Source organism: Dermochelys coriacea, chromosome 11, assembly GCF_009764565.3.
Source record: "Dermochelys coriacea isolate rDerCor1 chromosome 11, rDerCor1.pri.v4, whole genome shotgun sequence".
Taxonomy (NCBI): Eukaryota; Metazoa; Chordata; order Testudines; family Dermochelyidae; genus Dermochelys; species Dermochelys coriacea.
This window is the reverse complement of record NC_050078.2, coordinates 34289912-34858935: the sequence shown is the minus strand read 5'-3', so window position 1 is coordinate 34858935 and position 569024 is coordinate 34289912. Positions and strand designations below refer to the sequence as shown.

The following is a 569024-nucleotide window of genomic DNA, read 5'->3' as shown; positions in this document are numbered from 1 at the left end:
CAAAATCAACTTCTAAGACTGACAGAAATGATAGAAAGGAGGACGATTAAACATAGACTCATGGAAGAAATGCATTATAGTAAGAATTTAAATGTTAAACACTTATGCATAAATATTGATTTTTGTTGTTTGTCTTACACTCCCATTTTCAAAATACCATTTACTAGACATGTGTCCTTCACAGATACTGAACCATTTGACTTTAAACATCGTCATTCCTTGTAGAAACATCCTAAAAGTCCTATAGAAATTATATGGATGAAACTAGTAGAGGATGAGAGATACTAAATAGGATTCTATAAAAATTACTTGAAAATATCTCAAAGTAGATTTGCCACTCCATTACAGCAGTTTTACACTGGTCTAACTCCATTGAAAGTATGTGGTTTTCATTCATTTTATATATATTACACCATAAAATGCCATATGGGAAGTTATATATTTTACATATCATAGTAATAGAAAATTTTAAACCTTCCTGTTGGTTATTTGAACCAGCCTACAGAATTAAACCTACAGAATTTAATACAGAATTATATCCCAGTTGTGGAATACTGTAGGATGGTGCAAAAAACTTATAGAAAGGTATCGATTACATTCTACATAACTTTTCCATAAATGCATTTTACAGTGTAGAGTGTATAATTAGTAGTAAATTACATGTACGTTAAAGAGATAGTAGATTCATAATTAATAACCTGTACTATCTGCAACAGTCTCATATCTCCAGAAATCTATTCTTATTCACATTTTTATTTTCAAATAAAAATATTTCTCCTTATTCAGCCATGATGTAACTCAACTGATTGTTGGAATTAATTGGGCTTTTAGCAGGATTCTTTGGTGCAAACTTTGTTGCAATATATCCAAGTACACCTTCCATACAGTACACTAAAGAAATCTGAACTAAAATATGTTCAGAAGACTAGTGAAAGTCCAGGTTATCAAGAAAAATATTCCTCTGTAATTCCAAATGCAAAGTAAATGCTATATGAGCCAATAACTTTTTTCAGCCTTAAACATTTTGATCAAGATTTGATAAATACATATTATTGACAGTATCTCTGGTGGCTAGGATCCTGGTTAAGAACATCCATTCAGCTGATTCGTTAATTTTTATGTGTCTCACTGTAACAACTTCAGTTTAGCTATACATTTTGAAATTGAAGGAAAGGAAGGATTTGAAATGTACTTTCTAATTTCTAACTGGAGAGGAATTAGAAATGAATTCATTAGCCAACTTAAAAAAACAGATAATTTTCTACTTAAAATTTATTTCAGTTTGACTGAACTTTGACACTTGAGACCACAAGCTTTTGTAGCTGTTTCTACAAAAATCTAAACCTCTCAAACAGATTCAAGAGCCAGGTTCCACTTGCTATGGAAATAGTCTTATCTGGCTTTCAAGAAATAATTATAGGTAATAATCTGTACAAATATTCTTTTGTTAACAATTCCTCTTTCTCTATAGGGCACACTTTTGTGTTTTCTAGAATGAAGTAGTACTAGTATAAGAACACATTTCTAGTTACTACATTTGTCTTTACTTACATAAAATAAATAATTATTACTGACCATGATTACCCATGCTAAATATTGAAGAATAAATGTACAAAAATGCATCTCAAATTTTAAGATAAAACGTTTGACAAATATGTAATGAAAGTGCAGCAGTTTTCAAAGTATCTGGCTGGCTAAAAGGCAGGTTCCTCTAACTTAAAGATTTTCAAATCTTGCAAATACTTGTAGATGTAATCTTTTCTTTGTTACTATCTCACCAAATGCTACTTGCTGACACAATCTAAGGTCTTGATTCTGGGAACATACTTATTTAGAAAGAACTCAAGCACTTACTTAAATTTAAACATATGCCAAAATCATATCAAAGTAAATGGAAGCACTCTCATATATAACATGAAGCACTTTGCATAAGTCGTACAGGATTGGAGCTTAAGGATCTGGCCCCCAAACCACTGAAATCAATGGGAGTCTTTCCATAGATTTCAGTAGACTTTGAATCACGCTCTTTATATTTCGAAATTATTAACTGAAGATCAACTTTTCTTATTGATGGTATTCAACATAAACAGCATTTAATAACCAAACTATTTCATGCCAAATCCAGCCAGTTCTAGAAACTTTTGACTGAGGAATAGTTGAATAGACGCCAAGATTTCTCCTGTAGTCTTTAAACACGTGAAATGTGAAACTGATGTATTCTTTAGATCAACAGTGGATGTCAGTGTTGTACCACTGAAGTACAACTCCAAGTGGACAGAGAGTTAAATATTGGGCTGGATTTTAATAGTTTTAGGACCATATGACACTTCTAGATAAAATATGCCTGGTATGTTGAAATGGAGTAATCAAACTTATGCTTTGGGGCATAAATTAATCACTACAGAGGTCAGAAAGGAATTCCTCTCTATGTATACCATTGCTTGATCAGCCAGCTGCAATTGTGAAGGCACTTACTTGCCTTTGGCGTATTTGGTATTGACCATTGCTAGAGACAGGATAGTGGATTTCATGGCTTAAAGATCTGATCCAGTATGGGAAACCTTATATTCTTCAATTCATTGTCCTAGCTCTAACTAAAATACCACTTAACTATATTGCCTTATATTGCAACCCAGCAGTATTGCTATTGGCCAGTAACATGCCACTGAAATAGGGTCTTACCTAAAGGTGTACTCTGCCTGAGAAGAGCTGGAATGTCTGGCAGTAGTTAATACCAGGGGGCAAAGTAATTAATACCAGGGGACAGATCCTCAGATGCTGTAAATTGTCATAGCTCCCTGAAAGTCAATTGAGTTGTGACAATTTGCACCAGCCGCGGATCTGCCCCTAGATATTTAGAAATCCAGTTTCATGATTGTTTGGTTTCTATATCCTGCACTGAGTGTTCAGTACATACTTCTGTATGCAGATCTTCTATGTATGTCCTCTCTGGCATCATTGCTCTGCATCTAAGTTGTATGTATTTAGCTTTGGGGAAGAAAACCTCAATATGATGGTCTGAATACTAATTTACAATAAACAATGAACCTTAGTCAGTGCTTACTGTAAGTGCTTGCTATCCACCCATTGCCTAGTACTTGGCTTATTATATTTCCACTCAGATTTTTGCCAAATTATTGGTATTGGTGTCCATTGAGTCTTCTACTCTGTTATGTTTCCTGTCCAGTTGTGTGTGTTATCTTATAATTCATGGAAGATACAAGGTGTCATGCTCAATTATGTCTGAAAACCTGCTCTGAAATGTGTCATAGCATAAACCTGAAACACAAGGCTTCTGATCCATTCTTACCTCAGCCCATGGTCCCAAAGTAAGGCAGGATAGAATGGATCCATTTCTGCTCTGACTGACACTCTATCTGATCACTGAATTCAAATAAACGGGATTTTATGGGGGTATAAATGAGCGCAGAATTTAGCTTTAGATGCGAACAAGGGTCCCTTATTCTTACACCTGGACAATGAGGGGGACTACAAGTGATGAGGAAGGTTAAATTTAGGGTTTTTTTATTGGCCTCCAGGATTTAGTTAGCCACTTAACATTTTATTTCAACTGGCTCAATTTTCCTATCTGCCTTTGTTTTTCAGACTGTAATATAAACTTCTCTGGAACATTTTCATGGATTGGGAAGAATGGCTCTTTCCAGGCACACAACAGAGTATCAGCGCAAATGCATGATTAAACATTTCCAGTGACATTCAATTTCTGTGAACTTATTACAATTTCAGTTGCTTTATAGTGAATTAACATTGTCATCCATGCTGATTTTAAAGCATGAATTGATGAAGATTAGCTACTTTTTGAGCTAAATATCTTGGCTTGTTTAATTTCTTTTAATAGCCAAAAGCATGAGTCCAAAATGTATATCAATTAATTTTATTAAACAATCATTTCATAAAGTTAAGACTAACCCAAAGCAAGTACTTTAAAATCTACTTGCTGCTTTATAATAATTTGCTTCAATTTCATAGATGCTTTCATTACAAATCACTTTAGTCTATGAGCCAGTGCAGGCAAATATCTATGGCTGCTCACTGATGTGCTAACTTGTGTGAGTGGTCTGATTGAAATCAACAGGGCTATTTGCAGTAATAGGGTCTATGTTCAGCAGTAAGTATTTGCAGTATTGGGTAGAGGTTGGTCAAAATTATTTTGGTCAAATATTTTATTCTATTAAAAATGCAGTATCAAGGCAGTCAAAACTGTGAATTTGAGTAGAATTTGGAGATAGGTTTAATTAATAAAAATGAAAAAGAAATTTAGAAAAACTCAAAATGTTTGACAGTTTCAAAATGAACTATTTTGACTTTTCATTCCAAAATGACATTTCATGCTAATTTAGCGAGGTTTGTTTAAAATAATTAAGGTTAAAAAGCACCCAAAAATGTAACAAAATGAAATTAAAAACTGAACAAAATGGCAAAAAGAAAAGGAGTACTTGTGGCACCTTAGAGACTAACCAAATATATTTGAGCATAAGTTTTTGTGAGCTACAGCTCACTTCATCGGATGCAACTCCTTTTCTTTTTGCGGATACAGACTAACACGGATGCTACTCTGAACCTGAACAAAATGAACATTCAAAACCTTAATAAATTTTTTCCAGTTCTGCCTGCAAACTAAAAAAAAAATCATTATTGTTCATCTCCAATATTGGGTCCATAAGCTAAATCAAATTAATAATAGTACATTGAATAATGATCATGTTTAGCATTTACATACTAAGGAACAGATGGTAATCACCTTACTCACATTGGTGATTGCTCACTGAAATATATAATTAAGACAATGAGACTACATGTATGAGAAAGTGTTCACCAGTCTGAATAAGGGATTCACAATGTAGTGCTGAACCACCAAAACATATATATACGTACTGTATGCCACACTGTGATGCTCTTACTCACAATGAATAATCTTACTCATGAGACCACACAGGGAGTAGGATAGAAATCCCAATCTAGTCCTTTATTATTAATTTTATACAGTCAATGGAACTATCCACAGCAATATGCATTACACCTAGCAGCGTATCAGGATCAGCCCTTTATAGTTGAAGCAAGGTATAAATCTAATGATGGACTAAAATGGAAAACCTAAGACTGCACTAGGTATAGCATTGTATCAAAAGTACCATAAACACAACAGAATTTCACATACCTTCTGTATCACAAATTTCTAACCATAAATATATTTATTTTTTGTAAAATCACACTCTGGATTGAAATTTGCCTATTTTACCCAAGGAGCCCAATCCTACAGGTGTTCATTGCTTTAAATGATAAAACAAAAGCATACAAAGCACAAGAATTTAGAAGTGAGGGGATGAAGAAAAAAATGCTCATTTAGAGCAAGAAGAGTGGCTGGATGTGACATTGCACTCTGTGATGGGATTCTGTTTTTATTTCTTTAGTCAATAAATTCAGAAAATTAAAAATCACCTGGTGTTATAGTATGAAAATTGCAACACATTGAAATTATGTAGGATTATCATTCTCCTCTCATATACATTGAGTTTCATTCCATTCTATATTAGTGGGTTTCCCTGTCTCTATATTGACTCTAAAGTATGTAAAGGACTATATTTATTTCCTCCCCCCCTCATCTGTGTTCTGACAGGCAATGAAAATGAAAAACATTTATTTTGTGGCTGGATTGCTTTTAATGATCATTCAAGGCAGCTGGCAAATCCTCTTCAAGACCAGAAGAGAAATCCAGGTAAACCGACACAATCAAACATCTCGATTAATCCAACATACTCCCCTGTACTTTTCCCGCAATTCGATACAAACTCTTTGATTTGAGGGAAAAGTTTCTTATAATATTTACAGTGTATTCATTCATCTGTGGATCAGAGAAGGATATCTATATTGCAAAGTGCAGCACACCCAGTTGTTTGGTGTTTCTAACAGTACCATTTTATTGTTGTCCTAATAGACTCTTAGTTATGCAGTTACCAGGCTGCTATACTGATTGACTCTGTCAGCCGCTAACAGTCATATCTGTAGCAAATAATTTTTTTTTTCTTTTTTTCTTTTTTGGTCTTATCTGTTGGAGATATAGAATTTTTTAAAAAAGAAGTCAATGCTGTATAACCACTGTAAAAGTGCCACCATCAATGCTGATTAAACTATTACAAACTATTCACAGATCATTCAAAGCTTCCCATACTGAACCATTAGAATGAATCTAGACAGCTGAATGAAGTAAAACGTCATTCACAAAGGCACATTCACCAGTGATTACAGCAAGTACTTGGACACTAGACGAGCTCAGATTTTGTGCAATGGTTAATGAGCACTAAAAGAAGTGGGTAAGCATATTGGAAAAATCATTATAAATCTCCATGCACAAATATACCCATAATCTAGTGCATGTCAGGAATCAGTTCACTATTCAGCTTCCCCTCACAGAACATGATCTATTTCCTTTTTATTGATAGCATATAAATCAGAGAAGAAGACCTTAAGGTTAAGTGAAACATAGCATTGATATATTGTTAGCAAAAAAAATGACCAACCGTGGAAGATCATTGTTATATACTAGTTCAATCTTTTTTGAAATAGCAGAAGGTGATTGTTGAAAATAGTCATCAGTCTTTTTGGCTGGTATCAGTGTGGTATCTGATTTGTCATCTGTAAGGAAGATGGACTCAGAGACTCACTCAATAGGGTCCTTTCCATATTTCGCTACTCTGATCCTGTGGTCTCCTTATAGAACACTTATCAAGGATTAAGCTTTTCGGCCACTTGATACCTCAATTCTGCCACAGACATTCTGGCAATGCATGCCTTTTTGGAAGATATGTTTTGGTCAAATAACAAGTTTCTGGGCTCAGTCTAGAAGTAACTGGATGGAATTCTATGGCCTATGATATACAAGGGGGATCACATGTTCCCTTCTGACTTTAGTTAGTGCTGCTAACATTTTAACTTCCTCTGCTAAGGTGGGTCCTTAAAAAAAGAATGCCTTGCGTAACTCGAATTTCCATAAATTGGAAACATATACCCGACCATTACGCAAAAAACAAAAAAAAAACAAACAAACAAAAAACCTCCTATTTCTAGCTTACAGAACTTTTCCATAAGTGTGAATTTGCGTAAGTCGGGTCTTGCGTACCCGGGGAGCATCTGTATGGAACTAACAGTTTCAAGGGCCTGTTTCAATTACATTCACAGCCCCCGAAAGCACTCATCTGGGTAGTTTAGCATTCACAGATTTTACAGTGATATTCAAATAATATTCAATAGCATTTTATGAGCTAATGTATATTATGCATACAATACAATGTACTAATATGATATCGGTGGATATAATGACTCTGGGCCTTTGCTACAGACAACCGGCACTGGAGGAGAGAGAGAATGAAAAATTCCTGGACCAGCTTTCAAGGTACTTAAAATGCTGGATAAGTTACTCAGAAGGAATTGAAACAACTGAGATTTCGGTTGGCAGGAAACACAGCCAACATATAGAAATTCCTAACACCTTCATGATTATAGTGCAGGAATTAGATACTCCAGCCATAGAAGAAGGCATTCTGGGTCTAATTTTATAGTTAGGGGAGGAAATGATTGAGGACTTTCATTATGATAGGGAATTTGGAAACCAGTGGCTGTGAGCTAGCTGAATTCAGGAATGGCTTTGAGAATGTAGCAGTATGAGAGTATTAGATTTCAGGAAGGGAAATTTTAGGGAATAAAGAAATCTAATGATTACGTACAGAGGAAGAAGTACTAAAATCCACAAGTGTGAGTGGAAGGCAGGGGGAATCCTAAAGAAATATGGAGCTGGGGGATCAATACTGGACCCAAGACCAATGAAGAGGGAATGCCAGAGATTTTAACGGAGTAGCCAGGGATCAGTGTTAGGTCCATTTTTATGTAACTTGTTCATTGTAGAAGGGGGAATAGATGGCATATATTGAAAAATGCAGATGGTACTATTGGGAGGGAATGTCAACTGCCAAGCAGATGGAAAAATAATGCAAAAGGGCCCTAGAGAAATTTGAAACATAGGCAGAAAATAACAAATGCTAAAAATAAATGCATTCTAATACATCTGGAAAAAAATGCTCCAAAACTTGTCTAATCTGCCAGAAGGCAGGGAATGGATGATCCAAGCAGTTATAGTGAGCAGCAAATTAGATGTAATTTTTGCAAAGCAATTTGGCTTCAGAAAAGACCAGTATGATCAATTTTGTCTGAATATGCAAAGACAATGTGTCAAGGGGAGAGGGAGGAAAACAGTCCATTTCTACACACCCTAGATTGAGCACACCCTGAAAGAGTTCTGGAAACCACATGACAAAACGGATGTTGAAAAACTGGAGGTTCTTCAGAGAAGAGTAGCCAAAATGCTCAGTGGCTGGAGGAAATGAAGGCAAAAGGAGTTAATCTGTATAGTTTGGCTAAGAGACAAAAGGGGGATATGAGGGAATTATTTAGGGTTATGCCAGGGGTGTAACTAAGACCTAGGGGTGAAAATATGAAGGTTAATATGGGGAGAAACTTCCTGCTAATAAGAAATGTTGGTCTGGCAGGAAATAGAAGCCAACAGAAGCAAGCAAAGGACACAAATAGATAAAGTGATAACATAGTCCTGATTGTAAGAGAACTGCTTTTCTTTCAGCAATGGACTCTCGAGGCGTCATGCTGAATTTGAGAGGCATGCCGAGGGCACCTACACCAGTGACATCACCTCTTATTTGGAAGGTCAAGCTGCCAAGAGGTTCATTGCTTGGTTAGTGAACGGACGAGGAAGAAGAGAGTAGAATCCCTCCGTTCCTATCATGAAATGTTGTTTGGCTTTTCTGGTTAGAAATCAGCCTAATGGAACCATAATGTATTTTGTTTATTCTTGCTGTATTTCATATTTTTCTTTGTATCTTAAGATACATTGTGGGTGTGAGATGATCATTTAAATGATTCAGTCCTACTACAGATTAAATGGAGATGTTGGATGAGGTTTAATGTGCTGTTACGCTATAGAAAGGTCCAGTTAGACTCAAGGTCAATATGTCTAAATCTGAACCAGTCTTTCCTCCAGAATCCCCCCTCCCGTCCCCCTCCCCCCATTTCCCTTTCTAAGATCTTTTTCCTGCAATAAGTTCAAGATTCATCTCCTGTCCTCCAAGTGCCCTTCCATAGCTCTGCCCCACCTACATTTCTGACCTCTTTGCTCAGACATCTTCTCTTGCTCCATACACACTATCCCAAGCTTCACTCTTTCCTGCTTATGCACTCCTCTCATTCCTGACTTTATACCTTCTTTCATTATAACCTTACACTTAGAACAGCCTCCCATTTAATCATTTCCAAGCATCCCCTGTCGCTTCCTATTTCAAATCCCCACCTGCTCTTCATGGCTTAGCAGCTACAGTGTTCTCCTCTGTTATCCGTGTCTGTACTTATTTGGGCCTTTAGACTGTAAGCTCTTCAGGGCAGGGATTTCATTTCACCCTCTGTTCTTTGAAAAATACATTTTACCAGCTGTAAAGCACCATGTATGTCTCTGGCTCTATATACAAAATAATAATAATATTAATAATAATAAAATATCTCTAAGACAAGATTGTGTGTTGGAGTCTAGGAAGAGCCAACAGATAAAGTAATTCTGAAAGGACTGACCATCCCTGAAAAGATAGAGTTAAGAGTGAGATCAGTTATTGAAAAGAGAATGGTGGCAAGTTATGATACTGACATTCTGATTTCCCGTTAGTCTTGTTGTGATGGGTAATGAATAGCATCAGGGGCAGCAGAAAGGTATCCGTGTGTCTGTAGACAATGGAGGTAAAAATTAGGGCCAAATTCTCAGGTCAAGTTGTGTTCAGCCCAGATTCCTGGTTGGAGAAGTGGGGTAAGTGTAAATCACTATTCTGAAAACTTGATCCTTGGCCTTATTCCAGATCAAACTAGCCTTTGGGGTCCCATAGACAAACCTAATGGCCATCCTAAAGTATGCAAGTTAGAGGGCTCCCCTCGGGACTGTTCGCCTGCCAGAGACACCAGAGCACAGTGTGCTCCAGCTCCAACCCCACTTGACCCTGTCAATTAAAGAATCCCCTTTGCCTTGTGGGAGGGAGCAAATGGGGTAAAGGGTGTTGTCAGGGAAATCTCTTGGCTCCTGTTAGAATAGATCTCCAGGGGCACAAAGAGGAGCCAGGATCGGGCCTCACACATAAGTGCTGGAATTAGGGGTGCCGGGGGTGCTGCCTCACCCCCTAGCTTGAAGTAGTTTCCTTTATATACAGGGTTTAAACAGTTAAATCCCACTATAAAAATTGTACAGTTAATGGCTCTTAGCATCCCACATAAAAAATTGTTCCAGCACCGCTGGTCCCATATGTCCTGTATACAGCACACAAACACACAGAATTTAGGAAAATACTATAATTGGCAGCTGTTAATTCACAAAGCTAAAACCCCAATTGATTTTGCTAAAAAGGGTAAATATTCATGCAACTAACACCTTAGGAATTATAATCTAGGACTTTATAAATCCAATAAAACTATTAATCACTGCCTGAAACAGTTGGTTACAATTAATAATATCTTCATTCTTAAACAGTGAAGCTTATTATGTTTACCCGTGAATTTGATTATGTTTTAATCTCAGCTGTGAGTAACAGTGGTTTAGGAAACTGCACTTTGATGTATTGGTCTGGTGTTTTCTGGCATTTTATTTTTTTTTTAATTATAATTGAGACTCACTTAAAAAAATCTTTGAGAAAAGTGCCCTAAATGGGAAAGGAAGACATCCAAACTATCTTCTCTCACTGAGAAGTGCTCCAGTTGTTCCTTTAACATAGAACATTCTAATACTGAGCTAGCCTTTGCGTCCCTTGAAATCAGTGGGAGCTTTGAGTGTGTAAAGACTGCAGATGAGGCCCGTTGAGAGGTTTGTTTATTCTGGTCTACACAGCTGTTATTTTGACCATTTCTTTCTCCCCTTTAAAGTGTCTTCTCAGAAGAAGCTAATGCAGCTGAGACCTGACAGAAGACATGCAGATGGCACTTTTACCAGTGATATCAACAAAATCCTCGAGTGACATGAGCTGCCAAAGAGTTCTTAAAATGGCTGCTTAACACAAAAGTTACCCAGAGTGACTAAATTTGTGATCATCTTAAATCTTAGAATATTTAGATTTAATATACTTGCAGCACACGAGGAAAGACAGCTCATTTTCCCCTTAACTGTCACTATTTATTTATAGGTTTCAGAGTAGCAGCCGTGTTAGTCTGTATTCGCAAAAAGAAAAGAAGTACTTGTTGCACCTTAGAGACTAACAAATTTATTAGAGCATAAGCTTTCGTGAGCTACAGCTCACTTCATCGGATGCATCCGATGAAGTGAGCTGTAGCTCACGAAAGCTTATGCTCTAATAAATTTGTTAGTCTCTAAGGTGCCACAAGTACTCCTTTTCTTTTTATTTATTTATACCCATACTTGTATTAAATAGGTTGGACTACAACCGGTGCCATATACTGTAAGCAAAAACCATTCCAAGTATAGTCTATGTTTTGTATCAAGAGTCAAATCCTGTTCCTATTTAAGTTAATGGGAGTTTTTGCCACTGATCTGATTTGACAAGCATTTGCCCAAATTAAATTATTGATAAAAGAACTGACATGTACAGATCATTATAACCACCGAAATACTATTAAAACGTATTGGAGATTTTTTTAAAAAAAAGAATACAGTCTAAAAGAGTGGTCTGAGCACAGAATGTGGGAGCCAGGAACTTCTGAGCTCTAATCCCTCCTATGACACGAAAAACCTCTGTGGCTAAGGTGGGTAATTTAAGCCCCTTGCCTCAGTTTTCCTGTTCGTAAAATGGAAAAAAAAATTTTCTAACCCAATCTCGGGCATTTTATGAATTATGTGTTGATGTTTGTAAAGCACTTTAAAGACAAAACTGTTCAAATTGAGACGTAAGTAATGTTTGATTTCCAAAGATGCTGAGTGCCTTCCCTATGGAAATTAGGCCTGTTTCATGCATCTCACACAAAAATAGAAACATCCAAAATCACTAGTCACTTTTGAGAAGGTAGGCTAACAAATACTAATTCTTATTATTAAAGCTTGAAAATAATTATTAAAATATAAATTTTATTGGCATTTTTTCCCTTTTTTTTTTTTTGCATTTAGCAAATTTAGCATCTAGTAACAACATGAAAAAAGTTGTTTTAACACATCCACTAAAAATCTTTTAAGAGCTTTACTTTTAGAAAATATTGTGATTTTATGCTATAAGTTAGAGGGAGTTTTTAAGGGTTTGTGGAACTAATATCAGTTAATCTAAACCAGGAAAAATGGTCTCCACATACGTTTGATCTTCTGAATACTGTAACTGGTCCTAATTATGTCCTTTTGTTTTATTCCAGGGACCTTTGGGGAGAATACCAGTAAAAGTACAAAATTATATGGGACAAGTCAAGATCTTCTTCACTACATCAGCGCTGGTCCACCAGGGAATTCTGAAATTTGTGTTCTATAAATTATATTAGAGCCATAGTGCTTTGGCATGCCAAGAAATGATTTTACTATAGTGGAGTGTTGCCAAAGGATTATATAGGAAGAAGATGTTATCAAAAGGACACACAAAGTAACAACTTTAAGAATATAAAAAGCTGCCTCGTCTTCATATTTTCCATTTATTTAGGGCCAAAATATCTCTAACGTACAGTTAGCAATTAAATTATTTTCTATGACATCACTTGTACATAGGGTGATCCAAACACCAAATATCTGCATTATTAAAAGGGGCTGGCCAGGCACCAATGTCTGAGAAGTGAACTTCTTTCTTGAAACCTTGTTATAAAGGCTAACTTTCAGGATATTAATGATAGCCTTAAAGTAAATTTTATTTTCAAGCTTCTTTTTGTTGTCTTGTGTGTGTGTGTGTGTGTGTGTGTGTGTCCCTTGCGTCTTTGAAGAAACACAAGCTTGTTATATCTAGGGAATTAAAGTGGCACAGAGCTTCAAAAGTGATTCATTTGTAATGCTGTGCATAAATTTAGCATTTGTTTCCTGACATTTTCATGGTACAGTATTTCCTCGTGTGAATGGCTTTCATGAAATGGTTTTGATGATTTCCTAAAACTGGGATGTGTCTGAATTTTGAGTAGACTTTTGCTGAAAAAAAGAAACTGTGAAAGCAAAAGCTGAGTTTAAAGGGTATAGGGTGGAGTTTGTTTAAAATATTCTTTATCACAAATTGTTGTATTTTAACAAAATGTGCAAGAGCAGCCAGCTTTGCAAATTTTGGAGTGCTAGGTGTTTCTTATACATGCCTGTTGTGTAATACCATGACGCAAAAGTGCTGGGTCAGCTAGTTTGAATACGGTCAGCCAATCTTCTATGCCCACCACCCATCTTGCTCAAAGAACATTTGTGGCACTATGAATTCTTGAAGCAAATGTGCAACTGACAAGCAGAGTTTGGGGCACACCTAGAGTGAAAATGCCTGAGTCTGTGGCCGTATTGAGAAAAACAGTGAACAGGAAAATAAAGGAGAAAAACACATAGTTGCATCTATGTACTCATATCATGTCACCAGTTTTTTGCTCACTGGTCCTCATACCAATAGTGAGGTAAACTGTCTTACACTCAGTTAGTCAAGATAAGTTGTTAGGGACAGCCTTCCTTGATGTAACTCTGGAATAGCCTTTGTGGTGATGCTGTCCTGGAACTGCCATTGCCATTAGCTCCCAAAACCTCTCTCTCTCCACTTATTAGAACTGCAATAATTCAGGTGTTTGCATTTTAGCTTCTGTGGCTTACGAGAAAGTACGTGGGGGTGAGGGATGGGCTGGCAGGGTGAGAGAGGGATTGTCTAATGGTACTTACTGCCTCGTTGTATAAAACACAGAGTTGACTGGGTCAAGAATTTGACTACACTCTGGGCCCTTTGCTACGGACAATTGAAATTATTCTGCTCTTCTTATTTGTTTGTTTTACAGACACACCCAGGGACCCCAGTCAGAAACAAGGCCCCATTGTGCTAGGTGTTGAACACACACAGTGGGACAGGCCCTGCCCCAAGGATCTTTAGTCTAATTTTAAAAAAAGAAGCAATAAGTGGTGTAACAAAACTATCTATGGCATGGAGAATGAGAGGAACAGTTATAGGAATATATCTTACATAGCTTGTCTATGTGCACAATTAGCAAGTTTCAAGTCAATTTTTAAAGACATAAATAAACAATGAATATTAATATTATCCATAATTTGTGCTGTCCACTTGCCTAGCCATAACCAACAAGCAATTTATTATAGGCATCATAGCAGATGTGGGTCTTTAGTACGGATTTGAAAGAGGACAGTGCGGTGGCTTTGTGGGTTATCTCAGGGAGGGCATTCTATGAGTAAGGGGCAATATGGAAGAAGGGGTAAAGGCACTTGTTGGAAAAATAAACAACTGAGCAATGGAAGCTGTCATAGTTGATGGACTGGAGGAAATATTAGAGAAACAAGGTGGGTGAGGTAATATCTTTATAGGACCAACTGCTGTTGGTGAGAGAGAAAAACTTTTAAGCCAGACAGAGCTCTTATAAAAGATTACCTTACCCATCTTGTCTCTTTAATGGCAAGACATGGCTACAATTACACTGCATACAACAATAAAAGATATGTAAGACAAAAGGGCAATAAGTAGGGAGTGACTAATTTGTGAAGGGCCTTAATAATAAGGACAAGAAGCTTGTATTTGATGCTTTAGATAAGTGTGGTAGGGAGTGTGAGAGAGACTCAGAAAGTGTGTGCGCAGGGGGGAGGGATTGACTATATGGAGCTTAGGGGAGGTCTGAGGGCTCAGCTACAAGCTGCAAAAAGTGCACTACAACGTTCTCTTCACTTCCAAATCTGTGGGCTGGTGGGAGATAAGTGGCAAGCACATTCCTCACACACTTCATCAAATCTTTGTCATAATCTAAACACTTTCCAAACAAAACTATTTGGGGGATTCTTGGTTGCACCATATTTTGCACAAAATCAATAGTAATCATAAAGGTAGGCAACATGGGACTTCTTTATTTGGAATTCCTGAAATTCTGAAGCATTAGCACTTCTACAGTGCTCATAACTCTTCCTTTGGGCTGACTACTTCCCCAACCCAAGTTCTGCAGAAACTAATAAATTGCAAATTCAGATAAGGATTGGCCATTTCTAACTTGACAGCTGGAACAGCTTTTGACAGAAGCACAGCTTTTCTCATATTCTAACTTTTTTTAAAAGCAGAAACACTCAGAATAGATTTTCCTTCTTAAAAATGTGTCCATGTCTTCTATGATGTCATTGTTAGAGAAGATGAACACGTATATTATTTGTTTAACCTCACGTGTGCAGAATGTCTTGTTTCCAAGAAATTCTGGAACTGAAAAAGTTAATTTTCAGCCATCCAAGTCTGAAACCATGTGGTAATTATCGAATAAGTGTTGTTCCAACTGTTAACTCTTTATAGCACCAGGTAGTCTTGCTTTTTTATTACCTCACATTTTTTTATTTAGGCTCAAAAGAAAATATGATACACATACAAATTGTTTGCCAGGTGGACTATACAAGACCCTTTAAACCTACTCAGTTGTACAGGATGGAGTAAAGTAGATCCATTTTGGTTTTGGCCAGTATGAAGTAAGGCAAATAATCAATACTACTTTTTGCATGGATTGGTAGGGCAATAGTGGAAGCCAGCTGGCTTCACAGGTGTTTGTACTTTGTAGTTTTCAGAATGTTAACAGTTCCACAGCCAATATTCCTTAATGTGCATCACATGTACTTTATTAAAACCCTTTTCTATGGTGCTCATCAGAGAAATATTTTCACTCCCATTTTACAGATGATGTGTATTGAGGAACTGCATGATGTGTAAGTGGCTTGCTCAGAGTCACACAGCTAGTCTATGAAGGAGCTGAAAACTCAGACCAGATTTCCTGAGTCCCAGTCTGGAGCTTTAACTAACAGACCATCTTGCTTCTTCAATGAAGGGACAGGTGGAAGTGGGAGTCAGTGTCTAGAAGTTCTGTGTGTATTTTTTGCCCAGTATTAATAGGAAGACTACATTTATAATCCTAACTCTTCCCTATAGTTAGGCCAAGAAGATATAACTTGGGGATAAGTTAGAGCAATGAGGGGGGAAATGAATATTTATTCTTTCATTTCACATGCTTCTTTGCCAAATTTTTGAAATCACAGGACTAGTCATTTGGGGTGAAAGCAGCTGCTGAGTGTTTCTTGTACATGGCAAGTGTAATTTTGTGAATGATATCCTATGTTTGAGGAAAAATAATGCTTCTGTCAGGGTGGTTAAGCACTGGAATAAATTGCCTAGGGAGGTTGTGGAATCTGCATCATTGGAGATTTTTAAAAGTATTTTAGACAAACACCTGTCAAAAATAGTCTAGATAGTACTTAGTCCTGCCATGAATGCAGGGGACTGAACTAGATGACTTCTCCAGGTCCCTTTTAGTCCTATGATTCTCTGGTTGTGACCCAAGGCACCCTGATATTCAGATCCTACACACTACTGCAATAATACTTGTACAAAATATCCCTTGGGAGGCATCATATGAAAGCTAATAACATTCTGGTTATTATCATGGTAAAATGCATATGTTAACATCATATGTGAAGTTATGAATTCCCTCTGTATGATGTTACTAGAACATGTTTAAGTCCAGACAGCCTAGCCCAGGTAAAGGTGATAAACAGGTCTGTCCTAGACAAAGGAATATGGGTTTACCTCATTTTACATGTTAGCAGTAAGCAAAGCTGTCAGTTTTGAAGGGAAGGGTTATTCACGCCAGTTAAATTAAGAAACTGTGATGTACTGACTCTTTAACAGAGCAGCAAACTTATCTTCTGTGAATGCACAGTGGTAATGGCTGTGCATTACAGAGAAACTTTTGGGTGTCCCCCGCAGTGTGTTACGTTGGTTTATAAGGAACAGTATTTGTAACAGGTTATGGCTAATTGTATGTCTGGGCTGAGCAGTTCTGAGGGAGGATTTATAACAGCTTGGGGAGACAGTGTGAAATGATCTTTACATTCTCTCATGGTTTGTTTGTTAATAGAGTTTGGTCTTTATATACTGTGAGGGCTGTATTTGTAGAGAAGGTTGGAAGCTAAGCCGACTTTCATATGCCTTTTAAATAATAGGTTTTCTCTGCCAACCATATGGGGAGGGCACTCTCAGCAGCTGTCAGTTATTTACTTAGATGGGGCTCTCTACAGTCCAGGTGCTCATTTGGGGGTGAAGTGAAAGTGAGGTCTGCTTGAGCTTTGCGAGCACAAAGAAGGGGGAAATGTTAGTGCCCAAAGAGAGCATAGATTGGTAGAACAGGGCCTGGCCCCACACCTCTTGCTACTTGGCAGATGGGGTAGTGCTGGGATGCATGCATGCTGCTTTTTGTAGCAATTACCACTTCCTCACTCTCTCAGAGACATTCTACATGCCTCTGTCTTTTCCAGACAGAATACCTATGGGAACTCTCACTGAGTGTTGCCCCACTGCTGCAGGTTTTACAGCTACAGTAGTGTCACTCCATACATTTGTCTTGTATGGAATAGAACGGATTCCTACCCTCTGCCTGTGCTGTTTGGGGGCATTGAAAAATAGTAATGCCATTCATAATTAAATTGGATTTATTCCTTTTGTGTTCCAACACCATACAGTGGGTTATTAACTCCTACCTGAAAACTGAGGTTTTCCTCATCTTTAAGTCTCATAAAGAAGTGTGTTCTATACTGCATCCCCTCCTAATTATATTTGAGATACAGAGCCTCCCCACTATGTGTGCTGAGCCTTTTGGCTTTTTCTTTATTCAGAGTAAATATGAGATTAGCCTCAGCTTCTTTTTAGTGCAAGACTTGTGGTTTCCTTCTTTTTACTGTCATTAAAAAAAAACTGTTTGTAATTCATCTCTTATTTCACATCTCATTTTATTATAACATTGAACTTCCTGTAAATAGGCCTGACTCTTTTTCCTCTGCCCATAATAATAAACAAATACATCTGAGTGTAGATTCCAGACCTTCCTAGATACTACCCAGGCAGGAACATCAGCATGTTGTTCACTATTGCCCATTTGGGTACCACTATCCCATTTTATAAGGAAGGAAACCAAAGATGCTGTAACAGTTGGGCACCATGGGTGTGTTGTGAGTACTGAGATAAAAAGCCTTCTGCCACATGTAATAAATGAAATTTCCAAAATGAGATGGACACAACTGAAAGAACTAACTGGCAGTAGCTACTACCCATATTACAACTGTTAACCCAGTAAGCAGAACCAGTTGTAAGTTAGAGAGGACTGGAAATCATCTTAGGAGAGATATTTTACATCTGACTTCTTAATTATGTTTGTTTTACTTAATTAAAAGGGCATAGTATCTATTTGGAAGGACATCCTGGATATCTGGGAGAGGATAGATATGTGCAACAGGGTAGTTGGCCCTTTAAGGGGGTCAGAGCCAAGTCTACCTGCAACAGCCTTCTTTAAGCAGAACAAGCCCATCTGTAAGTAGTTTCAATTGCCTATGTGGATGGTTGGCAGCTTATTGGCTAAAAAAACACTTGAACCTGGTAAAAGGCTAGCAGAGGTCAATGAGGGAAGTTTCTAGAGAGGCAAGGAGGTTCCAGGAAAAGTTGCTTATTGAGGGACCTCTCGGATTGCTGTAGGAGGCCCAGCCTGCAATGAGCTGTGTGTTACCAGGAGATTAACTACATCTGGGAGGAAAGCCCTAAATCCATCCTAGCTCCAGGAATCGAGGTCAAGTGTGTGTGTATGCTGGGGATATCCCTGGACATGGGACTGATAGCTCCAGGGAGTCTGCCTCCCTGTAAGAAGGTTGGGTGAAGTTCTTTCTTGTGTTTCTATTGAACTTTCCATTAATAAATCAGACCTGTGAAGGTAGCCACTTTGAGATGTAAAGCTGTTGGTGAACTTATTGACAACTCAACTGGTGAAATTAAGGGAAGTTGCACCTGTAGTGTTGTTCCTGACTGCACCAGGTTGCATGGGAGTGGCACACACCTTTTACAATAGGACAGGAGGATGAGCCTAAGGATAGCTTAAAAGATTGTCTGCCTTGTCAATATGACTTCTCTTTGGCCTGGAGGGAGTCACATCTAGGAGAAGGGGAAAGTTTGACCTCCACAGCCATTCTCTTCTTGGTCTGCTAAATGCCAAGAAGGGTACTGACTGTGGGGTGAACACATGTTCATTAGGAACTAGAAATAAGACCAGCAGCACGTTTCCCATGGATCATCACAACAGCTAACAAGTTAATTGCTTTAATTCATGGCCAGTCTGAATAACAGTGGAACCAGTGACCAGATGTGAAGAGTTCAGGAGCTCACTCCATGAACTCACTGCCACATAGCCCCACTTCTATCATGTTTTAATTACTCTGACTTGGATAGGTATTTTAGAGAGCTAACTACACTGTTCTTAACCCCAGGTTTCCTAACCATGCTGAGCTAGGAAGGAGGAAGATATCAAATAATTGGTTTAAATGCCCCACTTAATAGAATGTAATCAAATATGAGCCTTTTCTTCTACGAGTAAGGGCTGCCAGGTCAGGGTTAGGATGCAAAGCTTCACAGAAAATAAGGCCTGAAAATGGGATATGAATTCTCTGATTTTTCTTCCTAACTTGCAATTAAACACTTTCTTCTTCCCAAAACATTCCCAAACAGACACTGGTGTAACTAAGCATAAAAAATGGCCGTAGGCCATTTTAGCCTCAAAACTAAGAACGAAGTATGCAGGAAAAAAATTCCAAAGTAATTATGTTTTTTCCTGACTCGGACCCTTCCTATGGAGACATTAATACTTTCATGCCCAGTAATATAAATGATCAAATTTGAAAAGGATACTATTAAACAATGTAAAGACCTACCTTTCTTTGTCCTTTATCTTAAACCCTACTCAAGAATAACAAAACATGAGCTATTTTCATGTAACAGGTTTAAGTAAAGAAGAAGTAAATTAGCTCTCTCATAGTTATATTAAAAATACAACAATAATACATGCTGGGATATCAATGACAGATTAAACTCTGAGAATCAAATTGAGACTAACTGACCCCATGCTATACTAGCTAATGCAAGAAAATGAGCTTGCTCCCACTCCTCTATAATAATGCAGAAAGCTGGCCAGTGAGCCATAATGAAACAGGACCAATGCCTATTTTTTTCATATGTTCTTCTGTATTTCCAACATTTCTGACAACTATATTTTTTGCCCCTTGTTTGCTATTACTTAGGGTCTCTGTTCTTTTGTCTCGTACATAAACATGGCATTTTGGGATATATTTTTCTGTGGTGGCATTACTTAAGTACTATAAGCACTTTGTCTTCAGTCTTGCAATACATTTGAAGCAGTATAATGCATGCTTTGTCACAGTATTTCTCACATAGCCATACACTCTTGAATACATTGTATTTATAATGTAGATATTTATAATGTAGAATATATATATTCTCAAATAATAGTTTCTAGTTCTGCATATCAATACCTCCATAAGGTTCCTGAAGTTCAGCTGCTGGAGCCTGATGCCCAAACCCCCTCCCCCCCAACATGGGTCAAGAACTCACCTTGCTCCTGCAGCGTTGTGCCCCCCTCTCCCCAGAGGCGGTGCAGGGCAGCACATCCAGGAGTAACAAGGAGGCGGGGGAGGGGGCAATGCTTTGACAACCCCCTCCCCACCCATCACTGCCCAGGAGGCGGTTGCAGCCACACGAAAAGCCCCTGGTGGCCGCATGTGGCCAGTAGCTGCATTTAAGAAAGTTGTGCTAATATGTATCTAATGCCTATTGCACTTCAGTTTGTATCTCTTCACTGTGTTCCAGTACAACCCAGTATGTGTCACAATATCTAGCAAAAGACAAATAAGCTTATTCCCTCAGTTCGTTGTCAGTAACGGACAAGTTACAGGTTACTGTCATGGGTCATAAACCTGCTGAGAAGAAGTTAATTGCTGCCAAAAGAACTTCACTTAAAAGTTAGCATCATGCCATAAATATCTCTGATATAGGGTAAGCAAAACAAAAATAATGGGATAGAGATTAAAAACAACTAGACCTGGCTGGAAGAACTTTGCAAGCTTCAGATTATGATGAGAGACTAATTCAAAAGGTATAAAATTACCAGACATTACCAATGAACTCTAGATCTGGGTATTGGTCAGGCATGCAGAATTTCAAATATTTCTGAGCTATACACAATGGTTGTTTTGTTATCATGAGGAGTAACTGTAGGTCATGTGCTGTTCTCTTGAACTCCATGGATTATTTTGGTGTAACTGAGATCAAAATCTGGACCCATAAATCTGACTGGACAAGCATCTTATCCACTGTATGGTTTGAGGGAGTATGTGCCATGTTCGGTTAGACACTTACTTCCCTCGTGCAAATTATTCACCATTTGGCACTGGAAAATCACTCAGTATCACCAAACTATGAATGGGTTATAAGCTTAGTAACATTCCTGTGGGTAATGTCACAAGACTGACTGGCGTTTGAGCTATCGGTTGCAATTGTGATTCAGGTTCACCACAAGCAGGAAAATGCTCCTCGTAGGCTTCTTTTAGTGTAGCTGTGAAGATGAGTCAAGACCAAAGGCCATACTACAGTATGTTAGAGATGTTTTTAGCATGCAAGTAGCTAAGAATGGCAGAAGTTGATGATATGTCACAGCTCATCTGCTGCTTGAGGCAGTGTTGCCTAATGATTTGAAGAGTTGTTTGGGAGTCAGCAGAGGAAAACACTTGCCTTTGCATTACCCATCTTGCTCACCTTTCTTTTCTGGGCACTGGGAGACATAATGTGTGTAAAACTCTCTGGGGTGATGGATCAAGGATACATGTCCATCCCCAGATACAGTAGCTGGCATTTTGAGTTGGTGTAGAGGGAGAAGTAGGTCAGAACATCCACTACAAGCCGCATAACTTAAAAGTTCTGTCTAATTTTGAAACAGGACTAAATACCAGAAACTCCTGCTCTCTCCCAAGGCTCTGGCAATGACTCTTCTATTACTTTAGCAAGTCACATATTTTTCTTTGTTCTGTGTTCCTATCCGTATAATAGGGATACAACAGTTTGCCTCCATCCCTGGATTGTTGTGATGATTCATTAGTATTTATTAAGTGTTTTGAGCAAGGAAAACTAAACAGAGATGGGCCTAAATAGAAACAGAAATTCACACCCTTTAATCTGGCAGAAATTTGGATTTGGATCTAATCCGGATTCAAACTCTGTGGCTAGAATCTACCTGTAATAAAAAGTACTGTTATGAAAAACCCTAGATTTCTAACAAGCTTCTGATACTCATCTTTTAAACCACAATACGATATTTAATTTTGATTTACAGGTTATTCATTTTATCTTTCATTAATCCCTGGTATATTAATTTTATCAGTCACTGGTAGCAAGGAATGTTTTTCTTCAAGTTTGTCTACATGAGAAATTGAGCCAAATTAAATAAAGATGTGAATTTAAAGTGTCTTAACTAAAGTGCATTGAATCGTTGTATAAATGCTCTCTGAGAAGCAGAGTGCAGTAGAAAGTAGTTCAATTTAGCTTAATGCCAGTTTTGCCATCAACTTTAGTGGGAGCAGCAGGTCACCCCTGTGTGGGTATAACATGCAGTCTATATCATCAGGACAAATTATATAATATATATATGTAATTTATTTAAATATACATGTCTCACAATTCTGAATTTTGGACTTGACAGACAAAATTTGATTTGTTTTCCCTGGAAGTCCAGCTACTTAATGAAATAGTAAATATGACCAAAAGGACCAAAGCAGCGGTTCTCAAACTGTAGGTTGGGACCACAAAGTGGGTTGTGCCACTGTTTTAATGAGGTTGGCAGGGTCGGCATTCGACTTGCTGAGAATAAAGCCAAAGCTTAAGACCCATGGCTCAGGGCCAAAGCCTGAGCCCCCCAGCCCAGAGCCAAAGCTTCAGCCTGAGGGTTTCAGCGCTGGGTGATGGGGCTCAGGTTACAGGCTCCACACCTGGGACTGAAGCTCTTGGGCTTCGGCTTTGGTCCCCCTTCCCGGGGCCATGTATTAATGTTTGTTACCAGAAGGGGATCACGATGCAATGAAGTTTGAGAGGCCCTGGCCTAATGAAAACACTTGATCCTGCAGAAAGAGCGCCCTGGCGCATTTTGTCTTGCCAGCAGCAGCAGCAGCAGCAGCAGCACCGGCCGCTCCCCCCGCCGTGCAGACGGTCAGGGGGCCCGGACTCCGCTCTAGAAAAGTGCTGCAATTGCGTCTCTTCCCTAGCTTCTGGCTGGTGATGGTTCCATGCCAGTGAAGGAAACTTTAGCAGCCTCCGTACCATCCCCGCCCGCTACACCCCGAGGGGAGCAATCGCAACCCCGCCTCTCGCAGCGCACTCCCACCCGCCCCACGGGGCGCCACCCTCCCGAGTCCCGCCCCCCAGAGGCACGTCTTTGCCCCAAACGCAGCCCCCGCCCGCTAGGCGCGCTCAGCCTGCCCCGCTTTCCCCAGCCCTGGAGCGCCGCTGGGAACCGGCCGGGACACGCTCCCCACCCCGGGCTGTCCCTACGCGCCAGCGCCCCACCTCTTCACCCCGCTGGAACCCGCGGCCGCTGCTCGGCTTCTCCCCGCCACACCCCCCCGGCCCCGCGGCTCCCCTGTCACTGCCCAAGTAGCAAGCGCGCGGTCCCGCGCGGGGCGGCCCCGGACGGAGCCCTCGCCGCGCTAATGTTTAACTAGGTGCTGGGGAGGCGGGAGTCCGCCGCGCGTGCCAGAGAGGAAGACGCTTCGCTCCTGCTGCCGCTCGCCGCGCTCGGGCAGGGTCCGCTTCCCGCCGCTCCAGTCATGAAGGTCAGTAAGTAAGTGTGTCGCCCCGCGCCCCAGCTAGAGCCAGCGGTAGCTGGAAAGGCCCTGGCGTGGGGCTCGGGGCAGGAGGCTCGTTCCAGGGACGGACTGTGCCGCGCTGAACGGGAATGCAACGCTCTTTGTACGTGAGCAGATTCACCCGGGGCGCGGGCGGCACGTTCCCGTTCCAGGCACGGGAGATGCGAAGGAGTATTTGCGGTGCGAGAAAGAGACTGTGGTGCTTGACCGCAAGGATACGGCGGCACTCCCCCGCACGGCGCACGCCCAAACTCGCCCTGTGCAGTAAACTGCTCTGGAACCAGGCCAAGTGCACAAGCATACACGCCGGTACGCACACCGCCCCAGCCCTGAAACCGTCGCTTGCCTTATACACGCTGGTACATTAACACACATCGTGCACCTCTAACTGTGTATTCTCTTTTCGTGTTTTCCAGACAGTTGCGAAGTATCTGTTGGGGTTGCTTGCGATTGCAGTGATTGTTATTGCCATAGCTGTTCCTGTAGTTTTACTGACAAAAAGTAAGTTTAAAATAGTCGTCTTTGAAGAGACCCTGATAATGTGAGTGAGAAAACTAGACTGATCTCTGAAGAAAACTCAAGAATTCCAATGAGTTATTTGTCCAGAGCTGCTAGACTTTATTTTCTGCAGAATATAATGAATCCACAGCTAGAGAGTAGAGTGTACTATTACCCACTGAGTTCTGGAAAGTGTTCCCAGCAAAGGTCTTGCTGAATTGTTAGGTTGGAGACAGTGAGACTAATGTGCATTCAGACAGGAACTGGAGGCCAACTCATTTTTGAAGTTGTCTCTGGATTCCAGGGGTGAGAAGCCCCTCTGAAAATTAAAATAATCAACCCTCTCAATTCCCAAGTAAACACCAAAAAGTATAATCAAAATGTGTCACTTTGCAGCATTTTGTTTTCCAGTCACCAGAGAGTGAAAACTGTAGCTCAAATAGTAAAATTCAAGTCTGTTGATCTTGTGTGGCAGGTTGAAGGAGATAAGAAAATACATCCCCATTAAAAGAGCATTACCAAATCAAACCAACTTTACATAAATGTATGATATTATTATATAGCACTGTTACTGAGTTCAAGGAACAGAGGGATATCAAAGACAGACTTTTGGACTCTGGTCAGTTTGTGTTTTCCAGTGTGACACTAGTCCTGGACGTTAATCTAAAACAATACAAAAGCAATGTTTAGTCGGTGAAGAACTGCCAGTTGATAGGATGCAATTACACATCAACTTATTGTTTTTTTTTACAGGGTATATTAGTTATAATAGTATAGAATTCAACATTTCAGACTTGTAACAAACCAGAGAGAAATAGCGTTCCCACTGTAAAGTAGACATTGTGCAAGTCTCTTTTGTAATGTACATATTAAGAAAGGGTTACAGATATACTGGCTTGACAGAATATAGTTTCAGTGTATTCTTAAAGTAACTAGTCTGTCCAGCACTTAGATATACTGAAAAGGTTTGGGTTTTCCACAGTTTAAAGATACAGCAGTGAATTGGAGCAAAAATTGAGATTAACATAGTATAATTTATATATAGTGTTACAATTCATATCAATTATTCTTAAAGTAATACTAGCTATTAATAGAAATTAGGGGTCTTATTATACAATTCTTGAAGGTATTCTGTTGCTAGGATTTTCTCCAGTAGGATGCTTGTTTTTTGTTGGTGGCTGGTTGACTGGTTTTTTTTTTTCCCCTGCCTGATTGTCTATCAAAAATAAGATTTTCAAAGTGAAAATTGGGACAACTCTATCAGGCAGTTATGGGGGGAGGGGAAAGCAGCACTGAAAATGATTTTGTGGGTTGGCAGGAAAGGACATGGGGAGATTTTGGCAGATGGGTTGATGTGATACTTATGTTTAGGTAAGCAGTAGGAAGCATTGTGGGGAGATGGAAGGGAAGGTGACAATATGTGATAAACCTGGTTTGGGATAGTCCTGAGGTGCATGTGCATTTTGCCAGCATGCTGTCAGAGTACCTGGGACAGCTTGCCAGCAGTTCCTTCAGGGGTCCAGTATTTGTAGAGGCTAATAAAAAAGTGGGACAAAGTATTTTCTTTTTCAGACTGACAAGGATGCTGGAATGTTGTCAATGAGAACTGGGATTAATCAATAATAACAACATTCTATCGTAGCCAGTTCTTTTCATCAGTTCAAAGATGGTGTCAAGAATGTGCATTAAAATAAGGCAGTAAAATTAAATATTTAGTCTTCACTTATTTAAATTGTAATCAGATGTACAAATGTTTATATGCACTCAAATCCAATTTTTAATTGAAAACACTGTTGACTTCAGTAGCGATCTGTAAAATAGCTTCCTTTTGTATTCCTTCCTATTTAGACAGTGCATTTTTTTACCATTTTATGTAAGGAATGAAATCTATTGTCCTGGCCACATACTAACTCTTTAATTCAATTCTATGTACCTAAAATTTCCCCGTAAATTCAACGAGATACAGTATTCTCCTATTTCTAATCTAAATTGTTGTGTAGTGTTGCTATGTGGTATTAAACTGCTGTCACTTTTTAACTGAGAAGTGACTATCGTTTATAAGTGTGTGAAATAATCCCTATCTGCAGAACTTAATTTGTGCCAGGGCTTGCCAGGCCTGAGCCCTGGCATGTCTAGGCGTGGCAGTTCAAAGTAAGTAAGTAAGTTCAAAGCTCCAACACCTCTGGACTTGCCACGTCAGTTATGAAAGTAAAAAAATTGCTTGAGGCCCTGGCACCTCTTTCATTATGAATTAAGCACTGCCTATTTGCAATAGTAATATGGCTGTATCATAGCTTTTGAAGGCCAGACCCATGTTACAGTAGATGCAGAGCACCACAATACCGTTAGCCTTGGCTGGACCCATTTTACCTATGGAAGAAGAGTAGGGGAGTGTAGCATTCCCTTCACCACTGAGTCAAAATCAGTGGCTAGTATGGAAGGGGACAATGCCTCAGCCAATTTGGGGGCTGCAGGAACCTGTGTAGAAGGGGGGGATGGCCATGAGCGCTGGAACTGTGGCCCACAGCTCCTCCTTTTTTGCCTAAGGCCCCCCCCTGCTCCTCTTCTTTGTGAGGCAGGGGCTGATGTGTGTGGGGATGTCCCCTCCTCCTCCCTCAGGATTGGTTGGTTTCAGCTGCTGTCTAAATTTAGACAGCATGCCGACATACTCATTCTCCCCCAACACACACATTCCCCAAACACACACTCTGTCTCACCCTCCCCCACACTCCCTGTCACATGCTCTCCCCCCTCCTCCTCTTGACACCTCAGTTGAAAAGCAGCTGCAATCTAGTGGAATGATGGGATTGAGAAAACCGCATCATGTGCCACTGTATCTGCCCCATAAGGCATTGCAGACCCTTCCCAAAGCATCCTGCGGCCAGTTGCACGCTAGGATAGCTACCAATAGTGCACTTCACTGCTTTCTGTGTCGATGAAAGAGCTGCTAGTGTGGATGCACTTTGTCGACACGAGGAGCATAGTGTGTACATGTAACAGTGGTTTAATTTAAAGCAATTGCTCTATGTTGGCATAACTTTTGTTGACAAAACTGTAGCGTAGACGAGGCCTTAGTAAAATCTGTAAAGTAAAATAATTTTCAAAGATATTATTCTGTTAATTGGGAATCATTTAATGTGAGGAAATCATGATCTGCTTATAGACTGTCCATAAGTAGAGAGAGACTAGAGCTGGGATTTTCCCAAAGAACTGAACTTCAATGGAAGTTGAACACTTAATTCATAAATTTCAAGGGCAAAGGGACCGTTATGATCATTTAGTTTTCCCTCCTGTATAACACATTTCTCTTTGGCGTCATTGAAAATCCCAGGCTAAATTCATTGAGTAAATTATTTCTTGCAATCTATTCATTTGGCTTTGCTTATAATAATGCATATGCTTATTGTTTGAAGTACATTAAACTTGAAATGATTACAGAATCATTAAATATCTTACACTCATCTTCCATATTCCACCTCCATGCATGTATTAAAAATGACCTACATAGTTTTTTTATTAAAGGGTTTGTGCTCTTTTGTTTGTTTCTTTATTTTGTATAACGAAGGGCCAAAGAGGTTCTTGTCCCCTTTAAAATATCTGAAACGGCAAATCTCGCCTTCTCTGCCTTTGCTGGAGGAGGAGGAGGGGGTCTCAGAGTTAAGGTTGTGAAGGAAGGGTTAACCTTTAGTTAAAAGGATTTTGAGTCTTTTATCAAAGTCTTTTTCTCCCCTGTGTTTTCAGGTTTTTGATTTAAACTGATATTAACAATAAGTTTTAAACAATTAGAATGAAAAAATAACTTCCCTTTCTCAGTTGATGAGGTTTCAACCCTTCTAGGTCTCCAATCATCCATCGAGCCTTTCAGGAAAAACAGGAGAGATAGACCTGCCTTCCAAAGTTTTAGCCCTCCTTTATAAAGCACAAAGAAGCAAGGAAAGGCACAAACCAACTATTGTTTTTCCTTTGTAAGTCACCTTTAAGAGTTTGCAAAAATTAGTCAATAGTTGGTGCTGTGAAACCTATAGAAAATATTGGTTTTGAAATAAAGAAAGGTACTTTACACAAAGGGTGAAATCCTTGCCCAACTGAAGTCCATGGCAAACTTGCTGTTTTCTAAGAATTTACTCTGCTATTCAGTTTTAATGTTGCAGCCTGTTTCTGCAATGATTGCCATTGTTAGGGCATTTGGATACTGTGGTGTGAGCACTGTATAAGCTATGTAAATATATCCTTTATTGAAGAGGGTAAATATTAATCAAATTTTCCACTATAAACTGATCAGTAAGAGTTTTATGACTTAATCACTTTTTTTCAAAAGTAGAAATTCTGTACTGGTTGTTTTATTGCTCCTATGTGTTTCATTTGAGCCATTTATTAGAGTTGGGTTTGTTAACCATTTGACAGAAAGTAAATTATACGCTCTACAAGGATATATGAACTTTAATAGCATTTGCTATTATAATGTGTGGTTTCATATTGAATACAGAAACAACTTTACATTAAATTAATTATCCAGGTTGGACAACTCTGCATCCACTCATGAAGGCTGAGTGGTGAGGTGGTGGTCTAGATCCCATGATCCTAGTCCCACTAAAGATAATGGAAAAACTCCCCTTTACTTCATTGTTGTGGAGACCAGAACAGAGTGGTTGGGTCTTAATTCATTAACTTTATCTGTTGTGGTATATACTGTATTTCAAATGCTAAGCTATACAGGAGCTGAAGTACCTCTGGGAACAGCTCAGTGACTCTGAGTCGGAGTTGTTCACTACTAAGCAAGAGGACTGGGGCAGCCCCTCTCCCCCAGTTTGGACTTCAAGGGTGTGAATGCAGTGTGTACTAGCGTGCTGCACTGTAACTCCCCTATGTGGACTCTGCAGGTGTGAATTAAAAGGTACCTTGTTCATGTTACCTTTTAATTCATGCTTGCAGCGTTCACACAGGTAAGTTACAATGCAGTATGCTAGTGTATGCTACAGTTCACACCTACATAGCCTGGACTGCAGGGCCATGTAGACATAGCCTCAGTTCTTCCTGAGGCAGTGGGGACAGGAAGTGTTGTAAACACTAGTGAATGAAAAGGCTGACGTTCATATCATATTTGGGAATATTTTGACTTGGAGAAATGCATAGGCTGGGAAATCCTTGCATGATGTAAAGTAGGAAACACAAGGTGAGTGGATGCTGCACAAAGATACAAATAAGGTTAAGCACTAGTTGTAATCCTCTGCACTGAGGGTATGTCTCATTGGTGCTGGAGGTATAATTTCATCCAGTTAGCATGCTAAAAATAGCAGTGTAACTAAAAATAGTGGTGTGAGAAGTGGAAGGGTCTAACATCTCCAAACATGATCCTGTCTGAAACCCTAGGTATGTACTTGATATGTATATCCTATCACTTGCACCACTGTGGCTACACTTGTATTTTTAACGTGCTAGCTCTATCAGAGCTACTGTGGGTACATTTTTCTGAGCCAGAAGTTATACCCCTAGGGTATGTCTACATTGGAGCTAAGTGGTAACAGGCATCAAGCCTTGTGTGCCTGCTGCATTACCCTCAAGAACACAGGGAATAAAAATAGAGGGCTGAGTGTGTCTCAAGAGACATGGATTTAAGTGGGATCCTTAGCATACAAATGGGGTGCTGAGTTATGTACTACTATTTTGGTTCTAACTCTTTCTACTCAGCAGGAATACAATGGAAGCTGTATAAACCACATATTCATAGATATTAAGGTCAGAAGGGACCATTATGATCATCTAGTCTGAGCTCCTGCACAGTGCAGGCCACAGAATCTCACCCACCCACTCCTGCAATAAACCTCTCACCTATGTCTGAGCTATTGAAGTCCTCAAATCATGGTTTAAAGACTTAAAGGTGCAGAGAATCCTCCAGCAAGTGACCTGTGCCCCATGCTACAGAGGAAGGCGAAAAACCCCCAGGGCCTCTTCCAATCTGCCCTGGAGGAAAATTCCTTCCCTACCCCAAATATGGCGCTCAGCTGAACGCTGAACATATGGTCAAGATTCACCAGCCAGATACACAGGAAAGAATTCTCTGTAGTAACTCTGATCCCACCCCATCTAACATCCCATCACAGGCTATTGGGCCTATTTACCCTGAATAGTTAAAGATCAATTAATTGCCAAAATCATGTTATCCCATCATACCATCTCCTCCATAAATTTATTGAGTTTAATCTTGAAGCCAGATAGGTCTTTTGCCCCCACTGCTTCCCTTGGAAGGCTATTCCAGAACTTCAGTCCTCTGATGATTAGAAACCTTTGTCTAATTTCAAGTCTAAACTTCCTGATGGCCAGTTTATATCCATTTGTTCTTGTGTCCACATTGGTACTGAACTTAAATAATTCCTCTCCCTCTCTGGTATTTATCCCTTTGATATATTTATAGAGAGCAATCAAATCTCCCCTCAACCTTCTTTTGGTTAGGCTAACCAAGCCAAGCTCTTTGAGTCTCCTTTCATAAGACAGGTTTTCCATTCCTCGGATTATCCTTTTCTGTACCTATTCCAGTTTGAATTCATCCTTCTTAAACATGGGAGACCAGAACTGCACACAGCATTCCAGATGAGGTCTCACCAATGCCTTGTAAAAGGGTACTAACACCTCCTTATCTCTACTGGAAATACCTCGCCTGATGTATCCCAAGACCGCATTAGCTTTTTTCATGGCCATATCACATTGGTGGCTCATAGTCATCCTGTGGTCAACCAATAGTCCAAGGTCCTTCTCCTCCTCTGTTACTTGTAATTGATGCTTCCCCTGTTTAGAACTATAATTCTTGTTGTTAATCCCTAAATGCATAACCTTACACTTCTCACTGTTAAATTTCATCTTATTACTATTACTCCAGTTTACAAGGTCATCCAGATCCTCCTGTATGATATCCCAATCCTTCTCTAAATTGGCAGTTCCTCCCAGCTTTATATCATCTGCAAAGTTATTAGCACACTCCCACTTTTTGTGCCAAGGTCAGTAATAAAAAGATTAAATAAGCTTGGTCCCAAAACCGATCCCTGAGGAACTCCACTGGTAACCTCCCTCCAGTCTGACAGTTCGCTTTTCAGTGTGACCCGCTGTAGTCTCCCTTTTAACCAATTCCTTATTCACCTTTCAATGTTCATATTGATCCCCATCTTTTCCAGTTTAACTAATAATTTCCCATATGGCACTGTATCAAACGCCTTACTGAAATCTAGCTAAATTAGATCCACTGTGTTTCCTTTGTCTAAAAAATCTGTTACTTTCTCAAAGAAGGAGATCAGGTTGGTTTGGCACGATCTACCTTTTGTAAAACCATGTTGTATTTTGTCCCATTTATGATTGACCTCAATGTCCTTAACTACTTTCTCGTTCAAAATTTTTTCCTGGACCTTGCATACTACAGATGTCAAACTAACAGGCCTGTAGTTACCTGGATCACTTTTTTTCCCCACAATTCTTCAGTCATACGGTACAACCCCTGAGTTTACAGATTCATTAAAAATTCTTGCTAATGGGCTTCCAATTTCATGTGCCAATTCCTTTAATATTCTTGGATGAAGATTTTCTGAGCCCCCCCCCCGATTTAGTCCCATTAAGCTGTTCGAGTTTCGTTTCTAACTCAGATATGGTAATATCTACCTCCATAGCCTCATTCCCATTTATCATGCTTCCATTATCCCTAAGATCCTCTTTAGCCTTATTAAAGACTGAGGCAAAGTATTTGTTTAGATATTGGGCCATGCCCAGATTATCCTTAACCTCCACTCCATCTTCAGTGTTTAGCAGTCCCACTTCTTCTTTCTTTGTTTTCTTCTTATTTATATGGCTATAGAAGCTTTTACTGTTGGTTTTAATTCCCTTTGCAAGGTCTAGCTCTACTTGACTTTTAGCCTTTCTCACTGTATCCCTACATGTTCTGACCTCAATAAGATGGCTTTCCTTGCTGATCCCTCCCGTCTTCCATTCCCTGTATGCTTTCTGCTTTTTCTTAATCACCTCTCTGAGATGCTTGCTCATCCAGCTTGGTCTACCACTCCTGCCTATGAATTTTCCCCTCTTTCTTGTGATGCAGGCTTCCGATAGCTTCTGCAGCTTTGACTTGAAGTAATCCCAGGCCTCCTCTGCCTTTAGATCCATAAGTTCTTCAGTCCAATCCACTTCCCTAACTAATTTTCTTAATTTTTGAAAGTCAATTCTTTCGAAATCAAAAACCCTAGTTGCAGATTTATTTTGTTTATCCTTCCGTTCAGTTTGAACTGAATTAGCTCATGATCACTTGAACCAAGGTTGTCCCCACAACTATTTCTTCTGTGAGGTCCTCACTACTTACCAAACCCAAATCTAAAATGGCATCCCCTCTAGTCGGTTCAGCACTCTTGATGAAGGAATCCATCAGCTATCGCATCTGGGAAAATCTGAGCCATATTATTATTACTAGCACTTGTCCTCCAGTCTGTATCTGGGAAGTTAAAGTCACACAGTTTCTATTAGTATTACTTCATTAAAGCATTAAAGAGGGCTCTATCCATATCCAGAATCCCATTAATCTGGCTTCCTAATCTGCCCATCGCTTTTACCTTGTGCTGTGCACCTGTGCTGTGCAGGATCAAGTCCTTATAGGTGTCTAAAGCAAACAGGTAATGGTCAAAATAAAGAAGACCAGCAGTGAATCCCAAGAGTAGGCACAGAGGGGAAGGAAACTAAGGTTGGCTCTTTCTCTTTTAATAAGTATCTTTACCTTTATAAGATAGGCAGGGCAGAGAAATTAAGGCTATGCCTTCTCTGCCACAGAGGTGGGTGCTTTAACAGGAGATAACTGTTGTGCATTGTAATCTCACTGTAAAATCCTTGTGGAGACAAGGCACCTGGGGCTTTTACCACAAGGTGGCTTGGCAACGGCAGCACTATGGCCCCTGTTGTTGGTTTACTTCACAGGGAAAACTACAATGCCTTGTTTCCACTAGAGTTTATGCAAGGATAGTAATGTGTTAGTAAACCTGTAGACCCACCTATTTTTAGCTTTGGCTGGGTAGGTCACAGCAGTATCCACATCTTCCTTTTCTTTCTTCCAGCTGCAGGTACCCGTCTGACCCGCGTAGAACGTTTACCTTACAGGAATTATTTAAATGGTGACATTAGAATACAAAACATATAATTTACAGTGGATTTCAGGTAACTGGCTGTGTTGATTGAATGTTATCTCTGCCTATCTCTGATATTTGATGTTCATGTTAAGGGCAGGCTGTACTTACCTAACTGCTCAGAGGTAGCTGCTATGTAAGGAAAAGTCTGAATGTTTTTTAGGTTGCTGTAGAATGATGCTAATAATACTAAAGCAGAATGAAAATAATTGAAACATAGGGCTTGATTGGCACCCTTCAGGCATGTCCCTGTGTTGCTGATGATGTGAAGGCACATCTACCCCTGATGCCAGAAGAGCACATCATCTGCTTCACCCTTCTACAGGGAATAAAGCACTCCTCCCTGTGCATCCATTCCTACTCCTTGGGTCGGTGTGGGGAACCGGAGGAGACAGAGCAAGGTTCCTTTCTCTTTGGTGTGATGATTTCCCCAGGGGAGTAAGGTGGGAGCAGACCCTGTGCTCCTCTGAACATAGGGACTGCACTTCTACTGGCTCCTGTGGCTTGTGCCCCTTCCCACTATGTAAAGGCCCAGAGTTTTGAATTGTTCTGGTTTTATATAGTCAGCTTTATAATATTAGATGGAAAATAATAAATGTTTAAGAAACATTTTCATTTATTGTTGCCCAATGACATTTCTCTTGTTCCTTTAGGAAATCAATACCTGCACAAAACGGCTGACAACGACCTTGTGCTTGTAAATGCTGAGGATCAAACACTCTCAGAAATTCTGAAAAATAGCACATTAGTATGTTTGCTCACATACTATACATCTCAGACTTTGGAGAAAGTACTGCTGCATGTTTCTCTCTCTAATCAATGTGTGATGTTTTTTCTCTTCCCTTTTGTTGATAGGCCACATATGGAGCAACCACAGCTATATTATCTCCTGACCAAAAATTTGCTCTTCTGCAATACAATTATGTGAAGGTACTAGCATGCTTTTTCTTTTTTCATGCCTATTGTATTTTATAGAAGCACTAAGAGAAAAAGAGAGAAGGGAAAGGAAAATTTGAATTCATTTTAAACTTTTGGTTGCTGCAGACGGATATGATAGGCAGGGCCGGTAGCACCACCTATTAAAGTTGTCCAACACTTGCTACTGTAAGACCCGGTTTTCAGTTGCTTATAACTTTGCAAAACTTTACAGTTTTAGCTGAAGTTTTCCATGCCAAGTGTCTGCTTCAGGTTCAGTTCTGAAAAATTTCAGCCAAAATGGTTCGCCCATTTCTAAGAATAAGGTCAGGGAGAAGTCTGTTTTGCCCATGTTTAAAAAAAAAAAAATTCTGATGACCTTTTCTTTCAGAAATGCTAGTACCCCTGTGCTTTGGAGCACGGATTTGAAATTTGGCATGGGTGTTGCCTTTGTGTCAGGAATGTGCCTTTTCCTGTTGCTGTGAAATTGCACCCAAATTTGACCAAGTTATAAGCCTTCGAAAAATTGCAGGTTGTACATGCTTAAGAGACCGCTTAGGTTTTAGCGGCTAAAATATCTGAAGATTCCATTCTTTCGCTCAGAATGCGCGAGCCTCTCGGAGTTCTTCATGTTGATTAGACTGCACATGCGCCATCCCCACAGAGTGACTGAACATGTCACCTCCAGCCCAAGACATCAGGGGTGAAGCTGGACCTTTCCTGTAATGCCTGCTCTAGGTTGGGCTGAGGCTAGGCAGTAGAAATCCGATCAAGGAGCCTATCTCGCCATGCTTTCAGTGACCCCCCTTTCTGATACATCCCTTCATGCTTCAACCACCATTCTAGGGGATATGTGTCCATGCTGATGACTGGTTCTGCTCAATAACAATCCAAAGCAGTGTGGCCCGACGCATGTTCATTTTCATTCTCTGATTCAGATGCCATCAGCAGAAGGCTGATTTTCTTTTTTTGGTGGTTCGGGTTCTGTAGTTTCCTCATTGGAGTGTTGCTCTTTTAAGACTTCTGAAAACATGCTCCACACCTTGTCCCACTCAGATTTTGGAAGGCACTTCAGATTCTTAAACCTGGGTCGAGTGCTGTTGCTATCTTTAGAAATCTCACATTGGTACCTTCTTTGTGTTTTGTCAGATCTGCAGTGAAAGTGGTCTTAAAATGAACAATATGTGCAGGGTCATCATCTGAGACTGCTATAATAGGAAGTATATGACAGCATGCGGGTAAAACAGAGCAGGGGACATACAATTTTCCCCCAAGGAGTTCAGTCACAAATATAATTAACACATTTTTTTTTAATGAGCATCATCAGCATGGAAGCATGTCCTCTGGAAGGGTGGCCGAAGCATGAAGGGGCCTATGAATGTTTAGCATATCTGGCAAGTAAATACCTTGCAATGCTGGCTACAAAAGTGCCATGCAAAAGCCTGTTCTCGCTTTCTGGTGGATAAGAAGAGGGCAGCATTATCTCCTGTAAATGTAAACAAACTTGTTTGTCTTAGTGATTGCCTGAACAAGAAGTAGGACTGAGTGGACATATAGGCTCTGAAGTTTTACATTGTTTGTTTTTGAGGGCAGTTATGCAACAACAAAAATCTACATTTGCAAGTTGCACTTTCACGACAAAGAGATTGCACTACAGTATTTGTATGAGGTCAATTGAAAAATACTATTTTAACATTTTTACAGTGCAAATATTTGTAATAAAAAAATATACACTTTGATTTTAATTACAACACAGACTGCAATATGTTTGAAAATGTAGAAAAACATCCAAAATATTTAATACATTTCTGTTGGTATTCTGCTCTTTAACAGTGCGATTAAACCTGTGATTAATTTTTTTGAGTTAATCGCTTGAGTTAACTGCAGTTAATTGACAGCTCTATTGTTAAGCACTCAGACACTATAATGGTGATCACCTAGAAAATAACATGAAGAAATTAATACTTCTGTCTTCAGAACAGGGTTTGAAGAGAGTGCCATAGATAAGTTTAGATAAATTAAGTGAGTTAGGATAGTTTAGATGTGTTAAGTTTCAGTTATTAGAGTTACGTCCCCTACTGGGAAAAAAATATTTCCTTATCCCTTAGTAAAATTAGTATTAGGTTAGAAAAATGCCTGGTTCACCAGATTTAAAGATGCACAACTTGCAGAGAGGCGATGCCTGTGTCAGGTGGACCCATTGTAACAAACAGAAAGCCAGGGCATGCAGGGATAGAGATCTGAGACTGAAACTCATCTTGATGGAGAACTTAAGTCATTAAGACCAGCCTCCGACCCAGGGACATCTCTCTTCCCGGCATAGGTCACCAGTTTATTCACTGCCAAGGTCCCCGAAGACCAAAAAATCTGGAAAAAAAACCCAGCCATCCTCTTTGCCTCATAGAGAGCAGACCAATATTGCTCTCATCGGTGCTGGCTGTACCACAGCTCAGCACCTGTCACATTCTGGGGACCTCCAGCACTGTCCGCTCGGCGGTTGCCGCTGGAACCCAGCGCTCCAGTGTGGAATCTAAGGGCTCTAAGCTGCTTGTCTCCACCGTGACACCGTCAACAGTGTTAAAGGAGATGACACCAACAATCACCCCTATCTCCAGGCCACAGCCTAATGCTGCTAGCGCAATAGTGCCGACACAGACTGCACTGGCACCAGCTTAGCACACTGCACTCCAGATGCAATTGGCACCTCAGTCTTTGGCACCAAGGCTCTTGGCGCCATGCCACTTTCTTTACCAGAAGGATCTGTTGGTCTCCTCCACCACAGAGTCCCCTCTCTTAGGCACTGATGTCTCACCGGGGTCAGTGGTACCACAGCAACAATTATCTCCGATAGCATCACAGTTATCAAGTGATGATGATGAGGAGGTTGAAGGGATATTCTCCCCTCACCATTCCTCCCCAATCAGGACACCTATGGCAACTGGATCACTATGATCACGGTCCACATATGCGCACAACATGCCACCATGGTACGGTCACCCATGGATGGGACTACCCATGCCCTTCCTTGGTCACTGGCCATAGTTGAATCCCTTGGGGTCTTATAGAAAGCACTACAGCAGGGTAGATACCCAGTCCACATAGGGAGGATACCAGATTCCCCACCTCTACCCTCAGAGACCGTAATGACCAAGACAAGAGATGAACCTATGGCAGAGTAGGAAGAGGACACGGCTCCTGACATCTCTCCAACCAACAACAATTCGTCCACCTCACTGGACAAGGCTATTATGCCTGCATCCCCAATCACCACAGATGACTTTACCCACTTCCAAGATTTATTCAGAAGAGTGACCAATGAGCTCAAAATTGCTCTAGAGGAAGTACTGGAAACTGAGCATCAGCTAACGGATATCTTGCAGACATCTTCCTCCTCAAAGATAGCATTGCCAATCAACGGGGCTATCATGTAGCCCACCAAGACGATACGGCAAACTCTAGCCACCATATCTCCAACCTGCAAAAGGGCGGACAGAAAATATTACGTCCCTTTGAAGGGATCAGAATTTTTATTCACACACCTAGCCCCCAACTTGCTGGTAGTGGAAGCGGCCAACCAGAGGAGCAAACAGCAGCACTTTTGGTCTATGCCCTTTGATAAAGAAAGTAAGAGGTTCGACCTATTCGGCCGCAAAGTACATTCTTCCTCCGTGCTTCAATTCAAAGTAACAAATTACGTGGCACTACTTGCCAAATATGATTACAGAAACTATGGGAAGTTTATGAAAGTTTATGAACTTTATTAATGAGATTATGGAGGAAAAGAGACAATTTAAATTACTGGTCTCCAAAGGACAAAGGATTGCACACATGGCTCTACAGGCCTCACTAGACGTTGCTGACGTGGTCGCCAGGTCCACCACTGTAGCTGTGGTCATGTGACAAGCCTTGTGATTTAACCCCTCAGCATTCCCATGGGAAATACAGAATACAGTCAAAGATCTTCCCTTCAGAGAAAAATTGTTTGCAGCCAAAACCAATGAGGTACTGCACACTATGAAGGACTCGCAGGCAACTCTCCAGTCCCTTGGCATTCATACACCTGCCATGAAAAGGAGACAATACAGTATCAACCATATCGGAGGAATCGATACTCAGCATACACATAGCAACACCAGAGGCTGTATGAACAACTACATAAACAATGACAAAGACAGAGACCACAATGATGCTTTCCTCCAGAACCAGCAGCGTCTCAACCTCCTTCCTGTAAGCAACACATTTGAAGGCTTGGTTGAGGGTCTGGAAAACCACTCCCACATTCCAGTGCTTACACAATCCATCCATCTGTTTGGAGACCATTTGCTCCCATTCCACCTGGAATGGGCTGCCATTACCATGGACAAATGGGCCATGAAAGACATACATACGGGCTACACGATTCCTTTCCTGCCTGTACCCCACCCGCCCCAGCCATCACCACTCTGTCTCTCATCAGGGACCACTCTTGTGAACATTTGATGATGAGTTAGATCATCATCTCCAATTAGGGGTAGTGGAAACTGTTCCCGTGCAACATATGGGGAAGGGGCTTTATTCTCACTACTTTTTAACATAAAAGAAAAATGGAGGATGGTGACCTATCCTTGACCTCAGGCAACTGAACAAGTTCATGAGAAAGCAACTGTTCAAGCTGGTCACCTTAACAACAATAATACCAGCTCTGGAGCAGGGATACTGGTTTTCAGCCCTAGACCTGTAGGATGTTTGTTTTCATGTTATGATACACCCCACCCACAGGTGTTTTCTGAGATTTACTCTGGACTACTCAGAACACTATCTATCAATACAAGGTTTTACCTTTTGGGCCTCTCAACAGTGCCTCATGTTTTCTCAAAGATCCTGTTGGTGATAGTAGTGACCTGAGAAAACAAGAAATAATAATATTCCCTTACCTGGACAACTCTCTCTTGAAGTCACATACTTGATCAGAGGCCATTTGCTCTACCCAAACCCCAATAGATTGCTTCCAGAGTCTCAGTTTACAAATTAACAAAAATAAACCGACAATAGAACCAGTTCAACAGTTAGAATTCATCAGTGCTTATCTCGACTCAGTGGCAGCGAAGGTGACACTTCAACGAGACGGATTCGACATGATAAAGACACTCATATCCACAGTGCGGAACAGTCCACTGGTCACAGCTCATATATGCCTACAACTTTTTGGTCAAATTGCAATGTGCACATTTGTAGTCAAACATACTCGCCTGCACATGCGTTGCCTGCAAAGATGGCTAGCAATCGTCTACAGACCAAACAAAGACAGGTTAAACATATGATTAACAATGTCCCCCAAGGTTAAGGACTCACTGACCTGGTAGACCTAACCACGCAATCTGTGCTTGGGAATCCCATCGACACAAGATTCTCCATCACAGATGATCACAATGGGGACCTCCCTCAGAGGGTGGGGAGCATACATGCAACATCACACAATTCAGGGATTATGGTCCACAGCTGAGACAAGGCTACACATAAACCTGCTAGAATGTCATGCCATCTGCAATGCTGCCTCCACTTCTTACCATTCATAAAGAACCAGAACATAAGAGTAATGACTGACAACATTACTTGCATATGCTGTATAAACAAGCCAAGAGGGAGCCCGATCATGCTCACTATGTACCGAGGCTATGAGACTCGAATTGGTGAATCCAAAAAATACCCACATCTCAGTTTCCTACCTACCTGGATGCCAGAACACCATGGCAGATGAACTCAGCAGACATTTTCCCCAGACCATGAATGGGAATTAAATGACATGATACTGGAATGTGTATGCTGAAAATGGGGCCACCTGCAAATAGATCTATTTGTGAATGCCTGCAACATCAAGTGTCTGAGATTCTGCTCCAGAGCAGGTCTGGGAAGGCGATCAATGGGGGACGCATTTCTAATCACGTGGAACACAGACCTCTTCTATGCATTCCCACCAATACCTTTACTTCTACCCAGAGTAATTCGGTAGAAGGACAGACAAAGCCAGAGTCATCCTAATAGCCCACACATGGCCAAGACAACGTATTTGAAGCTATGATGCACACCAGAGGCGTTAGATGAGCACTAGCTTTCTACTCGGACAGAACCAAGTCATTTAGAGTTTGACCAAAACTATTCATATCCATGGCAGAATGGTCTAAGGGTACCGCCATATCCAATCAGACGCTCTCTAAATGGACCTCTGTATCCATTCACCTCTGCTATCAATTAAAAAGCACTCAACCTCCAGTGGGGACCAAGATGCGCTCTACTAGATCCATATTCGCGTCAGTAGCATTTCTAAACAATGTTCCCCTTATAGACATGTACAAAGAACACACCTTGGCCAAACGTTATGCAGTCACACAAGGCGGATATTTGGCTCGGTCGAGCTGTATTATCATCACTTATCCTATCAACTCCGAAGCCCCTACCTTGCTAGGAGGGCACTGCTATTCAGCCACCTGGAGTGGAGCACCCACAGTGACATCTCTCAAACAAGAAGAAAAGGTTATTCACCTTGCGCAGTAACTGAGGGTCTTTGAGATGTGTCCCCCTGTGGGTGCTTCGCTACCCTCCCTCCTCCCCTATACTTGGAGTTTAAAACAGACTCTGCGGTAGAGAAGGAACTGAGGAGTCTGGGTTGTGTGTGTGCTAGATGAAGCACCAACGGCGTGTGAGTCAGGCACTGGACAACCCATACGGGCACTGCTGCAAATCTCTCCGAGCAAGGGTCATTGCCTGGAGTGGAGCACCCACGGGGACACACATCTTGAAGAACCGCAGTTACTGCACAAGGTGAGTAACCTTCTCTTGCACAGGCAGCCCGAGTTCTGACATTTCCTAAATTTTGAGTGCTTAGTTTTGCAACACTAATGATATTTCTTTAATGTAAGGTAGCGGGGGTGTGTGTGTGTGTGTGTGTGTGTGTGTGACAGATTTTCAGCTTTGCCAGCAGAAGCTGGACACAGAAGGTGAGGGAGCCATTCTTTGCCCCTACCCTGGCATGGATTAGAACAGCGATTTTGCACTCTCTGATTATGGTTCCTGAAGGAATATATGTCAGTTTGTGATGGATGGAATGCATTTCTCTCCAGTCAGTCTCCCTGCCAACCTCTTCTGCATCACCTAAAATGTCCCTACACTAGTTCTATGCCTCTGAGAACTCCCCCACACTGTGGGCTTCCTCTGCAGGAAGCTTATGGGAAGGTTTCACCTGAGCAGCACCAAGGGAACATATTGGGGTGGAGAATCTGTCCCATAATGTGTGTGCTGGCTGACAAAAAAAAAAAAATTTAAAGACATGCCTGTATTCTGAAGGAATCAGTGAGTGATAACTTACACAGTATGCAAATAGTAGATGATTTTCTCACAGAGCTCTTTCCACATGGTCTGAATTTTTGAACAATGAATGTCTTCTATAGAGTACAAACTGCAAATCTCTGCAAACAATCATCTGTTCTTACACTTTTATGACTATGACTCAATACTTAAAAAACTTTCATGTGAGGAAAAATACATTAACCAGACATGAACTATCTTGCTAGGGATTTTACTTCTCTGGTATTCTTAAACACATGAAAATCCAGCCAATTATTCAATGCAGTTTTCATTTTACCAGAATCCTGTATTTCTATGCTTCCTTTTCAGTTTTACATTAAAATTTAACTTTTCACTATTTTTTTTCTGCAGTATTAACCGTCATAACATGCCTTATTACTTAGTAATCACATTAGAAATACCATATATTCATGATTTATTGGTGTGTGCTGTTTTTGTTTTCTGTTGTCATAAAAGTTAATTTCTGTGTACCAGAATCTAGTCTTTAAATTCTTGTATAATAGGGCCATTGAAAGGTATGCATCATATTAACCTTTACAATTCTGGCAGTTCCCAGAGTGGCGATGAAATGAATGTTTAGCTCATATTAGAGTTAGGTCTGAAGCATGAAAATAGGATGCAGTTTTCAAACCACCTTTTCCCCGCAAATTTCAGTGGTCTTTGGATACAGGGTTTTTCTTCGGGACCTATCTCTGCTTAGTACTGTATATGTTTTAATAATATCTGCTCAGCATTCATTTGATTATAGCTCTGTTAGTTTAGTCTGGTAATCTGATTTATCCATTGATCTAATGAGCATTTTTATGCTACCTATCACTGTAGAATTTAATCACTTCAAATGGATCACAGAGATACAGTGAAATCGGTCCTGAAGACATTAGAAAATGCCAGAATTGTGAGGGTTGACATGATGCAAAACTCTCAGTGGTTTAGGATTAAAAGTGGTAAAGGATTAAAAGATGAGCTTCTGGAATAGAGAAATTAGGGGTTTTTTTTGTTATAAAAGTGAACACAAATCAATAAATCATGAGGACAGGAACATCTATTATATAATAGCCATTTGGCCAGTAAGCACCAAGACATGCGAGTAGGTAAAGTTAGAAAAAACCTTTTGACTGAATGAGAACTCATAAAGAGTAAATTATTGAATAGTCTGCTGCTATAGAACAATTATTAAACATCATAGAGTGTATTGTAGCATATTGATTTTATAAATAGCTACTGTTTTCTTTTGTTTTACTGGAAAAATCATATAACCATAAATGCATTATTTAATAGCAGCGATGGATGGAGCATAAGAACTGTCATGCTGGATCAGACCTATTGGCCACCTACTTTGATATCCTGCCAGACAGGATCCCTGTGTAGGGTAAGGGAATAGGATGGTACATGGGGATCCCAGATAGGATCCCTTGAGCCCCATATACCATCCTATTCCCTCACCCTATTCAGACACCCCCACTGGAACTATATGAAGCTAGATCTTTGCAGACTGCAACCGGCAGAAGTGAGGGTTGGGATGGATTTCTATGAAAATCTAGGTGGGAAATATAACAGCTTGGAACTGTTACCTCTTCGTCGTTGAACTGCTACACAACTCATTCCTGGGAGCAGATGGATCATGAAACAGCTGAATGCTTAGTGAAGTAGCATGGCATTGAAGGATGAGTGCCAGAGAAACAACAGAGGTACCAGTCAGACAGTGGGAGGGAACTCAGGGAAGCTGCAGGGCTGCTCCAGTCTCTGCATTGAAGACTTGCTTCAGTTTTGCTACAGACCTCTAGTGATGGAAGCGATCATGCCTTGCCTAAACTGCAGTTCCCTAGATCTCGATCTCTCTCTCTCTCTCTCTCTGATCTTAATCAACGGTCATCACTTTAGTATCTGGGCAACTCCCATCAGAGAGGATAGTTTAAGGAAAGCTCAAGATGAAGCTTGCAGAATTTTCTTTCAACAGCCTCTCCTGCCTTTTCCGTGAGTGAGGACAGTCTGGCCCATTGGTAGTCACCAGTGCCAGTTGGTTGTGTTCACCCCTCCCAAATGGGAGTCTGAGGAGGTGTCAGATATTATTGCCAGTAACTCATAACACATTCACAGGACTCCTAAAGTCAGTCATGGTGATCTAGTTTCTCAATATAAAAATGATTCTCTTGCAGCTCTGGAGGCATTCATACATGGCTTCATACCACATCTATGATTTAAATACAAGGTTAGTAGCTATTACAGAAAATGCGTATAGTATGAAGCCACTTGTCAATGAAATGACATTCCACTGATTTGTCTTTCTTATACTCTTTTTTTTTTTTTGTTTTCCCCTAGTTCCTTAGTAACTGAGAATCTACTGCCTAATGATACCCAGTACATATCCTGGTCACCTGTTGGTCACAAACTGGTTAGTAAATATAAGTGTAATGAAATTTCTGCTGTGCATTTCCAATACCACTGTCACACTATCTGAAGTGGCTCATGACCATGAGAGCCTATCTCAGGGCAGACTCAAAAGCAGGGCAGATACTCCAAACTTGTGATATGTTCTATAATTTAGATTTCACCAAGCCAGCAACAAATGTGAACTCCTGAAGTATTACAGTAGTCTGATAATGGAGTCACAGACAGTCCCCGTAGACACACCAGTCTATTTTGTCACCCAGGCAAGCTGGACAATGTGATAGATTGTCACTTATACCAAAAATGAAAACACATTCAGGTTACACCCAGTCCTCATACACCAGTCATCCACCCACGTCAATTTGCATCCTAGATCTCACACCAAAGACAACACTGGTAGCCAATTCTATTGTACACTAACTAACTAGGAAAAAGAAATGAGAGTGAGAGAGAGGATAAGCCAGTAATATATATACAGATGAGTTGCAATCAGGGGTGAAAGTAACTTAAAGGATTTACCGGTACTCTGGAGTCCTTAGAAGGGGCGGGGCCTTTACATCCCCGGGCCCTTTAAATCTTGATTTAAAGGGCCCCAGGCTGGGACTGTGGTAACAGCAGCTGGGAGCCCCGGGCCCTTTAAATCACCCCGGAGTTACCAGCTGCAGAGGTGGCTGGGGGCCCCGGGGCTCAGGGGTGATTTAAAAGGCCCGGGCCTCCAACTGCCGCTACTGCAGCGGAGCCCTAGGCCCTTTAAATCACTGCTGGAGCCCCACTGCTGCTACCCCAGGGCTCCAGCAGCGGGGCTTGGGTGGCTATTTAAAGGACTCCAGAGGGTAGCGGGAGCCCTGGGTCTTTTAAATCGCCACCCGAGCCCCGCTGCTGGAGCCCCGGGTAGCAGTGGCCGCCGGGGGGCTCCGGCGGTAATTTAAAGGGCCAGGGGCTCCCAGGTGCCGCTACCGCAGCACGCGCCGGGCCCTTTAGGTTGCCACCTCGACTCCCGGGACTCCAGGAGCAGGGCTCGGATGGCAATTTAAAGAGTCCGGGGCTCCGGTTGCTGCTACCGCCCCAGGTCCTTTAAATTTTCCCCAGAGCTTGCCGGAGCCCTGAGGTAGCAGCGGCGGGGCTCTGGTGGCTATTTAAAGGGTCAGGGTTGGTAGCTGCGTGTGCTGCAGTGTGCCGTACTGGGGCGGATTGGCTTCCCCAGGTGGCAATTTAAAGGGCCTGGGGCTCCCAGCAGTGCCCCGGGCCCTTTAAATTGCCTCATGAGCCCTGGGGAAGTGGTGGCGGGGCTCGTGCGGCAATTTAAAGGGCCGGGGCGCTGCTGGGAGCCCCAGGCCCTTTAAATTGTCACCTGGGGAAGCCGATCCGCCCCAGTACAGCACATGGGCTCTTGCCAGTACACCATACTGGAGCATACCGACTTACTTTCACCTCTGGTTGCAGTCTATAATTTGAAATGGTAAGAGAGAGATAGTAATCTACCGGTTTCCCAAAAGTCTCTCAGGGCTATCTATAGTAACTATGGGGATCTCTGTCTTTTTGTTCAGTTATTCAGCCCTGTTGGAATCCAAACAGTTCAGAGGTGAAGAATTTTTCCCTGTGTCCATACTTGCAGTTTCTTCTCACAGAAAGCTAGCTGACAGGGTCACTACCCATGTGGGTTTTTTCTTTGATGATGGAGAGTGTGGAATTCATTTAGTCTTTGATCTCCAATCATCACACATAAAGACCACTTGCTTTGAAATTAGTATTTTTCTGTTAAAGTTCTTCATTTGCATTCCACAAGGCTTCTTTCTCCTTGGAGGGGTTATTTAGTTACAGGGGTATACACAATGTAAATGTTTGCTATTACATTATAAGAAGATACAGATAAGAGAAAACAAAGCATGCAGCATCCCATTTGTTTTTGTGAAGTTTAAACACTAACTACGTTCTAATACATTTAACAATCATTTTGATCTACATAAATACACAAGTTAATTGGCCTGGCTTCCAGTTCCGCTTTTGTAAGCGTTCAGGGAGGCCTGGGGCTTTGGCATGAGTTAGCATCTAGTCTTCACAACCACAGTATGGATATCATCATAGAGGGGTGATGCCCACATTTTAGCACTGATTTGTGATGATGGTGTTTTTCCACTGCTGGAGGAAAAGCCCAAATAGTTCTTTTAAAGTTCCTATTGCTGTTGAAAGCATTGCAATGCCCTCGTGATTTTTCTGAGCAATATTTCTGTAAATAGTGGAGGTTTTGGGCCCATCTATACAGTTACATAGAAGACCTTGCTACAAAACAGCAGAAAATAATACCCCACTCCAGCAATATTACTTGCCAATGAATTGTGTGCTTTCTCAGGGTCAAATTCTCATCCTCTGAGTAAAGCCTGAGTAAATGATCTTTAATTGGAGATGGGAGCTATACAAGTGTTAGGGGCACAGAATCCTCCCTGACCCCAAATCAAAACACAGAATGTAAAGCCATTGTCCAAAGACTGCAGCTACTGTCCGCAGCCTCTAAGCTGTCATAGCAGCTGTGGTCTATAATGAATTCCTTCCCGGAGTGTTGGTCTGTGGATTCCCTACCCTGTACTGGAGATACTTGCTCCCATGACAAGCTACCCAGAAAATACCCAGCCTTTGTGCATTCTTGTTCGCTGTGTCATGGGCCTAGAGATGCTGAATAGGGTTTTGCACATCTTACTTTATACAGAGCTCCTGAAAAACTACAGGGGTTGTGCCTGCTGTAAAAAGTTGTCAAAGGAGTGCATCATCCTTACAAACCTTACATGATAACTAAGATCCTTGCCAATGTTTTATCAAAGAGCTTATAGTTTCCATTGTCAGACAGGTGAAATAAAACACAACTACTAAAGAAAGAAAATAAATCCGCATCTAGAGACAATATTAATAATAGGGCTTTAAAAACTTAATACAGATCAATACACGGGAGACTGTGTAGCTGAGTGAATAGAATACTGTACTACAACTCGGGACATCTGCATTCTACTCCTGGCTTGGCCGGCTGGGTGACCTTGAGCAATTCACTTTACCTCATCTGTAAAATGGAAGATGATACTGACCTCCTTTGTAAAGCAGTTTGAGATCAATAAATGGAAAGTGCTATAGATGCACTTATCTCTTGATTATTAGCAACACTTGATGATTTTTTTCCCCCAGGTCTCTGTTCCTGACTACAGGCCAGATCTCACTACTCCAGTGTTTTCTGTTACTAATTAATTTATTAAGTGCCTGCATTGTATTTGGTGAAACATAACTGTCGAAGGCAGTCCCTGCCATCTGAAAGAGCAACAAATAAGACAGTGGGAAGGGAATAGGAAGGAACTCTGTGACTTGTTCTAGCATTGCATTTGAACAGTAACTATTGTAATAACTAAGTTTTTGAGGTTTTATTTACAGGCTTATGTTTGGAATAATAACATTTACATAAAAGAATCACCAGGTATGTTGAGTGTGCAGATCACCACAAATGGAGAAGAAAATAAAATTTTTAATGGAATAGCTGACTGGGTATATGAAGGTAATTACCTACATATTTTATCTTACAAGAAAATGTAGAAACTTATTTGCTAGTCTGTTTAAAATATGTAATAATAAGTACATGGAGGAAAGAGAGCATCTTCAATGGTATCACCACCTAGCTTATATTGTATAGAACTTGTCAGCCACAGAAATCAAAATGCTTTAAAAAGGAAAGTGGGTATCATGATATCCGTTTTGCAAATGGGGAAATAGAGGCACAAGGATGTGAAATGACTTGATTAAGGTCACATGGCAGGTCAGTGGTATATCGAGGCATAGAACCCTGGTCTTGTGCTTTCGAGGCCAGTGCATTATCCTTTGGACCAGGCTAACATGGAGGCAGTGTTGCCTAGTGGATAAAGCACCAGACTGGGAATAGGACCTTATGATTCTATTTCCAGATCTGCCATTGGACTACTGGGTGATCTTGGTCAAGTCACTTCCCTGCTCTGTGCTTCAGTTTCTCCATCTGCAAAATGGAAGCAAAGCACTTTGACAACTATGGATGAAAAGTTCTATAAAAAAACTCTGTATTCTTGTAAATGAAAAACCTACTTGTTAAAATATAGTAATTTAATTAATGCAGTGTTTTCCAAAATATTTTGCTTGCTCTGCAAAGACCTGTGAATTGTTCCCATAGTCTCGGCTTTCATTTAAAAAAAATCAATCTCTATCCATTATCCTTATGAAGAGAATCTTCAAAACGTGAATGTAATCAATGCAGAGACAACTGCCTGAATTTGTAGAAAGCCTGAAATAATAGCTGTGAAGTGTGAACTTTCCCTTCTCTTCAGTGAGTACTGACTCATATGCATGCCAAGGATACTTAAAATGTCAACATTGTTGACTGTTTTGCTGTTAATCAAAGAGTGTTGGAAAGGAGAGGAATTCTGTTTTGAAGATTTACTCCAGTGTTCTGCAAGATGTAGGTGGAGTAGGTTTGAAGGATAAATTGGGAGATCATGGAAGATTTATAAATTAAGGTGTGTAGGCCTTTCACACCACATGAGGTTACAAGGGGGCACAGCTGGTTTCATTTTCCTTAAGTGGAGCTTGGCTTTCAAAAGTTTGGGAAATACTGTATTAATAGTTTAGCATTTAGTGAGGCCACATGTGCTTGGTTTTAGTTATGGCCATTCCATTCACTGGCAGTCTGGATATACTGGGCCAAATTCTACCCTGTGCAATTCCATTAAAGTCCAACCAGTGAGGTCCATGATCGTAAATCTCTGCAGAATTCATATTTGTGTTCTGTGTGCATAGGAACATATGCCAGATTTTTAAATGTCTGGCTTTACCTTCCACTCTTAGATTTGGCAATAGATCTGCTTTACTTCCAGATAAGTTGGTTATAAGATTCAAAGCTAATCTGGGAATTTTATACATCATAAAGTGATAAAGGTTTTATGTTATTTTAAAATTCATTTATTTTGTAAGGGGAGTGTGTGATAGATGTCAGGACTAGCACCCAGTACAGATTTTTTTTTTATTATTGCAGCCAGATTCAGGAAGTATAACTATAAAAGGCTATGTGTTGTAAGCATTCACTTACTATGTCATTCTAGAACCCAGGCAAAAGACAAATAGTCTGTACTTCAGTAGCTGAACTTCAGCATAAATCTGTGCAAAGCAAATTAGAACAATAATTCAGATGCAGAAGCCAATTTAGCAGCTATTACTTCAAAAGAACGCCTTTGGATCTCTTTCAGAGGAAATGTTTGGCACCCATTCTGCTCTGTGGTGGTCTCCAAATGCCAGGTTTTTAGCATATGCAGAGTTTAATGATACAGAAGTTCCTGTTATGGAGTATTCCTTTTATGCAGAAGACACGCTGCAGTATCCAAAGACCATTAGACTCCCATATCCCAAGGTCTGTGTTATTTATTAAACATGGTTGTTCAGCTATTCTCTTAATCATTTAATCACTTCCTGCTAATGAAAATATTGTCTGTCTCTCCTCAACAGCTTGCTGTGATTACTTTTACTGAAGTCAACAGCATCTGGCAATGTTAATGTATTTTTATTATCTTCAGAGGGAAAAAGTCTGATTTAAGGTTTTATTTCTCCAGAACCACTGAAGGGATGACAAGCAGTCTTGGAGATAGTGAGGCATGCTGTTATCTGGCACTATGCATAAGGGTGTTGCATGGGCTTTAATTTCATAGAATTTTCTCCTGCAGGCCACGGAACCTTTCCAGAGCTACAGCCATAGCCCCTAGGCTGATGTGTGCCTTCCATAGAGGAAGGAGAGATAATATTGGTTAGTGTGTTTCATAGTCACAGATTCACTGTCCACACCTATGCCCTTCTATCCTTGATACCATTGGTGGAGCTCTCAGAGCGCATTGCTTCCTTCCACCAGTTCCACTGCCAAATGGCCACTTTATGCCTACAACGTAAGGAGAATTTGTCCCTTAGGTAGCAGAGTGAATGGAGGAAACTGAATGAAGGATAGCAAGGTGTAATGAATCAGAGAAGCACATACACAGAAGAAAAGCCGGTTGGTGATGTTGACACAGGTCCAGCTGGTAACAGCAGGATAGTTGACTAACAGCATCAGGGATCCCAACTTGAATATGGTTTCAGAGTAGCAGCCGTGTTAGTCTGTATTCGCAAAAAGAAAAGGAGTACTGGTGGCACCTTAGAGACTAACAAATTTATTAGAGCATAAGCTTTCGTGAGCTACAGCTCACTTCATCGGATGCATTTGGTGGAAAAAACAGAGGAGAGATTTATATACACACACACAGAGAACATGAAACAATGGGTTTATCATACACACTGTAAGGAGAGTGATCACTTAAGATAAGCCATCACCAGCAGCAGGGGGGGGAAAGGAGGAAAACCTTTCATGGTGACAAGCAAGGTAGGCTAATTCCAGCAGTTAACAAGAATATCAGAGGAACAGTGGGGAGTGGGGTGGGAGGGAGAAATACCATGGGGAAATAGTTTTACTTTGTGTAATGACTCATCCATTCCCAGTCTCTATTCAAGCCTAAGTTAATTGTATCCAGTTTGCAAATTAATTCCAATTCAGCAGTCTCTCGTTGGAGTCTGTTTTTGAAGCTTTTTTGTTGAAGGATAGCCACTCTTAGGTCTGTGATCGAGTGACCAGAGAGATTGAAGTGTTCTCCAACTGGTTTTTGAATGTTATAATTCTTGACGTCTGATTTGTGCCCATTCATTCTTTTACATAGAGACTGTCCAGTTTGGCCAATGTACATGGCAGAGGGGCATTGCTGGCACATGATGGCATATATCACATTGGTAGATGCGCAGGTGAACGAGCCTCTGATAGTGTGGCTGATGTGATTAGGCCCTATGATGGTATCCCCTGAATAGATATGTGGACAGAGTTGGCAACGGGCTTTGTTGCAAGGATAGGTTCCTGGGTTAGTGGTTCTGTTGTGTGGTGTGTGGTTGCTGGTGAGTATTTGCTTCAGATTGGGGGGCTGTCTGTAAGCAAGGACTGGTCTGTCTCCCAAGATCTGTGAGAGTGATGGCTCGTCCTTCAGGATAGGTTGTAGATCCTTGATGATGCGTTGGAGAGGTTTTAGTTGGGGGCTGAAGATGATGGCTAGTGGCGTTCTGTTGTTTTCTTTGTTGGGCCTGTCCTGTAGTAGGTGACTTCTGGGTACTCTTCTGGCTCTGTCAATGTGTTTCTTCACTTCAGCAGGTGGGTATTGTAGTTGTAGGAATGCACGATAGAGATCTTGTAGGTGTTTGTCTCTGTCTGAGGGGTTGGAGCAAATGCGGTTATATCGTAGCGCTTGGCTGTAGACAATGGATCGAGTGGTATGATCTGGATGAAAGCTAGAGGCATGTAGGTAGGAATAGCGGTCAGTAGGTTTCCGATATAGGGTGGTGGTTATGTGACCATTGCTTATTAGCACCGTAGTGTCCAGGAAGTGGATCTCTTGTGTGGACTGGTCCAGGCTGAGGTTGATGGTGGGATGGAAATTGTTGAAATCATGGTGGAATTCCTCAAGAGCTTCTTTTCCATGGGTCCAGATGATGAAGATGTCATCAATGTAGCGCAAGTAGAGTAGGGGCATTAGGGGACGAGAGCTGAGGAAGCGTTGTTCTAAGTCAGCCATAAAAATGTTGGCATACTGTGGGGCCATGCGGGTATCCATCGCAGTGCCGCTGATTTGAAGGTATACATTGTCCCCAAATGTGAAATAGTTATGGGTCAGGACAAAGTCACAAAGTTCAGCCACCAGGTTAGCCGTGACAGTATCGGGGATACTGTTCCTGACGGCTCGTAGTCCATCTTTGTGTGGAATGTTGGTGTAGAGGGCTTCTACATCCATAGTGGCTAGGATGGTGTTTTTAGGAAGATCACCAATGGACTGTAGTTTCCTCAGGAAATCGGTGGTGTCTCGAAGATAGCTGGGAGTGCTGGTAACGAAGGGCCTGAGGAGGTATGCCAACATTTTTATGGCTGACTTAGAACAACGCTTCCTCAGCTCTCGTCCCCTAATGCCCCTACTCTACCTCTCCAACGCATCATCAAGAATCTACAACCTATCCTGAAGGACGAGCCATCACTCTCACAGATCTTGGGAGACAGACCAGTCCTTGCTTACAGACAGCCCCCAATCTGAAGCAAATACTCACCAGCAACCACACAACAGAACCACTAACCCAGGAACCTATCCTTGCAACAAAGCCCGTTGCCAACTCTGTCCACATATCTATTCAGGAGATACCATCATAGGGCCTAATCACATCAGCCACACTATCAGAGGCTTGTTCACCTGCGCATCTACCAATGTGATATATGCCATCATGTGCCAGCAATGCCCCTCTGCCATGTACATTGGCCAAACTGGACAGTCTCTACGTAAAAGAATGAATGGACACAAATCAGACGTCAAGAATTATAACATTCAAAAACCAGTTGGAGAACACTTCAATCTCTCTGGTCACTCGATCACAGACCTAAGAGTGGCTATCCTTCAACAAAAAAGCTTCAAAAACAGACTCCAACGAGAGACTGCTGAATTGGAATTAATTTGCAAACTGGATACAATTAACTTAGGCTTGAATAGAGACTGGGAATGGATGAGTCATTACACAAAGTAAAACTATTTCCCCATGGTATTTCTCCCTCCCACCCCACCCCTCACTGTTCCTCTGATATTCTTGTTAACTGCTGGAATTAGCCTACCTTGCTTGTCACCGTGAAAGGTTTTCCTCCTTTCCCCCCCCTGCTGCTGGTGATGGCTTATCTTAAGTGATCACTCTCCTTACAGTGTGTATGATAAACCCATTGTTTCATGTTCTCTGTGTGTGTGTATATAAATCTCTCCTCTGTTTTTTCTACCAAATGCATCCGATGAAGTGAGCTGTAGCTCACGAAAGCTTATGCTCTAATAAATTTGTTAGTCTCTAAGGTGCCACCAGTACTCCTTTTCTTTTTGCAACTTGAATATGGCCATTACTAAGCTAAACTCAGCAGCTGTGGAGTAAGGTTTGCACTTTCAGTCCACAAATCTCAAAGAAAATGTTTCTGACTGGGAAGCCAGGGAGAGGAAGAGAGGTGTGAGAATCAGGGACATTTCAGTGGTACCATAAAAAGCACCATCTCCAGGGAAATCATTGTGTCATGTTTTGGGATGTTTCAGTCAATGGCTACCAGGAGATTGATTGATTGTTTTAATTTCTCATTTGTTGTGGGTTTTGTGACCAAATAAGGAGATACTGGCGATGTTTTTGCTGGATAAGGGTCTCACCAAGGGACAACAGGTAGTGGATTTGTTTGTTTGTTCACTGAACTCGTCAGAAGTATGTGTCCCTCTTAGCATGGAATATTGCTGGTTTTAAGAGGGATCAGCTGTGAGTTTTTAACTCCAATTACTGACATTTCTGGGTAATTGTCATTTGTAGAGAAATCAATGACCTGAAAGGGATGGTACTGACTTCTTTTAAAGGAGAGGGCATTTGCTCAGGAAATTATATTACTGTGAGATGTCAGACTTCCTGAATCCATGGCAAAGGGTGGTAGTGGGATTGAATATAATCCATTGCTGGAGAGCAGAAGTTATAGTATATTAGCAAATATAGTAAATGAAGACAAAATATATCAAACATAATTATGGATGTTTATTTTTATAAATAACGAGGTATGTTTTTATTAGAACTATGTGGCTAATCTCAATAAAAAAGATAAGTATATGTGCCCATCTGAACAGAACTGTGTTTCTTCACACAGTCTAACATACACGGTACTGCCGTCTCACAGCTGTTGCACTTTACAGTTTTTTTGCTGTCTTCCCTAATTTCAAGAGTTGTTTTCACTTAGAAAGTATTTATGGTCTTCAAAAATACTGTGAAACATTTTATTCTTTTTTAGGCAGGAGCTGCAAATCCTACTGTAAAATTATTTGTTGTGAATACCGAATCTCTTCCCACTGTGAATTCCAGTGAAATTATTGCACCAGCTAGCATAATATCAGGGTGAGTAGTTTTGATAGTATGTGTGTTTTCTCTGTGAATGCCCTAGATTATTACTCTATATCACTGGGTTGCATTATCACACTGCTCAGAGAGGAACAGGATTTACTGTGTAAAGCCCATGCAGATATTATTCTTTCTAAAAATTATTTAAAGGTGATGGCATATTCCAGATTTCTTGTGCTCAGAATATGACACGTTATTGGCTCATCATAGATAGTGGATCCTTCTTATAGTGAAGTCATTTCACAGAACAGCTTTACTATCAGCAGAAATTGACTATACGTGGAATTGCAATTTGCACATTACAGTGCACTGAGAAAAAATTTAGAATTGTCACTCTATCTGGTTTCACTGGGAGAAGATTCCACTGTGTTTTCATTGGTTCATTTTAAAGCAACACTGCGTATATTGTGAGGTAACTAGCAAAGTTTCTCTGATTAAACTTAGAATGTGTAAACCAGCAATTCTGAAAGTAAATGAAAAGTCTTATTTCTCAAAATGCCACGGACATTGTACTACTTGACATAAATTTGAGTATTCTGAAAAAAGCAACCAAAAGGATTTAACACATACATGCACAATTCTGTATCCAAAGTCTCCTGTTTCCACAATACTGTAGACTTACTGAGTGTAGGTGTCTAATGTTTGCAGTAAGGATTTAGAGACTGTGAGATAGCATGTACTGTATCACACAGAAAGATGTGATAATCTTTAGAGAAAGCAAAGCAGGCCTGTTAGTCAGGAAATAAAACAGCATCCTCTGCTGTGTTATCAAATAACTACAGCCAGAAAACAGAGAATATTCCATTCCAATCCTCACCACAGTAAAATCGACATCCTTTGTATTAGCTGAATCAGCGATTGAAGCATATATCCAACCTCATGTATTTGTTTGCATTAATATATTGTTCATATATTCTTTTATAGCCCTATAATAATTCCACAAAATATTGATGATGATAGCTAGCTCTTGAAGTTTTCTAGATAGAAGTATAGAATATCTGGTTTCAGTTTAGTTTTTAATTGGTTTCTTTGTTCTTTAGAAAAATCTCCTTATATTTCACTAGCACCCAGTGAAAGCAGAACAATACCATTCTTAGCTCAAAACAATAACATGCACACACCATCCCAGCCTAATACAGGGCCTGATTTTCTACTGGAATTACTCTAGTTTTATATCAGTGTAACACCATATAAATCTGGGCTAACACAATGGTGAATCAGGCCCAGAATTCTGAAGAATACAGATGTCTAAGTCTGCTTAGGATCAAATATGTTACATGTAACACCTTAAATTAAACCTTGATCTTGTAAGTAAGGATGTAGGAAACACCTGATGCTGTTACAAACATCCCTCCCCATGCACAACTCCCACCTCTCTTAATGAATTACGTGATAGTGAAGTTTAATAAATAAAAGATGGTCTGCGGTTGATGTGGTGTAATGTAAAGCAATGTAAGTATTCATGGTGGGGACTGCATAGAAAACATTCTCACTGCTGAGGGAAAAGTAACCCCAAAATAGTGTGGGTTTGTCTCAAGTTTTCCCTGTTGTGAAAAGATAGATTTGTCCCCACTGTAAATAGACTGCCAGCTGGGGATAGAGAAGGGGATACAGGCAAGTTTTTTGGAATTTTCATTATGACAGATGTAACCTTTCACCCTTGTATGGCTAAATTCTGTCATTAAGTACAGCCCTTCATGGCAGTGGTGGGGAGTGTGAATGGCCTTACTATCCCAGGGGGAGCTCCACGAGACATTATGCCTGCACATATTTGCCTATGCCATGCTGCTGAGCACTCCCAAGGAGCGTAGCCACTTCACCAAGCTTAAAGCTGGTGCTACATGCACCTCTGGCCACTGATATCTAGTTCTGCTGGCTGAGCCCAGAGCACTGACAGGACACCTGTGTCCTTCTGCACAAGCTAGTGCATTAGCCCTGATATTATGGGGTCCTTGCCCTCTCTGAGCATGAGGATGTCTATTGTGCCTAAAGAAAACGATGTGGAGAGAGGCTCCTTTCACCGTCTGTGTTTCTTGAGTGGGTCTGGCCCTCCGGATTTAGGAATTTCTCATAAATTGTAGCATTTAGCCAGGGGGGCACTTTGACCATTTCTCTGAGATAGCTGCCAAAATGCTTGAAATGGCAACATTTTGCCATTTAACATTCTGGTGAAATTTGTGCATTTGCAGAAGGCCAGCACAAAACACGTATATCATTCAGATCCCACTTAGAACCCTGTGGTGCTGAGTGTTCATGTGAGTTAAGTGAAACGTAAGTAATGCCCAGACCTGTGCACAGGGATGGATTTCACCCTGTGAGACTATCAGTTTGTACCAATGTTGGAAATGAAAAGTTTGCAGAGTGGGAGAACACACTGTGGTAGAGGAATGCAGGAGTACACTTTTCAGGGAGAAAACAAGGAAGTGAAATGCAATACTTTTGCACTGCCTGACATCCCTGTAATTTAAATTAATCACATCACAATTTACTCCTCAAATATAAAAATCCCTGAAAACCAAAGGTACCTATTGGTTGTAAAATATGGTCTTTTAAAAAAAAAAAAAAAAAAAAAAAGCTGCAAAAAGTCTTTGAACAAAATGATAGTTGTCTGTCTTTTTTTTTAATTGTCTTGTCTTGTTTGACATTTAACTCTTCCTGCAGAGTTGTCGGCTTTCTCAATTTAAAGAAACAAAATCAACTTTTTAAACACTTTTCATTACTAAATTTGGATTTCTTTTCTAGCTACCACAGGAAACAACTGTTGGAGGCATGGGTGGGAGGAGGGGATAGAAAAGTGTCAAAGGCTCCTTCTTCTAGCCATTTCCTTGTTGCAATTTCCTTTTTATCTGTGGCTTGCCCTGTATTGCTCCAGAACAGTGAAAACAGTAACATTAAAATTAAACATTAAATTTGAAACTGTTCACAAAACATAAAACCTGAAGTACAAGTGTCCTATCAGAGCATTACAATCCACAGCCAAGCGTCATGGGCTGCCTAGCACAGAAATAGAGATTTATACACTTTATATATGTATGAAAAGAACCCCTACACTGTAGTCAGAAATTCCCCCAAAATAATCAGACCAGGAAGCCAGGTGGCATGTTTGACAAAGTACTGCTGTTGTGGTTGAAGTAAATAATAAGTGCAGGTTTTTTTGCAGAGGGGGCATGTTTATGGTCTCAAAAACAGTTAACTAATTGCACCACAAAACTTCCCACCCACTCTTTTTCAGCTGATTGTTAAGGGAGGAGAGAGAAGAAACATGAACTTTGACAAACATCACAGAGGTAGCTGACTTTGACAAACATGTCAAATGTAGAGCTAAGAGCAAAGTCCTGTGAAGACATTTGCATTAGATCAGTTCACAAAGCCAGCTGTAATGATGTTATGTAATAATGGGAGGGCATAACCTTATCTTCTCTTTTTACTCAGAAGACGAAGGGATCATAGTTGGGAATGAGAACCACTGCATTCTGCGGGTGCTGCCCTTTGTTATAATAGAGTGAGGAGCTCATGCAAATAGAGTGCAAAATTATAAAAGTGAAAGCTTTTCTCTTTGCTTCTAAGTCCTTCCTATAAAGTAAAGTTCTCAGCTGGATGATGTTCTGGAGATGGAACTAAGATACTTGAGTAGCAAAATGTGGTGTTACTATGCTCAAGTCCTTCATAGTAAGCACAGGACTCGCAGCGATATCAACCTGAGTCAGTGGGATAATAGGTCCCACTTAGGAAGTGCATTGGACCAGCTACAAAAATCTCCATTTTATCTGGATTCCCTGGTTAATCAAGGATTCATGGTTGTCACTTCACTACACTCCATGATCTCTTAGAACTTCATTGAGACTGTGGGATAAAACTCCAAAATCTCAGACCAATACCATTTGGGATAAAGTAGAATCCCCTCTAACTGTCCATAGTACAGGGCTTTTGACATAGTGTTGTGCAGTTCTGAGTGCATCCATCAATGTCTGTCAACATTTAACTATAATTCTTGTGGGACACTGACACACAAAAACTCTAGCTAGTGCAGGGATGGGCAAACTTTTTGGCCCATGGGCCACATCGGGGAATAGAAATTGTATGGCAGACCATGAATGCTCACAAAAATGGGGGTTAGGGTGCGGGAGGGGGTGCGGGCCCGGGGTGGGGCTGGAGATGAGGAGTTTGGGGTGTAGGAGGGTGCTCTGGGCTCAGGCTGAGGGGTTCAGAGGGCGGCAGGGGTGCAGGTTCTGGCTGGGGGTGTGGGCTCTGGGGTGAGGCTGGGGATGAGAGCCTTGGGGTGCAAGAGGCTGCTCCAGGCTGGGATTGAGGGATTTGGAGAGCAGGATGGGGATCAGGGCTGGGGCAGGAGGTTGGGGTGCAGGGAAAGGCCCAGGGGTGCAGGCTACAAGTGACGCTTACCTCAAGCAGCTCCTGGAAGCAGTGGCATGTCCCTTCTTCGGCTCCTATGTGGAGGCGCGGCCAGTCGGCTCTGCATGCTGCCCCATCTGCAGGCACCGTCCCTGCAGCTCCCATTGGAGTGCATCAAAGCCAGAGCGGGGCCATGCCACGGCTTTCGGGATCTGCGTGGTGTGGCCCCGACCTTGCACCCCGGCTGGAGTGGGGCTGAGCCGCGTTGTGCAGCTTGCAGGCCGGCTTAAAATGGCTCATGGGCTGGATCCGGCCCACGGGCTGTAGTTTGTCTACCACTGAGCTAGTGCCTTACTGTATGAATGAAAGTAAGCCTAGGCTTTATCTGATGGCTAAACAATAGACATCAAGCATTGCAATGGGTCACTGAAATCTGTAGCACTGAATGCAACTGAAAAGTTCGTTGCAACTAAAAGTGTAAGACTGGAATATGTAGAGTTCAATGAACTACTGGACACCACTATAGAAAAAAGAAAAGGAGTACTTGTGGCGCCTTAGATACTAGTCTCTAAGACGCCACAAGTACTTCCTTTCTTTTTGCGGATATAGACTAACACGGCTGCTACTCTGAAGCCTGACTATATAGAAAAGTAGTGTATGGAAGATTCTAAAGCATCTAATAGCGTTTGTTATTTCCAGGGATCACTATTTGAGTGTTGTAACATGGGTAACAGATGAAAGGATCTGTCTGCAGTGGCTCAGAAGGATTCAGAATATTTCAGTCCTTGCGGTCTGTGACTTTACAAAAGAGAATGGAATGTGGCAATGCCCAGAGGTATGAAAAATGGAGCTAAATAGTCAAATGACTTAATAAATAAGAGTCAAGAGTGAGGTTGAGGGAAGAAAAATATATTCAGACATATTTGTGTGTGATATAGACTATGTGAAATATATACCATAATGCCGGTTGGGGGGCTTGTGTTTTTTTTTTCCCCCTCAGGGCAAACAACATACAGAAGAAAGTAAAACTGGCTGGATCGGCAGAGTGAGTATTCAGTTTCTAGATTACAACATGTTACATAACACATAGATAATTAAATGTAAGGAAGACATTTATTATGAACTTCTTACCTTTCTAATGGTGTGTTACCCATACTGGTCCATAACTTACCTTGGACAATTGCTAACTGCGCACATGTGGCAAAAGGAATAGATCTTAGTTGGAGCTGTGTAAAACCCACTCATTTAAATTTCATAGGTTTTGTAACTCTAAACTTTGTGAGTTTGGCTCATAACCCTGGCTCATCATAGGATAGATCAATCTAGGATCTGCCAGTTGGCAACAGTCCTCTGGGACTGCACACCAGCTAAAGATAGCTGGCTTTTCCTCTGAGTCACTGCCTACCCCGGTGGTAGGGTGAGGTTATGCAGGAGCCAGGTATTCTCTGTGCCGGCTGACAAGTCCTCGACACCAGTGGAATTCTCAGTTAGCAAGACCTGGCCACTCTCCAGCCCGTTGTTGCACCGTTAGTGTGGCATGAAGGAACCAGAATGTACTAAAAAAATCTGGCCCATAGCCTCTCCACTGATTTGGAAAGTGGGTCTTCAGCATAGCAAAATACAATATCACTTCATTCAAATGTCTCCCTTTTTTCTCTTGAAACAAAATAAAATTCCCCAAACAACAACAAAATCTTGCTTGCTTTTTTGCATACATTTTAACCAACCAGATGAAATTTTTCACACCGCTCTGCTGAGTAGAACCCCATCTAAATGCCATTTTCCACATTGCATAGGGACAGAATGCCATGTGGTAGAGAGTAGGCACCTGTTGAAGTACTTAGACGATCTGGAGGAAGTGAAGAATAGACCCAAAAGATCAGACTAGAGGGAGAAATGTGTTTCAGAATTTCTGATGAGAACACAGAATATGCTCTCTACGCCCGCACTCTCCACACATTGACTCTGTTTTAGTCACAAATTCACTTTTAAGTCAAAAAGCAAAAATTTAAAGAAACGCAGTGAGGGAGGAAACAGCAGGGATGAAATCATCCCCAGCACAACGACGAGAGATCATCCCACCTGCTGTCAAATTTGATTTGGAAAGGAAGGCTTTAATGCTGACACATTTTGCTTCTGTACAGCAAAGGCTCCACAATTAGGCAATTGGTGTAAATTGTTGGGCAAAATGGGGAGTCTTTGTGCAATTCAACTAGCAGGATTAAAAAAAAAAACAACCTTCACTGTATGAAAAGGATCAAAGCCAAGGTGAGGTTTATATTAACACAGAGATAGCAAACGTGTGTGAGACAGCAAGGTGGGTGACAGTCTACAGCACACTAGCTTGCTGTGCACTAACTGGCCAAGTGGGCCCTGCTACCGTGCACTAAAATTTCCATTTCAAACAGCAGTCGGTCAAAGCACACTATGGAACTTTCAGTGTGTGGTAGCTGGGTCCACATAGCCAGTTAGTAAGTGACAGGCTAGTGCACTGTAGACTTGCATCCTGGCTTGCCATGCATAAAATGTCCATTTAGGCAAGCTCTTACGTATTCTGTTCCTTTAATCTCATCTAACCCAGGATAACATGACACTGGTTGATCAGTGACCTCTTTTTGTAAAGTGCTTTGAGCTCTACTGATGAAAAGTACTCTGTAAGAGCTGGGCAGTATTATTATTTTTACCAACCAGAGAAAAAATTGTAGTGAATTCAAGATCACTCAGGACTTCATGGTCCCTATATTGCCCATGGCCTAGAAGCCAACAGTGTGTTAACTGGCAAGGGCTTAAATTTCTGAGGTAAATTAAAGGAAAATCACATTTAGCTGAAGTGAGATTGCAGTTTTAAATAGGGCTTTGAGAAACTAGTGAAATACATTCCATGAAATTTTGTACAAAAATATTACCAAGGAGGCAGTGTTGTCCAGAGAAATGAACACAGGTATTGGAAAGGCTTGATTTCTTATCCCAGTTTATGCTACTCACTCACTGAATGACCTTAGGCAAGTCACTTCATCTATCTCAGTTTCCCCATATGTAAAACAGGAATAAACAATAACATGTCTTGGGGGACTGTCAGGATTGGTTAATTTTTTGAGTGTGTAACACACTATAGAAATACTATATTATTTTACTTGAAGCAGTTTCAAGCCTTTCCACTTTTTTTCTACATGAGGAGTCAGACCCAAATCCCTCTGGAGTCAATAGAAAGACTCCCATTAATTTAAATGTGCTTTGGATCAGGTCTGTTTTGTTGAATGGTTATTTCTACAATGAAAACAAAAAATGTAAGTGCCAGCTTTAAGCTGTTTTGAATTGTGAAGCCACCGTCCATTCAAAATTGGGCCCTTTGCCCTTGGAAGGTAGCTTGTTTTATTGGAAAATGAAGCCATTTTTCAGCTGAAAAGTTTGCAGAACATAGAAGACATGTCAATGAACTGTGCTCACAGTCATAAACATCATGCAGGCCCCTTCAAATTTCACATATAGTGATTTGCAGTAACGTGTACACCATGATATTATAAAGTGACAGGAACATAGTAAACCTGAAAGTCTTTAATTTGAAGGGGAGGTGGGAGCTCTTGGATGGCAGGTTGCTAATGCACCGGAAATTGTGCAAACAAAGACAGTATGTTGGCTGTGTTTACTTCTAAAGATGGTTGCTATAGGTTCCATGCACCTAATCAAAATAGATTTCCAGCCCTGAACTGAAACAGTATTCTGCGGTATGTTTACAGAGATGCATGACGTGAATGTTAAGAGCCTATGAATTCAGATGCTGAGGGATTCCCCAAAACTAAAGGTCAGCATTTTGTTCTTGGGTTTCTGTTATCTGCTCTAATAGTTTTGTTGTGTTTTTTCCAGTTTCAGCCTTCTGACCCTTACTTCGCATCTGATAATGTTAGCTACTACAAAATTTTAAGCAATACAGAGGGCTACAAGCATATCCACTGTATCAACAGCAGTGGGGTGAGTAATAACTCAGGATAGTCACCGCTGAGTTACATTTCTTCAGGCCAGCAATTTACCTCTCTGCTTTTTGCCTCCCCATGTTTTTAGAGCAGAACACCTATTACACATGGAAAATGGGAAGTAATCAGCATAGAAGCTGTAACCAATGACTTTATGTGAGTATTGTAAGAAGAGCAATTTAACTGCAAGCCTTTACAACATAATACAGATTAGTCACAGTTGGAGATCCTGCTAGGCATGTATCTGTATCTTTATTTGCTTAAGTACCTTTGAAATAAGCTGGAAGAAAGACCCACCCCACTTGTCTTCTTGGGGGGCGGGGTCCATAAAAGTTTAGCGGAACATAAAGGATTCACTCAGATGTGCACACGTACACACACTCATATGGTTCCCAACTCAAAAACTCTACAAGCAAATGGCTCTCCATTTTGGGAGATATTTTCTAGATACAGTTCTGAACTTTGCAATGTGGTCCTATCTTTGAGATACGTGTACACACAATCACACTGCTGTATGTGTTTGACTGTATGATTTTCCTACAACATATTATTAAAAGATACTACAGTCTCTGTGAAACACTATGCCCTTTCTTTACATACAGACCAGAAATTGTAGGGGGGAGAATGCACAGGTTGCGCTATTTTTTCTGCTTGATTTGACTGTCTAGGGAATATTTAAAGCTTAAGCCCACTGGTTCTAAGAGAAGCTGTGGCAGGTGCACTTTCCTTATTTTGTTTTAGAAAAAATATTATTTTGTTTCAATCTGTTGCCCACATAAAACCAGAAATGCCTCTTTTTAGAGGGCCCAGCTCATTTTGGATGTGTCCTTCTGTTTAAAAAAAAAAAAAAAGTTTAGCTTTTAGTTCAGAGGGCAAAAGTCACCTTAAGTAATTATTAAAATTCTAGTGAAAAATGATGCATTCTTTACCACTTAGTGCATAACCAGTCTCTGTCAAAGCAGTCCATGTGAACAAAAAGAAACCTGGCTCAAATTATTCTGTTCATGTTCATGACTAGCAAGAACTCTTAATGTCCATAGGAATAGTAGATGCATTGTCTACCATGTATAAAATATGATGAGCCTGGTCCTCCTCTCACACTGGTATAAATCAAGTGCAATTCCATCTTAGTCAGTGGAGATAAATGGGTGTGGTGAGAGGAGAATTGGACCAATACTGTATAAAGTGTGTCCATGTGTTTGTCAATCACAATAAATAAGACATCTGTTGCAATAAATATAGTTAGTTAGCAGTCTATAACAGAGTAACATTGCATCATCTAAAGTCCTGTTCGATCATTTACTCTGTGTAATATTCACGCAAAGACAAAGAACTTTAAAGCCTCTCCAATAGCTCTTACTTGTAATGAGCCCAACTAACAAACCTACAGGTGACGTACAGGGCCATCTAACCCACAGGTTCCTGGATATGTTATGACGCTAGTCTATTTACATTTTTTAAAAATCAGTGTAGGACAGGTGACTGCATTGTGCTTGCAACACAAGGTGAAGTCCAGCTCATGCTATGGCTGGCAGCATATGAGCTAGCTTGACTGTGGGTCATTGTTTACCATAGCCTCTAGCTCACTGTTGTGCACCATGGCTGGTACCATCTGGCTTCTCTGATAGAATTTGACACTTCTTGAACTTTGATTTCTTGTAGCTAATGCCTGTTTTTAAGTTCAGGTGCAATAACAACTCCTCTAATATGCACATCTGGGTGGGGTTACTTACTGGTGATCATCATCATCATAGAATATCAGAGTTGGAAGGGACCTCAGAAGGTCATCTAGTCCAACCCCCTGCTCAAAGCAGGACCAATCCCCAACTAAATCATCCTGGCCAAGGCTTTGTCAAGCCTGACCTTAAAAACCTCAAAGGAAGGAGATTCCACCATCTCCCTAGGTAATACATTCCAGTGCTTCACCACCCTCCTAGTGAAAAAGTTTTTCCTAATATCCAACCTAAACCTCCCCTACTGCAACTTGAGACTGCTCCTTGTTCCGTCATCTGCTACCACTGAGAACAGTCTAGATCCATCCTCTTTGGAACCCCCTTTCAGGTAGTTGAAAGCAGCTATCAAATCCCCCCCTCATTCTTCTCTTCCGCAGATTAAACAATCCCAGTTCCCTCAGTCTCTCCTCATAAATCATGTGTTCCAGTCCCCTAATCATTTTTGTTGCCCTCTGCTGGATGCTTTCCAATTTTTCCACATCCTTCTTGTAGTGTGGGGCCTCAAACTGGACACAGTACTCCAGATGAGGCTTCACCAATGTTGAATAGAGGGGAATCATCACGTCCCTCGATCTGCTGGCAGTACCACTAATTATACAGCCCAAAATGCCATTAGCCTTCTTGGCAACAAGGGCACACTGTTGACTCATATCCAGCTTCTCGTCCACTGGAACCCTAGGTCCTTTTCAGCAGAACTGCTGCCTAGCCATTTGGTCTGTAGCGGTGCATGGGATTCTTCCATCTGAAGTGCAGGTCTCTGCACATCTCTTTGTTGAACCTCATTGGATTTCTTTTGGCTCAATCCTCTAATTTGTCTAGGTCCCTTTCAATCCTAACTCTACCCTCCAGCCTATCTACCACTCCCAGTTTAGTGTCATCTGCAAACTTGCTGAGGTTGTAGTCCACATCATCCTCCAGATCATTAATGAAGATATTGGGGGAAAAAACCGGCCCCATGACCGACCCTTGGGACACTCGGCTTGATACCAGCTGCCAACTAGACATGGAGCCATTTATCTCTACCTGTTGAGCCCGACGATCTAGCCAGCTTTCTATCCACCTTATAGTCCATTCATCCAGCCCATACTACTTTAACTTGCTGGCAAGAATACTGTGAGAGACCATATCAAAAGCTTTGCTAAAGTTATAGACTAACATGTTCACTGCTTTCCCCTCATCCACAGAGCCAGTTATCTCGTCATAGAAGGCAACTAGATTAGTCAGGCATGACTTGCCCTTCGTGAATCCATGCTGACTGTTCCTGATCATTTTCCTCTCCTCTAAGTGCTTCAGAATTGATTCCTTGAGGACCTGCTCCATGATTTTTCCAGGGACTGAGGTGAGACTGACTGCCCTGTAGTTCCCTGGATCCTCCTCCTTCCCTTTTTTAGAGGGGCACTGCATTAGTCTTTTTCCAGTCATCCGTGATAAGTAAGTAGGAAATAAACCAGCCCAAATTGCTGTTCCCATAGAACTTGGAGGTCTGGCAGTTTGTGGCAGGTAGAAACTCTTTTGTAAACTGAACTGTGTTGATCTGGAGCCATTGATCAGTAACTGTGGAACACCATGTGATCATTTTTATTGAGTTACTTCTAGATTCTAGCTACCATTAAGAATTGCACTGCTAAGGCTCTAATGACCAATACCATGAAATTCCTATATAGGACAAAATTCTGTCCCAGGACATGCATGCACTGTTCCCACTAACTTCACAATTCCCCTTAATGTCAGTGGGATCCAGAATGCTTTTCAGGGTGCTCTTTATCTACCTGGAGTTACAGGAATGTTGAAATAAAAGCCTTACTAATAGGGTTGTTAAGCAATTAAAAAAATTAATTGTGATTAATCACAATATTAAACAAAAAGAGTGCCATTTATTTAAATATTTTTGGATGTTTTCTACATTTTCAAATGTATTGATTTTAATTACAACACAAAATACAAAGTGTACAGTGCTCACTTTATATTTATTTTTGATTACAAGAATTTGCACAGTATAAAAGAAATTGTATTTTTCAGTTCACCTAATACAAGTGCTGTAGTGCAATCTCTTTATCATAGAAGTTGAACTTACAAATGTAGAATTATGTACAAAAAACTGCATTCAGAAATAAAACAATGTAAAATTTTAGAGCCTGCAAATATAATCAGTCCTACTTCTTGTTCAGCCAATTTCTCAGGTAAGCAAACTTGTTTGTATTTGCAGGAGATAATACTGCCCTCTTCTTGTTTACAATGTCACCTGAAAGTGAGAACAGGTGTTCTCATGGCACAGCTGTAGCCGGCATCACAAGATATTTACATGCCCGATGTGCTAAAGATTCATATGTCCCTTCATGCTTCAACCACCATTCCAGGGGACATTTGTCCATGCTGATGATGAATTCTGCTTGATAACAATCCAAAGCAGTGCAGACGGACGCATGTTCATTTTCATTATCTAAGTCAGATGCCACCAGTAGAAGGTTGATTTTCTTTTTTGGTGGTTCGGGTTCTGTAGTTTTCGCATCAGAATGTTGCTCTTTTAAGACTTCTGAAAACATGCTCCACACCTTATCCCACTCAGATTTTGGAAGGCACTTCAGATTCTTAAACCTGGGTCAAGTATTGTAGCTATCTTCAGAAGTCTCACATTGGTACCTTCTTTGTGTTTTGTCAAATCTGCAGTGAAAGTGTTGTTAAAATGAACAATGTGTGGGTCATCATCCAAGACTGCTATAACAAGAAATATATGGCAGAATGCAGGTAAAACAGAGCAGGGGACATATACAATTCTTCCCCAAGGAGTTCAGTCACAATTTAATAAAAGCATTATTTTGTTGAATGAGCGTCATCAGCATGGAAGCACGTCCTCTGGAATGGTGGCTGAAGCATGAAGGGGCATACTAATGTTTAGTGTATCTGGCACATAAATACCTTGCAATGCCCCCTACGAAAGTGTCATGCAAATGCCTGTTCTCACTTTCTGGTGAAATGGTAAATAAGCAGGCAGCATTATCTCCTGTAAATGTAAACAAACTTGTTTGTCTTTGCGATTGCCTGAACAAGAAGTAGAACTGAGTGGACATGCAGGCTCTGAATTTTTACATTGTTTTGTTTTTGAGAGACGTTACGGAATAAAAAAAATCTACATTTGTAAATTGCATTTTCACGACAAAGAGATTGCACTATAGTACTTGTGTGAGGTCAATTGAAAAATGCTTTTTCTTTTGTTTATCATTTTTACAGTGCAAATATTTGTAATAAAAATAATATACACTTTGATTTCAATTAAAGCACAGACTACAATATATATATGAAAATGTAGAAAAACATCCAAAATATTTAATACATTTCAATTGGTATTCTACTGTTTAACAGTGCGATTAAACCTGCGATTAATCGCAATTAATTTTTTTTAGTTAATCACGAGTTAACTGCAATTAGCCCTAGTTACTAAACATTTTTTTCCATGAAGAAAAAGTCACAAAATAGTAACTTCTGTTTTGAAAATTTTTCTTTTCAAATTTTTGTGAAGAGAGAACCCTACATCCTAGCTATTTTTTTTATTTTAATAACTTAGCCAAAGAGCTAAACGCATTAGACCAGATCCTTGGCCTAGCTTGATGCCCTTTTCACTACTTCAGGGGTTCAAAGGTGACTTAAAGCTGTCTTAAATGGGCAGCTGGGGATTTCCCCAGCAAGAGAGAGTTCCTGTATAATCCATGTCTTATCACTTCCTCAGCATAAGGGATGTGTTGGAGGGGACATGGCCAGAGCTGTTACAACAGCTCCTAATGGCAATAGAGACTGCTACAGCTAATGCTGAGGCTGCTTTAAGTTGCAGCAGAGGCCAAATTGTCCCCCAGCTGTCTCCAGGATGGGTGGAAAGCCCCACCTCATTGTGTGTACCAACCCCTATGCTAGCACACCCAAGATTCTGTTCCATAATTTAAAATACAGGCCAAAATCTAACCATATCCATTTTTTTTTCTGCTCCTGTGTAGACTTTTCTGAACTGACTTAGGCTCTATATCAACCAGTGTGGTCACAATATTTTCAGTGGTTCCCTTTCCTCCTTGTTTTGTTGTTGTTCTAATCAGTTATGCTGGCGTTTCCTACATTGGCAGGTTCTCCATGTGCTTTGGATTCTTTTATCCCTGCCTGTAATTTCACAACACTTGGCCTCCAGGGTCATGCTTGTTCCTTTGATAGGCAATCCCAACTATAGAGACATGAGTAGTGTTTCTGTCTTGCACTCAGATACTCAGTGGCAGCATTCAGTATGACCTTGTCTGTGTCAAACAGACAGTAGCATGACAAGTACAAGCCAAGACTTAATGAAATCTGTGAAGGACTCTCTTCTGTCCCTCCTCAACAATCTTGGAACTCAATAAAATCAGTGAGGGGGGCCAGCCTCACCTGTTTTCATGGCACTGACCATGAAGGGAGGATAATAGTCTGGCTATACCGAAAGGACAGGAGACATTTGATATGGTTTTAATTAGGCCACAACTTTATTATTAGATGTCTGGGACAATCCAGCAGATAAACGTGTACAGTACAGGTAACACCATGTTTATTTCGTAATTACCCTGTGGGGGGGGGTTCCATCAGCTCCCCCTCTTATTCCATCCAGGTCCCCCAGCCAATCCACTGCTGGGACCTTACCATCCACCCTCCTCATAGGAGGGTTAAAGTGGGCTATAAAAAATGGGGGTTGGCTCCCTGCTGTACCAATCATAGGAGCCCCTACTCCCCATCAGGCCTCACCATTGTGTTTCTTTAACGAACACCTCCAAGCCATGTGTTCGGTCACTGTATCCCTTCCCTATGGAGTACCTGCACTGGACATCCGCCCTACACTTACATCATGAGTTGCAACATGGAGTCTATCTCCCTTAATGCCATGCATAGAATCATAGAAGATTTAGGACTGGAAGAGATCTCAGGAGGTCATCAAGTCCAACCCCCTGCTCAAAGCAGGACCAGCTCCAACTAAATCATCCCAGCCAGGGCTTTGTCAAGCCGGGCCTTAAAAACCTCTAAGGATGGAGGTTCCACCACCTTCCTAGGTAACTCATTCCAGTGCTTCACCACCCTTCTAATGAAATAGTTTTTTCCTAATATCCAACCTAGACCTCCCCCACTGCAGCTTGAGACTATTGCTTCTTGTTCTTTCATCTGCACTGAGAACAGCCTAGTTCCATCCTCTTTGGAACCCCCTTCAGGTAGTTGAAGGCTGCTATCAAATCCCCCTCACTATTCTCTTCTGCAGACTAAATAATCCCAGTTCCCTCAGCCTCTCCTCGTTAGTCATGTGCCCCAGCCCTCTAATCATTTTTGTTGCCCTCCGCTGGACTCTCTCTAATTTGTCAACATCCTTTTTTTAGAGGAGGGCCCAAAACTGGACGCAGTACTCCAGATGTGGCCTCACCAGTGCCGAATAGAGGGGAATAATCACGTCCCTCAATGTGCTGGCAATGTTCCTACTAATGCAGCTCAGTATGCCGTTAACCTTCTTGGCAACAAGGGCACACTGTTGACTCATATCCATCTTCTCATCCAGTGTAATCCCCAGGTTCTTTTTTGCAGAACTGTCATTTAGCCAGTCGGTCCCCAGCCTGTAGCAGTGAATGGGATTCTTCCATCCTAAGTGCATGACTTTTTGCATTTGACCTGGTTGAACCTCATCAGAATTCTTTAGGTCCAATCCTCCAATTTGTCTAAGTCACTCTGGACCTTATCCCTATCTTCTACCTCTCCTACCAGGTTAATGTCATCCGCAAACTTCCTGAGAGTGCAATCTGTCCCATCATTCAGCTTATTAATGAAGATGTTGAACAAAACCGGACCCAGGACTGACCCCTGGGGCACTCTGCTTGATACCAGCTGCCAACTAGACATTGAGCCATTGATCATTACCCATTGAGCCCGACAATGTAGCCAGATTTCTATCCACCTTATAGTCCATTCATCCAATCTATACTACTTTAACTTGCTGCCAAGAATACTGTGGGAGACTGTATCAAAAGCTTTGCTAAAATCAAGTTACATCACATCCACTGCTTTCCCGATATCCACAGAGACAGTTATCTCATCATAGAAGGCAATCAGGTTGGTCAGGTATGATTTGACCTTGGTGAATCCATGTTGACTGTTCCTGATCACCATCATTGCCTCCAAGTGCTTCAAAATGGTTTCCTTGAGGACCTGCTCCATGATTTTTACAGGGATTTTTACAGGGACTGAGGTAAGGCTGTAGTTCCCCAGATTTTCCTCCTTCCTTTTTTTAAAAATGGGCACTGTATTTGCCTTTTTCCAATCATAGAATCATAGAATATCAGGGTTGGAAGGGACCCCAGAAGGTCATCTAGTCCAACCCCCTGCTCAAAGCAGGACCAAGTCCCAGTTAAATCATCCTAGCCAGGGCTTTGTCAAGCCTGACCTTAAAAACCTCTAAGGAAGGAGATTCTACCACCTCCCTAGGTAACGCATTCCAGTGTTTCACCACCCTCTTAGTGAAAAAGTTTTTCCTAATATCCAATCTAAACCTCCCCCATTGCAACTTGAGACCATTACTCCTCGTTCTGTCATCTGCTACCATTGAGAACAGTCTAGAGCCATCCTCTTTGAAACCCCCTTTCAGGTAGTTGAAAGCAGCTATCAAATCCCCCCTCATTCTTCTCTTCTGCAGACTAAACAATCCCAGCTCCCTCAGTCTCTCCTCATAAGTCATGTGCTCTAGACCCCTAATCATTTTTGTTGCCCTTCGCTGTACTCTTTCCAATTTATCCACATCCTTCTTGTAGTGTGGGGCCCAAAACTGGACACAGTACTCCACATGAGGCCTCACCAGTGTCGAATAGAGGGGAACGATCACGTCCCTCGATCTGCTCGCTATGCCCCTACTTATACATCCCAAAATGCCATTGGCCTTCTTGGCAACAAGGGCACACTGCTGACTCATATCCAGCTTCTCGTCCACTGTCACCCCTAGGTCCTTTTCCGCAGAACTGCTGCCGAGCCATTCGGTCCCTAGTCTGTAGCGGTGCATTGGATTCTTCCATCCTAAGTGCAGGACCCTGCACTTATCCTTATTGAACCTCATTAGATTTCTTTTGGCCCAATCTTCCAATTTGTCTAGGTCCTTCTGTATCCTATCCCTCCCCTCCAGCGTATCTACCACTCCTCCCAGTTTAGTATCATCCGCAAATTTGCTGAGAGTGCAATCCACACCATCCTCCAGATCATTTATGAAGATATTGAACAAAACGGGCCCCAGGACCGACCCCTGGGGCACTCCACTTGACACCGGCTGCCAACTAGACATGGAGCCATTGATCACTACCCGTTGAGCCCGACAATCTAGCCAGCTTTCTACCCACCTTATAGTGCATTCATCCAGCCCATACTTCCTTAACTTGCTGACAAGAATGCTGTGGGAGACCGTGTCAAAAGCTTTGCTAAAGTCAAGAAACAATACATCCACTGCTTTCCCTTCATCCACAGAACCAGTAATCTCATCATAAAAGGCGATTAGATTAGTCAGGCATGACCTTCCCTTGGTGAATCCATGCTGACTGTTCCTGATCACTTTCCTCTCCTCTAAGTGCTTCAGGATTGATTCTTTGAGGACCTGCTCCATGATTTTTTTCATCCGAGACCTCCCTCAATTGCCATGAGTTTTTAAAGATAGTGGCCAATGGCTTGGCAATCATATCAACCAACTCCCTCAGCACCCTTGGATGCACTGCAACCGGCCCCATTGACTTATGCATGCCCAGCTTTCCTAAATCGTCCTTAACCTGTTCTTTCACAACTGAGGGCCTGATCACCTCCTCCCCATATTGTGCTGCCCAGTGCAGCAGTCTGGGAGCTGACTTTGTCAGTGAAGACCAAGGCAAAAAAAGCATTGAGTACTTCATCTTTTTCCACATCATCTGTCACTAGGTTGCATCCCCCATTCGGTAGGAGTCCCACACTTTCCATGACCACCACCTTATTGCTAACATACCTGTAGAAACCCTTCTTGTTACCCTTCACATCCCTTGCTAGCTGCTATTCCAGTTGTTCTTTGGTCTTCCTGATTGCACCCCTGCATGCTCGAGCAATATTTTTATACTTCTCCCTAGTCATCTGTCCAAGTTTCCACTTCTTGTAAGTTTCCTTTTTGTGGTTAACCTCACCAAAGATTTCTCTGTCAAGCAATCTTGGGAGACAGGTCCCTTGTCACCTTTTTTCAGCAGTTGGCCTCACTCCCCCACCCTAGCCATAAAGCTCTGTACCCTTTGTGGCCAGACAGACAAATTCCCACCCGCCTAAAGATACGGTGCCGTCATTCAGGGTGTATAGCATTCCTTGCAACTATTGTGTCCAAACACAAGGTGTTCTATCTAGTTGAGGATCTGCCTTCTCTCTCTCTGCTTCCCCTGAATTTGCATTAATCTTCACGAATGCTATGGTAGGCAGAAATACCACAATATGTGAAGCAAGTTACTTAAGTTTGGCAACTTTGAATATATAAAAATAATACAGTGACAGTTTGTTTGGATAGATATACATATGAGCAGCACAGGATATTTCATATACTTACCTACATTAGGCAGAGTTACATAAACTTCTCTAAATAAAAATTTGCTGCATAAAAATGTAATTAAGCAATATCTAAATGATCATTATGTCTTGTGTAAATACACCATAAATAACTTACTTCAACTGTTGTTTTATAGATACTACCTCAGTAATGAATTTGGTGGAAAGCCAGGAGGAAGAAACCTTTATAAGTATAATGCTTATTATATTTCCAAATTTAGAAATGAAAAGAATGTAATGAAAGTTATAGACAAGTTTAGTGATTAAGATATTCAATAGCCATTGATCCTGAATAAAATGTACAGTTCTGTGTGGGATATTTAATTAAAATATCACAAGCTGTTGTGTTAGAGAATAAAAGAATTTTTAGAAGATGAAAAATGCTCATTATAATATTCATATTTTAGAGTTTTGATTATAATGTAAATTGCAGTATTCCCTGAACTCTGGAGTGCTAGTTTCTGGTTTTGCTGCCATTAAAGTCAACTGGAGTTTTGCTGTTGACTTTAATGGGGACAGGGCTGGACCTTAATACCCTATATAATAGCATGTTTGTAAGAAAAGCACATCATAATGCGAAATGCATTGTTACTAGGGAGCTCTGTTCTACATAAATGCTTATGCATGGTTTGTACAGAGATACGTCTCTGATGCAAAATAGACAAATTCCATCTGGCATTGTTTAGTCACCGGACAACTGTGGTGACTGAATGGATGTTTTCAGAAATGTCATTTACCTTTTAAATGAAACTTTCCATCACTTTGCAGAGTGTCAGCTGGAAATGATCCAACCACACCTAAGTGCGTGAGCTGTGATCTGGACAAAGACAGATGTCAGTATTATTCTGCATCCTTCAGCAATGATGCACAATATTATCTGCTGAATTGTTATGGTGAGTATGACCCAAACTAATAGATGCAGATGTGACTCAGTATTTAATTAGGAGGGGTTCAACCAACAATGTCTGTGGTACATGCTAAAGAACAATGCTGTGTGTTCATTGTTGTTTCTTTGGATTTATGCAATAATTAACAGCTGCCTGTCCTAGGCTCTAAGCACATGCCACACAAATTATAAGAATAAAAATAAAATGGAATGATAGCTTACCCCAACAGTCAGCAGAACTCAACCCCCCAAGAAAACATACAATTCCCCTCTCCCATGCAGATCTAACCCCCCAGCAAGACCCATCTCTGAAGCCGCCTGTGCAAACAGATGCATCTTGCAGCATGCTCAGAAGGACAACAGATTAGGGTCAGTGGCATGTGCCAGTGCGGATGGCTCATCTCAAAGAATGAGCTACTATAACCCCCTCTCTTCAATTCTGAATACTTTAATGCCCTCAAGTATCATAGAGGTGACACTCTCACTCCAGAAGTGGAGTGTGGAAAATAGATTCTTGCCTTTATGATGACTGGTGGTTCAAGGAGAATCAGTGGCAGAATTCCAGAGGGAGACTTGGAAGGGAAGATGCTGCTGTAGAGAGCTGTATATTGTGGAAGGACTTGGATGTTCCTTTGGGAGCAAGGCCAGAGATTTACTTTTTAGGGAAGAGAAATCCTCAGTGAGTGCGATTAATATCCAAGAAATATTTAGTGTCCAATATTTAGAGTCCAAGAAATATCTGAGCTCTCCTACTGGCACACATACTGGAAAGTGATAGGGACGAATTAGCTAGTTCAGGGAAAAAAGCATCTGAATCACCCCTGAGTTCTGAACTGCACATTCTTTTAAGGTGCTGAAATCTTAAGCCAATGCTTTCTCACTTTGGGTCTCTCTCAAACATGGGAGGGAGGGGGGAACCTGGGGCTTCTGTGGAAAGTAGGTGGAGGGCCTTTGGGGAGACTTTTGGGATTTCAGTGATGGTCCTTAAAAGATTCAGATACTTTCCCAAGCTGAACATTTTGGAAATCACACTGTCCTAGTTAGTGTTACAGGATCACGTTTAAAAAGGCATTCAACTAAAACACAGATGTTCTTTTCTTGTGTCAACAGGTCCCGGCCTGCCCACTTCTATGCTGTCCAGAAGTAGTGACGATCGTGGTATTTGATCTTCTCTATTTTCAATTGCAGTGTGTGTCTATGTGTGTAGTAGATATGGGGTATCCTTTAGTCTTAGGATATTTTAATTTTTGACAAAAAGAAAAGGAGTACTTGTGGCACCATAGAGACTAGGTGCCACAAGTACTCATTTTCTTTTTGCGGATACAGACTAAGGTGGCTGCTACTCTGAAACCTAATTTTTGACAGTCAATTGTGTCCTGGCTAACTCTGAGTTTTTCCCAGTAGAATGAGATAAAATGCACAGGAATTCAGTAATCAGACTTGCCATTTATTTCTGTTGTTTTAACAAGGTGTATTGATTTTCAGCATTGATTTAAATCAGCAAGCAAGAAAACTTATTTAAATAATAAATTTTACTCTTGTTTTTTACTTTTTATTTATTTTCCTAAAGCAAGGTTCATTCTCATTGGTTGGTATAACCATTAAATGATATTGATTTGTAACTAACTGTAGCCATCACAATAAATTTGATACTACTTTTTGCTAACAAGGAAGATATACTATATCTATATAAGTAATTAATTATATAGCTCAACAATTGGTTCAGATTCTTAATTTTCACATTTTTATTGTCTTAGAAAATAGTGAATGATGCATTTCTTGTTTACTATATAAAATTTTACTCATGATTTCTGCCAAGGTGGATTTGAATGGAAACTGAAATTCAGTTAAAAATGTACAAAACCAACCCTAATAAATTGTTTTTCTACAAATAAAGTTACGTTAAATGTGTTGGATACGTAAGGAACAAAAGCAGGTTTATACCATGTTTTGCATTTCAAACTGATTTATTAAACAAAGGACAGATTAACTGCTGTTAGGGAATTTATGGGTTGTTTCTGGTCACCATAAGACAGATTTTCAAAAGTAGTTGGGTACCTAAAGGTTCAGATAGGTGCCTAAAGGTGCTGGGTGTGAATCTGTTCAGGTGCTTTTGAAAATCCCAGTATGCTTTAATTACTTTTGGTGTCAGTTTAACTAGCAGGTGCACAGACAATATAATCTTCATTTGGACTAGTTCATTCAAAGTTGAGAAACTGATCGGGTGTTGGGAAAAAAAGCAGGAAAGTTTGTTTTCCTTTTCCAATCCATTAATAAAAAGTAGGTGAAAAAAGATGAGATCTACTAATGCTATAAAACCTTGAAGCACAAGGGGCCAGATTTTCAAAGGTAATTAGGCACCTAAAGATGCAGATGGGTGTATAGGGCTAGATTTACAAGCGGGACTTAGATGCGTGTCACTTTAGACATCTAAATCCAAAATTTAGATCCACAAAGCCCCTGCTTAACTGCCACCTAACTGTGACGGCACCTACATTTCCACTGGTTAAGTCCCCTATGCACCTAAATTTCTGCCACTGGCACGTCCATAGCTGCATCAGTCCTGAAACCACTGAACAGTTTGGTGCCTAACTCGCACCTAAGCCTTGGTTGAAGTCAGAAGCTAGGCTCTCCCCCACCTATTTCACCTGAAGGTGCGGATCTGATGGATGTGCTCAGAACCCACTTTAAAGCATATCTATTGACTTGGGCCATGTACATAATACAGCCAGACACTAAACACTAGCCCAGTGGTCAGAGCACTCACTCAGGATATGGGAGACCTGAGTTTGAATCTCCATTCTGCCTGATGCAGCTATGCCAACTACTGGCTTATGCAGTATTTTGGGGCAGATCTCAAACTCTCCTGTTGAAAGCACAGGTGCCAGCTTCCTTAGAGCCCCAGAAGTGCTCAAACCCCAGGCCTGACTTAGACACTTAACTCCATGAGAGGGCTCTCAGCTTTGAATCCCAAACAAAGAGAAGGACATCCATCTGGTTGAGATTTAGCCATCTAGTTCCCTCCTAGGGCAGGGATTAGGCCTCACCCCTCTCTTTGACATTTCCTATTGGCTAGCTCAAGCAGTTCTCCACTCAGCTTGCTGGCTTCTGTGAATCTCATTCTTAGGCACCTAACTCACCCCATGCATTGTACAGCGAGCCTGGCCACCTAACTCAGAGCTGTGAATTCCACCTGGTGGCAGGGCGCCTAAATGTTAGACACTGCGATGTTCATCCTAAATCTCCTTTATGAATCTAACCCCTAGTGGAATTTTCAAAAGCACCTAAGCACAATCCACAACTCCCATTGAAATCAATGGAAGCTGGGTGTGAATCTGTACAAGTGCTTTTGAAAATCCCAGTATGCAAAAGTTCTTCTGAACAACAGAAACTGAAAGTGCTTAAATATAGAAAAATATAAATACCAGCATTTGCTCTAAAAAGACTGAAAATAATATAAATATTTAATACACTACAGGAAACTGAGTTGACCTCAAAAGTTGAAGTGTTTCCCCCTGATTGTGTATATAATTTTTTAAAAAACCAGCAACCTGTAACTCGTTAGAATTTGAAGAGGGCTCAATGATGCAGCATATTTTTATTTATTTAAATGATTTGAATAGATTATAGTAAATTTTGGTCCCAATGTAGCTTGTCAATTTCAAATTGAATTTTAAACAGGTTTATTTTTAAAAAGGAAAAATGAATGATTTTTTAATTTAAATTAAATACATTTTTATCCACCTTGTTATTTAGTCATCAGAATTTTGGAAAACAACACAGATTTGGACAGTATGTTGAAGGATATTCAAATGCCTTCCAAAAGAGTTGACAGCATTAGTCTGAATGGATACAGTAAGTTAAAAATATGTCTTAATCTTTACCATTTTTAGGAAAGATGCAATACATTTTGAAAATCCCAGGCTAGAAACTTCCTTAAATATATTCTAATTGAAGACTAAAGCTGCATTTATTTTGGTTCTTAAAACTTTTAGTTTAGAGAGAGAGAGTGTGTGTGTGTGTGTAAATAGTGAAATGACAGCACTGTTGAAATTACACAGAATAAAACCAGCTGCTACCCTTGACAAATTTCTTTTGTAGAGTGTGTATCTTTGTGCTTTCTTCTTGATGATGTTGTGGATGACTGCTCTTTAGTTGCTAATATATGTGGTGGGGTGAAGCATCAGAATTAAAGGATAAAAGTGCTGCTACGCCAGAAAGCTCATAGTAGAATTTTAATTGGTTTAAAGAGATTACTCATTTATGTTAATTTAAAGGCACATTTAATGTGGGTGTCTGGTGTTTGAAAACAGAGATCATACTGGAGTGGTACTATGATTCTTCAAAAATAGATGCAGGATTTAAATTTCTAGAAAACTTTTGGGTTATTAAGGCCCCCAATTCAGCAAAGCACGTAAGCATGTGTGTAAATTCAATATGTGAGTAGTCCAACTGAAGTTAGTGGAATGACTCACGTGCTTAAAAGTATGTGTATGCTTGAATATTCTACTGACTCACGGTTTTCTGAATAACAATATAACAGTGTTAGTGCTTAAAGAATTTGTTTTAAGTGGTTATTATAGATGTTAGATATGGGGCTAAATTGCCCACTAGGTGAATTCGCCACTAATGCTTTATGAATCATGCTGGTTTGGATTTGCATGGTTTCAAGGAACCCAAATCAGCCGTTTTGGCTTATGGCCCCTTAAGTTTCCTTGGAGTCTTGCCTTGAATTGATACTTGGTTGAGGAGCATTGATAGGCTATGAGAAGTATGCACAGTGCCTTCCTGGACTATTCTTGATTCCAACCTCTAGTGTCAGCCTGTTTTTTGTGACACACATTCATTCTGTTCAACAAAATGATCATTCTTACAGGAATCAAGTTTTACAAACTTCTTTGTTGCACTTTTTTGATAACTCCCTCCTCCCATTGTTATCTCATTAATATTATAGCTCTCCTTTATCTTTGTGTTTCTGTCTTTTATTTTAGTGACACTTTTAGTAGGGTTAAAGATGGAAACTACCAGGGAAGATGGAGGTTTAAAGATGATCTTCATGCTATCAGTTGTGTGTTCATCTTTTTATTCCTTCTTCCTCTTACTACTTCATCTCTTCTGGGTAGAAGCTGTTGGGTAAGGGGAATTTCCTCTTCTTTCTTTGTGTAGTACTGGGCAGAAAAAAAAATCCCACTAATTTAAACTTCAGATACAAATATCCTCTTAAATCCCATGTGTCTTGTACATCTCAATGAAGATGTGTATACCTACATCTACAGAGCACAAAGAGGAAAAACACTTTCAACAGCATATGACCCAGGGTCTTAATTTTTGAATGTCTCACTTAGCACCTTTGTATTTTAACGTCATGTGTAGTCTGAACTCTGCAAATTCCTGAAACACTTGGACTCTAACCATTAGAACACAGCACATTCCTAGAACACTCATTACATGCTGTGTGCAACATCCATTCCAGTAAAATCCTTCAGTGAACAAGTAAACCACTAAGTCTGCAGCACTCCCTATAGCCTTCACAGTCTGCACTTAATATGTTTGGTTAAATCTTATCAGCCCAGCTCTCCCATCACAGTTCCAAGAGGAAAAGCATGGAATTGCATTGCTATTCCCATGATGTAAATGTAATAAAACACATTTCTTAGATTTTGTTCATAGACCATTGAACGGAGTTCGTTGTTCCACATTTACCTGGGAAGTTCATAATTTCCACTCAATTTTTTCTCTCATTTGGGACATGGGAGCTAGAAAGTTGACTAGAAAAGCATTTTCTGAGCTGATATCAGACTGGCAGCACACCACTTTGTGAAGATTTCCACATTAAATGTAGACTCTGAACTACAGAAAACATACTGAGAATTTTTTTAAAAAAATTGTAACTACCAGCTTCAGAATTTCCAGTGACTTACTTTTAAACCACAAAGACATTATGAGTCAAGGTTTCTAATTAACCTAGTAAATCTAAATCTAGACTAATTTGTTTTAGGGCATTTTTGAATTAAATGTTTTTTTTTGTACAATTTTAAAAAAATTAATGGATGACTCAAACGTACTTTACTGATTATGTGAACAGTGTGGCTGTATGTTAGTTATTCCATAGCACAACTAATACAAATCAAACTTATTTTTTTACTTTTAGCATTGTGGTATCAGATGATCTTACCTCCCCACTTTGATTCATCGAAGAAGTACCCTCTGCTCCTTGATGTGTAAGTCTTCAAGTATATTAGCAATGTAATCACTTTCATTTCCTTCAAAGACTTCTAATTTCAGAAAACACACAACTGGCCTCTAATTACCTTTAAAAGTGGGTTTAAGAGACAGAGAAGCCATTGTGAATCCCAGTTTTCTATAGATTGTCATGTGGTTTGTTCTACAGTGGACCTCTTAAGCATGTGGACTGTCAGATGCTGCAAGGTTTAACAAAGGTATCTGTTGCTTATGGCCCTGGATACTCTTCAGGCATAATCCTCTAAGATTCTGTGCCCTTTCCATGAGGTGCTGAGCACCCTCAGCTCCCACTGAAGTCAATAGGAGTTCAGAGCACACAAGAGTTACTCTTGTGATATATGCCATCATGTGCCAGCAATGCCCCTCTGCCATGTACATTGGCCAAACTGGACAGTCTCTACGTAAAAGAATGAATGGACACAAATCAGACGTCAAGAATTATAACATTCAAAAACCAGTTGGAGAACACTTCAATCTCTCTGGTCACTCGATCACAGACCTAAGAGTGGCTATCCTTCAACAAAAAAGCTTCAAAAACAGACTCCAACGAGAGACTGCTGAATTGGAATTAATTTGCAAACTGGATACAATTAATTTAGGCTTGAATAGAGACTGGGAATGGATGAGTCATTACACAAAGTAAAACTATTTCCCCATGGTATTTCTCCCCCCCACCCCACCCCCCACTGTTCCTCTGATATTCTTGTTAACTGCTGGAATTAGCCTACCTTGCTTGTCACCATGAAAGGTTTTCCTCCTTCCCCCCCCCCCCCCCGCTGCTGGTGATGGCTTATCTTAAGTGATCACTCTCCTTACAGTGTGTATGATAAACCCATTGTTTCATGTTCTGTGTGTGTGTATATAAATCTCTCGTCTGTTTTTTCCACCAAATGCATCCGATGAAGTGAGCTGTAGCTCACAAAAGCTTATGCTCTAATAAATTTGTTAGTCTCTACGGTGCTACAAGTACTCCTTTTCTTTTTGCGAATACAGACTAACAGGGCTGCTACTCTGAAAAGAGTTACTCTGTATCCTTGAGGACCAGGCCCTGTTTCCAGATTGTTGTGAAAACAGCTGACCATGGTCCTTTTGCAGCCTGACCCAAAACCCATTGAAGTCAATGGATAGACTCCCATTGACTTCAGCAGGCTTTCAATTGGACCAATAATACATATTAGAGGCAACTGACTAGAAAACCAAGGCTAAGTGACAAATTTGTCTAACTTTTCCTGGTTCCAAAACCCAGAAAAGAAATGGGCTGTACAGGTTTATGTAAGAGAACTGTACTGTATTGTACAGGTATGTGATAATCTCCATATTAACAGAGAATCAGACCAACGAATTCGTAAGCACAAAAAAGAAGACACATTCACTGGACCTTGAACGTATTTTCTTTGTTCCTTTTCTTCCTCACTCTCTCCTGCTCATACTAATGTATTTTCATTAATTATTTTTCTTTAGTGAGAATTACTGAAATTGGCTATGCATAGAAATGGCTAACTAATTTCCATATTTACTGAAAACTGGCTCCACAAGGAAAATGGCATAATTCAGGAGTTACATTGGTTTCCTCTCAACATAGAAATCAGTTACCTCTTTTTCTTTATTTAATAGCATTGGCTAGCATTATTCATTATTTGCCTACTTATAGTTGTAATGAACAGTAAACCCCCTTCACTTGTTAAAAGGGTCTCTTGAAGTTCTTACATATGTATGGTTCAGTTTTGAAAGTGAAGTGCGTAGACATATGAGGTAGATAACGAGTCCTTTTATTGTTCAGATTTTTTTCTGTTAATGCCTATTTTCCCTTTTAAAAAGTCTCCTCCTTTTTCCCCAAAAGGGAAATATAGTTGGTTAGTTTTGGGGCCCAGTCTTGCAGGTCCTACTCATGTAAGGTCTCCCATTGAGAATAAACAAGACAGCATACAATGAATTCTTCAGAATCAGAATGCTAGATTAGTAAAGATGATACTTGCTGATCTAGCTAATCTAACCGTATCTGTTAGAGTACTTATGCAGCTCTATGTCCATAATATCTGAGTGCCTCCAAAGTAGTTTAAAAAAAAGAAAGTACAATAACAATCATTTCTCATTTCTTCCTTTCAAGCCTCCGTGGGAAATAGTTTGATTAGTCTATGGGGTGGTTTTTTTGTTTTTAAATTTCACTGATGAGTCACTGGAAGTGTGATAAAATAACATGGGGTTTTTGTTTTGTATTTTCACAAGTGAAGGCTGTTTACTGTTGATTTAACATTTTAATGAGACAAATAATGAATAATAATTAAACAGAGCACCAGAAATAGATTCATTCAGTTAAACAATAGCATCAGTTTGAAACAAAGAGAGAGGGACTTTGCTTAGGATTCTTGATCCCCTATTGAAATCATCTCATGGTTGTTACTATAGTGCAAAGCAATTGAATTCCTAAAGGAGGGTCAGGTCCTGCAGTGCTCACTCATGTGAATAATTCCACTAAGACTGCTGCTCTTACCCAGTAAAAGCAGGGGTTTGGGGTAAGCAGTGGATGGGTTTCACACATTTCTGATGGTCAGTTTAGTTTTTAAGTTTGCCTGTTTGATTTTCAGCAATAACTGTATCACATATTCTTTATGAGAGAATAAATGAACAGCAGAATGTTTTACTCCTTTGGGATTCTTTCACAGCTATGCAGGGCCCTGCAGTCAGAAAGTAGATTATGCTTTCCGTATCAATTGGGCTACATACCTTGCAAGCACAGAACAGATCATTGTGGCTAGCTTTGATGGCAGAGGAAGTGGCTACCAAGGAGATGAAATTATGCATGCAGTAAATCGGAGATTGGGAACATATGAAGTAGAGGATCAAATCTCAGCAGCTAGGTAAGCACACTGAACTGTTTTATTAACTATTATAACGCTTGATGTCTCAACTGTTGAAGTTTTAAGAGTGATAAACCAAGGCACTCTTCTTTCTATTCAATAAACAACTCATAAAAATCAGGGAGAGGGGGGCAGAAATAGATTTGTCAAATAGTTACACTGAAATTTGTACCAAAAAACTGGCTAAATACTATTTAATTCTATATGCGGAGCAGTAGTCATGTTTAAGTAGTACATGTTTAAGTAAATGTTTAATTAGTATATAAATAAAACAAGGAACATCATGACATACAGTGAGGGGAGGCTCTGCTTCATCAGCAAAAACTTTATTATAGTGGTAATATTATGAAAGAGAGAGAGGATAATCTTGTCACTGTAGCATATGACTCAGAGTCAAGAGACCCAAGTTCTACGTTGGACTTGTCCACAAACTTCCTTTTGTGACTCTGTGCTAGTAGTCACTTCTGGTGAAATTTTCAAAATGTGTATGTTTGTTATATACCATCTTCTAATCATTACCTTACTAATATTTAACTGTTGACTGATGACCAAGGACTTTTTTGATAGGGAGCACAAAAAGCAGACTATATTTTAAAATAAATTGTGTTCAGTTTATCAAGACTGACTTCTGTTTGTATCTGCTGAGCTAATCAGCATTTTCACCTGTAGTCATATTCACCATTCAGCTTACACTGATGGACCTAGTTGAAGTAAATGAAGTCAATGAGATTGCACCAGTATCACTGAGAAGTGAACTTCAGGGTTGAAAAGGAATTTACCTGACTTGAGTTTCAGGGATTGTTTTTCAGCCCTCATCTCTCCTGTAAGGACCATATGTAATCCCTGGCTCTTACCATTTCATATCTTTGGGGCTGCCAATATCATACCAAAAAATCATCTAGGCTAAATCTGAGCTGAGCATTTTTTTTTTTTTTTTTTTTTTTACAAAGCTGCAAGGTTTTGTTTTCTATCAGTTACACACATAAAAACCTTTAAACTCCCCAGATTTTATGAAGTTCAGAAAAAGGTGACCCATTACATTTTGTCGCAAGCAATCACTGGCCCAAATGGTCCAGCCCTAGGCGTATGAGTTAAAATTTGCATATCAGAAAACAGGGAATTCCACGTGATTACACTACTCTAAAATCTCTGCAATCTAGTGAGTGTTTGATTTTTGTTTGCATTTAGAACATTTTCTGAAATGAGCTTTGTCGATAAGAACAGAATAGCTATTTGGGGCTGGGTGAGTATTCAGATTACTTTCGCTGATTAATCTCTATTAGGTAATTATAAAGACTTAGCTGTGTGTCTTTTACTCTACACACTAGCTATATAATGTGACTAAGTCTGCACTGATGCTGCTTCTGAACATGTCCTATGGACAAAAGGGATACCTCAATTTACAGAGCTATCAAATTGGCAGCTCTTCGCTAATGCCTTGCCTCAGCAAATTTTTAAAGCACATGCCTAAATTGTAATTCTTTGAGTGATGGTCCCTCTGGTGCCCAAAAGACCTGCACAGTCAAGTGGGTGCTGAACATAATCCAATCTGGCTATATGATAGAGTTTGCATGCCTACCTCCTCCAAAATTCCCTTCCCCACACATCCTTGGAAGCCACTCATGAGGTTATTCTTGAGCAACCCCCTATTGCAGTGAGAAGCAGTAGAACACATTCGTCCTTAATACCAAGGGAACAGGTTTTATTCAACTTACCTCCTGGTACTGCAAAAGAAGGACAGTTGACTATCACTCCTCGACTTCCGCCATCTCAAGTACTTCATTCGCAAATCAAATTTTGCATGGTCACCTTGGCATCTATAATCCCATCTTTAGAAAAGGACATTTGGTTTATGGCTCTCAGCATGAAGGATGCCTGTTTTTTCACTTAGACAGTCATCCCATTCACAGACGGTTTCTTATATTCATGATGGAATCCGACCATTTTCAGTACAGAATGCTCCCTTTTGGAATAGTGACCGCCCCCAGAGACCTTACCAAGATATTCTTGGTTGTAACAGCTCATGTCAGACATGGTGGTCTCATTATCTTCCTGTAATGGGGTCGCACTCACCTCTTGCGAGCGCCCCCTGGTTGAGCGCCCCCTGCACACTCTCTCTGTTTGTGGTGAGTCTTCAGTGACTCAGCCCTCTGGCCAAGTCATGCACAGTCTGTGAGATAAAAGCAACACATGCCCCTTTTGGGGTACAAGTCCAACAGGGGCCTCTCTCAGTGCCCTCCTAATGTCTCTCTGTTTGTCCCTGCTCCAGAATAGAGCATTGTCCCATGGCTCCTTCCCTGAAGGCAGTATTTTTGCCCTCTCAGGGCCTTTCTGGCCCCCCAGCTCTTCAGCTGGGCCACTACAGTTCAGTTTCCCTTCTGGGATGCCTCAAAGTCCAGGCTACTTTCCCAGTGGCTGGCACGGGCGAGGACCCAGGTCCGCCCTCTACTGTGGGTCCCAGCCCAGGGACCCTATAGATAGCAGCTGTTCACAATGTCCCTTTAAATAAACTGTGTTGCTGCTATAATTCCCTGGGCCACTTCCCTATGGCTCTTGCACATTCTTCATCCTTATCTCATGTCCTTGTCCTCATGGAGTCCCAGCAGCCAGTCTGGAGCACCATCCACTCTCCTCCAACTCTAGCAAAGAACTGAACTCGCTCTGGGCCTGCAGCTCTTCTTGTACTGACTGGCTGGGCCCTGATTGGCTGCTCCTCACACAGCCACTTTAGGCAGGTTGGCCACTCTACTGCCCTTTTCTGGGGTGGGGTGTGGCAGGGCCACAAGGCCTCCAGCGGGAGCCTCAGGGCCTAGTCCACCCCATAGCACTTCCTCTATCTCAACGTCTGGCTATTTGTCACCAAGTCCCTCCAGGAAACATATGAGTCAGCTTCTGTAATGCTCCCTCTCCTCACTGGGAGTCAGTGTAAATCCTGAAAAATCTAGTCCCACCCCCATGCAATCTCTGGACTTCTTTGGGGTCATCTTGAATTCTATCACCGTAAAAGCATATTTGCCCAAGGACAGTGACTGTGAACAATATTGTAGTGTAGATCGAAGGCAACCCTAGAGTATCGATCAAGACATTTTGTATCTCTCTTTGCCTCATGGACCTACATCACCCTATTCACAAGACTCCACTTTCATTGCTTTCAAATGTGGCTGCAGTTGATGTATTCTCCAAACTGCTACCCATAAACATTATGGTAACATTTCCTGCCAGGGTAGTGTCTTCCCTGTTATGGTGGACAAATCCTCATTCGGTATGCGTGGGCATCTTTTTTTCTCCCTTCCTCTCTAGGATCATAGGATAGGATCATTATTACAGATGCATTGCTATTCATTTGGGGATCCCACTTGAACAGCCGCACAGAACAAGATACCCAGACATCTCAAGATTCCAAGATGCACCTCAGTGTCCTGGAGTTGCAAGTAGTCCAGAAGCTATGCAAGTCCTAACTTCCATTCATCACCATCACGCTCACCATGTCCTTATAATGTCAGACAAGGTTACGACTGTCTTCTACATCAACACACAGGGAAGAGCGAGATTCATTTCCCTGTGTGCAGAAGAAGTAAGCATGTGGAGTTGTTGTGTCAGCAGTTGAATCACCCGATCAGCAGCTTACCTGTGGGGAAGCAGAATGTGCTTGTAGACTGTCTCTCGGCAAACATTTTACAGTCGACCATGAGTGGGAGCACAATGATTTGATATTATGCAGGGTTCTGTTCACCTCTCAAAGGAACTGGAGATGCATCACTTATTGCTACACAGGAGCCCTAGGTCACCACTCCCAGACCAATGTTCTGCTTCTTCCTTGGACAGACCAGTTCAGCTATATCTTCCCTCCGCTACCCCTCCTGTCAGGAGTTATATGCAAAATCCGGCTGGATGGGGCATGAGTCAGCCGGATCACACCTTATTGGCGCAGACAATTTTGGCTTCCCAACTCCTATGCATGTCATTGTGACTATTGATCATACTCCCAGTGTTTACTGAGCTCCTGACTCAGTGGAGCGGCAAGATCAAGCACCCCAGTCTGCATCCGCTCCACCTCCAGGCTTGGTATTTAGATGAGCATCATCCTTAGAATGCTCATGCTCCATGACCCTGCGAGACATCCTCTGCTGGAAGATGTTATCTAGCTAAATGGAGACGCTTTTCTTTTTGAGTACATCAAAGGAGCATTCTCCCAGAAACTGCAGATAATCTTCTCATCCTGGACTACATCCTCTCTCTGAAGACATCAGGCCTCTCCATCAGCTCCTTGTGAATCCACTTGGGAGCAGTCAGTGCATACCATCCACCTTCTCAGGCCTACTACATCTTCTCACGTCCCCTGACCACTAGATTCTGGAAAGGCCTAATCAGAATTTTCCTACCTATTCAAAAGCCTCCTCCCCAGAGAGACCTGAACCTTGTTCTCAGTAATCACAAGGCCCCCGTCTGAACCTTTAGCTTCTTGTTCCATGTCTGTCCTTTCCTCAAAGCCATCACCTCAGCTAGAAGGGTTGGTAAGCTTGCAGCAATGATGGCAGATCCTCCTTACGGTATATTCCATAAGGATAAGGTTACTTTGCGGCTACACCCCAAATTCACCCCCATTGTAATTTCAGAATTTCACCTTAACCAATCAATTCACTTACCTTTGTTCCACATGATTCCTAAGGGGAACAAAGACTCCGCTCCTTCTGTGTTTGGCAGGCCTTGGCCTTTTACCTGCAAAGAAGAAAATCAATCAGGAAATCCTTGAGGCTATTCATCACTATCACACAAAGAGTCAGGGGGCATGCCATTTCTACCCAGATAATCTCCACATGGCTCTCTGACTGCATTCTACTCTATCACCCCTCCCCCCATGGAGTGAGAGTTTATTGTACTGGAGCACAAGCAACGACTATGGCATCACTTCAGGAGATGCCCTTCGGTGGACATGTGGGGCTCCATTCACACATTCGCAAGACATTATGTCCTGGTGCAGGACTTCTCTGCTGATGCCTCCTTTGGGATGGTGGTCCTCCACTCATCCTACTTAGGTACTGCTTCTCAGTCACCCTCAGTGGACTACAGTAGGGACCATCATTTGAAGAAGAAGGGGACATTACTGACCTGTAACTGTGGTCCCTGTCTGTATTCCACTACCTGTCCTCCTTCCCCTCTGCTTTGGATCTTCTCTGATTTCCAGTAGAGAAGGAACTGGAGAGATGGTCAATCTGCCCTGCTCTTTATCCCCTTGGACAGAGGTATGAGATGAACCAGGGTGCATGCATGGACTAATGGACACTACTTTCAACTCTCCAGCTGTGGGCACATGGTGGAATACAGTGGAATACAGATAGGGACCACGCTTCTCGCAGAACTTCCAGTTACTGGTCAGTCACTATCCCACACATTGATAGCCCCATTGATTTCAGTGGGACTGCTTGTGTGCTTGAACTTAAACATGTATAAGTACTTTGCCATACTGGGACTGAAGGGCCCAATCCTGCAATGGGTTCCATGAGTGCTGATCCCTACACCTCTGAATGTCATTGAAGTCACTGGACTCTGCAGCTGCTTGAGAGTTAGTCCATCGTTATCCCATTGCAAGATAAGGATAAGTTCCTAAAATTACTTATCTCTTTAAATGTTAAGAGGAAATTTTCAAAACTGGCCTCTAAACTGTTGAGTGCAATCGCTTGTGGCAGCAAGTAACACCTTTTCAAGATTGTGCTGCCTGCTTGCTTCTCCATATCAGGTACTTAAACATCTGTGTAGTGGGCTAGTTTGTGAATTTCACATCTGCCTGTAGCAAAGGGCAGTGCGTTGTTGCCTTGCCCCTGGAGCAGACTGAAATGGAGATTGTCACTCCCCAAGTCATAAACTTGATTCTTGATCTTCCTGCTCCAGAGGGAGTACCAAAATCATGATGGAGGTCTTAATATAAAAAACAGGTGTCAAAAGTAGTGGAGCAGATGGGCCCCATCCCTTCCTTCCCCTTAAAATAACTGAATTGTTTTCTTCTCAGTCTTATGGGGGGTACGTGACCTCCATGGTGCTTGGATCTGGAAGTAAAGTGTTCAAGTGTGGAATAGCTGTAGCCCCTGTGTCACGCTGGCAGTATTATGGTATGTGATGTCTTTCCAGTTACAAATATTCTCATATGATTTGCAGCATAGAGGCTGCAGAGAATTGATTCTTTGATTGTATAATACTTTGATTGTATATTAACTGGATGATCTCTCATAAATGCCATGTGGTCTGTTTTGGTGAGCTGTTGTTCAGTATTACACAATCTCTCCAAATTCTGTTTTTCATTTAAAAAGTCAGATCCTAAACTTAAGATAATCTGTTTAACCTTTATAAAGCACAGAATTACTGTAATATTTGTAATATTACTGTAATGTAAATGTCTGCATTTGCATTCATAAACTGCCATGTGTTCTAAACTGTTGAGAGATCATTACTGAGTGTTATAAAATTCATTATTATTGGTACTTGTTTCTTTAAATTACTACTTTGCTTACAAGATTGAACTATAGGAAGAATAATAACATTTGTGTTGTAAATTTATCTCTTAAAGGGACATGCAGATTTTACAATTCGAGTTAATTCTCTGAAGAAAATCCATCAAGAGACTGATGTCTGGAAAATAAAATCTCTATACACATATAAGACATTGTAGGTCCAAACAAAAAACAGTGCTGTGTTCACATGGTAGTAAAAGGTTTCAGAGTAGCAGCCGTGTTAGTCTGTATCTGCAAAAAGAACAGGAGTACTTGTGGCACCTTAGAGACTAAGACTTGTGCTCTAATAAATTTTAGTCTCTAAGGTGCCACAAGTACTCCTGTTCTTTTTATAGTAGTAAAAGGAACACTCCCATCTTAGACTCACTTAGTACATTGATTTGTTCATGATTGGTCCTTTAATGCTGTCATATAAAAAATGTGGCAGGATTGAAAACAGATTATTGCAAGATTTTATTTATTCTTACAAAAGACTTTATTTATAAATTTATATATATATATATAATGTAAAACAAAAGATTATAATTGCCTGTAGCAGCTTGTTTGTTAGAAGGAGCAATGTCAAGATTGTAGCCTTGAGCTAAGATGGGGAGTCTTACAACTGAGTTGGATCTGGTCCTATAAGTTTCCTAGCTAATACACAAGGGAGCTATTTAAATATCTTTCTCTATGTGTAACTTGGGGTAGGATGGGGTGGGTTATTCATTTTATATGAAACAAGATTAGACCAGCACAGCAGACACTTAAAACGCTTTAATAATTAGAATGTTCAGCTTGTGGTTACTACTGTATGCAAGCTTCATTACTGAGAACCTTTGACACTAAACTTCTAAAGCTACTGCATGTTTGTCAAACAACATAAGCGGAAAGCTGCATAAACTAAGATAGGTCAAATAGCCAAGAAATATTAGGCTCTGTGCCGTTGAATTCTTTGGGATTAAATACCCCTTTCGGTGACATTGGTTTAGAAAAATGTTGGCTTTCAGTACCTTCAGAAAAGATGTTTAATGTTAGTGATTTGCAAAAGCCCATATAGGAGTCCATTATATGTAAATGATGAATTTGTGTGGTGAGTAATTGCAGAGTAATTGTAGCCATTAGAATGTGCAGCCATAATGAGACACACATCAGATTATTCCCCTTATTTGTTATATAATGGTTATTTAAAAATACATCCTCTAGCCCAGAAAGTTTTATTTATTATTATAATTTATTTTATTTTACAGCTTTCAGTTACCTGTAGTTGCGGTACCCAAATTGTCATGACCTTTTAGGGCAGATAATCCAATGTAGCAAGAATACTATGCAAAGATTTTATTTTCGGTGACAGAGAAACACTAAAATTCCAGACTATAATTTACTAGATCAGTGAAAAAGACACAGTGGAATTAAAAAAGAAAATCAAATGTAGGTGGTTCTCTATGACACTTGTAGTAACCAATAGTTAAACAGAGATTGAAATGTGTTTATTGTACCTCAGTTTGTGGATTTTAGTATAGAAAAAGGCAGCAAATCTGACAATTAAAAAAAAATCAGACAACATGGTGAAAAATCTCTGAGAAGACTTGAGATACTGAATATAAATGTAAAGATAAAGCAAATAAGGTCCAATTCAGTCATGAGGGAATAATCCAGTTTTGGTAGTTTCCTTTCTTAATATCATTAAGTTCTAAATACCTGAGACCATTTATCTGGATGATTTTCAGAAATCAGTCGCTAGAGTCTCCACAATTTCTTTAAGATTACTGAAAGAGTAACAATAATGTAACATTGACACAAGGTGATATATTAATATTCAGCATTCAGGTGTCCATGGCAACAGAGGCATTAAATATTCCTAATGATTATGGATACCCTGTGAAGCTCATTAAGGAAAATGGTGACTCTTTCCAAAATGGTAATGTGTACCTTATGTCTGTGAGTAACATAACATGTGGACTCTCAGGTAGACAAAAGCACTTATGAAAGTAGAAGCCTTCTACTATATTGTATTCACACTCTTAATATTACAGATTCAATATATACAGAGCGTTACATGGGTCTTCCTGTAGCAAGTGATAATCTGAAAAACTATGAGGTAAGTTAGTATTTAATTTTTTTTTACATAGTTTAAATATACTTTCTCACTGGAGCACATGATATAAGCAATTATTAATACATTCCGTTTTTTTCCAGAATAACTTCTTAAGTTATTTGTTAAATATTCAAGTTGTGTTATATTGTGCTTCTAGAAGTTCTAGTGTTACTACTTTCTGGATTTAGAATTAAGTTGTTACACTGTTTTCCTGGGGTTGGAGATATGTTGAATAAATCAGTTTGATCTGGATATTTTACAAACAGTCATCACAAGCTGTAAATCATGGTTTTATTTCAGATACCAAGAAACTGATTCAATTAAAAATGTGATCTGCTATTGGGCAAACTATACTGTGTCTTTAAACAAACTCACTCAACCAAAATGAAGTCACTATGGTTCCTCTAAGGTTTTGAAATGTGCATTTTCTAGATTATTTGGATATCATGTTGTTAAATTTAGAGAGATCCATCTTTGTTTCATGCCACAAAAAATGTCCTGGGCCTGCAGGAAATTAAAAATCCTGAGCCTCCTTTACCCAACTCAGTCAGATTAACTCAAATATCGTGTTTCTTTATAAAATGGCAAACAAAATGCAATGCATAAAAAATTAAGAGGAATGCTCTTGCAGTATTGCAGACGTGTAGTTTTCAAAAATCATGACTCAGGTGCTCAAAAAACATGAGATTATTTAAAAAATAATTAGATTAAAATATATATATTCTTAATATGCTTTCTGGTTTTGGAGCCTGTAGGTGGACTTCAAATTTTTGCATTTTCCTCCATACTTATGAGGGTTAGAAAGAGTTTGTGTTGTTTTTTGGTTTTGATTTTTTTCCAAGACTTGCAATAAATTTGCAAGAGAGCACACTGCTCCTGTTCAGAATCTGAGGATTCAATCCAACCTGAAGTGGGGAAACCAAATTAAGGGAATTTGGACCCTACTCTGTCAACAAAGTTGTTATACTTCTGGTCTAACCAGATAACTGGAGATTCCTATATCACAATGGAATACTCACTGAGCCAGCCTAGAAGCTGTAGGTCACCTCCTCCAGCCCATGGTGTAGTGGATTTCTTGAAGGAAAAGAAGCAGGACCATGTTGACCTGTAGACCAGCTGCCTGAATAACCCCTTGGACCTGTAAGCAGCTTTGGGTAAGGCAGAGCAGCTCTGAGATGTCACTAAATTACACTAGGGACGGGACCAGCTACTAACAAGAATTAGGAGAGCATAAAATAGCCATTTTAAATGCTTCCAAGGACTTCCATCAATGTAGGGGGATTCTCTGGTAGGAGTAGAGTCAGCATGACTTGTAGGAATGGAGGCATGGCTGGAATGTTCCTGTGCCCAAGACTGCCAAAATGGTTTATATGAGCATTTGGCAGCCAGGCACAAATTAGGGCTGCCTGTAGGCACCAGGGACCAAACCAACGCGTAACAAGCCCCAGATTATGAGAGATGCAACTATTCAGCCCTCATAACCTCAGCTGAAGTTCAGCCGTTAATTTGGTTCCAAGAGTCTGTTTTCTGGGAAGAGCTGAGAAAGGAGTTGTGAGAGGGGGAAATACATGGGGGAGAGTGTGTGTGTCTGGAGGAGACAGGGAATGGAGGGTTGGTAATTTTGGTGAGTTCAGCACACAATTAGTCTTAAACCACCCGCGGGTTACAAGCAAAGAACGGTAAATTGTGCTCATTGGGAGATGCAGTGAATGTTCTATGAAATATTTAGATAGACTGAAATATCTGCTTTAAGAACCCGTCACATTTATATAGGCAATACAAGCTATCCTGTGGCAATGACCTGGCTCACTTGAAAGCTGCTGAAAGTGGTGATGATTGCTGGAAGAGTCCTTGAACAATATCTGACTTTTCATGGCTTCATTATTACAGGGGACAGATCATGATCCATCATAGCCTCCTTGCCTGACCAGATCTGCTTTTTCCCAGCTGTTAGCTCTATCAACCTTCCTTTTAGCCTTCCCCCACCCCCCAAGTATCCTCCTTTTAAGGCAGTGAGAACAGTAGCAGATCAGCTAGGTAGCAATGTAAATATAAGTCACATTCTTGCTATAGAATGGAACGTTAACATACTGGGTGCACAAAGTCATTCTCTAGCTTCACGGCACAGATGGCACCAGAGGACTGTTTGATCCTTTCATGCCAGGAGTTGAATTTTCTTGGCATAGCATCCATTGCTGGCAATGTCCACCTTGAAACTGCCAGTACCAAGAGCTAAAGGTTTTATATGTGTTACTCAGAAGACTAATTGGGGAGGATGGTGGCTAGATGGAGAAGAGGGTGATCATATAGATCATGTTGTTGTCACACTAAACACCTTCCTCTAGAGGTAGAAAAGTCTGACTACTCGTTGTGTGCTGCAAGAGTCAAAAGAAGCTCTATTCCTTTGCCTGTTCAATATCCCCAGTGAGTCATTTTGGGGAATTTGTTTGCTCCCAAGAACCTTGTTTCTTGGAACCTTGCTGACCCCAATCAGAAATTAGCCCCTTTCTTCAAGGCTCTGTAACAGTGACCTTCTGTCTCATCAAGGAGAGCTGGTACAGCCTATCTCTATCAAAACTGCCCTTACCTCAGCCAGAAAGGTATCAGCAAAGCAATGTTTCTTCCCCCTCTAAATACTGAAGGCTCTGCCACTTCAGTGCTGACAGTCACTGTTCACATGTGAATCAGCGACTAGACCCAGAAGCCAAGCCCTGGTCTTTTGTGTGAAACTGTGATGCGCTAATCAGAGTGCTAGGGCCAGCCCTCACGTTGTTGCCCTTCACACACGTTGTCACAACATCAGTTCCATCCATACATTTGGAATTAAATTTTTTGAGGTTCAGGTTCTTTTTTGATGTTGGGAAGAAAGTTTGAGGGATGATTTAAACTCGCATCCTGCTAGCAAGCTAATTAGGTGGGATAGCTATTTTTAGGCTGGCCTTGAAATATGAAAATAAAATGAAGGGGCGCAAGCATTGCTAGAACTGGTAGTAGTGTGTGGCAACGGTAGCAAGGCAGAGATACGGCGTAGAGAAAGAAGGGAGACCAGTTTTGTTCCATTCCCCTCAGTGGAGGTTGTAGAATGGGGTTGCCCCCATGTAAATAAGAATAAAATCTGGCCCAATTTGTCCTGTAGGCTAACTAGAGAGTCTTGTGTAATGGAGGAGGTTTGTAAAGGTGGCAGATCCCTGGACTTAATGGAAGTTATAACACACCAGAGGTAGAGGCTAACACAAAGAGTGCAAGCCCTAGGCTGATGTGTAGGGGAGTGGGTCACCAGCCTATGGAGAGTCCTGGGGCTTAGTTGGAGAGATCATGACAGGGGCCTAGAGCTTACAAAAGGGACTGTTCAACTTGTGAAAGAGATTATTTTGCAGTTCACTCTGAATTTGATATGCTTTTGGCAAGTGTTTGAAACAGTCATAGATTTGGCAATCTTTCGCTAGCAGATTTGAAATGTTCAGTCCTTAAGAACTGCTGCATCATTAGGTTATGCAAAACAGGGTACAATTTTGTAAATATGCCATCTTGTACTGATTTGACATTTGTTCTATTAGCTGAGACTATGCCAAAGGGAGAGAGACCTTCAGATTTCAGCCAAACCTTAACTTGTTTGTTGAGCGCTGATAAAATGGTGACTGCTGTGTGATCTTTAGCGAAGCCAGTTATGCTCAGTGTGGCCCAGAGCTGAACACTTGCACTGACATGAGCTTTGAGAGCTGTGGTTTGTACAATGTAAGTCATGAAAGCAAGTAATCATGCTGATGTATTGGATTTATTTACCCTTAAGTGTGTCCTGGGGTCTGATTAAAGTATCAGTTCTCTCTCTGAGGTGTAACTGTGGCCATCTAACCTGAGACTGCTCCTGACTTTGAAACCTCCAGAGTTAGAAATAAGCAGGTCATATTCTCCTCCCTGGATTTGGTTGGGTGCATGTAAAAGCAGAATAGGACCTCGACTGACCATAAATACTCAAGTTTAAGCGATAATCTGTTGGGGGAAACAGTTGCCTTTGTGTATTTTGTGTTCTCTGAATTCTTGGGAAGTATTTACAAATGAACTTGTCTAATGTTAACACTCAGAGGAAAGAGGCAAAGAAAAGTGGCACTTGAAAGCTGGTCTCAGACTGACAAAGTTGGTCAAGTATAAGGTCTGAAAGTCACAGAGTAAAGGCAGAAGGAAATAACTGACCACGTCATGCATCTCCTCTCCTTCACCACAATGTTCTCTCTTCTCACCCCTTCATAAATAATAAAGGTTGATTTGCTGGCATGACTAAACAATCAATTGTAGGTACTGCTTCTCTGTGCATGTGGACAATGTTCCACCCACTGAATGCTGCTTAATTGGTTTTGCCACTGGACCATTACTTCCTATTTCTCATTCTCTCTGAATGCTGCTGTAGTCATGTTTCTCCAGGCAGTTACCTTGACATGGCTTTAGACTTTCCAACTTTGATATTTTCTAGGGTTTTTTTTTTCATCACACCTCCACCATACCAACTCTTGTTTCAATAACCACTGTTTTCAGCTTTTAGTATGTCACTGGTTTCCAGTCAGTTAATCTGTCCTTACTGAGCCATACTCTTCGGTTACTCTGATTCTGATAGTGAAAGTTGAAGTGGCTTGTGGCTTTTTTCATTTAGTTTGCAATTTACAGCTTACAGTTTAATCTTATTGAACTATATACAGTAAGTCCACTTTTTGCCGTTAGAGTAAAGTGTGAGTAAGTAATATTTACAACCACTTTAAGGGCACTTTATTAGAACAGTGTAAATGAGGAGCACTATGTATTATTGTTTCTTGGTAGCATACTACATTTGATTTTTAGATCTAAAACCATGAGGATTCTATATCTAGACCTAATTTTTAGTAATATTACATTTGATTTATTATCTATGAAAGAGACAAACACAGATTCCCATTTAAACTTGTATTCCTTGTACGAGATCTTTAATACAAAAAAGTTTATATAAGGGTTCAAGCAAGGCTAGCAAAAGAGCAGTGTAACATTGTTAATGGATGAAAATTTGCATTTCACACATTTTTAAAAAAAAGTTATCCCAATGTATATGTTGTATTTCTCACCAGGCCTACTTTATTAGGGGTCTCAATATGCATATCAGAACATTGTCTTGTACCCTTCCTTGTTCAAATAAATGATCTCTTCAGCCTGCATTTGCTCTTTTCTTTCGGCAATTCTCTGGTTATAATTTCAAGTCCAGCAGTTATCATATTGCAGGTTAACGTACTGTTGTCAGTGTTTTAAATTTGTCATGATTAATCTTAGTCACTGCTTTTCTCATGTCAAGATTTTTCTACTTCCCAAGGTGTGACCTAGCTTCAGGTTATGCCTTTGGTTCAGTGTTATTTTCAACTTGTATTTCATATTCTCTCAATTTTTTAAACATCTGTTACTCCATCAGTAAGTTTAAATATCTAATCTTTTTGCTTAGAAATAAAAGGGTCTGGTTATATTGATATACCATACATATATTGTAGTGTATGTTTTTCTGAGAGACTGAACAAGCACTTTCCTCAACAATAGCCAATATATGCTACAGTAGGATGCAATGTTGTCATGGTCATACATTTTTTAATTGTTTGCTGAATCGCACTGGAGACCCTTGGCAAGTATAGGGCTGCAGGCCAATAACCGCATGTCAGCAATGCATTGCATGGGGGCCTCTCTGATAATTCTGTCCCTCTGGAGTTGTAACGCAAGTTACTTTGCAGCCACACTGCATACATACATCCCAAACAGAGAAGCACATTGTGAATGTTTCCATATAAAGTACAACACTCCTGTGCACATTTGAACATTATTTTGTTTATTTTTATTCAGCGGACCCCCTGGTTATGTTAACTGAAATGAAGTCATTTGGTGGCAAACTATTTCTGGAACAATAACACCTTTTTTAATTTTCAGAGTTCAACAGTCATGGCCAAAGCTGAAAATTTCAAAGAAGTTGAGTATCTCCTTATTCACGGAACAGCAGATGGTGAGTTGCAACTAATTAGACATTTTAGTGTTACAGGCAGGTTTGCAGTTTTACTACTGACAAAACAAAATCATGAAGGGGCAAGGCTGTTACATTTACGTCAATAAAATAATCTAGCTTTCCACAACTAATTTGTCTTCTGGTAAGCAGTGCAGGAGAGGCTTGTATCTTACTCCTGTTTGGGTGTTCTGTTCATTGTTCTGTTTTTCCCCAGAATGGCGCAGAAGCCATTTCTGCTTTACCTTTTCCTTCTCTTTCTTATTCCCAGATAACGTTCACTTTCAGCAAGCAGCACAGATCTCCAAAGCTCTCGTTGATGCCCAAGTGGATTTCCAAGCAATGGTATGACTCGATGCTTATAAGGAATGTTGTCAGGGCTATAGTCTCCTTTCATATCTACCTGGCAGATCTGAGAAGAGAATGTAGCTCTTACTTTTATTTTCTCAAAAAATATGCACGTATTGTGGGGAGGCATACATAGCAACTGCCTTTTTGAGGTTGTGTTGAGATTTGTACCTAAACCAGGATGAAAATCTGTTTCAGCTTCAGTGTCTGAATTTAGGCACCAGATTTGGCAAAATAACTCCAGAGGACAAAGTAATTTCCTGTATAATTTTTTAGTAAATTATTTGTTAACTTTCACACAGGGAACAGGGGAAAATTTGCCTTTTTAAAATTTTATCCTGTTTATCCTCATATTTCGTAGGGTTCCTTTAGCTACCTAAGCACAATCCATCAAACTCCACAGTCACACACTGATAACATCTTGTGTATGGGCCACACCTGAAATGAGCAGAATTAAATACCAAAGTCCTTTCCCTTGGTGTTTTTCAGCTAGGTTAACCGACAAACCTGTTCACAGCCATCGGCTACTTGCCTTTTCTGATGCTACGTGTGGCAGCTGACTCCAATGGAGCTGTAAACTGTTAGCCTGAAAACTTGTGCTGTACCTTATCCTTTCTCCCTCTGACCTCATCCCTGGCAGGGGACCAGAAGGAGGGAGAACTGAAGCCTAAGCTGTCACAGACCCGCAGCTGTGCTACAGAAGCAGTTGCTCTTTCAGACAAACAAGAGTGGTAGCATAGCAGGGTGAACAGAGCTTTGATGGAAGAGTACAGCTCCAAAGGTTACCAGGAAAGGAAAAGGGATATTCTATGGGGCTGGGCTCTGTAGGGGGTTATACAAAGGATAATGCATATCAGCATTGATGGCAAGCCCTGTGATTAACTGTCAACAATGACACATATTTACTAAAAAAATCCACATAAAACCCTGTTAGAGCAAAGTTAAGGCTGATAGACAGCATGTCCCACCACCACAAGCAAATAAAGTAAGGAAGTAAGTAGCTAGGTCACTCAGCACCTCATCTACATTCCCTTCTCAGTGGCCTCAACTACCTCCGCCCTCATTCCAAACAACTGCCTGGCACTTCGGAACTCTGATTGGGTACATGTGTCCTGTTTTATATTTATATTAAGATTTCTATAGCATGTATTACGTTGTACATAGTTCTGTATGTAGCCAGATATAATATTGTTTGTTTCTTTTCCCTAGTGGTATACGGACAAAGACCATAGCATTGGAGGACAGGCACACAGCCATATTTACACCCATATGAGCCATTTCATAAAGCAATGTTTCTCGTTGCCCTAGTACCAACACAGCATTTCATACCATACTGGGATTTCTTTATCAAGTTGTTAATAATAGCACTTTTCCAGTAGATTCTCTCATCTAAACTTGCACTGAGCCAATATAACTATTTTTGAGAACATCTGAAAATTTTTAAATCCTTAATGACCGTGTACACATCATGTCAATTTTTATGACAACCTCTGTTGCCAAGCAACTATCGCATTTTTATTTAAATTTGTTTTAAATCAGGTTTTATCAGCACAAGAATGTTTACATGTCATTTGCCAAGTTTCCTTTTTTAAAGTGTGGTGTTTCAATCAATACCTTTTTGTACTTTCACTCTAAAATGGAAATGTACATATATGGTCTACTTCTTGGTGATATTGATTGATAAATTGCTCATCTGTTCACAAACAGAGTTGCTAGCTGAATAGAGGCAGAAGATTGGGGGTCTGGAATAGAAAGGAAGTGTGCCCGAGAACATTATAACTAGATTTGGCAGAATTTGATTTTATCGTTTTATCCATTTAAATGTTCATTTGTGCAAAATTATGGATTTTAAGTGTACTTTTTGATATCTGTCATTCACAGTTGCAGGAAATTACGAGGGAGCATCAGACAATTATTTAATGACAGATGTTGAGATAAAGCTTTATAACCATTAAAACACAAATTGACATCAGATCTCAAAATATAAAAGTAAATATCCTTAAATTAAACCAAGTTCTCAACCAGCATTTTTTGTACTTTATTTCAATGGAATAATATTTTGTCAGTTTGTATGCATACAGTGAAATTGATGTTTAACAGGTTATAATTAGGCTTGGAAGTATTTGATTTTTCTTGGTAAAGAAAGTTCAGATGATTAAGAGAGATCTTTTTGAAATTTACTGAAATCTGAATATTTTTAGTGACAATCAGGATGAAATTTTGAACAAAAACTTCTGCAAAATTATGCCTATGTTTTTACCAGCTATACTAAAACAGCTACAAGAGACTTATGTTAGTATTCCATTTCTTGCAGATTATATTTTTTCAATACAATCCATTTCATGCGATGACATGAGAAGTCTGCCTTGTAGCACACTCTAAAAAAAAAAAAAAAAAAAAAAAACCAAACTGTGATTATAGAAAAGCTTTCTGCAAAGCCCTTGAGTAATACCTATCAAAACAGTGGAGTTGAATTCTACAAGTGCCTAAAGGGCAACAGCGCTGTGGCGCTTACTCACTCCTTAATCAGACAGACTGGTATGGACTTTGATGGGAATTTGCTTGAGTACAACCTGAGCAAGGATCTTTGGCCCATTGTTACTTAGTGTAACTTTGTGAGGCAGGGATTGTATTACCTCCAGTGTCATATACAACATTGGACATGTTGCCAGTGCTTAAAATATAGGTAATTAGTGAAAAATTAAAATGCAACCTGAGTATCTAACGATCATTGGGAGCAAGGACTGGATGATGTCTTTGTATAGAAATGTGCTACACTGTTTGAGTTTTCCACAACCTACTTGTAAATTTCTCTCAGATTTAGCATCAGGCTTCACTTAACAGTCTCCCCACTGGGAAAATCAGGAATAACATGAGCCTTTTAGAATTAAAAATAAAGTGATCATATAGCCCTGTAACTTTTAGCAGAGTGCTCTGTACTCATGTATGGAAAGAGCTAAACCATTTATCTTAAAAGCAGAACAGCAAAATTTGTAATGGAATAAAGGCATAGTTGTGGTACCAGAGACTTTGTTCTGAACAATATCTGTAGTCCTTTATCTAGTAGAAAACTTTACTAAGAACTCCAACAACAAATACGTTTTTATAATGAAGGAAACTTAGGCCTTGTCTTCACTACTGGGGTAAGTCAACCAAAGTTACGCTATTCCCATCTTAGGTCGACTTACCCTGTTGTCTTCACTGTGCTGCGTCAACGGGAGACACTCTCCTGTCGACTTCCCTTATTCTTCTCGGAGAGCTGGAGTACCGGGGGTCGCCCGGAGAGCGCTCTGCCATCGATTTAGCAGCATCGATCTCCCTGTAGTGAAGACCAGCCCTAAGTCCAGTGCAGTATTTCCACCTTTTTTATAATTGTGTTTAGTCCTTGGTAGTATCATGTAACAAAGCATGATATGACTATATTACATTTAGTACATTGGTTTCTAACATATACTTGTCACATAGTTATTACATGTGCATAATGGGTTAGTAGGGTTAGGTGTGAATCTAGAAGTAGACAGATAAAATCCAGGGAGGGAGAGGGAACAAAGTCAAAGTAGCTTTAGCATTCCATCTCCATGAGGAGACAGGCATGATTCTAGTGGAAACAAGGCTGCAGTTTTCACAAACGTGTACCTTGAAAATTATATGAACACCTTAGCCTTGCCTCATTTACTCAAACAAAACCCAACACCTGTTGTGAACGAGATGACCACCTGCATTACAGTGGTGTTTTTAGGTGCAATTTATTAATATTTCTAACACACTTTATCCCTATAGCACCTTCTACCTAAAAAGTTCTCAAAGTATTCTATTTCCTCTAAGCGGGAATAACAGCCAGCTCACTGATGCCAGAATATGAGAAATGAACAAAAGATCCTATTCACTCAAGAAAGAAGAATCATGACCTAGAATAGGATCACAACAAGCTGATGGATGCCATAGGTGCACATAATAGCTACATTCATAGACGTGACAAGAACTGTGAAAAAATGTCAACCAGGATAAAATAATCTCTCATGTAGAAACCAATTTTTTTATGGGCCACAGGACTACACACAACAAGTATGAGCGCTTCAAAAAGGATGGCACAGAATTCCTTCATTAGTGCTCACAGAGAAATCTGCTACAGGAAACTTGTCCCTGGTGGTTTACATAAGCAATACATGCTGTCCTGCAGCTAACAATGATGCTAGAATCTGACAGGCAAAATCCTGTGGATTCTAGACATGTCATTCTTTTTATTTAATTGTTTTATTTTATCTGAGGCAGAACAATGTATCTCAAAGTATTATGCTGAGTAATTTAAGACACTTAGGTGATAAGTAACTAATAGGACATAGTTGAAAACTGATTTGAAGCATGAAGCTGTACTATTACTGGGGTATGAATGATATCACATTTATAGCAGTGCTGCATTGTTGGATGCCAGGCTAACATTCAGGAAGAATACAATGGCCTGTTTCTGATCCTTCATACACCCACATTGCCCCCCCCAACTCCATCTAATTACATCAGAATACGACAGAGCAGAATGGGAGACCCGCCCCCAGGCTAGAATCACAAGGTGGATTTAGGCACCAGTGTCCAACTGTTAGGCATAAGTGATATGTCCTACCTAAGCCTGAGGTGCTTGAGAAACCTCCTTAATTCAAGTAGCAGTGAAGTTGTAACCACATAATTCAGGCAGCATGAAACGCCATGTGGTACAAACAGTAAATGGCCCAGCATTTCACCTCTCCCTGCTGCAATGGATTCCAACACATCACTAAAGTTGTAGGCCTGGCACTACTACCTAAGCCAGCTCTGGTGATGTTATGTAAGGGATCAATTTAATCCAGTGAGCAGAGGAAAACACACAGATCTGCAATCCAATTAATTATAAATCAGATTTTATCTGCACTCTCTGTACAATGGGCCAGTGCCAGCTGAGACTGGAGCACTGCAGAAGCAGTGTTGATTATAACTATGGCCAGTGACCACAATACAAATACACGGGGGGTAGGGAGTGTACATAACTGCAATCTGTACAGACTGAGTTCTGCATCCTCAAGCGCCAGTTTATTATTACAAACTTCATGAAAGGCTGAGAGAGCAGCCTCACTGGGCCTGCAATTTGCCCTCCTGTGCCTGTAGGCAGGGCAGGGGTAGGGGAAAGGCTGAGCCTGGACTCAGTACCCTCTTGGACCTGCCAGAACAGGTGATTCAGTGCACCAGGGGAAATAACTTGTGTAAGGTATATGGCTGGTGTACATGAGCTCCACCAGAGCAAGGAGAGGAACCAGAAGCCATCTTGGGACTAAATCATAGTCTGATTCCTGGTTGGGGCAATGCAACATGAGCTCCACCAGAGCAAGGAGAGGAACCAGAAGCCATCTTGGGACTAAATCATAGTCTGATTCCTGGTTGGGGCAATGCAACTATGTGCCACCCCTGTTCAGTGGTTGTGGCAAAGCCACAATTTAACATTTAGTTGAACTCATCCAATCTCAGAACAGAAACCATGTAACTTGTGATCAATCACAATTAGCTAATGCAGATCATATATTGAATACCTTCATAGGGCACTGCCTAGACACAGAGATCCACCTGCACAGAGCAGCTTGCAGGATTGGGACATACAGTTGTCAATTAAATTACTTACTCCAATTGTTCACCAAGTTGTGAGCTCCACCCGTATAACTTCCTTAGCATACAAGTGAAACATTTCAAAATGTCTACCTGATGTAGCATTTCAGATGTTTAAAACAAGAAACACACGTCACGCTGCATAAATGCTCTGCAGACTAGATCATTGTGTCTTGCAATATAAAAATGAAAATCAGTTAGGATAAATATTTATTTCCACATAACATTTCTTAGTCGTGAAAAACACAATATTCTATTCACATGTACACATTACTTAAACTTTTGTAATAAATTACATCAAAGAAATTCAGTAATTTTGACCAGGAATATGAAATTAGAAGTAAATACATAACACTACATTTGCATTATATTTGATGTGATTTCAAAATGTTAAGATTAACATTGGAATAGCATTAAAATTCACAAGAATAGAGTGACTGTAAAAAAAAAAATTGTCAAATTCTGAACGGAAATACAGAATGCCACTGAATACACTGATTTCTTAGTATGTGAAACTTCCTATTCACGTTGATCATCGGTAACAGAAAGTCAGCAACACATCAAAACACCAGCAGGTTGCTTCCAGGGATGAACCAGTATTGTATTTCTATACTAAGCTTAAAACAATTGGAATGTTACAATGTATCATCAGGTACACAAAAAGAAAGCATTTTAACTTTAATGTGTCTGTATTTTCCCTAAATTTATAAATACAAACCATTTTTTCTTGCATGTAAAGCCTTCTTTGCATCCATTAAATATAATTTCCTTAAAAATGACCTTAAAGGGCTTTGATAATACTAAGTAGAACAGTGATCCTACTTATTTGCAACAGAATGCACTGGCTAGATTGGGTGTGAAAAGTCACTCCTTTTAGCTCTGTGGAGCGATTATTAGCGTATTGGAAGAGCTAGGAAGCCTTAAAGCCCTATAAATTGATCATTGTAATGATTACAAGACTGAAGCCACTAACACAATAAGAGTTAGCCTTTAGTTTTTTAATTTATTAAAAAATAACAAATCGTGACTTTTCCACATAATGCTCTAAAACTTTTGTTATTGTTTTAATGCCTGATCTTACAGTCCTTATTTCTGTAAAATTTAGCTTGGTTAAAGATTGAAGGATCATGCCATAATAAAAGTAGTTTGTATGTGTTAGAACAACTTATTTGTAATAGTTTTAAGTACGGCTGTCAAACAATTTTAAAAAATCACAATCACAAGATAAAATAAAAGTCATGATTAATCACAGTTTTAATCACACTGTTAAACAATAATAGAATGCCAATTTAAATTTATGAATATTTTTTGGATTTTTTCCTACATTTTCAAATATATTTATTTCAGTTACAACACAAAGTATAAATTGCAGAGTGCTTATTTTATATTATTATTTTATTACAAATATTTGCCCTGTAAAAAAGAAACAAAAGAAATAGTATTTTTCAGTTCAACTCATATAAGTACCATAGTGCAATCTCTTTATCAGGAAAGTGCAACTTACAAATGTGAAATTTTTTTTGGCCTGAAAATCGGAGCGTTATGAATGTTTTGTGTATCTGGCATGTAAATACCTTGCAACAGCGGCTACAACAGTGCCATGTGAACACCTGTTCTCACTTTCAGATGACATTTTAAATAAGAAGCGGGCAGCATTATCTCATGTAAATGTAAGCTTGTGTGTTATTGTACAAATGTAAATTTCTTTGTCTTAGTGATTGGCTTAACAAGAAGTAGGACTGACTGGACTTGTGTGAGGTAAATTGAAAAATACTATTTCTTTTCTTTTATCTTTTTACAGTGCAAATATTTGTAATAAAAATACTATAAAGTGAGCACTGTGCACTTTGTATTCTGTGTTATAACTGAAATCAATATATTTGAAATTGTAGAAAAACATCCAAACATATTTATAATAAATTTAAATTGGTATTATATTATTGTTTAATAGTGCGATTAAAACTGAAATGAATCATGCCTATTTTTTAAAACTAGTTAATTTGTTTTGTGTTAATTGCATACATTAACTGTGATTAATTGGTAGTCCTAGTTTTAAGCCATGTCTTAATTTGCAATTTTGAGTTTTGTTTTTAATCAATGTGCATTTACTGGAATAATGAAAAGAGCGTGTAACAAAAACAACAGTCCACCAGCTCTAAGTCTCTTGTGTATGATTCGTATCTGGATGACAGGGCATGATTGTAAGCAGAGGGGTAACAATATAGGTGTGCAACATAATGTATGGTTTTATTTTTGGTGTTTAAAGGTTTTAGGCAATTAAACAGAAAACCGATCATCATTAGGAGACCAACATAACTGCATATGTCTGGTAAAGATTTGTATCTACAAAATTCCCACTAATACTATAAAATACTGTGTTCATTAACAACATAATGCAGCTGTTTGACCGATCACTGCAACATTCAGTACAGTACAAGACACTGTAATCACAGCTTGCGTTTTTAGCATATACCATATGAATATTTCACATCAATGAATATTTCTTTTTTAACAAGGTAAGAGAATGTTTTATATATTAGATATGTGATTTTATGTTCCAGTTACATACAAATGTGAATATTAAATATTCTGTATTAATTCAAGGAAAACTGCATAAATATTAGGTCTGATAACAGTGCTCTTAGTGCAAGAGTAACCCTCGAGTTCAGTGGGAAAGTTCACATGGGTAAGGATTATTCTAGCAAGATAGGATCAGGTCAGTCATTATTTAAAAAAAAAAAAAATCTTTAAAACTAACTTTTACTTGTTAATTTGGATCTCTTGAAATAATTGACTAGAGCTAAAAAAGAAATGGGGCTATGTTTCAAGTTTGTCTTGAATGAAGTTATTAGGGATTTTCACACAGGCAAAGTAGAAAAATACAGTACAAAGCTACTAAGTTAAATTTGAAAGAAACTATGCTTACTAAATTGATTAGATGAATTCAGTATTAACAAATGGCTAACACATAGCAAGGAAAGTGAAGATTCTTGCATTGGGTACAGTAGATTTTTGCACAGATATCTGACGGTATAGACATTTAGAAGAAAATGAAATAAATATTGCACTACTTACATTACCTGTGCTAGTTTGGGATGAAAGAAAAAGTTTACAATATATGATCAAATCAGTTATGTTAATGATTGTGGCACTCCTTTCATTTGTTTGTAAAAATAAGTTGAAGAACAAGTCATAGACAAGTCTCCCGGTCAACACCTTTCCCTGAGTCAGCTTTCTTCTCTCTTCTGCTTTCAGCACTGTGGGGGGAAGAGGGGAAATAAAAAAGAATATATATTACAGCAGGGCATATCATAGTTGCTAGAGCATTGAACCTGGGGAAAAAACCACATGATTGCATTAACTTTTCATGCTGCATGGCACAAACTGCGAAGCAAGTGTGAAAAATTGCAGTGTTCCGTAGTACAGACAACACTGGCCAGCATTTTAGTAAGGAGATAAGTCAACAATAAACTGAAAGTTTACATATGTGCAAATCTGTGAGCATGCAAGAAAAAATAGTTGCATGGCTGGGATACCCCTTTTTTAAAAAATTGTGCCTGGCATCACAAAGCATAAATGTGTACTGAATGCTTTTTTAAAAAAAAAAAAAATTACAACTGTTAATGATTTTTTAAAACAATGATAATGGTATAATTTTGAGACAATACCAGCATTTTTTGAAATGGCACAAACAAGAAGTTCCAGTATTTTTTGCTATAAATGTGTGTATTCTCATCACTCATGTATGAGAAATATTTTGGACCAATTTATCTGAAGAGACAGTGAGCAGTGCTAGCAAATTCACATGGAAGCCTCAGGGTCTTCCTTTCTTCAGAAAAAAAAATCAAACTATTTTAGTTTTAAATCTTTGATTCAGTACACATTTATGCTGTGTGATGCCAGCATATTAACAAGAATATTTTCTAGTCTTGATTCAAATTCTAACACAATTTTAATGGAAAAATGCTGATGATTTGCCTACAGAAAGCAATATACATTATGTGCAAGGATGATTATTTTCTTTGTCCTGAATCCTATTTTATGACAACTTGCACAACAGGTTGCATTGTTATGTGAAAGGAACGTCACTGCGAGCTCCTTCGAGCAAGTTTCATCCAGTCACATTAATAAAATTTAAAGACACTTCCAAAGTGCAGGTAAATCAACTCTTTGACAAAGAATGGCAATATGTATTTCTGAAATACATACCTGGAGCACACATATAACCTCCTGGTAGGAATGATTCCCTAGCAGGAGTGAATGAGAACCAGTCCAAATCCAAACATGATTTAAATAAGGTGGGGCAAATTTTCAAAGGAGTCTCCAAAATTGCTCCTATAAAATTTCCTCACACAAGTAGTTTTTAAGGGTACAGCTATTATTTTCATTTTGTTAAATCAAGCCCAAACTTATCTCCCTGGCTGTGGGGGCTTCCGCCTATTTCAAGGGGTATTTCTGGAAACAACAGCGGAATACTGATTTCAGCTGGATGCAACTGCCCAATCCTGTCACCTTCTCTGGAAAAGAGTCTCTACTGTGCCAGGTTGTCTCCTGGGGATGACATAGGGGATGCATATCCCCTGATAGTCTGACATCAGGAGTGGATTTTTCCTTCTCACTGAATCAGCCAGAGAAATCTAAATGGGCTGTGCTGGCTGAAGAGGATGTCTCCCTTGCTGAGCTTCTCTCTAGATCCTTTGGGCTAAGGGGCTATGGAGCACCAGTAAGCAAGGGGCAGGGACAGAAGAGTCCATGATTAGGTAACTGCATTGGAGTGGCTGAGAAGACATTTACCTAATCTCTCCTCCCCTAAAGCAGCTCTGCAACTCCTAAAGCGCTGATCTGTTTGTTTCTTTATTATATTAGCACCAAAAGTCAAAGCGTTCCAAGATTCAAGCACTCAGAAGGCTTTGAATATTTTTGACTGGACAAAGACTCTACTGGTGATAAATGCTTATATGAAATCTTATTACAGGATCTTCATTTGTTTCTATTCGCCTCATTTAGTCATATTATTTTGGTGTTTGGCAGATAACATATAAACGAGGACAGGACTATAGACAAATGCTATATTAAATGCTTGTTTAGTGGTTTAGTCCCAAAAAGCACAAGTGCAATTGCCTTCAGCACAAGACCATGCACGTTTTTCTCTCTATGGCAGAACCCACGTTCCTGCAGGAAGCAGAGTTCTGTCATCCCATTCCCTTGATTACCTGAAAAGCCCCTTGAACTTTTCAGTTCAGTTCAGTTTATAGCTATTACCATTGCATGAATTTAGTTTCATTATTTACTTTTCTATCCATTTGAGATCAAACTGTATCCTCAAATGTCAGCATAATATTTCCACTGAACTCAATAGAAGCCACACACATTCTGAGAACCAGTATATTCCAACAGAAAATTTGGCTCAGATAACTAATCTCTCTCTCGTGTGTATACTTACAAACACACACAATTATTATTGTTTGTTTTTTTTAACGACAGCATCATAAATATGCATGACACTTGGTAGATAAATTAGATACTGCCCCTGCTCTGAGGAGGTTACAATCTCCATTTAAATACAGAAGAATACAGATCTGTAATGCTTGTCACTTACGGATGAGGCCCTATATGTTTTAGGCTCAAAATCAGCTTCTAGTGGAAACTCCTGTAGGCCCCCTTAGCCAATGAGGGGTTGCACTGGTGCTTCACCCATTGAAAATAGGATTCTTTACCTTAGTTTCCACAGAGATACTCTGAGCAAGGCTCATGCACTCAAGTTACATGCAGGGATTCAGAATTGGGTTCATAATGAAATAATCTAGTTCAGAGGCTTATTCAAATGAGTAGCAGTTTGCTTAGAACTTTGTTACTGAGGAGACTATTTCTGTTTGTGTTTTTAGCTATCACTGAAATTGCAGTTATTGCATTTCCAGTATAGGATTTTTGACCAGTAGATCCACATAGCTGTTAAGAGACAGTGCTTAAATGCAGAGGGTTAAAGAGTTCCACAGCACAGCCTCACTATACACTTCCCCCATGCACAAATCTACTGTGATTATGGCTTTTGGAACTCATACTGAGGGTGGGAGACAAAATCAGAGTCATATTTTTATTTTGATTGATAGTAAATTGGTGCTAAAATAGAGCGCATGAGAAAGCTGGTCTACAGAGATTTGAAATGAAGATTCTCGGTCATCAACTGTTAATCTTGTTTATGCTGTTTATGGAAAGGAAAGACATTGAAAAAGCAGCATGCCATTTTGGGGTGACAAAATTCAGGACCACAGCTTTTCTATTTCATTTCACTCCGTTTAGTGACACTCATTGAAATTTTTTCTACTACTTCATCTCTTCTCAAAGCAATTAAAAAGTCAACTTTCCAAGGATAGATCTTGGATTTAGAAATCTGGGGTACAAATTCTGGATTAAAATAATAAAAATTACTACTGGACAAATAAAAATGTACATATTGTGAATAAATTCAATTTCTCGTTTAAATAGACAATGTATATTGAGTCTTTAAAAACATGAAAAACATTTCTAGACCTTATAGAACAGTACCTATTTCAAGTATCACAAAATGACACTGAGGATTCTGACAGAATTATTTTAACATGGATCATGAGTTTTCCATTCATTTTGTCTCCCCAAAAATTACATATAGTAAGTCATCTGGGTTTCCAGAAGACACTATTTAAAACTGGAAAATGCAATCAAGGAGGAGGTTGAGGAACAGGGTCTTACCTTTGGGGAATCAGCTTCTAGAGTAATTAGGAAGGGGAGCTTATGACAGAAATGTGATATGAAACAATTAAGTAGAAAATAATGTTAATTTAGAAGTTATGGAAATAGCGGAAGATACTTCTTACAATAAATTCTGTACATTTAACATATCTACTCATTCCTATTCGTACTCTATGGCATGGCCAAAAATGCTCTCTTCATTTTACAATATACCTGGATTATACTTTAAACTTTATGCCAACAGCAAATTACATTTCTTTGGCTGTTTTAAATAGGAGTTGCAAATATTCTGAAAAATATATAATGAAAGAGACTTTTATTGCAATTTCAAGCATTCTACTCTGCCCTAAATGTATATGTATAGCACTCATTAACACTAATGGGTGCTGCATATGAGCATTTCAGTTACAGTGATGACCATGTTGTCTTTATTCAAAGAATAGAATCAGAATAAATGCTGTGTGATTTCCAGGTGTTATGAGTCTCTGGTTTGTTACATAGGCATCAGGCATACTTAACTATATCATTTTCCACTCTAGCATGAAAGTATTTGTGATTCGATAAGGTGATAGTGTGTATATGGCTCAGAATATTTTAATTAGACAATTTTTAAAAAATAAATAACTCTTCAAGAAATAAACTTAGAGGTAGCTAAAGATTTCTTTATAGTCCCTCCTTTTTCAATTTAAAAAAACAACTGTTTTGATTGGCCCCAATACATGAGGTTTAATATATTAATAACTTAAAAGTTAAAACCTTTTAGAAGGAAAGCTTGACTCCTTATCCTTTGCATTCTCTGAGGATATCAGCAGTGTCTTCCATACGGCAGTTTTTGCCATTTCATCAGAAATATTTATCACAGATGGATCATCTCTAAATAAAAATGAACACACAATATCACAAGTTATCAGTCTTTGTTCTCTATATTACTATACAGTAGGACTTGGTCATCGATTATTATGATAATAAATATATGAATATGTTAAACAATTATATTAGAACTTAGTAAATATTATTAGCGACTTCACACATACTCCATTAATGTCACTTATTTAGTGCTTGACTCTTGCAGAATGTTGTACAAACATGAATTAATTGATCCTAACAACATCTGTAAGGTAAGTAGGTATCACCACCAATTTATAGATGGGGAAAATGAGATACAGAGAGGTTATCTGAGTTTCCTAAGGCCACTGAACATACCAATGAACTAAAATGGAAGAACTCCTGGTTCCTAGCACCCTGATCAATTCACTAAATCAATGTTTCTCAATGACTGGTCTGTGGACTGGTGACGGTCCCTGAGATCTCCCTGACACAGTTGAGGAAGGCAGCCAGCCAGTCCCTAGTATCACAAAGATTGAGAAACACTGTTCTAGACTATACTAACCAACTCCAAGTGCAAGCTGCAGTGTTTTAAAACCATTGCAAAGCTGGAGTAATTTAAAGATCTTTTTAATGATTTCAAAACGAATGTCCTTTCTATTAAAAAAAAAAGAGATATTAAAAATTCAGTAACAGTAGACTCCTGAACCCTTTACTTATGTCCCTAACTTTACTAGGACTGCTTCTGAGTCAGAACTGTAGGACTGTGGACTTAACCTTTCATATATTTATTTTTAAAGCATTAAAGACCTCCATCTATGATAGCACAACACTAAATATTGTACATCATTTATGACTTTATTTGTATGCAGATCAAGGCTTGGTATGCAAAAAAAAAAGTGGCTCCAAAATTTTTGATGAACTGCACCAGTTTACAAGACTAGGGCCTTGATTGTGTCTGTGACCTCTTAGGGTAGGTCTACAGTGCAATTAGACACCTGCAGCTGGCCCATGCCAGCTGACACTGGCTAACAGAGTTTGGCTGTCGGGCTGCAGCCTGATCTCTGGAGCCCTCTGACCCTGCACCCCACTCTAGTCTTGCAAGTGGGTGCACTAAGAGCAGCCCAGCTATTCACCATTGGTGACCTGATCCTGCAGTCTTTTTGCTGGCAAAACTTCCACTGATGTACTTTTTTCATGCTGAATAAAGACTGCTGGATCAGGTCCCAAGGCGAGGGAGATGGAACCTAGGACACAAACCTGAAGCATGAGGTTTGGGATGCATATTTGTGCTTTGCTAACACACATGCATATTTCCTGTTGATAGGACAGATTTCACTCTGTGCCAAGATTAAGAACTGTCACAGTATAGTGGCATGACAGGGTTTTATACAATTGTTTAGTCCTTTTCTCATGTTTGCTTACATCAGCCCCAAGTTAATCAAAGGTATATTTTACCTGTAATGACCTTCGAGTGGTAACTGAACAGTGCCCTCCTCTTCCATAGCTAACATACTTTGTTCTTCCTAGGAGGAAGAAATTTAGAGGCAAGAGACAAAATGATATTCTGAACATGAATATCTTTTTATAGCTGTTATAACCTTTCTTTTCTGTAGTATTAAATATTTACTAAAGTTCTTTAAAACAGGATACAATTCCAATTGCTTTGTTTGAAATATGTTTGAAACATCTGATGCTAAGAATAATGTATTTAAAGGACAATTTTCCACTTAATGGTATTTTTCAATGCTAAACATAAAAGTTTCCTTTGTAACAAAAAGAGAGCGAAGTTACTAATAAATATTCAGCAAAGAATGTATATACCAGATTTCAAATACTATGTAAGAGCAGACATTTAGGCTGCACTGTTGAGCAAGCAAGAATCAGGTAATCCCAGATTTATGATTGCATGCACAGTTTTACTATACAGTGAATGAGCGAGGGCTTCAAAATTAATTTTCAGTGGAACACAAAAAGGCACCTGGGAATACCAGGGGCTAAGGAGAATGGGGGCGTGCATTCAAATCCGTTGGTCAAATATTGCAAGTTTGTGAAACCTTTAACTCCAGAAAAACGTAACTCCTAAAAGCCACATGTCCTGTCAACAATGAGAGGGCAAGAGCTACAGGCCTTATTTCTTTTCTGAATTCAAATCCAGAACATCCCTCAAATATACCCCAGGCTTAATATATATCCTCAAGTATACCCCACTTAATGTTGTACAGAGCCCACGTTATTCCAAGGCCTCAGGCAGGCCAGCACACATCTCAGGGCCCACAGCCCCATGCAACCTGTTACATGAGGAAACTTCAACGTCTTCTGCAAGAGTGCCAGGTTCTCTGCAAATCTAAAACTCTCTGCACTACAGGTGGGTAGATACCTAATTTACAGGAAAAAGTGGGTGCAGGAGAGTCTATAAGCGCCCCATTAATTCTATCCCCAGTGAGGGGACCCTAACCCATGCTCCCATGGCCAACCCTTTAACATTGCAATGCAACAAAACAAACAACTCAGGTGAACCATGGAAATAATATAGTGTCTGCACAACATGAACCCAGGCAAATGCTTCAAAGTTAGGTGTGCCTACACTGACCAATGGATGCAATTATAGCAGCCTGCGCTAACCCAGCACAGCATACACAACCCCATAAAGACTGAATCACAAGAAATTAATGCCCAATGTAACCAATAACCCAAAGGAAAGGGGTGGGTGTGTTATTTCAATACTGGGGAGTAGGAGGAGGCTTGCTCCATTTGCCTTGTATGGGTGGCTTATCCCCGCATTTATTAGGAGGTTTGAGATTGACCAACAGCAACAAAGTGAGGGCTACCACCGGGTGGCAGGCACTGTGACCAGGAGCAGCAGGTTTGTAGAAATTTTGGTATTGCCCAGAGCACCCAGAGCCTGTCCCCCCCCAACACATACTTGCCTAAGGCTCTGGGAGGGAGTTTGGGTGGGGAGAGGATGTCTGGTGTACAGGCCCTGGGCTGGGGCAGAGGATTGGGGTGCAGGCTCTGGGAGGGAGTGTGGGTGCAGAAGGGGTGAGAGGTTGGGTTCTGAGGGGTCTGGGAGTAGGCTCTGGGAGGGAGTTTGGGTGCAGGCTCTGGGAGGGAGTGCGGAGGGCTGGGGGTGCAGGCTCTGGGAGGGAGTTTGGGGATGGGATGCAGGCTCTGGGCTGCAGCAAGGGTTGGGGGTATAGGAGGGAGTGAGGGGTGCAAGTTCTGGAGGTGGTTGGGTGTGAGGCACTTTCCTGGGGTCCTAGGCAAGGATGACCGGGGGGGGGGGCTCCGTGTGCTGCTACCTCCAGGCACTGCCCCCGCAGCTTCCTATTGGCTGTAGGGGCGCTTGGGGCAGGACACAGACCCACCCCGCACAGGGGCTTCAGGGTGGGGTCGGCAGCCATGTGGAACGAGCAGCAGGAAGCTGCTCAGCTCCGCTGTGCTGCCAGTGGTGGGTGGAGGCCCAGGGCTGTTTTAAATCACCCAGGGGACGCGCGGCGGGGAGCGCCCGGGGGCGGAAGGTGGGGCTGAGGGAGAGACCCAGCCTCAAACATTGCTGGAGCTGGAGCCCAGGCCAGGAATATTCCTGGTGCCCAGGCACCACGGGCCCACAGAATTTGACTGTGACAGCACCCTGCCCGTGACTGTGACAGCACCCTGGTTATATGGCCCACATTCCGAGCCCACACTCTTAATTTGGCACTAGCTATAATGGCCAGTATCCTTTCCCTCAGTGAAGGAATTTAAGCCTTGCAAAACCGAGTTTTTCTTCCTACCCATTTTACTACTAGACCTGTTAAAAAAGTCACCATTTTAATTTTTATAATGAGAAAATTGTATTTTGTCCGTTCGGGTCTTAAACAAAATGGCTTATGTGGTTAACTCTGAAATGGCCTCTGAAGTGTGAATTGGAAGAGATGAATATTATACAAAAGAAAACTGCAAAGCAAGGAGGGGAAAAGGCCCTAGAAATGTAAAGCAATGTAAATCATGAAATTTTGATCCAGTCAAACAAGTTTTTAGATCTTGTCAACTTTATTTATACTCTTGGTGGTAGAATATTTCTATTTTTAAAATCTGTGTGATAGCAACTCTCCAATTAATTCTTTAGACTACATGTCAGAAGTTTTATTACTAGTTAATTTTGTCATTTTCAGGCTTCACAGCTTCATAAGTTTTTGACAGTTAAACAGTTTTAATGATAGCTCCAAATATTTAGAAATGCCAAAACATGTAAAAATAACTTCTCGAAATAGACAGTGACTGAAATAAAGCAGCAGCAGCAAAAAAAAAAAAAAAAAAGATTTTCCCAGTTTTGTTGTCTGATGCCGTGCTATCTGGAATGTGAAAGAAAGCGACACATAGCAAAACATAGGGATGATATGGAAAGGGTTCCTTTCCGACAATCCAAAATGTGAAAAAGGTACTTTGATTACTTATAATTAGTTTGAATAAAAAAGACAACAGATGTGGACTCAAATCTCTTGTTTGCATTGGTATATCAGTTACAGTGTGAAGTAGAATGAGCAGTGTATTTTAAATTTCATTCTGATAGCTTTGGACATATATTGCAAATAGTAAATACTAATAATTAATATATTTATCACTTATATAGCATCTTTGGTTTTCAAATTATTTCATAAACATTAATTTTCACTATGTACCAGTGAGGCAGGACAGTAAATTTTATCCTCATGCTACAGATTGTTAAACTGAGGTAGAGAGGCTAAGGCCCAGATTTTTCAAATATTTAGAAGTTGCTGTGTTCAGCGTTGCAATGCCTTACTGAGTTAGGAGTCTACATACCACCGTAAAAGGGATTTAGGCACTTACAGCGAAACTCCAATTCATGGCCAATGGGATTTAGGCTCCTGAGTCCCTAAACCACTTTTGAAAATTAGATTTAGCTTTCTAAATCAATCAGTGTTATAATGCTTAGCACAGCAATGTTTAAATAACCTTTACAAATCTAGACCTAAGTGAATTGTCCAAGGCCACTGAAGGCCATTTCCAGGATTAGAATTCTGGGGTTTCTGACTCCTGGGCCCGTGTTCAAATCACTGGACCATAGCCCTCTCTAAGGGACCCACTTCATAATTAGATGTACCACTGTGATTCCTTCTTCCCACACAGAATCTCTTTGACCTCAGTATGACATTATGCTAGCATACAGGTCTGCAGCAGTGCATCTATTTGCAGGACTGGGGCTTAGATTTGTAACTTTAAAATGTGATATAACTAAGGTCAAAGGACTGACACAGTCTACATGTCACATGGAAGATGACTCAACTCTAAGATTTATTCAATGGAAATACTGATAAAGAAAAATTAGGAAGTGAACAATGAAACCACGACATACCTCTTTTTCTGCATCTTCCAGTTTCTTTTTCTTGCTTTCGGGCATCAGATCATCCAACCAGCTTAGCTCCCGTTTGGTAAAAAATAAATCCATGAGTTTTCTGACAAACACCAAAGCTAAAACCTGGTCGAGACATTTATTTCAATGGTCAGGGTATTATAGGCAAATACAAATGGTAAATATGCTTTTAAAGGGACACTTTCAAAAAGGATTGTGTTTAAATTTGTAGTCAAGAGGCATGGCACAAGCATACATATTGAAGTTATACTGTCTACTCTGCTTTGCTTGCATACATTTATGCATACATTTTGCTTGCATGCATTTATTTTGGAAGGGCTAATGCATTTTTCAGGGCTTGGGAAAAAAATTTTTAGGGTGCAGTATGTTCTAGGCCAGTTAATCTTTACTGTCAACCTCTAAAGCAGCATGAAATATTAATCTTTTTTTAAGTCAATGATATAACTAAGGAGAATTGATTTCAGTAACAGAATCAATTGAGTTATTTATTTCAACAAGACATAAAACTGTTAACAATAAAGTCTCTCCAGGACTAAACACCCTTATTGAATGAATGTTCTTTATGTAAAACAATCAAGTAAAAAATTTTTAAAAGTGTCAAACAGTATCATAAAGGACCAAATCCTACTCACCTTTCTCATGAGAATAGACAGTAGGGCTACTCACATGTATAAAGTGAACAAGATTTGATCCAAACTGAAAGGTTTATATAGAATTTCACTTAGATCATGCAATGTGAAACTATCCTTACTTATATTTTGAATATACCTGTACCCAATTCATGTTTTCTAGCAATTATTATAAGTTAGGAGAAATAACTTATCTTTTTGAGAAAATAAAAGAACCTTTTCATACCATCATTGGAAAGACAATGGCAGCTCTTGAAACCTTTATAACCCACAGGAGTACAAGACAGCTCAGCTGAATTATGGTGAAGAGATGGACTTTTCGAAGAGGAACATGCCTCAGATAAATAAAATCTGGTTGATGCTTTGCGGGCATCCAAAATAACTTTATTCTATCAAAAAGCTAGAAGAAATATAAAGCATAGACTTTAGCTGCTAAATTCTAAGAAATTTATAAGCAACTGAAAACAGGGTCTTATAATGTGAAGTATCAGGCAACCTTAATAAAAGATGACCAGCCCCACCGATAATAAACAAAATTTAAAATAAATGGGACACTGTCAACTTGTAATCATATTTCCATATTTTGTGACAAGTAACCCCTAAAATATCTAGAATTGAAAGAGATTAAATAAAAATGTTTGCTTCTTTCTCTTTTAGTTTGTTTTCTCTGTGCACTTGACAGCACTTTGTGCATAGCCTACTTCACTGTTTTGTTGATGGTGTGTGCCCCTCCCCCAGGCTCTGCAAGGGTGCATCCATCTCAGCATTTTTCACACACTGGTGCTGCTCTACCGGCACTAGCCAATTTGGGGGAGTTCATGTAGGCTGGGCACACGTGTTTTTACTACGTCATTTCACTTTGCATCAGTACATGAGAAATAGTCTTAGTGCCAGATCCTGAGCTGCAGCTGTGGAGTGGTTGGCACAGCTCAGAAGAGTGGGATGTTAAGGAGCTGTTGGTACTCCCACGATCCTTGGCCAGCTCTGTGCTGGCCTAGGCCCAATGTGTAGATTGTTGCCAATGGTGTTCCAGCTGCCAACTACCTCCAGGATCATTCCAGCAGTAGGGAATCACTAGAGCATTCCCTTTCCCCTAAGTCATGTCCACTATAGGAATTGCTACAGTTGCTCTTCCCTATCTGAGGTATCCCTTACATGTGGAAGGGGAATCCTCAAGAGTCTGGTTAAACCAGCTTTAGAGCAGCTAAGCAAAGAATTGGTCTACTTGTATAGACGAAACTCAAGCTGATGTTTACCATTAATGGTAGCAGCAATGCTGAAATGGAAGAGACAGTAGGCAGGTGTGGGTACAGAGGGAAGAGGAAGGAGCCTGTGCAACCGTGTGTTGCTCTTAGGCCCACCCTAAAGTCCCTTTAAATAATCAACAGAGGAGCAGAAGAATCATTATCGGTTTTAACTTTTTTTTTTTTTAATTTCCATGTATACTATTTAAAGAGAAAAATCCATTTTATTTTTCAAATTAGTCACTTCCAGGAAATGAAACTTGACAGTGTCCTTTTAAGTTTCTATATGAAAGTAAATAGAGAGTAAAAGAAAAAAAGACTATCCATTTTAAAAGTAAATACAATCACTAACAGAGAAACATGTATGCTTTTCTTATACTCCATTTTACCTGAATTCCCTTTAGAGATGAAGCACCCATGTAAAGAAATACCCCATAGAGTACTGGCATAGGAATAAACTGTACAGGTGAGGAGGAGGAAAAAAGGAAGAAAAGAAGAACATAATGAATATCAGTTCATGTATAAAGATATTTTAATTCAAAGAACCATATTCCTGAATTAATCAAACCAGAATAAATTCAGAATAACTCCCTTAAAATTAGTAGAGTTACTCTGGGTTTACAATTGTGTAAATAAAGAGCAGAATTTGGCTCCAAAGATGCATTTTACTTTAACAGTTAGTTACCACAATGTACGTTACTCACCGTTCTCAAAAATTAATACAAATGCCCAGAAAATAAAAGTGTAAAAGTACATACATAAAATAATCGGATAGCTTTCATGTAAAATATTGTTCAGAATGTGACCTGAACATTGCAACCAACATTCTCAGAAAAAGCATCTAAGATTACACTTTTTTCATACTGTAAATAAAACAAAATAAATAATACTGCTAAGGGAAATTTTCTATGTTGCTTGCAAAGTGTTGTAAGTTCAGTGCACAACTGTTTCACAATGATTTTGTGAGTCTGAGTATCTAGTTAAAATGTGCAGACTTTTCTGTACAAAGTATGTGAGCAGGGAAATCTTTCCATATTTAAGCAACTATTTTAAATGCAATGCACACAACATACTTTTTTTGTGAAACAGGCTTAACATTATATTTAAATCAGAATTACCCCAAAATATGAGCATTAAAGAATCTATTCCCTTCATGATGACCATACATAAGGCCAAATCCTGATCTCTATGAAACCTATGGCAAAATTCCCATCAATTTCATTAGGACAAGGATTTTGCCTACAAGCTTTACTGATATTATTAAAAAGAAAAGGAGTACTTGTGGCACCTTAGAGACTAACAAATTTATTAGAGCATAAGCTTTCGTGAGCTACAGCTCACGAAAGCTTATGCTCTAATAAATTTGTTAGTCTCTAAGGTGCCACAAGTACTCCTTTTCTTTTTGCGAATACAGACTAACACGGCTGCTACTCTGAAAACTGATATTATTAAGAATCATGCACACATATGGTGAGAATAGACCCCTAGTTATTTGCTTTGACTTGGAACCTGCTGAGAATGTGAGAAAGCTTAGCTGGTTATTTCAAAGTCATCAACTGCAGAATGCTTATTGGAAACCCCCTTTTTTAACCCACAGATCAATCACACAATGTTCTTAAGTTATCCAAATACTGAACAAATTCGGTTGCTGAGGTAATTTAACCAGACTTTGGTTTTTAGATGAAAATTTGTCATTAATCCAAGGCTAGTCTTACCGTGAAAACCTGGGCTCACTGAAGTCAGTAACAGAACTCCAACTGACTTCAGTGAGGCCAGGATTTCACCCTAAACCTTTTTGGTTAAAAATATGAAATGTCCCTACCTATTTTATTATGTGACTGTTAGAATACATTGATCATTGTCATACACAGAGCTATTATTGCAATATATGGCAGTGTATCTAATCGATAAAAAGCATAATTAGAATTGAAATTCTATGTACAGTACAGTACTATTCACTTTTTCTTTATTTTTCAAAATGTATTACCTTAAGAACACTTGTCAAAAAGACAGATGAGCCCATTAGGACAAAGATCATGAGCCCTGTAACTCTTTGTTCCCGTATTCCAAGAAATTTGGGCTGCTCTCCTGGAGCAGAGCACTCCGATTCCAGTTTCAAGCTATTCACATGGGAAATAGAAAGGACAGTGGCAGCAACAAACCAGGGTAATCCCATAATAGAGCACACTCCAAGCATGAGTGCCACCATCAACAAGTCGAGATGGTATCCACATCCTTTCTGTTAAAAGAAACAGCAACAATAACAAGATGTAAAATGACATCTGAATTAAAGAAAGCTCTAGCAGCAGGCATACCTAATTAACTATTAGAAACATCTTCAAAAACTCAAATGCCTAACAGAAAATAACAGTCTCCTCATGTCTTCCATGAGGTCAGCAGTGAGAGAGAGGTGGTTATTATGGTGATAGTTTGGTAATTTATGTGAAATGAATTGGTGGTCTTAGTCTAGTTCCTATCAGGCAAGTGTCCATATCACAATTCTACTACCAAAACTGGTATCATTTGGCTTCTTTGCTGGTGGCATCTTGAGAGATATCAAGAGAAGCCATCCCTAGAGGTGGACCTTCTGTAGCCAGTTTCAGATATGTTGGTGAGCAAATATGGGGAAAGTTGTGTCGCTCCTGATTTACCTGGACCTGATCTGTTGATAACAGTGGATGCCAGTTAACAGTGCTGCCAATATGGTATCATTCACATGCAATGAATTCACTTTAAAAAAAAAACTTAATAGAGGACACCAAACAGACATGATCATACAGGTTGAAACACAAAACTTGATTCTTCCCTCCACAACATATCACAGATATTGTTAAAGTAGCAGCTACAAAACTAATTTAAATCATCAGTGTCTATATATGTACATGCATATTTTTGTATGTTTTAAAATCCTTTATATTAATGCCACATCAAATGAATAAGTTCTCAGCAGTATCATTATCATGGTGAACTGAGGTTTGCTTATGATTTTTTTCTGGAGATTTCAATCTGTTTCTGCTTTTGTCCATTGTAAAAATAGTCTTCTATAAATTAAGAAGGTTGGTTAAAAAAATAAATCAGGTACTGTGCTTTTCCAGTTTTCCCCCATTACATTCTTAAGAAATACCATCCCATTGGTAGGAACAGTCAGCATGAAAGAAATGCTATCTTTAAAGGCTGACTGTGTTAGACAATCAGATAAGTCGAGTTATAACATTTCTGTGCTACTGAGCAGAGATATGTAAAATACTTGATTCAAACCTCAAATGCATTCAAAATCAACCTTGGTTTGTTTTCAACTTGTATGTGAAAATGAACATTGCTTTGCATAAAGTTATTCCATATAAATGAACTTTTTGTCAAAGCTGGACTTTTTTCCTCCCTCTTTTTGGAAACCCAGGAGCACTGTGGGTATATTCAGACTACAGCTGGAGGCATAAATCCCAACTGGCGTAGATGTATACTTACTAGATATGATTGACATAGTGTTATAAGAATAGCAGTGTAGCCAAAGTGGCATGGGTTAGCTGCCTGAATCTATATCTAGGGTCTAAGACAGGACTGTACTTCGCTGGCTACCCCAGGCTGCTGCCCACACCACCACAGCTACACTGCTATGTTTAGTGTGCTATCTCAATCAAAAGAAAATATCTACCGTGGGGGAAATTACACCTCTAGCTGCTGTGTAGATATATTCTCTGAGGCTGTGGTTCACCAGTGCACTTAAAGTTCAAATTGTTACTGAGAAAAGTCACATGGGGTAAATCACGTATTTTCCAATATGGCAATAAGTCCAACTTCCTGTTCTGATGAAGCAGTAAAGCCCATGTAAACAACATGAATGTGTTGAACCAGAATCTTACCTGTAAACTCATGCAGATGGCTTATGACATAAAAAAAAAGGAACTAAACCATTTTCAAACAAACTTGGAAGGGTTTGCTACAGAGACTAAAAAAAGAAACTCTAAGACACACTCTATTCAGAATTTGCTTTGGGAAATATGAAAAAAAAGAGAAAAAATTATTTGGAAGCAGACAATTTATTTCTGAAGATGAATTTTAGTTCTAAAATAAGAAGTGTTTGGGTTTCTGAAATGTAAGTCACATACCAAACATGAAAATGCCATTTTAATTCATTTATTTTGTTTACCATGGGAGACATCTTTATATAAGGTAAATCAAAGAAAAAACTCCCTTCACTATCTCACTAGTCTTACATCTAAGACATGTCTAGCTAAACCCAGAGATGTGTTAACAAAGATTAGTTATATGCACACAAGCACTCAAAGAAGGAGTTTAAATCTAAATCCTAACAGAGACACCTTTTTTACCTTCTGACACATTTTGGAGGAATGTATGCAATGATATATACAGAATCAGGGAGTTTTTCCCCGGATCCAAGGAAACTGACATATGGGAGGACAAGAAAGCATAGCAACAGGTGATGCTATACCAGACCCCAGCAAAACTAATATGCAGCAAGACAAGAGGGCAGCCAGGAGAGCCATCTGACTCCCAGATGCCAGTTCTGAAAAAACACATTCCAAAGCTTGGCAGCAATTTCCTGCATCTGTCAAGTTAACCACATGCAATGCTATGGATTGACATGAAGAGTCAGGCTGACAAAAAGGGCAAAAAAAGAACATATCAAATGTCACAATCATCGAAGAAGAAACAGTACAAAGTGAAGGACGCCAATACATTTGCTAAAGTGATCTGGGATTGGATTGCTGTTTATTATAAGTATGTCAAAAGAGGCCTAAATTTGCTGCTACAGAAGTACAGAAGCCTGCTGTTGGATTTTGCCCAGCAGCTTTTCAGAGAGGTGATGCCCCTTTCTCCCCTCTCCATCTATAGACATCCAGAAGGAAGCTGTTCTATGTTGTTTTAAGATCTCTTTTTGCCTCTAAAGTTCAGTTTTCACACTTCTCCCTCCTCCAAGAAGGAAGGGAAGGGAAGAGAAGAAAGCACTTATGGGGAAATTCAAAAGATATAGAGAGGCAGAGAGGGAACAGAGTGATAAGAAAATCTCATGTCCTGTTAATAGAGTCTCAAAATTAAGCCCACCAGCAGATGATGTCTGGATTTCAAGAGATATTAGACATGACTGTTTAGATTAAGTAAAGCACTTTGGCAAGTGCTTAACTTAAGCATGTGTTTAAGTTCTTTGAAGTCAATGGGTCTTAAGCAGATGCTTAAAGTTAAATGACACCTGCTTAAGTGCTTCGCTGATTTGAGGCATATGCTCTAAGAACACTTTTAAAGACATGTGTAAAAAGAGAATTGCTGACAAATAATACAAATTACATATACAAAATTAACATACTTGCTCAATTTTTTTTAATTTATTGAAAAAGACTGCTAAATAATGCACAGGTAATTTAACTGTTATTGAGCAATGTTGAAAGTACATTAGATAAAGCAAAGCGGGAAGGTAAAGTAAACATATGACCTTTTGACTGAATACCTTTAGTTTGTGTTCTTTTCTGTTGATAATAACAGCTGTAATCTGCTGATCCATAAAGATAAGGATAGTACAAAGCAGAGCTGGAATTATGGCAGCTAAAATGGTCCACCAAGGATTAGGCCCCAGAGGAGAGACAAACCAGCCACGATCATCTCTGGTGGGCTACAAAAACATAAGGTCATGTATGGCCAGTTGAGAATTCTAGTGATTATCACATGCTCTGACTTTGCAGCTACACAGACAAGCACTACTAAAGAAATGATAGGTTTCGTTTAGAGATGCTTCTATGAAAAATTAATATCTCTCTGTATAATATCACAGAATATATTAAACATCATACTGTAAAATAGGACCAGAAAGAGAAGGTAAACACAGCATTTCTTTAAGTCTTTAACAGTTATATGTTAACTGGGATATCACAGACTTTATTGCATTCAGTACAATGATAACGATCCAAGGTCTCAGGGGGACGCCTCAAACCATATAATAATCTTGGATTTGGATGGTCTGAGGAACATTTGACTGCAAACTTCACAGTTTTCTGGCTGGGTCCCCCAATATAAAGGAGCACAGGGAGCCTGATAAGACACAAGGGCAGGGGTGAGAAAGAAAATAGTGTGAAGTGAATTGGCTAAGGTCCTTTAATTAGACCAACCTAACTACAGCACTTCAGCGAAATAATTCACCTTTGCTCCTAAGGATCAAATTGCCACACTTCACTTTTGTGAAACAGGACATTCCCCAGATAACAGGGAATTTCAGATCAATGAGGTTTGGATAATAAAAGTTGCACTGAAAAGAGTTTATTATTATTTATATGTATTATGGTAGAGCCAAGGGCCACAAGTTGGATCAAGGCCCTATTGTTTTAGGAACTATAGACAGACAGACAGACAGACACACACACACACACACACACACACACACACAGTACAGCTTATTTATGAATTACCTTGAATGCATTTGGAACCTGAAGCTTTGGAGACGGAATCCCAAGGGCATAGTCAATTAAAACCATGGACATAATAGTGAGAAAGACAGCAAAGTCACTGACTATAGATCGCACCTAGAAATATTGAGCCAAATGTCATTTCCAGCAGGGAAATACCAAAAATATTCATGTGGGATTTGAGAAAGCAAATACAAGAGCTGCAACTTAATTCCTGTTATAGCTTAAGACAGAGGCTGTGCTGTACTGTACTGTACTCTACTGTACCCCTTCCAGGAATCTGCTTTATCTTGCATACCCCCAAGTTTCACTTCACTTAAAAACCACTTGCTAACAAAAATCAGACATAAAAATACAGAAGTGTCACAGCACACTCTTACTGAAAAATTGCTTACTTTCACATTTTCACCATATAATTATAAAATAAATCAATTGGAATATAACTATTGTACTTACATTTCAGTGTATAGTATATAGAGCAGTATAAACAAGTCATTGTCTGTATGAAATTTTAGTTTATACTGACTTTACTAGTGCTTTTTTTGTAGCCTATTGTAAAACTAGGCAAATATCTAGATGAGTTGATGTACCACCTGGAAGACATCTGCGTATCCACAGAAGTACACGTACCCCTGGTTGAGAACCACTGGCTTAAGGGAACACTTTCCTTACGGGAAAGATTGTGCTCAACCCTGTGCTCTTTCAATTTCACAACATGGAGAAAGGGCACAAAGAGCACAAGGACCCATTCTTATTCATCCACCTTGTGGTCAGGCACACTGGCAGTCCTTACACTCCCATGAGTATGCATGAGGACAGTGCCACCGCTGGAGTGGGGGATGGTAACAGCTCCATCCTTCCTCCTCACCAACCAGAGGAACTGGTTCAAAGGGGAGCATGCACTGCACTCTTGCAAGGAGTATTGCAGCAGCATCAGGAGACAATGCAACTCTCCCTAGGAATCTAGATTGGTGGGAGATGACTAGCTTTGATACAGAGTATAACATGCACAAGGTGGGAAATATATAAGGAATATGAACAGGATTGCAGAAGGACACATCACTTGTAAACAGAGCACCATGCTAAAGGAAGAACAATATGCAGTGGGAGTAGTATAGAATACCAAGCATTTTTTATCATTATTTCTTTTTCTGAAGAGAGCTGAGTTTTTAACCTTTAGCACCAAACCCCTTACTGAGTCACTCTTCAGTGTTAAAGGCTGATTTAAGCTGTTTCTCTTTGTTACACTTTGCTGTGAAGTACTTTCTGTTTTAAACATCAAGATGGAAACAGAGAAAAAATAACAAAAAATAGATAATTAAACAATTTCTCTACAAAACTCCAACAACTTACAGCATTTCACCAGCAAGAAATTATAGAGTGCAGCAAGAAACTGGGTCTGCAACAATGGAAATTTATACTTCCACAAGATTTACACAAACTTTTGCATTAAAAAGGTATATTCCAGGTACCTTTGTTGGAAAATATCGGCTAGTCTTGAACTGCTTCAGTGTGGATGATAGTGTTACTGTAGAAAAGAACAGGATGACTGACCAGAAGAGAACGTCTGGGACATAAGGGCCATGATGTCCACAGGCTCGTCCAATGTACTCCCCATGAAACATCCCACATTCCTAACAGGAAGAACAAAGCAGAATTGTTTTGGAAAAATGCCCTTGTAAAGGCTATTATATATATTTTTTCTGTGATTAGTTACTCCCTTAAATAAATGACAGATTAGATCATATAATATATTGTTTTAATTTTTAAGATTTTTAACCTTCTTTCATTTAAAATCCCAAATCTTTGTATCTAGATTGTATGGACAAACTGTACTTTTCAGCTGTCATGCTATGAAGAAAAATGGAAAGATATAGCACTAAAGAAACTTAGCAATGATTGACAGTTTTTCCTAGAGATATTTAATGACATAATCACTATGTGATATCAATTAAGTATGGGCAAATTGGTTTGGATAAATAAATCTTCACCCATGCTTTGAAACAAACCTGTATTTGTTTTTAAACAGCTTAGTTATGTTTTTTTCAATGTTTATTTTTCATATGGCTGCTGAGAAAGGAAACAAAATACTATGATAAATGCTACTCTTGTTGCATTTCCAAGCTTTAGTTGTTTATTTTAACTTTATAATTTGAAGGAAAACTATTCAGACCTACATATTATCCCAGAATGGAACAAATAAATGTATTGACCAGAAGGGGGCAGCACACTCCACAAAATTTTCTTTGTTTAGGAAAAGCTGAGATTGTTTCTAAAAAAGATCTGATAAAATTCAGGGAATACACCAAACAAAACATTAATATTTATTTCAGGCAACAGCTTCACTTCAATGTCTTATGTGTCACAATTTGTCAAATTTTATCCAATTTATTTTAAAAAGATAGCATACCGGTCTGCTGCAACCTAAATCTCACATGTAAACCTTTAGTTTCAGATACACCTCTAGTAGAAATCTAAACAAATGATTGACAAATAGCCATAAAGACAGATGTGTTCAGCTTCCTAAACAATGAGCACAGAAATGTGGAACATCTATGAAGATGTGAACTATAGAACATGAAATCCCACTGCTCACTCACTAAGTAAAGGAATATAAGAAACAGAGTAATCAGAATTGAGGGGTCCACTCTCCAATACCCCGACTATGGGAGAAGACTTATATGGTGAATAAGTAACTGATCATATTGTCAAAATAACAAACTGGGGCACTTTTGTGATAACATTTATTAGAGTCATAGAATACTCAGGTACTCTACATTTTGGCATTCTTCTTTGACCTCCTCTATTTATGTCACAAAAGCTCCCCCTGGAGCAGATCAAAGAAGGGCAAAGCTCTGCCCCATCCCCCATAGACTATGTGTCCCACACTTTCCTCCTCTTTATGGTTCTGCTTACCACAGAAAGAAGGAGAAGTGACGCTATAACAACTACCAGGTACCTATTCCTTCCCATTATATGCTGCCAGAGCAGAATTTTTTCATTAATTACACTGAGTCACTGACTCATCAAATTCATATTGCAATACCATGGCTGGACAACTGATGACAAACTTTGGTTTTGAAGAATGATTGGCATGAAATACACCCTAGTATGGGATGAGAGTGTGACAAGGGAGTGCAAAACATATATATCGGTATAGCAATACATCTGGGACAAATAGTTGATAGGTATCAAAAACCAGAAAACTTTGATTGATGAAATGAAAAAACAGGACATTTCAGGCATCCCAAAAAAAGTTCTCGGGACTTAGGGACACCAGATGAAAAAGTACAACAGCCCTGGTTAAACCAAGGCATACGGTCTCTTTATGATGGCCTATGCACAAAGGGTGAATGTCATCCTGTAAGAATAGAAATCAATTTACTAACTGACTATACTAATGCCTGTATGACGACTCTAAGCAGGCCCAGTGCAAACTAGCGATTTGCAGAAATCTGAGCAGAATCAGACTCAGCCAAGTGTTTGTGCAGTTAATAAAATGTAATTTCTTTGCTCTTCTGATAAACTTGACTCCTGTGCCCTTGCTAAGCATTACACTTATGAGGCCGGACCAGGAACACTAACAAGAGTTAATATGTGGAAATTCAGTGCTGTCTGTGTGTGACCAGAACAAATCACTGTAGGCTATCACTGGCAAATTTTGGCACCAGGAAGGGGTTGCGAATAACATCAAGAAATTTCAAATCATGAATAAATATATAATTGTCAGGAAATCAGGATATTTATTTGACAAGCATGGGGGATATTGGAAAATCTGTTCAATCTGTTCAATCATACTGGTCTCAATTTAAACTAGATTATTGCATCTTTGAGGGGAAGCTGAGTTATATATTCCTAAATCCTTCATTGTGTTCAGTTTTTCAGCTGCTTAATATAACACATTAGGGCTTAGTAACATTTATTGTTAAAACAGAATTAGTTATTTCATATCTACAAATAAGCTACAAATATACTCTGAGAAACACTGTGATAGCGACACCTTCTCTTGTTATTCTGAGAGCTCAGGCTATCAGGCCTTTGCTGAAAACTTTAGAATATTTCCCCTAAAACACTGGGATCCCTTAGAACTGTGGTTCTTAACATTTTCCATACTGTGACCTCATGTTACAACACAAAAAAGTTTCAGGGACAACTCCTACACACTCTCCCATCAACCCATAAAGAAAGAAAAGGTGATTATGACCCTCTTTAGATCTTTGTGTCACTCCCTTGGATTGGGGAGCAACTCCCAGGTTGAAAGTCTATACTGTAGAAAGAATACAATATCAACTGAATTAACATTTATAGACTTTAGTGGACTAAACCAAGGCAAATCCGAGTTTTGCTTTTGAAAGGTTTCCCCCAACCTAATTTTCTGAAAAGAAATTCATGAAGATGAAAGACTACATGTCTATGATGACGACTCTGCCTATTGAAGAAATCAAACAAGCCTGGTCTTGTGAGTCTCATGAGCCTGCCCCAGTTTTCTCTCTTTCTAGACTGAATTGTCATTGGCTTTGTAATGAAATGACCGTTTACAAAGAAGAAAATATTGCAAGAAAAATAAAAGAGCCTGTGTTCAAATATGCCATTTACAATCAAGCTTCAAAAGCAGCTGAGGGAAAGGAAAATAGTAAGTGAAAGGTTCCCTGGCTCCAACTCTATCCAGAAAAATATATAGTTCAGGAACAAATATTTTGTGTGTGAAACAAGCCTTTGAAGAATAATACATTTTGCACTAGGTGCTGTAGAATGGTGGCTTGATTTCTTTTATGTCAAGGAAATGTTTATACAACTCCAATAGTAACACAGTACATAGCTGACATTAAAGGAATGGGTAAAATAGACCTTTAGCAACTAACTGGGATGTTAACAAATGTTCTCTTTCCCCCATCAGTATAGCCTGAACAGCTGGAAGCGTTTTTTTAGTGGAAATAGAAGCTTATAGATACTTTTTAGACAAGACAGCTTTGGTTTTGCCATCTGGTAGAATTTAGGTCAAGTCCATTGTTGTCGTTTGACGTGTTTAGACTTAATCTCAGTCATACTTCTCTGTTTAGTATGTAAACACACTTTTTAAAGCAGTGCACAATGATGCACATTGTTGCTTTAATATGTACCGTGGCAAATGGCTGACACTATTGTGGTGGGTCCCACTCTTTTCCTTGGTGTGATGGGTCAGGACGCTGCCCCTTACCTCTATTCTTGGGTGTTGACAGCTCCGTTTTTGCCCTGGTGTGGGAGAGAAGGGGAGCAGAGAAGGGATCCTGGTCCACTCCCTACTCTGGGTCCCAGCCCCTTCAGCTTCATGGGCTTCTTACCCTCTTTCCCCTTGACCAGGGTTTATCTCGGTCCTCTGTGCCTGGGGAGTCCCCCTGCTCTGCTTGGGCAGGGTTTTGTTTACCCTGGTACTCTGATCCTCTGATCAATAACAGTATCCTTGCAAACTACGGTCAGCTCTCCTTCCCTCCTCCTCGGGGTGGAGAGCCGGCCCAGTCCTGCCGATGGCCCCCGCTGTGCTAGAGCAGCCCCTCTCTCTGCCAGAGGGGGAGAGGCAGCGGGGGCGTGGTGGGGCTCAGGTGAGACCCACCTCCAAGGCACAGCAGTGCGACCTCTCCAGCCAGCTCCCTCCTGGGGCCTTAATTGGCTCCAGGTGCCCTAATTATCCTGTCGTAACCTCTCCTCAGTCCACAGAGAATAAGGCCTTAATCTTCCTGGAGCTTATATACCTCCTATTTATCACTCTCCTGCTGCCCTCTGGCCCTGCTGTATCACAGTACTAATAAAGATTATATAATAATCGAGCAAAAGGTTTCTAAAAATATTAATGATACAAAATCTACATTAGCCCTTTGTTCAGCAAAGTACTGTATGTGCCTTATTTAAACAATACAGTCATAACTGGAGCAATGTAATTTATTAATATGACTATAGCAAATGTAGAATATATAGAAATATAGAAAAGATAACATTCATGTTCATGGATTTATTAGGTTTCAGTACTTCACTTACTGACACTGTTAGGTTTCCCCAAGTTATATCTGATGCAGAGATATTGTGGTCATTCCAATATTGCAAGGTCTTATTGCTAGGATTATCTGGCTCCACACAACTACATCTGAAAAGATAAAGAAGTATTTTTTTGTATTTACTTACAAAATCCAAACTCTTTATTATGCTTATGGCATTAGTATATTAAAATGGTGCTCTACTTTTTAATATGATTTTAGTTCAGTTTATTTCAGTGAATTCTGAATATAGATAAATAGTTATCAGTACTGCAGGAGCATACTTCACAGTGAAGTACATGTTCATATATAGTACATAACATTGTGGTGACACATGCAACTGATTATACATAACAACACAATTTTCTTTTTATTCTATTAATGTATTCCAGATTTCATTAAAAGCACTGACTTGGTATTGAGCCAGTGCTATTAAGCCCATATCTCTGAAGTTTCCTGCATGGAGATAATCTATTATTCATGGCTTTGGGCTCTAGAGCAGGGGTGGGCAAACTACAACACGGGGGCCACATCTGGCCCTTCAGATGTTGTAATCTGGCCCTTGATCTCCTGCTGGGGAGTGGGGTCCAGGGCTTGCCTCACTCTGGCGCTCCAGTTGGGGAGCAGTGTCGAGGGCTTGCCCCATTCCGTGCAGCTCCCCGAAGCAGCCGCATGTCCTCTCCGGCTCCTACATGTAGAGGCAGCCAGGGGGCTCTGCACACTGCCACTGCCCTAAGCGCCGCCCCTGCAGCTCCCATTGGCCTGGAACCGTGGTCAATGGGAGCTGGAAGGGCTGTGCCTGCAGATGGGGCAGTGCACAGAGCCGCCTGTCCATGCCTCCATGTAGGAGCTGGAGGGGGGCCATGACACTGTTTCCAGGATCTGCTTGAGGTAAGCACTGCCCAAAGCCTGCACGCCTACTGCCCGTGTGCCATAACCCCCTGCCCCAGTCCTGATCCCTCTCCAGCCCTCCAAACCCCTTGGTCCCAGCCCGGCACACCCTCCTGCATCCCCAATTCCTCATTCCCAGCCCTACCCCAGAGCCCTCACCCCCTCCTGCACCCCAACGCCAATTTCATGAGCATTCATAACCCGCAATACAATTTCCATACCCAGATGTGGCCCTCAGGCCAAAAAGTTTGCCCACCCCGGCTCTAGAGTCATGCATTCCTCATAATTTAACCATGCTGTGTTTCTCCTCTCTCTATTATAATTGCCCTCACAAACCCGCAGGACAAATGTCAGGATTTTGCATTAGCCCCAGGACATGCAGCACTGCATCTGCCATTTTCCCCCTCCTCCACAGCTGCTCTTAAAGTTTCATTTTCATTTTAAAGTTTGTATTTGAACACAGGAAATGTGGCAGAGGCAGCGTGGGAGGACAATGCTCCAAACAGGCAATTTAAAATCAAAATTAAGTCTTAAGCATCTGAAGCAGCTGTGGGAGGCTTGCTCCTCAGCAGAGTTTAAAGAGTATGTATGGTATTTTGCAGATTCTGAAAGAAAAAAAATCTTGCCTTGCAGCATTCTTCAGTCAAGCACACTTAAAACCTACAATACAAAACTAGCAATAACAGCTGCAAAAAATGCTGTACCTCGCTTAGTGTTAAACATTTCCTGGGCAGCTGTGGCCTGGTAGACTAAGCGAAGGGTGGGAGTCTCTAGATCTGTATTCAAATCCTGACTCCATCACTGAACCACAGTATGCACTTAGACAAGTCATTAACCTTCTCTTTGCCTGTTTCCCTTTTGGAATTTCATAATTCTAACAATAAAAATCAAACACCTGAAAATATTGGGTGTATTTTGTGGTGGGGTCAGTCACATTGTATGCCGCTATATAAATAGATCCCTTCTCACCAGCATTATCACTGAGTCCTTCCCAGGGAGACATGAACTATCATTTACTAAATTCCATAGACATTTGTTAGCGGTTGACCATTTATCTTCAGGATATTTGTGTAAGCACAGTCCACACAGACCAAATCTTGAGCCTGCATTATTAAAGTCAATGTGAGTCTTGCCATTGATTTAAGTGGGAACAAAATTAGATCCTTGGTGAGTGGATCAAACTCTTTTGTTTTCTACCAAATACACAGAATTAAAGCCAAAGTAGATGTTCACTCTGTTAAAGACACCAGTTTGTTGTGATTATCACTGAACAAGTGCTGCTACAGGGAATACAGAAATTATAGTTTAAGGGAATGCCTCAGAAAATTCTGGCTTGATATTGAAGTGGCCCTAGATGGTAAAAGATGAGATTTCCACTATGCCTCTTCAAATAATCTTACACCTGTGGAGAAAATATATGCTCTGGGGAGCAATGCAGCCAGCAGATGGATGTTTGTAGTGACACAGGAGAGCCTTTTCCAAACTATAATTCAGCAGGAATTTATTAGTCCAATTTATTAGTCAGCAGGAATATTGTGTTCAGGGACATTTTACTAACAGTGTGAGGTTTTATATTTTAAAATCTTAAGTTAAAATAAGTAAAGGGGAATACAGCAGCAATAACATGAAATGAAAGTCCCTTTCATTACTACTTTTTTTCCTGTAATAGTGAGCTAAGCCCTCAGGACGAAAGTAAAATACATTGCAGTGTGCGCCAGGCGTGTTTTTTTATCTTCCTCAGAATGTTGTCTGTGGTGTGATAAAATGGTGCACACAAAGCTGGAATAAGTTATAACTCACTGTCTCTATTGCAGGTTCAAAGATTCCTAGTAGAATGCAATAAAGATAAAGGTTTATGGTTGGCATCTACTCAGCATCTAAGACACACTGTCTGACCTGTTGAAGAGTTCATGCCTTGTTCAAATCAAACAGCAATGTGCTATGGATACTTCTACAAATATGTTTTTAAACTAATGTAGTTTTAAACACCATATTTGCCAAATAATATTCTTTACTACCTTTTGTGGAAAGAGTAATAAGTCAGCACCTTAGCAGTCATTTTGGTTATGCTAATAGATACATAACGATTTGCTAGGAAGAAATTGCTATTTTCACAGACAAAAATATGAAAGGGAAGGACTGCCAGTATTAATGGTAGTGAACCCTTAGGTGTCATTATGGACAAAAATAAGATGGTGAAACTATAGCACCTCTGTTGGCAGAACAAATCTAGTGACAAAATGCTACTTTTTGCATCCGTGGCCTTTGGTCAATGTTTTACCTAAATGCAAAGGGTTCTCACATTTCTCTTTTATTGGACAAACTTCAGATATTATTTTGCATCACCCACCTTGTCTCTTTAATGACATGGCTATGGCTTCACTACATATATGACAAGACACGTTTAAAATATTAGAGTAAGAAAACGGCAAGGGATCTGGTTTCTTGGAATTGTGGAAGGAAGGATAAATGCTGAGCTACCAAGAAGTCAGTCAGGAAAGCAGAAATCTACAAATACAAAAACAATTCCTCATTTTGTTATCATTTCCTAACATTCAAAAAGATAACCCTTTGTTAACTGAGACTCTGGCTTTTCTAGAATGGAGCCCATTTACTGTTAGCTGCTCCATGGTCTGCAACCATGGCCAATAAAGGGTTAATGTTCATGAAAGAACTTCTACTATGTGGGAGGCATTTTCACACTCACACTTCAACTAAAAGCTTTCACGAAGAAATGGTTCTGAGATGAGAGTTCAACCCCCTTCCAAGATGAGAAACATCTCTCTGTGAAAACAGATTTGATCTAATGGGAGTTTAGAAGTATGGTACTACATGTTCTGTATGGAGGATGTTCACTGTAATTTAAATTCTGATTATTAGAATGTGCTGTATCCATGGCTTAAGAGAAAAATCAACATACATAGCAAAACTAGTCAAGGTCTTTGTAAAGTCTTCATAATTCTTATGTGGCTTACACTGCATAACACCTGAAAACTGGGTGATTGAGGGGTAAGAGTGGGCCATGTGGGAGCCTCTCTAGGGTTTCCAGAGTAGAGGAGGTGATAGCGAGGAGGGTGTCAGCAATTGGGAAGTGAGAAGGGCACATGCCATACAGGCAAAAGAGAGACAGAAGAAGCAGCATCTGGGGGGAAGGGGAGAGTAGCACCTGGGAGATTAGTTGGACGGTAGGTAGGATAGAGTTCTGGCTGATGGGAGGCATAGGTGGAGGGAAAGGGGAAACAATTGTTGTGTCGAAGCTGGAGGAACTGGATGATGAGGTTAGTATAATTTTTGGAAAAAGAGGGAAATCACTGGAGGATTAGGCAGGGTTTAGTCACTCTGTAGTAGGAACGATCAGAAGGTGTTGCAAGGGACAGCAAATGAACATTTAAATTAAAAATAATTCATTAATTTAATTCAAACTCAGTTTTATATCCATGGTGCTAATGAGGAACTCTCTAAGCCAGGGGCCAAATTCTGTTCTGACTTACATTCGCTGCAGTTCTACTGATTTCAATTGCCACAGGACTTTGCAAGATAAAAATTAGGAGAATTTGCCTCTAAGTAAACTGTGTCTTTAATTTACAGACCATGAAACATCTAAAGCTGGCATGTATGCAGCACTGTATGTGCAAAACTAGTCTTCATGATACACTGCACAGGCACTGATTTCTATACTCCTTATAAGACACGCCAGATTGACATGAACTTGGCTTCTTAAGTAAATCAAAGAGTGGGATTTTCTACTCCTAATTCTTAAGTACATGTCAATACCAAGACAGATTGTAATATGCATACTACTATGCCAAGAAATCACTTTGAAATTATTCAATGTAATCTGTTAATAATTGAGTAACTTCTGGTGAAGAATTATTTGGTTAAGAAACAACATGAACTCATCATTTTGGAAAAAAAACCCAACCAATAAAGAAAGACAAAGTGTCTACAGTTATGTCTACAAAGCACAAAAGGCTGGGCTCTGACTCAGGCCCTCCTTCCATTCACACACAAATCAGTCTGACTCAGGCCCATGGACCCTACTGGGGGGTGGGTCAGAGCCTGAGTCCTGTTGTGATGTGGGTCAAAGCCTTGGCACTTTATAGTGTGGGTGCAACTCAAATCCAAGTCACCAGTCTTTGGTCTGGAGAGTCCGCTAACACTATCCCTGTGCTTCTCTGCCTGTCCATCCCATAATTTCTCACACTCGCTTCCCAGGAAACAGAAGCAACCTAGCTCACGAAAGCTTATGCTCTAATAAATTTGTTAGTCTCTAAGGTGCCACAAGTACTCCTTTTCTTTTTGCGAATACAGACTAACACGGCTGCTACTCTGAAAGAAGCAACCTTGTGGTTCAAATACAGCTGCTCAGCATTTAACCCTTCATTTCCATGCTCAACTGGAAACAGTCAACCCTCACACATATTAATACGGCCAGCACAAAGAAGACCTGCACCAGGCATGCTGCTAGGTGGCCTGAGGAATACAGCTGGATTCTGGTTAATCTTGGACATGAGTTGAGCAAGACATTCAACTTTAGCAAGAACACAAAAAACAGTTATGTCTACAAAGCTATATCCAAGTGGCTGTTACCACTGGGGACTGACTGGAGAACAGAACAATACACAGAGCAGATTGAGCGTCTGAAAACAGAGTACTGCTAAGTCAAAGATTCTAACAGCACCTCTGGGAATTCTCCATTTTCCTGCCCTTTTTATGAGGAATTTGACTGGGAACTATAGTGAACACTGAGCCCACAGTGTCGCATCACAATTGGCTGAGCAGGGTTGGCACCCTTATAACTCCCCAGTCACAAGCACAGCTGGAGGAGAGCCTGCTGTTGGATGAGGGACAAGAGGTGACCATGGTGCTGGGTAACTGAAGAGGTTATACTGCCATTGCCTCTGCAGCACATCCTATAGCCATACTCAGAGTAGCTGTATGGGGATGGCCCTGGGGAGCAGCCGACTGCAGAAGTGATATCAGACCAAGTGCTGGAGCCAGAGCCTAGCAAGTTTCTGCTGTTTGTTTGTTGTTATTAATATATGAATGGAAGGGATTTTTGGTTAGTGGCCCTATTAAGTTCTTAAAACAAGCAGGGGTTTTGGTGTGCTTCTGTTCGGGGCAGAACCCACGCCATTCCCCTAGCGCCCCCGCCCCCCTTCCTCCAGACATCCCATGGAATTAAAAAAAAAAAAAAAAGGAAAAATGGTAAACAAGCAGTTACAACATTTTTACTGGTCACTCATGGATTGTTGTAAGTATGGGTCGGGGCTCCACAATTAACAGCCTCATGTACCCCTCCCATGTAATATAGAGCATCTTATAAATCAGCCATGCCCACACTGTCCTGGACCACCTGTAAACTGAGTCCCAGAAAAACAGACGGTTAGAATCCAAACAAAACCAAGTGTGTATCTAGTCCATTGCTGGATTTAATATATGAATTCAAATTACAGCAGAGGGTGGCTGTCTATCTGTGTTAGAGGTCCCCACGGCAGACAGGCAGTCAGATCTATGCGTGGATTCAGGGTGCTCATTAGGAGGATGTACTACATGTCCATGCTAACTCAGCATCTTGTTCATTTTACTAAGAATTTTCCTCCATCATTGGCTGGTGATGAAAGTGAACTACTCACAAAGTAGGACTCTGGATGATCTGCTATGTTCCAGAGCAGGGCACACTTATTAGTGCCACCTCTGTAATTCAATTGCCCCCTCCACAGCAACACACACTGGTCATTCTTTAGATGCCTAAATATCTTCTTAGAACAGATGGATGGCTGTCCTCTGCTGGCCTGGAAGAGAAATTCACGCTTCCACATGGGGACCTACAGAATATCAATGTTCTCCAGTTCTCGCCCTGCCTGAAAGGTTTGAAAAACCATAGCCAGTGTTTAGACAACTCATAAGCTCCCTCACTCTTCCCCACCCTGGAAAATAATCAAGGAGATATAGAAATCATTTCAATTGAATTTTTACATGCATCTTGCCAGGATATGTGATGTCTTTCAGTGCTGCTCCAAAGAATGTTGGAAGTGGCGGGTACTTTTTGTGTGAATAAAATAAAGCCCATTGATAAAAAGTGTCATCTTTTGGTCTTTAATTAAAGCAGCATCTTTGATTGAGGCACCAGGAGCCTGGGGAAGCAGACCCACCCTACTGCAGGCAAGGAGAAAGTCCAAGGTGAGCGGATGGAAGAGATTCTATTAGATAAAACAAATCAGCAGACAGAGTCCCAGAAGGACCAAATGGAGTATCAGAAGGCGAAGGATGCAAAGTGGGTGGAAAAAGAGACAGAGGCTGCATGGTGCAAGAAGAGAGTGGTGGACAGACCGCAGGTTGAGGGATGAAGACAGAGCACAGCAGGAGGAGCTGTTTGAGCAGTTACTTGTACTCATGGCTACCAGCCTACAGGCTCCACTGCCACCTTCACCTCCTGTACACCTTGAGTCCCCTCCATGCTATTGCCTGCCTGCAGGCGAGGCAGTCTTTGGACAATTCAGAGACTGGCTGGACCATGTCACAGGCAATGAACAAGAGCACCCAGAACAGACAAATGTACCCTCTGCATTCATCCACTCCAGTCCAAGTGCAGCCTGCACATGCAAAATGCACCAGAAAGACCAAAAACAGGAGGACAGGGGATACTCATGAATAGCTGAACACGTCATTTGGGAACATGCACCTTTCACTGTTTTGGCACTGAGTTTGTTTACTGTGTTGTAAGTTTTGATGGCAGCTGGTCTGCTTTTCTAGTTCTAACTTTGCTATATAAATACCTGCATAAAATTAAGTATTGAATTTGCACAAAAGGTTACAATAGCAAGTTTTACTGTATGTAATGTTAAAAGTGGCATTAAATTTTAAAAAAATGTCACCACATGCCCATTCGCAATAAATTTCATAATAAAAATTTACAATAAATGTCATCACAGTAATCCACAAACTGAGAGTTGAAGTACATGGCCGGTATTGATAAAATGCATAACACATTTCCATACATTTTATGAAAGTGTTTCCAAATTAATAATACAGAATACCAACACATTTAAAACAAATACCCACACCTATACACAGCCTCAAATTCCATTTCATTCCCTTTCATACATGAGACCATGCAAATCCATTATGTGGGTGCTCAAAGCATCCCTGTTGGCACATGTGGATCCAGCACCAGTCAGGACAGGTACACTGTCTGGATATGTGTGCCTGTTCAGAAACCCAGTGGTGTCTTGAGTCCACTACTGGCAAAAAGGTTCTTCCTTATCCTTGCAGACATTGAGCAGAACACAGCAGAACACAATAACGCAGACTGCATTGATGACACTGGAATCCAATGGTTCTGAAGGCAGAGCATTTTTTTTTTGGTAGGGTACGACTGGCGATTTAGTCCCATTTCGCCACCAGAGCAAGTCCCTTGACAGACCTAATAAAAGCCCGGGGTTCGGACATGGTGAAGTGGACAGATGCCACAAAGAAAGCATTCATGGATCTACGGACAGTCCTCTGCAGTATCCCCGTGCTTATAGCCCTGGACTTCAACAAAGAATTAATTTTACAGACACATGCATCTGAAGTAGGATTGGGAGCTGTCCTATCACAGTTGGTCAGAGATGAAGAACACCCGATCTTCTACCTTGACTGAGGAGGAGTTTTTTTGTTTGTTTGTTTAGCTGGAGAGCGAGGATTTTTTTTTAGCTGGGAGGCTTCCCCAGGAAAAGGGAAATAGGTAGTGCTGCACCTGACTCAAGAGAAGCAAGTCTCAAACACACCTCTCCTCAAATCCTGTGATGTTTATGTGGCTCACTTCCTCGTTTCTCTGCCAGAGTGAATGACAAAGTGCATTTATCAAAAAATTCCTTCTCAGCTTATATTTCTTTTGCTCATAGTTTCAGTCCAAATAAGCTGAATGTTTAAAAAAACCATTTAACCCACTCTGAAGTTATACAAGCATAAAAAGTTGTACATGCGATTTCGCTTAAAAAGACCCCTTTTCTTGTGCACTTAATTACAAGTTCTTAAACCATATCTGCTATAGATGTACCAGTAAACCTCACCATGTGTCTTTGAGATGTTTGAAGAAATTTGAAAATGACATACCTGACATGCAGAGCTGTCATTTTCAGCTGATTCCAACTTTTTCCACTTGCAAACCAAATTTTTGCGTACTGTTAAACACAGAGAAACAAATTCCTCATGGTGTTTGATGGAGAAAGAGTAGAGCAGTCAGAGTTATGCAGAGTCAATAGTCAGAAGAAAGTGTTGTCACAGAGATGGTTAATTAAAATTACTGGGTCTTTGCACTCCCAACTAAAGGAATGGTAGGTGAGATGAAATATGATCATAATTAGGGCTCCATGTCACTCTGTGACTTTCCGCAACCTCTGTGTCTTCTGCAGCAGCCAGTGTGGCTGACCCCAAGGACACCCAAGCAGCTAGGCCCACGGACAGCCACAGTGGCCACTGTTGAAGCAGCTCCACAGCCAGCCGCTCGGGCAGCCCTGCAGCCAGCCACACTGGGGTTCCCCCGAGCAGCGGCCCCGGGGGCAGCAGGAGCTGCCACAGCTTGGCAGCACTTGGCAACAGTCCTGGGGGCGCTGGAGCAGTGGCGGGTGATCTAGCAGAGGAGCCGCTGCTCGGCGGCTCCCAGCAGCTGTTGCCGCTGGTCCCGGGGCTCCCCCAGAGCAGTGGGCCCCCTGGACGCCCTCAGAACAGCAGCTCCACCCAGGGGAACCCCCCCCAAGCAGTGGCTTCCCCAGAGCCCCCTAAAGCAGCATACCCCCAGCTAAGATTTAGTTAGGGGTATTTATAGTACAAGTCATGGACAGGTCACGGGCCATGAATTTTTGTTTATTGCCCGAGACCTGTCCATAACTTTTATTAAAAATATCCATGACTAAATCATAGCCTTAATCATACGTATCTGTATTAATTGCATATTTGATCTATATCCCAAAATGTGATTTATGTGCTTGACTTCTAAAATGGATGTTAAACTAAGGGTATGTCTCACTGCAGAGTTAATCTGGGTGATTGGCACCTGGGCCTGAGCACCCAGGTTAGCCAAACCTGGGTGAGTGCAAAGCCCTACCAAAGTTACTGTGTTCTTACTGGTTTCAGAGTAGCAGCCGTGTTAGTCTGTATTTGCAAAAAGAAAAGGAGTACTTGTGGCACCTTAGAGACTAACAAATAATTTGTTAGTCTCTAAGGTGCCACAAGTACTCCTTTTCTTTTTGTGTTCTTACTGGTAGTGCAGTCACCTGTGTGTGTCACTAGGACTTCTGGGGGTACATTCCATGGTTCTTTGTGTTGCAGTAAACTAATTCACTTTACAATTCTTTGTAAACTTGTCTGACTTTCTGGGCACACAGGGGGAATAGTGATCAGGCACTGGAGAACTATCAGCATCAAGTGATTTAGCCTGTGTCCCCACTACAAAGTGGGGGGGTTACCAGTCTGAGTGAAAGCAGCACTCAATACCCAGGTTGAAAGCATCACTAAACTTGGGTGAGAGGTTTTTGTATGTGCCCAGGAGGGGGATTAGGGGCAACACTTGGATAAAATCCCAGGCTAACTGTGTAGTAAAGACATACCCTTAGAAGGGAAATCAGACAATTCCAACAACCCTCACCTAAAAAGGAGGCAGAGCTATTGGAAACAGTGATTACAACTCATTGACACTAAATGGATCTGCTCCAAAATGGAGCAGCCACCAAGGGGCATTCTCCTAGATAGGTCGAGGTGGATGTTCTGGCTGACTGGGAAAAAAAATTCAGGCTTGGTTTACAATGCAATGTTATACCGGCATAGCTATGTGGGACAGTAGATAAACCGGATTTTCCTAGTGTTCTGGTAAATAGTTTGTTTTAAAGCGTACTCTTGCCCTGCCAGACCTGTGAGAATGTCAGTTTACAGAAGTGATTTGTATATGAGAATAAGTGAACTGTGTATGAGATCTGTGAAATGCAACTGCATCAAAAGTCAGAAGAAGGATTTAGCTACAGGTAGTGGTATGTGGATCAGGAAGTAGTAGAAACATCTGATGAAGACTTGAGACAGAAAAGTAATGAATGTAGCTGTTTTAGAGAACAATAAATAAATGAGGGATTACTAAAAGCAAAGTCGTAGTCGATGAAGTAATGATAGAGTTATAGACAGAAAAAGAAGAGTGAAATTATTTGTTCAAGGGTATAATCCTTGGCACAGGCAAGCTCACTCCTCAATGTCAGAGCATGTCTTGAAGCAGTGGCAGTATGATGCACATTGTAAATATGGATATTGATATCCCCAGTAACAGTGAGGATAAAGGAAAAAGGACAGATGTGGAGCCAAGGCCTGAAAATAGAATTGTTCAACCTAAGTAAGCTATAAACTTCCAACTATGCCAGGCTGGAAGGTAGGAGGTCGGGGAGAGGTCTGTTTTCAAGAGAAGATCTGAGGATCCGAAGGTCAGAGAATTTGAATGAGATTTTCAGAGTACAGCAGTTAAACTGTCTGTGAAGTGTCACTGAGAGATCTCCCATTGCCTGGTAGAGAGCAGTATTCAGTGGACCTACTAATATGGTATCAGAATTAAGTCAGTCAGTGGGTTTGGCATTAATGGGGCTAGCTGGCATAAATAATCCTAGGGCATGCTTACAGGTGGAAGATATAGGTATAAATACCAGTTAGGCCTACACAAAGTGAGACACAATGTAAAAGTGCAAATAAATGTACATTTTCATAACTGAAGAAAATTTGATAGATAGTTATGTAATGTCAGTACAGTATCATCTGAAAGAATGAAGTAATGTTCAGATATTTGGAAAACATCTGAAAAGCACATGCCTTTTGGGGAGTTGTGCTTAGAAATTCTGACACTGTTTGGCTGATGTTATAGGACAGGAAATCCCAAAGCTAGAGTTTGAGGGGATGATGACAATTTGGTTGGCACTCTTCTTCCTGCTATTAGTGCCCTGCAAGTTCTATATGCATTGAAAAGCAGCAAAAAAAAAAAAAAGTATAGGGTAGATATTTGTCAAGGGTGTGTAGGGAATAAACAGTTCCCCCTCAGAAATACATCAGGTGTTCTAAGGACTGTATGTAATTATAATTTAACACGAATTTTTATTTTTAAATGCCACCATTATCAATTGAATTATATTGATGTTATCCCTTAAAATATGGAGATACTTACTATTGCAAGTCTATTGTACATAGGAAGGCTGTTAATTGTATTTCCACAATAACTTGAATAATATTGTATGATTAAGGTAAACCCAGGGCCAGCTCCAGCGATTTTGCCGCCCCAGCGGCAAAAAAAAAACAAAACAAAAAACCTTGCCGCCAAACATGGAGGCGGGGTGATGGTGCAGCCACCGAATTGCTGCTGGCGACAGAAGAAGAGTCACGTCCCTGCCGCCGAATTGCTGCCAAGCCCGATGTCCTGCCGCCCTTTACATTTGCCGCCCCAGGCACCTGCTTGGTTCGCTGGTGCCTGGAGCTGGCCTGGGTAAACCCATGAGATATTTTTAATGTCTGCTTGCTCTCTGAGGCCTTCATGTAATATTTCAACTTTTCACGAACAGAAATATTAGGAGAACAACCTTTTGACCCCTTAAATGCCCAGAGGTATTGAGGCTTGTGAAAACACTCCCTGCCCCACCCACACATTTACTAACCGCCCCCCCCCCCACACAAATTACACCCTACAAAGATCCTTAAGGTGAAATCCTGACCCCACTGAAGTCAGTGGCAAAACTTCTATGGACTTCAGTGGGGTCAGGATTTCATACCTGATGCATATACATAGTCTGCTTTGCCTGAATGTGAATTTGGAGAAAAGCCAATAAACACGTCTATTCTTTAGGTTAAAATATCACAGAGGAAGAGTACTTGCATAATATGATGAGAGAGTATATATACATCAAACCATAACTTATTAGTAAGCCTATGAGTCGGTCACGGAGATCACGGATTCTGTGATTTTATGTGACCTCTGCAACTTCAGCCCTGGGCAGTGGGGCTTTAGCTGTCAGCCCCAGGTAGTGGGGATCACACTTCAGCCCCGGGCCACAGGGTTGTGTGTACGTATATGTGTGCTCAGCTCCAGACTCTCTATCTATATTTTCAGAGAAAACAACATATAACAATGTGTTCCAATGCTTCTTGGTCTTGTTTTGTTTTGTTTTTTTCTTTCCAGCTCAAAATGCAAATGACAGGTTTGGCTGCGTCACTGTTATTCTCTCTTGGAACAGAAGGTGGTGGCCTTGCCCTAGTGTTGCTGTTTCTCTCCCTACGCAGAGAGTTCATTTGAGTTCAACAAAATCATTAAAAACACATACTTCTGGAGTGGCTCTCCTGCCTGAGAATGCTTTTTGACATGTTTCACTGGCTGAGGAGACTGGCCTTTTTCATTAGACTATTTTTGTTCTCATATAACATAAGTGAATCCATAAGCTCTTACTTCTTAATAACTGTCCTTGTTATCTTACTTCACTTCTTTATTCTCTGAATCTCTTCTTCCACATGCACCTTTCAGAACGCAACAATAAAATAAAGATTCTTAAGCTGAGAGAGCCATCTCAAAAAGCTCGTTATTAAACGTCACAAGGAAGAATCTGTAATCAAGACCTGATACTGAGAGGTCCTGAACACCTGCACTCTCATTGATTTCACTTCTCAGGTTCAGGCCCTTAATGCCATAGTCCAGAGATCATATTCTGCCCTCCCTTATATGGAAACTATACCCCTGTAAGGAAAGACAAAATTAGATATGTAAAAATGACAACAGAGAAATACTATATACATGTTGTTTTAAATTTTATTTTAATAAACTATAAAGTGCTTGCAAAGAAAATTATAGAGCACTAATACTACACTACTGTAATGAACCATTCAGCAATATATTAAGTAAAAATCTGAAAAGTAAAGCTGTGCACCAGGGCATAGTTCCTTTCATCTCAAAGCACTTTGTATAATTACACATAGGAATCATTTCACTCACTACTGAAATGCAACCGTTTTTGCTGTGGAATGCATCAACACAACAGTTCAGGACTGGGATGTGAAGAAGATGACTGTGTCCATTTAAAATGACAAGGAGAATGTAGGATGCAGAGCAGGGAGACCTGTCTATGTTAGGAGCAGAATTTCTACATTCATGTTAAAATTAATATTTTGCAGTTCTATAGCATTTCACATCCACATATCTCAAATTACTTTACCAAAATAGTAATTAATTTATTAACATTAATTAAGCCTCACAATATCTGTTTTACAGCTTTTATCGATAGATAAGCTGAGGCACACAAGGGATGAAATGATTTGCTTAAGGAAACAAAAGTCTGTGACAGACCTAGGGATAGAACCCAGGAGTCCCAGCTCCCATTCCTTTACTTTAACCACACTGCACTAGACAACTCCAATCCTTTCAATCCATACTGTTATTAAGTCCATGAGAAGGTACATAGAGCTACTCTGGCAAGAAACTTAAATATATTTAAAATGAAAAGAAACTTCACTGAATGAGAATCAAGAGGACCATTGGGGAACAACTTCTGTTGGTGAAAGACAAGCAATAAAAGTTGGTCCAGTAAAATATATTACCTCGCCCACCTTGTCTCTCTAGTATCCTGGAACCAACATGGCTATAACATTGCAAACAGCTTCACTGACTGTAATTTCCCAGAAATATCACACGGTTTAAATTGCAATAACATTTTATTGGAAATATTTGTATAAACTAAATTATGTCCCATAAAATATTGCACTTCATAGTTGACTGTAACTAATAACAGTCTCATTATTAATGCTAGAGCTGGTTAGAAATTTTCTGATGGAACATTTTTCTGTTGGAAAACATTGATTTGCCAAAATCAAATCATTCTGCTGAACCATGTCAATTTCAATGAAATTCTGACAGAAACCAGGCAGGTTTCTGATGGAACCTTGACTGCCAGTTTAGGATTTCTCTATTCCCACACCCTCCCATCATCAGCCTGGCGGTTCTCCTCTCCTATTACAACTGGGCCTATAAATGTGCCCTAATTGTGAGCTCAGCTATGAGAAGTGAGTGAAAGTTCATGAAATATTGATAAAAAAAGGTGCAAAAGTGAGACAAAGACTGAACTGGTCCAAAAAAAGGAGTGGGGGCTCTACTGATATAATGCAAGGACTGTGTAAAGGTCATGCTTGGTAAGAAAAAAAAGTGTGGAACCAGAAATCAGTGAACCAAAATTGGTCTCTCAGAAATTAGGCTCATTTGGTGGACAAAATAATGAGGGGATGGGCTATTTTGCCCATCACTCCCTTTTGGGGTTCTTGAAAAAGAGACTTTGGGGGAAAAACACAGATGGTTACCAGGGCCACTGGCTGGCTGAAAGACAGGGAAGGAGCGAGCTTCACTATCATGGCTGCCACACCCACCATTTCCTGGGATCCCGGACTGTCTTCATCTTAATCCTGAGAGATGTACTGACCAGACTGGGCCAGAGAGAGGGACCAAGATGACTTTGCCACCTCCAATTATACCATCTGCAGCTGACTCCGAAATACCATCTGGGATGTGAGGCTTTGTCATTCACCCCCAGTGCGTCCTTTTCCTTCCACCTTATTTCTTCCCTCTTCTATCCCTCTCTTTTCTCTTTCTGTCAAATAAGAGTCTGTCTTAGCCAGCCAAGACACTATATTTTACAACACTGCTGTAAGCCTGTGACCAGAAAGGCAGTTAAATGCAATGACCTAAATAGCTCAGTGTTGGTACAAGTTTGCCAGGTCTTGGGGTGGCTGATAAGACCACATGCTGTGCTTGTGTTTGTGTTCTCCAGCAGCAAGGTTGAGAATGAGAGTCAACCCCAGAGACAGAAGCTATATTTTCTATCTTAGCTGTTCTTTCTCTCCCAATCTATGTGTGTTTGTCTTGTTTTGTCTTCTTAGGAAATGGGACGAGAATACCTCAGTGTACCAAGGGCAGAATCCTACCCCAGGTAAATCAATATCCCTTTAAAAAAAAAAAAGACCCTAACAATGATGAGAGGAGGAAGAAAATAGAATTCAAGAGAACAATCATTATAAGCCAAAATGTATGATAAAAGAAGGGTCCCACCCCATCCAGTTCTGGCAAAAATCTAAAAAAGGCAAAAATCTAACTGAAATAAACTGTAGTTCTGCCTGTATCATAGTAATAGTGCAGTCAAGGATAAAATGAGTTTACCCACTTCTCATTTAGGGAATGGGAGTTTAGTTTAGATAAGTTTATCACATTGATTTTGTTTTTTTTTACCACTACACCACTACAGCCTCCACATAGCAGAATCAGGCACTAACAGATGTTATTTTCCCCCTAGTACATGCACATAGCTCCCATTATGATCCCATGAACCAAAAGGAGGAATGACCCCTACAGGACATGCAGCAATTATAGTTTTGAAAAACATTGGATTGAGTTTATCATATCTATAGGTTGCTGTATGTCAAGCAATGTGTCAAGCATGAAAGTGCTTTTCCTGCTGTGAACCATTCATATTCTTCACAAGTAAAATATAATTTATGAAGAAGATGCCGTGGTTAATAAAAGAAATCTTACTTACGAATATTGAGTCAGCAGTTCCAAATCATTATGCATGTTGATTGGATATGTCTCACCGAGATGAAATAGCTTCTCTAAGGCCTCATAAATGAAAATGATGCAGATAAGAGAAGCAAATGCTTCTTCAGTAAACCGGGTAATGTAGCAGACTAGGGAGCTTGCATCAGTTGCAACAAGGATGATGCATAGTGTTGCAGTCCATAGTCCAATGCTAGCTCTCAAAGAAAGGTATGATAACCCATAATCTCTGATAAAAAAAAGAAAAATTAACACAGTCAAAACATTAATTTGTAGACACAGAAGAGGAAATACCACAAAAATCCACTCTGTGCAGCTATGTGCATTTTTTTATATCCTCTCTTGACCTGCCAAACGCAAAAGTCATCTCTAGAAAGACTGAATCCAAGGAGGCTGTCCATCTGCAAGAAGCAAAGAACACAGCTAGCCCTAATGCCCAACACAAGACTAAAGTACACTGTAGCACTCTATTTGGGAATAGAGATGTGAGCAGAACCTGCTACTTTATGAACGGTATGGTGTATTAATGTCCATCTTGAAGCCACCATTGGCCCTGGACATAATACCGTCCTGACAGTCAAGTACTATGTTGGTTAGCTCACCAAGGAAGAAACCTACATAGTTACTCATGTAATGCAGTTTCCATCTTTATAAAAAAGAACTAGAGATAATCCATACAGATATAGTCATATTATTCATTTAGTCCCTTTTTAATAGTATTGAACACCACAAGTTATAAAATAGGCCATAGATTTCAATTGTACTTTGCAGTGGCCAGATCCCTTTTTAATGAAAAGCTCTATCAAAATGTAATTAATGCTCCCAGTTAATTCAGGAATTTTTTTATTATTATTATTTTTAATTGTAAAACAAACTAGAAGAATTACAGATTTCCCAATTACATTTTTTAAATAAAAAAAGAGAAAATTACGAAGAAATGTGAAGGCCCTTTTAATTCAGAATTGCTTTCCTTTCATGAAATGAAGTCAAATGTCTTCAAGACAGATTCTCATCTGCCCTGAGCGTACTACTAAAGGGGACAATGAGAGGCAGTTGTGTATGAGAGTACACCCTCAAAGGCGATCTTTGGATGCACTCTAATCCTGAGTGGGCAGCAAAAGTGGTAGATCCCTACACCTGCCTGTTTTCTTCAACTTCAAAAAAGTGCAAGACAATAAGTGGTTATGATCAGCAAGATGTAATAGTCTTAAAGTCTTGCCTCATTCACACAGACCCTCACCCTCCACTCTCTGTCCACAACCTAGAGCAAAACCCTCTGTGCTGGCTATACATAATCATACACGGGGCATTCTAGGACCACATATATTTTAGTCCCAGCTAACCTGCACGAAGAGCTGGGAGGTCTTTTCCTGTCATGGAGATGAGAGGGAATGACCTTTGGGAACTGACAGGGCCTCCCACTCTACACTGTTCATCAGGAGGTTTTACTCTGCCATCAAGCTTTCCTGCCTCAGAAGTCCCAGTTGTAAAAATGAGGCAGACCGAGTAGATGGGACCCATGGGAAGAAGTGCATAGGATGGGTAGCCATCTGCCCACATCAGGCCTTGGATCTCAGGAACCCACCATGACTGGCTGACAATGTAAGCACAATTTTCATTCATATTGTCTCAGAAGGAACTTACTTACAGTGTATTAGCATATAAGTGCAGGTTTTGGTTACATTTTATTTAGATCTTTTTCAAGAGAAAAGGGACAGGAAGAAAGGTTATATCACATTTATTCCATGGATTAGGAGATGCTGCTCAACTCCAGTACCTGCCAGCTTCACACTGCTCACTATATTGTTATGAATGATAAAATGCCGAAAAGCCATGAAGTATGTCTTATTTTAAAGGGTGGTTTCCATTCATGAGATTTAAATTTAATCATTCTGGAACGGGAAGCAATCTCATACCAATCTGAGTTTGTATTCCTTTCAGAACAGTTTTAAAGTAAAAAATTTAAAAAACCACCTTTTATCATTAACAGTCCCCTTTGTTTTGGTCACCACGTATCTTCCAGTGTTCCTCTAAAAGTCTGAGCAATGTTTCCCAAAATCCTGACTTCTCATTTTATGCTGAGAGGTATCAATGCCTCCTATGGACTAACATGGGATTGTGCTTTTGTTATATTTCTAATTTTGTCATCAATTAAAATGTAGTTCATGAAGTCACACATGAAAAGGGTAACCAAATCTAAATTACAGATAGGCAAATTTTCAGCATGCTGCCAGGGGATTTATAATGATGATTTAGTCACATACACACCCATACATCAAAAATATTCCCTGAAAGTGTATTTAAATAATATTACTTCACTTACTTGCAAAATTTGAATAATATCTTTTCAAACACCAGCACTGGCCCTGTGCTGCCTAGTATAGTAAGAGGCTGCCCACCAAAGAGAGAGTAGGCTATTCCAGTCATGGATGCTCCAAACAAAGATTCTATTGCACTCTGCATGTGAAAAAAAAAAGACTGAACTCTCAGAAATTTTCTATCAAGCGTCCAAATACTGTGGGTAACAATGCAGTTTCAGACTACAACATTTTAAAGGTGACACATGCAATATTCAGAAAATTCTAACCAAAAACCTAAACAAAGTAATTGTGTTTTAAAAAGTTCAGATTAAAGTAAAACACATACTATACGACCTTCAGTTGCTTCTCCCAGCAGACCGCCAAACGTGATGACAGGAGACATACAAGCACAGTAGAGAAATAAAAATGATGCTAGACACTGCAGACTGAAAGCATCCCTGAAGTCACTCCAGAAGAAGGGAACTTTTCTTTTGATATCTAAAATCAATCCCCCAAAAAACCTAAGAAAAGAGGAAAAAATAAAGACAGAAAGAAAGACTTCTGTTTTCTTTCACCACTGGGATGAATTATGAGACCTGTACATGTGAAATCTAAGGTAATTGTGTTTCCTGCCCCCAATCTCAGTGCCTCACAATCTTGACAGTATTTATCCTCCTAAAACTGATGTGAAGTGGGGCAGCACTATTATCTTCATTTCACAGAGAGAGACAAGAGACACCAAGTGACATGCCCAGGATCACACAGGAAGCCGGAACTTGAGCCCAGGTCTCCCAAGTCCCAGAGCTAGTGCCTTAAACCAATGAACTATCCTTCCTTTTTTTCATCTGACACCTGCTACTGCCCTAGAATACTTCTCTAGCACCTTTACTCATGTTGAGTTCTACTTTGATCCATGAGTAGTCCACTGAGATGGATTGATGAAAATACTCACAGAGATATGTAATACTTAGTCTTCGCTGGCTATTCGCAATTTAAAATTTGTTCTCAAAAGAAGCTTTCTAGTGAGTTCTTTCCCTCTGTAAGTAGTTTTGTACAGTACTAGGAAGCAGCAGGCTACATATGCATAAATGGTGTAAGATTCACACAGTCTCCGGGCCAAATAGTGTCATTCAGTACCCTGCCTGAATTTCTGTGGTGGTGAAGAGGCATCTGCACACACATTCTTCAAGACAATCCAAAAAGTAGCCCCGAGGAAGATGGGACACAGAGCAAACAACAAAAGAAAGTTCTCAAATAGCATTAGCTCATCTGTAAACCCAGTTCCTGATCTCATGTCATTGTGTTCTTTAAATCAAATGATAGTTCCTCACATGGGGAAAACCTGCATAATTCCATTAACTTTAATACAGCGATACTGATTTACACCAGCTGATCTTCTGGTCTAAAGTCTTTTCCTTTCCAGAAAGGGACTTTTTATATAAATAATGCTAGTAAAAATGTTATATGGCAGGTCCTATTTCACACAGACTGAGCTAACTGTCGCACTTCAAGTATCAAGCATTCTGCAAGAGTTGTCTATTCTGTCATAGCACTTCCACATATCTCTCTCCTTGATTACACCTATCAAGCTATCAAACTTTCAGAATTTCTTTGGATGAGTGCAGCTTGCAGTCTTCTCTTTTCCCACTCTTTACTGTTGGTCTCAAAGGATTTTGTTCTCAGTCCCCTCTACTTCTTCCTCTACTCTCCCTCTCCCCTTGGGCTTTAATTATAATCTCTTGGTCAATGTCTTCTAAATCAGCTTCCAACCCTTCCACTGCTATTCAAGTCTTGCATCTTCAAATGCCTCTCAGATATTTGTAAAAAGAAAAGGAGTACTTGTGGCACCTTAGAGACTAACAAATTTATTAGAGCATAAGCTTTCGTGAGTTACAGCTCACTTCATGAAATGCATCCGATGAAGTGAGCTGTAACTCACGAAAGCTTATGCTCTAATAAATTTGTTAGTCTCTAAGGTGCCACAAGTACTCCTTTTCTTTTTGCGAATACAGACTAACACGGCTGCTACTCTGAAACCTGTCAGATATTTGTGTCTGTCTGTGCTACTGCCATCTCAGACTCAACATGGCTGTAGCTCACGAAAACTTATGCTCAAATAAATTTGTTAGTCTCTAAGCTGCCACAAGTACTCCTTTTCTTTTTGAGAATACAGACTAACACAGCTGCTACTCTGAAACATGGCAAACACTGTCATTTTCCTTCCAAACCTTCATATCCCCTCTCTTCTCCAACACAGATAAGAACAGCACTGTCATTCCACATAATCCAGTTTCTCACTAGAGATTGTTGTTTCTTCCTCTAAGTTTCTAAAATATAGTCTCCTCCATTCCTACTGTAGAAGCACTTTTCCATGCCTTGATCATCTCTCACTTTGATCACTGCAACCTCATCCTTTTTGCGCCTGATTTTTTATGTGAGGTGTATGCACATTAACCCACTAAGGGACAGATGTGTGTATTTAAAACAAACTAATCTCCACACTTTTTTGACAGTGATCAAAGTCACAAAGGCCCAGATTTTTTAAAAAGTTGCTAGAGTGTTATGCACAAAATACTTTATTATTTGCGTAAGAACATAAGAACAGCCATACTGGATCAGAACAAAGGTCCATCTAGCCCAGTATCCTATCTTCTGACAGTGGCCAATGCTAGATGCCCCAGAGGAAATGAACAGAACAGGTAATCATCAAGTGATCCACCCCGTCGCCCATTCCCAGCTTCTGACAAACAGAGGCTAGGGACACAATTACTACCATGCGTACATTGCACTTGTGCATAGAATTACCATAAGAGCATACACAAACAGATATCATAATGTACAGTTGCTTGCATAAATGCCCTGTTTCCTGGCACAAAATATACGTGATCTTGATCCTTGTTATTTAAAAATCTGGCCTCAAGTATATTATTTGTTGGAATTGAATGTAGGATATAATCTTCTCAGGATAAGGACTGTATTTTCCTTTGTGGTTTGTACTGCACCAAGTACATTTAATAAATAAATATATTAAACTTCTGAGCTAGATCCTTCTGTACAATCCATCTGCTTTGCTCCATTCTGGCAGTACAAAAATGCTAAAGCTGGTTTAACAACAAACCTGTGGATTTTCTTTGCATAGAAGGAATTTCTGAGAGGTACCATTGGCATGGCGGTGCCTCTATGATGCCCTTTTCCCTTGGCTCCTGATGTACTGGGTGGAGCTGTGTTAAAGGGACATGGCAGATGTGTCACTACTCTCTGACAATCCCTACCTATCATAAGGGACCCCTGAGGCTGTAAGCAGTCAGGTATAATTTAAAGCAGTCCTGAGGCTGTTCTAAGTTTGATTGGAGGGGATGGACTATCGTCTGGCCAATCCTAAGGTTGGGGTGGTGGCACAAGTATGTCTTAAAAGAATGCAGAGAAAAGAATACATGGTGCATGACATATAGGACAAAACAATATACAGTAGAACGTCAGAGTTATGAACACCTTGGGAATGGAGGTGGTTCGTAGATCAGAAATGTTCAAAACTCTGAACAAATATTATGGTTGTTCTTTCAAAAGTTTACAACTGAACAGTGACTTAATACAGCTTTGAAACTTTACTATGCAGAAGAAAAATGCTGCTTTCTGGGTTTTTTTTAGTAGTTTACGTTTAACAAGGGACAGTACTGTATTTGCTTTTGTGTGTGTGTGTGTTCTCTGTTGCTGCCTAAATGCATACTGCCATTTCCAAATGAGGTATATGATTGACTGGTCAGTTCATAACTCTGGTGTTCATAACTCTGTGGTTCTACTGTATGACAATATGGCACCCGGTGAGCCCAATAAAAGCCCATGTGTTTAAAAATATTATGTTAGAAAAGAACTCCCCTAAAGTGTATACTTTAGGTCCTCAGACACGTTCACACACAACAATAACTCATGTCAATGGGAGCTGAATATTTTGGCCTAGTGTGTTTAAAGAAAAGCCAGGGCTGCACAACTCTGCCTCTAAACATGCTCAACTAGAAAATAGTCTAAGTTTTCGTCACAAATGGGAGCAGACTTCTTCCACCATTCCTTTCACACTAGACAGAACAAACAGCATTAATCATGATTACCAGTGGCTTGACCATCATATATTATGATGAAAAAGGAGTTTACATTAAATAAAGAGAGTAGAAACATATTCCATAGATAATTAATAATGCAAATTAGCAACTAAGCCTGTTTCTCCACTCATTTAGAGATACATAAATTAGGAATAACTCCATTACAGTGAACTCAGTGACATGCTATATCAGTATAGTTGAGAGAGAATCAGTCCATTAGACTTCCTTTTGGAAGTATATTGCTTAAAAAAATAATAATATCACATTTAATCAAGTTTTCCACTAACTTTCCAGTCCGTTGCAATTCTGGTCCACTGTGTCCTCCTAGGGGTACCGGGTCCCCGTGAGCTGCTGTTCCATTTGGCACTCCTGGGATCTTGCGCTTCTCCTAGAAGAAAGAAAAGACATTTTCTATTGAGTTTCACCCCAAAATGCAGTTTTAGCAAAGGACACAAATAGGCACGTGGCGCAGTCAGGTATTTTTCCTGTAGAGTATCCTTTTCAGTTTCTATGCGGAAGTGAAAGGGATGTGCATTTACAGAATTATGTGTGTGTGTCCATTCTGTGGGGTGTTGTCATTTGAATGAAGCTGTGCTGCCTCCGAATAGGTCAGGGTGCTCTGACCCAGGACAAGCAACTTGCAAACGGTAGGGAGTAGCAGCACTGCTGCTCAGTTGGTAGCACTGCTTCTAAGCTTCTGAAGCAACCCTCTCTCCGCAGGAGTAGAGATGGCTGTAGAGCCAGAAGTGAGATGGTTTCAGTCAATCGGAGCTCTCTGTGGTGGCCATGCCACTAGCTATCTCCAGTGGCAAGCTGCTTCTCTTCAGGAGGAAAGCACAGCAAAGCCCAGGTGTGGGCATGGGCTAAAAGCTGGATCCATGTCCCAGCAGGGGTGTTACTGACACCAGGAAGACACGCAGGCTACTGAATAGGCTAGTTTACCCTGGCTCCGTTTTGACCACCACCTGCGGCATTAACAAGTCAGTTGGGATATCTCCTCCATCCCACAGCAGGGGGGGGATCAAAGGGACTGCTATTATTAACAAGAGAGTGACAAAAGGTGACAGTCAGGGCTGGAGGACAATCCCGGGCTCCACAGCTATGCAGGCCCCCTGTGACTATTCCACCATTTTTAATGTAAACAAATAGGGACCCCCTAATATATATTCCTGACTCCCTCTCTCCCCTGTTGGCTAAGGTCTGCAGGAACTCCCAGCACAGGTACAGAAGAGATTGGCTTACTTGGGTGTAGAAGGGGAGGAGGACTTCTCTTATGTTCTTATGTACTTTTTGTCTCTATCTCCCAGCTAGCAGAGAAGCACCCACCTCCTTTGCAGCAGGTATGACTCATCTCAGCCCCTTCCCTGTTTCAGAATTGCTCAGCTCAGTGCACAGTGGATCTACCTATCCTTAAGGCTCTGTCCCATAGACTTTGCCCATTGTGGCTAGAAGTTGAAGCCTTAAGTGCTGCAATAATTGTAAATCAATCTCAAAGGTTTCCCAGACATGGTGTTGCACCCATAAGGTGTGGAAGAATCTTATATATGGAAATACCATAAGAGGTTCCTTTGTTGTAAAAAAATAAATACAAAATTGGGTCCAAGGAAATTGTGCCAAAGAACCCCACCATTTTAAATCAACAACATTCCAGGATGTTTTGTATCTATTCTCTCTTTCTAGGTCATTATATTTCCACTTAAAACTAGCAACTCAGTAAAAACAGACCCATCTCTTGAATATAACAATAAACAAAATAATATTTATGTGACAAGCGTTCCCTTGCCCAGATGCTTGAGGTGCCAAACAATTTAAAATGCAGTACAATTATAATCGAACAGTAGAAAAATAGATTGCATTTTAAAAGCCATTTAACCATTTGTTGAACATGTAGCAACAATTAATTAACAGTTTAGGAACGCAATCTAGTTTGAACAAAAATATTTCTTTATTCCTGGACTTGCTTACACCTATCCTGATGAGAATGGTGCATATCTAGGGAGGCTGAGGTCACTGTTTAAAAACAAAACAAAATACATTTAAAATATCTATGTTTCTGCAGAGTAACAATGGCTTCACAACATTCTCATTTATTAAACATTTCTATGGACGATAGAGATCTTGTACCAATTTCTCTCCTTTGCTTCAATCTTAAAGTGAGTTTACTTAACTTACTGATTTCTTATTTGAAGTGCAACAAGGACCATAGAAAGAATAAAACTGTATCATTGCTTTTACAGTCCTGCCCTTTGAAAACTAGGCAACCAATGTCCTTTGAAGTAAAGTAATAAAGTGATTGTTTTATCCAAAACCATGTTTTACACCAACTATTCTAGTCTATGCTACTGTATATAGGTTGTTGTATAGCGCTCTTCACCATAGTATGTGTGTGCCTTCCAGTAGTGCATTAAACAACGTGACTAACATCTGTCACGTTTTTTTTTCATCCTCTCCCCAGGGGGAAGAGTGTGTACAGCATTTTGTTTTCTGTTACTGATATCCTATTATTGATATTAGGGCTCTTATGGCTGCTCCTCTATAGAATAAGCAGCACACAGATAAGAGCATAATTTGCCCAGAGAGGATTACATGAACAAAAGGCCTTTAGATTTTTTTAAAAAATCACTAGCTCAGCTTAGAAATGAACAACAGACATTTTACACCCACAAAATAATTAAATGAGTATGTGGTCTATTGGAGAGCAGTTTCTCTCTCAGATACTTCCAATGCACCTGTCATTCTAGTATCTGAGTAACACAAAGTCAAAATCAATGCACTTGTTTTGTTCTATTTCATACAACTATTTGTCTCTGCTCAGGAGAGGCTGAGAACTGCACTAAGTATGAACAACAGACTCAGCACCACAGGGAATTGTTCTTGCCAGTCGAGGGTCAGTTTGAGTCAGTTAAACAGCAAAGTAATGCATGGAAGTTCATACTTCAGCTTCCTACATGTATTGTCATAGTAGATAAATAAAAGACTTTATCTTACAACATTTCTAGTCCATTAAACTATTAGAAACTCTAATTTGCACTGTGCATACCTGAGATGGAACATTTTTGGGTGGCTCTATTCGAATTGTTGGGTCCCATTCTCCAGGAGGGAGAACTGTAACCTGATCAAGAAACTCATCTATTCCAGAAACCAAGTCATTACGATCTTTAGCTTTATAAGCAACATCATGGAATACCTGTTAAAGAAAACAAAAAAAGTGAAATACAAGAGATTCTCATTTTATATGTAAACAAGAGTGTAAAATCCTTCATGATATCCACTTCTCCAACATGGTATGTAACTTATTTATTTCCTCAGTTTTAAACTGAATCACAGATTTGAACTAGCTGTAGTTTCTAGTAAGATAGCCAGTGTGGAAAGCACCCTTCAAGATTGCTGAATTTTCAAAGGATCTTACAGTTTAAAAAGTGTGGTTGGTTACACTGAAAAGTGACTGTAAAAATGGCATCTTCCTATACAACAGATCTGATCCATGAGTGTGAATTTTGTATCTCAACACCTATCTGCTTACTTCAATGACAAAAGTTTCTTCCTCTAACCATCACAGCTATGGGATCATAAACTGGATTCTAGTTCTGTTTGCACATCATAAGAACAGTTAAACTATGTTCCAATTGGAGGCTCAAATCCTATCTTTGGTTACATCCATGCAACTTTATTGAAAAAAGCCAGATAGATCAAAAAAGCATGTCTATGTCTTTGGCTGCAGCAGCAGGAATATAATCATGGTGTTGAACCTTATACTACAAAATAAAAATGCTAAAATACAAGGGTTCAGAGACAAAAGTAAGTGCCTGAGAAAAGTGATCCTCAGCTATCTAGTCACCTAGGAGTGTTAGGAAGGTAGGTCAGTTATAGACAATATTTTCATTAAATTATTACAGCAACTCTGCACATGACTTCACAGACCTATACATTTATTAGCTATGGGCTAACATCAGGATGTAGTTGCCAATTATTTAAAGAGAGTTTCTCAAAGACTGACTTAAAATGATGAGGGTTCTAAGCAAAGTATTTCAGGAGTACAGATGGGCACTGAGACTGGTGAACTTTTTGGTTTGGCGTCATCCTCAGTTTGAAATAACTGTACAAACAAACAAAAAGGAGTACTTGTGGCACCTTAGAGACTAACAAATTTATTTGAGCATAAGCTTTCATGAGCTACAGCTCACTTCATTGGATGCACGAAAGCTTATGCTCAAATAAATTTGTTAGTCTCTAAGGTGCCACAAATACTCCTTTTCTTTTTGTGGATACAGACTAACATGGCTGCTACTCTGAAACCTGTACAAACAAACTACAGTTAATCGATAAATACCTCATCTGTCATTAGTGTTGCAATTGATCTTCCAATCTCATGGTACTGTTGGCCCTTCCCTAGTGGTCCCAGAAGAATAAACAAAAATCTGCAAATAAAAAGCCAAAAAACAGATATTTTAAGAATGGAAAACTTAAATTAGCATCATGTAACACGAACAAGAAAAGTTCATAAAATTGATTAGAGGAAATAATATCTAAAGGGGGTGAAATAACCTCTCTCTAAATATCCTTACAATGTAATTTAAAATTGGAGACACAAGTACAAAATATTACATAAATGTGTATTATGCAAGGAGCGTTCAGAGATGGTCTGAATAGCGGTAAATACCCAAACTCGCTTAGGTTCCACAAACATGCAATTAAATTGTGGGTATCCTAAAAATTAGGCAAAAGTACTTTTGACAGAAGCATGTATTATCAGTATGCAGCATTTTTGCAAAAATGCTGCAAAGATACCCTATCCCCAGACAGACAGACACACAAAGGGTGGGAAATAAGTATTGTTGTCTTCTCACTATGCCTTTTATTTAAGAGGATTCTAGTTCTCCTCTATGCCATTCCCTATACATCTACTTTCAAGTATCGGAACTATGGAATGTTCTTCCAAGAGCTCACGGGGTTGCAAAATAGAGCAATTGTCAAAACATTTTCATTGTAAACTTTTTTCTCAAAAAAAATGATGATTTAAAAAAAAAAATTGTTCATAGAAAGTTTTTCTTTAATTTACCCAATCAATTACAAAAAATACCCCACATTTTTTTACTAGCAGCAAAATGAAAGCAGGGGAAGAAAACTGGAAAACTCAAAACCCAAAACATTTTCAGTTTCAGAAACAAATTTTTTTTTGAATTTTCATCAAAAATTTTGAGAAGCTTTTTCCCCCGTTTTTTGCAGATCATACTCGCCATATTTTGACCAGCTCTTGAGTCATGTTGTATAAAGAAGATGCAGTATGTAGAGTTTTCATCCCTGTATGGTTGTATAGGTGCATGCGCGCATGCACGCACACATACACACACATATATATTTGCCAGTTAGCCAGCCATCAGCCAGTTTTGTTTTCCAAGTTCATATTTACTAAAGTGACAAACCCAATTAGAACTAATCTAATTATCCATTAAGAAATTAGCCTTTTTTTCTCCATGCAAATCACTCAGAAACTGAATTAAGTGCATATACTTGTTATTCATAAGTATTCACCAAGTATTTATATGAACAATTTTTACTATGGGGTGGTCAAGCTACTCACACCATGAATAATGAATAATCAGAGTATGACTGGTCACCCAAGTCACATGGTTTTGTTTCTGCTCTGTTTAAAATGAGCAAATGGCAAAGAATGAATGATGAACAGAGCACTTCTAGCATGAGTTCTTGGACAAATAATTATCCAGAACACACTCATGATTTTGCCATCAGCTCAGAGTAATAGGCACTGCACTGCTGCATCGCCAAGTGTTACGAGCTTATGCTCTAATAAATTTGTTAGTCTCTAAGGTGCCACAAGTACTCCTTTTCTTTTTGCGAATACAGACTAACACGGCTGCTACTCTGAAACAGATCTCCCTCCTGGTTCCCTCACTGCTTGGATAAGGGAGTAGACTTTTTCTGTTCTGTTCCCAGTGCATTGGTGCAGTTATGCTATCTGGCACATTAGTGGGGTGAGGTTAAGGCTCTGCCCACTCCACACCCCATTTTGTGCCTACCTGTGCAAGAAGGGGATGTGGTGGCTGTGCAAAACCTTCTTCCCCGGCCATTCTGCTACCCACGATGACTCTGCACCACCACATTAGCTGAGTCACAATTAGTCCCTTATATTAAGAGTAACTAAATATTAATATTTAATTAAATATTAATAATTAATATTTTCACTGACATTGTACTAATCCCCTATTCGTTTTAATTTTTCAAAAACAACTATATTTTGTATCAGCATATCATTGTTTATATTGTGGTAGCATCCTCAATGTTTAGTTTTCCTGGGAAATTTCTCCCCTCTTTTACTTCATTTTTAAAATTATTTAGACACTAAAATAAAAAGTTAGAATTAATTTCTCCCCCTCTCCAGGTTCTCCTGAAAGAGAGAATACAAGCCAAATCCAAGGATGCAAAGGGAAGGGATCTAATCATGGAGAACAAACTATGGGAGGAGCAGTGGTAAAATTTGTGGGTACTGCAATCCAATCACCCCTTTCAGTTCTCTCTTTTTCAGCTGTTTACCCCAGATGTCTACTGCTCTTGAACAATGCTATGTTAATAAAGAATTGGAATGGGCTCTATTTTTTATACCAATGTATTTATTTCCTTTGTCATTTCTCTCTTCAGGAAAAGTTATGCAAGATTATGCAAACAATTATAGCTCCCAGGTAACCTGATCAACCTCTTTGCTGTTTACTTCTTCAGTTTCTTAGCAATTCATCTGAAATGTTTGTAATTCAAATATGCTGATCCGTTCATCATAGTTTCAGAAATAGTGCACTTCTGCTTCTACTTCTGAGAAGGGCACACAGACCTCAGATCCAATAATTAACCAAAGTATGCATTATTTAAAGGAAGGAAAGGAATGGTGTGTACCCCTCTGATGAGGTAATAATTCATTTAGTAACTAGATAAAAAAAGAGGGCTGAAGGATGATTCCCATCCACATCCACAAGTAATGCAATTTAGAAAAATGTGAAATGGAATAAACTACCATCTATATTTTTAGCACAGTCTACACTTACCTTGTTGGAATTGGAACTTCAGCTAGTCCTGAAAGTAATACTGCAGGGGACAATCTGACAAAAGCAACTACGGCACGATCCAAAAACTCTAGTTCACCAACTAAAATGTTTGATGCTTCAGCTCCAGGAGGTATCTTTTTCATAAAGTGTAGGTCAACCTAAGAATTAAAAGAATAACAACAGCAAAGTTCAAATGAAAGATCTTGGTATATTATCTGAAAAACTAATGTACACAACAATCTCTCTCTATTTCAATGACACAGAGTATCTTCACTTGGGCACCACCTAATGTATGACCAGCTGCCTGAGTTTTTTAACCAGTCTACTTGCGGTGTTTTCTTTTCTTGAATAATTTTAAAAAGAGAAATAAATGAATTGTTCTTGGTAATATGAATAACTATCAGTCTTTAGCATTTGCCCAAGTGTGCAAACGGAATATAGATAATCCCACTGCACAACTTTTAATGTATCCTAAATAGTTTACTAGAGGGTCAAAGCAAATATTAATGGGAAATACACCATCTTTTGTTTTCTTCTATCTTCTTTATTCTGCTAATTAACAGTAGTTATGAGAGGGCAAAGCCTTGGCTTTGTCAGCAGGTGCTGCGTGAAGGAAACTTGAATTCAGCGGATGAGGTTGCCATGCTAGAGTCCCAACAAGACGGGAGATTGACACCTTCCTTCCATGACTGTTTCCTATCAACCAAAAATCACAAAGCACTATTGGTGTCAGGCTTGGAGGAAAACGTTTTCCAACCTCCTGACCATGAGAAAATAAGCTATGAACATAAGCGGGGGATATTTTAAAGAGTGAAGTGGGGTAATAAGTTTGAAGCTTCAGAGAGTGGTACTCAATGTTGAAGAGATGGAGAAGCCATGCCATTACTGAATGGCATCACAGGTTGATTATCCCCTATATAAAGGTTCCTTAAGGCCTGACTGGAATAAGCTTTTGGCAAGAGTCAGACCCGTCTTAAATATATACAAACATTCAACTTTTTAATTTTATTTTATTTTAGATTTGAAATATGCTGGGTGTATATCAAACTACCATTTTTAGCAATCTAAATGAGTTTTAATGTATCTTGAGTGCACCATTATTTCTATATAGTCTATAGCTATTTGCCTGATGTTCAGACTCATTCATATATTTATGTATTACTTCCACACTACCATTCTAAATGTCATTATGTAATAACGTTAGTAATACAACATGTATAATTGACTTCATAATGCACTAGTCTTGCCTAAGAATTTCAGACTGTATGGTTTTATCATTTGCTTTCTTTTTACTAATCTAAACACAACAACAGTGACCAAATCCAATACAAACTGTTAAAGTGGACCATTTTAATGTCTATCTTACAGCCATCTGTCAGTACTAGTGTAAATAGTCTTCAGTAATATTTAGAAAACTGTTTTGTTTGCAAATGGCTCTGGCACTTACTCAGAATTTAGACATAACAGCGTTGCCTGTATTATGAAATATATTTTTAAAATTTTGTTATTTCCCCAAACCCAAAAAGCCATGTTTCTAATGTTACCCCAATCTAGCATAAGCCTTCTTTATGATAACATGAATGATACTTCAGAGTGTTAGACAACTGACAAACCAACATGAAGGACTGAGGACTAGTAGACTGAAAGGTCTGAGTATATTTTCAGAGGACTAAGCTATCAGAGTCTCAGCAGATGCTTGAGAAAAGATCTCTTTCTCTTTTTGATTATTTTTTAAAAAATACATTGCCTATCATGGTCTCCAGGGACTTTTGCCATGAATTAAAATTAAAATCACAAAAAAATTGAAACCAGCTGCTCCTCACCCCCAAAACCAGAAAATACCTAACTAGAGATGAAATCAAAATCCCAAACAATAACTTGTTATTGTACCCCAAAATCTGAGTAGGTAGAGGAGCCCTGCAGTGTGCCACATTTAGGCTATTTCAAACCAAAAGATCTAAGACTGGGGACCCTTCATGGTAAACAGTTTATACTGAGGCAATTCCAGCTGGAGCTTTTCTATTGCCTGCAGTTTGGTAATATTACATGAGGAGAGAGGCACTCGCTCACGTAGGCAGATCCCAAGTCACTCAAGGGCTTTGTAGGTTAAAATCAACACCTTAAGCTTAATCAAGAGACAACTAGGCATCTGGGATAGATCATGGAGCATTAGTGTCATGTGCTCAGGGTAAGAAACCCCACAGAGCAGGTGGACTGCTGCTTTCCGCATTAATTTTGGTTTGTGACTGGATCTTAGGTGTTGTCCCACATAGCACGCATCTGAGGTGAGAAAGGCATCGTTGATAGTGGCAAGTTTCACATGTGAAAGAAAACAATCATACTCTCCTGGCCAAATGAAAATGAAAAAAGGACTTCCAATAAACTGCTGCTATATTATCATTTAAGAGCTGGGGTTCCAAGAATACCTCTAGACTGTGAAGTCTCACAGCCAGCACACACCCACCACTTCGGGGAGAGAGGATCTTCACTATACCTTCCAGTTGCTTCCTCCAACCTACCAGTTTCACCTCACTTTTGTTGAGAAAGAGCTTCAGCCAGCTAGCCTTCATCCATGCCCCAATCTCAATGAGACACTGGCAAATTTATTTGATAGGACTGGCTGGATTAGGTTAGAAATAAAACTGGGATTCATCAGCATATGAAGGTACCACAGCCCATTCCTCCTCACTAACTCTCCTAACAGCTCCATACGCACTGGACAGGACGGGAGAGAAGGTGAACTCAATAGGACACCACATGAGTCTGCCCTTGGAGATGAAGAGCAACTATTCAACTTCACCTTCTGGGAACACTCAGCAATGAAGGAATACTGGAACTGAATTCCACCCAATCCTGTTATAGTTCAAAGCTGAATCAATCATATCTCATGATCAATGGCATTACATATATTTTGAAAGATCTTACAGTATCAGCATGGAATTCGGCTTTGATTAAAAAATGCTCTGTTTCTGTGCTGAGCACAGGTATGTTGTAAGTGAGGGGGGGGGAAGGTGCAGTCTCTTTAACACTTCCCTGGGGAATAGCCCAGCCTGTAGTGTAAATCAGAAGCAGAGAAGAATGATAGCACATTCAGTCATTCCCAGCCCACTCTGACACCAGGGGCTAGGATGGGGGCCAGGATAGACCCCTTAAACCAGGGGTGGCCAACCTGTGGTTCCAAAGCCACATGCAGCTCTTCAGAAGTTAATATGTGGCTCCCTGTATAGGCACTGACTCCAGGGCTGGAGCTACAGGCACCAACTTTCCAATGTGCCAAGGGGTGCTCACTGCTCAACCCCTGGGTCTGCCACAGGCCTTGCCCCCACTCCATCCCTTCCCGAACTCTCCCTTGAGCCTACTATGCCCACGCTCCTCCCTCTCCTCTCCCCCACCTCCCGAGCCTCCTGAACACCACAAAACAGCAGATCAGGAGGTGAGGGAAGGCGCTGATCGTTGGGGAGCTGATGCGGGGCTGCTGACATATTACTGTACATTGGCAATGTACATTGGTTATTTCTGGCTCCTTCTCAGGTTCAGGTTCAGATTGGCCACCCCTGCCTTAAACTTATCTCTAAGCCATCCACAGAGGTCTGATGCGTTCGAGCAACAATCAAAGGGCAGATTGCAGTGTTGAATCTGGCTCCTGATCTTTATCCATCAACAGGAAGATATACTCTACCAATACCACCAATGCAGCCTTTGTGCTGTATCTGGACTGATATCCAGATTGAGGAGGCAAGTTGCTCAGCAGTTTGGAATGTTAGAAGCAACCCCTGGGGAGCCGGATTAGTGGGCAGAGTGTAAGCAAGGCGTCAAAGGTGCTTTTTGTAGAAGATAAAATGAAATTAACATGTTGAACAAAATTAGAGTCAGAAATTACAATACTCAGGAGAAGTACTTTAAAAGTATTGTCCACATGGCACCAGCAAAGTGCACTAGAAGGGTGTGATTTGCTGAGCATTCTAATACATCACGCGCTCTGTCCCATATAGACCTTGTTGGCGCACTGTAAAAGTACCTTCATTTGCATTAACATAGTCCTCTTTGAAATGAGACTACATTATTGTGAAGTAGGAACTTTTTAGAGGGCAGTTTGCATGCAGCATGCTAGTGTACTTTAGAAATCACACCCCTCTAGTGCACTTTGCCACACCATGCAGACAAGCCCATTGTGTGCTCTGCATAACACTACTTGCCCCTCAATCTAAGCACGTTATCCAATTACTGCTATCAGAAGTTACTATACTGGCACTTATCAAGGGAGATTGTATCCCTAAATATACAGGCTTAAGAGGATAAACTAAACTATATAAAATACAGCTAGGAAAAAGTCTTCTAGTTAAAATTCCATGAGGCAATTTTATCCATGGAAACAAAAGCTGTCTCTTTCCTACTTCATGAAACCACTACTGGTGTTTAACTTATTGAGGGTTCTTAAGGTTAGCTAGAAAGGTGGGACCTTGTTCTCCTATCACACTCAGGAGTGCATGAACAATTTTTATAGTGGGGCTGCTGGTGGTGGAAACCACGGAAACCACAGTGTTTGTTATTACTATTTCAAGCCAGCGGGTGTTGCAGCACCCCCAGCACCTCTTGCTCCAGCATCACTGCTCACACCAATGAGAATCCAGAATAGTTCTGGTGAAGTCAATGATATCATATCAGTGTAAAACTGGTGAATGAAGTTTCAAAATCTGCTGTCTCCATTTTCCTTCAGCATGAAAAGCATACCTTGAAAACAGAGTCTGATTTTGAAAGCTGTGGAGTCAAAGACCCACAACTATGAGTTCAGTGGGTTCTGACATTCAAATTTCAAAGTGATTGTGGAGAACTGTGAGAAAAGCATTACATGAAGTGGTGTAGTGTTCTCCAGGTTGCTGTTGATCTCATCGCTGCACTTTTAAAATTTAAATTAGACAAATCTATTTTTATTGTTACCCTTTACAACAGATGTTACATTTCAATATACAGAACATTCACCACAAAATATCAATATTACTGTGCACCAATTAACACTTTTTAAAACAACATTGAATAAAAATGTTATACTCTAAGAAGGAATACATTTGTTTACTGATATCTATATTTATGTATTTAAAGGATTAGTACTGGCCTCCAATTTGAATTACATGTCTCTGCTGTAGTTAAATTTCCTTATAACCAGTGTAGAAAGACAGCCAGAGCGCTGCCTCATCTCTCTCTCTCTCTCTCTCTCTCTTTGTGATGCAAAGATCCTTTTCATGTCTTTGTTTCATCCCATGTAGACAACTGTACTGCCCTTTTAAATAGTCTCCTTGCCCCTGCACAAAAAACTGACAGACTTCAGCCGGTACAAACTGCTGCTGCTAGGATTCTGTCTGGCACCAGATGGAGTGAGCACATAACTCTATTGCTGGCTCAATTATACTGGCTGGCAGTCAGATTCCACAACAGATTCAAATTTCTATTCTTCACTAGCTGTATACATCCCTTTAGAATGTTAGTTCTAATAACCTTTCCTGACTTGCTCAAATCTTACCCACCCAAGCACCAGCTGAACTCATCTGTTGCTGGCATGCCTATCCCTAATGTGAAAGTTTGTTTTAGGCACGCAACACCTTCTCCAAAGATGATTTATACCAAAACTGAAGACCAGCTTGCTTTCTATTATTAGTTTGTCATTAAAAACCATATTACTGAACTACTACACAACTTTGTAAAGTGCATTGAAATATCTTGGCGTGACACAATGCTATGAAGTTATAGACATTTAACAAAAGCAAATTATTCTTCAGACACACAGAATCCACAAAAGCAGGTTACAAAAAGGGCATTTTTCATTTATGCATTATTCCCAGAAGAGAACATATGCTAAGTCTCAATGATAAGCAATCTGAATTACTCTCCTTCTTAGTCAGCCCTTTACTCATTTCTGAGACCTCTCCCTACAATCTGTTGCCTCCTTACAGTGTTATGTAATGAAAAGTGTCTAATCTCCTGGAATGTGATTTCCTGTTAGCAATATTTTAACAATGTTTTATTGGAAATATTTAAAAACCTTCTTTATTGTAGGTGCAACATATGTATTTTGTAGCACTGACATGTGACAATTTATAATATTGAAGTGAAACATCTTTAGAGCTTTCTCTGATTAACACAAACCACTCTTTTTATTTAAAATTGCTTCTTGCCAGTCAGAAGGCTCTTTCCAGACAATAAATGCTTACCTTGCTAAAGTCAACAGTGCTGTTTTCTCTGCTCACGTCATTTTTATTTTCAATGCAGGCAGGAGCAGACTGTGGGGAAACAATCTGACCTGCTAAAAAAAAATATTGTTATTACAGAATACGAACAATTATTTACATTTCTACAGAAGCATTCTATGAAACAAGCGTTAGAATTAAATTAGAGTATCACATATGTTTCATACTGCATGTGTATGAGAATGTAAGCATGGAAGTAAAATTAAAGGCTTATTTAGAACAACAGACAAATTCTCAACAGACATAACATTCATTAGCTGAAGCTAGAGATGGGAGAATACATTTTAGAAAAATTTAAACCTACTGTTGAATATTATGAGGACAGATTTTTGTGCCATTCACAGTGTACAAGTTCTGTTAAGAGTTGTTACTCCATTAAAAAATCCTTATTTAAAAAACAGTCCCACATCTACCAAGGAAATTTCCTAAGCAATTTGAGGAGCTGCCAACTTTAGGCCTGAGTCCTAAAAACTTACCCACGTGAGTAGTGAATCAAAGGGGACTCTCCATGTGCATAAGTTTCCTCATGTGAGTAAATGGGCATTGACTAGCATGACAACCAAAGCTAGAATAAAGTATCTTGTTATGAAAAATAAATGTATTGAAATTTAGGCTGTTCAAAAAATTATAAATTGTTAAATAAATATTGAAATGGAAAAAAAATCTTTTAAGTGAAGAAATTCCCAATATAATCCAGGCAGGAAGAAACACAAAATATTTATAGGTTTCAGAGTAGCAGCCGTGTTAGTCTGTATTCGCAAAAAGAAAAGGAGTACTTGTGGCACCTTAGAGACTAACAAATTTATTTGAGCATAAGCTTTCGTGAGCTACAGAAGTGAGCTGTAGCTCACGAAAGCTTATGCTCAAATAAATTTGTTAGTCTCTAAGGTGCCACAAGTACTCCTTTTCTTTTTACAAAATATTTATAAAAATTATAAGTGCTTAGGACAGGAGGAAGTGTTCAAACATATGCCATAACACATGCATGAGTTTATTCACATTAGTAGTGCTAGTGAAGCTAATGGGATTACTCATGATTGAAGTTATACATGGGGGTATGTGTTTGCAGGATTAAGGCCTTAGACTAGTGTGCTTATAGCACAACGGTCTTGTGGAAATATGGCTCTTCCAGTCTTATGTAGACCAGCACAATGAGTACTGGTGTGTGGTTCTCAGCCTGGTGTGACTCGCAGCATTTTCCATCTTCTCATTTGAATATCATATTTTGTTTTTCTAGTTATAGTGAGTTATCTATTAATCTCAACTGAGTCGAGTATTTTAGCCATTTAAGAAGAGGGACAAACATTATTACTTAAAAGTTGTTTTACAGGTCTCCAAAACAAAACAAAACAAACAAACAAAGCTATAAGGCTACAGGAAACTAATATTCTTGTAGGGGGAGGCTGACTAAGTGTGAATAATAACATTGCAGTAAAATAGTCAGGTTTTGCCACTGAAGGTGCAAAAAAAGGATTAGTAACAGAAGAAGGGCATGTAAGGGAGAAAAATATCCATCCATATATTTAAAATATATTTTAATTAATGTGGCCACTCGGCTCCCTCTGGAAGAGAAGGGAGGGAATGGCAAGGGAAAGTACAGTTCATTTAATTCCTTTGGTTTGATTGTGAGAATTAGAGTAAATCCTATCTCAAATCAATCTGTAAAATTTAAAGGACTTGGAGGGGAGGGAGAGACACACAAATACCTTGGGTGAAAAAAATGTTGAACTGATTGTTTGGGAAGTGGCATGTCACAAAGGGAGAAAGTTGGGGAACCTAGCCACAGAAAGAAAACTCTGGGTATCTAAGGGGGGGTGTAAAAGAAGGCCTGACAGCTGAAAACCTAGCAGCAAATAAGATGTCTAGTAAGGGTGAGTGACACTGAAATAAAAATCAGGAGCAGCTCAAGAAATAAAGGGCCCAAACCTGCAAGGTACTAAGGACCAGATTTTCAAAGGTATTTAGGTGCCTAAAGATGCAGATAGTTAGGTACTTCAGAGCTAAGCAGCTTTTTTAGGCACTTTTGAAAATCCCCACTGCATCTTTAGGTGCTAAATCTGCCCCTAAATACACTCAGCTGCCATCAGGAAAAGCTAAGCAACTTGCAGGATCAAGTCCTGCGGGGAGCTATAGAAGTACCTTAACCCTGGACAAAGAATAAATGTGCAGCTTTCTGCCACAGTCAATGAGCATTCCAGTGAAGAATTGACAGGGATTTTCTGATTTCCACAAATCAGAAAATGTGATTTGCACAGAATCAAAGTTTTTCATAGGAAAATGTCCATGTTGTCAAAACAAAGGTTGAAAATATTGAAATTTATGATGAGATGAAAATTCTGATATTTGATCAACTCCATTACAGACAGAGAGGGAGAAAAAGAGTGAGTACTCTAGTAAATGCATCTAAACAAGCAGGTTACAATTCTGAGATATTTAATTTTACTTTCATATGATAAAGATTAATGGATTATTGTAATCTGAAAAATTTCCCATAAAACAAGGATTTTAAGAGAATTTTAATCTATACAAATGTTTCAGGGGAACATCTACAATTTTTCCAAATGGTTCTCCCACTACTAGTTGTAAATATTCGGTTATGAATGGGCAAACTGTTAATTAGCAGCCATTCAATTTGGCAGTCTCAAAACTATAACTTTTTTAAAAATCAACTTCATACCCTTCATACTATATATTACTGCATATTACTATGTTTTCATGCTTTAAAAATTGGATTTTGATATGTAGCAATATACTAGAATCATTTTGGACCATAACCCTCCCAGACAATAGTGTTCAACTTCTTTTGATTATAGAACCACAGTATCTGAATACAACTTCTGCACCATTCTGGTGATTTCAATAATGTAATGTAAAACTCTGGTGACTCTGTACTGCATTTTTGTTATTATTATTATTATTATTTTTTGCATTCTATTAAAGTGAATTGCACCCCTGTGGAGAGGCCCAGGAGAAAGCTTTTGAACCACTTACGTCACACTTAAGCTCTTTGCTAAGTCCTAAAGGTACCCTTAAATAGAGTTGGGCTTTGTATGCAAATGAGTTAATTTCACCCTAATAGACTGTATGAAGAATAAATGCAATACAAAAATCTCCAGTGGTTTACATTACACAGGGAAGAATTTCACAACTAGTAAGCATATGTAACCCACAAGAGAGAGGTGTTGCAAAATGTCTGGGCCAGATTCTGCACTCAGTTACACCCACAGAACCCTAATGATTTGGTTGGGATCATAAGAGTGCAAGAGAATGTAAAATTTAGATTTGTAATTTAAGCTCTATTTATTTATTTTTCTAGGCAAACAGGAAACATGTATAATTACAGATATTAGCATACACATTTTATATACTAGAGAGAGAGAGCGAGAGAAGTTAAACTTTTTTTCATAACTTAGTATTTACATCTGTATTGTTATTCCATAAAGTGAAAGCTGAAATGCAATTCTTTCATTAAATTCTGGCCCTTGTACAAAGATGGAGTAAATGGGAGCAGAGATGTCTGGCAGGAGAAATAAAATCATCTCCTACAACTCCAAGAAAGAACATGGACATACTGTGCAGAATGTTATAACTGCTACAGTGCAGACTCAAACTTCACATAAGCATATACCTACCCATTGAGCTGGGGGTGTGATTCGCAGCTCAAGGAGAAATACCGGCTATAGCTTTTGCAGAGCTACCATGCTAAAAACAGAAGGTTGCTGCAGCAGCGCAAGCTGATGGAATGGCTACCTGCCCCAAGTTTGTGCCCATCTGTTCTGGGCCAAGGTGCTCGAAGCATCACAGGCCTGGCAGGAGTACTCTGAAAAAAACAAGGCTTACACACAGCTATGAGTTATTGGCTTTACTGAAGGTTAGTGACCCACCCGCAACGGGAACTCCAAGCGTTGCAGTCATGGAGGTGGGGAACCCAGCACAACGGAGCTCTGCCTGGGACGGAGTCCGATGGAGGGGCAGACGGCCAGCATTAATAAACTCTACACAAAAACAGCTCATGAATATAGAATTAGGTACTTTCCAAAAGGGGTTTTCCGCTACCTGGCAAAGGGCCATGCGAAGCAGTTGTAACCGGCCAACGGCCGGTTCTAGCTGGGTTTCTATGTCCTACAATAACCTGTCAGCACAAGAAAGCGGAAATTCCCTAGCTAGGCCGTAACAAAGTCTTCTGCAGTCCCCTACACCATCCAAGACCCTGGGCATGTACTCAGGACAGCTAGTCCATCCTACCACTTGTGCTGCCACAGCTACACTCTATGTTTAGCTCTCTTTCTCCATGAAAAGGGCAATCATCATATCTAATTTTAAAAAGGGGAACAAAGAGGGCTAAAGGAATTATAGACTAGTCTATCTAACTTTGATAGCTGGAAAGATACTGGAACAAATTATTAAACAATCAATTTGTAAGCACCTGGAGGATAATAGGGTGATAAGGAATAGCCCTGTCAAACAAGGAAATTTGGCTGGTTACTGCCCTAGTAGATAGGGTGAAGCAGTAGATGCGTTATATCTTGATTTTAGTGAGGCATTTGAACACTGTTCCACATGACATTCTCATGAGCAAAGTAGAGAAATGTCTAGATTAATTACTAAAAGGTGGGTTCACAACTGGTTGAAAGACTGTATTCAAAGACTAGTTATTCAATGGTTCCCTGTCAAACTGGGAGGGCGCATCTAGTGGTATTCCACAGGGACCAGACCTGGGTCCAGTACTATTCGGTATTTTCATTAATGACTTGGCTAACAAAGTGGAGAGTATGTTTATAAAATTTGCAGATGACACCAAACTGGGTGGGGTTGAAAGCATTTAGGAAGACAGCATTAGAATTCAAAATGACCTTGACAAATTGGAGAATTGGTGTGAATTCAACAAGATGAAATTCAATAAAAACAAGCACAAAATACTTCACTTAGGAAGAAAAAATCCAGTGCACACCTACAAAATAGGGAATAACTGGCTAGGTAGAAGTACTGCTGAAAAGGATCTGGGGTATTGTGGATGACAAATTGAATGAGAGTTAGCAATGTGATGCAGCTGCAAAAAAGGCTAATTTCATTCTGCTGTGTATTAACAGGAGTATCGCATGTAAAACATGGGAGGTAATTGTCCCGCTCTACTTGGCACTGGTGAGGCCTCAGCTGGAGTACTGTGTCCAATTCTGGGCACCACACTTTAGGAAGGATGTGGACAAATTAGAGTGTCCAGAGGGAAGCAACAAAAATGATAAAAGATTTAGAAAACCTTACCTATAAGGAAAGATTAGAAAAACTGGGCATATTTAGTATTGAGAAAAAACACTGATGGGGGACCTAATAGTCTCAAATAAGTTAAGGGCTGTTATAAAGAGGAGGGTGATCAGTTGTTCTGCATATCCACTGAAAGTAGGACAAAAAGTAATAGGCTTAATCTGCAGCCAGGGAGATTTAGGTTAGATATTAGGAAAAACTTTACCTATAAGTGTAGTTATGCTATGGAATAGGCTTCCAAGGGACATTGTGAAATTCCCAATATTGGAGATTTTTAAAAACAGTTTGGACAAACACCTGTCTGGGATAGTCTATGTTTACTTGGCCCTGCCACAGCACATGGAGTTGGATTTGATGACCTCTTGAGGTCCCTTCCAGCCCTCCATTTCTAAGATTCTATGAGACCTACAGTGAGTATGAATTCTTGAGATGGGAATCACACCCTCAACTCAAAGTGTAGACAGCCTGGGAACCTCTAATCAGCTAACACGATGTTAATTTTTAATGGTCTAAACATTTGCTTTCACAATTGTGTCTAGTAACTCCCTATGAGAACAGAAATGCACACAACAGGAAACACAACGGGCCCCAGGCAGTACGTGGAGTTTGTGAATGGCTTTTGTTCTTTTTGCATGCACAAAACTTCATTTTTTATTTTCCATGTATGGTACAGCCATCTGGAAACAAATTATTTCATTAGACTCTTGGCCTTCATTAAAGTAAAATAGTAAGTTGCTAGCCCTCGTAGCTGAGGAGAAAATCTGAAAATGCAAACCGAGTGGATCCTACAGGCTGAAAATCCAGACAGCAAATAAAGAGAATGCAACGTGCTTAATTTTGGGAGGTCTGAGTCATTATTTTTGAATGCCCAGGGTTGGCAATATTGTGACTGGATCAATGGGAATAGTGGGGACCTAGTCAGTAGGATCACGGACAAGCCACAACTACAGCCCATTAGCCACAACAATAGCCACATTCATGCAGCTGCTCTATGTCCTGTCTTCAGGTTGAAGAAAATGATTCCACTGCTCCCCTCCAGGAACACCTGTGTATCTCTGTCAAGCCAAACACTTTTATTTGTACTTTGGATTTCTGTGTGGATGACCAGAATTTCATTCTTTAACAATATTGAAGTATAGATAGAACACTTAAAAATCTAATGATATCAATGCCTGGATTTATTCTACTGTCACTATGCATCAAGCATTCCAATAGCTTTATTCTTCTATTTGAGAAGTCATCAAAGAGAACTGCAGATTTTCTAAAGCCTGTACCTGCCAATCAACTGTAACATGCTATCTAACTGAAATACTCAGCATGCACAGGCACGCGCACACGCACACACAGAGGAACTTAAACGTTTCAACAGTCACACTCACGTTTAAATAGGTTTTAGGGGTTATCTATTTAATTAAAATGCCAACACCAAAACAATGAAATATACGTCATGATATTATGTAGAAAATGATTTGCTTTTAAGATAAAAGAAAGTTCCCAAGACTTTAAAACTATGTACAGTAGATAGGCATGCTCAATTTTTGGAAAAAACAATAATTCAAAAGAAATAGACTCTTTCATGCAAAACCAAACCATTTATATATAAAAGGAATTGAAATGGGGTCGACTTTTATATTGCATCAATAGCTGCCTATATTAAAAGATGCCTGAAAATTCAGTATTTTGAGAAAACCTATTAATTACACCAAGTAAAAATCAGAGTTCCAGAAAGAGAATTTAAGCTACAATATACTATGGCCTTCCAAAATTTCAGTCCAAAAGTTATTGCATTCAGGATACCTTCAGTACTCAATATTTATCAAGAAACCTTGTTTTTATCCAAAGAAAGACAAAAACAACCACAGTAAGCACGGCAATCACAATAAGCACAAAAGAACAAGGTACTACTAACAGAAATCAAGGCAAATCAAACATGGAGCTTCATAAACCCTAAATATTTATAAAATATTTATAAAAAAGCTACAGTACTCCTTTCCATTCAGTAATGGTCCAGTGTTTTGGGAGCGCAGTGTTGGCCTTGTGGACCTTTAACTGTGACTTTTTACTAGTTACCAACTTTCAAATCTTAAATGGACTCACATCTAAGGAGACTAGGAAGCAAAGGTATAAATAGTAACAATGTATTAAATAGATTAGGGTCAGATTTTGGTCAGAGTAAAATTGTAAAATTCAAATATAATACAAAAGTCAGCTTTTAGCTGCAGTATTTGTAAGGAACAAATATTCTTAAGCACCATGAATCAACTGCCACTCTCATTGACCTGCATAACTGAGAGTAGAATTTGGTGCTGTTTGAGAATACTTCTTATGAGAAGAAGTAGAGAAAGCCAGATTAAGTATTTTTGTATACTAGACGTGAACCTCAAACATAATTCCATGCATACTCATGCAACTCTAACCAAAATGTTGTGGTTTGCCACTTTCTTGATATAAGAAAATGTATTTATAAAGAAATGATTTCTAGTCTCAAATATTCCATCTTTGTTCCAAATAATGACCATCATCATGTAAGATTCTCTTATAAAATTATCACAGCTTCTGCTAACGGTCTTAAATTGATTATTAGCCTATAGCGAAAAGTTGCATGCTAGAAGGAAACTGAGTTGAAGACATGGATGTACATGTTAATTGACCTGAAACCCAAGCAGGATACATTTTTATACTACCTCTCAAACCTTCAAGGAGCTTACAGAACCCAAAGGGTAGGAGATGAGGGAGGTACAGAGATGAGATGAGCCTGTTAGAGACAGACACAACAAAGACAGAGCAAAATAAAGAAATATAAAGATGAATGACACAATTCCATATATGTAGATTATACATTTAATCATGGGTACAAGGAACATATGGAGAAAGAAAGAACAAATATCAGGTGACAATGTTTAAGAATTACGTGAGCCTTAGTTCAATAATATCATGAGAAAGCTGTGGATAATAAGTCTTGACTAAAATTAGTTAGCTTGAAAAGAATGCATGTCAAATATGAAACACAACATTAGTTCATTTAATTTAGAATTACTATGGTTGGGTCCAGCTGTATCGGCTAGACAGAGAAAAGGAAAGCTACGAAGAATTTGATCCCATATTACATATGCACTCAAAACCTCTCATTTAAATCACAGGGTGTCTTCAACAGGCAAGAAATATAGGATCAGGCCTTTAGAGCCAAATGCACCACTGGTGTAAACAGAGGACTCTCTTTTGACCTCAGTGTAGTTTCATCTGCTTTATATTAGCACTGAATTTCGACATTAATGCTTAACTGCAGATACAAGATTATGAAACTGGGATGAAAATAATGTAAACACGCAACCCAATGGAACAGTAATTTATAATCTATGGGCCAAATACAAAGGTGATGCATAAATCAGACGCCCTGACACGAATGTAGCTCTACTATATTCGCTTAAATCAATTATAGCAAGTTTAAGGAAGTCTGAATTGGGGCAATTTGCAAGCCAAGGAGCTAGAAGAAGGTGTGAGAAGGCATATGACAAAGTAAGAGGGGGGCTACTTTGACTCACACTTTTCTTATGTAACCCACTGGTGCGTGTGTTACAAGTCCCCCACTATGCTGATCTGCAGGGGATATGAATAGTCACAGCCCCAAGCTCTACAGTGTCATATCTGTGTCAAATTTAGAGGTGATTTAAATTGTATGTTGATAAGTGGGCATGACGGACTCTAAAGGAGTCTCAGTTGGTGTAAACAACCACAGAGGGAAAGAAGAAGATGCAAGATGAATATTAATATGGATGGAAAGGGCAACTGTAACTTACACCTTCTTGCACCTAACTGTTAATCACTTGTCCTGCTACCTTCCTTTCCTCAGCCTGTTGGTGTTTAAGTTACATCAGGAATGGGTTTGTCTATACTTGGAGCTGGGCGGTGTGATTCTCATCTCAAGGAGACAGAAATCACATACACTTATTAGCTCTGATCAAGTTAGAACACTAAAACTAGAATGTAGCTGCATCAGTGTGAGCGGTGGGAGGGGCTAGCTGTCCCGAGTACGATCCCATCCAAGAACCTAGGCATGTACTCAAGGTGGCTAGTCCCTCCTGCGACTTGTGCCGCCACAGCTACATTCTATTTTTAGCACACTATTGCAAACCTTTGCTGAATCCGAGCTAGAACAGGTATATCTCCAAGTGTAGAAGTTAAAGGTATACAGCTAGTCAGAAACGGGGAGACAGAGATTGCGGTTTACTGTCAGAATTTTGTTACCATCTGATTTTTTCTGACCAACTATACTATCATGAAACTCACATGACTTGTTCTCTCTGCATGAGCCTGATTCAACAAAAATGTATGGGTAAATTCTGCATTGTAGAAACCTGTTCAAAAGTGCTGAAAAATATTTGTTACCATTGCTGTAATAATACAGAAGTGGTTTATCTGGTCAAACCTAGTTTTTAGGGATTTTCCATCATGTTGATACATACATTTACATATATAATTCTCAAACATCAGGATGAGGATTCTATTAATCTCACTAAAAATACGTGTTACATAGCATTCCAAACTTGACCTGCAAAGATGACTTGGTAATGGCAAAAGATTATATATTTTAAAATTCCACTGGCTTTAACAGCATTTACTCTGAAATTCTTTTCCACTCTCCATTTTGGGCGTTCAGTGTCAAACTAAGCTTTTTTTAAAAACCATTTTTGCTGTTGTTATGCCAAATTTGAGTGTCATTTTTTACTGGAACATCAAAAGCAGGCTTTTAATTCTCACAGTTTTGATGCTTAATGAAAAGTGAAAGCTAAACACAGCATGGCAGCATTAAAAATGCATGGTAAATCCATAGCACCCTGACACTTTAGTCCTGAAGAGGATGTGAAGAAAAGCCATTGTAAACAAAAGATAATACTATTAAATACAAAGAAAATTAATTAGAAGGTCTGAGAGAGTCACACACAAAGAAAAGCAGAGGAAGAACATAAGCACAAATATTTTCCAGTAATGCCATCAGGGCACAAGAGACACTAGAGAGAGAAGGGGCTGAATGCCTAACTGCAGAAAGTGACTAGGGTGGAGGGAAATGGTGGATCTAAACCATCTTTCCATGCCCCAACCCTGGGGACACCCAGGGCATAATGGCTTTACAAGTTGCAGCAGTCACACAGCACTATGTCATCTTCAAACCACTTGAGGATTCTCAGAGTAACCAACTTGGGGTTTAGAAAGCATGGCCCCTTTAAAATCTCATCCTGAGGCATAGGAAGTGCTTGTTTTTCTAGGAGGAGGGGAGTCAAGATAGGGAGAGCATCAGGAGAAAAATGGAGGTGATCAGCAAGACTTTAGGGATACCTCAGAAGTGCTGCTTGTTCTCCTCAGAAGATTTGACAAGCCTTTTGTATAATTAAACCTTTGCTCCAAAAGGTAGAAATAATTGTAAAATAAACTGAACAACTATTTTAATACAATTTTGAGATTGTGGGAGAGGAGGACACTTTCATACCTTGCAATTGGTTGGAACCTTTTTTACATCCATATATAGTATACGCTTGACACACAGCACAGAGGCATGGGAATAAGCAGAATAAAGTGGAACCACATGCAGGTTTTGCAAGGCTGTCCTCAGAAGCAAAGACATTTCTCACCGCACATGCCTGACATTGCTATGAGGTGTTTTTGTCTTAGTGTTAGCTTTTTTTTTTTTTTACAAATTTCGTTTACTAAACTTTAGTTTTCACAGTTCAGAAGTTATGTCTGAGCCATCATTCTAATGATAAGAGCATCTTACACAATTGCTCTAAGTTTTAAAACCAACATCTAAAGAGAAATTTTCAGCTACAGCCAGCAGGAAGAGGCATACATCATTCACAGACTGCAACAGCTAGATTGAGTCCTTGTCTGACACACATATGCAGGAGAGTAGGAGAACATAAGGCTCTAGGGGAAAAGGCAAGTCTCCCAAGCAGGTGCTATAGTTTCAAAAAAAGGGATGTGTGTGGGTGAACAGCTGGAGAAAGGCAAGTAATGAATGCTCGCACTTTACAAAGAAGGACCTCCTGTCCATGGGCAAGGCCCTAAAGGCAGCAGAACTGCCAAAGGTAGGTGAAAGGCCATGCATGTGATGCAGTGTACATTATTAACAGTGCTTTATGGAAGATCTACCCATGACAGTGTGAAGAATGGTGGGGAGCATTCTACAAGAGGAATGTATAGGAGCCTATGGGCCTGAGACCATGCCGATCCACTAAACAATCTCTCTCCTCTCCACTCCCCCTTTCTTTTAAATGGAGCACAGCAGATACCACTACAGCGTGCAGACTGTTATATTGGATGTGGCACAGCTACACAGAGGCTCCATGGCCTTGAGGAGAAAATAATAAACAAACAAATAAATAAACAGATTTGAGACTACTTCATAAGCAGAAGATCTAAAATAATTTTGTCCTTTTCTTTCTGAGATGTGCTAAAGCTAACCAATCACATTAGTCCAAGACACAAAGCAAATATCCAGTAATCTGAACATAAGAATGTCAATTTTAATGAAATTTAGAATAAGAAATAAACATTTCAATAAAGCTCAACTTTAACACAGGACCTTTTTTCTACATTGAAAAGGCCAATATAGGAGAGTGACAAGTTAATGGACAATGTTTTAAGATAAATAAGAGACATCTCTATCTGCATTGGACTGTTAAAAAGCATACTTGGCAGTATCACTATTAGTTGGACACACAGTTGATTTATTTTTGTTTAAATATTTTTACTATTTTAAAATGAATTAAATACAATATAAATAATATAATGAAAATGGTCTATGCTTCTCACACAAGATCAGGAAGTTCCAATTGCCAGATTGCAGGATGCCCAGCGCACTCTCAGGGCCTAATTTACAAAGCACTTTAGCATGTGCATTTCTATTCAAAGCAGCACTTAAGCACACTGATTTCAATCACATTTAAGCACAGGCTTAATGGCAATCATATGTTTAAAAGCTGTCCTGAACAGAGATGTTTTCTGGAACTGGGAACTAAGTAAACCTCATATGGAATCTGGACATCGCACAGAAATGATCTTCCTATTTAATATCCTCTTCAGATTAAATTACATTCAGCCTTCCAAGTCTGAGATTCCCACCCTAGGGAAGGAGCTAGGCTTGGAAGTGTGTGTAAAATCAACATTACAGGGCTACCACTAAAGGGTGGTCCTGCTTTGGAACAAAGAGTAGCCTCTAGTGCATTGTGGATCAAAAGACTCAGAGTTTGTGCAGGTCAGAAGCCAGGGTAAAAATTTTAGGCTCACTAACATCCTTGGAATATCTTCTGCATAAATAAATTACCACCATGCTGCTTTCATTGGTCTCTTACTCAAATATATGAACATACACTGGTTAGTACCCAGCCGTGGAGTATCTAGGGGTATGTTTATACTTTAAGCTAGAAGGTGTAAATGACACCACAGCCATGCTAGCTGTCATTGAGTTAGCATGCTAGAAATACAGTGTAGCCTATTCTTACCTCTTTCAAAAGTTTATCTTAACCAAACTTTTTCCATAAAAGTATTGCACAGTCTTTCCCCCTTCTCTTACTTGTAATGCAATTTCCTGAAAAGTGACTCTATAAAAATAACAATACTGGGTTCCATGTTTATTTTGTCTCAATGGCTTTCCATTTATAAATGAAAAAATAGGGACTTTTTCCAACTGCCAGCACTGCAAACTCAGTCTAGAATCTAAAAGACAAGTTGAGTTCCTTTTACTTCATGAACCATCATCTAGCTCATTCTATCAGAGTGACATTGGTTCTCCAGAGTTAATAGATGTAAAAAGTAGTAAACACATAGTTTTGTAAGTAAATAAAAACAGCTATATCTCTGAATATGTACAAGGGGCAGCTCTGTGAAATAAAAGCAACCATTTTTACACAGTCCCTTTTCAAATCAGAACCACACTTCGACTGCTGTGAATACAGCAGCAGTCAGGCTCCGGGAGAAAATATATGCTATAAAAAGCTTCTGAAACATAAAATAATGCAACACATTACCATTTTTGTCCATGGAATGAGGCTCAGACTGTTTCTTGCCAATATCAGCAAAGGATCTGACAATTGGAATCCTGTTGCTTAACTTCTTCTGATTCTGATGGTGGTGCTGCTTCAGTAAAGCTTCATGTACTCTGTGACGAACATCTTCGCTGAGCTGCCCTGAGCCCACTTGTTGGTCAAGAATCATATCTGAAAAATAAATACATAAATATAATATAATGAACAGAGAGAGGGAATTATGTTATTAATTAATAATTATAATGCCAAATAATAAAATATGAATTACAAGTGAAGGGCCCAGTCTTACATTCCTTACTCAAGGAAAAAACATTAAATCAGGCAGCTTCATGCTCCCTGGACTGAGCAGCAGTGACACAAAGCAGAAAAGAGACAGGTTCCCTGCTTTCATTTGCAGGACCTGGACCTTGCAGCAGCTAAGAACTGAAATTGCAAGGAAGTCCCAGACCAGAACATGCCCAGTGTTGATGGAATCTTCAACAAATTTAGCTAGAAAGCTCTAGCATGTCCCTAGTGAGCATGGATGGGCTATAGGGTTTTTGACTGAAAAGTCCGGTCAAAAAGGGGACCTGACAGTGTCCAGTCAGTACTAATGACTGGACAGCCAAAGTTCAGTTACTGCAGGAAGGGGAGGAACCCGGTCACCACCCGCACCAGCCCCTACTCAGCTGGGGCTACCTCTTACTTGTATCAGGTAGCTGCAGCTCTCAGCCAGGGTGATGGGGTCTTGGGGGAAGAGGCAGGGTGGGAGGTTCCAGCACTCCTGTTGGAGCCTCCGGTTTTTAAATATTACAAAGTTGGCGACGCTAGTGCCTATAACTTGGACAAATCTGGGCACATATTCATGGGAGCGGCAAAAGACAAGTTTCTGACACAGCGGCCACCCCATATCAAATTTCAAATCCCTGGTCCAAAGCATGGAGACACTAGAGGTTTACAAAGCAAACATCACCAGAATGTTTTAATATTGGCAAAACAATGTATTTTCCCAGCCTTATTTATGGAAACAACTGATACACTGTGTCTTAATATTTTTCTAAAACAAAACAAAACTCTGAAGAATATACCTGGCATGGAAAATGCCAGCCCAAACCATTAAAGTTTGGCAAAGTCATAAATAAATATAATTTTGATGCTTCCATAACAAAAAAATTTCAGATATCTGTTTTGGAGAATTTTGAAATTTTGGGTTTTCTATTCCAAATCAGAACACACAACCTTTCTCTGCCTAGCTCCATTCTCTAGTACTAGCTGTTTTAGAAGAAGGTGCAAGTAAACACTGCAGTAGTCAGTTGAGAGAGATCCTGTCCCCAGAGAAAATTCTTCCCAATCCCAATAGTTACCGGTTGGCTTATCCCCAGAAATACACATATATACATACATATATACACACACACCACTATGAGTCTGGATGGATGAGTCTGGATGGCCAGTTGTCCATATAAATGTTGAACGTTTTTTTAATCCTTCTGAGTTGTGGCATCACTGATATCTTGTGGCAATTAGTTCCACACGTTAATTATACATTTGTGTGAAAATGTACTGTTAGCAGTTTCAAATTTGCAATTTTCAGTTTCATTGAATGTCTTTTTGTTCTTTAATTTTGAGAAACAGTAAATACAAGTTCCTGACCTACCTAATCTTTTTCATTCATTATATTGTAGAAGTTTGTCATGTTCCTCTTATTTGTCTCCTCTCTAAGAATAAATGGTACACCTGCAATCGAGAGGCCTACCAGGAGCCAGCTGAACACTGGAAACAACTTAGGGTAGAGTGCAGACTGCATTAGCTTGTAATGATCCCCCAAGGAACCATGTTTCCCCCAGTGAGAAAAGAAGCACACCATGTTCCACCAACTTCTGTTTCCATCACAACACTTGTAAAGGACTTTATGGCCCCCTTACACGGCTGGTGCACTGCCTTGCAAAAGGGCTAGGGTATGAGCCAAGAACCTAAATGTCTATTTTACAAATTAATCTATGATTAAGTAGATGAAAATATACATTTGTATGTCATTGTCATGGTCCAAATCTTGTGGGAAGGTTTTTGTTCCCTCCCCTTTTCCCATGCGCCCACACAAGATCACAATCTGGCTCTATATTACTAAGCAATTCACTGATAATGCTTTCAATAAAACAGCAGAAAGAAATTTCAAATAAGAATATACAGCAAAACTAACACCACTTTATTCAGAAACATTGAATAAATAAGAATCCAATCCTGCAAGTGCAATGCTGACAGACCCCGGTCGTTGGGATCGAACCGGGGACCTCTGGAGCTTAGTGCATGAGCCTCTACAGCAGGGGTGGCCAACCTGTGGCTCCGGAACCACATACGGGTCTTCAGAAGTTAATATGTGACTCCTTGTATAGGCACCTATTCCGGGGATGGAGCTACAGGCGCCAACTTTCCAATGTGCCAGGGGGTGCTCACTGCTCAACCCTTGGCTCTGCCACAGGCCCTGCCCCCTCTCAATCCCTTACTTTCCCCTCCCCTGAGCCTGCCATGCCCTCACTCCTCCCCTCCCTTCCCCCGAACCTCCTGCATGTCACGAAACAGCTGATTGGGAAGTGCTGGGAGGGAGGGGAAGGCACTGATCAGCGGGGCTGATGGCTGGCGGGAGGTGCTGGTGGTGGGAGAAGCTGATGGGGGGCTACTGATGTATTACTGTGGCTCTTTGGCAATGTACATTGGTAAATTCTGGCTCCTTCTCAGGCTCAGGTTGGCCACCCCTGCTCTACAGCATGAGTTAAAAGCCAATTGGCTGTTAGCTAAGGCTGTAGAGCAGACTCATTTAACTCTCTCTCTCTCTCTCTAAGTGGTCTCGTTGGCACTAGATGGGACAAAACACCACACCCAGGAAGTGTGTGGTTACACAAGCAGATCTATATGCTCATGCTGAGCCCCATTGTATGGAGGCATGGATGGGATTTGGCCTAAATAATGTAAATGATTATGCAGATATCAGAATGAAAAGATTCAGCACAAAATCCACTAACAAAAAATATCAAGAAGCATTGTTCACTTTTAATGGAAAAGAAGCTGTTGAGTTGATATATTTAATTTGGGCAAAAATCTTGTTGGCAACAGTAGTAATGCTTAAAAGCAAAGCAAAGCAAAGAAAAAGAGAAAGAGAGAGAGATACTAGGGCAAGTAAATCAGCAACATATTAGCACAAAATGTCCTTTCATATCCATTAGGATAAATCGTGCTACACAGAAATGGTGATATAATGAACTGAGTCAGAAACTTGCTGTACTGAAAATTCTGACAGCTCTTGAGCCTGTTTCCAAGACAGGCTCGTATCAACCAGTAAATTCAGTGGTGAAGCAAGCAAAGCAGAAAAATAAATAAATAAAAGACAGATATGTTATAAGCAGAGACAGATTTTGTCAAGTCTTTGATAGCGACCAAGAGCTAAAGAACAAAAAAAGATTAAATAAGTACTCAGGTGAAATGCACAGTGAAACTGCAAAATTCAGCAATGCACTGAATGTACATACATTGTTGTGTTTGTAAAGTTCAGAGTAACCATATAATAAACTAATGTGTCACATAAAGATGCAGATGCAGTAAGCGTTGTGAAGCTGGAGTACATAGAAAGTGTCATCTACAGAGAATTGGTTTACTTGTAAAAACAGAAACAAAAAACAATTTAGGACAAAATGAAAGGTGCAAGGAGTAGACAGCCTGCATCCATATTACATGGGCTAAGGGTAGACGTATCTCTGTCCCTCCCCTCCATCCATGTAAAACAAAACATGCAGAGGCAATGGCTTAAGAATTGGATGGAAGAAGAGGCACAATATAACAAGTACGTTGGTCTTCATGTTCAGCATCAAATCTGATTTTCTCAGTCTTCTCAATGCAGTTCATTTTATTGGGCTATATATCAAGGTTAAACTCCTATAAAAAATGCACAGCTGCATAGATTTGAGGAGTTTGACCTAATTTCTGCATCTTGTTTTGTTGTGTGGTGTAGTCTGGAGTAAAACAATTTGGTCTTACATGGGTGGATCGGGTTTATTGGAGAGGAAGTCGGTCACTGAAACAGAGGCATAAGCCATAGCCTGGAATGGTTGGTGAGCTATCCTTTGAGAATAAAGTTATTCTGAGTTGCATTTTTAAATTTTGCTTCCTCCTTTATTGTTAGCAAAAATGACCAGATTGATTAATGTCGCTATTGGCAGAAGAAGAATGGGATAGCATCAAACAAAGATATCTTGACTCATCTGCTGACACCTTATATTACTTTAAAAGTTCACAACCTAAAAGGTTGTTACACTAAAATAATTATCTCAGAACACTATGAGCTTTTGATGCTATTACAACAAAGCAACATGATATGCTGCAATTTTTTTAACCTATTGATGAATTAAAATTTAAATGTTTTAATTTTCATAAACTGTATGATTTAATGCACTGTTATTCTAGATTGGCAAAGCTTCTGTTACCTTTGACAAACTTACCTCACGTATTTGGAACAAGTTGCTAACCCTGAACACAAAGGTGTCTATTTATCAGGCTTGTGTCCTTAGTACTGTCCTTTACGATTATGAAAGTTGGGTTATATAATCCAAGCAGGAGTGGATATAGAACAGTTTTCACCTCTGCCCTCTTAGAAAAATCCTTGGAGTTACTTGGGTACCAATGGGCCACCAATAACGAGATCCTTGAGAGAACTGGCCTACAGTCTGTGCAGACTATGCTGGACATTCACAGACTTCGTTGGTTGGGACTTGTGGAGTGCATGTCTTAAGATCATCTGCCGAAGCCTGTGCCCTATGGCCAATTTAAGAAGTGCCTGAGATGCAGAGGAAGGCCAAAGCTCCAATATAGCAATAAGGATCCTGTTCAGGATCCTGACACAAGGAAAAAAGGAGAGCAGCAGAATATGGACCCTGGACTTCAGGAAAGCTGTTTGACTCCCTCAGGGAATTGATGGGCAGGATCTCCTGAAGAATAACATGAGGGGGAAAGGAGTCCAGGAGAGCTGGCTATATTTTAAAGAATCCTTATTGAGGTTTCAGGGACAAACCATCCCGATGAGAAGAAGGAACAGAAAGATGGCAGACGATCAGCTTGGCTTAACAGTGAAATCCTTGCTGATCTTACAACATAAAAAAGAAGCTTACAAGAAGTAGAAGATTGGACAAATGACCAGGGAAGAGTATAAAAATATTGCTCGGGCATGCAGGAGTGAAATCAGGAAGGCCAAATCACACCTGGAGTTGGAGCTAGCAAGAGATGTTAAGAGTAACAAGAAGGGTTTCTTCAGGTATGTTAGTAACAAGAAGAAAGTCAAGGAAAGTGTGGGCCCCTTACTAAATGAGGGAGGCAACCTAGTGACAGAGGATGTGGAAAAAGCTAATGTACTCAATGCTTTTTTTGCCTCTGTCTTCACAAACAAGGTCAGCTCCCAGACTGCTGCACTGGTCAGCACAGCATGGGGAGGAGGTGACCAGCCCTCTGTGGAGAAAGAAGTGATTCGGGACTATTTAGAAAAGCTGGATGAGCACAAGTCCATGGAGCTGGATGCGCTACATCTGAGAGTGCTAAAGGAGTTGGCGGACGTGATTGCAGAGCCATTGGCCATTATCTCTGAAAACTCATGGCGAACGGGGGAAGTCCCCGATGACTGGAAAAAGGCTAATGTAGTGCCCATCTTTAAAAAAGGGAAAAAGGAGGATCTGGGGAACTACAGGCCAGTCAGCCTCACTTAAATCCTGGAAAAATCATGGAGGAGAGGAAAAGTGATGAGGAACAGTCAGCATGGATTCACCAAGGGCAAGTCATGACTGACTCATCAAATTGCCTTCTATGATGAGATAATTGGCTCTGTGGATTAGGGGAAAGCAGTGGATGTGTTATTCCTTGATTTTAGCAAATCTTTTAATACGGTCTCCCACAGTATTCTTGCCAGCAAGTAAAAGAAGTATGGGCTGCATGAATGGACTATAAGGTGGATAGAAAGCTGGCTAGATCATCGGGATCAACGGGTAGTGAGCAATGGCTCCATGTCTAGTGGTAGATACGCTGGAGGGTAGGGATAGGATACAGAGGGAGCTAGACAACTTAGAAGATTGGGCCAAAAGAAATCTGATGAGGTTCAACAAGGACAAGTGCAGAGTCCTGCACTTAGGATGGAAGAATCCCATGCACTGCTACAGACTAAGGACCGAATGGCTAGGCAGCAGTTCTGCAGAAAAGGACCTAGGGGTTACAGTGGAGGAGAACCTGGATATGAATCAACAGTGTGCCCCTGTTACCAAGAAGGCTAATGGCATTTTGGGATGTATAAGTAGGGGCATTACCAGCAGATCGAAGGATGTGATCATTCCCCTCTATTCGACATTGGTGAGGCCTCACCTGGAGTACTGTGTCTAGTTTGGGGCCCCACACTACAAGAAGGATGTGGAAAAATTGGAAAACGTCCAGCGGAGGGCAACAAAAATTATTAGGAGACTGGAACACATGAATTATGAGGAGAGGCTGAGGGAACTGGGACTGTTTAGTCTGCAGAAGAGAAGAATGAGGGGGGATTTGATAGCTGCTTTCAACTACCTGAAAAGGGATTCCAAAGAGGATGAATCTAGACTGTTCTCAGTGGAGGCAGATGACAGAACAAGGAGTAATGGTCTCAAGTTGCAGAGGGGGTGGTTTAAGTTGGATATTAGGAAAAACTTTTTCACTAGGAGGGTGGTGAAGCACTGGAACGGGTTACCTAGGGAGATGGTGGAATCTCCTTCCTTTGATGTTTTTAAGGTCAGACTTGACAAAGCCCTGGCTGGGATGATTTAGTTGGGGATTGGTCCTGCTTTGAGCAGGGGGTTGGACTAGATGACCTCCTGATGTCTCTTCCAACCCTGATATTCTATGATTCTATGGGTCATCTAAGGATCCACAGTTCTATACACCTATATATAGACTGAAAGCCAAGGATAGATACAGAGATAATATAGATGCAGACATACACACACAGTACTTCTATCTCTGAATAGCTGCAGAAACAGACTGAGGGGGAAAATATTCTTTAAGTTATAATTATTATTATTATTATTATTTTCATAGTCACCCTCCATCAACATCACATAGTGTGGTCCCCATGATAAGTAGATCTAAGCTATGTCGACTTGCAATTTGCATGGCTTAGATCGGCTTTCCGCTGTAGTGTAGACATGGCCTCAGAAACCAAAAGGCAAATAGAGAGAACTGTTTAAACAAGCAAATCTGATTATTTCTGAAGTCTGATTCATGATTTCGGAATGTGCGGGTTGGCAATCTTGCATTACTACTCCTGGGAGTTCAACAAGAGCTAGCATGGGTAGGTGTATATGAGCTGGGAACCATACCCCTAACTTGCAGTATATATGTAGCTTAACAGTACCAAAACTCCAGGGAACTTTCACCTCTGCAGCAGGACAAAGACAATTTACTTCTCCAGAAAAAACATCCCTCTTCCACAATACATAAAACCCATCAGAGGCCCCTTTTATACTCAGATGCAATTTAACTTTAGGCTTTTCAAGGCAGTATCACAACTACAGTGTGCAACTCTTTGAAAAGTAAACTGTGTAGAAGAATTAGGAATATCAATAAACTACATTCTATTACTATTTGCAGTTAGTGGATACAGTAACACAGTGTGGCATGAGAAATGTTGATATTGACAAAGCCTTGAAGCCCTTATGGCTTTTGGCAGTAAGAAAATCTTGGTTTACAAAGAAACAGTGAAGAAAACATTGTTTATTTTTTAAGCAGAATATTCATCCTTCTTGGTCAGTTTTTTTTAAAGAAACTTGAATTTCTTTACTATTCCTTTATGTTTAATTTCAAGATCTCTCCCCAATCAGACTCATTTAAAATATCTTTATACTGTCTATAACCCAACTCTATGATTAAGAAACACTTAACAAAATAGAGTAAAACATGCAACATTAGACCACTTTATGTTAATCCATGATCTAATATTGATCTAACAATCAAATAATTTGGAAGCTGAAAGAACAAACAGGCCCAATCCTTCCCCCACTGAAGTCAAATACAGTATTCAAATCAATTTCAGTGGGAACAGGATCAAGTAAAAAGCATGAATACGAACCATTAATGTGAGGGAAGTCAATGGGAGTCTTCACTGGGAACCAAATTGGGCCTTTAATTATTATTAATTGTTATTACTGGGACCTTAATTATTGAGATTTTCAGAGTCACTAAGGGATTTGGGCACCCACTTTTCATTAAGAGAAATAATACATCCAAATTCCTTAGGCAGCTTTGAAAATTTAAGCCTACTGCGTCCAAACCTGCCCGAGTTCCCCACCAGCATTTTGAGGTTCTGAGCCCCTGCCAGTTTCAGGTTCTACATTTGCTATTGAAGACTGCACAAGACATTTGTATAATTCATATCTTTCTGTAAACAGCAATATAAACTAACAGTTCTTTGTACTGAAAAAGCTATAATTTTCTACAAACCTTAAATTCTCACTTTCCTTATATACGAAATTAGCAGCTCCCATGTCAGGGTGAAAAACAGGGATAATAAAAGTCTTCATTTTGTTCTCAGAGAATATCACAAAAGAACAAATTTTGCTCTGGAGCAACTCCACTGTTTACATTGGAGATACACCAGATTTACATTGGAGTAACTGAGAGCAGTACTTTACCAATTATCTAATTTTTAACCACTCCAAAATAGCACCTAAAATCTATAAGATACCTAGAGCCTGTCCCCTGTGCCAGTGAGCAAGGAAAGGTGAAGACCTGAAGAGCCTTTCCCCACTCCTTTTTTCTCTGCTGTGCAGCAGCTGGCCACAGTAAAAGTCCTCAAGATCAAAGGACCAAATTTTTTTGGTGTAAATTGGCCCAGCCCCATTTACTTCAAAGGAGCTGTGTCAGTTTACATCAGCAGAGAATTTGATCAAAAGGAACACAAGGATGCCACAGGACTAGTGAAGCTAGCTCAACCTTTAAATCTGCCATTGTGTGATACATTCAATCAAAATGTGTGACAAATGGCCAGAATGTGGAATCCTTAGGTTTTATTGTCTGTCATGCCATAATCAAACAGATTGTAAGGGTTTGTTAACCTCACAACCTATTTTTATGAATATTTTCTCTGTGTGAATTCAGTAAACTATTTTTTTTTAATTGAAAAACAAATTCTATCATGGACAACCATAAAGGTTTCCTGTATGGATTGTCAGCAGGATTTGAACCTAGGATCTAAATCCCCATCCCAGACCTCTACCACTTGAGCTGTTACTCTCTAGTTTGATCAGCCACTGGAGGGGGATGAGACACACACTTTCCCAGTGAGTTACACAACTATTTACTAGACAGCAGCAGAATGTTGGAGTCAGGATTACTAAATTCTGTCTCTGGCTCAAGGAGGGGAGTGTGTCTAGTAGTTACAATAGTGGTTATAAGCAGGTTAGCTAAAAACATATATTTGATATGTTCATTCTGAGAAGCAGTGTGGCTAAGTAGATTAAAAAGCTGGGTTCTATTCCCAAATTTCCCTCAAATGGACTTTGTTCAACATCTCTGCTACTGATGTATAAAATGGGGGAATGACACTTGCTGCCTTCTAGGGTAGGAGAGAGACAAGGTGGATGAAGTAATATCTTTTATTGGACCAACTTCTGTTTGTGAGAAAGTGCAGGAGTAGGAATACTATAGAACTAGGGTAGGAGTCTGTTGCTTTGCTCAATAATAAGTGCAGCGAAGTCCACAGAAAGTAAAAGTGAGACAAACTCCTGGCTCACAGCTTGGTGAGAACATCAGAGCTGCTTCTATGGTGCCAGGAAATTCAGGGCTATGTCAGTGTGACACCATGTATCCCATAATGTATGGAGACAATACTTTTGTTTCCATTAGAGCATTAAAAAAGTATTTTGCAACCCCCAAAAAATGAAAGCTTGTGAATACAGTTTGTTTTGGTTGCAAACACAAGGTGGAAAATTAGACCATTGAATGGAACTGAGCTGAAGTTTCAACATCAGTCAGGTAATTTTGGAAATATGAGAGATTCCCTAATTCATGACTATTGTAGTTACTGAAAGGTTGCTAAGAAACACCGAGTTAACCCTTAGACAAAGCAGCACAACTTTGCCAACCTGATGAAGACTTGTATCTGGAGGTGATCAAATGTTAGCAAAAACCAAAACCAAAACCAAAACCAGGTTGGCGAAAAGGGTGCAAACTGAATAAAAGAATTAAAGACAAAGGCAGTGCCAAACCTGTGGGAAGTAGCTTGTTCACAGACAATGTCATGCTTGTGGTAATGAGTATCATAAATGCTGTATTAAAAAACCTCTTTGCAAACATGTGATGTTAGGGGGAAAAACCTAGATTTGTAAAATGAATCCACCACAGACGGAGAAATGTTTTTCAGTAAGAAAGTTGCATCTGAAAGGGGAGTCCAAAATGCTCCAAAAAGTAAATGAAAATTGGTGCACAGAATCAAGCAAACGTATTTGCAGAATAAGATTTGCACAGATTGAAAGCCTAACAAGATATTACTAAAAATAGTGAAACTGCACACTCAGCCATGAGAGGCTGAGGGCCTGCAAAGCCCAATGATCTCACTAACAGGATTGAGCCATTACACAGAGAGAAAATTTCAGCGTGAGAAACATGTGAACTCCCTAAAGAATATAATGGTATAGTGCATAAACTGACTTTTGTAAGAATAGAAAAGGGCTAACAATCAATATTGGATTTGAAATTATGGAAAAGTTAAAACATAACGTGTGCAGGTCACTGAAAAACTAATAGACAACACAGAGGTCATGCTGAATAAATTTATTTATTTGAAGGGGTCTGCTGTTTCCCTAAACCACACTGAGTACAACCAAAATAAATGGCAAGACCAGAGATTCATGCAACAAAGAAAGTACCATCACTAAAGGTTGACCAAAAAGTCTTTGAGCCAAACAATAGAAAATGGAATCATATGCTGAGTGCTAGAACCTTCTGGGTTCATTCAGTGGTTTGTCAACAAACCAGATGGTAATCTGAGAATCTGCATGGATCCAAAGGAACTAAATAAAAATATCAAAAAAGAACAGTTTTATCTGTCAATTTGAACTGAAATAATGGGAAGAATAACAGAGTAGAGTGGTTCTCTAAATCAGATGTTGCAACTATCTTCTGGCAAATACCTCTTGAAAAGACAAGTTCCAAAATACACTATTTGGATGACAGATTCCTGAGACTTCATTTGAACATATGGTCTGCACTAGAAGTGACCGATAGACTGCTACAGTTCAAAGGAATTCTTGTATAGAGTGCGTATTGACTATATACTAATCTGGGAGCTACACCAGCAATACATGACAAAAGACTATGTATCGTACTCAAATATAGGTAAAGGTGGTTTAAAATTGAAGTAAAAGAAATGTTTCTGCAAGCCTGGGTGAAGTACTTTTAAATGAGGGAATAAAATCTGACAAAGAAAAATGAATAGCAAATTGAGAAATGGCAAGAACATGCAATCTAAAAGACCTAAAATGCCTGATGTGAACATTCATCTCAGGAAACCCAGCTAGAACAACAATATATTATTTCCGTATATAGCATTGCAGATATGTATAGCACTTAATCATCAGATACAAATAGACAGGTCCCTGCCCCAACAAGCTCACAGTCTTACAGATATTTTTTTAAATAGGGACAAATTTTGAATACAAAACAAAGCATAATGAAGAATGGGATCATTTGAAAACTCCCATCACGAGTGGTACAATATTTTAATGCACAATTAACAATTTCTAGGGATGTACCACAAAATATTTTGAAAGCCATCTTAGTGCAATAACAGTACAGTCATTTTTCAGAGTAGCAGCCGTGTTAGTCTGTATTCGCAAAAAGAAAAGGAGTACTTGTGGCACCTTAGAGACTAACAAATTTATTTGAGCATAAGCTTTCGTGAGCTACAGCTCACTTCATCGGATGCATTTGGTGGAAAATACAGTGGGGAGATTTATATACACACACAGAGAACATGAAACAAAGGGTTTTATCATACACGCTATAAGGAGAGTGATCACTTAAGATGAGCCATCAGCAGCAGCGGGGGGAGGGGGAAAGGAGGAAAACCTTTCATGGTGACAAGCAAGGTAGGCTATTTCCAGCAGTTAACAAGAACATCTGAGGAACAATGGGGGTGGAGGGGGTGGGGGGTGGAGAAATAACATGGGGAAATAGTATTACTTTGTGTAATGACTCATCCACTCCCAGTCTCTATTCAAGCCTAAGTTAATTGTATCCAGTTTGCAAATTAATTCCAATTCAGCAGTCTCTCGTTGGAGTCTGTTTTTGAAGTTTTTTTGTTGAAGAATAGCCACCCTCAGGTCTGTAATCGAGTGACCGGAGAGATTGAAGTGTTCTCCAACTGGTTTTTGAATGTTATAATTCTTGACGTCTGATTTGTGTCCATTCATTCTTTTACGTAGAGACTGTCCAGTTTGACCAATGTACATGGCAGAGGGGCATTGCTGGCACATGATGGCATATATCACATTGGTAGATGCGCAGGTGAACGAGCCTCTGATAGTGTGGCTGATGTGATTAGGCCCTATGATGGTGTCCCCTGAATAGATATGTGGACAGAGTTGGCAACGGGCTTTGTTGCAAGGATAGGTTCCTGGGTTAGTAGTTCTTTTGTGTGGTGTGTGGTTGCTGGTGAGTATTTGCTTCAGGTTGGGGGGCTGTCTGTAAGCAAGGACTGGCCTGTCTCCCAACATCTGTGAGAGTGATGGGTCATCCTTCAGGATAGGTTGTAGATCCTTGATGATGCATTGGAGAGGTTTTAGATGGGGGCTGAAGGTGATGGCTAGTGGCGTTCTGTTATTTTCTTTGTTGGGCCTGTCCTGTAGTAGGTGACTTCTGGGTACTCTTCTGGCTCTGTCAATCTGTTTCTTCACTTCAGCAGGTGGGTATTGTAGTTGTAAGAATGCATGATAGAGATCTTGTAGGTGTTTGTCTCTGTCTGAGGGGTTGGAGCAAACGCAGTTATATCGTAGAGCTTGGCTGTAGACTATGGATCTTGTGGTATGATCTGGATAAAAGCTAGTGGCATGTAGGTAGGAATAGCGGTCAGTAGGTTTCCGATATAGGGTGGTGTTTATGTGACCATCGCGTATTAGCACCGTAGTGTCCAGGAAGTGGATCTCTTGTGTGGACTGGTCCAGGCTGAGGTTGATGGTGGGATGGAAATTGTTGAAATCATGGTGGAATTCCTCATGGGCTTCTTTTCCATGGGTCCAGATGATGAAGATGTCATCAATGTAGCGCAAGTAGAATAGGGGCATTAGGGGACGAGAGTTGAAGAAGCGTTGTTCTAAGTCAGCCATAAAAATGTTGGCATACTGTGGGGCCGTGCGGGTACCCATCGCAGTGCCGCTGATTTGAAGGTATACATTGTCCCCAAATGTGAAATAGTTATGGGTGAGGACAAAGTCACAAAATTCAGCCACCAGGTTAGCCGTGACATTATCGGGGATTGTGTTCCTGACGGCTTGTAGTCCATCTTTGTGTGGAATGTTGGTGTAGAGGGCTTCTACATCCATAGTGGCTAGGATGGTGTTTTTAGGAAGATCACTGATGGATTGTAGTTTCCTCAGGAAGTCAGTGGTGTCTCGAAGATAGCTGGGAGTGCTGGTAACGTAGGGCCCGAGGAGAGAGTCTACATAGCCAGACAATCCTGCTGTCAGGGTGCCAATGCCTGAGATGATGGGGCGTCCAGGATTTCCAGGTTTATGGATCTTGGGTAGCAGATAGAATACCCCAGGTCGGGGTTCTAGGGGTGTGTCTGTGCGGATTTGTTCTTATGCTTTTTCAGGGAGTTTCTTGAGCAAATGCTGTAGTTTCTTTTGGTAACTCTCAGTGGGATCAGAGGGTAATAGGGAGAACACTTCAATCTCTCCGGTCACTCGATTACAGACCTGAGGGTGGCTATCCTTCAACAAAAAAACTTCAAAAACAGACTCCAAATAGAGACTGCTGAATTGGAATTAATTTGCAAACTGGATACAATTAACTTAGGCTTGAATAGAGACTGGGAATGGATGAGTCATTACACAAAGTAATACTATTTCCCCATGTTATTTCTCCCCCCCAAACCCCCACTGTTCCTCAGATGTTCTTGTTAACTGCTGGAAATAGCCTACCTTGCTTGTCACCATGAAAGGTTTTCCTCCTCCCTTCCCCCCCCCCCCCGCTGCTGCTGATGGCTCATCTTAAGTGATCACTCTCCTTACAGTAAAAAGAAAAGGAGTACTTGTGGCACCTTAGAGACTAACAAATTTATTAGAGCATAAGCTTTTGTGAGCTACAGCTCACTTTATCGGATGCATTTGGTGGAAAAAACAGAGGAGAGATTTATATACACACACAGAGAACATGAAACAATGGGTTTATCATACACACTGTAAGGAGAGTGATCACTTAAGATAAGCCATCACCAGCAGCAGGGGGGGGAAAGGAGGAAAACCTTTCATGGTGACAAGCAAGGTAGGCTAATTCCAGCAGTTAACAAGAATATCAGATTTCAGAGTAGCAGCCCTGTTAGTCTGTATTCGCAAAAAGAAAAGGAGTACTTGTGGCACTTTAGAGACTAACAAATTTATTAGAGCATAAGCTTTCGTGAGCTACAGCTCACTTCATCGGATGCATTATCAGAATATCAGAGGAATAGTGGGGGGTGGGGTGTTAGGGAGAAATACCATGGGGAAATAGTTTTACTTTGTGTAATGACTCATCCATTCCCAGTCTCTATTCAAGCCTAAGTTAATTGTATCCAGTTTGCAAATTAATTCCAATTCAGCAGTTTCTCATTGGAGTCTGTTTTTGAAGCTTTTACCACACACCACACAACAGAACCACTAATCCAGGAACCTATCCTTGCAACAAAGCCCGTTGCCAACTCTGTCCACATATCTATTCAGGGGATACCATCATAGGGCCTAATCACATCAGCCACACTATCAGAGGCTGGTTCACCTGCACATCTACCAATGTGATATATGCCATCATGTGCCAGCAATGCCCCTCTGCCATGTACATTGGCCAAACTGGACAGTCTCTACGTAAAAGAATGAATGGACACAAATCAGACGTCAAGAATTATAACATTCAAAAACCAGTTGGAGAACACTTCAATCTCTCTGGTCACTCGATCACAGACCTAAGAGTGGCTATCCTTCAACAAAAAAGCTTCAAAAACAGACTCCAACGAGAGACTGCTGAATTGGAATTAATTTGCAAACTGGATACAATTAACTTAGGCTTGAATAGAGACTGGGAATGGATGAGTCATTACACAAAGTAAAACTATTTCCCCATGGTATTTCTCCCCCCTACCCCACCCCCCACTGTTCCTCTGATATTCTTGTTAACTGCTGGAATTAGCCTACCTTGCTTGTCACCATGAAAGGTTTTCCTCCTTTCCCCCCCCCTGCTGCTGGTGATGGCTTATCTTAAGTGATCACTCTCCTTACAGTGTGTATGATAAACCCATTGTTTCATGTTCTCTGTGTGTGTATATAAATCTCTCCTCTGTTGTTTTCCACCAAATGCATCCGATGAAGTGACCTGTAGCTCACGAAAGCTTATGCTCAAATAAATTTGTTAGTCTCTAAGGTGCCACAAGTACTCCTTTTCTTTTTGCGAATACAGACTAACATGGCTGCTACTCTGAAACCTCTCCTTACAGTGTGTATGATAAAACCCATTGTTTCATATTCTCTGTGTGTGTATATAAATCTCCCCACTGTATTTTCCACCAAATGCATCCGATGAAGTGAGCTGTAGCTCACGAAAGCTTATGCTCAAATAAATTTATTAAAGTTATTGTTCACCTGTAGATTTTATCTGAAGCATGTTAAGAAGATCTTTTAAAAATATATACTCAAATAGAGAGAGAGTCGAGGGCAGGGGTGGCCAGCCTGTGGCTCCACAGCCACATGCAGCTCTTCAGAAGTTAATATGTGGCTCCTTGTATAGGCACCGATTCCAGGGATGGAGCTACAGGTGCCAACTTTCCAATCTGCCGGGGGGTGCTCACTGCTCAACCCCTGGCTCTGCCACAGGCCCTGCCCCTACTCCACCCCTTCCCACGCCCTCCCCTGAGCCTGCCATGCCCTCGCTGCTCCCCCTCCGAGTCTCCTGCACGCCATGAAACAGCTGATTGGGAAGTCCGGGGAGGCGCTGATCGGTGTGGCTGTCGGTGGGCTGGGAGTGGGGCGGGGGAAAGCTGATGGGAGGCTGCTGACGTATTACTGTGGCTGTTTGGCAATGTACACTGGTAAATTCTGGCTCCTTTTCAGGCTCAGGTTGGCCACCCCTGGTCTAGGACTATGTTCTGGATGTTTAACGCTTCAATGAATAAATAAAGTGTTTATATGGATTAAAAGTCTTGGCTGAAGCAGACAAACCCCTTGATGACAATCTAGCAATGCAGGTTAAGTGAAACTCCTTCAAGGATAGAAAGACTGTTGTTGCATTTACAAAAGTGTAATTTGAAGCAGGAATGTAGCCCAGACAGCAAATTTCTGATGTCAGATATACTGTCACGAGCATTTTTGCATAATATAGTCTCCAGGCAAATAAACTGAAAATATATGCATATAACAATTTTACTTGTTACAATCAGAGTGACGTCTTACATAGAATAATGTGGAAAACTATCCATAGTGAGACTATTCAAATCCTATGCAAAGTTATTAAAAAGGTAGAAATAGCAGGAAAAAAAACCACAGAAACCAATTGTGCACCACAAAGATAAGGAGTTAGGGTAACTGAGGAGTGTTACCAAAAGCCAAAGTGCATAGTACCCTCTACCTTAAGAAAACAAGTTTTGCAACACAGGAAGTATCTGGTAGCATTGAGAAAACTAAATGATGAGTGTGAATGTCATTGTTCTGGCCTAGCATAATCATGGGTAGAAGGCAATAATGCAAGTATTGAACAATTTTCTGAAGAAAATGATGCCAACAGACAACAGAACCTGTGACAGCAGGGAAAGGTTGGGACTGACCTCTGTATTTAGGGATGTTCTGTGATACCCAGGAACTGTTTCTTTACTTTAATAAGTGTTAATATTATCCAATACAAGCAGAACTCCTGTCATTTCTAGGATCAAACCAATGTTTCCAAAATGTGGTGTACCATAAGTGGAACTATAACAACTAATAATGGGCAGTTATTTAGTAAAATAGACTTTAAAGACTCTGCTGCTAAGTATAAATTTCATCATTATACTTCAAGTCCAGGACTTATTTTATTTATAGGAAAAAAAACCCTTTCCTATTAATTGGAAATATCAGAGTTGTGTGCATACACAGCAAGCCTATGTAACTATCTGACCTTATTACTGCTAAACCTCCTTCTTCCTCCTCAAGCCTTTCTGTTTGCCGCATTTACTTGTTGCATCTTTCTGCAGCCTCTTAAGATCCAGGCGCCTATCTTCCTGTGTGTTTGTAACATGCCTAGCACAATGAAGCTTGATCCTGATTGGGGCTTTCCAGTACTACTGCAATTCAAACAACAATAATAGAAGGACGTCCCTAATCAAATGGGCTAGGAGCTTTATTTATAATAGTGAAAAATCTCTTCAGAAAACCCGAAGACAGCATGGAAGACACAAATCTATCTAAATTACAGAACAATACCCTCAGAGTGAGGTAAAACACGTGCAAAGCAGTTAAGAAAGACAATCAGGAGGATGCCTGTTAAAATTTCAGATTCTAAAAGCAGCAATCAATCAAACCTTGTAATATAACAATCTACTATTTGTATCAGAAAAGATACCAAATGAGGGAGAACTACATCAATAATGATAGCTGCTACTCCTAGGTTAGATATAGGTTTTGGGAAAGTTCTGAGAACAAACAAAAAACTTTTTCTAAGCAAAAAGAAAAGGAGGACTTGTGGCACTTTAGAGACTAACAAATCTATTTGAGCATAAGCTTTTGTGAGCTACAGCTCACTTCATCGGATGCATGCAGTGGAAAATACAGTGGGGAGATTTATATACATAGAGAACATGAAACAATGGGTGTTACCATACACACTGTAAGGAGAGTGATCAGGTAAGATGAGCTATTACCAGCAGGAGAGCGGGGGGGGGGGGGGGGGGGACTTTTTGTAGTGATAATCAAGGTGGGCCATTTCCAGCAGTTGACAAGAATGTCTGAGGAACAGCGGGGGGACGGAGGGACGGAGTGGGGGAAATAAACATGGGGAAATAGTTTTACTTAGTTTTACTTTGTGTAATGATCCATCCACTCCCAGTCTTTAGGGGATGAGAGCTGAGGAAGCGTTGTTCTAAGTCAGCCATAAAAATGTTGGCATACTGTGGGGCCATGCGGGTACCCATGGCAGTGCTGCTGATTTTGAGACATCACTGACTTCCTGAGGAAACTACAATCCATCGGTGATCTTCCTGAAAACATCATCCTGGCCACTATGGATGTAGAAGCCCTCTACACCAACATGCCACACAAAGATGGACTACAAGCCATCAGAAACAGTATCCCCGATACTGTCACGGCAAACCTGGTGGCTGAACTTTGTGACTTTGTCCTCACCCATAACTATTTTACATTTGGGGACAATGTATACCTTCAAATCAGCAGCACTGTGATGGGTACCCGCATGGCCCCACAGTATGCCAACATTTTTATGGCTGACTTAGAACAACACTTCCTCAGCTCTCGTCCCCTAATGCCCCTACTCTACTTGCGCTACATTGATGACATCTTCATCATCTGGACCCATGGAAAAGAAGCCCTTGAGGAATTCCACCATGATTTCAACAATTTCCATCCCACCATCAACCTCAGCCTGGACCAGTCCACACAAGAGATCCACTTCCTGGACACTACAGTGCTAATAAGCAATGGTCACATAAACACTAGGCTATACCAGAAACCTACTGACCGTTATGCCTACCTACATGCCACTAGCTTTTATCCAGATCATACCACAAGATCCATAGTCTACAGCCAAGCTCTACGATATAACCGCATTTGCTCCAACCCCTCAGACAGAGACAAACATCTACAAGATCTCTATCATGCATTCTTACAACTACAATACCCACCTGCTGAAGTGAAGAAACAGATTGACAGAGCCAGAAGAGTACCCAGAAGTTACCTACTACAGGACAGGCCCAACAAAGAAAATAACAGAACGCCACTAACCATCACCTTCAGACCCCAACTAAAACCTCTTCAACGCATCATCAAGGATCTACAACCTATCCTGAAGGACGACCCATCACCCTCACAGATGTTGGGAGACAGGCCAGTCCTTGCTTACAGACAGCCCCCAAACTGAAGCAAATACTCACCAGCAACCACACACCACACAACAGAACCACTAACCCAGGAACCTATCCTTGCAACAAAGCCCGTTGCCAACTCTGTCCACATATCTATTCAGGGGACACCATCGTAGGGCCTAATCACATCAGCCAAACTGTCAGAGGCTCATTCAACTGCACATCTACCAATGTGATATATGCCATCATGTGCCAGCAATGCCCCTCTGCCATGTACATTGGTCAAACTGGACAGTCTCTACATAAAAGAATAAATGGACACAAATCAGACGTCAAGAATTATAACATTCAAAAACCAGTCGGAGAATACTTCAATCTCTTTGGTCACTTGATTACAGACGTAAAAGTGGCAGTTCTTCAACAAAAACACTTCAGAAACAGACTCCAACGAGAGACTGCTGAATTGGAATTAATTTGCCAACTGGATACAATTAAGTTAGGCTTGAAGAAAGACTCAGAGTGGATGTGTCATTACACAAAGTAAAACTATTTCCCCATGTTTATTCCCCCCTCCTCCGCCCGCTGTTCCTCGGACATTCTTGTCAACTGCTGGAAACGGCCCACCTTGATTATCACTACGAAAGGGTTTTTTTTTGTTTTTTTTTCTCTCCTGCTGATAAGAGCTCATCTTTCCTGATCACTCTCCTTACAGTGTGTATGGTAACACCCATTGTTTCATGTTCTCTATGTATATAAATATCCCCACTGTATTTTTTACTGCATGCATCCAATGAAGTGAGCTGTAACTCACAAAAGCTTATGCTCAAATAAATTTGTGAGTCTCTAGTGCCACAAGTCCTCCTTTTCTTTTTGTGGATACAGACTAACATGGCTGCTACTCTGAAACTTTTTCTAAGCAGTGAGTCAAAAGATTTTGGAAATGGAACCAATCCAAAAAAGTACATTACAACCCTAAATCAAAATCCTGTACCAAAAGACAAGTTAACGGACCAATTACCTGAGAAAATAGTCTCAGAACAAACTAATGTTGTGACTTCTAAAGTTTCAAGAATACAACAAAGAAAAGGAGAACTGACAGCAAATAGTGCTCCAGAGAGTACAAACACAAATGCATTGTGGTCTTGCTATCAGACATCTTCAGAAAGCTGGCAAAAAAATTCCATAATGCTCAATGTTACTTCATCAAAGTTCATGAAGAATTTTATTTTGGAGTGGAACACTTACTTCATTAGGGAGATGGATTGACTGACTGACTGACACTTCTAGTTCATCAATATGAAACCATTCCTAAGACTGGGCATTGCCTAATTGAGGCTGACCACTGGGTTTTTCCAGCCTGAGTAAGATAGTGCTAGCAATCAGAACAGTAAAACTGGGTGGTGAGCAAGTGATCTTCTTGATAAAAAATTAATAAGTTTTGTTATACATAGTAATAAAACACCACATTGGCTTACCCCTTTGTCCTAGCAAACTGCCAGTCTCACTTCAATCCCTCACATCCATCTTTTATCATTATTAAGCCAAATCCTGACATTCTTATTCAGCCCCTGGAAGAATGGGATCCTTACCACAGAAGGGGTAAGAAACTGTAGACTGGGTTTACAATATCTCACACCACTTTGACACACAAGTTTGAGAAGGGTGCCTGCTGTGGGGAGCAGCCACGCCTATCCCAACCAACTTTAATGTCTCTGTAAGAGCTGACCTTATGTACAACATCTCCCCGTTGCCTCATTCAGATTACTATGATGAAGCTTATCTGACCTTAAATACATTACCCGCTGTATGTAAATCCAATTCCTTTAAACTCTCTTCTGGTGTGTGAGGCAAAGTTTCCTCACTATTACTTTTCTACCTTTATATCAAACAAATGGTATGTAACCCTTCTGCCAGGTGGAGTCAGCAGCAATCAGGGCCGGGTTCAATAACTAGAGGTTCCTTTCCATCGATACAACACAGAACCAGCTTGAGCCCCCACCCAGTAACCTGGAAAAATTACACACCACCCTGGGAGCCTCAGAAGCAATACTTCCCCACTTGCAAGCACAGAGTCCGAGTGTAGAAAAGAAACTTTTAATAAAAGGAGGGAAGTAACTCTGAGTTAATTTGGGAAAACAGTGTAAACAGGGTTCATAAACATAAACCATGAGTAAAAGATCCACGTCCAAGTAGGTTGGGCAGTGCCCTTTTCCCCTCAGGTTCTTAAGTCCAGCAACCCAAAAATCCCTTTCACATGCCCGACCCTTCTCTGCACCCTACTCACTGTTGCTGTCCTTGGTCAGTGCAGACCTAGAGTTCAGAGGTGCATCTGCAGAGATCACCTCCCACCCTGGGATGGGGGTAAAAAGGCATCTTACTCGCTCAGCTGGCTGCTCACCAGCCACCTGCTCACTGCTCTCACCGTGCAGGCCTCTCCGCCGCCAGCCTGCTGGCCGTTCATCGCGCCTCTCTGCTGCTTCCCTGCTGGTCACTCATTCGCCAGCTGACAGTCAGTCACCTTCTGCCTCTCTGCTGTGACCACTGTCTCTCAGTGATTTTCAGCTCTTTTGCAGGGTGGGCAGAAACACTGCCCCATCTCAAGTGATTTTGGCTCTTCACAGGCAGGGTAGAAACACAGTCCTACCACAACTGGTTTCAGCTCTGATTGATCAATTAAAATAACAAAAGAGGCTCCTAATGAAGCCTATTTAGCTCTATTCTTTGAACAGGGAGGAAGAACAGGTTAAGCCAGTCTAAAGGGGGGGGGGGGGTTGTGCAGCCTCCTGGCCAGAACACCAGGACTTCTGCCTTTCCCTCCACCCCTTTACTTTCACAGAACTCTGACATTCAAGCCCCTGCTTAATGAGGTTCTTTCAATTGAGGGTGCCTCCCCTCATTTGGGACAGGTTAAGCACTGTCCTGCTTTCCTGTATTCCTACAATAATTACAACACTGGTAACCATATTTCACTACCCCTGCATTCAGTACTAAGGTCATTTGTACCCAACACCAGCCAAAGCTGATCCTTTGACACAGCTGTAAATGATGAATATGTAAACAGCAGGAGCAAACTGTATTTAAATAAACACACCCCTGGTCTCTTCCCCTCCCAGCTAGCTGTCAGGGAAGCATTCATTCAGACCCTGCTTACAAGTACCATCTCCCATTTTGAACTCTCAAGTAAATTAATGTAAGTTTTAAGCTCTCATAATTTTTTACACTATTCTTTTGCTGTAAATGTTCTCATAATGGGTGCTTTGCGTCTCTAATTTTTCTCTTTTGAGGGCCTGAAACCCTCCATTCCTTCTCCCTGTGCCTGACTCTCACCTCTGAAGTAGGGTGAAATACACAGTCTTTGAGGGAAATGGAGGTGGGAGATGGTTGTATAATACAGAGACTCCTTGGCAATGGGCCCCCTGTTCTTTGTAAGCAGGTCTCACCTCAGATGTGAAAAACTCACTACACCAAACACATGTCTAACTGTATATTTATACATAAAGAGTAACGTATCTACAGAAAGCTCTTCACTTGTCAAGACTCTCAATCCCAGGTGAGGGGATGCTTTCATGAACATTTGGGTCCTGATTTTTGAGAAATCAGCCAGCTCTGCAACAGATTGAGCTTTGGAGGTTTGGGGGGGGGGGGGAATCTACTTTACTGGATAGGAAATATTGATAAGTGTAGACCCAGGTTTGATTTTATGATTTTGTTCTTTATTGCAACTAATTGTTTCTACCACTCTCTCGTGCCTGGTGAAGGAAGGTCTGGCATTAGCCCAAAGAAGAATGCTGGCAGTGCCAGAAGGCAACAAGAAGACCCACTGTCCTGACTCCTGGGTAACCCAAGAACTGTCACAGGTACACATTTCTGGCTGATAACTGCTGAATATTTTAGCAGTTATTTAATTTTTCAGTGGCAGGATGATGGACTTCTGGATCTGTATAATTTCAATGATTCTATCTTGCAGATTCCTCTGCTCCAAGCATCAGCCAGACGGAATCACACAAACGTGACAAGAAGTGCTCCAAAAGGTGATCGTGCTTTTTGCATGATGTTCCAACCTCTGCCAGCCCAAGCATCAAGGGATTGAGTTAGGGGGGGAACTCCAAATCTCAACATATTTTGTGGCCATTCTTGGGTCCTTCTGTTCTAAACCTATTGTCCCTAGCCTTTTATTGTCTATTCACAAACATCTAACATTTTTTGAATATTTTAGTTTTCCCCTGTGATCCCCTGCTATTGTCACTATTACATACTTACCCTCCAGTAAATTCAATCTAGGATTGCCCTGATTTATATAAAATGTGGTTCTGCAAACTCAAAAAACTTCAATTTTCTCCTCTTTCCCCCCAAGTGAAACTTATGTGAATTGTACAATTTCTGCATTTCTTTCCCGTCCATTCCCTCCTTACTCAGTTCAGCATGCTCATGTACTAGGTATGTAGTTATGAAGTTACAGAGGGCTGAATTTTCCTAGCAGTATAGAAGGGAATCGTAAATGAAACTCCCTAAAGCTGTTATGAGAGTTGTGACTGTTTCTCCCCATGAAGAGCATCAACACAGTGAGAATTGGATTTAAGGGCTATAATCTGAAATGTTTACTGTGAGGCTGCACATAAACATTATACCATTGAGCAGGTGCCAGGACACTTTGCATCCTACAGATGCATCCTATACAATGATGGGAGCAACATTCATATAATTAAAAAAGCCACTTTCATTCTAAGATCCTATTTTAAGGTATCTACAACTTCCTAGAAAATATACACTATCAGCTGAAATGTCTCTATCTTGTTCTCAAGCCAAAGATGCATATTTGTAAATTTGGGAAAGAGCCCATTCAGCTGGTTGTGTGTTATTTCAGCATGGTGGAAAACTGTTGATGCTTTAAGGAATGTTTAAGATGATTTGTCTGTTTGTGATCAGCCATCTCAAAAATGGCTTTCATTTGTGGAACTTAGCACATATATCATTTTGAATGTGTGGTGGCAGAAGTGGAGTAGAGAACACATCCACTCTAATTAAACACCTACAGCTTATGCAAAGTTAGCTATAAAATATCTTACTACAATACTGCTCAACTCCAATTTTAGATATTTTTATACATGTAAAATATTTATAGAAAACGTTTCTACATACAGCTGATTTTTATGCAAAAGCTCTCTGATAAGTGATATATACTTTAGTTTCCAACATTAATATTTATCATGATAGGTTATTGGTATAAAACATCAGTATACCTGCAATTTCTTCTAAAGAATTAGCTCTCATGTCCAGTAGAACTGTACCATTCAGGATACAACTTCTCAACTCAAACAAGCTATGAAGTGACAGAGTGGCAACGTATGGTTTGCTCCATCTCTCTCCACCATCCTCTACATCTTCTTCAAACTTCAACCATCTATGCAAACAAACAGCTTAGTAAGCCTTTATATATAGGAAATGAAAAGTGAGTTATTTTCATGCATATTCAATGGATACTATCAAATATTTTGTTTGGTTTTATTTTATACTCTATTGTTTGCAGGAAACATGAGACCATTCCCTCCCCCCAAATAATTTTGTCCCATACCATTTGTCGAACATTTATTTCATCCTGAGAGTTGAAGGAGAAAGCAGATAAAAAATAACATAACATGTTTTGTTTTGTGCAACTTTGGATAATGACCTGTCATGTCTAAAACTGCTTTGTGTGTCAGAATCATTGATAATGTATGTCAGAAAAACTCTGGGAATGTGTAGTGGTAAAGAACTGCTACAGAATCAATATAAATGCTTGAAAAAAGTAAACTGAACCCCCCTCCCCGAAATTCCATCATGTAGAGCAATACTGACACTCAACAGAACAGATCTCCGCTACTTGAGCTAATGAAGTAACTGGTAGCAATAGTAGGTTGTTATACTCTACATAGCCCAGGCACTAGAGAGGGATGAGACATATGCTTTGTCAGTGGATTCACAACTATTTGCTGGCAGCAGAAGAATTAGGAACTCAGGACTTCTGGGTTCATTTTCAAGTTTTGGAACAGAGTGTGGTCTAGTGGTTATATACTCTTCTGCCCATGTCCCCCCGCCAAACCTGTCTCTGCCCCCCATTCCTGTCTGTCCTGCCCCAGCCCCACTTTGTTCCTATACATCATCCCATCCCCCTACACACACACAGACAGCTCCTGCTCCCTCTCCCCCTGTTCCTATCTACTATCCACTTTGCTCCTATCCACCCCCATCCCAGGCTCCTACCTTCCACCCTCTTCTCCTATCCAACTCTCCCAGGTCCTGCCCTCCACCACCTCTGGTTCTATCCACCACCCAACGCCTTGACTTTTGCCCCCTCTCTTTCTTCTGCTGTCCAACTCCCCCAACTCATGCCTCACTCCCTCTCTGGTCCTTCACATTTCCATTCCCTGGCTTCTGCTCTCCTCTCCCTATGCACCTATATGCCCCTCTAACCTCCTCCTCTCCCTCTGCTCCTATTCAACTCCTGTCCCACTCCCCACCTCCACTGGCCACCCCATCCCAATCTTGCAATCCATTTATCTCCTCCCTCCATGCTCTCCCCACATCTCACTCATCACACTTCCCCCTCTACATTCCAATCAAGTCACTCCCTCTTTCTCCTCTATGCTGCCTGGTCACCAGCAAAGCACAGGAAACGGTCTCCCTGCATACAGTTACAGTACACTTTGTCACAGTGGCTCACATCAGCCAATAGCAGCATTTGCAGAGAAAGTCCTGCTCAGCCTCCTGCACCTTCAGGCTGGACCATGCCAAGTACAGAGGAAATAGTCACAGAACTTAATTTCTAAACTTTAACAAGTCTCTACTGAGCATATGCAAGGTGGGATTTTCCAAAGGCTTAAAACTTGGCCAAATTTGAGTGGATTTCCACATGGACAGCAAAACTTACATCTCTGACACAAAGAGTGTCCCCAGCCAAATTTAAACTACCTTGCTCAACAGAATAGAGGTACCAGACCTTCTCAATGAAATGACTATGAATTTTTTAACATGGGCAAAAATGTTTCCTCTAATTTCCTTCTTGAGAGCACCTGAACTATTTTAGCTGAAACTATTCAAACAAAATTCAGCCTGAGGCAGACTCCTAGTATGGGAAATTTCAGCCAGAATGGTTAGAGTTTGGGAAAGTTATAAGAAACTGAAAATATGGAAAGTATTAGGCAACACTATCAGCTCTGCCTATAAGAAGAAAGTTTGGACAAGAGACAAGAAACTAGTAAACACTTTAGGGGGAAAAAAGTCCTAGACTGCTACACTATCTCTCCCCAAAATACTCTGTTAGCCATCTTATGAAAATTTGAATTGCACATCCGCATTTTTATATATATATATAAACAGCCAAATTCTCTGCTGGTTTCACTATAATTAATTCAGTGGAGTGACACCAGAAGAAAATATGACCCAAACTCTCTCCGTACTACATGGCATTCTATTTTGTCATTAGTCTTATAAATAAGAGTCCTTTTTCCCCACTATCTTACACCTTGTATATAGACATAACAGAGTTCAAACTGAGGAGTGCGGAAGGAGAGTGCGAGAGGCAGATCCTTGCTGCACCTCTTCCAAAAGAAGACCGCTCTTTGCAATACAAATTCTTTGTGAGGACCAACCACCCTAAAATGTTTTAAGAGTTTCCTGTGCCATGAAAAAGTTATTATGCAAGGCCTTCCTTCAACCAAACAAAACTAGTTTTTGGTGTCAGGATTCCCTGTGCTATCACTTGACTCCTGACTGAGGTGAGATTAACAAAGCATGCAGTTCTCAAGTGTTTGCATTAGTATATTCCACCGCAACACTACAAAGGGAGATTGGTTCTGAAGTTTAATGGAATAAAACCTGAAAAAGGAAACAGGCTATTTAATTTCATTTTCAAAATATCTTTTGTGGGTGAAATTCATCCTTGTGTTGATGGGGCTAATCCAGGGCCTATGTCCTATTTAATTCTCACTTAAACCTGTAATCACTTGAATGTTTCATGAGTCTTGGGCTGATGCTCTGTAGATGGCTGAATTTCACACACAGAAGTTATTCAGAAAATAAAACTGCCTGTATTGTGTTTCAGGTCTCATAGTTAAGCTCCGATACAATCTTGGGGGAACCTGAAGTTAATTAGCTACTCCTGCTAGCTAGTGCTTCACTTGCTAGAAACACTATTTGAAGCCAAGATACTGTATTTTGGAGTAAGTGTACCTGAGTGTTTCCTTCAACACTCAGTTAAATTGGGGGGATACTTTTAAATTAAATGTTTAATGAGGATAGAAGAAAAGGGCTGAAAAGATCTATTTCTGTTCAAGAGGCCATAAAAATGATAACATTTGCAATTATAGTCGCAGAGGTAGTGGTTTAATCATAACGTGGAAATTGAATGCAAACTATTCTGCTTCATTGCCTATCTTTGATCACCCAACACTTTCTTGTGAATGGCCTAGGCAATGTTAATCTTCATATGATATCAGCCATGAGATGGTGGTTTTCTACTGATTTTTTCTGCACCGAAGGATCACTATACTATTTTCTGACACACAACCCACAGGCATCTATAGAATTCCAGGCTTTTGGTCTTCTGAGTCACTTTTTCAAAATTAAATGCCAAACTCCCTTAAGGCCTGCATAGGACATGAAACAAAAACAGCATACACACAGAACATGATGTAAATTGAGTACACTCTTTGGTATGTTTCTCCTAAGTATGCCCTGGGATGTTCAGCTCTCTATGTTTTCTGATTAAGGAATGGGTAGATGGGTAGTATTTGGTGTTCTCTATAATGAACATTGACTTAATAAAACAGGCTTGGTGACTTAGAACCAAACAACCCAAACCATAAAATACCAATATTAACTATTGTTTGTCATTATAAATTTGATGGATTCTATGACTTTACAGTTAGCGATTGGTCGCACATGATTATATCTATATATAATTATATATATATTATTTCACAACAGAATATTGTGTTAAGATTTCATTTTCAATTTGCAGTTATTGCTTTTCTAGATGAGTCCAAATCAATGGTTTTCAAATAAGTGTACTTTTCCCACACAAAATTACACCAGTTGAATCAAACAGTGTTAGAAAAAATCATATGATGTGGTAAAACTTGATGTGAAAACTGTAATATTCCACATTCCCTGGGATTGGCGAAACTCTTCATAACATATTTGAGATCAGATTTAGCATTCTATACTGCATGTTCAATCATATTCTGCCTGGTGTCTTTTGCTTTCAGAGTATCTCATGAAAACTAGTTTGCCCTTTGTCTTTTTTATAACTAGTCTGCAGTTTAGGAAGACCTGCATTTTGCATTGGTCCTTCTCATTATATAATAGCATCAAAAATATTTCAGATTATATCTCCTATCTCTTAGAATCTTCTTTTGTAAATCAGTATCTCTCTGTAATGATGTATCCAGAAATAAACTCAATAGCCTAGGCACAGTTATACCAGAACTATATCAGAAGAAACTTTTACCTCTACTCAATGAAGTGGTGCCTCTGCATTTGCTGCCCTATTACATCAGATACTCATTCTAACCTGCTGTCCAAGACACTTTTAACATTACTGCTTTCCAGGATTCTTCTTCCTCTTGAATATTTGCATTTTGGGTGGTTTATTTAAGAACATAAGAACAGCCCTACTGGGTCAGACCAAAGGTCCATCTTGCCCAGTATCCTGTCTTCCGACAGTGGCCAGTGCCAAGTGCCCAAGAGGGAATGAACAGAACAGGTAATCATCAAGTGATCCATTCCCTGTCACCCATTCCCAGCTTCTGGCAAACAGAGGCTTGGGACACCATCCCTGCCCATCCTGGCTAATAGCCATTGATGGACCCATCCTCAATTAATTTATCTAGTTCTTTTTTTAACCCTGTTATGGTCTTGGCCTTCACAACATCCTCTGGCAAGAAGTTCCACAGGTTGACTGCGTGTTGTGTGAAGAAATACTTCCTTTTATTTGTTTTAAACCTGCTGCCTATTAATTTCATTTGGTGACCCCCTAGTTCTTGTGTTATGAGAATTAGTAAATAACACTTCCTTATCTACTTTCTCTACACCAGTCATGATTTTATAGACCTCAATCATATCTCCCATTAGCCATCTCTTTTCCAAGCTGAAAAGCCCCAGTCTTATTAATCTCTCCTCATATGGAAGCCATTCCATACCCCTAATAATTTCTGTTGCCCTTTTCTGAATCTTTTCCAATTCCAATATATCTTTTTTGAGATGGGGCAACCACATCTGCACACAGTATTCAAGATGTGGGCATACCATGGATTTATATAGAGGCAACATGGTATTTTCTGTCCTATTATCTACTCCTTTCTTAATTATTCCCAGCATTCTGTTTGTTTTTTTGACTGCCTCTGCACATTGAGTGGATGTTTTCAGAGAACTATCCACAATGACTCCAAGATCTCTTTCTTGGGTGGGAACAGCTAATTTAGATCCCATCATTTTATATGTATAGTTGGAATTATGCTTTCCAATGTGCATAACTTTGCATTTATCAACATCAAATTTCATCTGCCATTTTGTTGCCCAGTCACCCACTTTTGAGAGATCCTTTTGTAGCTCTTCGCAGTCTGCCTGCGTCTTAACTATCTTTAGTAATGTTGTATCATCTGCAAATTTTGCCACCTCACTGTTTACCCCTTTTTCCAGATCATTTATGAATATGTTGAATAGGACTAGTCCCAGAACAGACCCCTGGGGGACACCACTATTTACCTCTCTCCATTCTGAAACCTGACCATTTATACCTATGCTTTGTTTCCTATCTTTTAACCGGTTACTAATCCATGAGAGCACCTTCCCTCTTATCCTGTGGCAGCTTACTTTGCATAAGAGCCTTTGGTGAGGGACCTTGTCAAAGGCTTTCTGAAAATCTAAGTACACTATATCCACTGGATCCCCTTAGTCCTCATGCTTGTTGACCCCTCAAAGAATTCTAGTCGATTGGTGAGGCATGATTTCCGTTTACTAAAACCATGTTGACTCTTCCTCAACAAATTATGTTCATCTATATGTCTGACAATATTTTTCTTTATTATAGTTATAGGTCTGATGTGTTAGTTTGCATTTTAACAAACTGAGGCTCAGTTTATTTTCCATCCATGTTTCTAATCTCGTTAGGTCCTTTTGCATTACTACTTTGCCTTCTCTCTTGGGTGTTCCCAACTCCTCCTAACATAGTAGTGTCTGCATGTAAACATGAATTTTAATCCCTTTTTTAGATCAATATAATAAGAATCGTCCTAACACAGAGCCTTGAGATGCCTTAATAGACATTGTGTCATTATCCTATGTTTATGGTCTTTTAGCAGTTTTCCATATATGTCAGTGATCGTATCCAAGTCAATCTGGTTTTAGTACTAAAAATATTTGTATGAAAACATGATCTTTATTTCTTACGATTTCATCTTGCACTACTAGATAATGGTTCTGATGCATGCTACAGTAGCACAACACTGCTGATGCCATTCTCTGAGCAGAATGTCCCATCTCTTCTAAGAAATGCTTCCTGAATTGGTTTTCTTCTCTATATTTTGAGTTGGATACACTACCTCATGTGATACTTGTTAACCATGTCAGGAGATTCTTACTTAAAACAAGGAATAAGCATCAGTAACAGAAACTCTAAAAGGAACAAAGACCTAATCTTTATGCAAATGTATCTGGTGAGGTTTTTTTTTTTTTAAAGGGAAAGGGCGGATAATAACCCAGAGTTGGGTCTTTATCAAGCCCCTGACTTTATCGCCAAACTTCAGGAACATAAAAGGTTTAGGAGTACGTGTGGTACCTTAGAGACTAACAAATTTATTTGAGCATAAGCTTTCGTGAGCTACAGCTCACTTCATCGGATGCATTCGGTGGAAAAAACAGAGGGGAGATTTATATACACACACAGAGAACATGAAACAATGGGTTTTAACATACACACTGTAAGGAGAGTGATCACTTAAGATGAGCCATCACCAGCGGGGGAGCGGGGAGGAGGAAAACCTTTCATGGTGATAAGCAAGGTAGGCCATTTCCAGCACTTAACAAGAATGTCTGAGGAACACTTGGGGGTGGGGGAGAAATAACATGGGGAAATAGTTTTACTTTGTGTAATGACTCATCCACTCCCAGTCTCTATTCAAGCCTAAGTTAATTGTATCCAGTTTGCAAATTAATTCCAATTCAGCAGTCTCTCGTTGGAGTCTGTTTTTGAAGTTTTTTTGTTCAAGGATAGCCACTCTCAGGTCTGTAATCGAGTGACCGGAGAGATTGAAGTGTTCTCCAACTGGTTTTTGAATGTTATAATTCTTAATGTCTGATTTGTGTCCATTTATTCTTTTACGTAGAGACTGTCCAGTTTGACCAATGTACATGGCAGAGGGGCATTGCTGGCACATGATGGCATATATCACATTCGTAGATGCGCAGGTGAACCAGCCAGAACACAATGCTATCCACAGCCCCAGAAACAACTCTGACATCATAATCAAAAAGGCTGACAAAGGAGGTGCTGTCTCATCATGAATAAGTCGGATTATGAACAAGAGGCTACTAGGCAGCTCTCCAATACAACTTTCTACAAGCCATTACCCTCTGATCCCACTGAGGGTTACCAAAAGAAACTACAACATTTGCTCAAGAAACTCCCTGAAAAAGCATAAGAACAAATCCGCACAGACACACCCCTGGAACCCCGACCTGGGGTATTCTATCTGCTACCCAAGATCCATAAACCTGGAAATCCTGGACGCCCCATCATCTCAGGCATTGGCACCCTGACAGCAGGATTGTCTGGCTATGTAGACTCCCTCCTCAGGCCCTAAGTTACCATCACTCCCAGCTATCTTCCAGACACCATTGACTTCCTGAGGAAACTACAATCCATCAGTGATCTTCCTAAAAAAACCATCCTAGCTACTATGGATGTAGAAGCCCTCTACACCAACATGCCACACAAAGATGGACTACAAGCCGTCAGGAACAGTATCCCCGATAATGTCACGGCTAACCTGGTGGCTGAACTTTGTGACTTTGTCCTCACCCATAACTATTTCACATTTGGGGACAATGTATACCTTCAAATCAGCGGCACTGCGATGGGTACCCGCATGGCCCCACATATGCCAACATTTTTATGGCTGACTTAGAACAACACTTCCTCAGCTCTCGTCCCCTAATTCCCCTACTCTACTTGCGCTACATTGATGACATCTTCATCATCTGGACCCATGGAAAAGAAGCCCTTGAGGAATTCCACCATGATTTCAACAATTTCCATCCCACCATCAACCTCAGCCTGGACCAGTCCACACAAGAGATCCACTTCCTGGACACTACGGTGCTAATAAGCAATGGTCACATAAACACCACCCTGTATCGGAAACCTACTGACCGCTATTCCTACCTACATGCCTCTAGCTTTCATCCAGATCACACTACACGATCCATAGTCTACAGCCAAGCTCTACGATATAACCGCATTTGCTCCAACCCCTCAGACAGAGACAAACACCTACAAGATCTCTATCATGCATTCTTACAACTACAGTACCCACTTGCTGAAGTGAAGAAACAGATTGACAGAGCCAGAAGAATATCCAGAAGTCACCTACTACAGGACAGGCCCAACAAAGAAAATAACAGAACGCCACCAGCCATCACCTTCAGCCCCCATCTAAAACCTCTCCAATGCATCATCAAGGATCTACAACCTATCCTGAAGGATGACCCATCACTCTCACAGATGTTGGGAGACAGGCCAGTCCTTGCTTACAGACAGCCCCCCAACCTGAAGCTAATACTCACCAGCAACCACACACCACACAACAGAACTACTAATCCAGGAACCTATCTTGCAACAAAGCCCATTGCCAACTTTGTCCGCATATCTATTTAGGGGACACCATCATAGGGCCTTATCACATCAGCCACACTATCAGAGGCTCGTTCACCTGCGCATCTACCAATGTGATATATGCCATCATGTGCCAGCAATGCCCCTCTGCCATGTACATTGGTCAAACTGGACAGTCTCTACGTAAAAGAATAAATGGACACAAATCAGATGTCAAGAATTATAACATTCAAAAACCAGTTGGAGAACACTTCAATCTCTCCGGTCACTCGATTACAGACCTGAGAGTGGCTATCCTTGAACAAAAAAACTTCAGAAACAGACTCCAGTGAGAGACTGCTGAATTGGAATTAATTTGCAAACTGGATACAATTAACTTAGGCTTGAACAGAGACTGGGAGTGGATGAGTCATTACACAAAGTAAAACTATTTCCCCATGTTATTTCTCCCCCACCCCCAAGTGTTCCTCAGACATTCTTGTTAACTGCTGGAAATGGCCCACCTTGCTTGTCACCATGAAAGGTTTTCCTCGTTCCCCCCCCCCTCCTACTGGTGATGGCTCATCTTAAGTGATCACTCTCCTTACAGTGTGTATGATAAAACCCATTGTTTCATGTTCTCTGTGTGTGTATATAAATCTCCCCACTGTATTTTCCACCATATGCATCCGATCAAGTGAGTTGTAGCTCACGAAAGCTTATGCTCAAATAAATTTGTTAGTGTCTAAGGTGCCACAATTATTCCTTTTCTTTTTGCGAATACAGACTAACACGGCTGCTACTTTGAAACCTGTATTAAAAGGTTTAGAAATCCTAACCCAGGCCTGGATCCAAGTTTTCCCATTCTTTTATAGAGGGCTAAATAAAAATAGAAATACAAATTTTGGAGTGTTCAAAATCCACGCTCAGTTTTTGCAGCTTGACACTTTCTTTAGCTGTGGGAGGTGGGTGGGGAAAGAAATGTATGACCTCTCCTACAGGTCATTGACTAATAAAATAAAATACTTCAAGAGTTTCTCCAATGGTGACATTCTGTTATAGAACCAAACTGTTAAACAGGACTGTCCTATTTTTTTAAAAAACTATCACTGTTTTTAAATGTATCAGATATTTTGTACATAGTATAACATGAAATAGAACATATGAACACTTTGTAGTATTCATTGCCATAACTTTTCAGTGGAAAATATCAGGCTTATGGGGTCCAGTAATATCTATTTCAGAGCTGCTGTGTCTCCCCAAGCATTTATTCACTTGCAACCTGCCTGACTAGCACAGGCATCATAATCCTACATATTGTACCTGTTTCAGCATGAACTTTTGCCAGTGTTAATTTGAAAATGAACCAAAGTAAATAAACTGCTTAGAGACAAACCAGAAGTGACAAAGGGAAACAAGTTGTGTGCCCTCATGTCTTTGAAAGGAAGCATAGACCATTTGGAGAAAGTGGGTTTTTATTTTGCCCTACCAGCAGCTATCGCTTGGCATTCGTGTCATAACCAATGCACCTGTTAGCTATCCATCTCTCAAAACTATGGATGGGAAAACAGATTTGAATATAACACCAGAAATCATAATTTTCATCAAAAATTAAGCTAAATCTCTTCTGAAGATCTAAAAAGTTTGGTTAACGTCTTATCACACTGGTTTACCATCTTCTGGTCAGTTCCAGAAGCAGAAGTGCTTTCATGAGAAAGGACAGTCTCCTGAGATTTCAACTACAAATAGGCAGACTAAAGAGATCTGAATAAGACTCAGATAATCACCCAAATTTGGGGTGACCTTCTGAGGTTCAACCATGGGAAATCTAAACCACTGTCCCACTCAGCAATGCAAAAGACTGGTTCAATAGACTTGAACTTCGATAGCATTTATCAACATGCTGTTGCACTACTATGTATATATTATAAGTCTAACTACTATCTCCAGGTTTGTTTCTTTATAAAGTGTGTGTAACATTGACAGACCCCGGTCGACAGCAGGCAAGATTGAACCTGGGACCTCTGAAACTTAGTGCATGAGGCAAAAGCCACATGGCCCTTAGCTAAGGCTGTAGTAGATTCATTAATATCTAAGTGGTCTTGGTGCCATTAAAAGGGATAAAATACCACATCCAGGAGGTGTGTGGGTTATATACTTCTCCGAGCTGAGGAAGCGCATCCCAACCTTCAGAGACTTCCCAGTTGATATCCTGGACGAGCCCCCACTTGTAACACTGACAGACCCCAGTGGGTGGGATCAAACCTGGGACCTCTTGGAGCTAAATGCATGAGCCTCTACTGCATGAGCTAAAAGCTTTATGACTATCAGCTAAAGCTATAGCAGACTCATTAATCTTTAAGTGGTTTCGGTGCTATTAGAGAGGTCACCACATCCAGGAGGTCTGTGGGTTACAGGTGCACTAAGTACTTTTATAGGACAACAACTATAAATCAAGCATTCTGTACACAATAGTACAGCCAGGTCATCTATGCAAATTATTCTATTAGTAACATTGAATGTCATTTACCAAAAGGATACATTTCTGCTTCTTTATCATCATTAAAGGGGCAAAATGGATCATTTTAGGGCTGACACAGGAGATTCCTGCTTTCACCAAATGTTCACAAGTGTTCTGATTACTTTATGATGTTTTAATTCCTGTATATGTTTGATTTCTAAATAATAGCACATAATTATTGTTGCAATGTGGCCTGTTGCAAAAAAGAAATAATCCAATTATTTATGTTTAATAATATAGTTAAATGGTTAGTATACCAAACCACTATTAAGCATAAAAAATGTTCTGTATGAATAATATTGTATTGATGGGCTCATTAGGATTGGAATCTGCCTTTGAGACAACACAACTGAGCCTTTGCCACTTTAAATCCTCCACAGCAGCTTGCTAAGTCCTTTCCCTATGTTTAAATAAATCTGTTCTGTTCTTCCCAGAGATATTGAGCTTCAGCCAAATCTTATCCACAATCCTCTTCAATAGCTGCTACCATTTTGACTAACTGAGCAGCAAATGTCTCAATGAATCTTACACCGTTTGCACACAACATTTATTATCCACAGAATAATGACTGTGCATGCAGGCTCCATCAAATGGGTCCAGACATATTGCACCAGAGATTCACCACACCTCCTCTTGGTAAAATGCATATGTAACTATTTGATGCCTTGTTCTGTGCTCATTAAGGTCAACAGCGAAACTGCCACGGAGTTTGATGAGAGCTGGACTGGACTCTTGGTATTCCTTTTCTGGCTATTGATTACACAATAACTCTGTTAGCTGGTCTGTAAAGTACCTAGCACACTGATGGTACTATGCAAACAATAAATACACAATAACTCATGTTTATAAAAGAAGATATTCTAAAACAATTACATTAACACCAGAGTCACAAAATCAGAAACACTGGCATTCTTATGCCATTCCTTTGTGGCAATATTACGAAGGGAAATCTTGACCATCACCTAACCCCCCATCTCTACAGCCATAGAAGTCCCTAATCACAGTGAAACCAACGGAATTTTGCTTTTGCAAGGGTGAGGAACCAGCACCTCCCTGGGCTCCTCACATCATTCATGCCCTTTGCATGCCATGGAGCTGTGTTCTTTGGAGCTTAGCTATGCCCAGTATTCAGGGGATTGAGGGTGAGTTGAGGAGGCAATAGAGGGACTGGAGAATTTGCAGGAGCTTCAACAGCTACCACAAGCACTGCAGATACAGCAACTGGCTAAGAGGCATTCCCTGACTTGAAGGGAAGGATTTCTCCCCTTTCTGACTCCTACAAGACAATAAGTCCTAGTGGACAGAGGACTGGACTGGGACTTGGCAGACCTGGATTTTATTCCTGGCTCTGACACTGACCTGTTGGGTGACTGTAGGCGAGTCACTTCCTCTCTCTGTGCCTGATTCGCCATCTGTAAAATGGGGGTGACAATACTGACTTCCTTTGCAAAGCACTTTGAGATCTGCTGGCGAAAAGTGCTCTATATATTAATTTTAGTACTACAACTACGGTTGTCTTCAGAACAAAGCTTACTTACTGGAACTGAATGCTGGATCAAGGATTTACTCTAAAAGCCTATTGTTCCAGGATTAGTGATGTATTCAGTAATATGTAATACCTACTCCACTTCATTACACTTATTAGTTTACTAGTGTGTATGTACAATACAAAATGTGCTTTCTTATCTACTATGAAGAGGAAAGAGGACAATTAAAATAGACATATGATAGATCAAATTAAATGGCTGTTTCTTTTATTTCAGCTATTTATTTGGAATTCTGTCTTGATTATAAGATTATGTTAAATTAAAATCAGAATAATTTCTAAGAAACATACTTCTGTAATGCTTCCCAGAAGACATTCCTATTCCACTTCCATGCTGAAAAATTCTGTAACTATAAACAGAATTGATTTTTTTCTTCAAGATATAAACCATATTTAATTAGTATGAGTAAAATGAAGACTTTTTGAAAAAAAAGATAAATTATATTTTCTTTCTTTGACTGTGAATATGAATATTTTAGGACCCACAGAACATCAATTTTGTGGTGTAAATCTACTGTAGTCCATGGAAAAAAGCATATGAACTGATTGAGAATGCCCCCTGCATGTGGACACAAAAATGGAGGAGAAGGGTAATAGATTATTTTTTGTTTACGTCAGTTCTTTCATTCAATTTTCATTCTGACCTATATATGTTAAATCCAAATGAAAACATCTGGGTCTTAAGGAATGACAGATACTGTGGCAATACTAGTTATACAAGGATTTAAATGATTTTTTTGTTTGTTTAAGCTTTGTATCCAAAATCCATTCCTGGGCCTGCTACAGCTTTGAAACATCTCACCACACTTTCAGTGACCATCAGTTACTGACAAAAACACCTCCTGAAAATACTTACCTTGCTGTCTCTCTCCATTCAGCATCCTCTCCTTCACGCCAGCAAATCTCATCAAGTTCAGTAAAGAGGTCATGAGGAATGTGTTCCTCATCATCATCCTCTGTTCCAAGAATAAACTGTACTCTTTGTGATGGGGTGTCTGGGGAGGAAACACAAATATCATCAAAAAATATAGACAGCAGGAACTGTGATTGGACAGAATTACTAACGTGCATTTTTTCAGCAAGGATTAAATGCAAAATGATTTTACATTAGTGGGAACAGTCATTTGTATGCCTTCAGTAAGCAAATGACTGGAATTTCATGAGATTATTCAGCTGTCTCTTATCCAGATAATTAACCTTCACAAACAAGTGTTGTAATACATAAAATAATCACACATCTTGTCAGTTCAGTCATGCTTTAACTCATGCTCTATGAACTGTAGAGCACACAGCACTTTACTATTAAGATCTGTTTATTCTGTCTAAATTACCTGTATTCTAATTAAATAAATATATCCAAAACAGACAAACACATTTTTCACAAAGTGAAGTATACAGATACTTACAAATGTGATTTAATGATGTCCCACCCAGCCTAGCAAGGTAAAATAAACCACAGGTACTGCTAAGTGTCAGAAAAGCTAACTACTGTGGACTGATTTTTAATGTATAAATTTAACTCAGTTCACAAAGTCAGGGTACTACATTTGCATTCATTTTTTCCATTAAACTTATATTGATAGGTCCCAAAAGAAAATACCCTCCATGAATTTCAAATCTCTCACTATTCACTGACATAAATTGTCCTGTTGGACCTGCCTAAATAGTTAGAAACAATATATAGAGAGAGACAGACAGACAGACAGAAGGCGGGCTAGAATAGTAAGAATAATTGGTGCCATTCCAACAGTTCTTTTTCCTATCTCTTCTTTACTTCCCCATTTCTTATCCTCTCTTCCTGCTCTCCTCCCTTCACACCACCTTTTCCCTTCTTTCTTTTCCCCTATGATCTTCTCCTCACTGCCCAATCAGCTGCTACATTGTCTCAGAGACAGATTGCTCTTCCCTTATGACTGGTGCTTTGAAATATGAGAGAAAATTCAGGCAGTCATAGTGCACTTGACTTACGTCATAGTGCACGTTTGCATACTACAGTTTTATTGGTTCAAATGCTGTAACAGTCTTAAAATCTATTTTTAATAAAGTCCAAATCTCAAATCATACAATTGTGGATGGCATCCAATATCTCCAGAAATGTATAGTTATGGTTTCTGCCAACTGTACTTCACAGCTGAAAGAACAACCAAGAATCCTTTGTGAGTGACTGTAGGAGCCATGCTGCTAATCAACTGAAAAATGGAGTAGCAGACACGCTGCTGCATTGGTGCTGAAACTAGGGGTACTGGGAGTGCTGCTGCACCCCCTGGCTTGAAGTGGTTTCCATTATATGCAGGGTTTGCAGTAGGGTTCAAGGGTTCTCAGCACCCCCACTACATAAATTGTTCCAGCCCCCCTGCCTTGCTGTGCCTGGGGTGCAATCTGACTGAAACGTTATTTTACCACTTCATTCTGGGGTTAAGCAACACTAGCTCTCCCAGTCTGCTCTCACGTCCTGTGAAAGTTTAGTGTTTCTGATAAGGTGGCACTTAACCGAAGAGCACAGAGAGCAAAGTGCTGATAAGAGGTGCTGAAGGAGTCCAGTGGTGTGGTAGGCTGAATTCAGCCATAGAGATACCCACTTCTGTGGCACCAATGCCATAGCTACCGAACAGAGCAGCAACACTTGTGACATTTTTCACAAGTGAGAACATGTCATTTCCTAAGGGTATAAATTCCCCAAATATAGTGTGAGCAGGTGCGAGGGAGGCAGGAGCCTAGCTTTCAGAAGTTGGTGGAAGTTGTTGAGGGAGCAAAGTTCAGGAAAGTCAGGGTGAAAGATAGGGAGAGTCTGGGAGAGCCAGGCCTGGGAGACCATGGGGGGATGGGAAAACTGAAGGGTGCAGAATTGTTTTTTGTGGGATCTTTGAAGATCTGGAGCAACCTCCTCCATTCTGCCTCTGCTCCTCATTATCTTTTTCTCTTTCTTCTTTCAGCCCCTGCCTTCCTATTCTGCATCTCAGGCCATCCTCTGACCCTACCCTGCATGTCCCCAATCGTGTACCCATCCTTCCAGTCCCAGTCTCTGTCCCCACCTTACACTCCCAATCTCCGTCACACCTTTTGAGCCTCCTCATCTCCCTTGCTGGTAGGCCACTGGAGCAGCCTCCTCTTAGTTGTTCCATGTGGGCTATCCTTAGGAGGAAGAGAAAGAGCAGAAGAAGAGAAGCAGGTTAGCTGCCTCCAATTCTTCTGCCTAACAATCCGCAGGAGCCAGGAAGTTAAACTGTGGGGGATCCTTGCAACCCTGCTGAATGCAAGTCATTTGACAGCTGACAACCCTAAGTCTCTCCTTTCCTGTCTTTGAGAAAGGCTCTCTCCAGAATTAGGAACTCTGTGGGTCCTATTGGGAGGAGAGGGCATGACCACTGTTATGCTCTGATGCATCCCAGAACAGCAATCCCAAATCATAAGGAAATCAAAGCAAGACATGCAAGTAGGTGGCCAATCAAAACATGTAATTACCACGAATCTATTAAGTCTGAACAAAAATCATAACAGTCCAAATGGCAGATATGTAATAGCAGGCCCTGGGTAACTGCACACACAGGCATGCAAACTAAAACACTCAGTTTACGAAGCAGGAAACCAACAGGAAGAGGGAGCAGGAAGCAATAAGCAGGAAGGCAACACGCAAGTCATCACAACCCCATTGAGGTGAGTGGATGGGAAACTGGGCCAGGGGAAGGGGGCAATCCACTAATACTTCATTTTCCTACCAGCCCCACAGAGACTCCCAAGAGAAGATAATATAGTCCAGTGGTTCTCAAACTTATTTGATCATGTCCACCTTCTTTGCGTCTGCAGTAGTTTATGCCTCCTCCCCTCCCCGCTTTGGACACCCGGTCAGCAGCTGCTGCTTTTCTGCCAGCCAGCTCTGAAGGCAGAGTGGAGAACGGTGGCTGCTGGTCGGATGCCCAGCTCTGAAGGTAGCACCACCAGCAGCAGCAGTGCAGAAGTAAGGGTGGCAAAGTATTGCCACCCTTACTTTCTTCACTGCTGCTGCTGTCTTCAGAGCTGGGTGCCTGACCAGCAGCCGCTAATCTATGGTTACCAAGCTCTGAATGTGCACAGTACCTTTTTTCCCCCCTAAAGCTTCTCACCCCTCCCCCCCGCCACACACAGAATTCATTCCACACCCCCTGCACTTTAGTTTGAGAAGCCCTGATACAGTCCCAACCTTTAAGCCAACAGAGCTGCACTGACAGGGAGCACAAGAGTGGGGAGAAATGTGCATTATGAGCCTCACCTATTTCTAATCCCTGGGAATCGAGGGGCTTTGTGGGCTGGGTCTGAATGCTGTCTGGGGAAGGGGAGATGATGTGTGGGGAACTCTGTGAAGTACTCTTTGGAGTTTTTCTCTCTTCTAACCACTATCACTTGGCTAGGTCTTTTCCTTTGCACGTGGAAAACTGTTGTTGCATGTGGTAAGCTCCTTTCACTACTGTAACCATGAATATAAAGTGGGCAGAATTTATTTTCTGTAAATTGTCATATATTGCACTGCACATTTCTGTTGTATAGTGTACTGTCCTGAACAGCAAATGAAATGAATCACTAAAAATAGCTCATTTCTTTGAAATCCATATAGACAAACTGTGATTAAAATCCTCCAGAGGACTTATGTTTAGCACATGGTAGAATCCAAAAATTGCTGCTAAATGTACTTCTGAGTTATTTGCAGCTCTTTGTTTTGGTTAGCAGAAATTGTCAGCTGCATTATTCAGCAAATGCATTATGTTATACCTGTATTTATTTGTGACCATTTTCTCTTTCACTAAACACAGCTTTAGAGAGTCAGGAAACTCCAGCAGGGGCACTCAAAGTTTGTGCCAGTGGGTTTGCTACTGACATCTTGCCAGGACCCAGTGGGTAATGCCTACTTTGCAGGTAAATATTATACTCTTAAATTAATTCACAGAACTGTAATGGTACTTGCCTCTTCCTTGACACAGGAACACAGAATTTGGTTTTGGTTTGTTTATGTTTGAGTTCACTAGTTCACTAGTTATAAAAATGTACAGTTCACCAGCTTTGCCCTTTCCTGGCATTTACAAGTATTGGGATGCCATAGTTTAGAAAGTGATAAGTCCACTTTTATCCCATCAGCTCAAGCAAAAAACTGAGTTCAATGGCTAACACATACTACTGGAGAATAAAAGTAAATATAACAGGGAGGCTTAATCTTTCAGTGCAAGTATTTGTTTGAGACAAAAGATAAATGTGTGTTTTTATGTAACTAGAGTGAGAGAACATGGAAAGCAAGCTGCTTTTCAAGAGAGATGGTCTGTGGGAGAGTCCCAGAACATCCAGTTCTCTTGATGAAACCAGCAGTAGAACTGACTTACACAACTGTTATGTTAAGTGATAATGAACAGTATTGTACCATAGAGCTCCGGCTTTCTGATAGTATTACATACATAGAAATACATGTATTCAACATGGGAAGGAAATCAGAGATCAGAACAATACCTTACAGCAGGGGTGGGCAAACTTTTTGGCCCAAGGGACACATCTGGGTATGGAAATTGTATGGTGGGCCATGAATGCTCACAAAATTGGGAGTTGGGGTGCAGGAGGGGGTGAGGGCTCCGGCTGGGGGGCTCTGGAGTGGGGCCAGAAATGAGGAATTCAGGGTGCAGGAGGGTGCTCCAGGCTGGAACCGAGGGGTTCGGAGGGCAGGAGGGGGATCAAGGCTGGGGCAAAGGGTTGGGGCGCAGGAGGAGGTCAGGAGTGTGGGCTCCAGGCGGCGCTTACCTCAAGCAGCAGAGGCACAGCCAGGCAGTTCTCTGCATCACCCCTGCAGCTCCCATTGGCCAATGGGAGGGCCAATGGGAGCTTCGGGGACAGCACTTGGGGCAGAGGCAGCATGCGGAGACCCCTGGCTGCCTGTACGCTTAGGAGCTGGAGGGGGGATGTGTCACTGCTGCCAGGAGCCGCATGGAGTGGGAAAAGCCCTGGACCCCGCTGCCTGGCTGCAGTGCCGGAGAGGGGCAAGCCCCGGACCCCGCTCCCCGGCAGGAGCTCAAGGGCCGGATTAAAACATCTGGAGGGCTGTATGCGGCCCCCAGGCCGTAGTTTGCCCACCCTTGTCTTACAGTGTGGTTATTAGAAAAGTGGCTGTGAAAATGGTACCTTACTGCTGTATTTGATTTGCTGCTACTGTGTCTTCTGAGTCACGCATGACTATTTTACGGACAGCAGTGAAGAACCTATAGAGATGAGGCAGAACAAACTGTGTTTTGTCTTTCTCATTAATACATCAGCAAAACTATTTGCTATGTTCTGACGCTTCATACTTTATTGTTGGTGATGATTTATAATAACGTCCCAACCATGAAGAGCATAGTTTGATTTTCAGACACAAAGCTGAGCTGGAAGTTGGAAAATTCATGTGGTTTGGCTTGATGTGATTTTATGTAGAAGACAAAAATGAAACGGATATTTTTACCCAAATATCTTCAAAGAGGAAAAGAATTAAAAAAGAGAAAATGAGAGATAACTAGAGACCATAACAGTATAAAAGAGCAAAACAGCAAATGAAACCTGTCAGCCTTACTCACACAATTGACTTAACATTACTAACATGAGTAAGAATTTGACTCTCATTAAAAGCAGCAACAATCTACAAATGCCAACGTATTTATGACATTTAAGAGGAAAAAACAAATAATACATGAACTGTATGAAAAGAAATTTCATTTCCATGTGGTCAAATTGTGGTAACATAATCCTAAGTGCAAAATGTGACTCCTGTGAGAAAGGAAACTGTACATTTCTTCTAGGCTGGGATAACAGAGATTTAATTTTAAATTTGATTAGTTTCACCTCCCATTTAAGTAAGCACAGTCAGCATTTCAAAAACTCTGTTTTACTGTGAAAAGTAAAATAAATTGAAAAGTACATTAAAAAAACACGAGTTAGAGAAATGAGCAAGAATAATGGGGCCAATTTTTAAAATTATTATTTCTATCACTGCCATAAATGTGCATTATGCTTAATACCCAAACATGAAAAGATATGGAGTGTCCAGCTAGAACCAGGGAGGGGGATTCCGGGGTGGGAGGGCCATATGATATGAATCAGAGTACAATGAACAGTATTAGTCCCTGCTAATGGAGCATTCCAGTCAGCATAAGTTAAAGCAGCCCTGTAGCTACTCTAACGCATGCTGGCCCTTTGTTGAGGAACAAAGGCTTAGAACCAGCTTTGCCTCCCACCTCTTCAACTGTGCTGAGCATGAGCCCAAGAATGCTTTATCTAGAAGAGTCTAACTGCACAGTGAAGGTGCAAAAAAAGGATGTAAATTAATTCCACATGTGCAAGTAACTTTCAAAGATGTAAATCCAAGTTGGGACTTAGAGGTGCAGAATGGAAATGCAGACACTTCTACGGACCTAGCATTCACTACTATGAATGGCCACATTATGAAATTGCAACTGGGCCCTAAAACAGGAACCAGTTACAGACACCAGGACTTGATAAGTCAAAAGGATATGATTGATAGTCCTGGAGCGCTGCATAACCCAGCTTGCAGAGGCCAACAGGGAAGTTGCTCTCTGACACAGCACTCATGGCAAGCAGGCAGCTAAACACACTGGGCTGTATTGTGACCATCCCTTGAAATGGCACATAGGGAAATGGAGTCACATAAGGGGTTTCCTCCTGCATGCACCACAGAAGAGCCTCTCACAGTAACAGTTCCTATGAATAAAGATGCTCCATCCTCACTCCAGTGAGCAAATTGCTTGAACGGATGTGGGAGGAGGCAGAGTCATGACCCTCCATCCTTCACATTAGTTCATAAAGCAGGGTTGATGCACTAGTGGAAGCAATCTGAAAGCCCACAGTTTCTCCCAGGGTCCCTCCTGAGGCAGCGTGACTGCCCTGCCTGCTATCATAGAATCATAGAATTTCAGGTTGGAAGTGATCTCAGGAGGTCATCTAGTCCAACCCCCTGCTCAAAGCAGGACCAATCCCCAACTAAATCATCCCAGCCAGGGCTTTGTCAAGCCTGACCGTAAAAACCTCTAAGGAAGGAGATTCCACCCCCTCCCTAGGTAACCAATTTCAGTGCTTCACCACCCTCCTAGTAAAAAAGTTTTTCCTAATATCCAACCTAAACCGCCCCCTCTGCAACTTGAGACCATTACTCCTTGTTCTGTCATCTGCTACCACTGAGAACAGTCTAGAGCCGTCCTCTTTGGAACCCCCTTTCAGGAAGTTGAAAGCAGCTATCAAATCCCCCCCTCATTGTTCTCTTCCGCAGACTAAACAATCCCAGTTCCCTCAGCTCTCCTCAAAAGTCATGTGTTCCAGTCCCCTAATCATTTTTGTGGCCCTCTGCTGGACGCTTTCCAATTTTTCCACATCCTTGTAGTGCGGGGCCCAAAACTAGATACAGTATTCCAGATGAGGCCTCATCAATGCTGAATAGAGGGGAATGATCATGTCCCTCGATCTGCTGGCAATGCCCCTATTTATACAGCTCAAAATGCCGTTCTTCTTCTTGGCAACAAGGGCACATTGTTGACTCATATCCAGCTTCTCTTCCACTGTAACCCCTAGGTCCTTTTCTGCAGAAATGCTGCCTAGCCATTTGGTCCCTAGTCTGTAGCGGTGCATGGGATTCTTCCATCCTAAGTGCAGGACTCTGCACTTCTCTTTGTTGAACCTCATCAGATTTCTTTTGGCCCAATCCTCTAATTTGTCTAGGGCCCTCTGTATCCTATCCCTACCCTCCAGCGTATCTACCACTCTTCCCAGTTTAGTGTCATCTCCAAACTTGCTGAGGGTGCAATCCACACCATCCTCCAGGTCATTAATGAAGATATTGAACAAAAACGGCCCCAAGACCAACCCTTGGGGCACTCTGCTTGATACCGGCTGTCAACTAGACATGGAGCCATTGATCACTACCCATTGAGCCTGACGATCTAGCCAGCTTTCTATCCACCTTATAGTCCATTCATCCAGGTCATACCTCTTTAACTTGCTGGCAAGAATACTGTGGGAGACCATGTCAAAAGCTTTGCTAAACTCAAGGAATAACATGTCCACTGCTTTCCCCTAATTCACAGAGCCAGTTATCTCATTGTAGAAGGCAATTAGATTAGTCAGGCATGACTTGTCCTTGGTGAATCCATGCTGAATGTTCCTGATCACTTTCCTCTCCTCTAAGTGCTTCAGAATTGATTGCTTGAGGACCTTCTCCATGATTTTTCCAGGAACTGAGGTGAGGCTGACTGGCCTGTAGTTCCCAGGATCCTCCTTTTTCCCTTTTTTAAAGATGGGCATTACATTAGCCTTTTTCCAGTCATCCAGGATCTCCCCCGATCGCCATGAGTTTTCAAAGATAATGGTCAATGGCTCTGCAATCACGTCCGCCAACTCCTTTAGCACCCTTGGATACACTGCATCCGGCCCCATGCACTTGTGCTCATCCAGCTTTTCCAAATAGTCCCGAACCACTTCTTTCTCCACAGAGGGCTGGTCACCTCCTCCCCATGCTGTGCTGACCAGTGCAGTAGTCTGGGAGCTGACCTTGTTTGTGAAGACAGAGGCAAAAAAAGCATTGAGTACATTAGCTTTTTCCACATTCTCTGTCACTAGGTTGCCTCCCTCATTCAGTAAGGGGCCCACACTTTCCTTGACTTTCTTCTTGTTACTAACATACCTGAAGAAACCCTTCTTGTTACTCTTAACATCTCTTGCTAGCTCCAACTCCAGGTGTGATTTGGCCTTCCTGATTTCACTCCTGCATGCCTGAGCAATATTTTTATATTCCTCCCTGGTCATTTGTCCAATCTTCCATTTCTTGTAAGCTTCTTTTTTGTGTTTAAGATCAGCAAGGATTTCACTGTTAAGCCAAGCTGGTCGCCTGCCATATTTACTATTCTTTCTACACATTGGGATGGTTTGTTCCTGTAACCTCAATAAGGATTTTTTAAAATACAGCCAGCTCTCCTGGACTCCTTTCCCCCTCATGTTATTCTCTCAGGGGATCCTGCCCATCAGTTCCCTGAGGGAGTCAAAGTCTGCTTTTCTAAAGTCCAGGGTCCGTATTCTGCTGCTCTCCTTTCTTCCTTAACTTGACCCCCTCATGGTCACTGCCTCCCAGGTTCCCATCCACTTTTGCTTCCCCTACTAATTCTTCCCAGTCTGTGAGCAGCAGGTCAAGAAGAGCTCTGCCCTTAGTTGGTTCCTCCAGCACTTGCACTAGAAAATTGTCCCCTACACTTCCAAAAACTTCTTGGATTGTCTGTGCACCGTTATATTGCTCTCCCAGCAGATATCAGGGTGATTGAAGTCTCCTGTGAGAACCAGGCCCTGCGATCTAGTAACTTCCATTAGTTGCCTGAAGAAAGCCTTGTCCGCCTCATCCCCCTGGTTTGGTGGTCTATAGCAGACTCCCACCACGACATCACCCTTGTTGCTCACACTTCTAAACTTAATCCAGAGACTCTCAGGTTTTTCTGCTGTTTCATACCAGAGCTCTGAGCAGTCATACAGCTCTCTTACATACAATGCAACTCCCATTGTTAACTGCAATGTTAACTGCCCAACCCAGCCCAGAAATCAAGACAGAAAGCAGGGGAATGTACAGTGGACCCTTCTAGCCTTGGAATCTATATCTTTCCTGATAATATTTCTCATTGGGGATCAGCTACTGAAGACATTCAGCTGTGCCCCTTGGTCACTATCATTTCTATCCCTTGTTGTCTTTCCCCTCTATTAACAGAGGGAACTTTCTTTTTGCAAAACCACTTTTCTGTTTGCATTACCTTCTGGAAGCTTTTCCTGAAAGAGTCTGCAGAAGCTCATATGGTAGGTTCATCTTGGAGAGGTTAGATCATTGCAATTCAGCTTCTCCTGCCTGGCTCACCAAACGTTACACACCCAGACTGGGGTCTCTTAAAACTGGAGAGGATTATTAAACTTAGACTAAGCCAAACCAAACCAAACCCAGCTTGCACAAGGCCCACTGCTTTAATGCCTTTCAGGAGCACATCACACTCTACCGGGTCCTCCTCCTGCTCATGACAGATGTGTCCCCTATGATCTCTTCAGTAGAGCTCCAATCCTTAAAGGGACAGGGCACAGAAAAATAACCCTGGTGTTCCACTCAGTTCTGAAATATTCATATTCAAATCCTTTCACAAATATATTTTAACTTGTGAACGCTACACATAAGAGATCCACTGTATTGGCTGCAGATGAAGAGGGACATTGAACATTATGGGTTAGTCTTCACGGCAGTGTTAGCTGAAGGTACAACTTGAGAGTTGCTCCTAACCCAACTCCCATTCTCACACACAGAAATCTCTAGCTCAAGGTAAATGGTGCTTTAAACTTGAGCTAGTTGGCCTGTTGGGTGGTCTCGATGGAAGTTCAAGTGCTGCTGATGCTCGAGCTAGTAATGTAGTGGGGACTAGCCCAGGCTAGTCATACAATCACTCTGTTCAGCTTGAGTGTTGTTTTGCAGTGTGATCACTCTCAATCAAGCAAAACTAATTAAAGAGCAGGGTTGACAATAGAGGGGTAAGGGGGAGAAATGGTATCAGGGTCCCCCAGAATGTCTGTGCAAATAAAGTATTGACATCGCCATTAAAAAAAATGACTACAAGCAAAGAGATGATGATTTGTATAGTCTGAAATCTTGTACCTAGTCACAAACTTTTCCTAACCGGGTGGAACTGAAAAATACATCCCACACATTATTACCTTTTTACAACAGATTATTTCACAAATATGTTTTTGTGAAAGCTTCTCTCTTAGAAGCCTATTATTGAAACGTGCTGCAGTGAAGATCTGCGTATACTGGAGATGAAATAGGAGGGGGTGGAGTCCTAGCAAACATGATGTACTGGGGCCCCAAATTTCTCTCCACAGGCCTGCTCAAGAGAAGTTAAGTCTAGTGGAGAAAACTCAAGCTAACACTGCAGTGAAGACAAGCCCTAAGAGACTAGAGTCAGTACATGTAACAAGCAAAAGAAACATCACCAACCTACCAGATCTCCATTTAGTTACAGCAAAACCATTTGAGCCATATCAATAGATTTCTTGCACCTAAAAAGGATGCAAAGAAGGATATGAATATATTTATTCATAGTGGATCACTTCACTAGGTTTGTCCAAGCCTACTCTACCAGTAACAAGGTCTTCAATTATTTTGGTTTTAAATTTGGTTTCCCAAAGAGACCAAAATGAGGGGTTAGAAAATAATTTATTCTAGTTACAACACTAGTGCAAAAGTGAAACATCTCACACAACCCAATACCACTCACAAGGCAATGGGCAAGTAGAAAAGCTGAACTGAATTCTGCTGGCTATGTTGAGATCCTTGTCAGAAGATCAAAAGTCAAACTGGAAAGACTTTCTTAATAATCTATGCCTATATCGGTACACAAAGTGAGGCTACCGGATTCTCACCCTTCTACTTCTTATATGGAATTATCACCATGTTTGCCCATTGACATTATATTTACTTTATGTACAAACTCTGAGTTTGCACCCAGAAACCATAAAGATTATGTTGAAAAAAGCAAATATCATATGTACGAAGCTTATAAAGTGGCATCAAAATCATCTCAAAAATCTGCTCATCATAGAAAGAATCACTGTAATTGGAAAGTGAATGGTGCTGTCCTCTGACCAGGAGATAAAGTACCTGTTAGGAATCTTTCTAAGAGAGCGGGACCTGGCAAATTAAGATAAAATCCTTTTAGTACTTGAAAGGATAGTGCAGTCTATGAAGTAAAAGCAGAAGAGAGAAAAAGGATGTCTTAAGAATTCTTCACTGCAGTCTTTTACTCCCCAGTGACTTCTTTCCTTTGGATAGAACACTATTCTTTAAAGCACCACAGAGGAAGACAGAGAAACTGGGAAACTGCTAATTAAACTGCTATAATATTTGTACCAGCTGTTAAAATATACAAATGCCAAAATGGAATATGGAACTGGAAAAAGTAGAGTACAAGTGGACCAAATCACCAAACAATCCAGACATTTGAAGTCATCCTACTAGAGAGAAAAGAGCCCAAAAGACAGTAACATATGAATGTTTAGACACACTTATTATCAGTGCCTAAATCCCACTGCTGAGCTAGGTGAATGCACCATGGGGATGTCATCACGCTTGTTACAAGCTATACCAAGTACCTATTTCTTATCCTGTATTTTATCCAGGATTGAAGTAATATTGGCAAATGAAGTGATACTGATTTATTATGGTATGGCTATTGTTCTCAGTCAAGTGTTTTATAGTTTGGGATAAGTTAATATGTTTTATTTAGTAGATTTTTGTTTTCTAAATAGCTTGTCATAGGCTCAGTGACTCTGAATTACATGGTATAGCATTGATCTCATACAGGAAGTGTTATTTCATATCATAGTCATGGGAACTAGGGGTATGGGATGTGTTGCAGCACTCCCGGGTTCCCGGCTGCCAGCCCTGCATGCCCGGGGTCCCGGCCTCAGCGCTGTGGAGGTGGGATGGACAGGGATAAGGGGGCTGGCTTTCAGCACCCCCACTATTAAAAATGTTTCAGCGCCACTGCATAACATATAAATTTTTTTTGGAATTTTAACTGTTCAGGACTAGCTAGTCTATCAGTTAGTGGAACAATAATTGCCATAGAAAATTACTGCTTGATTGATTAAATAAACTGAAAAAAGATTTTGGCGTTTCCACCATTGGTACCACTACTTATAGAAAAAGAAAAGAGACAAAAACACACTTGAGAATGACTGCTATGAGTTTGTGGAACTCATAAAAAGAAAAGGAGTACTTGTGGCACCTTAGAGACTAACAAATTTATTTGAGCATAAGTTTTCGTGAGCTACAGCTCACTTAGAATCATAGAATATCAGGGTTGGAAGGGACCTCAGGAGGTCATCTAGTCCAACCCCCTACTCAAAGCAGGACCAATCCCCAATTTTTGCCCCAGATCCCTAAATGGCCCCCTCCAAGATTGAACTCACAACCCTAGGTTTAGCAGGCCAATGCTCAAACCACTGAGCTATTTTGAAGTAAGCTGTAGCTCACGAAAGCTTATGCTCAAATAAATTTGTTAGTCTCTAAGGTGCCACAAGTACTCCTTTTCTTTTTGCGAATACAGACTAACACGGCTGCTACTCTGAAACCTGTGGAACTCATGAACTACTAACAATAAGTCAGATGGATGAACTGGATTATATATTTTGTTAACAGAAATATCAGAATGACATTACATTTGTGAAGGGGGAGTGTAGCACTCATAAGTTAAAATATGTTTGTAAGACTATTTTAATTTGAAATTTATGTTTAAGAACTGGGTGGAATGCCAGGCTATATTTGCCTGCATCAGGTCCCTTTAAGGATTGGAGCTGTGCTGAAGAGGTCAAAGAGAACACAGCTTCGGGGAACAAGTGTGGTCTCAGTACAGTGTGGTGTTTTCCCTGAAAGTCTCTCCAACAGTGGGGCTCGTGCAAGTTGTGTTTATGGGTTGTTTGGATTTTTTTGGATCCTAAGTTTAATACAACTCTCTAGTTTTAAAAGAGTCCATGGTCTGGGAGTATAATACATGCCAACTCCAAACTTTCATAAATTATGAGATTCATTTAGAAATAATGAGATTTAAAAACTAATACATCTTATTTTTGGTGCGTCTTCCTCTTTTTCAGGATATCTCTGCCCTTGATTAATCCCACCTTAGTCCGCACATACCATTCAAAATACTGCTGCATAGATCTTTTTCCTAGCTCATCGCTTTGACTGTTTTCTCCCTCTCAACATCCCTCCACTGGTTCCCTTTTCTCCATGGCATCAAAAAAGCTATTTGTTTTCACATTTATGGCCTTTTGTGGCCTATTGCCTCCCTACTTACCATCTCTTATGCACTATCACAATGTCAGTTCCCACCTCTTACCAGCCACGGATGCCAGCCTCCATCGCCCTCTTGATAGTTTCTCCCATGCTGTCCCACACATGGGAGGTACACTCTGGATACACAGAATCATAAAAAGTAGGTCTGGAAGGGACTTTGAAAGTTCAAGTCCATTCCTCTGCACTTAGAACCAAGTAAAACTAGACCTTCCCTGACAGGTGTTCGTCCAACCTGTTCTTAAAACCTCCAGTGATAGGGATTCCACAACCTCCCTCGGAAAACTGTTCTAGAGCTTAACTATCCTTACAGTTACAAAGTTTTTCCTAATATATAACCTAAATTGCTTTTGCTGCAGATTAAATCCATTATTTCTTGTCCTACTTACAGTGGACATTGAGAATAACTGATCCCCTTCTTTTTAATGGCTGTTCACATATTTGAAGACTGTTACAAGGTTCCCCCTCAGTCTTCTTTTCTTAAGACTAAACATGCCCACTGGACTCTCTCCAGTTTGTTCACATCTTCTCTTAAGTGTGGTGCCCATATTTGGACACAGTACTCCAGCTAGGGCCTCACCAACGCTGAGAAGAACAGGACAATTACATCTTGCATCTTGAATACGACATTCCTACTAATACACCCCAGAATAATATTAACATTTTTTGCAACTGCATAACATTGTTGACTCACATTCAATGTATGATACAGTGTAATGCCCAGATCCTTTTTAGCAGTACTACCACGTAATCAGCTTTTCCTTATTTTGTAAGTGTGCATTGGATTTTTCCTTCCTACGTGAAGTACTTTGCACTTGCTTTATTGAATTTCATCTTGTTGAATTCAAACCAATTATCTAATTTGTCAAGGTCATTTTGAATTCTAATCCTGTCCTCCAAAGTGCTTGCAACCCCAACCAGTTTGGTGTCATCTGCAAATTTTATAAGCATACTCTCTATTCCATTAGCTAAATCATTAATGAAAATATTGGCTAGTACCAGACCCAGGGCTGACCCCCTGCGGAATCCCACTAGATACATCCACCCAGGTTGACAGGAAACCATGGACAATTACTCTTTGAGTACAGTCTTTCAACCAGTTTTGCACCACCTACCTTATAGTAATTTCATCTAGACCACATTGTCCCTGGTTTGTTTTTGAAAATGTCATGTAGGACCATGTCAAAAGCATCACTATACATCAATATATCACATCTGCCCCCACCCACCTACTAGGCCAGTAATCCTATCAAAGAATTCATTTGTGCAAAATTCAACAGTTTATTTAGACAGTGGTTACAAGAAAGAAAGTTTGGTGGTTGTTCACAGTTTACATGAGGCATAAATGGACATTGCATGACTGGTAACGTACAAACAATGCCGCTCCCTGCTGAGGTACAAATGCCCTCTAACACCCATTCTAGCTGATAATCATTGCAGCCCCCTATCTGTTTTTCTCTGCACTTTCTCCATGTTTTCAGGGGAGATAAAACACAATTTAAGACTAAAACATTGATCAGTTTTGTTTTGCACCTTATAGGGATTAGGTGAGCGCCCATTCTCCCCTCCAGTATTGCTTGCAAGTCCCTCCCACTCCTGCAACTCTTGGGGGAGGGAGGAATAACTTCACAGCGTATGTCACTGGTTTGCCCTTTGCCTTTTTGAATAAAACTATTTTCTGCCTTCTAGTCACCCTCCTAAGTGCAACATCATCAAGAGTCAGCACAGCCTAAATGGATGTAGAGGGGCTTTCTATCCAGCTCATCCTTGAAGCCCCCCGTAGCCTTCCTTGCTTAACCCCTCTGACAACCCAGTAGCACCTGCAATGCACAAACAAAACCGCAAATGTAAACCAGGAATATAATTCTAATCCCACCCCACCTCCAAACAGCATAATAGCATATAGCACAAACAGGAATCCCATTTCTAGCATCCTCTTCATACAAGACCACTTACCATCTTTGAGATTCCACCAAGCCTGCAAAAAGTCTCAAGGGAGGCCTATCTGGAATATAAACAATAAATGACTGGGGGGGTTTCCCATTCGTACCACCACAGCATCTGCAACAGCCAGATCGTCATGGGCTGGGCCTCTCTATCTACTGCTGTGAGGCTAGCTAATCTGAGGGGATGAAAAAGGAAGACTCGAAACAAGTTGTTTTCAGAATGCATGTTAGAGTCCCAGAGAAAAATAAGATTGGTGTAAAGGTGGAGGTTGTAGGTGAGGACCCAGAAGGAGAAAGAAATGCAGTTCTTCCATTCATCAGAATGTTTTGTATTAAAACCTTGATGGAGACACACTGGTCTGACCTAGTATGGTCATTCTTATGTTCTTAATAAAGTGAAGGATTCCTGGGTAGGTGATCACTATAGTTCTCAGTTTAAAGACATTGAGTCTGTTGTCCTTCTGCTCACGCAGCAGTGCTCTCTACAGGAGCACTTTTAACTTTTCCCCCAATACAGGGAGTAGAGAGCTTGTTTACGTCTGGCCATAGAGCTTACACAAAAGACAAATATTTTGTATGTATGCTAAGATGAATATATGTGTTAATAAAATTTCTTTAGGGTGAGTAGTCAGCTTCACAGCTGAAAAAAACCCACATAAAATATACTTGCATATTCAGATTAGAATAATGCCACCTGTCTTGTGTTTGGTTAGTTGTTGAACAGATTGAAGTGTTCTACTTGTCTCTGAGTAGTTCAGACCTTCATTTATTCCAATGTCTCTGTTGTTCACCTTTTGCATCTTAGACTTTAATAATTCCTTCTTTCATACCAGATTGCTTCAAAACATTTGCTAATTTGTTCTCATCACAAAAATCCTCATTTATTTTTCTGATATACTTCAGAGCACTGTGCTTTATCATTCAGTCTCATAAAACCTATTTTTCTATATCTTTCTTCTTACACCTGCTAGTTGAACACTCCCTTTCCTTCCTGTTGTGTATATGTTGTCATAGTAATAGAATCTTGTTGTTGCTATGGCAACTGAGTTAGATTATTAGGGGATAGCCCAGCCGGTTTTGGCTGGTTGTTGGTTAGTTAAGGGGGTGGCAATAAATGGCTGCTTTTCAAAGTCTACAGCTCTCTGCGTCTCAAGTGATTTCTTCCTAAAACTGCTACCCCCAGGGATACAACAACTTGGTGACAAGAGTGGGATCCCTGAGCTACACCAGCAACAGAAGAAGGTAGAAGTCGAGGTTAAAAAAACCCAACCAACCAAACAAAAAACCACTTTTTGCTGTTGGAAGGGGGTGCGAATTGGCTTGTTTGCAGTGATTGTGCAAACTGAAACTAAAACCATGGCTACACTTACAGGGCCACTAGAACCTTTTGAGGAGACGACAGTGCAATGGCACATATATACTGGTATATCCTGGATGTTTGAACTTTTTGTTATTGCAAATGACATTGCAGAAGAGAAGAAGGTGCCAATATTTGTAAGTGTTGTAGGAGCTAAGACCTACTCCCTTCTATTCAGCTTACAACACCCAAGCCAGAGATCAAATCTTACAGTGACATTGTGGAAATCCTGGGGTCTCATTTTTCTCCAAAACCACTGGTAATTGCTGAAAGATATAGGTTCCACAAAAGAGACCAAAAAAAGCTTGCAGAACACTCGGAATATAAGGAGATGCTAAATGATGCCCTATGTTACAGGTTAGTGTGTGTCCTGCACAGTGAAGCTATACAGAAGCACCTAGAGGTAAGAGGTAAGACAGAGGCTCTTCTTATCTTACAGAAAGCCATTGATATTACAGTCTCCATGGAACTGGCTACAAAGGAGGTGCAATACATTGGTGCACCCCCTATGGTGCATAAGATGTCACAAGAACCTACCCACAAACCTGTGGGGAGTCAGGAATGTTACCGCTGTGGTAAGCTGGATCACCATGCATCAGAATGCTGGTGTAAGGACTTGGTGTGTCAACACTGTGGCAAAAAGGGACACAATGAGTGTGCCTGTAAACAAAAAACCCCAAAAAAACAAAAAAGAGAGACCTGTTGTCTGGCGGACCAAAAAGGAAAATCTGCATACCCTAGAGTTGACCCAAGATGGTCAAGGTGACACCTCGTCAGAAGAAGTGTTTGTTTTGTCTCCATGTTTTGTCTTGGGCAGTGGGCTCACATGAATGCTGGGTAACCCTGTTGTAGGACGGCAAACCTGTATGCATGGAGCTGGACACCAGTGCAGCCGTCTCGCTGGTCTCAGAGACTGTATACAAAGAAAAGCTACAGCATCTTCTGCTTAAGGCAACAAAAATTGTTCCAAAGATGTACACAGGAGAAGCTGTGCCCATGTTGGGCACTACTGATGTTAAGGTAGAGCTCAATGGACAGGCTGCTAAATTACCACTGTTTGTGGTGAAAGGCAATTACCCAGCCTTAATGGGTAGGTCTTGGCTGAGGAAGATTCAGCTGAACTGGGCAGAAGTGCACCGAATGACTAAAGATTAAACTGGTCTGACCGCTGTAATAAGGAAACATGCTGCTGTTTTTGGAGGGGACCTGGGAAGTATGAAGGGAATCACTGTGACATTGAACATTAAACCTGGCAGTCAACCAAAATATCTGAAAGCTAGAACTGTGCTATATGCCCTCAGGCCAAAGGTTGAAGTGGACCTGGAGCACTTGGTCACAAATGGAGTCCTAATATCAGTTACCCATAACCCATGGGCAACTCCAATTGTTCCAATAGTGAAGAAAGATGGCTCCCTCCAGATTTGCGGAGTTTTTAAAGTCACAGTCAACCCAGTGTTGTATGCAGAGAAATACCCGCTTCCCCACATTGATGATCTCTTTGCAAGCCTGGCTGGAGGACAAAAGTTCAGTAAGATTGATCTGAGTCAAGAGTATTTGCAGAAACGCGTCAATGAAAAGTCCCAAGAGCTGTTGACTATTGTGACGCATAAAAGGCTTTATCGATACTGTCGCCTACCCTTCAGAATAACGTCTACTCCCACCTTGTTCCAGAGGGCTATGGACCAGATTTTGTGTGGCTTGCCAGGAGTCCAGTGAGATCTGGACAACATCCTGATCACTGGAAGGAATGAGGAGGAGGATCCCTAAAGAATGTAGAGGCTACCCTACAAAGACTGGAAGAGTATGGCCTACGAATCTTCAAAGACAAGTGTGAATTCTTCCAGCCCTTTGTTGAATATTTGGGACACATCATTGATGCTATGGGTCTTCATAAGGCCCCTGCAAAAGTTAAGGCTATTGTGGAGGCTCCACCTCCTCAAAATGTTACCCAGCTTTGCTCATTTCTAGGACTATTGAACTATTATAGAAAGTTCATCTCGCAGTTAGCCACACTGTTAAAACCACTTCACGAACTCCTGGGGTAGGACAAGGCCTGGAAGTGGACTGAAGCCTGTGATGTTGTATTTAACAAAGCTAAGGTTGCATTGCTAAATTTGGGAGTTTTGATGCACTTTGATCCATCCTTACCTCTACAGTTGGCCTGCGATGCCACCCCTTATGGAGTGGGAGCCGTTGTGTCACACATTATGCCCTTTGGAGAAGAGAGACCTATTGCTTTTGCTTCATGCACCCTAAGCAAAGCAGAAACTAACTATGCCCAAATCGAACATGAGGTACTGGGAATCGTTTTCAGACTTTGGAAGTTTCATCAATACCTGTTCAGATGGAAGTTTACACTTCTCATAGACCATCGACTCTGACTTCAATTTTTGGACCACACACAGGCATTCCTCCATTAGCTGCTAGTCATATGCAATGATGAGCATTGTTGCTTTCCGCACACACATATGAAATCCAGTATCGGAAATCCACTCTGCACGGCAATGCAGATGGTCTCTCAAGGCTGCCTTTGCCAGCCAAACATCGAGATATTGCTCAGAAGGAAATCTTTTACTTTGAACAGGTAGAGAACACACCCATCACCACTACTTAGGTAAAGAAGGCAACTCATGTTGACCCAGTATTGTCCCAAGTTATGGACCTGGTGATACATGGAACATCTCAACGAACTTCTCCAGTCTCACCCAACCTTGTTACCTACATGTACAGGAGAATGGAGTTATCGGTCCATTCTGGTTGTTTGTTGTGAGGAAGATGTGTCATTATCCCTCCACCAAGGAGATCACAGATGTTAGAACAGCTACATTCCGGTCACTGTGGAATAATTCGCGTGAAGGAAATTGCACAAAGCTATTTTTGGTGGCCAGGATTAGACAGTGCTATTGAAGAGAAGGCAAGAGTTTATATGTCCTGTCAGGGTGTGAAGAATGCACCCCAGTGGGCACCCCTACACTCATGGGACTGGCCTGTAAACCTGTGGCAGCATATTCCTGTTGAGTTCGCTGGCCTGCTAGATAGAAGCATGTTCTTGGTGGTGATAGATGCCCCTTTTAAATGGCCAGAAGTCTCTATAATGCAGTACTATCCAAAAACTCCAGGGACTGTTTAGTCCAGGGATCTCAAACTCAAATCACCACGAGGGCCACATGAGGACTAGTACATTGGCCTGAGGACCTCATCACTGACATCTTTTCATATAAATATACAAAAGCCCCCCCACGCCCTGGCCCCGCCCCCACTCCATCCCTTCCATGAAGCTCCACCCCTGCCTCGCCTCTTCCCACCCCTTCCCTGCTCCTATTCCAACCCCTTCCCCCAACACCCCGTTTGGCGGTGCTTAGTGCTTTCCAGGAGGGAAGGGGAGGAGTAGGGGGCCCCACCTCATCTCCGCCTCCTCCCCTGAGTGCGTGGCTTCCCGCTCCTCCCCCATCCCTCCTGGAAAGTGCTAAGCGCTCCCAAACAGCTGTTTGGTGGCAGGAAGCACCTGGAAGTAGGCAGAGAAGCGGGGACACGGTGCGCTGGTGGGGAAGGGGGGTGGTGGGGAAGAGGAGCCTGGCAGCTGCAGGAAATAATTCTAGGGGGGTGGGGTGGAGGCCGCAGCAAATAACTCCATGGGCTGCGCGTTTGAGACCCCTGCTTTAGTCATTTCAGTCTACCAGAACAACTTGTGAGCGACAACAGACCACAGTTCGTCTCTCGGGAGATGGAAATTTTATGAATACAATTGGGATACACCACATCACTTCAGTACCATATCATCCACCCACCAATGGATTAGCTGAAACATTTGTGCAGACAGTGAAACAAGCTTTGAAATTGACAAGGGGACAATTATTCATTCAAAAGCATCTGGACACCTTCTTACTATCCTACAGAAACACACCTCATTCTACGACCAAGGCATCCCTGGCCTTTCTAATGATGGGATGACAGCTGCGCATTTGCTTTGATCTGCTGAAACCTTCTGAACCCTGACAAATTGTGCAACGTCAACAGCAAGATAAAGTCATCAGGTGTGCACCCAGAGCAAAAGACTGAACCTTTATCCCAGGACAGCCAGTTTTGGCTCAGAATTATGTTTCTGGAGTTAAATGGGTCCCTGCCACTGTCATCGCTCAAACAGGACCTGTTTCCTACATTGTCCAGACTGCCGAGGATCTCACCTTGCGGCGACATATAGATCATCTGTTGCCAGGTCATACTAGTCCCCAGGACACATCTTCAATTGAATTGCCTGACTTCACCACTTCTGGCAAGACACCAAATCAAGAGTCACCTGTTACTGACTTTCCCCCTCCATTACTGCCTGCAGCGGAGATACACCCCTTCCCTGAATAAGCTGATACACATCCTCACCCGTTCACACTATGAACCCTGAGCCCATTGTCAGGCCTGTGCCCAAGATACTTTTGGGTGCACCAACACCAGAAGTCCGCTGTAATCCACCTAGAGAAAGAAGGCCTTCTCAATGGCTGGATCTTTAGCTTGGGCGAGCCCACGGTTACGGGGCAAAATAATCCCCGGGGTTTAGTCAGGAATGGAGGCAGTCTACCCTCCTTCTCTAGTTGAGTGTTTGTTTTATTTAGGGGATGTTCTCATTAAGGAGGGGTGGAATATGTTGTGTATTTGGTTGTCATAGTAATATAATCTTGTTGTTGCTATGGCAACTGAGTTAGATTATTAGGGGATAGCCCAGCCAGTTTTGGCTGGTTGTTGGTTAATTCAGTGTATGGCAATAAATGGCTGCTTTTCAAGGTCTACAGCTCTCTGCGTCTCAAGTGATTTCTTCCTAAAACTGCTCCCACAAAGATACAACACTTCCATTCCAGAGAATACAGCTCCACCTTCTGTTAAGAAGGAATGCTTTTAAAAGAAAATGGGTGACCATCTCTTGATGCTTATTTAATTCAGAATGAGGCAGAAGTTAGTAGAGCATAGGTGAAATTGCCTCCTAAGTGGCCAGTTTGCTCTTATGGGCCAGAATGTGCCCAGTGACTGAACAGACACGCAGAGGAGGGACAGGGCATTGGAGTATTCTCCTCTCCGTGCACCTCACTTGGGCACCATTGAGGCCACCATTGGCCTCCAAGGGCTCTGCAGCACTAATCATATTCATTAAAGTGGCTCAACCATAGTCCCACTTCCCTCCACACCAATAAGCAGAGTATCCCTAGTTGCTCTGGGAGACACTGTGCCTCCTGAACTTCTTGCAGTGGCAGCATGACTGCACCATCCCCAGTACAGGGGATTATCTGTCACAGTGAATGTGATCTTTGCCTCCTCTAACTTTACGAAATCCTTCTTAATATTCTTGGTGCTGCCAGATGGTATTGTTGTGTCAGACTCACTCATTCTTACACGTGAAGAGTCGCTGATGACTTTTGGATCTGGAGAATACTTTATGCAACTCAGCTGTGTTTTTATTTTAATTTTTGGAAATATTAGCACACACATGTACCTAGGGAACATACGATGGTGTGAGGTAGTTTTATCAGCATGAGTTTATAATGGTCACATTACTCATGAGTGAGTTATGTGGATCATCCCAAATTAATACCAAAAAGACTCTTATGATACATTTCACCAGAATTTTCTATATGACAGATGTGTTACAGAGAAAAGGTATTAGTAATGTTTTAAAGATACAAAAATATGCACTGGGACTATTTCTTATATCTCTCCCTGTATAGTTCCAGGTGCTTTAAAGCATCCAAGGCCAGATTTTCAAAGCTGCCTAAAGAGACGGATAGGAGCCTAGTGGGAGTGCAGGGGGTTGAAAGTGCATTAGTAGGTTAGGCACTGAGAGGCTTTTGATTTGCCTGCCTGCATCATTAGGCACCTAAAAACCATTGACAATCCAACCCAAATGTCCAGTTCTAACAGGTTCAGATGAAAGGCAAAATTAAAAATAAACACTTAAAAACTACTTAAAATGCTTTTCTAGAGTTTAAAGTCAGATATCTCAGCATCTTCCAGGGATAGAAGAGAGTGTTAGGATCCATTGTTAGCCTAGGAAACTAATCCTAATGGTACAAAAGGTCTTGGGTTTTTTAGCCCTTCAGGGAAATGAAATAGTGGACTTTAAAGTTATGGCATTTTTACATATGGGAAAGCTATCTCTGACCCAGGCATGAATCTTGTGTGGCCTGGGCTTTGGGAAGGGTAGTTTGTGGGGAAGATTCCACATTTAGTAGGAGAAGGAAGAAATGTTTTTGTGTCAGATTGAGTTTTTTAAAATGCAGCTGCTAAAAAATAAAACTGCTCAAAAGACTTAAAACAAGTCTTGTGGCAATACCTTAGTGCATAGGTTCCCAAACTGTGGGTTGCGACCCCATGTCAACAGATGGGGTCACGGGTCCAACAGACAATATTCACCATGGGAGATGATGCCATCTGCCCCTGAATGTGTTTGGACCTGTTCCACAAACCCACACCAGGAGGCCAGCATTTTGATTTACAAAATGGCAGCCTCCGCACGGCACGACCTTGCACCGTGGACTCATTTTTACACAAAGTATCATCTTTAATCTCCAGTGAGTCTAGTGATGTAGTTATGAATGAAAAACAAGACTCTAGGAAACATGCTACAAATATGACAAGGCTTTCTTTGGTTATGGCTTTACCAGTGTTTTGGTCAAAAATGAAGAAAGGTCACAACGCCTGCTCTGTCACACAGCAGCAAGTCTGGAAAACACTAGCGGAGCATCTGAAAAACACAGATTCTTTTGCTCTTCAAGTTGATGTGAGCATTGAGGGTTGTGATACACCTTTCTTGACTTTTGTTAAATTCACATGGGAAGGTGCAATTCTCGAAGACATTCTGTTCTGTTTCCCTCTTCTTGGACACAATATGGCACAGACAAAAATCTATCAGATGATTGCCTGGTGGGCTTTTGCACAATGGCGCTCCATCTGTGCCAGGCCACAAAGAAGGTCTGCATACCTTGATAAAGAAAGTTGCTCCATCTGCTATGAGGACTCACTGCATGAATCATAGAGAACAACTGGCATCTAAAGCACTGGGTCTAGAGCTAGGAGAATTTTTGCAACAGGTCTCTTGTATTGTGAACTACATTGAGATTCAGCCTCTTTGCCCAAGTCTGTTTGCAAACCTGTGTGAAGAAAAGGGACAAGATCATGAAATACTGTTCTTCAACACTGAAGCTCATTGGCTCTCAAGAGGAAAAATACTGGGACTATTATTTTAACTGAGAGTTGAGCTGCATGCCTATGCAATGGACTACAAAAAAAGTGAATTTGCGGGTTTTCTATGTGATCAAAGGAGGATGTGCCTTCTTGCCTCAGGCATAGATGTATTTGGGAAATGGAATGAATTGAATTCAGGTCTGCAAGGAAAGTAAATCCATATCCTTAACCTGAGTGATCAAAACATAGGATTCATGAAGAAAATTGTTCTCTGGAAGAATAATCTATTGAGGACAAAACTATGAATGTGCAATATCCAGGAGGTCAGACTAGATGATCACGACAGTCCCTTTGACTTAAAGTCTATGAATCCTTCCCATAGCTTTGCAAGTTCCTAGCTGAAAATGAAATTATCCTGCCTCCCACACAGGTGATGGCTGAGCATCTCATCTGGCTGGAGGAACAGTTTACATCCTTTTTCCCCAACTTGGAGGTTACAAAGTAGGGTGGGGTGCAAAACTCCTTTCAGTGCAAGCCTGATGCTATGGATTTGCCAACAGCTGACATTGAACAGCTCACCAAAATTTCCTGAAATTGATTCTTGAGAGGAACATATGCCCAACTTTCTCTCCCAGAGTTCTGGTTCATTGTCAAGAATGAATATCCTGCACTCTCAACACATGCCTTGAAACTCAGGGTTCCATTTGTATTTGTGTGAAGCTGGATTCAATGTACTTGCATCCATCAAGTCTTGGTATCCATCTACTGTTGATGTCACATCAGAGATTAGATGTGCAATTTCTACCACACCGCTAGACTTTGAGAAGCTGTGTCACAATGCAGAAGCACACATCACAATAGAGAGTATTTAGTAACATACTTAATGTGTAAATTCCTTGGATTCCTTGGGCACTGTGTTGCTTTGTTGGAGTCACAGTAGGTCTCAAAATGTGGTCACACAGGGAAAAAATTTGGTAATCCCTGGATTAATAGGATAGATTTTTGGCCGGTGATGTGAATGTAGGTACATAATCAATTGCATAGGCACATGATGAATGTATTTAGCATATGTCTATTAATTTCTCACGTAGAAATCTTTTCTACATGTATGATATTACTTTTTGTCAAAACTTAATAAAAGTTAGGAAATTAATGAAAAAATATATAAATACAGACAAAGTTTCAAACTTTGGAATCTGAAGCTTCCCCTTCTTTCCCACTCATGCTATGTATATGAGGTACACTGTAACCCAATAGAAAAGGAGTACTTGTGGCACCTTAGAGACTAACAAATTTATTAGAGCATAAGCTTTCGTGAGCTACAGCTCACTTCATCGGATGCATTTAGCTGTAGCTGTGATGCTGTAGCTCACGAAAGCTTATGCTCTAATAAATTTGTTAGTCTCTAAGGTGCCACAAGTACTCCTTTTCTTTTTGTGAATACAGACTAACACGGCTGCTACTCTGAAACCTGTAACCCAATAGTACATCATTTTTTTGCAATTTCATATATAGGTTTTAATTGTCTGTGAAGCACCATGATAATTTTTTAAGAAACAGGCTGTATGAAAATATATTATTTTGTGTTGTACTTCATTGCAGACTGAAAATTATCCTCTTCCATGTTTTGATTCATTTGTCCTATTATCACTTTTTGTTCTTGTTTTATCTCCATCCTCCATAATTGCACAGTACTAAGTAGCCCTCCCTACTTTTTCTCACCAGGAAGAAATATGAAAAGTTCTTCTTTACTAATAAAAAAAGAGCTTGTGGAAGGTAGAAAATTAGAACAGCTATTACTGAAATAGGTGATAAAACGGTCACAAAATTGCTTAGAATGAAGGAGAGCTGGCTCAGCCAGAGTTCCTGCTGAGGCCTCCCAGGGAGTGCATGTTGCAGTTATATAGCACAATGTACAGCACAACGTGTCAGAAATGAGCCCCTCTCTCACTGAGCCCTGGTCTACACTACGAGTTTAGGTCAAATTTAGCAGCATTAGATCGATTTAACCCTGCACCCGTCCACATGACGATGCCACTTTTTTTCAACTTAAGAGGCTTTTAAAATTGATTTCTGTACTCCTCCCCCAATGAGGGACTTAATACTGAAATCAACCTTGCCAGGTCAAATTTGGGATAGTGGGGGGTAGTGTGGTCGCAACTGGGCGGTATTGGCCCGCAGGAGCTATCCCAGAGTGCTCCATTGTGACCGGTCTGGACAGCGCTCTCAACTCAGATGCACTGGCCAGGTAAACAGGAAAAGGCCTGCAAACTTTTGAATCTCATTTCCTGTTTGGCCAGCATGGCATGCTGCCGGTGAGTGCAGACCTCATCTGCAGAGGTGACCATGATGGAGTCCCAGAATCGCAAAAGAGCTCCAGCATGGACTGAATGGGGGTACAGGATCTGATCGCTGTATGGGGAGACAAATCCATACTATCAGAACTCCGTTCCAAAAGACGAAATGCCCAAACATTTGAAAAATCTCCAAGGGCATGAAGGACAGAGGCTATAACAGGTATAACATATGCTATAACATATGCAGCAGTGCCATATGAAACTTAAAAAGAAAAGGAGTACTTGTGGCACCTTAGAGACTAACAAATTTATTAGAGCATAAGCTTTCGTGAGCTACAGCTCACTTCATCGGATGCATTTGGTGGAAAAAACAGAGGAGCTCCTCTGTTTTTTCCACCAAATGCATCCGATGAAGTGAGCTGTAGCTCACGAAAGCTTATGCTCTAATAAATTTGTTAGTCTCTAAGGTGCCACAAGTACTCCTTTTCTTTTTGCGAATACAGACTAACACGGCTGCTACTCTGAAACATATGAAACTTAAGGAGCTCAGGCAAGCCTACCAAAAAACCAGAGAGGCAAACGGCCACTCGGAATCAGACCCCCAAACATGCCGCTTCTATGGTGAGCTGCATGCCATTCTAGGGGGTGCAGCCACCACTACCCCACCTCTGTGCTTTGATTCCGTCAATGGATTATCACGCAACAGGGATGCGCGTTTTGGGGACGAGGAAGATGAGGAGGAGGAGGAGGAGGTTGAAGCTAGTGCACAGCAAGCAAGCGGAGAAACCATTTTCCCCGAGAGCCAGGAACTGTTTCTCACCCTGGACCTGGAGCCAGTACCCCCCGAACCCCCCCAAGGCAGGCTCCCAGACCCTCCAGGTGGAGAAGGAACCTCTGGTGAGTGTACCTTTGTAAATATAATACATGGTTTAAAGGCAAGCATGTTTAATGATTAATTTGCTCTGAAGACTTGGGATTCATTCGCGACCAGTATAGCTACTGAAAAAGTCTGTTAATGTGTCTGAAGATAGAGCAGAAATCCTCCAGGGACATCTCCATAAAGCTCTCCTGGATGGTCATTCCTCATGGTCACTTGGTTGAAATAGGGTAATTTTATTAAGGGGACATTCAGAGGTGGCCGTTCCTGCTGAGCTGTGTGCCTGTGGCTGAAAAGAAATATTCCCTGCTGTTATCAACACTGTGGGGGAGGGGTGAAGCGATCATCCCAGAGAATTGGGTGTGGGGGCGGGGGTGGCCGTTCCTGCTGGGCTGTGTGCCTGTGACTGAACAGAAATCTTCCCCGCTGTTAGCCACATAGTGGTGGGAGGGGTAAAGTGATCATCCCAGAGAATTGGGTGGGGGGGTTAGTTGGGTTTGTGTTGCACGTTAACCCAAAAACCGCAGCCCCTCCTTTTAAAATGCCAACCCATTTTAAATGGCCAACCAATGGCTGCTTGGTATGGGAAATGAGGGCGCTGCTGTTTGAAACCATTCCCACATGTTATGAAGGTTAAAGAAGCCAAAAGACTGTGACTTACCATGGCTGCCTGCAAAATGAATTCCGTTGCCCAGCCCTGCGTGTGTGATCTTTCACACCAAACCGGCAGACCCTCAATATAAGAAGCAAAATGCGACCTTGTACTGAAAGCACATGTGCTATGTAATGTTAACAGCAAGGTTCACCGTGAAAGAGTCTACCCATTGTTCTCTAAAATGTGTCTTTTTAACTACTACTGTCCATTTTTTTCCCTTCCGCAGCTGCAAATGTTTCAACACTCACACTATCATCTCCGTCCCAGAGGCTAGCGAAGATTAGAAAGCAAAAAAAAACGCACTCAGAATGAAATGTTCTCTGAGCTCATGCAGTCCTCCCACACCGAAAGATCCCAGCAGAATGTGTGGAGGCAAGCAATGTCAGAGTCCAGGAAAGCACAATATGAATGTGAGGACAGGTGGCGGGTTGAAGATGATAGGTGGCGGGTTGAAGATGACAGGTGGCATCAGCTTGCTGACAGGAGGCAATGCTGAGGCTACTGGAGGATCAAACTGATATGCTCCGGTGTATGGCTGAGCTGCAGGAAAGGCAGGCGCACAGACTGCCGCTACAGCCTCTGTGTAACCAACCGCCCTCCTCCCCAAGTTCAATAGCCTCCTCACCCAGACACCCAAGAACAGGGTGGGGGGGCCTCCGGGCACCCAAGCACTCCACCCCAGAGGACTGCCCAAGCAACAGAAAGCTCGCATTCAATAAGTTTTAAAGTGCAGTGTGGCCTTGTCCTTCCCTCTTCCCCCACCCCTCCCAGACTACCTTGGCAGTTATCCCCCATTTGTGTGATGAATTAATAAAGAATGCATGAATTTGAAACAACAATGGCTTTATTGCCTCTGCAAGCGGTGATCAAAGTGGGGAGGGGAGGGTGGTTGGCTTACATGGAAGTAGAGTGAACCAAGGGGTGGGGGGTTTCATCAAGGAGAAACAAACAGAACTTTCACACCGTAGCCTGGCCAGTCATGAAACTGGTTTTCAAAGCTTCTCTGATGCACATTGCGCCCTCCTGTACTCTTCTAACCGCCCTGGTGTCTGGCTGCATGTAATCAGCAGCCAGGCGATTTGCCTCAACCTCCCACCCCACCATAAACATCTCCCCCTTACTCTCACAGATATTGTGGAGTGCAGAGCAAGCTGTAATAACAAGAATATTGTTTTCACTGAGGTCTAGTAAACTGCGCAAGTGCACTTTTAAACATCCAAATGCACATTCTACCACCATTCTGCTCTTGCTCAGCCTATAGTTGAACAGCTCCTGACTACTGTCCAGGCTGCCTGTGTCTAGCTTCATGAGCCATGGGAGCAAGGGGTAGGTTGGGTCCCCAAGGATAACTATAGGTATTTCAACATCCCCAACCGTTATTTTCTGGTCTGGGAAGAAAGTCCCTTGCAGCAGCTGTTGAAACAGACCAGAGTTCCTGAAGATGCAAGTGTCATGTACCTTTCCCGGCCATACCACGCTGATGTCGGTGAAATGTCCCTTGTGATCCACCAGTGCTTGCAGCACCATTGAAAAGTACCCCTTGCGGTTTATGTACTCACTGCCTTGGTGGTCCGGTGCCAAGATAGGGATATGAGTTTCGTCTATCGCCCCACCACAGTTAGGGAATCCCATTGCAGCAAAGCCATCTACTATGACCTGCACATTTCCCAGAGTCACTATCCTTAATAGCAGCAGCTCAGTGATTGTGTTGGCTACTTGGATCACAGCAGCACTCACAGTGGATTTGCCCACTCCAAATTGATTCCTGACTGACCAGTAGCTGTCTGGCATTGCAAGCTTCCAGAGGGCTGTCGCCACTTGCTTGTGAACTGTGAGGGCTGCTCTCATCCTGGTATTCTTGCACTTCAAGGCAGGGGAAAGTAAGTCACAAAGTTCCATGAAAGTGCCCTTACACATGCGAAAGTTTCGCAGCCACTGGGAATCGTCCCAGACCTGCAACACTATGTGGTCCCACCAGTCTGTGCTTGTTTCCCAGACCCAGAATCAGCATTCCACGTCATGAACCTGCCCTATTACCATCATGATGTCCAAATTACCGGAGCCCGTACTTTGAGAGAAGTCTGTGTCTATGTCCTCATCACTCTTGTCACCGTGCTATTGTCACTTCCTCGTTTTTGCAGGTTCTGGTTCTGCATATACTGCTGGATAATGTGTATGGTGTTTACAATGCTCATAACTGCCAAAGTGATCTGAGCGGGCTCCATGCTTGCCATGGTATGGTGTCTGCAGGAGAGCAGAGTGACAACAGAAGCGGCGGGTGGATGACGATGCTGACAGCAATATGGCATCCGCATGGAAAAAGGAGGGAATCTATTGTCGGCCATTGCTTTCACAGAGGGAGGGAGGGGAGAGCAAGGGGTAAGCTGGCTGCAGATGGTGCAGTACGACTGCTAGCCATCATCATCTCCTGGGTGCTCGCTACCAGATGGTGCAGTACAACTGTAGCCATCATTGTTTCCAAGCAGACTGAATCTCCATGAGATGAAACTTAAGAAGAGAATGACCTGGAGTCACTCCCATTTATGTCCAGGTGCCCCTGACAGACCTCACCAAGGTCTGCCAGGAGCACCCATGTCTTCCCAGGCGCCCCTGACTGACCTCACTGAGGTCAGCCAAGAGCACCCAGGAGACAACAACAACAGCTACCAGTCGTACTGCACCGTCTGCTGCCACAAGGCAATGAGCTGCTGCTGTGTAGCAGTTCAGTACCGCATCTGCCAGCACCCAGGACACGAATGATGACGGTGAGCTGAGCAGGCTCCATGCTTGCCATGGTATGGCATCTGTACCGGTAACTTAGGAAAAAAGGCACAAAACGATTGACTGCCATTGTTTTCATGGGGGTGGGGCCTGACGACATGTACCCAGAACCACACGCAATAATGTTTTTGCCCCATCAGGCATTGGGATCTCAACCCAGAATTCCAATAGGAAGCGGAAACTGCGGGAACTGTGGGATAGCTACCCACAATGCAATGCTCCGGAAGTCGACGCTAGCCTCAGTACTATGGATGCACTCCACCAACTTAATGGACTTAATGGTCTTAAATGGGGACACACACAATCGACTGTATAAAACTGATTTCTAAAAAATCGACTTCTATAAATTTGACCTAATTTCGTAGTGTAGACATACCCTGAGTAATTTAGGCAACATCACTTATAATTAGGAGAGTGACTTTAGCATAAGAGATTTTTTTCTAAAATCAGAGATTTGACACAGATTTCTTAGGCATCAGGAGAAAGGTAGCCACATGTAATATGCCTAATCTGGATTGCTATTCCACTCTTTTGCCAATGCAGCACAGAGACTCACTGTCACTTATGCTGAATTGTGCCAAAGAGTGGCGTTTTGTGATGTGCACATCAAAGGGTGTAAGGATGAAACTAAAACTCATTTTTTTACTTGTGATATAGGAAAGGACACAAAATTAGATGTCTTGGGGGTGGAAGGACCTGGGCAAACTTTTCAGCAAATCTAGCTCCCATTTATGCACCTGAATGAAATTAGGAAACTGACTGGGAGCTGTTGGGTCCTGACCACTTTTGAAAATGTGGCCCCTTAATTAATATAAGCTTTCAGTGTTTATCTATTAAAAATATACAACATTATGTATGCAGAAGTTCTTTCTTTAAAACATTTTAAACAACTTTGAACTCTATTTTTTTTTAAAGAACGGTTGTTTGAAAAAATATTTCTCTTACTATGCCTTAAAATATTAATCATGGTAAAAAACAAATACATTTGTATTAATAATGCATGTTTTTAATAGATTTGAAATATACAAATCCATTTTAAGTGTATCTATATATACTATATGCTCTTGTGGTAACAAATACATTCCAAACCAAGTCAGCTCAGCCATTTTTCTTCATCAATATTAATTCTTCAAGACATTCTTAATCCTCTGGTTTCCTACTAAATTTGAGAAACACACTCTTATCTTTCTGCTTTTTCATCCCTGGTATATATTACTGTGAAAGATTTGAGTAAATCAAGTTCTTTTATACAGACTTATAGCTTCACCACTAGTAATACACCGCTTCAAAGCTTTCCGCACAGATAATTTAAAATTCAGTCTAAAATAAAGGATCTTGTAATGACTAGTTTGCAACCTAAAATTACACTGACACTTACATTTCCCCAATGAACTAAAAATATTCTTTTGTGCTACACTGTGATATGATTTCCATTTAGTTTGAGCGGTTTGTTTTGCTACCTTTTTCCTCTCCCCCAAGTCCCCAGTTAGCTGTCATCCAGATGTATGCATGAGGGCACATGTCAAAACACACATATGGGAGTAGCCATTTTTCTTCCCTTTTCAATACATTTGGGGTGGGAGGGTGGCTGAGATCCTTTCATTCTAGAAATATTTGATAAATATCACATTTCCCCACGTAAATGCATTTATTCCCCCTTGCATTCATTCTTGTTCCAGCCCCTTTCACCACAAAAAAACAGGGCATGATGCTTAGCTAGACACCAAGGCTGATCTCACAATATGACCGATGTCACAATACATTTACACTTTACAATGTCATGTGAGGACAGAGGCAAGATATAGACTCTGGATCTGATCTTAAGCTAGTGTAAATTCGCAATAGTTCAGGAGCAGGCCCTCTATTTCAATATTAGCACTACATTACCCAGTCTTGCTACATTTTAGAGTAGCCAATTCCCCAGGACCAATCCATCTATATAAAGTGCCTATCTCCAAATAAATGCTCTAGAATGCTACAATACTACTAATAGTAAGTATTTTCATTTATTCATCCCCTAAACTTAAACACAATCAGAGGAAACTTCAAAAGATTTTTAGAACAGAGCCTTCTGAAAGGCTCTGGCTTGCAACCCCAAAGCTCTATTGCCAATACTGACTAAAATATAAGAGGAGGAGAAGTATGCATTGTCGTATTGATGTTTATTGTTAAAAGTTCCAGCAAGAAGAAATAAACCTTACCAAAAGGAGGAGACTCTCTCCCATCCTCTAATCCTGAATCTCGTTCCCTGTCTCTCTTTCTGTGTTTGTGTCCACGATGTCTATGACGTCGGTGACTTTTTCTTCCACCCAGTGGCACATGAACTCCAATGAACAATGTTCGGTGACCTACAAAGAAAGTTACTGTTAAAAAAGTGCAGATGGCAAGATACAATGTCCTATCATAATACTGAAGTGTCACTGATACACAATTTATTGATACAGGAGAAAATCCCAGTACTGAATCTCCGATGCTACAATGACGAATCCCCTAGAGATTTATATATATAGAAAGATAAATATGGGGTGTACTGTAAATTAACAGTAGAAAGATAGATGGATTTTCTTGAATTACATGCTTAATGAAATTACTCTGATTTGTTTGTGCTGGAGTTTTATGCAAGTTGAAACCATTTATGCACCAAATCCTGCCAACCATCCATATGCAGAACTCTCTGTGAAGTCAATGGAAATTTTGCCAAAAAGTTCATGACATAATAGAATAATGGCATGGTAAATCATTTCAAAGATAGATAATGTAGCATTTTGGCAGGTTTCAGAGTAGCAGCCGTGTTAGTCTGTATTCGCAAAAAGAAAAGGAGTACTTGTGGCACCTTAGAGACTAACAAATTTATTTGAGCATAAGCTTTTGTGAGCTCACTTCATCGGATGCATTGTATCACCTGTCAGGGATGGTCTATATTAGTGTTTCCCAAACTTGGGATGCCGCTTGTTCAGGGAAAGACCTGGAGGGCCCGGCCGGTTTGTTTACCTGCCACATCCGCAGGTTTGGCCAATCGCGGCTCCCACTGGTCGCGGTTCACTGTGCCTGGCCAATGGGGGATGCGGGAAGCAGCGTGGACCGAGGGACGTACTGGCCACCACTTCCCGCAGCCCCCATTGGCCGGGCACAGCGAACCGCGGCAGTGGGAGCCGCAATCAGCCAAACCTGCAGACGCAGCAGGTAAACAAACTGGCCCGGCCTGCCAGGAGCTTTCCCTGCAGAAGCAGCATCCTAAGTTTGGGAAACACTGGTCTCAATAATACTTAGTCCTGCCATGAGTGCAGGGAACTGGCTTAGATGACCTCTCAAGGTCCCTTCCAGTTCTATGATTTATGAATCACGAAAGGGGACAAACATGGGAAAGAAATCTGTCAACTCTTACTACACACTCTAGCCTCCTGAATTCACTTAACAGGAAATATTCTGGTAAGTGAATTTAGGAGGCTAGAGCATGTAGTAAGTCATGACCGATTTTTTTCTTATGTTTGTCCCATTTCATGATACAAGTGACACACTGCCATCTTTGAAATGATTTCAAATTTAATTGTGCTATTATTCGGTTATGTCACATGACTGGGATATTTAGGAAGCTGTGTTTTCTTCTGAGAAATATAAATATATACTTCTCAGATTGTTAACACCAAATGTGTTTTCTTTTCCCCTGGAAATGAACATAACATAGCTAGTGGATAATTCTGCTCTGCTGCAATCATTTAGCTGTGTCAATCATATAAAAGGTCAAGTATATTAAGCTGCTGTAGGCACGTGACCTGTAATCCCATGGAGACTAGGGGCAGAAAACAAAGCAAAGCATCATTTGTCACGGTACATGAAAGAAATTCAAGGCTGACAGGAATTCTCTGCAGAAGCAGAAACAAACAAGCTGGAGAAAAATCTCCAGACACGATATTAAAACGTGGGTTTACTTCTTCAATTTAGTCTCTTATATAAAAACATTTAGTTGATAATCTGGAAGGCATTGTCACTGATTTAGGAAAAATGTCCTTGCATATTCATGAGATTTTCTGAAGAACAGCCATGACCTGAAGATGAGTATTTATTTGAGATTTTTCTTTGCCTCTTGTTTAGTATTATGTTTTACTCCCAGAAAATGATTTACAGAGAACTGGTGCTTTTACATTATCTCAAACCCAATGCAATCAATAATGTATGAAATAAATTGAAATGTTACCATGAAGAGAATTTACAATAAAGAACAACAGCAATAATGTATTTCTGAATATTTCCTTGGTAGGTATAATACAGAACTACATGTGAAAGAAAAGGAGCTGCCTTCTCAAAGATTTTAATCACTTCCAAAGGCTCAAAAAAATTACTTATTTTGATTTAGTAATTTAATCAATTTCTGCTGCTTTGTAAAACGGGTGGGCTAGCTTATTCTAGTTTTGTGCCAGTTAACTATTAAGAGAGGAGCTTGATCTGTGAAGTTAGGATTCAAATGCAGCTTCACACTTCACTTTATTCTGAAGGTTTGGTATCTTGTGTTTGAATCCAGGCTCATCTCTACTAAATATGTTGACAAATCAACAGCAAAACTCCAAATGGCTGAACTGCCCAGGTATCCTCTTTATATAGAGAATAATCCATTTGCATGTAAAAAGGAATTAGGAAACTGAAAAACTGACGGGAATAACAAGAAAACACAACAATGGACCAAATTCACATTTGATTTAAGGTTGTGATGTTCCCCAGTGGTACTCAGGGCTATGAGGCACTACACCACCACCACTGCCCTTATCATGAAGAAGTCTTGCCTGATGCTTGCTGTGGCTCAACCAACAGCTTCTAGCCACAGACAAATACTGACTTCCAGGTCTCCACAGACCTCGCCATCTCCTGTATAGGCTAGTGACAGATATACCAATTCCCAAGTCCTTTTGCCAGCATCCCCTTCTGTAGTATGCAGTGCCTGTCACTAGTCACTCACAGAAAATGGCCAGGTAGGCTGTTTCCAAAGAAACTTCTTAGAGACTAAACTTAACTCTAACAAGCTAAAATCCTTTTCTAAAGTAATTTCTCACCTAAAGAAACCTCCCAGCATAACTAACCCACATGGCCAATTCCCAAATTTCATAAATGCAAAAAGCACTGTCCTTTTTCTTATCCTTCACTGAGGAAGCAAAGAGGTCCTTTTTCCCTTTCTCTTATAGTCCAGTAAACTTTTGAAATGCCCTTTTTGAGGTCTCCCTCACTGCTCGTTCTCTAGTATGCTCCCCTCTGTTGGCTTCACATCCTTCCCCCACCCATCAATCTGTTTTTCCTGTTGACTTCACATGTAAATGGGGCTCCATCGTGTTGGCTTTATAGTGCTTAATTTACATGAGAGAAACAGGGACTGGTAAATAGACATGCTTTATCTGGAAGAAAACCTTTCTGTCCTCTCCGCCTTGTTACAGACTTTAAAACATAATTTCAACATAAAATCATAGAAGTGTAGTACTGGAGGGAACCTTGAGATGTCATCTAGTCCAGTCCCCGGCAATCATGGCAGGAATAAGTATTATCTCCACCATCCCTGACAGGTATTTGTCTAACTTGCTCTTAAAAATCTCCAATGATGGAGATTCCACAACCTCCCTAGGCAATTTATTCCAGTGCTTAACCACCCTCACAATTAGGAAGTTTTTCCTAATTTCCAACCTAAACTGCCTTTGCTGTAATTTAAGACCGTTACTTCTTGTCCTATCCTCAGAGGTTAAAGAGAACAATCTTACTTCCTCTTCGTAACAACCTTTTATGTACTTGAAAACCGTTATGTCCCCTCTCAGTCTTCTCTTCTCCAGACTAAACAAACCCAATTTTTTCAATCTTCCCTCATAGGTCATGTTTCTAGACCTTTAATCATTTTTGTTGCTCCTTTCTAGACTTTCTCCAATTTGTCCACATCTTTCCTGAAATGTGGCACCCAGAAATGCACACAATACTCTAGCTGAGGCCTAATCAGTGCAGAGTAGAGTGGAAGAATTACTTCTTGTGTCTTGCTTACAACACTTCTGCTAATGCATCCCAGAATGATGTTTGCTTCTTTTTTTTTTTTTGCAACAATGTTAAACTGTTGACTAAGTTTGTGATCCACTATGACCCCAGAGCCCTTTCTGTAGTTCTTCCTCCTAGACAGTCATTTCCCATTTTGTATGTGTGTAACTGATTGTTCCTTCCCAAGTGGATTACATAGGATGAAATTCAATAAGGACAAATGCAATTTACTTCAGACCATTTCTCCAGTTTGTCCAGATAATTCTGAATTTTAACCCAATCCTCCAAAGCACTTGCAACCCCTCCCAGCTTGGTAGCACGTGCAAATTTTATAAGTGTACACCTCTCTATGGCATTATCTAAATCATTGATGAAAATATTGAATAGAACCGGACCCAGAACTGGTCCTAGTGGGACCCCACTCCCTATGTTCTTCCAGCTTGACTGTGAACCACTGATAACTATTCTCTGGGAATGTTTTTCAATCCAGTTATGGACCCACCTTATAGTAGCTCCATCTAGGTTGTATTTCCCTAGTTTATTTATGAGAAGGTCATGCGAGACTATATCAAAGTCTTACTAAAGTCAAGATATTCCACAATCCCTTATACAGTACATATTATTCACAACAATGTTGATGACCAGTGTGTCAGGGGCTTTCATTTCATACCTAACAGAAGATTTTTTGGGGGATAAGTACTGTGAAAGCAGCATGTTGGGTGTGGTGAGTTTGTCAAGCCTGATAGGAGGGGCTGCCACAGAGTATTGAACTGTTTGCCAGCTGGCACCAATTACTTTGTGTCACACCAAGGATGAATTTCAGTAAGTGTAGAAGGGAATCAATGGGAGATTCCAGTAGTGGAGTCCTAAACACATATGGGGAATCAGGAAATCCACAGGGGAAGTTTGCAGAAACAAGAAGAAATAACACTTTGCTACAGAAGACTGAAGGAATGGAAAAAAATAAGTGAAACATCCGTGAAGGAAGAATTAAGGAGGCCTGAAGGAGTATAATTACAGACCAGAAAGAGAGAATTTGGGAGGAAAATGAGAGTATTCTAAAAGGTGATGAGCAGACACTAAAAGACAGATGGAGTAACAGAAAGACAGAAGGGAGAATGAACAGGACAAGTGAAGCAACCATTACTGCAAACCATCTCTCAATGAAAGAGATCTTGCAAGCTACTGTCAAGGGTCTAAGCTCCTTCTCTGTAAACTAATTGAGAAGCTAGTAAAAAAATCAAGTCTCTAATGACACCTGTCAATTGCCGGTATCCTGGATCCCTCTCAATCAGGCTCCAATCCAGAGCATGGGAAAAAATCAGCACTTGTTGCTCTGTTGGATGTTCTTTTGCTGTCCATAGGCAAGGGAATCCTGCTGGGCCACTCTGGAAGATTTTTTTCCATATGACAGAATTTTTACAGGAACTCTAGACCCTCGAACTTATATCCACAAAAGTCAAAAATGACCATGAACCTCACCACTATCAGAATTAAAGGTGAATTAATTTCTTCAGCTTGGTTTTCTCTTGAGTTCTCTGAACTCACCCAGTCACAGAACCCACACACACACACAAACACATAAATAAACAAACCAAAAAATTCTAATCCCCTATTGATCAATAGTTCTACTTGCAAAGTGAGGTACTCATTACTCAGTGTAAGACAGTGGTAGAATCAAGCTCTTTGAGGTTAATGGAGCCAAGACAGTAAGCAGCCAAGGCTCATAAAGAGAGAATCTTGACCATCAAACTTGATTGTTTTTCAAGACAGAATTAGAGTGGCTATGGTAAAATTCCAGTGGATATAACATATGTGGATTTTAATAAAGAATTTGATAAACTGACTCAAGAAATCTTAATTGAAAGTTCATTTAAATCTGTTAGGATAAAACCACTGTCATGTGAATTGAAAACTATATAAAAAGCATTGTAAACAAATTTAAATGATAAATGCCAGTGTTCTGAGTTTTGGGGAGGTGTCTAATGGGTACCACAGAGACTCGTGTGGGAGTCGGTCTTATTTAACATCTTCATTAATGATCTGGAAGAGGGAATAAACAATACATTCATGTCATTTCCAAATTGAGAACACAAACACAAATGAAAACAAAAGGACCTATAGAGACTTCAGATCAGGACAGAAAATAATAAATGTCATTTAGCTTTGAAAAAAGTACAAGTTAGCACATCATGAGAAAAATAATCTGAATCACATACTCAAAGGAAGGAAGAATCCCAGAAACCAGTAATGATGAAAGAGGTAGTTGGATCCACTCATACAATTTGATGAAAGTTTCAAAAACATAAATTATCCCTGTCGATAATAAACATGTACAATTCCTGGTCATGCAACTGCATGACCTCCTATTGATGTTATAACTGTACTTTGTTGCACCACTAAATTGCTGCCAGTGTTTCTATTATTATTATTTCACAGACCTATTTCCAGAGAGGCTCAATGAAGGAATAGGGCCTAAGGCCCAATCTTCCATATATGTAGTGTGGACTCCCACATTGTTGTCAAGTCCCAAGGGTCAACAAGCCCCCATGCCAGTTTAAGGGTCCACACAAAAGCAACTATTTGAAGAATCACAGCCTAACATGATACAAAGTATAGACTATGTATGAAATCCTGGCCCCGCTGAAGTCAGTGACAAAACTCTCATTGATGTCTATAAGGGCAGGATTTCACCAGGCAAATTCAAGACTGTAAAATTTCATATTTTTTAGCCAAAGGTGACAATAACTACATTTATTAGAAGCAACATAAAACATATGGCTGAAATTGGCAAAAATTTAAAGAAAAAGGATCATATGGCCTAATCCTAGATTTACTGAAGTCAATGACAAAACACCCAATGGGACCAGGATTTGACACTTAAGGAATAATCATAGAATCATAGAAAATCAGGGTTGGAAGGGACCTCAGGAGGTCATCTAGTACAACCCCCTGCTCAAAGCAGGACCAATCCCCAATTCACCCCAACTAAATCATCCCAGCGAGGGCTTTGTCAAGCTTGACCTTAAAAACTTCTAAGGAAGGACATTCCACCACCTCCCTAGCTAATGCATTCCAGTGTTTCACCTCCCTCCTAGTGAAAAACTTTTTCCTAATATCCAACCTAAACCTCCCCCACTGCAACTTGAGACCATTACTCCTTGTTCTGTCATCTGCTACCACTGAGAACAGACTAGATCCATCCTCTTTGGAACCCCCTTTCAGGTAGTTGAAAGCAGCTATCAAATCCCCCCTCACTCTTCTCTTCCGCAGACTAAACAATCCCAGTTCCCTCAGCCTCTCCTCATAAGTCATGTGTTCCAGTCCCCTAATGATTTTTGTTGCCCTCTGCCGGACGTTTTCCAATTTTTCAACATCCTTCTTGTAGCGTAGGGCCCCAAACTGGACACAGTACTCCAGATGAGGCCTCACCAATGTCGAATAGAGGGGAACAATCACGTCCCTCGATCTGCTGGTAATGCCCCTACTTATACATCCCAAAATGCCATTGGCCTTCTTGGCAACAACGGCACACTGTTGACTCATATCCAGCTTCTCATCCACTGGAACCCCTAGGTCCTTTTCTGCAGAAATGCTGCCTAGCCCTTTGGTCCCTAGTCTGTAGCGGTGCATGGGATTCTTCCGTCCTAAGTGCAGGACTCTGCACTTGTCCTTGTTGAACCTCATCAGATTACTTTTGGCCCAATCCTCTAAGTTGTCTAGGACCCTCTGTATCCTATCCATACCCTCCAGCGTATCTACCACTCTTCCCAGTTTAGTGTCATCTGCAAACTCGCTGAGGGTGCAATCCACACAGTCCTCCAGATCATTAATGAAGATATTAAACAAAAACGGCCCCAAGACCGACCCTTGGGGCACTCCACTTGATACCGGCTGCCAACTAGACATGGAGCCATTGATCAGTACTTGTTGAGCTTGACAATCTAGCCAGCTTTCTATCCACCTTATAGTCCATTCATCCAGGCCATACTTCTTTAACTTGCTGGCAAGAATACTATGGGAGACTGTATCAAAAGCTTTGCTAAAGTCAAGGAACAACAAGTCCACTGCTTTCCCCTCATCCACGGAGCCAGTTATCTTGTCATAGAAGGCAATTAGATTAGCCAGGCATGACTTGCCCTTGGTGAATCCATGCTGACTGTTCCTGATCACTTTCCTCTCCTCTAAGTGCTTCAGAATTGATTCCTTGAGGACCTGCTCCATGATTTTTCCAGGGACTGAGGTGAGGCTGACTGGCCTGTAGTTCCCAGGATCCTCCTTTTTCCCTTTTTTAAAGATGGGTACTACATTAGTCTTTTTCCAGTCGTCCGGGACCTCCCCCGATCGCCATGAGTTTTCAAAGATAATGGCCAATGGCTCTGCAATCACGTCCGCCAACTCCTTTAGCACTCTCGGATGTAGCGCATCCAGCTCCATGGACTTGTGCTCATCCAGCTTTTCTAAATAGTCCCGAATCACTTCTTTCTCCACAGAGGGCTGGTCACCTCCTCCCCATGCTGTGCTGACCAGTGCAGTAGTCTGGGAGCTGATCTTGTTTGTGAAGACAGAGGCAAAAAAAGCATTGAGTACATTAGCTTTTTCCACATCCTCTGTCACTAGGTTGCCTCCCACATTCAGTAAGGGACCCACACTTTCCTTGACTTTCTTCTTGTTACTAACATACCTGAAGAAACCCTTCTTGTTACTCTTAACATCTCTTGCTAGCTCCAACTCCAGGTGTGATTTGGCCTTCCTGATTTCACTCCTGCATGCCCGAGCAATATTTTTATACTCTTCCCTGGTCATTTGTCCAATCTTCTACTTCTTGTAAGCTTCTTTTTTGTGTTTAAGATCAGCAAGGATTTCACTGTTAAGCCAAGCTGATCGCCTGCCATCTTTCTGTTCCTTCTACTCATCGGGATGGTTTGTCCCTGAAACCTCAATAAGGATTCTTTAAAATAAAGCCAGCTCTCCTGGACTCCTTTCCCCCTCATGTTATTCTCCCAGGGGATCCTGCCCATCTGTTCCCTGAGGTTGTCAAAGTCTGCTTTTCTGAAGTCCAGGGTCCGTATTCTGCTGCTCTCCTTTCTTTCCTGTGTCAGGATCCTGAACTCAGCCATCTCATGGTCACTGCCTCCCAGGTTCCCATCCACTTTTGCTTCCCCTACTAATTCTTCCCGGTTTGTGGCAGCAGTTCAAGAAGAGCTCTAACTGGTTCCTCCAGCACTTGCACCAGGAAATTGTCCCCTACACTTTCCAAAAACTTCCTGGATTGTCTATGCACCGCTGTATTGCTCTCCCAGCAGATATCAGGGTGAGTGAAGTCTCCCATAAGAACCAGGGCCTGCGATCTAGTAACTTCCGTTAGTTGCCAGAAGAAAGCCTAATAATCAATTATTCAGGACCTATTTCAATATTCTTTAAGAGCCAAATCCAGCCCTCATTGTGTGTTTTGCCATTGACTTCATTAGCATTACGATGCCATGAAAACATTCCCCAACTGTGCCCCATTGTGTTAGGACATAGGGGAGCCAGGGCTAAATTCTGCTCTCAATTGTGTGTGTATAGCACCTTGCACAATGTGCCCACAATTGCTAATCAGGGCCTGTGTGTACTATGGTAATATACAAGTATTACTACAAGTAATCAGTTTACACTGTTATAATCCCAAATTTGGCCCATTATCTTTAATTGTGAATTTCTTGTGTTATGTAGGTTTAAGCTATAATATAAATGCCTCTCAGGTTTATTTACCTTGAATTCTTTGCTTGGACTTTGCAGTCAATTTTTCAACAGTCATATCAAGTTAAGGATGCTGTTATGAACAGTTTACAGAGTTTATACATTATTCTTACATTATTGTATAAACTGCAACTCTAACAGCAGACAAGTGATTACAACACATTAGTTATACAAAGCACACAAATATGTATACTTACAACATTTTTCTCACCAAAAGTATAGAATTAAAAGTCTGAAGTAACCTAAGTAATTACTGCACCAGCCAATCCAATTAATTCAGTGACAATGTATGAAACTACAAGTGACACCAGTACATGTGCAAGTAGATAATATTGCCCCTATATCCTGACATCCATTTTTATTTGGAAACTCTATTAAATTAAATGAGAGTTCTACATGTCAAATGATTGCAGGCTACAGTTCCATATGATCTACAACTTTTTGAAGCAAAGTCTTCACTAGTATGCTGGGCAATACCATCTAGATTATTAGGGTTTGCACTATGTAGTACCATCTCCCATGGACTGAACAAAGGTCGCCTACATCATTGGTTAAGTCGCATGAAGGGTTTTACCTTTTAAGTCACCACCATAAAAAATATACATTGCTCAAGGTATATAATACATATTAAAAGAAGGCTCTTCTTTTTTTAAAATGACCTACACTTTTAAAAATAATATTGTAAATGACCAATCATGGCTTGTTTAATTTTTTATTAATTATTATATTATATTACTTGGTTTGGCCCCCAAGGAATCCTCCTGCCTTTCCTAAGGAGAAACTCTACTGCATGCTAGAACTTGTTGTTTTTCTTATGTCACCAGCCTATCTTGAGGCCAGGTACATGTCGGGACAGTAAGGGAAGAAACACAGACTGCTCTCACTGAAGAAGGTGTTCAGGAAGATGACAAGAGCACCTATGCTTCTCCCTCCACCTGGGAGAAATAATCTACCAATTTGTGGAGTGGTGGTGAAGATTACTTGTGCCCATCCACTCTACCAAGTGGGTCATTAGGAAGGGCCACATGTTCCCTTTTAAAAAAAAAAATCTTCTAACCCAAAGAACGAAGAGCATCAGTTTCCTCCTGAACCCCCAAATAAAAAACTGCCAACTGGCGATTGGGTTTGGGGATCAAAGGTAAATTCTAAGACACTTTTGTACATGCATGCACGCACACACACATATATACTGACTAGCACTGTGCATAGTTTGGCCAGATCCCCAGCTATGACCAAAAGGACACAGCTGGCACCATGGTTTTACAGACTCAACAGCACATATATTAGCTGAAAAGGGATTTCCCTCACTAATGGTCTACTTTTTTAAAGTTACAGTGACTATTAGTGACTATATTATAACTTAAAAATTAGAATGAATTTAGCAGAGCAAATTACAAAATTTGATTAATCCTGCATGTTTTACCCAGACAAAACTCCCATTGAAATCAATAGGAGTTTTGCCTAAAACTGCAATCCTGCAAAGACTCACACACATGCTAAAACTTTAAGCATGCAAGTAGATCCATAGACTTCAGTAGATCTACTCATGCTAAATTTAAGCACATGCGTAAGTCTTTACAATATTGAAACCTAAGATCAGGCCCAATACATTTTAAGATAGGATCTCTCTCGGAAACTAAATTAGTATAGACGGGATGTAGACAGGATAACAATTTAATCAAGAAATACTATAGGATACGTTGATCCGCTCTGAAATGTCACTTTCACACAATGATACAAATACATTGTTAGACTGTATAATTAAAAATGAACATTTTTATTCAGGTTCTAGATGGCTGGGAAACAAAAAACACGAAGTATACTGTTAAACCTATGCACTGAAAACATAAGATACTTTGGTCACTTGTGGTTTTTTATCTTCAAAATATTAAACAGTTTTTTATGCAAAATAATTTTAGGGATTAAAGAAATAATTTTCATTGTTATAAAATACTATTTTTTAATTTTTACAGGATTATATCAAATAAAATGAATGGGAGCCCATTCTATATCATAACTCAGATTTAATAACTTTCAGGAAGGAGGAAAAATGTATAGTCAAGGATTTCCCAAACTTTTTAGGAAAGGGTGAGGAAAGAAATGGAAGCAAACTATCAGAAGGTTTTGAAATGTGGCTCGAAACAAAATACATGATTTTTTCATATAAATTTTAAGGCCAAGAAGGGACCATTATAATCATCTAATCTGACCTCCTGTGTAACACAGGCCATAGAATTTCCCTGCATTAATTCCTGCTTCAAATCCAGTAGCTGTGGTTGAGGTGGAGCGCATCTTTTAGAAAAACATCCAATCTTGATTATAAAATTTCCAGTGATGGAGAATCTACCATAACCCTTGGTAAAAAAACGAGGAGTACTTGTGGCACCTTAGAGACTAACAAATTTATTTGGGAAAAATCTCATAGGCAGGAGTTGTAGACTAAGCTGGATGAGCAAGCATCTCAGAGAGGTGATTAAGAGAAAGCCTACAAGGAGTGGAAGATGGGAGGGATCAGCAATGAACGCTACCTTATTGAGGTCAGAACATGTAGGGATAAAGTGAGAAAGGTCAAAAGCCATGTAGAGTTGGACCTTGCAAAGGAAATTAAACCCAATCGTAAAAGGTCTATAGCCATATAAATAAGAAGAAAACAAAGAAAGAAGAAGTGGGACCGCTAAACACTGAGGATGGAGAGGAGGTTAAGGATAATTTAGGCATGGCCCAATATCTAAACAAATACTTTGCGTCAGTCTTTAATGAGGAACTTAGGGATAATGGTAGGACAACAAATGGGAATAAGGATATGGAGGTAGATATTACCACATTCGAGGTAGAAGCCAAACTTAAAAAGCTTAATGGACTAAACCAGATAATCTTCATCCAAGAATATTAAAGGAATTGGCACATGAAATTGCAAGCCCATTAGCAAGAATTTTTAATGAATCTGTAAACTCAGGGATTGTACCGTATGACGGGAGAATTGCTAACATAGTTCCTATTTTGAAGAAAGGGAAAAAAGGTGATCTGGGTAATACAGGCCTGTTAGTTTGACATCTGTAGTATGCAAGGTCTTGGAAAAAATTTTGAAGAAGAAAGTAGTTAAGGACATTGAGGTCAATGATAATTGGGACAAAATACAACATGGTTTTACAAAAGGTAGAATGTACCAAACCAACCTGATCTCCTTCTTTGAGAAGGTAACAGATTTTTTAAACAAAGGAAACACAGTGGATCTATGACAGGTTTCAGAGTAGCAGCCATGTTAGTCTGTATAAGCAAAAAGAAAAGGAGTACTTGTGGCACCTTAGAGACTAACAAATTTATTTGAGCATAAGCTTTTGTGAGCTACAGTTCACTTCATTGGATGCATTTGGTGGAAAATACAGTGGGGAGATTTATATACACACACAGAGAACATGAAACAATGGGTTTTATCATACACACTGTAAGGAGAAAGAAAAGCAGTACTTGTGGCACCTTAGAGACTAACAAATTTTCTTTTCTTTTTGCAAATACAGACTAACACGGCTGCTACTCTGAAAACTGTAAGGAGAGTGATCACTTAAGATGAGCCATCACCAGCAGCAGGGAGGGGGAAAGAAGGAAAACCTTTCATGGTGACAAGCAAGGTAGGCCATTTCCAGCAGTTAACAAGAACATCTGAGGAACAGTGGGGGGTGGGGTGGGGGGAAGAAATAACATGGGGAAATATTTCAGAGTAGCAGCCGTGTTAGTCTGTATTCGCAAAAAGAAAAGGAGTACTTGTGGCACCTTAGAGACTAACAAATTTATTAGAGCATAAGCTTTCGTGAGCTACAGCTCACTTCATCGGATGCATTTGGTGGAAAAAACAGAGGAGAGATTTATATACACACACACAGAGAACATGAAACAATGGGTTTATCATACACACTGGAAGGAGAGTGATCACTTAAGATAAGCCATCACCAGCAGCGGGGGGGGAAGGAGGAAAACCTTTCATGGTGACAAGCAAGGTAGGCTAATTCCAGCAGTTAACAAGAATATCAGATCAACAGTGGGGGGTGGGGTGTTAGGGAGAAATACCATGGGGAAATAGTTTTACTTTGTGTAATGACTCATCCATTCCCAGTCTCTATTCAAGCCTAAGTTAATTGTATCCAGTTTGCAAATTAATTCCAATTCAGCAGTCTCTCATTGGAGTCTGTTTTTGAAGCTTTTTTGTTGAAGGATAGCCACTCTTAGGTCTGTGATCGAGTGACCAGAGAGATTGAAGTGTTCTCCAACTGGTTTTGAATGGGGAAATAGTTTTACTTTGTGTAATGACTCATCCATTCCCAGTCTCTATTCAAGCCTATTCAAGCTGTAGCTCACGAAAGCTTATGCTCAAATAAATTTGTTAGTCTCTAAGGTGCCACAAGTACTCCTTTTCTTTTTACAGTGGATCTAATTTACCTTGATTTCAGTAAGGCATTTGATACGGTTCCACATGGGGAATTATTAGCTAAATTGGAAAAGATGCGGATCAATATGAAAACTGAAAGGTGGATAAGGAACTGGTTAAAGGGGAGACTACAATGGGTCACACTGAATGGTGAATGGTCAGGCTGGAAAGAGGTTACTAGTGGAGTTCCTCAGGGATTGGTTTTGGGACCAATCTTATTTAATCTTTTTATTACTGACCTTGGCACAAAAAGCAGGAATGTGCTAATAAGGTTTGTGGATGACACGAAGCTGGGAGGTATTGCCAATACAGAGAGGAACCGAGATATCATACAGGAGGATCTGGATGATCTTGTAAGCTGGCGTAATAGTAATTGGATGAAATTAAATAGTGAAAATGCAAGGTCATTCATTTAGGGTTTAATAACAAGAATTTTTGTTATAAACTGGGGACGCATCACTTGGAAGTAACAGAGGAGGAGAAGGACCTCAGAGTATTGGTTGATCACAGGATGACTATGAGCCACCAATGTGATATGGCTGTGAAAAAAGCTAATGCAATCTTGGGATGCATCAGGCGAGGTATTTCGAGTAGAGATAAGGAGGTGATAGTAACGTTATACAAGGCACTGGTGAGACCTCATCTGGAATATTGTGTGCAGTTCTGGTCTCCCATGTTTAAGAAAGATGAATTCAAACTGAAACAGGTACAGAGAAGGGCTACTAGGATGATCCAAGGAATGGAAAACCTGTCTTATGAAAAGAGACTCAAAGAGCTTGGCTTGTTTAGTCTAACCAAAAGAAGGCTGAGGGGAGATATGATTGCTCTCTATAAGCATATCAGAGGGATAAATACCAGGGAGGGAGAGAAATTATTTAATTCAGTACCAATGTGGACATAAGAACAAATGGATATAAACTGGCCATCAGGAAGTTTGGACTTGAAATTAGATGAAGGTTTCTAACCATCAGAGGAGTGAAGTTCTGGAATAGCCTTCCAAGGGGAGCAGTGGAGGCAAAAGACATATCTGGCTTCAAAACTAAGCTTGATAAGTTTATGGAGGGATGGTATGATGAGTTAGCCTAATTTTGGCAATTAATTGATCTTTAACTATTCATGGTAAATAGGCCCAATGGCCTGTGATGGGATGTTAGATGGGGTGGGATCAGAGTTACTACAGAGAATTCTTTCCTGGTTGTCTGGCTGGTGAGTCTTGCCCACATGCTCAGGGTTTAGCTGATCACCATATTTGCGGTTGGGAAGGAATTTTCCTCCAGGGCAGATTGGCAAAGCCCCTGGGGTTTTTTTGCCTTCCTCTGCAGTGTGGGGTATTGGTCACTTGCTGGGTCCTCTGCACCTTGAAGTCTTTAAACCACGATTTGAGGACTTCAATAGCTCAGACATAGGTCAGGGGTTTGTTACAGGAGTGGGTCAGTGAGATTCTGTGGCCTGCATTGTGCAGGAGGTCAGACTAGATGATCATAATTGTCCCTTCTGACCTTAAAGTCTATGATTAGAGAGAGAGTCTCTCAGGTAACTTGTTCTTAAACCATTTAGGGAATTATAAATAGGAACCAATAGGTTGAACTCCCCCACGAAGCCAATAGGCTTTAGCAGTTAGAACTGGTCCAATGTGATTTTGCAGTCTTCCTGAAAATTAACAGTAGATACAAAATTCTTTGAAAATTAACTGAAAATGAATAGTTAAGAATAACATTTTTGTTTTTCTTATGGGAGAAGGAGCAATTATATTGGAATTTGTAGGAATTCAGAGTACATGATTCATTTTCACTATTGTAGTGCAGCTAAGTGAAGTTAAAGAGAGGAGTAAGGACAAAGGCACAACTTGCTAAAGCAACAATTTATGAAGCTGCTCCCAGAACAAACTAAATTTACCAAAACATTTGCAACAGTGTTGTCACGCTGTAATTTGTGGAGAACTGACAAACAAACTCACAAAATTCTCAGGGCAGACAAATATTCAACACCCTACCCTCTTAAAGGTAAGGACGGGAGAAATGGCTTAGAAAAATTAAGAACCATGGCCCTGCTCCGTAAATGCATTTAAGCACATGCTGAACATTAAGCACAGAAATAGTCCCACTGAAGCCATTAAAGTTAAGTACATACTTAAGTGCATTGCTGGAGCACAGTCCATCCCACCAAACGTATTCCTTGAATTATTCATATATTTTCTGAGGTTCTGTCTGGGTGAGAAATCCTCTCTCCTATTCCAAATACACTTCTTTCCTGCTTCCTTATATCCCTCCAAATGAATCACTGTGCATGCTGCTATGCTAAGAGATCAGCTCTAATAACCTGCTAGATGAGAAACAGAAAATGATAAACAAAACAAAGTGAGTATTACTGTACGCATCTGATGAAGTGGGCTGTAGCTCACGAAAGCTTATGCTCAAATAAATTTGTTAGTCTCTAAGGTGCCACAAGTCCTCCTTTTCTTTTTACAGATACAGACTAACACGGCTGCTACTCTGAAACCTAGTATTACAGCAGAAACAGAATGTAAAATAATCCTCTTAGATACACCTGCGCAGTTCCCACTGAAGCTGTGTGTATCAAAGAAAGGAGAATTTGACCCATATTTCTAAATTAGCAACAAATGCAAATGTAACATATTACCAGTAGAACTGTGTGGTCAAAGATGAATATATTCTGACACCTCATGTTACAATTTTGATATCAATTACTCTAATGTTATGCAATTTGGCCATATTAATTGTATCAAAGAGTTTGTTAAAATCTAAGAGAGATTCTAATAACTAATTAATAACAGAATATGAAAATGTTACCAAGCTAATGAAAATGCTACAAAGAGCCACCAAGTCTGCCAGCATGCCCCAGGATAACATATAAATCAGACTTAGAATTAGAACTGGGAAATTTATTCTTAGCAAATAATGTATTCACCAGATTTAGCCCCCTTTTCTGTTCACATATTATCCAGGAACAGACTTAGATTTTTGTTCATGTTTTGACTGCTTTATGTAAATTTAGTTCAGGAGAAATCTATAGTCTGAAATATTTACAATTATTGCTTTTGTTATTTCTCTTCATAATTCGAAATTCACTTTGTGTACCTAAAAGTGTCTCTGCTCCATGATTTTTCATCATCAAGGCAAATCCCAAAAGAATGTAGCCTCCTTGCAGATCAAGCACCACCCAGATCAATCTCTAGGTAGGTCTTAAAGATGATCTGGTTGGATGTTCAGTGTATCTGTCATTGGCAATCTTATTGCATCACCAAAGCTTTTGGCACCTGCGTGATCGCCAACTGTGCAGCAGTCCATCACTGGAAGACTTCTAATCCTATGAACACCTTTCAAGATGACAGTGAAAAAGCTTCCACTGTGAATAGATATGCATGCAATTCTTCAAAACAATTTATCTTCCCACAAACATGCTAGCCAACAAAGTTATTTTGTGTAAAATTTCATGGCAAGTGAAAAGTAATCATAAATACTATCAAAATAAACCTGTAGCTTTCATAATGAAGGCATATTTGCAATTTTTTTGCTGTATTTTCCCAAGTCTAGAGGCAATTTAAAAAGAACAGTAATACATTATTTTTCTACTACTACTACAACACTCCCAATAGCAATACTATCTGAGCTGGCCCCAAGCCAAAAGTGGAAATCCACATTCCTATACTTTAAGAGGTTGCAAGAAATTTTAACCCAGATCTGAAATTTGCAAGTGGCAAACACCACTAAGCTTTGGGAAAATCAATGTCCAGATCTGAATTGTGTGGTTCTATTATGACTGCTTTACTATTGACACAATGTGGAGAAACATTCATGCTAGCAATACCTATTACTAATAAGAAACGGCACCCAATTTTTAGCTCATATTCTGAAACCTCATCATTGCATTTCAATTTTTATCATCTGACCCTATTGCCTCCCCTCTTACTGATTAGTGACATTTACACATCTAACAAAACACTTTAAATTTGCAAATGTAAACTAGAAAAACTTAGGTAACATGTTGGTTTTGAACTTGACTTTCATTTTAACACAGGGATTCAGAGTCAAACCTGTGTTAGATCCCAAGTAAAACAAGTGAGATCTAATCCACAGGGGACATTATTTGCATCAAAAAGCTGTGCTACTATATGAGCTGATTGGTAATATCTATTCAGAAGTGAGCCAGGACTAGAATAGCATAGTTGCTGCAAGTCCTAACTGAGGGAACTGTATAGAAGATTTTGCTGACAGAATGAGCATATGGCTACTATGTACCTTACTTCATCCGGGGTTTAACAATCCCTCATCAGACCACCAAAAAACAACTTAAAATGGTAAACAAAACCACCAATTAATCTAATTTATGAAAAAAACCTTGAGTTACAATGGCACAATAGGATAAAAAGAGAGAGAGAGAGAGATTAGATATTGATATTTAAATGATAATTGGTATAATTCACTGTATAGGTATCATTCATTTCTGCAGTAAAGTAAAAGGAATTCCAATAACATGAATTATTGGAGTCATAATTCAAGTCTCATTAGTTAGTTCTTATTTCTCATATCTTAGCTAAATGTAAGCTAATACATTTATCCCATCTTTCAAATGCCTCCTGATTCTGCTATCCTCTGTTCTTCAATCAGTTTTCAATAATTCAGATATTATAACTCACATTAATTATAACTTCTTATTTTCCATAGTCTAAAACAAGACAGCCATAATTACATCTAATAAGAGGACAGATATCATTCGACAGCATGTGAATAATTTAGAATTCAAAAGGTTTCAGAGTATCAGCCGTGTTAGTCTGTATTCGCAAAAAGAAAAGGAGTACTTGTGGCACCTTAGAGACTAACAAATTTATTAGAGCATAAGCTTTCGTGAGCTACAGCTCACTTCATCGGATGCATTTGGTGGAAAAAACAGAGGAGAGATTTATATACACACACACACACAGAGAACATGAAACAATGGGTTTATCATACACACTGGAAGGAGAGTGATCACTTAAGATAAGCCATCACCAGCAGCAGGGGGGGGAATGGAGAAAAACCTTTCATGGTGACAAGCAAGGTAGGCTAATTCCAGCAGTTAACAAGAATATCAGATCAACAGTGGGGGGTGGGGTGTTAGGGAGAAATACCATGGGGAAATAGTTTTACTTTGTGTAATGACTCATCCATTCCCAGTCTCTATTCAAGCCTAAGTTAATTGTATCCAGTTTGCAAATTAATTCCAATTCAGCAGTCTCTCGTTGGAGTCTGTTTTTGAAGCTTTTTTGTTGAAGGATAGCCACTCTTAGGTCTGTGATCGAGTGACCAGAGAGATTGAAGTGTTCTCCAACTGGTTTTTGAATGTTATAATTCTTGACGTCTGATTTGTGTCCATTCATTCTTTTACGTAGAGACTGTCCAGTTTGGCCAATGTACATGGCAGAGGGGCATTGCTGGCACATGATGGCATATATCACATTGGTAGATGTGCAGGTGAACCAGCCTCTGATAGTGTGGCTGATGTGATTAGGCCCTATGATGGTATCCCCTGAATAGATATGTGGACAGAGTTGGCAACGGGCTTTGTTGCAAGGATAGGTTCCTGGGTTAGTGGTTCTGTTGTGTGGTGTGTGGTTGCTGGTAATAGAGACTGGGAATGGATGAGTCATTACACAAAGTAAAACTATTTCCCCATGGTATTTCTCCCTACCACCCCACCCCCCACTGTTCCTCTGATATTCTTGTTAACTGCTGGAATTAGCCTACCTTGCTTGTCACCATGAAAGGTTTTCCTCCTTTCCCTCCCCTGCTGCTGGTGATGGCTTATCTTAAGTGATCACTCTCCTTACAGTGTGTATGATAAACCCATTGTTTCATGTTCTCTCTGTGTGTGTGTATATAAATCTCTCCTCTGTTTTTTCCACCAAATGCATCCGATGAAGTGAGCTGTAGCTCACGAAAGCTTATGCTCTAATAAATTTGTTAGTCTCTAAGGTGCCACAAGTACTCCTTTTCTTTTTTAGAATTCAAAAGTATCTACAGTGTTCTATTCACTTTATTTTAAATCTTTGTCTAGTTTAACAATTGTTTAACATTCAGATAAGAACTTTTAGAAACATAACATTAAATTATACTTTAATCTTTTTAAATTAATGTTTTTTTCTTTTTCCCTCTTTATAAAAAGTGAAATTTTTGGTGTTCCGGAAAGATATCAGTTTGACAGAAATGGAAAATTAATTCTGTTTATCCATAGAATGCAAACAGCCTTGGCCATCAACAAAGCAAGCCTCCACCCTCTGCATTGTCAACACTGACCTGACTGGTGACTTCTAGGAATGACAGGCTAGTTCATTTTCTATGGGCCCAGTGTTGCATTTCTTAGTGAAGTCAATGGGGGTTTTGCCTGCATACAGAAAACATGACTGTATTCTACATCTGTTCAGTCTTCTACAAAGGCTGCCAAAAAGGAGTGTCAGCTATTGACTACAATGGGGTATTTTTTTATAAATACTAGACACTGGACTGAGATTACCAATATGAAGGTTAAGGAACAGGTATCAGATGGTGGTAGCTTTCAGAGAATCTGAAAGAGACAAAGAAACTTGAGGCTTCTACTGACCAGAACTACCTTCAAACTGTTGACTTAACTGTAAAAAGCTTGTATATGGCACTTTTTCATCTGTAGATCTCAAAACATTTTAGGAAACGGAGCCACAGTTAGGTGAAGTGACTTCCCTAAGGTCACCTGGTAGGATGGCAGCAGAGCCAGGAATTGAACTCAGGTCTTGTGAGGCTCAAGCCTGGGTTCTGTCCACTAGACATACTGTGTCCTGGTGAAAGACCAGAACAAAATTCAGTGGAAGTTAATTTAGTTAGAGTCTTTTTCACAGAATCTCATCAAAGAAGAATGAAAAAAAATATTGTCAGTACTGAAATTGGTAGCAAACGATCAGGAATATTCTAGAACACCACATGCTACAGCCCTTGCTAATAGGATAAGAACTCGATCAGTCTTCCTTTATGTCTTATGCATAGATATGTACCTTATCTGCATCCTTTGATTTTTGTTTATCAGTGAGCTTCCAGGTGCCAAATTTTTCTTGTGTGGAATTCAGGTCCCTCAAGTGTCACATGCTTTAGTGAGAGTTGAGGGTACTCAATAACTTTTAGCAGTAGCTGAGCTCCTTACACTAACAAATATCATAACTACCATAAATGATGAATAAATTATCTTAAGATTAAATTAAACAAGCCTGCTGTAAGAAGAGCACAGACAATTCCATTAGCTATATCAATTTCCAACCTGGCTATTATTATTATTCTTTGTATTACGGTGTTACCCTGAATTTTGACCTGGTTTTGTTATTTAATGGTCTAATTATTCCTGTAAACGGACCTTTTTTTACTATCTCAAGAACAGCATCAGAACTTCTTTAGACATAGATCTATGTTGTCTTTTACAATATGCAGAAAGGACCTTGTATGCATTAGTAACAATTATATTGGACGGCAGCAACTCTTGGCTTTCTGAGACTACTAAGGGGGCTTCTTGGCATAGGCAAGCCAGAAAATGTCTGCCCAATACCAGCGGTAAGCATCCAGTTACTGAATATTTTGCTGTCTTTAATATGTTGTTACTCTGAGCAACTGTCTGTTCTGCCTGGATGGTAGATCTGGACTTGCTACTGGTTGTATCTGCCAAGTGGCAATCACATAACAGCACCAAATAAAATACCTTACAGGCTTCGGTCTATGTAAAATGCTATGATTTTTATATGCAATGAACTTTTTGCAACCTAATTATTTGCTATCAAGTGTTTAGACAGGTTGGGCCTCGTTTGTAGAAGTACCCTCAACTCTACCTGTAACCAGTAGAGGCTGAGAGTGCTTAGCTCCTCCAAATTACAGGCACAAGGTATCTCAAAAGTTGGTCATCCAAAAACGATGGCAACTAAATCAGAGGCCATTTTGGAAATCACTGGGCTTAGCTCTACCAGGAGTGGATGAAACAAAAAGGCAAAATAATCTACTTATTTACAGAGAATTCAGTGAGCAATCTTGAGCTCCTGGAATAGAACATACGTTTGTTTTGCACAAAATTATAGCTTAAATTGTATTGCAGATTCATATCAGACAATATGAGCTGAAGGCTATTTAAGCTAGAATGAAAGGCTCCTTAAGCTCCCTAAGAGTTGGTTGGGAAAACAGACATTTTTTTCCTGCTGTATATTTCAACAAAAATGAAATAAACTTATTTGGGTCTAAATTTTGCACATATGAATTTGGCTTCTGGAAAAAATTTGAAAACCAAAATATTTTGGATTTGGAAATTTTGCTGCATTGTCTCATGGGAGTTGTAGTTCAGCTGCTTCATGCTCCCATTCTCCTCCGCAAGCTCTCTGATTGGACTACATCTCTCATGATGCACCACTGTCTCCCTTCATGGAGATAGAAGATGGCTACATCATGGAAGTCCCTGGCGATGGTGTACAAGGGAGATTTGACCAGCTGGGAAACGTGGTCCATAGAGCAGAATGGGGTCATGAGGAAACCAAACTACTTTCCCTTGAGGCACAGTGGCAGGATATCAGAACTGAAATATTTTGGCTTTCAGCCACTTGGTTTTCAATGAAAAAAATCAAAAGCTATCCTCAGAAAGCAGACATTTTATGAAAAATAGTTTAGTTGAAAACCCAATTTTCTGTCAAAAACAGTTTAAAAAAATTTTCAACCAGCTCTATTCCACAGGCATATTACCAATCCTAGAAACTTGAGGTTCTCAGACTGTGTCCTACACACAACTTGGTGATTCACAGAAAGCTAGTAAGTCATAGGTGATAACTCCTCCACCTCCTTATTCTTAAATCACATTACAAAATAACTACAAATACTTTAAATAACTTCTTAATTTTACTTTTTCATAAAAGCAATTGCTGCAGATGCCCCGGGGACATTATGTGACAGTGGAGGGAGGGAAAAGATCCATACAATGGAAAATTAAAGAAGGTGATTCATTTTTTTAAAAAGGGGTATTAAGAGCTCTCATCACTAGGATAAAGTTCACTGTGGACACCAACTAAGTGTTAATAATTTTCCTCCAAATATTACTATTCCATATTGTGGTCCATTCCCACTCCAGTCAGGAAGAAGTTAAAGAGCTCCCCTGGACACAATCAACCCCTGCTTGGTGCATTTGTGAGGCTGGTCAAAGAGAGAGGTGCAGCTCCTTAAAAGGGAGGATCCAAGCCCAGTGCAGACCAACACAGAGAGATAAACAGAGCTCCCCTGCCGTACAAAGCAGGGGCTGCTTAGCAGCAGAATGGCTAAAGAGATTGCCAACTGGATCCACTGGAGACATAGAGGGATCTTCTTTACTTTGTTTTCCTTTTTGTTTAGAACCCAGAGCACTCAGTCCAGGTTCTTTGGATTCTTAGGATTCTATTTCACTAGGAAGGTGGTGAAGCACTGGAATAGGTTACCTAGGGAGGTGGTGGAATCTCCATCCTTCGAGGTTTTTAAGGTCAGGCTTGACAGAGCCCTGGCTGGGATGATTTAGTTGGGGTTGGTCCTGCTTTGAGCAAGGGGTTGGACTAGATGACCTCCTGAGGTCTCTCCCACCCTCATCTTCTATGATTCTATGCAAAGACTTATAGTTGGAGGACCACACTCTGCAACTGGCTGTATGGTGATGCCTATCACCAGAGAAGGACATCTGTGCCTGCTCTCCCCTTGCAATAATGCTCTAAAAGTACAGCCCATGACACACAGCAACATTAATATGCACTTTTACTATGAAGAGGTTGAGAAAATCAGTAACAGTTGGGAAGAAGAGTGGCTGCTGGGAGGGGAGGATTCCTGTAGCAGGGGGAAGGACTGAGGGAAAAGTTATGTGGAAGAGCAGGTGGAAAGAGGCAAGGGAGCCAGAATGAGGGACCAGAGTGTGGTGAGTAATTGACACAAGTGGAACTCCTGAGAGAAGAGTGAGTGGGAGTTGCAAGGAGCATTGGGGAGAGGCATGGGAGCAAGTAAAAAGCAGAAGAGACTGATGAGGGGAAAAGGTGATAAAGAAAGAAACATCTGAGAACTGGGAGAGGAACAAAAGTGTTTCGTGTACCATGTGCTGGGTAAAAACATGAAAGGAAACACTTGTAATCTAAACTGGCTCTTAATAAAGGGAACTATTTATAGCAATGTTGCAACTGCAACTAGCATTCTAGCCATGTGCACAAAGACTGACTCCTTGGTGCCTCCTCCAAATTTTTCTCTCCTGCAACCTATGCTCAATCTGTGCTCCTCCCTCCAAGTTCTATGCAGGTTGCTACATCTTTCCTTTTACAATTATTTGTGTTGTACCTTTTGGGCAAGTATTTGCTGACTTGCTGGGGCCAGAGATAACTAGTACATAGCTCATCCTAGGAAGATGGGTCCACCAGCCCATTGCAGCCTGTTAGGCCTCATATTCCTTCAAGCATGTTGGTCTTCAAACCAGTCCTGACTTCTTCTCTATGTTATCACTGTTGAAGGGGGACTGCCTTCTAGTCTGTTGCTGCCTCTATATAAGCAATATAGAGGACCAACAGTATATTTTGTTTCTTATGACCTTGCTATGTCAGACCAGATGGCAGCTGAGGTTCTTTTTATGTCCACCTGGTCCTAACCTTGGCCCTGTCCATCCGTGTTTGTTAGCTGTCTGCTGCTACTCCACAGTTGTCTTGAGTTTCATCTCTACTACTGTCCTATGTCTGTAGCTACTGTGTCTGTAACTACTATAATCTTTGTCCCACTGCAGCTTGGATTATTGCCTTTTGCCATTGTTTTGTGAGGTTATTTGATGGCTGAACCCCAAACTGCTCACCTGTGTATAATGGCCTCAGGTTATTGGCTTCTTTGTTGTAACAGACTTCTGCCTAGCTTGGTGTTCTCTTAATTGCTTCTGTGTACTGTACATCATTCCTCCACTGGGCTGAAACCAATTATTCCTCACAGGAAGCAATGTCTTGGTTCTCCAACTCATCAGTCCCTGTGCTGGGCTACTATCTAGTTTTTGGAAGGGTGCATTGTGATGTTCCGACATTGCCAGGTAGTCTGTAGTCTTCCTGTCTGTTTTGCCTTTGCCATCAGTCTCTTGGCTGTCTTTACTGTGGCTCTACCATCCTGTGACTTTGTAGGTATCCCGGGGAAGCTATCGGTGTTCATATTCCCATTTGCCACTGAGTCATTTTAATTTAGCTGAAGCATACCATTGTTTGAGCACAGAGGGTTAGACAAGCTAGACCTTGCAAAATGCCCCTTCAGTTTCTGGATCATGGTTCTTGCTTGAGTTTCCTCCAGATAATCCTCCTCCCAGAAATTGGAGTAGTAATCTACTGTGACCACATAGTTCCTATCATTAAAAGTTAAAAGCTCTGTTCTGACTTTTCTGCAGGGTTAGTTGGGATTTCATGGGGCTGTAGAATCTCCTTCTTTTGTCAATCACTATACTCTTTACACACCTTGCACTGTTCCAGTCTCAATTGGGCCTGGCCAGATGATTTACTCTCCGGCCTCTATCCCCAGGTGTGAAGCATGCATCTGTCTCATCACATCAGCTCTTAAAACCGTTGGGATTACTGCTCAGTCCCCTTTAACAATATCCCATCTTGCACACACAACTCATCCCGCACCTGGTAGTAGGAGGTAATCACCTGTGGCATTTGCTTCTTAAAATCTGGCTAACGAGAAGTATAAATTCTTTTACTGCCCGTAATACCTCATTTTATTCAAATGCCAGTTCTTGGGTCTCTGACCATTCCCTCACTGCATCTGTGAGTGTTAACTGTCTCAAGGGCTCACAGATTTCTGACAGGTGTATGCTGGAAAGAGAATTGGCCATCTCTATCAATCACTGGATTCCCTTCACATCCTTTGCATTTCCTTAATGGCTCTAAATTTCTCAGGGTCTAGTTAGAGTGCCTCAGAAGTCAACAGATGTCTGATGAGGGGACCTCTGTTCTCCTCAGCTTCAGCTTTTCTTCATTCAGCCTAATATTCTACTCCTGGCACCATTTCAGGAGTGGTATCATGATCCTATATTGCCTTTCCCTTGACATCTCCTTCTCCTACAATAAGAATGTTATCAGGTACAATCTCAATGTCTTGGAATCCCCATTTGCATTGGAACACCTCTAATATCAATTGGCATTCGTACCCAACAATATTTGCCAAAACACGTGGCAGAGTTGTCAGGTGACTGGATGTCTCATCTAGCTCAGTAGGATTCCTGACATCACAAACTAACCTGGATAAACTGGGTTGTATGTCGTCAATCATTGTTCGTGTGTAGTTACTTCTTTTCAGTGCCGTTAAATGGTTTTGATTTTGGATCAGTGCAGATGCTCAATTAACCTGCAGATTTTCTCACCACTAAATAAGTTGCTGATCCATTCTGTGCTAGTTTCAATGGGTATGATGATGCTGACTTGCTAGTTCTGTCTTTCAGTGACTCTACCAGAGCTAATAGAACTCTGTGTTTCTGTAGTCTCATGGGCTGCATGTGGGGGGTTGTTTTTAACTTCAGCTTGCCTTGAAATATGTCCTGATATTCTGCTAGAATGCTGGACTGGGCATCCGGTGACAGTTCTCTCTCCTCTCATGTTGAGGATATTCGGGTGTTGTGCTGCAACAAAGTCATTGCTTTTCTTGCTCTGCAGTCTAGCAGTGGGTGATACTCCTGTATGTACTATAAATTCCAAATAATGTTTCACAGGTTTCTTATGGACAGCTTTCATTTGCCCACTGACCTCAATGTTGTTTTATTGTACACCATTGGCACTTGGTTACAGTTCTCAAGTCTAATACTGCTATTTATCAAATGTTGCTTGAATTATATTGCTGTTGGCTCCACAATCCATCAGGAATCAAATTGGTCATTGATCTCAATAACATACAGTTCAAAGTATGGTAGTTGAATAGCTGGCAGCCTTCTTCTGCAGTGTGTGTACATTGAATGTCTTCAGATCTGCTAAAGTCACACTGCAGGTATCTGTGGGAGATGGAGACTATCAAATGTTCTAAGGAAGAATTTGTCAATGGAAGATAGCAGAATTTGGCAGAGCATAAAGCTACCCCACGGGTCATGAGTAACGAAGTAAACAAGATTATATACAGGTTGGGAATTTGGCTACACTACAAAGCTAATAGCATGAGAAGCGACTTCTAGTTTCCAGCACAGCAGAATAATGAAACACTAAGATAAGGACATTGGATAATTAATTGTAAAAAGGATAAACAACTATCATATATATATGACTGTATAATCAGAAATAAAATGCTTTTACCAGCAACTGTCTCAGTTGTGCTGCAAGCCAGCCTGCTAACAGCGACAGGTATCCTCCTCTTCAATGGAAGTCTCTACAGCCTCAATCACTATATGTACTGCTGCTTTTTCTTCCTGGGGAAGCTGCAGCACTGCAGCAGTTCAGTTTCCTACACCATTTGCACTGCTGCCCACAGATTTGGCATTTTTCATTTACCTTTTGTGTTGCTTTCCAAAGTATATAAACTGAACCACTTAGGCATGGGAACTAGGAGTATGGGGGGTGCTGCAGCATCCCTGGCCAATGCCCAGGGTCCTGGCTGCCGACCTCATGCCTGGGGCTCTGCTCCTGACCCCAGCCTCAGCCCCCTTACCCCTGTCCACATCCCTCCCACTCCCGGCTCAACGGCCTTGCTCCTGGCCCCAGCTCTGGGGTGAGGTAGCACACCAGGTAAAAGATTTGGGGACCACTGGCTTTCAGCACCCCCCATTGTAAAAAGTATTCCGGTGCCATTGTTGGACTGTGATGCCTGCGTTCTTGGCCAGTCTGTCTCTGTCCTCCCTACTGGGTTCCTTTAACTTGAGTCTATATATTTTTTCTGCACTAATGGATGTCATTTTAATCCTCTCTCTGCCTTGTTATTTGGAGGCATTTTTCTAGGGTAGATCTGTTTCTCTTCACAATCTCTCCTATAAGATAGAATCATGTGTTCCACAAATGATCCTGTTTCTCTCTAAGCAAGGAATCTTCAGTGTCTCCAAAGTTACATGTGGATGACAAAATTCTATGCTCTGTAACTTAAGTACCTATTCCATCTTCTGATTCTTGGTTTCAGGTAAGAGAACAGTATCTCTCTATAATCTCATTTTGTCTAGGGTCACAGTACTCAGACTCTTATCAGCTGTTCCAATGTTTCGGTCATTATTCCTGGCAACAGTGTTCACTTATTGCCCCTTTTCTGCAATGAGACAGTAAAAAAAAAAGTTTTATCTTCATTTTCTCATCTTTATCCCTCATGGTCAGCTCTGTAAACAGACTCAGTTGTTGTTTCCACCGCTTCCATGATTGTGCAAAGCTTTTTGTCAGGAAATCCAGCATTACTGGGTGTCTGAGTCTCTTTACGCTGGCTGTTTGTTTGGTTTCTAGGTGCTGCTTTTTTTGCCCTGTAATCACTCTCTCTTCCTTGGTGTGGGTGACACTAGACTTTCCACTGGCACCATGTTTCATGTAATGTGTGTGAACTGTACCAGGAAAGGACTCCAGGTTTCTAAAACTAAACTGTCTCACAAAGAAAACTATTTACAGTGAGGCTGCAACTGCAGCTAGCATTCAAGCCTTGTGTAAACACATTGACTTCCAGTTTGTGCTTCTCCCTCCAAATTCCTTACAGGCTTCAACACTGAGTAGTATAAGGTGTTAGATCTATGCAGAGGCTCTGCCCTTAAGAGCAGTCATGGGCATATCTACATACTATTAATCATTGAACCAAACCAGCAGTCCATGGGGCAGTTATTTAGTCAGAATGACCACCACTGGAGCACTGGTAGTCAGAGAGCAAAGGCAGCCAGCCGCAAACTGCCTGTATCCAGAATAGCGTAGCTATTTGTTGATGTGAATGTCTGTTCCATGCACATCTGCTCCCAATTTAGGTTAGTGCGGGAACTGGTCCTGTATATAATGAAAACATTTCAGTACCCAGTCCTGTAATTCTTACTTCAGGTCTCTCTCAGTGTATGCGCAGTGTGCCCAGCAATTTGATAGCGTCAGCAGCAGCGAGGTGAAGAGCCAGTAGCCCACCACTGAAGTGAGTCAAAGGGCATTCATCAAGGATATACGACATAGTCTGATGTTGACTGTATCTACATCATGGGTAGAGAAACCCCATTTGAAGAGATTGGCCACACGATTGCCCTGTCCTGTTTGAAACTGATTCAGTGATAACCACAGGTACCTTGGCAGGTCAAAACCTGGTGGGCAGATGGTTGGGTCAGTGACGAGAGAGTGATTAACGACTGTCGTTGTTGATCATTCATTACACCAAGTAGATTCCAACATCATGTCCTGTGGTGGCATAAGTAACTATAAAGGGTGTCTAGAAGACAGGAGAACTGATGAGTGGTTGAAGAGATCTGAGTACAGAGGCAAGTGCTGTTCTCACAGATCTTAGTCAGAAGCATGATGGAGGCCCCCTCATGGCGATTATGGGGAGGTGCTATGTTACTAAGTATTGGCAGCCATGGCAACAGAGTTGCATGTAAAGTCTCAGTAACAATGCACATAGTTTGTTAAGCTCTACATCAACCTCAGGTGAACTCCCATTGATCTAAATGTGAATGCAAAATATTTCAACAGGAATTTTGCCTGCATGAGGACTGTAGGATTACATATACAATGTGTGCCTATATCAAAGTGCTAGACTTGTTGCTTAGTTTTTAAAGATTAATTTCTCTCTTCATTCAAGTAAATCAGCTAAAGGATTTGCTCTATATTAGTGATTGACCATAATCGTGTGAATTCTATGAAAATTAACTGCAAGAAAGACAGTCACTTGTGCTGAGAACATGAATGCCAAAGCTTTGCACAGAATCTATTTCTGAATTGCTGTAGTGTTTGAGGGAAAAAAAAGGACCAACTGCAAGCTCCTGAACTTACGCTATGCAGACAGATACCTGAAGTGAATAAGCCCATTTACATGCACACCAGGCTAGTGGGCTTTTAACTAGACATGTGCACTCTCAAAAGCACACTTGGAGTGTGTACTCTATGTTCTTACACACATAATTTAGGCATGCACAAATGTCTACCTATAAAATATTTGCTGATGAAAATCTGGCCCAGGATGTTTTAAATGGAAATATCAGCAATATAAACTAACCTTTCTGACAAAACAACACCAATAGCTGAAAACTCCGAAATGTCCAGTTATTTAAAATGTTGGGAAAGAAATCTTTCATGGCCTAAGAAAATTCATTTCAAATTTCAGTCTAAAGTAATATTAATTTCTTGAACCCAGGTTATAAATCCCTGAAATACAGAATAAGGCACAGACAGACCCTTAACAGTACCAACACTAGTGCCCTGCTATAATACTGAGCAATTATTTATTTACATTTTTAAAACACGGTAAATGTAATTAAATAAATGTGTTGAAGAATTAATGTACCTAATTGTCTAATTATACAAAGTGAACTAAGCTACATAATTAAGTACTTAATTATGTAATTACATATAATATAGCTGAAGCATGTTATATAATTAGGGAAAATGTAAACTTTTACCAGAGAATCCATCATAAGTTACATTGGATGGGAATAAGACAGGCACACTTCTCAGTAATGTCCACTCTCCATTACAAGAGCCACTGATTTATCTAATTAGGTGGTAGAGTGCCTGGACTTGTCTGTGGGACAAGCAAGGATTCTATTAACAGCAATGGGATCATTCAAATTTACAATATATTCAATCTTTTTTATGCCACTTGGCATTTCTGGAAGTGGCAGTTATGTATTTAAAAAGATATCAAGTTGATTCTAAGCAATCTCTCTCAAAAGCTGCTATATCACAGTATCCTGTATCAAGTAATCAATTTTTATAACATAGTTAATAACATTGTGCCATTATTTTAAAAGAGTAGTAGATTCCCAAGGCAAACCGCAGGATTTTTTAGTTTTCCAAATTACTAAAACTGAGTGAAAGTTTCTTCAATCAAAATTTGTCCAGTTTCCGAAATGTTCTTGGAAGTAAAATAATTCTTCAAATTTTCAGTGAGATTTCACATTAGTGTCTTTTTGCTATTAGACCAGGAGGAAGTGCATTTCTGGAGCACCAAAACTATTTGTGAATTGTGTTGAATTCAGCAAATTGTTTGAGCAAAAGAAAAAAAAAGGCTGGAAATTTTTAACCATTTTGATTTGATGTGTGATTTTGAATCAACATTAGAAACATTTCATTCAATCCAAATGAATTTTTTTTGTTTCATCGAGAAAAATAAAATAAATCTGTATTGGTTAGAAACAAACCAAATTTGAGGGTATTTTTCAGTTTAGTCACCTTTTCCTTTCCTTTTCAAGATGGACTCAATAGTCAACTCAAAAGAATATTCATTCCAAGTGATGACAGATGGCATTTTGATTATAATGGCCAGCTTTGGGTCACCCAAAGGGTATCTTACACTGGTACAAGCTTTTTCCATCATGGCGCCTAGGGTGAAACAAGCCCAATATCTATATTCCTATATTCTTCAGAATTGGATTTGACTCTTCTATCATGATTAGCTGTTGAATTTTGCATATCTATTATTTACATAGCCCCCAAAAACATGCTGGGCATTTTGCCAACAAATAAAAAGGCAGATCCTGCCAGAAAGAGTTTACAATCTATACATTATAAACTGAAGCATAGGCCACTTCTAGAGGAAGAATACCAGATTAAGTGGATAATTAGTCCAATGTGATATGGTGAACTCCATATCTCTAAATTATCTGCTATTCCTTGACATTAAAGGGTAGGGTAAAGTGCCCATTCAAGTGAGTGACAGTGCACAACTCTAAAATGCAACATCTATTTTGTTTAATGGGAGACCTGAATGTGCAATGATAGCAGGACTGCGCTCTTTATGAAATAACCATGTATTTTAGGACATGCATTGAAGCCAATCAGTTTACTGGGGCCCTAATGCTGCAAACATTTATGCATGGGCAGGACCAGATTAACTCTTCTATGGGCCTAGGGCTATTAGATTTTGTGGGACCCCCATATACAAGTTTTTTTTCCTAATTTAAAACAAAATGATCTCAATTATGGCATTGAAGCTATTAACACTATACTAAACTTGCCTTTTAATTAACATAAAGCCATCCTGTGGTTACATGTCAGTCTTAAAACATGTAGAATATAGTTAAGTTATTTCAAAATAGCCTACTCCTTACCTTAGAACAGCTGTTATATTAGTTTCTTTCTGAGAGGGAGTTTGGGCAGGAGGGGGCTCCAGGGGGGCTGGGGCAAAGTGTTCGGATGCAGGAGAGGGTGAGGGGTGCCAACTCTGGGAGGGAGTTTGGTGCAGGAGAGGATTCTGACCTGGGACAGGGGACTGGGGTGCAGAAGGGGTGCAGTGTCTGGGAGGGAGTTTGGGTGCAGGAGGGGATTCTGACCTGGGGCAGGGGGTTGGGGTGCAGGGGGACTGTGAGATGTAGGCTCCGGCTGGGAGGTGCTTACACCAGGCTGCTCCTGGCCGGTGGCACAGTAGGGCTCAGGCAGGCTGACTGCCTGCACGCCGTGGCCCCATGCCACTCCCGGAAGCACTGGCTGCTGACACATCTCTGCATGCTCCTTGGAGTGGGGGACGGTGTGTCTTCTGTGCGCTGCCCACACCCACAAGCGTCACCCTCACAGCTCCCACTGGCTGGTTCCTGGCCAATGGGAGCTGTGGGGACAGTGCTGGGACGGGGGCAGCACGCAGAGTCGCCTCCCCTCCCCCACCCCAGGGGCCGCAGAGATGCAGAGAGAGCAGCCGGCCACTTCTGGGAGCGGCATGGGCTACGGCATACAGGCAGCCTGCATGAGCCCTGCTGAGCCGCTGGACTTTTAGCGGCCCGGAGATTGCGATAGACTGTCAGAGGCTCCAGGATCAACCAGTCAATCGCAATCAATGGGTTGATCATTGAATTGTATATAATTATGGATTTATTTTTGTGGGGCCCCCCTTATCCAAGGCCCTGGACTGCAGCCCCTAAAGCCCTTGTGTTAATCCGGCCCTGTGCATGGGCATAGCTTTCCACACAGGTACTCTCACTGAAAATAATTACTCATTTGTATAAAGTTACATAGGTGTATATTTGCAGGATCTGGGCTTAAAACATCCTCAGGAAATCTTATCCCCTATCACCCAAGTTTTAATGTTGCTAGAGGAATACGCAATATTTCTCCTTTAAAAATAGTGGTCTAGATTTTGCCTTCATGTACACCCTGGTATACCCATTGAAATCAATGAGCATGTGTAATGCCAACAGATGCCAGTTGTCAGGATCGAATTGCGGAAGCTCAGTGCATGAGCCTCTACCGCATGAGCTAAAAGCCAACTGGCTGTTATTTAAGGCTATAGAGCAGACTCATTTTATCTTTCTCGTTAGGTGGGCTCGGTGCCACTAAGTGGGACAGAACACCACACCCAGAAGGTGTGTGGGTTACACACACACAGGTTTATATGAGAGTGGAACTGTGCCCAACACTTTGAAAAGAAATAGACAATGAAATGCACAGGAAAATGATCTCTCACCTTCCAAGTCTTCCTTTTCAAAATGCGTTTTGAGAATGGAACGAGTGCCACCTCTGTCCACGACAGCTTCTTCATCATTTCTCTGCAAAACAGAAATATATATATATATATATATATATATATGTAGGAATCTTTTCTTTTTGTAACTTGCTGGCAAGATTAGAGTGTAAGTATAAATAATTTTAATTTTCACTTATATGATTTTTCCCTCAGACATAAGGTTTAAAGAATCTCTTTTCTCTTATTAAAATCTATTCTTCATGTGGCAGCTTTTATTCTGCAGTGTTTAAAACTGGCTTTGATGTGAAGAAATTAGATCTGTTGTGGCACCATGTGAGATGATGTGTGAACTCTGGTTTATGGGAAGCAAGAAAATCATGAGCCAGTAAAGTTATGCACATGATGAAGGAAGAGGTGACCAGTTGAGGCAGTTACACTATTATACTTTTAGAGAAACAGCTGTATGCATGCATTTTTGGCTCTGGAAAAAGAACTTCTGTAAACCAGTTGACATTATGAACTATGCGCAAAACAGAAAAATCATAAACATTAGCAGTGTTAATACAATGGTTAAATTGGAGAACATTAATCTCAGTAAAAATGTTGATGTGAAAAAAATTCTAATCCCATGAAAGCAATTAGTCTCAATTATTAGATGAACGGTAATGCTTTCACTTGTCTAGTTTCAGCTTTACGAATGATTTATAGTTACACTGTACACAGTGTACTCTAATTCTATATACTGCATGCAAACTCCCTTCTATATTTTTTTTTGGTATACTGAATGCTCTGATTTTATGTTGTATTTATATCATACATTTTAATAATGTAAGAAGTCAACTCTACATTTTGACTATACTTATACTATGATAGTAAATGGTTTATCCCCTGATATTATACTGTAAGTGTATTGTATGCTGGAATGGTCTACTTTGGTATTGTGTCCTTCTGTGAAAGCTAACGTTAAAGCTAAAAAGCATGATATTCTGCTAGTTTCAGTTATTTGAGACACAATCGGTAATGAATTAAATATACCCAGTATTCCCTAAAGATATTAGCCCTTTGGAAAGTCAGCCATGATGCACAGGTAGTAAACTGAATGCTGGTTTCCCAAGGAGCTGCATATTTGTGCTTACAAAAACAGTTACCTTCATTTTACAAAGGAAGAGACTGATAGCAATTATCAGTGAATGGCTACTGGATGAGATGAAGAGAAAAAATTAAACAAACAAAAGCATTAATTAACATATAATGAATATGTATTACATGACATCAGTAGCAAGTGGAAGGGGCTTAGAAAGTGACACTAGAATTTAGAACTTCCTGATTTTTATATTTGAAAAGCACACCCTAGTAAAAGCCTGGTGAGAGGAGTTGCTTAAAATACCAGTGTTTAAAGCTAAAAATGGAGAAAAGAGTAAAAGGAACATGAAGAGAAATTGCACCACATGAGCCCTTCTCCTTTAAGGAGAAACAGCAAGGGTTGGATCTAGAGCTGAACATTATGCATTTTGGGATCCAAGATTTTGCTTCAGGTTCATCTAGGGTTGCCAGCCCTCCAAGATTGTCCTGCAGTCTCCAGGAATCATAAGATTATGTCAAGTAATGAAATCTCCAGGAATTCATCCAACCAAAGCTGGCAACTCTAGATTCCTCCTTTACAAATGGCTGTTATTATGCTGTAGCTATTTTATGTAAGAGATTCTTGGAACTGCATCAGTACAAAGCTGTTAAAAAGAGAGGGTAACAGTGCCTTTATTAGATCCCTCTATCAGAAAAGAGTAGATAATAAAAATTTGACAAGGAGAGAGGAGCCTTCTATTGAAATCATTTTGCCTCCAAATAAATTAGAGTTAGTTAATAATCTATTGAATGCACTTGGACAATGGTTTTTTTACAAGTCATTCGATCATATTAACATTATAGATAAAATTAATCCATTATTGTGAGCAGTAAGACACATCAGGGTGTGTGTCACATTGAAATACTGTCATGCTCCGGGGTGAATTGTTAGGCATGAAGCCAAAAGGCCAAGTCTTACAGCCATGTAAGAAGTAATGCTCTTCTTGTGCAAGTCATACCCAATAGCTTCTCACTGTGATTAGGAAAAGGCCCTATGGAAGCAGCATTATGAAAAAATCCTAATACATATTACATTGTTTTTATAATTAATTTATTTATAGACAAGTTAAAATAAAGTAAAAAGTAAAAAAATCATTAATTAATATTGATTAAAATTATAAATTTATTATTATAAACTTGTTGCACATATTATTCTACCTTTGACTTTTTTATTCCCACCTCCACCTCCTGCACATGTTTGCCTTTCATCTTCAGGCAGTCTTTGTCCAACTTATCTCCTTCTCTTCTAAGAGGGCATCTTCCTTTAACATTAGATGGAAAAATAGCTAGATTGAGAGTTGTATGTTGCTCCTGTTTCAGTGGTCAAACCTGAGCAAGCCCAATTAAACAGGCATTGTGGCTTTTTGACTTCCCATGCAGCACCGTGTAGAACCATTCTGTATTCAGTACCATGGTAACATCCACGGTTCCTGTATTCCCTCTCCTCCCAAGAGTCAGCTAATAAATCTGCACAGTGGGGTCCCGATCGCTATTGGGATCCTTGGCACAACTACAATGAATAATGATAATGGCAGAAATGCTGACCATACCCTCACCCTCACCGTCCCATTGTGACTAAAGATTAGGAAATTAATTTCTATTTTTAATATTTTTATTAGTGTTTCAGCAAAACTGTATATAGTGTCATTATTTTTAAATATTCTCATAAATGAGAGGCTCGAAAAGGAAGTACAGGCCAAAACCACCATATGAAAGTCAAGGACGGTGAAATGCACATTCTAGATTACTTAGTGATATTTAATACATGCAAAATAATTTTATTTATTAAGCACCCCTCTCGCCCTCAAGTGAAGTATTCAAGGAGCGAGACAAACAATTAAAATACAGTAATAATTAAGAACCCAGCCATGACTCTATGGAAGTCAATAGAAATCTTTCCAATGACTTCAGTGGAAGCAGAATCAGGCTCTAAGGCTACTGATATATCAAAGCCTTGAGTTTTAAAACATACCATTGTAGCTTTTCTTACTTTTAGCCCATTTTGAAGAGGCTGCACCCTCAGCCATTTATGACATAGAAATTTGCCAGGACTAAGGCGCTCAAATTATCTTGTTATACTAGAGTAGTTTGCAAGTAAATGTATGGACACACTGACCATGTAAGAGTCCTTGGAATTGTCCATTATTGCATTGAGATGCTTGTTGACTTCAGTGAACAATGTGGTCTACTGCTTAAAGCCTGGGGCTGGGCTCCGGAAAGTTCTGAGTTCTAATCCTGGCTCTGTCACTGCCTTGCTGTGTGGCTTTGGGAAAGTCACTTAGTCTCTGTGTCTCATCTTCCCCATCTGTAAAATAGGGATAATAATACTTCCTCATAGTGGTGTTCTGAAGCATAATTAATCAATACTTGTGCAGCACTTTGAAGCTGGAGAATGCCTAGTATTTTAATTCTACAGTGTGCTCATTTTCCATGTGTAAAGATGTCTTCATAGATAGCAGTAGAGCAATAAAACCGTAACATTAAGGAATATATAAAATGCATTCTCAAAAAAAGATAGATTCTCATATGCCCTGGAATGGTTCACTACTGCACAACTACAGACAATATTTTTGTCAGTGTTTTACATTTGGGCCTGATTCTCATCTCATTTACATAGGTGAAAATTAGGAGTAATTCTATTGAAGTCAATGGAGTTACACTACTGTAAAACTGATATTAGACCAGAATCAGGCCTTTTTTGTATAAAAAAATTGCAATAATTTCTGTCTTTTTTTACCATTTATGCCCTTTATACACTGATCAGACTGTGATTTTTCCTTAAAAAAAATTATGACAAATTTCCTTAGAAATCAAATAATTTAAACACACAGTACAATAATCAAACAAAACATCCAGGGTAAAACAATAAGAGCAGGATGAATCCTTTAGGGCTTTGGTGAAAAACCTGAGCTACTTAGAGTGAAACCCTGATCCTTGACTCCATTGGGTACAGGATTTCACCCATTTACATCATCACAAATGAATACCAGTAAGTCCTTTATTCCACACCACTTCACATTTTCCACATGCCAGATATTTTACCAAAAAGCTATTTTTATGTATCAGAAGTGTAGCCGTGTTAGTCTGTATCCACAAAAACAACGAGGAGTCTGGTGGCACCTTAAAGACTAACAGATTTATTTGGGCATAATCTTTCGTGGGTAAAAAACCCACTTCTTCAGATGCATGGAGTGAAAATTACAAATACAGGCATAAATATATATTGGCACATGAAAAGAAGGGAGTTATCTTACAAGTAGAGAACCAATTTTGAGGCCAATTTAGTCAAGGCTAGTGGATGTGGTCCACTCCCAATAATTGATGATGAGGTATCAATACCAAGAGAGGGAAAATTGCTTTTGTAGTGAGTCAGATACTCCCAGTCCCTATTCAAGCCCAAATTGATGGTGTTAAGTTTGCAAATGAATTGTAGCTCTGCAGTTTCTCTTTGAAGTCTGTTTTTGAAGTTTTTTTGTTGAAGAATGGTTACTTTTAAATTTGTTATTGCGTGTCGAGGGAGACTGAAGTGTTCTCCTACTAGCTTTTGTATGTTTCCAGGTGCCACCAGATTCCTCGTTATTTTTAAATGTTTTTAAGTGTTTTAAAAATTGAATTGGTACTAATTTTTGTCTCCTGCTATCTGCAAGTACTCAACTGCATGACGATGAGCAGAGTACAGGAACCTAAGGGTATGTCTACACTTCATGCTGGAAGGGTAATTTCCAGCTCAATGAAACATACCCACATGAGATCTGATTGAACTAGCATGCTGGAAGTATCTAAAATAGCTCTTCCATACACAATTATGTCATAATTGTAAGACCTAACATCCCAGGACATTCTAATGCTAGAACTCTGGAAAGCTGGGAATCAACTCTTTTCAATTGTATAAAGCCCTAATTTCTAATCATATATATGTTGCAGAGATCAATATCCTTAAACCTGTCATTCTTTCAGAACAGAATATTGCCCATTCCACACTGCAGACATAATAAAACCACCTCAACAAGTGGTGGTAGCTCTGTCACCGACATAGCACTGAGCACACTACCTCTTATGCCAGCAAAATTTATGTCTGTCGGGGAGTTTTTTTCATACCCCGAGCAACTTAAGTTTTGCCAACATAAGTGGTAGTGTACACTATGACAGGTTTGTGTTTTAATAATAGCTGTTGTAATCTGCTCAGAAGTTTGCAGTCTTAGAAGTAGTCCCAGTTAAAGATGGACTAGCAGGCAGAGTCCAGATGAGATGTTCAAAGTTGCATAATGGATGCAACTTATCACATTGCTTCCACCAAAGTATCACATGCACGCATGCACACACATTCTCTTCAGATTTTTTCTGGGTGATGGAACTATAGATGTATATATATATCATCATCTTCACAACAGACTAATGACAACATTTCAGAATTTAAAACCTATGTGATAAATATGCATGTTATTTATAAATTCACAAAAAGCAAAATAAATACATGATTTTTTAAAAAATAAATGTATAAACATGTCAGAAAAACAACCTAAATACTTCATTCAAATGCCCAGACTTACTCAGATTGCTGCAGTATACAAAACATAGAATCATAGAAATATAGGGCTAAACAGGACCTCAACACTCATCCTGCGTTGAGGTAGTACCAAGTAAACCTATATCATCCCTGACAGATGTTTGTCCAATCTGTTCATAAAAACCTCCAATATTGGGGATTCCACACCTTCCCTTGGAAGACTATTCCAGTGCTAACTACCCTTACACAGGGTAAAGTTTTTCCTAATATCTAACTTAAATCTCCCTTGCTGCCGATTAAGCTGATTACTTCTTGTCCTACCTTCATTGGTCATGGAGAACAATCAATCACTACCCTCTTTATTACAGCCTTAACATATTTGAAGACTTACTGGTTACCCCTTCAGTCTTCTTTTCTCAAGACTAAACAGGACAAGTTTCTTGAATCTTTCCTCATAGGTCAGGTTTGCTAAACCTTTTATAATTTTTGCTGCTCTCCTCTGGACTCTCTCCAATTTGTCCTTATCTTTCTGAAAGTGTGGCACCCAGAACTGGACACAGTACTCCAGCTGAGGCGTCACCAGTGCTGAGTACAGGGGGACAATTACCTCCCATGTCTCACATATTACACTCTGGTTAATACACCCCGAAATGGTATTTCACAACTGCATCACATTGTTGACTCATGTTCAATTTGTGATCCACTGTAACACCCAGATCCTATCGAGGAATACCACCACCCTGCCAGTTATTCCCCTTTTGTACTGTGCATTCAATTTTTTCATTCTAAGTGTAGTACTGCACACTTGTCCATACTGAATTTCATTTTGTTGATTTCAGATCAATTATCCACTTTGTCAAGGCCATTTTGAATTCTAATCCTGTCTTCCAAAGTGCTTGCATCCCGTCCCCAGCATGATATCATCTGCAAATTTTATAAACATGCTCTCCACTTCATTATCCAAGTCATTAATGAAAATATTGACTAATACCAGAATCAGGACAGACCTCTGCAGGACCCCACTTGATACATCATCTTACTTTGAGTGATAACTGTTGATAAGTATTCTTTGAGTAGAGTCTTTCAACCAATTTTGCACTCACCTTATAGTATTTTCATCTAGACCTCATTTCCCCAGTTTGCTTATGAGAATGTCAGATAATGCTAAGTCAAAAGCCTTGCTAAAAATCAAGATTTATCATGTCTACAGCTTCCCTCCTATGCACTAGGCCAGTAACCCTGTCAAAGAAGGAAACCATGTTTTAACAATTGGTATAAATATACAATATTTATAAGAAGGTTTAAAGGTTGCATTGAAATGCATTTTCCACCCCATTGAAAGATTCAGTTACACTGGTACAGTGTATTTGATGTGAATATATTATGAACAAAAATATAAACTGAATACACAGCTAAAATATGCATTTTATTTGAGAAACTGGAAATGATTTCTTTCCCTGCACTACCTCTACCTCTTACCCACCCAATTTTAGCCTCCTCACTATTTCATATATCCTTTATGTATATTTCTTTCCCTTCTCCATTCCTTGGATACTCTGCTTTCTCTAAAGCTGGAATTTTTTGTGTGAAAAGACTAACCCAGAATTGTTTGGGAAAATAGCAAATGTTACAGAAAACTACTGAGGTCTGCAGATGTTCAGGTCATATATATTCCTGTTAATTACGCCCTTACTCATTCTGGATACAGACCATGTTAAGGTTAAAAGTGTACTATTTTAACATCCTTTCTTAATGTAAAATATATTTCAATGCAGAAACCTTCATTCCTTTAAACCTGGTTCTCGTCTGTACAGCATTTCATTCGAAATTATGCACACAACACGACTACTGACACAAAACTAAAATAATTATGGAATTAATACGACTTCACTGCATAAGCCATTTATTGATTATTAGATGTCCTACTTAAGTCGTAAATGCCATCTGGCGCTCAGGAAAGCCTGTCATTGCAGAACATTAAATGCTGTTTTTCTACAAAACACAACCATAGAAATGGTAAGATTAAATCTTTTTAGGTACTAAATATCGACATGATTATAAGTACTTAACATATGTTTGTGAATAACGATACATTTTAGTGTATATGTTATTTCATGAAACCATGAAATTAGACACATAGACCATAAATCCTATGCTGTACCTTCTCGTATTTTTATAATAAGATTCTAACCTTTGTATCCAAAAAACCATGCTTAAAATGATCATATTAATTGTTTACCCTAAACTTGACTGCTTTCACAGTTTGAACGTATCCTACTGTTATATTATCTAGATATGTTCTGGTTGTGTGGTATTTATCTGGTTATATCTGGTTTCATGGCACTTCCATTTCAAAATCACTTCTGTTAACTTCAGCTTGACATTTACAAAAAGTAGAACAATTAAAGAAACAGAAAAGTGTGCTATTTGAACTCAAGAGCTGCTAAGAGCATATGTGAAACATATCTTTTACAAAATTGAATTAAGTAGCTAAAAAAAAAGTTCATTGTAGCTGCACGTTACAGTGTTGTGGTAAAGAAATCACTGGCGGCTGCCATGCTCAGCTCTGTCTTTTGAAGTGTCCTTGAGCTGACACAGTCACACCAAATTAATTTGATGCATCCAGTGTGTGTGTATACTTTAGATGCTACAATTCTTTTCTCTTTCCTGAGACAAGAAAAGAACATAATCCTGTGTATTATCATTGTTTTGAATTACTTATAGTATATATCATTATAGATCTGCAGCTGTGGAAAGTGCTGTGAATTTTTTCTTTCAGGTGCAAAAGAACTGCTTTTCCATTCCACTAGCTGCATCAAATATTCTATATTATTTTCTTATTCACCTATCAGCAAAGAGCAATCAAAACACATTTAAAATAAAATTAAATCCATATTCTCCAAAGTATTATTTTAACCATCTTTTTCATTTTATTGTGTCTGCGGTACTTTTCTGCAGTAATTGCTAATGGCTAATGTATAGCGTGTATTCCTTTTGGCCAGCCCTATATTGCATACTACAGGATGTACAGCAAAGTAGCAAGCAATTAGTTTTCATTCCAGATTTATATCTTCCCCAGGGCTGCATGTCATATGCATGAGGACAGCTCTGCCCTCTTTCTCTCTTTCTCTTTGCAGCAAAAGCTAAGATAATTCTCAGTATGTATCAGTAAAGATATACCATCTTCTACAACGATGTTAAAATCTGCACTAATCAACATTAGCTCTGGAGGACTGATGTGCCAGTGAACTTAGATTGAGCACGTTTAATATATTAAGCAAACAATCTCATTTCACATGTAAAAATGGATAATAACTGTGGTAATTAAATCTAAGCACAAACTGTTTTTATAAATTTGATGAGACTAAATGGAATCAAACCAAGAAAATGCAGACTAGATTGGTGCAAAGCAGTCTTGGAGGCAAATAAATACTGATTTATAAAGTATTATTCCTGTGCTTAGTTATACTGTAAAGTTCAGAGCTGCTTGCATCCAAATATGTATGATAGATACTGTCTGAGTTGAGGCATAATAAATGTATGATCACTGAAGTAGCCATCTAAGAGATCAATTTTATCTCATGCTAGTATATAAATGCATTAAATCTAACAGTGCTGTTCTTGCCTAAAGTATTCATTTTAGGAAGTTAATTTTGTAAACAATGCATTCATTTAATTATGCAAAGTAAATGTGTTATTTTAACATACAAGTTCTTCATATCCCTTTGTGCAAGAGAAAACAGGATAATTTAAAGAAAATGAAACAGAAAAGATAAGAACATGAGATGTAATAATTAAATAAATAACAACAATAATTTCATTTATAATGTGGCAGTCCTTAGGAGCTCCAGTCATGGACTAGAATGCCATTGTGCTCGAGGCTGTACAAGCACAAAACAAGAGAACATCTCCTGCCCAAAAGAGTTTACAATGTTGTTGGGCTAATGGATTAGGGTATGATATAAAGAACATATGGCTTAAGGTTGTTTCCAATATTTGTTTTGAGTATTAGTGTTTAATTTTAATTGTGCTTCCATTTTTACCAGGTTTTAAATGACTCAGACCACTTTTATGCCGACATTAAAAAAAAACTTGGGTTGTAATATTCAAAAGCACTTAGGAGCCTAAGTTTCATTAAAAAAGTGACTTGGGCACTTTTCAATGTCCCATTGAAAGTTTTGTTATAGAGCTGTTAAGTTCCTCACAGTGCTTCCCTTTCCCCACCAGAGTATCACATCAGCCTTTTCTGGATTCATGTTTTGCAAACTACTCTTCATTCAATTTCTGGTTCCAGCTAGGCCCTTGAACAGCTGGTAGATGGTGCTGCCTGTCTCTATTGTGAAGATAATGTGAAACTGGGTCATCAGCATAATGCTGACATTTTACCTTACACTGTTTTACATTTTTCTCTCCTGGATTCTCACTGATGTTGACAATGGTGGAAATGAGAACACATCCCTATGGGAAACCACAGGTCAGCCTTCCCCAGATGGTCATACCTATTATAACTCTCTGGTTGCAGTCCAAGAGGAACAACATCATCTCAATGTGATCTCATTAGCACTAGCCACATCTCTGAGATGGGACCACAGGATTCCATGATCAGCCGTGTCAACTGCTGCAGAGAAGGCCAACAATATGAATGTGGATGCAATAATTTTATCCAGGGCCAAAAGGAGATTTCATATCAGTAGCAGCACTAGTGTCCTGTCTGTCCCATGTCTAGGCCTGCAGTCTCACTGGGAGAGGTCCAGAATATTGTCAGTATCTAGGCTGAGTTGGAGATTACCCTGGGTGAGTCTCTCAATTAGTTTGCTCAGGAATGGAAAGATAGTTACTGGACAGCGGGTGGAAAAGTAAATCGTGTTGATTGATAGTTTCTTAATTACTGGCCAGATTATGTGGTGCTTTAGGTAGGGTAGATTTCCTGCCCTCTAAGGAGGTGTTCACAATCTCAGTTGGTAAAAGTTGCAGATGGTCTCAACTCTCTTTCAATAATCAAAAGGGGTGGGAGGCAAAATGACAGAAGGTAGCTCAGTCTTCATGTAGTACTTGCTATCATGAGAATGGCAACTGTAAAAAGGCAAGATGTGATGTTATCAGACCTGTGTCTGACAAGAGGTCCCGGCTGTCCTGAGAAGCAGTAAAAGATATAGGCAATTTTCTCTGTAGGATCATAGCTCTGCACAGCAGAAAGTTCTGGGCTCTTCAGTTGTGTTGAGGCTTGCTGAGTTAGCAAGGTGAGTCATGGTCCATAATAATTCAACAGGCCCTAATTTAATAGCTACAATGATGATGAAGAGGTAGAATGTCTTTGTTCTTCCTTCTCCAGGTCATAGGCTCACAAATATTCTTTATGTTGGAACTTGCCTGAATCTACTCATATTTCTACCACCAAAGCTCAAAGCTGTCTTACTTCTTTTGTCCTATATTGCTAGAGAACCAAGAGGAAGAAGCAAGTGCTTCATTGTTAGTGGCAATGCTATAGCTATTGACTGGCAATAAGTCCCACTCCCTTTTACTGTAGCAGGCTGTTCACACCTCCAATGATTGCAACTTCAGGGCTATCACCTAGGAGAAAGGCAGTTATTCAGATAGCCAGCTCCCAAGTTAGCAGTTTATATAGCAGAACCAATACTTTGAACTCCACTCAAAATGATCAGATTATAGACCATCAGCACAACCTGCTGCCTATGTAAAACACCACTCAATAAACAGGCAACCTATAGTGTATTAACAAGCTTTTAGTATGCTCTGAAAGTGATATGATCTTGAGGCGATAAAGACATTGATAACCATAGCAAGCCCTACATGCAGAATAAAAGTTTACACACTTCTCACCAGACACACATGGAAAAGTGTTCTTGGCCATAGTTACTGTCTGAGCATTCAGGAACTATGTAGAATTTAGTTGCAAACCTGCAAAACAAATGGTGGATTCTCTCAGTTGCGGTGCTGATATAATCTTCACTGATTCTTGTATATTTTTCCCCAGTCTACCAATACTTCAATTCTGTCAGGTTTTGATGTCAGCAAACAAGCCTTCATCAAAGCCCCAATCTCATTCAGGCAGTGAGTGAGTTATTCCAAGATAAAGACAAAGTTGAGTTTCATCATTATACCTAAGAAATCTTAGCCAGTTTTTCCTCATTATCCTACTAAGGGTTGAACCCTTCTATTAAAAACTGTAGATGTGTCAACAATACTTCCTGTTCTTTCATCTAAAAAATATGTCAGCATATGTTCCTCCATTGCCAGGAGAAATCATTGACTAGTGACACCAGTGCATTTCTGTACCATGCCCAAGGATAAAACCAGATTGCCGATGGTCAATGAAATCAGAGGGTTTCAGATGTGCCAGAGTTGCCTATGACAACAGCCTTTAGCATCATTCCCAAGGAATAAAGGTTGAACAGCACCCAATAATTAACAAAGACCAGAACAGAAGCCTCCCATTAACTTCCTTGAGGAGGAGTTGGCACCGTGTCTTTCTAAGGAAGACACTGACAAAGTTGACCAAAAAGTAGCCCAGAGTTTTCTTGCTGGTCTTGTTCGCTGGCAGGAAGGAGATGGAACTAACTGCAGGTATGTAGCTTGGAATGCCCCAGCACCACCAGCATTTCAGTGAATGCTAAGTCATCTGTTAGAGTTTCAATTGATATCATGTGTCTCTAAAAGAAATTTGGATATGTTGGTCCATATTTCATTCACAAAGTAACAGCAAGAAACTCTCAAATCTAACTGAGTGGAAGCAGCTGGAAAAACCTGGCTATCCACTGCCCAGAATGGTTCTTTGCAGTTTCTTTGATGGAGACCTCTTACAGAGTCACAGCATAAAAACTCTATGTTACAATCAGGCAGACTTATCATGAGACTTTGCCACTGGCACGCTAACCATTTCTCCTCTCACTTCTTCTGTCTCAAATCATCTATAAACTATGATGTGACCTAAGAGGGCAAAGGCAGTGGCATTAGGAGGCACTCTATTGACAGAAGAGGACAATATTATAAAGTCCTTCTAAGGGTTGCTATTGTAGTCTATTTTCTGAACATTGTCTGCAAGCTCAGCAATCCTATTAACTTATAAGGGGTCACCATTAAAACAGGACCCCAAGAAGAAAGGTACGGCCCTGAAACCAAATATTTTTTTCTGCCAGATAAAATGGTTACTTACCTCTTTGTTTCCAATAGCTCAAAATACTGAATTAATCTTAGAGCTGTCATACTAAATATTTTTATCTATATGCTGAAGTTGGCATTGCTGATTCTAGTAGAGAAAGGTTAAATAAACTTTAATGTAATTTAGCATTTGCACCAGTGAACAGGAAGAATAGCAGGATTTTGTAGAGAGGATTTACAATAACCAGCACAAAGGTATGAAGAGGTATCAAAATTAACAAAAGAAAGAGCAGAAAAGAAATAAATGAAATAGTGAAATAGATAACAGTGCTTTGTGAAATAACCGAGCAAATACCAATGAATTCCAGTTACCAATCTCAAAATTAATTTGAAGTTGCTTCTACATCTTCTCTTAAATGCACAATTTCCACCAAAGAAAGCAAGGAAACCTGACATACTGTGTATATAGAAAAAGAATTTTTACATCAAAGACTTAACCAAAACATATTGGCAAAGTGATCAAAATAGAGACTAAATAGTGAGGGATTTAAACAGTTTAGAGAGATTAGAGAGCACAAGTCTATGATACACTGTTTCAGGATTTTGAATAGGATTACCACAGAATAAAGGGTAAACATGAATCCACTGAGAACAGGATGTGTGCTACAAATGTTAGGCTGGTCAGGCTTCCCAGCTCTAAGAGAATTGTTACTTTGGAAGGATTGTTTATCTAATGGAACCCAGAGAGTTTAAAAGCCATCACTTTCCTGAGCCTACCAGTCTGGACTAAGCATGATCTTTGCCAACGAGAACAAACTGGGGGTCAGAAAACATAGTGATGAGAAATTAATAACATGTTCTAATTTGAAATTACAGAACAGAATCTTTCAAAGACCAAGAGCAGCAAATAAAACCATGTGAGATAAGGAAAAAAATTCTGCTCTCTTATTTTCAGGTTATATATATGATTTATCAGTGCTTTTGAATAAAAGTAATTCTATTTGGGGAAAAGAGGTTATTTCCATTGAGATTCTCTGATAATGTCATTAAATTGATGCGCAAGTAGCTAGCAGTCATCCAGAGAAAGATGGAAGGATCTCCATCCAAACCTTGGAAGACATGATCCAACCTTTTACAGTTTCTTGTTCCTATTATGTCTCTCTATTTACCTAGGGGTTTGATACTACTGCCCATCATTTGGCATCTTCTACATAAAATCAATAGCAATAGCATTTTGGAGGGTTAATTTTGTTAATTTAGTTTTATTATTGTTATTGGGAGGGGCTGTTAGATTGACTTGTTTCAGAAGTTTTGGGGATGTTTGTTTTGGTTGGTTAAGGTTTTTGGGTCTAAGGGTTTGTCAACGTTTATGAGTGTTGTTCTTATGGTGTAAAGGCCTTTCGGAAGAGGAAAGTTATGCAGCATTTTTTATATGCTGATTGTTATTTTACTGATTGTTTATTAGAAGTGGACTAAACTGCAAAGTTCAAATCCAGATCTCAGATGTTAGTGGCCCATTGTGAAGACAGTGGGCTAGTCTCACTGCACTACATTATTACTTTCAATAGCGAAACATTTATGTATACAAATGTTAAAGTTTAGAAAGAACACCGTCAGTATGATATAGTTGCCCTTCCCCTCCAATTCACCTTTCCTTAAAAAAGCATTTTTCCATTAAGCTAACCCTTATGATTTAAAAAACAGAAAAAAAAAGGAATTAGATTTTTAGCAATTTATTTATTCATTTATTATAGCTTTATACAGTGCCTAGTACAATGGGTCCCTGACTTCCTCCTCAGTACTATCACAAAGTAAATAAATAATAATAATAATAACAATAATAATCACCTCTATTATGTCTGGTCTTCCATGTGCTTGTCTTTAAGACCATGTCTGCTGGCCAGGGACTGGTTTTTCGTGTTTTGGGTTTTTTGGCAGAGGGTGGGGGTATTATTATTATTTAAAATTTACACTGCAGTATCACCAGCAGGTTGTTGTGCTTGGTACCATACAAACATCTAATAAATGACAGTCACTACCCCGATGACCTTACAGTCTAAAAGACAAGCTATAAACAGGTGGATGATACAAATAGGAGGGCTGGGCTGGTGCGGAGTGGAGACGACACAGTGGGAAAAAAATCTGTAAATAATAATAGGATGTGCAGGTTCTTAGCCAGCCAGCATGAGTAATCACAGCTCTCCATCTGCCTAGCCATTATCAGGTTGTATGTTACTTTATGTATTACAGAAGAGTTGAGTTTTGAGGAGGAAATTGAAAGAGGAGAAGGGGGTAGCTTCAAGGATTTTGTCTAGGACCTTTCCCCACTTGTATGGGGCAGCATGGGAGAAAACATACAAGAGCTTGTTGGATAAACAGAGAATCAGGCAGTCAAGGCTGGCATCATTGGTGGATTGTGGTATGATAGTTTGGATAGGACTAAACTGTGGAGGACTTTGAAAGTAATAACAAGAAGATTGCATCGGATGCTGTGGAAGTAGAGCCAGTGGAGGGACTAAAGGAAGTGGGTAATTTAGTCAGGGTGACAAGCTAAGAAGATGAACTTAACAGCAGCATTTTTAATGGATTTCAGGCATTAAGGCCAGACAGTAGGAGAAGATCAAGACTTGGATGAGCATTTTGGCAGAGTGGGGAGAGAGGAAAGGTCAGATCTTGAAGATGTTGTGCAGGAAGCAGCTGCAAACTTTAGACATGGCCTGGATCTGTGGGTCAAAAGTGGCTTCATCTTTGATTCAGCCCAAGATTAAGGACATGAGTGACAGACAGGACTGTTTGGGTTTCAACCTATTAGAGAAAGGGAATGGGTAGTCATAGACAGAAATAATCAGGAGCTCAGCTTTGGCCATGTTAAGTTTCAGCTGATGGCTACACATCCAGGATGTCAGAGGGATGGGCTCAGATTTTAGTTTGGATGAAGGAAGTCTGTTCCAGAGTAAAGAGGTAGATTTGTGATTCATTAGCATAAAGATGATAGTCAAATCCATGTTTGTGGATGAGTTACCTGGACAGAGTATAGAGGGAAGAGAGAATGGGAGTGAGGTTGTAGCCCTATGAGACACCCCACTGAAAGAGAGAGAGAGAGAGAGGGATGTGGAATACCCATCCATATGAGACCCTGAATAAGTAATCTGGAAGGTAGGAAGAGAACCTGCAGAGGACAATGTCAAAAAAAGACCAGGGATGACAGGATTATGAGAAGAAGAATATGGCTGATAGCATCAAATGCAGCCAATAGGTCAAGGAGCATGAGGATGGAGAATTGGCCTGGACATTTGGCTAGGAAGAGGTCATTTGGAATCTTGGTGAGAGCAGTTTCAAGGGAGAAGGTAGAAGCCAGAGATGGGGAGGGGCAGATGCCTGTGTACCTGGGTTCAGGGCAGCAGAATTCGAACTGCTGACCAGAGCAGTCAGGATGGACATTGTGGAACACCTCATGGAGGCCATTTACAGCGATATAACTAAGCACAGTGTCTACACTGACACTTTGTCAATATAACTTTGCCACTAAAAGCTCTATGCCTCTCTTCGAGGTGTTTTTTTTTTTTTGTCAGCAAAGCAGGAGACTTTTATTGGCAGAAGGAGCATTACAGTGTGCAGGGGTGCTGGAACAATTTTTATGGTGGGGGTGCTGAGAGCCATTGAAGCATACTGTTAACATTGCATATAATGGAAACCACTTCAAGCCAGGAGTTGTTTCTTTCCATGGCACACAGCAGGTCAGGCAACTCTGATTCCTGTTCAGATTGGGAGTTCATGATATATTGCATGACTATCCATGATGTGTTCATAATAGTGACCACAACAGTAGAGAGCAGTGCAGGATCACACAGTAAACAGGGGGGCATTGAAAAATGCCACAAAATGCAGTTGGAAGCCCATGGATTGATGGGACGGAAACAACTGCATCATGGGATGTTGAGCCCACACCCATGATGCACTGCAATCCACTCCCCCTTCCCACAACTTCCAGTTGCAGGCGGTGGCAAGTAGCACAGTGGGATAGATACCCACAGTGCACTGCTCTGCCTGTCAATGCTAGAGCTCCCACTGTGGACGCGCTCCGCTGACAGAGGAGTGTTGTGTGAACATGCACAAGCAATGCAATTTATACTGGTTTTTGATTGTCAGCATAACTTACATCGATAAAACTGTGTAGTATAGACAAGGCCTAAGTGAGGAATCTAGGATCTAAAGTTGGGCCAGGTCTACGCTAGAAACTTTTGTGATATAATAGGTTAGGGGTGTGGTTTTTGTGACTTTTCTATATCAGGAAAAATCCTAGTCTAGATGCAGTTATATCTGCATAAAAACATTTTTTTTTGCCGGTATAGTTTATTCCATTCTGATATAAGCTATACCAGCAAAAGCACTTTTTTGCTGGCATAAGTTGCAAGCCCTTCCAGTGTCGATGTTGGTATTGCTATACTGGCATAGCTGTGCTGGCAAACCTCTCCTGTATAGACCTGGCCTTAGAATAGAAAAATTGTGTTCCATTCTGCAAGGTACTCATCACAAGTCTGCACAGTGTTTACAGTTATTTTGTCCTTCAAAGAGCATTATGTACCAATTGCTTCATTTTTCTGCTACTATGTGGTATACAAGCGAGACTGGTGTATTCCTCTTTAAGTGTTATGCAGTGTCCTCGGGTTTGGGGAAGAGTGTGTTTAAGTAGCTTGTTTTGTTATTTTAAGGTTTCAGAGTAGCAGCCGTGTTAGTCTGTATTCGCAAAAAGAAAAGGAGTACCCGTGGCACCTTAGAGACTAACAAATTTATTAGAGCATAAGCTTTCGTGAGCTACAGCTCACTTCATCAGATGCATTTGGTGGAAAAAGCAGAGGAGAGATTTATATACACACACACAGAGAACATGAAACAATGGGTTTATCATACACACTGTAAGGAGAGTGATCACTTAAGATAAGCCATCACCAGCAGCGGGGGGGGGAAAGGAGGAAAACCTTTCATGGTGACAAGCAAGGTAGGCTAATTCCAGCAGTTAACAAGAATATCAGAGGAACAGTGGGGGGGGGAGGGAGAAATACCATGGGGAAATAGTTTTACTTTGTGTAATGACTCATCCATTCCCAGTCTCTATTCAAGCCTAAGTTAATTGTATCCAGTTTGCAAATTAATTCCAATTCAGCAGTCTCTCGTTGGAGTCTGTTTTTGAAGCTTTTTTGTTGAAGGATAGCCACTCTTAGGTCTGTGATCGAGTGACCAGAGAGATTGAAGTGTTCTCCAACTGGTTTTTGAATGTTATAATTCTTGACGTCTGATTTGTGTCCATTCATTCTTTTACGTAGAGACTGTCCAGTTTGGCCAATGTACATGGCAGAGGGGCATTGCTGGCACATGATGGCATATATCACATTGGTAGATGCGCAGGTGAACGAGCCTCTGATAGTGTGGCTGATGTGATTAGGCCCTATGATGGTATCCCCTGAATAGATATGTGGACAGAGTTGGCAACGGGCTTTGTTGCAAGGATAGGTTCCTGGGTTAGTGGTTCTTTTGTGTGGTGTGTGGTTGCTGGTGAGTATTTGCTTCAGATTGGGGGGCTGTCTGTAAGCAAGGACTGGTCTGTCTCCCAAGATCTGTGAGAGTGATGGGTCGTCCTTCAGGATAGGTTGTAGATCCCTGATGATGCGTTGGAGAGGTTTTAGTTGGGGGCTGAAGGTGATGGCTAGTGGCGTTCTGTTGTTTTCTTTGTTGGGCCTGTCCTGTAGTAGGTGACTTCTGGGTACTCTTCTGGCTCTGTCAATCTGTTTCTTCACTTCAGCAGGTGGGTATTGTAGTTGTAGAAATGCATGATAGAGATCTTGTAGGTGTTTGTCTCTGTCTGAGGGGTTGGAGCAAATGCGGTTATATCGTAGCGCTTGGCTGTAGACAATGGATCGAGTGGTATGATCTGGATGAAAGCTAGAGGCATGTAGGTAGGAATAGCGGTCAGTAGGTTTCCGATATAGGGTGGTGTTTATGTGACCATCGCTTATTAGCACCGTAGTGTCCAGGAAGTGGATCTCTTGTGTGGACTGGTCCAGGCTGAGGTTGATGGTGGGATGGAAATTGTTGAAATCATGGTGGAATTCCTCAAGAGCTTCTTTTCCATGGGTCCAGATGATGAAGATGTCATCAATGTAGCGCAAATAGAGTAGGGGCATTAGGGGACGAGAGCTGAGGAAGCGTTGTTCTAAGTCAGCCATAAAAATGTTGGCATACTGTGGGGCCATGCGGGTACCCATCGCAGTGCCGCTGATTTGAAGGTATACATTGTCCCCAAATGTGAAATAGTTATGGGTCAGGACAAAGTCACAAAGTTCAGCCACCAGGTTAGCCGTGACAGTATCGGGGATACTGTTCCTGACGGCTTGTAGTCCATCTTTGTGTGGAATGTTGGTGTAGAGGGCTTCTACATCCATAGTGGCTAGGATGGTGTTTTTAGGAAGATCACCAATGGACTGTAGTTTCCTCAGGAAGTCAGTGGTGTCTCGAAGATAGCTGGGAGTGATGGTAACGAAGGGCCTTAGGAGGGAGTCTACATAGCCAGACAATCCTGCTGTCAGGGTGCCAATGCCTGAGATGATGGGGCGTCCAGGATTTCCATGTTTATGGATCTTGGGTAGCAGATAGAATACCCCAGGTCGGGGCTCCAGGGGTGTGTCTGTGCGGATTTGTTCTTGTGCTTTTTCAGGGAGTTTCTTGAGCAAATGCTGTAGTTTCTTTTGGTAACTCTCAGTGGGATCAGAGGGTAATGGCTTGTAGAAAGTGGTGTTGGAGAGCTGCCTAGTAGCCTCTTGTTCATACTCCGACCTATTCATGATGATGACAGCACCTCCTTTGTCAGCCTTTTTGATTATGATGTCAGAGTTGTTTCTGAGGCTGTGGATGGCCCTGTGTTCTGCATGGCTGAGGTTATGGGGTAAGCGATGCTGCTTTTCCACAATTTCAGCTCGTGCACGTCGGCGGAAGCAGTCTATGTAGAAATCCAGGCTGCTGTTTCGACCTTCAGGAGGAGTCCACCCAGAATCCTTCTTTTTGTAGTGTTGACAGAAAGGTCTCTGTGGGTTAATATGTTGGTCAGAGGTGTGTTGGAAATATTCCTTGAGTCTGAGACACCGAAAATAGGATTCTAGGTCACCAGAGAACTGTATCATGTTCGTGGGGGTGGAAGGGCAAAAGGAGAGGCCCCGAGATAGGACAGATTCTTCTGCTGGGCTAAGAGTATAGTTGGATAGATTAACAATATTGCTGAGTGGGTTACGGGAACCATTGTTGTGGCCCCTTGTGGCATGTAGTAGTTTAGATAGCTTAGTGTCCTTTTTCTTTTGTAGAGAAGCAAAGTACAGGAACAGTATCCCCGATACTGTCACGGCTAACCTGGTGGCTGAACTTTGTGACTTTGTCCTGACCCATAACTATTTCACATTTGGGGACAATGTATACCTTCAAATCAGCGGCACTGCGATGGGTACCCGCATGGCCCCACAGTATGCCAACATTTTTATGGCTGACTTAGAACAACGCTTCCTCAGCTCTCGTCCCCTAATGCCCCTACTCTATTTGCGCTACATTGATGACATCTTCATCATCTGGACCCATGGAAAAGAAGCTCTTGAGGAATTCCACCATGATTTCAACAATTTCCATCCCACCATCAACCTCAGCCTGGACCAGTCCACACAAGAGATCCACTTCCTGGACACTACGGTGCTAATAAGCGATGGTCACATAAACACCACCCTATATCGGAAACCTACTGACCGCTATTCCTACCTACATGCCTCTAGCTTTCATCCAGATCATACCACTCGATCCATTGTCTACAGCCAAGCGCTACGATATAACCGCATTTGCTCCAACCCCTCAGACAGAGACAAACACCTACAAGATCTCTATCATGCATTCCTACAACTACAATACCCACCTGCTGAAGTGAAGAAACAGATTGACAGAGCCAGAAGAGTACCCAGAAGTCACCTACTACAGGACAGGCCCAACAAAGAAAACAACAGAACGCCACTAGCCATCACCTTCAGCCCCCAACTAAAACCTCTCCAACGCATCATCAGGGATCTACAACCTATCCTGAAGGACGACCCATCACTCTCACAGATCTTGGGAGACAGACCAGTCCTTGCTTACAGACAGCCCCCCAATCTGAAGCAAATACTCACCAGCAACCACACACCACACAAAAGAACCACTAACCCAGGAACCTATCCTTGCAACAAAGCCCGTTGCCAACTCTGTCCACATATCTATTCAGGGGATACCATCATAGGGCCTAATCACATCAGCCACACTATCAGAGGCTCGTTCACCTGCGCATCTACCAATGTGATATATGCCATCATGTGCCAGCAATGCCCCTCTGCCATGTACATTGGCCAAACTGGACAGTCTCTACGTAAAAGAATGAATGGACACAAATCAGACGTCAAGAATTATAACATTCAAAAACCAGTTGGAGAACACTTCAATCTCTCTGGTCACTCGATCACAGACCTAAGAGTGGCTATCCTTCAACAAAAAAGCTTCAAAAACAGACTCCAACGAGAGACTGCTGAATTGGAATTAATTTGCAAACTGGATACAATTAACTTAGGCTTGAATAGAGACTGGGAATGGATGAGTCATTACACAAAGTAAAACTATTTCCCCATGGTATTTCTCCCTCCCCCCCCCCCCACTGTTCCTCTGATATTCTTGTTAACTGCTGGAATTAGCCTACCTTGCTTGTCACCATGAAAGGTTTTCCTCCTTTCCCCCCCCTGCTGCTGGTGATGGCTTATCTTAAGTGATCACTCTCCTTACAGTGTGTATGATAAACCCATTGTTTCATGTTCTCTGTGTGTGTGTATATAAATCTCTCCTCTGTTTTTTCCACCAAATGCATCCGATGAAGTGAGCTGTAGCTCACGAAAGCTTATGCTCTAATAAATTTGTTAGTCTCTAAGGTGCCACGGGTACTCCTTTTCTTTTTGTTATTTTAAGCCCACTAATTCTCTTGGCCTTGCAAACCTTACTTGTTATGTTGCTTCTGTATAACAGTTTAAACTCTCTTTTTTGGCTTGTTTTAAAGCACAAAATTGAAAACAATAGCTCTAACTATAGTTTTGGGATAGGTCGGCTGATGGATTTTGAACCACAGCTATATGGGGCAGCATGACAGAGCTTTTGGTTCCCAACTGAGGCTATATTATAGTGCTCCACATGGGGGTCAAAGATTTTCTCTACCAAAATGAAAGCTTTAGGATTTAACTTCTCTTCCGAGAAAAGATGCCAGCTGAGTACATCCCCTTCTCTGTCACATTGATAATCAGAGATGTTATTAGAGTCACTGACGTGCACACATTGGAGTGAGAGGCACAGACATTTAGCAATGCCATAGTGCAGCAGATAAACGTAAGAGGCCAGACATGACTCTTATGGAGAACAAATCAGTCCACAATGTGCACATACCTGGGGGAGGGAGTGTTGGGGGTTTTTAATTTTGGTGAACACTTGTTTCTAGGGTTGAACAGGGTAGCATTCCAATACAGATTAGTTAGGTCTTGGGTTCATGGCTAAATCAATGTAGCTATTCGCATGTGGATTCAAGGGTGCCGAGATCTCCCAGTTATTCTTGCAAGAGTTTGGCTCTGAATGGTGGTAGTCTCAAGAAATCAGATAATATCATGAGACTTTTGCCATCTTAAGTGACAAATCAGAAAATAGGCCAGTCTGGTTTGGATCCAAACCAAGATCAGAATGCTAGGGGCAGGTTGAAATGCAGCCCTATGGTTCTCAGGTTATGTCTACTCTACCACTTATGTCGGTATGACTTATGCCGCTCAGGGTGTGAATAAGCAACATAAGTTACACTGACCTAACCACTGGTGTGAACAGCACAATGTCATTTTCACACACACATACACACCCCAATAAGAGCTCCCAAAAAGAAGAGATCAAATTTGCCCTATCTTACACCCCGTGCAACCTCACTGAAGCCAATGAGGTTCCAAAGGGTGGAAGCAGCCAAGGATTTGGCACTACATATGCTTTAAAGTTGCTGCTGACCAAAAGGTGGGGGGAAAACCCGAAGTTAAAAGTTGCATATAATGAGTCTCTATAGGGAACACAAGAATGGGCACAACTCAAACCTGAGCAAACTCAGAAAATAACTAGAAGTAGGAACAGGAAACCAGTTCAGTGAAAATAAAAAAAAACAGTTTGAACCTTTGCCCATCCTTCAAACAGAAGTCACCCCAAACCTTTTATAAGGTTTGAAAAAGTGTGTCTAAAGACTCTCTCAGAACCATCTCTTCCAACATGACCCCTAAAACCCTGCCCTCTCTAATAGTCCAACACAATCATACTTCCTAATTGAAGTGGCACCGTTTTCTTAGGGGACAGAAGAGGAGAGAAATAAAATGAAGGTGCATCCCCTCTCCTCCCTTCAGCAACTGGTCTCACTTTCATAAGGCAAGCAGGTGGCTTGCCCCTTCACCCCTACAGTCTCAGATTTCACCCTAAATAGGCAGTGAAACAGTCAACTACCCCACCAGAATCCATTCAGCTTTCACCCACTAGGCAAGAAGCAAGTAGCAAGTGCTATACTTCTATGAAAACTAAGAACTCTTCTTTTTTTCAATAGTATAAAGATCCCATTTCTAGCCCTGTCCACAGTTACCCCACCAGATACTGTTATTCATTTGGCAGTTTTACAGTTCATGATTACTCTTAACTTTATTCATTTCTCATCCATTATTTTTAATTGAGCTGGAACAGCAAATTCACTACAGAAGAATTAAAAAACTGGAGAGCTTTGAATGAAGTGATCTGACCTCCTCTCCAAATCTGTGCTAGATGTTGTTACATTTTCAATTTGATTACAGAAGAGACCCATAAAAGTGTATAATACAGTAAGTCAAAAACAGAAAAATGAAAGGAAGATTAAACTAGTGATTAGTGACTGGAGATTTTTGTGAACATAAAAAAGGTCAGTGAGGGAAACAAAAAAGCCTCTAAGAGATTACAGGGTTAACTATTTTCAGAAGATGATGTAGACATTGCTAAAAAGGCAAATTAATTCTCTGTTAGAGCTTTTGCAGAGGAGCTTAATGGGTCAACTGCCAGAGAGATGTATTTCTGGTGAGGTGGAAGACAGACTGGAAGAAATCAGAGCCACAAAAGAAAACGTTAATAAAAAGTATCAATAACCATAGTCTAGATTCTTCTCAGAGTCCTTAAGGCAAAAGATGTGAGGAATAGTTAGGCAACCTAGATGAACAATTCAGTTTTCCCTACTGTGTATTTTTTGCAGATTTTCTATACCTTCCAAAACTGTATGCAATATTCCAGAGGCAACCATATGAAAGTTAATAATCTCCCCAACGCTCTTTTTTTACCTCTCAGGGTAACATTTTCTAATTATTGCATTGCATTGCGAGTTAACTGCCTATTTCATTTGCTGTCTACAATCATTCCTATTTTTTCTGACTTGTTCCTTCCAGATAGGAAACCCCTTTTTAAACAGAAGTTTACTTTAGAAGACCTCAATTAGGTAAAGCACTTGGCCAGAAAACAGTTCCAAGGTTTCAGAATTTGTTTTCATTCCACAGGGGAATGAAACCAAGATCTTTAGAATTATTTTTGCAAAAAAAAAAAATGAGAACAGCAATCACGCACCCATGAATAGCTAATCGTCTGGGGATTAGGTCACTCACCTGAGTATCCCACATCCCAGGCAAGTGTTCTACCATTGGGCTATTGAGTTGGTCTCTCCTGTTGGAGCTGTTCCACTTTGTATAAATGATTAAATATTCATGGGACCAGAGAGAAAAAGACAGGCTGACTCGATAGCCCAATGTTCCCTGCTTCAAATCAGGCAGTGCGGGGACTTGAATATGTCAATCTTGGGTAGTTATATGGCTCCATTACCACTCAAATTTGGTATTTGAGCACCTCAGAATCTTCAATGTATTAAGAGGGAAGTGCTATTATCCCCATTTTAAGATGAGGAACTGAGGTACAAAGAAGCTAAATGATTTACCAAAAGTCACACAGGAAGTCCGTGACAGAGCAAGAAATTGACCCCAAGTTTCAGAATAGGGCCCTAACCACTGGAAATATCCTTCCTCTGAATATCAAGGCCTAGAAAAGTACAGCTCCTATTATGAGACACAAAAGATAGGTGAGATAATATTTTTATTACACCAACTTCTGCTGGTGGAAGGTACAACATTTTGAGCTACACAGAGTTCTTCTTCAGCTCTGGGCAGGAAGAAGAGTGTTCTGGAGAAGAGATCTGTGAAGCTCAAAAACTTGTACCTTCCACCAACAGGACGTGGCCCAGTAAAAATAAATATCTCACCTACCTTGTCTCTCTCATCTCCTGGGATCAACATTGTAACAACAACACTTCAAACAGTTCATATTATTGGCTAACTCATATGCGGAGCTTAGAGTCTGGCCAACTAAGTATATTAAATCTGAAAAAGGTAATGATTCTTGCATTTTTGTTAATGAAAATAAATTTAAGGTTTAAAAAATTTCTCTGTGAAGAAAATTCAGATCAGAAGATTAAGTATGGAAAGCATGTTATAGTAACCATTGAAAATGAGGGTTCTTAAATGCACAGAAAAATTATAAACAGTAGTATTGCCTAGTAAATTTCTGTAGTAGAAAAATTATGAAAAATAGCTTGTGTGAGGTTGAGTAGCTGTTTTTTAAATTAAATCATCATTTCAAAGCATTTTTTACAGAATATAAATTCCAAGGACCCCAGTCTACATAAAGGACTAATGACTCATAAACTTTCATTTTTAAAGCTTAGCCAATTTAGTAGGAAGGACTGAACAAAATGTGTAGAAAATTCATGAAAATTATGAAAATTCACACCTTATGATTCCAATACACACAGCATAAATTATCTATTTATTGCTAGAGAAATGTCAGCAAATCCCACAGAATATCATGAAAGGTCCCAAATGACACAGCAAATGCAGCAGATCCAACAACATTCAGCTGACTGCACTGAATGAAAATGTAAAGTAGGCTTGGGTACAGCTAGTGAGATTTGGAGGCTTGTAAAACTTTAGACATTTTTTGAAAAACTTTTCCCCATTGATCTCCTCACTGTATAGATTAATGTGTACATAAAAAAGACTTCTCTGCTACAAAACTGAGCCACAGTTTCTCACATTCTTTCTCCTCATCCCTCTCTCTCCTCACAGCCCAATGCTAAGGAATTTATTAATTTATATTCAGTTTATTGAAGATTTTTATGCAGAGACATACAAAAAGCCATTAACAACACACACAAGCTAAAGGAACAGACTGGAATCAATACTTTTCAGAATATATGTTAATGCAATTAAGCCATTCCTACCAGTGAAACTCCATCCTTAGGACCCAGTCTTGCAAGTGGAACCCTACCCTTGTATGGAGCCCTAGTGATGGTATTAGTGCTGCCCAGGCTGGTGCAGGGGTTTGCTTGTATGTTGTAACTTGCCTTACACTTTACCTGATGTCAGTTGATTAGGTGAAGAGTTTAACTGGTAGCTTAGAGGCTCATATACAAGATAGACTTACAGGCCGAGTATTTTAAGTCTTCATCCATATATAATTCAAAATGGGTCTCATTTCACATCATCCTGGAGGGAAAATTAGACAGGGAACTCTCTACCACTGGTTGAAATGTGTGGGGGGAGGGGAATTTTCACTGTTTTTCTTCCATTTTTCAATCAGCTCTAGCCCCTCTCTTGGAAAGAATTTTAATGCTACTAGTCATGAGTGAATCTCACATCGCTGCTAGGCTCTTGTGATGACTCACTGGACTATCCTACTGCCTATGCTGTCTCCCCTCCTCCTCTTCTCCCACATGATATCCCATATTTTAGAACACAGATAGTGCTGACATTCCTCAGCACAGTAGTTTAGTATACAGATGCAGCCCGCACATTTAAAGTGAGGTTCCAGTGCCAGGGAAAGAGATAATCTGTTCCGTCAGAGGCAGATACAGACTGAATGTGCTGACTTATACCCAGAACATGCACAATAGCAGCAGCCTCAGCAGGGATCTAGGACATATTCAGTAACCTATCTTGCCGGCTACAACAGTTAAGGCATAGAAGGCTGGAGAATATGCACTGCAGAAATTATTCAGATCAGTGATGCTGCAGTGTCACCGAGATTGTGTGTGCTGCAGTCAAAAGAGGCCTACCACTCTCAGTAGTACTTCCAGCAAGAGCCAAACATAGTGGCATAATAACACAATCAAGTGCCTATGTCCAGCAATATGAACATTGCTAATTTCAGCATGTGTATACCACATATGGGTACTCATAGTACAGTGATATATCAATACAGTATTTTCCTTTAGCATCTTCCATCCCTCCCAGCAACTCAAAGTGCTTTAACAAATTTAAGGTTAGCCTCCAAACAGGTCATACAGCAAATCTGTGGCACAACTGAAATGTGTAGAACCCAAGTCCTCTTCCTCTTCTTCCTTAACTACAAGGGTATCTTTCTCCCATTCATATGACGTAGAGCCTCCTTGTGCTCAAGTGATTGGTGAGGCATACCTGTCCATGGAATTTAGAGGTATTCAACAGATGCTCCATACTACACTGGATTTGGCTCTCCAGTGAGGACTTCACAGCCTGCTATAGTGTTTGTTGTGGTATGCCTGTTACACTGAGCTAAACATAACCAGCTGCTTGCACAGGAAACATTCACAGGTGCAGTATTCTGTTGCAATAGTGTCTGATGGCCTTTCTGAGTGGTCCTGGTTACCATAAGATGAAAGGTGGATACTGCCATGGTACTAATTCTCCCTGGGGCACCATCCATGGAGCTGACCCAACTCAGAGGAGTGGAACATCCCACCCACAGCAGGAGAGCTGAGTGAATTCTGCATTGATGTCTCCCCACACAGGACTACCTCTCACATGGATGGTGTGAAGATACTGATACCTACATTTGCTAGAGTTGAGAGGATTCAGGAGTTAGTGGAGAGTGTTTCACCTCCTGAAGGACAGAACAGGAATCTGTGCAGTAGATAAAGGTGCTGATGGAGTCCATTATGAAGACAGGTAAAATTGCTGGTCCAGCTCAGTACAGTTTATGGTAAGCTGATCTGGACAAGGGGATGGGACAAGCATCTCCTGGGGGAAGTGGTGAAGACAGGTGGCCTGCAGGAGAGAGGAAGCTGATCAAGCGAGAGATTGAGACTCCCTAGTCAGCAAGTTTGCAAGGGGAAGAATACAGAGCTGAACAGCAGGAGAAGTCAGGGGCCAAGCAGTTGCTCTGATGATTGAGTAGAGGGTGAATACCCCATTCAACAGGATGAGAGCCCAATGGGGTGGGTCAGGCCCAGGAGGGGCTTGCGTGCCTCCAATTCAGTCCTAAAGGAGCTTATGCCTTCTAGTTTCAAGTTTTGCGGTTTGCAGAACTCAGCCAGGAGTTCCCTTTCACCTTGGCAATGTCCCACCATTACCAAAAATCTGCACTAAGGAGCATGGCTCTCAGAGGGTAAGAAACTGCTGCAATTAAGTGAAAAATGGCAGCCGAGAGAGAGAGAGAGAGAGTGTGTAAGTAAATGGTGAGCTGTAATAATACCATGCTCGTCTCATACAATCTGCCCATTCCACATGATAGCTATTCCTGTGAGCATTTGCCCCATGTGTCAATTAAGTGTTTGACCATATTGACTCCTTTATCAGTGACAAAGAAGCCAACCTTAAAATGCCTATCTTCAAGTTATGTAAACAGGTATGGGTGAAAACTATGCAGAATGTGTTTAAGGATGTGTGCTCTTTCTTGCTGAGAAAGAGAAAAGGAAAGCAACCCGCAGCAAACCTCCAGTTAGGGAACCCCTTCCAGTAGCCACAGCAGACTGGAATAGATAGTTCATCACACTGCCTTTACTTCCAGGTAAGATTTGGGAACTGGTTGTCTCTGCACCAGAATGCTCACTCTTATAGGCTGTGCAGATCTTGCAGGGGCTGAAAGGAGAAGCAAGCAGATTCAACATAGGAAGTTGTGGAGGGATGAGAAGTTAGTAGATAAAGGAAGAGACCACTCTCTCCCTCAAACTGTTCTGCAAACATTCTACCCTTCTATGGCCATAGAGCATTTCCAAGCATTCATTTATCTTCTGGGACTTGTTCAGTCCAAAAAGCCAAGATAATTTCTACAAGACCATTCCCTTAAAAAAAAAAAAATATATGGGGGAAGGGGAACCGGGGGCTCTATAGAACTCAGAATTGTAAACCCTCTGGAGCAGGGACTGTCTTTTTGCTCTGTTTGTACAGCATCTAGCACAATGGGGTCTTGGTCAATGACTAGCACTCCTATGAGTTAGAGTGTTATAAGCAAAATATTAATAGACAGAAAAATCATAATGATTAATAAAATGCATGCATGGCTTGCAGTTGCAGTCGTGTGCCTAGTGGAAGTCATATTGGCAAGTGCTCTTTTCTCCTTAGGATAGCATTCTTTAGTTATTGATGTTTGGAACAAGCTCATTGTTTAAAAAAAGTATGGCCATTATAAACGATGACCCAAATTCTGCTCTTGGTTACATAAATGTAACTCCATTAACTTCAACTAAGCCAAAGTTACACTGGTATATTTGACAGCAGATTTTCACCCTTTATCTTTTCAAGCAAATGTGGCTCCTCTATGTTTAACTATTCAAATCACATTGTAGAGATCCCAAATCTCAAGCCTATATATACACATCTTGCTGCTGTATGTCGTCCCAAAAATGAACTGCTCTTCCTAAATGTACTTCTATGGCTTGTTGCCTTCTGATCCTCCAAGAAAGCACCTTCTTAGCACCTAAACTGCTGGATTGTCTTTGAATGAGAGCTAAAACCACAATCTTGAGCACCTATGATCATTAATAACTCCATGGCACTTTTTAAAAGAGGTAGCATGTCAATCTTAGTGTCCTACACAAATTCTAGCTCAAGTAATTACAATCTGCCACTTTATTACCCCTTGCAGATTCAGTTGGATGCAGTATACCCCTTAAATTCATGTCCTATATTTTTTAATATTTTATTATTACTTTTACAACCATAGTACCTAGAGCTCCAGCCAAGAGTAGGCGCCATTGTGCTAGGTGCTGTACAAACACATAGTAAGGAGACAGTCTCTGCCCTGAAGAACTAATAGAAATGTTTTCTTTTTCTGATGAAATGGGATCCAGTTCTATGAAAGGGCATGACCCTGCAGTTCTTACTCAGGCAAAACTCCCATCAAGGTGAAAGAGTTTTACCTGAGCAAGGAGGATCATAGGAGCAGGTCCAAAATTATAGGTATATCAACGTTTTAAGTTACAGTTGTATAAAAGAAGCTTGGCTGATTTGGTCCCTTTGAGAAGGTCTTGAAAACATTGAAAAGCACCAAAATACCATGAAACCAATACTTTCAGGAATTTCACAGCAATGCCAAGAAACAGAATGTACTCATTGTGACTAATACATTAAAATACTGAAAATAAATTCTAACAGATTAAACAAGTCTTGTAGCAACTGAAGGTATAGTTTAATCATTCCAAAACTACTCAAGCTTAAGAGGATGGCAATCTTCCCTATTATTAATAAGAACATAAGCTGGATAAGTAGACTGGGAAACCTATAAATTATAGTCTATATCAGTAAGTAGAATATTGTTTAAAAATATGTTTTTAATTAAAAATGATGTGACAGCCACTTTAACTGAATCAATTCCCTGCACGTGCTGGAGTTTTAGACCTCTTCTGTGTTCTGCAGCACATATTTCCAATTGACTGTCATTAAACTATGGGGAAATTGGAATATGCTTTTAATTGCAAAATCCAGACCAAAAGAATAATGAAAATGCCTTATGCGTTTTATATATTTACATTTTTGAAACATAAAACAACATTTTAAATCCTTGATCATTTAATCCGTGCTTTGAGGTCAGGAAATACCTACTATTTCTGCCAAATTGGGCTCCAATTATATGTGAAAATTGTCATATGCCAAGGGTAAAGCAGGTAACAGGAAGCATTTCACATTACCTTCAACCTTGAGTGTAGCTTTTAAAACATATAACCAAATATGTTTCCAGGAAATCTTCTGGGGGAAAAAAGCTAGAATCTGCTAAAATGGGGCTAAATATAATTTGTAAAAATAAACATCTCTCATAATTTCAAATATAATCTCCTTAAACTGTATACAGGATGCCCAAAATTGAATTCCTTTCCACGACTCTTATCCACCATTTGTAAGGAACACAGCTAAGCTGATTACAGTATTTTCAATTTCATTTTGTGTCTAGCACATAAAATTAGGCTATTATTGCTGCATTAAAAACCTTACATAAAGTACCATCCCAGTTGCTTTCATTCATATAGTTAGGCTTTATTATCTGGCTCCACAGTATATTAATAAGCCCATTATTAGCACCCTTTCAATAAGGTTGATAATGATTAAAAAATAAAATGCTAAAGCATATTAAAGTACATTTTAATTACTTTTTGGGAAAATTCTAAATATTTAAATTATTGATCACCTCTGTTTTTCAGGCCATTAGTATAATTATTACTCACCAACGCTAATAATTAAAAGAGAGAGGTAGCTTGCCAACTTTTGCTTTCATTTTCAATGAGCTTCTATTCTTAAAACTGACCAGACATAGAGCAAAAACCTGTTAGTGCAACATAAAGCGAAGATCTCTTCTTGCAGAATAACTCAGACCCATTACAAAATGTGATAAACTGTTTTAAATAACCGCCATGGTGGGTAAAACAACTCATTTACAATGTGCCTTCGTAAGAGTGATGTACAATATTAGTTAACAATTCGGTGTAAAGGTGCTGTGGAAAGATAATGCAACATAAAATGCAGTACCATCCTCTTGTTCTTTATTTTACGTTATATCAAAAGCTATAACCTCTTTTACCATGTTTGAACTGGAAAAAAATCATATTTAAAATATAATCAGTACTCTTATGCTAGTCCACTGGCAATTAACTGCATGTTAAATTTTCAAAAATTATTTGGTTTGCTTATGTATTAGGTAAATAGTCTATCCTCTAAATCCTGTATCAAATCCAACAATAAACAGTAACACAAACTAATATAGCCTACCACTGAAAAACAAACACTATGCTAGAAATTAGTAGTGTATAAATCATGAGGTCATACCTGATGACTGAGAGATTGGAATGGCTCACCGGTTCCAAGCTGCATGACCTTTCTATTTCCAGAAACCCCCAAAGATTGCATTCCCTATCTTATAAATGCATAGCCATCTCTCTCTCTCAGCATCTTGTAGGCTAGTGAAGAAAGCATCAACAGCCGATCTGTCCATCAATAACTGCTGAAGTCATTCCCATCAAGAAATCAGATCTTAAATATAGTTTCCCCTGTGAGATCAAAGGCATCCGGTATTCAAGGAGACTGATACAGCTATATCACTGATGCTGCTAATGCTATCTGAAAACAGTAAGCTTACTGCTTAAAGCAATCCTGCATCATCCAAACAGAGCAAGCCACATCTTTCACCTCTTCACTTGCGTTACTATAAAAACTAGAGTGCCATTATGGATTTTGTTTTTATATCTGGTCTGCTAAAGGAGACCGATATTATGCAACCCAGTTCACATTAGCAAACAGCAAATGTGATATATCCAGGTAATGAAATTTTATTTGCATGACCACTTCTCAACAAGCAATATTGTTATCCAGAAGAAGCATCAAAATGTGATCCAAGGGAAAATTACCAGAAAGATCATAAACAATTCAAAAGCAGCAAAACACTAAATACCTCTGTGGCACTTAAATAGCTTTTTTATATAAAATTTACAAATTGCAGGCTGTATTAAATTAAAAATATTTCTTGCTTAAATAATTTTTGTGTTTCTTTTCAAGAATTTGCATGCTCACTGCATTGTTCCATTTGAACAGCCCAGAAAACAGCATGCCTTGAAAACATGCCAGTATTATGACAGTAAAAATGTGTTTTGATACCAAACAAAACAATCATGTATCTGGATTTGTTTAGTTCCTATAGACCTTTCAAGACAGCAAGACTTACAATGCCCTATCAGTAATTTTAAAAAATTAATTGACAATATACTGGAGTATTCTATATATTATAATACACATATTTTAGTTATTTTATAGCAGTGCACAGCAGGACAGTTATGAAACAACTACTGTTAGATTAACATAAAGATGGATACTGAGTTAGGAACAATGACACATGGACAAAATGTCATTTCTCAGAATTAGGGCTGTCGATTAATCACAGTTAATTCATGCCATTAACTCAAAAAAATTAACTGCAATTAAAAAAATTAATCGCGATTAATAGCACTGTTAAACAATAAAATACCAATTGAAATTTTTAAAATATTTTTGGATGTTTTTCTACATTTTCAAATATTATGATTTCTATTACAACACAGAATACAAAGTGTACACTGCTCACTTTATATTATTTTTATTTCAAATATTTGCATTGTAAAAATGATAAACAAAAGAAACAGTATTTTTCAGTTCACCTCATACAAGTACTGTAGTGCAATCTCTTTATCATGAACATGTAACTTACAAATGTAGATTTTTTTTTTGTTACATAACTGCACTCAAAAACAAAACAATGTAAAACTTTAGAGCCTACAAGTCCACTTAGTCCTACCTCTCATTCAGCCAGTTGCTAAGACAAACAAGTTTGTCTACATTTATGGGAGATATTGCTGACTGCTTCTTATTTACAATGTCACCTGAAAGTGAGAACAGGCATTTGCAGGACACTTTTATAGCTGATGCACTAAAGATTCATATGTTCCTTCACGCTTCGGCCACCATTCCAGAGGACATGCTGCCATGCTGATGATGCTCGTTAAAAAAAATGCGTTAATTAAATTTGTGACTGAACTCCTTGGGGGAGAATTGTATGTCTCCTGTTCTGTATTACACACATTCTGCCATGTATTTCATGTTATAGCAGTCTTGGATGATGACCCAGCACATATTCGTTTTAAGAACACTTTCACAGCAGATTTGACAAAACTCAAAGAAGGTACCAATGTGAGATTTCTAAGGATAGATATAGCACTCAACCGAAGGTTTAAGAATCTGAAGTGCCTTCCAAAATCCGAGATGGACAAGGTGTAGAAAATGTTTTCAGATGTCTTAAAAGAGCAACACTCCGATGCGGAAACTACTGAACCCAAACCACCAAAAAAGAAAATCAACCTTCTGCTGGTGGCATCTGATTCAGATGATGAAAATGAATATGCATTGGTCCGCTCTGATTTGGATCATTATCAAGCAGAACCCGTCATCAGCATGGACACATGACTTCTGGAATGGTGGTTGAAACATGAAGGAACATATGAATCATTAGGACATCTGGCACGTAAATATCTTGCAATGCCAGCTACAAAAGTGCCATGCGAAAGCCTGTTCTCACTTTCAGGTGACATTGTAAACAAGACGTGGGCAACATTATCTCCTGCAAATTGTAACCAAACTTGTTTGTCTGAGTGATTGGCTGAAGTAGGACTGAGTGGACTTGTAGGTTCTAAAGTTTTACATTGTTTTATTTTTGAATGCAGTTTTTTTTGTGCATAATTTTTCGTTTATAAGTTCAACTTTTATTATAAAGAGATTGCATTACACTACTTGTATTAGGTTGTAATAAAAATAAATATAAAATGAGCACTGTACACTTTCTATTCAGAGTTATAAATGAAATCAATATATTTGAAAATGTAGAAAACATCCAAAAATATTTAAATACATGGTATTCCATTATTGTTTAACTGTGCAATTAATCACGACTAATTTTTTTTAATCATGCAATTAATAGCAATTAAATTTTAATTGATTGACAGCCCTACTCAGAATTAAAGAGAACATATACAGCTGACAAATCGTGAAGTTATCATTTCCTAGCTCGTTCCTGAATTCTAAAGCCACAGAATAATTTAAGTTATTCATGGCATTTGGAAACTACTATTAGTTCATGCAGTTCTTCTGCCTGAAAATACAGGAATATTCCCTCAAAACGTTTTCTAAACATACTGCAATAGGCTACATATTACCAAGTTTTAAATAAACACAACTTGGCTAAATTCATCCCTGAAGTAATTCCATTGACTCAAATGGCTTGCATGCCATTGGGTGGAATTTAGCTTCCCATCTTTACCATTGAATAGTAAGAAAACTTCAGCCAGAAGTAAATGGTTTCTAAATTAAGTCACCCAAATCCATTCTACTCCATTACTTTAACAGTTTTATTTTTCAGTTACAGTAATTGCTCTTAGCAACTTCCAGTTAATCAGCTTTGGAATGAAGTATTCATATTATGACAGACAACAGCAAAATGGTATCTTCCATGAATACTGCAAGTTTACCTTTAAGGAAGGATTTTTTTTTTTGCTCTAAACATTAACTGTTTTATAGCACGCAATGGGCCAGACCCTGGGCTGCATTAAGGCAGCTCTGTACCACTCCCCCAGAATAAAGTAGTACTAAAGGTAGCATAACTGGTTACAAAAGGACCATATAGGGTCCTTATGAGACTCACTATTGCAGCTCCTATGCTTTGTGAAGATAGGGCAGGGGGCATGGCTATCGAAGGGGCTTATCTGATATGGCCCTATGTCCGAGATCCCTGGCTGCTGTAACAGCCACTGGCAACTGGTGCAACTTAGAGGAGCCTTGAGGCTGCTCTAAACTGCACTAGTAGATCAGATCAGGCCAAGACTGGTGAAGTGCAAAGTGGCTTAAAACAAAACCACCTCTTCCTCAACCGCCACTGGGTATGTCTGCACTGCAATTAAAAACCCCTGGCTGGCCCATGCCAGCTGATTTGGGTTTGTAGGGCTCGGGCTAAAAGGCCACTTAATTGAGATGTAGACATTCGGACTTTGGCTGGAGCTTGGGCTCTAGGAACTTGCGAGGAAGGAGAGTACCAGAGCCCAGGCTGGAGCCCAAGCCCAAATGTCTAAACTGCAGTTAAACAGACCATTAGCCTAAGCCCCAGGTGCCCAAGTCAGCTCACACAGGCCAGCCGTGAGTGTCTACTTGCAGTGTAGACATATCCATTGAGCCTTGCCAAGTGTTCCGTGGCTACAGCTCAGTTTCTGATCCTATGTATGTATATTATGTATATAGTGTTAAAAACACTATTTGGATTCTCAGTAATGTTATGTTTGAGCTTTGAAGGACCTAATGTTATTTAATTATATTAAAAAAATGTAAAAGCCTTTAAGCATATACATATAAGACATCCTCTGGGATGCTGCAAAGGATTTTCTCCATTAAGAAAGGTAATTGTTTTTTTACACTTTTTAAACACTTCTTTTATTCTTCAGGAAAGGTAAATTTAGAAACCTAAAAAAATGACATGATAATATTATAATCATGGAAATCAGGATTTCATTTTAACTATAACTAAGATTACTGAAACAGGACATTTGTAAAGTTCTTCCAAAATAATGCAGAATTCACTTTCAACCAAATCAGTCCACCAGAACTGTGGCAAATGGGATATATTAAAATATTCAAAGAGATGAAGGGGATCATTTTGGCAGGATGACTTACAACACAATGTGGACAGAACAACAACTCTTCTTTACCTGATATAAAATGTGAACACATTCTCAGCACAGTATCGTTTGAGGGATACAAGGGAAAACGTCTCACCCTTTTTATAACACAATGCAGCATTACGAGATCATACAATCATCTGCCATTTACAAATTTACTGCTGCACAAGTATCACATTGAGACCGATGGCTGCATAGGCACATGTAAGAGAGTGTAACAGATCTTTTCATATATATAATCCACTGACATGACCCTCTAAAATTCAGCAAGCTTCTTTCCTATAATATAGTTGTGAAAAAGATGAAAGAGAAAAGAAATGGAAAATGATTGGATAAACAATATATGTTGCTAAGATGTCATGATCAATGCTCTGTGTATGCACATCCCATTTTATGTGATGAGATTTAGCCTACCAACAGAGTGTGACGGGGCAGGGCCAGATGGCTATAGAAAAGTAGTGGGAGATAGATATACTAGCTCCAGGCTACACAAATCCTTGGTACCAGGATAAGTGAAATGGCAGCTGCTCCAGATCAATTAAGACACCTGGGGCCAATTAAGAACTTTCCAGAAGGCAGGGAGAAGGCTAGGTTGATTGGGACACCTGAAGCCAATCAGGGGCTGGCTGAAACTAGTTAAAAGCCTCCCAGTCAGTCAGGTGGGTGTGCATGTCAGGAGCTGTGGGAGGAAGTTGTGCTGTTGGAGAGACTGAGTGGCACACACCATATCAGGCACAAGGAAGGAGGCCCTGAGGTCAGGGTGAAGTGGAGCTTGAGGAAGTGAGGGCTGCTGTGGGGGAAGTAGCCCAGGGAATTGTACATGTCATGTTTCTAAAAGGTCAGTTACCATAGCTGATACTATTAGGATCCCTGGGCTGGAGTCCGGAGTAGAGGGTGGGCCTGGGCTCCCCTCCTTTGCCCCCTGATTAATTACTGAGACTGGGAGACAAAAGAGACTGATAACTTCTCCTCACCTCCCTCGCTGGCTTATGATGAAAATGGCTCAGTAGACTGTGACCTTTGTCTCTAGAGAGAGAAGGGTTATGTGGAGAGTCACAGTGAGCCTCTGAGGTTAGCGAAATCTGCCAGGAAACGCGGGACCCACGGAGGCAAGGACAGAGCTTTGTCACAACTTGTCAGAAGTGGGATTTCGTACACAGCGTGGCAGAAGGAAGAGTTTTAATAAAAAAAAGTGCACTGGAGTTTTGGATTTTTTTTTTGGTTTGTTTATTTGCTTTGTACCACAATGGAGAAGGTGGTAAGAGCTCTGGTACAAGCCATGGCAGCCCAGCAGGAAGCAACCCAGGTTCAGGTAATGGCACAACAGGAGTCTATGTAGCTACACCAGGAAACCAATCAATTATTGATGAGTCAGGTGACCCAACATCATTCCCTCTTGAGAGAGGTGGTGGACCAGCTGAAGATCCTCACCACCCAGGCCCAGGGGTCCCGACGGGATGCGAACCCTGAGGGCCACTGGTTGTCTGCCAAAGATGACGTCAGGAGATGACGTAGAGGCATATCTCCTCTCATTCGAAAGGACTGCTCTGAGGCGTGGCCCCAGGAGCAGTAGGCCAGCATTCTCGCCCCTTTTTTGTCTGGAGAGGCCCAGAAGGCCTACTTTGACCTGCCTGCCATGGACGCCATTGACTATCTCCGGCTGAAGGCAGAGATCTTAGCATGAGCAGGGGTAACGGCAGCGGTAAGGGCCCAGAGGTTCCATGAGTGGAAATAGAGAGAGGCCCCAGCTATTTGACCTCATACACCACACACAGAAGTGGTTACAGCCCAAGGTGTGCAGGCCGGAGGAGGTTTTGGAGACCCTGGTCATAGACCATTACATGCAGGAACTGCCGCCAGATCTCCGCAAATGGATAGGCCAGAACGATCCATCCACGTACAACAAGATGATCACGCTGGTAGAAAGACGGATGACAGCCAGGGAACTGACCCAACTACTCAGGGAAGGCCCCTTTTGAAGCAAGCACCCGACCCCAACCCTGGAAGGTTGGGCAGCCAAACCCCTGGGGAGTCCTAGGTGGAAGAAGCGGGGGCCCAGAAGGAAGGGATTGGCCTGAGTGGGGGGGAAACCCGGGACTAAACCCCCTAACCCCCAGGATAGGGGAGTGATTAAAAGCAATTATAGATGTTATGCATGTGGGGAGTGGAGACACATAGCAGCACAGTGTCCCAACACCAAGGAGCCTATGCAATATAACTTGGGGGATTGGAAGGTCCCATGCTCCCTTATCCACCTTGCAGGGGTCACATTAGCCCCGCCTAATTACACCAGGCCAGTGAGGATAAATGGAGCAGAGACTACAGCGCTTGAGGACTCTGGGAGTGCTATCACCCTCATATCAGGTAAGCTGGTAAAAAGTAGTCAGCTGCTACAAGCCAAATGCGTAGCATGACGTGAGTGCATGGGGCCATGAACCATTACCCCACCATCCAGGTGGAGATAGAGATTCAGGGAAACCCCATTGAGGTGACCGTGGGCATAGTTCTTAAACTCCCATATCCTGTAGTCATTGGGAGGGACTATCCAGGGTTTGATAATTTACTACCCCCAGAGAGGCTGGAGGGAGGTGGGGACCCTGAGAATGTCAACCTCCGATGTTTGCTGAGATTTCTTGGGATCTGTTCTCAGCCCCCCGAAAGACCCGGAAAACAAAAAAAGAGAGGAAGGCCGCAAAGGCCTTGGGAACCCGGATCCTGACCCAGGGCCAGAAGACCTCTCTAGGAGGCAGATGGACATGAGCAGCCAACAGAGAAACTTCCACCACAGAAGGTGAGCCAGAGGCTGCCCCCAGCCATGACGGCGGCGAGCCGTTGGAATAAGCACAAGCTGGCCCCTGGGAGCTTGGGCAGGTTAGTCCTGGGTGAGAGACTTTGGGGCAGGACCAGGCGGAGGACCCCAGATATGATAACGCCAGGAAGGAGGTGGCCAAGATCGATGAGATACCCATGGATGGGAAGGTCCGGGGTCCCAGACCTTACTTTATAGTGAAGAAAATCTCCTGTACCGCCTGGTGCAAATGAAGGAGCAAGAGATACAACAACTTCTGGTGCCACGAAAACATCAAAAAGCCATATTGAGTCTCGCCTACAGTCCCCTGTTTAGAGGACACCTAGGGGTAGAGAAAACCCAGGCATGGATCCTGCGGAGGTTCTTCTGGCCAGGAGTACATGAAGATGTCCGGCAATACTGCACCTCTTGTCCGGAGTGTTAGTTACATAGCCCTCACCCGCACTTGCGGGCTCTTTTGATACCTCTTCCAATAATAGAGGTTCCTTTTGAACGAATAGCCATGGATCTGGTAGGACCCCTAGGGAAGACAGCTCGGGGCCAACATGTGCTTGTTGTACTGGACTATGCAACCCGGTACCTGGAAGCTGTTCCCCTGCGCAACACAGCTTCCAAGACAATAGCTAAGGAGCTAGTACAGATCTTTGCCCAGATTGGGCTACCCAAGGAGATATTGACTGATCAAGGGACACCTTTCTTGTCCAAGTTGATGAAAGATCTCCGTTCATTACTCCATGTACGAGCCCTACAGACCTCTATATATCACCCGCAAACAGATGGCCTTGTGGAAAGGTTCAATAGGACCCTCAAGGCTATAATCAGGACAGTGGTGAGCTGGGATGGGAAAGATTGTGATATCCTATTGCCTTATCTCATGTTCGCCATCCGGGAGGTTCCGCAAGCCTCCAGGGGTTTCTCTCCATTAGAACTACTATATGGGCGCCACCCTCAGGGCATATTGGATATAGCCAGAGAAGCCTGGGAAGAGGAGCCAAATCCTGGAAGGAACATAGTTGAGCATGTACTGTAGATGAGAGATCGGATAGCCCAACTTACGCCCATTGTACGGGAACACTTGGAGAGAGCACAGGAGACCCAACAAACCCATTATAACCACCAAGCGAAGCTTCGATGGTTCCAACCAGGGGATCGGGTGATGGTACTGGTGCCCACAGCAGCAAGTAAACTGTTGGCCCAGTGGCAGGGACCCTACAAAATAATCGAAGTCGTGGGAGAGGTGAACTATAAGCTGCGGCAGCCAGGCCGCCGGAAATTGGAGCAAATTTACCACATCAATCTTCTAAAACCTTGGCACGATCGAGAGGCATGCTTAGTCATGCAAGAGACCTTTCCCCAGGAGGATAACTTACACGAGCAAGTAAGGATATCATCCGACTTGACGCCGATCCAAAAAATCGAGGCAGCTGACATGATTAATCGCAACCGAGATGTGTTCTCTACAAAACCAGGGCAGATGACTGAGACCTATCACCATATCAGCACAATCCCTGGAGCCAAGGTAACATTGAGACCCTACCGAATCCCAGCAGCCAAAAGAGAAGAAATCAAGGCCAAAGTAAAGCAAATGTTAGAATTAGGGGTTATTGAAGAATCTTACAGTCAATGGTCCAGTCCAATTGTTCTAGTGCCTAAACCTTATGGTACCATGAGATTCTGTAATGATTTTCGCCGACTGAATGAAATATCCCAGTTTGATGCATACCCCATATCACGCATCAACGAACTGGTTGACCAACTGGATAGTGCCCGATTCTTGACTACACTGGATCTGACGAAAGGGTACTGGCAGATTCCTCTGACCAAAGAAGCTAAAGAAAAGACTGCATTTTCCACCCCAGATGGGCTATTCCAGTACACCGTCCTCCCTTTTGGGCTACATGGGGCCCCAGCCACATTCCAGTGCCTCATGGATAAGCTGCTGCGCCCCCATACTAGTTATGCAGCTGCATACCTAGATGTCATCATCCATACGCCAGACTGGGGAATCCACTTGGAGAAAGTTGAGGCAGTACTGCGCACCTTAAGGCGGGCTTGCCTCACTGCTAATCCCGCTAAAGGCGCCATAGGGCTAGCAGAGGCTAGGTACCTGGGATATATTGTGGGAAGGGGCATAGTGAAGCCCCAAATGAATAAGCTAGAGGCAATTCAAAACTGGCCCTGGCCGACCAGAAAGAAGCAAGTCCGTGCGTTCCTAGGCATGGTAGGCTACTACCAACGTTTTATGCCCCACTTCGCCACTAGGGCAAGTCCCCTAAGAGACCTGGTGAAGGCCTGAGGTCCAGACATAGTAAAGCGGACCGACACAGCAGAGGGGGCATTTATAGACCTTCGGACCGCTCTCTGTAATGACCCTGTACTCATAGCCCCAGACTTTAACAGGGAATTTATTTTACAAACGGATGCTTCCGAGGTGGGGTTGGGGGCAGTTCTGTCACAAATGGTGGGAGAAGATGAACACCCAATCCTCTACCTAAGCAGAAAGCTTCTCTCAAGAGAACAGAAATACGTAGTAGTCGAGAGAGAATGCCTTGCTGTCAAATGGGCTATGGAGACACTGCGTTATTACCTCTTAGGCCGGCAATTTACTCTTGTGAAGGACCATGGACCTCTCCAGTGGATGCAGAGGAATAAGGAAAAGAATGCAAGGGTCACCAGGTGGTTCTTATCCCTCCAACCATTTCAGTTCCGCATACGGCACAGGGCTGGATGCCACTATGGCAATGCTGATGGTCTGTCACGAGCATAATGCCTGGCGTCCCAAGTTGCCCAACTCTATGGTTTTGGGCAGAGGAGGGGGATATGTGACAGGGCAAGGCCAGATGGCTATAGAAAAGTAGTGGGAGATAGATATATTAGCTCCAGGCTAAACAAACTCCTGGTAGCAGGATAAGTGAAATGGCAGCTGCTCCAGGTCAATTAAGACACCTGGGGCCAATTAAGAACTTTCCAGAAGGCAGGGAGAAGGCTAGGTTGATTGGGACACCTGAAGCCAATCAGGGGCTGGCTGAAACTAGTTAAAAGCCTCCCAGTTAGTCAGGTGGGTGTGCCTGTCAGGAGCTGTGGGAGGAAGTTGCGCTGTTGGAGAGACTGAGTAGTACACACCATATCAGGCACAAGAAAGGAGGCCCTGAGGTAAGGGTGAAGTGGAGCTTGAGGAAGTGAGGGCTGCTGTGGGGGAAGTAGCCCAGGGAATTGTACATGTCATGTTTCTAAAAGGTCAGCTACCATAGCTGATACTATTAGGGTCCCTGGGCTGGAGCCCAGAGTAGAGGGTGGGCCCGGGCTCCCGCCCCTTTCCCCCTGATTAATCACTGAAACTGGGAGACAACAGAGACTGTGCAAGGAAGGATAACTTCTCCTCACCTCCCTCGCTGGCTTATGATGAAAATGGCTCAGTAGACTGTGACACTTGTCTCTAGAGAGAGAAGGGTTACTGGAGGGTCACAGTGAGCCTCTGAGGCTAGCAAAATCCACCAGGAAATGCGGGACACATGGAGGCAAGGACAGAGCTTTGTCACAAGAGCTATATCATCATTTTGAAGGATGAAAATACAAAGTTTAGCACGATAAGCACTAATGCAAGAACTGTAGTTTACAGTGTCTGTCCACAAAGAGTAAATAACCTCTCCCCTTTCCTTGCCAACTGGCCACCAGAAGGAGCAAAAAGCTAACTGGGGACAGGCAGAGAGATTATTTCCTGAATTGTTTGCCAACATCAGTCTCCGCACAAATTGTAAAAACAGTCAAAAGTATATATTTCATTTTGAATAATATCCAGTTACTGACACTTTTACCCATAAGCTGCTCAGTTTTCTTCTCTATGACAATATAATTACTATATTGTAAATCTAGTAGCAAATAATTTTAGCTGTTTCATTTTATAATGTTACAACGTACTGCATAGTATATGCAGTGTGTATCGTATCATCTTATACAGTGGAGATCATTTTGAATTAAAAGACCTTGAAGTCAATGGAGCTACATCATCTTACAACAGCTAAGGATGGTCCACAGTATAGTTTGTGTGTCTGCCATTTTCCTTCTACACACAAAAATTGCAAATCCAGATTTTCCTGTGGCTTTTGTCATTTGTCAGAATTCAGTGAGGCCTAGGGGCCTTGACATGAGCTGGCACCTGATCTGTCAGAGTCACAATGGGTTTCACAGAAACTTGTTAGAACAATTATAATCAATGGGACATGGTAATACCAGGGTACAAAATATACAGGAATGACAAAGTAGGTCACACTGGTGCTGGGGACAGTAAATGTGAAAGAAAGAATAGAGTCAAATATAGTAAAAACTTTAAATGAATCACAGTACCATAGAATTTTTCTGGATAGAAATTCCATGCTTGAATAATAAATGTATTGTAGTAGGAATATCCTACTACTAGTCAGGACCACCTGACTAGGATGGTGACAGTGATTGTGAAATGCTCCAGTAGGCTAGAGGGGCTACAAAAACAGAAAACCCAATAACTATGAAGAAGAAAAAGGTGAAGATGGGCTCCCAGAGTGTTTATTGGGCTTGTTCCTGCACAGTGCTGTGTATTTAAATGAGAAGCACCAGAATGGTCTAAGAGACTTTCTTGTTAGGAATCAGGAGTTGTAATCCTGATCCAATAAAGATATACGCTGCACTGCACTGGTCCAGCACAATACTGATACTGGGGAAAACCAACTCATTAAACAGCCACCTCACCATTCCCCAATAACAAAGAGGCAACAAGGCCTTACAGAGCATTGAGGAAATGCATAGGGAGGCATAATTGGGCCTTCAACCAGACCTGGGGCCTCAGACAAAGAAAGAAAGGTGGCATCATCATATTCTGTGTGGACTATAGAAAATTAAATGAAGTCACTTGCGATTCTTATTCATTACCACAAATAGATGATACTCTGGATGATGCAGTAGGTTCACTCTAGTTTTCCCGCACCGAATCTGTTGGGACAATTGGGCCTACAAATTTACCCTAATTGCAAATGAAACTGAAAAAAGTGAAAGTTCATAACCTACAATAACAAATGGTGATGAAAAAAGGGGCAACAGTGAGACAGGAAAAAGATTGAACTGGTCCAAACAAAAAGGCCTACTGAGATAACACAAGGACTCTGTTAAAATCAGGCCTGTTAAACAACAAAAAAGTGTGTGACTGGAAGTTAATTAATCAAAATTGATGTGTTGGAAATTAGGCCTAATTTGTGGACAAAATAACGAGGGGGTGGGCTATTCCACCCACCGCTCCCCTTTTGGGGAGCTCAAACATAGACTTTGGGCGGGGGAAAGGCTGACTGAAAGATGAGAGAAGGGAAAAGAGTGAGCTTCACCATCATGGCTGCCAACCACTCTGTCTCCTGGGATCCTGGACCTTTGTCATCCTAATCCTGAGAGATGCCCACGCTAGACTGGGCCAGAGAGAGAGGGAGCCAGATGACATCACCACCTCTACCAGCTTTAGGTAAATCCCAAATACCACCTGAGATGTGAGACTGTCACACACCCCAGGGTGTCCTGTTCCTTCCCCACCTGATTTCTTCTCTTTCGTATGCCTCTCCTGTTGCCTCATGTAACAAATGTCTGCCTTAGCTAGCCAAAACTGTATATTCTGCAACACGGCGGTAAGCCTGTGACCAGGAAGAGGCAGTAAAAAGCAATTCTCTAAGCAGCCCGACACTGATATGAGTTTGCCAGTCTCAGAGTGACTAATAAGACCATGGTCTGTGCCTGGTTCCTCCCCCTCCCAGCAGATGAGTCTCATTTTTAACTTAACACCAGAAACAGAAGCTGCATTTTCCATTCGGCCTGTTCCTTTCTCTCTCCTTTTGTGTTTTTTTTTCATTTTGTCTTTCAGAAAACAGAACTTCAACAACAGCAGCAATACCGACAAGCTCCAGCCCACCTCGACTAACAACTCCTTTTCCTCCCACGAGAGGGCAGTTAATACCATCTAAGGAACTGTCAAATGGGGGGATCCCTCTTCTAAAGATTCTCTTCGGCTAAAAGGAAAGGGAACAAATGAAAAACCTTAAAATGCAAAACCTTAAGAACATAAGAATGGCCATACTGGGTCAGACCAAAGGTCCGTCAAGCCCAGTATTCTGTCCTCTGACAGTGGCCAATAGCAGGTGCCCCAAAGGGAATGAACCAACAGGTTATCATCAAATGATCCATGCCCTGTCACCCAGTCCCAGCTTATGGCAAACAGAGGCTAGGGACACCATCCCTGCCCATCCTGGCTAATAGCCATTGATGGACCTATCTTCCATGAATCTGTCTAGCTCCCTTTTGAACCCTTTTATAGTATTCGCCTTCACAACATCCTGTGGCAAGGAATTCCAGTGCGTTGTGTGAAAAAATACTTTGTGTTTGTTTTAAACCTGCTACCTATTAATTTCATTTGGTGGCCCCTGGCTCTTGTATTACGAGGAGTAAATAACACTCCCTTATTTATTTTCTCTATACTACTCATGATTTTATAGACCTCTATCTTATCCCCCCTTAGTCGCCTCTTTTTCAAGCTGAAACGTCTGTGTCTTATTATTCTCTCCTCATACGGAAGCCGTGCTATACCCCTAATAATTTTTGTTGCTTTTTTCTGAACCTTTTCCAATTCCAATATATTGTTTTTGAGATGAAGCGACCACATCTGCACACAGTATTCAAGATGTAGGCATACCATGGATTTATATAGAGGCAATATGATATTTTCGGTCTTATTATCTATCCCTTTCTTGATGATTCCCAATATTCTGTTCCCTTTGCTGACTGCCACTGCACATTGAGTGGATGATTTCAGAGAACTATTCACAATGACTCTAAGATCTCTTTCTTGAGTGGTAACAGCTAATTTAATTTTAATTTACATCATTGTATATATATAGTTAGGATTATGTTTTCCAATGTGCATTACTTTTCATTTATCAACATTAAATTTCATCTGCCATTTTGTTGCCCACTCACCCAGTTTTGTGAGATCCTTTTGTAGCTCTTCACAGTCTGCCTGGGACTTAACTATCTTGAGTAGTTTTGTATCATCTGTAAATTTTGCCACCTCACTGTTTACCCCTTTTTCCAGATTGTTTATGAATATGTTAAATAGGACTGGGCCCAGGACAACTTCCTGGGGGACACCACTATTTACCTCTCTCCATTCTGAAAACTGACCATTTATTCCTACCCTTTGTTTCCTATCTTTTAACCAGTTACCAATCCATGAGAGAACCTTCCCTCTTATCCCATGACTGCTTATTTTGCTTAAGAGCCTTTGGTGAGGGACCTTTTCAAAGGCTTTCTGAAAATCTAAGTACACTATATCCACTGGATCTCCTTTGTCCACATGCTTGTTGACCCCCTCAAAGAATTCTAGTAGATTGGTGAGGCATGATTTTCCTTTACAAAAACCATGTTGACTATTTCCCAACAAATTATGTTCATCTATGTGTCTGACTATTTTGTTCTTTATGATAGTTTCAACCAATTTGCCCAGTACTGAAGTGAGGTTTACTGGCCTGAAGTTGCCAGAGTCACGTCTGGAGCCCTTTTTGAAAATTGGCATCACATTAGCTATCCTCCAGTCATTTGGTATAGAAGCTGATTCAAATGATAGGTTACAGATGACAGTTAGTAGTCCTGCAATTTCACAGTTGAGTTCCTTCAGAACTCTTGGGTGAATACCGTCAGGTCCTGGAGACTTATTACTGTTTAGTTTATCAATTTGTTTCAAAACCTCCTCTAATGACTTGACAGTTTCTCAGATCTGTCACCCAAAAAGAATGGCTCAAGTTTGGGAATCTCCCTCACAAACTCAACAGTGAAGACAGATGCAAAGAATTCATTTAGTTTCTTTGCAATGGCCTTATCATCTTTGAGTGCTCCTTTAGCATCTCGATCGTCCAGTGGCTTCTGATGTAGTTAAAAAAATTGCTTTTACTTTTGGAGTCTTTGGCTAGCTGTTCTTCAAATTCTTTTTTGGTCTTTCTCATTATATTTTACACTTAATTTGCCAGAGTTTATGCTCTTTCCTATTTTCCTCATTAGCATTTATGTTCCACTTTTTAAAGGATGCCCTTTTGCCTCTCACTGCTTCTTTTATTTGTTGTTTAACCACAGTGGCTCTTTTTTGGTTCTCTTACTATGTTTTTTAAATTGGGGTATACATTTAAGTTGAGCCTCTATTATGGTGTCTTTAAAAATTTTCCATGCAGCTTGCAGGGATTTTACTTTTGATACTGTACCTTTTAATTTCTGTTTCACTAACCTCATCATTTTTGTGTAGTTCCCCTTTCTGAAATTAAATGCTACAGTGTTGGGCCACTGTGGCGTTTTCCCCGCCACAGGGATGTTAAATTTAATTATATTATGGTCACTATTACCAAGTGGTCCAGCTATATTCACCTCTTGGACCTCATCCTGTGCTCCACTTAGGACTAAATCAAGAATTGCCTCTCCTCTTGTGGGTTCCAGGACTAGCTGCTCCAAGAAGCAGTCATTTAAGGTGTCAAGAAACTTTCTCTCAGCATCCCTTCCTGAGGTGATAAGTACCCAGTCAATATGGCGATAGCTGAAATTCCCCATTATTATTATTGAGGTTTTTATTTTAATAGCCTCTGAGCATTTTGGAGTCCCTAAATGAGCTGTAGCTCATGAAAGCTTATGCTCAAATAAATTAGTTAGTCTCTGAGGCGCCACAAGTACTCCTTTTCTTTTTGCGGATACAGACTAACACGGCTGCGACTCTAACACCTTACTGTACATTTGAAATGTTTCAATGGTTTTTTCCTTCTCTTCTGTATCTGTAATAAGGGTTAAAAAATTAATAGTGTATTTGTCACTGTACTATACAGACTAACATCTCTGTAGATCAAAGCCTGAACCTTGTTTAAATCTAATGTTGAACAGTTACAAGGTCATGTTAAAACTTCTGATTCTTTTTGCCCATTTATTCCATCTACATTGCTACAATAGATCTTAAAAGTGGGTATTGGCAAGTGGAAGTGGATCCAAAGGACAGGTAAAGGGCCAGGCCAGTGGCAATTTAAAGAGACAGATTTCAGCTTGCGCAATCATTAGCCACATCTGAGAGGCTAATGGAGAGGGGGAAAACAATGAGATCTCTGGTATGCCTATCAACCTGTTTGTCATACAGTAGAACCTCAGAGTTATGAACTGACCCATCAACTACACACCTCATTTGGAATTGGGCAGCAGCAGAGGCCAAAAAACATAAAAACAAAAAAAAAGCAAATATAGTACAGCGCTGTGTTAAGTGTAAGTTTTTAAAACATAAAGGAAAAGCAGCATTAAGTCAATGTTCAGTTGTAAACTTTTGAAAGAACAACCATAACGTTTTGTTCAGACTTAAGAATATTTCAGAGTTATGAACAACCTCCAAAGTGTTCTACTGTACCTAGACAATATTCCAGTGCATGCTAACATCTCTGAACAATAACTGAAGTGTTTCAAAATTGTCTGTGATAAACTCCAGGCTGCTAATCTGAAGTTAAACCCCTAAAATGTGAGTTGTTTTAAAAAAAAAAAAAGGTGAAATGTACCTTGTGCTATTCCCACTGACAGAAAGAAAATTGAAGCTGCACAGAACTGGCCAACTCCCCAGACACTCAGCGGTGAAGAACTTTGTATGATGTTGCTCCTGTTACAGAAGGGTTATTTATGGATTTGCCAAAACTTTACACAGGTTGAATGAGGAATGGAATCCATTTCAGTCATTAGCATTCAGTATTTTTAGAGCAGATAGAGCCTCTTGTGGATACCCCTGTCTTGGCCCACGCATGTTTCAAAACCTCTTTCATATTGGTCACAGATGCTAGTGCTTATAGATTGGGGGGGTCATATTGACACAAGAAACTTGAGAGGGAGGCGTCTTATTACAGCAAAGTCTAAATTCTCCTGAGATAAATTATTACATAGCCCAAGAGGAACTCCTGACAGTGCTTAGATCTATACACCATTTTCACCACTATTTGTACTGAAGGAAGTTTATGGCCAGAACAGGACCATACTTCACTGTAATGGCTCTTCAGATTCAGGAATCCTGAAGGACAACTTGCCAGGTGGATGGAAAAACTGCAGAGCTATGATTTCACGGTCACATACAGGCCTGGACACAAACGTGGCAATGCTAGTGCCTTGTCCAGATGGCCTGTTGGGAAGCTAATTATAAACACTGCCCTAAGCAGCGGATCAAGGAATTGTCTGCAGCTACTCAAAAGGGAGGGTCCTGATATCAGAATAATCACAGAATCATAGAAATGTAGGGCTGGAAGAGACCTAGAGAAATGCAGCTGGAAAGTCATTTGACAAACACAGCTATTTTGCAAGGTAGAAACTTTCCCAGAATACTGCAGTAAAAGCTTTCTGATCACAGGGAGAAAGCTTGGAGTTTAAAGAGGAAACATTGTACAGGAGATGATAAACGAGCAGGTGATGAATACTTGTATCATCTCATTGTAACAGATACATTGAAACAGGATGTTCTTAGATTATGATATGACTTTAAAATGGAGTGCACCACTGTTGATGTGCTTGAGCTTCTGTGTGAAAAGAAACAACAAACATTCCTCACGTGCTCATTGAAAAAAGCCTTTTCCGGATGGTTGAAAGAAAATTGGGCTGGAAAGGAAAACTCCAAGGCGATTTGGATGGGAATAAAATCATTTTGGATTGGTGATGTGAAAATATTCGGTCAGAAAGACACTATGTAAATGGTTAAGATTGTATGATTTGTAATATATTAAATCATTTATTTTCTTTTCTGTCTGGGATGGGTTTAGAGTATCATGATTTTAGACTCCATCAGAAGATGGGCCAATCTAGAACAGGGATGTCTTATGGGTTGGGTTAAACCTCATTGAAACTACTTAGTAACCGCCCCCTTTCATTCAGGATAAGAAGAGCAATAGATATGAAATAGGGACTTCCACCCAAAACAAGCCACATTAAGGCTGGAGTAAGATCTTGCCATGCAGCCCAAAGAGTGTTCCTCTGTGATATGATAAACTCCGGGGTGGGGAGGATTGACTGGACATTTCTATCTGGATTTCTCTGCACAAAAGTGGAAGTGTTTAGGTGAATATTTAAATTTAATACTTCTTGGTAAGAGGTTATAATATTTCTGAACTTACATGTTTATGTTCTATCAAAAAGACAGATCTTCAAAGATTCTCATTCAGTCTTTAATTCAATGGCTTTAAGCCAGGAGGTCTATTCACCAAGGGCTCCAGATAGAAATGATTGTTACTGAAGGAAACCTGAAGTCAATTTTTTTTAAAGAAACAGAAATAGTTATACATAGAAATGGACCTGAACTAAAACTATGGATCCAAATCCTACAAGCTTGTAGGCTGTTCAAAGCCTGAATCCAGATTTTGATTCAAATTTTGCAAATCACATACCTTAGCTTTACAATGGGTTGTACCAAAACCACCAGTTCTAAACACCCACAACCTTGAATTCCATTTCTGGATCTGAAGTTTGTGTCATATGCCACTCTCTAATAATCATGAACATCATCCAGAACATTTCTTTACATGTTATTCACATTTTTACAAAGCAGTGAAAAGATTAGTACAGAAGGGACTAAAATAGTGTTCTCTCTAGTACTTTATCTTCAAAAACAGCTTCAAGATCATCCCTAAATGGTTTGGCATATGATTACCTCAGAGATGACCTCCGTCTCTGTGACATATTGCCATTGTTGGGAGATGTTCAGACTGGATCTCCACCTCAATATAAATGAGAAGGAGCTGATGGCCAGGCATTCTTTTATGAGGTGCTTCCTTGATCTGACAGAATCTAGCTTTATTAACCTTCAGAGCATGTTCCAAAGCCTGTCTTTTCCCCCTGCTTTTCTCAGACTATTGAGGAGGGCATGGGCTGAGGTGGAGATAGTTGTCGGCAGTCCTTTGTTTATGCTGTGATTTTTAAATTTATGAATGGTCTTCTACAGCTGTATTTTAAGAACATGAATAGATAATAAAAATAATTATGAAATCCCTTCCTCACAATAAGCAGTTTCCCCAAGTATCTACTCAATTATAATCTTTAGAAGGGGTCTTATATTGAAATTATATGTTCTCCATAATCACTTATAACATACACATTCAAAAATAATTATATTATGTTTAAATATTCTATCCTTATATGTTCAGGCTTTGAAGATAGCAAAGTTTGGCTTTTTTGGTTGGCTTAGCAATCACTTTTTTTAAGCATCTCAACAGTTTTCTGCCTGTGCCCCTTGCCAGTAAAAGAATTTGCTTCAAATAATTAACAACTTTCCAAGGACATAGCCGAAATTGTTGGCTAGTGACTACATTTGAAGCCATTGACCCAGAAGAGTCAGTATAAGACACATCAGTGGTAAGAGACATGGCAAAGGTGAGTTTTGACAATGTGAATTTGAAAGCATTTGTCTTTAAATGGCACTGTTTTATTAAGTGCATTGCACCACTTTCTGAAAGTCGCAACATGAGATGAGATCTGCAGCATCACACAAAAATGTCTGGTTTCAGAGTAGCAGCCATGTTAGTCTGTATTCGCAAAAAGAAAAGGAGTACTTGTGGCACCTTAGAGACTAACAAATTTATTTAAGTACTCCTTTTCTTTTTACAAAAATGTCTGCAATGATGCCATGAAGTTTCTCCTATAAACCCCATCAATTTTCAGTCTCTTGAGCTTTGAGGAAAAAAATAATTTCTTTCTGCATGAATAAACATATCCATGCCAAACAATATAACAACAGCATCAGACTCGGAAATAAAAGCAATTCATGCCATGTCTCTTCATTGCAGGTCCCCCAATCTGAGTAGATTATTTCTTTGAAGAAATAATAGAGGAATAGCCATTTCAGTTTTCCTGTGGAGTGGAAGGTACTTCTTATCTATTTTAGCTACCTTTTGACCTTCTTGAACCCCTAAGGTGTTGTCTACGCTCTTGGACCACTGTGGCAAAACATTCTGCAGGGAATAAGCTATATTGAATTTACAAACTGAAATAGAAAACTCCTTTTCTTCTGTGGAAGGGACATCCGCAAAACAAGTAGATCTAGATAACTGGAAGGTTTTCCCCTCTTTTTTTTTTTTTGGTACATTTTGTGGATTTCTTATCTTTTTGAGAAAAAAATAACTGTTATTCCCTCACTCCCCAGAAGTGGTGGTAGTGGGGGTTGTCTGAGCCGGGGCGAAGGAGGGAACTTGTGCCTCCTTGTGCCACTCAGCCTCCTTGTGAGATTGAGGTGGACAGCTCTGTGGCTAGTTGGTTGGACAAAAAGGTGTCTCTTGGCTCCTGCACACCCCAAGGGGAAAGTTTATAAACCCTGCCCCTCCCTGAGAGTGCCATTCTACACTGGGGAGAAAAGTCAACTACCCCGCTTGAGATTCAAGTAGGATTAACCAGATTTTTGGACTTTATGATAGAAAGATGTTTTTCCTTGCAACCTGACTGGCCTGGGCAGTTGTGACATACTGGAGTACAATTCAGACCAGTGTGGGGGCTGTGTCACTCTTCTCCTGCAACCTTGGGTACCTTACAATGCCTCCCTGAGTGTTTGTGTGTAACTGTGGCCTGTCAGTTACACTCTGGCTCTCACCAGCCACAGTGATACTGCAGGGTGACTCCAACACATCCCCAGTCCCAGATTACTTCCCCCCTAGAAATGTATGTCCTGTACTGCCCAGCCCTCCTCTGGACAGTACAAACATGTTAAGTCTGTTATTTCTTAAAAGAAATAATATGCCAGCTTATTACCTTAAATGGAGTTACCCAGACACTTAACTGAAACACAATGGATTAGATGAAACAACAAAACAAGTTTATTAACTACAAAGAGATAGATCTTACATGATTACAAGTAAAAAGGCATAGAAGTCAGAAATGGTTATAAGAAAAATAAAGATAAAATGCTTACTAGTGCCTATATTAGATTCCAGCCAAATTTCTCACCACATCCTTCCAGCAAGGTTACTGACCAAACTCTTGAGGTCAGGATCCCTACCCTCAAAGGCCAACAGCTGTTTTCCTTTGTTTTCTTCTGTGTGATACTACAAACAGATAGGGAAAGAAAGAGGGTGCCTAAGGGTGTTTGCCCCTTCTTTTTAGAATTTCAATCCCTCCTTGAAAAAAAATATTTCTAGTTGGGAAGTAGGAGACAAAAAGTCTATTTAGAAGGATGTTCTCTGTTGGCTTTTTTCACCGGTTTTGTTTGTTTTCCCTTTCTTCCTGATGACTCTGTTTACAGCTTAAAGGCAAATTAAGGCAAGCACACTTTCCTTTGTTTAGGACAGCCCTGTTTGCCAACTTCTGCTTGGACAGAGCTGTGTGGTTTGGAACGTGTTAATAAATGTACATACAATGTTGCTACACATTTCATCAGGAGAATATTTACCAGAAAATTATGAGTTTTCAAATGATACCTTACATAGCATGCCTTATACAAAGATTATTACAATAGTATGTAGGGTGTGAATTCAGGGGTATATTCTGTCACAGTAGGCTGTGTTTTTTTGCCTTCCACTCAGCAGCCCAGCAACCCAGTTGGCAAGGTAGGTTGTAAAATTCTTGTTGATGCACTGGGTATCTGCCATATTGTAAGTAACCATTCAACAGGGATCTGGTTCCCTGAAAAACCAGAACTGGAAGCAGCTGAGGAGACGGTTTCTCCTAAAGAAGTGGGGAATGCAATTGAGGTGCCTAATATCTGGTACAGCAAGGAAACAACCCTCACTTCCCCACCCCTTCATCCCTAATAAGAGGGGAGGGCAATAGGATCCCAGCAGTGGTGCTGGGAACCGGGTAGTAGAGGGGAGAAGGGTGGCTGGCAGCAGCTCTTCATCAAGTGGAATAGATTATAAAGGAAGAAAGATGACCTTCACTGAATGAGTTATTGCCAGATAGTTCCCAGATGTGTTATTAAATAAAGTTGTGGCCTAGTTAAATTCCTGATGTCTTGTCTTTTTTCCTGAGGAGTCAGTGACAATGGAGAGAGACAGAAATGGGTAGGAAGAAAACCTTTTTTCCCCCCTCTAAGCAGATTTCTCATTTAATTTATCCTGGCTTCTTGCCCTGCTTGGAATAGATCTGTGTTTCCTAAATATTTTTCATTAGAGAGAGGTTCTGTCTTAAAGATCCACAGGAATGTTACCTTTTAATTATATATAATTATTATCCTCTCTACTAGTGGAAACTAATGGCAAAATGCCAGCTTCCTTTCCTAGTAAATAAAACCCATTTTAAAACTTCTGTGCATCCCCTTAAAGGAAAGAGAAGAGGAAGACCAGTTAAAATAAAAATCTACCCTGCCAGCTGATTTTATGTGAGAAGTAAGATTAATATTCTCCTACTGAAAATCATTTCCTTCTGAGCCCAAGGGAAAGTAGAGGCCTTGCCATGTGTTACGATGGCTACTTTGAAGCGTCACAGACTTGGTAAGGGAAATAATCTCTCCTAGATGCTTATCTCACTCAAACTCTCGAGGCATGTGGACAGATTCTCAGGTGTTCTAATCCCATATAGCTCCAAGCTGTTACACCAGTTTACACTATGGCCCAGAGAGTTTTAGACTTAGAACAGACAAGGTGTCCATACATAGTTCAAGCATCTCTTCAACTTGTCCTTACATTTACTCTGCCATGTTGCTGAGCTTCCACACAGATACATTCATTATGAGAAGGAAACATGGTCTGTGTTCTCAGAGGAATGTTTAATGAAATACAAATAGAATATATCTAAATTGCCACAGATTCACACCTAGCTCTAAAGAAGGAAAATATATAGCTAGAAATTAAGAGCCAAAACAATCATACCAGTTTCTTCATTATATGTGAATTATGTATATGCTCACCTGCCTGTGCATGCAACCCCTGCAGTACACATGCAATTAGCTACACATTTGACCAATCTGCATTTACAAATACCCTTTTGTGTGCCTGAATAAGTTTAGTTCCACATCATTTGTGTGCTCAAACTAAGTTTGAAAGTTGGTCTTATGAAATATAGATAGGTAGGCGACATCTGTACTCCTGTCCTAGCTGTCAAAAAGCAGGTAGACAAGACATTGGGTGAAATCCTGGCCTCACTGAAGTCAATGGCAAAACTTTGACAATTGATGTCAAAGAGGCCATGATTTTAACTGTACTACCTATGTTCATAGATCTGCATCTGTATCACCTTTTGCTTTGATGAGTCATTTCCCACAGGTTATTAGATAAATAGGACAGCCCTGGACTTTGCTTGAATAAGAGACCACAAAGGAAAAAAAAGGGGAAGCTGTAGGAGGTGGTGCTGGTTATTCAGTAAGTAAAGACTAATTTTAGTCAATTCTGTATATCCTGTGAGTCAGCATAGTGTTAAAGAAATCATTGTGCTGGAGGTGCAATCTGACTCTACAGGCCTCAGAAGGAGAGAAAAAATTAGAAAGTCTTTTAAAATGAAAAACCTTTAAAATAGTTATTCCACACATCATAATGACAAATTTAAAAGCCTGATATCACATGGTGTATTAGGACCAGGAACAAATGACTTCTTAGGCTATTGGAAGAGGTGAATTCTGATTCCCCATTCACTGATTATGTGCAACAAACATTTCTAGCATTTATTGTTCACAGGATATCACAGTTCAAATCTGCCATTGGTCCAAGACATTGGACCATTTGCCCTCAGAAGATTATAATTTTGAGTTAGAATTTCCATGTCTAGAAGCCAAGAAGCAACCATGCTGGGAGGCAAGTGCAGAAATGATAGAGGTCTAAAAGGTTTGGAATATATGAAATAATTCTGGCAAAGACTAACTAATGGGAAGAGAGCAGGTTAGGCAATGAAAGCTGCTTGATAAATGAAATTTATCAGAGTGTTATATAATTTAACAGATGGATATCACCACAATACAACAGACGTTAGTAATGACAAAATTTATCAAATGAACAAATAATTAGAAATGTATGGTATCTTTTCCTTATTTACAAACATTAGTTATTGAACATGATTTCAAATTTCTTCAGTGAGTCACTCTTTGTCTACATCTACCATTTGTGAAAAGTTGTGAATATTCATAATTCAAAACTCATACTGGGTTGGTTAGTTATGTACACCACCTGGTATTGTTTCTATTATCTGATTGGATGATTTCTTTAACCAATGCATATTACAATAAAATATTTAATTAAAAATTTGCTTTTGGTATATATTTGAACTTAAGATTAAAAATTCACTTTTTGTGAATCCTTGTGCTAACGCCAGAACCCTAGACTGTTCACAGAAAGCAAAACATGAAAAGTTGGGAATACTATCAAACAAAACTCACTTTCAAATTAAAATACAGATTTATAAATAGTTTTATCCACTATTCACTCAATTATTAGATTAGATAGATACAGTTTGCAAAATATTTTGGGATCCTAAAGAATTAATGCATTTCATGCATGTGAATATTATTAAGAGACAACAGAGAATTGTAGGTTTCAGAGTAGCAGCCGTGTTAGTCTGTATTCGCAAAAAGAAAAGGAGTACTTGTGGCACCTTAGAGACTAACAAATTTATTAGAGCATAAGCTTTCGTGAGCTACAGCTCACTTCATCGGATGCATTTGGTGGAAAAAACAGAGGAGAGATTTATTTACACACACACAGAGAACATGAAACAATGGGTTTATCATACACACTGTAAGGAGAGTGATCACTTAAGATAAGCCATCACCAACAGCAGGGGGGGGAAGGAGGAACACCTTTCATGGTGACAAGCAGGTAGGCTAATTCCAGCAGTTAACAAGAATATCAGAGGAACAGTGGGGGGTGGGGTGGGAGGGAGAAATACCATGGGGAAATAGTTTTACTTTGTGTAATGACTCATCCATTCCCAGTCTCTATTCAAGCCTAAGTTAATTGTATCCAGTTTGCAAATTAATTCCAATTCAGCAGTCTCTCGTTGGAGTCTGTTTTTGAAACTTTTTTGTTGAAGTATAGCCACTCTTAGGTCTGTGATCGAGTGACCAGAGAGATTGAAGTGTTCTCCAACTGGTTTTTGAATGTTATAATTCTTGCAATTGTTGGCATACTGTGGGGCCATGCGGGTACCCATCGACCCATAACTATTTCACATTTGGTGACAATGTATACCTTCAAATCAGCGGCACTGCGATGGGTACCCGCATGGCCCCACAGTATGCCAACATTTTTATGGCTGACTTAGAACAACGCTTCCTCAGCTCTCGTCCCCTAATGCCCCTACTCTACTTGCGCTACATTGATGACATCTTCATCATCTGGACCCATGGAAAAGAAGCTCTTGAGGAATTCCACCATGATTTCAACAATTTCCATCCCACCATCAACCTCAGCCTGGACCAGTCCACACAAGAGATCCACTTCCTGGACACTACGGTGCTAATAAGCGATGGTCACATAAACACCACCCTATATCGGAAACCTACTGACCGCTATTCCTACCTACATGCCTCTAGCTTTCATCCAGATCATACCACTCGATCCATTGTCTACAGCCAAGCGCTACGATATAACCGCATTTGCTCCAACCCCTCAGACAGAGACAAACACCTACAAGATCTCTATCATGCATTCCTACAACTACAATACCCACCTGCTGAAGTGAAGAAACAGATTGACAGAGCCAGAAGAGTACCCAGAAGTCACCTACTACAGGACAGGCCCAACAAAGAAAACAACAGAACGCCACTAGCCATCACCTTCAGCCCCCAACTAAAACCTCTCCAACGCATCATCAAGGATCTACAACCTATCCTGAAGGACGAGCCATCGCTCTCTCAGATCTTGGGAGACAGACCAGTCCTTGCTTACAGACAGCCCCCCAATCTGAAGCAAATACTCACCAGCAACCACACACCACACAACAGAACCACTAACCCAGGAACCTATCCTTGCAACAAAGCCCGTTGCCAACTCTGTCCACATATCTATTCAGGGGATACCATCATAGGGCCTAATCACATCAGCCACACTATCAGAGGCTCGTTCACCTGCGCATCTACCAATGTGATATATGCCATCATGTGCCAGCAATGCCCCTCTGCCATGTACATTGGCCAAACTGGACAGTCTCTACGTAAAAGAATGAATGGACACAAATCAGACATCAAGAATTATAACATTCAAAAACCAGTTGGAGAACACTTCAATCTCTCTGGTCACTCGATCACAGACCTAAGAGTGGCTATACTTCAACAAAAAAGCTTCAAAAACAGACTCCAACGAGAGACTGCTGAATTGGAATGAATTTACAAACTGGATACAATTAACTTAGGCTTGAATAGAGACTGGGAATGGATGAGTCATTACACAAAGTAAAACTATTTCCCCATGGTATTTCTCCCTCCCACCCCACCCCCCACTGTTCCTCTGATATTCTTGTTAACTGCTGGAATTAGCCTACCTGCTTGTCACCATGAAAGGTTTTCCTCCTTCCCCCCCCTGCTGTTGGTGATGGCTTATCTTAAGTGATCGCTCTCCTTACAGTGTGTATGATAAACCCATTGTTTCATGTTCTCTGTGTGTGTGTATATAAATCTCTCCTCTGTTTTTTCCACCAAATGCATCCGATGAAGTGAGCTGTAGCTCACCAAAGCTTATGCTCTAATAAATTTGTTAGTCTCTAAGGTGCCACAAGTACTCCTTTTCTTTTAGAGAATTGTAGATATGCTGTTATACAGGAAAACAGGGTGGAAAGTCAGTCTGAAAGTATTCAAAATTCCTTACAAATATTGTAGTTCAGGCTTTCAAACTGTGATGCAAGTTTCCAAATTTTGAAATATATACATAGAATTTACAAACAAAGCTAGAACATACAATGCAAGGACATTGATTAAAATGATGATGTCTAAAGGAAGTCAGCTAACTAGTGATTGCTTTAAAGATAGACAACTGGGACAAAGAGCCTGCTAGAACATACACGTCTCCCTGAGAGCTAACCTACTTAAGTACAAGAGTGACAATACAAAGAACAAGGGAGTGCTACTGTGATATGAAGATCAAGAAAATTAAAGATTTGGAGATTTTGGGGGCACATTCCAGTTACAATGTTTTTTGAGGGAGGGAGATGGACTGGGGGTTAATTGCTGTTATGATGATACAGCAACACTAAGCACCATTAAAAACTGGTCATTTACTACCCCTACTAGTTATTGAACACAGTATTTCCCATTAAGTAAAACCAATACTGCAAACACCATGCTAAATTTAAATGCTGTGGAGTCACTAAATAGGCAATTTTAAATGGTGTCACTGTAAGAAAGCTGTATCCCTATGTGAAAAATATTCATTATTTCACTGCTTAATGTTTTTTTTCTGTTGAAACAATTATTCAAACTTATTTCTATGGCTCTTCTTACCCTCTATGAAAAGGCACTTATCAGATAATAATAATCTTAGCGCTACATATAGAATGCTTCATCACAAGTGATCACAAAGCATTTTATAAACTTAAACTGATTGTAGGAAGTTTTAGCGTGAATGAGCCTATCATATACACAGATCACTTTGCCCATCAATAAAGCTTACAGCCACTTACATGCTGAAATGTGGCTGCTGTCTAACAACCAGTGGCTAAAGTAAATTCAGATAGGAGGAGGAGCTCCCCAGTTTTTGATGTTGTATGTTATCGTGGCTCTTGACATCATTTGAGGAAATGACAATGCATCATCTTGTGTGATGGGACATGTAGCCAGTCAAAACATAAGAGAGCAGGGGTATGCATGCATATGCACAGAATGTGCAATTATGTCAGAGTACAATGCTCCCAACCTCACATATCCATCTCTATACAGAGCACTGGGTGGGTAAAAGGAACTGACAGGATTATTCTTTTTCATGGGAATCTGCCTCAGCAAGGAGAGGGAGAACTGGAAGCAGCAAGCTCTCCCCACCTCTCTGCCCTGAAGAGGAAGAGGAATTGGGTGTTAAGGGGAGAGACATACTCTTGAGGAAGAAAGGAGGCAAATAAGAGACTCCCAACTTGGAAAATTATTTTTCTATCACCATATGCCAGTACTGCACTGCTTATTGGTGGGAAGGCTTTGAGCCTGACAAATTTCCCAGCCAGGCAGAAGCTTCTCTTGCTGCTCCCATTTCAGGTCCTCCTGCGTGAGGAGACCTTGTTTCTCAAATCAGCAAAGACAGCAGGAGGGGGGTCTCTGGGGCAGATGAGTTATTCGAAAGCCAAAAGAGGCAAAAAGAGTCTCCATTCTGCTTTTGCAGGGGCAAAAGAGCTATGCCCCCTGCAATCTCCCTTACTACCCAATTAGTACTTCTCAATTGTTTAGTGCTGTGCACCATATTCTATCAAAACTGCAGGGGGAAATAACCAAGTTGGAATTTGACTAGAACACATCTTCAGTGCCCACAAATATGCTATAAAGGCACTCTTACTTTTGAAACCATCATGTCCAGTGATCTCCTGATGACCTTCCAGGGAAGACCACTCAGAAGGCCAAACTGCAAACAGATGTAGTTTTTCCCCAGTTACTCTAGGTTTGTATGTGGCCTAAAGACTGAATCATGCTGCACTAGGAGGCAATTTGGCAGGAGTTTCAAAAGTACAATATTCTGCTTTATTAACATAAAGGGCATGGGAATGTAATTGTTGCTACTTGTGTGGTTTTCAAAGGGTTGGTTATGCATTGTTGTCCTCGGAGTGTCACTTGAGCACTGAGTCCTTCCACTATGGAGTACCATGACAACAGTGAACTTCATGGTGAAAGAAAGGTGTTGCATAATCCCATGAAAGGAAAGCAATTCAAGACTTCCACTCTGCCTTTCCTTCTCAATATTCCTAGGCATAGCAGACACATCACTGAGTCAAAAAGATGCAGATTACTCCAGAGGATGTTTCTATATTACATACAAATGGAAGTTCTACGATTTTTTTCTCTGCTCTTCATTAGAGGAAATACTGGTATTTTCGAGATTGTGAATTCAACACATGAATACAAGGCAAAATGTATAATAGGGTGACCAGATGGCCCAATTTTATAGGGACAGTCCTCATATTTGGGGCTTTTTCTTAGATAGGTGCCAATTACCCCCACCCCGTCATGATTTTTCACACTTACTATCTGGTCACCCTAATATAAAACGAGATGTATTAGGCTGTGGAACAGTCTATCATGGGAAGTGGGGGAAATGCCATTGTCTGGGACTTTTTAAACTAGACTGCACAAAGTACTAGAGAATCTATTGCAGAAAAATATTCTTCAGTATCAGGAAGATGGAGTGGAAGAACTAAAAGGTTTCTGCCATGTCTAACCTCTATGATTCTGTGTAGAAATACCATGACCCACACTGAGGTCTTTAGTTTAAAAAACAAATATAAATGAGTCATCACCATCAGCCCAGACACTTTAAGCTTATCTTGTTTTTTTGGATAGGCTTAATTAAAGACATTTTAGAGAAGAGTAGTATAAGTAATTGATTGCACAAAAACATCTAAAAAGCTCTTCAGTTTGAAGTGTGATTGGCTACAATTCAAAATGTTTGTAATGAGTTAACTACAAGAACTGAAAACATTTGTTGTGTCATTTATTATTATCACTACTCAACTTACTTTTTATAAACTGTTTAGATTAGAATAGATGAACTTCTTGCTTTGTGTTTATTTACATTCCAACCATATTATACAAAAAAGAATTATGTAATGCCAAAAAATAAATTTTAAGTACTTTCAAATTTAAAAATATGTAAAAATTATGCAACTTATAATAGCAAAACAAAAAATTTGGAAAAAGACAAGATTCATGAATTTCTGAGTTAATTTAAAACTAACTGGCACTCTAAACTCATGCAGTAAATGTAAACAAAAGCTTGGTCATACCAATTTTGTTTGTTTGTTTTACTATTATTATTATTTTCTTTACAATGAGCTCTTGAACATATTTCATGATAGGCACAACATAATATGTAATCAGATTATAGTCTGTATGTATATGTATATGTATGTATAGAATGTAGTCTAAGGATCACAGAATTATTTCCACAGTCCACATAATTTTCAAGTTTCTCGACTCAACATATCTAACAAGTTCTTTTTCCTTCAAGTTTATTTCCTCCTTAACAATGGAATTTTTGTGGTGACGAGGCTCACTGGATTATTTGGAAGTTCAGGAAAAAACATACAAAAATATATAAAGATATTCATATGGCAATATAAAAACTAACCCAAAAGATGGAATTTGGCAAACCAAAAAGTAAATTTGTGAATGTTTCAGCTATGTGCAGGACCCTCTCCCACAATCAGCCAGAGATGATATAAACCTCACAAACAGCCTCTGCCCTAACCTACTGAACAAATATGCTCATCATTTCATATATAAACTTATGGCAGCCAGCATCTGTTTGAAGATTAAATAAAAAAAAACAAAAAACCTCTAAACATAAAATTGTTCCCTATTATTATACTTCTTATTTCACATGAACAAGCCAATTTATCACAAGCCAATTAATTTTTTTAATGTTCCAACTACAAGCATTGCTATGACAAAAAAAAAAAACATTCCACTTAAGACAATAATTGTCAACAAATAATCTTCACACCACACATACTGGGAGAACGTGAACAGCTTTTAGAACACTATGTAACAAGCATCACCACCTAATATAATGCCCTATGTATAGAGACAAAGACAGCATCTTGCAGTATGATCAGGAAGCAGTTTGAACCACAAGAAAAGTGAAATTCTTACATGTCAGTCTTTGGAAAGCACTTCCTCACTCTTCAGGCTGCAGCACCTTATCAAAAATTACATTAGTGAGGAAGAGAAAGATGCATATGGCAATGAAATCAGACCCTGAATTTTCCAGCTTAAAACAATATGAAGGCTGAGCCCTTTTGCCTCTCTCTCATCTTGAAAACAAACAAAAACATGCCTTTTGCCGTCAGGAGAAACAGAACTGGTCTGGCTAGAGTAGGATTGTTGAACCTTGAACGCTAAACTCAGACTAGAGTGCGTGGAGCATCACCTGATTACCTTTCCCTAGAATATGATAACTAAAAAGGCATTGAAAAGAAAAATCCAAATCACCCATTCCTAGCACAATCATAATCTATTTGAGGGAAAATGTACCAGCTTTCCTTGTTCATAGCCTCAAGGATCCCTACCAACTTGACATTCCTTAGTCTAAGCCTATTTTCCAGGTCATCAATCTGACCTTGGTATTCATAGCTAGAATGGCATTATGCCCACATATGGAAAAGTCAGTATCTTCTATCATTTCTACTTCCTGCAACACACAAAGTCTTCCTGCAACACACTAGTGTCTTATCAAAAGCAGCAATGAGGTTCTGAAGAACTGTGGCACTGTAATTGACAGCTTCATATGTCTTCTTTAAATCATATAATATACTTTGAGCATTACGTACTAGCCACAGATGGTGCCAAAGAGAATGCAAAAAGTCTGAGCACCTATCTGCCAGACTTTTCTGGAAGCTGAAAATTCTCACAAGTCACCAAGCACAATGGGCCGAACTGATTAGTAGAAACACAAAATATATGAACATGACAACAAGAGGTAAACCTCTCTCTCCTTTTCATGCAATTCCCCTATTCTTCAGGTAAGAAAATCTCATTTCCCATAATTTAAAAGATTTTACAGCACAATGAGCTATAAAAAGGGTAATTAAAATAGTAGATCTATTTTAAAAATAAATTTTTCTATGCACTGACATTTTTGTATTCAATAGTTTTCTACTGCATTTTTAAAATAATTAGCATGCATATTTCCTTTTTAGGAATATATGGTAACAATTTATATAAGTTGCTTGGTAATATTTTTAAGCACTACAGTTTATTATAGATTTCAGGACTGAGTTCCACTATGTTAAAGTACCACATACATTCAGGCAAGTTTTAGGCACAACCTTCTCTCTTAATTTTTCAAGCTTTTCTGTATATTAAAGTACAATAATAAATACATAATTTATTAATTGTTCATATGACCCAGTTAGAGATGTTAGATTGAGTGTCATAGTTATCTTGGAGGTAGAAAGTGATGAGTTTTACATGAGATATTCATTAAATTTAGTGAACTCTTTAAAGTATGTTAATTAGGTAACAGAGAAAAGGAACTTGGTATTTGGTGGAGACTGGCCACTGCTAATACCTTGCATTGTGCTAATACCTTGGCGGTATTTTTTATGCTTAATAAGCAAAGGGAAAAGCTGATTATTCAGAATGCAGAAAAAACATCACGTGTTACATGTTGGAAAAATAGCCTCAGGTGACATAAGAAAACACATACCAAAGAAACTAGCACTCTAACAAAGAAAGTATCATTTCAAAGCCCATGAATTCCTCTCAAATACAATGTTCTATCATAGGAAAAGTTACATGCTCACAGATTCTAACTAACAATACTTAACTGTTAATATTTACAAGACTATAAAAAAATCTGGTTGTATTTGCACAAGCATTCAGTTCTGCCCACACTATGAAAAAAATTTAGCCACAATTTTTCAAATATCTATTTCATAGAGAAAACAGGTTAATATATGCATTTTGTAAATATTGAATAGCAACACTCAAAGAAACAGGAAGCCACTAATTAACCTAAATCCAGTGTAAAAAACCAGGACCCTTTCCAAGTTCCACATCCTATCCCCCTTCTTTCAATTGATTTGACCATGGTAGGATTAAGGCCATAAAGAGAGATGTCTATGTCAAGAGCATGTCTGTTATACAAATAGCACATGTTGAAATGTCCTGAATTCAGAGACATACATGGTTTCAGGACCCAACTGGAATAACCCTTATGACTAAATTACACGTACTCGCAGTCCCTGGAAATCCAACCCAAAAGGAACTGACCACCATCACCTTATCCTGCTGTCAGGAATCAAATAAATAGACAAAGAAAAGCCATTTCTACTTGCAGAGGTAATGACATCTTCAGACTCATGAGGTGTTCCGATACTAAGGTGCTGAATACTATAGAAACACTTACAAACAATAAATTTTAAAACATAGAAAATATTGTATCAAGGAAGAACGTGGTAATTCCTACTGACATTTCAATACATGTTGTAAAGATAATTGTGTCATGGCAGACAAGAAGACAAGATGCACTTCAATTTCCTAAATTAATTTTACTGAAATGCAGGGCTCTAGTCTCCTAAAAAATCATCTTCTGAATTTGGTCAGAAGAACCAACTCAGGTAATTGTGGGTTTTATGCAAACGTTACATGGAATTTTAACAAAATCAGGACAATAAAGTACTAAAAGATGTCCATGTGCAACAGGAAGAGAAAAAACAAATATATAGCTAAAAAAATTTTGGGGGGAAATGGCAAGTTAATATTTAAAAAGGCATAAATATCAAATGAAAGAGAGGAATTATTAAGGGTGATATAAGCAGGTATTAACTAAAAATAACCTTTTAAAGTTTTAAAGGTAAAAATTTAGGCTAAATATCAGAAAGAACTTCCTGCCAGTGAGATCTCTACGACTGCTGAAGATCTCCCATGGGAAATTATGGAAACATCATCTCCTGAGATATCTAAACCCAGACTGAGTAAAACACTAGGAAATGCACAATAGAGAAGTATCCTGCATTGTCAGGGATGATGTGCTAAACAACATCAATGGTCTTTTCTGCTTCAAATATTTCAGACAATAGTTCACTACTAAATTGATCTTTTAAAATTAAAAGAACGAACATTTTTGGTCTAAAGAGATCAGGTGAAGAGGTTCAAACAAGTAATAATGAAGCCTCCATTTAGTCTTTCATTCCACAACAGGAGCTACTCACACAAGGAAACGGGGGGAAAAAAATGTCCATGACTGGAGACGAGCAACTAGCTTAAAACACTAGCTTAATCTGGTGAGTAGGGTCATGGGAAAAATTGGTGTGAAGAGAGGGTCTCGTGAGGTGTTAAAATTCAGAGAAAAATGACATTGGATAGAAACTTATCTGAATGGTAATAAATAAGATGCGGGACAAAAGGTACACACTTCAGTAGGAGATTTTCAAATTTCATTAAAATTAATAAAAAGAAAAGGAGTACTTGTGGCACCTTAGAGACTAACAAATTTATTAGAGCATAAGCTTTCGTGAGCTACAGCTCACTTCATCGGATGCATTTGGTGGAAAAAACAGAGGAGAGATTTATATACACACACACAGAGAACATGAAACAATGGGTTTATCATACACACTGTAAGGAGAGTGATCACTTAAGATAAGCCATCACCAACAGCAGGGGGGGGAAGGAGGAAAACCTTTCATGGTGACAAGCAGGTAGGCTAATTCCAGCAGTTAACAAGAATATCAGAGGAACAGTGGGGGGTGGGGTGGGAGGGAGAAATACCATGGGGAAATAGTTTTACTTTGTGTAATGACTCATCCATTCCCAGTCTCTATTCAAGCCTAAGTTAATTGTATCCAGTTTGCAAATTAATTCCAATTCAGCAGTCTCTCGTTGGAGTCTGTTTTTGAAGCTTTTTTGTTGAAGGATAGCCACTCTTAGGTCTGTGATCGAGTGACCAGAGAGATTGAAGTGTTCTCCAACTGGTTTTTGAATGTTATAATTCTTGACATCTGATTTGTGTCCATTCATTCTTTTACGTAGAGACTGTCCAGTTTGGCCAATGTACATGGCAGAGGGGCATTGCTGGCACATGATGGCATATATCACATTCGTAGATACGCAGGTGAACGAGCCTCTGATAGTGTGGCTGATGTGATTAGGCCCTATGATGGTATCCCCTGAATAGATATGTGGACAGAGTTGGCAACGGGCTTTGTTGCAAGGATAGGTTCCTGGGTTAGTGGTTCTTTTGTGTGGTGTGTGGTTGCTGGTGAGTATTTGCTTCAGATTGGGGGGCTGTCTGTAAGCAAGGACTGGTCTGTCTCCCAAGATCTGAGAGAGCGATGGCTCGTCCTTCAGGATAGGTTGTAGATCCTTGATGATGCGTTGGAGGGGTTTTAGTTGGGGGCTGAAGGTGATGGCTAGTGGCGTTCTGTTGTTTTCTTTGTTGGGCCTGTCCTGTAGTAGGTGACTTCTGGGTACTCTTCTGGCTCTGTCAATCTGTTTCTTCACTTCAGCAGGTGGGTATTGTAGTTGTAGGAATGCATTCCAACATTCCACACAAAGATGGACTACAAGCCGTCAGGAACAGTATCCCCGATACTGTCACGGCTAACCTGGTGGCAGAACTTTGTGACTTTGTCCTGACCCATAACTATTTCACATTTGGTGACAATGTATACCTTCAAATCAGCGGCACTGTGATGGGTACCCGCATGGCCCCACAGTATGCCAACATTTTTATGGCTGACTTAGAACAACGCTTCCTCAGCTCTCGTCCCCTAATGCCCCTACTCTACTTGCGCTACATTGATGACATCTTCATCATCTGGACCCATGGAAAAGAAACTCTTGAGGAATTCCACCATGATTTCAACAATTTCCATCCCACCATCAACCTCAGCCTGGACCAGTCCACACAAGAGATCCACTTCCTGGACACTACGGTGCTAATAAGCGATGGTCACATAAACACCACCCTATATCGGAAACCTACTGACCGCTATTCCTACCTACATGCCTCCAGCTTTCATCCAGATCATACCACTCGATCCATTGTCTACAGCCAAGCGCTACGATATAACCGCATTTGCTCCAACCCCTCAGACAGAGACAAACACCTACAAGATCTCTATCATGCATTCCTACAACTACAATACCCACCTGCTGAAGTGAAGAAACAGATTGACAGAGCCAGAAGAGTACCCAGAAGTCACCTACTACAGGACAGGCCCAACAAAGAAAACAACAGAACGCCACTAGCCATCACCTTCAGCCCCCAACTAAAACCCCTCCAACGCATCATCAAGGATCTACAACCTATCCTGAAGGACGAGCCATCGCTCTCTCAGATCTTGGGAGACAGACCAGTCCTTGCTTACAGACAGCCCCCCAATCTGAAGCAAATACTCACCAGCAACCACACACCACACAAAAGAACCACTAACCCAGGAACCTATCCTTGCAACAAAGCCCGTTGCCAACTCTGTCCACATATCTATTCAGGGGATACCATCATAGGGCCTAATCACATCAGCCACACTATCAGAGGCTCGTTCACCTGCGTATCTACCAATGTGATATATGCCATCATGTGCCAGCAATGCCCCTCTGCCATGTACACTGGCCAAACTGGACAGTCTCTACGTAAAAGAATGAATGGACACAAATCAGACGTCAAGAATTATAACATTCAAAAACCAGTTGGAGAACACTTCAATCTCTCTGGTCACTCGATCACAGACCTAAGAGTGGCTATCCTTCAACAAAAAAGCTTCAAAAACAGACTCCAACGAGAGACTGCTGAATTGGAATTAATTTGCAAACTGGATACAATTAACTTAGGCTTGAATAGAGACTGGGAATGGATGAGTCATTACACAAAGTAAAACTATTTCCCCATGGTATTTCTCCCTCCCACCCCACCCCCCACTGTTCCTCTGATATTCTTGTTAACTGCTGGAATTAGCCTACCTGCTTGTCACCATGAAAGGTTTTCCTCCTTCCCCCCCCTGCTGTTGGTGATGGCTTATCTTAAGTGATCACTCTCCTTACAGTGTGTATGATAAACCCATTGTTTCATGTTCTCTGTGTGTGTGTGTATATAAATCTCTCCTCTGTTTTTTCCACCAAATGCATCCGATGAAGTGAGCTGTAGCTCACGAAAGCTTATGCTCTAATAAATTTGTTAGTCTCTAAGGTGCCACCAGTACTCCTTTTCTTTTTGCGAATACAGACTAACACGGCTGCTACTCTGAAACCTGTGATTAAAATTAATGAGGACTGAGCATCCAAATTAGGTAACATTAAAAAAAAATCACAGCCTTCATATTTCAGCATCTTCTAACCCCTATAATGATTATTAGGGAATGTGCCAAAATCTCTGTTACTAGTATCTCAGGACAATTCTTATTTTGACTTTTCTACTGAAAACTAAAAACTGTGATATTTATAGCACTGATCTTGAAAATAAAGGAAGACCCCCAATCAAAAAATACATTAGTCAAATGAAAAATGTCTTTCACTAAATTTTTTTGTTCTTATATTGTAATAACAGTTTCCCTATTTTCAGAAACTTTGCATGAGTCAATCTGAACAAATCTTTTCCAAAGGGAGAAAGACTATTAAATCCATTATCCAATTTCAAACAGTTGGAGAAAGTTCTGGCTCTTAAATGAGCATAATCCTTCTCTACATAATCATTAATACTTTATTTAAAAGCCTTGTAATTTTACTAATAAAGTTTCCATATTCTCCTTATTCAAAAAACAATTATCACCCTAACTTTGAAAATGTGGTATATATCAGAGGAGCTTTTATACCATGTCCATATACCATAACCCAAATACCATGTTTATACCAAATACCATGTCCATGCCATAACCCAAAATACCATATTTGTATTTTATGCATAGTACAGTTAGAAAAATATCTGTACGTATTTGGCCAAATTTTCACAAGTGTGCATGCAAGAATGCACATAACTTTTTGACATGTCTAATTTGTTTTCAGGGAACTTTATAGCCATGCACAAATATACAGGTGAGTGTATTCAAATCACAGCTTGTATGCATAGGCATTTACCCCAAAAGTCCCTTTTCCCAAGTTACACACTTCAAAGGAGGTTTTGGAACTAAATGATAAATTAAAAACAGTAATAAGTCACCAGGACCAAATGGTATTCACTCAAGAGTTCTGAAGGAACTCAAATATGATGAATTACTAACTGTGGCACGTAACTTAACACTTCAATCAGCCTCTGTGCTAGTGGACTGGAGGATAACTAATGTAATGCTGATTTTTGAAAGAGGCTCCAGAAATGATCCTGGCAATTACAGGCCGGTAAACTTAACTTCAGTATCACGCAAATTGGTTCAAACTATAGTAAAGATCAAATTATCTGACATGGATTAACACAATTTCTTGGGGAACAGTAAACATGGCTTTTTTAAAATGAAATCATGCCTCGCCAATATGTTAGAATCCTCTGAGGATGTCAGCAAGCATGTGGGCAAGAGTGATACAGTGGATATAGTTTACTTGGACTATACTTTGACAAGGTCCCTAACCAAAGGCTCTTAAGCCAAGTAAGTAGTCATGGGTTAAAAAGGAAGGTCTGTAGTGGGGCAGCTGCCCCACTCCAATAGGCAGGGGTTAAAAGCAGCCAAGCTAGGCTGATTGGGGAAGCAGCCACAGCTGTGGCCAGCTCAGTCAGGGCCCAGCTGGCCCTTATAAGAGGGCTGTGGAGCCAGGAGCAGGAGTCTCACTCTAGTCCTGGGAGTGTGAAGGTTTAGCTGCCTGAGAGCAAGGTACCCAAAGCAAAGCAAAGCAAAGCAAAGCAAAGCAGAGCAGAGCAGAGCTGGGGAAGGGCAAAGGGAGCTGGGGAGCTCCAACCTGGTAAACCCCCCAGGCTGCCGGCCTTGATGAAGGCCTATGAAAAGGTACTGGGGCTGCAGAGGGGCAGCCCGAGGATAAGCAAAGGCAGCAGGTCCTAACCCCTTGCCAATGAGGAGTGGCCTTTATAGACTGCAGTCCGCCCCAGTGAGTAGGGGCTAGCTCATGACTGGCAGTAGCTACTGAGGCAAGGTGGCTTTAGAGGGTTGGGGGTTCCCCTGGGAGGGGAGACCAAAAGTAAGGGTGGTACTTCTGGGGCCAGAACCCTGAGGTAAAGGGCACCAGGGTTCAGAAGGGATATGGCCCCAGCAGCAGGTGAGCCACCAGCCTGCAGAAAGCGCTCCTGGAACGGAGCTAATTCTCAGGATCACCAGCAGGAGGCATCACACTGGTGAGTCTCATGTTGCTACAAGGTCCTCTTCTGGATCTGTGGAACTCCTCACCATGGGATGTTGTAAAGGCCAAAACTATAACTGGGTTCAAAAGAGAAATAGATAAGTTTGTGAAGGATAGGTCCATCAATGGCTATTAGCCAAGATGTTCAGGGATGTAACCCCACATTCTGGGTGTCCTTATATCTCCGACTGCCAGAAGCTAGAACTGAACATCAGGGGATTGATCACTCAAAATTGCCCTATTTTGTTCATTCCTTCTGAATCATCTGGCCACTGTCAGACAGGATACTGGGCTAGATGGACCTTTGGTCTGATCTAGTATGGACATTCTGATGTTCAAAATTCACTAGACAGTACATAATGAATGAGGCAGACATCTAAACATGTCTTTTTTTTCCACATTCAGCTGCTTAGAAAACATTGTCCCTTCCCTCCAGTTGAGGACTTGGCCACAGTGATCCATGTATTTGTCACTTCCAGGATGGGTTATTGTAATTCACTCTGAGGCCGGCTGTGAAGACAGTGCACAGGTCCCAGCTGGTACAGAATGAGGTTGCCCACTTTCTCCAGAGCTTAGACTACCATGAACGTATCACACCTATGCTCCAGTCCCTCCACTAGCTCCCCGTTTGCTTCCAATGCCAGTATATGGCTTTGGTCCTAATTTTCAAAGCAATTAACAGATCAATCCACATTTACATCAAAGACCAAATATCAGTCTATGAACCTCTGCAACCACTATGAACCACTGCAACATTCAAGTGGTACAATGAAACTACAGCTTGGCAGAATGCATGTGAGAATGAGGGATAAAGCATTGTTGGTGGAGGGAATCCAGCTATGGAACAAACTTCCAGAGGAGATCAGGCAAATCCAGAGTCAAACTGTCTGTAGGAAATACCTGCAAAATCTTACTCTTTATAAAAGCCTTTCCACCATAAGACTGATAACTCCCTTGATCCAATAACCTCTATCAACCATCCACAAAAACCCTACTGCCAAGCAGAATTTTTACTCCGTAAAAAAGGAGAAACACCAGAGACTTCAAAAAATCAACTAGGGACTTTACTATTGCCATTGATTTGATTTGGAAGGTGCTTCAATACGATGGTAAAGGGTAGCAGTATAAGACCTTAAGATCAACAGATAGACAAATAAATAAAAGACCACTCCCTCACTTAGTGCAGGAGATGTTTGAAGTACAGCAAATGAGGCAGGGAAGCACGCATTCATAATTTATTTTTTCTCCTCATTAACATCTGCTTCATTAGTTATCTAATCCTTGCACTACATGTGGCAGGGGTCCTGCGGGGGCGCGGGAGGTACATAATTATCATGTATTTAAAAAGTATTTCCTAATTCTGGTGCACAGAGTGCAGAGTTACAGCATACAAGTAACTTTTAGTGCTTTCTTGCTTTTCAGTGCTTCATTTTCAACCTCCGCATTCTTAAAGTAGTTGTATAGAGGAGTTTGTTTGGAATCTGTGATCCTGACTTGCAGCACAATCCTGTGGAACTCTGCCTCACTAAGGGCTCGATCTAAAGCTCACTGAAAGTCAACAGGAGTCTTTCCATTGATTTCAACGGACACTGCATCAACCCCGATAAGCAGTTTTCAGCACTTACTGAGGCAGGGCCCTATGAAAACATGCCTTAGGTGTGTACACACATTCCTTTTCAATCCCCTGCCTTCTTCCACACACACCCTGCCAATTAATATTCCACATGCACCTGCACATTAAAGTCTACATTCCACTTAACTTTCACAAATACACAAACACAGAGCAATAAAACTATTAGTAAGAAAGAAACTTAGTAAAAACAAAACTAGGAAAATCCCAGTATAAATCAGCAGACAGGCATAAAGTACATTTTTACTCTGATAACTTAGTTAAATGAAAATGGATTTCAAAGATCACATCTACAAAACTTGCCAGATTTCAAATGTCTGTTCCAAACCACTGATACACCAGGGCTTTTCATAAAAAGGTGGCCAATATTTGTTTATAATAGCATACATTTATTTGATTTACTTTGTCTGTACCCCAAAATGGTGAATGGGTTTTGTTCAAACTTTTCAAAAAATTCACAGGAGTTAAGATCACACTTGGAAATTTTGTCTTCATGAAACTTTGAGAAAATTATAAAGACTTTTAAATGCTTAAATGGTCTTAACTATAGCTGCTGCTATATGCTCCGGGTGTAATCCATGCATTTGCATCTGGATTAGCAACACATAACAAAATAACTACTGCTAAGGGATTTGGGCACCCAACTTCCATTGAAATTCAGTGGTATATGGGCATCTAATTCCTTTAGGCCTCTTTGAAAATCCCAGCCTAAGTGGAGTGGCAAAGAAAAGAAATTATAAACAACAAATGCTAAATGTCCAGACTAAAGACAGTTCATCTAATCAGACCTGCAAGTCTGTGCAGGTTAAAGCTATTCAGCAGATGTTCTCAAGTGATGAAAATGGATAATTAAATGTGTATTCCCTTCTTAGTCTATGCATGTAATTTTCACTGCTCTTTCAGTCCTAATACACCCCTCACATATAGTCCAGAAACAAATTAGAAACTACAGCCCCCCACCACCTTTAAAAAAAAATTGCAGAAAATATATCAGAGGGGTCACAAAGTACAGCCATAGTCTGGGAGAAGCACTAGCATTGCTGGGGGAGAGGGGGCAGCAGGCTAAGAGACACATGGAGGGACAAGTCCCTCTTATCATATGATTAAAGAAATGTGGGTCAAGATTTCGCAAAGGTCTCCAGCCTATGCAGTCCAGCCCAGCTCTGCTCCCTGACTCATCCACATAGCCACTGGGCCCGAGCAAAAGACAATATTGTTGCATCAGAAATGACATTCCCCAAATTGGACAACAAGTTTCAAGTATGTGGTCCTCTTACACATTTTGAAGCAGAACACAAAATATAGTCCAGTGATTAACTTGGAGGTATGCACAAAATTCATAATTATGTATTGGTCTGTGTCAAGCGTGGTGTCAAGGTAATATGATGTGTTCCTTTACATTCTTCAATATTTTCTTATTTCCACATGAGAAATACTCCCTAAGAACAATCATTCTGCTCTATCACACCCAGGTACCTGTGCAATAGCACTTTCTTAGTGTAGCTGGTAGAAGTAACACAAAGCTGGCTGAACAGGATTCTAGTTGATTTCAAACTGCTGTTGCTGGGGCTGTCAGGATTAGAAAAGCAATATTGTACAGAAGCATAGGCATGATCATGCTGAGTGATAATCCTTTCTGCTGCTGGGAGCACTGCGCAGAGAGAGAGAGAGAGCGCGCGCAAGCGTGCCCAAAAACAGAAAACAGGAAAGGGAAAAAAGGGGAAGGGAAAGAGAAACATATGGAAACAAGGAGAGAGGCCACATGGCGTGGGTGTGGGTAGAACTAATGTAGACACACATATACATGTATGTATAAATAGTCACACACAAATATAATTCCATTTCAGGTGTACTGCTATACATTTTGAGCAACTCTGCTGGCTGCAGTCAAGTTACTCTGGATTTATGCCAATGTAAATCAGAGTAGAATTTGGCCATATATAATTAGAAAAAAACCAGCCAAAACTGGAATCTTGAATCCAGACCCTTTGGATTTTGAGATTTATGGAATCACATCCCATATCCTATAACGAAAATTGTAGAGCCAGGTTTGGTCAGATCCTAGTTCGCAGGCAGTTTCTCATAAGATTTTGACTCAAGACAGCAGAAATGTAGTGAGATCAGCAGATCAAGATTTCTACCATTTGGAACTGAAATCTTTCTAGAACAGTTCAGTATATTTTGCTGCCCGCAAATCCAAATCTGAAGCAGAACCTTCAAACTATGCCTGGTTTCCCAGGCAATCCGGAGCTAAACACTGCCTCCTCAACCCTAAATTTACAGTTCAATTAGAAGATTATGTTGTCAATATACCCTCAGCTATCACTTTTTTTGAACAGTTCAGCATCTTATCTTGCCTTTGCAGCTACTTTGATGAATTTTCAATCTGAGAATCCAGTACCGATCTCAAGTATGCAGAGAACATCAGAAAGACATGCACAGCAAAAACTGCAGGAAGAATTATATTTCAGCAGCATTATTTGCTCCATGCAGATTTCCTTTTGTTTTTTATTTTATTCCAGTTCTACAAAAAGGGATAAGAGAAAGGGGACATCCCTGAAGGAGGTCCCTTTCCATTTTATGGATATCTTACTGTGAGGGAAGGAACGACTTCTTTGAGAGTCATAAAAGCCAACATTTAAGGGTAACCAACATTACAACTGGCCCACTACCTTGCTGTATGGTCACTAGTCTGTTGTGAGTGAATCCAATTGCTGAGTCCCACATGCTTCCAAGCCAACTGAGTCTAAATGCTGTTTTGAATTCTGAGACTGTAGGTTGTACTCCTAGGCTTAGACTTCTTATTTAACTCCCTTCCTTTGGATGTGGGGTGTCTGATCATCCCTCTTAATCCCTGAAAGCAGTGCTTCAGGCTTCAAGCCCCCTACTCACATATACACACTCCCTCAGAGTCCCACCTAGGCACTCTGGGCTTCCAGTTTAACACATTGAGGGGCAATGTGGCTAGAAAGCAAGGAACACCAGTCTAAGAAAGGAACTTCTCATTCACAGTGACTTCAGTGCTTTAGGAATAAAAAGCTACAGATCTCTGAAGACAGCAAAAAAGTCTTGAGACATACCCTACCCTAGTCAGAGCTCACCCCTGCTGAGAGTCCGTGATTCATCAGAGTTTCAGGCTGGGCAGAATCTGTCCTGCTCATCCTCTTTCAATGTGGTGATAGGTGGCCCTAGCACAGAACTCTGGCTCTTAAACAGGGCCTGGGTCTCAGAGATGTGCTCCATCTGAGGACTGAGAAGCTACCAACTCGGTCACACTTGCCAGTGGTTAAATGGTAAAATACAACAACACAGTTTTCAGGCAACTATGGCAAACACAAAAGCATCACAAAGTGACCAACAAGAAATGAGAAAGCAAGTACTGAGCCATATTATTCTGAGACTGACTAAGCAGCAAGAGCAGCGTTAAGGCACAGTCTGGTCACAACAGATATTGTGTGCAAGCACAAGAGAGTGCAACAGAGAAAGTCCCTGAAAAGATCAGAAAAAAAATGGAGTCATCCCTTCCCCTGGCCCTGCAAGGAAAGCAGTTCTCCACAGGCTATATTCAGACCTACCCCCACTCCTGGCCATGGCAGGCCCACAGTCATGTTTGAATTGCTGATGGGGAACTAGAAAATTGCAAGTCAGTACAGCACAGTGGCCATCCAATGGTATTTGACCAGTCAAGTGGCTCCCTAAAGTACTGCATACTATGGCTGCAGCAGGTTACTCTCCTAATGCAACATACCTACTCCTTACTGCGACTCCACATGCTCCCTTCATTCCTGGAACTGTGCTGCACTCCTTCAAAGCTGCCTGGGTAGCTTTATTTTATGCTCCATGTTGGGCCTGTGACACTCATGTTGATCAGTGCCATGGCTGGGTCATGGGCAGCCAGATCTAATAGTCAGAGCCAAAGTCCCCAGTCATAAGAATATAAGAACTGCCATACTGGGTCAGACCAAAGGTCCATCTAGCCCAGTATCCTGTCTTCCAGCAGTGGCCAATGCCAGGTGTCCCAAAGGGAATGAACAGAACAGGTAGTCATCAAGTGATCCATTCCCTGTCACCCATTCCCAGCTTCTGGCAAACAGAGGCTAAGGACACCATCCCTGCCCATCCTGGCTAACAGCCATTGATGAACCCATCCTCAATTAATTTATCTAGTTCTTTATTGAACCCTGTTATAGTCTTGGCCTTCACAACATCCTCTGGCAAGGAGATCCACAGGTTGACTTTGCGTTGTGTAAATAAATACTTCCTTTTGTTTGTTTTAAACCTGCTGCCTATTAATTTCATTTGGTGACCCCTAGTTCTTGTGTTATAAGAAGGAGTAAATAACACTTCTTTGTTTCCTTTCTCCACACCCGTCATGGCTTTATAGACCTCAAACATATCCCCCCCCATTAGTTGTCTTTTTTCCGAACTGAAAAGTCCCAGTCTTATTAATCTCTCTTCATATGGCAGACGCTCCATGTCCCTAATCATTTTAGTTGCCCTTTTCTGAACCTTTTCCAATTCCAATATATCTTTTTTGAAATGGTGCAACCACATCTGCAGGCAGTATTCAAGATGTGGACATACCATGGATTTATATAGAGGCAATATGATATTTTCTGTCTTATTATCTATCCCTTTTCTTAATGATTCCCAACATTCTGTTTGCTTTTTTGACTGCTGCTGCACACTGAGTGGATGTTTTCAGAGAACTATCCACAATGACTCCAAGATCTCTTTCTTGGGTGGTAACAGCTAATTTAGACCATCATTTTATATGTATAGTTGGGATTATGTTTTCCAATGGGCATTATTTTGCATTTATCAACATTGAATCAGTCACAAGATAGGAACCAAGTCTCGGCTGTGTCTGGATACCAGGAGGCGAGAGGCAGGAGCCAAACTGGAGATCAGGAACCATGAGTCAGACGTCAGGAGTCAAGCCAGGAAAGGATGCCAGGAAATCAAACCAGGAGGCGGGGCAGGAAGCATGAGGCTCAGCATCCAGAGCAGGTTGGAGCCCAGTTGTTCAGACAACTTTCTGTTCCTATCACTGGTCTGACACTCTGCCAATCAGACCACAGAGGCAAAGCCTCACACTGGGGCTGGTCTTCATTGGTTCCATTGGACAGTTGCTAATTGTCAGTAAGCTGCCAGGTAGAGGGTTGCAATGCATCCATTCCCATGAACCCTGCAGACCCAGGTTTGAGACCCAGTAGTCATGACACTCAGGGGTTCATTCTATGCTCAGCTGAATGTTGTACCCATACCCCCTTTCTCTGGGGCCACTCTCAAAAACACACCATCTGTTCACAGGGCACAACAGTGATGTACTGCTGCCACATGCTGACCTTGCTTTAGGTCACTTACACTGCTAAAAAGAGGGTGTAACATGTAAATTAATTTTTGCTCCACTCCATATCATGCAACAGATGGGAACAACTGAGCCCACAATCCACCATAAGAGGTAGCATAAGCACTGCTGCCAGCCTAAACATAAAGCAAAACCAAAACAAGCAGCAAATTCTAATTCAAAAGTAAACACCATACATCAGGCCTTGAAGGTGCCCCAAGGCTGGGCTGTGGTGGGCTGCCAAAGAGAACAAAGCCTTATTTCTGCGGTGAATTCTAGGGAGTTTAACTCCAGGGACTGACAAAAGAAACATCCGTGTTGATTTAAGTTGCTACTGATACCAGATGAGAGCTGTTCTCTCTGGTAGGCAAGTCCCAAACTATTCTAAGAATTAAAGATTTTCCATAATGTCTTGATTTGCAACTTGAAGAAAAGAGAGGCGCCAGCGCAGAGCTTTGAGTACAGGAGTTACTAGTATGTGTTCACTGCAGCCCAGCTGCATTCTGCGCTAGCTGAAGACTTCAAATGGTCTTCAAGAGTAGTCTTAAATAAAATGAACCACATCCGTCAAGTTTGGAGGTGAAGGCGGCATTGATCTCTAGTGCCAGGAATGGTCAAATGTACTAGAGAAAATGGACTACAGGCTATAGCTCCTCCCTGGAAATCCAGGAACCATGATGAATCTAATGGAAACCTGGGGATGCAAGCTATTCTGGTGAAAGGGGAGCGCATACACTCAGTAGGCAGTGGAGATACTGCATCTGTCTTTTCCTCTAACTGCTTCTGCCTGCCAACCAATGAGCATTGTCTTTTCAGCCAGTTCACTTTCATCCAGATCTTTCTCTCAGTCACATATTGGGAAAACAGTGAGACTGTAGAGTCTGAGATTGATGGAAAGGGAACCATGAGCCAATTGTCAGCATATAAAGCATATACAATATAAATATTGTCAAAATTATTGCTCAACTTTTACTACTGGTCTTACATATGCAGTACTACAGTAGAAGTAGATGGGAAAATACAACAAGCACTCCCTTGGTAATCCATATTCTAACTTTGCAAAGGACTGGTTGTTTTATCAAACATGAAAGATTTGTATGTCACTGCAGCAAAACAAGGAGTAAAACAATTTTCTATCTTATTGCTGAAATGCTAAGATGTGGTTTGAATACAAGATGTTTGCTCCTATGGTATCTGTCCTTGTTTCATCACTGACATTGGGTCCAGATTGATTTCAGTCCTCTGTGGCAGTTCAAAAACTGAGCCAAGCAAAACTATTCTTCAAGACCAACCCTGGCAGCTTCCACAGAACATGGCATCTGCTCTCATTTGTACTCAACACTCAGCCAAAGCCTCAGGAAATCCTTTCTATGCTCCTTGGCAGTAGTTTCAGCAAGTATGCATTAACCACTGCTGGCCTAATGAAGTAACGAAGCATAGCCTAATAGAATGTTTTATAATTAATAAAACAATAATTAAAACACTGACCAGCCTTTGTCAGTTTCTTCAGTGAGTATCTCCAGCTGACTGGTAACACTGTCCCCCCCTTTGAAGCTCTTAATAAAACTTCAAAAGAAGATGTGGGCATATCCTCATCACAAGGAGTGAATCCAGGATGGCAGACAAGAGCTGTTGAACTGGCACTTCGCAGCTTTCGCAAAGTTGAATCCTATTAGCAGCTGACCCACACAACTCTTCAAATGTGACTCTTGAACCTACTTGAACATAACTTGGGTTCAAGGTTCAGATGATCTGTAAACGTGGGCACAGCAACAAAATTCACAAACTTGCCAAAGACTAAGCACAGGGACCTCCTAGACTCAGGGAGGAGTGGTGGGTTGGGAGGTCACCAAGCCCTTGAAGTCACCCAGGTTTAGCAAAAGTTTCCTGTACCTATTGAAGGCAGTGGGAGAGGCCCTATAGAGCTGAGAATGATATTCCACTCCTTCTGCCAACATATTCAACAAAAGCAGCTTGCTGAAGATTATGGTTATGCTTCAACAGCAAATTTCAGAGACATAGAAGTATCAAAGAGAATGAACCTTGTAGCACATGAAAGTAAAATTAGTGCACTGGCAACTCCCAACACACCTTCTGGTCACACTACGAGTTTAAGAAGAGTCTAGCTCACAGGAGGACATGAAAACTGCTGTTGTTGAGGTCAGTGAGAATGAGCTTCCGTCCCACAGGCCCAGGCCTCACTTGGTCCATGCCCTAATACCACAGCTCCAGCTGCAATGTCGCTAATGACCAAATCTTATGGACCTGATGAAGGGAAAGAAGAATGTGATCCATCTGGCCAAGACATTCTGAATTATATGACTTTAAAGTTTATCTCCAGATCTTACAGAGCTAGAAGCGAGTGCTGGACTCCATGGGAAGCTATCCAGGTTGCCAGCAATCATGGTATTATTAAAAATGTTGTGGTCCGGGAACACTTTGTCATAGTCACAGGAAAAATGCAGGCAAGCTCAGGAATTTCAGATGAACTGCCTACAGTTCTGAATAGTAGCCATGAGAGGCCACCAATTAGCTTGTTAAGTCAGTAAGCATTAGAAGTTGCTGCTGCCTGCAGATCCTGGGTACACCTGAAGCCAGACCACAGAGCCTGCCAGCAGCCCCGTGCTTAATTTGTGCCAGGGCTTACCAGGGCTGAGCCCCAGAACCTCTAGGCTTGGCAGTTCATAGCCCCATTGCCCCTGGGCTTCCCGCATCAGTTATAAAAGTAAAAACATTGCTTGAGCTCTGGCCACTAGTTGCTTGAGCCGCAGCATCTCTTTCATTACAAATTAAGCACTGCAGCAGCCCCGTACATTCCCTACGAAGTGGGAGATGTAAGCAACAGGATGGGGGAGCCAGAGGAGTGTGTCAGTCAAAAGAGGTAGCATGACTGGAGAGGTGGAATCTGGCATGCAGAAGCCAGGACAATGAGGAGAGGTGGAACACACTAAGGATAATCAGGAATGCAAACTGTCACAGTGAAATGACCTCCATGTAGAGTAGGCATCCTATGGTCAGGAGGAAGATGCCCTCATTTTTGTGTGTGTTCATTTCCCAGTACTGCCAATCCTGAGTGCTCAAAAATCATGAATTGGGACTCCAAAATCATGAGATTATTTTTAAAAATCTCATTTTTAAGCCAACTACATGTTGGGATCTCTTGATTTGCCTTCTGTTTTTTGAGCTTTTAGAGCTCGCATTTTCCCTACATCCATGAGGGCTAAAGCTTACTTATTTTTTAAATAAAAGCTGAGATTTTCATGTCATCACCTGACTCTATGAGCTGTGGCTTTAAGAAAAACCCCAAATATTGCAAACATTTGTGATAAAAATCACAAGAGGTGGCAACGCTGCTGAAACACAAACATCTATGGGAGGATCGGGGGCTCTTTCTTTCTAAAACACAAGATTTTTCCCCTAACCATTTGATTTTCCAGCTGATCTCGTAATTTTTGTAGATATTGGCTATCTCATAACTTTGTAACGTAGTAGCAAAACTGGCACCTCCAAATGGTATACGCTCCCACTTCTATCCCTGCACAGCCATAACATATGTGACTTTAAAATTGTGAGATTTCACATACAGAAATCCTGTCGCTGACCCAGTACTCAATCTTCCTCATCCTGGTCCTTTGGCTCAGGTAATTTGGGAGGAAATTCTGCAACTGGGGGAAGGAGGAGGAAACATTTTGCTGGATGGTAATTGTTTTAAAGGAAGCTAATTGAAGCTTATCAGGGGATTAGAATACATTTTAAGAGTGGGCAGACGAGGGGTGATGTATTTATTTATTACTCACTGTTAACTACATGATTGCATGACAGTACAATTTATCAAAAGAATATAGGTATACAGTATGTACATACATACACAATATATATATACGCATACAAAGCACACATAGTTATGCCATCAATTACACAAGTACAAGCCCATTAAGTCACTGGAGTTGCGTGAGTGAGAGCGCAGAACTTGGTTACACACATATAGAGTGGCTAGTGATTTTGGGTGCTCAACTGGAGTTGTAAGGCACCTGTTCTTCAGAAAGTGCTGAGCACCCACCCTTTGAAAAAGTAAGCCCCAGTTAGATCTCTCAAGTTGGGTACAAAACTGAAGAACCCCAAATCCAGACACTTGGGAAAATCTTGGCCACAACACTTATTACATAGTACCTATTTATAGCTATGTTGACCAATATATCCCCAAAGAGATATTATATATAAAAATTGGATTCAGGCTTGAAGGAAGTTCCCTGAGACTCAGGCCCTTACGATATAGGCTCCTATTTGCATATGCATTCAATGTTAGAAAGAGTCTGTGATAGCAAAAAAAATTTTAAAAAATTATTTAACTCAATCTTTCTTGGATATTGACAAAATAAAAATATCTGTATCTCATTAGTACCAAATATACTTTCATGTTTTGTTTTCTAACTTACATTATGAGACGGTAGATTAATAAAAGACTAAACAACAGCAGCAGGAGTCAGAAAGCAAGCAAACCGAAGTAACAAAATGGCTCTAAATTACTAACCAATTATAAATCAGTGGTATTTTAGTCTACCAAAAAACCTGTTTGTAGCAAAAAATCATGATTTCACCACTTTACTGTTAGAAAGATACAAGGCTTCTTATCAAAGCCCTCAGTTATAATTGGTTTGTACAAAACACTTACCAACTCTCCTGTTGTTCTTTGAAGCCTGTTTTTTGAGCCACTGATGCCAGACTAAAAAGATTTGTTTTTTTACTTTTTTTAAATAGATATTAATGATAAAATTTCTACATGCACAATTACTGCTATAATCACAAAAGGGAAAATTTAAGGCCTACTGATTCCAATACAGCTTCCCCTGGATTACAGCATAACAGTCTGTGGATTACAGTATTTAAACTAGATTAATCATAATCCTCTCTTTAGACTAGAAATGTTTTTAATTGCATACACATAAAACAGAACTACTAGTAAATCATCAACTTGCTATTTGCTATGCCAAGAAATTATACTTTTTACTGTATTAAAAGCAAGAATTTAGAAATCAAAACAAAACATCTCCTTATAGCACATACCACTCTTTTTCCCCCTCAAGAAACAGCTTCTATGTTTTGCCTCACAAGAGGTATTTTTAAATGTATTACTTTTACAATTTTTTTCCTTTTACTGGTGAGCACATTGTATCATTACCGTCACCAGGGTTCTATGAGATAGCACAGCAACTTCCATGAGCAATCAGTGAAAAAACAGGCTGGGGAGAATGAGCATAATCACCTGGACATATTCCACCAATACAGGAAAGAAAAAGATCATCTTGTTCACAAACAAAATTGCTTCACATTCAAACCCACAACAAAAGGAGATTCCTACAACAACTGTACCCAAATGTTACTTAAAATTGTACCAAGTGATTAAACGTGGCCTGTTAAACAAGGGAAACCAAATTAAGGGAACATTTGTAGATTGACATCAATTTCTTGAAGCCAACCGTCTAAATTTGAATTCTAGAACTGAAACACCAATGGCCTATGAATGTTTTCTTTTATCTTCTTTTTGGGGAGGGAGGGGAGATAGAAAAGAGGGGAGCCCAGTTACGAAGGAACTTGTCATACTTCATCAAGAGATGCATTACTTTTTATGCAGCACTGCAGAAGAGAGTCTCTAAGGTGCCACAAGTACTCCTTTTCTTTTTGCGAATACAGACTAACACGGCTGCTACTCTGAAAGGAGACCTCTGCAATCAGTTGGGTGCACTCTGATCTTCGTGCTGAGAATGAACAGAAGCCAAACCAGAAATAGTTTGGGGCAACCTCCAGGTAACACCTTGTTGCATGATTATACTGCTGCCTGCTTTGCACTTGCCTTACACCTTTCACCTCAGAACACTTTTCAGAGTGTTGCAATAATCTCTCACTTGCTCCTAAACTGTCAGATCATATACCCTGTACACCACTTGCATCACTAAAATGGCTCAAATAGCAATAATGACAACCCTAAGCTTTCAAAACTCATGAGTCAGGCCCCCCAAAATAATATGACTGTAAAAAAATAACAATGGGCTTCTTTTAACTGGTCTTTTGATTTTTGAGCCCTTAGGGTGGGCTCTGGTCATGTTTTCCTCCATAACCACAAGGGCTAGCAACTTTTTTAAATGAAAGCTGAGATTTCCATGTATCACTTGACTCCAGGAACTTACGATTTACAAACACTGAATATCATAAAACTCACAATAAAATCATGAGCTGATTCTGAGGGCTGAGCAGGCTAATAATGGAGAAAGTTTGTTTACTCACCTGTGTCTGGTTCATCAGCAGTGACACAAATCGAATACCAAAACTGACACTTTAAAATGACATTAGCCAAAAAACCTACAGGTTGCTCACTATGCTCCCCATGACACTAGTACTCAAACTATTGTCACAGGACCATTCATGACATGAGCACTCAGGCAAGGGCTCTCAGACTAGTACTATTGATCGTGTCTGCCTGCCCCACTCCCAAGAACTAGCTCTGAACAACAGTTTCACAGGCCAAGCTTGAAAAATAAAAAAATAAAAAGATTATTACAGTTATTCAGTCTCTGGAGGATCACGTTTGGGCTTTGATCCTGCAAAGACTTGCACACATGCTTAACTTTGCGCACAGCAAGTGGTCCCATAGACTGCAGTGGAACTACAGGCATAAGGCAAAGTCTTTACAGGATTGGCATCACTTGGGAATTGGGGTTATTGCTGTGACAATAACTGGACTTTAGTCTAGAACTGTTCTTCAAACAGAAAAAAGTGACAAAATATTCACCAAGTTTGTGTCATTTTCATTCTACAGGTTTTAAAAAAAAGCTGAAAATTTTGAACAAAATAATTTCCAGGACAATTTTTGGTTTAACTAATTTTTGTTTTGAAATTGTTTGGTTTTCCTTTTTTCTCCTATCTCCCCTTCTATTTTCTACTGGAAAGGGTAGGGAGCAAGGGAAATTTTAAAAAAAGAGCATAATGAAAAATGATAACAAAAAACTTTTTACTTTTCAGTTTCATTGAAAATAAATTGATTTTTATTTAAAAAGAAATATCATGTTTTCACTAGTTTTCTGATTCTGAAAATTCTTTTTATTTAAAAAATCATTCAGAAATTCCAACCAGCTCTATTTAGTCTATGTTTTTGTACAGATCTAATGACTCTAGTATTGCATACAGAAAATGTTATTAATAGGATCCCTATTTATGAAGAAATCTATAGATAAAAAAATATATAGAAAAATTCCCTCTACTGAAATCCTGTTCCTGCATCAGGAACTAGTGAGCACCCGGGCAGTCCCACGAAAGCCAGAAGGACTCTGCAGAGGTGAAGGGCTCTGCCTCATTAGATCTAGATGCAGGGACAGGACTTATCCATACCAGCTTTGCCCCGGCAGCAGCCCAACATGCAAAAGCTTTTTGGATCTTCTTGGGCTTTGCAGATAGGGAGGTTGTCCTTTGTGCTGATCTCCTTATGTAGCCTATCAGGCTGAAAATTTTTCTTCCCATCCCAAACCCAGGTTCTGGAGGTCGGAAAGGGAAATCCTCCCACATACCATAGGAGAGCTGCCACATGCAATGATAATAATATGAGTCCTGTTACACTTCTGCAGCCCCTTCTCCCCATGGCAGGCATGTGTGATTGTTTTTATTTTTTGGTTAAAAATACAGGACGGGGATGGCCTACCATCCTCCTCTCCCTCCACCTGAAAAGATGCAGCCTGGGTTACTCTGATCCTAAAAGATTACATACCAGTTCTGTGAGGATCTTATTCTCACTGAAGATGCAAAATAAAATATAGAAGCTTTGTGTTAGTATATATCACCAACTTTTGAGTGGGAAGCTAAGCCAAGGAAGGTTACGCAACTAAGAAGCTTTCAGGAATCACAGTATTCTCTCACAGTACAGAGGCACGTGAAGCAAATTCTGCTCAGCAAGGAAGTATTACCAATGTTTCCCCCTCTTGGTAAAGAACCATCTTCACTAAAACAAGAGAACCACTGAGAACAAGTGATTACATTATCTTATTCGCTGTTACTCTAAATGAGGGTTTGGGAAGACACCTGCCTTCCAGTCATAGTACCATCTCTTCAGTCTTCTAAAGGCATTTGTTCATTTTCATCTTGATCTCCTAACAAGCTCTCTAGGTAACTATATAATCAAGTAATCCTAGTTACTAGTCTGAGGTCTATTTTCTTGGTCCCTCCTCTGAACTGAAGCTGACAAAAGCAGTATCTCCACTAGGAGATCTCTCCTTCAAGCCCATATAGTGTATTTGTGACTTTTTTTTAAGTTATATTTTGGCTTTGATTGTTTGTGATGAAAAGCAAACATGTTTAGCCTCGCTTATTTGCCAAATGCTTTGGCACAATAGGAATCAGGAGCACATACTGTATTGTGATTGTGTTATATCGCCAGAAAAAAAATATTTGAAAATGTTTCTTGTCAGAGCTTAGTTTTACAGCCCTTCGCTTGTTTACAAAGACACTCTTTAGGTCAACATTGCTCAGCTGCTGCCAGACTTGTTTGCAAAACAGAGGAAGGTGTATTTTGAACTGCCTATTATTAAGGTTGCCTGACACTTCCCGTTGTAAGTTTTAGCAATATGGACTGAAATTTTCCATGCTGGGTACCTGCTTCAGACTGAATTTTATTTTATTTTTTGAAAATTTCAGCCAGAACAGTCCAGCATTTCTGAGAACAAGACTGGGGAAAAAATCTATTATTTTACCCAATTTTAAAAAAAAAAGTGACCTTTAATTTGAGAAGTTCTAGTGCCTCCACACTTTTTGAGAAAGGACCTGAGATTTAGCAAAAGGTGGCGTTTGTGACAGGGGAGGTGCCTTTTGCTACCCATCAAAATCCACCCAAATTTGACAAGTTATAAGCCTTTGAAATAAAAATCACAGTTCACAAATGCTCAGCCCTCCATACAGTTTTGCAACCCCGATGTGGCCCTCGGGCCAAAAAGTTTGCCCGTCCCTGCCATAGGGTCTCATTTGCAGAAGTGCTGAGCACCCACAACTACAACTGAAGTCAAGGGGAGCTGTGCTTTGATCGTATTAATTGCCATATAATGCTACGTGCTCTGAAAGAGTCAGGTCCTTGGTGTCTCACACAGGGCACCCAAAATTAGTGAATTTCTTTTACCTTAATCTCTGTGCCTCAGTTCCCCATCACAGGGGTATTTTGAAAACAAATTAATATTTGTGAAGCACTTAGATGGCATAGTGATGAGCACCACAGAAAAGCCCATAAGGAAATTAATAATTCTATTGTCAAAGCAGGATTTGAATAGTGTATATTAAATAATGCCTGTGGCCACGCATTGAACAATGGAGGAGAAAACAAAACACTGAATGGCTGCTCATTAAATGAGCGTTGACCATCCTGTACATGGAATGAGTTAGGGGGTCCTGTGAGAAAAAAAATAGATGTGATCCTGTAATTAAAGATTGGATCATCAGGCTCTTGCACAAAGGGGGGATGAATTAAGGTTGCACAGGCACCCTTAGTGCTGGCATTTCCTAACTTTTGATGCTTAACTCTGCAACATTAATAATTTCTTAACATAATTTGTGTGTACTAGACCAATGTACCAGCATTTTCTATGGTTTCAAGCACACTTGTACACATGCTAGTCAGCTGCTTTGGCCATTAAAGAATGAATTCAAGTCTCCCTGTGGTGCGGGGGGGAGGGGTCAGGTATTCCAAGACCATGAACACACTTAATCTACAGGGGGAAGCGATTGCCACATGCTTACAAAAAAACCTCCTTTGTGTAGTATTGGCAAGGGTCTGTGAGGAGGCCACTTGCCACTTTCTAAGACATCTAGAGTGTAAATTAATCCATGCTGGATTTATCCAGATATTTTTCTCTGAAAAGTTTAAATAGTGTCCAATTGTATGGAATACAGCTACTGTTAATGATGTCGTGAATGTATTTTTAGACAAATAAAAATGACTCATAGGTTTACAAGTCCTTTTACAACGCCTTTTCACATCTAATTCTAGAAGTGTGGTAATGGTGCAATAAAACAAATGGACACAGTCAAGTCTTTTGTTATTATGATGAACACTAGGAGAAATGATGTTTAAAATAAGAGGAAGTACCTTAATTATATAGTTAGTCAAGTTTTCTGCTTAAAGCATTTGACAGTGTCTTCAAATATATGAGAAAAGATACTTTAAAAAAATTTGTGCACTATGTTTACTGGATGCCAGTGTTTCAAAAAGTGCCTATAGCAGTAGCAATATGGGTTGTATTCTGTGTTATCATGAAATCTGTTAGGCAGACTGTGAGGATGTGGGATACTTTAGGAATATGATAAATCAGTTTGACAACACAGGTAACCTACAATGAATACATAATCACTTGTGCTGACACTGCTGGTACTTTGGAACTTATTTGAGAGTAAATATAGAACACCAGTTATAGATCAGCAACAATTGTAAATTGATGTTTATTTACAAGCAACACAGGCTGAAGATGACTGCCACTGTCATATAACTGTTATTCTTAACATGCTCTATTCATATTACATAAATTCATTTAAAGTACCAATATAACATTCTCCTTCCCCCACAATAGGAAGGTTCTACTAACATGGCTATTAAGTAGGACACATGGAGAGATTAACTCAAATTCTCTCAAACCTGTGGATTATTCTGGAGAAGAATGTAACTCACCTACGTTTGCGGGAAGTGGGGTATCCACCATGGCCCTCTTTTATAGATGCTTTGTGAAGACTATTGGCATTTGTCACCAGGCCTGGACTATAAAGGTATGTTGGGAAAATATGCATTTCTCCTTATAAACTCTCCAGCCATAAACCTCCAATCTTTGCAGGTTTGCATCTAGTTTCTTGAGATACTCACTATCATTCTTGCCAGCCAATGGAATGCCATCTAGTCAGTACTGTACTCCTGGGAGCTCTCTCAAAATCTGATCCATACCTCCACTTGAACAAGGCTGGTGTCAATGTTATCCCACAAAGCGAATACTGGTATTGGTATGACCTTTATGTACCACTATGTTACCAACTCATGGGAATTTTCCTCCACTTGTATTTGTAAATTTATCATAGATCAGTTTTGTAAAACTTTGAACTCCAGGCTAAAGAAAGGAACTCTTCAGTACACTGGTTGCATAGTAGCTTTGAGATCTCCACAAATTTTTTAATGCTGGTTCAATGGGATATATCCATTTTCTGTGTGCACTCTTTCTGTGTGGACAGAGAGTATAATTTCATAGATTCATAGATTCATAGATACTAAGGTCAGAAGGGACCATTCTGATCATCTAGTCTGACCTCCTGCACAGCGCAGGCCATAGAATCTCACCCAACCACTCCTATGAAAAACCTCACCCATTTCTCCATTGAGTTCCAGATACCCAGGGCTATTGGTCTCATGGCATACAGCAGTACCCTGGTCTTGCAACACATAGGCTGACTGACTGGTCTACAAGTAAGCTTTACTTGTCTTCAATTCTCCAGTTCTCTCTTGAAAAGAGTACATTTCTATAGTACTGCAGTTAGACCTTTTTCAACTTTTGCCACAGGAGAATTTGTGGGAGTTTCCACCAGTACATTTCAAACAGCATGAAGTGATTTAAATCCAGATGAAAAGCATTTATATAATAAATTTTCAAGTTAGACTGTTGCATTGTGAAAAGTGACTTAAGTCGATGATTTCACTACCTGAAAGGGGGTTTCAAAGAGGATGGCTCTAGACTGTTCTCAATGGTAGCAGATGACAGAACGAGGAGTAATGGTCTCAAGTTGCAATGGGGGAGGTTTAGATTGGATATTAGGAAAAACTTTTTCACTAAGAGGGTGGTGAAACACTGGAATGCGTTACCTAGGGAGGTGGTAGAATCTCCTTCCTTAGAGGTTTTTAAGGTCAGGCTTGACAAAGCCCTGGCTGGGATGATTTAACTGGGACTTGGTCCTGCTTTGAGCAGGGGGTTGGACTAGATGACCTTCTGGGGTCCCTTCCAACCCTGATATTCTATGATTCTATGATTCTATGATTATTTAAAAAACATCTGGATTTAAATAGCCTGTTTTTTTAAATCATTGATTTAAATCACTTTTATGGAGATTTAATTTAATTAGAAAAAAATTAGCTATTGCCATTTTAGATTAAAATTAATTAAAAAAACACTCTTATTGTAACGTCACTACAAGCTGAGTACCTTATTTAAATATGAAGAAACTGCTGTTAACAGAACAAAATATTGAAAATTTAAGGCCTCTGTCATGCAAACATTTGCCAGCTTTAGCCACATTAGCTATGTCATTGGCTTTAATTGTGCTTAAAGTTATGCACATGTGCTTAAAGTTATGCACATGTTTTTGCAAGATGAGAGGTTAAAGTTTATTTTTATTCAAAACTTTTATAAATCCAAAGCAGAATAAAATTTAACACTGCGAAAGTAACTTCAATGTTAACATTAAGTTGTTTGAAGTTTCAGTATTTAAACAGTTTAAAATTATAAAAACTTTCTCTACGGTCTCACTTATTAACACATCAGTATTAATATCATAATGCAACACTTTACACTGTTATAATCAGTGATCAAAAAAAATCATAAGTTAATTACCTATGAGTCCCATTACTCAAACTCAAAGGTATTTTCCTGCCCTTCAAAATTAAAATGCTAAAGAAGGAAAGACAACTTTGAAGCTCTGTTCCTATGCAGAGTCTATTCTTCGATTCCATCGAACACCAGCAGAAGAATCCACAGCAGTTGAGACACCACTCTTGTGATCATCTCTTTATTTTCTCAAAAAATGTTTACCTAATTTTACCACCACTGAGGAGCTATTATAGCTTCATCTGAGAGACAGTTTTCTGAAAAGGGGGAGACTTGGCATGCAATTATTTACTATTGACAGAAGACCACTTCCAACCTTCTTCTAAATATTAAAAAGTAAGGTTACATCTATACTGAAAAAAAAAAGTGTGTTGTTTACCTCTTGGTTAAAATATCAGGGAAGACACAGTAATTTAGCATTTAACTCAGGTTAGCGGAGCAAGTTCAACCCTTGGCTCACCCTATAAACTTTAGTTTGAGGCTTGAGCTACTAATCTGAGTTAAAAGCAGCATTGATATGTCTCCACTGCTATTATAACCCCAGATTAGCTAATTTGAGCTAAGAACACACATTTTGTTTGCAGCATAGACATACCTTGAGTGGTAATTCCTCTATTGTGAGTGGAACCAGGCATCTGTGAAGGATTGATCTTACATCCAAAAAAATGACATGGTATTAAGCCTGATCATAATGATACACATTTTGCCAGATTCTAATTGCAATTTGGTAAAGGTTTTTTCAATCTTCTTCCACACTTCAACAGCTTGAGCCATTGAACACGACTTCCTGTATAGAAGATCCAGCACCATTGTAACTAGTTTCAGTGTTGTTCTCCTTAACCTCTGAGGATAGAACAAGAAGCAATGGGCTTAAATTGCAGCAAGGGAGGTTTAGGTTGGACATGAGGAAAAACTTCTTGTCTGGGTGGTTAAGCACTGGAATAAATTGCCCAGAAAAGTTGTGAAATCTCCATCATTGGAGATTTTTAAGAGCAGGTTGGATTACCTATCAAGGATGGTCTAGATCAGTGCTACTCAAAGTGGTAGTCCGCAGACCAATGCCGGTCCGCGAGCCATCGGTTTCCGGTCTGCGTGCAAATTGGAAAAAAAAAATTGCCGGCCCCCCATATCAGATAGCTTGATAATAGGTCTAGATAATACTTAGTCCTGCCCTGAGTGCAGGGGACAGGACTAGATGACCTCTTGAGGTCCCTTCCAGTCCTACAATTCTATGATTTGGAGCAATTCTTGAGCAAACCTCTTAAGATTAATATTTGTTACCTTCTGGCAAACAGTCAGCTTCTGTCTATACTCTTCACAGAGATTCACTAATTTAGGCCACTCCAAAAGAAACTTCCAAGCAATCTGCAACAGTATTACACCTACTTCCTGAGGCATGACAAATGCACAGCCACATTCCTGGTTGTTTTTCCAAATAATCACCACTTTGCAGCTGTCAGATACAGAGTCCCCAGTACTGCAATTGCAGCCATACAGGCAGATGGACCCCTGAGTCAGTGGGGCTCCATGAAGGTGCAGGGATCTGCATCTGAGTAGCACATTGCAGGACCTGCTCCGTAAGTAATATGATTGCATATTCTTTCCTTCCAGCATATTATTAATAATGGCTCTCATCACAAAACTTGTCACTTGGCTCTTAGATCTTTCACGCCTTTTGATTGTATCATTAGGTAAATGCAATTAAATGTTCAGATGAATATAAATGACTGAAGGCACGAGTGCTGACCACAAAAGCAAACAGCTCCTCCTTCAGCAATTCCTGTAGCACACACATTCACTGTGCACAATACACTACCCATGTATACCCAGATACATAGTTTCTGAAAACTGAGCCACTGAAAGCCCTAACTGAGATGTAATCTAGTCAAAGCACTGTGACAGTCTTCAACTTGTGGATGTTCAATATATCAAGAAGGTGGTATGGGTCACAAATACAGCATGTAGGTTTCTTGCTTATCAGTTCTGTGTGTAAGTTTGTACTGTTATCAAAACAAAGTATGTTAATGAGACCCTGGAACTTTTCTTATTTGGTGTATATGAACATTTTAAGTGGGCTTCTGAAAAAAAAAAAAGTCTATAAAGGCTGAAATTCTACTAACAATTAGGTACTAAAGAAACAGGAACAAAACATTTTAGCAGATTAAGACTATGTAAATGGAAAGAAAGTAAACAGCTATCAACAAGTAAATCACAATATCTATTTAAATTAGAAATAACTTAATTCAAATACAAAAATACTGGATGGAATTAAGTGAGGGTGTAGTAATTTTGCAGCTGTCCCTCAACTAAAATACAGCAGCACTCTCTATTTGCATTGGGATATTATGAGCTAACTAGGAGATGTGGTTTCTCAGCTTGTCCACATAGACTTTAAACTTTCTTCATGATGCAAGTACTCATTATCTCCCTGCCCCTCTGGTCTAACCCCAACACTTCCTCCTCAAATAGCTTCAATGGCCCCTTCTTTCCTTCTGCATCAAACTCAAATGCAATGTCCTGAAGTTCCAGATGTGCATAGCTCTTTCCACACTTAAATTTTGTCCTCATTTCTTCCTGCATCCCCCCACTTCTTCCTCACACACCTCAAGTGCCTTCTCTACTCCTCCCACTTTCACCTTGCTTCAAACTCCACCTTATCCTGGGAATAGCTTCCCAGAAGAAAGGGTGGTTTTAAGCACCTACCTGCTCTTTGTACTCATGACCACTTTGTTTTCAACTGTATTACACTGTATACACCTTAGGGAGTGACAAACATTTTGGAACATGCGAGTTTCTGTTAACTTGTATTTGGCATTACAACAATCATGCCATATTTATAAAGAGGGTGTTCTACAATGGGCAAGACTGAAAATAGAGAACATTGAAACAAAAGCAATGTACTGAAAACTGCAAGCACAGTACATTGCTTTTGTTTCATTCTCTCATACCCATTATATTGCTAGATCGGAAGTGAGCTGTAGCTCACAAAAGCTTATGCTCAAATAAATTTGTTAGTCTCTAAGGTGCCACAAGTACTCTTTTTCTTTTTTGCGAATACAGACTAACACGGCTGCTACTCTGAAACCCATTATATTGCTAATCAGTGAAGATATTTAAATAAGTTTTTCCTCCACCGGCTTAAATCTTCTGTTTGATACTACACTGAAGTCACAACAATCCTTTATGATATTACAGAGTGGTTCTATGGAAGTGATTTATCGTACATACGGTTCCATAATTTTCCCAAGGCAGAAGTAGGAAGAAAAGATGGAGTTATTGTAAGAGGAAATTTAAACACAAATGTGTCTGATCAATAGAAGGTGTAGGATGTACTCAAATCAGACACATTTTAAAAAATAATCTGTTTTAATGTTTTCTATAGTGTGAATGTATCTCATTCATATCATTTCTAAAGTTTGTGTGTGAGCAGATGCTGTGCTGCACGTTATTCTTTACAGGTATAAGTTTGGTATGCCACAAGTTAACTATGTCTTAGGGTTTTAATTACTTCTCTTCTTAATCATGACATTGGCAGGTGTGTGTTTATAAAGTACTGTCTGTGTGACTTTACTTATTTTATTGTATAAAGAGATGCATTGAGTTCCAGTACTTTCTGGAAAAAATTACTTGTTTTTTCACTCAGACTTTATGACCATGTGGCAACAAGAGAAAACAGATGAAGCGGTAATAAAATTCTAACGTTATCCTTATGATTGCATTTTTTAACCTTGTAATCTTTTCTCTGTGCCATGACAGAAAAATGTAACATTGTATCTATAGTTTTCCATTGACATTGTCTCCATAAATTTGCCCTGACTGTTGTAAAACTGTTGCGATAATCCTAAATCCTGGTCAAGTGAACAGGGAATTAGTATTGTTATAAAACACATTGGGTCACATTCTGCCACTTATGCTCCTGTTAAGTAATACATTTAACTCTGCATGCTGTCCCACTCAGGACTGGCTCTAGGCACCAGCAAAGCAAGCACATCCTGGGGCGGCACAATTCCAGGGGCAGCATTCCAGCCATCTTTTTTTTTTTTGCTTGGGCAGTTGCGCTCCCGGAGCTTGGGGCGGCAAATTTTTTACTTGGGGTGGAAAAAAAACCTCGAGCCGGCCCTGGTCCCACTGGAAGTCCTACTCATCATGAGTAAGAGTGACAGAATTTGGCATGTTATGAACAGTAGTTTCCCACTCACTAGCTACGCTATTTTTCAAAAACAGTCACAACTTGAGTTCTCTCTCTTTTCTCTTCCCCTAGGACAACAAAGTAATGTGATTTTGTAAAAGCTTCCTAGAATTCCTTACTGTTTGTATAGCACTAACAAGAGTTTTGAATACACACACAAGCGTACATACATATGAAATACCAGTGCTGTAAGATTATGTATTGTTTTAGTTATTTTTCAATGGTTTGATATCCACCTGCCTTGAATTCCTGATCCTAAAAGAGCATCCATGCAGGCAGTCCCTAACACCCCAGTGTTGAGCCCCACTGTGCTGATCTACTTCCAGGACTGGCGCCCTTGACCTTTCTTGATTTCACAATAACCAGTTTTCAACCTTATAAAATCATAACCAAAAGCATAATTATGTGAATATCCATTGCTAAGTTCTGTTATGGACTAACTTCCTGCAATTTTGTCTATGTACATATACTAGACCATTTTTTTCCAGAACTTGTGGAAAAACACTTCTAAAAGCAAGGTTAAGTGTACTCTGATATACAGTAAATCTAAATAAAATAAAATAAAATAGTCTAACCTTTAAAACTATGGGAAAATTCTTCCTTGATTCGCCCATTTTGGTCAAAGAGACAAAGTTTCTGCCCCACTCATCCCGGGGGAAAAGGGGAGAATATACTGAAACCTTCCTTGCCAAAGCATCAACCCAAAGAGGCAAGATGATAAAAGTCTGATCTTAGAATGGAAAAGCCAATTCATCATTAACTATAGTGGTGTTACTGCCACCACTGTCATTAGAGAACATAAGAAAAACAACATGCCATGCAATCATTCATGAAAAAAAACCATCAGTAAGTATGTACAAATTCTCTCGTAGATACGAAGAGAGGATGAAGTTCTTGCTATACACAGACATCCTGCTTACATCAGTTAGTCACTAATATTGATTTTAAAACGTAACAATGACAGTCTTAAACCACAACTGAAATAGACATTTATTCCTAAATAATCTTATAAACAAAGTGTTTTTGGGAGCCATTTGCAACATCATGAATATGCAAGGATCCCACTGAGACAGGCAAAGTAGCTGCGTTTGACTCTAATTGAGAACCTGCCCAAGTAGGGTGACCAGATGTCCCAATTTTATAGGGACAGTCCCGATTTTTGGGTCTTTTTCTTATATAGGCTCCTATTACCCCCCACCCCTGACCCGATTTTTCACACTTGCTGTCTGGTCACCCTATGCACAAGACATTCACAGACAGAATCTGCAAACTATCTTTCACAATTTTACACACACACACACACACACACACACACAGACTTCACAGCAGTCTTTTATTAACCACAATTGTTTCTTATAATTTTAAAACATTCATACTAAAAAAAAGTTTTTAAAATATTGATGATTGGTAAGTAAAAGGTTAACATACAGAAATCAATATGTAATATGGTAAGAATATCAACCTAACAATATAAGAACAGCCACACTGGGTCAGTCAAAAAGGTCCATCTGGCCCAGTATCCTGCCTTCTGACAGTGGCAAATGCCAGATCCTTCAGCAAGAATGAACAAGGCAATTATCAAGTGACCAATCCCCTGTCATCCAGTCCCAACATGTGGCAGTTGGAGGCTTAGAGACACCCAAAACAAGTGGTTACATCCCTGACAATCTTGGCTAATTGATGTACCTATACTCCAAGAACTTAGCTAATTCTTTTTTGAACCCAGTTACACTTTTGGTCTTTGCAACATCCACTGGCAATGAGTTCCGTAGTTCCTCAGATGGACTGTGTATTGTGTGAAAAGGTACTTCCTTTTGTTTGTTTTAAACCTGCTGCCTCTTAATTTCATTGAGTGATCGCTAGTTCTTGTGTTATGTGAAGGGTAGATAAAACTTCCTTATTCACTGTCTCCACACCATTCATGATTTTATAGACCTCTATCATATCACCCTTTAGTTCTCTCTTTTCCAAGCTGAAAAGGCCCAGTTTTTTTACTCTCACCCCATATGGAAACTGTTCCAGACCCTCAGTCATTTGTGTTGCCCTTCTTTGTACCCTTTCCATTTCTAATATATCTTTTTTTCAAATAGGATGACCAGAACTGCATACAATATTCAAGGTGTGGGAGAACCATGGATTTATATAATAGCATTAGGATAGTTATGGTCTTATTATCTATTCCTTTCCTAATGATTCCTAATGTTGTTAGCTTTTTTGACTGCTGCTGCACATTGAGCAGATGTTTTCAGAGAAGTATCCATAATGACTCCAAGCTCTCTTTCTTGAGTGGTAACAGCTAATTTAGACCCATCATTTTGTATGTATAATTGGGATTATATTTTCCCAACGTGCATTTAATTTCATCTGCCATTTTGTTGCCCAGTCACGCAGTTTTGTGAGATCACTTTGTAATTCTTTGCAGTCTGCTTTGGACTTAATTGTCTTGAGTAATTTTGTATCATTTGCAAACTTTGCCACCTCATGGTTTACCCCATTTTCCATATCATTTATTAATATGTTGAACAGCACTGGTCCCAGTTCAGATCCCTTGGGGACCCTATTATTTACCTCTCTCCATTCTGAAAACTGACCATTTATTCTTACCCTTTGTTTCCTGTCTTTTAACCAGTTACTGATCCAGAAGAGGACCTTTCCTCTTTCCCATGACTACTTACTTTACTTAAGATCCTTGGTGAGGGACCTTGTCGGACAGTACAATTACCCTATATCCACTGGATCAACCTTGTCCACATGTTTGTGGGCACCCTCAAAGAATTCTAATGGGAATTCATGGTGAGGCATTATTTCCTTTCACAAAAGCCAGGTTGACTCATCCCCAACGTATTGTGTTCATCTATGTGTCTGCTAATTCTGTTATTTACTCTAGTTTTAACCAATTTGCTGGGTACTGAAGTAAGGCTTAGTGGCCTATAACTGACAGGATCACCTCTGGAGCCTTTTTTAAAAATAGACATTACATTAGCTATCCTCAAAAAAGAACTAGATAAATTCATGGAGGATAGGTCCATCAGTGGCTATTAGCCAGGATGGGCAGGGATGGTGTCCCTAGCCTCTGTTTGCCAGAAGCTGGGAATGGGCTGGATCACTTGATAATTACCTGTACTGTTCATTCCCTCTGGGGCACCTGGCATTGGCCACTGTCAGAAGACAGGATGCTTTGGGCTGACCTAGTATGGCTCTTCTTAAATTCTCCAGTCATCTGGTGCAGAGGCTGATATAAACGATAAGTTACATTGCACAAACAACAAGGAGTCCTTGTGGCACCTTAGAGACTAACAAATTTATTTGGGCATAAGCTTTCATGGGCTAAAACTCAATCAGATGCATGGAGAAAAAAATACAGTAGAGAGGTATAACGACACAGCATAGGAAAGGATTGGAGTTGCCTTACCAAGTTGTGGGTCAGTGCTAACAAGCCAATTCAATTAAGGTGGAAGTGGGCTATTCTCAACAGTTGACAAGAAGGGAGGGAAAAAAATCACCTTTATAGTGCTAATGAGTTCAATGTAAATCAAGGTGGCCCATTTCAAACAGTTGACAAGAAAGTGTGAGTATCAGGAGGAGGAAAATTAGTTTTTGTAGTGACCCAGCTACTCCCAGTCTTTATTCAGGCCTAATTTGATGGTGTCCCATTTGCAAATTAATTCCAGTTCTGCAGTTTCTCACTGGAATCTCCTCTGTTTTTTCCACCAAATGCATCCGATGAAGTGAGCTGTAGCTCACGAAAGCTTATGCTCTAATAAATTTGTTAGTCTCTAAGGTGCCACAAGTACTCCTTTTCTTTTTGCGAATACAGACTAACACGGCTGCTACTCTGAAACCTGTCACTGGAATCTGTTTCTGAAGTTTTTTTGTTGAAGAATTGCCACTTTTATGTCTGTTATTGAGTGTCCAGGCAGATTGGAAGTGTTCTCCTACTCGTTTTTGAATGTTATAATTCTTGATGTCAGATTTGTGTCCATTCATTCTTTTGCATAGAGACTGTCCGGTTTGGCCAATGTACATAGCAGAGGGGCATTGCTGGCACATGTTGAGAATAGCCCACTTCCACCTTAATTGAATTGGCTAGTTAGCACTGACCCCCCACTTGTTTTCAATTTCATATTTGAGTTCCTTCAGAACTCTTGGGTGAATACCATTTGGTCCTTGTCACTTATTACTGTTTAATTTATCAATTTGACACATCAATCAGGAACAGTTCCTCATATTTGTCACCTAAACAAAATGGCTGAAATGTGGGAATCTCTCTCACATCCTCTGCAGTGAAGACAGATGCACAGAATTCATTTAGCTTCTCCACAATGGCCTTGTCTTCCTTAAATACTCCTTTAGCACCTCCTTTAGTCATCCAGTGGCCCCACTGTTTGTTTGGCATCTTCCTGCTTCTGAGTAATTAATTTTTTTTGCTTTTAGTTTTTGTGTCTTTCGCTAGAAGTTCTTCAAATTCTTTTTTTGGCCTATCTACTTGTTCCCATGATATAAGAATTATATATTATATAATTAATTATTATATTATATATTGTTCCCCTACCATTATACTTGTTCCCATAATATATATTATATATTACATAATTAATATATTATATTAAATTAGGGGCCACCAAATGAAATTAATGGGTAGCAGGTTTAAAACAAATAAAAAGAAGTTCTTCATTCAGCGCACAGTCAACCTGTGGAATGCCTTGCCTGAGGAGGTTGTGAAGGCTAGGAATATAACAGGGTTTAAAAGAGAACTGGATAAATTCATGGAGGTTAAGTCCATTAATGGCTATTAGCCAGGAATGGTGTTCCTAGCCTCTGTTTGTCAGAGGGTGGAGATGGATGGCAGGAGAGAGATCACTTATAATACTACTGTGGTAGGTTTCTTTGCTATTTTCCCTCCCAGAACAATATTAAAATTTCTAGACACCATTAATGACTGCTTCTAGTCCTGGAACCCATAAGGGGAGAGGCAATTCTTGATTTAGTCCTAAGTGGCGCATGATCTGGTCCAAGAGGTGAATATAGCTGAACCACTTGGTAATAGTGACCATAATATAATTAAATTTATCTCTGTATCCCATCCTAAGGTAACATGTACCCAGTCAATATGGGAATAGTTGAAATCCCCCATTATTATTGAGTTTTCTATTTTTACAGCTTCTCAAATCTCTCCGAGCTTTTCACAATCACCATCATCATCTGGTCAGGTGGTCAGTAATATATTCCTACTGCTATATTCTTATTATTCAAGTATGGAATTTCTGTCAGTAGAGATTTCATGATACATTTTGATTCATTTCAAATTTTTAATGTATTTGACCCTATGCTTTCTTTCACATATAGTGCCACTCCTCCACCAGCTTTACCTACTCTGTCATTCCTATCAATTTTTTATACTGGTTTTACCATGTCCCACTGATTATTGTCATTCCTCCAAGTTTCTGTGATGTCTATTGTATCAATATCCTCATTTAATACCTGGGACCTTAGTTTACCCATCTTAGTATTTAAACTTCAAGCATTTGTATACAAGCACTTGTAAAATTTGTCAATATTTAGTTGTCTGCCTTCATGTGATGTAATTGAATGGGGACTCTTTTTCATTTGACAGTTTTTCTTCAGTTCTTACCTGTACTTTATCAGCATCTATCCTTTTCTCTTTATTAGGATACAGAGAATCCATGTTAACAGATCCTCCCCTAAGAGATGCCTCTGTCTCAAACACGTGATTCTCTGAACCTGTCAGCTTTCCCCCAGCCCTTAGTTTAAAAACTCCTTTATGACCTTTTTAATTTTACATTCCATTCCATTAATCTCTCTGTTGAATACTAAAATGTGGCAATGCCATATCTGCACTTTCTAAAACAGCAATTTGAAAAGACTGTTTCTACTTCAGATTTTCCATTTTTAATTTAATTCTACTTCTCCCAGAACAGCTTTTAAAAACTAAAATATCTTAGGAATCTGTGAAGAAATGTACATTCAACCACCTAATTTTGCAAAACACACTGAAAAGTGGCTCCCCTGGTGCAGGGAGAAGTGCTGTTACTGGTGAGGAACTTTTCCAAAAAGAGTTAGTAAAACACAGACTCTAATAAGGAAAAGGTGAAGAGGAAGTCTACTTCCATGTAATTCCTCAGAAGAGCAGGTAGCAAAACATTTCATCACCTTCTACAAACTGCAAGAGATCTTGTTTAAACATGAACTCACATTCTAAAATAATAACCAGATAGGTCTCAGGGTAAAAAGGAAAACAGATTCTCTTTTGATAGTTAAGCTGAATGTGGAATTTTGGTAGCAAATTAGGTTATGACCTTTGCAATAGCTGAGAACCACTAGAACATATAAATTAAATAGGACTGTCATTTGCCATCTTCTCACCATGACTAACAACTTTTTCCCCAGCATGAGATACTGAGCTGAAGTTTCACTGAGAGATGCCACCTCAGATGCTGGTGAACTTTGGCTCGTTATGTATTGATGGTAACTTGAAGCCAGCAAACTTTGAGGGCTGGGAGCTTTTTCTTCACACCCAATTGAATCCAAACCAAATTTAAATGACATTTGGAAATAAAAATGTATTTGCTCCAGGACTGGGGTCCTTGCACAGTTTAAACTGGAGCTGAATTTATTTGCAGCTGTATGAGGTGGGGATTGGCCCAGGAAAGAAAGAAAGAAAGAAAGAAAAAAAAAACAGGGGAGATTCATTCTCAAAAATACCACCACCTACCTCATACTATAGTCTAGTTTCAGAGTAGCAGCCGTGTTAGTCTGTATTCGCAAAAAGAAAAGGAGTACTTGTGGCACCTTAGAGACTAACAAATTTAAAGTCTAGGTAACACTGACTCCAGATACCTAAGCCCTGCCAGAGTTCTCTGCTACAAGGACCCCACACACTCAGAGCCGAGAGCACATAAAGGCCCACTGCTACAGCAGGAAAACAATGCTACCTCTCTGGGCTGCAGAGACCCTCCCAGAAATAGAGCGTGTGTGAGGCCAGTCACCAGCTGGGATGAGTATTGGAGAAGCACTGCCATGGCTCATGTTGCCCCGTGCAGAGGAGCATTGCAGGGCAACTAGCTTCAAGACTGGGGAAGCTGTGCCTTCGCATAACTGCTACAGCAGGAAAACAATGCTACCTCTCTGGGCTGCAGAGACCCTCCCAGAAATAGAGCATGTGTGAGACCATCCATCACACAGATAGAGCCTTGCAGAGTACACAATCAACCTTCCAAAAAGAAAAGGAGCACTTGTGGCACCTTAGAGATTAACAAAATTATTTGAGCATAAGCTTTCGTGAGCTACAGCTCACTTCATCGGATGCATTCCAATCAACCTTCCAGACACACACAGAGACCCCACCTAATAAAACTGCTGCTAGAACTATTCTTCTTCTAACCCATTCTTCTACATGGAAGGGAAAGCCAGGGCCCATCTTTAATATCTAATTGGGATAAAACCATAAAAGAAACCCTATGTTTGCACAACTGCGAATAAGTACTCCATGTGCACAGAAACTCCAGTAACTAGGGCTGCAGAGCAGAACTGGGCCAATTCCCCCTGCTAATCAACATACAGGAAAGAATATTCAGCTTCTCAACCAACACAGCAGTTTCATCCACTGAAAATTACTTGAGGATCAAAAATTAAATCTGAATGCACCACAATCCATCCCTATGCACTGTCACTCCCCAGAGACAGCAATTCTGATCAGTGGAACCAACAAGCCCCTACCTCAAGCCCAAAATATATTCAAGATGCTAGTTCAGCACCTAAACCAGTATAAGAGCCACTAGCAAGAAGAAATCAAAAACATAAACAAGTTAGACTGCTACAGAGCCTTGCACAGAACCATCAAACCATCTCACTCCTGTGATATGTACAAAACTATGGCAGTCTCTCACCAAATACTGAATCAGTGACCACAAACTAGAGGTGAAAACTGGAAGGTACAAAGTATAGCCCGAAGCAACCAATGTGGCAGAGAAGAGACTTACAGATAATGTCTCCAATGTCTCTATGCCAAGGTCTAAAACAGAAGGAACTGCAACAAAAGATATTTCCTCAAAATTATCATGAATCGTAAGAGCCTTTTCATCCAAACATCAATGTGGAAAACCTGTGCCTGATCCTAGGAGAAAGGAGAGAGATGCCAGAGATGCCATTGTTCTGTGTAGCAACTCACCAAATGATCAGGAATAGGTACTGGCAACAACTGGCCACAGGTGACTGAATGTTAAACACAGAGTCCTATGATGGATGGATGTAATCCACCTCTGACAGAGAGCTGAAGGGTCCAGCTCCCTTTTACACTTTGGCAAAATTTGTACAACTTGTCATGCTAAAAGAGTCTCATTGGACTGATATTAATTGTGCATGGAGAGGGAGAGAGAGAGAGAGATAGCGCACACCTAGAAACAGACCCTGTGAGTGAGCATGACAGGGACCCCCGCAGACTGACCCTCAGTGTGTGACACGGAGTCTCACAGACTGACCCTCCGTGCATGGGACAGAGATACCCAGACAGCCCCTGTGTGCTTGCCTGTACCATGGCCACCACAAACAGACAGACCCTCTGGGTGTGAAAGCCTGCTCCATAGACAGAGGAATGGAACGTGTATGTCTCTGTGTGACAGAGACCCCCCCGCAGACAGACAAACTGACCATATACCACATACATGTATGTGCATATATACACATACATGGGTGACAGGGACCCCCCACAGACCAACTGACCACTCCTGTACAGAAGCACAAGTGACAGGGGCCCCACAGATAAACAGAGTGTCCCTCTGTGCGAGTTGGTGGGCTAGGGACCCCCAGGGAACAGAGGGGGGGAGTGTGAATGCGAGAGAGGGACCCAGACAGACCCTCTGTGAGAGAGGCAGGGACTCTTCCAGAGAGAACCCTTCGGTATTTGAATGACGGGGATCCCCACACTCAGGTGTCCCCTTTCCACAGCACAGCCAACCTGTGCCCACCCCCAGCACCCGGGAGTACGGCGAGAAGGACTAGTGGGGACCCCCTTCCCTCGTTACAGAAATGCAGGCAGGCGCCTCCGCACGTACCGAGCCGAGAGACGCACACAGCCACCCCGGCTGCGGCTCCCAGCCCCGGAGCAAACCATCGCGTTTTTTCATTCAGTAAAAACCACACGCATTGTGACCCAGAGCACATCCATATTGGAAAAAAAATGCCTTGAAAAGCCCCCTCTGCCTGCGGGCTTTGCAGCCCCCTAGGGTCCCCGGCCCCGGGGAAGGAAGAAGAGACCTTGGCAGGGCAGCATCTCTCGCGGCGCCTCGCGATGCGCTCGCATCCCCAGCAGCGGCTCCGCTTGCTTGGCGGGGTTTGCGGCAGACTGCAGCAAGCAGCATCTTACCGTGGGTAGGAGCGGCTCCATTTGCGCTCCTTGGTCTTTAATCTCCATGTTCCGAGCTGCCTCTGGAACGGACCCCTTCCTCCGCAGTCTCTTCAGCGTGTTACATGCACGGCTCCGGCGGCAGCTCTGCTTAGTATTCGGATCAGGTAGCTCTGAAGCAGGAGGCAACTACACACCCCAACTCGCCACAGTCACATGGCTCCTGCTCACTCATGAGGCTGTTGGCCAGATTGCAGGAAAAAGGTAAAAGCTGGATCTACCTGCAGGATCCTGCCAGATCCTGCCGGTTTTTGTACCCAGTCCCCCAAATTGGTACTTCACAAGACAGACCAAGTTTACCTGCTGCTACTGCACCAAGAAACCCAGACCACGGTGCAACAGCACCACAAAAACCCGCATCTGGCACCGCGATCCTGCTGGATCCAGACAAATTTTGGCCCCAATCTCCTAATTCTGAGGCATAATTGGGCAGCAGGTGTAGACAGTGGACATCAGCGCATCCTGGCACAACAGTGGTTCAAATACTTGGATCTGGCATCTGGATCCTGCTTCATCCACGCAATTTTTGGCCCCCGGCCCACAAATTCCACTACTTAAGTAAAGAACCAGTAGTTGTTCCTACTCCAAGAAAAAGAAAAAAAGCCAGAACCTAAAGCATCCTCGTGCAACAGCACTGCAAAAAAACACCACACATGATCCACAAGAGGATCCTGCCAGATTTTGGCTGCAATCTTCTAAATGCTACTGTTTTAAAAAGAACATATTTAGCCATTACTATTGTCCCAAAAAATATCTAGACCCTGATGAGCTCCACTATAACACTGCAAAAACCCACATCTAGCATCTGGATCCCATCAAACTTTGTCCATAAACCCAGAAATTGGGCCATCAAAAGAGAACTACCTTCTGCTAGTACATCAAAATAATCTGGACTGCAACACATCCCTGGTACCAGAAAATTTCAAAAACTCTAATTTGGCACCTGTATCTTGCTGGACCCAACTAATTTTCCAGGTTTAATTCCCAGTTTTACCATCTAAATTTAGTACTTATACAGCTTCCCCTAGTCCACCAGAATAATCCAGATCTCAGTGGAGATTCAGAGCCATATCACAATCCAGTCTTTACCAAGCCCTCAAACCGCATGCTGATTGCTTCAAGTTCCTGAGCCAACAGTGAGATGGCCCCATTAGTTATCAATGCCAACATCTAGCTACTCAAGCCAAGGACAGCATCCAATATTGAAAGTGTCCACAAGACATTCAGTCACCTCACCTGGACTTCTAACTATGCAACTGCAGCACTGCCTAGCAAGCCACATGTACTGTAAACAGTTGACCCTGGAAAGTTATCAAATCCGTCATTGCCCAAGCAGACTCCCAAAAAAACATGCACATTCACATACATATATGTGGATTAAGCATGCATGCTCAGACTAAGGAAGACTGCAACAGCAATAACAATCTCAAACAGTCCTTCATCTCCTGTTGCCACTATATCCTCCTGCCCCCAAAAAGGCAGTGATTTCACCATATCCCGTATTTTATATGTCATTAACAGTCTAAAAGTAGAACAGCAAATAGTTTGTTAAGCCTCATCTCATTCCATCTTGAAGATCTGCATGAAGGAATCTCTGTGAAGGAATACACCAACCAACACAGACACAATTGGAGAGGTAATTCTGGGGGGAAGAAGGATTCAAAACAGCTTCTTATAAGGGAGCCATTTTTGAAGTATCAACTGATATTTATTATTTGTGCAGCATCATGTGTACTATGGCACTTCACAGATAAATATAAACCTGTGCTCCTGACCTGAGAAAAGAAACAGAGGGTAAAAACACACTTTATTACATGGTTCTGGTCTTCAATCATTAACATAGCAGAACCATTCATGTCACTAAAGTTAAGGCTGTGTCAGCATTTACACTGTAAAACCCTATTAGCAGGAGCTTATAATTAAGCTGTAAAACGTCACTCTGTAGTGAAGCTTGAGAAGGAATGTTGCAGTCTAAAAATGATTTTCCTTCTTTAAATAAGAAGATTCACAAATGAGTTTATCGTTTGCAAAATGTACTGTATTGATAGCCTCCCGTCTACAGAGCAGGTATGACAATGAGCAGTGTTACTGCAAGTGTCCCTGCTCTTCTCTGCCTACATGTCTTCCAGGAATAAGAGGGTAGTTATGTGCCTATTCAGTCACTGTCTTCTTGCTGAAACTGCCAACTAAAGTACAACTTACAGACATTTGTGGTGCTGCTTTGATGATACAAACACTTGACCACTAGAAAGTAGACTGACACAACCAAATCGTTTCATAAAGGCCACCTAATAGCCATCAAATGGCATCCAGGCCCTGATCCAAGAAGTTCCTCTGTGCATGTGCAGGGTCCGTTGGCACAGGGCAGCTTGCAGGATCAAGTTTTAGTCATTACTGACTGAGAGCATATGTGAAATACTGAAAAAGCTCTGTATCCCGCTATCAATCTCATCCCAACTTAAAAATTAAGTTACATGTTTTGGATTCATATATCACCTCAGGACTCACAGTGGACCTGCAAACTAGTATCCAAGGCCAAAATATTGTCCTAGAACCTTATTTCTTTCAGATGTATAAAGATGCCTATAACATAGTATTCTTAATGACAGGTTTCAGAGTAGCAGCCGTGTTAGTCTGTATTCCCAAAAAGAAAAGGAGTACTTGTGGCACCTTAGAGACTAACAAATTTATTTGAGCATAAGCTTTTGTGAACTACAGCTCACGTCATCGGATGCATTCAGTGGAAAATACAGTGGGGAGATTTATATTCACAGAGAACATGAAACAATGGGTGTTACCATACACACTGTAAGGAGAGTGAGCACTTAAGATGAGCTATTACTAGCAGGAGAGCTGGGGGACGGAGAAAAACTTTTTGTAGTGATAATCAAGGTGGGCCATTTCCAGCAGTTGACAAGAAAGTCTCAGGAACAATGGGGGATGGGGTGGGGAAATAAACATGGGGAAATAGTTTTATTTTGTGTAATGACCCATCCACTCCCAGTCTCTATTCAAGCCTAAGTTAATTGTATCCAGTTTGCAAATTAATTCCAATTCAGCAGTCTCTCATTGGAGTCTGTTTTTGAAGTTTTTTTGTTGAAGAATTGCCACTTTTAGGTCTGTAATCGAGTGACCGAAGAGATTGAAGTGTTCTCCAACTGGTTTTTGAATTTTATAATTCTTGATGTCTGATTTGTGTCCATTTATTCTTTTACATAGAGACTGTCCAGTTTGGCCAATGTACATGGCAGAGGGGCATTGCTGGCACATTATGGCATATATCACATTGGTAGATGCGCAGGTGAATGAGCCTCTGATAGTGTGGTTGATGTGATTAGGCCCTATGATGGTGTCCCCTGAATAGATATGTGGATGCAGTTGGCAAAGGGCTTTGATGCAAGGATAGGTTCCTGGGTTAGTGTTTTTGTTGTGTGGAGTGTGGTTGCTGGTGAGTATTTGCTTCAGGTTGCGGGGTTGTCTGTAAGCAAGGACTGGCATGTCTCCCAAGATCTGTGAGAGTGAGGGTCGTCCTTCAGGATAGGTGGTAGATCCTCGATGATGCATTGGAGAGGTTTTAGTTGGGGGCTGAAGGTGATGGCTAGTGACATTCTGTTATTTTCTGTGTTGGGCCTGTCCTGTAGTAGGTGACTTCTGGGTACTCTTCTGGCTCTGTCAATCTGTTTCTTCACTTCCCAAGGTGGGTATTGTAGTTGTAAGAATGCTTGATAGAGATCTTGTAGGTGTTTGTCTCTGTTTGAAGGGTTGGAGCAAATGCGGTTGTATCGTAGAGCTTGGCTTTAGACAATGGATCGTGTGGTGTGATCTGGGTGAAAGCTGGAGGCATGTAGGTAAGAATAGCGGTCAGTAGGTTTCTGGTATAGGGTGGTGTTTATGTGACCATCGCTTATTAGCACCGTAATGTCCAGGAAGTGGATCTCTTGTGTGGACTGGTCCAACTGAGGCTGATGTTGGGATGGAAATTGTTGAAATGGTGGAATTCCTCAAGGGCTTCTTTTCCATGGGCCCAGCTGATGAAGATGTCGTCAATATAGCGCAAGTAGAGTAGGGGCATTACGGGACGAAAGCTGAGGAAGCGTTGTTCTAACTCGCCATAAAAATGTTGGCATACTGTGGGGCCATGCAGGTACCCATAGCAGTGCCGCTGATTTGAAGGTATACATTGTCCCCAAATGTGAAAAGTTATGGGTGAGGACAAAGTCACAAAGTTCAGCCACCAGGTTTGCTGTGACATTATCAGGGATACTGTTTCTGACAGCTTGTAGTCCATCTTTTTGTGGAATGTTGGTGTAGATGGCTTCTACATCCATAGTGGCTAGGATGGTGTTTTCAGGAAGATCACCGATGAATTGTAGTTTCCTCAGGAAGTCAGTGGTGTCTCGAAGATAGCTGGGAGTGCTGGTAGCATAGGGCCTGAGGAGGAAGTCTGTATAGCCAGACAATCTTAAAACTACATTGTAAGAAACATATCACTATAAAAAGCCCAATGCTATAGCATCTCCATGCATGGAATGCCTGTTAAAGCCACTGTGGGGAGGAGGGGAGAATCATTCTATAAGGCCTTGACGGACTGGGCCCACACTTTTGTACTTAATTAGAAATAGCTAAGATATTGAATATTTAAAATCATGTACATGGCAGAGAGATCAGCCTAACATTCCATAATGTTTAAAACCATTGTAACTATTACAAAAATATTCATATGCAGAATGTTTCCTTTTTGTTTCACATCTAAATTAAACTAGGATAACACTGTACGAGCATAGTAACACAGAAATAAATACCAAGCTATATGTCAGGAATACGTTTATTATTTATTTTGAAATAATTGACAACTTCTCCCATGACCATTTCCTTTCCAACTGAAAGGTCTGAGTTCTCTGTTGCCCCTGCGGAGGCTTGTTCTATTTTTAGGGTGACGTGGACCAGGAATGCTCTTTTAGCCAGCCTCAAACATTGAAACATCATGAGTGAAGCCCCTAAAAATCATGAGTTAAAAATCATGACATTTTAAAAAATAATAAATTTGGGGTTCTTATTCTTTACCTTCTAGTTTTTGAGCCTGTAGCATATAATTGAATTCAGGTTTATCTCTACAAGGGCTAGAATTTATTTTTTTTTAAATGAGAGCTGAGATTTTCACAGGAGTGGGAGAAATCACATAATGAAACTGATGTTGAAGAACAAATCAACATCCCCTCACATTCAATACCTTTAGTGCACTGGAAATTGCTTTGCAGTGGACTGAAGGGCAAGAAGAAAGCCATGTAGTGCACCATATTGCAACTTACTCACCGCACCTACTGTAATTTTGAAGTGTTCAATTTTACAAATTTCTCAACCCCCAAAATTCATAAAATAGGGTTCTATGGTAATCATTTAACTCCATGATCTGGGACTTCAAGCAAGAACACATTATAGAGTGTGACATATGCAATGAAACCTGGACACTGAGCAACACTGAGCACTACATCCATCTTTTAGAGTTTTAACATTTCAGTAGTGCCAAGGATAATTAAAATACTTTTATTTCATATTTATGCCAGACTTTAACATAGTCCTTATACATATTTATGATGGTGTTACATAAACATGATAATGAGGGTTTCCACTTTTAGATTTATGCTGATAAAACTCCAAATTAAACAGCTGAAAAGAGAGATGTTGTGTATTTGTTTACACCAGTAACTAACCCAGTCCCCAGCTAGCCTCAATCTTGGTGAAATTTAAAAAGTGGTGCAAGTCCACTTTTGTTCTCCCCCCAAACTTAACCCTTTTCCCTCCTCCAATCTGTACTGAGCACAATTCCAACACAGCCCTGGATCAGGCTGAAGTTTTTAAGACCAGCTGAAAGCCATTTTTACTCCTTAAAAGGGATACATTTTTAAAGTTCAGCCCATTCAGGGCACAGTTAATTGCAAGCATAAATGCTAGCATTGAGCTATCTAACTACCTGATGTTTGGACACAAAATGGATAGATAACTCACTACTACTATAATATGTCTTTTTAATAAAAAATTTTCACCCTATTCATGATATCTTATTGCATCCCTTAGTGCTTATATACTGAAGGTGAAGTGCTTAGATATTGAAGGTGATATCCTCCAACTAGAACTCAAGCAAGAGATAACATGTAAGTAAATGATGCTACTTATGCAATTAAAGAGGACTTCCATGAGACTTGCAATATCAGGCCTTATATCCTTTACTGTGATTTGTATTGTCATTGTATGTTTGTCTTAGTTTTCATTTTATGAATATATCAAGTCATGCTTCAGTACAGATTTACTTTATGTATTATTGTTTATTTTTATTTCTTGTTTATTTAAATGTTTTAGAATCCTAGAAATGTAGGATCAGAAGGGAGCTCAATAGATCATTTAGTCCAATCCCCTGCATTGAGACAGGACTAAGTATTATCTAGACCAGTGGTCAGCAACCAGTAGATTGCGATCGACTGGTCGATCTTGGAGCCTCTGACAGCTGATCGCAATCTCTGGCCGCTAAAAGTCCAGTGGCGCAGCAGGTCTAAGGCAGGCTCCCTGCTTGCCCTGGCCCTGCGCCGCGCCTGGAAGCGGCCAGCCAGTCCCTGGGGGGAGGCAGGGGGAGCAGTTAATGGAGAACTCTGGTCAATGGGAGCTGTGTGGGCGGTGCCTGCAGGGAGAGGCAGTGCACAAAGCCACGTCCTCCCCACCCAGGGACCACAGGGGTGTGCTGGCCTCTTCCATGAGTGGTGTGGGGCCAAGGCAGGCAGGGAGCTTGCCTTAGCCTCACTGCACTGTGATCAGGAGCTGCCCAAGGTAAGTGCCGCGCAGCAGGAGCCTGCACCCCAACCCTCAGTCCTGAGCCCCCTCCCAGAGCCTGCACCCCCTCTTGCACCCCAACACTCTGCCCCAGCCTGGATACCCCACCTGCACCCAACCCCCTACCCCAGGCTCATCCAGGAGTCCCCTCCCACCTCTGAACCCCCCGGTCCCAGCCCAGAGCCCGCATCCCAACCCCCTGCCCCAGCCCAGTGAAAGTGAGTGAGGATAGGGGAGAGCGAGGGAGGGGGGATAGAGTGAGCAGGATGGGGCCTCATGGAAGGGGCGGGGTAGATCATGGGTTATACTTAAATTCAAAAAGTGATCTTGTGCATAAAAACGTTGGAGACCACTGAACTAGACCACCCTGACAGGTATTTTTCTAACCTGTTCTTTAAAACCTCCACAACTGGCCTAGGTAATTTGTTCCACTGCTTAACTACCCTAAGCTAACCTAAACTGCCCTTGCTGCAATTTAAGCCCATTACCTCTTGTCCCATCCTCAGCAGATAAGGAGAATGCTACTTCCCCAGTTATAATTCTAGCTCTAGTGAGAGGCCCTGAGATTATCAGTTCTTATCCATCCATTAGAGCAATATACATTATTGCTAAACTGGGAAAAAATTGCTATCAAGTAGCCAAAATTTCTTTCAGCCCATTTCTTGCCACACTGGTACATCATACAACTATGAAAAGAGCACTCATGTAGAGTTCTCAATTCATATTGTAATTCATGCTAAAGTAAATTAGTTTGAGGCATCCAGTAGAATATCCCATCAATATACTTTAGTATTAGGAGTTTGTTTTGTTTTTGTTTCTTCAAACTCAGACACCAACTTCATGATAGGATGCAGACAGAGAAAAATGCACATTCTGGCACCATTTTCTGCCTCCTGATCTGCAAATAATAACCATGTGATCCATTGTGCTGCCTTTATGACAGGTGGTGCCGAGTGGTGTTTCCCATGTTATTGGAAAGCAGAGGAGCTTGCTCTGTTGCTAAAGTCCATTGCCACTATGGCTGAGGTAATTTGACTCTGCTCTGTTTCAGCTGAAACAAAGGCAGCAAGAAGGTCCAGTGTTGGTCCCACTTTGTGTACTGTTCCATGGTGATTTATGCCCCTTTTTCTGTGTGCTAATATAATTTGCCCTGTGTGTGAAATCTTATTTACATTTACTGTGACACATGACCAGAAAGGGTTAAGCATTCTGCAGGATAAATGATTCAAATTCAACCCTTAAAAACATATGGGCAGATAATATTTGTGGTTTTATGTATTTACATATATATTGGTAGAGGTCAACAATGTAATCAAACAGTCCCTGTCTATGCTGTATTCTGTTAATTCAGAGATCAAAAGGACATCTTAACATTTAGATGAACTGTAAATATAGGATATCGCTGTATTCATCTCTCTTTGATATGTATAGCAAATCATCTGCAAATGGTAAAAAAAACAGGCAACTGCCTTATGTTAATCTGTGCAAATAATTACTGGCAATGCTTAGGAAATGAGTGTCTACTGTTCACCGAGGGACTCTGAGCTGTTGAAGAAGGCCTGAAACTGTATAAAAAATGGCTTGGGTCCAGATCCTGTTATCTCAGATCTGCTTGAGGCCTCATGCAGGGGAAGCTTAAGCCACAAGGACTGAGATCCTATTTCTAACTGCCCCGCCCTGAACATAAACATTGGACTATAACCTATGGATTATTTCTGAAAACTCATTACAACTACAAAGCTCACCATCTCTGCTATGAATCTGAATCTCAAGAATTTTATTCATGTCTGTATGTATACTGATCTTTTAACCAATTTGTTCTCTCTTTTTTAATAATTTTTAGTTTAGTTAATAAGAATTGGCTGTAAGTGTGAATCTGGGTAAGATCTGGAATATTCGTTAACCTGGGAGATAATAGGTCTGATTCTTTGGGATTGGTAGAACTTTTTTATATGATAAGATTTTCAGTAATCCTCATCATAAATGACTTGGGTTTCTGGGTGGAGGCCTAAGGCTGGGTTGCTTTAAAGAGAACTGTGTTGTTGGTTTCTGAGTAACCAGTGAGGTATTATAGAAGCTGTTTTGTGCTGGCCTGGTAAATCTAAGTATTGGAAAATCCAACACTTTTGGGGATTGCCTGCCCCATTCTTTGCCGTTCATCCTAATTGAGTGACCTCAATTGGCTCCCCTGGGACTCGCGGTCACAACGTTCTTTAGCCATGTTATGTAATTTCGAGAAACATATTATGATTTGCACTTGATTAAAATCTTAGCAGTGGGGAATCAGAGGGACCCTTTCCTCCAACGTCTACTCACACAAGTCATCCCATTGTTGTCGATGGCGATCTTCATGAGAGCAGCATTTCCCAAAAGATGGGGCATCCCTCTGCACAGAAGTCATTGAACATGGATGGGGGAAGAGTGTGGAAAGTGTATAAATGACAATATGTAGCACTTTAACGCCACAAGGCAGGGGTTAAATGTGGTGTGATTAGTTTCATTTTCCTAAGGAAGGTTCAATCAATCAAGAATTTGGAAAATAATGTCTGTATTCTGGTTTTAGACTTTGTGCCAGATTTTAGCTGTTCACTCTACTGGGCCCTATGTCAAGTTAATGTGCTTCTGTAAGAAGCTATTTAAAAATCTTTACACGTTGAAAATTCACCTTATTAAAAAATGTTCACAAAAATTATCCAATTGTGCGGCTAAAAGAAAGTCAGATACTGCACATGCAAGATGTCACTAATTTAGGTCACTAACCAGTCATCTTTCCTCACCTGAGTAGTCTCATTGTAGTCAATGGGTTTTCTCAAAGACATACTGATTCTAAAGCCAGAAAAGGCCACTGTGATTTTCTAAACTGACCTATATAACAGAGGCCATAGAATTTCACTCCGTAATTCCTGAATCAGGCCTAGAACTTCTGGTTAAACTAGAGCATATCTTTCAGAAAGAGAGCCAATTTTGATTTTAAAAGTGAAACTCTACCGTATCCCGAAATAAATTACACCAGTGGTTAATTACCCTCATTGTTACAAATTTGCATCTTATTTCTAGTCTGAATTTGTCTAGTTTCAGCTTCCATTCATTCATTGTTATGCCTTTATCTGCTAGATTCAAGAGCCTTCTGCCATCATAAATTTGTCTCCATGGAAGTACTTACAGACTGTGATCAAGTCACCTCTTACCCTTTGTCAGGGTTCCTTCCCCACTCTGAACTCTAGGGTACAGATGTGGGGACTCGCATGAAAGCCCCTAAGCTTATTTCTACCAGCTTAGGTTAAAACCTGGTACACTGCCACCACCAAGCGATTTAACAAAGAGACCATTTGGAGACGCCTTCCCCCAAAATATCCCCACAAGCCCTTACACCCCCTTTCCTGGAGAGGCTTGAGAATAAGCAAGATGAGCACAAACCAGCCTTGGATTTTTAAGACCCAAAAAACCCACTCAGATTCTTAAAAAACATAACTTTATTTGAAGAACAAAAAAAAGATAAGAGAACAACTCTGTAAGATCAGAATGGAAGATAATCTTATAGGCAGTCAGATTCAAAATATAGAGAATCCCTCTAGGCAAAACCTTAAGTTACAAAAAGACACAAAAACAGGAATACACATTTCCTCCAGCACAGCGAATTTCACAAGCCAAAATAAAGAAAACCTAATGCATTTTCTAGCTAGATTACTTACTAACTTTACAGGAGTTGGAGGGCTTGCATCCTTGATCTGTTCCCAGCAAGGGTATTACACAGACAGACAAAAGCCTTCCCCCTCCCTCCAGATTTGAAAGTATCTTGTCCCTTCATTGGTCATTTTGGGTCATGTGCCAGCCAGGTTACCTGAGCTTCTTAACCCTTTACAGGTAAAAGGACTTTGCCTCTGGCCAGGAGGGATCTTATAGCACCCTATACAGAAAGGTGGTTACCCTTTCCTTTATATTTATGACACCCTTCTCTTGGATAAACTAGATTGAGCCTCTTTAATCCCTCACTGCAAGGCAGGCTTTTCAGACTTTTCATCATTCTTGGCGCTCTTTTCTGAACACTTTCCAGTTTATCAACATCCATTTAAGAGAGTGTGGATACCAGAATTGAAGGCAGCATTCTAGTAATGGGCTCACCACTACTGTAGTATGTACAGACATAATACCAAAACCCCTCTTACACTGAGTCATCCCCTGATGCTTCATCCAAGGATGATGTTAGCTCTCTCAGCCACTGCACCACACTGAGTTTGCAGCAATGAAGGTTGCAAGATCGGAGCTTTCAGTTACATTTATGATGGCAGGATTGAAAGGCAGATAAGGTTGGCTGTGCCTTTATCTATTTGTAAATTTTTAAAGTTACACAAATACATGTGCTTATAAAAATATATGCTTGACAGTATTCCCTTCTTCCCATCTTTCATGTCACTTGTCTTACACTGAAAGCTCCTTAGGGCAAGGACTAGCATAGATTCACAGATTTTCATGCCAGAAGAGACTATTATGATCAAGTCTGCCTACTGTAGAACACCATAGAATTTCCATAGAATTTCACCCAGTTAGTATGTTGACATGTGTGATCATATAGTGCTAAGCGGAAAGAAGTCCTGATCAAGCTTCTAGAGGCTACCATAATGAAATTAAATATTACATTCCTCACAAAGTTCTCCTTTACTGTGAATCAAAAAGAGCTGAAATATGTATATTCTATAAATTGTTTTATTCATAGATTTTATCCATACTGTATTGTTATAGTTCCTCATTAATAGACCTCAGAACCTATATGGCCTACATCACTATAGGGAAAGTGCTCCCAAAGATTAAAAACAGTAACAATATGTACTGTAGCTTTTAATCACAAAGTTAAAGACTCAGGCCCAGCTCTAGTCCCATTATAATACAGCTTTGCACTGCTCAGGTAGTTCAAGCTGCCCTAAGTCTGCCTAAGCAGTTCCCTGGGCACTATGCATTTCTATACCACCCTTTTTCTGGCACAAGAGGTGCAGGTGGGAAAAAGGGATGTGACCAGAAATCCTTTATACTGCAGTTGCCAGAAGAGTCCCTGGCAGCTGGTGAAAGTTAGAGGCAATCCTTGGGCTGCTCTAATTTACTTCAGGCACTGACCCAGTCTCCAAGCAGACCCACCATGGGGAAGTATGAAGGTGGCTTAAAGCCACCTTAGCATGCCTCAGGATGGGGGATGCCAAATGCTCCTCAACAGCAGTTCAGGATCTGGGGCTCACCTTGCAGACTGGTAATGTAGAAAGTTTATGATATTAAGGAAAACTTGTCATGACATTAAGCCGTATTTTAACTAAATAGAAAGTTGGATCTCAGAGTTATTTTTCATTTATGCTGAACACTTATTGAATGTTAAGTCCTCAATTCTTTTACTCACTAAGGAAGATTGAAAAACCCAAGTGTGCAATCCTTTCACAATTTAATTAGTGCAAGCCCTCCTTCATTCCAGGCAAACATAAGAGGAAAGAACAAAAACAAAGAAAGCAAGCAGAAACAGGTATGGGTCTGATCATGCAAACCTTTACTCACATGGCACTTGAATGGGATAGTGTGCATGAGTAAGAACTATTCATGGGAGTAAGGGTTTGTAAACTCTGATTCTAGCTGAGCTCTGGCTCTGACAGTTGGCCAGGCTCCTTTGGTTTCCATCCCTCTCCTCCTGGACACACATCTAAGCAGCAAGCCTCACAGTTATTGACAAGCTGGTACAGTCCTGTTAGCCCTTCAGGTTCAGTGGCATTCATTCTTTCCTCATCATTGCTGCCAGGCAGCTTTAAATGATGGTAAAATTCTATTGTTAAGAAACAGTCCAGGAATATTGGTTTAAGAGTCATCTAATTTTAAATGCCATACAAATGTCCAGCTTCTTCTTCTTTTGTATGGCTGGTATAGAGCAGCAACTACAATATCACCTGAAGTTGATCGAGTGAAATGACTACATAAGAGTAGCTGAATTTATTGCAGTAATGCCTCCTTCATATTTATAAATTGGGCAGTAGGTAGTGATATGTTTGATGGTCTGTCGTGGGGAACCACACTCGCAGATCAGGGAGTCCTTGATTTTCCATTTGTGCATTAGATATCCGCATCTACCATGGTTGGCTTAAATTCAGTTCAGAGTTGACCAAGATGACCATAGAAGGTCAAACCCAGGAGCCTTCTGCGTGGGATCTGGCACAAGGTGCTTATTTTTTAAGTCTTGTTTAGCCCAATCTGCTTTCCAAGCCTCCTCCTGATCATAGCCTGATTGCATGAGGCTACACAAAAGTTCCGCAAGCCTTTCTGGGAACATAAGACATTGCAGGAGGAAGGGGGGGAATTGTCAAGGTCTTGGTGAATAGGTCCTTCTCAACAACTCAGCAACTCAACAAATCCTAAAGGTCCTACTCAGGGCCCTACAACATGCCAAATAGGCCCTGGAATAAGAATCCTACAACTTAATGTTGAAGGACTCTCATTGGCAAAATGCAAGTACTTTGTAAACTTGCTGAAGACTTACAACATCAATATCCTCATGTTGCAAGAGACCCATGTTAGCAACGGCCAACAGGCTAGGCGCTACTGTCTCTATGGATACAACCTAACAGCTAGCCATTATCATCCTAAATATGGTTTGGCAATACACATAAAGGACACCATCACAGATTTTAATGTTATTCCATCAACCAAAGAGGAAACTACATTTACCATAACTATCAAAGTAGGGGAGCTCCACATTACCAATGGATATAAAGCCCCTAGCACAAGATGGTCAAAACCAGCGCTACCCAGCACTCCTATTCCATGAATCTATGCAGGTGATTTTAATGAAGGGTGATGGCCAGAATTAGCTGGGAATTTTTCAGTTAAACGTTTTTCAATTGGAAAATGCTTATTCATCAAAACCAAACTTTGTGTGGAAACGTACTTGTTTGGTGAAGCTTTCCTCATGTCCAGGATGGAGTTTTAAGGGGAGACCCTTACTGCCAATAGCTCAATGCTCTGCCTGAATCAGAGCAGGAACTTGAATCCAGGTCTCCCATATTCCAGGCAAGTTCCCTGATCACTGGGCTTTTGGTTATTCTAAAAAGGTACATGTCACTTATTTTGGGGGGAAATTTTCAAAAGGTCTGTTTGTTTTCCAGTCAGCTCTAGTGCTGGTTCTATTACAGAGAACTCCCATTACACAACAGAGAGAGAGAGAGACCATTTTTTTTCTTACTACTGTCTTTTAATTGCTTCTGTTACACCCTGAAGATGTAGTTTGATTTGGACATTAATTTGTCTTGTAAATTTAGTGAGCTTTTTAAGCATGTCCAGTATAGTATTCACCTATGTGTTTTGCCATCAGGATTCTGTAAAGTCGGAGATTTAAATCAGATCTTTTGTTAGTGATAGCAATTATGTGGTCAGATGCCAAATTTACATTCTGCAAGAGAGTGCACAAAAGCCAATGTGATGCTTTAGCTTTGTTGCAGGATCAAAACTCCCTGGTCTCACACAAAGCAGGAGAGTTTGTAAGATAAACTTCAGCCACCAAGGAATGGGAAGTAAAGGAGAGCAGCTCAGTAAGGCAGCAAGGAGAAGCACAGGGAAGCCTTATAGAAGCCTTTGAAGCAGGACAAAATACTGGTGAACACTGAAGAAGATGGAGGAACAACCAGGAAGGACAAAAATATAAGAAAGGGAATTGAGCGCATTAGTGTGGTGAGGGCCATGGAAAAATTTTCCAAGAAAGATAGATAAGTTCTACAGTGCTTAAGCCTCCCACATTCAGAAGTCTTGAAACTATATGCAATGACTGGGGTCTATGCATATCTGTTAGGCTGATCTTTTTCAGAAAAATTGAGACAACTTGGGCCCTGTCAGATCACACAAGGTTTCCAGATTTAATAGCAAAATGACCAAACAATGTGTCCAGTACTTGAAATGGGAGAGTGAAAGCACTATACATTTAGCTCTGTCTGCTCATCCTATACATGCCTGAGACACACTCTCAAGCCATAAGCAACAGTAAATAAAAATATCATCAGTTGTGTGTGTTCAAGTTCTGCATAGGAATCAAAAAGTTGTTGTTTTTTAAATGGAGCTTCTCAAAGATAGTTTCATTTGCAACCTTATATGGTTTTTGTACTCCAAATAAAAACCATAAGTGAATCCCTCAAGATTAATCCAGGATACATAATTCAGTAATACATTTCTGTAAAATATACCCAGTATGGAAACCAATCATATATGCTTCATCACTACTTAACAGAAAATAAAATCTCTATAAACTGAGAATCATGGTAGTGACTGGATTCAACTTAGAAAGTGAGCACAACCATTACTATCTTGGTAAAAGACCAAACTTGTTGACTAATCTTGCTGCCATTAGCATCAATTAAAGTTTTGCCATGTATTCCAATGGTAACAAGATTGGAAATTTGATTAGGAATCTTATGTTTAGCCCTGACAATATCATCAAGTACTAGGAATGAAGTACTGGCCCCACGGAGTCAGTGGAAGTTTTGCCTAAATCTTTATTCTTCTTGGGGGTTTGCACAGACCTACATGTTTTCCGTCTTGTCCAAAAATCATTTTAATAGGAACTTTACTTATAGAGAAAAGCTAGCAGAAAATAAAGAAAATTCTTCTTTGTTTTCTAACAAAGATGAAGCAGAACAGTTAACTGAGGTGTGATTTACATAAAATTGTACATGCCTGTAGATTTGATTATACACTAGAAAACAGACTTTGTTGCCTAGTACAGTGGTTCTCAAACTAGGGCCACCACTTGTTCAGTGAAAGCCCCTGGCAGGCCAGGCCGATTTGTTTACCTGCCGTGTCCACAGGTTCAGCCGATCGCGGCTCCCACTGGCTACGGTTCGCCGTCCCAGGCCAATTGCAGCTGCGGGAAGTGGCGCAGGCCGAGGGATGTGCTGGCCGCCCTTTCTGCAGCCCCCATTGGCCTGGAGCTGTGAACCGCGGCCAGTGGGAGCCACGATCAGCCAAACTTGCGTATGTGGCAGGTAAACAAACAGGCCCGGCCCGCTAGCGGCTTTCCCTGAACAAGCGGCAGCCCTAGTTTGAGAACCACTGTTCTAAACCATACTTCTGATATATAGAGATGGAGGAGTAGTTTTCCTAAAGATGATGAGAGCTTTAAATCAGGAGTTCTGGGTGAGAAAGATCAGAGAACCAACTGGAGTTGGGAGGGGATCCCCACCAAGCACCTCCTCATAGTGACATGCCTGACATAGCCTCCTGTTCTCTGGCCTCCTCTCTGCTCCCCTCATAAAATGCAGCCACTAAGATCCTTTGCCCATCATTCTAACCAAATCACACCCTACTAGAGTCCCTGCTCCACATCAAGTTCAACCTTCTTGTTCTCACCTTCATAACTGCCCCTCACCACTTGTTTATCTTCTATAAAAGCACAAGAACAATCTGACAGTTCCTTCCCATTTGGCCTTATCATATGAATTCCACGTTAAAAGGCAAAGATTTTTCCAGTTCACTTTTCAGAACATGAGGCTGCATGAAACAGGGCCTTCCGTCTGTAATAGCGACACTAGCAGAACTGAAGATACAAATGGAGTACATTCATTCTGAAAAGTGGCCAACTCTGGTAGATAGCAGCAGGGTTTGAGAGAACTTTCCACAGCATGCAACATTACCTACAAGTGCAAAACATTTTATAACTTGTATAAGAAATATTTGTCTGGCTTTAAAAGTCTACACCAGTGACCAAATTCAGCTGCGCTTTCCACAAGGCCAGCAACCACACAGATAAGTATTATGTACCCAAAAAAAAAAAAAAAAAAAAGAGTACTTGTGGCATTTGAGACTAACAAATTTTTTTTCCTCTTTTTTTTTTTTTTTTTTTTTTGCTGATACAGACTAACATGACTACCATTCTGAAACCTGTATTATGTACAAAGGTGCTCAGAAAACCAAGGTTGAAATCCTGGCCCCCTGGAAATCAATGGTAAAACTTCGATTTGATTTCAATGGGGCCAGGACTTCATCCACATGATGAGTGCATTATAAAAGTCTACGCAGATCAGAAAGCACATTGTGGAGCCCAGAATTATTTTTTATAACAATAAATAAGCTGAAAATTCACACACGACTACTAAGGCTCGCTGTTCTGTATACTGTCACTGCACCAGCCCTTTAAAATACCTGTCTAAGACATAGTGAACCAAAATAGGCCTTAAAAGTTTATGGATGCAAGATAACTATACAATGAGAGTTATCATTTGTGAAAATAGTTCTTTGCTAGAAATACAGTTCCTTATGAGAAAGGATGATCATTTAATCCTGTCTATGGATTCAATCCTAGGAGCAAGATTGTCCTTCAATTATATTGATAGGAAGAAGATAGGAATTGCTATGGATAGGAAGAAGACTTTCCCCAATATTGTCAGGATAACTAATCAGGAGATTCTGGCAGAGTTTACTTTTTCATCTTTCAGCAAACTTTGGGAATTGATACTGCAGTTCCTATGTAGTCATCCATTGACAGCCTATGTAATCCAGATCTGAAATCCTAAAACATACAGCACTAATGTTTCCTGAAGGTCATTTGTGGAAAATGGTTGGCACATAGTCTAGAAGATTGAACAATATGCAGTTACAAATATGAAATTATCCATTTGACCTTTAGCGTACAGATCAGTAGTGATGAGAGCATGACACCCATTCTCAGTCTTCTCATGATCTTCCATAACTTTTGCATGATAAAGCTATGCAATAATCTTTTCCAGAAGAATTTCTTACAAGAAACACAGTAATGCTGATATGAATTTGCTTGAAAGTCTAGCAAAGAGTTAAGCAAAGAGCAAATCATAATACATTTTGTCTCCCATCATGTTCTCAGAGAAGCCATTGTCACTCAATGATGGTGTGCATTTGTTTTCTTGTGGATTTCATGCACAATCATTTCTAAAATACTACATAATTCTGCAACTTTAGATGGTTATATTGTTGCTATGTCCAAACTTTTTTCACACTGGGGAATGAGAGGAAAATTTGCATCCAACCTGTGAGATCTTCAAAAGTCGATCTATAGCTTTATACTGCTCCTCAAAAATCTCTCTTGTTAGAAGACAATTGTGATAGTCTAGGAATTAAACTGTTGACTCCTTGCTACAGAACAGGGCATTATGCCCTTCAGAATGGGAGGTAGAGGCCACTTTCTTCTGACAGAAATTGCTTTTATTGGAGGGCCTACCTCCTAGTCTCCTCTTCCTGTGGTACATATAGTCTAATCTCCTGTGGGCTGTAATACTTTAGTCTAATTTTGATTGTTGGTTTAGTGTACAGGTGCTGTGTGGCATTGGTGGCCTATTGTATGCAGGAAGTCAGACTAGATGATCTCATAGTCCCTTCTAGCCTAAAACACTATTACTCTGTTTTCTCCACCAGGTGGGGCCATTTAAATTAAACTTTCCTCGCATCCCACTGCAGTCACCATGAATCTACTTCACTGTGTTGTATAATGGCTAGTTTCTAAACTGTCTTGTAGCTTCCACAGTGCTATATTCCTCCAACTGCTTTCTTGTCACTCTGACATATTGTTCTTCCTATGCAATATAGCAGGCAGTCCATCTAAATTCTTATGAGCAGCCATTTAAAGGGGAGGGAAAGTTGTTTAGCAGTCTTCTCTGCCATTCAAAGGACCTGAATCTAAGTCTTCTTGGACACATTTTGCCAAATCAGTGTGTATGCTGTAAGAGAGAGTTTCCTAAGAACCTTCCTGTGCAACAAGGCGGAAAAAACACAAATACTTTGAATCTAGATCAGGATCTTGCTTTGTGGCTGTTTGTGTTAACGAGACATATTTTTTAAAAAGGAGCAGCAACAACAGTAGTGTAGGTATTAACACCAGGATTGGTTCTGTTAATTTATGGAGACCACAGAGGAAGAGTACATCCCAGAGGAGCAAAAGCTGTGGTCATTAACATTTATATCTCTTGTTATTTTCTACACTTGCTTTAGACTTTATTTTAGGGTATCACTACTGTGGATCAGTGTCCATGTGACCTCACATGATATGTCAGATGGTTGGGATACATTTTATGATGCTTGTATTGGACAAATACATACAGTACTGGATATCTGCAAGATTGTTGTCTGCAGCACTTTTGCTCCAGTAAATTGAAGCAATCTGTCCAAGTGTCCATTCCCAGTATAATCTCTTTAACTTTGTGCCAATCAGTGTGATTGTAGTAAAAGGAAACCCAACAACCTATGTAATCTAGCTGAAATACAAAAATAATTCAATGCATCAGAGGTCCTTGCTTCTGACTGCCAATCTTGTAACATGAAGTCTAATCATACTGGGCTTTTCTTTTAAAATAGAAGCTAAAACAGTTGAAAACATTTCTTCAGCATTCAAAAAACAACAACAACGACAACAACCACCCCACCAACCATACACAGATAAGGAATAGCTAGTTATGTAGGAAAACAAACAAGTATCCTCAGTTTGTGCCACAGACGCCAGTTATGCAGCAAACTGATGAGAGGTGGGTTGGATGATCTGTGTATCTTTAGTCTTCTCATGATATCGATATTACTGGGCTCAAAACAGAGGTAACAGGGTGAAATTCTATGTCTTCAAAAAAGAACCAGACATAATTCACCCTTGTTAAAATTAGGTTAGCTAATGTTTTGTCACAACACATCATAAGTGTACTTAGTGGACTGATTTACGTCATATGATAAAGCCATACTTTATATATTCAAAATATAAATCTCCAGGAAGATAGAATCATAGTACGATACCTTTCAATGCGAATTTCTATTCACAGCTATATCATTATTAACTCCCTGATAGAGTGAAAAAGAAGAGTGTAAAATAAAGAGATCCTAATAAGTTATTTATAGAAGAAAACTAGCAATTACCCAGTATATGACTAACACATTTTACCTAGAAGTCTATCTACTGTGAAAAGACTGAAGGAGCTGTGATGAATAAAAAGCATGTGGGGTTCTCATGGAAATAAATAACCAGTATATTCAATAAGTAAAGATCCATCCCATGACAATCCAAGACATTTGTGGAGGACACTCATACCTTCCCCATCAATTCAAACCACCTCCTACAACAAAACTACATTTACAAAAGGACTAAAAAGAGTTATCAGTCAGAGCGTCTTTACCACCAAGCCATTAAGAGGGAACATAATGTTCACATTTGATCTAAAACAAAAACTGAATATGAATATAAAGTTTGAATTCCACACGCTCCAGTGACAGCGAGAAATCTAAAATAAATACTAACGCTCATCTGAATCAAATAGAAAAATGCATAATTGAAGAGTGTTCTCAACTACAAACAGAAACCAACAGAAATACTAATTCAGCAATATTAAAGGCCTACTTTTAACCACATAGATAAGTAAAACACAACTTTTCTAATATATACTTGCAGTGTTGCAAGTCTAGAGTAGGACAAAGGAAAAATTAAGATACATAACCCAATATCTACATATAATCTAATATCTACAATTTTTACAAGTGCCATGTTGTTGGCAGAATCACAGGAGTTAGAGAAGGGAGAGACTGGACCAACTGATTCATTGCCCTCCTGTGCGTTATTCTCTGCAATACATATTCTAAGCTCAATAAACCTGTTCTGCCCTCTGCTGCTAAAACACAGGAATGACCAATTGCATTCACAGGTGACCTATTGCCTCCTGCCAAGCTGTCAAAACCTCCAGGGTTCCTCAGATATTTTCTATGCATTTTCAAAACACAAAAACTTGCAGTACATTTTAAAAAGTGAAAATGTGAGGGTAACACAATAAATTGATAAAGAAGATATACTGTGCTGATTGAATTGTACTGGAGCAGAGCGGGAGGAGGAGACAACCCAGGAGGGATAGAAGGCTTGTGGGAGCAAAAGCTAAGGTTCTCTGCCACATAATTTGGACTTGATGCATCACATATGACATGGGATCTTGAATACACAGTCTATGGATCAGTTAAAATCCTGACCTAACAGATGTCATACACTGGACTCAGAAAGCTTACAGAACTCAGGCTCTGGACTGCTAAGGGACCAGTGAGTGGAAGCTAGCAGGTGTAAGGTCTAGTAACGTGGGCCTTCTACTGACAGCTTGGTGCATCTACAGCCGGAACTGACAGCAGATCAGAACCCCAGTTAAGTTTCAGACCATTGATCCCCTTGTATTCAGGGCTTTACAGCTCAATTAGCACCTTGAATTGCACTCGAGTGGTAAGTAGCCAGTCCAGCTCATGGAGTACTAAGCTATATGTCATAACATCTAGAGGTAACAAGCCTAAACTACTGCAAAATGTTGCTGGTGGATATTTTTCCAGAGTACCTACAAGTTATGTGTATTGTGTTAATTATTCTTGAGGTTACAAAGGCATGGATTACTGAGGCCAGATTCACAACAAAGAGGAATTCCGGGTCAGCTACAAACACACACGCAAAAAATGCAGCACCTGTTAATCCAGGAGCAGCAATGAATACAATACGGGCTTGAGGCTGTAAATTGTATCGATGCAAGTCAGACATAAATTTCTAATAAGAGAAACAGTTACTATCTTTACCTAATCTGTCCGTCAGCATCACTTACATCACATCCAGACTGAGCCAGTTTGTCATCATCCATGGCCCCGCTTCTAGCAGACACTGGGAAAGGAGACTGCTATATTTACATGTGATGACACAGGGGTGGCTGATCTGAGTCCCATCTACATAACAGTGCCACTGCCAGCCAAAATATCTCACTGTATCTTCTAGCAGCCACATTCTAGAGATGCATTGAACAAGTGTGGTGGCAGGATGGAGCCCTAAATGGGAGGACTTAGAGAGAAAAATGTTGCCATGTCCTTTGGGATCCCTTAGAAAGGAACACACAAACCCAGTGAAAGTCCAGGAGATACGCTTCCACACAGAGGGAATTAAATCCACTCTCCTCAATGATTTTAAAAGGAATTTTTTTTAATTTAAATTGGACTTAATTATTTTTAAAAATCCTATTCAAAATTAAATGAAATTGACAATCTAGGTCAAGGCCTAAACTCATAATTAAAATCACTTAAACTAAATACAAAAAAAAATATTAAGTAGCACATGTTTGCTGCCAATTAAAGAAATTCCAAACACTGAAGTGGTTGAAGTCACTAGCTAAGCACCTGGACTAGAGTTGGTTGAATTGCTGAGCCAGCTTTTATGCAGTGTTGTAGCCATGTCAGTCCCAGGATATATTAGACAGACACATAGATTTCATAGATACTAAGGTCAGAAGGGACCATTCTGATCATTTAGTCTGACCTCCTGCACAGCGCAGGCCACAGAATCTCACCCACCCACTCCTACGAAAAACCTCACCTATGTCTGAGCTATTGAAGTCCTTGCATAATGACAGGTTTCAGAGTAGCAGCCGTGTTAGTCTGTATTCGCAAAAAGAAAAGGAGTACTTGTGGCACCTTAGAGACTAACAAATTTATTAGAGCATAAGCTTTCATGAGCTACAGCTCACTTCATCGGATGCATTTGGTGGAAAAAACAGAGGGGAGATTTATATACACACACAGAGAACATGAAACAATGGGTTTATCATACACACTGTAGGGAAGAAGAGGACAGTCTCTACGTAAAAGAATGAATGGACACAAATCAGACGTCAAGAATTATAACATTCAAAAACCAGTTGGAGAACATTTCAATCTCTCTGGTCACTCGATTACAGACCTAAGAGTGGCTATCCTTCAACAAAAAAGCTTCAAAAACAGACTCCAACGAGAGACTGCTGAATTGGAATTAATTTGCAAACTGGATACAATTAACTTAGGCTTGAATAGAGACTGGGAATGGATGAGTCATTACACAAAGTAAAACTATTTCCCCATGTTATTTCTCCCCCCCCACCCCACCCCCCACTGTTCCTCAGATATTCTTTCATAGTAGCAGCCGTGTTAGTCTGTATTCGCAAAAAGAAAAGGAGTACTTGTGGCACCTTAGAGACTAACACATTTATTAGAGCATAAGCTTTCGTGAGCTACAGTTCACTTCAAATGCATCCGATGAAGTGAGTTGTAGCTCACGAAAGCTTATGCTCTAATAAATTTGTTAGTCTCTAAGGTGCCACAAGTACTCCTTTTCTTTCTATTGAAGTCCTTAAATCATGGTTTAAAGACTTCAAGGAGCAGAGAAGCCTCCCTCAAGTCACCCATGCCCCATGCTACAGAGGAAGGCGAAAAACCTCCAGGGCCTCTCCAATCTGCCCTGGAGGAAAATTCCTTCCCGACCCCAAATATGGTGATCAGCTAAACCCTGAGCATATGGGCAAGATTCACCAGCCAGATACTACAGAAAACTACTATGGGTCCTACGCTCACAGGTGCTGTGCTTTCTTCTAGTTCATTAGCCAACCCTGAGGTGAGAGGAGCATGTTATTACCATGGTTGCTAATACTTTGTCCAGTCATTAAGATATCATAAATAAAGAAAAAAAAACCTCCTGAATAAAGAGCTAGTTGAAAATTTTTCATCCAAAAAGAAAGTCTCACATTTCATTTTTGTTTTTGTTTTTTAAAAGAAAATTGAAAAACCAAAACAAGGGTTTTTTAAAAAATTGGGGGGGGAAAAATCAGTTTTCAGTAAAATTTCAGTTTTTGGCACAAGATACATTTTCAGTAAACAATTGTTTTTTAATTTCTGCCAAAATCTTTAAAAGAAAATGCCTACCATTTTCCAGAGAGATCTACTTCAAATAAAAGCACAGCTCTGACCACAACACTAACAAAGCCATTCATGCTGTTAAACAACATCAAGTACCAGTTCTCTATTTACCTCTCTCATCTACCACTTAATATTCTAGAAGTGGGTCTGTTGTAGATGTAACAATGACTAATGAACTTGCAGACTTCACTGTCACAAAAGAAATTAACAAGAATTCAGTCAAGATATGGAAGAGGAGGATATTAAATACTGTTGCCATTTGTTGTAGTTTACAGCAATTGTGATTAAATCACGTCAGTTCAGCCTACCAAAATTTGCAAAATCCTTCTTGCACTCTTTCTGAAACATCAACTCATCGTTTTTTGAAGCCCTCTGCTGAATGATAAATATCTGATGCATAACATGCAAGGACAGGAAATGGATAGGTATATTAGTCATATCACCATAGACATACAGGCTGGTAGTCAGAAAGTGAATAGAACTGTCAGACCACCTGATTCAATGGTCCTGTCTGATGGCTCTAACCTGCCCCAGCTGCAGAACAACCAACATCAGACAACATGCAGCACTCTGCATTAGGAATTGTGACAAAGATGACATTACAGTCAACTAACTTGCGGCAGCAATATGTATGTGTGATTGATCGTCCCCCTGGCATATCTGACCCCGGATATATATCCAGAAAGTAGTACCAAAACAGGAGCCTAAACTCTTGTTCAGTATAAGCCATATACCTGAGATATGTTTCAGAGTAGCAGCCGTGTTAGTCTGTATTCGCAAAAAGAAAAGGAGTACTTGTGGCACCTTAGAGACTAACAAATTTATTAGAGCATAAGCTTTCGTGAGCTACAGCTCACTTCATCGGATGCATTTGGTGGAAAAAACAGAGGAGAGATTTATATACACACACACAGAGAACATGAAACAATGTGTTTATCATACACACTGTAAGGAGAGTGATCACTTAAGATAAGCCATCACCCACAGCAGGGGGGGGAAAAAGGAGGAAAACTTTCCATGGTGACAAGCAGGTAGGCTAATTCCAGCAGTTAACAAGAATATCAGAGGAACAGTGGGGGGTGGGGTGGGGGGGAGAAATACCATGGGGAAATAGTTTTACTTTGTGTAATGACTCATCCATTCCCAGTCTCTATTCAAGCCTAAGTTAATTGTATCCAGTTTGCAAATTAATTCCAATTCAGCAGTCTCTCGTTGGAGTCTGTTTTTGAAGCTTTTTTGTTGAAGTATAGCCACTCTTAGGTCTGTGATCGAGTGACCAGAGAGATTGAAGTGTTCTCCAACTGGTTTTTGAATGTTATAATTCTTGACGTCTGATTTGTGTCCATTCATTCTTTTACGTAGAGACTGTCCAGTTTGGCCAATGTACATGGCAGAGGGGCATTGCTGGCACATGATGGCATATATCACATTGGTAGATGCGCAGGTGAACGAGCCTCTGAGATATGAAGTTTATTCTTTCATCCCCATACATTGTGGAGATAGTATGAAAAAACAAGTCCAATTTCTGTAGAGTCTAAATCCAAGACCACAGCTTATTAATCATCCTTCCTCCATTCACTGTTCACATGTCCCCTCCATAGACCTTCACCTCCCATCTTTCCTTTTTTAATCACACATATTACGAAGCTTTGTATTTCACAGAACATACACATACTGCACAAAAATATTAAAGTGGTCATCAGCTGCGTTTTCTGAGTCTGTACACTAGCAACCAGACAGTCTGAGAAAATTTAGACAGATAGTGGCAACCACCATTTCATAAGGCTGCAAGTGTGTGGGAGCTGAGCAACACTATAGCTAGGGCCCTACCAAATTCACTGGCATGAAAAACTGTCATGGACCATGAAATCTGGTCTCCCACTGTGAAATCTGGTCTTTTGTGTGTTTTTAACTCCATACTATACAGATTTCATGGGGGAGACTAACATTTCTCAAATTGGGGGTCTTGACCCAAAAGGGAGTTGCTGGGGGGGTGGGGGGAGGGGAAGGTCACAAGGTTATTTTAGGGGTGTTGCAGTATTTCCACTCTTATTTCTGTGCTGCCTTCAAAGCTGGGAGGCCAGAGAGCAGCAGCTGCAGGCTGGAAGCCCAGCTCTGAATGCAGAGCTGCTGCCAGCCGCTGTCTGGTATTGCCACCCTTACTTCTGCATCGCTTTCTTCAGAGCTGGGTGGCCAGACAGTGGTGGCTACTGACTGAGGGCCCAGCTCTGTGGGCAGTAGCACAAAAGTAAGAGTGGCAATATTATACCATGCCATTCTTACTTCTGCACTGCTGATGGTGGCGGCTATGCCTTCAGAGCTGAACTCCTGGTCTGCAACTACTGCTCTCTAGCTGCCCAGCTCTGAAGGCAGCTCCACTGCCAGCACTGCAGAAGTAAGGGTAGCAGTAATGCAACCCTTACTACAATAACCTTATGTCACCCCCCCCCACACACACACACACACAAAACTCCTTTTTGGGTCAGGACGCCCTACAATTGCAACACTGTGAAATTTCAGCTTTAAGTAGCTGAAATCATGACATTTATGAATTTTTAAAATCCTATAACTGTGAAATAGACCAAAATGGACAATGTATTTGGTAGGGACCTAACTATAGACAAAGACTCATATCAGAGTCTTAGGCCTTGTCTACACAAAGGAACTTTACCCCAAAATACTGAGCTAATGTTAGTCAATGGTAACCCTAGAGTAAACAAGACTCCTTCAGCCAAAACCATTGTCAAGGCTTTTAAAATCTATTCAGGTTTCAGAGTGGTAGCCATGTTAGTCTGTATCAGCAAAAACAACAAGGAGTCCTTGCGGCACCTTAGAAACTAACAAATTTATTTGGACATAAGCTTTCGTGAGATAGAATCCACTTCATCAGATGCATGGAGTGGAAAATACAGTAGCAGATTATATATAGTACATGAAAAGATGGGAGATTTCTGTCCATTTATTCTTTTGTGTAGAGACTGTCCGGTTTGGCCAATGTATATGGCAGAGGAGTATTGCTGGCACATGATGGTATATATCCCACATATTCAGGACACCGTAGCCATGTCATAGGCACTGACTTCGTGGGTGCTCCGGCGCTGGAGCACCCATGGGGAAAAATTGGTGGGTGCTCTGCACCCACCAGCAGCTCCCCTCCCCACTTCCCCGCCCCAGCTCACCTCTGCCTCCACTCTGCCTCCCCCTCCTCCCCTGAGTGCGCCGTGTGCCCACTTTTCCCCCCTTGCTCCCAGCGCTTGCGCCGCAAAATAGCTGTTTCGCGCGGCAAGCGCTGGGAGGGAGGAGGGGGAACACAGCGTGCTCGGGGAAGAGGTGGGGCCGGGGCGGGGATTTGGGGGCCCAATAGGGGCAGGGAGGGGCAGAATTGTGACGGGGACTTTGGGGAAGGGGTTGGAATGAGGCGGAGCAGGGGCAGGAAGGGTGCGAGCATCCACCAGTGCCTGGGAAAGTTGACGCCTATGGCCATGTCTCAGCTATGATTCCCACTGGCTTTAAACTAAGGCTAGACAGAAAACAAATTTTGTTTCCAAAAAAGTGATGAGGTTTTCACTCTGATGCAGAACAAAAATGAGACCTTTCAGAATATTTCATGAAAGACACACATACACACCCCTATCCAAAATAGCCAATAGCCTAGGGGTGAGAGCACTCACTTGGTATTTGGGAAACCCAGCATCAAATCCCTGATTCTGAGCAAAGACTTGAACCTAGATCTCCCCCATCCCAGGCATGTGCCTTAATCACCAGGCTAACAACTCTTTAGGGATAGACTGCTCTCTCACATTCTGACTAGAAATTCCATCCTGAGACACTGTCCAGTGAATTTTTTTGTCCACACCAATATATTTCCATTAAAGTTTCAGTTTTGACTATTTGGCATTTTCTGATAAAAAAAAAAAACATTTTGTCAACAATTCCCTCTCTAATTTGAGCATTGGTTCAGTTGAAGCATTGTTAGGACAGGGAAATTTTTTACCCAGTGTAGGCCTGGCTTTAATGTCTGTAAAGAGAGACTCTTCCAGGTGTTGCAGGGAACCTTCCAGCTGGCTCAGTTTCTCTTAGCTGGAAGTTGTTCTTATCTGACTCACCAAATGGTGTGAACAAGTGGGATAATGCTGCAATGCAAGGTGGCAAAAAGCAATGAGTACCATTATACTCCCCTTCCTTAAAAGCCTTCTGCACCTAATAGAATCATCTGCTCTACACCATCTGCCAGCTGTGAAGAGAAATAAAATAGCATGATAGCAAAGTATTGCTCTGATTAATAATGAACACTCTGATTAGTGCATGAAACCTAGATGAATTTTATACAGTTGTGACATGCCATATTTAAGTGTTCAAGTGCAAAAGTGATAAAGAAAATACATACACAGAAAGAGGTCCGCTTTCCAATCCTACCTCTTCCCAGGAAAGACTAAAATCCAAGGCAGGCCTCAGAAGGCATTAAGGAGTTGGGTTAAAGTGCTTCAAAGTGAAATAAATTTGGTGTATATGGGGGGGGGGGGAATGAGTGGCCTCATAGGGAGATAAACAGCTAGGGAGTGAGTAAAGACAGGGGTGGGTGTGATTCTGGTAAATATCCTCATTTGCCAAACCACAGCCCTTCTCCAGTAGGCTGTAAAAAAACAGTATTACGGACACTTATGCAAGAGTGTATTACTACTGTTATATGATTAATAAGGCCATAACTTTATGCATATGAGGTTGGCAGTTTGTCCCTAGAATTGCACACTTTTTAGCCCACATTCCAGCTATATTTCACATAATATTGCAAGTATGTTCCAGCAGTACCATTTTAGCCCTGACTACATTGCCCAAATTATGCCTTGACTTGAACCCTAAAGAGTTTTTAAGACATATTAAGTGCAATTTTCTCCATATCTGGGGAGTTTTGCCTCAGTTGGGAATGAGTAAAAACTTTAGGATTCAGTTTTGATATTCAGTACTGGCAAAGCCTTTAACTCTTAGAATACCGTAGGAAATATATTCCCATAAATCCCATGAACAAGTCACAGTAACTCTGTGCTTACAGTAGAGATAAGCCAAAATATTCAGGGGGGAAAATCTTGCCCCAAACTTGTGTGTTTTGGATACGTAGGATTTTGTAGAAGGGTAACTCACTGCTGGTGCCCGCCCCCCATGGCTGGATGTGGCATTGCAGAGTCTTTGGAAGTCTACTTCTCATGACTTGGCCCTCCAGATGGGTTACATATAGTTCCACCCCTTCAAGGATAAACCAATCCCAGCACAGCAATAGCCCAGTGGCTTCACACTGGCTCTTCAGCCCTACTTCAGGCTTTATTAGCTTTCCCGCTCTTGTCTCCTGGGTGGGGATGCAGTCTTTGTGCCACTGACCACTGTGGGCTGATAGGGGAACAGGCAAGGGGCACTGTAGTGAGCAGCTAAGGTCTATCAATTCAGACTTGCTGCTTTCTCCCTTGGTCTTTCTCTAGCTCTTTCTTACAGCCCCTTCCTGGGGTCATTTCTTTTGCAGATCCCAAAAGGAGAAGAGATTAGGTACTGGTAACAGCAAGTATAAGTGTCCTGCAACAGGCTACCTACCCCAGAGAGGCTCTGATGTCAACCAGTCTCTGTATAGTTCCTGGCCCCAACCAGGTCTTCCTTCCCAAAGCTAGCACAAGAGGTTGTCCACTTGTTCCCTCAGTCAGCCACAGCTGAGCTGGGCTTTTCCTCTTAACTCCTCCCTCCAGATTTGGCCTTTAACAAGGATAATGGGGCTATGCGAATTAAGCCCACAGGCTCTCAATAACCCCTTCTCAGCCAATGTGGGGTCTGAATGCAGCATCACAACCTGGATCCAAAACTACCTCTGGTTTTGGTTGTATAAAATAAACGTGAATAATGAATGAGGACTTGCAAAATCCAAATCATGTCCATCACTTTAAGTAAGTTGGCACATATCACTTGCAGAAAGGAGCAAACTGAAAGTGACTCAGAAGATTAGCCTGGTTCAAATAAGCACCCAAAACTTTGAACGCTTCTTCAAACCTTCTCTCGAGCAGCCAAACTTTGAGAAACAAGCTCATCCTCAAAGTTTCAGACTAATCTAGACTACTAGGGTTGCCAGGCATCTGATGTTCGACCGGAATGCCCGGTTGAAAAGGGAGCCTGGAGGCTCCAGTCAGCACTGCTGACTGGGCCATTAAAAGTCTGATCAGTAGTGCAGCAGGACTAAGGCAGGCTCCCTGCCTGCCCTGGCTCTGCACGGCTCCTAGAAGCAGCTGACACATGCCTGCAGTCCCTAGGCACAGGGGTGATCAGGGAAGCTCCACGCGCTGCCCCTTCCACAAGTGCCAGCTCCGCAGCTTCCCTTGGCGAGAAACCACAGCCAATGGGAGCTACAGGGTCAGCACCTGCAGGCGCAGGCAGTGCACACTATGCGGAGCCACCTGGCTGTGCCTGCGCCTAGGAGCTGGTCACTTTCAGAAGCCACAGGGAGCCTGCCTTTGCCCCGGTGCATCACCGACTGGGAGCCGCCTGAGGTAAGTGCCGTCCTGATGAAAACCCCTTCCTGGAGCCCGCACCCCCTCCTGTACTTCAACTGCCTCCCCCACCCCTGAGCACCCTCCTGCACCACAAACCACTCATCCCCGGCCCCACCCCTGAGCCCACACCCCCAACTGGAGCCAACACCCCCTCCCATACCCAAATCCTCTGGCTCAGCCCAGTGAAAGTAAATGAGGGTGGGGGAGAGCAAGCGATGGAGCAGGAGGGAGAGAAGGGAAGGAGTGAGGGCGGGGCCTCAGAGAAGGAGCAGGGAAGTTTTGTATGATTAGAAAGTTCGCAACCCCAAGGACTATCACAAAAACAACTATTTCTTTGACATTCTGGTACTTCCTTTTCAGGTTAGAATGAGGAAGTGGAGAGACATGCAAATATTAACAAAAATATGAATAAATCATTTTAATTAAAAGAGAGAAAGAGAGAGAGAGAGAGAGAGAGAGAGAGAAATGCCTCAGATTGAGCTGAGTGCCAGAACAGTTCTTATTTTATCCTTGTAGGTAGACTGAACAATTTAAGAACTCCTGTATATCTATCAAGCTAAGTATTTACACCACACGCGCCACCCTAGTACCTTAGCTACCAGCAGCAGAAGTTTTGAATTCCCCAAACAACTTAAACTGGAAAAGAGAAATGAGTCACATGTATAATGTTGCCTAGTGCAGGTTTTCCTACATAAAACCTGTCTGATCAGTTATTTCCACCTCCCCTTACCACTCCATCTAACAACATGCAGCCTTCTCAGTGAGCAGCCTGAATTTTGAACACTCTCCATGTTGTCAGTGATCTGGGCTTTAGTGCCACTCAGTGTTCACAAAATATAATTGCAGTTAATCACATCCTGTTAGAATCCATTATATATTATACTATTTAGTGTAAATGCCACCACTAATCTCTTTATTTTATAGGGGCTGATTTTAGACCAAGACATAAGATTTTAACCCCTTGGCTTGATCCCTCAGTTTTCAAGCTGCATTTCTACAAAAGCTGCATGAGTAGCAGTCACACTTGTGGTGTTGGAAGAAAGCGAGGGACAGCATCAGGTGACACACAAAATGATATGCAGAATAAAGGCTGCTGGAATTTTAAAAGGCCCAAGGAAAAAGAATTACAGAAGAGGATGGAAAAAGGAAATGATATGCAGAAGCGGAAGGAGCATTAGAAGAATAATAATGAGAGAAGACTGGGGAAGGATACCGGATGGAGAAAGACAGGGTATGCAAGAACAAGAGGAATGAGAAGGTGGGAAGAGTGAGTAGAAGAGGAGGCAGGTAGGAGGAGAAATGGACCCAGAAAAGGAGAGAAAGGGGGAAGAAAGAGGACAGGCAACCAGGAAAGGCCAGATAGGACAGTAACTGTACTACTGAGATCACTAGTTTTTGGTCCACTTTGAAGAATGTATCTTGCATTAAGAGGCAAGAGCCTGGACTGAGAGATCTTGATTCAATTTCAGCCTAAATGAAAAGAGGAAATGCCAATTACGTCCCCAATCTAATAGTTTGTTTTTTTAAATCTAAATTCCCCCCTTGGAATGATGTTCTGTTCCCAATGCTCTTTGTAAAAGAAAGGCAAAGAATTCACATGGAAAAGTCCATAATACACTTCATGCATTCCCAGTTCTATGACCAATAACTTCCACAACCACAATTATGTCTCAATAGGGTATAGGAAACACGGGATAGAATCAGTCAAAACAAGACATTTTTCCAGGCCAATGAATAATTCATGAAGGGAGAAACTTAATGGGGAGGCAGGATAGGGAGAACCCTAGCAGAAGATAATGCTTATTCCAAAAGAGAGGGTCATGCCACTGACCCAGGATAAAACTAAACACAAGGAATTACAATGAAGATCAAGCAAACCAACATAACCATGGAAATTCAGAATTGGAGCCCCACATGGTGTATATACAGGTACTAAGAATGACCATAGCTTGACAATCCTGCAGACCTACTCTACAGGACGTTAAAGAATCCCAAAATAACTTGGGGGAGGGGCCCTACAAAATGTTACAGTCTCACAGCACAACATTGCAGTGTGCATATGATATAGTATATCAATATACTACTTGTTTGTAGCATGATAATGTAGCAAAGCACACAACACGGTGGTTCAAAAGTTTGTCTCTGACAAACCCTCAAATGATACTAACCTGAGAAAAGCAGAAAGCCCTCCGTCGTAACAGTGATGGTCTAACATAAGAAATAGGATGCTGTGATACTTAATCACAAGAGAGTTCTTAAGGAATGCCTGCTGTCTTGGGCTTTCCTTTCCTTTCCTTCCTGGATTTATGTAAAATCCCTAATGAACATAAGAGAGTTATATTTAAGGCTAGTATACCACTGCAGCCAAAAGGAATAACAAGCTGCTATAGTCTTCCTACTATGTAGTAGATTGCTGCATGGTATTAACACATACATGCTCTTCTTGCTTACAAAAAAGCCCTATTGAAATCAATAAAACACATTTCCTATTTATTTCAGTGAGGCTTTGCAAAATTAAAATATGTAGTAAAAACAATGTGTGAGAGCCACCTGCTTACTGTATGATGACTTAGATTGGCATGGAATGACAGCTGCTGCACAGCCAACAACATTTCAGATCCTTTATTACCTTGCCAACTCGACTTAAATTCACACATGATTTCCTTTACTAGCACTGAATGAATTTTGCTGCTATTAATATGCATTGGCAATCATAATGAATCATCCTGGGCGATAAGGATCGCTATTAATTCAAAGAAAGAACAATTTGTTTGCAGTGGAAAGGACAGTTAGAAGACAATGAAGATGTGTCAGCATTGACCCATTGTGTTGCTAGAGTTAAAATACTGAGGTCCTTGTTGGATATTTGCTGCAGAACATGTTAAATGTGTCAGATACTAAAAAACCCCTTAACTTACTGTGTAAGCCCATGGGCTAGCCTGGAGTCTGTAAGAGCTGCTGAGTTCTTATTGAGGACCCGTGCCTAGGAACTGTAAAAGTTGCACCTAAGACTTGTCCCTGTTTTGCATCTGGAGTCAGGGCTGGGAAGAGCTCTGACAGGAACATGCTGGCTTAGCTCTCCCCTCAGGAAAATCTATTTTACGTGTTTTACAAAAAAGTAAGGGCCAGATTCTCAGCTAAAGTAAGAGGGTTTATCAGTGGATGCCTTATGATTCTGCAATACCCAACAATACTATAATATTAGTAATGTCTGAATTGTGGTAGGCCCGGTAGTCTATTTTTGCCAATATAAATGCCAAAACTAGATTGCCACTATCCTGTCTGCCAAGTTTCTTTATTGTATATCAGTCTGCTGTTTTCCCTTGGTAGTGCCATCAATAAACAAGTCTGATAATCAACTGCAAGGTTTTCACAGTTTCATTGTATCAGGGCTGTCTGAAGCTGTCTGAAGGAAGCATGCTACATATGTGGCTCTGATTCAGTCCCATAACTTCAGCAGGAGGGAGTGGCTTTGTGGGGGCAGGAGGAGGGATTTGAAGAGTCACACAGTGATATCATTATCAAAACTGATCACAAATTGCTTTTATCACATACAAGGTCTGAAACCCAAAACAAATATATTTGACTTATTCCAGGGTAATTGTCATCATCATATTTTTCTGGTGTTGTCAAGTCCAACTGAACTTTTTCAGAAATAATATCCATTTGGGGCTTTTCAAAATATTATCTGAAGTTGACACTATGTAACAGGATTTAGTATGGATCAATCCATTTAAAATTTAAATGAAATTTTCTTCTGTCTGGTAATGCTCACATCCTTGAGGCTCAATAAACACATCCTAGATCCAGGCTTGTACTAGCTAAGCTTTATCATGAAACACTAGCGTGCACCTCAGCCTCATTCCGTAGCCAGAGACTAGACAAATTGCTGAATACCCCGTATTGCTAAAGCGCGTATTGGTTTTGTGATGTGGTAAAATTCCAATCACATTCACAGAATTAGTTATGATAAATATGTCAGTTATAATGGTTCAATGTAACACTGATATTCAGTGAGGAAGAGGGAATTACAGTAAGTAGCGAGAAAATAGGGAAAATAGGTTTGACTTTTTGGTGAATTTCCCCAGATGGCCTGTTTGCGAAGTCATTTACTAACAAGTAGAGCCTGATTCATAAAAACTAATGTTTTCTCTCCTCCCAAGGATGAAAGCAATGAACTGGCTCCACACAACTCAGTCAGCAAAATATCAACCTAACTAAACACATTTTTTTTTGTCTGTTCAGTAGTTTTCACATAGCACCAAATCAAGACCTGTGCAGCCCCTCTTGAAAGCTGAAGATCCTATTTGGCATTTGATTTATTTGGTCATAACTGGAAAGCCCTGCAAGGCCAATAGGCATACTCACCAGCAAGTGCATCAAAAAAAACCCTCCCCGCAGCACATGATTTAAGCCTCAGCTCGTCAAGGTTGAGTTTTATTTCTCCAAATCAAAATAGTACAACATAAGTGTCATAATTATAAAGGGAAGGGTAAACACCTTTAAATTCCTCCTGGCCAGAGGAAAAATCCTTTCTCCTGTAAAGGGTTAAGAAGCTAAGATAACCTCGCTGGCACCTGACCAAAATGACCAATGAGGAGGCAAGATACTTTCAAAGCAGGAGGGGGGAAAAAAAACAAAAGGGTTCTCTCTGTGTGTGTGATGCTTTTGCCGGGACCAGAGCAGGAATGTAGGTCAGAACTCCTGTAAAGAGTTAGTAAGCAATCTAGTTAGATATGCGTTAGAGTCTGTTTTGTTTAAATGACTGATAAAATAAGTTGTGCGGAATGGAATGTATATTCCTTTTTGTGTCTTTTTGTAACTTAAGGTTTTGCCTAGAGGGATTCTCTATGTTTTGAATCTGATTATCCTTTAAGAATTTACCATCCTGATTTTCAAGAGGTGATTCTTTTACTTTTTCTTCAATTAAAATTCTCTTTTAAGAACCTGATTGCTTTTTTCATCGTTCTCAAGATCCAAGGGTTTGGGTCTGTGTTCACCTATGCAAATTGGTGAGGATTTTTATCAAGCCTTCCCCAGGAAAGGAGTGTAGTGCTTGGGGGGATATTTTGGGGGGAGGGGGAGGTTTCCAAGTGGGCACTTCCCCTGTTCTTTGTGAAACACTTTGGTGATGGCAGCATTTAACCTAAACTGGTAAGAATAAGCTTAGGGGGTCTTTCATGCAAGTCCCCACATCTGTATCCTAGAGTTCAGAGTGGGGAAGGAATCTTGACATGGTGGCAGAATGGTGGGATTAATTTGAAATCATTTTGAGATTATTTTTTTGAACCAGAAGCACAGAAGGATTTTAAAGGGTTTTGTAAAAGGACAAAGCAACAAGCATAACAAAAGGATATTTTTTCCCCTTTGGGGCTGCTTCAGGTTTTAAGCTGAAAGCAGTTAGAGTTTTTTTGCCTCTGCCTGGGGGCCAGAGCAGAGACAAAAGGGAGCTTGCTTTTGTGAGCTGGAGTTTTCTCTACCTAACAGCAGGGTAGTTAACCTCCTGCAGGGAAATTCACAAGTTCTTCACAGACCTGAAGAGGTAGGTTTGGTTTTTTTTTAGCTAAGAGCAACTGGGGGTTTTTTCTGTCTATTTGCCTGGAGATAAAGGATTTTTTTGTAGGCTGATAATCACTATCGGAGAACATAGGTATCCGGTTACAGCACAACCTATTTTTTTTTTGACAAGCCAAGTTTTTTTGTTTGTTTGTTTTATTTCTAACTCTTGGGTGTAAAGTTAGTTAAAAACAGAGAGGCAAACATGACAGAGCCCAAGGCAGAAACAGCCAAAAGAGGCTGCCCACAGGAGAGAACTGGAGGCAGCGAAAGAGGCAGAAAAACACCAAGAGGCTGCTCATAGGAGAGCTATGGAGGCAAGGGAAAAAGAAATGGAGGAGAGGGAAAAAGAGAGGAAGCATGAACTGGAGTTGGAGAAGGTAAGGGCTGAGCGGAATCTACTGGATAACCCTAACAATCCTTCCCCAACAATCCACAAATGGGAGTGACTATGTCCACAGTATGATGAATCCAGTGATATTGCTGAATATTTTCTCACCCTTGAGAGACTGTGCACTCTCCATAAAATTCCTGAAGCTCACAAGATGACCACATTGGTCGCAAAATTGACTGGAAGAGCTCTGGACATATTCATAAGATGCCTATTGATGAGGCTTCTAACTATAATAAGTTCAAGGATTTGGTTTTAAAACAATTTCAAATTACTGAAACTTACGGAATAAAATTTCGAACCCTTAAGAGAGGGTCTGGACTAAGTAATGTGGCTTATGTAAACCAGATGAAGGATCTGTTAGATAAATGGGTCCAAGGAAGGGGTGTCACCAGCTTTGAAGGAATGTGTGATTTGATAGCTCAGGAGCAATTCCTGAATATGTCCAAGGAGGAAATAAAACAGTTTTTATGGGATAAGGAAATGGACTCAGCAGAAAGTCTTGCTTCTTATGCTGATCGATACGAGCAGTCCCAGACCGCCAGAGAGACGGGGCAAGCTGGAACAAAACGGGTGGAGGGAGGACAGAGGAACAATCCTGGTCGCAGTTGGAGCGGATACCAGAAGGGACACCTTCAGACCACATCCTACTATTGGGAGCAGCCCAAAGCCCCAACTACACACCAAGGAATACTCCAGACACCTTATCATCCTGTCACACTGTTCTCCAGCAACCCACCTTACCCCAGTGACCCGTCAGTTGGACGATGTTTTAAATGTAATGAGCTGGGACATGTAAAGGCCAACTGCCCCAAGAACCCCAACAGGCACCAGAATCACACTAGAGGTCCTCAGGCCCAGATATCTCCCAGATACCCTCAGAGCGGAGGGAAACTGTGAGTGTGGGCAGGAAGAAGGTCACCACGTGGAGGGACACCGGAGCACAAGTGTTGGCTATCCATGCTTCCTTAGTGGACCCCAATTTAATCGACCCAGAGATCCAAGTGACAATTCAACCCTTCAAGTCCAACTTTTTCAATTTGCCTACAGCCAAGTTGCCTGTCCAGTACAAGGGCTGGTCAGGAGCATGGACTTGCAGTCTATGATGATTATTTCATCCTCACGCTGCTGGGGGAAGACTTGGCCAATCATGTGAAGCTAGCCAAGAGGGTGGGAATGGTCACCCGCAGCCAGGCTAAGCAAGCTGTCATGCCTAGCTCTGTTCCGGAAACTTCTACCAGGACCCGGTCAGAGGTGATGGAATCGGACCCCATGCCAATGTCAGCAACAGCAGTTGCTGGAATCCAGTCTCAGAGACCCAGACAAGCCAGCCCCAGAACCAGAACCGGCGGAACAACCAGCACCAGACCCATTGCCAGCACTGAATCCAGTACTTTCAACCCCAACACCAGAGGGCCCCACCAAATCTGAACCGGCAGCAGCCAATAACCCTACACAAGAGGCTCAGCCAGAGCCTGAACCCCAACATAGTGCACCAGCGGAGACAGGTTCACAGTCAACGGAAACAGCCCCATCCCCTACATCGCTTCCAGAGGGACCAAGCCTAGGTCCACAATCCAATGAGGAACTGATGTCTCCAGCATCAAGGGAACAGTTCCAGACTGAACAGGAAGCAGATGAAAGCCTCCAGAGAGCTTGGACGGCGGCACGGAGCAACCCACTGCCTCTCAGCTCTTCTAATGATCCAGGTTTGTTGTAGAAAGAGGACTTTTATACAAGGAAACTCTTTCTGGTGGACACCAGGAAGACTGGCATCCTCAGAGACAGTTGGTAGTTCCAACTAAGTACCAGGTAAAGCTCTTGAGCTTAGTCCACGATCATCCTAGTGGCCATGCTGGGGTGAACAGGACCAAAGACCGTTTGGGGAGGTCATTCCACTGGGAGAGAATGGGCAAGGATGTTTCTACATATGTCCAGTCTTGTGAGGTACGCCAAAGAGTGGGAAAACCCCAAGACCAGGTCAAAGCCCTTCTCCAGCCAGTCCCCATCATTGAAGTTCCATTTCAGCAAGTGGCTGTGGATATTCTGGGTCCTTTTCCGAAAAAGACATCCAGAGGAAAGCAGTACATACCGACTTTCATGGATTTTGCCACCAGATGGCCGGAAGCAGTAACTCTAAGCAACACCAGGGCTAAAAGTGTGTGCCAGGCACTAACAGACATTTTTGCCAGGGTAGGTTGGCCCTCCGACATCCTCACATATGCAGGAACTAATTTCCTGGCAGGAACTATGGAAAGCCTTTGGGAAGGTCATGGGGTAAATCACTTGGTTGCCACTCCTTATCACCATCAAACAAATGGCCTGGTGCAGAAATTTAATGGAACTTTGGGGGCCATGATACATAAATTTGTAAATTAGCACTCCAATGATTGGGACTTAGTGTTGCAGCAGTTGCTCTTTGCCTACAGAGCTGTACCATATCCCAGTTTAGGGTTTTTACCATTTGAACTTGTATATGGCAGCGAGGTTAAGGGGCCATTACAGTTGGTGAAGCAGTAATGGGAGGGGTTTACACCTTCTCCAGGAACTAACATTCTGGACTTTGTAACCAACCTACAAAACACCCTCTGAACCAGTTTAGCCCTTGCTAAAGAGAACCTACAGGATGCTCAAAAAGAGCAAAAAGCCTGGTATGATAAACATGCCAGAAAGCGTTCCTTCAAAGGAGGAGACCAGGTCATGGTCTTAAAAGAGCTCCAAGCCCATAAAATGGAAGCATCGTGGGAAGGGCCATTCACGGTCCAGGAGCGCCTGGGAGCTGTTAATTATCTCATAGCATTCCCCACCTCCAACCGAAAGCCTAAGGTGTACCATATTAATTCTCTGAAGCCATTTTATTCCAGAGGACTACTATGAAGGGGAAAGTGCTGGTGACATGGAAGAGGTGAATCTCTCCATGACCCTTAGGTGTATGCAGCGACAGCAGATCAAGGAGCTGTGCACTAGCTGTGCACTGACGTTCTCAGCCACCCCACAACTGACTGAACGGGCATAACACTCCATTGACACAGGTAATGCTCACCCAATTAAAGTCCAACCTTACCGGGTGTCTCCTCAAGCTAAAACTGCTATAGAACGGGAGATCCAGGGTATGCTATAGATGGGGGTAATCCACCCCTCTGGCAGTGCATGGGCATCTCCAGTGGTTCTAGTTCCCAAACTACATGGTAGCATGGATTACCATAAGCTAAATGCTGTAACTCGCCCAGACAATTATCCAATGCCATGCACAGATGAACTATTAGAGAAACTGGGACAGGCCCACTTCATCTCTACCTTGGACTTAACCAAGGGGTACTGGCAGGTACCACTAGATGAATCCGCCAAGGAAAGGTCAGCCTTCACCACATGTCAGGCTGTATGAATTTAATGTACTCCCTTTCGGGCTGCGGAATGCACCCGCCACCTTCCAAAGACTTGTAGATGGTCTCCTAGTGGGATGAGGGGAATATGCAGTCGCCTACCTTTATGATGTGGCCATATTTTCGGATTCCTGGGCAGAACACTTGGAACATCTACAAAAAGTCTTCGAGAGCATAAGGGAGGCAGGACTAACTGTTAAGGCTAAGAAGTGTCAAATAGGCCTAAACAGAGTGACTTACCTTGGACACCAGGTGGGTAAAGGAACTATCAACACCCTACAGGCCAAAGTGGATGCTATCCAAAAGTGGCTTGTCCCAAAGTCAAAGAAACAGGTCCAATCCTTCTTTGGCTTGACCGGATATTACAGGTGATTTGTACTGCAATACAGCCAAATCACCGCCCCACTGACAGACCTAACCAAAAAGAAATAGCCAAATGCCATTCAGTGGACCGAAGAGTGTCAGAAGGCCTTTAACCAGCTTAAAGCAACAGTCATGTTTTACCCTGTGCCAAGGGCCCCAGACTTTGACAAACCGTTCCTAGTAACCACAGATGCATCCGAACATGGTGTGGGAGCAGTTTTAATGCAGGAAGGACCGGATTAAGAATTCCACCCTGTAGTGTTTCTCAGCAAGAAACTGTCTGAGAAAGAAAGCAACTGGTCAGTCAGTGAAAAAGAATGTTACGCCATTGTCTACGCTCTGGAAAAGCTACGCCCATATGTTTGGGGACGGCGTTTCCACCTGCAAACCAACCGTGCTGTGCTACAGTGGCTTCATACCGCCAAGGGAAATAACAAAAAACTTATTCGGTTGAGTTTAGCTCTCCAAGTCTTCGATTTCGACATCCAACACATCTCAGGAGCTTCTAACAAAGTTAAAATTCTCTTTTAAGAACCTGATTGCTTTTTCATTGTTCTTAAGATCCAAGTTTTGGGTCTGTGTTCACCTATGCAAATTGGTGAGGATTTTTATCAAGCCTTTCCCAGGAAAGGGGGTGTAGTGCTTGGGGGGATTTTTTTTTGAGGGGAGACGTTTCCAAGTGGGCACTTCCCCTGTTCTTTGTGTAACTCTTTGGTGGTGGCAGCATTTAACCTAAGCTGGTAAGAATAAGCTTAGGGGGTCTTTCATGCAGGTCCCCACATCTGTACCCTAGAGTTCAGAGTGGGGAAGGAACCTTGATGTAAGCGGGGGAATAGTCCCGCTCTTGTGAGGAACTTTCCTGGCTTCTGCACTACCCTGGTGAAGTGGGCTAGTGAAAGGATCTGAGTCCTCACTCCCACTTCCTTTACCCAGTGGCCTCCCTGCCCTTGAGGACTCCCCTTCCACTCTCCTGTCTGCCAGAGTCCTCATAACCCCAACAAGGCTGGGCCCAGGATTCCTGGGGGGCTAGACCCCCAACCCTGCTGTGGTCACCTAGGACAGGGCCTAGGGTGTCCCCACTCCGGGGTACTCTCTCTGCACTGGGCACTTCTCTGATGCACTGACCATTATTTACAATGTAAAGCAAATGCAAGTTATTTAATCAACAATTAATTTTAAAAAGAATAGGGAAAAATGGGAAAGGTTAAAGGAAACACATTAGCCCGCTCTGTGGCAGGGAACATCACAAACAATGTCTCTGGAATGTCAGGACAGTTCACAGTCTGTTCCTTGTAAGTCTCAGGCCTTCTTCTCAGACCCTGGCTGTGCTATAGGGATGCTGTGGGTTGGACACTCGCTCTTGTGGGGGCCAAACACTCTCAAGCTCTAAGTGGTAGGACCCTTCTTCCCAGTGTCACCCCCACCCTGTTGGGGTTATGATCCAAGCCGGGCCTGCAGAGCCTCATGGCTGAGACATCTCCCTGTGCTGGGCCCGCTGCCCAGGGTCCCCCTCGCTTTCCCCAGCTGCTCACTGCACCCAGCTCCAGACTGCTCCAGCCCCAGCTGCACCACTCTGTCTCTGCACTGCTGCTGCTCTGCCTCCAGCTCCCTGGACTGCTTCTCTGGCCCCTCTGGCTCTGGTTGCTGCAGCTCTGCTCCCAGGGCAAGTCTGCTCTCTCTGGGCTGTGCCTCTGGCTTTGGGGCTGCAGCTCTGCTCCCAGGACAGGGTCTGCTCTCTCTGGGCTGCTTTTCTGGTCCCTCTGGATCTGGCCCAGCTCTGCCTCCCAGCTCAGCTCGGCCCCACTCTGTCTGACCCAGGCAAATCCAACTCACACTGATGACGGGACCTCCCTGGCCTCCTGACTCCCTGATAAGCCTGCTCGCCCTGTCATTCAGGCTGACCAGAAGCATTGGCCACTCCCCATTGTTCCTGGGGACTGTCAGTGTCAGGGTCCTGATTCCCCATCAACCCTTCCCCTTTTTTTAGTACTGGGAGCTAGCCAACCAAAACACCCCCACTGAATGTTAGTAAGGGGGCAACAGTCCCCTTACATTGACATAAGGCCAACAGCTAAACCACAGCCTTTCCACTGATCCAAGGGATCCTAAGGGAGCGTACCTGCTATTACAGGTGTCTCTATCAACTGAGCTGCTTATTGGCTTGGTGATCCTTAGAGTAAAGGCCATCAGCTGATCCCTAGCTTCAGAGCCATCACCTGGGAGCTGGACAGCCCAGAGAAAGCGGGAGGGGGGGAAGAGTTACAGTTTGCCATGGATCAACTGTTTGAGAGGCCCCCAAACTAAGTGGCATTGCAACATGGTGCATGGGGTCACAGTGCCACTCAGGTTTGGCACTGTGACCCCTTGTGCCAAGTCACCAACAGGAAGCCCATGGAAAAGGAGTTGACACTACAGGGGTGAGTGCAGGACAGGCTCACTCTCCAAGCCCAGCCCCAGGCCTCCCCTCATTGTTTTAGCACCCTTGGATTGTTTGTTTGTTTGTTTTTGAAGGGTTGAGGGCCTCAGTTACAGATTTTTCCCCAGACCCCCAAAAGTTTGTGTGACCCTGCCTGGGAGAAAGCTAATTAGTCACAATGGGTGTGGGGAGGTAGAAGGAAAAGGGATGGAGTTCAACTCCCTCACAGGATGTGAGGGCCCTTTGACAGGCCTATTTTATAACTTGCTAAAAAACACAATGGATTTCTGGTATGGGGCTGGTGGGGGGGGGGAATTCTTTTCTTTTCGCTTTTGAATTTATGATTAGGAGCTTTGCTTTTGTGGGCGCTGGAGAGCATTGGGCCCATCTTGGACTTTAAATGACTTGCTATCTTACAAACAAGATTGGAAACAGCCAGAAGAGCCTTAATATTTGGAACATAACATTACCATCCTAGAGTAGGATACACATTAATAACAATGCGTAATCCAGCATATTGCCATAGAACAAGAATGGCCTTTAGAGAGATTTTTGTTTTAAAACTTCGCTATTGCTATCTGATTTGTAGAAGGGGTTAGCAGGGATAAGGCCTCCTAGGCTTTCAGCTCCCCATCAGGTGGGCTAACTGGCAGGAAATCTGTCTGGGTTCCATTGCAATGTCATCAAAATAGAACAGTCTCCATGAAATGTTTCAATTTTGATGAATCAGCATTCTCCGATGGAAAAACATTCCACTGGAGAATTTATGACCAGCTCTACTTCCCACAATCTCCCTTTCCCTCACATGTGCCCAGAAAAAAATAGACAAATACGCCTACAGTTTACTGGAAAAGAATCAGCTCAACTCAACCAGCTGCATCACAAAGAACTATGGGATTTGCCCCCAAAAATCTCAGTAACACAAACAGGGGAATACAGCAACAATGAGAACCCAGAAAGTCAGGTATAGCTCTGCAGTGCGGCTGCTCACGTTTGGGTGCTCAAGCCTACGTTCTGATCACCCAGGATAATTGTGCAATGAAGACAATACCGTATGTAAGATACTTACATAGCCCTCAGACCTCTGAGTTAGTACTGAACGAATGCCCCAGCATGAGAATGGGAAGCACTGTGTAGCTGGGGAGGCCATCTTTCAGATGAGACATAAAACCAAGGTCCTGTCCCACTCTTGCTCTTTCACTCATCTGGTTGGGAAGGGAATAATGACCTCTGATAATTGATCTTATCAGGAAAAATGCATATAAGGATCTCCTCAGAAAGTGAATCAGCTTCCATGGGATAATATGAGTAGGGCCCTACCAAATTCATGGCCATGAAAAACGCCTCATGGACAGTGAAATCTGGTCTCCCCCCATGAAATCTGGTCGTTTGTGTGCTTTTACCCTATACTATACAGATTTCACAGGGGAGACTAGCATTTCTCAAATTGGGGGTCCTGACCCAAAAGGGAGTTGTAGGCGGTCTAAAATTTATTTTAGGGGGGTTGTGATATTGCCATCCTTATTTCTGTGCTGTCTTCAGAGCTGGGTGGCCAGAGAGCAGCGGCTGTTGGCTGGGCACCCAGCTATGAAGGCAGTGCCCTGCCAGCAGCAGCGCAGAAGTAAGGGTGGCAATACCATACCATGCCACACTTACTTTTTCACTGCTGCCTTCGGAGCTGGGTGGCCAGAGAGTGCCAGCTGCTGACTGAGGGCCAAGCTTTGCGGGTAGCAGTGCAAAAGAACGGGTAGCATTACTGCAACTCCCCCTACGATAACCTTGCAACCCCCCCCACACACACACACACCCACACACCACTTCTTTTTGGGTCAGACCTCCTACAGTTACAACACCATGAAATTTCAGGTTTAAATAGCTGAAATCATGAAATTTACAATTTTTAAAATCCTATGACAGTGAAATTGATCAAAATGGACTGTGAATTTGGTAGACCCCTAATTATATGGCTGCCATCACTGTTTTCCTGTGTGACTCAAGCTCTATTCAGATGAGAGATCTCAAAAGTCTATGTTCCTGAAATACACGTACCTTATTCCCTAACACTTGATTCCTCTGCATTTGATGTTTAAGAAGTTATGGTCTCAGCCGAGGGTCATATCTAAAATACCAAACTAAGTTACACAATATTAATTTCTGTAATGAAAGCAATAAATACATGTACAAGTACAAACTGTTTTTAATTTAGATAATAGAAAAATGGAAAACCAAGTCTAGATCACTAGGAACTTAAAATTTCTAAAACAAAAATATTAAATGAAATGTGAAGTTAGCTGAATAATAGCATCTCTAGACTTAGCAGATTATTTCAAATAAGCTTGATATTTACAGTGGAAATACTGACAGGTCCTATATAGCTACAAGTCTCCTGACTGCAGCTCCTTGTTCTTATACTTTTTCATCTATTAAAGAACAAAACCACAGATAGTTCTTTTAAAAATTGATATGATTCTCAGACCTATTGGTCATCATTGTAGCCTGCTCCTCTGACTTTCACAAACACCAAAGTATTCTTGAAAAATTACATAGCAACACATGCCATTATTTTGTCAGAAAGCCTTTTGGTCAAGAGACAATATTATAGGTTCTTGCCTGTTCTTGCCTCTCTGGTCATTAGTGCCACAAGTACTCCTTTTCTTTTTTGCGAATACAGACTAACACGACTGCTACTCTGAAATATTATAGGTAGTCTCAGTCCACCAGAGGGCAGACTGCTCTACTACAGTAGAGATTTACAGTAGTAAAATGGGGGAAATTGTAGTTAAAGTTGGAAGAAACAACAGTAACAGTTTTCCTCCCAGTATAATTCTTCCAATTAATTTACTATAATTAAAAACTAAAAAGAAATCTATATTAAAATACTATTAATATTCTAGAAAACTGACATATGCAAGTTATTTAAGGCTGTTAGTTCATTGTTAATGAACTTTCTCCCTACTGTAGGTATTTATAGGAGCCTCTGAATTTTTGGTGCTATACCCTATTATGTTTATGCTGCTATTTCTAAACAATGGGATGAATAAAGCATAGAGTGGCATCTTTCACACTGACTTTCCTTGCTATTGTTTATTTAAGTTAGATCTTTAGGACTTCAGAATCTTACTCTCAGGCCCTGTCTACACTGGCAAGTTTCTGTGCAGTAAAGCAGCTTTCTGCAGTGTAACTCCTGAGATGTACACACTGCCAAGGCACTTAGTGCTCAGAAACTGCACAGTTGCAGAGCTGTAAAAAACACTCACACCTTGACGAGAGGCGTACATCTTTCTGCGCCGGGGTACAATGCTGCGGTTCCAGTGTAGACACCCTAGTCTATTACAGCGCTGTGATTGGCCTCCGGGTGATGTCTCACAATGCCTGTTCTTGCCTCTCTGGTCATTGGTTTGAACTCTACTGCCCTGCCCTCAGGTGACCAACCGTCATCCCCACCCCATAAATTCCTTTGGAATTTTGAAAGTCCCCTTCCTGTTTGCTCGGTGATGTGTGCAGTGGTCTCAGTGCATCTTTCCAGGTGGCCATGCCTGCTCCACGCACCAGGTGATCGCCCACTTGGAGCAATGCCGAGCTGTTGGACCTCATCAGCATTTGGGGAAAGGAGGCTATCCAGTCCCAGCTGCGCTCCAGCCATAGGAATTATGATACCTATGGACAGATTTCAAGATGCATGACAGAAAGGGGCCATGACCAGGACACATTGCAGTGCAGGGTCAAAGTGAAGGAACCGCAGAACACCTACCACAAGGCACGGGAGGCAAACAGCTGCTCCGGTTCTGCGCCCCGAGCTGCTGGTTCTACAAAGAGCTGGACACGATACTTGATGGCACCCCCACCTCCATTGCAAAGGCCACTGTGGATACTTCAGTGGCTCTCATGCCAGTCAAGAGTGGACCAAGCCAGGAAGAGGAAATCTTGGACGAGGATGTGGACGGGGAGTGGGATCCAGAGGCAGAGGATGACTTGGAGGTCAGAGATGCATGCAGCCAGGAGCTCTTTTCTAGTCCGGAGAAGGCTAGCCAGTCACAGCTGTCGGATCTTGGCGAAGTGCAAACAGGAGAGGATGCCCCTGGTAAGTGGATCTGATTTGGAGAATCACTGAAGCAAGTTGTTGGGGGTAGGAGGGTTACAGAAAGCAGGCTTGTGTCTGTATGATTCACATCACCACATGCCTATTCTGAGCCGTGGAACGGGCTGTTGATTGACTCCATCACTTTACAGGAATCTGCCTAAGAGATCTCCAGGAAATTCTCGTGGAGATACTGGGCAATCTGCTGCCGCAGGTTCTTCGGCTGAGCTGCTGCATTTCTTACCCCATTAATGGTAGCTTTCCCATGCCACTGTGCCATTACAGGGGGGAAGGCCATTGCTGCACATGGGTGAGCCACAATGGGGCCAGGGTAGAAGCTGCAGTCTTGGAGAAGACCCTCCCTTGATTCCCCGCTCACCCTTAGCAGCAAGATATCTTCCATAATGATCACATCCTGTGGAAAATATGGGGACAGGAAGGATTATCAGGCCCCTCTGCACAGTGCTGGCTTTCCCCAAGAGCCATGTGCCCAGTAGGGTCCGAGAACACTGATTTACCCTGCCCCTGTGGCTACTCACCATTTTGGGGCTCTTTTGGCTCATGTTTGTTTGCCTGGGGTCAGCCAGTTAGTGACAGGTATGTGAATACTGGCTCTGTTTTAAATCACTGAATCAGTGTTGCAAACAATACTGCTTCTGTAAAATGTTGCATTTTGGCTTTACAGATATAACCTTGGGAGCCCAGCCTTCCTCTTTGTTATTGGCAGCAGAACGGCTGCACAGTATTAGAAAGTGGCCATGAAGAACTAAGGAGGACTTTCTGTGTGATGTTATGATGTACTCTGCAGCTGAAAAAACAGGAATTAAAGGAGTGGTGGGACAGCGAGAAGAGGGATCGAAAGGAGAATGTGGCATGCAGAATTAAGCCAAGGAGCAGATCTTAAACGTTATGGAGTACCAAGCAGACACACTCCAGGAGATACTAGTACTGCAAACTGAGCAGATCTGCGCCCACCCTCCCCTGCAGCCACTGTTGCAAAACTCTTTCCCATGTGTCCCCCAGACACCACCAACACACTCTTATCAACCTCCTGGCTCCAGTCTGTACCCGCAGCATTCCACTCCTCCCCCCTCACAGTCCAGCACTGTGGACTCCTAATACCGACTGCACTCAACACCCATCCCTCTTCAGTTTGGCCCTTCTGAAGTACAGTACCCACTCCACTGTACTCCAGAGGAGAAGGTTAGATAGGATACATGGACATACACAAATCTTTAGGCATCCCAGGACCCCACCTCCTCCTGGGACCTTCCCGTCCCCCATCTCCCTCAGTGCTGATGTGTTTTTTTGTTTGACTCTCTCCTCTGGTTGCTGTTTAATAAAATAACTGTGTTGATTTGAAAGCAATCTTTATTCTATTAATTGAAAGCAAACAGAGCCCTGAAAAGCAACAGACAATTATCTTAAACCTTCATATCGCATTGTCTGCACCAATCACAATCACCTCCTAGCATTACAAGCACTGCACTCCCGAGCATAGCAACAAATATTTGTGGTTTTCAGCTTCAAATTTCTGCCTCAAGGCATCCCTGATCCTTATGGCCCAACGCTGCGCCCCTCTAATAGCCCTGGTCTATGGCTGTTCAAATTCAGCCTCCAGGTGCTGAACCTTAGCGTTCCAACCCTCAGTGAAGCTTTCACCCATCTCTTCACAAATATTATGAAGCATACAGTACGCAGCTATAAGCATAGGAATATTGTCATCGGCCATGTCCAGCTTCCCATATAGGCAGCACCAGCGGGCCTTTAAATGACCAAAAGCACACTCAACAGTCATTCTGCACTTGCTCAGCCTGTTGTTGAAGCGCTCCTGGCTACTGTCAAGTTGCCCTGCTTCATAAACCATGGCATTAAGGGATAGGCGGGATCTCCCAGAATCACAATGGGCATTTCAACTTCTCCTACAGTGATCTTCTGGTCCAGGAAAAAAGTCCTTGCTTGCAGCTTTCTGAACAGACCAGTGTTCCAAAAGATGTGTGTGTCATGCACCTCTCTGGGCCAACCTGCGTTAATGTCTGTGAAATGCCCCCAGTGATCCACAAACACTGGAGAACCATAGAGAAATACCCCTTCCAATTAATGTACTTGGTGGCTAGCTGGTCTGGTGCCAGAATTGGAATATGCGTGCCATCTATCGCCCCTCCGCAGTTAGGGAAGCCCATTTGTGCAAAGCCATCCACAATATCATGCACATTACCCAGAGTCATGGTCTTTAGGAGCAGGATGCGATTAATGGCCCTACACACTTCCATCAACACGAGTCCAACAGTCAACTTTCCCACTCCGAATTGGTTAGCGACCGATCGGTAGCAGTCTGGAGTAGCCAGCTTCCACAGTGCAATCACCGTGTGCTTTTCCAACACCAGGGCTGCTCTCATTCTCGTGTCCTTGCACCGCAGGGCTGGGGTGCATAGGTGCCGACTTCTCCTCTGCCCGTGGGTGCTTGACCCCGCCCACCACTGGCCCCGCTTCTGCGCCACCCTCACCCCGTCTCAATTCCACCCCCTTCCCCCAAGTCCCTGCCCTGCCCCGCCTCTTCACCCCCTCCTCCCCCAGAGCGCACTGCGTCCCCACTCCTGCCCCTCCCTCCCGGAAAGTCCTAGCGCCACCAAACAGCTGTTATGCGGCAGCTGGGAAGCGCTGGGAGGGGGAGGAGGCGGCAGAGGCGGCAAGGAGGGGATGGGAGTGGGGGGAGCTTGGCTGCCAGTGGGTGCAGAGCACCCACTAATTATTCCCTTGTGGGTGCTGCAGCCCCGGAGTCGGTGCCTATGCTGGGGTGAGCTCATCACACAGTCCCATGAATGTGGCTTTCCTCATCCGAAAGTTCTGCAGCCACTGTTCGTCATCCCAGACGTGCATGATGATGTGATCCCACCACTCAGTGCTTGTTTCCCAAGCCCAAAAGCGGTGTTCCATTGTGGTCAGCATCTCCATGACTGCCACAAGCAATCTCGTGTCGTAGCTAATAAACGTGGTGAGATCAATATCACACTCCTCTTGCCTTTTTAGTTTAAGGAATAACTCCACTGCCACTCATAACACATTAGTCAGAGCAAGCAGCACACTGGTCAACAGTTCGGGATCCATTCCTGCAGACCAAAGAGATAGAGAGTGCAGTACATAAACCACTAAAAGATGGCACCAAATGCAGATGGAAGCACAGGGATTGCTGGGATGCGAAGCAATGCATCACAGGGCATTGGGACAGGACCCAGGATGCCTTGTGACCCCCTCCGCCTTCCCACAACTCTTAGCGGCAGAAGAGAAAGAGGTGTTCTGTGGGATAGCTGCCCAGAGTGCAAGGCTCCGAATACTGCTGCAAGTGCCGCAAGTGTGAATACGCTGTTGCGCAGGCAGCTGACAGTGTGAACACACAACAGCGGTTTCCCTTCAGCGCTCTCTGAGCGGTGCTGTAACTGCCAGCGCTGTAATTCTGCCAGTGTAGACATACCCTTAGAGTCAGCTGGCATATATACCACTTGTATTGTAAAATGATCAACTGTACGTGCATGCTGAAGCATGGTGACTAATTTTACAAGAATCAATTATGCATCTGCATATTACAGTGAAGGAACAAGCCCTTAATGATGTCAATCTGTTAAAGTGGAAGTTTGTTAATAAACAAAATAGGAAAACTGATTAAAGTAATTATGAAATGCCACTGACATTAGACTGCTGTCTGACTTTGGAGTAGTTGTGATGCCAGGGTACAAGATATATTTCTAAAAGAGAAAGCAAGGTCTTCTATAACAGTAACCAAATTGGCATAGAAATAGGTCAGTGGCTGCTTAAGACAAAGCAGTTTTCACTTAATCTGCTATATTCAGCGTTTATATAAATTAGTACTTGCCAAAGCATACAAGACATTTGTTGTCTACTATCAGGACACACCAACTCAAAGCAGCATCAGACACTGACAATACAACAGACGCAAAACCTGCAGAACGTATTTCAACAGCCCCCATAAATCTTACACCTGCATATCACAGCATGTGGTGTACCTCATCCGGTGCACTAAATGCCCCAATAACAGCTACGTGGGTGAAATCAGACAGAAAATCACTTCACAGTTGAATGATCTCTCACAGGAAAGTGATAAAAGACAAAAGCCACCACATCACCTGTGGGTGAACACTTTTCACCAAGCGATCACTCTATATCTAACCTATCAGTCCTCATCCTAAAAGGAAGCCCATGAGCTTAAATTCATAACTTTGCTAGACACTAAAAATAATGGTCTTAATAAAGACACTGGATTTATGACTTATTACAATACTCTAACCCACTAACCCCTCATTTTTGTCCTATGACTACAGAGGTGTTAATGGGCCACTTCACCTGGAACGGTCCCTTAGAATATGTGCTAACTACTTATGCTAAACTATGTGTTCCATCTTGTATTTAGCTATTACACTCAGAATACCTTTCCAGATCTGAACAAGAGCTCAGTGTAGCTTGAAAGCTTCTATCGGTCACCACAGAAATGTTCCAATAAAAGATATTACCTCACCCACCTTGTCTCTCTAGTGTGTTGTCTATGGCATTCTGATTGCATTAGAAGTCACTCAATTTGCCATGTGATTCCAATTAAAGCCAGTTAAAAGTCTAAGTAACTCTTTGAACATTTAGATATTAGCAGCTGACAAACAGCTACACAGAGAACGCTATTTGCAGTGCACAGCAAGGAGTTTCGTTGTCCTACAAATTGTAGGTACTATGCTACATGTTCTTGAGTTCCCTCTACTGGTACCTTATCTATTAACTAGCTATTTACATATATGGTGTCAAATATCAGGAGGTAGCCGTGTTAGTCTGTATCCACAAAAACAACAAGGAGCCCAGTGGCACCTTACAGACTAACAGATTTATTTGGGCATAAGCTTTTGTGAGTAAAAAAACACTTCTTCAGATGCATGGAGTGAAAATTACAGATGCAGGCATTATTATACTGACACATAAAGAGAAGGGAGTTACCTCACAAGTGGAGTACCAGTGCTGACAGAGCCAATTCGATCAGGGTGGGTGTAGTCCACTCCCAATAATAGATGAGGTGTCGTCAATTCCAGGAGAGGCAAAGCTGCTTTTGTAATGAGCCAGCCACTCCCAGTCCCTATTCAGGCCCATATTAATGGTGTTAAATTTGCAAATGAATTTTAGTTCTGCTGTTTCTCTTTTAAGTCTGTTTCTGAAGGGGTTTTTTTTTCCCCCAAATATGGCTACTTTTAAATCTGTTAGAGAATGTCCAGGAAGATTGAAGTGTTCTCCTACTGGCTTTTGTATGTCACCATTCCTGATGTCCGATTTATGTCCATTTATTCTTTTACCTAGGGACTGTTCGGTTTGGCCAATGTACACGGCAAAGGGGCATTGCTGGCACATGATGGCATATATAAGATTAGTAGACGTGCAGGTGAATGAGCCTCTGATGATGTGGCTGACATGGTTAGGTCCTCTGATGGTGTCGCTAGAGTAGATATGGGAACAGACGAGGAAACGAGGTTTGCTACAGGGATTGGTTCCTGGGTTAATGTTTCTGTGGTGTGGTGTGTAGTTGCTGGTGAGTATTTGCTTCATGTTGGGGGGCTGTCTGTAAGTGAGGAATGGCCTGCCTCCCAAGGTCTGTGAGAGCAAGGGATCACTTTCCAGGATAGGTTGTAGATAGTTGATAACGTGCTGGAGAGGTTTTACCTAGGGGCTATACGTGATGGTCAGTGGTGTTCTGTTATTTTCCTTGTTGGGCCTGTCTTATAGTAGGTGATTTCTGGGTACCAGTCTCACTCTGCCAATCTGTTTCCTCACTTCCCAAGGTGGGTATTGTAGTTTTAAGAATGCTTGATAAAGATCTAGTAGGTCTTTGTCTCTGTCTGAGGGATTGGAGCAAATGCGGTTGTACCATAGGGCTTAGCTGTAGACAATGGATCGTGTGATGTGTCCTGGATGGAAGCTGGAGGCATGTAGGTAAGTATAGCGGTCAGTAGGTTTCCGGTATAGGGTGGTGTTTATGTGACCATCACTTATTTGCATTGTAGTGTCCAGGAAGTGGATCTCTTATGTGGACTGGTCCAGGCTGAGGTTGATGGTGGGGTGGAAGTTGTTGAAATCCAGGTGGAATTCTTCAAGGGCCTCCTTCCCGTGGGTCCATATGATGAAGATGTTATCAATGTAGCCCAAATAGAGGAGGGGAGCTAGAGGACGAGAGCTGAGGAAGCATTGTTCTAAGTCAGCCATAAAAATGTTGGCATACTGTGGGGCCATGCGGGTACCCATAACAGTGCCACTGACTTGAAGGTATAAGTTGTCCCCAAATATGAAATGGTTGTGGGTGAGGACAAAGTCACAATGCTCAGCCACCAGGTGTGCCGTGACCTCATCAGGGATACTATTCCTGACAGCTTGTAGTCCATCCTCATGTGGAACATTGGTATAAAGAGCTTCTACATCCATGGTGGCCAGGATGGTGTTTTCAGAAAGATCACCAATGCATTGTATTTTCCTCAGGAAATTGGTGGTGTCTCGAAGATACTTAGCAGTGCTGGTAGCATAGGGTCTGAGGAGAGAGTCCAAAAAGCCAGATAATCCTGCTGTAGGAGTGCTGACGTCTAAGATGATGGGGCGTCCAGGGTTTCCAGGTTTATGGATCTTGGGTAGCAGATAGAATACCCCTGGTTGGGGCTCTGGAGGTGTGCCCAGGTCGATTTGTTCCCGTACTGTAGCAGGGAGTTTCTTGAGTAGCTGGTGTTGTTTCTTTTGGTACTCCTCAGTGGGATCAGAGGATAGTGGCCTATAGAATGTGGTATTGGAGAGTTGCCTGGCAGCCTCCTGTTCATTATAACTACAGCACCTCCTTTGTCAGCCCCTTTGATTATAATGTCAGAGTTGTTTCTGAGGCTGTGGATGGTGTTGCGTTCTGTACAACTGAGGTTATGGAGCAAGTGATGCCGTTTGTTCACAATTTCAGCCTGTGCATGTCTGCGGAAGCACTCTATGTAGAAGTCCAGTCTGTCATTTCGACCATCAGGAGGCATCCACGCAGAATTCTTCTTCTTGTAGTGTTGGTAGGAGGGTTCCTGTGGATCAGTGCACTGTTCAGTGGCGTGTTGAAAACATTCCTTTTATCGGAGACAACGAAAGTAGGCTTCCAGATCACCGCAGAACTGTATCATGTTCGTGAGGCAGAGTCCCCGAGGTAGGACAGACTCTTCCACCAGACTAAGTGTGTGGTTGGATAGATTAACAATATTGTTAGGTGAGTTGAGGGTAGCACTGTTGTAGCCCCCTGTGGCATGTAGGAGTTTAGATAGTTTACTGTCCTTTTTCCTCTGTAGAGAAGTAAAGTGTGCTTTGTAAATGGCTTGTCTCGTTTTTGTAAAGTCCAGCCACGTGGAAGTTTGTGTGGAAGTTTGGTTTTGTGTGAGAGTCTACAGTTTTGAGAGCTCATTCTTGATCTTCTCCTGTCTGCTGTACAGGTTGCTGATCAGATTTAAAAAGTAGTCATACTTGAACAAAAAAACTTCAGAAACAGACTTCAAAGAGAAACAGCAGAACTAAAATTCATTTGCAAATTTAACACCATTAATTTGGGCCTGAATAGGGATTGGGAGTGGCTGGCTCATTACAAAAGCAGCTTTACCTCTCCTGGAATTGACGACACCTCATCTATTATTGGGAGTGGACTACATCCATCCTGATCGAATTGGCCCTGTCAGCACTGGTTCTCCACTTGTGAGGTAACTCCCTTCTCTTCATGTATCAGTATAATAATGCCTGCATCTGTAATTTTCACTCCATGCATCTGAAGAAGTGGTTTTTTATCCACAAAAGCCTATGCCCAAATAAATCTGTTAGTCTTTAAGGTGCCACCAGATTCCTTGTTATTACATATATGAAGCTCTCTTGTAGCAGTAATAAACTTCTATTATTCTGTTGCTGAGAGGGCTTTTTGTTTTTTAAAGCAGTAAATTATTGTTTACATAAGGTGGACAGAATTTTTGCAATGAGCTGATGCAGAGTAAGCCAATCAGCAAAAGGGAATACAGGTGAACAAACAAAACCTACAGTTGTAACAATGTCATTTCTGATTATACTGATACACAGATAGGAAGTCTCATGATGGTCTATGCTCCAATGAGAAGGAGGAAGAAAAATAGCTGCCTATCCAATGGAAAAAAAAAATTAATTAGAAAAATAATTTCAATCTTCTAAAAAGAAGACAATAAAACAAAATTCCCAAGCTTAGCGATGATCCGCGAACATTTGTAAAGCACTTTAAAATATTTAAAGATGGTGCTATGCAAGAATGAAGTATTATTATAGTTGTGGGGCCAAATTCTTCCCTCGGATGCACATGTATAAATCCAGAGCACGTCAGCAGTTTTATATAGCTACTCAAAATTCATATTGGTATCTCAGAGAGTAGAATTTGATCTGTGGTATTCAGTTTTCTTCAATATGCAGATATAGTACAGTACAAAAATTAATTCTGTAGCTAATAAAATATATGCAAGAATTAAAAATTCTTGCTGAGAAACCTTTACAAATGTAATATTTATGTTGCCATTGAGAAAATCCATTTTAATATGTGGTTTAATATTCTAAAATATCACACTTGTTAAGAATTGCTGAAGCTATTAAGGAGTTTTAATTTTTTTCCTTTAGGGACAAATCATGAAGTTTTTCTTCCAAGGCTTATTCAGGCAAAACTCTTGTTGTCTCCAATAGGAGTTTTGACGGAATACGAATTTTGAAGTCTGGACATTAGGTGCAGATATTCAGATGTATTTAGGTGCTCATCTGCTTTTTTAGTTGCCTAAATGCATTTCAAAGTCTTGCCCTTAGTACATAGTAAAGGACTAATACAAGGCAAAATTTAGCTTAAACCTACATTTGAAATGTGCTCTCAAGGCTCACTGGCAGATTGGTCAGATGGCAATTAGTGTGGAGGTGTACTCCATACAGATTTGATTGCAGGACCTGTTTTTTTGTTGCTGTTTGGAGGGGGAAGGGGAATTTTTACTGGTTAGGAAAGCATGAAGAAGAGTTAATCTTAAAAAAAAAGGTTATTCTCAAGTTTATGATGCTTAAGAAAGTGACTATTATTTATTCATTCCAGTGAGACCAGTAAGCAGAAGACTAAAATAAAAAGGCAGAAGGCCAAAGTGTCAAAGTGCTGTTAAAGTACATGAAAAAAGCAATCCGCTTGGGGTTCATTGTAACACATTTGATAATGAGCTTCCCATATTTAGACACAAGAGATAGCAAATTCAAACCCCCTGGAAAGGTGGTGATACAGTTATACAACAACTTACAAAAAATGTATTTATTTCTTTATTGCTACCTAAGCACCCTATGGTTTCTGTAAGAAACCTGATGATCCTCTATATTCTAATGCACAGAATAATCTGAAATGCTTCTATAACTTCACTAATTAGCAAAATACTACAATAGCAAAATCCCTTTGTTTCATGCTAAACTTGGTATTAAATACTAACAACATTTAACAAAAAAAATCCCTACAACACTTGTGTGTTTTATTGCTGGATTCATCTCTTTTAGAGGTTTTCAAAAACCTTTCAGTCAGTACATAAGATAGGATACATATTGTCAGGGATAAGTTGTTAAAGTGAATTTGAAATGTGCTTCTCAAAATATCGTTTACACATTTACCAGATGGTAAAATAAACATGTAAATTGTGAGAATATACACCAACTTTATACTACAATTTTACGCACTGTAGAAATGGTGTAAAAATTGTTACATATTGTGTTACTTGCTCATTTAATAGTTTGTTAGCTTTTCAAAAAATAAATTTGGAGAATGGGTTTGCTTTTAAAAAAAATCATTAGACTATGCAGCATTTTTTTTTAAACACACACTTTGTAGATCTGCTCATACTTGACCTTATCAAAAATGTAACTAGAGTAACAAGAACTTGGTTTCTAAGGGTTTCTCTACACCCAAGTTGCAGTACCTTAATTTAAATTGATTTTTAAAAGAGATTTAGTTAAACTAGTACAAATATGTGTGAATGCTCATTAGTTTAAACTAGCTTTCTATCAGTTTCAATTGGACCTGTAAATTACAATTACAATTACACTATTAATTAAACCAGGGCAACTTTTTATATTGACCAGCCTAAGGACTAACAAGCCACAGTGCTGTTGGAATTCTCGCTCTCCAGCCACCACTCACAGTCAAAAACAAGTGTAAATTAATACTTTAGATATGACCAAAGAGAAGGCACATGTTAACACATTTTTGCATTGAGAGTGGGACCTAATCCACAAAGGATTAGTAACACAAGGAGAGTGGAAAAAAAGCTTATAAATCACATAGTGATCATTAAAAGAAAAGGAGTACTTGTGGCACCTTAGAGACTAACAAATTTATTAGAGCATAAGCTTTCGTGAGCTACAGCTCACTTCATCGGATGCATTTGGTGGAAAAAACAGAGGAGAGATTTATATACACACACACACACACAGAACATGAAACAATGGGTTTATCATACACACTGTAAGGAGAGTGATCACTTAAGATAAGCCATCACCAGCAGCAGGGGGGGGAAAGGAGGAAAACCTTTCATGGTGACAAGCAAGATAGGCTAATTCCAGCAGTTAACAAGAATATCAGAGGAACAGTGGGGGGTGGGGTGGGAGGGAGAAATACCATGGGGAAATAGTTTTACTTTGTGTAATGACTCATCCATTCCCAGTCTCTATTCAAGCCTAAGTTAATTGTATCCAGTTTGCAAATTAATTCCAATTCAGCAGTCTCTCGTTGGAGTCTGTTTTTGAAGCTTTTTTGTTGAAGTATAGCCACTCTTAGGTCTGTGATCGAGTGACCAGAGAGATTGAAGTGTTCTCCAACTGGTTTTTGAATGTTATAATTCTTGACGTCTGATTTGTGTCCATTCATTCTTTTACGTAGAGACTGTCCAGTTTGGCCAATGTACATGGCAGAGGGGCATTGCTGGCACATGATGGCATATATCACATTGGTAGATGCGCAGGTGAACGAGCCTCTGATAGTGTGGCTGATGTGATTAGGCCCTATGATGGTATCCCCTGAATAGATCAAATCCGCACAGACACACCCCTGGAGCCCCGACCTGGGGTATTCTATCTGCTACCCAAGATCCATAAACCTGGAAATCCTGGACGCCCCATCATCTCAGGCATTGGCACCCTGACAGCAGGATTGTCTGGCTATGTAGACTCCCTCCTCAGGCCCTTCGTTACCAGCACTCCCAGCTATCTTCGAGACACCACTGACTTCCTGAGGAAACTACAGTCCATTGGTGATCTTCCTAAAAACACCATCCTAGCCACTATGGATGTAGAAGCCCTCTACACCAACATTCCACACAAAGATGGACTACAAGCCGTCAGGAACAGTATCCCCGATACTGTCACGGCTAACCTGGTGGCTGAACTTTGTGACTTTGTCCTGACCCATAACTATTTCACATTTGGTGACAATGTATACCTTCAAATCAGCGGCACTGCGATGGGTACCCGCATGGCCCCACAGTATGCCAACATTTTTATGGCTGACTTAGAACAACGCTTCCTCAGCTCTCGTCCCCTAATGCCCCTACTCTACTTGCGCTACATTGATGACATCTTCATCATCTGGACCCATGGAAAAGAAGCTCTTGAGGAATTCCACCATGATTTCAACAATTTCCATCCCACCATCAACCTCAGCCTGGACCAGTCCACACAAGAGATCCACTTCCTGGACACTACGGTGCTAATAAGCGATGGTCACATAAACACCACCCTATATCGGAAACCTACTGACCGCTATTCCTACCTACATGCCTCTAGCTTTCATCCAGATCATACCACTCGATCCATTGTCTACAGCCAAGCGCTACGATATAACCGCATTTGCTCCAACCCCTCAGACAGAGACAAACACCTACAAGATCTCTATCATGCATTCCTACAACTACAATACCCACCTGCTGAAGTGGAGAAACAGATTGACAGAGCCAGAAGAGTACCCAGAAGTCACCTACTACAGGACAGGCCCAACAAAGAAAACAACAGAACGCCACTAGCCATCACCTTCAGCCCCCAACTAAAACCTCTCCAACGCATCATCAAGGATCTACAACCTATCCTGAAGGACGACCCATCACTCTCACAGATCTTGGGAGACAGACCAGTCCTTGCTTACAGACAGCCCCCCAATCTGAAGCAAATACTCACCAGCAACCACACACCACACAACAGAACCACTAACCCAGGAACCTATCCTTGCAACAAAGCCCGTTGCCAACTCTGTCCACATATCTATTCAGGGGATACCATCATAGGGCCTAATCACATCAGCCACACTATCAGAGGCTCGTTCACCTGCGCATCTACCAATGTGATATATGCCATCATGTGCCAGCAATGCCCCTCTGCCATGTACATTGGCCAAACTGGACAGTCTCTACGTAAAAGAATGAATGGACACAAATCAGACGTCAAGAATTATAACATTCAAAAACCAGTTGGAGAACACTTCAATCTCTCTGGTCACTCGATCACAGACCTAAGAGTGGCTATACTTCAACAAAAAAGCTTCAAAAACAGACTCCAACGAGAGACTGCTGAATTGGAATTAATTTGCAAACTGGATACAATTAACTTAGGCTTGAATAGAGACTGGGAATGGATGAGTCATTACACAAAGTAAAACTATTTCCCCATGGTATTTCTCCCTCCCACCCCACCCCCCACTGTTCCTCTGATATTCTTGTTAACTGCTGGAATTAGCCTACCTTGCTTGTCACCATGAAAGGTTTTCCTCCTTTCCCCCCCTGCTGCTGGTGATGGCTTATCTTAAGTGATCATTCTCCTTACAGTGTGTATGATAAACCCATTGTTTCATGTTATGTGTGTGTGTGTGTGTATATAAATCTCTCCTCTGTTTTTTCCACCAAATGCATCCGATGAAGTGAGCTGTAGCTCACGAAAGCTTATGCTCTAATAAATTTGTTAGTCTCTAAGGTGCCACAAGTACTCCTTTTCTTTTTGCAAATACAGATTAACACGGCTGCTACTCTGAAACCTGTCATAGTGATCATTGCCCTTCATTCAAACCAGTGGTTCTGACATACATTCAGTTGCCAGTGATCCTGATTGAAGAGACTGAATAAAAGGTGAATGTATAGTGTATGTTAACTGCTTTTACCTTTTCAGCATCTTGCCTATTAAATGCCCAACCTTTCCAACAGGCCATGCCCAGACAATGGTTGTGAACACCAACCCACATGTGAGTTCCACTTCACTATTACATTTTATCTCTTCTGTCCCCAATGCTAAAAGCTTTGTGCTTATCACAGCTCTCTCTCGCTTTGATTACTGTAACCATCTGTTTCAGAGTAGCAGCCGTGTTAGTCTGTATTCGCAAAAAGAAAAGGAGTACTTGTGGCACCTTAGAGACTAACAAATTTATTTGAGCATAAGCTTTCGTGAGCTACAGCTCACTTCATCGGATGTATTGTTTTTCCACCAAATGCAACCGATGAAGTGAGCTGTAGCTCACGAAAGCTTATGCTCAAATAAATTTGTTAGTCTCTAAGGTGCCACAAGTACACCTCTCAAGCACCCCCCTCATGGTCAGAGGTCACTCTACAGCACCCTGCCTCTGTTCTCTCCCAGTCCTCCCCCCACCCCCTTCTTCAGGGTCTTTTAAGAAGGCACTGAGGTCAAAGGTAGCTCAAATAATCCCCTCCTGCAGTCCAATTTATTGAGTCCTCAGGTGCATATTGGCACTCTAGACCCCAACCCCAGTTCAGTGTCTCTCTCCTGATAATCTAAAACAACATTAAGTCTTTCAAAAATAAAACACAACTCATGCAGTCCTTGTTCCCGCGTCAGTTTAGCATGGGCTGATCTCCCTCTGGGACTAGCTTTCTATTTCCAAGCACCTCCTTCCTGGAATTTGTCCTTTTCTTCAGGCCTTTCCAGGGCACTGGGTGGGGGCGTCCTTTGTAGTCTCTCCCTGCCTGGAGAGCTTTCCTCACTCTCTCCTGAATCTTGAGCTTTTCTCCTGCTGATTTAAGGAACTACAAGAACGTTCTAGCTCCCTACAGTGTCTACTACCATAACTTCAGTTTTCTGTACTTCCCCCCTTCACTGCAATTTCCTTCTCCCATTGTTCTGGAATCACCAAATTCTTCTCAGGGGGAGCTAATCCTGTTATCAGGGTTGGTTTAAGCCCGGGTGCTGCAGCCCATGGAGTAAGCTACTCTGTTGCATATCTCCTTTCAGATCTCTCCTGCTTCTCATATCTCTAGTTTGTCCAACATGCTGCTGTTATTTTACTATAATCATTCACTGGGTGCAGGAACAATTTGTATAGTGGGGGTGCTGAGAGCTATTGAACCAAACTGTAAACCCTGTATATGATGAAAACCACTTCAAGCCAGGGAGTACAGCAGCGTCCCCCGCACTCATAGTTCCAGCGCCTACGACAGGGTGATTATTGCAGCCCTCAAGAACCAGAGTCTTTGCAGTGGAGTTAAGCCCATTTTAGCAGGTAAATAATCCAGGATAATTTTTGGCTGAGGGTTGCCTGCTGAAGTTGAGCACTATTTTAAATTCTTGTGTGCACCTTTTTCCACTGCTGCCTGGCTGTTGGAGAGTCCCAGAGCATATGCATCAGGGTTCCTTTCTTTTGTCAGAGCACCAACGAGCATCAGCGGACAAGGCCTTTATCTCTGTAGTGTCCAGTACATTTTGAATAAAGTCTTATGTCCACAATAGAGCAGTGGTATTCAGGCATATCTGAGTTACCAGCCAAAAAAAGAATAGCTTGTCACCATAGAAAGCAACTACATGAATTTGAAGAAATGTGGACCCCGTTTCTAGATATATTTGGATAAAAATGCTGAGATAGCTCAAAGAATTCCAGGCCTCCATTCCACCTACCCCATCTCTTCCCCCACCCCATTTCCTCCTCTCCCTATCAGGGATGCTGGAACAATTTTTATAGTGTGGGTGCTGAGAGCCATTGAACCAAACTGTAAACCCTGTATATAATGGAAACCACTTCAAGTCGGGGGTGCAGCAGCACCCCAAGCACCCCTAGTTCCAGCACCTATGCTCCCTATTCAGGTACATCATCTCTTCTTTTATTACTCAAAAAGAAAAGGAGTATTTGTGGCACCTTAGAGACTAACAAATTTATTTGAGCATAAGCTTTCGTGAGCTACAGCTCACTTCATCGGATGCATTCAGTGGAAAAATTTATTACTGTTACCCTGCCCTAACATGTTGTATCTATGTAGTACTGTCTGGTTTTGCAACTTTGACAAGTTATAAAATTGCATATTTCCATAATTCTATTGGAGATCTGTATCTGTGCAGTATCTGGGAACATACACAGGCTGTTAGTCATTTACCTTTTCATACATCTCATTGTTTTTTTCTTTATGAAAATCAATTAAAAAAATTAATCACAAAATGCTGCTGAATCATTTTCCTGTCCCACCACCCAGACCATAGATGGCTGCTCCCTCCTTGAAGCTTTTCATTATCTTTTGCCACATCAGATTCAGTCTCTTTGACCTCACCTTTGTGAATTATAAACTGACTTGTATGTTTTATTTTTGACTGTGCACTCAGCAGAATTTGTGAATTGTTTGCTCTTTAGGAATGAATATAGCAAAAGACACCAGCAGAGGGCTAAACTAAAATGACTGCATGAAATCTGAGCTTTGAATAAATAGCAAAGTAATTACCTCCATCAACCCCCTAAACCCTCTGAAAAAAAAAAAAAAGAGAGCAGAAGGTTGCAGAAGACAAATTCTCCCCCTCTCCCACCCTGCCCCCTAAAAATGATCTGAAATTTTAAAAAGATACTTCACTAAGAAAAGTGTTTCTGGCTCACAGCATGGAGAGACCTCTCAAATTCCAAAGAAGATGGCAGTCAAGTCAGGCATAAATCCTTGGGCTAATGAAAAGGCCATAAGAGATGATCTGACAACAAAGCATCTACCACTAAAGAAGGAAGTTACTGACTTGGAAGAGAGTCACCATGCTAGAGACTGGTCTAAGGCTGAGAAGCAACTGAGAGCGAGAGCTGCACAACAACGTGGCACTGATGGAGCAGAAAGAAGTTCAGCTTAAATTGGATGATATAGAAAACAGAGTGAAAAGCTACAACATCAGAATTAAGTGACTGCATGAAAATGCTGAAGGAGGAAACCCAATCCAGAATGTAAGAACCTTAACTGTAAAATTGTTAAATCAGAGGTCTCTGGAAAAGGTGGAAATAGAAAAAGTACATAGGGTGCTGTGCCCTACAACAGGGCCTAGTAAAAATAATAGACCCAGAGATCTAATTGGGAAACATCACCATTATCCGCAGAAAAACTCAATTATGGAAAAGGCCAGAGAGCATTCAGAGCCCACACTCAAAATCCACAAGGGGCAGTTTTGCCATTACCTCTCTTCCCTTACCTTTAAAAAGAGAAGAGAGCTGGGGAAAATTACAGCAACATTCCTCAGGGCGGATATTTATTACAGATGGTGATTCCCATTTAAACTCTCATTCAGCTTCCAAAATCAGCATTACACAGTATGAGACTTTAAACAATACGCTCCAGTCACTTGGAATAGAACTCCAAATCTCAGACACACAAGAAGATATTAAAGAGGTATAAACCAAGGATAAAATGCTGGAAAAATCCTGGCAGATGGTGAAACCTAGAAAAGGAGGGTTGGAAAAATAAAAGACTTTAGAGACCTAACTGGCAATGGCAAAAGTGAAGCTGAACAGGAGGAAACAGGTACTTGAGGAACAAATTAAAGGTAGTCCAGAAGGGGCTTCTTGGGAGCCTTCAGAAATGAACAGTTGTAAATAGGGTTGCTACCTGTTCAGGTTTTTGCAGGACTGTCCCTTTTTTGAGGTAGCTGTCCCAGGAAATCTGGATGCTTAGTACACATTGCCAGCTGTCCAAGTCTATGGGCTCAGAATCATCCGAAATGTCCCAGGTTTTTGTATCCCAAAGGTCGTAGAGTAACATGTTAATGTTAGAAGGGAATGTTAATAGTATGAAGTGTGTTTTAACAGGGGTGATCATAAATCTGATAGCTGTGTTCTGTATTTTACAAAGTAGAGAAAATAAAAGACAATAAGGAGGGAACTGGGGTGAGTCCCAGGGAGATAGGATATTGGAGAAAATAGAAAGGGGAGGGGAAGAGCTCTTAGGGGTTCTGTGTAAATCATCCCCATGTAATTCAAAGGATCAGATGGTAATCTATCCCTAAAGGCAATAGTCCAGGTCCCATAGGTGAAGAATGTACCTGCTTTGGATTGCAAGAGACGCAGTCCAAATGTTCGTGGAGAATGTACAGAACACAACCGTTTGGGCACTGGTTTACATGATAGGTTGGAGTTTTATTTTTAAATGTAAAGTAAGGGGAATGCAAGAGAGGGGAGAAAATTGGGGAGGTGGAGAAATTATTACAAGAAATAGACAGGGAAGTTTACAAACAAAACCAAGCCTTATTAGGCATATAAGTACCAATACAACATTATTAGAAACAAGAGAGACATTGGCCATGCAAGGGTTCATGCCATCAAACAGCTAAAGCAATGGTTCCCAAACTTGTTCCGCCGCGTAAGCCCCTGGCAGGCCGGGCCGGTTTGATTACCTGCCGCGTCTGCAGGTTCGGCCGATCACGGCTCCCAGTGGCCATGGTTCGCTGCTCCAGGCTAATGGCAGCTGCTGGAAGCAGCAGCCAGTATGTCCCTTGGCCCACGCCACTTCCAGCAGCTCCCATTGGCCTGGAGCAGTGATACCACGGCCACTGGGAGCCGCAATCGGCCGAACCTCCGAACGCGGCAGGTAAACAAACTGGCTCGGCCCGCCAGGGGCTTTCCCTGCACAAGTGGCAGAACAAGTTTGGGAACCACTGAGCTAAAGAATCACAATTTCAAGGTTTTCAGTAAACTAATGGTTATTCTCAATGGCTCTTCCTTTTAAAGTAACATCTTTGAATGTCAAAGGGCTAAATAATATAATTAAAAGGGGGGGGGGAGCCCTTTCAGAACTTTTTAAAAATGAAACCCTAATCTCATTGTATTCTATCTCAAGAAAAACTCATGTTCAGGAGGGGCAAATTCTAGACATGTAAGGTAATTGGCTTTAGCAGATACGTCTTTGCTTCAACCAAAGAAAAGAAGATTGGTCATAATACTTACTAAATATGTATCTTTTCAGATTAAATATCATTTAAGGATAAGGAGGGAATGTTTAGTATGTTAAAGGCCACAATTGCTGAGTTATTAATAATAGGGGGCTCAATGTATGCTCCCAGTCAAGAGCACAAAACATTTTTAAGAACTTCTTTAAAATAGTTCAATGCTTTGGAGATGAGAAAATTATACCTGAGGTATATTCCTTAATGGGATACATCTGATAAAAAGCAAGGAGGATATGGAAGCAGGTGCAGCATTGACTTCTCTGTGTCAACAATTCAATCTCTCTGATTGTTGGAGAGAATTGCACCCAAGGAAAAGGTTACACATTTTATTCACACTGTCATCAGTTTTATAGTAGAATAGATGTAATGTTAGTCTCCAAATTCTTAATGAAGCAGACAAGATCTGCAGAAATTGGCACCATTACACAGTCAGAACATACACCATTGGAAGTAATATTTGATTGCTGGGATAGGCCCCAAAGATTTTTTTAAATGTCTCCAGGACAAATATTGGATTGCAGCAGTTAAAGAGAACACTCTTCAATACTTTAGACAATATAAGAAGAGATCTTCTCTAGGAGGCAAGTAAAGCAGTATTTAGGGGCCAGTTGGTAAGCAGAGCCTCTCAGCTTGAAAAAAGAAAGAGCTCAAGACAACATAGAACTAGAACAGGAGGTAGAAATGTTATAAGAGATTCATAAAAACACAGATTCAAAAAAATTTATCAACAACTAACTAATAGTAGGTGAAAATTGAATATGTTGATGATAGATGCCACTGAAAAAGCCTTTAGTTATTCAAAGCAGATGTGTTCTGAAAAAGGAAATAAAAGTGATAAGCTATTGTCTCAAAAGTTTAAGAACATAAGAAGGACCATACCGGGTCAGACCAATGGTCTGTCTAGCCCAATATCCTGTCTTCTGAAAGAGATCAGTGTCAGACAGCCTAGAGGGAATGAACAAAACAGGACAATTTTGAGTGATCCATTCCCTGTTGTCCAGCCCCAGCTTCTGGCAGTTGAATGTTTAGGGACAGCCAGAGCATGGGTTGTGTCCCTGACCATCTTGGCTAATAGCCATTGATGGACCTATCCTCCATAAACTTATCTAATTCTTTTTTGAACCAAGTTATACTTTTGGTCTTCACAACATCCCATGGCAACGAGTTCCACAGATTGACTGTGCATTGTGTGAAGTAGTACTTCCTTATGTTTCTTTTAAATTTGCTGCCTAATTATTTCATTGAGTAACCACTGGTTCTTAGTGTTATGTGAAGGGGTAAATAACACCTCCCTATTCACTTTCTCCACACCATTCATAATTTTATAGACCTCTATCATATCCCACCTTAATCATCTTTTTTCTAAGATGAACAGCCCCAGTCTTTTCAATCTCTCCTTGTATGGAAATTCTTCCATATCCGTGATCATTTTTGTTGCCCTTCCAATTCCAATATATCTTTTTTGAGATGGGTTGACCAGAGCCACACACAGTATTCAATGTGTGGGTATACCATGGATTTGTATAGTTGCATTATGATATTTTCTGCTTTACTCTCTGTCCCTTTCCTAACAGTTCCTAACACTGTTAGCTTTTTTTGACTGCTGCTGCACATTGAGCAGATGTTTTCAGAAAAATATCTATGACGACTCCAAGATCTTTTTTAGAATGGTAACAGCTAATTTAGACCAATTTATTGTGTGTGTATAATTGGAATTATGTTTTCCAATGTGCATTACTTTGCACTTATCAAGATTGAATTTCATCTGTCATTTTGTTGCCCAGTCACCCAGTTTTGTGAGATCCCTTTGTAACTCTTTGCAGTCTGCTGTGGACTCAACTATCCTGAGTAATTTTATATAATCTGCAAATTTTGCCACCACACTATTCGCCCTCTTTTCCTGATCATTTATGAATATGTTGAACACCACAGGTCCCACTACAGATCCTTGGGGGAACCCTACTATTTAACTCTGTCCATTTTGAAAACTGACCATTTATTCCAACCCTTTCTTTCCTATCTTTTAACCAGTTACTGATTCAAGACCATCCCTCTTATCCCATAACTGCTTCGTTTGCTTAAGAGCCTTTGATGAGGGACCTTGCCAAAGGCTTTCTGATTCAAGAGCAACTCATTATTCCACCAATTAAAACCAAGCAGTAAAAGATAATTACACATCCTAAAGAAATGTGTTACTTTTGCTGTGTATTATAAAAACCTGTATTCCTCAGATACTCCAAGCTCTGAAGTTATTACAAAATATCTGGGAGTAACAGATTTGACAAAGATAAACACAATTGATAAAGAACCTTTAAGTAAAGAAACAACAGCAGAAGAAATCTTAGAGGCAATAGCAAGTATGAAAACTGGTAAACTCCAGGAACTGATGGCTTTCCAGCTGAATTTTACAAGATATTTAATGGGTCCCTTGAGAAGTACCTTCAACACTATTCTGTTAGGGGAGACAACCCATGAAAGAAGCAAACTGTGCTTTTTCTTCCTGAAGTTGGCAAAGACTGTACCTTATACAGATCTTAAAGGTTCATATCACTGTTGAATCATGTCAAAGATTTTAACAAAAATACTAGCTAGTCAATTGCAGTCCATGTTCTCATCTTATATAAATGCAGGTCAAACTGGATTAATTAAGGATAGGTAAATGTCAGACAACATTTGTAGAGTTGGAATCATCCATAATGCCAGACCAAAAAAGATTGATTGCTCTCGTTGTCACTTGACGCAGGGAAAGTCTTTGGCAGAATAGTCTGCTTCAAGTCCTGAACCATAGGGACATTAGCCTCCAGTTCCTTAAATGGATAACTGCTCTTCACACCAGCCCAAAAGCCTCTGTGTGAGTGAATTGGGTTAAATTTCCCATTTGAATTACACAGAGGGACTAGGCACGGATGTCCATTGTCTCCTCTATATTTTTGCATTAGCCATTGAACCTTTTTCATAGAGAATAAGGAAGAATGAATCAATCAGAGGAATAAAACTTACAGGAACACATCAGAAAATAGCATTATATGTAGATGAGGGCATATTATTTTATCTAAATTAAATATTTGCCTAAAATTGGTTTCTAAAGAAATCCATGACTTTGTGAAAGCATCTGGATTTAAAGGAAATTATGTCATATCTAGAATGCTAGCTATACATTTTTCAGACTCTGAAAATGTATTCCTACAGAAAACACTTGAGCACAACTGGACAACAAATTCTATAAGATAACTGGGAATTCAAATCTCAAACAAGCTAGAAGAGCTCTAGGATTTAAATGTCAAGCCACTACTTCAGCAAATAAAAAAGAAAAGATCTGGCGTGCTGGTGGAAATATTCAATTTCTTGGTTGGAAAGAACATTTTGCTAAGGATATCTTAGTTGTTTCAAAAATCTTTCTGTGGTCACCCCAGATAAAACCCTAACAAGAATATAGAGAATGTTATTAAAATTTACATGGAATAAGAAAAGACCAAGAGTGAGTGCAGATACTTTGTACAGACCCATTAAATAGGGTGGACTAGCTAGTATAAATATTCTATGGTACTATCAAGCAAGCCAGCTCAAAGCAGTAGTGGACTGGAGGCACTCTAGTTTTAACCAAACACTGGGTCTTTACTGAACACGAAAACTACAGGAATGTAAACATCACTAGGCAGCCATGCATTAATTAAAAAAAAATTACACCCTCCAGAAAGGTAAACACTTCCTTTAGCAAAGGCTATGCTTTGGTTTGGGATAGAACTAAAGACAAGAAATTATTTTCCCTTGCAATTACACCTATTGCAAATAATCCAAATCTTAACCTCTATAATGCACCAAACAGGTTTAAAGATTGGGAGAGCCATGGAATACATATGGTTGGCCAGGTATTCAGTAAATAAACTTTTCTAACTCAAATAGCTTTCCCTGGCCCATTCTCCCATGATACCGGTAATTTCAAGTTAGGCATTATGTTTCTCAACTTTCTAGAAAGACTGTTTTATACAGAAAGTTAATTTTAATAGAAGTGATGGCATCTGGTCAAATTAAGAATATAACTAATGTATATCAATCTTTGCAGGCAACTTTCCTAACAAAAAAATGTTCATATGTGATATGCTAGGAAAAGGACCTGGATGGAAAAATTACCCAAGAGGAATGGGGTTTGATCTGGAAAAGAGTACCAGCAATCTCATTCTGCAGCACAATAAAATAAAATTTCTTTAAAATACTGTTTCAATAGTTCCTTACACCAGTGAACTTATAAAATAGAGAAAAATTGAATGGGGATAAATGTTGGAGAAATTATGGTGAAAGAGGAAATTTTATGCATATAGGGTGGGCATGTGCCTTCAATAGAGAGTATTGGGATGCAATCCATAACTAAATCTCACAAACTGTCAGATATTTATTACCAAATGATCCTTTGGTAATCCTCCTGGGACTTCCTGGTGGATATGGTCACACAAAAGGAAATGAAGAATTAATCTCTCATCCGTTAGTAACTGCTTGGCTACTGATCACTGGGGGAAAAAATAGCCCAACTGTAGATGAGTGGTTCAAAAAAAATATAGGAGGTTGTCGAGGTAAAGCTAACACACCAATGACACCAGCCAATTACAAAAATAGAAGACAAATAGATGCTTAGATATTTGGTTACCTTTTACGCCATAGCTATTTCAAAAGCAGTAGCCATGAGACAAGATTTTGCCATCAAATGTTGAGGTGTGATACCCAGTGAAACCAATAAAATTTGTAGACTCAAGCAGAATTTGACCCAAAGAGTTCTAACCTAAACTCATCTTAAAGACTTTGGGCAAAATTCCCCCTGTGCAGAGGGCTAACACAAAGGCCAACATATAACCCACTCATTGTGGTACTCTGATCTTCTCTAGTGGTGGGTGGGGTTAATGAGCTTGCTACAGCTTTGGCTAGCAGAGTCTAGGTCTTTTACCTCAGGTAGTAAGGGCTCATGGTTTAAGAACCAGACTAGATCTGAGCAAGCTGTTTTAGCCAAAAAAATGCAGATTTGGGACAATCAAAACATTTTGCAAATTTATGTCAATTTCAGAAAATTGTTTCATCAAAAAAAATTCTGCAATGTTGAAACAGTTTATCGCAATATAGTCATAATGAAACATTACAATTTTTCAGGCTAGTTTCACAAAACCATGGAGGAGGGCCCCTTGTCAATGTAGCCCTTCATTTCCAGATTTCCTTTTAAAAATGGTTAAAAATGCATAGAAACTAAATAAATCAATTTGTTCAATCCAAAATGAGTTTTCTCTGACTTTTCAATTCACTGAAAATTTCAGTTTCAGGTTAACTGAACTGAATTTTTCTTTTCAGTTTTTCAAAACTGCCAGCTCTAATTCAGAGGTACCCTATTTAATCCCCACTGCTGATGACCACTGATGACCACTGCAGGGCACAGCAGAACATATGCACCACTTCAGTCCCGCTTAATATTTATTTTGCGGCCTTGGTATCAAAATTAGCACTAATTATATCTCATGTAAGACTTAGTCATAGAGTTTAGACATTCTGCTGGCCCTCTGTGAAGGGGGAATGTGATCCTTAATGTAGACTACATTTTAATTATAGCAGAGGACAGGTTACTGAGCAAATCACATATCCACATGCATAACTTTATGTGTTGTATACATTCCTACTGGAACTATTCACAATATGTAAAGTTAAGCATGTGTGTATAAATCTTTGCAGGATTGGAGCATTACACTCCAAAGATCTATTTAAATGGTCAAAATAAAACCTAGTAGGACAATTATTTTTAAACAGCCTATGTGTAAAAGCAGTGCATATTTGTTGCTAATGGAAGTCTACATTGGACCACCTGGCATTGATCAATTATATTTAGATGGGAAATAATTGTTTATGTCTTACAAGACAAGTGAAAATTCACACAGCTTTATGGAGAAAACTTATAAACAGGATTTCTTTTGTTTGGTGATAAACATTAATATGAACAACCTACTATAAGTTATTTAATTTCTCACTCTTTTGTCCTTTCTATGCTTCACACACTTCTTGTTCAGATTTACCTATACATACAAAATTTAATTGATTTGTAATTAAAAGAAAAATATCAAATGAAAATCCTATTCATTGAGCAGAGTGATTGAGATAAAATTAAAATTTTTAAAAGGAAATTGTATGGAAGTAAATTGAATTAAACTTATATGAGACATGTAAAGTTAAAAAAGCTAACATTACAGCTTTCGCTATTCAAAATTAACCTTCTGAGCCTATGTTACACAAAGTCCAAAAATAGAAAGACTATCTATAAAACTCCACTATTAAGTATGATAATTGAAGATTTAAAAATTAGGAATACATCTAAATTTAAGTATAAATATTGTATGTCTAAAGTTGTAGGATTGTATACTGTATGTTTATGTCATATGAAACACTGAAAATTATTTTAATCAGAAAAGTGAATAAAAGATTTACAGAGGCAAACAAATAGGTCATAAGATTATGCAAGATTTCTTTACATTCTGCCTTTGTAAGTTTTAGAAATATTAAAAGGAACATTGAGATAGAAATGGGAGGCAGACCTGTTGAAAATCTCTGGGTGAGGATAAAAAGGGGCAAAAGCCAAGGGTGATGTCATGGTCGGGTTCTACTATAGACCACCTAACCAGGAAGGAGATGAGACCTTTTTTTAAACAACTAACAAAATCATCCAAACTCAAACCACAGGACTTGGTGGCGAACTACCCAGACATCTGTTGGGAAAATAATACAACGGGGCATGGATCATCCAATAAATTCTTGGAATGCTTTGAAGACAACGTTTTACTATAGAAGGTGGAGAAAGTGACTGGGGAGAGGTGCTGTTCTAGATTTGATTTTGAAAAATTGGGAGGAACTAGTTGAGAATTTGAAGGTAGAAGGCAGCTTGGGTGAAAGTTCATGATTCTAAGGAATAGAAGGAGGAAAAACAGCAGAATAAAGACAATGGATTTCCAGAAGGCAGACTTAAACAAACTCAAAGAATTGGTAGGTAAAATGGGAAGCAAGTCTAAGACTATGTGTACACTACAGATTTTACAGCGGCACAGCTATACTACTGCACTGCTGTAAAGTCTCCCCTGTAACCTGTCTATGCCAATCAGGGCTGGCCTTACCATGAGGCGAACTGAGGCGGCCGCCTCAGGTGCCAGACTGTGGGGGGGGGAGGGGTTGTGCCACTAGGACCCAGAGTGTAGAAAATTGTGTCTGCTGCTGGTGCACATGTATTCTCTCTGCTCTAGATGCACAGAGATGGTGGAGTGCTGTGCTGGAGGAAGGAGGGCACAAGACACATAACAGGCAGGCAGGAGAAAAGGTGAGAGGGAATAACAGAAAGCAGCAGGAGCTACAGGGAGAGAGAGGAGGAGGAGCCTCCTATGTACCTGTCTAACACCAACTTCTCGGGGAACTTCCTGTTTCCTGCTGCTTCCCTGAACCCACTTGAGGAGAACAGGCAGTCAACTGAAGTAGTAGGAGCCAGTTAGGCCCTTAAGATGCTGATATCTTCCCTCATTCAGGCCCTGCTACCAGCCTGCTTATTTGTCCCCTTCAACTGAGTGTTGAGAGCAACGATAGCTGGCACAAAATAGCAGTCATGAGTGAAAGAAGAAAATGCCCCTCCGAGGAAGCATTCAGAAAAAGAAAGCAAGCAAAGGAAGCTTTTTTATCTAAGCAGGAAGGAGCTCTTCGGAGATACACAGACACAACTGTTCACAGTGAGCCTTCCGGCCCCAGCGAGGATGTGAGTGGTGAGGAGATGCCTGATCTTCCAGTTAGTCAGAGTGCAGGTGACCTGGCAGCTACTGCAGCATCCATATCTCCATCTCAAATGGATGTAATAATGCACATTTCTGAAGAAAAGTGTAGATCAGAGAAGAGTGTGGTGGAGGCACAAGATACAGCTACTGCTGAGTTTATTTCCTTAAGTCTAAATGATCCAGGACTGTGGACCCACTTGAGCAGTAGCCTGAGGGACTTCCTTGTACTGCCTGGGCCACAGTAAGCGAAAAACTTCATGTTCCCCAAAGACAATGAAAATAGAAGTTTCCATCCAACACATTACTGGCATGAAATCCCCAACGGTGACAAAATGGAGAGGCCATGGCTTATGTACTCAAAAACCCAGAATGCTGCATACTGTTTTTGTTGCAGACTCTTCCAGTATAATGTTCCAGCCACATTGGGGTCTACAGAAACAAAGGACTGGAAAAATCTGGCTAGAAATCTGGCGTGCCATGAGAAGGCAGCAAATCACCAGAGAGCATTTCATAGGTGGAAAGAGCTTGAGATGAGACTAAGGGTAAAGGCCATCATAGATGATCAGCATCAAGAGAAGATTGCATCAGAGTCTCTTTACTGGCAAAATGTTCTGAAAAGGCTCATTGCCATTGTGAGAATGCTTGCTACCCAAAACCTAGCATTGCGTGGCACTTCAGATCAGCTGTATGTGCCAAATAATGGAAACTTCCTTAAAATTGGGGAGCTGATGGCTGAGTTTGATGCTGTACTCCAGGAGCATAGAAGAAGAGTCACCACTCAAGAAATGTACATACACCACTACCTTGGAAAAACAATTCAAAATGAGATCATACAGTTACTGGCAACAAAAGTCAAACAGAAGATTGTGGCAGATCTTAAGTCAGCAAGATACTACTCTGTTATTCTGGTCTGCACACCTGACATCAGCCATACGGAACAAATGACTTTAATGGTGTGTTTTGTAACAACAACAGAACCTAGTGAAAATGTCCCTGCAATGGTGACTGTCAGAGAGCATTTTCTAGAATTTATTGACATTGATGATACTACAGGAGCTGGTATGACAAATGTGCTTCTTAAAAAGCTGGAAGATACAGGAATTACAATAGCTGACATGAAAGGTCAGGGCTACGATAATGGTGCCAACATGAGAGGAAAGAACAGAGGATGCAGACACAGATCCAAGAGTTAAACCCTGAGCTTTTTTTGTCCCATGCAGTTCATTCATTGAAGTCGGTGGCCCGTGATGCAGCATCAGCTTCTAGTGAGGCTGCTGAATTTTTTTTAATGTAATTCAAAGCATCTATGTATTTTTCTCTGCATCAACTCATCAATGGCAAATTTTGAAGCAACATCTGGGAACATCCTCTCTGACACTGAAACCACTGAGTGCCATATGATGGGAAAGTCGAGTGGAGGCGACAAAGCCTATCAATCACCAAATTGGGAAGATAGATGATGCCATAGTTGCCATTATGTAGGATAATGCTATGACAGGAACTGTTCGTGGGAGAATGGTGGCAGAGGGAAATGGAATCACCAGAAACATACATAACTTCAAATTTCTGCGTGGCTTAGTTGTGGCATGACATACTGTTTGAAATTATTGTTGTAAGCAAGAGACTCCAGGGTGTTGACCTTGATATATCTGGAGCACTGGAACAACTGGACAAAGCAAAATCATACCTACAGTCTTACCGGTCAGATGAGGGATTTCAAAACATTCTGAAGAGTGCACAGAAGTTGGCAGAGGAACTTCACACTGAAGCTATTTTCCCACCCATTCAAGAATACAACAGTCACCAAAGAAGACAACATTTTGATTACGAGACATGGGATAATCCCATAAGAGACCCCAAACAACAATTCAAAGTTGAATTCTTTAACCAAGTGCTAGATTGTGCAATACATTCAGTTGAAGAACGTTTCATGCAGCTCAAGGAACACAGCAGTATATTTGAGATGTTTTATGATATTCCAAAACTCCTCACTATAGCTGAAGAAGACCTACACCAGCAATGCAGGGCACTAGAGACAGTTTTGACACATGATGACATGCGCAATATTGATGTGATTTTGGTGATGAACTGAAAGCCCTTTCAAGATACATTTCAACAGGATCAACTCCAAAGGCTGTTCTGGAATATATGTGCACACATAAGATGACCACCCTCTTTCCAAATGCTTTTGTTGCTCTTGGCAACTATGGCATCATACTTCTAACACTTCCTGTAACAGTTGCCAGTGGAGAAGGCAGCTTCTCCAAGCTGAAGTTAATAACAACACATCTACACTCCACAATGACACAGGAGAGGCTAGTCGGCCTTGCAATCATCTCAATCGTACATGAGCTGGCCCAGACTGTGGACCTTCAGCAGGAAGCAGTTCAAATCTTTGCAACCAAGAAGGCATGGAATGCACCATTTTGATTATTCAAACAGATAAAAATTACAGTATTTACTATGCAGACAAGAAAAGTTACATTTGTTGTTCAGGCGTTTGAAAGTTAAGTGTTACTTAAAATTTTTGAACAAGGCATTTTAAGTTGTCTCCTTTAATGGGGTAGGTAGCAGAGCAGTACCATGAGAGAAGAAGAACAGGAAGAAGGCAGAATTGAGACCTTTCAAAGTTTTGGCCCAAGCAAGGGAGCATGGGGACGTCATTTGAGCTCCCAGCCTCAGGTGCCAAAATGTTGTGGGCCAGTCCTGATGCCGATGAGAGAGCATCTCCCACCGACATAGCACTGTGCACATGAGTACTCATGCCAGCAAACTTCTGTCATTCGTGAGGGAGGGGGGTGTTTCTTTCACATCCCTGAGTAACAAAAGTTTTGCCAATGTAAGTGCTAATGTAGACATGGCCTTAGGGAAAGAAGAGTTGAGTCAAGTTGGCAGTTTTTTAAAGAGACATTATTAAGGCACAAGAGCAAACTATTCCAATGTGTAGGAAAGATAGGAAGTATGGTAAGACACCCTGGCTTAACCAGGAGATCTTCAACAACCTGAAACTCCAAAAAGTCATAACAAAAAGTGGAAACTAGGTCAAATTTCAAAGAATGAATATAAAAAAACAACATAGGCAGGTAGGGCTAAAATTAGAAAGGCCAAAGCACAAAATCAGATTAAATTAGCTAAGAACATAAAGGGCAACAAGAAAACATTTTACAAATACATTAGAAGCAAAGGAAAGATCAAGGATAGGGTAGGCCTGTTACTCAATGAGGAGAGGAAGACAACAACAGAAATGGCCCAAGTGTTAAATGCCTTTTTTCTTTCAATTTTCACCAAAAAGGTTAGCAGTGATCAGACAATTAACATAGTGAACTTCAGTATAAATGGAATAGAATCAGAGGCTAAAATGGGGAAAGAATAAGGTAAGAATTACTTAGACAGTTAGGTTTCAGAGTAGCAGCCGTGTTAGTCTGTATTCGCAAAAAGAAAATGAGTACTTGTGGCACCTTAGAGACTAACAAATTTATTAGAGCATAAGCTTTCGTGAGCTACAGCTCACTTCATCGGATGCATCATTAGACAGTTAGATGTCTTCAAGTCAGCAGGGCCTACTGAAATACATACCTGAAAACATAAAGATTGGTTGAAGATATCTCTGAGCCATTAGTGATTATCTTTGAGAACTTGTTGAGGACAGGAGAGATCCCAGAGGACTTGAAAAGGGGAAATATAGTCCCTATCTATAAAATGGGGTATAAGGACAACTCAGGGAATTATTGACCAGTCATCTTAACTTTGTTTGATTATTTGCTCCATTATCTTTCCGGGTACCAATCAATTTGTAAGCACCTAGAAGATAAGGTGATAAGTAACAGTCAACACATTTGTCAAGAACAATTCATGTCAAACCACTTAATATCCTTTTTTGACAAGATAACTAGCTTTGTGGATGGGATGAAGTGGTAGATATGATATATCTCTACTTTAGTTGGCTTTTGAAACTGTCTGACATGATCTTCTCTTAAGCAAACTAGGGAAATACAGCCTAGATGAAACTACTATAAGGTGGGTACACAACTGGTTGGAAAACCACACTCAGAGAGTACTTATCAAAGTATCACAGTCAAGCTAGAATGGCATCCCTGGCAGTCTCGCAGGAGTGTGTCCTGGGTCCAGTACCATTCAATATCTTCATAAATGATTTGGATAATGACATAGAGAGTACACTTTTGAAATTTGCAGATGATATCAAGTTAGGAGGGGTTGCAAACGTTTTGGCGGACAAGATTAGAATTGAAAATTATCTAAATTATCAAGAATTATCAAACTGGACAAATGCACTGAAATAAATAGGATAAAATTCAATAAAGACAAATGCAAAGTACTACACTTAGGAAAGAGTAATTAGTTGCACAAATACAAAATGGGATATGACAGCTTAAGAAAGAGTATTGCAGAAAAGGATCTGGGGGATATAGTGGATCACAAACTGACTATGAGTCAGCAATATAATAATGTTGCAATAAAGTGAATATCATTCTGAGCTGTATTAGCAGAAGTGTTGTAAGCAAGACAAGAGAAACAATTCTTCCTCTCTACTAAGCACTGATAAGGCCTTCGGTGGAGTACTGTGTCCATTTCTCTGCATTACACTTTGGGAAAGATATGTATAAATTGGAGAAAGTCCAAAGAAGAGCAACAAAAAGGGTTAAAGGTCTAGAAAACATGACCTATAATGAAAGATTGAAAAACTGGCTTTGTTTAGTTTGGAGAGGAGAAGACTGATGGAGGACATGATAATAGTCTTGATGTATGTAAAAGGTTGTTATAAAGAGCAGAGTGATTGTACTGGATACTGAGGACAGGATAAGTAATGCAGCAAGGGAGATTTAGGTTAGACATTAAAAAAAGCTTTACTAACTGTAAAGGTAGTTAAGCACTGGAACAAAATCACCTAGGGAAGTTGTGGAATCTCTGTCATTGGAGGTTTTTAAGAATAGGTTAGACAAAAGCCTGTCAGGGATGGTCTGATAATACTTAGTGCAAGGGACTGGACTAGATGACCTATGGAGGTCCATTCCTGCCCTATATTTCTGTGATGTCTAAGTAAATTTGGCCTAAAAATTCAACTTTGTAAATGCAAGCTCTTGGAAAACCTAACGTCAACAGTCTCTTTGTTTAAATGTTTAAAAAAAGAATTAAAACTTTTTTAAAAGTCCTTTAGTGTTTGTAAGCCAAACATTACAACCATAAGAACCAGAAAGTAAAACTGACCATAAACAACATTAAAACTACATTAATTTTGATTGTCTTAAAATTAGATAAATGCAAAAGTAAAAAAGTAAGAAATATATTAACTAAGATGTTATTAGTAAACATAAGAAAACTAATAGTTTACACCATAGGATTTTTTAAGTTGAGTTTGTCCCTTCAAACCAAGTGTACCTACTGCAGACAGTGTCCAAAGCAAAAGGCAGGATCCTCAGCTGATATAAATTGCTGCTGCTCTATTGAAGTCAGTGGAATGACAGCAATTTACACCATCTAAAGATTTGGCCCTAGTATTTTCAAAACTCTGGAACAAATACTGATTTTTTATTATCTAAAATCGGTGTTCAGTAACAAGTACATGGGAAAAAATTTCAAAAGCACTGAAGTGATTTAGGAGCATAAGTCCCATTGACTTTCAAGGAGATTTAGCAAAAAGAAAAGGAGTACTTGTGGCACCTTAGAGACTAACAAATTTATTAGCGCATAAGCTTTCGTGAGCTACAGCTCACTTCATCGGATGTTGCATCCGATGAAGTGAGCTGTAGCTCACGAAAGCTTATGCGCTAATAAATTTGTTAGTCTCTAAGGTGCCACAAGTACTCCTTTTCTTTTTGCAAATACAGACTAACACGGCTGCTACTCTGAAATGAGATTTAGGTGTCTAAGTGCCTAAGTCACTTTTGAAAATGGGAAATAGGTCCCTTAATTACTTCAGCACTTTTAAAATTTTAACCTCATTACTAATGCATAAAAGCTTTCAACAGCTGGATATTTCAGGGGATTGATAATAGGAAACAGATCCATATACCTCCAGGTCAATGGTGTGAAAGTGCTCCAAATTGGTAGTAACAGTGGATCAAATGGTCTCCTGCCCAAATGAAACAGAGAAGAAAGCAAATGTGTTAGAAATTGAGCCACAGTACTAGAAGGGAGGCCCTACAAAGGTGAAGGCAATGCCTATGTGCGAAACTACATGCTTTGATTATTTTGTTACAATGGTCAGGGCATGGAAATTGGAGACAGCCACTTTATTCCCTGCTGGAAGAGGAATTGCGCCTATAAGGCAAATTGTCATTTGAATTACTGCCGGTGAGTCTTCATCATCACAGATCAAACCCAATGTGGTGGGAGGTTGTAGTCTGCAGCTGCAGTGGGGAAACCAATGCCAGTAGGAAGGGGAGCTTTGGTAGCCTGATGGAAGGTCTCAAGACCTACATGCATAGCAGTATGTAGAGACTAGACCTGAATTTCTCACTGATTCACAGTTCACATAACAAAATTCCTTTCCCCAGCATTCCAGAAGGGAGTATATAGAAGATGGGGCCCTGAAAAGTCCTGTATTTTACCCATTCTCCACCAAGTAACTTTTCCCCTTCAGCAGACATTTCCACAAAAAGAAATGTTTTGCTTTAAAGTGCTTACAACCTGACAGCAGCCCTTATAATAAGTTGATGGGTTCAGTTCAGTTCCAAGTAGGCAGATGTCACCACCCAAACAGGGATACATACTGGCAGCCTTGTATTGAACAGACATAGGCTCAGATCCTCATCTCAATGGGAATTAGGTACCTTAATACTTCTGAAGAGCTGAGCCATGAAGCCAAACTACCCTTTCATCTTAAAACATAATTGAAGCACATTGGTGGGGGTAGCTTTTAATATTATATTGCTCTGCTACCCTTCCAGTCCCATGGATGGTTCTCCTGTTCCGTGGATAACCAAAGGCAGAGCAGTGACCTGGGAGTAAATTTATTTCAGTGGAGAATCCTGCTTAACAATGAATGCCATACCATGGTCCATAAAAATTAAATTATGACCATTTATATGAGAGCTGTTACATCACGTCATGTTTTGATGCGTAATTATTGAAAAAAATCCCAAGTATTCCAATATTATTTATTATACAATGGGAGCTCATATGACACTGCAGTAGCTCAACAATGCTGTGTTTCCACTAAACTAAAACAATAAAAGCCAATAAAAATGCATTCCTAATTGGTCAGTTAGTTAAATATACGTGAATCTTAGTATTATTTAAAGAGGCCCTGTTCCTGACAACACTTAGGCATGTGACTGCCCAGTGATGGAGCCAAGTTTTGCAACCAGGGGGAAATGGATCATTGGATGTGGCTTTCAGAGCAAGTCCACCCAGCACTCATGTGCCCTGGGGCTGGACCTGGCTGTCCTCTCTGGGTGTTGTGACGTGGTGACTAGGGTTGCAGGACCATTCAGGTTTGGCCCTGCCACCCCCTCTGTCATATGGAGAGTTGACCAGGCCAAATTTGAATGAATGGCATGTGACATAGCACACAGGGTCACAGCGCCATGCAATCCCATGTACCAAGTCCTGCGGATCAGGAACCACTGCTGCCAGGTGTGTGTAGGTCAGGCTCACTTATCAGCCCTGGGTGAAAATATGTATCATAAACCTCCTTTTGTCAGTGAAATATGTTGAAAAGCCTCCACATGTACACCCAAAGGCCACCCCTGTATTAGCTCTGCCTCTGAGACTGTCATTATGCTTAAAAATAACCACTGATTATTTCTTATTTCAATATTAAGAAATAATTGCATGTTAATGTGATATTATAGTTAAGATTTTACGTGGAGGTAAAAAAAAATCAGACTGCTATTCCAATGATAGTACTTTGCTTTATTATAAATATAATCCATATTATATATGGTGGATGTTTTAACTGTGTGCAATGGGAAATATTACTTATAGACAATAACAAAGCTCTAGACAGTCAAGCTATTTCAGCTGATTGTACACTGATATAACCAGTGCATTTTGTTAATGTATTATCATATGTCATCATACATTCAAATAAATACACATTGTGATCATTGAAATCCATGCAAGTACATTTATTGTAATGTGTGGCTGTCTAGATATATGTATATATTTAGATAGCTTAACAGAATGGGGTACTGAATACATGCAGTCTCCTATTTTCCATCTGTTTACAGTGGCTTTATTCCTTAACCATTTTTTATATCCCTAGAAAGTCACACATTCCACTTTGGAGACCACATTTATAACGAGTTTCATCTTTTAAAATGAAAGTTTGTGTCAACAGAGCACTCACAAAAATCTTCATGCAAAATCTCTTCTCCTTTTCTCCATGCACAAGCACTCTGATTTTTCCTTATACCCTGATCATTCAAAAAATAAAACATAATTTGAGAAAACTTGCCCAAAATAACCACTTTGGGGCCAATAACAAACAAAAAAAATTCCAGCTTGTAATTTGGGGGGGGGGGGGATGTAAAAGCATCTGACAGTTCGAAGGGAGAATGAAAGGCTTTTCTTAACCATAATTTTAGCCTCACTGTTACACGACGCTATAATGAAGGTTATGCTAGTGAGGTCTCTCATCCTCAGACTTATTCAAACTCGGGTGTGCCAATTTGGGGGCGGGGTCATTGGTCCCCAGGGTCCCCGTGGGGGGAATGAAGTCCAGTCACAGAAAATTAAGAGGAACAAGTCCCACGTTACACCTATTATCCCAAAATGTTGTTCTTCTAGCTCTATGAGTTTACACTGTTCTTTTTGGACAGGTAATACAAGATTTGTGTCTTCTAAGGACCTTTCAGTCTACGATCAAGTGGTGACTAAAGAAGGTAACAGTGGATTTATGACAAGGATCAGGACAACTTCAGCAAACAACGAAGAGGCATGAATTTGGTTATCAACATATCCTTGCATGATTCACTGGACTGAAATGGCCAGAGAAACTTAAAAAGTTGCCAAAGACATCTTTTTTACCTCTGACCAACCTCATCATCCATCTGTTTCCTCATACCATCAGTCAAAATCCTCCCATCTGTATCACTATTCTATTACTCACATTATCCACACTCCGCTCTCCTCTAGCATTCAAAAATAACTTAAGCAAACATTTCAACCAGTAATTAAAAGCCCTGTTTAAAATATGCAATATGTCATCAAATATGCATAGCATAATTTTGCAGAATCTGCTACAGTGTAAATCATTGTCTTGTATTTGATGCGGTATTAACGTGAAATATTAGTGAATACAGGAAATATTACCAGTAAAAGAATTTTTACATAGTCTTCTATATGTCATTCTACTTCTTCTGTATTACCTATTTCTGATGAAGTTTTGGTCTGTCATTTTGATAAAGTGAAAGGAGAGCAACTTCATTTATTATTATTATACAGGAGAATTAAAATAAAACCCCTCTTGCCATGCCTGGAATATTAACACAAATCAAACTTCATGTAAAATTCGTGCAATTAGTTGCTGGTCTAAAAAATTCAGGCAAGAGGTTTTGTTTCAGACAAACAGAAAAACACAGCAAGTATATCATCTACACACACTAGGTCAAAAACTGTATACTTGCTATTTTAAGGTGAATACAAATATTTAATGTCAGTTAGCCTATGCTTGATTATATATATTATACATACATCTATAATATTACTAAAAATATTGTTTTACCTACCTAGGGAACGTAGTAAGCCTTTTCTACTTCAGTGGACCTTTTGATCTCAAGTCTCCTGTAGAAATAATTGTGGAATTACAATATTAACCAGTTATGTACAGTAAAGCCTGTTTATGCAAACTCTCTAATCCAAGATGTAGATCAATCCCCAGACGTTATTCACTTACTCAGTAACCCACTAGAAATCCGAACATGTTAATGTCCCTCAAATCATTCCGAGAAGCAAGCTGGTGCTATGTACAAAATTACTGTCTATATTTTTTTAGACAGAAGATCCATTTTATATTTCTGGTTAAGCAAAAAGGAGATCGGGGGTTTTACTTCCGAATGTGAATTTCTTATTGCGTAATAAAATCCGGTTATGTTTTTAATTCGCTTCTGTTTACTGCGACAGTGGGACAATTACGTGAAAAATTAACCAAATGTAATAACTGGTTTGTCTGATGGGCAATATCTGGAATTATTTCCGACAGTACTGTTAAAAATATAGCCGCGTTGTTGCTGTGTCTGTACGGGGGGAGGACATGAAATGCCACCATTCCCTATAGTAACATAGTCACTCGGGGCGAGGCGGGGCAGAGACCGCATTCTTGCGAAATGTTTCGGTGGTCCCCCCATTGTAAATTCTGGGCAGATTTTCAAAAGGAAGGTCTGGGTCATGACCGGAAATGTGGTATTAGTGCATGTAAGTGCCCCGGTAGGCACCCTGCTGACGACGAGCATAAGAAACACCTGATATCGTGAGCAAATGCGTGTGCACACGAATCAGGCGCTTCCAAGCATGCCCGGCTGCGTTCGCCTGCTTTAGCACCCTGCCGGTTCGGACGCGACGGCGTGGGGGAGACTCCTGCCTCTCGGAATTTAGCGTTAGATGGAGAGCGCCTTGGGGTCGGGTGGGGGACTTGTGTATGCAGGCTGTCTGCTGCCCCGGAAAGTCCTCCAGACTGCTGCTTTTAGTCACCATTTTTTTTTTTTTTTAATTTTTTAAACGCATCCTCACTCTTTGAAATAAGGCCGAGACTGGAGGTTTAAGGCAGAAGCTATCAAAACAATCCTATTGAACACCCAGGCTACTGTTCGGCCACTGGGTTACAATTCTGCTTCTCGCAAGTTTGCGCCGCGCTCGCCTTGAACCCAAGAGGCTGGATTAATCTTTAGAAAAGCCCGGGCTGTTCTCCCCCAGCTATGGCTTTAATAGCTCTGCTTTTTATAAAACTCTCCAGCCTCTGAACTCTTCCCACGTGAAGATCACTGGCTGGATTTCAGGTAGCAGAGCGGCTGGATTGGATATTCAAGCGGAGACTGAAAACGGGGTACAGGGAACTAACGCATGCCTGAACATTCACCTCACGGCCAAAGTCAGGGAGAGATGAAAAGAAATTAAACCGCTCCGTGGCCTCAAATCTGCCTGCAGGATGGCAGCACTTCAACCGCAAAAGCCAGACCGTAACCCGAGTCATCTTCATCCCAGGTTCCCGCTTCCACTCTTCCCAGACTGCTTCTGAAAAGCGACACCACCAGCGCCAGGGCAATGCGGTCCCGTTAAAACCACCCATCGAAGCTGGTTGACCTTGAGAATTTAGAGCCCTGCGCTGGCAGTAATTAAAGTCCAGGTTTTTCTACCTGCTCTACTCACGTTGCCTAGATTGGGCTCCCCGGCGCGGCGGGGCTGGGACCTGCCTACCCCTCTCCGGCCCTCCCGCTCTTCCACACCCATTGGCCAGGCGGCGCCACCCCTTTGAGCCGCAGCCCGTGAAAACCTTCCTCGGGAAGGGCGGTGGAAGTTCGCTGGCTGAGTAGAGGCAAATGGGGCGCGGAGCTTCCTCGCGCTGACTCGGTCCGTGCGGCGGAGGAAGCGACCTCCCTCTGGGGACGGTCCCTGCCGACACCGCCCCTCCGCAGGGGTTACCAGACACGCCTGGAGTCTAACAAGCAACCGCCTGGCCCTGGGGTCGGGCTCTGCCGTGCATGTTTCGTCTCCTCAGGACAGTGACCGCTGGACGCGGGGCTCGTTCCCCGCTGCCACTGACCAGAGAGGCCAGCAGAGCCCGTGCCTGGGCAGCCATCCCCAAGAAGTTGGGTGGCAACCAGGTCGTGTTTCTGTGCAGTCAGGCAGCTGCCTCCGGCTCTGCAGCTGGAGTTTATGACGCCGAGAACCCCAGGGCGTACACGACAGATGGCATTTGGAGCCCAGAGTACACACCAGGGGTACAATAACCTGCCATTTGGAACCATTGGGGTTGTTTAAAGTCCCTTTTTCTTAATATAAAAACAGGAAAAAAATACTGTCATTTGTGGTAGACAAAATAAGGCTCAGCACAGAGCCGCCTAGGGGTGGCTAGTGGTACAGTCAACAGCCTCCCGGTGATGCTGTGTCTGGGTCTCTATATATTGTTTTCAATTTCTCTCTGCATTTCCTCAAACTTTTATTTTCACCCGTCCACAACATTTAAGCCACGGGGACAGAGACGCAGCGCTTATAAAGGTGGCTCAAGAAAGCACCTTTTCATCCGACGTGCATTGGTCTTGCACACCAGCATCACTGAGCAATGAGAGGCAGCTACCTGCAGCAAGCAGGAAAGGATTTTCGGCACCGTCCCTGGGCTACAAAGATGCTCTTTCTCGCTGTGATGAAAGGGGGGGGGGGGACATGTTTACGTTTGCTCTTCAGGGTGCAGCGCCGAAGATCTCCGCGGAGGGAACCACCCCGGCGTGGAGCTCACACAGCCCACACGCCGCCCAAAAAACACCAGAGGATACGAAGCTACTTAGTCCCCAACTCCCATCGCCACCAGAAAATGGGCAAAGAGAAGGGATGGAAGCCTAACTCCGCACACAATGCAGGCTCAGAAATGCGTCTGGCGTCCTGTTCCAAAGCTCAAGCCAATGCTAACGAACTCAGCCTTTAAAGCGAGTGGCACAGCCTGGGCTCGCATTTCCAATAACCTCACCTCAGGGGACCCTGTGTCAAACCATTGCTATAGCCACAGCTTCTGTCCTGTAAGCGCTCGGCCCCTACTCCGCACGCAAACGTAAAACAAGGCTGCGTTTCGCAAAATGCTTTTTACGTGTAGAGAATTGTTTAGGTATAAACCTCCCAACTCTGAGGAGACTTCAACCCTCTCTCCCTTTTCCTAGTGCACACCTCAATACATTGGTCAGGCGACAGGAAAGAAGAAAGCATTCCTCTCCCACTTCCTCTCTGTCCCCCTGGGAAAGCAGAAATGCAAACCTGGAACTACACAACACTCTTGGACAGGAAAACAATGGAATGGCCGCATGTTTTTAATCTATCACTCGAAACCCATGAAAAGAGAGCTGCCCTTAGTATCCACTGGATTTCTTCCCCCTAGTCCAGTTAGATAATTTCAACTGCATCTCTGTAAAACGTAAACTGCTTTCAAACACCACGTTAACGTTTTGCCAGGTTTATTTTACTTGTTATACACAGACAATACAAACGGGCAAAAAACAAAACATCTAAATGGAGCTTGCACTTGTATAAATCATTTAGTTCCACACACATAACAGAACAAATATAAAAATCACAACATTAGATTTACAGAGAAGCCAAAAATATACATACGTTTATGACCCTGAATTTCTATTAGGAAAAATTTCCCCGTCGGCTGGAATCTTGGCTGACTATTTTGCCTGATGCATATTTCACTTGATATTTTTCCATATAAAAATGCTTTAATTGTACAGATTTTGCTACTCAGAATTCAAAGACTTACTATTCTACTTCCACGGGGGAGAGCTTGGGGGTTACGAATGCTCCTTCTCAAACGTAGTAAGAGACGTAGAGTAGAAATCACTCTTACTCGCAACACTTATTGTATCCCCCAGAAAGTTAGATTCAGTTATCTACTTTATGAAAAAGTCAATTCCAAAACTAAATGCAGTAAAATATACAACTCACAACTCATCTTCACTGGACTACACTACGATTACCAACAATTCAGTCGTCTATATCGTTTGTAGGTTATTCATTACAACGATTTACAGAAATATAAATAAAGGGGGAGAAACTGCAATTAAATTTGGAAACTGTTTGTCAGCATATTTGGCACCTGCACAGGCCAGTAATGGATTTGGCACTTGGAGGGGTGGGAGGAACAAATAGGGCAAAAAATAATGTTGCTGTCGAGCTACTCTTCTTCAAGAAAAAAAAAAATTACAGATGCAGTTACTTCGCTGTTTGAAGGCGTCCCGCTACTTAATCGACTTTCCAACTGGATAGATTTCTATTCTTTTGAGGGGCAAGCACAGATACTCCTTAGCTGTGTCAGCCCAAGGCACAGAGTAAAATTTATGCCATGGGAGGGATCGCAAGGAAGTGTGAAACCCATTATTCAGTGCTATTGCTATGGGACATTTTGTGTTTCCAGAGGCATTTAGAAAAGAGAGTGAACTTCGGGGGTTGGGAGAGGAGAATTCGAGAAAGTTAAACATCTAGTTTTGGGACTCCACAATGGGAACAAAAAAGTATAGTTATTCGTTACAATAAATTAAACACTATGTACAGGCGTTTCACAGGCTTTGTTCCACTAAACTTACTAACATCCCCAACTATCCATCCATGGGAAATGAAGGAAGCGCTGTATGGTTTAAAGAGTCAAACATCCTGCTCATCAATGGGGTTAGGAGAATTAGAGGGAGATTCAATGGCAGAATTGCTGCTTTCCTATATCAGCGCCAGCACTGGGTGCCAAAGAATGTCAAGATCTCCTAAAGGAGTTGGAGGGTTTCTTTACACTTCAGAAAGGGAATCAGGGAGCGAGGATTACAGCTAAAACTCTTTCACGGGGGGAATAAAAAGATACAGCTAAAGTTGGGATCAGTGCGCTAACTGCGGAGAAGTTGTTGTGCAAAAGGACTGTGGTATTCACTGGAGATCGTGGCGGTGTGAGCCCGACTACAAAGCGAAGCAAAGGGACTGGGCAGAGTCTAGCTGTGGGGGTAGAAGCCATAGTAGCCGATGTCCTTGGTGCAGTTCTTTTCACAGTCTCTTTGGGTCAGCACTTCGCTCTTGAGGGGAGAGGAGCTCTCTGACACCGGGGTGTCAGAGGGCGAGATCCGCCTCCTCTTGGCCTGCTCGTAAATCCCAGAATCGGTGGAATCGATGGATTTAATGGACGAGGGGGTCTCGATCCAGCTGGAGTCAGACAAGTCTTTGGGCTTGGAGTCCTCAGCACCCGGCAAGGGGGATCTCTCGGTGACCAGGCTGTCCGCCTCCTCCCCTAAGTAAGGGTTGCTGGTGGCCATCCGGGCAGCGGTTGCGCTGTTGGGCCAGCAGGAGAGCATCGAGCTGGATTTGCCGCAGTACTGCGGGGGGCTGCGCGCCCCCCATCCCGAAGGGTCAGTGTAGTAGCCCAGCGGCCGCCCAGTGCAACCAGCAGCCTGCAGGGGCAGCGCCTTGACCCCGGCCGCTGCATAGGACAGCAGGGTGGCGGCATTGCCAGCGAAGTCAGTGGCCGTGTCGTAAGCGGAGGCCGCGAAATCTAAGCGGTTGTTGGCCGGGGTGACAAACCAGCGCTGCGGAGACGGGGCCCCGGGGTCCTCGGCTTGCTGTGGAGAGAGCAGCCCGTTGGTGTGGGGCACGCTGCGGTCGCTGCCTGGTCCCGGGCCAGCGCCAGCGCCAGCGCCAGGGTGGAAGCGGGACTTGGCGTAGTTACTCACGAACTGGTCCTGCAAGAAGGAGCCCGCCATGGTGTAGCGGGCCCCGGGCACGATCTGCGAGCGGGGAGAGTCATTGGGGGAAGGCGTGAGCCGGTCCATGTCGCAGCCCGTGTAGATCCTGCCAAAGAGAAGGGCAGAGTTCTGGGTGTCCTGAGCCAGAGCAGGGTGCAGGCGGGCAGGCACCCTGCATGGATCCCTGGGTCCGCTGGAGCCAACGGGAGTTTTGTCATTGACTTCAGAGGGGCCAGGATTTCACCCAGTGCATACTCCCCGGCAAGAGAGCCCCGTTTCAGAACTGCTCGGTAAGGAGCTGCTGTGACCGGAGCAGAGAGCGCGCAGTTCGGACTTAACAGAAATACCCCGAAAATGCATTACGCAGAACCACACTAGTTTAGTACAGGTGCAGAAGCGGGGCCATTTAGTGATTTAAAGAAACCAGTTGACCAGATTGACATGACAGCCTGAAACAAACCAGGCAGATATCCCTACAGTTCTGGTTCATCTTTACATTGAATACTGGGGAGGCTATTTGAGGCCAGAAACGTTTTTTTAAAAAATCAGATTATTTTACACACACACACACACCCCCGCAAAGTGGATCTAACATTTTAATTTAAAAAAAAAAAAAAAATAAGCGAGCACAAACTGAAAGAGTTTGCTCTGTATATATTTAGTAGGGTCGTAATTTAAAGGCTGAAGTTTCTTGTTTTTATTTATTTAAAATCCACAAGTCAGCTAACATCCTACTATCTTTCATGGTACCTTGGGAAATTCTGCATTGTGGAAAATTGACCAAGCCCACAATATGCGCAACAGGTAACCTGGTCCATTTGTAGCAAACAGCGTGAATGGCAGACTGAAAAATTATCTCTGCGGTTTGACACTTACTGTTCAGAGTCACAAACTAACTATCAAGATTTTATTGAATTTAATTTCAGCTAATCTTCAGACACCTACTGAAGGAATTTTAAAAGCAGATGAGCCCAATTTTTTCCCAGATAACCTATATATAAGCCTTTAATCTTGGGCTGCAATTTGTGTTTATAAAACCCTTAATGGATGAATAGTTAGTGTGTGCGTTTCATTCAGGCTAAAACTGTGCTTTAATTAACCCTCCACGCCTCCTGAAATTACTTATCCAGAACACAGTTGGCCCTTAAACAAATGCGATGTGCTAGACAGCATTTAAGCTCTTTTTAAAGAGACATACGTGTGAAGTTTATAATTTAAAAGAAGAGAAAGCAGAGACATTTTGTGGTTGGAGAAGTCCAGAAGGTTTTTCATCGATAGTCTACCCTATATATAGAAAAGTCCTATTTAAGTTACACAGACCATGTAGTCTCTGCACTGCACCAATGACCTATTTTGCATGCTCAAATACTCAGGTTAACTTCTCCTTTGCGGCTCTTACCAAAATCACCAGAACCCCTGTATTTTCCCTTTGATCTCTTGCTGCATATTCCATTGCATTTTTGGAAAGGGGAGTGAACCAGCTACAATTATATTTTCCAAATAAGAATAAATATGTGTAATATTTAACAGCCAGCTACTTTCAATTTAAGCAGAGTGATCACTCTAGGAGCTTGATCCCAGTTTTAGGCCCTGATTTAGAAAAGCATTTAAACACGTGCCTAGCTTTAAGTGTGTGCTTAAATCCCATTATTTCAATGGGGTTTAACTGATTTGCTGAATAGGAATATATTTATGCAACTGCTTAAAATTAAGCACATACTTAAGTGTTTTAGTCAATGTGGGGCTTACTTCGTGATAAATCTCCTACTGACTTCAATGGGATCTGGAAAAGGCTTTATCTGGGATGGGGGGGCTGTTCCCATTTCCTTAAAACAAGTCTATGTTTCTCTTACTCAGAAGGAAAAAAATAAAAATATTCCCCTTAAACACAGAGCCCAATCCTGGCAGGTGGTCAGCCCACTCTGTTCCAATTGAATAGGAGCTCAGGCAAAATTAGGTGAGCAAAAACTCGTGCGCTTTCCCATTATGTTTGAGTTCCCCACCTCCCACCAGGTCTCCGAATAGTACTGGGTTAGGGGCACCTCTCACTCATTCTCTAGATGATTCCCCCTTCTAGACTTCAGTGCTAGAGCAGTTTGTTGATTTTATTGCTTTACAGGCACAGCAATAGGAGGTGGGTGTGAGATGTCATTAGTCTCATTTTTGTTTGTGCTCTATCTCCACTGCGTTGGGGGTAAAGGGAATCAGAAGTACTCAGAAATAGCACCTTAGCTTGGGTACTCTTTCTATCTATTCCAGACCTTCCTCACAGGGGCCATTGAGCAGCGTACATTGTCTCATTAAGATGTTGGGCTGTTCCACTGAATGCGGGAAAAGGAGCATGGGGCAAACCTCTAAAGTCAAGTTTGAATCCCGTATCACAAACATACCATCGGTCAAAGATTAGACCAGTATGTATGGCCAATGATCTTGGATAAAAGCATAATGAACCCTATATATTTGCCTTTCACGAAGACATTTCCTATTATATATAGATATAGATATATAGGAATAGCAAAAACGCCAAAATGAAAACCAGAGTGAGAAACGGAAGAAATTTTCTTTAAAACTCTCTGTATAGTGTCCAGAATGATTTAAAGAGTCATTTATATTCAATAGTTTAACTTCCATTTAAGGGGTCCTTATTTCATAGCCTACATACACAGCTTGAATAAACGGGAACTTGAAAATGGGTACAAAGTCATATGCCAGAAAGAACATCACAACTGCCAAAGTCACACGCAGCCTCAGATGCAGGCAGAGGGGGTGAGAAGAGCATCTGTCCCCAAACTGCACAAGGTTATACTGAATGTGCTAGCCAGCCTCTTCCAGCTATCTCTTCGGCACAGAAGATTTGCCCCTTACTAACCCAGGCGTACAAATTAATGCGAAAACCAAGAGTTTTCCATGAAAAATAAGGTAGACAACTGAATTTCATTTCTATTCAGTCACCCGAAATCCAGTCCCGAATTTAGGAGCCTGCATTTGCTTTCTCTTCTCTGGGAGAACTTTTTTTTTTTTTAAGCTCAATACTGAATATTTCAATGTTTAAATAATTAGAGAGATTTTTAATACAACCCCAAATACTAAACCAAATAGAGTCTCTACCGGCCTATGTGGGCGCATCCAATAAGATGGATAATAAAAATACAATTTACTTACGTGTCATAATTGTCTCGAAATCCTTTTGCAAAAGGGTTGTGATCTATTTTCAACTGTGTAATCTGGGAGGGAAAATAGAGGATCAATGAGTATTTTCTCGTACCTATACATAATGAAAGCATGACAACGGACAGGAGACGCATTTTTAAAGCACGGCTGTTAGATCTTTTTTCATTAGTTGCTCAAATTGCCGCTCTTCAAAATATAAAAACTAAGCTTAGCGTATTTATAAAGGTTTTAATTAGAGGAAAATTGTTGGGTCTTGCAATTACTGATAAAAATGTGAAATAATTTTGACAGTCTATTCTGAAAAGTAATTATTCACAATTAAAGTTAAAATTTAGGATCAGAAATGAATATTTCAAGTGTTTTGTAACATTTTAAGAGAGATTATTGTATCTATGCTTGGTTTAGCAATCAAAAACGGAATACACCGACTTTTATTTTAATGCATGCCATTTAAAAGTGAGAGCAAAAAATATCTGTCTCTACATTAACAGGATTTTATTCTGATTAAAATGTACCATCACCCCCAACACAGTCAGCAGCATCAGTGGCTCTTTGCAGACTTGCTTAAAAATCAGATTAAATGTGTACTTTTCAATGGGAACATAACAGCTATTGACCAAAATTATACTCTAGTTTTAATATAATAAATGCCAACCGGGTTTCCGCTTGGCCTCCTAAGAAGATGTTCACTGTGAAAACTGATGATTATTGCGCCCCAATGAAATATTCACTCTGTAGACCCCACGCCATGTGGGGTCGTGAGACTAACCAGGGCAAATGCAAAGAAACAGAAATCTGATCCACACATTTGCTCGTGTTGCGGATTTGGGGCTCACAATTCGTGACGGTTTTAGCAAAAGGTAACAGAATTGCAACGTCAAATATATACATCTAGGTCCAGCCCGCCCGGATCCTGCCGGGCGGGGAATACAAAGGTGCCGGCTGGATTCAATCACCCCTTCTCCGCAGACACACGCGCGCGCCAGCACTCTGCACGGCGTGTATCCGCTTCTCTCTCCCCGGGCACCTACACGGAGCCCCACGAGTCGGCCTCGGAAGCTCTAAAGCGCTGCTGGCCGGTTGAGGGTGAGGATGGCCGCGCGGGAAATACAGCGCCAAGCTCTTTACATCGGTGTTCTGATAGGCGGTGACGGCTATGAACTGAGTCTCCGGGAAGGTGAAAGTCTGCACTCTGCCCGGCTGGTTAGTATCCTCCGTCCCGTCTTCGTTCACCTCCACCACATGCAGACGGGGCTGGTACTTGTGTAAGGACTGCAAGACCACCATCTGTCAGGCAGAGAAAAGGGAGGGGGAACAAAGGGGCAGAAACGCTAAACTGGAGCGAGGAGAGGGAGAAAAAGACGGATGTTTGCTGGTATTTTTTCTTATTAAAGCTCTTGAACAAAAAGCCGTGGCCGAGCTGTCAAGAGAGGATTATACTCAACAAAGGCGGCGAAATGCACCCCTAAAACGCCACCTAGTCATCGCTCCCTTTTAGCAGGATAGCTACAGATTCACTCCACTTCAGAATGCCCCCCCCCCATACATAACCCAACTCGGATCAGGGTCTGGGTTTTGTTGCTGGGTTGTGCAGGATTTTTTTCCCCCCTTTCTCCGAAGTCCTGTACAATTCCAACTCGTTAGGAATAGAAACTAGCACGGTTTACCCTCGCAGTATGATTTATTTAAGAAAACAGGGATCTGATCTGAATTTTCAGGATTTATTGGAAGCAACAAATAAGAGCGTGTGTGCGGTTCACTGACCTGCCCGTTGTTGTTTGATGCTCCTTTATTGTTCGTAAGTTTTAATTTCCCAAAAGAGATTTCCTGACGCATCCAGTGGGCTCCTGTGTTGGGGGAATCGGGGTGCATGTACACTCGGTTTCCTAAAGAAACAAATAAACACACCACGATTCTTACACACACCCCCTTTCCTGCAACGGTAGCAGCACACACAGGGGTCCTGTGAATCGCATTAAACTTAGCAGCGCGTTACCGGCGACGCTTCCTTCGTTTTAACCGGGGAGGATTAAAATAGCATTTTCTGAACACCCTTCACGCCCCCTCCCTCTTTTTGTTTTTTTTTAAAAAGCATCATTGGCCCCTTCTCGTTTAAGAAGCCGCCTGAGCCAGTCCACAAAGGCTTTAATTAACTACTCTCACCTAAATATGTGTCGGGGAAAGTGTTAATTGGAAGAACTTGCCTTGTACATTGGTGTCCGCCTTGCCGCAAGGAACCCATTTGCCTCCTTGAAATCTCCAATGGTTGGGATCGGCCAGAATTACATCCACAAAAATATTGTAATGAGCCGTGGGATCGAGACCAGAAATATTAAAACTTAGAAAAGGAAACATGCGCCTGTTAAAAGAAAACACACACACACAAAACCAACCAGTGTCGTGATAAGCCGAGAAGCACAAATAACAACGGGGGGACCTTAAAGGGCTGTATGAAAAGGGGACGAGTACAAAAGGAGGAGGGAGCCGCATGGGGGGCCCTCTCCGGAGGGACTGCTGGCCAGGTAGGGACCTGCACCCTATCTCTAGACACCGTGTACACGCACATCACGCACCCTCGCAGCTGCCACCCAGGCGCCCCCTGTGACCTACCCGTCCAGCTCCCCATTTTCACGCTGGACTTTGTGGGTTGCATTGTCAGTCACCCCGAATATTAAGCGCAGATCGCCCCCCTCAAAAGCCTCCGTAAGGAAGAGTTTGGAGTCCCAACCCCACCACCTAATGTCCAGTCGCTCCGTGCAGCAGCCGCAAGTGCCGCTTACCTCCCTTGTTTGGTGATGATCATCTCTGTCTGGTGCCGGTGAAATTTCAGCCAGAGTGGCCTGTTGCACAGGTAGACCTGAGCTTTGCCGGGCACCAGCCCCGGCTGGGTGGAGGAGAACTGGTAGAAAGGCGCCCCTTGGTAGGAATGGCCGTACTGCTGGGGATAAGGGTAGCCTGCCGTTGGGTAACCTTGTGGAGAAGAGTTGGACAGGAGGCTGTTGTAAGCTCCATTGGTGATCACAGGATGGTGAGCCATGTAGCGGCTTGGACTGGCGATGGAAAAGGCTGGGTGAGCGGGTCCATGCTGGCTGGGGTAAGGGAACATGGTACTAGGAGCAGCGGCAGCGGACTGGGGTTGGCTTGACTGAGAGAGCAGATAGCGATCTGCAGCAGATCCATCGAAACTGTGACGAAGCTCCGAGACCCCGTCCAAGACGGGAGAGAGTTTATTTCTCTGGACGTCCCCTGGTGTGTCCTTGGAGTCAGGAAAATTGTCTGTATCTGACTGATTCGTCATCCCCCTGGTAATTTTTTTCAGAGGTGAACTTCTCTCCAGGTTGTCAGTGGTCGAGATAATGGGATGATCATGCAAGGCAAGCTCAGATCCGCCTGCATGTGGGTAACTGCTGCTCACATTGAGAAATTTCTTGGAGAGCATGATAGAGGGAGAAAGACAATGCTCCAGCTGCATAGCTCAAGCACCAATATAATCACCCTTCAGTCTCGGGTTCTAAAGGGCTCCTCTTAACATCAACTAGACATCCTGGGACCCTCACGAGGCAGAAAGCACTTCTCCCACCAAATGCTTCCCCAACGTTTGATTTACTTTTTTTTTTTCCCTGGGAGAAGAGATTGGCCAATTGACACTATGCAGCAATAAGGAAAGACTCACTTTTGATCTTGCTGCTTGTGGAGCGGATGAAACGGCTCCTGTCATTGGTTAACCGCTGACAGTAATTTAATTAGATAGACATTAATTAGGATAATCACCTGGCTCCTGGTCGCGACGATCATGGCAAATTGAAGGAGATGATTTTATTGTGGGATAGAAGGGGGGGGAGGGAATACTGTGTTTGCTAGGAGTGCTCATTACCGTGTGACCTTTCGAGCTTTGTGACTACGGATGGAAAGAAAAAAAATGAAAGACCTGCGATTTCCTAATTTTCCCCCTTTTTGTGAAGAAGGAAAGAGATAAGATGCTGGAGACTTTTGGGCTCAGAATGAGCCCAGGTGTCAGCATTCACTGTGAATGTAACGATTTCAGTGTGCAGAGCATACAAACCACATGCTGGAGGCCTTATCTCTCCTTAGAAGTTCCAGAATTTGGCTTTCCCCTCTACTATGAAGTGCACAATAACGGGACGCAATCCTTTATAAAATACGCTCCCCCATCCTCTCAGGGTAACTCCCTCCCCCCAAAGGTGACTGCTGCGTTGGAAAAATAAAACACCCATAAAACTCCGATCAGGCAGCATAGGTACACAGGAGCAATGTATCATCTCTTTTACCTTTTGAAATAATTATAAGCTGTACAGCTGAAGTGCCCTAATGTATTTGCAGTCATGTTTACTGATTCTTCAGTAAATAAATATTTGATCTGTGTGCTGTAATGCGGGAGATTATCAGAAAAGCATGGCACCAGGCATCCATCTCTCCATCTCGCTCCAGCTTCCCTTCCACTTGACGTGGGTTTTCTTTCAGTGACTGAATCACACAGGCAGTGCTAGGAGGGAGATATCTTTTGTAATAGATTTGTCAGAAGCAGTTAGCTCGATTCATAGAAATAAATGCAAGTGTTGCTAGAGCTCTTGCCAGAGAAGGGATTTAGGGCGTGGGGGAGGGGAGATCCCAAATAACGCTTTCATTAAACTCGAGAAGAGCTAGACACCCACGTTGACAGGCGCGATTTTCACAGTGTAACAGGCCCAAGTCCCCCCACCTGTTAGGCGGGGAGTGCTGAAGGTTCCGTGGATAATCCAGGTGAGCAGCGTGCGCGGGGCATCCTCTCCTGTCTCCCCGGGCATCAGGGAGGCGGGGGCTTCCCCCGTGGCCCCGAGCTCGCGTCCCGCGTGGGGCAGGAGAGCTTAAAGCCACTTCCATCCGCCGGCGGCAGAGCGGGTCTCTCCTGCCGGCCGGCGCTGTGGGGGGACTCACAAGCAGAGGCAAGGGGCAGGGAGGGAATGAGGGGGGTTGTTGGACGGGATCAGCTCAGCAAGCCCAAGTGTTTGCCGCTCAGGGGCAGTGCCTGCCGCAGGCCTAGCAGCAATGCATGTGGGAGGCGCCTTGGCTGGCCCCCCCACGCCTCCCCCCCATGAAGGTAACAGCCTCTGTTCTGTCTGGAACCACAGAGCATTCCCAGGCCCACAGCCGGGCAGGGACAAGCCCAGGCCCTTTCTAAGATTGAGGAACAAGCTTCTTCCCCCAGGGAGAGAGGGCAGGATGACCAGATAGCAAGTGTGAAAGATCAGGATACTTTTTGTGGAGGTAGGGGGTATAGTTGCATCTATAAGACAACGCCTCTAATATCAGGGTGATCCCAATAACGTTGGGACACCTGGTCACCCTAGGAGAAGGACAAGCAGGGGCAAAGAGACCCCTTTTTTTCCCCAGGTGCCAACGCAACAAGCTCTGGTCTTCTCGGTAGGTAGGCTGAGCCAGTGCCACTGTATGCGCCCTCTCTGCCTTCTGGCTGTTGCTGCTCCTGGAGGTTCAGAGGCCTCAGTTCCACCTGCAGGGGAGAGTTTGTCAGGTGACAAGCCATGGCTGTGCCTGTAAGTTGCTCATAGCAGAATCCTCCCCCATTAACACATGCTTTCATGTCTCCTTTGGGCTGGTAGTCTGTGCCTTGTTACTTCACGTCCAGGAACAACTGTGTTACACTTAATCTGACTCCTGTCCACCTGCACAACTTCTAGCTCAAGGTAACCAGACCACTAAGCTTGACATAGCTATTGGGAGCTCAAGATGGTGATGTAGTGAGCACTTGGTTTCTCAGTTGACACCAGGATTCTGAGTGTGGTTTTCCATGGAATGGTATTTCAGACTAGATTGCTCCATGATGCAAACCTGCATTGCTTTCATCCATCTGAAACTGGGCTGAATTTTCATACAAAGGAATTAAATTTAGATGGAGACTGGAACCAATAGGGCCTTCTTGGAATCTTTTTGTTTTAACATCTCTGCTTCAGATACCATAGCGACATGGCATCCCCTTTGCCTTTGTTACATTAGACAAAGCGTTGGGAAATAGTTTTTGCACCTGGATCACAAGGTACATTTAACCAGAAAAACGACTTGGTCTCAATTCCTTTCTCAGGACCTTTCTGAATACCAATTTATAAAATATTTGAAGTAGCAAATCTGTTTTTACTTTATAAAGTGCCAATCTTTAAATCAAGATGGGATGTTTTTCTGAAATATGCTCTAGGAATTATTTGGTGGAAGTTCTATACCTGTGGAGGAGGTCAGATTAGATGATCCCAGGGTCCCTTCTGGCTTTGGACTCCATGAATCTAACTATTATTCTTATAATTCCCTTTAAAAGGAGACTTGAAAATCATATTTTCATCTAAAGGACACAAAATATTGTTACAATGAACCCTTAAAATATTAGAATGGAGAAGTGACAGTTTCTCTCTGTGCATTGAATAGTTTTGTTTATAATCACCATCAACATCTTGCATTTTGCTCATATACAAGCATGATAATGTAGGCCAGGTGATTGCTGTTTTCCAGGCCTTGCTCTGTTGGGGAAGCTCATTGCCAGCTCTTTCGCCAGACTCCACAATAGTGTATTTAGCAGTAACATCAGAAACAAAACTGAAATTAGGGGCACTAGGCAAGCTTAGGCAGAGAAAGACCGGAAAAGAATGAGACTGAAAATTTAGATCTGTTGCCATCAGGCCCACCAAGAGGACTCTTCTAAACAGATAGGATCCAGAAAATAGCTGTTTAAAATATTTTTTTAAAAATTCAATACACAGTATTTTAAAAAGTGCTTTTTATTAAATTTTTTTCTCAATTTGAAAAAAAAAGTTGATAATTTCTCCAAACTTTTCAAAATCTGAACTAAAACCTATATTAATACACAAACCATAAAATTTTAGGAAATTTGGGGGGCTTGGGTGCAAGGGGAAAGTAGTTAGCTACAATGGGTTTTGGTTTTTTTTCCCCCCTACGGAAAAAATATACAATGAAGGTCATCATGTGTCAAGACTCTAATGCTACAGAAATTGAGCCAATAGCTACATTGCTTGGTAGACGGATGCAAATGAAGCATTCAGTAACACGTTTCAATTTTTGGTTCCATAACTTGAGTACAAGATTGTGAGCAGAGGCATTTGAGGTAGCCTATTGTGCACGAGTCTATGGTTAGTTATTTTAATAAAACCATGTTTTAGATTAGAAACTATGATACTTTAAGGAAATGCTTCTAGTGAAGTCTTTCATGAATGCTAGTCATGCACACTACTGCATTATCCATATTCTGTTGATTTAATGAATGCCATACATCCTCATTTTCAGCAAAATACAGATATAATTCTGTGAGAAGCAGTATTTCATGCCAAGCAGCTGTAGTTTCTGGTGCTTATTTGTTTCACTACCACCATGCACTCCAGGGGGAAACTGATGGTGTGGTTGGAAGATCAGGAGATGGGGTAAAACTAGAGACACAGGGAAGGGTTGTATTATTTAGCATATTAAAAGAATTTATGCAGCAAGATACATCATTTTACATGGCAACTGCCCTTAATTTTGTTGCAAACTGCGAATTACGCAAAAACGTTTATATATATATATATATATATATATATATATATATATATATATATATATTTTAAATTGTTAACCTGCATAGTTCCTAAAACTGGGATAATCGGAAGATATGCACTAGCAGGTGCTGACAAACTGTCTTAGAGGAAGTGTTTGTGTGTGTTGGAGTGGGTGTTGCAGAAGGCATCAAACTATCCATCCAGCTCAGCTCCTAATGAAGCTGTGCTCCGCTGAGGCTTCAAAGGCCCAGATGGTAACAGCTTAAAAACCTTCCCCTGCCTTTTCCAAGATAGTACTTTGGTCCCTTCTGGCCCTTATGTCATCGCATGCACCAGCTCCCCCAAACAGCAACACAGTCCCTTTCCTGTGGAGCTTCTAAAATCAGGGCAAAGTAAGGAACTAGAAAATGCCTTTTGGGGGTTGTAAAAGGAAAATTGTAGAGTCAAGCTGCATTATATTCAAGACGCTGGTTGCAGAGCAGGCTGCTATGGTACAAGCACAGGGTACAGCAGACACGCTTCTTCCTCATCATGTCTATTCCCCTTCAGCTATCCTCATCTCCATTGAGAGACACACTCACATTCCCCAGATACCCTCCCAACTTCATATGAGATTTGCAACCTCTTCAAAAATTTATTCTCAGGTCAATTGCTATCATAGAATATCAGCTATCCAGAAAAGAACCTGCTTGAGTTAGGGTGGTTGGAGATGTGCTGAGCATCAGTGTATCAACATATGTCATTTTCATAAGCATTTGCATTGGATGGAGTTGTCTTGCATTATAAAAAAAAATGTATGGCAATAATGTTCTTTTGTACTCATCACTATTTATGAAAAAAGTATGTTTTCTAGGATACCTCATGATTAATGGAAGTCATATTTCATTTGTGAAGTTCTGCTAGCTCACTGATGTTTCACTTAATATGCACTAAAAATGCAAAGGAAACCAGATTTATCTGCATGAGTTTTCTACAATGTTGTCCATTCCGTATATTGACAAAAAACCTTAAACAAACTAGATAGACTGTAAATGTATTTTTATTATGTAGCAACAATCAAAATATATATGTACTACTGATTTCCCCCCAAATATTAAATGAAAACTTAATACAATTTGCCCACTCTGTGTTCTTGAACTGCTTTGGAATCTGCAAAGACCCTGACATAAAGAAACAGAAGTAATTGCACAACAGAGACTGAAAGGTGTTATAGTGCTGCTCTTAGACTGCAAATGATGCCAGATGTCTTCCATTTAACCAAATATACTTTCAACCGTCTCTGGTTTCCAAGTGTTAGAAACAATAGAAGAATATACACAGAAAGCACCACACTAATAGTAAATTCATTATTTAAATACAACTGTATCCAACATAGCTGCTAAACACTGGACAATATTTGAGGTCATCAGCACATCCACATGTTCTTCTAAATGACGTTTGGGGTCCTGAAAAATAAATATTAAAGTAGGCTATTAGAGGAATCACTAAAAAATGAACACTTCAGAGATGACAGATTTCAACTATTTGAGAACACAGTGAATTAATGGACACTGACAGCCTATTAAAGCCCCCAAGTTTTCCTTCCTTCAAGATGCTGCATGTAACTTTGATTCTAAATTTCTAAGACCCTGTAACTCTTCATATTATTCATAGACGTTATATGTAGGCTAATAAGCAAATCGGTCTCTTCAAATTCTTGATGGATACAGTGACAACATATGTTTTTATGCAGTTCCACACATGGGGCGAAATCTGGGCTCCAATGAAGTCAATGACAAAACTCCTTCTTGACTTCAACGGGCCCAGGATTTCACTCACAGTATCTTAGTTGCCTCAGATTTTAGAAGCTAGGTCAATAAAAACTATACTGTAGTCAAACACTACTTTAGAACTAACCACGAAACCTATACATTGGAGAGAGCGCGTGCGCGCACATGTTCTGGCGGCATGCAGCAGGGTTCAGGGCAGAGCATCTAAACCCTAGTAGAAATGGGGTTCACCCTCCCTCTGCGTTACCTTTGATTATTATTCTGTAAACTCAGCTATAGCCAAACAGAATGTGCTAGGAATGCAATTTTAGTCATGGCTTTAACCTTCTTGTTTTTGCAAGGTTAAGACAGACCTTCAAATTTATTTTTGTGGTTATCCTCATTCCCCATATTAAAAAGAAAAACCTGAGGGAAGTCTGTAAAAGTTGAGAGTAGGACAACTTCTTTTGAAGCTATTTTAGCTCATTACTTAAATAGACATTTATATCACTCAAATACCCATTTTTGAAACTATTTTTGTGGAAGTGAGATTCATACTATTTAAAATGAAAAAGGGGGTGTTTTGTCGTAGACTTCAACAAGGCCAGGATTCCACCTTAGCAATACTCATGGTGCTCTGTATTTTCAAAGCTGTATATAATCTCGGGTCCCCAGTCCTGTAAAGATTTATAACACATGCTTAATTTTACACTTGTGAGTAGTCTCAGTGGCTTCAAGAATATTACACAGTGTTTACTTCTTGCTGAGTTCCCAGACTTCAAGGGAATTACTTAGTGTATAAAGTTAAGCATGTTCTCAAGTCTCCGCAGAATTGGAGCTTAAGTCTGTACAGTGCTTTGAAAATATTAAATACTATACAAGTGCTAAGTATTATTAAGTTACCTACAAAAAATAGATCCATGTCATGTATTCACACAAGTTCACTCTCAGTAGTAAAGCTAAGCACATACATAAACTTTTGCAGCATTGGGGCCTAACTAAATTATCCTCATATTATAACATAAAGAGCACATTTGCTCAATCTATTATGCCATTTGGTTGTACAGAGCGCACTATACAGATATTACAATAGTGGAGACAAATTAAAAAAAAAAGAAAGCAAGCATGTGCACACAGTAAAGGATCAATTTAAAATATTTATTGATCCTATTCCACATACAAAATAGTTCTGTTTGCCACAGATGTCACAAGTCTAAGCTGCTCTTTTGTATAATTCGTTTACAAAGTCCTATAGTTCTTAAAGATTTCTCCATTCAAACTAAGGACCTTTCTGAACAGAGGACAAATATTCACATCAGCAGCTGTGTGTCTACAGAACTTGGTGTATAAATGACAGAGGAAAAACAAAACAAAACTGAAAATAAAACTGTTTCATTTAATGATTTTACAAGATACCTTTGACAGTTTCTTTTAGAAAAAAAGTTTGTGTGAGGAAAAAAATCTGATTTTTTTACTCTATTAACTTAAAAAATTCTGCACCAGCTTTTAAAGAATTGTTTAGATTGTAGATTACACCTGGGTTCAGGCTCACAAGAAGGGATATTTACGACTGTTATAGATCTTTGAAAAAGATGGTTCTTCCTATATATTTATTTTTGATTGTTTCCTGCTACAGATTTGAATACTACAAAAGTGTATGACACAAAGAAAATTACAGATAAATTATAACATCAGTTTGTTGGAAGTGGACACAAAAATATTCCATAATCCTCTGAAATACAGTTAAGGTTCTACTACAGCCAGCCATATGAATAAATGCTGCCTCTCCTTTAAGGGAAAATAGTTTGGAGGTTTTTTAAAGCTATCCATTGTTCCTATTGGCCTCTGAGTCCTACTGAACTCGGAGAATAATATGGTTTCTTAACAATTTTAATATTTTTCCATTTCAACACATTTCTTTCTTTGGCTTTTAGGCTAAAATAAAACATATCACTAATTTAATATCCGTCAAGTCCTCTGTCAGAAGATTACGTCCTGCCATGACAGAAGGATGGACTTTATTTAATAGCCTCCCCTCCACCCCCCAAATCTTAATTATGGTCCTAAACTATTTTTCTTATGGAGCATAAGGAAACACGAAGGTGTTTAGTGTACTTATGTGTGTATTGGCATCAAGCATCAATGTATCTGAATAGTGGGTGAACTTACTCCCCTTCTACTGGCTCTTCAGCCACAGTGTAATGCACCAGACTGACTGACTTGCCTCTTTTAAAAAAAAAATAGTATACCTTCCTCAGAATGCAATAGTGTATTTAGTTTTTTTGTTTGTTTCTTTTTAAAAAGAAGATGCAGAAATTACAGGATATTCCTCAGTGGATTAGAACAATTTATCCAGAATATACCTTTAAACTTCATTATAAAAATGTTGTGGCAGACCCTTGCTACCAAAGGACAATGTTGTAACCACTTTGCAGATTACCTAAAGTGAGAGGCCTAAATAATATTCTCCATTAGGTGTAAATTCAATTCCTGTAGGGAATTCAGGACAGCCAGACTATAGAACAGAAATCACCTACAATGCATGTGACTAAAATAATAGTAAAATATATTTAAAAAAAATCAGGTTTTTTCACCTCACGATAATTCATTACACCTCACCTGCTTGCCAACGTTTTTTATTGCCAGCTGTTCAGGTGTCATCTTATCTTCTTCTTCCACAGCCTGTGAAAAATACAAAAAAGGTCAGTGTTTCAGAATTTGTTTACTTTTTTCTAGAGCCACAAGATTATAAAAATATAATTTCTTCTTAAAAATCAAAAGGACAGAAGTGCTTCAGAAGCCTGTATTAAGTCAAAAGGAAAGGCGCTTCAATTGCTCAGCAAAGGTAGCACAAATTTGTTAAAATGTCAGTGCAAAAGATTAAGGGGAGTATTCATGAACAGCTTTATTGTCAGATATTTTAGATTTACTCACGAAACTATATTAAAGAAAAATACACTTAGAACTTATAAAATGTTACACAAGGGTGGAATTTTGCACCTAATAATCACATCAACAGCTAGATAAAACAGGTTAAAAATATAATGTTCAAAGTACAGCATTAATCTTGTTGTTTCTAACAAAGGGAAGTTAGATTTTTTACCATGCATTTTTGTATTCTAGTTTAAGTAATTTCTATATATATTTCTTTAAACATAAACAAACAGGGAACTTTACATACAAAAAAACCTCTTTAATGTTAAAATGTCTGATTTGGAGGGTTTATGTCCTTGACCAACTATTAAATAAAATATTCAAGTTTAATATTTTGGGACTTCCAATAAGCAAGTTAAAAATAGACTTTTTTAAAAAGTATTTTTCATACATACAGTACATTTTCCTAGTAAATATCTACACAAGTAGAGCAAGTCTCAATCATTCTTTTATTTAGGAATGTCATTATTACAGGTTATGAATAAGTGTGGGCCTGATACTTTTTATGCCAATGTAATGGAGTGAAGAATCAGGCTGTATATATTTAAAAAAGAGAGTTCCAAATATACACTATAATAGAAGTATATATTTTTTAAAATCTTTGATCTAGTAGTCTTAGATGGCAGCAATGAAATGAGATATCAAATTAAATCCAAAATATTCTGAATTAAGGTGCAACTACAGGATCTCAAGACCCATCCACTTCAAAGAGTTAAATACAGTCAATGGGATAGATTACACACATCCTTAAAGCTACATATGTTTAGGTGCTTTGCTAAACTGGGGCCAAACTCAGGTGCCCACAGCATTCAGTATGAACAATGGCTAATCTTTAGTTGGTTAGCAATCAGGAACTCAATGCTCACAAAGCTTTGGTCTACAAATTATAGTCAGAGTTGTACCTTATTTGCCAAATCCATTGAAGTTACTCTACTCAATATATATCATACAAAACATGTACATTCCCATACTGCCCCCAAAAGAGAGCGTTAAAATATTAGTGATCACTGAAGCCTCAAAAGTTATTCGCTTGCAATTATTCAGTGTTCTAGTTAGTGTTTATTTTCTAGGACATTACCATAAGCATATACAAAGAGATCTGTAATCAACTTCTTATCCAATGAAATTTGCTACAGTCAGTTATTTCATAAGAGCAATTTCAACTTTATTGTTGGACGTGAATACCTTGTTATAATTCTTAGCTAACTCCAGCATCTCTTTCACTACTGTTTCATTGAGTTTGCAATGTTCACTATAGTCTTGAAGTGTCAAACCTTCCATCCAACTCTTCTTATGCAAATTTAGCAACATCTGCAAAATAAAGTCATACAGTTTAACATCTACATCAGAACATAAGTTTCCAGCTCTATAAAGGTCCACTTGATACAGAAAGTAAATTTACTAAAATGTACTTGTAGAGGTGTAGATAAATAAATTCAATAAGATTAGAAATGTTCCAAAAGCATTTTTGATCTTGAACAGTTTGAATATGGTAAGTGTACACAGGAGCAGTTTTTAGCTGGTGTTTGTACTCAAAATCGCTGGATTCTGTAGTATTCTGGTGCAGCAGACAAGGAATTTTGCAGCAGTTCTTTTAAAATGAAAATCTTTTAAAATGAAATATGAAAATTAATAATACACAATCAGTGCAGTAGCTCGTCTTATTTAATTTTTATAATAATTTTACACTGTCCAAGATTTTCAGTTTGTTGTAGATTTTGATATTGACAATGCATAACTGCATTATAGAAGTAATCAGGAGAAAGGAGGCTGTTTTAACAGCTAGGCAGAGGACATATGAGGCTTTTGGTCTTGACACACTTGGGAGGAAGTTTGGTGTTGTGGACTAAGCATATTAGCTACTTATTCTGCACTCATGATCCCTGTATTGGAGGACAGTAGGCTGTTGTAGTTGAGATGGACTTTACTAGTAACCAAACCAAGTCATGATTATGTCTTTTATAAAACAAATTGTCCCAAAAAAATGAATGACAGGAACACATGGACTTTTTGCATTTTACCATATCTTAGCATATCTACATGTAGCTGTCTTCCTAGGTTTCAAGATAACTTGTTGCACCTTAAAAAGAGCATTCAGGTTCCACATCTAATAAGATGCCAAGATCCATGCTCTAAGATTAAGTGAGTTTGGGTCTGGTTTTGATTCAATGCCCAGAAGATTTGGGCATTTAAACTGACAAACCTAAGCAGGTGCTATGAAAATTATCTGAGGCTTGCTTTACTTTTCTGAAAACCTGATGGAGCAGAGGAATTGGAGAAAAGGCATTCCACTATGCAAAGACTGCCTGTACTGGGGAGCCACTGCCCATCACAAATCAGTACAGGAGGTATCTGGTGTTCTAAGCAAATAGATCCATTTTGTCCCCACTTCTTCAATATGAGGTTTACTGCTGAAGTCTTGAAGGCCCCTTATTTTAACTTTAATGCCTGAAATTCATATCTGCAAAGGAGTTGCTTTTCCATGCCACGTGGCCGTGGAAAAAAATGATGAGTCCTGAATCATTCCCACAGAACCCTCACTTTGGAGGACAGCTAAAGGAAAGAGACTCATCCCTACAATGATTGAGGTCTTTGGCTGTAATGTCTGTCAGGATTTGTACTATTAAGTCCTTAGTGATCGGAAAGTTTTTCCACAGTTGCTAAACTACTCTGAAAACTATTGCTTTGCTGTGAAGTCTAGATTAACCAGGCTTCCACAGATCTTAAACTCTGAGATTGTGTAGATGCACTCCCCAACCCAAGCTTTCACTACAAAGGGAAATGGTTTGATAAGAGACAAAAGTGGACATTACAGACAACCATATGAAGGATTTTGGAATGAGTGGCTATCTTACCAGAGACCTGTGAAGAATAGTTAAAGCTCTAAGAATGATTATTTACTTGCTCAGACAAGTTCAGGTATGCTTGCAGACTGATAGTTTCTAGTATATAATTGATACTTAGCCAAGGTTGCAGAGGTCTCATTCTCAGCCTACCAAACAAAGTCATTTATGTACAGGAAGCCCTAAGGTCAAAAATATTTGAACTTTAGGAACAGTCTGATCATGTTACATGGTTGTATTGTAAAGTTTTTTGAATGTCCATAAACATGTCACAAGGCTAAAAAGATAATCACCCCTGAAGAATCTAGATTTGCTTTTCTGAAAGTATGCCTTTGCATCAGGATGAAGATAGATTAGACTACCCAAAAGGGAGAGACCTATTATGGGAATCTGGTTCTGTTGTACCTGTCATCCAAATACAGGTAAACATGAACACATTGAGCTGTTGAAAGTGTGATTCTACTATGAAAAGGGATATTAGCCCAAATCCACAAAGGTTCTTAGGTGCCTGTTTTAGGCATCACTGCAATCCACAAAACCTCCACTAGGCCGCCACCTAATCCTATAGGCAGCTATACTCACTCCATGGTGCCTAAATTTCTCTCTCTTGGCATGTGCACTGCTGTCTCATTCTAGGTGTCTGGATGCCTATGTCCCAGTAGAACCCACAAAGAGGAAAGATATGGAGAGGAGACACTATCCTCCCCACAGGGCCTCCAGTTGGTGTGCTCCGGAGCAGGTCCCATTCAAAATCAGAGGCTACTGGATGAGGTGGTAGTGCCCACTTTATGCCTTTTATCCTAGTGGTTAAAGCACTCATCGAGGATGTGTGAAACTCAGGCTCGACCCATCTGCCTGAAGGGAAGAAAAGACTTGAACAAGAGTCTCCCACCTCTCAGGAGAGTGCTCTAACCAGTGAGCCATGGGATAGTCTGAGGTGGGGCTCCTTCACTCTCTCCTGTTGAATCTGTTCCACTTTGGATAAATACTTAGTCACCAGATGGAGAGAGAGAGTGCGAGTGAGAGAGAGACAGACACACACACACACACTCTATGACTCACTGGGAGGAGGGAGACTCAGTCTAGTCACCCTATTGAAAGATTAATTATTTATACACACTGGAACGGCTTCAACAGAAGAGAGTGAAGGGCCCCCACTTCAGAATATTCCATAGCTCAGTGGTTAGAGCACTCTCCAGAGAGGTGGGAGACTCCTGTGCAAATGCTTTCTTCCTCTCAGGAAGAGGGAGAAAGCGGGGGAGAAGCGAGAGGAAAGGGCAATAGAACCCATCTCCCCCATATCCCAGGTGACTGGGCTAAAAGGTATAAGGAGGACACCACCTCCATCTTCTCCTGTTTTTTGTGGAACGATGCAGGTGCCTAACTTATTCTTGCATGAAACTACTTAGGTGCCTAAGCCACCTCCTTCAAAGAGATGAGTTCCTGGCTGTGGATAGCTAGCAGAGAGAGGCCTCCTTGCAACCTGGATTTTGGCTCTTACCTCCATCAAAGCGGCAGGGCTTAGAACACACCCCTTTCATCAACACCTTACACTGGCTAGCTTAGGTGGCTCCTCACGTAGCATGCTGGCTTTTGTGGCCTGCATTCTCAGGCACCTCTCTCACCCCATTCATTGTATAAAGAGTCTAGGTGTCTAACTCAGGCTTTGTGGACTGCACTGTTTCTGTGATTTTCTAGGTACCTACTTCCCTTTGAGGTTCTGGGCCTATATGAATTTAGCAGCCTCTATCTCAACAGATAGACTTCCTGATCTGCATGTTTATCGTTCTTTAGTGATAAAAAAATTACTTTTTATTTCTACTCGCCAAAGAGTCACTAGTTGAGCTGGAGTCTGTTTTGACTCATGCATCATCAGCAGAACCAACTGTAGTTCCAACTGTAGAGTCAAAGTCTGGCGTTAGTTAAACCCAATCAACTCTAATGAAGACAATGAGCATGTACAGATGTAAATGAGGCAGGAATCTCTGGCCTTGAGAATCTTGACTACTTTTGATTATGAATAAGCCAGGTAGAACCCAACTTGAATTTCTTACCTTCTGTTCTAGTTCATTCTTCCTATAGTTGATGGTAATGGAGTAATAATGTCTGTTCAGTCCATGAATTAGAGCCTATAAAAGTTTATGGAAAAATATTCACACTAAAAGTTACTATCATAGATATGAAAAATATTAGTAAGAAAGTGACTATCTAAAGCACTCAACTTGAAATAGTTTTGAAAAAATGTTATAGGTAGTGTCAACCACTATACCTACTCCTAATCATTTTATTTTCCTATTTTTAAAAAATGTTGCTCTCTTCCGTTTCCACATGAAAGGTTCATACAAACAGGGAAACAGTACAACTATTTGTAAACTGCTGACAAATTCAACAAACAAAAAAAAATTAATTATTTGCTCTCCAATCTCTTGTTTATGGTAAACTTAAGTCATACTTAAAACAGGAGGTAAACATTTTTCAGACATAGGTGTGATTTTTATGTTGACACTATCACTTATAAATCTAAAACATGTGGCAAAGGTTTTAATTTTTAAGCTTTAATAATTTGAGCTGTACAGCTGTGGTTACAGCTGAAACAGTAATTTACATTTCAGGTGCTGGTTAGACAGGATATTTACAGAATAGACCTTTAGCATTAAGACTGTTTTAAATTTTCAAAATTAAATGCAATATCATCTTGCCAGTTACTGGCATGACCTTTGTGGATGCAAGGTTTTTACACTAGCACCTCACCAACTATCAGAGGTTTACAAGAAACATATTAGATTATATGAAACTTTTATATGTATGCTCCATATCTTGCTGCTTTGTTGTAGTATCAAAACAATAATGGGCACACTTTTGAAATGTACATCTTAAGGTATGGCTTGGATTAAGATGCAGTTTCTAGAAATAATCTGTGTATGAACATAAATCCTTGTCAGTTGTTTTGTCCTCGCAATGTAAAATAAATGTGAAAAATTACACCATGCAACATTTAAGTAGTAGAGAAATATTTGATATTCCAAATTATATTTTGATCATTTCACTTATTTATTGATGTCTATTCCTTAAAGCTATCCATGGCTAGTGCTTGTTCCACAAAATGCAAGTACAGCTTTTCATTTTAGTGCTTCAAAATCCTACCGCAATTAAAATTTAAGAGTTATCATGAAGTTGAAAATAGATTTTTTTTGCATGTATTTGTATGCTATACAAAGAAATACTTAGATACATTTTTCATGAACTGACTATGTTAACTAGGGTTTGTTAATTGCCGATTGTCAAAGATTCACATTTAGTTTTATTGTAGTCAACAGAATCTCAAAAACAAACACTTGCCTATTTATTGTTATAGTAATTTCAGCCTTAAATTACTGAAAAAGTTCTGTAGTTTCTTTTGACATTCTCTCTCTCCCCTTCCCACCCCCAACTGAAAATCTGTACCCTCTTGTTTTAACTTAACTGTAGATAAGGGGAGGCTCTTAAGACCTCCTAAGGGATTTAGGAGTACAAGTCCTAAATAGACTGACTATCTCCCCTGAAATCATTGCCCTTCTAATGGCAACAGTTAATTCAACTTAGGTATTAGCTGAGCAAAAGTGCAAACACTTAAAAAAAAAAAATCCTGCTTCACTACTCCTCCCAACTATCTTGAAACTGTACTAATATAGTCACTACAACAGGTTAATTAGAAACCTCTAAAATGTACACCTATTTGCTCTCTGTATTTTAAAGACATTGTTCCTCAAGCGTTTTGTTTCACTGAAAGATTAATGTGTGTCATGCAATACTTAAGTCCCATAATATTAAAAGTCTTTAATAAGCTTGCCTTATGCTTCACAAAATGACTTTGATAAGATATGGGGGAGGGGACATGTGAAATCCTAATCCCACTGAAGTCCATGGGAGTTTTGCCATCAACTTCAATGAGGTCAGCATTTCACTCAGGGACTTTATAACATGTGCCTATCTACATTTGTTCTCTGAGGAAAGAATAAGTCTTAAGAACTTGTATACGTATACACAATTTCAAACTGCAATATTTTAATGTAATAATAAAATATATAACTGGTCATTGCTGACTTGCAATTAGTGAAAAAACTTAGTCTGAAATATGCCATGCTGCAACGACAATGATCTTCGACTGTGAGATATTACTTAACCTTTTGAAAAAAATAATGAAGCAGTATGATACTACGGGGGTTTACAAGAGAGGTCATTACATACAGCCTAAAAAAGCCCAGTAATATATTCTCTTGAAACAGACAAGCATGGGCTTGTCTGTATCCAATCAAAAAACATTAGTAGGTCATTTCATACTCATTATACTTCGCAGTTTTCACAGACTCAAAAATCAAAAGCAAAACACTTCAACCTTTTAAAAACTAACTATTTTACTAGTATGAATATTTTTGCTCATTTTTCTTTATAAAAAAGTGTTTTAGTGCATAAAATAATAAAAGCTACCAATGTGTAAAAGGTAGAAGTTTAACAATGGCTAGCTGGCATCTCCCCAAAGATAGCGATCTGATAATAAAAGTTGAAGCATCTAATTTCAGTTCTACTGTGGCTACTATATTGTCTTTCAGTAGGCCGTATTTAGCAACATACTTTAGTATTACTGTTCATGTAAATAATCTTCAGAGAAGAAATTAGGCATCCTGGTCACAACTATTCACGCCTTTTACAATACATTTAAAAATAAAATACATTTTTCTTCATGGGGGGAAAAACTGTATAAAAAAAAGTCAAGACACAAGAATACAGATAAGGCATTAATCACTCAGGAAGATACTCTTGTTTTAGAACAGAAGAAGCTTTCTGCAATGAAGGTTTGGCTTCACTGAAGATGAGAGTATTGGCCTTAATAGTCAACACTAGAAACCAAATAGAGTAAATATTCAAAAGACAAATTCAATGTTATAAACTTTATACATTCTTACAAAGACATATAAAAACAATACACTCAAGTAAAGAGGATTATGCTTGAAATGGTCAATTACACATTCAAATGATCTATTCCATCCCGCACCACACACACACACACACACACACTTCATCAAATTACAAGGTCACCAATATAATAACCAGAGTTGGAGATGGAATATTTGTTTAGGACACATTAAAAAGTTGAATATATATTAAGAAAAAACATGTAGCAGTAAAGCAAGTGGAAAGAGACCATAACGATTAATGGGTAGGGCATTTTTCAATGGTTGCTTGAAGAGTAATTTATTCTTTTATCACATATCATTGGGATGCTTTCAGTAGATAATAAAACACCATTTACTCATCCTGGCTATAGGAAAGCTCAAGCATATGTTAACAGGAGCAGTTTTAAAACTATAATACTGAAAAAGGATACCATTTGCCCTCTCTTGTATCACTGATCTGATAAAGCTAAAAAAAGCTAGAGTATTGTCTTCCCAAATTCACACAAAAGATTTATTTTAAGTTTTTCATTTTATAAATCTGTACTAAATCTTGACAGTATCTACTTAAATTCTATGTTTACATCTGACTAATTTAGAGCTCAATCCTATACTCAAATTAGGAGTAGACCTATTCAAATATCAAGTTAATTTTATATGCACATTAAAATACTGCAAGGAGGGATAACATACAAATTATAGCTGTAATATTTTAAGATACTTGTCACATCACTGTGATTAAACACCACTCAATATAAAACAGAGTTTATCATCATCAAATACTGAGTTTACCTGGATAGATGGCTTGTTTAAGTGACCCAGATTTGAAGTTGTTTGTCTTGGTTCATGTCCCAAGACCATCATATTAGCATTGATCAATCTGAAGGCATCAATAACAACCTGTAAAAACAAGACGTCAAGTCAATTCTTTTTAGAAAATGCAAGCAATGGTGCCAAGCAACAGTGGACTAGGCATGATCAACTCTCATCTGTTTTTGGCTTTTTTCCAGAAAATCTTTTAATTATAATATTAATAAAAAAGAACCTCCTGCTGACTGTGCCATCAGCACACAATTCTTTACTTTGTATTGTAAGGTGACACCAAAACTACATTTTTCATGGAATTATTAAGTTATGTACTTTTTATTTTACAACACTGAAAAGATCACTAGATATACATATTATAAACTTCAAAGGTATGTATATGTTTGTCACCTAAACCTTATCTAATCAAAATGAATGACAGATAGAGACTAAAACTGAAAGTGAGCACAAGCTAAGGGACTGTGTCTAAAGCCCAGTCCTGTCACATCAATTATACCACCACAATACTTGAAATGACAACAAAATTATAGCCAGCAAGGAACTTGCCCCATGTATTCCCTTCTAGTCAGATGCTTTTTGCTTCTTGTGACTAAGAAAGGGTCTATAAACTGTCTGATGGATTAAAAAGTCCTTGTCAGTGTCATGCTCAGGAATAAGAAATAGAGTAAAAGACGACCAAGGTCATTTATGATTTAAGGAATATGGAAGGTAGTATATCCAGTTATTTCATTACAAATGGGGGGGGGGGGGAAGTAGAGCTTCCATCTAGCCTATTTCTATGCTTTGCTGTAATTGTTCAAGAAACCTTTGCAAATAAATATTTACTGGTTTCATATAATAAAATAATCAATCACTTAACCTGCTGCTAGGTGAGGTGAGATACAACTTAGAACACATCACAGCCATGCAGGACAAAAACTATCCTTGTCACCTCCAACTACCATTATAGATTCGTAACTACAAACTAAGATTTTGATTTATTTAGCCCTTAATCCTACAATCAGACCTGTGCACATAGAACCTCGCACCTATGCAGAGCCCCACTGAAGTCAATGGGACGCCACACTGATGTAGGCATCTGCCCCGCATGGTTTTGATTGGAGTGTTGGGGCCTTATTTTTTAAAGATTCTAATTTTGTAAAGTTCTTAAACTGGATTTATGCTTCATAGGTTTTAAGAGCTTACATTAAAATGCCTGAGACATTTCCACAGCAGTTGTATTGTAATCTGTATTTCACACAATACCACATGGCACCAAGATACCAAGGTCTAATATACTGAGAAGCTAAATATCCCATTGTTTTATAATCGCTTATTCTAGGTAAGCAAGAACAAAAGAATTGTCCGTATTTTAAAAATTAAAGAAAAATAATTTTAAGTGCTTCTCACCAATTCAGGACTTCCCTTCTACTTAAACAAATTAGGATACTACCATAAACCTACTTAAGTGGGAATGTAATGCAATTATGATATCATGCTAAAGGGCACAGAGAGGTAACTAAGGAACTGGCAGAGATTAATATGGAAATTTTAAAATGTAATAATTTGCAGTATTTTAAACTGAAGGCAGCCTAGTAACGATCTCACATACTGTACTTGTCAAAGAAGCTGCTTAAGTCACATCAAGCAAAACACAGCAATGGTTGATATAAGTATCAAAGACAGATAATGATATACAAAGTAGTGGAAGATATTTGTACCGCTAGAAGGACCATATTTTTTTCATTTGTGCATGTGTGTTGACTGCATAGTCCATATCTAATTTAGGAAGAGTCCATGTCTACTGCTACATTTGTACAGCACCAAGCACAGCAATGATGTTCACTAAATAAGCAGTTATAAGTAGATTGGAAGTTAAACTTTTTTTAAAGATTAAATTTCCCACATGGTCTATCCATTAAGCAGTTGTAAATTAGTGACTTATACAATCCTGGACTCTCAACTGACTGGCCAGATCCTTCTCCAACTTGTCTTTTAAAGTTGCCTTCAGCAAATATGTCATGGTTCTTCACTTCTTATTAGAATTTCAGTGACCTAATTTATGCCAGATAGCATGGTAACAGATAACAAGAATTTATAAGGTAAAGACAAAAACCCCTAACATTCTCCCCTTCCCTGTGACTGACACACACACACACACCCATCCCCCTTCCTTCTCTCAATTAAATAGATTAACTGGTTTAACACAGAGAATTATTATAGCATATGGAATTTTAATCTTGCTAAAGAAAAGTTTAATTCCTTTAATGATTTTTTAAACCATTAAACCTCATTCACATATAAGACATCAACCATTCTCTAAAAGAGTTCCAACATATCTACTTTTTCGTCCTTGTAATACAAAAAGATCAATTATATTTTTAATGTTCTCATCAGATTTTACTTTAACTTTACTTTAACTCTTTTTGCGAATACAGACTAACACGGCTGCTACTCTGAAACCTGTCATTATGCAAGGCACTGAATTTAGCCGTATAGAGTGGCCGATGAAGTGAGCTGTAGCTCACGAAAGCTTATGCTCTAATAAATTTGTTAGTCTCTAAGGTGCCACAAGTACTTTTTTTTTTTTTTTTTTTTTTTACTTTAACTCAGACATTTTTAAGACTCGTGTTTGAATATATAAAAGTATATCTTATCACTTTTCCAACTCCTGAAATTCCATTTTAACCAGATGTCCTAATTTAGAAACATCTGCAAATGCCCAACTATAGTAAGTAAGGAGTAAAAATAAAGCAAAGCAAAGGTGGTGGGGGGGATAGGTGGGGGTGGGAAGACACATACTGTAGTCCTCCAGAGACTTCTAGATAGGAAAATCAAGCAAATAAAAATTTACTCTGAGGAGCAAGATACATTAACTTGGCAGGATACCACAACTTAGTGCTTCATCATAATTTAACTTCCTAATGGCTATACTTCTCAACTGCAGTTTAAATGACAGCTCCACTAGAAACCATGGAACTTACCAAAAATGCAATGGCATTTTTGTCTAATAATTTGTTCCAACCTTGGATTCCATGTTTACTTTTCAAGGTACATTTTTGAAAGGAAAACTAAAACTCCTAACGTATTAGGCATTGCAACACCGCTTTGATAATAAATCAAATATTTTAACTACTGTTCACAATGTCATATTTGGATAACTTTCATAGCAAAATATATTAGACAACTAGCTGCTGAAATATTTAAGAACTCTACTCAATATGGGTTAAAGTTTGCAGTCCTTACTCATGCAAGTAATTTCCATCACTTCAATGGCACTACTCACATTAATAAGGGTTACTGGCTCTCTGTGTGCAACTCTGGAGAAACGAAACAAATATTTGCTAAAACTGTTAGCATCCTACTTGTTCAAACTCCAATGTGAAATCCTAAACTCACAATACTTATATGTTCAAAAAACAAGGGTAACTAATCTAGACAGAATACAGAAAGTATGAATTGAATGACATTTTTCTTGTTAGTAGCATTATGACAACCAATAAAAACTAAATACTTTAGCTACACCAAGATTAAAGGAATTCATTGCCATCACTATAGCAACTGTCTTAAGGAAACCAACATGCTCAACAACCTGCAATCTAAATTTAGATCTAGTACGCAATAAAAGCATAAATACAGCAATATACCCTACATTTACATTTCTGTGAAATCTTCTAATTGCTTTTTGCACAGTGAGAACAAATCGGTTCCTCCTTTAGAGCATCATATCAAAATAAATAGACTCATTAATGTCCAGTGCACTAATGAGCAATGGGTGAACTAGGTGTTAATTATGCCACAGTAAGATTCAAGGAAAAAGCCCTTGTGAGCATTTGGAGGTGTGCACAAGCTAAAAGTCTTTTTTCTGTGTTTATTCTGAAGTACAGCATGATGCAATCAAATGACAGCAACATGGTCACCTCATATTTAACAATGGAACTTTAGAGAGACAGTAATCAAATAGGGAACCTCCCAGGATTAATTAAAGCAGAGGAAAAATCCATTTTTCAGAGTTATTTAAAGAATTTAAGGGATTTACAGTAGTTCCAAATTTATAGTTTTCATTGTACTTATTACCTCACTACAGCATGCACTGTATTAACAAAAATAGTAACAGCTTTGCATGAGGCTTTTAGACTACCTCTCTGAAAGCCTAACTCAAGCCTATGGTAGTAGGATGTTTTCCAGATTATGATGGTAGCAGTTATAAATACGCTTTTCCACATTGCAACTCTTTCACTATCCTGACCATTTAATTTCTTCTGGTACAAAGTGTCTCAAGACTTTTCAGAGGTCACTTCAACAGTAGACAGCTTATAACAAAACCATTAGCAGTTTGGCTAGTTTAAGAAAACCTCTTACTTTCCTTTTTTTGTTTATTATCACTGCATGAATCTGCAGCATATGATAGTTTATAATTTCTCAGGCTTGTTAAATTCATGTTAAAGGTCTGTTTTCTTGTTGAATAAATTTTGTTCATATAATGCTGCCTATTTCATACACTAAGTCTTTAATAGCACCTTTGGTCTATGCACAACTCACAGATCAAAACAGAGGACTAAAATAGGGGTTGATGATGCTATTTACATGTGTGATTCCTGCTGTCTTCTTGTTAGTAGCTTTAATATAATAGAAGACCCTGTCTGTTTTGTAATTAACACATCTTTACTGGAGAGATATTTGGAAGTGATTGCTGTGAATATACTGGTTAGTAAAATAAACACAATCACACACCACTTTCTGTTATCAGACAAATTTGTGAATTGTACACATTATACTCCAGATCAACAAACTGTGATATAACAGCCAAGTAGAAGAGACATTTATATAACCCTTTATTTTTCTGAAAATATGTATTCAATCTGACCTTGCAAATATAATTAGCTTGTGGGATGTGTGGATTTCAGTACCATGGATGCTTTACTAATTGCAACTCTTGGAAATAGATACTAAATATTTGGAAGCTGCCAATACAAAATAAAAACTGTATCTTTTTGTACATCTGTCTTAGCTACAAGAACCATAATAATCTGAAAAACAATAAAGATGGCATATTTTTTGCAAGCATGTCGCTGGGTCAATGACCCACAATAGTTTGAGTAATACATTTTGCATAGTCAAAATTCAAATAATGTCCAAACTCAATGTCGTCTGTAACGTTTTGGCTGTATGTATTAAGCATAGCTACATATGATCCAATATTCACTTTTTTCATGCTTTTATCTTGTGCCTGGCCAATGAGAGCAAATTTTTGATAATGTTAGTTTAAAAAAATCTTTTCTACTTTACTTTACTTTTGAACACTTATTTGAAAAGAAACTTTAAAAACTAGATTGATTAAGATGTTTAATACAAGGACTTTGTAAATTAAAGTACTATAGTCACATAACATTTTTTAAAGAAACAGACATTTTGTATTGCTAATGACAATGAATCTAGTTTATGCAGTGGGGCCCATTTGAGCACAGCTTTGGGGGTTGGTTTTTGGGGTGGAATTTTTAGTCAAAAGTTCTATATCAAATATTTTAAAGAATGACATATTTCAATTCTACAAGTTTTTGCAGCAAATCTAGAAACTAATTTTACGAAAACATACCTGTATTTTGCATGCCATTCCACACACAGTGACAAACTGCAGACAGAGATAAATCATCCTTCTTATTCAAACTTAAACTTTCCTGACATCAGTATTTGTGCATGGAAAAAAAAAATCTATGCAATAAGAAAGCTATCTTTAAAAATGCATTGTTACCCTGAAATTCAAGAATCTTGTTATTGTTTGTGGACAAACCTACCAGTGCATAAGAAAAAACTGCAAAAGATATAATGTGGCTATGCCAGGTGTGGAAAAAGAAGTAATGTCCCATCTAAAATATCTTTTATCACCTGCAACTGACCTGTTATCAACTGCTTAGTTTGTTTCTAGATTCTTTAAAAATTAAATTGAACATGTGACCTTAGAAGTGCAGCTAAGGTTTATGACCATTTCGTTATTTATGCTGCCATGCACTGTTAGACAACCACGAGTGAAGAACATCTTCTGTCCCTTGTAAGCCCACAGCATAAAAAATTCAGAGAAATCTTACTTTTTATGCCATTTCCAATGAAAAGCACTAAGAACTGAAACTGACTCATGCCAAATTCATATCGCTGAATTGCTGTGATTGTGAGTTTGAAGTTTGCAACATGGAAATTATTTATAAAATGTCAATTTTATCTCTGGAAAAGAGATTCCTAGGAGTATGTGCATTTTCTTTCTTTATCCTTGGAGAATTGCTTACTGTGGTCAAATCTGCTGTACAACTTGAATATCCATATTGGGAGGGGGAGACAACTACAGTATAATACATTTATCTTGACAAGTGAGGGCATGCATCCATAACTCACAAGTAGCAAAGCCACAAGTTTTAAAGCTATATGCCTTAATGAAGATAAATGGACTATTCTGCATCCACCATGGTAAAAGGTATTTAAACATTTAATACTTTTCAATGAAAAGTATACTTGGAACTTTTTTGTTTCAGGAAAGGGAATGAACTGAAATAACCTATAAAAACAGTTTACTAAGCAAGCATTTATCACCTGATTTAGAGCACAGCATATCCAAAAAAAATCAGAACACTGACACTCACATTAACAATGAGGTCTGTAAATGCAAGTTTTTGAATTTGTAATATTCTATTCAGAAACTACATTATTTGTGCAAAATACATGATGCACTAACATGAACAAAAATGTTGAACGTATAGTTATAAAATTTTTGCTCGCTTTAGAATGAAACAGGAAGGAAAAATGGTGATGAAGTTGGAACAATATAATTTGTCCTTTGTCTAATATTTTGAAATTTTTTATTCTGAACGGAAGTACAAATATTAACACAGATACCTATATCGTAATTAAATATGCAGGATCTCCTACTACAAAAATGTGATGCTTAAAAAAAAAAGTTGTTCCTCTAATAATTCAACCATTATCAGCTTCCTGCTTTTCTTACAAATCAAAACCAAAACAAATTCCCATTTCTCTGTTCTGCAAGTCAGAGTTCAAGGCTGAAATTTTGCTTAGCTCAGATTAGGATGCCTCAGCATTTCACCTGTGGGTCACTGCAATGAATCCGTGTTTCACTCAATGATTGAGTTGCTACCACTTGACAGATCTTTGTTGGTTATTTGGCTATCTGTAAAATAAACTGGTGATGCCATTCTAACTCATAGTGGACAGATAGCCACATCACAAAACACTATCACAACTGGCATTCTTGCTGACAACGTCACTGGGCTTGGTCAATGATTGATTAGGCATGCAGAATGAACTACTCTGACCTCCAGGGACATCACTCTAGATCAGAGTTGAAGTACATTGGTGTGACACTGTTGGGGAAGCTGATATCAGGAGTAAATGAATGACTTTAGTTTCAAGTTCTCACAATCTGGCCATTTATGGATCTAAAAAAAAAAAATCACAATTACAAAGCAGCCAAAATCTTGTGCTCTGTTCATTCTTGTGATTATTTACTACAGGATTTAAAATAGTAAAGATCACCCAATAAGCAATGCAAAGGTAACTCAAGAAATACCAAGTTTTTTTCTTTGGTTGGTTTATTTCTCAACCATTCAATTTTTCTCTCTTCAGTCTCTGCAGCTATAATACGTACAAGACCAAAACCACTCAAGATCCCTGCAGATTCTCTTCTTTTCAAATGGTCTATTAGGTCAATAACCTTGCATCCAGGCATCTCCTTTTCAGTCTGTGTGGTGATGCTTAAAAAATGGCTTAGGCCCACTCAATGTGGCATTTTAAAGTAATTTTTACTGAAGATATAATGGGTCTGACAATACAATATCAACAGAATTAATACATGATCATTGACAATGCATGATAACACTTCAGTGGAAAGGTCAATATTTATACTCCTATCGTGCCCAAAATGTGTTAGGCACCATACAAACATATTGAAAGGCATAATCCCTGCCCTACTACTAGTAATAGTTTCTACCAAAGTCATACATTATAAGGACTCTAATACTTGAGTGGTATAAATGAAGATTTCTAAACAGCAATGTTAGCAAGTCAAACAGTGAATATTGCACCAGGAAAAAGTAGTCTTGGCACAAAAACGATCAATAGCATGTATTTTTACAAAGCAACAGAAGAGTAATTTATTGTGAAGTGGTATCAGCAAAATAATTCACAACAAATAGCCACAGAACTTGTATTACAGCCAAGTTGCTAGTGGTAATGTGTTTGGGTCTTGATTTTACTTGGTTGGTTACTTTTTTAAACTTTGGAGGGCCATGGACAGAGGGGAAAAAAAACAAAACAAAACAGACCAGACTGCTAGATTAATACTTCCAAATTATATTTTTAATGGCCCATAAGGGGACTGAGAACATAACATGGATGTATTCTTAATTCTTATTCTTCTCTAAATGCACACATATAGACACCAAAAACTTATCAGATGGCTCCAGACTTCTTGCCAAAAATCAAAATAAAAAACACAACACCAAAAAACTCCAAGAGGTGATTTTAAAGGGCCAATCTCACTTTCAAGTTTCAGGTACTATACCTGTCCCTCCACCAATTCTAATTGTACAGTCATATTATTCTGACTTCTTAAAAATATTCTCTCTTCCAGTGCTGTGTGGACAATCCAAACAAACAAAACAAAGGGGAAAGACACTGAATATACATAGGAAATGATAATACTTACATAAAATAGTGAGGAGCCCATTGAAAACCCTAAGACAGATAGCTATGGCTAAAAGGATGCAGCCTTTCAGGAAACTAACAAAAACTGAGCCTTTAAACTCAGTTGAAGGAAACACTGTTGGAACAGTCTTCAGTGCCCTTATTTTATGTAAGGCATAATTGATAATCATTTGACTGGCCTTCATTTGACTCCATTAGAGCACTGGATAATTTTCCCAAGTCAGTAAGACTCTATATTGGGGTGGCCAACCTGTGGCTCCGGAGCTGCATGCCACTCTTCAGAGGTTAATATGTGGCTCCTTACCTAGGCACTGATTCCGGGGCTGGAAGTATAGATGCCAACTTTCTAATGTGCTGGGGGGGTGCTCACTTGTCAACCTCCTGCTCTGCCCCAAGCCCTGTCTCACTCTGCCCCTTCCCCTGAGCCTTGCATGCCCTTAGCTGATTGCAGTGGGTGGGGGGTGGGAAGAGTAGGTGCTGATTGGTGGGGGCTGCTGGAAGGCACTGTGGGCTGGGGAGCGGATTGGGGGCTGCTGATATATTACTGTGACTCTTGTAACTGCAATGTACATTGGTAAATTCTGGCTAGTTCTGAACTCAGGTTGGCTACCCCTGCTCTATATGGCTATGGAAGATTTAGACACTGAGCTGTTGATTTGCAGCAGAAAGGATTGTCTTGGAGAGTAGTCCAGCTTTCTTTCTTCTTGTTTGGGAAAGTATGTGTTAAGGAAGTCTAGTCTTAACATATGAAGTTTGAAAATAGCTAAATAAAGTTATGTTATTTACTGTGCACTGTTCAGTGTTGAGAACTAAACAAAGGAAGACAGTCCTGTGCTCCAAAGAATGAAAATATATATATATATATATATATATATATATATATATATATATATATATATATATATATATATATATAGGCAGAATCAGAGTTCTAGGACTTGATGCAAGAAATTTGTTTTTTAGGAGAGATCTCCATTAAGAAAGGGAGGTCATTTGGCACAAATGCAAATGAAGTTGTGGTTAAAGAGATGACATACCATCAGTTTCTGTGTAGTGTTTTATTTCATTTAGTTCAAATTAACCATGACCATTCTTGAAAAGATTAAATCTCATTTATGCAGGATAAAGCAAGCCAACAAAACTCTAAGGGACACAGTTTAATCCAATGTTTTCTATGATAGCTACAGTATGCTTTATCATTCTAAACTGAAACCTGAATATGCAAACCAATGACAGACGGAAATATTATGCTTATGATGATCTTGTGGTTAACGCTCTGCATTAAGACTTAGGAAATCCGGATTCAATTTCCATCTCCGCTACAGACCTCCACTGGCAAGTCACTTACATTCTGTGCCTCAGTTTCTCATCTGGCAAATGAGAATGTTTTCTCTTTCTCCCAACCTTTATATTTTGAGATTGAAGGATATTCAGGGCAGGGACCATGCCTTTTTTTTTTTTTTTTTTTTTTTTAAAAAGAACCTACCATAATGGGGTCCTGGTTGAAACTTCTAGGTGCTACTGTAAAATAAGTAATAGTGCATCTCTTAACTCTACTTTGAAAAGAATATGTATCTGTCCTGTTTCATAGCTAATTTGTATAGATTATCCCTTTTCTAAGAAAAGAATCCAAAAAACATGAAAGGACTATGCAATTTAGAGTTCATTAGAAACAAACTGGTTGGATGAAGAGCTTTTTGAAAATGGCAAGCTACCCAACATCCTGGGCACAACTACTGAGGCATCTAAAACATTCTATTTTTGTATCAATCCAAAAACCACATTTTTTTCCCCTGGGCGCTCTTTAATGAGCAACAAACAACAAAACCTCAGTATCTTTCAAGCTCTCATGAATTATCTCAGGTAAATGACAGAAGCACAAGATACTTTATATTTGGTTTTCCTAACAAGATGCCTAATAGTTTTGTATGATACATGCAATTTATTTACAAAAGAAGTTTCCTCTCAAAGAAAAGTTGATCCCTTCTGAAAATGCAGATTGCTCTTCTGTCACAAATTATAGGTATTTTCTGTCAGTCATTTTGACAGTGTCGTTACTAAAAGGACTACTATAATGCACTGGACATTTAAACCACTGTTTTCAGAGAGATTTTTATATGTACCCCTGTTTAATATATGAATAATACAATAACCCTATTTTGATTTGAGAAACAGATTTCTCACATCAAACATACAAATACTTGATAAAATACCCTGGAATAATGTCTTAAAGTATCAGTAACAGAAAACCAGTAAAGTGCCTTTGGAAAAAACTCACCAGAACTGTTTCCAGTTTTTAGGTTGTAATTTAAAAATACACTGCAAGGACTACCTATTTACCAGACTTTGGGGGAAAGAGGGACCTGATAAAGACTGATGTTTGGGGTGGGGTTGGGGGGGAAAAAGAGGAATTGATTTTGTTGGATTTATTGTAGTTATTTTTTGGTTTAGGGATGAGGAACAGCTGCTGATTTTGTAGTTTTTTTTTTTTTTAAATCTGACAATTTTTGGCAAACACATAGTGAGCTCCAGAGAGGCTGAAAAATGTTAGAAATTGAAACAAAAATGTCAATATTTAGCAATTCTACACAGCTTTTAATGCATGTATTACAGAATGTTCTACAAAGGTGGTTAATCACTGTTAACCCATTTTACAGATTGGGAAACTGGGGCAAAGAGAGGTTAAGTGACAGGTATACAGTCACATAAGCAAATCAGTGGCAACAATTAGGAATAAACCTGCATGAGTCACTTCTCCCACATCCTATTCTGGTGCCTATGTGGACTAAAATGCATTTATTTTCAAATGAATTCAATCCCAGAAATGAATGTAATACTTTCCAAACTCTGGTAACAGTAACCAGCCAACTTTAACCAGCTAACTCAAGCTTCACTCTTGTGCTTTATGTTATGCTAAACCTGCTGGGAATTATTGTTTTTATAGACAGGATACCATTAGACAATACATTAGAATTGCTGGTACATAGTTATGGAGAAAAGTTGTGATAAACATTTAACGATATAGATTTAAAGTAATGAAAATCCCACCACACTTTATGAAAGATATGAATAAATTGGAGAATGAAGAGGATAGCAACAAAAATGATAAGAGGTTTAAAAAAAAATGTGACCTATGAGGAAAAGTTGTAAGAATTGGCCACGGTTAATCTAAGGAAGAGAAGGCTGAGGCTTCAAATACATAAAATGTTGTTGTAAAGAAAACAATGATTAATTGTTTTCCATGTCCAAAGGTAGGACAAGAAGTAATCTTCTTAGTTTAGAGCAAAGGAGATTAGGTTAAATATTAGGGGGAAAATGGTCTAACTACAGGGATATTTAAAGCACTGGAGCATATTGCCTAAGGAGGTTGCAGAATCCCTGTTACGGGAGATTTTTAAGAACTAGTTAGACAAAACACATGTCTGGGATGGTCTGGATATACTTAATCCTGCCTCAGCGTGGGGAGATTGATTAGATGACCTCTGAGGGTCCAAGCCCTACATTTCTATTATTCTATGTTTTCAAACAGCACCTTTAAAACATACCCTAAAAGTAAAATTTCAATTTAAGCCATGTCTACATTAAAAACTTCTGCTGGGTTGCTGTGTTGGTCAAGGGTATGTGGAGGAATGATCTGTGATCACAGCAAAATGGTGGGTTCAGTTGATTTCTATTGGCCAAATATCTTTTTAATATGAGCAACACTGCAAACTCCAACTGTTTAAAAAATCATGAGATAGGTCCCCCCCAAAAATTATGTGACTGGTTTAAAATAATGTGAAGAATTATTTTTATTTGCCTTCTGGTTTTGCTCCTTTAAAGCACACATTAGTCATGTTTTCAAGCTTTTTGCCACAACCATGAGGAATAGAACCTTATTTTTTTTATTTATTTATTTTTTTTTAAATGAAGGCTGAGACTTTTATTTAATCATTTGACTTCAGGAGATGGAGCTTTAAGATAAACAATATTGCAAGACTTGCAATATAAATCACAAGAGTTGGTAACAATGACCTCACTGCATGTTGTGCAGTGGGGATTGTTGTCTGGCTTGTAGGAAAAGGTGTCTCCCCTTCAGAGATGAAATATCCCAAGAGCAATTTGCTGCAATAGCTTCAAACCAGATCAGCATGGGGACACTGACCCATGCCCCACCCAGGGGGCCAGAAGAGAACAGAGACTATTTAGGTCCATGCCCGTGCAGGAAAAGCCCTCTTTTACCTGGATAAAATAAATAAAGGGATAGTAGCACCCACTCCCACCCATGAAAGTAGTTAAATACCAGGTTTTGTCATGATCCACTGCAGGCATAACACTAGTTACACTCCTTTCTCAAAGATCTGGGGAGGAATTTTTCCCTCACCAACAGATTGGCAGTTTAGCTGGTGTGAACATGAAACAGGGATTAGGCTATGATGTCGCAACTCATTATGTAAGTGTGGGGCAGATGTCCAGTGCAGGTACTCCATAGGGAAAGAATGCAGCGATCAGATAAAATAGATTGGTAAAGGATTTAAAGGAGTTATTCTACAAAGGAGAGGAATTTGGGGGTGGAGGGTTCATGCACCTATAACTGGTATGGCAGGGACCCAGCCCTCTCCATCCTTATTCAAAGGGGGAGTGAAGTCCCAGTAGCTGGTTGGTTGGCAACTGGAATGGGTAAAGGGAAAGCGCCTTTAGTATTTTCAAGAGCTCCAGTAGCTTGCCCCCCCCAAGGTAGATGTAAATTATTATGGAATTACCTACACTGTACACTTTTACCTGCCAGACACTCCTTGACATTTAGGAATAAAGTTGCATAATAAACCACATCCAGTGTCTCCTATCTTCCTTCTGGCATAGTCGGACAACATCATAAGAAAAGTTGAACTATTTTTATATTTACGAAAAATATCAGACTACACTTGCACTTCCTCATATTCAAGATTAGGAAAAAGAAAAAGACAACAGAAAAAGTCAAAGTCTAGTTTCTTCCCCAAAGATGACATTCACAGTTACAGTAAAGAGTAGATAATACACTTGGTCTACACTTAAGTGTAGAACAGAAGTGTTATTTACTGTGAAGATATCATATTTAGCAATCAATTTAATATAAACTCTGATCTAATTTAAAAATGCAGCAATAGAATACACACGTTATTTGACTTTGAAACAATATAAAGCAGCCTGTCCTGATTTTTATAACACAGGAAGAAACAAAGAGAAAATTCATACTGATGACTAAGGAAATTTTGTACATATTTTATCAAAATATTTCACTTTTTCCTTCAACACATCAGTTATGTAATCTGGAATTTAAGACATTTGGATCAATTTAATTTCTTTTTAGTATTTTCTAGCACTCCAGAAGCTTATTTGTTTTTAAATCACTTATATTTTGGTTTGATGAATACTTATATAGGCAAGCTTTTTGCTTTGAAAAAACTAAGAATAGACCCCAAATTTAGAATGGGCCCCAATTTTGCTCAGTCATAATGATGTGATGTCAAAGAGTTCACATATAATTTTATGACAGATGAGCACTCCAAGGTAATGGTAATATTTAGATGAGCTGGTGGGTAGCTTTAATATAATCTTGCTATAAAACTACTGTATTTCATATACAGAAAACAAATATTTTCAAACTATTTATAAAATTATATTAATGTCATACATCTATATTAGGATTTATTTTAAATAATTGGTCTACACTACAATGGAAGAGCATGCTCAAACAAAACACCTCAGCAGTATTTTAAAGCAGTAGCCACCTAGCCAATTTCTGTACGTTCTGTAGTTTTTCTAATCCACTCTCCCTGTGGTTGAGCAAAATCGAATTGCCTCTCACATTTGCAGACAGCTCTGTGAAGGTGATAATAGAGCTGCTCCCTGCTGTCATGAGGCAGGAAATAGGAAAATGGCATATGGGGCTAGAAAGAAATAAAAAAAGAACTAACAAGAACAAAAGAGATTTCAACAAAGGACAACTATAACCCAATGTGCTTTGCAAGTTAATCTTTTCATAATCATTTAACATACTTAATCATTCATCTGCATCTTTACTCAAAAATCTAAATGGCTGAGACCAAGTCTTTAGGGAAGTTTTTATTGTCTAAAACATTTGGAATGCAGATACCACCAGAAACTGTCATGTGCAATGCTTATAAAATAAAGCACTATTTCTGCTCATGTTAGAGGCTGAACCCTTCCCAATTTGCAATTAGTAAGCATTAACTATCTGTCCAAAATTTAATATCTCAAATTTTAAAAAACACTATAGACCTGGATTATTTGTTTATTCAGAAAAGGCTCTAATGGTAGAAGTGTTGAACGATTCTTGAATAGCAAACAGATGACTAGGTTAGAACTGATTATTCTAAATATATAATATGGCTTACAGCTACAGGCTTGCTCAGGGACTTTTGATGCAAGTGTTGGAACAAATGAAAATGGTACACTTTCAATAGAGTTTTTTTTATTCATTTATAACCAGACAGAATATTAAATGAGTCAGTGAGATTTTTGAAATGTGGGTCCAACATTCAAGAACTGATGTGCATTTTATAGTGTTTTTATTTTAAATCTTAGTTAGTAAATTAAAAAAAAAACCCTACTGTACCTTTCCTTTTACGCTCTGGATAGGATCCACCACCACAGCTACAGCTCTTTCTGATAGAGCTTCAAAGCTCTGTTGAGTATTGATATCCACACCAGACAGCCAACAACCAAAGCCAGGATGACTATGATACCAACCAACAACCATCTCAGGCCTGAAACAAAGAGGGCATTTAGAAATTCCTAGCAATAAAAACCTATGATATGAAAAGAAACATTGAAGTAACAGGGTATCAATTAGGATGAGAAAAGACACACAGGTGTGAAAAAAGCACCATTAGAAACATTTAAATTACTCACCATAGTATGGTGAAAACATGGAAATGAATAAGTGCGACAAAGGAGTGTTATCATTAAGGGATGCACATTAGCAGTGTAGATCAAGCTTTCAGTTTTTCACCCTGTTACCACACCTTCCCTGAACCACTTTTTACCCTTTCAGCTCAAGTAAATATCTATTCTTTAACTCCTTGGAGTCAAGAGTTGAATTTTCACGGCAGAAAGTCCATTTCAGACATGGATGGCGGGAAAGGATTAATATCAATTAAACCAGCAGTAGAACTAGGAACTCAGTCAAAAAGCAATTTGCACTGTTCTGCTCAGCTGCTAAGCCTTTTGCTAACATTAATTTTGAAGTTTTTTCCACACTAAAAGAATTTGAGTAAGCAGATGACAACTGTTGAGAGTTAGAGTAAAATAAAAATTTGTTTAAACACGAAGATGCTTTTTATCAAAATGTTTTTTCCCCTCTCTTTTATAAACTAAATGCAACTCTAGGCATGTAAATAAAACTAAAATACCCAAAGTAATAAGGCTTTCCTATTTTATAAAGTAGAAACATTAGTTCCGTAAAACTGAGTTATTTTCTAGCAACTCCATATACTAACTAGAGGGGCATTCAAACTGAAGCTTACTATTATGATAATAAGAGAAGGAAGTTTATGACACGCATCTGGATCTGAAGTGTATCTCCTGAAAACCATGGGGAGAAGTGGGTTGTATAACATGCGATATTCATCATAATACTAGGTCAATTATTACTGTTTAATGTTAAACACCCCACAGATCTTGCATGTAGCATATGGAATGTGCAGCCTAACCCACACAGTACACCACTTAAACTTTCAGATGATGCTTTGAAACAGTTACCTTCCTGTCTGTTTCAGCATATCCAACATTTTGGCTTGAAATACAGGATCAACTGCCTCTACACTGACACCCTGATTTTGGAAGAGAGACAGCATTAGTGTATTTACATATAAAGTAATTTAAAAGAAACATGCATGCAAACAATCTCTTACTGCTCTGACATAAAATGATCTAATAGCTTCACTAATGAAGAGACATTACTCTTCAGTTTTATTCAAGTTTGTCTACTCGAATTTTTTTGGAAATTGTCTAATTTTTAAACAAATCAAAGTTCTAGCAGAGCATTATTTAAATATAACAAATCTATTCCTATAGTTCCTTGAAAAAAAATGCTAAGTTTTCTGTTTAGAAGGGTTTTTTGGGTGAGCACCACCACCAACCAGGCAAAAAAAACGATTCATCTGTCCTCTCCATTTCTAGTTTGTGCACACTGCTTCCTGCTGCTTACTGTCAGTCCAGTTTCAGCTCTGTTGCCACAGGTAAGGGTAAATACTCTCTTGCAGAGCCTGGCAAAGAGCATACACCATCAACAAAGGAGTGAACCGACTATGTAGAACATGCTAGCCAATGCATAAAATAAACTGAGAAAGAATTCTTTAATATTTCAATTATATGCAATCTTGATGGCAATTAAGGAAACTGCCTCTTTAATTAAGACCAATATTTCATTTGAGCTACACACAGTGCCACTATAAATTCCAATTCCCAGTTCATTGCCCTCTTTTAATAAAATTCAATTTCTTAACCTCAAGTAAAACCAATCACCTTTCCACACTAAGGAAATATCATCCAACAGTCATGCCACTAGAGTACAAATTCTGCCCCAGAGAAGTGATTCAAATTCACAGTTTCAGCAGTGCCACTACAGTTAATGGCATGGCATCGTTTCCATCAAACTCTTACTTTCCAGAGTTTGCAACATGGCCTTAATACCTCCATCAGTACTGCAACTGGATATACAGGTCTTGAAGTCACCAGTTTACAAACTTTAAACACTGTGGTACTATACCTATGGACAGCATAAAGGCTTTAGTTAAGGACTTAGTGGGAGCCATAGGTTTGACTTAAACCCCAAACAAGTTTAACTTAAACATTTTCTTAACAGACTTTAGACATTTAATATGGGCATAATCCAGACACTGATATCATTAGTAGTTTTTCATACCTTATGTGTGTTGGGATGAGGGGAAGGAAAAACATAACATTATGTACAATTATTTAATGTGAGAGAAAACATTTACTTTAGTTCCTACTGAAAAGTACTCACTGTTCCTGATTGTGGCATAGCAAACACATCAATCACTCTGACGGTATAATCATCAACAAATTCTCCAAGCATCAGACCCATAACTTCCATAGGAACACCAGCACGACCATGTTTCAACATCTAGAAGTGAGACCAAAAGTTACAATGACATACTATGGTATTATTTACAAGAGGGTAAATCATCAGGGTTCGATTTGGGATAGTTCTTTCTCTACCAAAATGCCACTGTTCTTATTTTTATTTTACTCATTAGTTAACAGCATGTTGCGTGTTTTGAAAATGTAAAGCGTTGGAATAGTGCTAAGAATAATACAAGCAATAAATATTGGTGGCAAGAAAATAACTGGAACATTTACAGTAAGATTCTATAACTAGATTTAAACAAACAATCCAGTAAAAAACCAAAGTTGTGAACACTACAAGTCTGTAAACTTTTTATACTTTATGGAATACTAGACAAAGATAATGATTTATATCTTAAGTGCTATTTTCAGTAAAGACTGTAGAATACTTACTTTCAGCAGTGCAAGGGAAGAGATATAAACCTGTTCTGCTGTATCCACCGCAGGAGCATCTGTAGGTGGCCCCTACAAAACAGAATAAATTAACAACTATTTACTCCACATTTATTGCATTTTATTTTGCACAAAATTATAAAACTAAGAACACTGTGCACCTGACTGTGCTTTTATGTACAGTAAATCCATTGGTTGCAGTGTTTACAATGAAACCATACAGCACTTTTTTTTTTTTTTTAACCACTAACCTATTTTGCAACTTAGGGGAACTTACCTATGATATCTAGATATCTAGCCAGAAATCAAACAAAATAAACTGGCAAATATTCTGCTGGGTGCAAACCAGTTACAAAACATACGAGATGAGTGAAGAGTTTCCATTAGTAAGAGTTAAGTCTTTCAGCAATGCTAACCTTCCTCAACTGTAAAATATCTCCAATTCACCAATTAACTGTGTGTTTCTTACAGTGGTGTGAATGTAAATGCTGCTGGGCTAGCATGATTAACTGGCACCAACACAAACAGCAGTTTCCCTTTGCTTCATCTGTTTTCAGTTAAAGACGACTTGCAGATAAAGGCAACAGGAGCACTTTTCAGATACACTGGTACAGTGAGCATAAAATGGATCTCCAATCCCTAGGTGGAAAAGCTGTGAACAAAACACTTTGCTCTTTGCTTTATGAGTTGTTATTCAAAAATTAGCACAATTGTCCCAGGTGTGAATGATTGGTTGAGGAAGGTATTGTGTACTGCTGAAATGGAAAAAAAGTACAGCAGGCTATTTGAAGGTAAAACTATGCAGTTCTTGGGAAGTGAGGCACAAGATGACCTTCTCTAGACAACCACATCTCATTTTATCCTTTTACCATCCAAGTCATAGTACTTCATTAGTCAAATGTGTTTGTATTATAGTCTTCGTAAAAGGAGACAACAGGGTACATTTGCTCTTAGTAATGCTGTGTAAATGTGGAATAACTAGAAAAAATTCCAGGGAGGGAAAAAAAAAAAAAAGTCCAGTCCATGATGAGTGAAGGGAAAAGAATTATATGGGACTGTATGTTATAATTTTGGAAGGCATTCCAATGCCAAAGTAATGAGACAACTTCATTAAATAACTCCTCACTTTTAGAGTGAAACAGTAAAATTGGAACAACATGCTCCCAACACAGATCCAAGTGAGATCTATTGACTAACCTTATGGACCATAAAATCTGAAGATAAAGTCAAGAGTTAAAACTACTAGTAAATTCAGTTTGTATAAAAACCATTCACCTATTGTATCTACTTTCATTTGTGTATGTACATCTCTCTCTCTCTCTCACACACACACACACACACACACACACACACACACACCAACCAGGCATGGTATAAGGATTTTTTTTCTGTGGAACATTTTAATAATAATAAATCCGGATGACTTCCTCCACTACAAATTAGTTTTCTCCTCTTTACTTCTGCCATCTTTCTGGTCAACCAGCAGTAGTCCTATACTCCTTGATCCCTGCCTCCAAAATTCTATATACCTATTTGCCACCTTTGACTCTTTACTCCAGTTTCCAGTCCTGGCTGGCATTGTTCCCCAGATTAAAAAAAAAGAAGATAAGGTCCTGGCTGCACTACTGCACACAGCCAACTATCAAGACTGCTTACTTTACAATTTCATCTCAAAGCCACATCAGAAACACCAGCTGAAGTCAAGACTCTCCTTTTCTGAAATAGTTGAGCTTCTTGGGCAGTATATCAGACACCACTTTTCTAAGGAATAGTAGCAAAAGGTGGTCCAGGACTTCATTTTGGATTGCTGGCGCATTTCTTGAGAGACGGACAACTCAGATTTATGTTCCCCACTCTCTCTGACTCAGCTCTCACATGCCCCTTAGAACAATCAAAGGGCATAAAGATCCTTCTTTGTTACAACAGGATACGCAATAGTCATGGGTAGTTTAACTTACATTTTTACAATTGAGCTTCTTAAGCTCCCTGTCTTGCCCTTCTGGAGACCAAGAATAAACAAACAGTGTGCCACCTGGTAATGGACTGCCCTCTTTATCATCTTGACTGTGGATGAATGTGCTTGATGTCTCTGAATGATTTTGCGGTGATAGAGTGGCTACATCACTTACCCAACATCTAACTTACTGTTTGTGTGGTGCCATCAGAAGCCATACACCAGAAGAAGTCTCATTCCTAAAACTCTCATCCCTCCCTCTTGACTTCTAGCCTGTTAGAGGCTACAGTCAACAGTGTCATTCTTGAAATTTTGTCCTCTATCTTTCACAACTCCATTCTCCCCTCTATTTTTAACTGTTACCTCTCTGGCCATTCCATCATCTTTGTGTTTTTTCCAAGGTCACCCAGTGAATCTTTAGTCTGAAAATTATAATTGAAATTATGTGAATGGGTGATCTCACTTACAGAGAGGGGTGCTGAGGGAGAAAAGTAGTGGTCTAAGAAAGGACCTTGTGGGGACCCCCACAGAAAGTGAGGGAGTAGGTATTGCTGGAATTAGTGGGATGAATTTGAGAAAGGGAAAATACAGCTTGAATAAGTCTTTTGCAGTATGATTTATTAGGCTGTGGAATAATAAATATCTAGCTCTTGTATAGTGTTTTCATCAGCAGATCTCGAAGTGTTTTACAAAGGTCAATATCATTATCCCCATTTTATAGATAATGAAACTGAAGCACAGGGAGGTTAAGTGATTTGCCCAATAACCGTTCCAACAATACCTTCCCTGTCTCAACCCTCCCACAGGACTAGCCTAAATAATCTGCCTCACCCCGTGTACAAACCTAAATATTATTTACCCTCTTCCCCCATAGGCATTGCTTGGCCAAGTTGTACATTAACATTCAATCTTTCCCCAGGAAGGTCCCGATTAGCAAGGCATGTGCTTAACTTTAAAATGGGGCTGTCAATTAATCACAGTTAACTCAAGTGATTAACAAAAAAATTAATCGCAGTTTTCATTGCACAGTTAAACAACAGAATACTAATTGAAATGTATTAAATATTTTTGGAAGTTTTTCCTACATTTTCAAATATATTACAGCACAGTATACAAAGTGTATGGTGCACACTTTGTATAAAATGGTATTGTATACATGGTATTCATTATATTAAAATCTTATTAACAGTGCGATTAATTGCACGATCAATTGAAATTATTTTTTAATTGTGCAATTAATCACAATTAATTTTGTTAATCACTTGACAGCCCTACTTTAAAAATCAATAGGACTTCAGCATGTGCTTAACTTTAAACACATGCTTACGTGTTGCCCTGAGTATTGATGTTTCCTTGAATTAGGGACACCACCAACAAAAAGTCATTCTGCCAGCCCCTTATCCATTTTCGCTGTTCTTCCTTGATGCCTCTCGAATTAGCCTAACCTTTTGGAAAGGAGTTGGCCGGAAATGAGCACAAGATTCCACGTGTAGTCTCTCATCAGAACCATATAGGGAGGGATTTTTATATTCTTGCTCTGTAATGTGAATCCTCTCTGTAAATAGCCCAAATCTGTATTGGCCATTTTGCCAATATATTTCATTGCAAACTCATGTCTAATTACGTTCCCACCATCCCTACATGCTATTCGGCATTATTGCTGTTTTCCAGTTATCTGTGTTTTTGCTTTATTTAGCAAAAGATGTTTTACCTTGTATTTTCCCTAGAATGAATCTCATGTTACTTTCTAATCAGCATTGGTCCCTTTGCACTATTTCTTTGTCCTCCGGTGTTCAGAGCTCCCCAAAACATACTATCATTTGTGAATTTCATTAATATGGTGTTTACCGTCTTCCAGATCATTAAAGATGTTAAACAACACTGGACCTAATACCGATTCCTGTGGTACCCTACATGACAAATTGCCATGTATTATTTTCTACATGTGATTCTTTAACCAATTGACAGTGTTCTGATGCAAGTGACTCAAATTAATTTTGGGAGCAGGAATTAGTGATACAGAATATCAAATGCTTTATTAAAGCACAAACATGTAACATCTACTTTTCTTTCATCCACTAATCTTGTAATTCTATCAGTTTGTCTGGTATAATGTATTCTTAAATCATGCTGCTTTTGCATGTAGTTCTTTTATCCACTAGATATTGTGGGAGGTTGTTTGTTTTACTTATACTCAACTACTGCATTAATAAGAGAAAGGCTTTTGACATGGTAACTGCAAGGAATACTTTAAAAAAATTGAAATAAACTAAGGAGGTACCAATCCACTGGAACAAGTAACTCTTCAGTTCACCCACTTTTTCAAAATAGCCTTTAGGGTTTATAATGTTGGTTTTCTAATTCTCTTAATGCTTCCATATGTTGAAAATTAAGTCAATTCGGACCCTAGAGTGTGATCCACAAGTGGCTGCCATTCTAGCCTGTGCACTTGAATAGTGGTCACAAGTCCATTGCATCTGGTGTCTGGGTGAACAGTACAGATTCCAAGGGACCCTCCTCTGGCCCATGCCCACTGCAGCCTTCCAGAGGCCTGTGTACCCCTTCTGTGAGCTCCAAGACAGAGAGCCTTACATGAACCTTCATACCAGATGCAAATATAGGACCCTTAGTAAATTTAACTGCCTGCCAGCTTAAGTGAAGGGGCACTGTATTGATGAACCTTACTGCTAAATTAAATGGTGCATCAAACCTGAACTTTTACATATTTACATCTTCAATACAACTTGATTATATAAGCAGATAATCAGCAAAAGAAAAATGTGCTTTGCTCCTTTTTGCTTCATTTTGATGTTTAGAGATAGCCAGAAGAGTCCCCTCCAACACCCGAAAAATGCTTTATTGTATTTCACATGAGAAATAGGAATAAGGGAAGGTAATATTTCCTACTGGATAATTTCTTGGGAAAACAGGAGAGTGAATGGGGATTATAACATCACAGGAGACATATGTGAGAAATTCCTTCATTTGTTCTCTTATAAATAAGGACAATACAATAACTATAAAAGTCAAAGAAAAACGGTTTTAAAAAAATCTTTAGCTACCAATACATACGGCAAGCACAAAGCATTCAGCAACATTAAAATCAATTGGGGGGGGGGGGGAAGAGGGGAATAGATGCTGCTATCTCTAAACTGGCCTTCAAGCCAGTCATCTCATCCATAAGCATGACCAGTCTTATTTTTTTTTAATAAAAGCTATCACTTAGAGAAATCAGGATTACTGGTAAACTTGCATCATGAATTAGCATTTGTTTGGTCTCTTATTTAAGTGAAGCAAAATTAAGTTTTCAATAAGTGTTCTATGAACAGAACGTGAGGATAAACTAAATGAGGGGTTATTTTTCTTTTACATGTTTAAAATATGATCCAGTATAAGAAACTGTGACTTTTACTTGGACAGCCTTTGTTGATTAAGTGTTACATAAGGCATTTGCCATTATAACAGCAAGAAAACTAATGCCTCAAAGTGTTATCTATTCAGGCCTTTTAGCAAATTTGTTAACACTTTTAGGTACATTACTCCACCTTTCTCTTAGTGTGAACTGGTATCAATTTAGCCAATTTTATTATGTTATTAAAATACCTGCTGATTAAATGTGAAGTGTCATTTTCAAGCACTGCCTGTCACTTATACTATTTGTTTTACATTTCTTTAAAATATGTATATAGAAGTGGACTTGAGATCGATTGCAACTGTGAAAAATATTTCAGACATTTTCTATTTAATTCTATGTCAATACTGCTCTATTGTCACAATAAATTGTATAAAAAGTTGGATTTTAAATGTGTCTAATTTCAACAAAGAAGCCCCATTTGACCAAACAGGTACAGCTATAAAAAGATGCAATGAGCTAAGATCATGAAGTACAATATATTTCTTTGTGGTGATATGCAACAACAATGAATTCTATATAAAATATAAGATCTGATGCATACAACACCTCAAATTTTTACAACTGGCACCATTTAAAATACAAAAAACAAGACAGACACACAGATATCCAAAGCTACAATGTTTATTTCTTAACCAGCAAGGTAAGAAAACCTTTTAATACTTTAATTTTGTGAGTATTAAACAACTAGTGTGAAAAAACAAGCCGCATGTAAACTATTTCTACTGCCTCTGCTTCAATGACTAGCTGAGGACACCTGTTATTGGAGGTGTTAATTGGCAATAGGAGTACAAGTCAGAAGCATGTTCCCCATCGTCCTAACCCAGCAAGGCTAGGTCATTAAAGTGGAAATGAATTCTTTCATGCTGACTTAACTCTTTGAGTACATAATTTCAGCTGTTACACCTAAAGACAATTGAGGGAGATTAATTTAAAATTTGTATTACTTCTGAATGTGGGAAAAAAGCATTTCCACCACTCGCTCCAGAAGAAATCCTCTGGACAAAGTCACTGTGCACATTATATAGGAGGGAAAAGTCACCAGGGCACAAATGCAACACCTACTACTGTGGAGTAAGAATTATTTTGCTTTTCATATTGAAGAGACTCTTGAAAGAGTAAGCATTTTAAATGATTTGGAACTACTATATTTTCTAAATGTAAATCAAACAGACCAAGGTTCAGAAACAGTGAGTAAAATGTAACACGTTGTAGACCGTTACTTGCTAAAAGTGCATAGGAATATGAATCTACAGAGAGAGGTACTAGTGATAGTACAAAAGCTACATATAATTGGTTTGTTGGACTTCATAAATTCTTTTTAGGTCTGCTAATGTACCGTAATGTAATGTAATGTTTTTCCACCAAATGCATCCGATGAAGTGAGCTGTAACTCACGAAAGCTTATGCTCTAATAAATTTGTTAGTCTCTAAGGTGCCACAAGTACTCCTTTTCTTTTTGCGAATACAGACTAACACGGCTGCTACTCTGAAACCTAATGATCAATTGACAAAAAAAGCTAAGACTCCTTTAATGGTGTGATTTCACTTGCACAGTAATTCCTAGAATTAAAATATAAATCCAAGAAAAATAAAAATGAAGCTTGAACCCAAGGATACAATTTTTGCAGTGAAATAATCAGAATATGTATTATATGAAAAGGTAATAGAATATACTTGAATTAAATATAGATGTTTTATTCAGTCCCCATGATAAAGGGTAAAACTTCTTCAGATTTCAACAGTTGCCTTCATATAATGCACCAGAACAAAAACACAACATATATTGCAGATCCTGCAGTATAGCAAATTAATAGCCCTCTAACACCAGTGAAGTCACAGAATGAAGACTTCTGGGATGAACAACAAATCAGGAAACACCAGAGGAATTTACAGAAGTAAAATTAAAATTTTCATGCTGAACCACCCGCAAAGTCTGCATAGTGGGCATTCAGCATATTTTATATTTAGCTTTCTAGTTTCTTGCAACTACTACTTAATCTACCAGACAACTTCTGCAAGTAAGCACTATGCCTAGAACTGTTTGCAAGATTAGGTCCGTATTTATCCCAAACAAGCATGCTATAGCTATAAAACACTACATATTTATAAACAAACCATGGTCTCTTTAGTTGATTCACACACTGTCAGAAAGAGAAAAGTATAGAAATGTTTGCAGTTAGTCATTTATCGTATATTGATCCTCCAATTGGAGCACTGATCTTGGGCAAACATCAAGGCCTCTGCTGGTGTTTTAAAGCACGTACTGTGATGAACCCAAACCTAGCTGGGATAAGATAAAACTGCACAAGAAAATCCAATGTCTCTCAGTACATTTGCCAATTGCCCATCTCCTCCGCAAAAAGATAAACCTCAATAATTCAGGTATACCCCTAGAGCAAAACTAAGGTAACTAAAATTAATAGCCACTCTAGCTGTACTAGAAATAAAAAGTGTCTCATACCATCAGTCTTGCATACAAGGCCTGTGGAATGGGGAATATAACATTATGTCAGGAAGCTTTAGCAGGCTTCAAAACAACATGAGCAGTTAAACTGGCCTGCGACAGTAACTCAAACTCGTAGAAACTTTGGGTCTAAAACCTCAGCTTTAAGAATATTAAGTATTTTTTCCAAGTGTGCAGTGTCTCTCTCTTATGGGGTAACTGCAGAGCCAGGTCAGACTTTTTCCATAACAGAAGTATAAAAAGGTTAAAATGATCAAGAAAAAACATGCAAATTATTTGGTATCAGGTGCTAGCTGATCAATCCAAAGTTTTTAATTTTGACTAGTTTGCACAAAAATTCTCCTTTGCCTCTGCTAATAATATCTTCTAAATGAAAGTTTTAAGGAATTGGTTGAGCTACCCTTTCAGAAAGGCCTGAATTCAGATTCTATTTCCTATAAACCTTAAGAATTCAATTATGTTTTGTTCAACTGGTGACCAAGAATTTTTCTTCTTTTGAATAGATGTTAAAAGTTTCTTACAAAAAAAATAGCGTTAGTCTGTCTAGCAGCTTCAGGACATACAAGATCTAGAAAATGATTTTACTCGTGCTTTTTATTCTTCATCACAGTTTAAATTACTGCCTCATGCCCTTCTCTCTATTGACTAAACACTAGGGGATCCAAAGGTCCAATCAGATTAAGCAATGCCTTTGTGCCTATGGGATCAAAGTTAAGCTTGAAATTTGATCTCAGTACAATTTATTTTAAAGATGACCAGCGAGAATCCTAATTAGCCTGTTTTATTACAAACAGCTTATTTTCAATCATTAAAAAAATCTATACTGCAGAATTAGTTATACATATACATTACTTTAAAGGAGTCTATAATCCTTAAAAGATATTTTTGAATGTTGTTAACAAAACGTATTAAAATAAAGTGTCCATCTGAATGCAGCTATTTCCAGTTTTCTTGTATTGTTCAAATCAAAAACTCACGTAGTCATTAAAACCGTGTAAGGAATGTAAGGCCAGACAACGGTACTTGCAGTCAATACTGCTTCCTACTTATTTTCAAAAATGTAAAACAAATTTCCAGAATATAATAAAACTTCATTAAGATGGAATTAAGTTTGTAAATATCAGAGGAGGTGGAAAGAACCCCTGAGAATGCTGTAATTCTCTCTCACACCCCCCCTCACAAGATCATACTCCTCACCCAAAAATGCTAAAAAGCCTGGAAAATTCAGAGTTAAAGTTCTGCTTAAGAAAAATACAAAAAAAATCTAACAACTGTTAGAAATTAGTTTTGCAAAGTTCCAGTATTCCTGCCTTCAAGATTCCTCCCTCACTGCCCAGAGGGATTATGGATTTATTTCTTGGCTAGAGCCCACATCCTCAGTGGGTATGGGGAAGAGAGAGCCTCAAGGCAAATAATGGAATTTAATGTGTATAAACTTATATCCATGCAGAATTTCAATAGGTAAACCCAGGTTTTCTACTTTATCTGGATATCACAGCTTAATTAAGGGACTCTAGTGCTCTGTGGGTATTGATATTGGGTACCAAATCGTAGGATGTGCAGGGAAACATTTAAAAGGATTTAAGACAAAATACAGCAATCCTACTCCAAAGAGTTTACAGTGTGAAAGGACAGGATGCTCTTTGAGACTCTGCAAGAATAACTAATAAGAATAAATTTTTTTTCTGTTTTTACTTTATTTATTTGTTATGACTGAATGCATTGTGGAAGAAGTGCATCTTTAGGACGAATATGAATGAAAAAGATTCTTCAGGTAGGACATCAAAGCACAAAATAGGTGCACCACATCTCATTGCAACTTCCAAGCAAAAGAAATTTGTCAGTAGGTATTTGAGGAATGTATAGCAAGGAAAAAGTAGGACTGGATAACATTAAGATGACTGTTTCCTCAAGCACTTCTGATGTCTCCCAACCACATCTGCTGGCATATCTGGAGAGATAGTAACTCAATAGTGCTAAAACAAATGTTAATAATTAAATAAGGATATTTAATCTAACCTGTGGATATAAAGTAGTATGGGAAGCTGCAATTACATGACTATTCCAGGCTCAACTCTTAGAAGCTGGATCAGGTATATACAACCTGGATATTTATTCTTGTTTTGAAGTCTTCAAAGCAGACTAATTTGAAGACTAATTTAAGCAATGTGATGGTTGCAACTTTGGCAGTACTTCCTGCAATGAATTAGTATGAATGTTTTCAAAGCTACCCGATTTAAGGGGTGGAAAAAAGTAAGTCCTATTCCAGTCAAGGAGAATAATCTCTGTTAAAATTGGGAATCTGGGGACATGGGTTTAAATGATGGTTCCACAACAGACAAGTCATGTAAGCTATGCACCTTGGTTTCTTCTTCCTTAATATAGGTATAAAGGATTTTGAGAGAAGTAATGTTTGTAAGATACTTGTTTTCCTTTTTCCAATCAAAGGTTTATAAGTACTAATGAATTAGTAATAAACAGATCTCTTGAACTACAAGTACAATCCACCCTACTCACTGAAGCAGTGGATGTGATGTTCTCTAGCAGGAGTGTCCAAAGCCCCTGCTGGGGGGGGGGGGGTTTGAGGGAAGAGGGGGAAAAACGGAAGGACACAGAGTAGCACAACCCTTGCCATGAGCATACCGGCCCAGGGAGACAGGGGTGGAAAAAAGATGAAGCTGCTTAAGTGCCTGTGGATACCAAATCTGAACAGATGGACATTAATCTAAATAGGCAGTGGTGCTCAGTAAAGTTGCAAACTTCCTCCCATTTAACTGAAATGTGTTGTATCCCCAAAGTGTGCTATTAACCAACAAAACTTCCTACAAGGTGTTCCATTACATATGCATAAATATCCATTAGCATGCAGAAAGGCCAAAGCCAATATGCTGTTTATTTAGAGATGCAGGAATATCTAAATCAGTTGCTCTAATTAGTATAAAGGAAACTTGCATTTAATTTGCAAATTGGAAGGGATCTGCACTGACCCTCACCCACCTGTGCCTGCCAGATCACTAACCCCCATTCTGAAGCTCATGAAAGAAACTAGTAACATTGTGTTTAATCCTTGCACCGATTAGATGAGCAGAATTTTAGTTCAGTGGCAGGTCTCCCAAATTCCCCTGGTGCCACAGATTTCATAAATGGGATCACTGTGTTCTTTAAAAAAAAAAAAAAAAAAAAAAAAAAAAGGGAGAAAGATAATAAAGAAAAAAGGTTCAACAGCATCAAACAGTGCAATGCATGAAACCTCATAATCAAAGTGACAGTTTTCAAGTGCCATTTATAATGCCCTAATCTGGAAACATCCCAGCTAATCCATCTGATCAACAATTTCACAGATGGAAGCACTTGATGGCTAATTGGCAAGTCCATTATTCAAATAAACTAGCTATCTGCACTTCTATTTTCTTTATTCAAGTCAAGGTGCAAAACACTTTGCATAAGACACAGGTCACCCCCCCCCCCAAAATTGGATTACTCTCTACCCTCCATCAAATGGATTACTTTAAAGCATACAGTGAGAATAAACGATCGTTTGGTTTACTGCAGTAAAGCACTTACATGCATGAAAAAATAACGAACAGTCAAATACAACTAAAGTTTTTAAACATACATTAAAGTAGCGAAGATTGGTTAAGAACAATAAGGTATATTTTTAAAACGATCTCATTGCTCTCTACATCAGAGCTTTGTTAAGTATAGCACATATACATAGCACACGCCTTTCTTACGTGTTACTGATCACATTTGGGTGGAGAAAATAACTGGATGGGATGTGTCAGCATGGGTAAAAAAACAGCTGGCTTTCTTATCATTTTGAAAGCCTCACAGTGAGGACAACACCAACAAAAGCTCTTATTAAATTCATCTTGTGTACCCTCTTGACAACAGGAAGAATAGTGGAGGTAGTAATCAATAGGACTAACTAAAACATGCATATGCCAAACTGACGTCACTACACATCCCGTGGCATGGAGGACAATGACTAGTAAAGACAGGTATAATGGAGTCAACTAATATCTCAGCAAATTGTGTGCAAAATTAAAAGGGGCGTTCCTCCAAATCCCAGTGACACTGATTCTCTTGCTGCCCCATTAAAACCTTAATCTTGAGCTGTACTCCCTAATTTGTCTTTTGCACACAAACTAGGCAGAACAGGGAAGTGGGGTACCAATCAGCTGTGCTGCAGGCACAGCTCTCCAACACTACAGAAAGGGGGGGAAAATAAGCATAGATGGAAGGAAAGGAATAGGGGAAGGAAAATAATGACATGAGTGGTAGGAGAACCAGATGTTAGGACAGACTTTTTTTTTTTTAAATTCATTAATCTTTCCACCTCCTGAACACAGAAATATACTTCACAAAAGGTGACTTTGCTTCTCGTTGGGTCTGATATCACTTTTATTGAAATCATGCTTCCAAAAAGGATTCATGCCATATATTAGCTTTACACAACTTATAGATTCTTTTAACATATATAATGTTAGGAACAGGTTTCAGAGTAGCAGCCGTGTTAGTCTGTATTCGCAAAAAGAAAAGGAGTACTTGTGGCACCTTAGAGACTAACAAATTTATTAGAGCATAAGCTTTCATGAGCTACAGCTCACTTCATCGGAGGTGAGCTGTAGCTCACGAAAGCTTATGCTCTAATAAATTTGTTAGTCTCTAAGGTGCCACAAGTACTCCTTTTCTTTTTGCGAATGTTAGGAACGTCTTCAAATTCTAAATAATCTCCTTGGTATTCAAACAACTAACTGTCATTGACCTGAACTAAATTCTGCAGGGTGGTTCTTTTGCCCTCACAGGCAAATGATGGGAAAAGTAAGATTTAAATACATAAGAGGATTCCTGTAAATCAATTCCTTGGTCTCATTTTTGGTCTCAATTCATTATTAACTGATACAGAGAATTATTTATTCCAGATCTCCTGTTTGCACAAAAACCCAATACTGGAAAGATTATTTAATTTTAGTAATTTGTATTATGTAGCACCCAAAGGCCCAACCAGGACTGAGACCCCAACGTGCTGGGTACAGTACAAATACGAGAGAGACAATCACTGCCATGAACAGTTTACAATCTAAAATCATGTAGACACAGCAGAGAATGGACATATGACATACAAACACTATATTGAAGAATAGGCAGTTTTGTTAATTACTCATACTGTAGTTTGTTTTAAATGAGGGTACGGAGGAAAGGAGTAGGAAGAGTCACAGCTAGTTACCTGCCTAACCATGGTCAGCAGAGGTGATTCTTAAGGAGAAATCTGACAGAAAGCATTCATTTTATCAGGGAGTTCTTCCCCTGCAAAAGGTGCAATGTGGAAGAGAGCCCAGAGATGTTTGAAGCAGAAGCTGACTAGGGAATGTAGGCAGCATGATGGCAGGGGTTGACACTGCAACATGTTACTAGATAAGTGAGGTAGCGGAGGTAGAGATAGTGTGTAGGAGGGAAAAGAGGAGGGGGACAAAGACAAAACCTTGAGGGACACCCACAGAAAAGGAAAGAGGGGAGAAGGACTGCCCTCCAGATGTAAGACACAGAGCAACCAATGAGGTCAGAGGAAAATCATGAGGGGACAGAACCACAAAGGACAATGGAGAACAAACTTTCAAGAAGTAGGTGTCAAAAACCACCAAAAGGTCAAAGATAATGGAGTACAGATTTTGAGACTGGGCCAGAAAAAGAGGTCATTAGAGACTTTAATAAAAGCAGTTTCAGCAGAATATGAAAACAGAAGCCAGACTAGAAAGCATCAAGAATGGAATTGGAGTAAGAACTCAAAACAGCAGTTGTACACAGCATGTTCAAAGAGATACTGAATGACAGTAGAAATGGAAGGTGGGGTTAAGAGTTTTGTACTTGTGACCGTTTGGTTTTTTGAAGATGGGGAGACAAACACCTGCTTATACTGATAAGGAAAGTAATCCGATGAGTGTGTGAGATGAAGAAGTGTGAGAAATGGGATGAGCAGAACAGCAAGAGAAGTTAAAAGATGAGAGGAGATGGAGGTTACTTGATCATGAAGGGCTGGAGTTGGACAACAAGCAACAAGTCTCACCGTCAGTGATGTGGGAGAGGAGGGAGGTAATGATTTTTCTTTGAAGAAACCAGCAAGAAAGGAAAGGGAGAAGAAAAAAAGGCAGGGGAAGGGCTTGAAGAGAAAGTCAGAGGTGGTAGAAGAAGCTGCTGGAGTTGAGCATAGGAAGTAGGGCTGTTTGGCCAAGATGACAAAGTTAAAGGAAGAAAGAGTGAAACTGTAGTTTTGATTCAGCATGGTCATGAGACTTTGACCGGAATTGCTCAGCAGCAGCAGAACAAGAGTGTAAAAACAGATACTGAGGGTTCGAGGGAACGACCTTGTGATGGGAGAAAGTATCAAAAGTCAAATGTGGTATAGAATGGAGTAGAGGAAATAGAGAGATGAGAGGAAAGGGCTGAGAGCAGAACAGCATATGTGGATGCTGATGGATTGAAGTTATGGAAGGAATAGGTGGCAGGGCAAGGTGGAGGGGAGAAGTGGGCAATACTGAAGGAGATGAGATAGCGTCAGAAAGAGGGAAATTTGTGATGGAGACACCAAAGACAGAGCAGTGCTTGATTGGTAAAGATTAACTGAGTGGCCATTTGTTGACTAAGTTGATCCATTGTTACATATCAATGGAAGTGGGCTATTGTCATAGACCAAGTCACTCATTTCAACTGCCAGGCAATCAATCTCAAAGAACAGTTCAAGAAAGGAGTTACCTACAGCTATTTAATACTGCCCTCAGAAAATGTATTAAGTTTGCTCTTCTTTATACAATGCTTCACATACTCAGATTGGCAGAGGAACAAACTTGAATAGTTGACCTGGATAAGCTTTTTTACTATGAGATTTAACTTTTAAAGTAAAACCAACAAAAACAGAAGTCATTTGTAACAGAATGATTAGATGGAGGAATGTACAATAGTTTCAAGACTAGTCCAATTTAGGGGCATTACCGGCAGCAATATCACTAGTTTTGTAACAGGATTAAGTATTTCTGGGGAATACCTGCCTTTGTTTTCAGTTTAACAGCCGACTGATTCAGTCCGGAGTTCCTCTGCAGCAAAAATATCCAAGATAAAAACTGTCCATCTCCAATTCAAATTCAGGCATATGCCAATACATAAACTATGGACATAAGTGACTTTCTTTTGCACGTCTCTCCTACTGATTTAGTCAACCAAAGAGCTAAAAAAGTAGCCAGGACATTACTCAGCTCAAGCTGTAACAGCAGCAATGTAGTTCTCCTGAGATCGGGGTGAAAGTAAGGCGGTACAGGCCAGTACGGAGTACCGGTAAAAAAGTAGCTGCCAGTATTGGCCCTACCGTTGACTTTAAAGCGCTTCCATGGCAGCGCTTTAAGGACCCTACTTAAAGCACTGCCGCAGCAGCACTTTAACATTCCTGCTCCTTTTGCACCCCCCGCATTGGCGGCCCTTACCGGCAGGGCTGCCAATGCAGGAGGGCAAAAGGGGCAGCGACCACCCAGCAGGGCCACTGATAGGGGGCGCAAAAGGGTCAGTGATGTTAAAGCACTGCTGTGGCAGCACTTTAATGTCGTTGCCCCTTTTGTCCCCCCTGGCCACCCACCGGGGGTGGGGAGAAAAAGAAGTGGCTGCCCAGGGGTGCAACTTTAAATTGCTGCTGGAGCCCTGGGCAACGTGGGCCAGGCAGCACAGATGGGCTGGCTGGGGGGTGCTGATCCCAGCCCCGCCCCTTCCACCCGAGGTCCCGCCCCTTCCGGGGGAGCCAGAGCTGGCCCCGTATTGGTAAGAGCTCTATTTTACTTTCACCTCTGCCTGAGATAAAAAAAAAAAAAATTCTGTGTAAATCCCCTCACTCTCTCACAAGTTTCTTCAGGAGACACTTCTATGTTTAAATATGGATAGAAACTCTGTAGCCAGGTGCTGGCACATTTTGTAAGGCTTATTTTTGAATGTCATTTTATGTTTATGTCATTTAATGTCTCCTACATTTTATATTTGTCTTTAGATTAAAATTGGGAAATTCTAGAGAGTTAGGCTAGAGAGTTAACTATAAATCTGAAAAACAGCTTTGATGTGCATCAAGTTCAGAGAGGACTAAGAAGTGAAAGCTTGAGTGATTAGACTATGCATATGTTAGAAAAATGAAGAGTCATGAAGCTGACTGGCAGCACAGAGGAACAAGAGAAATCTCAGAACTGCTTAAGAAAGCGAAACTAAAAATAACTGAGTACTGCTTGAAGTTGCACTAAAGGAACGTGAAGAGAATTTTAGCTGAAAAAGAGAAAATGGAACAATCGTGTTAAAAAAAAATTAAGGTGATCTGGCCACCCAGCTAGCAGATGTAGTTCTACACGTTAGATAAAGCACATCATTGAATGCTTCAACATGTTGTACACCAGTGGTCCCCAAACTTTTCACACTGCGCCCCCCCCTTACACTTGTCTGTGCACGCCCTCCAGACCTGGGGCCAGGAGCAGGGCTGCGGTTCGGGGGGGAGGGGGTGAAGAGGGAGAGGGGAGGTGTGGATAGGAGTAAGGAGGTGGAGGTTGGGACCGCAGCCGGGGTGGGGGGCCTGAGGCCGCAAGCGGGGCCAGGAGCCAAGACTGGGGTCAGAGTGGGACTGGGTGGCGCTCCCTCTCCACCCTGTGAGGGCTGGCCCAGTGGGCACCCCACAATTTGGGAGACTACTGATATATACTTTTCTGTTTAGAATTGGACACTTAGAAACACATTACAGAAAAAAAGATGTGAATCTGAAGGATTTGCAACTATCCCAGGAATTATAGCAATGAACCAGGGACTTCAAAATATATGTTACTGTGAACACTGAGGAGCCAAATATGGATGGGAATTACAAACTAAGTTAATGTTTAATATATTACAAAAATCATTAAGGGGGAGTAAACCCAGACCACCATGGTAAACTGAGATTCTTGGGCTTGGCCGAGGGAAACTCCACTGGAGTCATGAGAAGCAATCCTTCCAGTTGACCTAGATAATAATGTAGCTCACAAAGCTTTACTTACCCACACTATTTGGGAACAAGACTGGTGTATCTACATAGTAATGATTCCACCAACATGTCCCAAATACATTCTCCTTAGACTCCAGGTGTCCTGTCCAACCTCCCATGGCAGACCCAAACTAGTTCTACTGCATCCAGGATGCTAAACACCCAGGATGAAGCTGCCCTCAGCTCTCTGAAGAAAAGGGAAAGACACAAAAAAGAGAGATGCACACACATACACACAAACATTAAGGCCTCTGGGCAAATCAGCTGGAAAAAAAAAACAGGTGGTATCATCTGGTGAGAGAAAATGGAGGAGGCCACATATTAGTTGAAAAGTTTGAGATAGGAACTGGAAAGCTACCAGAAAGGCCCTTACTCCATAAGCAGGACGGTTACTAAAGAAAGCAACATTACCGTGTTTAAGAACTACATGTTCTTACATGTGTGCAAGCAAGGCTACTTACATGTGTGATTAATTCTTTTAGAAACAATTCAAATAGCCTCCACAAATCCATATGAGAACCTATCCCCATGGTATCTCAGGTGTTATGAAATCTACTTATTCACTGCATCAGATGAATGGTATTTAAAGGTATTCTTATTGACTAAATCAAAGACTGCAGGGTCAGTTTTATTGAGCAGTTTAATTTGCAATTTCTGTTTTATTTAATGTTTAATTCAGCATTCAATGGACTTCATCGTTTAGACATCACATGAAATATTGAAACAATCCTGTATTTTTATACACAGCACGCTTGCAAATTCTGTAAATTTTGGAAGTTCATCTTCAGTGTCAATGCAATTCACATCACCAAAATTCATGCATAGACTATACAGAAATGCTTTCTATACATTTACATTATTACAAAACTGAAGTCAGTTGTTTGCTGCTAAAAGGTTGGGTATTTCGGTAATTATAAAATAAGCTATGATAAATGTAATAAGAATATATTTACAAGTTGTATACTAACCTGTCCCAGCCCAGGCATGCCTCCTCCAAGTCGTAGAAGTCTGTCCATATTTCTAGAGAACAGAAACAAAGGAAAACGTTCCTAAGCTCTGAAGTATTTACTAAATTGCTATCTATATAATTCACCTTCAGTCACTCAGTAAGTCAAAAATATTGGTGGTAATTACAACACAACATCAGACTTCCTGTTAATTAACACCACATATTAATTCAAAAAGCTGTCTTCCTCGCTAATTAACAGACCTTATTTTATTGCTTTGGTTATGGGTTATCCCAATATCTAAAGATAAGCATTTTTGTCATACTTTTCAAAAAATCATCATCATCATCCAATAATGTTTTACTTATCTGGAAAGAGCACCTGCATGGGGGAAATGCCTGAAACGTATTACAGGTATGACTGAATTTCCTTCAATTTTGTCCAGCATGCATCAATAAAACTTAATTTAAAAGTAAGGATTTTTTACATCCTCATTAGTAAGTTCTGTGCTAATTAACTTACAGCTTGTCAGTTATTGTAAAAACTACATGTGAAAGATACTGAACAGATTATGGATCTCTGAATTAGCATCCAAAGCTTTTTTTTTAATGAACTCATTATATTTAAAGAAATACTGTGAAGTAAACATCAAATGCATTTAGTTTGAATACATGAGGCAATACAGTCATTTCATGCATTTAAAATATTGCATATAGAATACCTTAGAAGGAGACTATTCCAGCAACAAAATTTAACAGCTCTTTCCATTAGAGTATTTGAAAAGTATTACTTCAATAACTGAACTTCCCCTCTTTTCTGATTTCTATGACAATGAGATAAATATTTGATGTAGTTTTATATGGCCTCAACTGACCATTAAACCATGCCACTGTTAAAGACTTGAGCTACTATTCATTTCACTGATCAAGTCATTCTTGTTCGGAAATAAGATACATATTTTTAGATAGAATATATATATACACATAATTTCAATATAAGTGTACTGTCCCAGTTATAAGAGTCAGGAATCTTTCGTGGCTCGCTTGGTTTACCTTACAGTTCTTATTTGCAAGCACTTACAGTGCACTAAAACCCAGTTGTGGGTTGGCGTTCAATAACTAAGAAAAGCTCACTTTTCAACAAGTTCTAAGCCTTACATTTTAACATGGTTTTCATTTTAGAGTTTTAAGACAAATTATGAGTCTTGGCTGCTTTATCACACTTACTTGGAAGTGAAAGAGATACAGTACAAGGCCAAAAATGGATTCCTTAATACCACAAGACTATTGAGCAAACCCCATCTTGCACAACTTTAGCTCAATACTACAAAGCCTGTTCAAGTTTACCATCATACCCCCACATTATAAAAACAGAATGAAAACAGCAAGTGACCATATTTACATGGCAAATGAGTTTGTTCCCACCACATGCAATATTCAATCACAAAACACCATCAGCGAACACAAACAAAAATTCCAGAACTTGCTTTATGCAGCCAAAAGTACAAACAAAAAGGGACATGAGCAAAGGTATATTTGAGAACTGGAAAAAATGGTGAAGGATCTTAAAGACTTAAAAAATAATTTTAGTCTGTACATTAAAACCAAAACAAATTTGATCTTGAAGTTGTAGGAATGATGTTAGAGACAACACTATTGATCCTTCAAAAGATGTTAACATTTTTATTAACTAGCTATCTGTCAAGATCTATAAATTTGATTTATTATCTAAAATGCAGAATTTTGAATTATTTTTCTTCCAGCTTAAGGGACACAGTCAGATTCAACTGTCTTTCCCTGCATTACTAGCACCCTGTGAGATGATTAAAATAAAACTCAAGCATAATAGTTTTTACTATTTACTTTTTGTACTTCAAACAATTTGAATAAAAATGGTCTGGTCAGCATCACTTTTTTATGTAATCAGTTCCACTTTCTAGTTCTACAAAAAGAAAAAGAGGACTTGTGGCACCTTAGAGACTAACAAATTTGTTAGTCTCTAAGGTGCCACAAGTCCTCCTTTTCTTTTTGCGGATACAGAATACGGCTGCTACTCTGAAACCTTTCTAGTTCTAGTGCACCAGCAGAGTGGTGCTGTGTTTGAATTCCCTTTTGGTGTTTTTAAAATATTCTTTTCAAAGAGAACACATGAAATCCTACATTTGGAACCTACATTACCAGAAGATATCCCTTTAAAGGTATCCTGGATAGAGACTACATCATATTAAGACTGAGGAAATAAAAAAGCCACAGATTAATGCCTTCATTTTCAGGTGTGAGTTTAGTGCTCATGAAAAATGTCTTACAGCCATGGAGACCAAAATTCTCTATCTGCAAAAAGAAATTCAGCACAGGTATAAGCTTCTCTGTACTGTACCACCAATGTCTCAACACTGATCTGGGGAAGCAATCCCAAAGTGGGTGTGGAAAGGACAATTCCCCATACAGTCATTGTTTGGTACTTCTGATGAAACTGCAGTGTATGCCAATTAACACCAACTGTGCTGTTTTTTGTGAGAAAAACCATTACCTATCCACTGGGACCTACACTGACCACATAATTTATTTCAGGTAGGCCAGGAAGATATCAAGGATAACAATTTTTATTTACTGCTAACCTGGGCTGGATAATAACTTTCAATTAAGTGGAGAAAAGGTCCACTCCATGAGTTAATACAGCTGTAATCCCCCTGGATAATGCTTTTACAAAGTTAAATAAAGTGAACCTGTTTTGTTTTGAAGTTATTTATCAGAACCCATTATCTTATCAGGTAACAAAGTTTGAGACGAATATATGAAGTGGAACAAATTTTAGTTTCTCACCTGGCACTCAACTAGAGTTTTCTTGTTCTTGTCAACAGAGTCAGATAGTAATCCTTATCCCAACTGCAGCTCCCACTTTTTGGATGTCTATGAAGAAATTTATGATGTCTTCTTCCTAAAAAAGAATACAGTTGTAATTTAAAAACAAAAAGTATAGAGAAAGGAATAGTTTCATTACTAGGGTTTCCAAGAGACTATGCCATTGGAGGCGCAAATACAAAAATGAGTTACCCCAGCACTGTGTTTTGAACTTTTCTGAGTTTTAACTATGTAACCTCTATTTCAGATTTTTCATATGCCATCTAGAATCTCTAAGCTAGAGAGCTCCATGTTCTAGTCTCACTGTAACATGGAAAGGTAAAATTCAAGTTAGCATTTTAATAGCCTCTCTTCTCCCCAGAAAGCTAAACAGGTTTAACCTTGGATGTAACTCCATAAATAGGTGTTAGATCATCATAAACAGGAAAATATTTGTCCCTAATTGTTTGACTTAAACTTGGAAATATTACAGAGGCATCAGCTATTCATGCTGCAACAAGTTTCTCAAGTTTATAGCAGATCTGAAACCTTTCACTGATTAAATTTAGTCTCCGCGCCTAACGAAGTTATTCAAGATACATCTGAATTCTTTTAAGACATTGTCCGCTTAGAGACTGTCTATTTTCTCCCCCCCTCAAGAAAAGTTTCAAATAACCCAATTTTAAAATTTAGTCTCACTTTTTTTCAGCTCACCAGAGCTACACCAGTACCTATACTCCATCACAAACTTCAAAGGCTATGTTTTTCCACACCTTAGTCTTAGACTAGCCAAGTTCGAAGTTTTAATAATAAACAGGACAACATTTTTTATTCCTTAGTTTTATTTTCATTAAGAACAAAAGACAGGGCCAGGGTGGATTGATTTAAATTAGCAAGCAAGAAACATCAATTTAAATAATTCATTTAATCTTGTTTTGCATTTGAAATTGTTATCCAAAAAAAAAAAAAAAAAAAAAAGGTTTATTCTCACTGATTGGTATAACCATTAATACATTTTGATTTGCAACCATCTAACACCTTTATACCAAATTTGACACTTTTTGCTAAGCTGGAGGACACACTATATCGATACACAATTAGCCAATTACATAGCTTAACATATATGTATTCAGATTCTCTTTTTTTTTTTTAATTAGAAAATGGTAAACAACAATCTTGTTTATGAATTTTTTTGGTTGTGTTACCTGGGATTTGTGTCAAGCTGCATTTGCATGGAAACTGGAATTCAACTGAAAATTTTAAAAACAACTTTAAAATGCAAGAAAATGGTAAGTTTATCAAACTTGTTTTGCATTTAAAACCGATTAAACAAAGGAAGCATTAAATGTAGTTAGTGAATTGATAGATTGCTTCTGGTTAATAGTCGTTAGATCCCCCAGTCACCTATCCGCATCTTTAGAAGGGTTGCCACCTTTCTAATATCTGGTAGACCTCTTAGGCCCTGCCCCTGCTCCGCCTCTTCACCCCAAGGTTCCGCCCCCACATGTAGGGCCGGCCCTAGACCAAATGGCACCCCTGCTTTTGTTAAACTTTTGAATATCTTATATTTTATTGCATTTATAGCCCATTTCACAACTTTGATGCATGATTTGCCTGCATGATTTATCCCTATCATACAAGGCAAATTTGCATGCTAGGAGCCATAAATCTGTATTTATTCATGCCATATGAGTGCAAATAAAAAAAATAGTTTCGTCTAAGCTTATAGAAACTTTTTAATTTTAAGAATAGCTGAAATGTACTAACATCAAGAAATTGAACTGTGCACCAACACTGTGTGGACCAGTATTAGGTAGTGTTACAGTAGGCGACAGCCTTAGAATGTTAAAACTCTAGCCCTTTAGTTCAGAAATCGCTTTTCTTGTCTTTTCCCTCACAAACTGAAGCACAGTGTCAGAGAGATCCAAAGACTGACCAATGGCATTTTCAAGCAATAAAATAGCAAGTGATGTCAGTCTCTTGTTGACCATCGTCTATCGAAGATACGTTTTAATGAGCCTGAGCTTTGAAAAGGTGCGCTCACCACTCACGACTGACCAGCTGTATGAACAGAATTATCAAAGCTATCCACACATTAGGAAAAAAAAAAAAGTGTCCATGATGTAGAGCTGAAGAAAGAATTGAAGCACTTGGAGCGGAGAGTGCTTCCCACGTAGCAAAATGTGACAAATATTGTCCAATCTGACATAGAGGTCTATCATTGATGTGTCTGGACATTCCCCATGTGGCAGCGTACAATGAAGAGTCTGTACAATTGTTCAAGAGTGATTTCTTGGCCACCGGCAGCTTACTAAGGTCATACAACCACCCCCAGGTCTTTATTTAGTGCTTTATTTGTCCAAACCTTTCTTTGATGGACACTTGAGAAGCGTCACCAAGCAAGCAATGGTCCATACCTACTTTACGAACTACTCAACATAGGTGCTCACACATGAAATCAACATATTTCCCAAGGAGCTCTTCCAAACCCAAGAAAATTACCGTTATGTTCAGTGAACAAACTTATCCGATGAGTCCCAGAAAGCCAAAATTATTCTTTGCAAGAAAGAGGGTAATTGAGATCAGAAGCTCAAGCACATTCCTCCAATACTGGGTTTCTACATTAATAATGCACTGGTTTTCTGCGTCTATACATTTATTCAGCTTGTGCCTGGACTCTCCCTCCATCCATTTGGAATAGACCGTAAAATGGCCAAGTCACTTTTTATATTGCTTCAGAGTACCAACTAAGTTAAGCCAGTAATTGTACCTGGAAAGCGCAAGCAACAATCTGGCATTCTTATAAAATATTTTGCAACAAAAACAGAACATTTTATCAGTTGATTTTAAGTAAATTAGCCAGCGCCAATTCAGTTTTTCACCATTCTCAAGCACTCTTTCGCAGTGTGACTTTGAGAAGTGTTGCTTCTGCTCATTTACTGGAAATGTCATATCCTCAATTTTGTCCTGCCCATTCAAAACTGTATGATCAATATCAGCAGAGTTTAGGATCGTTGGCCGTAAAGCAGTATCTGATTTATCAATTTGTGGAGTGCCATTTTTCTCTCTGCTGTTTCCGTCATCCTCAGAAGCAGATTTTTCTTTATTGTTTCTCTCCTTTTTACAATAACCAGATTTTTCTTTGTCATTACTCTTCTTTTCATGTGAGCCGCTGGAATTAGCCTACCTGCTTGTCACCATGGAAGGTTTTCCTCCTTTCCCCCCCCTGCTGTGGGTGATGGCTTATCTTAAGTGATCACTCTCCTTACAGTGTGTATGATAAACCCATTGTTTCATGTTCTCTGTGTGTGTGTATATAAATCTCTCCTCTGTTTTTTCCACCAAATGCATCCGATGAAGTGAGCTGTAGCTCACGAAAGCTTATGCTCTAATAAATTTGTTAGTCTCTAAGGTGCCACAAGTACTCCTTTTCTTTTTGCGAATACAGACTAACACGGCTGCTACTCTGATTCCTCTTCATTATCACTCTCCTTCATGCCGCCAGGAAAGCTAGACAATTCTCCATCAATTTCCTCTATTTCCATTCCTTATTTTCAAACAAATCTGCTAATTCCTTAGTAATAGGACTTCTACCATTTACGCTTCTTTCCTCAATTTGTTCTGCACTGGGACAATTGCTATTGCCTAAAGTCCAGCCTATGTTGTTCTGTTTCAGATATTTTCTGATCAAATTTGCCCATTGCTGCAAACTAGATTGCACTGTGCTTTTCGATTCCTATCTTGAGCTTCTGAAGGCTTCTTTGGGAATACCCGATAAATGTATCTATCTGAAACATTTTACTTCAAACATTCTATTTTCCCTGCCCCGGTGTCCTCATTCCCGTACCTCTAAGCCTGGCACCCCAGGCGGTAGCCTGGGTCGCCCACCCCTAAATGCAACCCTGCCTGCACGTCATGGCCCCAGAGGCAGCAGCGGCTGCTACACTGTCTCCTTTCTTCCACTTAGGGTTGCCACAGGTTATTTATATATTTATTTATTTAATTTATTTAAAACTTCCAGGCTTGTCAAATGGTATCCTGACACTCAATGTAAAACTTAGGCTGTCCGGGTGAAAACTGGACAGGTGGCAACCTTAGTCTTCAGGTGCCTAAATTCCTTTGAAAATCTGGCCCTATGTCCTTCAAGTTTTTCAAAATGGTAGCTCTCACTCGCTCCCATGTGGTTTTTATTCATAAATTGGAAAAGGAAAACAAGCTTTCCCGCTTATTCAAATACCGATCCATTTCTGAATTTTGAATTAACTACTAGAGGAAGAAATGAATGAATTTTCTTAAAGAAAAATATTCTCTCTGCACGTGCTAGCTAAACTGACACCAAAAGTAATTAAATCAAAAGCATTTCTGCACACAGAAACTTACATTTAGAAAGAGGTAAATACCAGCATTTGTTTTACTGAAAAGAGTGAAAAATAATATACTTAAGGCAGTATGACATTGTGACTTTTTCAAGCCTGATTTAAAGACTGTTTCCCCCTGATTCTGTATATAATTAAAGCAGCACTTTATAACTAAATTAAAATTTGTTGAGGGGTCATTTATGCAGCATGTTTTTATTATTATTCTAAATTATTTTAATAGATTATAATAAATTTAGGCCTTAATATAGGTTGTCAGTTTCAAATTTAATTTTAAAAAGATTTTTAAAAAGAATATATTCAACTTAAAACAAAATCCAATTTAATAAAAATATCCGATTTTTTTAAATAAATAGATTTGTATACACTGTGGGCAAGTCTGTCAGAACATGATGTACTTCTGTTCTGGCACTGCCTTCCAGCTCTGCTCTTCAAAGTTCCCCAGTCAGTCCCCGATGCTGGGGAGGGCAGGCAGGGCACAGTACATAGTATATGGCCTAATCCTCCTCCCAAATGCTGCTCCCTACCTATCCCCAGCACCACACCAAATTGGAAAAAAAAAAAAAAATAACTTTTCCCATATGAGAGTACGAGGTCAAAGAAAAGTTGCATATTACACGGATTAGTAAAAATCTCAATCATTTGTTTTCCATTTGAGAGTGATTCTGAGGAACTGGATGAGCACACTGAATGATTCCAGGTTAGAAATTAGAATGCATTTGTGTGTTTGGGCAGTCCATTTACCTGGTAAGGTTTAGGAGTAGGTTAGTGTGGTTGTGACTGCTGACTTAGCAAGCAATTTCTTTGATTTTTAGTAACTGCATTAGTTGTGTGCGCACTTGACTGAGCTACTGTAGTTCAAATATTGTTTATGCCACCTCCATTATTGCAATTTTTTCACTGCCGAACCTCAGTGGGGAGGAATGGGATACAACACGTACATCTTTAAAAATCCGCACTGCAGGAATTCATGAAAATTGCCGATTATTGACTTGAAACTGGAAATTCCTTAGAGAATCTTCAGTACAACCATCTAGAAAGTACATCAATGGATAAATGTAACTGGTACAAGATACCAGCCACCAAGAGCTCTGGATTTCAATCAGCATAACCAACCCAGTTTTTGGTTACAGATCAGTTAATGTTTATAAAGTGCTTTGAAGATGAAGCACTGAGTGGTATTACTAGGGACTTTTTTCCACATGGCCCAGGGAGAAAAGATATGAGCAATATAATCATCTCTCTAAGAAGATGGGAGTACTGTGTTTGTGCCTAAGACTTAGTGAATTTCAGATCTTTTAATCAACTTGAAAAATTTATGATTTCAGTGTCTTATTATATACTTGAAGCTTAGAATTACATTTCATGCAATACTGCCCATTATTTCCACTAAGAAACCTGGACTATACGGTGAAGTAATTTCTTTTTAAAAAACTGACTCATCATTGGATCCTGGGATGAGCGGTTGGGTTCATTATGAAGGTTGATAACTTCTTGAGATAGGGTGTTAAAGTTAGAATTAGAGTTATTTTTATATACAGAAAAAAATCTTAGCTACAAAATATCACCTTTGTTAAGTCAGTAATTAGCAGATTTGAAAAGTCAGTTTGCAGAGTGCTTTGGGATTCCTAGGACATTTAGGGAAAGGTACATACTCAGAAAACATGACAGCAATTAACGAGTAAATATAGTTACTAGACAAGTGGTCCCCAAACTTTTCCTCTTATGCCTGCCCCCCCCCAACTCCCATCAGTAACAGAATGTGTCACACACGCAACCCAGGCCGGGAGAGGAGGTGAGGCCAGGCTGTGGCTAGGACCTGGCGGCCAAGAACGGGGGCTGGCAGCCGAGCTGCAGCCAGGAGTGGAATCAGGGCCGCTGCTGCGGCCAGGAGCTGGGCAGAGCGGAGCTGGGAGCAAAGCAGAGCTGAGTAGCACTCCGTCCCTGCCCCCTTGTGGGGGCTGGGCCAGGCTCCACTGCACCTCCCCCTTTTCTCCACGCCCCACCCAAAGGGGTGTGACCCACAGTTTGGGGACCATTGAACTAGACAATGTAAGAGTATGAAAAAAACTGGCAAAAGGGAATACTCACTTCATATTTTGCATTAAACACAATGACAGGAGTTCTAGACAACTAACTTTATTCTTAGTATTTTTCCACCTGTTTCTATTTAATACCTCATTTCCATTAATTAGGATCTTTTAAATCTTTCCAAAAGACTGCTGCTAAAACTTTGTAATATAGTAACAAGGTAACAAGTATTCCACATTATTACTGCCTAAGAAAGTCACACACTGGAGAGATCCACCATTCTTCACGGAGGACAGGAGACAGCTGGAGTCACTAGGTAATTTCCCATTGCTTAGCACACCCAGCATGGAAATAAAAGGAAGAAACTCAGAGCAGAACACAGATTCCATGTGTGGCAGCAAGTGTCTACTATATTACCATGCTAAAACTTAAACTCTTGTTTATTTGCAACTTATAAGTAAGAATACGATTTTGTCAAGGTGGTCACAGATTCCATGACTTGAACAGACCTCCATGACTTCCACCTTCAGTTTCAGCCCCCCCACGCTAGCAGGGCTCCAGTTGGGCAGTCAGCCTCACCCCCACAGCTTCAAAAATAATATAAAGTAAGCACTGTACACTTTGTATTGTGTTGTAACTGAAACATATTTGATAATGAAGAAAAAGATCCAAAAATATTTATAATACATTTAAATTGGTATTCTATTAACAGTGGATTAAAACTGCAATTGACTTTTTTTTTAATCTCAATTGCAATTTTTTAAAATCGTTTAACAGCCCTAGGAGAAATAGTTCTGTGCTAGTAGTTTATATTTGATTATGCAGTTTCTACGAAAGATTAAAAGCTAGAAAGATCAGACATTGTTAGTGTTTTGATAGTCAACTGAATAGTGCCTCCTAAATGATTACTTTAAAACTTTTACAGATCCGTGTCTAATTTCCATGTGATTCTTTTAAAACGATAAGTTAGTCATAGTAGGTGTCAGCATGTTAAAGTAGCAAGGATTTACCACGACAGTAGATAAAGGATCACAAGTTTTTCCATTTTTTTTTTCCACCGAATGCATCCGATGAAGCGAGCTGTAGCTCACGAAAGCTTATGCTCAAATAAATTTGTTAGTCTCTAAGGTGCCACAAATACTCCTTTTCTTTTTTGCGAATACAGGCTAACACGGCTGCTACTCTGAAATAAGTTTTTCCATGAACACCTAATAAAGTTATTTATGTGCAAAGATTAACCCATTTGAGGTCCCATCCATTCCAAACCATTCAGGAAGAGTTCTAGCCATTAAATATGTTTGTAAACCAATTTCTTGACTGCTTTAGAAATCTATCAAGAGATTCTCTTTCCATCCTCCCATATTACAGGGATCACAAATAATACTGTTGTCAGTAGAATCTTCTGCCTAATCAAAACCTTTAGAGCTAGAAACGTGATTCACAGCTCAGACATGCAGCACCTCACACCCCTAGAGAGGGAAGAGATCATTTTCAAAATGCTGACAAAACTAGGACAGATTTCCCAGTAGCATGCCCAATATAAATACATAGCTTTTCAAACGGAAATAATTCAAATCACAATCTGAAAATGCATGCCTCACCATTGATGTTTCTGTTTATATCAAATATATTGATAGTAAATAGATTGAACAAAAAACCAAAGATACATATTCGTCAGATATACTAGACGTTTTACCAGTACCCAAATACTACTAAAATATTTAACCTACAAAAACTGGTGAAATTTATTGAATAAAATTAGTTGAATACTATTCTATACTACTACTTCTGCTCATTATATCTCCTTTCTTAGCTTCACCCCACTTTCTTTCCTATATAGATGGTCTCCTTCCCCACTATCCCCCATATGCCTGTTACCTTAAGTGTCTTTTTCCTGTTTTTCCCTTCTCTTCCTTAGCCCATTCCCTACTTTGTTCTGCTTCCCCCCCCCCCTTCTTCTCCAGTAATACATAAATAGCTGCACTGAAAGCTGCCAAGACAAGTCAGTTTTCACTCACTGCTGCTACTGCTTGACAAAGCAGTGAGTAAGTGTAAAGTCACTAGGGATAGCTGAAGACTTTGAAAGACAACACATGACCAGTTTATGCTCCACTTGTATTTTGGAAGGTTCAATATCAAGGATAAGGGCACTTTCAGAGGTTTGTTTCTTTAAAGTCAAGAAAGACAAAACCATAGGGGTATGCTCACCAGTAACATTTGTTAAATACAATCCTAGAGTGCTGCTGGGCACCACTGGGCAACTGCATGCTTCACCCCAGAAGAGCTGCATTTCAGCTGTCAGTAGAGCGTCTCTTACATAAATAACATTGCTACAGAACCAGAAAAGGTCACTGCTGCCAGTTGACATGAACTTGCAAACAGAGCTGCCTGTAATTAGTTTACTGTGGTAGTAGTGTCCCTATTAGCATTGAAAACCATACAGTCTGTGTGCTCCAAGAACAGAACATGACAGCAATAGCGTTATAGGAGCGTTTGAGCTTCTTGCAGCAGTTCTCGTTCCTTGTACCAGGGCTAATAAGGCACCCTGGCGTTAAAACAATAACAAATTTACAATAATCATCAAGCCGTGTACATGTTTTACTGATTAAACACATGAACTAGTGCAGCTCTTGTCCCTCCTCTCCTGTTCACAACAAAGTAATGAAGTCCAGCTGAATGTAGATCGCAAGCTCTTTCATGCGGTGGCAATGCACTCACTTGTTTTTGTAAGCTACCCAAGGAACGTTTGGGTGGTTGGAAATAATAAAGTTCAGCGCAGTATATTGCCCATTAGCGACTCCCAAGCAGAGGCACAACATGCTGTCACCTAGGCCCTTGGGACAGGCTAAGGCACCTCGAAGGTAACAGACCTGGGGCAGGGAAGGGGTTAACGCTCTCCGCAGAAAGGGGAAGGCCACCAAAAGCCGCGACACTTCCCCAGCGGACCGCGGCCCTATCGCTTGTCCCGCAGCCCCTTCCCAGCTCCCTGAGGCTCTCACCAGCGTCCGGCAGCCCGGTTCTACCCCCGCACCCGGCCCCGCTCATCACTTCCTCGCCCAGTGCCGCGCGGGCCCTGCCCCTACAGCTCGGAGACGGGGCCGCGGGAAGGCCCAGGAACCAGACCAAGCCACGGGAGGGCCTACGACCTACACCCCCGAGCGGCCTCTGCCCTCACCTGGAGCTGAGGCTGGAACCCTTCCGCCGCTGTTCCACCTCCGCTGCGGGCCGCGATGAATCAGCCGGATTTCATTCAAACCCAGTCCGCCCAGGCCTCCCGAAAACACTTCCGGGTTCAGAGGGCACCTCCGGTTTCCGTTCCCATCGCACCAGCCAATAGCTTGGTGGGGTCAGACCCATGGCAACGTAGCCCCGCCCCCACCGAGCGTAGAGCTCCCCTGGAAGAACCTGAGGCGCGGGGCGGGGGAGGCTGCTGGCTCGCGCCCCGACCCGTGGAGGGGCCTTCTCCTCCCGCTGCTGTAAGGTGGAGCCGGGAGGTTCTTCCAGGCAGCACTATTGCCGGTCGATGGGGACCGGCGGTGGGGACTCCAGTGGCAATTTAAAGGGCCTGGGGCTCCAGCTGCTGCCAGGAGCCCCAGGACCTTTTAAATTGCCAAGACCTGGGGCAGCTGCTACCTTTCTCTCCCCCCGCCCATCAGAGGCCCTAGTGGTACCGTTGGCTGTGTACTGGCAGCCACTTTCTTACGGGTAGACCATACTGGACGGTTCTGGCTTACTTTCATCTCTGTATGGGGGGGGCCACTGATTGTTCACTCCATACCCTTCCCCCTGGAAGGGTGCAGCTGGCCTTCCACAGCCAAAGCCATGGCAACAATAGTGTTGGGCATCTAGAAATGCCTGACAGCGAAAGGAAGCGAGAGGCACATTTCACAAGTCCTAATCCACCTGCTAAAAATGAGTACATGGCACCAAGTTATTTAGATTTGTCAGGACCACGAGGAACTTCACAAGCTAGGTGAATGGGCAACACATTAAAAGTGAAATTCCATGTTAATCTATGAAGAGTGATGTATGGTGGAGGGAAAAATTTAAACTTCTCAAACACTTTGTGATGTTCTAAATAAATTTACTGTATCAGCACAAGAAAGGGACATGGGCATTACTGTATATAATTCAATGAAAACATCTGCTTAATATGCAGCTGCAGTTAAAAAAACTAACAAGATGCTAGGAAGCATAAGGGGATGGTAAATAATACAAAGAATACTTTAATACCTTTATATAAATCAATGGTGCAGGTTCATCTGAAATACTGTGTACAGTATTGGTCACTTCATCTCAGAAAGAATATTGCAGAATGGCAGGAGTTCAGAAAAGAGCATGGAAATGATAAAATGCTTGGAAAAACTCTCATATGAAGAGATAATGAAGAGCTTGAGATTGTTTACCTTCAAAAGGAGACAAATAAGAGGGGACATGATAAATTATATAAAATAATGAATGGTCTAGAGAAGGTAAATTGGCAACTTCTGTTCTCCTTATCTCATAACACAAGAACAAGGGGACATTCAATGATATTAAAAGGTGAGAAATTCAGAACTGATAAAAGGATTTTTTTCACACAACGTCTAATAACCTGGAACTTGCTGCAACAGGAAGCTGTTGAGGCCAAGAACTAAACGGGATTCAAAAAGGCATTGGATATTTACACAGATATCAAAAATATCTGGAGTTATAATTAATTACAACAAATTTTGAAAGAGATATTAAACATTACACCTTCCTCTGAAACATCTGGTACTGACCAGTGCCAGAGACTGGATACTGGACTAGATAGATTTTGAGCCTGATCCAGTATGGCAATTTCTATTTTCCTATGGCTGTCTCTGAGATCTCTGCAGTGGTTACATACAAGGCTAGTATTATGATTTGTGGGGTCCCAGGGGAACAGCCCAAAGCAACAGTAGTTGAGGATGTTCAGCAACTCACAAGATGGGGAACTAAAGAGAAGTAGGATAAGAGGAGTAAAGCTATAAACTGTACTTAAGTAGCCTCAGCAACACACATCCTGATTCTCTCCTTTTAAGGCCCTGTAACAAGCTTATCTGAAGTCTTATACTGCCATGCAGATGCAGTAGCTCTAATACTAAGTGCTCAAAGTATGACGATGAGCATGGTATAAATGAGCAGAGACATGAATTAGATAGACACATGTTAATCAGCAAGATAATCATTATTTTAAAGCAATATTCTTACAGTTTTCTGCTCTATGCCTTTCCAGATCTTTCCTACTCCAAAGGATTTCAGTGAGTTAAGATGTGTTCTTATTTTTTCCAAATGTCCTCATATATAGATTTCAAATGTTGGTTGATATCCTGAAGTGATCATAGAATCATAGAAGATTAGAGTTGGAAGAGACATCAGGAGGTCATCTAGTCCAGCCCCCTGCTCAAAGCAGGACCACCCCAACTAAATCATCCCAGCCAGAGCTTTATCAAGCCAGGCCTTTAAAACCTCTAAGGATGGAGATTCCACCACCTCCCTAGGTAACCCATTCCAGTGCTTCACCACCACCTTAGTGAAATAGTTTTTCCTAATATCCAGCATAGACCTCCCCCACTGCAATTTGAGACCACTGCTCCTTGTTCTGTCATCTGCCACCACTGAGAACAGCCTAGCTCCATCCTCTTTGGAACCCCCCTTCAGGTAGTTGAAGGCTGCTATCAAATCCCCTCTCACTCTTCTCCAGACTAAATAAGCCCAATTCCCTCAGCCTCTCCTCATAAATCATGTGCACCAGCCCCCTAATCATATTCATTGCCCTCCACTGGACCCTCTCCAGTTTATCCACATCTTTTCTGCAGTGGGGGGAGGCATGCCCAAAACTGGATGCAGTACTCCAGATGTGGCCTCACCAGTGTGCTGAATAGAGGGAAATAATCATTTCCCTCCATCTGCTGGCAATGCTACTAATGCAGCCCAATTGGCAACAAGGGCACACTGTTCACGCATATCCAGCTTCTCGTCCACTGTAATTCCCAGGTCCTTTTCTGCAGAACTGCTGCTTAACCAGTCAGTCCCCAGCCTGTAGCAGTGCATGGGATTCGTCCGTCCTAACTGTCATTAGTAGGGTAGTGTGTTCATAACTGATTTATCTGAAAAATGAAATTTTCATTTTTCACTGTGTGAAGAGAAACCAATCTGCTTCACTCATAAGAACAGCCTCCACTAGTGCATGTAGTGTTTCATATTAACACTGTCTCTCCATCCAAGCATTTGTACTGCAACCATCATCCTGAGCACATACAGGAAGTCATGGAGACACCAGTGCATGACTCTGTACTTGTCCTTGTTGAACCTCATCAGATTTCTTTTGGCCCAGTCCCCCAATTTGTCTAGATCACTCTGGACTCTGTCCCTATCCTCCAGCATATCTACCTCTCTCCCCTCAGCTTAGTGTCATCTGCGAACTTGCTGAGGATGCAATCCATCCCATCATTCAGATCATTAATGAAGATGTTGAACAAAACTAGCCTCAGGACCAATCCCTGGGGCACTCTGCTTGATACGGCTGCCAACTAGACATCAAGCCATTGATCACTCCCCATTGAGCCCAACGATCTAGCCTACTGTCTATCTACCTTATAGTCCATTCATCCAATCCATACTTCTTTAACTTGCTGGCACGAATATTGTGGGAGACCATATCAAAAGCTTTGCTAAAGTCAAGGTATATCACGTCCACTGCTTTCCCCATATCAACAGAGCCAGTTATTGCATCATAGAAGGCAGTCAGGTTGGCCAGGCATGACTTGCCCTTGGTGAATCCATGTTGACTGTTCCTGATCACCTTCCTCTCCTCCACGTGCTTCAAAATGGATTCCTTGAGGACCTGTCTATGATTTTTCCTGGGACAGAGTGATTTTCACTTATATTTCTTGTGTCTAAGGCCGTTTCTATTCATATTACTGTAAACAAGCACAAGGAAGTCGGGGGGAAACCATTTTAAAGCTGAAGTAGCTATTTTAACAAAAAGGAGGAAGTGTGCTTGTATATTCTTCTGAACTTTGAGCTAGAGCTATTCAAGTCTCTCTGCACTTTAAGACTTCAAGGTTTCTTTTAGTTTTATCTCTCACAGTTCCTTAGCTTCAGACAAACAGGAGAAGGAGCATCAAATAAGCATCCTAAACCTCAGATGATTCTTTAAGAAACTGGACTAGTTTCATTTGGGTCAGAAATATTGCAAAACTAGTTTTTCACATTTGCTTGGTATTTCCACCTCCAAACCCATCTAAATTCAGGAAGCACAGAGATATGAAAAAATACTTTAAAAAATGATGTTTTCCAAACTCTAGAAAGGGATTGATTTGAAATTTGAGCAAAAGTGGAAATAATTTGTTATTTAATCTGAACTAGTTCTCTCATGTTATCTATTTTAGGTTTTCTCAAGTAGTTTCTAAATGCTTACAGCATTGGAACTTTCAATCTCCCAGGCACTTTAAAATATAGAACTGGCACCCAAAATAAGGGCACACCCAAAATTAGAAGCATCATGAGGGAATTTTACATGCTATACAGATATAATGACCTTTCTCTATAACGTTCAGCATTTCTGATGTCAATTTGAACTAATAAACAGCCAGATAACAGCAGGTGCATGTGACAGAGGTAAATCTGTGCCTAATATGAGTATCTTATCTCGACAGAAATCTCCATTAAAATGCATTGTCTCCACCCTGCAGGTTTTTACAGGACTTGCATGATATTTTAACACATTTTAGCTGTCTTCACTGTATCTCATAATGAGATACATTTCCGAGGTATGTCTAAGTATCACATTCAGACAATAAGAGAATTTGCACCATGTTTCAATTAGACTATTAAAATCTCACTCATTTAACCTGGAAAGCTTGGTCACTGTGCTCCTGCCATGAGAATCTTGAGAATCTTCCAAGTTTTGACATGGTCAAAAGCCCATTTAAATAAAAGATAAAAGGTTCGTTTTTTGCCTATAAAATTATAAGAGTCAGGTATGCTTTGAATTAGTGAAATTGGAATCTTATATACCTTTTCTTTATTTTTATTGAGCTCTTGATATTAACTCTTATATCTCCATGAGTCTATTCAAATTCGAGCATTGGTACATCCCTAACAAGCCATGAATGTCATATGTAAACTCTCACTTCTCTTCAATTCATATCTGAAAGGAATACCACATTTTTGGAGAAAGACCTATGAAACTCTGCATTTCATGAAAGGAAAGAGGCCATCAGAGTTAATAGGTATAGCTGTTTTTTAAAGGGAAAAGTAACATGCTGGGTTATATCCTTAGTTGATGTAAATCCATATAAATCCACTGCTGCCCATGGAGCTATGCCGATTTATGCCAGTTCAGGATTTGGCCCTTCATCTTTAAAATATAAAGTGAAAACAGACTTTCATTGTTATTCTTAATTACATTTCAAGACATAGTGTTGACTTTTTTAGATATACATTTATTGAAATTTTATAAATAAATATAGATACAGAACAAGAAAAAAGAGAAAATAGGAGAAATATTTACATTAGAAAGTACAGTGAATTAATTGGTTATATAAAGCCAATATCATAGTTGTCACTTATGACAGATGGTATTTTATATTTTGATATACAAAAGATATATTCTTAATCATATATGTCAAGGAGAAGAGACCATATGTTGTTAAACACTTCCAAATTGTCATTTAATATGAAGGGCACTCTCTGTACTGCCACCAAATCCCTCACAGTTGTGGTCCAACTAGCATAAGTACATAGGAGAAGATTTCCATCATAATATACCTATTGTTTAGCTTTCACTGCAGCTTGGAGTAAAAATGCTCAAAATAATGTTCCTAATATGAATTTTACTCTGAAGAAACGTTAATCAGCAGGTTGTCTGTACGTTGTACAATGTGGTTGATTATATAAACTTTTCTGGAGGGGCCTGCTAGATTCCCTAGTTTTCCTACAGGCTTAACCATCCCCAGCTCTGTCAGACCTTTCTTTACAGTAACTCATCTTCTAACTGAAGAGAGCTGGGTGTCGCCTGTACTAAAGGGATGACAAACAAGTGCTGATCATTGTTTCCTGGAATCACTGAATACTGTCTCCAGCTAAATCACTGGGTATAATTTTTTGTACTCCTTACCCATGTCATTTGACGGGGGCCAGGAAATAAAGACCTGATTGGATAGTTACCAGCATTCTGTTTGTTATTAGCTTTTTTTACATAGGGTCTGAAAATAGCAAAAATTGAGCCCATGAAACCAACTGAATGAATCTGGAAAGGGACCTATCCAAAAACTAAAAGGAGTACTTGTGGCACGGCTGCTACTCTGAAACCTATCCAAAAACTGGAGAGGAAAGTGGAATTGGAGAGGATGAAGTCTTCCACACTGCAGGATAAAGGGCACTGGAGATATACATACATTCCATGAGAAAGACTGCAAACTGCTAGATGAAGCCATTCAAAACTTTTAAGACTATTTTGATCCACAAAAGAAGGTCACTTGTGGGAAAGGCACATTTTTACAATAAACCAGCTGCCAGAGGAGACCATTGACCATTGTTACAGATCTTCAGAAATAAAGCCAAGTCATGTGAATTTGATCAGTTAACAGATGGACAAATTATTTGAGGTATAAGTGATAACCAAGTCAAAACAAGGTTATGGTGAGAAAAGAACAGTGAATATTTGCAGAACTAATGAAAACTGCTTCGCAACTGAAAGTGTTAGTAAGCAGTGAAAGAACTGAAGTCTTTCTAATTAAAAATGCATCCTAAGGCATAAAGATAAAATACAAGAGTAAACAAATGGCAGAGACTAGATTTGTTTTCAATAATCATAGATGCAATCACCCATGGCAAAAAGGTCCAACACAAGGGGCGCAATGTTATGTGCACAATAAAAGCAACCATTCCGCAGAAGTGTGTTGGTTCTGTTCTCAGCACAAATTGAAAAGATATACAAAAGCATAATATATTCATGAACATACTGAAAGACAAAGCAATGATGATGAAGATGACAAAATGACGCAGAGAAAGAGGTTCTTGCAGAGTCTCATAATAAATTTACAAAATAAGGTTCTACAACAGATTAGTTGTGACTTGAGAAATAAATGAATAAACATTCCATTTCAAAATAGATACTGGACCTAAAGTGCAACAAAATTCACAGTCAGCTTATACAAAAAAATTAATGGTTGCCTAATGTTAAAACCAAAAGCTAAGGTTGTTTCATGTAGCGAGCACAAAATGAAACTAATGGGCAATGCCATAGTGGCATATCTGCATAAGCACAGAATCACAGTAGAGTTGCACTACCCCATGAGAATAGTTAAGGAGCATATGTGTATACTCCAAAACTATTTTCAGTTTTGACAAGGGTTATGTCAATTCTGGTTTGATTCAAATAATATGTTTAATCAACTTATCTTCAGTATGGCCTCAGCACCTGATGTGTACCAATACATCAGATCATTTGAAGATTTTTGAGGGTCTAGATGGAATAGAAATTGATAATTTGCTGATTTGGAGTAAAAATGATCAACAACACAAAGAGAGACTGATTAATGTTCTGCAGTGTATCTGATGCTATGTCTACACTACCACATATGTAGGCAAAACTTATGACACTCAAGGGTGTGAAAAAACAAACCCCGGAGCAACATAAGTTACACCAACATAAGTGACAATGTGGACAATGCTATGTCGGTGGGAGAACTTCTCCTGCCGACATAGCTACTGCCACTTGTTGGGGGTGGTTTAATTATGTCAATGGGAGAGCTCTATCCCATTGGCATAGAACAGCTACATGAAAGATCAGTACAACTGTGCCGCTGTAAGCTCTCTAGTGTAGACACAAAACAACTCTAAATGGAACAGAAACAATACTGCCAGATCTGGCTGAATGAGATTGCTTATGTAGTATATATAATCAGTGACAAAGGAGTTTTGGTGGACCCAAGAATGGCAAAAAGCAATTGTACAACTCAAAAGACTGCAGAGGCTTACACAGATTCATGAGCATGTTAACATATCTAAACAAATGAATCCCTAAAATTTTTCACAATTAAATGCTCCACTCAGAATGATACTTGAGGATAGTACAGAAAGGCACTGGCAAGAGAAAAGCTTTGGGGAATTTAAAAGAATTTGTCACAGAAGTTCCTATTATGAACTATTTTGAGATTAATCAAGAGCCTAAGATCTGAATTGATTCAAGGTTGTGTGTCAGAGATCAATATGATTCAACGATTCAAATAGGTTCTGTTACAGACTCCCTCACAGAACTTGTCAGCACCATTCAGAAAGCCTACTACTGAGAGGTTGAATGTGATGCTACTGACCCTGTCCAACCTCTGCAATTCCATGAAGCTAGTAGGTGAGCTTGGCATCTGAAGCTTGATCCTATGTGCTTCTGACACATTTTGCTTCTACTAAATTGCTAGGCTATATTAGAGAGGCAGTGCAGTCCAGTGGATAATGATCCTCTTCCTGGCTCTGCTCCTGACTGCTGTGTGACTTTGGACAAGTCAATTAATCTCTCCATCCCTCTGTTTCAGATCCTTAGTGGTTTATATATTTCAATTGTAAACTCTCTGAAGAAGGGAGAGTCTCTTAACTATGTGTTTGTACAGTCCTCACATGATAGAACCTCAGTCTTGGTTGGGCTCTGTAGGTGCTACCATAGTACAAATAGTGAACAGTTTGCTAGATAAAGGTAGTCATTTCTTTTCCTCAAGATCCCAACTAGGGAGGTCCACTGTCTTTGAAAATAGCTATTTAACGTAGTAATATAAACAAATACTTTGTACTTTAATACAGTCAGTTGTGAACTGAGACCCCTAGAAGAAACATGCAAGTAAAATGTGCCTGCCGGTGAATAAAAAAAGTGTGTTTCTTAATGAGACACATTTTACTTACCTATATCTATACCAGTTTGTATTATTGTTGTATAACATATTTGGTTTCATTTTTCCATGTTGATCACAATAAAAGCTGTAGTAAATGTTTAAAACACTATTATTTCATTTTCTTGATTACACCCACAAGATTTTTCTCATAAAAACTTTCTTAAAATATAATTTTGGTGCTTCAGGAGTGGGTCCTCACCATACAAATAATTAACCTATTAATGTTAATGGAAAATATTGGGCGTGTAGGTAGAATGCACTGGTCAAGTGAGGTATTTTAATAATATTGGCTATCTGCCATAAATAAAGACAGCAGCAATTTATCCCATCTCACGAGTTAGCTTGATTTGGTTGATTAGTGCTTGCAAATGGATTTTAATTATATGTAGTAACAGTTGGTATTTGGAGACCTAAATATTTGGGACCATGTGGTGACAGTTTGAAGCTCCATTGTATGAAAGATCTAAAGAAACCCTCTTAACATTAGCTTGATTTCGAATTTCAACCAATTTTATAAATTGTTATGCCTCCAGATTTCTCTCTGCATTTAAGGAGCTCTCTTTTTGTTGTTTGTGTTACTGTCTAAGTACATTACTTTATGGTCACTCTTCCATGGGCTCCGAGGTGTGGCTCAGGAAGGCCCCTCTATCTCTGTAACTGCAGGCTGTCAAAAATTTGATCAGCTACAGATTTTTATTGCTAAGATAATCAAATAACAAAACATGTTTATTAATTTTCCTGGAATGTAGATGCAAATATTACGGTTGTGTACATTTATTTTTGATAAAAGATTTGCAAATTTAGTTTGCTCATGGGGAGCCTCATGATGTGATAATATAACTTTCAGTGTCATATAGTTTAAGTACCATTACTCTATTTCTTGCATAATTCGTGTTAAAAGTACATTTTATTTTATTGTCGTTACATATTCAATTATACTGACCAACAGAGAAAAAATGGGCTCCCTTGTTTAGTCCTTTTGCATAAATGAAACATATTGAAGATTAGTGAGTAGTCACAGCATCTTCTAAACTATTATTCAGAACCTGGTCTCATTTACAAAAATGAGGGCTGAATCCAGATGAGTTAAGTATCATTTACTTAATTGAAAGTAAATGTAGAAAGCTTTCTCAACTTCAAATAAAAATGATGAAACCAGGTAATTTTAAATGTATATGAATTAGGTTTGTAGTCATATTGCTGGTGCCTAATTTGTGTGTGTGATAAACCTAATAAACAAAACATCTTTACAATTAGGTTACAACAAAACCATCTAATATGATTGCAAAGATGTTCAATTGTGTCTACACAGATGTTTAAGGGGTTTTTCCAATAATGTTAGTTCGAATGATTAAGCTAACTTGACTGAAGAAAGCACCCTTTTTTGCTATCTAGACAGGGCCTTGGAGAAATTTTGATTTGCAGACTTCCAGTGCCTTTTGTCAGAGGCCAGCCTGCAGCAGAGCCAGTCCCTTGGCAATCCAGTGAATACAGGGACAGAAGTTCTCTGATTGACTGTACCACCTGATTGGCTGCCTGCAAGAGTCTCCAGGCTGATGATTAGGCTCAGCAGCAGCAGCCGTCCAGTGGTGGCTCAATGCATTCCTAGCCTGCAGCTGTTCTTGGTCCTACCCCTGCCTCTGCTGTCTCTAGCCCTGCCCCGCCTGTCCCTGCTCCAGCCCCCAGCTCCTTTGTGACCTCTGATTCCCTCCTCTGATCCTCTGCTACGCCTTCTCACTGCGACTCCAGCTAATCCTTTGGCTTAGGCTATGGTCTCTGACTCTTGGCTTCACTCCTTGACCTGCCCCATATGGATTCAGTGCTAACCAGTAGGCCAGACTCTTGCTTCAACCACTAGGCCAGACCACCCACAGCTTGGTTGCTGACAGTTAGAGTAGTTGAAAAGATTGAACAAGCATGGGTAAGTGGCTGGACTGCCTTTCAGATGGATTCTGCAGAGGCAGCCATGCCCCTGCCGGACACTGTGGGAATCCTGCAGACTCTATAGGCCCAGGTTATGGCCTCGCAGGCACATCCCACGCATAGCTGCTAGCCCAGCTTCTAGGGAGCCGGAGAGTCAAACGCCTGATGAGTTTGATGGGGATGGTAACAAGTTCCTTGGTTTCATGACCCAATCCTGGCTCCTGTTCATGCTTCAGCACCTACTTGTTCTCCACTGAGTCAAGTAGGACTTGTTATTAATCTGCTAACTTGGAAGGACTTTGCCTGGGAAACTCCCCATCTGGAGACTTCTAGCCCCTTGTTGGGGGCAGTTCAAAGAGTTTGTACAAGCTATGGCCATTGTATTTGATCCGAATTGAACACAATCTGCCAAGAACATGCTTCAGGAGCTGCATCAGGGAAACAGGTTGGTCGTCAATGTTGATGATCATCCTGACTGAACGCTGCCTGGAGAGAGAGTTGAGTTCCCAATTCCTTCCACATTCTCATCAGAAGGGCCTACACAGATCAGTCAAGTTCAGCCTTGTCTCTCTGATGCAGAAAAGGGCGGGTGTCATGTTTTGGGCCTATGCTGTATTATGGGGAATTTGGACACTACGCTCTAGTGACTACAGTGTGGGATGCCCTGCTAAGAATCAAGCTGTGTCTTGACCAGAAAAACTCCTCGCCTCAGCCCCAAAAAGGGTGTCTAGACTGAGCCTGTGTCCCCCACTTCACTCCAGGACCTTGCACCTCTCCTTGTCAACCGGCACCTTGGCTATGAATGGACACTGTGCCAGCACTGTCCAACTCTCCCTCTGACTACAACATTCCCTCCATATCAGAGGTCAAGCTGAGGGCACTCATGGGCCTCTGACAATTTTGTGGATTTAGTCTTTGCCTGGAGTCATAACATTCCAATTTAGCCAAGCAGCATCCCTGATTTGATGGAGTCTATTGACGGATCCCTCCTCTCCTCCATATCAGTTACTCATCAAATGGTACCCTTGATGCTTAGCACTTTCCAGGTCACTGGGAGGTTCAACCATTTGGTATGATCCATGCATGATCCTCACTCCCCTGTCATCCTCGGCATTCCCTTCCTTATCACCCATGATCCGCTCATCTGCTGGAGACCAGGCACAGTACACTTCACATCAAGACTCTGCCATCAATTTTGCCTCCCAAAATCATGTTCTGGTGTGATCTTTGCCACCTACTTGAGAATTCAGAAACCAAAGGAGGTACACTGAAGTTGACTTCCCCCATCCCTGTGATCCCCTTGATAACTTCAGGAATCCCAATGCAATATTGAGATTACCTTGATGTTTTCAATAAAAAGAGGGCAGCTACTTAGTCACCCATCACACTTCTGATTGTCCAGTTCACCTGCAATGTGGAGCCGAGTTCCCCTTTGGCCACAGTAGGCCCTCTTGGAACCTGAACTCCAAGTGCTCCAGGAGTACCTCTGCGAGAACCTAGAGAAGGAGTTTATTTGCCCTATCCACTTCTCTGGCAGGGGCTTCAGTCTTCTTCGTGGCAAAGAAAGATGGCTCCTTTAGCCCTTGTTTTGACTGTCGAGTTCTGAACAAATTGATGGTTTGAAACCCATACTCTCTGCCACTTATTAATGAACTCTTTGAGAGGCTCCATTCAGCCGAGATTTTTACTATGTTGGATCTTCATAGGGCCTATAACATTGTCCAAATTAGGGAAGGTGATGAATGGAAGATTGTTTCGCACCGAATATGGATATTTTGAATATTTGGCTATGCCTTTTGGGTTATGTAACTTGCCAAATGTTTCAGCATTTTGTCAATGATATCTTCCAGAATATATTGGACTAGTTTGTGGGTTTGTTTGTTTTTGGATGTTGTTCTTGGTTTTTCTTAAAATCAGGCACTACATGAGCAACATGTGTGCCACATTCTCAACAGACTCTGCCAAAACCATCTTTACGCCAAACTGAAGTTATGTAAGTTTATAAAGACACAATTGCACTCCTTCCCCAAAGGGCTAACAATGGACCCATGGAAGGTATCTGCCATCTCTGGAAGGAATGTCTGAAGGACATAAGAGGCATACAGCAGTTTCTCGGGTTTGCCAATTTCCAAAGGCATTTTATCAAAGGATTCTCTCCCCTAGTTGCTCCCATAACTGTGCTTCTTTGAAAAGGAGTCCATTTTTTCCGGTCACTAGAGACATAGTTCGCATTTGATCAGCTCAAAAGATCCTTTACCTCAGGTCCCATTCTCGTGCTTCTGGATCCTGCCAAGCCCTTCATCATAGAGGCAGATGCTTTGAACTTTGTCATTAGAGCTGTTCTGTCACAACATAATGGCTCTCATAACCAACTCCAACCCTGTGCCTTTTATTCATAAAAACTAACCCCTCACTGAGAAGAATTATTATATCTGGGACAAAGAGATACTTGTGATAAAGACAGCTTTTGAAAGATGGGGACACCTAGAAGGAGCTCAGGTCAGGGGCACCAGAACAGCGGGGAACAGGGGGCCATGTAGCCCCATCACTTTAAAAATCCCTCCCACTTTTTACCAGCTGTAAGGGTGAGTGACTTGGGGAGGGGATGGAGAGGAGAAACCGGGAGGCAGGGCTTTGGGGGAAGAGGAGATGTGGAGGTGGGGCCTAGGGGGAAGGGGGGGTGTGAGGGTGGGGACTCGGAAGGAATGGGGCAGCACAGGGGTGGGGCCACAGTTTGGGTGCTGGTGGCCCCCACTTTTAGGGACTTTTCATTACCCTGGCTTACGTCCCAGTCCAGGTCCATACTGACCATAAGAATCTGGAGTATCTTTGAACTGCTCATAACCTTAACTAGCAACAGATCATCTCATCACAAGTGAACCAGGTCCTTAATCAATACCTGTGTTACTTTCTCAATTATCATCAAGATGACTGGGTCATCCTTCTGCCATATGCAGAGTTTGCATACAACTCCACCCATGCATTCACCAGACAGCCCATAAACTATGGTTTCCACCCTTGACTTCATTCAGCTGCACCTCCAGACTCCTATGTCCCTGATGCAGCAGATCTAGTTGCCCACATTCAATGGTTTCACCAAGAGTTTACCAAATAAACTGAAGCTTCCAAGGAGAAATACAAATGTCATGCCAACTGAAAACACCAAGCCACACCAACCCTGTCTGTAGGAAATAAGGCCTGGTTGTCCTCCAAATACCCAAAATCCACCTGTCCCCCAGCCAAAGATGACAGATTATGGATGACTTCAGAGATCTCAGAAGGATGCTGAAGGACAGAAATGTCCTAGTAACATTCCTGGAGATTCTTCCTGTCCCATGAGTGAAGGAAGACAGAAGGTAAAGATTCTGGATGTGGACCACTGATTAGGTAAGCGGTTTGGTTTTATAGAACACTGGTTAACCTTCTGTGGAGAGGGGGTTGCACAATTTGGATGGTCTCCATCTTCTCAAGGACAGACTGGCTAGACTAGTCAGGAGGGTATTACATTAACAACAAAAGGAGAGGGAGAAAAAGGGGAACAAAGGAGCATCCATTTAAAACAAAATTAAGATGTCAAGAATAAAAGATTAATCAAGGCATTAAGGGACCTTGTTGCAGAGGTGGTACACCCCATCACCCTTTTGGGAAGGGGGAAGGGTGTTATAACCCCACGGCTGAGTCTGGACGATCACCCTTAACTTCTAGGCAGTACAGTCTAACGGTCAAAGTCAATAGGGTTCTTTCCCTTACAGGGCTGCCTGGCCCAATGGCCAGAGTCAATAGGGCCACCCTTGAGCAGCAGGGCAGTGCTGTCTAGTGACCAGAATCCACAGGGCTTCCCTCTCTTGTGGGGCTGTGTGGCCCAATGGCCAGAGTCAATATTGCTGCCCTCCTCATCAGGGCTGTGTGGCTTCACATCCGGAGTCAATAGGAGTGGCAGGGCAGTGCGTTTTAGTAACCAGAGTCTATAGGGCTGCTCTCTCTTGCAGGGCTGTGTGGCCCAATGACCAGAGTCAACATGGCTACACTTGAGCAGTAGGGCAGCATGGCCTGATGGCTGGAGAGTTGGGCCATTGCCTCAGTGCGAGTGGTGGCCAGGGTATAGAGCCTGGGCCCTCCCTACTCCACTGGGTCACAACCCAGGGCTCTGACAATCGCAGGTTTCCCACCACCTGCTCAGCAGGTTCCTGCTGAAACATGCTGAGCTAAGCCCCAGTTCTATGACTGGTTCCCTGTTGAGTCCCCCTGGGATACTTCCTACCAGTTCCTCCACAGCTAGACATCTTGGGGGGTCCCATGACCTCTCCTCCCTCTGTGGTGTTGGATGCCTGGGAGCTGTTGGTCATCGCAGTCTGACTAGCCTCCATGTCCTGAAGTGTCGGCAGTTCCCCCCACAGGACCCTGTGGCGCACCTCCATTTCCTTTGACAGTCAGCCTCTACTGATCTGAATTGCTCCCTTTTATATCCAGGTTCCAGCTGGAGCATGCTTAGCAGAAATGAGGGGGCATGGCCTCCTCAGCCCACAGAGTATGATTAGCCCCTGCTGAACCACTGCGGAGTTGGTACACTCCGTCACAGATCTGAAGAGAATAAATTATTTAACTGTCTATACACCAGTGCTAGGACCATGGGCAATAAACAAGAGACATTGGTATTGCTCATTTATTAGCATAAATTGAACATAGTTGACATTACTAAATCCTGAAGGGATGATTCACATGACTGGAATGTTAAAATCACTGGGTATATCCTATTTAGGAAGGATCAAGTGGGCAAATGGGGAAGGGGAAATGGCACTCTGTCAAAAATGGCATTATAGTAGAACCTCAGAGTTATGAACACCTCGGGAATGGAAGTTGTTTGTAACTCTGAAATATTCGTAAATCTGAACAAAATCTTATGGTTGTTCTTTGAAAAGTTTACAACTGAACATTAACTTAATACAGCTTTGAAACTTTAGTATGCAGAAGAAAAATGCTGCTTTCCCTTTATTTTTTTAGTAGTTTACGTTTAACACAGTACTGTACTGTACTGCATTTGCTTTGTGTGTGTGTGTGTGTGTGCTGCTGCCTGATTGTGTACTTCCGGTTCCAGATGAGGTTGGGAGTTGACTGATCAGTTCATAACTCTGGTGTTCATAATTCTGAGGTTCTACTGTACCTGTTTCTGAGTCTTGGTCTACGCTACAAATTTATGTCCGTATAACTACATTGATTTTTCCATACCTCTGAGCAACGCAGTTATACTGACCAAACTCCCAGAGTAGGCAGTGCGCTGTTGATAGGAGGGCTGCTCCCTTAAACATAGCATCCACCTCTCAGGGAGATAGAGTACCTACACCAATGAGAGAAGCTCTCCTGTTGGCGCAGGTAGTGTCTTCACTAAGTGCTATAGTAGTACAGCTGCAACGGTGCTACTCTAAGTGTAGACAAGCCCCTCGTCACTAACAACTCTGAAGCAAAGGAACTTAATTGCTTATGGATTAACTTCTAAAAGATAAAGTGTGAGATGGGGTACTATTTGGTGTTTGCTACAGATTATAAAATACACTATAGAATAGGATGACAGCTCCTCAAACACCCAACGATAATGTGTAGAGAAAAAAAGATGTGTTATCATGGGGAGCTTCAATCATGTGATATATACTGAAGGTCTCATGCTGCCAGTAGTAAAATATTCTTGGAATTTCTAAAAATTATAAATGACAATTGTCTAAACTGTGACCCAAGAACCTCTGGATGCCAACTGGCAGAGGATGCTGTGGAAAATATGGGTACAGGTGAGGTCTCTAATGAAAGCCTATATCCCATTCGTCATCATAACCATTGTGAGATGTATGTATGGAGAACGTGTGGGGAGAGTTAATTTTTAATACACACACAAAAAATCATGTTCTCTAGGTTTATAGCTAAAAATTGGTCACTCAAAGGTAGCATGTCTTAAGACAAACTCCTCCAGACAAGGGGTTGGAGACACTTATCACCAGAGGGACTATTGTGTATTATTGGGTTATATAATTGGAGTCTATTGTAATTCTAAGTCAAATACTAAAGAAGAGCTGGTGGAGACTTGAGAAGAAAACTAACAGGAATAGATAATCAGTGTTGGGGAGGGAGAACTCTACCTTGAGGTGCACCTCAATGGTCTAATTTGGTATAATTAGGGAAACAAAGAGACACCTTGGTATCATAGACTCATAGATACTAAGGTCAGAAGGGACCATTCTGATCATCTAGTCCGACCTCCTGCACAGCGCAGGCCACAGAATCTCACCCACCCACTCCTATGAAAAACCTCACCCATGTCTGAGCTATTGAAGTCCTTAAATCATGGTTCAAATACTTCAAGGAGCAGAGAAGCCTCCCTCAAGTCAACCATGCCCCATACTACAGAGGAAGGTGAAAAACCTCCAGGGCCTCTCCAATCTGCCCTGGAGGAAAATTCCTTCCCGACCCCAAATATGGCAATCAGCTAAACCCTGAGCACATGGGCAAGATTCACCAGCCAGATACCCAAGAAAGAATTTTCTATAGTAAATCAGATCCCATCCATCTAATATCCCATCTCAGGGGATTTGGCCTATTTACCCTGAATATTTAAAGATCAATTACTTACCAAAATCCCATTATCCCATCATACCATCTCCTCCATAAACTTATCGAGTAGAATCTTAAAGCCAGATAGATCTTTGCCCCCACTGCTTCCCTTGGAAGGCTATTCCAAAACTTCACTCCTCTGACGGTTAAAAACCTTCATCTGATTTCAAGTCTAAATTTCCTGGTCGCCAGTTTATACCCATTTGTTCTTGTGTCCACATTGGTGCTGAGCTTAAATAATTCCTCTCCCTCTCCTGTATTTATCCCTCTGATATATTTATAGAGAGCAATCATATCTCCCCTCAACCTTCTTTTAGTTATGCTAAACAAGCCAAGCTCCTTAAGTCTCCTTTCATAAGACAAGTTTTCCATTCCTCGGATCATCCTAGTAGCCCTTCTCTGTACCTGCTCCAGTTTGAATTCATCCTTTTTAAACATGGGAGACCAGAACTGCACACAGTATTCTAGGTGAGGTCTCACCAGTGCCTTGTATAACGGTACTAAAACCTCCTTATCCCTACTGGAAATGCCTCTCCTGATGCATCCCAAAACCGCATTAGCTTTTTTCACAGCCATATCACATTGGCAGCTCATACTCATCCTATGATCAACCAATACTCCAAGGTCCTTCTCCTCTTCCGTTATTTCTAATTGATGCGTCCCCATCTTATAGCTAAAATTCTTGTTATTAATCCCTAAATGCATAACCTTACACTTCTCACTATTAAATTTCATCCTATTACTATTACTCCAGTTTACAAGGTCATCCAGATCCTCCTGTATAATATCCCGATCCTTCTCCGAATTGGCAATACCTCCCAGCTTTGTATCATCTGCAAACTTTATTAGCACACTCCCACTTTTTGTGCCAAGGTCAGTAATAAAAAGATTAAATAAGATTGGTCCCAAAACCGATCCCTGAGGAACTCCACTGGTAACCTCCCTCCAACCTGACAGTTCGCCTTTCAGTAGGACCCGTTGCAGTCTCCCCTTTAACCAATTCCTTATCCACCTTTTGATGTTCATATTGATCCCCATCTTTTCCAATTTAACTAATAATTCCCCATGTGGCACGGTATCAAATGCCTTACTGAAATCTAGGTAAATTAGATCCACTGCATTTCCTTTATCTAAAAAAATCTGTTACTTTTTCAAAAAAGGAGATTAGGTTGGTTTGGCACGATCTACCTTTTGTAAAACCATGTTGTATATTGTCCCATTTACCATTGACTTCAATGTCCTTAACTAATTTCTCCTTCAAAATTTTTTCCAGGACCTTGCATACTACAGATGTCAAACTAACTGGTCTGTAGTTACCCGGATCACTTTTTTTTCCTTTCTTAAAAATAGGAACTATATTAGCAATTCTCCAATCATTCGGTACTATTCCTGAGTTTACAGATGCATTAAAAATTCTTGCTAATGGGCTTGCAATTTCAGGTGCCAATTCCTTTAATATTCTTGGATGAAGATTATCTGGGCCCCCCGATTTAGTCCCATTAAGCTGTTTCAGTTTCGCTTCTACCTCTGATATGGTAATATCTACCTCTATATCCTCCTTCCCATTTGTCATGCTACCATTATCCCCAAGATCCTCTTTAGCCTTATTAAAGACTGAGGCAAAGTATTTGTTTAGATATTGGGCCATGCCTAGATTATCTTTAACCTCCACTCCATCCTCAGTGTTAAGCGGCCCCACTTCTTCCTTCTTAGTTTTCTTCTTATTTATATGGCTATAGAACCTTTTACTATTGGTTTTAATTCCCTTTGCAAGGTCCAACTCTACTCGACTTTTAGCCTCTCTCACTTTATCCCTACATCTTCTGACCTCAATTAGGTAGCTTTCCTTGCGGATCCCTCCCATCTTCCACTCCCTGTATGCTTTCTGCTTCTTCTTAATCACCTCTCTAAGATGCTTGCTCATCCAGCTTGGTCTACAACTCCTTCCTATGAATTTTTTCCCCTTTCTTGGGATACAGGCTTCCGATAGCTTCTGCAGTTTTGATTTAAAGTAATCCCAGGCCTCCTCTACCTTTATATCTATAAGTTCTTCAGTCCAATCCACTTCCCTAACTAATTCCCTTAATTTTTGAAAGTCAGCCCTTTTGAAATCAAAAACCCTAGTTGCAGATTTATTTTTGTTAATCCTTCCATTTAGTTTGAACTGAATTAGCTCATGATCACTTGAGCCAAGATTGTCCCCTACAACCATTTCTTCTATGAGGTCCTCGCTACTCACCAAAATTAAATCTAAAATGGCATCCCCTCTAGTCGGTTCAGCAACTACTTGATGAAGGAATCCATCCGCTATCGCATCTAGGAAAATCTGAGCCCTATTATTATTACTAGCACTGGTCCTCCAGTCTATATCTGGGAAGTTAAAGTCTCCCATGATCACGCAGTTTCCATTAGTATTTACTTGATTAAAGACATTAAAAAGGGCTCTATCCATATCCAAATTAGATCCCAGAGGTCTATAGCACACCTCAAGCACTATCGTAGGAGAGGCTTTACTAGTTTTCTTCCCCAATGTAATTTTTGCCCAGACGGACTCTGTCTTA

At 40.5% G+C, this 569024-nt stretch overlaps 5 protein-coding genes and 1 long non-coding RNA gene across 17 annotated transcripts; 3 read left to right on the top strand and 3 right to left on the bottom strand.

Annotated features, from left to right (window-relative positions):
* Nucleotides 1-4487: 4487 nt before the first annotated feature.
* On the top strand, nucleotides 4488-12899 carry GCG (glucagon). The gene is given in 12 exon segments (XM_038421945.2): nucleotides 4488-5706; nucleotides 5708-5737; nucleotides 6170-6203; nucleotides 6205-6243; nucleotides 6245-6290; nucleotides 6293-6332; nucleotides 7358-7411; nucleotides 8651-8788; nucleotides 10978-11010; nucleotides 11012-11066; nucleotides 11069-11122; nucleotides 12404-12899. Coding segments are annotated over 12 exon segments (615 nt in total). The 5' UTR covers nucleotides 4488-5641; the 3' UTR covers nucleotides 12431-12899.
* Nucleotides 12900-23526: 10627 nt separating this feature from the next.
* On the top strand, nucleotides 23527-99182 carry DPP4 (dipeptidyl peptidase 4). The gene is given in 29 exon segments (XM_043505197.1): nucleotides 23527-23884; nucleotides 24334-24418; nucleotides 33493-33501; nucleotides 33504-33538; nucleotides 33540-33560; nucleotides 33562-33592; nucleotides 34215-34309; nucleotides 34417-34491; nucleotides 43974-44026; nucleotides 44137-44209; nucleotides 47617-47737; nucleotides 49449-49609; nucleotides 54098-54201; nucleotides 59254-59389; nucleotides 59555-59599; nucleotides 62419-62523; nucleotides 62614-62681; nucleotides 72970-73023; nucleotides 73601-73725; nucleotides 74829-74876; nucleotides 77475-77573; nucleotides 79870-79939; nucleotides 82625-82819; nucleotides 84008-84062; nucleotides 88827-88926; nucleotides 91338-91402; nucleotides 97328-97400; nucleotides 97669-97742; nucleotides 98955-99182. Coding segments are annotated over 29 exon segments (2280 nt in total). The 5' UTR covers nucleotides 23527-23878; the 3' UTR covers nucleotides 99054-99182.
* Nucleotides 99183-106541: 7359 nt separating this feature from the next.
* Nucleotides 106542-389479, bottom strand: SLC4A10 (solute carrier family 4 member 10). Of its 5 annotated transcripts, XM_038421005.2 has the most exons (26): nucleotides 316859-317242; nucleotides 284924-285005; nucleotides 251413-251559; nucleotides 218128-218266; nucleotides 204596-204756; nucleotides 180053-180241; nucleotides 166734-166825; nucleotides 160528-160685; nucleotides 157803-157890; nucleotides 156513-156659; nucleotides 153760-153860; nucleotides 149722-149896; nucleotides 149399-149532; nucleotides 147059-147304; nucleotides 130603-130708; nucleotides 126063-126224; nucleotides 124594-124707; nucleotides 123642-123803; nucleotides 120165-120416; nucleotides 118567-118635; nucleotides 117160-117333; nucleotides 116287-116409; nucleotides 112386-112453; nucleotides 110859-110975; nucleotides 110103-110141; nucleotides 106542-106630 (listed from the first exon to the last, which is right to left on the bottom strand). In XM_038421005.2, exons 1-25 carry the CDS (start codon nucleotides 316937-316939, stop codon nucleotides 110129-110131), a joined length of 3300 nt encoding a protein of 1099 aa, XP_038276933.1. In that variant the 5' UTR covers nucleotides 316940-317242; the 3' UTR covers nucleotides 106542-106630; nucleotides 110103-110128. The 5 variants fall into 5 exon arrangements, with proteins under 5 accessions (XP_038276933.1, XP_043361128.1, XP_043361129.1 ...); XM_043505193.1 differs by lacking the exons at nucleotides 110103-110141; nucleotides 316859-317242 and adding an exon at nucleotides 389109-389479; XM_043505194.1 differs by lacking the exon at nucleotides 110103-110141 and having other exon boundaries at nucleotides 316859-317637.
* An 85006-nt stretch (nucleotides 389480-474485) lies between these two features.
* Nucleotides 474486-484064, bottom strand: TBR1 (T-box brain transcription factor 1). Of its 4 annotated transcripts, none has more exons than XM_043505191.1 (7): nucleotides 483710-484064; nucleotides 482719-483558; nucleotides 482143-482297; nucleotides 481703-481824; nucleotides 481067-481225; nucleotides 479930-479991; nucleotides 474486-476873 (listed from the first exon to the last, which is right to left on the bottom strand). In XM_043505191.1, exons 2-7 carry the CDS (start codon nucleotides 483408-483410, stop codon nucleotides 476024-476026), a joined length of 2040 nt encoding a protein of 679 aa, XP_043361126.1. In that variant the 5' UTR covers nucleotides 483411-483558; nucleotides 483710-484064; the 3' UTR covers nucleotides 474486-476023. The 4 variants fall into 4 exon arrangements, with proteins under 4 accessions (XP_043361126.1, XP_038278763.1, XP_038278762.1 ...); XM_038422835.2 differs by lacking the exon at nucleotides 483710-484064 and having other exon boundaries at nucleotides 474486-476644; nucleotides 476756-476873; nucleotides 482719-483662; XM_038422834.2 differs by lacking the exon at nucleotides 483710-484064 and having other exon boundaries at nucleotides 482719-483662.
* Nucleotides 484065-488512: 4448 nt separating this feature from the next.
* PSMD14 (proteasome 26S subunit, non-ATPase 14) lies at nucleotides 488513-549589 on the bottom strand. 5 transcript variants are annotated; one of them, XM_043505189.1, is made up of 12 exons: nucleotides 548258-549589; nucleotides 539625-539739; nucleotides 536824-536875; nucleotides 518989-519060; nucleotides 518474-518593; nucleotides 517207-517277; nucleotides 516062-516212; nucleotides 500740-500847; nucleotides 497071-497145; nucleotides 493359-493484; nucleotides 491859-491921; nucleotides 488513-488936 (listed from the first exon to the last, which is right to left on the bottom strand). In XM_043505189.1, exons 3-12 carry the CDS (start codon nucleotides 536869-536871, stop codon nucleotides 488838-488840), a joined length of 933 nt encoding a protein of 310 aa, XP_043361124.1. In that variant the 5' UTR covers nucleotides 536872-536875; nucleotides 539625-539739; nucleotides 548258-549589; the 3' UTR covers nucleotides 488513-488837. The 5 variants fall into 5 exon arrangements, with proteins under 5 accessions (XP_043361124.1, XP_043361125.1, XP_038277703.1 ...); XM_043505190.1 differs by having other exon boundaries at nucleotides 549455-549589; XM_038421775.2 differs by having other exon boundaries at nucleotides 549225-549388.
* A 3191-nt stretch (nucleotides 549590-552780) lies between these two features.
* On the top strand, nucleotides 552781-563630 carry LOC122458019. Its single transcript, XR_006277835.1, has 3 exons — nucleotides 552781-552925; nucleotides 562451-562455; nucleotides 563619-563630. It is a non-coding gene; the product is annotated as an uncharacterized LOC122458019 (long non-coding RNA).
* The last annotated feature ends 5394 nt before the right edge of the window (nucleotides 563631-569024 follow it).

Bases quoted from the DNA above. Each gene is read 5' to 3' on its own strand.
- SLC4A10 (XM_043505194.1), bottom strand. From the start codon at position 316,939: ATGCAATCTTTGGGGGTTTCTGGAAATAGAAAGGTCATGCAGCTTGGA. The intron at 204,757-218,127 runs GTAAGTATTTTC...TTGTTTGCATAG, and splicing joins GAATGGAGAGAGACAGCAAG to ATGGTTGAAGTTTGAAGAAG. The intron at 118,636-120,164 runs GTAATACATTTT...TCACCTGTACAG, and splicing joins TTTTGACAAGTGTTCTTAAG to TTTATTCCTATGCCAGTACT.
- TBR1 (XM_043505191.1), bottom strand. From the start codon at position 483,410: ATGCAGCTGGAGCATTGTCTTTCTCCCTCTATCATGCTCTCCAAGAAA. The intron at 482,298-482,718 runs GTAAGCGGCACT...TTCTTTTAACAG, and splicing joins ATCATCACCAAACAAGGGAG to GCGCATGTTTCCTTTTCTAA. The intron at 481,825-482,142 runs GCAAGTTCTTCC...TTGTTTCTTTAG, and splicing joins GGCGGACACCAATGTACAAG to GAAACCGAGTGTACATGCAC.
- PSMD14 (XM_043505189.1), bottom strand. From the start codon at position 536,871: ATGGACAGACTTCTACGACTTGGAGGAGGCATGCCTGGGCTGGGACAG. The intron at 518,594-518,988 runs GTAAGTATTCTA...TCTCACTTCTAG, and splicing joins CTTCCCTTGCACTGCTGAAA to ATGTTGAAACATGGTCGTGC. The intron at 500,848-516,061 runs GTACAGTAGGGT...TTGTTTTTACAG, and splicing joins TCCAGAGCGTAAAAGGAAAG to GTTGTTATTGATGCCTTCAG.